Consider the following 576,716-nt stretch of genomic DNA (forward strand, 5'->3'; position numbering starts at 1 on the left):
TCTTCTGAAGAGCAAAACTTTAATTGTGATGAAATCCAATTTACCATTTTTCTTTTATACTTCATGCTTTTTATATCCTACTGACTAAATCTTTGTCTAACCCAAGACACAAGACTTCCAGATACATTTACTTCTTTACATGTGGGTCTGTGATCCATTTTAAGTCGATTTTTGTGTATGTTATAAGGTAAAAGTCAAGGTACATTTTACTTCATGAAGAAATCCAATTGTTACTATTTGTTGAAGAGACTATGTTCTCACTATAGGATTACCTTAGTACCTTTGCTGAAAAGAAACTGACCACATATGTATCTTATTTCTGGATATTTTGTTCCACTGATCTATATGTTCATCCATATGTAAATACTACACTGTTTTTATTACTATAGCTTTATGGTAAGTTTTGAAAAGAGGCAGTGTAAGTTTTCCAACTTTCTTCTTTCTTTTTTCAACTTTCTTTTTTTAAAGTTACTCTGACAGATATTCTAGATCTTCTCCATTTCTGATAGATTTTAGAATTTGTTTGCTAACTTCTATAAATACATTTCTACAAAAAGTCTGTCTGAGACTTTGGCGATGACTTTGTTGAACCTCCAGATCAATTTGGAGAAGACTGCCACATCACCAACACTAAATCCTCCAACCTATAAACATAGTATATATTCCGGCTTACTGAGGGATACTTCTATTTCTCTCAACGAAAGTGTGTAGTTTTCAATATGCAGGACTTACAGTTCTCTTGTTAAATTTATTCCAAAGCATTTCGGTCTTTGGAATGCTACTATGAAATGATGGACTTGTTGTTTTCTTGGAATATCATATAAACAGAATCATACAATACGTGACCTTTTGTGACTGTCTTCTTTCACTTATCATGTTTTCAAGGTTCACACATGTTGTAGCATGTATCAGCTCTTTGTTCATTCTTACTGCCCAACAGTATTATGGATGTACTTCATTTTATTCATCTAGTCATCAGCTGACAGTCTCAGATTTCTAAGGGTTGATGGTTCTTTTAGTAAGCCGCTTGAACTTAAGCTGTAGAATCTATCTCCCCCCATGAAGTGTAGCTCCTGATGTCTTCGCTTCCTTTTTAGAATCTGTAATTCTTACTTGTTTTCTGGCCTGCTTCCCTAGGATCACCTGTGAGCCTGCACAGACCGTACTGCCGCTCACATGATGTGCCCATTCATCTCCCTCTCTCTGCGTCACTCACTTCACTCCAAGCATCTCGCCTCCGACCATTTAAACAAGCCAGACACACTCCTGCCTCAAGGTCTTCGCATCCCTTATTCCCTCTACCCGGAACACTCTTCCCCCAAATATCCACAGGGCTCTTTCTCTCGTCTTCTTTGGGTCTTTGTTCAAATAGCGCCTATCTAGTGAGGCCTTCCCTGAACACTCTGTTTACAACTGAACCCTTCCCTTGCATTTCTTCCAAAGCATCTATTATCTTCAAACAGATTATATATTTGAGTTATTTATGTTTTCATTCTGGTTTCACTAATGGAATGCTAACACCATGAAGGCAGGAAGTTTTGTTTATTTTTTCATACTGTAACACCAGTACCTAGAAGACTGTCTGGCACAGAGCAAGTACTCAGCAAATACTTGACTGAATCAAAGAATCAAATTCTTAAAACAACGCAGATTTGTATTAATTGATCCATACACAGCCCAGAAGGTTCAAAGCTAAAAGAATGCTGATTAATGGATGACTAAGCATGTTGACTATATACAGGCCAGTTCTGTCTATCGGAAATATAATGTAAGCCACAAGTAAGTTATAATTGTCTAGCAGCTTCATTAAAAATAAGTAAAAGGAAACAAGTGAAATTAATTTTAATGTTTTGCTCCACCCAATATATCCAAAATATTATCATTTAAATATGTGATTCATACAAAAATTACTAATAAAATATTTTCAGTCTTTTTTTTTCACACTAAGTTTTTGAACTTTGGTGTCTATTTTATGCACAGCACATCTTATTTGGGACCAGCCACATTTCAAATGTCAACAGCTCCATGTGGCCACTGGCTACCATATCAAACAGCTCAGATATAGACCAAAATTAAATAACCCTGTTATAGTAGGGAAGTATCTTGTACATTTATTCATTGTATTCACCTGAGCATTCCAAAGTAAGGTCCTGGTACAACCTCATAATTTCCTAGCTTTGTCAAACAGATTCAATGGATATAACAAGACAACTAGTAGCTTTCATTCTGAAAAAATGGTTTATATCAAACTGGATCAACTCTAAATTTCACAGAGAAATTCTGATTGGAAAGGAGTGCTCTTCTTTTCTAGTCTCTTTAATTAAGAAACAAAGTCAAATCCAGAGAGATTTTGTAATCTTATCTACATTATCAGGGGGAAAAAAAACATTATTTTCAAATAGAAAGAACTTTTAAAATTCTATTTTCAAGAAACAAACAAGCATTTATTTCAAGTTAGCCAAAATACATTTCCTGCTAAAATACAATTTGTGTACAGATATAGTTGTATTAAAAAATTCATAACAGTTGTCTTACCAGTATTTTTGCATTCATAATAAAAAGCTGAAATAAAACCCTAAGGAAAAATTTAATAAGCTCTTAAAATTTTAATATATACAGTTAGGTCCTTAATATGATTCTTAAAAGCTAAACCATTATATATAGAAAATGTTTTCATTAACTTTCTTATTATCAGGGGGATTAATTTCTTCCAGAATCCCAGTATTTAAAAATATTCACTTATCGGAACTGTAATAATTGCCATCATTATTCAACAACAAAATTTAAAGGATCCAATTAAAATTCCTGATAATTTGAAACCTAAATGTTAAAAATTTTTCTTTTTTTAGGCAATAAGTTAAAGCAGACTACAGCATCTACTTACTCAGATGTTACAGGAGGTTTTCTTCTCTTTTCCCATAAACTGGCAGGTTTGAACTCAGATCATCAGCAAGGCACAGAAAAACTCCAGATGGCAAGATGTCCCAAACTCTCTTTACCCTGAAAAGCATAAATAAAATGCCAGTGTGAGAAAGAAAACTCAAGTTACAACCAAGATAGAACTCTGAGGAGTGGCTTGTCTAGATAGGGAGTAACTTCTGTTTCTTTTCTTATTTTTTTTTAAAAGTGAGGGCTCACAACAAGTAAATTCACGGCCCTGGAGTTGTGGGTGCCCTGATACAGCAATACTTGGTATTATAACTGCTCTTCTGTTTTAACAAATCTCTTTTGGAGGAAGCCTAAATTAGCACAATAAAATATGCATCCTGTACTATAATGTGATGGTTTTTTCACCAGTCTGACTCTTCAACTGGAGAGATTAGAGGTCTATCTCTAATCACATAATTTATCCTAAAACTAAGATACTTCTGAAAATGAAAAGGGAAACTTTTGAAATTTTTTAAATCAATGAACTCTTTATGATATTATTTTTTCATAAAAAATAATGTACATCCATTAAAGCAAAAAATTTAAGGTTCTTTATATTATATGAACACTTAAAATATCATAAGTAGATTAATTATTCTTGGTATATATTCATGTACTTCAATCTATTTTCTTAAAGAGTCTGTCTCTGGTATTGTGTCATTGATTTTTTTTTCTGGAAAACGTGCATGGAAAAAAGCTTATTATTTGAAATTTTTCACCAAGTTACCACAATCTTTTTTAAAGTTTCATTTTATGTTAAGTAAGCTGAAATCACTGACATCTTCATCTGACTCTTCTCCATTAACATTATTTTTAACAAGAAAATGTTCTTTTCAGGTGCTGAGAAACCTGATAAGCTTTAAAACAAATTCTGCCAAGTAGAGGATATTCTCAGTTCTATTTTTTAGTAACAAAATTGTAAAATCTCAGTCTATTTTACAGGTACTATCAAATTGGAGCTCTTTTTTCCTACTCTTGCCCCCTCCAACCCATTCACCATGAAACAGTGCAGCTCAGGTAGATTACCCCCCACCCCTCAGTGCAAACTTAACATGTAACTTACCGTCTAAAAGCTTTTCAATGGCTTCCCACTGCTACTAGGATATAATCTCAAATCTTAAAAGGCCCCCGAAGCCCAGCACAACCTGCCTCCTTCCTGTCTCTCAGGCAGCTCCGACGACCTCTCGGGTCCCTGGAAGCACCAGGCTCTGCCCTGTCCCAGGCCTTTACATGCTCTGTTCCCTCTGCTTGGAATGCTTTTCTGCTGGGTCCATCTTTCCTATCTGAGAGGCCTTCTAATGTTACCCAATCCAAAGTACACCAAGACATCCTCTCTTTTTCTCTCAGAAGGAGTCCATACTTTTCCTATGAGGCATTCGCTGAAATCTATATTTGTGTTTTTAGGAGGCCTACCTCCACCAGGTGGTAAAAGCTTCACCGGAGGCTGTAGATTGTTCATTTGACTCACCTCCTAATCACTGTCCTTTACCCAGCCCCGGTTTGATCCTTGGCACTTGGTTAACCTTCAGAAAATGTTTGATGGATGAATGAATGAAAGACTGAAAAGGAAAGGGATAAAGGGACAAAGGACAATCTAGTTATTTCAGCCAACCTGTTATCTATGACCAAAACAATTCATTATCCTAAATCCAACTACACCATCAATTTCCTCCTCTATATAGGATTATTTTCATCAGTGCATAAACACAGTCTATACTTTCCTCCAACCTAAAAGAGACAGAGACAGAAACAGACAGACAGATATACACACCCCTTTCTTCTGATCCCAGGTTTCCATGAATTAATTCTCCATTATTCTAATGCAATTTCATAGGAATACTCAGAAGGGCTGACTATTTCTGCTGTCCCCAATTCTTTCCTCCTCTTCTTATTTGAGCCCACTCCAACCAGGCTTTTGTCCTGATTACTCCCCTGAAACTGTTCTTGTTAAGTCATCAGTGACTTCCACCTTGAACTACCCAGCAGCCAGGTACTGAGGCAGGCACTTTAATGAGTTCTCTAATCCATTTAAACAAGTTCATCACAGCCACCTTTGAGCAGGTACCATTGCTATCCCCAGAGAGAAGATCCTCTCTTTCTTTAGACACTTTCTTGCTTGGTTTCCAGGACACCATACTACTGGCCCTCCTCCTGCTTCACTGGCCATTTCTTCTTAGACATCTCGTTGTCTCAGTCTCTTAATGTTAGAATGATCCAAGGCTCTCGGTTCGCAGATTTCTTTTCTATCCGTACTCCCTCCCCTTGATCACCTCAGTGGGTCTCTCATCACTTTAAATACCACCTACAAGAGCCTAAACTTCTTCCCTGAACTCAAGGCTTGTATTTTCAGCTGCCTCTTTGACATCTCCCCCAGATGTCTACTAGACATTTCACACTTAACATCACCCCATGACAAAGCTGCTCATGTTCTCCCCAAGGCTGATGCTCCTATGGGTTTCCCCATGTTAGTAAATGACAATTCAACCCTCCAAGTCATCTTTGCCTTTTCTCTTTCCTTAACGCCCCATTTCCAATCCATCAGTAAATCCTGTTGGCTCCTTAAAAACACACCTAAATTCTGCCTATTTCTCCCTATTTCCACTGCCACTACTGCCATCCAAGCCTTTATCATCCCCATCTGGATTATTACACAAGGCTCCCAGCTGATTCTTTCCTTGCCTCACCACATACTATTCTCAAAACAGAAGGCCAAAGTCATACAGATGAAACAAAATCAGATCATGCCACTCCTTAAAACCCACCAATTTTTTCCCTTCTCATCAGAGGAAGTCATTTTTCTTTTTTCTCTTCCCCCTGGAGAATTTCAACTTCTTAGGGGAAATATTTTTTGTTTTGATCGATACTATATCCCTCTGGTGGCATGAAAATGCCAGGGACATAACAGGTCTCCAATAAACATTTATTGAACTTAAAAAAATTTGAAAACAAGACCACTGGTAGGCAATTCAACTAAATCTCCAGACTCTACTGTTCTTAACAGCAGGCTCTTAGAGAGCATGGACCATGCAGTTATAATTAAATTTTGCACAGTAACTTGCACACAAACTCTAAATATAATTTCATCATTGATGACATATTTCCCACTGAAAATTTTAGCTTCCTATATTATATGAATATTACTAACTTTAAAAGTTAAGCGGAACATTTAAAAATATGACATCTGGGTCTCAATCTCAACTCTCAATACCAATTCCCTCAACTTCTACTGCAACTACCCAGCCGCCTCCCCCTTCGTGGAGGTATTTCTCACTTATTAATGCTTTGCTGTGAGCGCTGTCTTGACAGTGGCTCTGGAGCTCCCACTGTTACATTATTTGCTGCACTGTTGTCAGGTGACCCGGAGACATGCAGAGGCTTAGACTATCCTGAATAGCAGGAAGAATAGTGACTCAGAGTCCAGCTATAGCTGCTTTCTTTTTCAAGGTTCTTCTTTCAACTTCTTGAGTATATCTATTAACGCTTTAACTCTCCCAAAGGCATTTCTCAGCCTACAGCCAACTGTTTCCAAGGTCTTTTTCATGACTAAGCCTGTCTTCCAACAGTTTCATGACTCCTACAGGCTGTACCAGCCCACACACACTTCCATTTCCAACCCAGGACTCCAAGCTTCCTTTTCGTTCTTAGTAGACTCTACATAAGAATATTTTATCAGTGCAGTATCTTTATGTGATAATTAAAATTCAGGGAGAAATCTGGAGCAAGCTGAATACTGATACAATCATTCTATTCGTGATCACTGTTAGACCTTGTCTCATTTCACCAAATAGTTCAAAACCATTGGCATTGTTTTTTGATCAACAACCTATAATTTAATGAGAAGCTATACACTTTCAACATGTCATTCTTGTTTTTCCTAAGTATCACTATAAAACAACACTGCTAAAATCAAGATAGATCCCAACATGCTTAAAAACACACATTAATATGACCCAGTACATGTATGGCCATCATCAGTAACATGAGGGGATGATGAATTAACATATACTAAGCACTTACTATGTACAGGCATTTTATCCTCCTCATCATATGCAATCCTTATCATAGTCTTGTATGATAGGTACATATCACCAGACTTTAACCCCCTCCCCACCCCAGTGAGTGAAACTGAAAGTTGCTCAGTCGTGTCTGACTCTTTGTGACCTCATGGACTATACAGTCCATGGAATTCTCCAGGCCAGAATACTGGAAGTGGGTAGCCTTTCCCTTCTCCAGGGGATCTTCCCAACCCTGGGATTGAACCCAGGTCTCCCGCATTGCAGGCAGATTCTTTACCAACTGAGCCACAAGGGAAGCCTAAGAATACTGCAGTGGGTAGCCTATCCCTTCTCCAGCGTATCTTCCTGAACCAGGAATCGAACTAGGGTCTCCTGCGTTGCAGGTGGATTCTTTACCTACTGAGCTATCAGGGAAGGCCAGAGGGCTTCCTAAAGCCCAGTGTCACATCTCCTTAGGTGCCAGCTACTCGTGATTCAACCTTAAGGAGTGCTTGGTCAATCTTTACCAAAATGAGCAGCTAATAATTAAAACTGTTATATCTGGTAAACATGTAAAAGTCAACTTACACCTGTAGGACAGGCTTAAGTGTTTAAAAGCTTTTTCAGTTGATTTACCCTAGCAGGTCCAAGGGATACAAATATTCTTTAAAGAAATTGCACTATGATGACTAAAGTTTTTCATGGAAAAGATGAATAGCTTGTTATATTTGGCCTTTACTTATTTCTCTACATGGAAACTGTCTCTTAAATTATTCTGTTATGAAAACTTATACCAATGAGCATAAGCTCCTTGGCGGAAAAAAAAAAGATTTCAAGGTTGTCCTTGACTCTTTAGTGAACTAGACTTCTGAGCTGGACAAGTCCAGCTCTTGAAATTCCTTGAAAAATGCTACTTCCATCGTTTAAAGCTTAAAAGCTTCACATTAATCTACAAAATAAACTATCTCCTCTGAAAGCACTGTCACAGAACTTGAGGCTGAACAGAATAAAATCAGCACCAACACAAAAGCCCCACTGACAACACTGAATATTTAGAGAAACAAACCACCGCATGGTGCTCTTGACCACCACGGTTTCCGAAGCCCCTTCCCCAGGGGCATTTTCACAGCAGAGGAGCTGGATGCCTGGCTCCCAGAGCCCCCGCCCCACCCCTGCAGTGCACGCACCTCCCAGGCCAGGTTCCCGCGGCCTCCTCGGACTCTGGGGAGCCCAGTCCACGTGAGCTGCACTCCTGGGTCTTTTACATAACTGTGGTTGAAGATATTTTTCACAAGGTTCTTTAAACAAAGATTCACGTGATAAATTTCTGCTCAAGTTTAGTTCCAGGAAATGTTTGGTTTCTGCAGCTGTTTATATGCTTCCGGTTGTCAGGACATGAAAACGATATAATTCTGTTTCTTTTTCTTACTTGAACAACTAGAAAATGTGAAATCAAAGATATTGCCCAAATCTCTCAGCACTGACAGATGGGAATACTTAATCCTTCAACTTCTTTTAGTTGAGATTGGTTTTACTTTTTTATAAAGTTACTTTACCTTTTTGGCCTGAAATGTATAAGTTGCTTTAAGTGTCTGCAGAAGCAAGGAAAGTTGCTAAATGTAAAACATAAAAGACATATATAATGTTTGACATGCTTATACATCCCAGAATAAAATTTAAAAACAGAGAAAATACACTGAGAAGGCACAAACGCTCAGAATTAAACTCTGTTATATAAAAGATACAGAAGACCCCACAGAGAAACAAAACAGCACTCTACCCTCTGTTTAAACCTGGTTAACCTGTTTGAATACTCAAATAGGTTCTTGGTTGAACCTCCCTAGCAATACCAAAAAGTCTGAAATTTTGACAAAGCATTTTAGTAAGAGAGCTCTCAAACATTATTTTGAAAAATAAAACCATTTTAGAAAAGTGAATTAAACTAGGTTTACGACAGGTGTATGTCTGAAGTCATTTCATTTGTACAATAGTCCAGATTACAGGTGTGTTTTCTGTAACCATAATCGGCCAAGAACTGTTTCTAGTTCCTTCACTTCTTTTCAGTACTGAGGTTCAGTAATAAGTCAATAAAGTAACAAGTGATAAAAGTATCCATCTAAATCTTGAAGGTATTTATTTATTATAATTTTTATATTCTTTTCTCAAAGCATTTACAACCTATAAAAAGGCAGACATTACAGCAAAATTATATCTTACAAATATGAAAATTCAAACAAGAGAAAAAAGGATGAAATTCTGTAGGCCACAAGTTTGGACTTACACTGTCTGATTGATACAGCAAAAAGAGAGCACCAGTCAATTGTAAGATGTACACTAGCCATGATGCAATGATATGTATCAGGAGAAACAGAATTTGCCCTGGTATGCAAATCTGATAAATATTTCTCTAGCAGATCAGTATACAATAATACACTGCGGTCTTTAATACTATCCCTGACAGGCTCATCCAGCAGTTTCTTAAAGCATACAACATACAGTAAAAACATAAAGCTCTTAAATAATCTGGATGAATAAAAAAGACAGAAAACCTAGAGAGTCTAATATAACTTTCTGTGATGATATTCTAGATATTCTAAATCTATACTGTCCAGGTACAGTAGCTACTAGCCACATGTGAACACTTGAAATGAGGCTAGTACAACCAAGAAACTGAATTTTTAATTACTTTTAATTTTAAATTTAAAAAAATTATTTTTTATTTTAATTACTGTATTATAAGGCAAATACCTACCCACTGGACCATACAGGTCTAAAACATTAGTTATCAAACTTGTTTTAGTAGCAAAATCATTTTTGAGTTGGCAAACATACACCAAATCTAATATATTAAAAATGTAAATGGTATATTAAATATAAGTTCAAATTTATAATATTAATAGAGTCAATGTGAATATGAGTTTTCCAGTGGGTAAAAACTAGAAATTGAAGGTTATAAGTGAGAGTTATAAAATCAGTCTCAGTAAACATTTATTTCTGTATTTTGCTTGGATGCACTGTGCACTATGAGGGACTTACAGCTACACATTCTGAGGCACCCAATTACCAAAAGCCACATATAGCAGCCAGCTACTCAGAAAGCATAAGAAGAAAACACAGCATGCCGGCAGGGCAGCTTCAGGTGTTTCTCTTCATGGGAAGAGTCCTCCAGAAGTTCACATGGCCAAACAAGAAGCTATTCTCTTGGGTATTCAGATGACAGCTCAGATGCAAGGAAATGAGAATCACAGGGTCACAATGACTTAGAAGCCTTCTGTCTCAAACAGAAGCCAATACCTCAAAAATGATCCTAGCCACAGCCTCCAGGTCCCCACGAATTTCATACCCATCGCTGAAAAGTGCCCCTCCCATGGAAGCTCAAAGTTATTGCTTCTAACCAAGAATTCAGAGTTCACATACAGTTCCTCCCAGACCAAATACATTCACCAAATAAAGGCCATTTTCAGCATTGGCAATGTTTTCTAGTAACATGGTTAAGTTTTCATTTTTATCATAATTCAGAGGAACTGAATAAAAGTTCATCCAGGGTTACTTTTGTCCTGAGAGAACGAGAATGGTTTTGTTAATTCTTTACCCACCTTCATGATTAAAAAAATAATAATCCTAGCATATCAAGAATAAAAAGGAACTTCCTTAGCTTCTTTCAGAAACCTGTAACAAAATCACATTAATGATAAAATAATGTAAGTATTTCCTTTAAAAGCCAGGAAATTAGACCAAGAGGACTATAACCATAACTTTTGTTCAAGGCACAGTGGTCCTAATCAATGTAACAGAAGAAATCAAAATGAGATATAAAATTTTAAATGAAATGATAAAATTTCTCTAAGTGATAACTATTTATACAGGAACTTACGAAGACAAGATATTAAAAGTTATACAACAACAAAACCATTAATGTTGCTAGATATAAGGTTAATATACAAAAACTAATATAATTCCTACAAGTCAGAGAACATAACTTGGTAATTTAACTGGGAAAAGCTACCATTTAAAATGTCAACTTAAAAAAAAACCTGAGTTCATATAGTGAACAGACTTGTAGCAGCTGTCTGAGGTATTGGGTGGGGGGAGTAAAATGAGGACGGGGGTTTCAGGGTACAAATTTCCAGGTATCAAATAAGTAAGTCATGGGGACATAACATACAGCATGGTGACTAGAGATACTAATACTGTACTGCATATTTGAAAGTAACGAAGAGAATGGATCTTGAAAGTTCTCATCATAAACAAAACAATTGTGTCATTAGATATGGCAACAGATGTCACCTGAACTTACTGTGGTGGTCAATTTGTAATACATACAACAATAAGAATGATTACATTGTACAAGTGAAACAAATATAATATTATGCAACTATACTTCAATATGAAAGGAACAAGGAAAGGGAAGGAGGGGAAAGAAGAGAAAGAAAGAGAAAAAGAAAGAAGGCAACTAAAAGATACAAGCTTTCTAATAATAAATTTCCAGTAATGAAACTAACAAGAAGGTTATCAGGCACAAAGGAGGAAATCAGAGTTGAGTAAATAAAAAAATATACCATGTTTATAGACAAAGACCTAATTAATATTATTAAATTGAGTGGAACTTCACTATGATTCTAATAAAACTCTCTACAAGATCTTTCATGGATAAGTTGGTCCTAAAATTCTTAAGAAAAATAGAGCTAAGAATAAATAACCTTGCCAAACTTGAAGGAGAACACAGGCAGCATGCCCTCCAGAATGTTAGGTTTTATATTGAACCATGGTAAGTTACACAGGACAGATAAATGAAAATCACAGAACACCTACAGAAAAACATGTGTGTTTGGAAATTTGACGTTTAATAGTGATGGTGCTGCAAATCAGGGGGGGAAGGGATGAACTATCAAACAGTGGTGCTAAGACATAAGCCATCTACAAGGAAGTAAAATTAAACCCATGTTTCACACCACACAAAAACATCGCCAGGCAAACGAAAGAGATAAATGTGAAAAAAATTTAAAACCTTTTAGAAAAAAATCCTTGCTGTAATGAGGGCTTTTAAAAATGAGATACAAAAAGCAGAAATAGAAGTAAAAGACCACATATTACTATGTCAAATTTTTTTAAACATTCTAAGCAATAAAAGATTCAAACTTTAAAATGAATGAAAAAAAATCAAGCCATGGACTAAGAAAAGATAGCTTAATAACCAACAAAGTGCTAATTTACAGAATACATGAAAAACTCCTAAAAAATCAAAAAGTAAACATAAACAACTGAATTGATAAAATAGAGAACAATTGTGGGTAGCCAATTAGAAGGAAATCTGAGTGAAAAATAAACACAAAATGTCCACACTTAGTACAAAGAAAATTAACACTACATTGAGATATAATTTTATATCAAGCTGGCAAAATATCACATAGTAATAAAAAATTTTAACAGATTCAGCCACTTTGGAGAGCAATTTGGCAATATTTAATAAAGGTGGTGAAGCTTGTATCTGTGACCAAGCAATTCCACTCCTGAGTATGTATACTAGAGAAACTGGCACATGTCCTTAAGGAGGTGGTGTATCTAAGAGTATTTGTTAGCACTCTTTGTAACAGCGAAAAATTGGAAACAACCCAAACACGAATTAACAGGAGAATGGATAAACATACAGTGATACAGTCTTATAATGAAATACTACATATATTTAAAAGGATTAAGGACAGCTATAAATACCAAAGCTAAATAAATCTTACCAAAAAAATGAAAAACAATGTTCGCTTCTGCACAACCAGAGATATAATCAATAGACTGAAAAGGCAATCCACAGAAAAAGAGAAAACATTTGCATATATACATCTGACAAGTGGTTAATATCCCAACTCTATAAATATCTTCTACAACTCAAGAGCAAAAAACTCAAGAAACCTTCTATTTAAACAGATTTTTCCTTAAAGAAGACATATAAACAACCAATGGGTACATGAAAAGATGTTCAACACTACTATCATGACGGAAATGTAAATCAAAATCACAATGAGTTTATCACCTCACGCCTGTTAGGATGGCCATTATTTAAAAAAAAAAAAAAAAACAAACAGAAATAACAAGTGCTGGTAAGTATGTGTATAAACTGGAATCCTTGTGCGCAGTCACCGGGAATGTAAAATGGTATGGTTGCTATGAAAAACAGTAATGGCTGCTCCTTAAAAAATTAAAAACAGAACTACCGAATGATTCCACAATTCCACCTGTGGATCTTTATCCAAAAGAATTCAGAGTGGGATCTCACAGGGATATCGATACTCCCATGTTCACTGCCACATTAGTCACAACAGCCAAGAGGCAGAAACAACCTACATGTCCATCAGTGGGTGAATGAATGAAGAAAACGGGCTGTAAACACACGATGGAATATTCTTCAGCCATAAAAAGAGGGAAGTCCTGTCACATGTGTCATGGATGAACCTCGAGGACATTACGCTAAGGGAAATAAGCCAAATACAGAAAAACAAACAGTGCATGATTCCACTTATATAATAAGGTAGCTGCTGCTGCTGCTGCTAAGTCACTTCAGTTGTGTCTGACTCTGTGCGACCCCAAAGACGGCAGCCCACCAGGCTCCCCTGTCCCTGGGATTCTCCAGGCAAGAACACTGGAGTGGGTTGCCATTTCCTCCTCCAAGGCATGAAAGTGAAAAGTGAAAGTGAAGTCACTCAGTCATGTCCGACTGGTAGTGACCCCATGGACTGCAGCCCACCAGGCTCCTCCATCCATGGGATTTTCCAGGCAAGAGTACTGGAGTGGCTTGCCATCGCCTTCTCTGAATAAGGTAGCTAAAGTAGTCAAATTCATAGAAGTAGGAAGTAGAACAGTGGCTGCCACAGACTGGCGGGGAGCGGGAAATGGACGTGCTGTTCAGTGGGTGCAGAGGTTCAGTCATGCGAGATAAAGAAGTTCTAGAGCTCTGCTGCCCAGCACTGTGTGTAGTTAATAATAATGGACCACAAACTTAAAATTTTAAGATGGAAGATCTCATGTGTTGTTCAGCACAACTAAAAAAAAAATGTTTGAAATCATACAAATAATACTATGTGTGTATGTGTGTGTGTGTGTGTGTGTATGCATGCTCAGTCACATCAGTCGTGTCTGACTCTTTGTGACCATATGGACTGTCCTCTGCCCGTGGGATTCTCCAAGCAAGAATACTGGAGTAGGTTGCTATGCCTTCCTCTAGGGCATCATCCCAACCCAAGGATTGAACCCGCATCTCCTGAGTCTCCTGCATTACAGGCAGAACCACCTGGGAAACTCCATACATATGTATGTATGAATATATATGTATACGGCTGTATACAAAGGCAGTAAGAGCATAAAATATGTGTTAAACACTAAATTCAAGACAGAGGTTTCAAACTAGTAAGGAGGAAGAAAGGAGAACGGGGCGAAAAATGCTAAACAGGAAGTTTCTATTTTCTCTGTGATATTTTATTACTTTAAAAAAAATTTTTTTAACTGATAATATTTAAATAAATATTTTAAAACTTATAGTATTTGATCATTTATTTTTACTTTCAATTTGGTTTTTTGGTATGTTTGAAATATATTATTACAGAAACAAATATTTTGGAACCTAGTAAATACTAAGAACATTTTCTTCCTTTTTAAGAAATGGGTATACCTCATCTTCTCTAATAACAAAAGATTCCATGGGGGGAGGATGGGCCTGAAATTATATCAAAATTGAGGTTGTATGTGTGTTCACTCTTCTCAGAAGAAAAGCCACAGATTTCATCAAAGGGGTCTGTGACTCAAAATATTGAGAACCATGAACATAACTGCTGATACTTGCCATTTTTCAGCAGGCAACAATAAAACAGAACCCCTGGGTACTTACCTGAAAAAAATGAAAATGCGAACTTAGAACATGAACATTCCTGTGTTCACTGCAGCATTATTTACAACAGCCAAGACATGAAAACAACCTTATACAATGACAAATAAATAGAGAAAATGTAGTATATATACACACAATGTAATATTATATTATTCAGTCATAAAAAAGAATGACATTTTGCCATTTCTGACAACATGGATGGACCTCAAGGGCACTGTGACCAGTGAAATAAGTGAAGTGAGACAGCGTAAAACAAATACTGTATGACTGCACTTACATGCAGAATCTAAAAAAGAAAACAACAACAAAACACCAAGCTCATAGTACAGAGAAAAGATTGGTGGCTGCCAGAGGTTGGGGGTAGACGGGTGGGCAACATGAATAAAGGAAGTCAAAAGGTACAAACCTTCCAGTTATGAAAGCCCTGGGGATGGAATGGATAGCAGACAACCATAGTTAACAACACCGTATTGCACGTCTGAAAATTGCTAACAGAGTTGATCTTAAAAGTTCTCATCACAAGAAAAAAAATCTGTAAATACATATGTTGACAGACATTATCTAATCATGTGATCACTTCCCAATATATACAAATATTGAATCATTATGTTGTACACCTGAAATTAGTATCTGTCGACTATACCTCAAAAAAAAAAGAACCAAATCTGAATTTGAATCCAGCAATATGTTTCTAACCTTTTTCTTCGTTCTGATTTTCTGTTTATATGCTCTTTTACTTTATGTATGTTTGCTGCAGAGTTGCTTCAAACTCTCTCTGAAAAAGAGGGCTAGCTTTCAATTGGAAAAAAAAAAAAACCCTTTAAGAAGTCCCACCAAATGCATGTAAAAAAATACAAAATAGAAGAATCATTTGGAACAAACATAAACACTGACACAGCAGCCTTGGATCAGGTGTCAAGACAAACGGTTCCATTTACTGACTTTAGCAGGAAGGCTTCACAGAGGGCAGGCTGTGTCCGGGATCTCACCTTCTTTTTGACCACAAAAAATCAAATATGATTAAGGAATATGACAGTCACAGGAACAGGTCAGAAACTGGGGGTGGGAAGTATATTGTTGAAAAAAACTTCCCCCAGATGATTCCTACCTTTTCCTACATCCTACCACTAAAGCTCCCACAGCCCACTACAGTTGAGATCACTGAGTTGAATTTATTCTTTTAAATTATTCAATGTTTGACAAGTAAGTTTATTGAGCACTTACTCTACCACTGTCAGGGAGTCTTTTTGTACTTCTGTATAGTTAGAGCTTTCTGAGAAAATTTACTGAGACCTTGGTTAAAGGACAAGCCTTAAAACTTAAAAAAAAAAAAAAAGACTGAAGAGATAGTAAAAGATTGGTCTCCCCTGACGTATGTGTTTACATTTCAGAAGGATGATGAAACTGGGGTCATGGAGAAATTCCAGAGTTACAGACTCAGAGTCTCTTGTCTTAGGTTACTGACGTCAGTAATAATCTGTCTTGGCCTCAGAAACCCATGTCTACTTTCAAGATAACATGAACAAATATAGATACTAAAAACTTATCAGTCACCAGGCTAGTTCCTAAGGACATAACCATGAATAAGAGTAAGTTCGGAGCACGTGGTCAACCATGGTACCAACAATGCTCCATCACCACATGAAACAGCAAGTTCATGACAGGAGATGTACGAGGAGCTCTGAGAGATCGGAGAATCTAAACCGAGACTGGAAGGGGGAGAGTCAGCCTCTGTCTACAAGTAAGGGAAAATCCCCAGAGAGCCAAGCTTCATTATCCTCAAACAAGAAATCTCCAAAATGGGTGGCTCAGTCTTGCCAACCAGGGTGAAAGTCCCACAAGCTTTTCTACTCTACCATCCTTGGTGTGGCAACTGGTGCTTGGACTAGCTTCTTTTGCGCTCTACCCACAGGAGGCAGAACTGCCTTGCAACCCTTTCTCCTCAGGGAAGAAACCTTTCTCTAGACAATGCCCCATTCTGTCTCAGGGGCCAGAACTGGGTCACATGCTCCTGGCTCAAACCAATCAACTGGCAAGGATGGAAGTTTCACGAGGCTGGAGGCTGAGGCCTCAGCCCACCTGCCCCCAAAGCACATGCAGACAAGAATGCTCTGTTAGAAAAGAAAATTGGGATTCTGTTGGAAAAGGTGTGGTGAAAGGTCACGGGGAAAGCCGCCAGTAGGATGAGCTACAGTCATTAAGGTTAATGTTTCCCTTTTGAGAATATTGTATTTAGCATTAACGGAAATGCAAAGAAATAAAAGACCACCTTATCCCTAGCCAACAGCACACATGTTATTTAAATTTTTTTATTTTAATAAAGAAAAGCTAAAAATAAGTGAAATTAATATAGTGTGAATAAAGTGCCACAAAGGCTGGGAGACTACAGGAGTAACAGAGATTAGAATTTGAAATACCAGAGGGAGTTCTGAAAGAAGAGAATTATGAAATGATGGAGAGGGTGATACTGTTTAAAGGCACAAGGGTAAAACTTTAGGGGTGACTAGGTATGTCCAGCTATAAGAGAGCCGCTATGGAGAATACTGAAAAAATGCACACCAAATGCAAAGCCCACGAGAGCAGAGCCCCCGAGTGTCTGTCCGACTGTATAAAGGCAGTCAGGACATATCTGTTGAATGAGTGAATGAACAAACAGACTTGGATTTGAAACACTATTTGAAACTACCAAAGGTTCCTAGTCAGAGGACACATGTGATTGAAACTGTTTCTGATAAAAACTCTAGTTTTCAATAAATAGAATGGACTGGGGAAAAAAGGTATGGTCAATTAGGAAGCTACTGAAATCCTCCAAGACAAAGGTGGGCAAGGCCTGGATCCAGACTAAAAACCAGAATGACAATTTTAAAAAGTACATTCGTAAGAATACACACTTTGCTTATTTTATTTACAATGTCACAAGCATATAAAAAAGTAGCGTTGCATATTTTCAACTCATTTATTCCTGCATGATGAAAACTAGGATGACTATCTTGTTTATCTAAGCCTCAACTGGGCTTTTTACCCTACGTTTCTTTTTCAGCTCCAACAGGAATGAAGCATAACCTGAGTCCTTCAGAATCATGGTCTCTGTGGCCTCCTAGTGCTGGCCATCGAGAATGACAGTTTCTGCACCAAATTTTCTGTGAAAACAAGATAGGTCCACTCTGCACTCTAGGTTTTCTTCTATACATATATAAGGTATTAGTAATTATGGCATTCCACCAAAGAACATCTTAGACACTATTCACAAGCATACCAGGTCTATGACGGAGGTAAACAAAATATCTACAAAGCTAAGTCACTGAATCATTTATGCTTATGTCTCTAACATTACTCTCTATAACTGTCTCTGAGAAGCTACTGCCAAGAATTTTTTCTGTTTCATTTTTGTTTCAAACAAAATTTTAACTAATCTCTGTCCATATCTTTTATGCCATTTATTTTTTATTTCACCCTAGCAACTTTATTTATCCACTCTGCTTCTATTGACTATTCACTATAAAAGATAACTCAGTGCTTCCATCTGTCAAAAGACTCACGTAAATTAACCTAATCAAATATTCTCTGATCTTCTGACTGGACTGAGAGTACTACAAGCTTATTAGGCACCCACGACACGGCTTTTGCTGACAAGCAGTCTTGGTCACACACAAACGTGGTTCCGCTTCCAGCCAGACCCTGAGTCCCATGGCCACTCTGGGTGGCAGCAGAGACCCTCCAGCTACCTAAGAAAAGACCACTAGGTCTGAGAGGAGGGCTGTGTGCTCATCGACAGTGCTGTCCACTGAGGATGCGATCAGCATCAAATATCCAGATGTCTGTTTCATGAAACTAAAAGGTTTTAGAGATACAAGTTGCATAAGTCTTCATGTCATCTGGACCTCTCATACCATAAATGACAAAATATTTTAGGAGAAGAATTAAACAACTAGGTCAAGGCCATGTATCCTAACTATATTTAGACATCTTGGGAAGAGTTCAGGGAGGAACAAGTGACAAATACATAAAACCTAAGCAAACAAACAAAAAAAAGTTACTAACACTGGGGAAAACAAAAAGCTGTGCTGGGAAAAAAAAAAAAGTAACCATGGATTATATGCCTCAGATGTGAATAATGTTTTCATGATCATAATAATGTAAACACTGATTATTATTCAAAATTCAATTATAGTTACAATGAAAAGGGAGGAGAGTTCCACACACAGAGTGACAATGCACAAGCAAGATAAATCCTCTTCCTCTATCATGAGAAGTCAAAGGTAATGCCTAAGAATGACAAATTAAAAACTGGAAAAAGAGCAACATGCTATTTAGAGATGTGGAGGCAAATAACAAAACCATTACTTCTTGAATTAGAGTTGAACTCCAGACAGCAGGGACTGGGGTGGGGGTAAGAGGCAGGAAATGGCTGAGTTTTATAACAAGCCTTGTACAGCTCCTGGACTCTGAATTCTGTGCATGTATAGCTGAGATTAAAATTAAACTAAAAAGTGACCATGAAGATACTAGAACCTAGTCCAGTTTCTCACTATATAATACTTTCTTAAAATTATATATTTTTTCGCTTGAAGAAAACATGGATATTTTAACCAAACAATTTAATTTTCCATTGTCCTGCTGTGGCTACTGTGTCTCATTTCATGGAAGCAAAAGAATAAATCAATAAATCAAATATTCACCAACTGAACTGGAGACATATGAACCTATACTAGACGTTTGGAAAACATACAAGTAAGGCCTCCCCTGCAAACACTCACTCTGTTTTAGAGAAACAAACCCCTAAATAACCTAAAAGCAGTGAGATAAGCACCCTAACACTCAACCGTTCTGTGAGTCTTGGTTTCTTCATTTGCAAAATGCCTCATCGGGTTTTCGTGAATATTTAATTATTCAGTACATATAAAGTTCTTGAAACACTGCCTGGCAGATTATAAGAAAAATAAGGCCCCAAATACAAACCTTTGTCTGCCTGATTTTAAAGGCCATGATCATTCTGCTACACCACATTTCTGAAATAATCCTGTTCAAAAACAAAAAATTTTCCTAAAAATGGTATCCAGTAAAAAGACTAACTGTGACTCATTACCTAAGTATATGTAGGGGCAGAATAAAATCTGAGGGTTAAAGAAAAACTTTTCCTAGCTCTATTTTTTTTCCTAGTTATTTACAAGTATTTGATTTATTTAGAAACAGTCCCCTATAATATGTCTTAGGAGTTCAGTTTAGTTCAGTCACTCAGTCGTGTCTGACTCTTTGCGACCCCATGGAAAGCAACATGCCAGACTTCCCTGTCCATCACCAACTCCCAGAGCTTGCTCCAATTCATGTCCATTAGGAGTTAGGCATGATTAAAGGTGAAGTTCTTGATTTATCAAGAAGTAAAATATAGCAGTTATCTTCAACCAGAAAGTAAATTATTTATCACTAGATGGCACTGTACTGGATAATTTTTTTTAATTTTTTAGCTCAAGGTTCAACTTACTTATCAAATTAAAAGAATTCTTTCTTTCAACAGAAGAAGGTAAGATTGCATTACTCCTATTTTAAGTTATCTCATGGCTTTGAAAATAAAGATATGGTTTAATGGAAAAGAAAAACAATGACATAATCAAGTTAAACTCTATTTTTAAACTATTCTGATATCTTAAATAACTCTTCTGACATTTTCTAAGCAGAAACAACTATGATTGTCTCTGGTTTACAATACAACAAACAAGTACAGGAACTGAACGTGTGCAGATTTGTACTGTAGCAATTTGACTCAGGTGGAACTACACTTTCCAGAATCCCTGGTCACAAAGGGCTCCAGGCAGAGCTGGCCAAAAGAGGATTTCACTTCAGATGCCAGAGGAGGAACTGAGGCAGCCAAAGGATTTCTCTTCTTGGTTAGATGTGGTAACGGACACTGACACTGCCAGCTCATCCTAACACCCAGTTCCAGCTCATCCTAACACCCCTCTGGTCCATGTCTAGCTCTTTTTTCCTCAAACACTGAACTGACTGACCAATAAGACCCCAGGTTCATGCCAGACAGCTGGCAGAAGACACAGAAGTGGTGTTCTGGAAGTATTTAATTATGGACGAACAACGTTTAGTAAGCTATAATAATGAAGTAAATGAGTTAAGCTCCTCCTCACACAGTAGCTTAAATGTGTTGATAATATTCTATTAATTTATATATTTATATGTCCTTTTCCATGTATCAAACATTACGTAATTTTTTTTTAAAGGCAATCAGTGATATTAAACATCTGGAGATATTCAAATAAGTTGAGACCACAATGTCTGAACAACAGTGAGCTAAGAAATCCATCTCCACCATTTCTTTAATATTTACCAAATTGTCATTCAGCAGTTTCATTCACTGTGCATGAAAACCCTACATTCATAGTCAGCTATCTTTAATAGTCAGCCAAACTCCTGAATTTGATAGCTAACCCCCAAGATGACTTCTTAGTCTGTTTTATTCTCAGAACTCAAAAAGTAGGTCTAGTGCTAGAACCCATGACAAGGATACACAACAGGCTCAATATTCTGTGTTAAAAAGAGTTGATCAGTTAAATTATCTTCATACTGGTATCAGCCTGATTCAACTTCCTTAACATATGAGTTATCACAAGGTAATGAAACAAAACATCAAAGAAAATAAGAAATATAACTGCTAGTTCACTTCTGTGGATTAAAAAAAAAAAAATCAAGATTCTGTGTTCTGTCCTGTTTTTCTTGAGTTTGTCTCTGGCAATCTCATTCAGAATCCAATAGTCTGGGTGATTGCTTCCATACAGATAATTCCCCAAGTCTTATCTCTACCACTGAACTTCCAGCAAAGTCACAATACTCTAGACCCATAGGGCAGTATTCTCTTCTCTGTGTGCTGTCAAGATTTACAGAGGACTTCCCAAGTTCCTAAGTTTATAAACCATTATCTCCAGCACTCCAGTGAAACAGGTACTATTACACAGATCCTGGTCTTGACATGCCCTAGATGTATAAACTTGGAAGCTTTAGAGAGACCTGAGCAGCTTTATCCACGGTTATATATCCAGTATATGTCAAAATGAGGATCTGAACTCAGGTTGGGTCTGACCACAGAACCCATGTTCCCCATCCTCAGTCCATCCTCCTCTCCCATTAGATCACTTGAGAATAACATTTGCCTCTGATTTTGTCATAGTTTTCACTCAAAACACGCAATACACTTGTATTTAGTATGTGTTAAGACTTAGCTGTTGACTTACTACATCCTAAATACATTATGTTAACTAATACATAAATAATCATTTTTAAAAAGCTGGGTTAAAACTCAACGTTCAAAAAATTAAGATCATGGCATCCAATCCCATCATTTCATGGCAAATAGATGGGGAAACAATGAAAACAGTGAGAGACTTTATTTTCTTGGACTCCAAAATCACTGTAGATGGTGACTTCAGGCATGAAATTAAAAGACACTTGCTCCTTGGAAGCAAAGCTATGACCAACCTAGACAGCATATTAAAAAGCAGACAATACTTTGCTGACAAAGGTCCATCTTGTCAAGGCTATGGTTTTTCCAGCAGTCATGTATGGATATAAGATTTGAACTATAAAGAAAAATGAAGTGAAGTGCAAGTCATTCAGTCATGTCTGACTCTTTGCAACCCCATGGACTATACAGTCCATGGAATTCTCCAGGCCAGAATACTGGAGTGGGTATCTGTTCCTTTCTCCAGGAGATCTTCCCAACCTTAGGGATTAAACCCAGGTCTCCCGCATTGCGGATTCTTTACCAGCTGAGCCACAAGCGAAGCCCAAGAATACTGGAGTCAGTAGCCTAGCCCTTCTCCAGCAGATCTTCCTGACCCAGGAATCGAACCGGGGTCTCCTGCATTGCAGGCGGATTCTTTACCAGCTGAGCTATCAGGGAAGCCCAAAGGGAAATGAGCTCCAAAGAACTGAGGCTTTTGAGCTGTGGTGTTGGAGAAGACTTTTAAGAGTCCCTGGACAGCAAAGAGTTCACACCAATCAATCCTAAAGGAAATCAGTCCTGAATATTCATTGGAAGGACTGCTGCTGAAGCTGAAGCTCCAATACTTTGGCCACCTGATGCGAAGAACTGACTCATTGGAAAAGACCCTGATGATGAGAAAGATTGAAGGCAGCAGAAGGGGACGACAGAGGATGAGATGGTTGGATGGCATCACCAACTCAATGGACAAGAGTTTGAGCAACTCCAGGAGTTGGTGTTGGACAGGGAAGCCTGGTGTGCTGCAGTCCATGGGGTCACAAAGAGTTGGACATGACTAAGCAACTGAACTAAACTGAACTGAAATACATCCTGAATGAGAACATGAGCTAAGGTGTTATCTGGTATCAAAGAGTAACTCCTGCTCCAATTTAAAGTAGAGAATACTCAGTTTCATATAACATAATAACAGTTAGACAATGAAGACAAAAACCAGAGGATAATTAAACTAGAGTCATGTACACCTCTACACCTCAAACCTATTCCAGTCTCAGGATTCCACCTACAGTAAGGACAATCATATTATATTATTATACCTCCAGGTTCTATATTCTGTTGATGCTACTGGGGTTCCTTTCTATGTGAATGAATAAATTGCAGGTTTCTACCCTTCCTGGACCTATAGCAGTTTAAGTGGGCCAAATCCAGCCATGTTGTGAATGATGGCAATTAAAGAAAAATTTTTAAGGATCACTTGCTATGTAAAAAAAAAAAGAGTACTTTTCTGCCCCTTGACATTTAACACTTGGGTTTTGTCACCCTACCTGAATTAAATGCATCAGAGTTTTGCCCTGTGAAGATATCATCCTGCTCTCTCTTGTCTGAGAATAAGAATCCCCTACTTGATACTCACTCCTTATTGAGTAACAGACTGACAGTGCATCTATTTACTACGAGTGCATCTTGGGAATACAAATGCTATCCATTTGGATTAAGTTTTAAGCACAGTATGGGCAATTTCATGGTAGGCCTAGAAAAAGGACTCTCCTAGGCTTTCCACGATTTCCTTCTCCCTCTGGTCAGCAACTCCTTGAAGTCAGTACTCTCTGTTAGGATGCTCTACCTCCATTCCCAGACGCAGGGTGAGCTCTCTGAGTCCTGAGGCAAAGACAGAGAGAGTCCTTTTCCCCACAGGCCCCAGATCTAGTCCTCTAAGGACAAAAGCCTTCCCCTAGGCCACTAGACCCACCACCACACCACTCACGGTCCCCCTTTAAGAGACTCCTTTTCCTTGAGCATATATTCAACCTCATCCCCCTGTTCTCTTTAGCCTGGGTCCTTGCTAGAAGTCATTTTTTCTATAACTCTCTCTGTCCAATATCACCCACTCACCTGACTCAACAAGGGTCACACAAATTGCAAGCTTTAAAGGTATCTTTGCTATATCTTGAGCATTGTTCTTTCATTTACATCTGAATAAAACAATAAGTTATAAACATTTTATTGTGGTTTAAATCCCTGACTCCAGGTAGGCAAGTGCCTGCCTTATCCATGATTTTTACGATGAGAAATTTTTCACTATGGATATTAATTAGTTGCTTTTAAATGTATGCAGTCAGAACAACAGGAGAGCCTTGAAATAAAGCATAAGAGATTCCATACTTCCTAATTACCTGGATACTAAAATACTTAAACATGTACCACTGACACGGGTTATAAACTTTCTAATTCTGTCAATATTAAAAAAAAAAATAAAATGGAGAGAAAACAATTATCTATCCTTGATGACTTGGTATCATTTGCCTGAAGGAAGAATCTAGGGTGTTTTATAGTCCCTCTGACTTAAGTCTTTGTTTTCATCATTACTTTAGAAGGTAATCTGATCCACTCTAATGGTCCCAGAGAACCACTTATCCTTTTCCAAGCATCCACTATAAGACTGAACCTGGCTTTGGTACTCCTCTTTCTTTAAACTCACTCCAAAAATGGGCTTCAGAGAAAGACTTTCTAAAGTCAACACAAACTTCAGACTTCAGATCTCTCTTAACAGCTGATCACAGAACGCAGATGAAACTCCAAAACTCAGTGGTGCTCTCCAAGCTTTCAAAGCAAAACACTGAACAAAAATGCAGAGATAAGCGCAGACTTCAAAGAACACTGAAGCCCACTGGCTTACTTCCGTGAAGGTCCCGAGTTCTAGAAATAACTGCTCTGTAAATGACTTTTTTTACTTTGTCAGGATCATCCACTTAAACAGCCTTGGTATGTCCCTGTCATTGCTTAGGTCTTTTTTTTAAAAAAATGTCTTTCATTGACACAAGACAGAAAATTCAAGAATTCAGAGAAACACTCATAGGTTAAAAAAAAAACTATATATACTATTTATACATATACAGAAGTATACTACCTTATGCCAAAATAAAGACCTTCCCAGTACCCTTTTCCTGAATCTACCTCCTATTTCAAATTGTTTTTAAGGTGGTCTGTACATACTCATTGTCTATACTCATTAACACCCACAGCACTTGGCCACTAGAATGAAGTTCCTAACACCAGCATTGTAATTTTTCTCACTGAAAGCCTCTGACTTGATCCAATTCAATGGCCTCATCCTACTTCTCATCCCAGCTTGACCTCTTGATGGTATCTGATCCCGACCACTTCCCTTTTTTATAAACTTATTTTTTATTGGAGTATAGCTGATCAACAATGTTGTGAGAGTCTCAGGTGAACAGCAAAGGAACTCAGCCGTACCTGTAAGATGTATCCGTTCTCCGCCAAACTCCCCATCCAGGCTGCCAACAACATTGAGCAGAGTTCCAATAAAACACTACAGTAGGTCCTGGTTGGCTATACATTTTAAATATAGCACGACCACTTCCCTTTTTGAAGCTGTTCTTCAATGGGCTTTTCCTGCCCTTTAAAGGCTGGAATGTCCAGGGGTCCTTTGCACGGGCTGCCCTCATTATGCCCAGCTATTTCCTCTTTAGTAATCTCACCCATCCACACAATGTGACTCCACCACCCACATCTTTCCTAAACTCCAGAGTCACATTGCCAATGGTCTGCTAGTCGTTGCCATTTTGATGCCCCCCTTTCAGATGTCCAAAAAGAAGTCCAAGCTTCCTCTCATCCAATGGCTAGAGGATTCAAAAATCTGCAGCCATTTGCTACTCTTCCATCTCTCTCACAACTGCTACATGGAGCTCTGGTCCATAAATCTCACGAATTCTACCTCCCAAAGCGTACTCCACATGGCCTCCTCTTCCAGCCCCCACTGTCAGAGCTCTCATCCAGGCCCTTCGTCTTGCACCACTGCGTTCACTCATCTCCTAACTAGTCCACTCTCTTTAGTTTATCCCCATCCAGGCCAATTTTCACACTACTGCCAGAGCATTTTTCTAAAATGGTGAGACTGTGCCATTCCTACGATTTTAAAATCTCCAGTGGTTCCCCACAATCAACAGGGCAAAGACTAGCTATCAGGATTACAAACTCGCTCCTTCTAATCTCATTTCCTACCATGTGTCTACTTACCAACTTCCAGGAGCCTCAAGCTCCTTCTCAACTTCTCAAACAGTGGTCCTCGGACCTCCACGGCTGGTACACCCTGCTCCTTCTTCTCCATGAGGTGAGCAGCTGCCTACCCATTTCCCAACCTCCCCAGGCAGAACTGGTCACAGGCTTTCAAGGCTGTCTGTGTGTGAGGCTCTGCTGCGACATGTACCACACAGTCTCATTCATCTACACTTGGCTCTCACTCCCGAGCCATGGGTGAAACCTAATCAGAAGAGCATCTCAAGGTCAGGAAGTCCACTCTATTCATTTTTTCAGTCTACTCAAGAGCTGGTGATGGACAGGGAGGCCTGGCGTGCTGCGATTCATGGGGTCGCAAAGAGTCGGACACGAATGAGCGACTGAACTGAACTGATTCTCTACGGCTCACATGATCTGCCACCAGATCTCCTGACCACTGAAGTGCAGTGTCACCACTGCCATGCTGGTGGTGTGTCTACTACAAGGCGTGGGAAATCAGTCGTGTGTTCATTCCACTAACACTCATTAAACGTGGGGATCCACAGGTGAGTAAGGCTTGACTCCTTCCACTAAGGAATTCATAGTCTAGTAGGGAAAACAAACACCTCAACAGACATTTATATAACATGTTGGAGGAGACCAGTGATAGAGTGATTCTCAGGACATTCTGGAGTGAAGGGATCCAGAGGAGGACAAGGAACCCAGCATGGTATGGAGCACTGGGTATGGGAGAAGGCCACTAGAGGAAGGGTCTGGGACGGATGGCGCTCAAAGTGAGTCTCAGACAACATTAGGGAGAGAGGAGGGGATAGGATGGACGGAGGCAGGAAAAGAGAAATACATCAATTAATCACACCAATTGCTTTTTCACTGCCAAAGTACAAGTAGTAGAAGTCATGAGACGGTCCTTGTAAATATATCCACACATTTAACCATGAAAATAAACAACAAAAGTGGCATTTTCCTAGGACACACCTCACTTTTTGTCTGTCCCTCTCTCATATCCACTGACACACAAAAAACTTAATACACAAAATGAAAAAGAGACGTAAGAACTGTCATGGCAGTACTGACATGTTCAGAGCCCATGTTTCTCATTTCATGCTTCCTCTAACAGTTTCTTCTTTTCTGAGCTCTCCACGCCAAAATTTCTCTCACTTCCTTCACTCCTGATGGCTTTCTCCCCCTCCCCTGCCCCTCTCAGCTCTTCCTATGCCCACCTTCCATGAACAATGCAGAACTAGCATACATCTTCTAATGTTGCCCTATTTATTCAGAGACGATGTTACCATGAGTGGCCAGATCTTTTTGAGCTGGAAAGTATTTATCAGCAACAGTTCTTTTCTTCTTTTTCCACAGTATAAAGTCTATCCTTTAATTTAGACCCATAGTTACTACTTATACACTAACTTAGTTTCTCTAAGTCTTTAGAAGACTCAAAAGTTATTCTTAAAAAATAGCCCTATTAGAAAAAAAATCAAAATAATAATCATCACACCATGTAGTAGAGAAAACTCAAGATTTCATTTCTGGCTATGTCAGTATTCTACTACATAATTCCTTGGTCCATCTGATCTCAAGTCCTTATAGAAATCTTAAACTATTTCACATAAAGTGATTTTTAAAATATTTTCATGTTTTTTGTTCCACCTTATTAACAATTATTTTACTAACTTGAAAACTGATTAAATACATATACAGATACATAAAAGAATACAAAATGACCTGTCAATTTAGTATTTCTCTTTGTCAGCAGCTATGTTAATCAGATTTACTAATCATCTCCAAAAGTTCAATGAACAAAACCAATGAATAACAGAATTGTGCTTCAAGCTGAGAGATAAGGAAGAGGGAAAACAGGTGACCCCTTGCTTGGATCTGATCTTGAAGTCACACTAACTAGAGGGGAGGTAAAGGAAGGGAGGAGGGGGGAAAAGCACAGATAAGAACAGTCAAAACAGTATGAGAAGTAAAAAAAAAATTAGAAAGTAAGTTGATTTCACTCACAGTTAAAGAGTTCCTGAAAACAAGTGAAGGAAAGTCATACTGCATCCCTCCATCCAAGAACTGAGCAGAAGTTCCACTCCAGGAAGGCTTGGAGGTGCTAAAAGGAGGCAAGAAGGATGTAAGATCTCAGAATCTAAGTGATGAAAGGCATGCCAGCCACTCATCCTCCCACTTTAGGCACATTTTTTTAAAAAGTTAATCATCGAATTAAATGTTATAATCCAATTTCCAAAATTGTTCTACTCCACTTAAAGTGCTGTCACCTCTAATAATCTTACAGGCAGATGCATTAATTTCAAACATCACTCTTTTCAGATTCCTTGATATCTGACGTTCTTGATCACTTCACCTTTTTTGTTCTTATCAGGAACACAGCCAGATCTTTCTCTAATGCTACAGATCCAGCTCCACTTCTCAGTTCAGTTCAGTCGCTCAGTCGGGTCTGACTCTTTTCGACCCCATGGACTGCAGCATGCCAGGCTTCCCTATCCATTACCAACTCCCGGAGCCTACTCAAACTCATGTCCATTGCGTTGGTGATGCCATCCAACCATCTCATCCTCTGTCGTCCCCTTCTCCTCCCACCTTCATCTTTCCCAACATCAGGGTCTTTTCCAAGGAGTTGGTTCTTCGCATCAGGTGGCCAAAGTAGTGGAGTTTCAGCTTCAGCATCAGTCCTTCCAAAGAGTATTCAGGACTTTTTTCCTTTAGGGTGGACTGGTTGGATCTCCTTGCAGTCCAAGGGACTCTCAAGAGTCTTCTCCGACACCACAGTTCAAAAGCATCAATTCTTTTGGCACTCAGCTTTCTTTATAGTCCAATTCTCACATCCATACATGACTACTAAAAAATCCTAGCTTTGACTAGATAGACTTTTGTTGGTAAAGTAATGTCTCTCCTTTTTAATATGCTGTCTAGGTTGGTCATAGCTTTTCTTCCAAGGAGCAAGTGCCTTTTAATTTCATGGCTGCAGTCACCATCTGCAGTGATTTTGGAGCCCCCCCCCCCCCCCCCGCCAAAAACAAAGTCTGTCACTGTTTCCATTGTTTCCCCATCTATTTGCCATGAACTGATGGGATCAGATGCCATGATCTTAGTTTTCCAAATGTTGAGGTTTAAGCCAACTTTTTCACTCCCTTCTAACCAGACTCCAGACCATGGTTTCCCCCAGAGACTTGGTCTTCAGCTCTCTGGTCTGCCTCTCTGTACACTCATCCTTTGAAGAGTGTAACCCTCACTTCACATGAGGGTTAAACTTCACATTAAGTTTCCTTCTTTGGCTAGACATTTCAACATGAGACCTGGTTCATGTTTCAAGGGCTTAGGAATTTCCCCTTCAATGTTTAAAACCAGACAAGCACCTTTATCCCCTCAAAATTGTTTTCTCTTTCCAGTTACTACATGCCTGATCATTCTGCAGGTCAGAAAACCTTGAAACCACTTTTTACTCACATCGTCCTCTCTTTCTGCAGCACCCCTGTTCTCTCTCATCTCCCTCAACTAACTCCACCATTAACCCTACTGCTGCTGGATTACTGCACTAAGGTCAATCTATTTGTCCCTTTCTTCAATTATTCTTTGCCACTGCTACCAGATTAATCTGCTAGATACCGTGGTATTCTTCATTTCAAAATCATACACCCCTCCTTTTCTTCAGAACACAGATAGTGGTTTTAAACGTCCCCAGATACTTTGAAACCCCTCTCCTTAAAAGGTGGAACCTAATGCCCGCCTTCTCCCTGCCTTGAGGGTGGGCTGAATCCACTGGCTTGCTTCTAAGGAATAGAACTCTCGCAAGAGTTTCCAAATCCCTGACCCACGAACCACAGAAATTGTTAAGAGACCATAAAATGCTTGTTTAGTTCTAAGCCACTAAATTCAAGGGTAATTTGTTACATGGCAATAGATTACTAATTCAGAAGGTCTTTCTACTGCCCAGTGGATCAAATCCAAACTCTGCGGGACACAAGGTCTTCCCCAAACTGTTCCTACTTTATCTTCAAGAACAAACACCTGCTTCAGTCTAAAGGCCAGTTATTTCACTGACCTCATGTAACATGGTAAAATTCCGCTTCTTTAACTTATGCTATTCTCACATGAAATGTCCTTTGAGTCTCCCTACTAACCTAAATTCAACACTTTTTTTGGGCTCAGTTCTAAGTCTACCTACCAAAGAAATGCTTCTATTTTGCAATGTATATAAATAAACACATATTTGATTTCCAAAACTATCTTTAAGTTATAGGGAGAAATCATGACTTTGCTACCCTTACATTCCCCATGTTAATGGAAACATACTTTTTTGTTTAGAACTAACTTTTATGACCCTTCCTTCAAAAAGAAAGCTTTGAATATCTTTTAAGAGAGGACATATACAATAAAGTTTACTTTGTTTAAAAAGCGTCAAATAGTTTGAGAGGATAATTTGGTATTAAACACCACCAAAAAAACTACATGATCTACAAATAAGCAATTCCACTTTCAAGAATCTGTTTTATAAATACAAGTAAGCAAAAATATAGGTACAAAGATATCCTCCACAGCATTGTTTATAGTAGGGAAAACTCAGAAGCAACATAAAATATACCAATACAGGAAAAGTTAAACTAGACTACCAAAGGTCCATTTTAGAAAATGAAACAGGTCTACATGTACTGACCTGTTCTGACTGCAATGATATAATACGTAAAAAAAAGTTTCACAAAGAGAATAAAATATTTAAGAATAAATTTAATAACACGTATAAAATCCTTCTGAGGAAAACTTTATATAACATTCCTAAAAAGCTACAAATGAGGAACTTAACAAACAGAAAGACATTTCTTATTTTGGAACAGAACAAGCCAACATCATAAAAATGTCAATTTGTTATAAGTCAATTTATCAATGTAATACAATTCCCATAAATATACCAATAATTCTTTTCAATGAAGCTGAAAAATTGATACAGAGCTTCATATTAAAAATACATGTGCAAGAACAGCCAGGAAAACATCAAATGGCAGAGGGGAGGACTAGGCCTCCCAAACATTAAATTATGCTATAAAGCCTCTGAAGTGAAAAGTGTGCTACCGGCCCACAAGCAGACAGACAAATCAGCGGGGTAGTACAGCAAGCTCAAAACCAGAATGTTAGTACTGCTTATGATAAAAGAGGGAGTCTAAAAATCACTAGGGCAAAAACTGATTTTTTAATAAATGGTTAAAGCAATTGATTAGTCATTTAGAAAAAGATAAAATTCATACCATAAAGAACAGACTCCAAACAAATCAGAGATCTAAATGTAAAACAATGAAGCCAATATAAGTACGAGAGGGAAAAATGGCAAATTCATCTCTAAACTTGATACAAGGAAGGACACACTAACTATGAGTCAAAATCAGGAAGAATAAAAGACTGATAATTTGATTACATAAAAATGTTTAACAATTTTTTCTGCATGGCAAAAAAAATCATTTTGGTTAATAAAAGATAAAAGATAAAACGGGAGAAAATATTTGCATTCATATTACAGATAAAGGGCTAACATCCATAATACATAAAGAAGACTTAAAATTGAGGAAATAAAGACAACTAACTTGACAGAAAAACGGGAAAGGACATGATATACAAATGTATGCATGCGTGCTCAGTCACGTCTGGCTCTTTGCAACCCCATGGACTGTAGCCCGCCAGGCTCCTCTGTCCATGCGATTATCCTGGCATCAATACTGGAGTGAGATGCTCCAGGGGATCTTCCTGATCCAGGGATCGAATCTGTGCCTCCTGCATCTCCTGCACTGGTAGGTGAATTCTTTACCACTGAGCCACCTGGAAAGTCCCATGAATACACACATACACACACACACACATATGCAGACACACACACAAAGTATACACATATGAAAAGATGTTCAGTTTTGTTTATAAAAGAAATACAAATTGAAATTACACTGAGATGTTATTTCTGATCTATCTGATTGGCAAAAATGAAACAGTATGAAAAGTCACAGTTTGGCCAGGATATAGAGAACTAGGCACCCTCATATGCTGCCCGGAGGAATGGCCAGTTCCAGGGCTGAGGCAGAGACAGTACAGGAGGAGGACCACTGTGTTCCAGAAAGTGCGGATGCGTCAGCGAACCGTGCAGATGTGCCAAAATTACACAGCAGTCAGCTTCAGGAGGCACCTATTGGCCAAATCTAAGGCAATTAGAGCTTCAAAATAAGTAAAGATAAGAATAGAGTAAGAATTCATGAGTCTAATCTCATATTTTTTTTCAGTGAGAGATAAGGGAACACTTTGTGGAAGAAAGCCAGTGAATAAATGAAGAGGGAATGATGAAATTTTAAATCACCATTGGGCAACCATCATAAGACTAACTGATTCAGTCAAGAATCATCCATGGATTCCAAAGCCTATAAATCTGAGGAGCAATAGTTTATTAATGAAAAACATCACTCCACAAGATAGTTACTGTTTGAAAAGAGGGAGAGAGTAACACTGGTCAAACCTGGCAGATAGGGCCTTAACCAAAGGCTCAAGGTCAACATGGCCAGAAGTGAGACAAACGGACATTGTGTGCTTCTGAAAATGATGTACTGAGAAGAACACAGTGTCCCCTGCGCAGCATTGCTGCCAAAAGCACAAAACCTGAACCTCAACAGGAGGCGACTTCAAACAAACCAAAACTGAAGGATATGCGAATAATAACCGACTTACTCCTCAAAACTGTCAATGCCATGAAACACAAAGACGGAAAAACTGTTTCAGGTGAAAGGCGACCAGATGCAACGTATGGCCCAGCATTTTCCTACTATAAAGACATTTTGGGAATAACTGATGGAATCCAAGATCTGTACCTAGATAATATTATTGGATCACTGGTAATTTTCTAATTTTGAAAAAGAATAAACAAGGAGAATGAAGATCTGACTGAGAATGCATAACCTGCACCTAATGATAAGGAAACTTCAGACAAATACAGAAGAAGGAATTTAAAAACTGTCAATCTGATGAAAGACAAACTGCAGGAACACTCCAGGAGAAAGGACGGTAAACATGCAACAAGTAAATGTGACATATAACCTTAGACTGGATCTCACACCACAGGGGAAAATGTTATAAAGGACAACATTAGGTCAACTGACAGACTGTGACATAGACAGTAGATTAGATAAGAATATTTTAACAATGTAAATTTATGAAATAGTTTCTGTTGTATAAGTGAACATCCCTGTTCTCAGGAAATACACACTAAGATATCCAGGGGTAAAGGGCCATGATATATGTAACATTCTCAAATGATCCAGAAAAAATACATTGATACACACACACACACATACAAATACAGAACAAGAAAATACACACAAATGATAAAGTAAATGGGGAAAGTGTTAACAGTAAGAGAATCTAAGAAAAAATAGTTTTTCTTTGCATTATCCTTGGGCTTTTTTCCCAACCTTCACTTTTAATGGTCCATCCTCTAAATGAAACTATTACTCAGAATTACCATAAAACAGATTAAGATCAGCAGTCTTCAAAAAGAAACTACACTAAAAGTTACAGCTTAAATATTTTAACAATAACCATTATTTCCTAAGTGTTCATTTGAGAGAGAAGGTGTCTCAAAACAGCCATGCTAGATCCTAAGGAAAACACAACTGGAAAGAAGGTGAAATGTGCAAAAGAAATTCCATGACATGTGGCTAAGATAGTAAGTTTCTCTAGAGTCAGGTTACCTGCCTCTGAACTTGGGCTCCAAGTCATGAGCTTTCCTAAACTTCGATAGTCTATAAAGTGGGAATGATAATACTATCTATTTCCTAGGGCTTTTGTGGGATTGATGGAACAATAGGTGGGGGAGGGGAACTCCACATTTTTGCAAAATGCCCAACACATGGTAAGCTCTCATTATTACTATTGCTGTTATATCATTACCTTTGTATTGTAACATATCTGACACAGAGTAATGGGGCTTTTGGTAACTAACTGCAAAGAATACCAGAGAAGAATTCATGTTTATCCAGAACCAAAATATAAAGATGCTCTGATTTTAAGGGCCAGTTTTTAAGGCAGAATAGCCCTGGGGATGGGGGGGGGAAGGTCCTCTACCAAATTCTCAAGACTTGATGAAAGTATCAGTTGAAAATATCTCATTCTTCCCCATCTCATTTCTATGTTCACCAAGTTAAAGTCCAAACTTTATCCTTTTGACCAGATTACAACTGACCAGAGTAACCTTGGCAGATTACCTGGCTGGGATGCTCAATATCCTGTAAGCTTGTAATTCTGCTTAGCTTACTTAACATCGTCCAGTCTCACAGTCCTCATCAACTCTGAAAGAACTGATAATATCAAAACTCTTTCCCTGCAAGGTCACACACTGGAGAGGCCCAATCAGACCGCAGTTTCCCTCCTCCTGAAGGCCTGCCTGAGCGGTCAGTGGCTTCCCTCCCTGACGGGAATGTAACTACCACTGTGGACGTGCTAACTTTCCAGAAACATCTATCAAGGGTGGACCATCTGTCTCCATTAGCCGCAGGACACCTAATGGACACTGCGAGCAATTCAATACTCACTGATTAAGAAACACCAGCCTTCCAGAGAACCCGCACTGGGTACCAATCGATAACTTTGTGTTAATCACTCAAAAATGAGGGGGAACGTGGCTGAGTTAACCCTGAAATTAATTTTAACCTTTCAGGCAACATATTTCAGAACACTTCAAAAAAACTAATTTTAAGCATAAATATCACACAAGTTCACCATATAAATACATAAAAACGCTCACACTGTATAACACCCACAGAGTCAGTATCGGAAACAATTTACTAATAATGCTGATTTCTAGTATGACTCAGTAAGATTTTCTTTGAACCTTCAGATAATCTTCAGTAAAACCCAAGAATCTCTTTTAAAAATAAAGAGAATATCCAGCTATTGTTCCTAAATGTTCACTTTCTCTTAGCAGCTTTTAACATATTTATCTTCTCTCACCATCAAAGGTAGCAGAAATATACACACAATATAAATAAATTCTATGTCCTGTTTGCCATCTTCTGTATTTTTCTACTGAAAGAAATGACAAAATTCTCTTCTTGTTTCTCATTCTTATAGGAGAAAAAATAAATATCCAAGAGGAATGAACAAACTCCTAAGAGACCTCCTTCATGCTTCCTCTATGTAAGTACAGACTTTCTGGACACTGTCCCCACCCCCCCGCCCCAAGTCCCTCTTCTCCACACCAGCACTTTCTGAAAACAATACCTCCTAACACCGTGAACAGCCTTTTCCTTAAGTGACACAAACATCAAATGTCCCTTCAAAATTTAAGAGATAAAAAAATTTCCTCCATCTTTGCTTCAGGTCTCATTCTCCAAATTTCTTTAGCACATAGAGAGAAGTATGGTCCTATACCCTACAAGGTTAATGGCAGTATTAACCTAAGCCTATGCTTACTTACCGTTTTTAGTAAATAATGTTCAAAGTTCAAAAGGTTAAAAAAAAAAAGTATTCCCTGCCCTCCAGCTATCTACTTCCTTCACCTAAAGACATGAAAATGTTATAGTTCATTTTTTATCCTTCCGAGATGTTCTTTTCTTTTCTATCCGTCCACCATTGTTTATCCATCCACCATTGTTCTTTCTTTTCTTTTCTATCTATCCATCCGTCCATCTCCTTTTTTAGACTCTTCTATGCTTTATCCTTATCTAAGATAGTATCTTCAAGAATATAGCATATCAGAATATAACGGGCTTCCTTTTTCTATCTTACTGGCTATATAGGACTTTTAAAATATGTTGAAACCAGTTTCTGTGGTCCTACTCTTCTTGTTCCACCAATTCATTAAACATACACTGTGCTGGACAGGTCCACCTGATATAAAATGGATACATACACATTCCACTCCCAAATGTAAATATCTTCTACATACTAGATCATGTTCTATCAACCCAAAAATTGGTGGGTGGCATCATTGTACTGGGGTTACACAGAATAAAGTTCTCTTTAGCAGATATTTAAAGGTGAAATGTCATTGCATCTGCAACTTATATTCAAGTGGTTAAAGAAAATCATACAAATATATATACCACATTTGATTCAAAACATGTACATACACAGAGCATGACGCAAGCGTGGCAAAAATGCTAATAACCAATTCGTCTAGAAGGGTTAACAGGTGTTCACATTACTGTTTTCCTAAGGGTTTGACATTTTCAAAATAAAAAGATGGGGTAATAAAGGAACTTCCACAAAGGTCCCCTCATTTACTACCCTAAAACATACAACTGTCCCTTCTGGACTCCCAGGCCTATGTCCTAACCAAACCCAATCCCACCCCTTCTACTCTCCCCCAAAAGAAAATTAAAAGAAATTCTTTAGCTATTCTTCTCAAACTGCTCAAATGTTGTGGCTCCTTTGGGTCTTCTCCTACTGCTCAAGTCCTTCTCCCTTCTCTCTCCTTGTCTAGTTCTTTGGGGACACTCAGACATTTACTGCATCTTTTCATGGCCTAAGCACTGAGAACCCAGCAAGAGAGTAAGTACCCAGAGGAAGAAGCTCTGGATGAAGAATTCTTTTGTAATCCCTACAGCACCCAGTTCAAAAAGCGTTTATTGAAATAATAGGTTTTTTCAAACAAAGAAGGGCATGGGAACTACTGGTAAGCAATGAGAGAAAGGTCTCGAATCTCAGTCTTTTTAGAAAATCTTCTCCAGTCTCCTCATCTTTTTCTCCAACACGTTAAACTCATCTTTCCTAACCTTCCAGACTGCCATGACTGTCCACTCCCTGATACAATGACAGATTATCCTAGTGAGAATGGAAAAACCTGTTTCACAATCCCAAATAAAGCAACCCTAGAAGTGAGAATAGCCAATTCTCTTACATTTTATTTATATGACGTTACTCAACACAGTAATACACTGTCAACAATTTGCAGGAAAAAAAAAAAAGTACCTCTCAGTCATCTGTCTATGGAATATTCCTGCATGGCACTCTTCCACCAGTTTGAAACTAAGGGAGACCAGCCTCTGGATGTGTGTCTACTTTGGTTAATCACGAGGCAGCTATCATGTCAACTAAGACAACAAGCTGTGTCTAACAACAATACATTTTGGAAAAGTTAATTCACTAATAAGATACAATACAAAGGATACCTACTAAAAAACTGGAACGCTTCTTGAAATAAGACTCAAGTTGAAATTTTACAAATGTAAAACAGGAAAATTCTAAATCTATTTCATTTTTCTCACTTGAGTATAAGTCACAAGCCTGGAAGAGAGCCTGTAGTTCAAGCCTCCAAAAAGTGAGGTCCAGAGAGGTTAAAACCCCCAATTCAAACACCCCACCACTAGCAAATTCAAGTCAAGCTAGGTTTAGAACTCATATACTCTTTTCAGGCTTCTCTGCCCATGGTGACCTCTCAATTTCAGAAATTAACTTTCTGGAAAAAAAAAAAAAAAACGTTCTGTCTGAAAAAAGTAGCGGGAACGAGGAAAGGGAAGACTTAACTGTAGTCAGCTATGCCACTAACCAGGTGTTAAAATTAAGTAAACTATCTCATCTACAGAATAAGGAGACAGAATTCAATTAGCTCTGAAGCCCTGGAGAGTTAGATGGAGTACACTCTGATTCGTGAGAGTGGCGGAAGTAATAGCTGTGTATTTAACACAAATTTGACTCAATCACATTTTTTATACCAAACTTAGTTAGAGCTTAGGCAATTTAAAAACATTATTGTTAACTCAAACCACACCTTTTTTTTTTACCAAAATTTTCATAAATACAAAGAATCTCAAAATTCATTATCTACTATTATCTACATTTTGGCAGGACGTCCTTTAGCACAAAATTTAAACTTCAATCTGAAACCTATTCGAATGCCTATTTAAATATCCCAAAGAGTTTGGAAAGTTATACATTTCACAGTTATTTTCCATTCAGCATGGCATCCGCTATAGAAACATACTCACATCTTTAGAAATAGAAATATTCAGAAATAGTCTGCACCGGCATCTTGTCAGAGAAAAGCCTGCCTTTGGCTCTGGGCTGCCATTTAGTCAGACTAACAAGAATGCCTGTGGGAACTGTCAGTTGTTACTGGGCTACCCATACCAGGAACGGGAAAGGCAAAAGGAGAAGGAAAAAAACAGAAGAAACAGAAAAGAACCCAAGAGTAGGCGGGGGGAAAGGAAGGAAATCAAGAGAGTTAAAGAACACAGAAAAACAGAAAGACAGGAGAATAAGCAAGAGGAATGGCCTGTCAGTACCCCAGCATCCACAAGCCTTCGGACAGGCTGCAGACACCTTGAAGTGTTCCTGTTTGTTTTTCTTTTGTTCAGTTCTGGACAGAAAGTTTGTGCAGAGAGGACATGTTTACTTGTGCCTGCTCCTAGACTCCGTGTCAAGGATTAGGTTTCCAACATATGAACAGTAACACAGAAGGAGCTCCGATCCAAAATACACTAGACTGTTTACCGGGAATGTCCAGGACCTGACATGTTCCTAATGACTCATCTTTCCAGAGTGTGGATCTCTTAACTCCACAAGAGCACTGTGATCCAAAAAGATGTTTTAGCAAGTACTATGTATATTTATACAAATGCAATTCAGTGGTTTCAAACAACTGGTGCTGTCCAAAGAAAACAAGGAAATACAGTCCTCTAAAGGAGGGCATTTCCAGTCAGATCCTCAGGATGCCACTGCGGTCGACCCTCAACCACATGGGCCCCTTCCTCAGCAAAGCGGCTGAAACCTCAGACACAGAAGGAGCCCAGGATCTCATGCCATCATCACGTCCCCCACACATGAGCAAACGCTCTACAGCTATTATTAGCCATGGTTTCTTCCACAGATGATCACTTTAAAAATCATTTTAAAGCCAATCTGTTGCTGGAAATATTTCTGTTTTTTAGAATTGTAAATGATCTTCTATTACTGAAAAATATGTGTCTTGAAAATATCCTGCAGCTGATATGAAATGACTAAATAGGGTACTGATACACTAAGCCTATGAAGTCCTTGTTCTAAACTGCTAGTTAGGTGTGAACAAAGACATACGTGAGGCACGGAACAAACGCCTCTGTTCAGAAAAATTAATAGCAGGAGGAATCTTCATTTTGAACCCTCTAAAAGTGGGAGCAAGCAAGGATTTTGGTACCTTTTTCATGAAAATAGGAGAAGTCTGCAAGCACAGTAACTTCATCAGTTAACTAAAAAGTATAAAACAGGTAACAGATTTCAAAGATAAAATCTAAAGAAAGGAAAACAACAACAACAAAAAATCTAAAGAAAGGCTATGAATGGCATTTTATTTAAAAATACTTTTCACTTGTTATCAGGTACCTGGATTTTTAGGCAATGAGCATGAAGACTGACAAGTCATCACAAATTCTATTGGGGCAGAGCCTATAAAAAAAGATATTACACAATTTTTAAAAGATAAAAATTAGAAAAAGCTGAAGGGGTATTACTGACACAAAGACAAAGCCGATGAGGTAAGTGTTGCAAGTATAACTAGCAAAGATTAATCTATGGAAACAAAAAAGCAAAAAATGGTAATTCTAGACTTTTACAAAATGGACAATAGGTGCCATGAATGGATGCTACATCAATATAAAAACAGAAAGCACAGAGTTGTCAATGACAATGAACAGATAAGAAGCCTGATGTAGTTGTGAATATTATGAAAAGATTCAGTACTAACAAAAAGTGAAAGTCACTCAGCCATGTCCGACTCTGAGACTGTATAGTCCATGGGATTCTCCAGGCCAGAATACTGGAGTGGGTAGCCTTTCCCTTCTCCAGGAGATCTTCCCAACTCAGGAATTGAACCAGGGTCTCCTGCATTGCCGGGATTCTTTACCAGCTGAGCCACCAGGGAAGTCCAAGAATACTGGAGTGGGTAGCCTATCCCTTCGCCAGAGGATCTTCCCAACCCAGGAATCGAACCGGGGTCTCCTGCATTGCAGGCAGATTCTTTACCAACTTTTAATAAGTTGTACAATAACTAATAGAAATATTAAGCAAGTTCCCTAGTAGCCCAAATATCGCCCAGTGCTTCTTTCGTGGAGATGAAAGCCGCAGAAGATTTCAGCGAGGGCCAAAAACTTTTCCACAGTGGAGTGTTTGGGTTCAGGGAATTTTCACGTCCTCTGACTTAGATGCTTGTATGTCTGGAAAGTATGGAAAAGCGTGCCCTTGAGACCCCTCCCTAACTCCTGAAGGAAAGAGGGCCAAACACGCTGCACACAGACTAATTCAAGGAGTCCTGGACTGCCTGATAGTTGAAACTCAGAAGCAACACCCTACAAGGAGGCCAGTCTTGATTAACAGGGCTTCCCTTGTGGTTCAGCTAGTAAAGAATCTGCCTACCATGCGGGAGACCTGGGTTCAATCCCTGGGTTGGGAAGATTCCCCTGGAGAAGGGAAAGGCTACTCACTCTAGTATTCTGGCCTAGAGAATTCCATGGACTGTACAGTCCATGGGGTCGCAAAGAATCAGACACAACTGAGCGACTTTCACTAAGCTAAAGTACTCCTATGAGGGTTCACAGTCCTAATACAATGTGAAAAAACTCAATCACAGCACTTTAAGGCCAGAAACACCTTACTCCACCAAGCCCTCATTTTACAGGTGAGCAACCTGTGGCACAGACTTGGGACACTCAGAAGGTTCTGTATGAGTGGGAACTAGAAGCCAGTGGAAAGAATACAGAGCCCCAGGCACAGCATCCAAAGAGGCAGGTACCCACTGATCATTATTCCAACCTCAATACTGGAGAAGGAAATGGCAACCCCCTCCACTATTCTTGCCTAGAGAATCCCGTGGACAGAGGAGCCTGGTGGGCTGCTGTCTAAGGGTCGCACAGAGTAGGACGCGACCGAAGCGACTTAGCATGCATGCATGCGTTGGAGAAGGAAATGGCAACCCACTCCAGTGTTCTTGCCTGGAGAATCCCAGGGATAGAGGAGCCTGGTGGGCTGCCATCTACGGGGTCGCACAGAATCAGACGTAACTGAAGCGATTTAACAGTAACAGCAGCAACCTCGATACTCGTTCCACCAAACTTAAATAAGATCAGTCACAGGACAGAAAAGAGAACTAGAAGGAAAACGCAGAAAGATGTGGAAGTAGTATCATAAAGGACATCCACAGGGGGCTTTGGCCGACCAGAAGCCAGCCGCCTGGCTGTCAGAGAAACAGAATTGTCAGGAGCTGGAAGACAGGACCCTCAAGAGGTATGGGAGGACAACGACGGATACTGCCAAGAGCTAGTGTGTGAAGTGCATTCACTCTCTAAAGCACAGGAAGCTTTTCAAAGGTACTGAGGGTGGGGGTGGGGAAAGGGGGACAAACTCTAAGAAAGATGAAGGGTGGGATCTCACAGCAGCACCTTCCTCTCCTCTGGTTGCTCAATGAAAACTGGCCCATGGGCACTCTTGTCACGAAGACTGCCAAGCCCAGCCTCAAACTGTCCAGTCTAAAGGATCCAAAACTATCTCACAGATTTTGTTACAAAGATTCTAGCAGATATTTCAGTCTAGAAATGTCTGCAGATCTGAGTAGCAAATCACATGGAGTTCTTTTCAAAGTTAAGGTAGTATCCATGAAATACAGTCTGAAACCAATTATATGGATGCTAAATCAACTCTTTAAGATTTAATGTTCAACCGTTGTATAAAGGAAATTAGAAAATAAAAGAATTTCGAGATAAAATTTAAAACTGGTAGATGTGAAAAGCAAGGCAGACTTCGTGGCCTCAGCCCAGCTCTGCTGACTCTGCTACACAAATGATTTGTTTCCTAATCCATAAAACACACCCGTAATAAGCACTGTATGTGCCTTCCAGGAATTTGATTTAAACTAGTTAACGATCATAAAGCAATCTAAAAGTGTAAGCACTGCATGAATTCTCGGCATAACTTTGGAAAGGCATTTGATGTTAAGTCAAGTAATAGCATCTGGTGATTAATTCGAAGGATTCACCGGAAATGAAAACTCATTAATTTATTTTTCTAACAAAAGAAGCCTGTGCTATTAACTAGTCTTGACATACCTACAAACAGGTTTAGAACATTTAAAATGTTTAGAAACCTTTCATTTTTATCCTCCCATTCCTTACTCTTCACCTGTTTCTTTTCTATTTCCTTGCTTTCAGATAAGACTGTGTGTGCGCTAAGTCGCTTCAGTTGTATGGACTGTAGCCTGCCAGGCTCCTCTGTCCATGGGGATTCTCCAGGTTAAGAATACTGGAGTGAGTTGCCATTCCCTCCTCCAAATCTTCCCAACCCAGGGATCGAACCCAGGTCTCCTACATTACAGGGAGATTCCTCTGTCCAGGAGCCTGGGATTTCCCAGGCAAGAATACTGAAGTAGGTTGCCATTTCCTCCTCCAGGGGATCTTCCTGATCCAGGGAGCGAACCCTTAGGTCTCTTAGGTCTCCTGCATTGGCAGGCAAGTTCTTTACCACTAGCGCCACCTGGGAATTCCCCCCAAATCTTACTATGCTTTCTTTTCCAATAAATTCATTCATATTAAAAAGCATTGTCTCCATTTCTAAAATACATCTACAATTATTTGCATTTTCCTCTTCTCACAAAGATCACTGTTACCTCACCTAAACTACTAAAACAGCCTCCGAGCTGGTCTCCCTGCCCACTGTCAATCCATTTCTCAGGGACAGCAGCTTGAATGATCTTTTTCAAATAAATCATGTCATATCTCTGAAAATAAAAATAAATAAAATAAAATGCATTGTCAAATCTTACTTCTGGTCACCTCAACCTTGAGTCCATCTGACTCTTGGCACTCAGGAGTCTAATCTGGAATGTTTCCACAGCACCACCTGTTAGACTGCCCTGGCATCTCCATGAACCAACCCCTCCTCCTAAGTCCACCCCCTCTTTCACCTCCTCCCCCTCACCCCAGCCTGGCAAAATAAACATATACTCTGGGTAAGTACAGTGTGGTTGCTCTGCAAGAACTGCTTTAAGAAGTCTCCTGGTATCTCCAGTGAGCTCCTAGAGACTCCCACCTCAAAGCCCCTTCACTGGGAAACTACAGAGCCTCCACTGTTCCCCAAAGTCCACAAAATAGGGAATGGCCATGCCCTGGCTTCTTTATCTCCCAATGGGTACCTCATTCCTATAACCAGGAGTCTCCTACAAGGCAGCTACCTTCAGAGGACGATCCCCATTTAACATTATCAGAACCCATTATGGACCCATAGACTGGCTTTAATTAAGAAAAGACCTACATCTCAAAAAAATAAAACAAAACACACTTATTTAATGAGTTCTGACAATTACCTAATGTGCTACATCTTGCCCTATAGATGTGTATTAAGAGGCACTTGGTTAGACTTGATACCCAAACATCCAGGTTAAGGGAGCAGCAGGCAGTCATTTTGTCATTTGATAGCATCAGTAACATTTCAATATATTTTACCTTGAGACTTCTACGATTGGGTAAGAACTCCAATCTGAGTTTTAACAGACTCTGAATTTTTGCAAACTATATGGGATTCTGAAGAAACTCTCATTAAAAATTAATTTAATGCATTTAAAATGTTGAAACCTCAGTTTTCCATATAGCAATCTTTAAATGAAATAATGCTGCAGAAATCAAAGGGTAGGTGTTACAACTTGAAGAGGGGAACAGGCATAGAATCAGAACTTTAGAAGAGATGACCAAATCCAGTGGTTCTCAAAACGTAATCCTTCAACCAGCAACATCAACATCACCTGGGAACGTGTAAGAAATGCAGACTATTAGGCCTACCCTAGACCTAATGAGTCAGAAACTCTGAAGTGGGGTCCATCAATCTGAGTTTTAACAATCCCTCAATGACGTCTACATACACTAAAGTTCAAAAACCACTGACCCAATCCCACCACTCCACTGAAGAGAAAAGAAATGAGGCTAGCAACTTCCTTCAATTCTTATACCAAGTGAGTGACCAAGGTCACTGAAGAAAATTCCCAATAAATCTTCAAAACGATTCTTAAGCTATGACATCTACATCCAAGTAGTCACATGAGATCTAAGCTGACCAGGTCTTTATCCACTGCAAGTGTAATTCTTGTATCATTGCTATAAACCTGTGGTGGTGGTGGTTTAGTTGCGAAGTTGTGTCAGAATCTCTGCGACCCCATGGACTGTAGCCCGCCAGGCTCCTCTGTCTATGGAGTTCTTCTCCAGGGAAGAACACTGGAATAGGTTGCCATTTCCTTCTCCAGGGGAGCTTCCCCAACCAGGGATTGAACCTGGGTCTCCTGCATTGCAGGCAGATTCTTTACTAACTGAGCCAATACTTAGGCAGACATGAATTTTTTTTGTCATGAACAATTCACATTTAATACCTAAAAAAAAAAAAAAAAGATTTCACATTATTGACAGGTCCATAAAATCAACAACTCAAATCTCATAGGCTTTCTTGTTTGTTTGGTCGGGTGGGTTAACTTTTATTACTGATAGCAGTGGGTTTTGTCTTGCAGTCATTGTGTTTTGGTTCAGGTTTGAGGGGAACAGCAGGAATTTATGGGGACTCATGGCTGATGGTTTGTTTTTGATTTGGGGGCTCCCCACCATTACCACCAAAGATGTTCACGCACCACCAAAGGCATTTGAAAAACAGTCATAAAGAACTAAGAGACCAGAAACTGCTAAAAGATCCTCCTCAAAAAACTTCATATTTTATCTTGGAACGTAGCATATGATTTTCCTTAGACAACAGACTTCTGTTTTCAATTATACTTTACTTACCCTGGTTTAAAATTAGTTTTCAGGCTTTCCTGGTGGCTCAGTGGTAAAGAATCCGCCTGCCAATGTGGGAGACCTGGGTTTGAGCCCTGCTCTGGGAAGATCCCACATGCCAGGGAGTAACTCAGCCCACCTCCCAGCCCCCCACACCACAACTGCTGAGCCTGTGCTCTGGAGCCCACGAGCCACAACTACAGAAGCCCTGAGCCCTAGAGCCCTGAGCCAGAGAAGCCGCAGGGATGAGAAGCTACAGCGATGAGAAGCCTGTGCACCGCAACTAGAGACTATCCCCTACTTGCTGCAACCAGAGAAAAAGCCTGCGCAGCAACAAAGACCGAGCACACCCAAAAATAAGTAAATACATTTTAAAAAATAAAAATAGTTTTCATGTGTGCAACACATAGCAGCAGAATGACAGGAAGCTAGTCTGTGTCTCCTAGGAACGAGGACAGGGCTGTAATCCAGCCACACGGAGGACCACAAGCTAGGTAAGTCTGACACACAGCGCCAAGAGCAGACTGCATCGTCTTCTACAAGTACCAGACCACATGTGGGGCTGCATCACCAACTCACCAACACAGCATCAACCATGTGAAAGGAGTGCTACGATTTCAGCCTTAGGGCTCTCGCTCTAAACAGATGTTTGATGTATCTCATACCTTTTTATATAAATATTTTAAAATCTGGTAGTGGTTATCTGCACAACTAAACATCTGTTTCTATTTACATTTGAAAATATTTTCTTCTGAGAAGTTTATAACTTGGGTGTTAGGATTATCACAGACTGAAATTTAGAGGTTTAAGAGAGAAACGTTTCCATTCCTGTTTCTCACATAGAAGCTGTTTTCTCAATGTCATGCCATACGAGAGATATTTTCAGTCCTCTTTTCAGACTCTATTAACATCTATAATTACCTTCGATTTCACAAACCATATTTCCTAACTAACATGGCTCAGTGCATGACTAATTCTTTGAGGAAGAATCACAGAACAAGTGTGCAGAGCAATAGAAACAACTACCTCAATTTGACTTACACTTCCAACCCTCTCCCTGTGACCTGAGCACCAAAGCTTTTTGTGACTTTATTTCTCAATCTGTCCTCAAATAGGGGTAACAATTCTTGCTATGTATCCTGCTACAGGAAAAGGAATCAAAGTCACTAGGCTAAGGATAATGTCCCTGGAGAGACCACATTCATTCCTTGCAAGAACTGTAAATTACAGTGCAGTCACTGAGTCTCGGCCTCCTCTTTAGCTCCACAACATACCCTCTGAGGCTAAATTCAGGGGGTTAAACTATTTGAATGTTCTTCCATTCTCCAAATGTTTCTGAGCACTTGCCCTGTGTCAGGTACCATACAAGGACACTGGGGATATGATGGCCAGCAAGACAAACATAGCGCCTGCTCTTCACAATACATCTAAGGAAAGCTCATGGGACTTCCAATCAGTTTATACACCACGGATTCAAATCCATTTGATGTTCTAAACAATTACTCGAAGCCATAATGACCCATAATCACTCCACTCTGCTCCTGAAAATGGGAGACCACGTGAACTCCATGAAAAGTCCACAAAACACAGACAGATGCTCGACAATATGAAGGCCTCACGTAGGTTAAAAATATCCTGGAAACACCTTATGATCTATGAATGGGAAGCACAGTGTTATGCGCTGTAAAATGAACCAAGATTTTTCTTTTAAAGGCAGAACACTGTAAGTTAATGTTTACCTATCAAACACTAGACTCAAACGTAAGCAAATCCTCTGTAACTGTCCAATGCAGCAGCCACCATCCACTTGTGGCTATTTTTAAATCAATGAGAACTTTAGTTCTGTGTCACATTAGCCACACTGAAAATGGCTCACCAGCCTCAAGTGCTTAGTGGCTATCACTTCTAAGTCATTATAAATGTATCATTATAAATCATTCCTATCATTCTGGAAAGCTCTATAGGACGTGCTACTCTACAAACTCTGTAACACTAAATCTGAACGTTACAGTGTAATGAAATGTGATGATGCATCTGTACTCTGCCACGATACATAGAAGTTTGTTCATCAATAATATGGTGCCATTTCTTCCTTCCTAAGGAAGTTGAAAAATGGTAATATTGAACATCTCTCCTAGAACTCACAAGTAAACACTTGGCAAATTGAGAATGAAATTGGTAAACAAGTGAAAAGCTGATTACATTTAGTCCCATCCTTACTACTCCTTTTACTGGAATATATTGGTGGTACCCTGTATTCTCTGTTCAAAGATGCATGGTTTCAGCCTAGTAGCAGAAGTGAGAACGGTAAAGAATGAAGATGAGTGATCAACCCAAATAACGCAACTCAAATTCAATTTAGACTGACGTAATAAATTGGGTGCCTGCAGTGTGCCAGGGGTACACAAATAAACACCATTTCAACCTTTTATAAGGTCAATTTAGTACAGGTGTCCAACGTATAAACAAAAACAATGTATGTTGTGAAAAAATGCACTGAGACACATCTGTGCAAGGAATGGAGGTGACACAGCAGGATGTTTCCAAATACCTTTCAGGAAGAAATTGGGGCTTCCCTGGTGACTCAGACAATAATCTGTCTGCCATGTGGGAGACCTGCGTTCAAACCCTGGGTCAGAAAAGTCCCCTGGAGAAGGGAATGGCCACCCACTCCCCTATTCTTGCCTGGAAAATTCCATGAACAGAAGAGCCTGGCAGGCCCGAGTTCAGAGGGTCGCAAAGAGTCAGAGATGACCGAGTGACTAATATTTTCACTTTCATGAGAAATTAAGAGTAAAGTCCTAAAGGAGGTACCCTAGAAGCAGAAGACAGAGCTGTCCACAGGAACCACAAGTGGTTTGACAACTCTGGATTAAAGTATCTTTGGTGGTCAACAGGGATGAGGACGACAAGGGAGGGAGGGAGATGGGGTTAGAGAGCTATTTCCATGCCAAAAATAGCTTACACTCAGTTATATCAGGCTTGCCCTAGTGGTATGTCTGTCTATAAGCTTCCCTAACCAAAACTGCAAGCCACATGAAAACCAGTCTCCGAAACTCGCTAAGTAATTTGCCTACATCCACCATACAGCTAACAGTGTTTGAAAGCAATCATTAGCAGGAATATGAAGACATTTCTTTGTGACGCAGTACCACTTGATCATGTGTATTGGTCACAAAAACATTGTAATTAGAACCCTCTGTTTTTAAGGATAAAATCTCTATTGTCTGTGAGTTTTATTTCTAACGTCCTTAGAGAATATATCAAGGAACACATTTTCAAAACAAATAGATTACTCCCACATCTAAATATTCCCACTAAGAATTTATCTGACAGAGGAAAATGAAATAAATAAGAGAGAGAAGGGGATGCAGAAACAACACTTCTGTACTCCAGACCAGAGTGGTTGTTTTTTTTTTCCCCTCCTAAATTTTCAAGGCAAAGCTTCTGCTACTCCGTATACTACCTTGCATGTTCTGCTACAACCAGCCAAGGACCAACAAAATTATATCGTGTCCACCAACCTAAAGGACTTCTGTGAATGCTTGTGTAAATCCTGGGAAATTATCTGCATCTTCTAGACTCTTCACTTCACTTTACATGTATGTTCAAGTCTCAAAACAACTTGCATGGAATCAGTTCTCTCCAAATTACTGGGATCCCCTCTTCAAAGAAACTTGGGGAAAATGTTAGTAGCCTATATAGGTCTCAACGAATTCACCAGGTGATTCTTCTCCCTTTCATACAAACAAAAATTTGCAAATAAAAATACATATATATTTCGATAAATTGGCTGGTCTTTAGGCAAACACAAAACTATTTATATTCGCACAAACACATGCCATTTAGGTAAAGGTAGATTTCCAAAGTAACATACGTAATGACTGAAAGACTGGGTTTTGGAATCAGCTTGCCTGGGTTCTAGTTATGGATCGTCACTGACCAACTCTTACTTAACCTCCTGAGCTTCCACTCCGTCACCTGTAAAATGGGGGTAACAATGTTTCATCAAGAACGTCAGGGAATGCCAGCACATAGCTACTCGCATCTACTGACATATCAACACCTGTTGGCTATTTCGTCCCTAAAGATGGATGGTTTCACAGCTATCTATTCCAGCCAGCGAGTTCTGTAAGCTCTCAACCTTCCTCGTTCATCAAAAACACTTACGGAGGTTTAAACACACACACACACACACACACACACACACACACACACACACACACACACGTTCAGCCCTATTTGGATTTGGTTTACTGATCTAGGATTGGGCCGGGCATCAGAATTCTTTCTAAACCGTTCCAGTTACTTACAACGTGCAGTCTGGATTAAGAGCCACAGAGAGGTCTCTAAATGCCCACAGAGACTCACGCCTGCAGTCTGTTGATTTCCAACTGAAACAGCGCAGGCGGGCCCCCAGCCCGGATGGAACAGGCTTGCCTGGATGCTGCGACGACGAACTCCAAAGTGCGGTGGGATTTACACCCACGCCCGCACACTGCTCACGAGGACCAACTCCCACAAACTCCACCAGGTGGGGCCTGGACACCCGGCGCGGTCGGGATGTGTCCGGGGCACACGCCCCCTCGCCCCTTCGGCGACAGCACCCCGCGGGCGCCCGGCCCTCCGGACGCCTGCGTCACCGCGCCCCAGCCCCCTCCCGCCCCCGGCACGTGACTCGACACGCGCCAGCTGCACGCGGGCTCCATCAAAACAAAAACAGAGAGGGCCGGCCGGCCGGCCCGGCGGCGGGGAGCGCGCGGGGGCGGCGGGCGCGCCCCCGCTGCCGCTGCCCGGCGCCGCGGCCGCGCCTCCGCTACCCCGAGCGCCGCCAAGGCCGCGCGCCCCGACCGGCCGGGGGCGGGAGGGCAGAGGGCACCACCCTGTTTACAGCCCTCGCTCCCGGCCGGGGACCCCGCCCGGAAACGGTCTCCCGGGAAAGGGCCCTGGCGTGCGCACCCACCCGCGGCCCGGACGTCGGCGCTGGCGTGGGAGGCTCGGGCCGCCGCTCGGAATAAAGCCGCGTCGCCACGGAGCTGGGGCCCCGGGCCCGCGCGAGTCTCCGCTCCTCCTCGGCGCGCCGCCCACGGCTGCTTCGTGTCAGCCCCCGTCACGACTGTGCTACGCACTTCACCCCCCAGCTCTCGGCTCCGGCGCTTCCGCAGACCCTCCTCACGTGGCCGCCTCCTCCCGGCCCCCTATACTCCCCGGCGACCGGGCTGCGGACCCTCCCGCACTTCGGGACCCCGCGCTGCTCCTACCCCGGGGAGGGGGTACATCGCCCGTCTCGGACCCACCACCTCCCCATCTTCCGCCGCGGGAGGGAGGGAAGGGTGGCCATGAGCTGTCAGAAGCCCAGTTTTCCACATGACGAACCTCATCTTCACCCTTACACATCCCTACTCCCCCTTGAGCCTAGCTTCGAGATGAATCAGATATTTAAAGCGGGGTGGGGAGGGGTTGTCATCATTTTTCTCCCTAGTCGGAAAAAAAAAAAAAAGACGCAGCTCTCCGATCCGCTCGCTTTTTAAGACTCCCCACGTCGTCCCATCAAATGCAACTTAGAAAATAGAAATGCCCACCACACACCTGCTACGCCACCCACCCTCTCGGAACCTGGAGACCCACCCAGCCCGCCTTCTGGAACCTGCGCCTGGGGTGGGGTGGGAGCGGTGCCGTCCGGTTCCCAAAAGTAAGAGGGAGTGAGAGGGGGATCAGGCACCCCCCCCAGCCCCGCCCAAGAGCGCGATCCTCCGGTCCCCCAACTCGAGAGCGCAGCAGGGCATCCTCCGTCCCTCCCAGTGGAACGAGGAAGGTAGCCAACGGCCTGGGTGCCCGGGGGTGCTGTTTTTCCCCTTTAGAACGCAGACGCCGCGTCCTCTGTGAGCACCCCCACCCCCGTCGCCTGATTTCTGGTGGTCAGCAAAGGTGGGGTAGGGGGGAAGACGGGACCAAGTACTCTGGAGGTTCCGGGATGTGAGTCTCCGCGGAGTGAAGAGGTGGAATCTCGAAATGGAAACAGTCTTCCCCCCCTCCCTCCCCTCCTCCTCCTCCTCCTCTGTTTACCTCAAGTTTGAATTTTATCTGCGCAACATTAGCTGGAATGCGGACATTGAAAAAAAAAAAACACACACACACACACACACACACACTCTCAACCCGGCAGCAGCTCCGGAGGAGCCATGTGGCATCAAGCCACCTCAAAGGGGAAAAAAGTGCTCTTAGCAACACAAACATGGCGAAATCGCCTCGGCATTCCCGGCTAACGCCACCACCCCTACCTTTCCTCGCCCGGCTCGCCAACATCCCGGCCGGGACCTGCGGGCCCTTCCGGGGGGAGGCGAGGGGCCCCCGGGGAGTCCCAGGGTGGGACCGCGGGGCGTGCGAAAGAGGAAATAACCAGAGTCCACAGTGCAAATGTTTCTGCTGGACCATCGAGCCCGCCGCCTCGCAGCAGTGAGGGGATGCCTCTTTTCATCTCGAGAGGTCCAAACGGAGAACAAAATTCCCATCCCGAAGTCCTGCTGGGCCGGCTTTCCCCAACCTCAAGAACTTACCTTGGGGCTGAACACACGCTGCCGCTTTAATCCCTTTCTTCTTTCCTTCCTCCGGACGAGACGCAAGGGGGAAAACGATGCGCATGTATATTTGTAGAGCACAGTCTTCTAGAATTCCTCTTTGATCATCAGGAGGAGCGATGGAGGCTCCGGAGACAGGTGCAGTCCTGGCCGAGGCTGCCGGCTAAAAGTTGTTCTCTCGGCTGTGGGCGGCGGGGGTCCCCTCGGCCGGGGCTGCGGACCGGGTCTCCCTTCCCCCCCGCCGGCGTCGCCCACTTCCCGCGGGGAGCTGCTGCGTGCGGCTCGGCTGCAGGGGAGGTGGCGTAGTTTCTCTTCCTCCCACCTCTTCTCACTCACTTGTTTTTGTAGCCGTGGGCTCCCCTAATGCTTTCCTCTCCACAATGTTGTTTCATTATATCATGTCCATCATGTGACACCGGAGAGGCCTCTCTATGGAAACTTAAAGGGCCTCCCACGTGACTGCAGCAGCAACAACAGCGGCGGCAGAACTGGCGGCGGCGGCCGCAGCCTTCCGTACCCCCACCACCACCCACCGAGAGCCCCTCGCGGCATCCCGGAGGGGCTCCGGGCGCTGCAGAAGCCCAGAGGAGCGAGCCACAGCATCCGGGAGCTGTGGCGTCTGTGCGTGCGTGTAGCCTTTGCTCATTACATAGGAAACCGAACAGAAGGAGCGTCCTTAAATCCTTTCCTACAGTCACAAAACCCACGCTCTGTTAAGATGACATTTCGTGGTTCCTACTTTATTTTCCCCTAGAGCAATGAGTTTTCTATCAGGTCTGATTAAATTTTACCGAGGCAGAAAGAAGAACCAGTCTTGTCCCTCTGCGAGTTCAGCCAGTTCTTGGGTGGCTCAGAAATGACAAAACAATAATAACAGAAATAGAATCAGGCATTTGATACATAATTACCATCGTACCAGCTTTAAAGCTTTTCTGGAATCAACATTCCTCCGGTAACTGTTGATGATGCTTGCAGGAGGCAAATGCAATGCAGTTTTTCTCTTCCGCAGCTATATTAGGACTTTGTTGCTGACAACAGTAAAAACTTGTTTGTGTCAGGAAGTGAGGTACGACGATATGACCTGGAAGGTACAGACAAAACCAAAGTGGCAGCTTTTGCATTACTTCTGACCACATTCTCTCAAATAGAAGCAGCTGATCTGCTGTAAAATGCGTATCGTGTTTGGTGGGAAATCAAATAATCAGAAAAACACATTTTCCCCTTAATCATAGTGGATGTGCTAGATGCTAGAAATTACCTATAGATTTATAGTTTGTATACAGAGAAAAAGTCTGTGCCTTTATATATTTTGAACCAATAACTTTGTCATCATTTCTAGCATTTAACTGAAGCATTTAACAGACACTTTGAATGACTTAAGTCCAGTTATGTGTGAATCCATAACATTAGTTTTTAGAGCCTTCCGTGTTACTGGATCACAACCCCCAATCCTAAACCTCTGCCTTAAAGATTGTGTGGATCATAGGATTTTATCCTGTAAATCCAAGCTAAACGGCTCTTGTGATGTTTTAGTTCATGCTTTTCAATTTATAAGGAAAACTCCCTGTTGGACTGGCAGCATTATGAAAAACTTCATAGGAAACTGAAGAGTGGGGCGGAAGATCATGTTTTCTTTGCCTTGACTGTATCTCTTTCCATCTCATCAGTTTCCCTCTGATTATCAGCCATGATGCATGATCTCCACTACATCCCTTCTGATTCCTTAATATGTCCCTCAATATTTACCTTACTATCTAACGCCTAATTCTTCCATCCCTTTCCCCTTCCCTGCTTTTGCCTCCCAATTCACCCTGTGCCGCCTAGATATTTAGCTCAGGCCCCCCCAAATTCTCCCTCCCAGTCCTCCTTCCAAAGCAGGTCCCCTCCCCTTCCCAGCTCGGTCTCCCTTCTCTGCAACTCTACCTCCTTACCTTTCTTTGACCTCCTTTATTCTCCTTCACAGTCTGGCCCTCGACTTCTCGGCCTCTTCTTCCCCTTCTTCCCCTGCAATGACCTGCCTCAATTGGGATCTCCTTCACACCCTTCTTTTGGTCCCATCCCTTCTGACGCCGAACCCCCAGCTTTCCTCATGGGCTTGGCCTGGTCGGCTTGAGCCTGATTTTGTTCCCATGCCCCTGGGCTGGGACAAGAGTGTGTGGTGCAAAGCGGGGGCAAGCATCCCCCTCGGCGGTGGCCCCTGCCTGGTTCCCCCTCCGCCCCTCCCGAGTCCCGGTTGCGGCGCTTCCTGGGCGGATGGTTGGGACTTGCTGCGGCAGCTGCGGTTCTGCTGTGTCATGCAAGAAGGAGGCGGCGGCGGCGGCCGGAGCTGGAGGGGGAGGAGGGGAGGAACCTGATCTCTCCGGTAGCGAAGGGCTGGAGGCAAACACCGAGTTCCCCCAGAGCCGCCCGGGAGCAGGGAGGGCTCCGCCACCCCGGGGGGCCCTCCCCGCGGGGCAGATGGTAAGTGGGGCGGCGCAGGTGGTCGCCTTGGGAAGGGAGCGCGCAGGGGGTTAGGTGGGGAGGCGGGGAGATCTAGGAATCACCCTGGCCAAACTGAAGGAGCCCAGTGTCCAGCTGAAAGGGACCCAGGCCACAATAAGGATGACCAGTGGCAATAGGTACCGTTCGAATAACGCCCCGCAGGTGACCCAGGCTACACAGAGGAGTAGTGCATCCTGAACCAAGGACCGAGCTAGAGGCAATGATTCAGAGTCAGAAAACCATCATCCCATCAGCCCTGGCGCTTTAGGGTACAGCTGAGTAGCAGAAGTCGACATACACTCTATTCCTATAGCCTGGCTGAGCTTTATGGGTTGTCTTGTTGAAAACTAGGAAAGGGTATGGAAACCTGCCCAACCTCACTTTAGTCACAGACATAATGCTCTTGGCCAGTCGCCTTGGACAAACAGCCTCTGGTGCAATTAAACAATCAATAGGAAAAATAGCTTCTTTCCCTTCACCAGCCTCCTTTCCCAAGCAGCTTCAACCAGAGTAATTTATTCTGTTTAAAGGAGAAAGAAAACTATGCCTTACGGTTTCCCTCCCACCTTACCCTCTGTCAGCCTCAGTCCTACTACACAAACTGCCCACCCCAGTTTCAGACTATGATTTACATTCGATGAGGGGACTGTCTTAAAGTCTGAAGAATTTTCACCTCTGCTGCCCTTTACTGGGAGGGGATTCAGAAATGTAGAACTAAAAGCAGTGAACATGGGGACATGGGGACAGGCTGGGCATGTAGGAAAATTGCTTCTTTTACCTGAGTGCAGTTCTCAGGACAACTTAACATACACACACACATATATATTATATATATGTATGTATATTATTCTTGTGCATTTTGCTCCTGGAAATCAAAGCACTTTCTGCAACATCATTTTTTTTTTAAATGTCAGTCATACATTAGCAGTAAGGGGTTGGCGGGATTAACTGAAAGGCTAATGACTGTCTCAGAAGCACGTGCTGTTGCTAGGGAACTCAAGCTCGTCCTGCTTTCTGATCACTCGTATGTTATGTGGAAATCAAACTTCTCAGGGTGGTATTAAAATGAATGGCATTTGGTTAAAGGAGTTCTCGCTTGTGTTGTAGCATCCTGAATTATTATCGACTCCCTCACACCCACATATCTTGTTTTCCTAATTTGATTTCTGTATGTGCGTCACTACCAGGGACACGCAGACTAGACCAGTCAGGTTCACTTCCTGTTTCTCAGAACTGGTTTATATTTGGTCTCATAGCTTTAGCTGGTAAAATATTATCAAACTGATACTCTTGGAAAGAAATCTGTGCTTGCCGTGAAAACCAATTATCCCAATTAAATTCTAATTCCCAGAGAAAATGTCATAATTTGAGGAATAAGGTATACTGCCAGTTGCCATTTGAGAAAACCATTCTTGAAATGTAAAGCCTAGAAAAACCCATCATCTTTATTTCTTTTACCCAGAATCTTCATTCCTCAGCATTAGAACTAAAACAAACTCAATTTGAGGGGAGGTTTAAGTATGATATTTCTAAAATAAAGCTCAAAAAATACACACTGGTGCTGGAGAAATCATTTAGACTAAATAAGGCATAGAACTGAATAGAATCCAGGCCCCAGAAGTACAAATAAGCTTGGGTTAGCGTTGGGGCACTCAGAGAACAGAGTGTGATTACAAGGCTACAGTACAAATAGAAGCCCATCTCTTTGTGCTAATTGTCTCTTTTACCAATTCTCCTATGTCCCTGGATAAGACAGCCTTGCTTAGTTTTCAGTTCCTTTCTCTTTATAACAAGGATATCAAAAAAGGCAATATCATAAAGATAAGCACTATGTAAATAGTTAGATAGGTTCTGATGTAGATAATTTGTTTGGATGGAAGATAATAGGGTATCTATGTCATTGAGAAGAGACCAGCCAACTGAAAGGTAGGAAATTTTAATAGGCTGGATGACTTTGGGTGAGCTCTACAAGTCTTCTCCTGTCTATTTCCTCATGAAAGCTAAACAGAAGTGCTGGGCTGCAGAATCTTTAAGATTCTTTCTATTTATAGAACTCTGTGTTATACTGAACTCACTACATAAAAATTTCAATTTTAGCTGAATTTTGCAATGTTAAATTTTGGCACTGAAATTTTAATACCTATCCATAGAAACCTTGGAAGAAATCATAATGGGAAAGAGTATGCTGTTGACACATCACTTTATAGTGTCAGTTGCCAGACGGAATAAAATCTACCTGACTCCCAATGTACTTAACTCTGCTTACTTTCAGGTGTCGTAGAAGGAACAGGATGAAAGGTAGAAAGGATGTAAAAGTGTATCAAAAGATCATTCAATTTAGATGTATTTAACCCAAAGTACTTTGATGAGCAGAATGGTGGAATGATGAATAAAGGCTATTAAAGAAATACATGATTAACTGAACTCTCATGGAGTTAGTTATCTACTTGCCTGTATTTTAATTAGTTACAGGCAAAAATATACCTAGATTTTTAAGATTTTCAGGCTCAAGATGTTAAGAAGTAGCATGAAGAAATGTGAGATTTGTGCCAGACAGAGAAGATCTGACTTTGAAACCCAACTCTTCCACTTTCTTTATTCATTATTGAGTGCCTGCTATGTGTCAGGTACCGTGCTAGGCACTGGGAATACAAAGATGAATAACACAGTCTCCTCTGAAGGATCTTGTAGTTTAATGAGGAGACAGATAAGTATAATTGATCACACAATACTAGGATGTTAGCAACATGGGAGCTCATTGGAAAGGTACATACTTAACCTTCACTGGGCATAGTCACAGTCCCTAACCATAGAGAATGAATTTAGAGAGTAGATCTGAAGCATAAGTAGAATAATCCAGACAAGTAGGCAACTCAAAGAGAAATGTAGACCAGGCAAAGAAAGCATTATGTGTAAAGTCCTGAGGGTAAGAAGGTGTGCCCATAGAGTTGAAGGTGAAGGACAGAGCCCAGCAAGTAATAGATTCTGTCTTGTATGAATGCATAGCAGAACCCAGAAAGATCAGCAAGGTCTTGTATTATGAAAAGTCTTGTATATCCTCCTAATAAGTTTCAACTTACCCTAAAGCCAGTGGAGAACTACTGATGAGTTTTAAGGAGCATAGTGAGGTGATCAAATGTCCATTTTATAAAGTTCACTCCAGTTTGGAGAATTTATTAGTGTGAGCAACACAATAAGCAGGGAGACTATCTCGGAGGCTGTTTCAGCATTATGGGGATAGACGTGATGGACATCTAAACTAAGGAACAAGAATAGAAATGGAGAGATGAGAAGGATTCAAGAGAAATTGAGAGTATAGAACAAATTGAACTTTATTATTATGTCTGCAGGATTAAGGAACAGGAGAAGATGTACAGCTCAGATAAATGGAAAGATGGTGGTACCATTCACCAAGATGTAGAGATATAGGTTGAGGAGGGAATTTAGTTTAATTTGAAACATGGTGTTTGAAGTATCCATAGGATATCAAAATGAAGCTTTCTACTACATAAATACACAGGGGAGCCGAGAGCTCAGGAGAGAAAGATGTGCTGGAATCGTCAGAATGAGTGACAGTCCATGGAAGTAGATGACATCCTCAAGATAAAAGGTATAGAGTAAGAAGAGAGAAGGGCCTGTTCTGAAACTTTATGGGAATGCAAACATTGAAGAAATGAGGAAATAAAGACACAAAAAAGAACATCCAGAGAGGCAGAAGGACCAGGAACAAGTAGTTTCGGACAAGTCAAGGAGAAATTGGCAATAGTCTGAAATGCTAGAGAGAGGTCAAGAAAAATAAAAATTCCTTGGTTTTAACAAGGTCAGTGTTATGTCCAGAAAGAAGGAGTTTATTAGGAAAAGGAGATAGTAACCAGACTGCAGTGGACTGAGGAGTGGATATGAGTAGAGGCAGTAGATGGAGGAAGTTCTTTTGGATAAGAAGGACTAAAGACTAGGTAGGGAAGGAAAATGAAAATATTGGGAAGAGAAAATCATGATCTGTGAGGTTAAGGATGCATAGGAAAGCAAGGAAATAATATAGTAATATGAAATTCTGGGTACTTTTGGGCTTCTTCCAATTGAATGACATCACCATCCACCATTTGCTCAAGCCAAAAAGCATGTAGATATTCATAGTTCTCCTTTTCCTCCATTCTAATGTCTCCTCCATAAAGAATTTAGGTCCACTCTAACCCTCAAAAACATTTCCAAAATCTGTCTCTTTCTCTCTCCACTGCCACCACCCTAATACAGACAGCATCTTCTGGGCTCCTGTAATAGCTTCTAATTGGTTTTCCTATTTCCACTTTTGCCTCCTCTCTCCACAACACAGCTAGAGTGACATAAATCATAAAACATAGATCATATCACTTCTCTCTTAGAATCCTTCCTTGTCTTCTGATTGCACTTGAAATAAAGTCCAGACTCTTTTGCGTGGCAGAAAGCCTTCTGTGGCATCCCAGACCACCTCTCTTTGATCTTGTCTCCCACTACTCTCCTCTGACTCCAACTGCAGTGGTCTTTTTTTCTATTCCTTGAATACATTAGATTTGCTCTTGTTTTTAAAGGACTTCACCTAGATATGTCCTTTTCCTGGATTTGATTATTCTAATCTTTGTTTAAATGTCACCTCCTCAAGCAGGTCCACCCTGACCACCTGGCTGAAAGTACCCTTCCTTGTCCCTTCCCACCCATCTTAGTAAAGCTCTATTATTGTGTGTTTTTATTCTTATAAATGAGAACCCTTCTAAAATGTAAACCCCATGAGGATTCCTGGCAGATGGTAGGTACTTAAAAATGTTCACTGCATGTTTATAAAAGACAAAAGAGAAGAGCAATTGATTATCAGAAACTAGAGGCATCAAGGACCAGGGCCTGATGTGGTTCAGGAATGGCCAGTGATGGTGGATTACTAGACTTTTAAGGTTCCAGGTGTGGAAGAGTTCTTAGCTGTGTCACCCAGGATATTCATATTCTCTGAGCTTTATTTTGGAGTTAATAATAATACATGCCTCATAGGGCTGTTAGGAAAATTAAATGACATAGCACAGATATAGGTATAGGCAGTCTTAAGCTATTTTCAGGTAGTCAGGACTTCTGCAAATCAATTCATAATTTCTACATTGAGCTTTTCATATGGGCTCCCCTACAGGAGTTAACATTTGAAGTAGCATTGACGTACATACACTACCACGTGTAAAGGAAAGAGTGGGAAGCTTCTGTGCGGGCAGGGAGCTCAGCTTGGTGCTCTGTGATGACCGAGGGGGGTGTGATGTGGGGGAGGGACGCTCACGAGGGAGAGGATCTATGCATATAGCTGGTTCACACGGTTGGACAGCAGAAACTAACGCAACACGGTAAAGCCATTGTACTCCAATTGAAAAATAAATTTTTAAAAATTGAGGGTTACTTGTTATTGGGGAAAATTTGATTAAATTCTGAGTTTTAAAAATTACTAGGATTCTGAAAGAATATGGAAATTGGATAATTTAAGAAAAAAATCAGAGCACTCCTACAAATCAATAAGAAAAGCATCAAAAACTCCTGCAAGAGTAGGCAAAAGATATGACAGTTAGCAGTTAAGGAAACACAAATAGGTCTTTAAAATATGCAAAAATGCTCAGCCTTTCTCATAACAAGTAATATGCAAATTACAACTGCAATAAGAGAGATTTTTTTACATACTGTTGTTGTTCAGTTGCTAAGTTGTGTCCAACTCTGCAACCCCATGGACTTCAGCATGCCAGGCTTCCCTATCCATCACCATTTCCCGGAGTTTGCTCAGACTCATGTCCATTGAGTTGGTGATGCCGTCTAACCATCTCATCGTCTGCCACCGTATTCTCCTTTATTTTACTTATTGAGTTGACACAAATCAAAAAGTTTAATTAGCATACTTAGTTTGCCAGGCTGGGGAGTGGGTATTACTTTACTTTGTCAATAGTATGAAAATTGACATAACCCCTGTGGAGGGTAACTTGGCAGTATTTATCAAATTTCTAAATGTACAAAGCCTTTGGCCTAGCAGCTCCATTTTTCTATATTTATCCAATAGATCTACTGACAGATATTGAAGAATGACTCTTCTAGTATCTTTACTGAAGCATTATTTATGGTAGATAAAGAATGAAAACAACCTACATGTCCATTGATAGAGAAATGGTTAAATAAATTATGGTACAGTTATGCAAGTGAATGGTGGGCAACTGTTAAAAATTTTGAGGCATGGTTTCCTCATCTACAGTGATAGTGTGCTCAGGAAGAGAAATGATCAGAGTCAAGAGTTATTTTAAAGGACTTGACAATTGGATGGAATTGGTGAGTTATGGAGAGGGAGGTAGTATCACGACTGACTTGAGATTTCTTCAAAGATGGGATGAATGAGCAGAGACGTCAGTGATTGAGATGGAACATCTTGGGACGGTTGCAGAATTGCAGTATGTGTCTAAGTGGAGATGTTTACTGCAGTTTCATTATATGGATTGGAAGTTCAAGAGAGTTGCTAGAACTGGATGTATAAATTTGAGAGAAGATTACCTAGGGAGGGTAGATATAATCAAAAGACAAGCAGGCCCATGATTAAACTCTGATCATTTAGAGATTGAATAGAGAGGGAAAAAAAAAAAAGACCTGATAATGGAGACCAAGAATCAGAAACCAGAGAACTAAAACCAGGAGACGATGGGGCTAAAGCCACCAAGAGAGGAATATATTAAGGAGGATATATTAAGAATATATTAAGCATTTAACATCAACTCATGTTAAATGCTGCCCCAAAGTCCAGGAAGATCGCTATAATTTGTTTTGCTCATAAACCTAAGCTCCTTGAAAGTTGCAATTATCTGATTTATTTTTATATCCTTAGGGCATTCCCTGTACCTCGCAGGTATAATCAATGATCAGTGTATTTTTGTTAAATTGGAAAGACAAAGATACAGAAAGATAAAGAGAAATAGAGATACAAAAAACAGCAACAATAGTTATGTGTCTTTGTGTCTCAATAAATAAATAAAGCACATTCTCTTGAACTGTACTGTAAACCAAACTTGATCTTAGAAAGATCCCTTGGTTTTACTCCCGAGCTACATGTTAATTGAGCTCTCACAATGCCACGTTGTTGGGATGTTAAATGCCTCCTGAAAATATTTTGATAAATAATGTTCACCTGTGTCTCGTCATTCTGAGTCATTTTTGTCTTTATTTAGGTCCTGGGTGATGACAAAAAGAGCAATTTGCTTTTCCTCACCAGTGTGACTCCATCATACCACCTTGAATCGGTTGATGGAGTCTGGAGAATCCATTTCTGTGCCACTACGTTTCTGTAATACACTGTAACCACTCATAAGGATGCCCAGCCCCAGTTTCCCATCAGAGAGAAAAATGGCTTTGGGTAGGAAGAAACATACTACCTCTCAGAGAAACCACCAGCTTCTCAGTTTGTTATCGTTTCTGCCAAAAGCTGCTACTGCTGTCAGGAGAGAATGGAGAGGATGCCAAAGGAGGAAAGAGTTTGACTTTGTCCAGAGAATGTGGAAACCTTCTACACCGCAGAAGAGATGTCATGACTTTTGGGTCCAGGGTCCTCTAGTTAGATACCAAAGTAATAGATGTCACTTAAACAATATTTAAAATGTTATAACATTCTGTATTACTTGGTGAGACCAGAGACTAGTAAATTTTTCTGTAAAGGGTAATAGTTTAGGCTTTGTGGGCCACACAGTCTCTGCCCCACCTACGCAGCTCTGCCTTTGCAGTGCTAAAGCAGCCATAGACAATAAGGAAATGAATGACCTTGGCTGTGTTTCCAATTAAGCCTTATTTATGGAAAATGAGATTTGAATTTCATATAATTTTTGCTTGTCATGAAGTATCATTCTTCTTTTGATCTTTTTCAGCTGCTTAACAATGTGAAAACCATTTTTAGCCCACAGGCCATGCGAAAACAGGGGTGGGCTGGATTTGGCCCATGGATGTTAGTTTGGCAAGCTCTGATTTCAGACAAACAAGAAGACCATGTCTTGAGAAAGATTTTCAGATTCAGAGCTCTGAAGAAAATAATCTGTTTCATATATACCCTTTATTTTAACTTCTCAAATTTATTTGAACATGTAGACACATTTGCCTACATCTGACTTAGTATGTCTCCTCAGTTCAGTGTTGGCCCCTTCTCAGCCATGTAATGAATGAATGCATGTCAATGTAGTGTTTCTATAGAGCAAACTGAAGAATTCTTATCACTTGTCTATATCAACACCCAAACCAAGAGAGGACATAGTAATTCTAATCACATTTTTAAGCTACATTAATTCATTCAGTAAATACTTATTAATGATCACTTTTATATACTGCAGTACTGTTAGGGAGTTAGAGATAAAGGAGGATAGAAGATAGATTAAAAAGTCTAGTGGCTGACAGGTGTCAGTGAGAATTGTTTGAATGTATTACAGTATAAATATAGTCATTTAAGCCTCAGATAGGCAGGCAAAAACTAAGTTTAAACCTGAGCACTTTTGTGTCCCAGATGTGTGACCTCAGGCTGATTACATAAACCATATAAGCTTCATTTTCCTCTTTTTAAAATGGGCATCATAATACCCACCTCCCAAGGAGGTGCTGTGGGAATTAAATAAGACATAGTGTATGTAAATCAGCTAGCATGGTACCTGTACACGGTAAGTAATAAGTAAGTGAAAGTTGCTCAGTCGTGTCCGACTTTTTGTGACCCCATGGACTATATAGTCCATGGAATTCTCCAAGCCAGAATACTGGAGTGGGTAGCTGTTCCTTTCTCCAGGGGATCTTCCCAATCCAGGGATCGAACCCAGGTCTCCCTCATTGCAGGTGGATTCTTTACCAGCTGAGCCACCAGGGCATTAGTTGTTGTATTGCACCAATATGAAGGTACATAATTTGTTCAAAAGAAACACACAATTAAAGGCAAAATAGAATACCGGTGTGAGTTAAGAACTTAGGAATACAAATGAAAACTCACAAACCTGAACATGGATGGCTGGCAGAGCCATCAAAATAAAAGCAGAAGTGACGTTGTCATAGGAGCTTACAATAAGGCAGCTGGCTAGTTGTCTTGCCTTTGCCTTCCAGATGGAACATGATGCTGGATTATCTAAGGGGCTCTGCCTATAGTTCTAGCTCTCCAAGCTCCCCAAGATTAGTTCTGATTAGAGAGAAAGTATGTCATCAGTATCAGCCCCAGCATCTTGCTTCCTTCTAGTCGGGTCAGCTGTGAGCCTTTGACATCTGCAGGTCCCTCCTATTACACCTCCCACTCCATGTTTATTCAATTCTGTGCCTCCACCTTGACCTCCACACCTTCCATCTCTGGTCATTTTGCCTCGCATCCAGATTCGCTTTAGATTTGGGACATTCTCCTAAACCCTGGTCTTCTTGACCTTGATTCTGATGTCTTGTTTAGCTTATCACTGACCAGTCCGAATCCAGAGGGTTGTATTCTGCTGTCCACACTCCTGCCATGGTTTCCTTTAACTGTGGTACACATGTGCCTTCATGCTGGACTTCTTAGTATTAGTAGCTTCTTGAACTTCACCTTGGTGAGAGACATCAGGTCTTGCATAGCTCAGCTGCCCTAATCCAAACCAGCTTCTGTATTCACAGCCCATACCCTAGAAAGAGCTCTTCACTCCCTACTGGGCTCACACTCTCTCCACTGGCCATGTTTTGTCAGCTAGTTCTAACATGCCTTGTGATCCTGTTATGGCAACATCAATAATGCTTTCCCAATACAAATGACAGAATTAATAGCACAGGGCCACAATATAGGGGTAATGGAGAACTTCAACATCTACTGACAAGCTCATTCTGCTGAAAAGTGGGCATCAAATAAAGTTGGCATGACTTAAATTTAAACTAATCGCTTATTGAAGAGGTACTATTCTATGCTTAATTCTAACCAGCTAAGAAGAATGTGTTGGTGAAGTGGAAGTGACAGACAGCTTAAAGTAAGTGACCACGGTATCCTTGAATATGTAGTAGCCAGAGAAGGCAATCCTTTGCTTGCTAACCGGATATAAAGAAGACTTGAGCAGGTTAAGAGAAAATATGGACATAAGGCTCTATCTGGCCAGGAACTAGGAAAGAAAGCTCAAGAGTAGTAAAATGACTTGAAATTTGAACTCTTATGAAGCCAGTGATTTCAATACAGAAAAGAGAGCACCTAAATAAAAAAGATCAATGTTGCTGCTCAAGAAGCGTGTGATTAGCTCTTATTTTTAAAGGACACTCACAGAAAATAGATAGGAGTAAGGGGAAACCTCACTCTAAAGAAGGACTCAGACCTGTGAAAATAACGCTAGAGGGCTTAACATCCAGAGACAAGTAGGCTCTGGGAAAAGTACTGGAGACAATGGTTTTCTGTTTGTTTTTTGTTTATAGATATAGTAAGATAATGGCAACCCACTCCAGTATTCTTGCCTGGAAAATCCCATCGACGGAGGAGCCTGATAGGCTACAGTCCATGGGGTCACAAAGAGTCGGACACGACTGAGTGACTTCACTTTCTTTCTTTGCTATAGTAAGATAATAAGGAGTAGTGCTACTGAATGAAGCAGACTGATGTTAATAGGTGGCTTAAAGCCAGAATCATCCAGCTATAGTCTAGTTCACTAGACGCTAATATATAAGGCTTTCCCTACACATTTTTAATACCTCTAAAATTAGAAAATGTCTTCAATAGATGTATTTATTGTGGTTGACTTTGGGCGGAAAGAAGTGAAAGTGAAAGTCTCTCAGTCATTTAAAACCCATGGACTGTAATCCTGCCAGCCTCCTCTGTCCATGGAATTTTCCAGGCCAGAATACTGGAGAGGGTAGCTGTTGCCTTCTCCAGGGGATCTTCCCAGCCCAGGGATTGAACCCAGGTCTCCCGCATTGCAATGTTTGGGGGAGGGCTGTAAAAACAGTAATTAAGTGATGGTATATCATACAATAAATTGAAGAACAGAGGAACAGCAAGCACTAGAGAAAGGACTAAGACAAGAAGAAAAACTGTGATCAAAACCTCTACAAAGGGGTAGAGAGAGACTGTTGTTGGCCCATAGAAGCCAAGTCACTGTACAGTCGCTGTCCAGGCTCACAGAGGCAGGGAGGATGATGTCTTTGTCAGTTGGAGCTGCTATAACCAGTACCATTGACTGGATGATTTATCCAAAAAAACATGTTTATTTCTCTGTTCTAAAGGCTAGTAAGTCCAAGACCAGGCTCTGAGCAGATTTGGTATCTGACGCAGATGAACACCTTCTTGCTGTATCCACAGGTAGAGAGAGATCACCTCTTCTTATAAGGGCACTAATCCATTCGTGGGGTCAGATAATGGCTTGCCCTGGGCAGGACATTTTGAGCTGTGCCTGGCTCACAGCACGTGGCTTCTATTGTGTCCTGCCTTTTCTGAACCACTATGTGGTCGACTTAAAGCCCCAGCACTCCAAAGGCCAACTTAGTTAGCTCTAGCTGACTCCTTGGAGGCCTCCTCTAAGAAGATATTTAGGTCAAGGTATATAGGTCTCAGGTCACAAGCCAGGAGAAGACATTGCAAAGTGTATAGGTAAGACTTATGGTTTAAAAAAAAAAAAAGACAAGGGATCGCCAAAATAACTAACCAGAAAACCAAGCAGCCAGGAGACAGAGACTTTACCAGAATGGATTCAGGGGCGAATTAGAGCTATGGTCTTATTTCTACTGGGTCTATGGAGCCTGTCTTAAAGAAGGAATTCAGAGAACCTATAGATTAGTTGGCCATGGAGGAAACTTCCAACCGCATATGATTAGACTTTTTGAAACTGCTATATGCCCAGGTGATCCCTATACAACTTGAATGTAAAAGGTTTCTTACCTAAGGAAGGGATCATGTTTTTTCATGATCTTAACTCTAATTTCTACTGCATTAATAGCGGTAGAACAAATGTTTTCAAATGGCAGAGGATTTGCCATTTTTCATCAAAAGAAATGATCTTGATATTTAAAGATACAGTCCCTTACCTTAGTTGCCTTCTTGAATGCATCCCTCTTTCTCAGTCACTCTTTTCTGTAGGACATCCATGTAGTTTTAAGAAAACTAACTCCACCTTTATTTCCAGGGTGAGGGGCATGTGGTCCAGACTTAAGTCTATCAGTGAGTTTTATCCCCTTGGCTCCAGCAACTGTGTCATGTATGAGCATGTGACCTAAATCAGTCCAATCAAGGAAAGAAAATATCAGGGTTTTTGTGGTAATGCTAAGACAAAGACACATTCCTCTGGAAGTGAATGCAGTAGCATGTAACCTGGGAGTTCTTGGCCACCATCTAGGGACCAGGAGGGGAGAGTCTGTTGAGAATGGAGCTCTCACCAGGAACTAAAGCGAAGAGGTAATGAAGGAAACATCAAATCCTCTCCACATTGTGTGAGCCATCTAGGTAAACATGCCCCTGAAGTCTTTGAACTTTTCTACTTATGGGAGCCAATAGATTCAATGTTTTGTTTAAGACTGTTTGAGTTAGATTTCTCTTTCCTGAAACCAAACCATCCTCAAAGGATAGAACAAACATGATTAATAAGGAATGAAATAAATTTTCAATAAATAGAGAGTTAAATATTAAAAATGACCCATACAAGAGAAATGATATGTGTTGAAAAATGAAAGTGGTGTAAGCATTTCTTGACCTTAGGGTGGTAAAAACCTGAGTGAAAGAATAAACGTTTATGATTTGTAAAAGAAAAACATTTATAGATTTGACTACTTGAAACTTTTCAGTTTATGTAGATGAAACAGTACCACAAACAAAATTAAAAGATAAATGAGAGATTCTAGAATTTTTGCAACCAAATATATATATGACAAAGGGTAGTGTCCTTTATATATAAAGTACTCTTACAAATTTATGAGAAAAATACATTTAAAAAGAAGTGTAAAGAACATGAGAAAGGTAAAAAACATGAACAAGCCATGTGGGTAAAGAATATGAAAAAGCAAAAGAGAAGAAAGGGAATTCAACTGGTCAATTAAAATGAAAAAGATCCAGAGTTAATAGTAAAGGAAAAGTGAAAGAAAAATGAAAGTGTTAGTCACTTAATCATGTCCAACTCTTTGTGACCCCGTGGACTGTAACCTACCAGGCTACTCTGTTCATGGGTTTCTCCAGGCAAGAATGCTGGAGTGGGTAGCCATTCCCTTCTCCAGGGGATCTTCCTGACCCAGGAATCAAACCCAGGTCTCCTGCATTGCAGGCAGGTTCTTTTTACTGTCTGAGCCACCAAATAAAACCAGATATCTTTGTACCTAAGAAATTGTCAAGAACTTTAAAATAATAACTTCCATGGATAAAACTTCAGGGAAATAAACACCCTCATACAATAAGGGGCGTGTAAATTGGTTCATCAGCTTCCCTGGTGGCTCAGACAGTAAAGAATCTGCCTGAAATGCAGAGACCTGGGTTTGATCTCTGGGTCGGGAAGATCCCCCAGAGCAGGGAGCGGCTACCCACTTCAGTATTCTGACCTGGAAAATTCCATGGACAGAGTAGCCTGCAGGCTACAGTCCATGGGATTGCAAAGAGTTGGACATGACTGAGCCACTTTCACTTTCAAATTGATTCAAGCATTCTAGAGGGCAATTTGGCATTATGTACTTAAAATCTTAATATGTGCAAACCATTTAAAAGAGTAATTTCATTTTTAAGACTTTATCCTAAGAAAATAACCAGAAACACTCACAACATTTAATATAAGAGTACTTAGTAAAGCATACCTTCTTTATAATATTGAACACTTAGAGATAACCTAAAAGTTCGAAAAGACATATTCTATAAATCATAGTATGTTCCTTTGATGAAAACTGTGCATCCAGTAGGAAGCAGATTGTGGAAGATGCCATGATATCAGACAATGTAGGTAATTTATTTTTCAATATATATGCTCAAAAAAAATATGACTGGACGGACACAGGAAAATGTTGATGGTGATAATATCTCAATAGTGGACTTACAATGGATTTTCTTCTTTGTGAGTTTTGAATATCCTAAATCCACCTCGTGTTTTGCATATATTTTTAGGCACTGGAATGCCAAGCCCAATGCTTTGGACATAGCAGGTACTTAACGAATACATGCTGAACTGAACTGAGTGATCAATTGCTGGTTAAAAAAATGCAACGAGGTTGTCTTGTGGGGTAGTGCACTCACAAGAGTTGTTTAAGCAGAATCTAGCTAGCCATCTGTTGTACCAAAGACTTCATCTCATTAAAATAAAAAAATGTCTACACCTTGCCCAACTCCACTTTCTTCCCAGCCATTTCCTGCTTCCCTCACAGTCAAACTTCCAAGAAGAGTCTTCACTTGATCCATTCCAGGTTGACGTCCAAAGCTCTAGGAACTGTGCTCATCAGATCTGATCCCCAGACTTTAGCATTCATCCTACCTCAGAGAGAATTGTTTATCCTTTCTTCTTTGAAGGTCTCTTCTCCCTTTACTCGCAGACTTCACTCTGTCCCATTCTCATGCTATCTTTCTGGACCTTTCCAGTCTCCTCTTCCTCTGACTGCTGCCTGCATGCTTTTTTCCCCTCAGGGTCTTGGCACTCTTCTCACTCTATGGCCTCCTCAGGATATCCCATCCATTCTGAGAATTTAGCTACCCGTGGGCCCTGACTTCTGAACCTATATAGTCAGTCCAAACTTTGCTCCTGATCCGCACACATGTCTTTCATTTGCCATTGGATATCCTATAGTCACTGCAAACTTAATATCATCCTCCCTTCCCCCCGACTTTTGCTCTCCTCGTATTTAGCTTAGTTAATGTCATTACACTTCAACTTTGGCCTCTCTCCCCTACTCCCAAGTGGCTATCTAATCAATAACTATGTCCTCAATGCTACTTCTAAATCTCCCTTGGATTTGTCACTACTCTTCATCCCCCTGCTGCTATGGTGACTCAGACCGTAATCCCTTCCTTAGACTATTACGGTGACCTTCTAATTGGCTTTCCTGGCTCCAGCCTCCCTTTACTCTAGTTCAGCCATCATCCTGCTACTACAGTTTTCTTTATTTATTTTTTTAATATGAATGACCACATCTCTTCCCTATTTAGGAACCTCTCATACCTTTCATGCTTATTGTCTTCAGTGTGAAGTCCAGCATAAAGTCCCTTAACTGTAAATCAAGGTTCTTCTCGATATTACTACAACCTCCCTAACCAGTTATTTTCAACCCACATCAGACTTCCCTCTCTTCTGTGAATGCAGTTTGCCTTTCCACACTTTTGTGCTTTTCCCCCCTCTTTTCCCTTAGAATCTACTCTCAGCCAACTTATTGCCTCCTTCAGTGCCCAACCCAAACTTAAGTGTCTCTAGGGGGAAAAAACCCTCTGCAGCTTCCAAGACAGACATTAGGACAAGAGATATGGTATTTAAAGCAATGATCTAGATGGGCAATCGTAGAGGACCAAGCCCAGTGGAGCTCCCAGCATTCATAAATCAGGAAGGACCCAGCAAAAAAGACTGAAAAGGAAAAGACAATGAGATAGAAGGAAAGCTCATGTGGTGTGATGGAAGCAAAGCAAAGAAAATGTTGCAGTGAAAAGAGATGGATCACTAGGGCCAAGTATTATGGCTGCTGAGAGGGCAGTAAGGTTAGAATGGAAAACTGACCAGTGGATTTGACAACCAGAGGTCATTGCAACCTTCACAGGTATGTTTGTAGTAGAAGTTCAGTTCAGTTCAGTCTCTCAGTCGTGTCCGACTCTTTACGACCCCATGAACCACAGCACACCAGGCCTCCCTATCCATCACCAACTGCCAGAGTCTACCCAAACCCATGTCCATTGAGCCAGTGATTCCATCCAACCATCTCATCCTTTGTCGTCCCCTTCTCCTCCTGCCCTCAATCTTTCCCAGCATCAGGGTCTTTTCAAACGAGTCATCTCTTCGCATCAGGTGGCCAAAGTATTGGAGTTCCAGCTTCAACATCAGTCATTCCAATGAACACCCAGGACTGATCTCCTTTAGGACGGACTGGTTGGATCTCCTAGCTGTCCAAGGGACTCTCAAGAGTCTTCTCCAACACCACAGTTCAAAAGCATTAATTCTTCGGTGCTCAGCTTTCTTATAGTTCAACTCTCACATCCATACACGACTACTGGAAAAACCATAGCCTTGACTAGATGGACCTTTGTTGATAAAGTAATGTTTCTGCTTTTTAATATGCTGTCTAGGTTGGTCATAACTTTCCTTCCAAGGAGTAAGCGTCTTTTAATTTCATGGCTGCAATCACCATCTGCAGTGATTTTGGAGCCCCCAAAAATAAAATCAGCCACTGTTTCCACTGTTTCCCCATTATTTGCTATGAAGTGATGGGAGTGTGGGGGACAAATACTGACTGGATTTGTCAGTATTAAACAGGATTGGCTTGAAGAGAATGAGAAATGAGGAAGTTGATGCTCTTTGAGTGGGTCAAGGAGTAGATGAATGAAGAAGTGATGTCTTAGAGGGACTTTGCTGGTGATCCAGTGGTTAAGACTCAGTTGCAAAAAAAATAAAAAAAAAAAAAAAAAAAAAAAAAAAAGACTCAGTTGCTTTCCATGCAGGGGGTGGGAGTTCAATCCCTGGTCAGGAAACTATTATAAGATCCCAGATGCTGCAGGGTGTAGCCAAATTGAAAATGTTGTCTTAAAGAGGATTCTATAATTGGTCAGGAACCAACATAGATTAGTTATTTTGAACTTTTAGAGTCTCTGAAAAGTTTCCAAATAGAAACAAGGATGCAGTTTGGTGGTGCAAAGCTTTTAGTAATTAACAGGGAATTTAGAGTAGGACTACCCAGGCAGTAGATTAGTCTATGGAAGTTTCAGTGTGAGTTCTCTGTAGTGGTTGCATTTTATCGATTACTGACCTGGTTCATAAAGGTGCATAAAGACCTTCATGCAGTACTTCTCAGAAGCTTCAGGAAAGAGCTGTCCCTGCAGGGACTTGGGTGCAAAATTTTCAGACTGTTTCCAAACCCCTCTTGCTAGTGTGTAGGGGTATTGATGAGAACCTATAAGGCTGGTTTTTGATGGCTGGGCAGTACCAAGGCTGAATGATTGAGAAGAGGTAAACAGGAAAAATCTGACCCACCCAATGTTGTGCATTTGAAAATGCTGTATTTGGAAGTATTTCTATATAAATTTTTTATACTGACATCATAATGGAGGTGGACTAAGTATTCACCTACCTATATTTGATGAATAGGTAGGCCGTTCTTACCTGCCTCCCCCTGGAGATGAAATATGGAGAATACAAACTTTGGGTAGACCAGACCCAAGCTTTGATTTTGACCTGATACCTGTGTGACATTTTTCAAATAGTATTTCCAAAAGTACCTTGGTACAGATCCCATGTAAAATATATTTTTACTTACATGACTAAAGACAACCCAGGGACCATATATTTCCCTTCATAAAATTATTTATGTTGACATCCTGGGGCTTCCCTGGTGGCTCAGATAGTAAAGAATCCACCTGCAATTCAGGAGACCTGGGTTCGATCCCTGGATCAGGAAGATCCCTGGAGAAGGGAAGGCTACCCACTCCGGTATTCTTGCCTGGAGAATTCCACAGAGAGAGGAGTCTGGCAGGCTACAGTCCATGTGGTCACAAAATGTAGGACACGACTGAGTGACTAAGAGTTTCACTTTTCTCTTCACACATGTTAATGTCCAGGGCCTGGATAATGAAACAGAACCAGTCATAGAATATTGAAGAACCTGGTGTTATACCATGCTTCCTGTGATTCCCCAAATGCACAAGATGCTCTTATATATGCCTTTACTCATGCTATATCCTCTACCCGGAATACCCAAATCTCCTTCTTCCTGGCATACACAGACCTAAGAGGCCTTCCTCGCTAGAGATCAATCCCCTCTCTATGGTCCCCTGACTATTTTTATGTGTCACTCCATCTCCACACCTACCACACTGAACTACAGTTGTTTGGTCTTCTGACTCCCTCACTGGGCTCTGAGTTTCCTGAAGTAAATGATTTTTGTCTTCTTCCTCTTTCTTTTACATCTAGGGTAATGTTTTTACATTTGGGGCACACAATCAATGCTTGTTGAATGGATGTGTGAGTGTTTGAGAGTATGAATAAATGAGTGAATGAGTGAATGAATACCTGAAAAGATCAGAAAAATGTTACCCCACCCAAAGGGAAGCTCATACAAACATGAACGTGTCAATGACTTTACATACATGCATAATTAGTACATAGAATGGCAGTTTCCAAGTCCAACTGAGACGATAAGATTACTGCAGCCTAATGTATGTAAAGAGGAGAGTAATACTCACAAACGACTCATAATATGTGTGGCACAAGATGGTGAGAACTGTGCTGATTAAAATCAGAGTTGGGTGATAGGAATTGATTGGTTTTCATCTACATTTGGAAGAGAGTTTTGATCTGTGGAACAAAATGAACATTTTGGCCCTGTGATTTCTTTTAAGCAAGGTATTTTTCATCTTAAAATTTAAGGGCAAGGTAACAGCTTAATAAGCATGTTTTTCTAAAGCATGGCTTCCTTGTAAAACCAAAAAGAAGAACAAGCTCGCTATTACATCTCTAAAATGGAAGTTGCATTGTTGAACTCCTCATTTCATTCCTGCATGCCTTGGTTTCTTCCATGCATCCTTTGTAAAATGATAATAGCCCTTACTAGTATTTACATTATAAAAGGGTTGTTAATGTAAATTAGATCGTATAAAATGGGTTATGATGTCTTCTTTGAAAGACAAGCACGATACACAAATGAGGTATTATTATTTATTTTTTCCTTTTCAGTCTCCTTAAATGAGAATTAGATGAAGACTCTGCCCCTTAAGCAGTATCCAGTGGGTAAATGATTATTGAGTTGAGTAAAATGAAAAAAAAAAAATCTTCAGCCAGAAACTCGGTTTGTGCAGCTTAGCTAGTCTCCACACAGGACAAAAGTACCGTCTTTATTTGTGATGTTTACCACGATACTTCATCTCCTGTCTGTGCTGTAATCACAATCTGAAGACAGTTAAGCCTTCCAGTTCAGTCACAGTGTGCATTTTAGAGAACCTAGATATCCTGGAATGATTGCAATTGAGAATGTTTCATTTAATCAAGCCATGCAGCCAGTTTTGCTACTGATTTAGGGCCTAATTCAGCTCCTGGTTTTTAGGCTCAGGTCACTATCACTGCAACCTTTTCAGGTTGGTTACTGCCATTGCCTCTGCGCTCCCTGTTAGCACCACCCAGGCCAGAACTTTCCTATCTTCTCTTTGGAGTACAAGTAACTAAGAGGGGTTGAGATTAGATCTGAGGAGTTGTTGTGAATGTCAGAAACTTTACTTCATGTCATGAAAGGGTGAGAATGGAAACACCAGCTGTGAAGGATTGAGGATAACAGAGCTGGTGGTGGTAGGCTGCCTGTCCAGCATGACTATTCCTGGCCTCTGTGTGCGTAGTAACTCCAGCTGACTTCTAGCTCCTGGTGCCTGTTCTCTGACTGCGCCCTGCTCCTCCTCTCTCATCCAGACCCCTTACAGTGTTCATCCATTGTGTCTTGGTTCACCTTCAACACACAGGCCATCCCTACCAAGAGCATGGCAATGAGGTAATTAAGCTAATGCAAAGGTGGTAGGTGAGTCTTCATGGTGGCCTCATGTCCCTACTTTTGCAAAAAAAATCTAGGGATTATATCTTCTACTTTGAAGGCAAATTTTTTGAAACAGTTGTCTACATTCACTGGTTCCACCGATTCCTCAATTCACTGTGAGCTGCCTTCTGCCTCCACTGACCTGGCTCTCACCCAACTGGACAGATACCTTCTTGGAAATCCCTCCATAGATGCTTATCAAGCTTTTCTCACTTGATCTCTTGACAGCATTTACTGTTGTTGACCACAACCTGCTTGTTGAAATCTGCTTTTCCTTTGTCCTCTGTGATATCTCACTCCACTAGTTTCCCTCCTGAAATCTCTCTCTAGTTGCCCTCTCTCTGGCTTTATCTTCTCTTGCTCTCCTTTTTGGGGGGGGGGGGTGAGGGGGTGGAGGAAATCCTTTCTCTGCCCACGTTTTAAGTTTTGATATTACTCTGGTTCCTCTCCTGGGCCCTTTTCTCTTCCATGACACTCTCCCCACAAAGCTCTTTCATCCCCTTGGATTCTATTGTTGCCTATCGTGTACTGATGCTTCCTAAACCTGTACTCTCAGATTTCCAGATCAAACTGCCTCCTCATAACCTGTGAGTGTTCCCCAGGCATCCCAAACCAAACATGACCACAACTGGACTCATCTCTTAAGAAAATGTCTTAGTGAGTGATATCACTGTCCACCCAATGCGCTCAGTCGCTGAGTTGTGTCCAACTCTTTGTGACCCCCCTGAATTATAGCCTGCCAGACTCCTCTGTCCATGGGATTATCCAGGGAAGAATACTGGAGTCGGGGCTGCCATTTCCTTCTCCAGGGACTCAGCTGTCCAAGTCAAAAAACTGAACACCAGTTTAAACTTCTCCCCTTCAAAACGCCAGCATTCAAGCCATCACAAACTTCAGTAGATTATACTTCCTATATGACATGGCTTGTAAGGCTCTGTATAAATTGTTTCTGTTAACCTCTCCAGTTTCATTTCTGACCACTGTGTCTCAGCTATCCTGAACTATTTTCAGTATTCAGATTCTTGGTCATTTCTGTCACCTTCAAAATATGCATCCGTGTGCCCTCCATTGGAACAGATCTGCCTCACCTCTTTATTGGACTAACTTCTTCATACCTTGTAAGTCTCCATGTGGAAGCACTAACTTCCAATTCTCCCAAAGTCTGGGTTAGGTGTCCCTCCTAGAGTTCTTGATAGTCTTCTCTTTATAACACACTGTTTTGTGGGAACTGCCTTTCCTGCTTCTGTCTTGCCCTCTACTGGAAGCTCTACTGAAAGGTTTCTATAAGCAGGAAGCATATTTACTTCATTTACCTTTGGACTCATAGAACCAACAAAGTACTTGGTACAAAGTAGATGCTCAATGAATGAAAACAGAGTTTAAAATGTCGCTGTGAGAATAGACAATAAATTTCCAATCAGAGGATACAATTAGGATTTTACAAAACAAAGATTTATCAAGTCTCTTTGACATCAAAGAGATTTGAAGATTATCTAAAACTATTAAGAAGAATTTATCAACAATAGAATCATGAGCAGAGAGTAATTAATAGATTTAGATTTCAAATCTGTCCCTTATGGGCTTCTCTTCCAGAGTTCAGAATGCAGACTCTCTGAGCTGTATTTTGGGGTCCCCCAAGCATTCCATCCTCTCGACTCTCCATAAACTTTTGGATTCATAACCCACTCCATACTTGAGAAAAGGGATTGGAATAAGGTAAGTGCTAGCTTTTCTATTTTTTCCTCCATTACTTCATTTTCAACCTTATACTATATTTGTAGAGCAATAATTTTTAAACTCTGTTGCAGTAATTTTTAAACTGTCTCTCTGGAGTCTTGATCAGGAGTTATGACTGGCTTCCCTGCTTGTCTAGCTGGTCTCATAGTGTTTGAATGTCCTATGCATATGATGAAATGTTGCAAAGTGCCTTGAAATATTATATCCTTTCAGATTTTCTTATTTCATGACTATTTAAATTCTTTATCATTATTCTATTGAGTTTTTCCTAATATGACTCCATGTAGAAAAAAAAGTGAATTTTGAGAAACCAGAAAGACTTTCTGTCCACTTTTGGACAACATTTGGATCAGATGCACACTCAGAATGCAGGGCATGAGCAGTGTAAGCAAACTTCAGAAGCAACTCTGGTTCAGCCACACTGCATGTGGACAACTCTTCACTGCACACCCTCTGTAAACCTTCTCGAGCCCCTTGGTAATGTTCAGTCTCTAAGTCATATCTGACTTTTTGCAACCCCATGGACTGCAGCATGCCAGGCTTCCCTGTCCTTCACTGTCTCCCAGAGTTTGCTCAAACTCATGTTCATTGAGTTGGTGATGCCATCAACCCACCTCATCCTCTGTTTTCCCCTTCTCCTCCTACCCTCAATCTTTTCCAGCATCAGGGTCTTTTCCAGCGAGTCAGCTCTTCCCTTCAGGTGGCCAAAGTGTTGGAACTTCAGCATCAGTCAGTCAGTCAGTCAATTCAGTCGCTCAGTCGTGTCCAACTCTTTGCAACCCCATGGACTGCAGCACGCCAGGCTTCCCTGTCTATCACCAACTCCTGGAGCTTAGTCAAACTCATGTCCATTGAATCAGTGATGCCAGCCAGTCTTTTCATTGTCTGTCATCCCCTTCTCCTGCCTTCAATCTTTCCCAGGATTAGGGTCTTCTCCAATGAATCAGTTCTTTGCATCAGGTGGTCAAAGTATTGGAGTTTCAGCTTCAGCATCAGTCCTTCCAAAGAATATTCAGAGTTGATTTTCTTTAGAATTGGCTGGTTTGATCTCTTTGCTCAAACCCCTTACTTGCTTTCATTTTTAAAAAAATTTATTATTTATCTTCATATTTGTTTATTGCTTATCCTCAAATTAGAATATAAGCTTTATAAGGGCAGGAATTTTGTTTTGTTCACCAGTATATGCTCAGAACTTGGAACAATAACTGTTTACATAATAGAAACTCAATATATATTGATTGAATGAACAGTGTCTTTTAAAACATTTTTAAGAGACTGATGCATACCCAGGCCTCTACAGATCTAATGTAAATCTAGCACAAAGCTTTGTTGCCCTTAACTTTTTGATGGATGGCTAAGATGATACCATTGACCACACACTGAATGAATTTACAGATGTAAATTGTTGTGCATCTGTAAATTATGCACAACTGCAAAGGATAACCAATAAGTTGGATGATACAATCAGGATTCCCCTCCCCCTTATCAAATCCTGACAAAATGTAATGGTGAATCACACCTAACAATATAAAGGGACAGATTTAAAGCACTCAGAGTTCCCAAAATTCAATTGTACCAGTACAGGTTGGGGGCGAGATGACTTACAATTGCTCACGTAGGAAGATTTAGAGTCTCCTGTTGATTGTGAGTAGATGATGAGTCAACGCAGTGTGATGTAACTTCCAAAAAAGATCAATCTTTTGTTGTATTAATAGAAATATAGTGTTCAGGTCAGGAAGTAGTTCTCTAGTACTCACTGGTGATCGGGTCAGATTTGTTTTGCTTTATGAATTCTGATCTTCAGTCTTTAAGAAAACCATTAATAAACAAAAGGTTCTTCAAGAAGAGTTTAAAAGGGTAAAATGGGATCTTATAATCAGTGTCATATCAGAAATGATTAAAGAGTCTAAGAGTTTGTGTTGGTGTGTGAGGTGGAGGGAGAGAGCTAGCGCCTTCCGAAGTGAGAAGTGCTGTCCTGCAAGGCAAGTTATATTTCTTCTGGGTAATCCCAGAAGATTGAACACCCTTGAGTATAAGATATAAGTATGTATGTTACAACCCATTAGAATTTGTCAACAATTACTATGTTTGCCCAGTAATCAGATCGACAACTGGTGGAGGTTGTAAGTTCCTTGACCCTGGTGGTGTTCAAGCAGAAACTGGGCACACATGCCTCATGTCCTGAATACATTTGTGATGGAAGTTCAAACACTGGGGTAATGGATTGGATTAATCACAATAGCAAACACACATTGGGTGCTTACTATATGACCAGTACTGTAATAAATATTAATGTGGGTTATTATTTTTGTACATCAATCTTACTCCATCATGAAAGTGAAAGTGAAAGTCACTCAGTTGTGTTCAACTCTTTGCAACCCCATGGACTATACAGTCCATGCAATTCTCCAGGCCAGAATACTGGAGTGGGTAGCTGTTCCCTTCTTCAGGGGATCTTCCCAACCCAGAGATCGAACCCAGGTCTCCCGCATTGCAGGTGGATTCTTTACCAGCTGAGCCACCAGGAAAGTCCAAGAATGCTGGAGTTGGTAGCCAATCCCTTCTCTAGCGGATCTTCCCGACCCAGGAATCAAACCAGGGTCTCCTGCATTGCAGGCAGATTCTTTACCAGCTGAGCTACCAGCAAAGCGGAAACTGAGGCTTCAAGGGGTTAAGTAACTTGCCCAAGGTCTTAACACCTTGTATAAAGCAGAGCAAGGATTTTAGCTTATGCAGTCAAATCCCTGGTTTTAATTTATTATTCTAAGGAGTCCTACTAAAAAAAAATAACTTTTAACTTTTTATTTTTTATTGGAGTATAGTCGATTAACAGTGTTGTGATAGTATCAGGTGAACAGCGAATGGACTCAGCCACACATACACATGTATCCATTCTCCCCCGAACGCCCCTCTCTGCTATATTTTAAACGGATAACCAACAAAGACCTACTGTATAGCACAGGGAACTCTGCTCAGTGTTATCTGGCTGCCTGGATGGGAGGGAAAACCATTCTTTCCTACCGAGATTCCACCATTGTAATGAAGTAATCAAACCAAAGAGCTTATTATCTTCTGTTGTAAATGACTCTGTAACGAATAGGTTATTTCAACAGAGTATGCAGGCACTAAATTAGCCTGGGCAGTTGCTACTTGTGGTACAATATATGCAGCACAGCATGGGGCCTGGCGCACAATAGGTGCTCAATAATTATTTGTTAAGGGACAAGAATGAGTAGACTGAAACCATATAAGCTGCATTTGAAATGGCAGAATCTCAATGCATTGTGTCTGAAGGAAAACAAGCACATTTCTGGGTGGTCGAGGTGAGGACAGTTGGCAAAAAGTGATAACCCATCATTCCTAGCAGAGGCCTTGGGAATTCCTGCCCAGTTGCTTGGACAATATTCATTTAAACAAATATTTATTGAGTACCTATCCTGTGCCAGGTATGTCCAACATGCTGAGGGTGCAGAGGTGAATCAGCGGATGCACTGTTAGTGGGGGAGATGGACAGGTAAGCAGATTCTTATGATACAGTGTGTTGAGAGCTTAGCAGGTGTGTGTGTGTGTGTTTGTTAAGTATTACAGCAACACAGAGCAGAAAGGAGCTGATTCTACTTGGTTGAAGGATTTGTCCAATACTTGATTATGTTTTCAAAATGACTGTCATGTGTGTTGCATGAGCTTATTTGGTCTTCATACAGACTGCATGAAATTGTGATCCCATTTTGAACAAAGATCAAATAGAGTATTATGGAGGTTAGGTGAGCTCCCCAAGATCATGTCGCCAGTAATAATAATTGTTGGTGTTTATGGAGTGCTTAGGTTACCTGAGGTTCTGTTCTGAGCCATATTAAGATGGTTCATCTTCAAAACTCTACAAGGTCATTATTAATATTATTGCTGTTTTACAAATGAGAAAACTGAGGCACAAGATCTAAATAATTTGCCTGGAGTCGCATAGCTAGAAAGTGGAAAAGCCAGGATTTGCACCAACCTTTTCTGGCGTTAGCAGGCACACACTTACCCAGTGCACTAAATTACCTTTAACTGGTCCCTTGAAGAGCTGGGGATTCTTAGATTCTGATTGTAAGTTCAACTTTCTTTCAAGTGACTTTGTTCTTTAGCAATGTTATTGATACATCCAAATGAGAGAAATAGTGTGCGCCTGACTACAAGGAGAGGTTGTGTAGGTTAGGCATCCCTGAAAGTGTTTTGGAAGAGGTATGGCAAAATCTAAGCTCTCCAAAATCACTGCAGATGGTGACTGCAGCCATGAAATTAAAAGACGCTTGCTCCTTGGAAGGAAAGCTATGACCAACCTAGACAGCATATTAAAAAGCAGAAACGTTACTTTGCCGACAAAGATCCACCTAGTCAAAGCTGTGGTTTTTCCAATAGTCATGTATGGATGTGAGAGTTGGACCATAAAGAAAGCTGAGCACCGAAGAATTGGTGCTTTTGAACTGTGGTATTGGAGAAGACTCTTGAGAGTCCCTTGAACTTCAAGGAATTCAAACCAGTTCATCCTAAAGGAAATCAGTCCTAAATATTCATTGGAAGGACTGATGTTGAAGCTGAAACTCCAATACTTTGGCCACCTGATGTGAAGAATTGACTCACTGGAAAAGACCCTGATGCTGGAAAAGATTGAAGGCAAGAGGAGAAGAGGACAACAGAGGATGAGATGGTTGGATGGCATCACCGACTCGATGGACATGAGTTTGAGTAAGCTGCGGGAGTTGGTGATGGACTGGGAAGCCTAGCGTGCTACAGTCTATGGGGTCACAAAGAGTCAGATACGACTGAGCAACTGAACTGAACTGATGATAAAATCTAATACTGGCATTAGTTGTGATTTCAGGGTTTTTCAGGGCAGCCAGAATTTGGCCTTTTGTTTTCCAGGCCAGCAGGTCTGGGCTCTAGGCACTATGATATGTTACACATAGGAACTAGCCACCAATACTTACTTGCAGCCTTTTAAAATTTGGCTTAAATTTTTCTAAAAGAAGACAACAAGATGTGAAACATTAAGAATGAAACAAGTTAAATTCAATACCTTATATGTAAGCAAGAGTGGAGATACAGAAAAGGAGAAATGAAGCACATAATTGCTTAAATCGTCCAAGCTTTCTCTCAGTAATAAAAATTCTTGGATTGAAAAATAGTTCAATCCAATGGTATTGTACCTTAATAATTAGGTTGGGTTTCCTCTGTGGTAAATCTCAGAGAGAATTGGTTATTAAAATGAATGAAGTAGATTACCCTTCCCTGAGTAATTACTACTTCAGCTAATGTGAATATTACCTGTATGATTGAGTCTACTCCATTTTTAAGACACCCATCTCCAGTAATTTTTGAAGATTCAGTAATTTAAAAGTTGACAGTGGGTGGGAATTTCTGTGGTAGGCAGAGGGACAGAAAAGGTCAATGTTCTTTGACATTCTTTCCTTCAAATCAAGTTTTTTGGTTTTGGTTGGTTTTCAGTGTTCTGTTACGAATGGAGACCTAGTAGATATAACTGATTTATCTTAGCCTTTGTGTTTATAGATTTCTGTTTTCTTGGCTTCAGGTCCTTGGAAACGTTTGTTTTGATGGTGGCAGGAGAGTTAGTCATGTTTTATTTTTGTTGTTCCCATTTATTTTTAAGATCTTTTAGTTCAAGTCCACTTATAAGGTGTTATATAACCTGTATTTATGTTTCCACAAAAAAAAAAAAAACATTCCTAGTAGTAATTCTAGTACACTCATAAAAACAGTTAATAATTTGATGCACATCAGAATGATTCTGTGATATTAGTAAGCTGGAACTAGGATATGCTTTGGAAAAATGTGTTTGAAATTTGTAATTGGATTTAGCATTTACATATGAAATTTCAAGTTTCTTAGATCAATTATTTTTGAATTACCAAGCAGCCAAATTCTTCTTTTCTTTTCATTACTGAGTCAACAAAAGTTGGAAAATTCTTTTCTCACATATTCCATTCTTTAACTGAGCCTGAAGGTAAATGACTTTTTAAAAAGCCACATCTCAAACAAACAATTTTACATGAGGTTATGAGTAAATGAATAGAATGGGCTCTCCTGGCATTGGGGATGTGCGTCTAATTAGAACTCTCAATCTTCCAAACATGTCATTTACTAACACTGAGGTTTTTAATTCTCAACTTTGAGTCCATTGGGATGGAAACAAGTGACCCTTGTTGGAAATATGTCAAGAATCAACTTTCTCAGGTTGACCTTTAGTTTGTTGGTCACCAAATCAAAACACTATTTATTCCCAGGCTTAAAGATGTCTGTACCTTCTTAAGTTTGTTGTAAGATCAAGGAAGAAAGCACTGCTTTGCTGCTGTGAACAGGTTGCCTTCTCTCTTTTCCTTGATGCCTCTTAGTTTCTTCATGAGAGATAATGCATCTTAGCCAGCTCCATGCATGAAGCAATATGAAGCACACTGCACCTCTTGCCATCCTCCGTTGTGGGTGGGAGGTAGACAACTCTGTTTTTACAACGAGAAGACGAATATCAGCCTTCAAACTGACTTGACATACTTCCTGGTCCAGAGCTCCACACTAGGCACCAAAGACTGTTACAAATGCTCTCAAGAGCCAATGTTCATAACTTACAAGTAGTAACATAAAATTTGCATCTATTAGAGTACTTTGTGACCTTGAGCAAGCAATTTAACCTCCCTCCAAAATAACTATTTCATAGTGTTATTATAGCAAATCATTGATATTATATATATGAAAATACACAAAGCCTAGCACATAGTTGCAAATGAAGGTTGAATTTATGTGAAGCATATAATTAACCATCCATGGAACCTCAAATGGACAAATGAATCCAAATTGACATCTGTCTCTAATCAGTTTTAAATCAGAAAATTTCACTTCTAAATGAATCACTCCACCTACCAATGACTTTGCTTCATAGTCTACATTCAGAGCAAAATGTTACTTAAGTGATAGTCTGTTAATGTATTTCATAACAGGAGCTGACTATGGTTTCTTTAGGAGAAAATCACAAGTAAACAAAAAGAAGGAAAATTATATAAATGAGAGGTCTTTATTTAGAAATAAATGAAGAAGGGACAGTTATCTGATAATAGAACATTCAAATCATGGTATAATTATATGTCTACATGTAATTACAAAATATAATTGTATTTATGTTGGTTTAAAAATTTTTTTTCTGATCTTAAAGGACTAATTTTCTCGTAATTGAATGACAAACTCTGTAGTACCTCGTATTAACTATTAATAAGCTAAAAATACCCATTAACTATCTTTTTCTTAATTCCCTCTACTGTCATGGACTTACATTTATCTCAGCAATACAAAAAGAATGATTTAAATTGCTTGCTCTTTCTGCTTATTAGAAAGGAGGAGAAAGAACCATTCCCCTGAACCACTTAACTATGAAAAAAGGACTTTCCCAAGTTGCCAGGAACTAACACAGTAGTAAAATTACAAGAAAATTTTGTTAAGAAATCTTTTCTCATCTGCAAGTTATTTGACTGAAACCTGAGGTGCTGAATTTCAGCACAAAGGTGACTTTGGAAGAGAAAGTTTGTGCCAAACTGGATCAGTTGTTTTTGTGTTATGTAAGGAGGAGAAAAGAATTAACTATTTACTCCTAAGCTATAAATTTAAGATTACCCTAGTACACCAAATGAGAGAATGTCCAAACCACAAACCTTACCTTAGCCCTATATTTTCATGAACTATTTTCTGTACCCACTCAAAACTAAATATAATTAAATATTAAGTAATTTGCATTGCCCGAATATATTTTAAAAGTACAAAGTTATTTTACTAATTACTTCAGAAGTGAACTCTAGTTGAATTGTAAAAAATGGTATTATTAAACAACTTAAAACATTTTTTAAAAAATAATTTTTCCTGATTATATACAATATAAGTGCAATATAAAAATATAGAATATGCAGTACAGTAAAAACAAAAAAGTAAAAATCACCAAAATCACCCACAATTCTATCATCCAGAGATAATCACCATCCATACTATGCTATATCCCTTGCAATGGGTATTCACACATACACAAACCCATTATATGTAAATATCTATTACTGTTTTATTATAGAAAATTTAAAACATGAACAAAAGTAGACAGAAAGCATCATGAACCTTTTGTACCTATCAACTTATGATGACCAAACCAAACCATCAACTCCCTCTTCTTCCCCACTTGTTTTACTTTAAAGCAAATTCCAGGAATTGTATCATCTCATTCACAAATATTTCAATATGGATCTTTAAAAGATAAGGCTTTAAAACATAATACTTATCACATCCAAACCAATTAGCAATGATTTCTTACTAATATTAAATAATTAAGTCATTGTTTAAAATTTCAATTGTCTCATGAATGTCATCATAGTTTATTTTCATAGATTGTTTCAAGCAGAATCCAAATAAGGTTCACACGATGAGATTGGCTGATTTATCTGTTAAATCTCTTTAAATATAAGTGGGTTTCCAAATAGTTTTTTTTCTTCCAAATTATTTGTTGAAGAAACCAAGTTGTTTGTCCTGTAGAACGTCCCACAACCTAGACTTTTTCTCATTGTATCCCCATAGTATAGTCTAACATGTTCTTCCTCTGTCCTCTACAGTACCTGCAACTGGGTTTAACAGATTCAGTTGGGATTTTTGTTGTTGTCATTGTTTGTTTGTTTGTTTTGGCAAGACTGTTTCATACATAGTAAAGTGTTTTGCATAATGTATAATAATCTCTTCTTTTATGTTACCTGGAGTCATTAGTTTGTTTATTGTTGTTGTTGTTCAGTCATAAGTTGTGTCTGACTCTTTGTGACCCCATGGACTGCAGCATACCAGGTTCCTCTGTCCTCCAGTATCTTCCGGCGTTTGTTCAAATTCATGTCTGTTGAGTCAATAATGCTATTTAGTCATCTTATCCATTAATTTATTCAAGACTGCAGAATGGCTAGATTTTATATCCTGTTGTTCCTTGAATTGATTTTCTAGCATGTACCAATGGTGGCTAAGTAGATGTTTTGTGATTTTGCTTTTTAAGTTTGTTTGTCTTTAAATTAGCATTCAAACTCATAACTAGAAACTTCATTAATTTGTTTCATACATCATGTTTGTTATTCTTATTAAAGCTGAAATTAACACTTCTTTGGTCTGTGGCAGCATCTTCAAATTACCTCCTGACTTTTGACATGACCCTAGTAGTCTTTGATATTGCCTCTGCTAGTTGGTATAATAAGATGATCTAGGCTTATCTTGTATAATTTACATGGTACAAATCTATTTAATATTTAAGACTTGAGTATATATAAATATAATACAAAACCATAGGATGGAAACTATTTATAATAGCAAAAGACTGGAAACAACCCAAATGCTCATAAATAGAGGACTGATTGAACAGAGTATGGTACAATCTTACAGTAGAGTTATTTGCAGTTATAAAATGACATTAGGAATCTTTAGTTCTTTAGGTATACTTATGTGGGTTGAGCTCTAAGATATATTTTATGTAAAGCAGAAAGAGGGAAAAAAGTAAGTCTAGGATGCTGCCATGTGTGTAAGAATGGGTATAAATGTATATACACGCACACATTTATATATATACATGAGTGTGTGAAAGTTGCTCAGTTGTGTCCGACTCTTTGCGACCCCATGGACTATACCTCTTCAGGCCAGGATACTGGAGTGGGTACCCGTTCCTTTCTCCAGAGGATCTTCCCAACCCAGGAATCAAACCCAGGTCTCCAGGCAGATTCTTTACCAGCTGAGCTACCAGGGAAGGAAGCCCAATATATATATGCATACAATATATGCATACATATATATGTAGATTTGATTTGGATTTGAATCATGTAAATATTTTTCATAATTACAAAATACTAATTTTTTTAATGCATTTCCTAATTTTAAAAAGCATAATTATATTATATCCAGCTGGTAACATACGGAGAACTATTTCAAATAACTTTAAGACACAGTAATTTGACTACATATCCCTAATGAGATATAAGGACAAAAAGGAAGTGCAAAAATATTTGTTAACAGCCTTTGGTAATCATTTTGTTGCTAGTAGTATCACCACTTGGTTCACGTACTGTTGAAACCTTGCTTGGAGAATTTTGAGCATTACTTTGCTAGCGTGTCAGCTGAATGCAATTGTGTGGTAGTTTAAGGGAAAGGCTACCCACTCCAGTATTCTGGCCTGGAGAATTCCATGGACTATATAGTCCATGGGGTCACAAAGAGTCGCACACGACTGAGTGACTTTCACTTTCACTTTGAACATTCTTTGGCGTTGCCTAGAACTTCCAGATGTTCAAGCTGGATTTCAAAAAGGTGGAGGAACCAGAAATCAAATTGCCAACATCCGTTGGATCATCAAAAAAGCAAGAGAGTTCCAGAAAAACATCTGCTTCTTTGACTACACCAAAGCCTTTGACTGTGTGAATCACAACCAACTGTGGAAAATTCTTAAAGAGATGGGAATACCAGACCACCTTACCTGCCTCCTGAGGAATCTGTATGCAGGTCAAGAAGCAACAGTTAAAATTGGACATGGAACAACAGACTGGTTCCAAATTGGGAAAGCCTATATATTGTCACCCTGCTTATTTAACTTATATGCAGAGTACATCATGCAAAATGCTGGGCTGGTTGAAGCACAAGCTGGAATCAAGACTGCTGGGAGAAATAACAATAACCTCAGATATGCAGATGACACCACCCTTATGGCAGAAAGCAAAGAGGAACTAAAGAATCTCTTGATGAAGCTGAAAGAAGAGAGTGAAAAAGCTGACTTTAAACTCCAACATTCAAAAAACTAAGATCATGACATCTGGTCCCATTACTTAATGGCAACTAGATGGGTAAACAATGGAAACAGTAACCAGACTTTATTTTTGGGGACTGCAAAATCACTGCAGATAGTGACTGCAGCCATGAAATTAAAAGATTCTTGCTCCTTGGAAGAAAAGCTATGACCAACATAGACAGCATAATAAAAAGCAGAGATAGTAGTTTGCGAACTAAGGTCCATATAGTCAAAGCTATGGTTTCTCCAATAGTCGTGTATGGATGTGAGGGTTGGACCATAAAGAAAGCTGAGTGCCGAAGAATTGATGCTTTTGAACTGTGGTGTTGGAGGAGACTCTTCAGAGTCCCTTGGACAGCCAGGAGATCAAACCAGTCATTCTTAAAGGAAATCAACCCTGAATATTCATTGGAAGGACTGATGCTCAAACTGAAAGTCCAAAATTTTGGCCACTGGATGCGAAGAGCCGACTCATTGGAAAAGACCCTGATGCTGGGACAGATTGAAGGCGGGAGAAGGGGATGACAGAGGATGAGATGGTTGGATGGTATTACTGACTCAATGGACATGGCTCTGGGAGATGATGAAGGATGGAAGCCTGGTGTGCTGCAGTCCATGAGGTCGCCAAGAGTCGGACACAACTGAGCGACTGAACAGTAACTATATATATATATATACATACATACATACATACTTGTAATGAATATATGTATAACATCAGTTTAGCCATTCTTCTATTTTTGGACATTTAGATTGATTCCAATTTGTTGTAGTTATGTATAATACTGCAGCAAAGCATCTGTGCACATCTTTTTATCTCTTTAGTACAAATTTCTATAAGTCAAATTACCTGGCCAGAGGGTAAGAACGTATTTAAATTCTTGATTAATATTAACATTGTCCAATAGCCTCTAGAAAGTTTATAGCAGGATACACACCAAGCAACAGTGTTTCATCACATGAATAGTTATAAATATTCACATTGACATGTTTCTGTCAATATGACTTAAGTCAGGTAATCACTCCCATTTTTTCTTTGCTATTCCCTCTTTGATTTCCTTGTAGAGAACATTAAAAATTAAAAATGCCACATGGAAAAACTACACTGATGTAATATTTACATTATGAATTAATAACTTTCTTAAACAAAGATTAGAATGGCTTTATCAAACTAAACGTATTACTTATAAATTAATGTGTGGAATTGCTAATGCTTTAGTTGCAAACAGATATATAATGAATGTATTAAGTTATTAATTTTTATAGCTCTTTGGTAAATTAGTAGCTACTTTGGAACTCTTGAGATTTTCAGTTATAATCTTACCTTCGCAGAGTTTGTTACATGTAAAACTTTATTTTTCTGATATAGTTTAGAAAGTTAAGTAACTTTGCAAACATTACTTACATGTACCTTATATATACAATTCCACATGAATAATGAAAGCAAAAAAAAAAAAGGATAACAGATTAAAAAAAAATAGGCTGTAAGAGCTGTAGAAGGATCTTAAAGATCATCTGATCTAACCGCTTCGCTTAATACACTGGGAATCTAAGGCAAAAGGCAGTTATGTAACTTCCCTGAGGTCATACAACTGATTTGTAACAGGGTAAGATAAAAATCCAAATCTCATTCAACATAGTGTCCTATCCATGTAGCTTCTCAGAATTAGCAAAACCTGAACACAAAATGCAAAATTAAAATAATTGTTGCATTGGAGAAATGGGATTTAAGGTGTCTTCCTTTGAAATTCTACTGTTATGCTATCTTCTCATTGAAAAAAAAAACTCAAAATAGACCAACAACTACATTATAAAATCAGGTAAAAGACCACTTCTGTTATATGAAAGCTAGAAATAGATTATTCTAACAGTTGGGATTTATAGCAATCAAAATATACAGCATTTGAAAGATGTATATATGTATATATATATACACACACATACATGTTGTTTAGTTGCTAAGTCTTGCGATTCCATGGATTGTAGCTCACCAGGCTTCTCTGTCCATACACACATTATTGCAGTCACTTCACTGTTACCATCTCATTGAATTCTAACACTCATCTCAAGCACAGAGTTTGTGAGACTTGGCCCCAGGTGTTCCCATGAGTGTCAGGGTCAGGATTTGAACCTAGGTATTCACAGACACAGTGTATTGTTTGCAGTTTCAAGCCTCAGCCGTCAATTTCATTGCTGCTGAGGGGTCCTGTGATTGTTTGACCCTCCTCAGCTCTCTCCCCACAATGTCAAAGTTTCCACCTTAGAAATCCATTGGCTTGAATAACATGATGGAATTCCTTAGGGCAAAAATTTTTAGAAACACGTCTTTGAAACCCTTTACTTGCCACTTGCTAAGTATGTGACTTTTCTTTCACTATCAGTAATGTAGGTATGACAGTACCTACCTCATTGGATTATTGGCGGAGTAAAGAAAATAAATTATATCTACTTTTTAGTAGGATACTTAACTCAGAGTAAATATTCAGTAAGCAATATCTGTCATCAGCTATCTTTGCCATCACCATCAATATTATTAATATCTTTATTAACACTATCATATTTCTTTCCTATTGACCACTTTTTAAATGTAAAATCCTGTGGAAGCAATAATGCATTATTCCAGGGACTGGTGACTCATGGGTTGTTTTTCTCCTGACAGGAGCGAGCAGACGTAATAAAGCTCAGGAGAGGAGAGGGAGAGATGGAAAAGAGGAGTGGAGGCCTGGAGGACAAAGCTTTTGGGCTAAGTTTACAAAACAGGTCACTATAAGTCCCATGCTGTGTTAGGGGATCCTGTCACCTTTATCAGCTTTTAGAATGCTTACTTGAGAATGGGGAAGACCACTGTTCCCAGGCCATGGAGACAGACTGTCGCTGCTCAAGGAGTCCTACACACCGTGGCCACTGCGTGTCCAGGCTGCAGGGGTGGAAGAGGGCGAATAACCCTCAGCAAATGCTTCTGCTTACTGTGCCTGGAAACAGGCCTTTTGCCATGGAAAATTTTCTCATTGTACCCATAGGTACAGGACCTGTATTGCACAATACAGAAGATCTTATTAAGATTTCTTGCTGACCTGTGTACATGCTGTGCTTGAAGCCCAAAGGCCGTTTGCCATTTCGGGGTGTTGTTCCACTTTTTGCTCAGGGGTAAGGTTTTAAGGTGGCTTAAAGGAGCATCCCTACACTCTTCTCTAAAATCTTCCTCTGGTCAGGGATCCCTGAAGTCTTCCTGTTTTATGCTACCAGCTTCTCTTAAGATCTGCGTACTCTTATTTCCAGTGTTTTATTTCACGTTTTTCATTGTTATGACAAGAACATAAGCACATGGTAAAAATAAAATAGTGCTAAAGGGCGTTCAGTGAAAAGTACATCTCATTCCTATTCCCATCCCCAGTGCCACTGCCCAGAAGTAACCGTTGTCCATTCATTCATTCAGAAAACATGGCCTCGTGCCTTCTTTGTTCACAATACTTACGGCTGAGTAGCAAACAGACAGGTAATAGTATTATTAATAATAGGAGTTGATGGGCCATGAAGAAGATCCAAAAGTAATTATCATATGGAATATCAAAAAGTGATAAATGTTACAGACAGAAACAAAAAAGGGAGGAGGATAGAGTGATGTTTGAACAAGCAAAGAGGGAAGGAGGTATTGTGAGGAGCATTCCAAACAAAGGGACAGCACGCTCTAGCAAGGCTGGCAGGCTATTGGGACAGCACTTTAAATATTTATGTTTATTTGTAAAACACTCATATCTACCACAGATCAGACATTCTCCTGAGCACTTTATGGATGTTAATTCTGTTAATCCTTACAAGAAGCCCAGGCACTCTTATCCTCCCCATTGTAAAGGGGAATTGAGCCACAGAAGAATTAGGAACATTGTTTAAAGTCATGAAGCTAGTGAGCAGTGAGAGCTAGGCTTCCACACAGGCTGTCTGGTTTTGTCTGACTCATTTCTTAGCTGCTACACTCTGTTGCCACAGAGTAGGCAGGCAGTATTGGAGACCTATGGGGCCATGCTGAGGGCAAGATGACGGTAATGGGAGAGCCTTGAACAGAAGAGTGACAGGTACATTCTTTCAGAAAATTCTGACATATCTATATGCATTTATATACATGTATATGGGCTTCCCTGGTCACTCAGCAGTAAAGAATCCACCTGCAATGCAGGAGCCGCAGAAGACCTGGGTTCGATCCCTGGGGTGGGAAGATCCCCTGGAGCAGGGCATGGCAACCTACTCCAGTATGCTTGCCTGGAGAATGTCATGTACAGAGGACCCTGGCAAGCTATGTAGTCCGTAAGGTCACAAAGAGTGGGACGTGACTAAGGTGGCATAGCATGTACACACGTATATGTGTGCATATATGTGTGTGCCTTTGAGGTTTGTGTCCTCTTAGTAGTTAATATGATTAATGTTAAAATGTAAAACAATTTTAATTTATGAGAAGGAGAGAAAGACTTGATATTGTGTATGTTGAAGTTAAAGATGATATCTTAGCAAATAATATTTGGGGCACAGGTGATTTCTTCTATTTTTAAAGTCTTACAAATACTATTCTATTCTGGGGCTTTGGCAGTACTTATGTATCTGACTGTGCATCCGTAGGAAAACAAATCAACTTTCTTTTTTTAACAGTTCAGTGGTTTTTAATATATTCAGTGTTGTACAACCATTGCCATTGCCATTATCCAATTCCAAAATATTTCCAACTCAAAAGAAACTCTTCAAGAGATGGGAATACCAGACCACCTTTCCTATCTCCTGAGAAACCTATATGCAAGCCAAGATGCAACAGTTAGAACCAGACATAGAACAATGGACTGGTTCCAAATTGGGAAAGGAGTACTTCAAGGTTATATATTGTCACCCTGCTTAGTTAACTTATATGCAGGGTACATCCTGTGAAATGCCGGGCTGGATGACTCACTAGCTGGAATCAAGATTACTGGAAGAAATATCAACAACCACAGATACCCAGATGATACCACTCTAATGGCAGAAAGTGAAGAAGAACAAAAGAGCCTCTTGATGAGGGTGAAAGAGGAGAGTGAAAAAGCTGGCTTAAAAGTCAGTATTCAAAAAACTAAGATCATGGTATATGGTCCTATCACTTAATGGCAAATAAATAGGGAAAAGGTGGAAACAATGACACATTTTATTTTCTTGGACTCCAAAATCACTGTGAATGGTGACTACAGCCACAGGATTAAAAGACACTTGCTCATTGAAAGAAAAGCTATGACAAACTTAGACAGCATATTAAAAAGCAGAGACATCGCTTGCTGACAAAGGTCCATATAGTCAAAGCTATTGTTTTTTCAGTAATCATGTACAGATATGAGAATTTGACCATAATGAAGACTAGATGCTGGATAACTGATGCTTTTGAATTGTGATGCTGGAGAAGACTCTTGAAAGTCCTTTGGACGACAAGGAGATTAAACTGGTCAATCCTAAAGGAAGTCAACCCTGAATAATTATTGGAAGGACTGATGCTGAAGCTGAAGCTCCAATACTTTGGCCATCTGATGCGAAAAGCAGACTCATTGGAGAAGACCCTGATGCTGGGAAAGATTGAGAGCAGGAGGAGATGGGGGTAACAGAGGATGAGATAGTTGGATGGCATCTCCAACTCAAAGGACATGAGTTTGGGCAAACCCCAGGAGATAGTGAAGGACAGGGAAGCCTGGAGTTCATGGGGTTGCAAAGAGTTGGACATGACTTAGTGACTAAACAAAAGAAACTTTATAATTGTTAGCAGTCACTCTCAATTCTGCTCTTCCCCCCAGCTCTGGAAGGCACTCATCTATTCTCTGTCTCTATGAATTTACCCATTATGGATATTTCATGTAAATGGAATCATGAAATGTGTGGCCTTTTGTGTCCGGCTTTCACTGAGCAAGGGTGAAAGGGTCATCCATACTATAAGGGTCGTCCATACTATAGCTTGAATTGGTACCTCATTCCTTTTTATTGCTGAATAATATTCCAGTGTATGGATTTATCACATTTTGTTTATCCGTTCTTCAACTGATGGACATCAGGGTCGTTTCTACTTTGTAGCTATTACTAACAATGCTGCTGTTTACATTTGTTTGCAAATTTTGAGTGAGCATGTTTGTAATTTTTGGGTATCAGTTCAGTTCAGTCTCTCAGTCGTGTCTGACTCTTTGTGACCCCACGGACTGCTGCACACCAGGCTTCCCTGTCCATCACCGACTCCCAGAATTTGCTCAAACTCATGTCCATTGAGTCAATGATGCCATTTCATCCTCTGCTGTCCTCTTCTCATTCTGCCTTCAATCTTTCTCAACATCAGGGTATTTTCCAATGAGTCAGTTCTTCACATCAGGTAGCCAAAGTATTGGAGTTAAGCTTCAGCATCAATCCTTCCAATGAATATTCAAAACTGATTTCCTTTAGGATTGACTGGTTTGATCTCCTTGCTGTCCAAGGGACTCTCAAGCGTCTTCTCCAACACCACAGTTCAAAAACATCAGTTCTTCGATGCTCAGCTTTCTTTATTGTCCAACTCTCTTGGGTATACCAGTGGAATTGCTGGGTCATATTCTAACTGTATATTTACTATTAAATCAACTTCTGAGCACAATATATTGCATAGCACTTCAACCCTTGTAAGGGGAAAATTACGGGAGCAAGTGGTTGCTTTAGCAAATGCCCTATCCTGTTCTTTTTATATGAGAAGGTGGCAGATTGGTGGTGGTGCCCATTTCTTAGGGTCTAACATGTCAGTATCTGAAGGCCATTGGCACCTACTGGGTGTATTCTCCATGCAGATCCCGCCTTTTTTGTGGTCCTCTCCATAGATGGGGAGTGGCCATGAGGAAGTGGCCTTTGAAGGAACCAAAGAGCTCAACTGAATAACCTAATCCATCCAGGTACTCCTAGGAGCATCATGGCCAGGGTCAGTCTCGAGAAGTGAAGGCTTTGAGATTACAAAGTTCCCTAAGAATATTAAGGATAATAATAAAAGTCCCAACATTTTATCATTCACTCTATGCCTAACATAATGCTAAACGCTTTACAACTTTTTTCCTAGAGCCTGAACTTTCTAATATGGTAGCCACTGGCCACAGGTGGCTATTAAGTTCTTAAAACATGGTTAGTTTGAGTCTAACCATATGTGTAAAATACAAATTGTGTTTTGATGACTTAGTACAAAAAAAGGAAATGTAAAATATCTCACTGATATTTTTTTACATGTTGAAATGATATTCTGGATATGTTGAGTAAAATACATCACCAAAATTAATCTCACCTGTTTATTTTTACTTGTATTAATGGAACTACTAGAAAATTTTAAATTATATATGTGACTCAGGTTTATGGATTGTGTTATATTTCTATTGGACAGCATTCGTTCTAGACTATTCTTCACAAGTAATTTGATCAGCTGGACTGTATTATCACCCCCAAATTATGGGTGAGGAAATTGAGGCTTAGAGAACTTCCGTAAATTGCCTGTGATCACACAGCTGTGGCTTAAGCCCGAATCTGCTATCTCTAAGCCTGAATTCTTACCCATCATTCTATGCTGTCTTCCCAGAGTCCAGAAGTACAACCCATTTGGTGTAGAAATGGCTATGATCATTAGCTAAGGCAAAATGCTGTTTTCACGTCTCCATTGTGGAGCACAAGAAAAATCATCCATGCCATTCTGTAAGGTAGAATTTAGGTTGTAGTTGGGAAAAATTGCCTATGGGGAAGTTTCTGAAATACTAATTCTTTGTTTGTAACAGCTTGGGGCTTACTCACCAAGGATAGAAGGTAGATGAAACTACTTCAGAAGTTACTTTCATTTCTATGATCCTATATTGCAATTCCTGTCAGATTCACAGGTCAGTTGCTGCTGTAATGCTCAGAGTGAGACAGAATAAAGAGAGATGAATTAGTGCTTCAGTTTCAACCTTTTCTCCTGTAAAATGTAAGGCTTTAATATCATACCATTTCATTTGAATTTGTGAAAACCTCAATGGGACATCCTTCATAGCAATGGTGCCCTCTTCTAAGCTGCAATGAAGAGAAGGTGGCAAAAGAGTTTAGGAGAGAGTCACTTCATTTTCTTCCTCGTACCCCCTACCTTAAACCATTTTCTAAAATATGTATTTTAACTCAGTCAGTCTTCCTTTTCCTAAGGCATCAGTGTTCGCCACTCAAAAATAATTTTCATATGTCCATATTAATACTAGCTATTGCTATATCATAAGTACTATAACTTAATTTTACTCTCATTTTATTTAACTTGTATATAACATGTATCATGAGTATGATTCACTTATTTAATTCCAAATACCAAAGGGAAAGCCCAGTTTAGAACACTAGTTTCTTAAGCTACTTTTTCAAGACGGGAAGTCAAGGGAAGGATTAGGATCATTGGGACTTATGCTTTGTCTCAGGGTCTCTTCCCAAATGTTTAAACCATCTCATATTTTTAGAGGCTAGAAATGTTGCTGTCAGTCATTGAGCAAATGGCTTCCCACCCCCCACCAACTACAAATTTATAGCATACCAAGAAACATAGCAACTTGACACCTATTAGATTAAGTACAGCTCAAAAATCAAACCCTGAAAAGCTAAAATGTTTCTAAACCTGCATGCACCATTTTTTTTAAATTAATTCAAAGTCAACATTTTAGTGCCCCTAAATTAGATTCACTTTGGCTTAAATAGCTACATGGAAAATAATTTCAGAGTTTGTTTTTTGTTTAGTCATCCTTCCTTAAAATTCCTTAGCAGTTTCAAATGTACTTCAGATGGGGTGACAATGAACCATAGAAAGAAGTCAAAAAGAGAGAATGGTATTGGGAAAGGAATATGGGATTGAAAATCAGATGACTTGAATTCTAGTTCTGTTTCAGCAACAAAGCTTTTAGATATTTAAGTTCCACAAACTTTTAATGGACACCTACTAAAGTCACAGCATGGTAATTAGTGCCGTAGGAGTCACGAGGATAAACAAGACAATCATCCTCAAGGAACTTGTCACCTAGTAGAAAAGAGCATATTTACTAAACCGTGGTATATGGTGCAGAACACGTGGGTAATGGAGTAGAACTTATGGGAGCACAGAGGAAATAAGCACAATTCCAGCCAAGGAGATGGAGGATGAAGAAAGTGTTGATTGGAGTGGTTCTGGAAGTATGGTTAGAATTTCTGGGCGGGGCTGGAAGGGAAGGGTGCTTTAACAGAAGATGCAGGGAAGGGGAAACATGGAAAGCAAAGGTATAGGTAAGAAAGTACGGAGCAGGTTCTGGAAACTTATTAGACAGGAAGGCCAAGTTAATTCTGAATAATAATGGGAGATAATCTTTGACCGCTAGATTAGAATCAGATTGTGGGAGAGCTTGAATTTCATCCTGAAGAATCTGGACCTTGTTTGGGAGGGGGAAGGAAGGGGCAACAAAGATAAAGAGCACACCCGTGAGTGATCAGCTCTGCCAGGATGATTGCTCTGACAGCACAAGTATATAGCATGAGTGGTGAGCAGAAAGATAGAAGGCTGAGGAAAGAGTTAGAAACTGTCACAGTGGGTTCAGGTAATGGGAATGCATGCAGAAGGCAGATGCAAGAGATATTTTGGAGACAGAACTGACAGGAGTTGGTCATGATTGGCTTCGAGATGAGAAAGATGACTGGTTTTGAATACTGATGGGTGAGAGCACTGATGGAGATGCTGAGGATGTAAGAGGTTCATTGGGAAAGATGCTGTTCTGAGCATGTTTAATCCATTCTGAACAAATCAGCTAATCGTATGAAACACAGATCAATTCCTGACTCACCTGTTTCCAAAACCCTGCAATGCCTTCCTATCTTACTCAAAATAAAAGAAACATCCTCACAATGCTCAAGAAAGTCATATATGTCCTGGCTGCCCACTTTCCCTTTGATCTCATCTCCTTCCCTGCCCCTCTCTTCTCAATACCCTGGGGCCACACTAGCTCTCTTGCTGTTCCTCCAAGACTGCCCAGTGTGAGTTCTCCTAAGTTCTTGGTGTTTTCTCTGCCTGAAACCATCTTTCCTCCAACTATTCTCCTACCTTACTCCGTCACTTTCTTCAACTTTTACTCAAATCCCTGTGTAGAAGAACAACGTAGGAACCCTAAAGGCCTTCCCTTATCATCCTACATAAAACAGCAACCCCATTCACCATTTTTGGGACTGTACATTGATATAATCCCTTTGAAAAGCAACTTGGCAATAGATGGGAAGAGCCATAAAATGGTGAGATCCTGGAACATTTTATTAATATGTTTTGGAAATTCTGGAAATGAAATCTAAGAAGATAATATACGGAAAGACAATGGGCAAGAAAATGTATATGGATACAATATTTATAATATCAAGAAACTGGAAAGGTTCTAAACATCTAACAATATAAGGAGATAGTTAAATTAAGTAAATTACTGTTCATTTACTTAATGATATATTAGTCACTGTTAAAAGGATAGTTATAAAAAGCTGGCTAGCAACAAGGAAAATGCTTATGAAACAAAATTATATTTAAAAGAACAGGATCCACAACTGTATACAGTGTGTTATCTTTAAATATGCATACAGAATAAGACTAGGAGGAAATGAACCCAAGTGCTGATATTAAGTGTATTAGGCTAAAGGGATTATAGGGTTTTTTTTTTTCCTAAATCTCAGTTTTTCTGTATTTAGGTTATATCCTTTCTATAATATGGTTATGTTATTTTTTAAATACGTGTGTGTATTAGTTGCTCAGTCCTGTCTGACTCTTTGCTATCCCATGGACTGTAGCCTGCCAGGCTCCTCTGTCCGTGGAATTCTCCAGGCAAGAATACTGGAGTGGGTAGCCATTCCCTTCTCCAGGGGATCTTGCCAACCCAGGGGTTGAACCTGGGTCTCCAGCATTGCAGGCAGATTCTTCACCATCTGAACCACCAGGGAAGCTATTTTTTAAATAATTTTTTTTAAATGATCAAAAGAAACTGAGCTGGTACACATCAGTTCATCCTCTGGACTGCATCGCTGAGTATCAATGGGAAGTCTGAGTTTCTCAGTATCCCATCTGCTCATTCTTGACTTCCTCTTCTTTACTTGCCTACGTAATTTTAGCCTGCAACCTCCACGTTTTGATAGTCATAATCATGAAACAATAAATTAGAAAGAACATAACTTGCCCTGTGCTTCTTTGATGTTTATTTACGTGGACTGAGGCTAAGTTTCCTGGTTCCATGTCTCCCTCGATTTTTTCTTTATTTAGCTACACTTCCCCCATTGGTAGACCTTAGGGTTCTGACTCGTTCCTCCATACAATGCTTATCACCATCTGATATATTATGTATTTCCCTGTGTATGTTCAGTCACTCAGTCATATTTGACTCGATTTGCAACCCCATGGACTGTAGCCCACCAGGCTCCTCTGTTCATGGATCTTTCCAGGCAAGAATACTGGAGTGGGTTGCCATTTTCTACTCCAGGGGATATTCCCAACCCAGGAATAGCCCACGTCTCTTGAGTCTCCTGCACTAGCAGGCAGATTTTTTACCATGTACCACCTGGGAAGCCAGTATTATGTATTTACTTGTTTATTATTACAGTTTAGAAACTGAAATGGCTAAAAAAGGAAAAAAGGAATAATACCATGTCAACCTATTAAGTATCACTCTTTATATATGTTTCTCCATTTTCCTTATAAATCAGCAAAATAAATGCTACTCACATTTTAGAGATGAAAAAACTGAGGCTTTGGTTTAACAATTGGTTCACTGATCTAGGAGATTACCAATTTGAAATTTAAACCCTAATTTTTGACCTCAAATCTTATGCCCTTAACCTGTACATTGAGGAACACACATTAATTATTAAGATGGTGGTGGTTTAGTCACTAAGTCGTGTCCAGTTCTTGTGACTCCATGGACTATAGCCCTCCAGGCTACTCTGTCCATGGGATTTCCCAGGCAAGAATACTGGAGTGGGTTGCCAAGTCCTTCTCCAGGGGATCTTCCTGACCCAGGGATCAAATCTGCATCTCGAACCCATATCTCCTGCATTTCAGGTGTATTCTTTACTGTTGAGCCATTAGGGAAGCTCTCAATTATTAAGATATCCTAAGTTAATTTACTACATAGACATTGGCCAGGTGAAGTAAGCAATTGAATAATTGAGTTATTGAAACTCTCAATAAATTGATGTTGAGAATCTTTGTGTCTAAATTAGCCAACTCATTGCTTTAGATTTTTTCTGTTTATGTCCACAGTGTCTCAATAACTATTAAAGACCTTAAAATTATCAACTTGAAGTGTTTCAACTATTTTCAATATCTGAAGTATTCAAATATTTACTTATTAGCCAAGATAATTTTACCTGATTTGATTAATGGTTTCCATTGAAGGATTTAGACACACTCTTTGGGGACCAATAGCAACTTTTTTGATAAAACAAAATCCTTAGTTATTAAATAGACATTTTCAGTTGGTTATTTGGACTAAAGAATTGAGACTTAATAGAAGACATGTAAGATGTCAAAAGGACTATAAAATCCAGTTATGACTAATACTATTTCAGAGGAAATTTTAACAAAAAGAGATTTCCCATTTAATAACCCATTTATTTCCAGCAGCAGTCAGTTTAATAAAGATTTTGAGCAAATTTGCTGTAATGAGATTGGAGGAATTAAACAAAATTTTCCAAGAAATGTCACCAGTAATGTTCACCATTATAATATGTCAGCAGTGTTCTTTCTTATCTATCTTCTTTGGCCAAAATCCCTCAGAGAAAACTCTTTCAGTTCCTGACACAGAACATGAGAAACCATAACATGATATTCCTCATCACTGTTAATACTTTTGAGGACTTACTATAAGCCAGACTTTGCTACATATTACATTCTATCATCTCATTTTAATGCTCAGTATCCAATAAAGTAGGCACTATTATTACATTCATCTTATAGATAGATAAAGAAACTGAGGCATTTAAAGTATTAAGTAACTTGTTGAAGAGACAGTATTTGAAAATAAAACAGATTTATTTTACTGGTTATTTCACCTTCTCTGTCATCTGAGAGACTAACATTTTTCAAAAGGCATGTCAAGTATGACTTTACAGCTTTTATGGTAAAAGGAAGAGTGAAAGGCTTCCTGAATTGCTGCGGCTGTTATGCCAGTGATTAATTCCATCGGAGAAGAGGTTTGGTGAGAGTTGAGATTTTAGATCTAAAAGTCTGAGAGTACATTATCCTTGGATAATCTGTGCTTCCTTTACAACTCTTTCCCACATCAGTCTGCACTGAAAATGCCCCTTCACTATAAGAGTGTTTTCAACTCAGAGAGTTTATAACTGGTGGAGCTGTCCTTGGTCTGAAAGATCAGAGAAGAAATATTTTGCCTGGGGTCTCTGACTTCTCACAAAGTTGCTGGGCTTCTCAGTTGATTTATAGAAGTCTGCTAACCCATTTTGTAGAACAGATTGGGAGAAATCTTAGGAGAGAACCATGAAAACTCTGAAGTATTTCATTATAGTACATTTTAATTTTTTTCTCTCAACTTAGATCAGGAAATGAGGACCCTAAAGTTCACTTACTGCAATAAAACAGTTTTGAAACCATTCTTGTTGTTGCTGTTATTCAGTCACCGATTCATTTCTGACTCTTTGTGACTCCATGGACTGCAGCATGCCAGGCTTCCCTGTCCTCCACTATCTCCCTGAGTTTGCTTAAATTCATGTCCATTGAGTCGGTGATGCTATCTAACCATCTCATCCTCTGCTGCCCCCTTCTCCTTTTGTCCTCAGGCTTTCCCAGTATCAGGGTCTTTTCCAATGATTCAGTTATTCACATCAGGTATTGGAGCTTCAGCTGCAACATCAGTCCTTTGCATGATTATTCAGGATTGATTTCCTTTAGGACTGACTGCTTTGATCTCCTTGAAGTCCAAGGGACTTTCAGGAGTCTTCTCTAGCGCCACAATTTGAAAGCATCAGTTTTTGGGCACTTAGGTTTCTTTATGGCCCAACTCTCACATCTCTACATGACTACTGAAAAAACCATAGTTTTGACTATAGATCTTTGTCAGGAAGATGATGTCACTACTTTTTTAATATGCTGTCTAGATTTGTCACAGCTTTCCTTCCAAGGAACAAGCATCTTCTGATTTCATGACTGCAGTCACTGTCCACAGTGTTTTTGGAGCCCAAGAAAATAAAATCTGTTACTGTTTCCATTTTCCCCCTTCTATTTGCCATGAAATGATGAGATCAGATGCCATGATCTTAGTTTTTGAATGCTGAGTTTTAAGCCAGCTTTTTCACTCTCCTCTTTCATCCTCATCGAGAAGCTCTTTAGTTCCTCTTCACCTTCTGCCATTAAAGTAATATCATCTGCATATGTGAGGTTATTTATATTTCTCCTTGCAATCTTGATTCCAGCTTGTGATTCATTCAGTCCTGCATTCTGCATCACGTACTGCTCTGCATAGAAGTTAAAAAAACAGAGTGACCATATATAGCCTTGTCATACTCCTTTCCCAATTTGGAACCAATCCATTGTTCCATCTCCAGTTCTAATTGTTGCATCTTGGCTTGCATACAAGTTTCTCGGAAGACAGATAAGGTGGTATGGTATTCCCATCTCTTTAAGAATTTTCCACAGTTTGTTGTGATCCACATAGGGAAAGCCTTTAGCATAGTCAATGAAGCAGAAGTAGATGTTTTTCTGGAATTCCCTTGCTCTCTCCATGATCCAAGGAATGCTGACAATTTGATCCATGCTTCCTCTGCCTTTTCTAAATCCAGCTTGTTTATCTGGAAGTTCTCAGTTCATATACTGTTGAAGCGTAGCTTGAAGGATTTTGAGCATTATCCTGCTAGCATATGAAATGAGCACAACTATACGGTAGTTTGAATATTCTTTGACATTGACTTTCTTTGGGATTTGAAATGAAAACTGACATTTTCCAGTCCTGTGGCCACTGCTAACTTTTTAAAATTTGCTGACATATTGAATGCAGCATTTTAACAGCATCATCTTGTTGGGTTTTAAATAGCTCAGGTGGAATTCGATCACCTCCACTAGATTTGTTCATAATAATGCTTCCTAAGATCCACTTGACTTCATACCCCGGGATGTCTTATTCTAAGTGAGAGACCACACCATCATGGTTATCTGGGTATTTAAGATCTTTTCTGTATAGTTCTATGTATTCTTGCTACCTCCTCTTAATCTCTTCTGCTTCCATTAGGTCCCTACAGAACCTGTCCTTTTTCATGCCCATCCTTGCTTGAAATGTTCCCTTGATATTTCCAATTTTCTTGAAGAGATATCTAATCTTTCCCATTCTATTGTTTCTCTCTATTTCTTTGCATTGTTCATTGAAGAAGGCCTTCTTATCTCTCCTTCCTATTCTTTGGAACTCTGCATTCACTTGGGTATATCTTTCCCTTTCTCCTTTGCCTTTTGCGTCTCTTCTTTCCTCAGCTATTTGTAAAGCTTCCTCAGACAACCACTTTGCCTTCTTGCATTTCTTTATCTTTGGGATGGTTTTGGTCACTGCCACCTGTAAAGTGTTACAAACCTCCATCCATAGTTCTTCAGGCACTCTGTCTGCCAGATCTAATCCCTTGAATCTATTCATCACCTCCACTGTATAATCATAAGGGATTTGATTTGGGTCATACTTGAATGGCCTAGTGGTTTTCTCTGCCTTCTTCAGTTTAAGCCTGAATTTTGCAATAAGGAGCTCATGATCTGAGCCAAGTCAGCTCCAGGTCTTATTTTTGCTGATTGTATACATCTTTCTCCATCTTTGACTTCAAGGAACATAATCAGTCTGATTTTGGTATTGATGGTGATGTCCATGTGTAGAATCATCTCTTTGAGTTGTTGGAAAAGGGTGTTTGCTATGACTGGCGTGTTCTTTTGAGAAAGCTCTGTTAGCCTTTGCCTTGCTTCATTTTGTACTTCAAGGTCAAACTTGCATGTAATTCCAGATGTCTCTTGACTTCCTACTTTTGCATTCCAATCCCCTATGATGAAAAGGACATCTTTTTTTGGTTTTAGTTCTAGAAGGTGTAGCTTTTTATAGAACTCGTTAACTTCAACTTCTTCAGCATCAATTGTTGGGGCATAGACTTGGATTACTGTGGTATTAAATGGTTTGCCCTGGAAATGAATCGAGATCATTCTGTTGTTTTTGAAGTTACACCCAAGTACTGCTATTTGGACTCTCTTGTTGAGTATGAGGGCTACTCCATTTCTTCTAAGGGATTGTTGCCCACAGTAGTACATATCATGGTCCTCTTATTTAAATTCCCCCATTCCCATCCATTTTAGTTCACTGATTCCTGTGATGTAGATGTTCATGCTTGGCATCTCCTGCTTGACCACATCCAGTTTACCTTGATTCATGGACCTAATATTCCAGGTTCCTATGTAATATTGTTCTTTACAGCATCAGACTTTACTTTCACCACCAGACACATTCACAACTGAGTGTTGTTTCCACTTTGGCCCAGCCACTTCATTCTTTCTGGAGCTATTAATAATTGCCATCTGCTTCTCTAGTAGCATGTTGGACATCTTTTGACCTGGGCAGGGCGGCGGGGTGGGGGGGGAGCGCATCTTCTGGTGTCATATCTTCTTGCGTTTTCATAATGTCTATGGGGTTCTTCAGGCAAGAAAACTGAAGTACTTTGCCATTGCCTCCTCCAGTGGGCCATATTTTGTCAGAACTTTTCACGATGACCTGTCCATTTTGCGTGGCCCGGTACAGCATGACTCATAGCTCATTGAGTTATGCAAGTGCCCCGCTTCACCACCACAAGGCTATGATCCATGAAGGCATTTGAATACCTCCTTTGTGTATAATACAGTTCTAAACTGAAAGTTCTAAATCCACATCATGAAAGATGAGGATAAGGTCCTGCTCTCAAAGACTTTATGTTCCAGTGATAAAACTTATACATAATATAATTTAAAAACCCAGTGTCATATAAACAGACGGATCAGAAGAGTGGTATGGATACCAAGAGTTAAAAGTTCAAGGCAGGGTAATGAGGGATGGGGGAGGATGCTAAAGTAGCAAGGGGGGCTTCCAGGGAGATAGGAAATTTAATATAGGTCTTGAAGAGGAGGAAGCTAACCACCAGAGTATGTTTTTAGTTTAACCCCACTTGCCTAAAAATGAAATTAACAAAACTAGAAGTGTATTAAATGCAGATAGAAATTGTTGGAAGTATACGAGCAAATTGGGAGGAGGGAGTGCCGTAGGGGAGGGGAAGGAAGGTCTAGAGTTCATAGAAACTTGCAGTTTCTGCTGTACATACACTTCTATATTGTTCAAATATTTTCCCAAAGAGAAGGTAGTCATGCATTACGTTGTTTAAATAAAATACACAACATTAAAAAAAAAAAAAAAGAAAGAAATACACAACATTTACACAAAGAATTGTAGAGCAAAAGGAAGAAGATATTCCAGGTGAGAAGAACCGCTTGAGTCAATGCCTGAGGGTTGAGAAATACAGGGTACTTTTGGGGAACAGTGCACAGACTAGTGGGACCAGCTCAGCAGGGAGGTAGTAGGATCATAGATTGGGGCCAGTGGAGAAAGGCTATGAATGCAAGACCTAGGAGTGTGAACCTTTCACCTTTGACCAGAAGCAGCAAAGAACCTTTGAAGCATTTGGTTTGGGCTCACTAATATAGCGGTGGGGCTCCCCAGGTGTCTCAGTAGTAAAGAATTCACGTGCCAGTGCAGAAGACACAGGAGATGGGGGCTCGATCCCTGGGTCTGGAAGATTCCCTGGAGGAGGAAATGGCAACCCACTCTAGAAAAATCCCATAGACAGAGGAGCCTGGTGGGCTACAGTCCATGGGGTCACAGAGAGTCAGAATGAGTACACACAATACAGCTATTCAAGGATTAATTTAATAGTGACCATACTTGATGACCCAGAAAGTTGTGCATGCGTGCTGAGTCGCTTAAGTCATGTCCAACTCTTTCAAACGCCATGGACCGTAGCCCACCAGGCTCCTCTATCCATGGGATTCTCCAGGCAAGAATACTGGAATGGATTGCCATTTCTTCCTCCAGGGGATCTTCCCAACCCAGGGGTCGAACCCGAGTCTCTTACGTCTCCTGCATTGGCAAGTAGATTCTTTACCACTAGTGCCACAGACCCAGAAAGTTAGATAGTATGAATTCAGTTCTACCTATCTTGCTCACCGTGAATGTCCTTTAAAATTTCTTTTATAGTAACTGCAGCTAGAAAGGCTCTGACTTTCACAAACCTAATGTTAGACTTTTCAAGAACCACTGAAAGATAGAAATGCTGTCAAATGCAATTGGGGAGCAGCCACTTATACTTGATCCACAGTATTAATTTCGCCATAAATCTTTGTGTAATGTTTGACATCTATGATGAATAATTAAAATGTATGAGGGAGATTTCAATCCCTAGCATATAAGAAATGACTGAATCAAATTTGTAAAATTCCAGTGAAAATTACTTGATTTTAAAAATGAAAGTCAGATGTATTCCATAACATGGTATTTGTTTTAGTTAGTTTGTCCTTTCTTTGGGTGAATTGGCAAAATCAATATTTTCTTTAAACATGTGATTGTAATTATAATACTATTCAAACACTATATGTGTATACACTATATTTTATTCATACACACACACACAAACGTATTCATACAACAGACACAGTATTACAAAAATCTGTAACTACCTAGGAGTGGGAAATAAACTAACCTACAAGCCAATCTTGAAGAAAACATTAAATCTAATATGAGGAAAAATACTGTTGCTAGTTGAATCTTGAGTCATGCATTGTGGCTCATTTTAGAGGATTGGATTCTGGGTGAGATGAATTTCTTTATTGACCAATAAATGGAAGAGAGATACATCAGAGACTAGAATGATGATGTGAGTTAGGTTTGTAAAAACATGGTCTTCATCTAGTGTAAATTATCTTGTAACCAGAAGTGATGTTTGAGGAAGAAACTGACAATTGCATTTAGTTTTTTCAGTTTTCACTTTCTTTCCTTTACAAACTTTAAAGACTTTTAATCCCCCATCTTTCCCCTCACCATCACCACCCCACTCAGTCCGTCCTTTTTTTAGAGAGGCAGATGGCATTCTTAATAGACAAAATTGAGTTTCCCTGCCTGATGAAGGGAAAAACAAGTATGAGGGGACAAGAAGGGTCCAAAAAGCTTTATTAATTATGTGGAAAGAAAAATTCCTGATTTCACATGTGGTTGCATTTTCCTCAGAACCCATTCTCTGGTTTTCTTAATCCTTCTTTATCTTTTAAAATTACTTTGTGGCCTTTCTTCCCATCACAAGGATAAGGGCAGCACAAGATATCTGACCTCCATGTGTTGGGTACAGGCAGGAATGCAAGATGAGCCTGTGCCTTATAAGATTAGATAGCCTCATACGAATTTTAGGAAGATAATTTTTAGAATTAAAAAAAAAAATCCTTACAAAAAATCTTCTAGAACAAAAAGAGAATCTTCTCATCATGTTAATGTAGTTCTTAACACTGATTTTATCAACTTAATCCAGTAAATATGTACTACTATCTGCCAAGTTGAATTTTTGAAATTGCATGTAGCCTTGATAGAATTGTGTTAATCAACACGGTTACAGAGAGTACAGAATCTCAGCTTCTAGTACAATTCAAACAGAGGAAGTCTGTTCTCTGCCTTTCTCTCCTCTTGTTTCCATTTCTGTCTGTCTTTCCTCCCCAGTCTGCCTTCTTCCCTGAGAGACAGGCACCCTATATGTATCTTCATCTGGGAACAAATGCATTGTTTGAATTGTATCTAAGTCTGAAACTCCATAGTTGAAAAAAATTTCTTCCTAAGTCTGATGTTCTCTTACACATGGAAAGAAGATGGAGCTTCTGTGAATAACAACAGCTTAAGCAAAGGCTGAGAAAGGATGTTTATGAGTGCAGAGTTGGCGAGAAGGTCATTCTAAGTAGGAAAAATGAGAGCTGATTTCGTAATCACACAAAACCTTTTTTAAAGAGAGGAAGGAGTGGGGATTGGTGAAGAATTGATATGCTAAAATGATGCTGAGAGTTAGGAAATATTCTGGACTGAAAAATTAACTACCCTCAGTTTATGTATTTGTACATCAACATATTTGAGATGAAATGTAGAAAAATATGCAAAAACATAAATACCACTCTGCTGATGCTATTACAGGTCCTGCAAAGTAAAGGAACAAATACCCCATTCATTTCCAGTTGACATCAGATAGTTTATCAATGGTTTGTGACCTAAAGTAAACTTATTATCTTCAATTCAGTTTTGCTTCCCATCTCAGTTCAGGAATAAAACTTTGATGTTTCTTATTTATATAATATTTTTCATTAAATTTAATTTTATTTAAAAATATATAAACATTCAACACAGTTTATAACAAAAACTGTATTTACTTCCATGAAATAATTATTACAATATATAAGTTTTTTTTGTTGTATTTATAATAGTTTTCCTATGTTCATATATTACTGTACTTGCTCCTAAAAATTATCTTTTCTTGACCTATTTTAAACTATTATACATACTCCAATATTTTACTTTTATGATTAAAAAATATAATATTTTGTGGGCATAAAAAAGGGGGGTCTTCCCTGGTGGCTTAGTTGAGAATCTGTCTGCAGGAGACTCATGTTCAATCCCTGGGTTGGGAAGATCCCTGGAGAAGGACATGGCAACCCACTTCAGTATTGTTGCCTGGAGAATCCATGAACTGAGGAGCCTAGCAGTACAGCCCCTGGGGTCACAAACAGTCAGACATGACTGAGCGACTAACACTTTCACTTTCCCTTTTTCACTTAAAAAAAAAAAAAGATTGATATGTGTTTCTTCTTTTTTTGTATCCAGCAGCTAAATTTAGAGGTTCTGCCTTATATCACAAACAATCCTTATTGGTACAAAAGTTGATGTGTTAGGGGCCATAGATACTTCTTGTCCTTTAAGCCTTATTTATGAACTTTTTGTCAATTGTTTCCTAATGTCCCTCATATTAGCTTGCCAGCAATAAGCAAAAATAAAGCTGGGACTGTGTCAAAAAAATTCACTGGCCCACATTCATCCTTCTACAGCAGAGTTTACTCAATTGTGTTCCCCATTCAGCTACCGTGCCCGCCAACGGAAACAGCTAGTTGTTGTCTGAAATGAAGAATAATTGGAAACATGGTGCCTGTTTCTTTTCCTGCAAGTAACAATTCATCCATTTAATATTCTTTTGGTGCTCTTGAATTCTGTGCTAGACAGTGTTGTGTTCGCTGTTCAGTTGAAGCCAAATGGAGAAATGTTAACCTTCTATCCTGCCCTGACCCTTCAATGGAAACTGACCAGTGACCCCTGGCACCTCTACCTAGAGTTAGTTATAAGCAGCACTAGCAGCTTTATGTAAGTAAATTGACATCAAGCTGGAAAATGCTAGGCCAGAAGGGATAATAACAATTCTCAGTTCAGTTCAATCTCTCAGTCGTGTCCGACTCTTTGTGACCCCATGAATTGCAGGACGCCAGGCCTCCCTGTCCGTCACCAACTCCCGGAGTCTACCCAAACCCATGTCCATCTAGTTGGTGACACCATCCAGCCATCTCATCCTCTATTGTCCCCTTCTCCTCCTGCCCCCAATCCCTCCCAGCACCAGGGTCTTTTCCAATGAGTCAATTCTTCACATGAAGTAGCCAAAGTACTGGAGTTTCAGCTTCAACATCAGTCCTTCCAATGAACACCCAGGACTGATCTCCTTCAGGATGGACTGGTTGGATCTCCTTGCAGTCCAAGGGACTCTCAAGAGTCTTCTCCAACACCACAGTTCAAAAGCATCAATTCTTCGGCGCTCAGCTTTCTTCACAGTCCAAAATAACAATTCTAGGAGATAACATTTCTAACTATTATGAGCCTGTGTATGTTAGTCACTCAGTCGTGTCTGACTCTTTGTGACCCCATGGACTGTAGCCCACCACCAGGCTCCTTACTCTATAGATAAAGATAGAAAGCCCAGAAAGGTTAAGTAACTTGCCCAAGGTCACTCTGCCAGCAAACCATAGAACAGACTGTCTGGTTTCATCATCTTTCTTCTGCACCCTAACCACAGTATGTTCTCACCTTTTATGGCCAAATACATGATTGATTTTGTAAGTGTTCCATCCACACATAAAAAGATTGCATATTCTCTTTTTGTAAGGTAAAAATTTATACTATATACCAACCACACATATATAGTCATATATACCTGCTTGTATACCAAACATAGATTATATCATTATAGTCTTCCATATTCTCATTTGTTTTGACTTCATATTATATAAAATTTTGAAAGAGGTAACTATTACTGTGACAACCATAGTAGTAGTTACCATCAAATTCTGCTTGTCTTTCTGGTAATTTTGATTTTTACAAAACTTTTGTGCTATTTTTTAGTTCTCCATATCTGACAACATATATGTGTGTGTGTGTGTGTGTGTGTGTGTATTTATGTTTATATCTGCACCACAGGAAATTGAGCTGACTGCATATAAAATCATTCCCAAATAATAGTGGCTTAAATAAATAGAAATGTATTTTTCTCAAACATGAAAAACACCTGATAGTGAAAGAAGCCCAGGACTGGTAACGGGGCTCCTTGGTCGTTTAGAATGCAAGCTCTCTGTGTCTTTCTGCTCTACCGCCTTTAGCAAGTGGTGTTTATCGCCAAGTCCCCATTGCAAGACAGTTCCTGTAGCTTCAGCAATAATATACATATTCCAGTCAGGAAGAGGGAAAAAAAAAAGAAAAGAATAACTTCCAGGCTTAACCCACTAACCTTTGCTTACAATGTGTTGTCCACCCTTAATTGTAAAAGAGGATGGAAAATATTCTATTTGTATTGGAACACACTGCTGTGACAAATTAAAATGATATTTGCTAGCAAGGGTGACAAGGAATGGGCCTAGGCATCTTGCACTCTCTGCCATAGTGCCTTTAATCATTCCATCCTCTTCTTCCTTTCTAATGTTTCTGGCCTTAAATTTGATATTAATATTGCCATTCATGCTTTTGGGTTCCCCTGGTAGCTCAGATGGTAAAGAATCTGCCTGCAATGCAGGAGACCCACATTTGATCCTTGGGTCAGGAAGATCCCCTGAAAATGGGAATGGCTAACCCACTCCAGTGTTCTTGCCTGGAGAACTCCATGGACAAAGGAGCCTGGCAGGCTACAGTCTATGGGGTCACAAAGAGTCCGACATGACTGAACAATGAACACTTTCACTTTCATGCTTTTGTAATTGCCTGTTTATTTTCAAACTTCCTCACTTTATTTGAAGTTAATTTCTTATACATAGTTTAATTCTGTTTTCTGAGCCCAATCTGAAAGTTTTTTAAAAGGGAAATGCAACTCAAATTTTTAGTAGTCACTGATATATTTATTTTTATTCATTCTTTTTTATTTTTATTGCTTATTATACTTCATTGTTGTTTCCTCCCCAACCCACCTTGTTTTCCTTAGGTTTACTGGCTTGATCCTTTTTAAAAAGCTTTTTCAGGGACATCTCTAGTGGTCCAGTGGTTAAGACTCTGTGCTTCCACTGCAGGGAGCGCAGATTCGACTCCAGTTCAGGGAACTAAGATCCTGCATGCTGCTTGGTGAAAAAGCTTCTCCCCCTTTGTTAAGTTCAAAATTTTCCTATGACTTGCTTACTTCTCTTAAATAAATAAATGCATATTTCTGACTGAGTAACTGGTATCCCTGTATCTCAGAGATTCATCGTGAATATGATGAGGAAGAAATGTAATTTATTTCTTCCATAGTGAGGTAAGGTCATTGGCACCAAACACTAATTAAGAAAGTTTGTTTTCCTCATTCCCTTCAATATCACCTGTAGACAGCAATGAACTCTCTTAAGTGGAGCTGGAGATGAGCCCAGTTTCGACTGAGCACCATTCCTATGCACAGCACTTTCCAGATTCCTATCAGAGTGTAACTATTGAAGCAAAAAAGAAAGCTGTTATCCTGGATTCTAAAAGTCCACATGGAATGAATTATGACGAGTATCCATCCTTACATCTCTCTGAGTCTCTCCTGGATGCAAAACAAGATACCATGGGGGATAAAGCCAACAGTGAGTGACATTGCAGTCCACTTTGTGGCTTGCTATCCTCTGTGTATGTGTTTTAAAAAGTTTTAAAACTTTTTTCAGTGTAAGGCTTGAGTTCTACAAAGTTTGTGGTAGTTCTATAAGAAACTTGCCTATGAAATTTAGATTACTTGGCGAAATTATTAAACCATTTTTGGATAACTTTTATGTTTACATGAATATATTACTTCTGAAAGGAACCTTTTTTTCCCCTCATCTGGCTCCAAATTATATCTTTCACTTCATACCACAGCAGTATACTTGTTCCCAAGAGCAATCAAGGATCCTAAAATCAAACAAATGGTACATGTTACCATCTAGGCAGAAATTTTGCTGTTTTTACCATGCTAAATCAAAGTTTTGTTAAAGCCATATAACTTCTACACAACTTCAACATTCTAGTTTATGTCTTTTAAAAAAATTATTATTTTAGGATTCCTGTGGGTATGATGTAGCTACAAATGGGCATATGGTTTGATAAATCCTAGAATAACAATTTTATACAGCAAACTATTTGTACTGTACAAAATTTTATGTATATATATAATCAAATAAATATACCTGTTAGGTATAAGAAGGCTCGGTCCCCAGTAGCTCAGCTGGTAAAGAATCTGCCTGCAATGCAGGAGACCCTAGTTCTGTTCCTGGGTTGGGAAGATCTGCTGGAGAATGGAATGGCTACCCACTTCAGTATTCTTGGGCTTCCCTGGTGGCTCAGCTGGTAAAGAATCCGCCTGCAATGCAGGAAGCCTAGGTTCAATTCCTGGGTTAGGATGATCCCCTGGAGAAGGGATAGGCTACGCACTCCAGTGTTCTTGCCTGGAGAATTCCATGAGGACAACAGCACATCGGGTCACAGGGGTCGCAAAGAGTCAGATATAGACTGAGCAACTTTCACTTTCAGGTATAAGAAACTCTCCACCTTGAAACATTTGGGTTGCAATATTTGTCCCTGAGTCTCTCTGTCCCTTTATTATAGAATGGAGTGACCCCTTATTTTGCCACTCATTATATAATAATGGAGCAAAGAGACAAAGTTTCAGTTCTGTTGTTGGAAGTGCTTCCTTCCTATCATCACTGTTTCCTACATTTTAGGCAAAGGGAGCAAGGCATGGTGTCATAGGAAGTGAATAATTAATAGATTAATATACTTAAAATCTACCACTTCTTCCTCTTCTTAAGTATTTGTCCTCTGGTATTGATTATGGATGAGGCTGGCCTCACTTCATCCCTGGGAAGTGAGAGAGACTTGAGAGAGAAAAATGCCTGAGGAAAATTAAAATTGTTTTAGGAAAATATACATAAATAAGTGTAATAAATATATATATGTAAAATAAATACACATGAATAAGCATTTATTATATTTGAACATTAAAATTTATTGGCATATAATGTGAGTTTAATGGTTACTAATGTTGAGTGTGGCGTGCTGTGACTCATGGGGTTGCAAAGAGTCGGACACGACTGAGTGACTGAACTTAACTGAACTGAACTGAATGTTGAGTGAACACCAGAGTTACAGGATTGACCACATGTTGAAGCGGAATGTTGGGTTCATAAGAATGGAAGTTGGGTGCATTCTTACTCTTCTTTCTACCTTTGGGTGTGTTTGAAACTTTCCATAATAAAAGGTTTTCAAAAGACAATAAATGAGGTCTTAGGAAACTGTTCTAGATTGGTTTATTCTGCAAAAGAGTCCTCTTTTTGTGCCCCATTATAAGAGCATCTTAAATATTTTCATCAATGAAGTTCAAAGTTAGTTTGGATTCAGTACGTCAATAAAATGCTTCAACCCTGTATATGAGTCCTGCAGTTGACACTCTATAATTGAACCTGGAAAAAAATAGGCTCACATGAATTTCATGAATTAATTGAAGATAATAAAATTTTTAAATTTCAGTAAGAGATGACACTTATTACCAGGAACAAGGCATCAGTTCTGTAGTTATTTTTACTTTCATTTCATTTTACTTTCATTTATTTTTACTTTATTTCATTTACTCCCCACATATTAGATGGGGAGTCAGAAATCTATATAAGCTAATTCCTAGAACACACAACTTGCTTTATGTCTTAGTATCCCCATTTCATTCTCCAGTTAAATGAGAAGACACCCTGTAACTAAACTTTTTATCTTCCAGAATTATTTGAGAAATAACCATGTTTAGAAGATTTTTCTAATGTATCATATAGAATTCTGTAGAATTCTGTTACTACAGAGAGATTGTCTCCTCCGCTAAGAACAAATAGAAAATAAAGACTAGGAGAAGGAAATGGCAACCTACTCCAGTATTCTTGCCTGGAAAAGTCCATGGACAGAGGAGCCTGGTGGGCTGCAGTCCATGGGGTTACATGACTGAGCATGTGTGCATGAGGGTGGAGGGAGATGAGTTGGTAGCAATAAAGTGGTAGAACTAAAAAAAAAAGAAAATAAAGACTAAATGAATGAATAATCCTAAAAATCTGTTTCATAGTGTCATCTCTTTGTGAAATTTCTCATACAAGGTGTCACATTTTTCATTTTCTTCTCATCTGGTTTGGACTTTGAGCAATGATCTGCTGCTCCTATGTATCAAGTATATTCTGGAATATAGAAATATACATAATCCTTGCCTTGGGTACAATGTGAGTGAGCTGATAAAGCATAAGCAAGGCTCTGAAACCCTAGTGAGTTACAAATGCATCGATCTCTAGGAACCCTGTGTGATAGGTGGGACCATGACATGCTTTGTGACTTTTTTTGGTTGGTTTGCTTAAATTTCGATCAAACTTTAAGGTAACTATGCAGTGAAATGCTCTAAGGGACATTTCACACAGTTCCAGGAAGATGTGGAGTGGCTTTGCCAGTCATGAAATTAAATCCTGAGAAATAACCCCTCCTAAAGGAACAGAATAGAAAGGGGAAGGGAAGACAATACCTTATCATTAAAAATCAATCAGATACTTACTGAGTGCCTCTTCTGAAGATTTCTTACATTTCAGTAGCTAGCAAATCTTGGTTTACAAAATTCATATATGTTATCTTATTTGATCCTCCCAACAAACTGGTAAGGTGAGTGGGGCAATTTTAGGACAAGGAAATTGCATCTCAGAGGGTTCTGTGCTTTCTGCAGCCCTTATTCCCAGTGGAAGGGTACAGGAACAGAGAAGCTACCCAGGTCTGCAGACACAGTCCTGGGGTCATTTTCCTTTGACCTTTGTCATTGCGTTTTCCTTTGTCTTGCACTCCTCCATTCTATGCTGGTCCTGCAGAGGATTCAAAAGAAGTGAAGACATTATCCCTGCCTTCAGTGAGTTTATGATCTAGATTGGGAAATGGCAAGTTTTACATAATGAAATAAGCAGAAAACTAAGTGTTAACTTGTATGAAATGAGGTATAAATACAGTAATGTCCAGATTCTTTTAATTGGAAAAATAAGGTGCTATAAATTGTACCCAAACCCAGAAAAACATGTTTGTGGGTACCCAAGAACACTGGGGGCACAGTGGCAAAGAACCCTCCTGCCATTGCAGGAGATACAAAAGACAAGGGTTTGATCCCTGGGTTGGGAAGATCCCTTGGAGGAGGAAATGGCAACCCACTCCAGTATTCTTGCTTGGAAAATTCCATTGACAGATGAGCCTGGCAGGCTCCAGTCCGTGGGTTTACAAAGAGTCAGACATGACTGAGCACACACACACACACATGTGTGTGCGCAGACACACACACAAACACACACACACACACACACACACACACTGGTCAACTGGATGTTTCTCAGGTCTTCCAGTTCTTCCTGGAAAAGTCCCATAGTTAATTCCTGACTGGGAAGAAAGCCTGTAGAGGAGAAATGGGTAGAGGATATCTTCTCACACCTTATCAAGTACTTGTGGGTACAATCTTGCAGAGGTCTGCAGTGCCACATGGTTGCTTGTAAGAGCCAGTTCTTGAACTGTCGGATTCTTTCAGGCCTCTGTTGTGCCTTAGACTGGCGCATTGTGAGAGCTAGTCCTGGTGTATCATTGTAGGCCCTCTGCTCCATCAGTGGAGGCCACCAGCACGTTGCTTCCTCGCCTCTTCGTATTACTTAACTGCAACGGGAGTAAGGGGCAGAGTCCAGTATTTTGAAGAAACTTCTTGGAGACAAGAGAAAGGGCACATTTGTTCCACACTCAGATGGACCAGGGACTTTAAGAATCTTCAAGGGCTCTGTGATCGCTTTTATTTTCTTTTTTTAAAAAATTATTTGTTTCTTTGTTTTTGGCTGTGCTGGGCTTTTGTTGCTGCGTGAGGGCTTTCCTCTGGTTTGTGACGAGCAGGGGCTACTCCTTGTTGCAGCACACAGGCTTAGTTGTCCTGAGGCGTGTGGGATCTTCCCGGAGCAGGGATTGAACCCATATTCCCTGCATTAGCAAGCAGATTCTTAAACACTGGGCCACCAAGGAAGTCTCCCACTTTTATTTTCTAGTGGCCTAATGTTCAAATCTAAAACTTTCCAAACCTATGTCTGCTTCAAAAGCAAAATTCTATTGGAAATACCTGTTCTTTCTCTTTCAGCAGAGCAAGCCTGTTCTCAGAGGCGTCTGCAGGCCAGTTTGTGTCTGTGTCTTCCCCCACTGAGGGGTGTACTGCCTAGGAGGCCCCATGGGGACTTCCAGAGTCATCAGTGAGTGACTGGCAACAATCCTGTTAAAAAATGCACATGGCCAGCCAGGTTCACCAGCATGCTGGACATGTGTCTGTAGGCTTCTTCAAAATGCTAATTGACTCAAGTGTCAATTTGAGTGGGCCAGTGTAGATGGATCTGCTTTATAATCCTACTTGCCACCAGGAAAGTCAAAACAGTAGTCACATGCTGGCAGAGATGTACTGAGGTCATCCCTCAGGCATCAAGGCATGTCCACTCAAGAGGAGGGGAAGGCAGTGGGAGAAATCAGCTTAGAGTTCAGTATCAACTAGAATGTTATGTAAGTATTAAGTAAATATTAAAATGTTAAGTAAATATTAAGTAAATGTGAGGGTGCGCTTAAGAGACACCCATCCACAACTTCAATAACACTGGTCACTTACACTGAGCACCGGAAGGCAAACGTGAACACAATTCTGACTCCTAGGCTAAAGCTTATAACTGCTACCACAGCGCCACCTGTATCATCAAAGATGTGTCCTTTGAATTACTTTTCCAGGAGTGGCAATGGATTTATGTTGAGTCACTCAAGCTTTCATTTCATCCAGTGACTGTGAACATGTACCCTGAAACCAGCTCTGTCATGTACTAGCTGTGTGACGTTAGGCAAGTTACTTAAAAATTCTCCATGACTCCAATTCCCCATATATGAAATGGTGGTAATTACACTAGCCAACCTATAAGTCAATAAAAATTAAAGGAGTTTAGACATGTAAAGAGCTTAGAACATTGCCTGGCCCATATTAGGTACTGCATAAGTATTAGCTATTTTCATTCATTCATTCACCTAATATTAATTTAAAATCTCTGCTCTGGACACTGCTGGGTGTTGAGAAAAAAAGAAATAAGACACAGTGTGCCTTCAGAGGGCTTCTACTCTATAGCATTTGGGGGGTTTTTTTGTTTAGTCACTAAATTGTGTCTGATTCTTTTGTGACCCCATGGACTATAACCTGCCAGGCTCTTCTGTCCGTGGGATTTCCCAGGCAAGAATACTGGAGTAGGTTGCCATTTCCTTCTCCAACTCTATAGTATAAGCTTGTGTTTTATTTATCTTTTTTTGCCTAGCACAAGCATTGTGAGGTACTCAATATAGGTTTTTGAACGCATGATTGGATTTGAGAAATAGGCAGGTTTACCACTAACTTCAATTAAATGACTATATTTAACAGTGTCTAGCATATAGTGAGTCCTTGGTACTGTATAAGCATTGCTAACTATTTTAATGATTACTTTAGTAGACTCAATGCTGAGACTGACTGTGCAGACTAGCGGCTGAGGGTGAGGCGGTGGAGGTGCACTCAGGGAAGTCTTCCAAGAGGCAGTATCATTGAGCTGAGTTTTGATCAGAGAGTGGGCGTCAGCCAGTAAGAGAAGAGGGCTAAGTGTGTTCCAGGCAGAAGGAACATTGTGTGCAGAGCTAGAGAGGCGTGAAATAGCACAATACATTCAGGGAGCTCCAAGTAGGCAAGTACAACTGGAGCCCCATCCTCACTGTGACATACAGCCGTGCATTTGTTAAATGAGTATATGAGATTAAAGGCTGGGAAACGAAACAAAACAAGTGAGACATTGCTTGTGTCACCCTGGCCTTTAGCATTAAGTAAATAACCAGTTATGGACTAAGTGGCTACGGAATTTTAAGTTGTTCAGTATTGTCCTTGCCCTGGTACAAACGCTTTTAGCGTGTACAACTTTGCTTTATAGTCAACCCCTTCTTGTCTTCTGAGAGAGGAAATAAAGTCACTTAATTTATTGTTTTTTCAAAGTAATTGAGGTAAACTACAATAAAGTTGATGGGATCATGGTATAGGTGAAGATGTTTTTGCATAGTAACATAGGTTGCTCTAGATCAGGAGTTAGCAAACTGTGGCCTGAGGGCCAAACCCTATCCATTGCCTGTTTTTATAATTAAGCCTTTTTGGAAAAGGGCCATGCCCATTTGTTTACATGTAGTCTAGAGCTGCCTTAGTGCTACAATGGCAGAGTTGAGTCGTTGTGACCGAGACTGTATGGCCTGCAAAGCCATTTATTTATTTACTTGCTGGCTCTTTACAGAAAATGTTTGTCAATCCTGCTCTAGAGTCCTCTTTTCTAATCTGATAAATAAAAACCACCAAAATATTTAAAACACAGGATTGATTTGGTTTTAGAACCAACATGGCAGATAATAGATTGTTGATTTTTAAAATTTGCTACCAAGGAGAGAGAAGATTGCAAATACATTAGCCATAAGGAGTACAATAAACATGAACCCTTTATGGCTAATAAATGAATGAACATAGATTCTGTGACTGGCCTTCCAATTTGACTCTAAGCTTCCTGGCAGTGAGGAAGAAAAAAAAAAGTGGAATTGGTTATCTGTATTGGTTACTTATTGCTTCATAACTTATTGCTTAAAAATGAGTGGCTTAAAATAGCCAGCATTTATTATTTCTCATGAGACTGTGAGTTAGCTGAATGGGTTCTGTTAATCTAGTGTGGGCCTGGCTGATCTTGGTGGGCTTGTTCATGCATTTGTGATCAGCTGGTGTTAGCTCTGGACTGGCTGGTCTGGGATGGCCTCAGCTAGGAAGGGTACTCTCTACCCCTCAGGAGCTCTCACCTTCCAGCAGACTAACTGAGGCTTGTTCATGTAGCAGTGGCAGTTTCCAAGAAAGAAAGAAATTAGTACTGTACATTTGAGCTTAGGCTAGGAACTGGCACATTATAACTGGCATTGTATGCCAGTAGTCACAACAAGTCAGCCAACCCAGATTCAGGGAGTGGGGAAATAGTCTTAACTCTTGAAGGAAGGGGATGCAAAGTCACATTGCAAGGGCAGGTAAACAGTGGGGAGAGAATTGGGGCCATGATTAAAATCAAACAGCATCTAAACCTGCATGTATCCAAACCATAAATTAAAAAACAAAGTCATCTCTGAGGTCTAAAGTGAAAAGGAGTATTCATCATATGTCTGTTCAGCCCCACCCACAGATATGAATCATCATATCATTGTCTTTTACTAAGAGGACCAATATCTTCTTGCTAATGACAAATGCAGAGGAGTGGAAAGAAGCCTGTCAGGAATGTGGCTATATGAATGTGGCTATACTATATGAGACCTACCCATACCCATATACCCATATATCGCTCAGTCGTGTCCGACTCTTTGCGACCCCATGGACTGTAGCCCACCAGGCTCCTCCATCCATGGGATTCTCCAGGCAAGAATACTTGAGTGGGTTGCCATTTCCTCCTCCAGGGGATCTTCCCAACCCAGGGATCGAACTCAGGTCTCCTGCATTGCAGGCAGACACTTTAACCTCTGAGCCACCAGGGAAGCCCATAGGCCTATATTAAAATACCATCTTGAGAAATTTCACCAAGGAATCAGATGGGTTTAATAAGGGGATGCTTCCCTGGTGGCTCAGATGGTAAAGAATCCGCCTGCAATGAGGGAGACCTGGGTTCCATCCTTGGGTTGGGAAGATCCCCTGGAGGAGGGCATGGCAACCCACTCCAGTATCTTTGCCTGGAAAATCCCCACGGACAGGAGATCTAGCGGGCTACAGTCCATGAGGTCACAAAAAGTCCGATACGACTGAGCGACTTTTACTCACTCACTTAATAAGGTGATAGGGAAAATTGTTATCACAGAAGTAACCAATGGCTAAATCAAATGTTAGTCTTTGAGACTACAGACCTGCAATACTCTTGCCAATCATTCTTACTTCCCTCCACTTCCATTATCAGGTAGTTTTAAAATTGGTCACTGTCAAAGGCAACATTGCTATCTAGGGACATGGATGTGACTGAAAAAGTGGAATAAATAGTCTTTTAAAAAGTCACGATCCATGTGTTGATTTTTTTAAAAAGTATTGCTAGAATATCTTCATTATTACCAAACTTGCCTTAATAAATAATGTTAAATATAAATAGCAACAATAATGTCAGGAATCCTCTTTAACTGTTCTTTTCCTGGTACCATGTGTTGTTCCTTAGTCTATTGCTCCTTAGTCTATTCAGAATCTACTCATAATACCCCAAAACTCTGGGGAGGGTGGAGGAAAAGCATTAAAAACAAAAACAAAACTGCCAAACCCTTTCAGACAAAGCCACACAACCTGGGTTTGGGAATATTCTCTCTGGCCTAGAGCCAGTCAGGGTGTTTGGCCTTGTTCACAAGAAGCTGACATCTTTACGTGGTGGCCTGCCACCATCAGACTTCTGTTGTAGTGGCAGTAGTGCATGGGGAGGAACATGACAGAATTTAGGGAACTATTAGATGCCTGTTGGCTCAGGTATCAGGAGCAACTGTGAAGGGAAATCTATTTCAACTTAGACCCAGTGAAAAAGAACTGAGCCGTTGACGTTATCGAAGTGGTGGGGATGAAGCTTTGAGCATACTTGAAGATGATCAATCTCTGGGAGGGTCTGAGAGAGGTAAGTCTGTCTCAAGAAGGACAAATGAAGCTTTCAAAATTTGGTGTGCAGAAAATCAGAAGTTAACCTTAGGCAGGTCACAGAAAGGTTAAGTGATATATAAAATATCTGGCCAGGTACTTAAAAAGAGTAGACCTCAACAAATGTTGGTTCCTCTCACTCTCTGTGTCTCCCATCCACCTTAGAGATTTCTTAAAAAACAAAAGACCTGCCAGCCAGCTGCCATTGGAAAGATGTCAAACAGGATAAGCTGCTTATAGGTGATTAACAATCAACAAAATTCACACTCAGGTGGATGGAGCAGGGCATGTCACCTTTCCTACCCCTCTCCTCACCGCAGCCGGGAGGCAGCACAAAAACATCCCTTCCTTCCTGCAGAGGAAGTGTGTGTGTTCTCTCAGACCTACCTTGGCATTCCTTGATGTCTTAGAGAAGCAGATGACCCCGGCTGAGCAAGACAGTCAGCAGAACAGCAGCCCTTGATGCTGCTTGGAAATTTCCATTCTTTGCTTGCAGCTCTGAAAAAAAAAAAAAAATCTAAAGAGCCCAGTAGCTGGGAAATTTCCACAATGGAAAATTTTAACATATTCTTTAGCTCTAAACTATGCAGGTTTATAGAGACAATTTTTTTTTCTTTTGGTAATTTCCTTCTTTAACAATAATTTATGAACATGGTAACACTACAGCTGTGGGAACAGGGAGGGCAAGATGACTTGGAGAGGAATGGGTATGGTTTTGCTAGTGGGAGGCTGTGCTTTGTCACGTTTGACTACCTGACCATAGAAATGCAGATTACTATCAGTGCAATAGCCAGTGGGACCCACTGGTTGGGAATCCATCCAAATAGAGATAGTTTGCTCAGGAGCACTGCAGGGAAATCTGTTTCGAGACCAAAAGTGGAAAGTGAATGGATATAACTGGAAGATGAGTGGAGATGGTGGGTCCTGTTGCTGAAAAGAGCAATCTCAGGCAGATCTCTTTGACCACTGCTTCTTGAACCTAAATGTGCACATGAACCACCTAGAAATCTCGTTAAGTTGTAGATTCTGATGCAGTAGATCTGGGATGGGGCCTGGGACTCTGGTTTAAATGGTTCCAAGGTGATGCTGTGGCTATCCTTCAGTGGTGCCCTTCTAAGGACTATTCTGTGAATGGCCAGACCAGAGAAAACATGTCCTCATCATTGTGAGGCCAGCTGGCCTCCCATAGCAAAACACAGTCAAAGGACAGCTGGAAGTGAGCTCCCTTGGGGTTATTTTCTCAGATTACAGAGCTATGGTCTAAGAGAAGAACTGAATGTCTTCTGGAAAAGATGCTTCATGCAACTCTGGATACAGTGGATCTTTTGAAATGTGGGGATGCAAGCAGTTATCAGAAACCCAGCTAATCTAGCAGGTTCAAGTTGATGGCTTCTAGAGCTCAATGCCTGTTCAGAGAAATCCCTCTAAGAAACTGGCAAAGATTCCTAAACTGGTTCAGTCTTCTGATTCTATAGTGTTATGTCGTATGGAGTGAAGCATAGATGAACTAACTCCAATTGTTGAGGAAATACTGTTGGCCAGAAGGGTATAACAGGCAAAAGGAATTTATAAAATAAACTACATTCATCCCAGCCAGAGTAATTGTCTCACTTTTGATTGAAATAAATTGTGAATCAGAGAATTTTCCATTTTCTTAATAGCCATCTTACCTTTATTCTACCTATTTTCCAAAAAGAGCCAGTAAGAGACTGAGAGAGAGAGAGATCAATCTGGCATCTTTATTCCAGGGTGTTACCTCTAGTTGAGCTGTAATATGTCTGCTGTGTGTGTCTTTAAAGTGACGTTTGTCCTATTTTTCACTTTCCTTTCAAATGAGTTTTGGATGGGTTATTACTACTTAAATTTTCAAATTAAAGTACACGGGAGCATATGGGAAAAAAGGAGGAGGGAGACTACCATCATGAAAATGTAGTGTTGAAATCAGAGTGTAACAGGCATGAAATGAATTTGATAATTAAAAGTATTAAAATATATATTAAAAGTCAATACCTATGCTAGTATCCCATCATTACACAATATTTATGTATTCTAAATGGCTTATCGGATTATTTAGGGATTTGGACTTCTAGAATTTCTAGAAGATTTTTAAAAATCTTCACTGTGGGGTTAAGGTATGATGATTCAGCATTGAAATAGGCTTCCTAACTACTTAGGTAAGAGATCAGTTTGGGTTTTTCTTACTATAGGTCTCAGTGAGCAATTATTCACTTAAGAGCCATCTGACAACTTACAGCCAATCAAATTAAATTTGTTTGATCCACTTAAAGTCATATCTGCTTAACAATAAACAATAATTATAAAAAAAATTAACATTATGGAGTCCTTACACCAAGTGAGGCATCTGATTCTTACAAAGTTATAAGTTGGGTACCATTATTATATAGATGAGAAACTGGGATTTAGAGAGCTTAAATGCATTGTTTGGGATCCGTGTATTATGGCCAAACAGGAATAACCATTGCTGGCCAACCCCATTACTCTAGTGCTTTTTCCAAATGCCACAGCCACATCTCAGATTCATTTCCCTTATCACAGACAGATGGATAGATACTCCTTCTCAAGTTTAACAACTTCACAGAGCTTGATTCAAATACTGAATGTGTTGTTAGTTGCTTACAGCTGCTATTTCTCTAGCAGTGCAGTAAGTCCAGGCAAACTCTTTTGAAGAGCTCATTAAAACTGCTAAAATAAAGTCTTAGAAGCAGGTGCATTCATTAGCTGAAATGCAGACGATTATGTTAATATCGCATTCAGGTGACAAATTTAAAGCCATCAAAATCATGGAGGATAAAAGGACTTCTAAAGCTAAAGTTTACTTCTTTCTTTGTAGGGCTCTTTGCTCTATTAAACATGTGACTGCCTTTGCAGCTGTCAACATGGGGACTTCCAATGTTACCTCACAAAAATAAAGCCAATTTTTGCAGTATCATATTTCCTTTACAATTTCTTGGGTCTCTATTCAGGAAAAGAAAGGTAAGGCGTTGCCTACAACCCTACTGCTAGTTTCTAAATAGGAAATCTGGCACTTGATTTACAATCTATTGTCAGATTGAGCCCAAGGGTAGAGGAGACGTGATCAAGTAGATGTTTAAAATATGTGGACAATAAGTTCAGTTTAGGATCAGATGGACCAAGAGCTCTTTCACTTTACCTTTTCTTTTTTCTCTTAAAGAAATATTGAGCATAAAATATGTATATAACCATACATCTGTATTTAGTAGTCTATACATCAGAATGTGAATAGTTACACCAGGATGATCTTGATTTTTTTTTTGTTTGTTTTGTATTTCTCGTATCGTCTACAGTGAATACATATTACTCTGTAAATTAAAAAATTATTAGAAATTATTACAGAGCAATTAGCTTCTCCACATTCAGCTGCTTTACCTATAAACCTGGGTTCGGTTCAGTTCAGTCACTCAGTTGTGTCCGACTCTTTGCAACCCCATGAATCACAGCATGCCAGGCCTCCCTGTCCATCACCAACTCCCGGAGTTTCGTCCTTGAGTTCATGTTCATGTCCTTGAGTCGGTGATGCCATCCAGCCATCTCATCTTCTGTCGTCCTCTTATCCTCCTGCCCCCAATACCTCCCAGCATCAGGATCTTTTCCAATGAGTCAACTCTTTGCATGAGGTGGCCAAAGTACTGGAGTTTCAGCTTCAGCATCAATCCTTCCAACACCCAGGACTGATCTCCTTTAGGATGGACTGGTTGGATCTCCTTGCAGTCCAAGAGACTCTCAAGGGTCTTCTCCAACACCACAGTTCAAAAGCATCAATTTTTCAGTACTCAGCTTTCTTCACCGTCCAACTCTCACATCCATACATGACCACTGGAAAAACCATAGCCTTGACTAGACGGACCGCTGTTGGCAAAGTAATGTCTCTGCTTTTTAATATGCTGTCTAGGTTGGTCATAACTTTCCTTCCAAGGGGCAAGCATCTTTTAATTTCATGCCTGCAATCACCATCTGCAGTGATTTTGGAGCCCAAAAAAATAAAGTCTGACACTGTTTCCACTGTTTCCCCATCTATTTGCCATGAAGTGGTGGGACCAGATGCCATGATCTTAGTTTTCTGAATGTTGAGTTTTAAGCCAACTTTTTCACTCTTCTCTTTCACTTTCATCAAAAGGCTTTTTAGTTCCTCTTCACTTAAACCTGGGTTACTTACCTATAAAACTGCCTAGTACATGGGAACCAGATGAGATGTTATCCCAATCCCCTTTTTTTTCAAATCTAGGATGTTGGTAGAAACATTGATTCCTCTTTTCAGAAGAAAATATAAGAAAAAGAGAAATAGTATCCAGTCGCTTATAAGACAATTATAAACATTGCCTTCCTTTGTCTTCGACTTTTCTTCTTCTACTTCACCCTTTATATTATTGCTTTCTTTTTTCCTACACAATTTAAAAGACCGCTGACCTCATTTTAAATGAAAAGCAGTATAGAAAGCAGGAAATATCTCCTTGGGATGGGGCTGGATAAGCAAATACTTCTACATACATGTAAACATTCTGAACACCTGTACAGATAGCTGAATCTCTGCTCCAAACTGTCCTAAGTCTCATTAGTTGGGACTTTGACTGCTGGACAGCTCCAAGTTTCCTATGAATATTTTCCCACCCATTCCATCTCCTGTTTAATTTTCAGAGCTGCCACCTTCACAGAAGCTGCTGGTTCAAGACAAATTGAGGAGGGTGACCAGAAAAGACTCCTATCCTTTCAATATGGCACATCACCACCCTATGTTTAGAGGGTGAACTTGAGAGCACAGAATTCAAAGATGAAAGGAACGTAAGAGGATACATGAGTCAAGTTTTCTATATGTGTCTCCCTTGTAGATCATACCTGATAGTCATCCAGACTGACCTGAGAATTTTCCAATGACAAAAATATCCTACCTCTTTCATTTTTATGCTGATAGATGAGTATTTAGAGCACAAAAAGTGTTCAATCACAAGGCCAAAAAGGAAAAAAAAAATTCCTAATCCTGCCACCCTTTAAAATATCAACTATTTTTAACTTTTATTACTATGTTACTGATCCAGGACCCCCAGTCTCAAGTAAATACAGCCATTTAGGGTCCATGAGGAATGTAAAGGAGCAGAACCATTGGGCTTAAAGACATTTTGGAGATTTTATTTGTCCATGGTACCAATCATACCATGAGAGTCAGATCTTGCAAAGAAAAGTTGTGTATAGAATTTAGAACCCTCAGTAGCACAGTGTTTTCTGAATCTCTTCCTAATCATGCCCTTTTGTCACTCTGACACCCATACAATAAAAGAAAATTTCTGAGATTATCTTATTGAGGGATCTTTCCAACATTTACACATACTATCTAACAATGTGTTCCCAAGTTGCCTGAATTGTACCAGGTGATGGGATTCTTTTCAAAGGAAACTGGAGAGTTCAGCAGTATTCTGAAACAACTAGGTGTGGCAACACAAAGAACAAAAATAATGAAAGAAAACCCTTCAAAGATAGTGTGCCCCTGGAAACAGACAGTCTGCCTTTTCACATTGGGCATGTGGGAGATTCTTTTAAGCTGAGTTGTAAGGGTGAAAGGGCTGTTGAGTTTTGGCGAAGCAAATTTAGAAAATCAGTTAGCTAATAGAGAGGGTAGAAGACTGTGAACTATAATTTTGGCTAAGTGAATAGAATGGAGAGATTTCTTTAATGATTATTATTTTTAATGAATTTTTGTAAAGAGAAACTATCGAAAAAATTCAAACAACAGACACACACACACACAAATACAAGAAAGAAAGCAAAAACCATCCCACATCCCACCACCTAAAAATAACTATCATAGATGTTACAGGAATGTTATTTCAGAGATGGGATAAGAGATATCTTAGAATTTTAAAAAGCAGTTTGCACTCAGGCAGCTAAACAGGGTCTTTGGATGATGGTCTAAAGAGACTCTAGACCTGACTTTTGAAAATGTCTAGTTCTTCTGAAAAGTGATGAGAGGAAGTGAAGAGCAGAAGAATGATCAGTCCATAAGCAATTGTAAGAGTATGAGTTCAATAGAAATAAGCAGATATGTTTATTTATTCTAAATATCCGAGATTGACCCTCAATCTGGCTGCATCTGAAACATATTACAACAAGATATGTTTCCAACATGCTTTCAGTTTATGAGTCAACATTATGCTGACTCTCATAACCATGTAAAATAATCAGTTGATACTAAGCTGGTACATATTAATTTGGTCATTCCAGTTGTTTATGGCAAAGTATCCTTTTTGCTTAATTAGACAGCTATTTTGATTGTCCAGTGCTAATAGTTTACCAGCAATTAAATGACCATCACCTTTGGAGTAGGAAATGATGTTGTTGTTATTCAGTTGCTCAGTCATGTCTGCTTCTTTGTGACCCCATGGACTGCAGCACATCAGGCTCCTCTGTCCTTCACTATCTCCTGGAGTTTGCTGAAACTCATGTTCATTGAGTCAGAGATATTATCTAACCATGTCATCCTCTGCCGCATCCTTCTCCTTTTGCCTTCAATCTTTCCCGGCATTAGAGTCTTTTCCAATGAGTTAGCTCTTCACATCAGGAGGCAAAGTATTAGAACTTCAGCTTCAGCATCAGTCCTTCCAATGAGTATTCAGGTTGATTTCCTTTAGGATTCACTGGTTTAATCTCCTTGCAGTCGAAGGGACTCTCAAGAGTCTTCCCTAGCACCACAGTTTAAAAGCATCAATTCTTCAGCGTTCAGTCTTCTTTATGGTCCAACTCTCATATCTGTTCATGACTACTGGAAAAACCAGAGCTTTGACTATATGGACCTTTGTCAGCAAAGTGATGTCTCTGCTTTTTACTATGCTGTCTAGGTTTGTCATAGCTTTCCTTTCAAGGAGCAAGTGTGTTTTAATTTCATGGCTGTAGTCACCATCTGCAGTGATTTTGGAGCCCCAGAAAATAAAATCTGTTACTGTTTCCACTTTTTACCCTTCTAATCACCATGAAGTGATGGGACTGGATGTCATGATCATAGTTTTTTGAATGCTGGATTTGAAGCCAGCTTTTTCACTCTCCTCTTTCACCCTCATCAAGAGGTTCTTTAGTTCCTCTTCACTTTCTGCCATTGGAGTGATATCATCTGCATATCTGAGGTCGTTGATATTTCTCCAGGCAATCTTAATAGGAAATGATAGGCAAACCTAAACTCTTGCCTAGCACTTCTATTTATTTATCATCTGATGCCTACATTCTCACTTTACTTTCCCTTGTAGCAAAAACTCTAGCAAAACCATCTTCCTGTGGTTCTTTGAATACACAATTTGGTGCCACTTCATATTTCCATTATCTTGGCAATATATTTAATTCCCAGGAGAACAGCTTCCCAGGGGTAGGGAGTGGCAGGGAAGGAAAGGCAGATGCACCGCACCTTGGTCTTCAGGTGAACGACCAGTCATTTTGCCCTTGCTTTAGGCCAGAAAGGCTGTAGCAGGAGCTTAATACGGCAGATGCCAGTATATATAGAAATTACATTATTCCCGGTACAAAAGATTCTGCCCACTCTTCTGGTTAAGTTCATGCTTATCAGTAAAGGCATATATACATTGTTGTTGTTCAGTTGCTAAGTCCTGTCTGCAACCCAATGGACTGCAGCATGCCAGGCTTCCCTGTCCTTCACCATCTCCTGGAGTTTGCTCAAACTCAGGTCCATTGAGTTAGTGATGCCATCCAACCATCTCATCCTCTGTCACTCTCTTTGCCTCCTGCCTTTAATCTTTCCCAACATCAGGGTCTTTTCCAGTGAGTTGGCTCTTTGCCTCAGGTATCCTAAAGATTGGAGCTTAAGCTTCAGCATCAGTCCTTCCAATGAATATTCAGGGTTGGTTTCCTTCAGGATGAACTAGTTTGATCTCCTTGCTGTCCAACGGACTCTCATGAGTCTTCTCCAGCACCACGATTTGAAAGCACCAGTTCTTCAGTGCTCAGCTATCTTTATAATCCAACTCTCATATCCATACACGACTACTGGAAAAACCATAGCTTTGACTATATGGACCTTTGTCAGCAAAGTGATGTCTGCTTTTTCATACATTGTCATATGCCCTGTTCAATCCAAATCTGCCACTTCAGTATTCACCTGAGAATAGTATTCTTTGTTTTAAATTGAAATGTAGTTGATCAACAGTAATACATTAGTTTCAGATGTACAACATAGGGTTCAATATTTATAAACATTACGAACTGATCACCACAATGTCTAGTTAACCATCTGTCACCATTCAAAGTTATTACAATATTATTGACTATATTCCCTATTCTGTATCCACATGATTCATTTGTTTTTTTAACCAGAAGTTTTTACCTCTTAATCCCCTTCACCTTCTTCATCCAAATCCCAACCTGCCTGCCTTCTGACAACTACCAGTTTGTTCTCTGTATCTACGAGTCTGTTTCTATTTTGTTTTGTTTGTTCATTTATTTTGTTTTTTAGATTCCACATATAAATGAAATCAAATAGTATTTGTCTTTTTCATTTCACTTAGTGAAATATTCTCTAGGTCTATTCAAGTTGTTGCAAATGGCAAGATTTCATTCTTATTTTTATAGTTGGATAATAATAGTCATGTATTATCGAGTTGATGCTCTTATCAATTGATATTCTTGAGAGTATATTATCAACTGATACTCTTGAGAGCCCTTTGGACTGCAAGGAGTTCAGACCTGTCAATCCTAAAGCAAATAAATCCTGAGTATTCTTTTGAAAGACTGATGCTGATGCTGAAGCTCCAATACTTTGGCCACCTGATTCGAACAGCCGACTCATTAGAAAAGACCCTGATGCTGGGAAAGATTGAAGGCTGGAGGAGAAGGAGACGACAGAAGACGAGATGTTTGTAGGCATCACTGACTCAATGGACATGAGTTTGAGCAAGCTCCGGGAAATGGTGAAGGACAGGGAAGCCTGGCGTGCTGCAGTCCATGGGGTCACAAAGAAGCGGACATGACTGACTGAAAAACAACAAAAATCAAGTCACAGCGCTCTGGCTTTCCCAGATATAAGCCTGCTGGTTTCTAAAGCTGGATGTTAGTGGTGCTCATCTTTCTGGTGCAGGTCCCCCTGGCTGGGGCGTCTACCTGAGCTCTGGCTCTCTCCCTCCACAGGGAGAAAGCTCTGTGACTATGATATCCCTACTGATAGTGGGTAACTCATGGGGGGAGTGGGTTCTGATTAGACTGTGTCTCTGTCCCTCCTACCCATCTCAATGGGCCTTTCCCTTATGTCTTTAGTTGTAGAAAATCTGTTCTGCTAATTTTTGAGTCATTTTCAGAGACAGTTGGTCTTTGTGTAGTTGCAGTTTTGGTGTGTCTGGGGGAGGAGGTGAGCCGAATATCCTCCTACTCTGCCATCTTGATCTAGAACCCTTCTAAGAATACTATTCTTGCTTAGCCAAGCCTGCTTCCCCTATGGGAAGAATAAAGAAGACATCTTTTTCTTTGTAAGTAAAACTATTCAATAATGGGGGAGGAGGCCTTTGTCACATCAAGGTCCATTTTTACTGGTTATGTTTTTTTTTCTGAGCATACTAAATATTTCCCTGAGTCAAGGTTTATTCTTTTGATTTTCTAATCTTTGACTTTTAAAAATGTGTTACTCTTAACTTCATTTATTTATTTATTGGTGAATGTATCCCATAAGATTCTTTCTCTTGCTGAGATGAAGTAATTATTATTTAATTATTTCTTTATGAAAAGGAAAGAGTGAAATTCTCCTTCCCCTACTCTTAAACATACCTCATTAAACTCACGTTTGGGCAAAGACTTGGCTGGAAATTGTTAAATTTGAAGGAAATTTTCTTTTTTTTATGTTGCAAAAAACAGGGACATTGTGATCTCCATTATGTGTGTTGAATTCAGAGAACATTGATACTGATTATCCACAAGGTAGATTATCCCAGTTATTTTTATTTAAAATTTTTATGCTAGCATTCCCCTCCTACTTATATTTGACTAATGCTAATACAAAATTAGATGCCATTTTCTGACTTACTCACCAACTGACACTGAGAAAATGCAGGTCAAATAGATGAAAGAGGAAAACCAATATATTTCCTTGGTAACCTGCATATCACAATTAAAGGTAATTGCTTAATCAGAAATATGGATATTTTCACCTAATAATAGCTCTGTTTATCTCATAAACTAGAATATAAGACCACCTGATTCATTTTCCAGAAAAAAATTGTCAATGGTTTTAGCAAATTAGTTTTTCACTGACATGTTCTAATTTAAAGGTACCATTTCATTTTAATTGAGCGTGGAACTTTACCATTTTTTTTTACTATTGATACTTGTGAAAATCAAGCAGCAGGCTCCAAGTCCATTCCTATGTCACTTGTTTTTACTTTTATTGTATATAAAGAGTAGGAGCCACATTCTACGTAAAGGCGGCTGCTGCTGCTAAGTCGCTTCAGTCGTGTCCAACTCTGCGCGACCCCATAGACAGCAGCCCACCGGGCTCCTCTGTCCCTGGGATTCTCCAGGCAAGAATACTGGAGTGGGTTGCCATTTCCTTCTCCGAACTATGTAAAGGAATTAAGGCCATATTTCAAAACACTTCTTCCTCCTTCCCTAGATTAATTAAGTAGCCACCTCAATGTTTGAAACTTCATTAATATTAGCTGATTAGGCATGTTAGAAACAGAATCAATTTGAATTAGTGAAAACTTTGAATGCATATAAAAATACATACTTTTATCCCTTTATGGTATGATATGCCACTCATACAAAGTATTTCCAAGAAGAAAAGCTACTGTTAGGACTGTTTTAAGGAGAAGATTTTTCAGAATTGTGCACTTTAAGCTTTTTAAGCAAATGAATGTTGCTAGGTTATCTGAATGTTGAGTTCACATTCCCTGAGCAGTTACTATATGTTCAGCATCATGCCAGAAAAAATGTGTCTTCTTTAGTCAACAGTTCACTCTAAATTATTATTCATTTTGCCTAGTGACACTTTATCTCATGCTTTAATCACCACCTGTCTGAATTTACTCATTTATTCAAAAGACATTGAACAGTTATAATGGGTTAGGCACAGGCACAAATTCAAAATGACTGGGGTCATAGGGTGAAAGTTATTTACCATGTGGACCAACACTAACAATCATCAATCAATCAATCAATCAGCCCTTTGTTCTAAGTAATTCAGCTGGTTGAGAGTTTCTCAAGCTTGGCACTGTTAGCATTTTGGATCAGATGGTTCTTGTTATGCGGGTTGTCCTGTCCACTGTAGGATGTTTAACATTATGCTTTGCCTCTTTCCATTAGATGCCGGTAGCACCCCCACTTTTAGTTCTGGTCATCAAAAACCTCTCCAGACATTGCCAGATGTCCCAGGGGTGAGGTGAGGGTGGCGGGGCAGCAACATCATGCCTGGCTGAGAACCATGGAGCTAGTATGTACTTTATACCTTCTTTACTGGATTATTAAGACCTTGAGGGCAGAGTCTCAGTCTGATTCATCACTCTACTGCCCTCTCCCCACCAACTAAATTTAGCTTCTGGCACAGAAATGTGCTTCTTGATGAATGTTCTGAAAAGAACAAAATATCTCTGGAGTACCTATGCTGTCGTCAGCTCTGCACAAAGCACTTCAGTAAACCCAGAAGATGAATAGGTAACCAGGGTAAGTCGTCTAATGAATTTTTATTATTTGAATAATCACTCCCTATTCACATCGTGTATACCCACTTTGGTGCCAAAAGCCTACATTTGTGTAGGGCTTTAATGTGTATGAAGCATATTTTACATAATGGCGTTTGATCCAGATACAAAGATAATCACCTCTGTTTATAATTTAAGCTCCCAAGTCGCAGAGCCATAGTCTCAGGCAGGAGTGGGAGGTATTTTGATTTCAGTGGCATTGCTTTGGTTATTAAAACAAAACAAAACCAAACCCCCAAAATACTCAATTTAAGATTGGTTTAATAATGTTAAATCTAAAGTTCAGGATTTTTTTTTTTTTTTTTTGCTATGTTAGAAGTAGAACATCTCAAAGGCTCTCCTGTGATCTAAGTGATTCTGGTTTATTTAGATTCCTGGAAATTGCCAGAGGACTTTAAGGGAGGAGAGAAAAAAAAGTGAGGAAATTTTCCCTGTGGGCAATTGGGGAAAACAAAAATATTTTTGTGCTGTGGAGACTTCTCAGGAAAGAAGGATTGGCCAGCAGCGGCATCTGCACAAGGGGAATTTCCACATTTGGGAAAACATGGTCATAATTAATAATTTAGGAAAGCCAAGAAAATGGACCATGTTGGAAAAATATGATCTTCAATGGCCAAGTCATTGTCAACTGATTGGGCCAGAAAACTAGATTGTTTTAGAAAAAGACTTTTATTTGTGGATATTTGCCTGCAGGTCTTTCCGTCTGTGGCTCTAATTAGTACCCTGCCTTTGCCTGGGGAATCCGCTTCCCCCAGCCAGACCCACTCTCTCTGTCCCTCCCTGACTTTAAGGGAGTGTTTGCATTAGACTTCAGGCCTGGGCACTGTCCTGTAGTCTTTTGCTTTGAACTTGATGCTTTGGACTAGCCAGCAGGGCTTTTAGCATCCATTAGAATAGAGATGATTATCCAGGATTCTTGGACAAGTGTGGAAAGATAAGATTGTATGATCCTAATGCAGCCATCATTTATTGAGAACTCCATGTTCTAGGCCAGGTGCTAAGAACACTGAAAAACTATCCTGACCTGCTGCTGCTGCTAAGCCACTTCAGTTGTGTCTGACTCTGTGCGACCCCATAGACAGCAGCCCACCAGGCTCCCCCATCCCTGGGACTCTCCAGGCAAGAACACTGGAGTGGGTTGCCATTTCCTTTTCTGATGCGTGAAAGTGAAAAGTGAAAGTGAAGTCGGTAGCGACCCCATGGACAGCAGCCTACCTAGACAGGAGGAAACTGAGGCTCGGGTAATTTAAGTAATTGGCCTAGGGTCCTGCAGCTTTTAACTACCTAGCTCTACTTCTCATTTTGTATATAAAGTCTACTCCCCAAACTGGAATGTTCTTACCCTGAATACAACCTCTGATTTACTTAACTATGACCCCCTTCCTCTTCCTCTTCTCCAGTCCACTTTGTCTGATTGCGAGGTTGTGCTCTTCAGAGAACTCCATGGTTACGTCTGACTCAAGAGGAGAAATCTGGGTTAGCAGGCTTAGCACCATTCATATCTATTTACTGAGTGCATGATTATATAGTCAGAATGTTCCTGCCCCACTTTTTGGTTTTCATCTATCTCAGTGATCACTTTTATTAAAACAAGTATGATCATCTTTTGCCTCTCCTATTATTTTCTCAAGATCAGAATACAGCTTGCTAAATTTCAATGCATTTGCCAAGGTGAAGGTCAAGATTTTTAGAAAGGGAACTATAGCTTAAAAAACAAACAAAAAAACCCTATATTTGACATGTAGATGTGGTATTTAGTAGAGTATCTATAAAATGCAGCATCTTGTTTGTGAAATGAAAACATGCAGTTTAAACCATGTCCCCCTGAAGCAACAACTCTTCACTCTAAACCCTCATGATGTGGCTTCTAAAGTTAGCCCTGTCCCGCAACTGCGATGAATAGGAGAAAACAAACCTATGATTAAAGAGTTCAGCTGCCCTGAAGAGAACCTCGATGGCTATTATAAATAGTTAAAAAATCATAGCCTCTTGGAAATAATTCAATATATTTCTTTTCAACTTAAAACACATTAATTAAATAATCTTATTAATATTTGTTTTGTAAGTGCTTCTCGGACTAGTCCAACATTATTACTTTTAGAGATGTGAAAACCAAAGGGATGTGTTAGTTTTCTACTGCTGCGTAGCAAATTACCACAAACTTGGGGGCCGGAACAACAGCTCATTTACTAGCTCACCATTCTATAGTTCAGAAGACAGGGTAGGTTTGGCTGAATTCTCTGCCTGGGGTCCCACAGGGTGGAAATCATGGTATTCATCAGGCTGGACTCTTAACTGAAGGCTCTAGGAAAGTCTCTGATTGCAGACTCATTCAGATGTCTGGCAGAACTTGGTTCCTTATGTCTGGGTCACTGAGGTCCCTGTTTCCTTCTGCCTTCTAGAGGCCCCACCCGTTCCTTCTCACTGGTTTTCTGTTTTCAAAGCCAGCAATAACTCTGGAATCTTTCTCATGTTTCAGATTTCTTTGACTTCCTCTTCTAGCTACCAAATGAGGAAAACAGATTTCTTAAAGGGCTCACCTCAGTGGGCCAGGCCCACCTACATATTCATATCTTAAAAGTATTATTTATTTTGCTTGGCACTGCAGGTATACGGGATCTTCGTTCTCTGACCAGGGATTAAACCTGTGTCCCCTGCGTTGGAAGGGGCTTTCCAGGTGGTGCTAATGGTAAAGAACCTGCCTGCCAATGCAGGAGACATAAGAGACACAGGTTCGATCCCTGGATTGGGAAGATCCCCTGGAGGAGGGCATGGCAACCCACTCCAGTATTGTTGCCTAGAGAATCCCATGGACAGAGGCGCCTGGCAGGCTATGTTCCATAGGGTCACAAAGAGTCGGACACAACTGAAGAGACTTAGCATGCATGCCCTGAAATGGAAGGGCTGAGTCTTAACCACTGGACAACCAGGGAAAGTCCCTGGATAATCATATCTTTAGGTAAATTGACAGAGGAGAAGGGGATGACAGAGGATGACATGGTTGGATGGCGTCACTGATTCAATGGACATGAGTTTGAGCAAACTCCAGGAGATCGTAAAGGACAGAGAAACCTGGTGTGCTGCAGAGCATGGGGTCACAAAGAGTCAGACACAACTGAATGACTGAGCAACAACAACAAAACTGATCTGAGACTTTATTACATTTGCAAAATCTCTTCACAGCAGTACCTAGATTAACCAGGGTATTCAGGTATTGACTGGATAACCAGGGCTGGTAATTTTGAGAAACTATCTTTAGAATTCAGATAGCCATGAGGAAACAGAGTTTCCCAGTTAACCTGAGATATAATCTGGAAATAGGTTCCCAACAGTATAGAATCAAAGAATTTATTTTTTGTTTATTATTTATTTATTATTTTATTCTTCTACTTGCATTTTTGATATATATTTATATATCAGTTCAGTTCAGTTCAGTCGCTTAGTCATGTCTGACTCTTTGTGACCCCATGGACTGTAGCATGCCAGGCTTCCCTGTCCATCACCAACTCCCGGAGCTTACTCACACTCATGTCCATCAAGTTGGTGATGCCATCCAACTATCTCATCCTCTGTCTTCCCCTTCTCCTCCTATCTTCAATCTTTCCTAGCATCAGAGTCTTTTCCAATGAGTCAGTTCTTTGCATCAGGTGGCCAAAATATTGGAGTTTCAGCTTCAGCATCAGTCCTTCCAGTGAATATTCAGGACTTATTTCCTTTAGGATGGACTGCTTGGATCTCCTTGCAGTCCAAGGGACTCTCAAGAGTCTTCTCCAGCACCACAGTTCAAAAGCATCAATTCTTTGGTGCTTAGGTTTCTTTATAGTCCAACTCTCACATCCATATGTGACTACTAGAAAAACCATAGCTTTGACTAGATGGACCTTTGTTGGCAAAGTAATGTCTCTGCTTTTTAATATGCTATCTAGGTTGGTCATAGCTTTTCTTCCAAGGAGCAAGGGTCTTTTAATTTCATGGCTGCAGTCACTATCCACAGTGATTTTTGAGCCCCTCCCAAAAAGTCTCTGACTGTTTCCATTGTTTCACCATCTATTTGCCATGAAGTGATAGGACCGTATGCCATGATCTTAGTTTTCTGAATGTTGAGTTTTAAGCCAAGTTTTTCATTCTCCTCTTTCACTTTCATCAAGAGGCTCTTGAGTTCTTCTTCGCTTTCTGCTCTAAGGATGGTATATATGTATATATTTTGTATGTATATATATAATGTATATATATTTGCAGCTACATATCCCCACATTTTTTACTAATGCATGATCAAGAATGTTGCAAGGCTGTTTGGGGACATGAGTTTCAGGGGCCTGTCCATGAATGTGTAGACATGAAGATGGATATGGGTGTGGGATGGGAGATGGTGATGGCAGGTGAGGAAGGGCTGAGGTTGCCTTGAGTACAGAGCAACAGTTTTTTTTTTTTTTTTTCTGTGTTTAATATATTCACTAAAGACCTTTGAAGATGAGAATCCTTTTGTTATTTTCTGTTGGCAAGTCTGGAAGTTCAGAAGCCCAGGATTCTTTGTGTGTAATTTATGAGCAGCATTTGAAGATGTTTCTAAATGCAAGGGTATTTTGGAATATACTGGATTAGCATCACTAGGATGCTCTACCCCTAATGTAAATGTGAATGTTCCAAAGTTTTTGTTGCACAATTTCAATGTGCCATGGCCTACCAGGTGCATGGGAGACCTAGAATGCAGGCTGAGCCTTGGGCCCAGTCAGCTGCTGATCCAAAAGCCTGTGCCTGCAGAGGGTCACCTTAGGATGAGATGGTATGGAAAGAGCTGTGTGGATCACAGAAAGGGAGATGAAGGATGATTACATATTCATTTCTCTGGTTTTAGCATTTTACCTGGAACACAGCCTGATAAAAAATCTGGCTTTCAGGTAAAGGGAGTAGAAATGGTTTTAGCCTTTAGAAAGAACACATATAGGAATGTAAAAACATCAGAAGAAGGCAGAAATTTTCAGATGCTAAGTATTTCTCTTTTTCCAAGAACATTTGGGTTTTTCCCTTCTTAAAGTTCTGACCAAAATTAAAGGAGAGAAGGATGTTCTCCAAGTGTTCCTTTTAAATTGTCCCAGACATTCAGAAAATGGTGAGAAAATGTAATCATATGATTAGGCAAAGGAGAGACGTCAGGGGAGAATGTACTCAATAATTGCATTGATAGAGTGCTATGATTAAGAGTATATGTGGTGTGTTTAACTTTGGAAAGGAAGACACAGGAGGAAAGAGACTGGATGGAAGAAATTAGTGTTTCTTATTAATTATGCTGTCTTTAAATCATAGCACATTTTATATTCCTTAACTAACAAAGTGATTTTGCTCTATAAAGGATAACTCTAAGGATGCTAATAATATGTTACAGATTTTATTTTTATTGCTGAAGTTTCCACATATAAATCTTCCCCCTCATTTATTCATTCATTCAGAAATAGTCAGTGAGAGTCTACCATGTACCTTGAACTACATGCTAGGACTGTAGCAGTGAACACAACAGCAAGGTTTCTGCTCTCATGAAGCTGATATTCTAGTTGTGGAGGAGTTGGAAAATGAATAAATAGTTGTATTTCATGACATGATACATAAAGAGACAAACAAAATAATGTTAGATAGTGACAGGTGCATTACAGAGAAACAAGATAGGATGAAGTGAGAGATATGTATGCCCAGTGAAGACCTCTCTGAAAATATGACATTTGAGCAGTGATCTAAAATGACAAGGAGGAGGACTTCCCTGGTGGCCCAGTGATTAAGACTCTGATGCAGGGGACATGGGTTTGATCAAAAAAATTATTAATAAATTTTTAAAAAATTATAAGGAGAAGCTGATGGTGAAAAGATCAGAATGAAGAGCATCCTAGATGGAGAGAACAGATTGTTCAAAAGTCCCCAAGATGGTAAAGAATTTGAGTTTGAGGAAGAGATGTGGCTGATTCATGTTGGAGGTTTGACAGAAAACAACAAAATTCTGTAAAGCAATTACCATTCAATTAAAAAATAAATAAATTTTAAAAAAGAAAGCTTAAATGACTGGAACTCAGTGGCAAACAGAAAAGTGGTTACAAGATGCAGGTGGATAGGTAGATGGAGCCTGGATCTTATAGGCACGGGAGATCAAAGGAAGGAATTTGGATTTTAGGTGAAATGGGAAGCCAATAGGAAGTTTCATGCAAGGCAGAGATTTTCTGTGTGGGCAATGAATTGTAGAGGGCAAAAATGAAAGCTCAGAGATCTTTAGGAGGCAGCTGAAGTAATTCAGGTGAACAGTGGTGCTAGGAACAGGATGGAAGCAATGAAGAAGGGGAGAATACAGAGGATTAAAGGTATATATGGAGCATCACCCTCAATGGTGAAAAATTGAAAGCATTTCCCCTGAAATCAGGAACAAGACAAGGGTGCCCACTCTCACCACTACTGTTCAACATAGTGTTGGAAGTTTTGGCCACAGCAATCAGAGCAGAAAAAGAAGTAAAAGGAATCCAGATAGGAAAAGAAGAAGTGAAACTCTCACTGTTTGCAGATGACATGATCCTCTACATAGAAAACCCTAAAGACTCTACCAGAAAATTACTAGAACTAATCAATGAATATAGTAAAGTTGCAGGATATAAAATTAACACACAGAAATCCCTTGCATTCCTATATACTAACAATGAAAAAACAGAAAGAGAAATTAAGGAAACAATACCATTCACCATTGCAACAAAAAGAATAAAATACTTAGGAGTATATCTACCTAAAGAAACAAAAGACCTATACATAGAAAACTATAAAACACTGATGAAAGAAATCAAAGAGGACACAAACAGATGGAGAAACATACCGTGTTCATGGATTGGAAGAATCAATATTGTCAAAATGGCTATTCTACCCAAAGCAATCTATAGATTCAATGCAATCCCTATCAAGCTACCAACGGTATTTTTCACAGAACTAGACCAAAGAATTTCACAATTTGTATGGAAATACAAAAAACCTCGAATAGCCAAAGTAATCTTGAGAAAGAAGAATGGAACTGGAGGAATCAACCTGCCTGACTTCAGACTCTACTACAAAGCCACAGTCATCAAGACAGTGTGGTACTGGCACAAAGACAGAAATATAGACCAATGGAACAGAATAGAAAGCCCAGAGATAAATCCACGAACCTATGGACACCTTATCTTTGACAAAGGAGGCAAGGATATACAATGGAAAAAAGACAACCTCTTTAACAAGTGGTGCTGGGAAAACTGGTCAACCACTTGCAAAAGAATGAAACTAGAACACTTTCTAACACCATACACAAAAATAAACTCAAAATGGATTAAAGATCTAAATGTAAGACCAGAAACTATAAAACTCCTAGAGGAGAACATAGGCAAAACACTCTCCGACATAAATCACAGCAAGATCCTCTATGACCCACCTCCCAGAATATTGGAAATAAAAGCAAAACTAAACAAATGGGATCTAATGAAACTTAAAAGCTTTTGCACTACAAAAGAAACTATAAGTAAGGTGAAAAGACAGCCGTCAGATTGGGAGAAAATAATAGCAAATGAAGAAACAGACAAAGGATTAATCTCAAAAATATACAAGCAACTCCTGCAGCTCAATTCCAGAAAAATAAATGACCCAATCAAAAAATGGGCCAGAGAACTAAACAGACATTTCTCCAAAGAAGACATACAGATGGCTAACAAACACATGAAAAGATGCTCAACATCACTCATTATTAGAGAAATGCAAATCAAAACCACAATGAGGTACCATTACACGCCAGTCAGGATGGCTGCTATCCAAAAGTCTACAAGCAATAAATGCTGGAGAGGGTGTGGAGAAAAGGGAACCCTCTTACACTGTTGGTGGGAATGCAAACTAGTACAGCCACTATGGAAAACAGTGTGGAGATTCCTTAAAAAACTGGAAATAGAACTGCCATATGACCCAGCAATCCCACTTCTGGGCATACACACTGAGGAAACCAGATCTGAAAGAGACACGTGCACCCCAATGTTCATCACAGCACTGTTTATAATAGCCAGGACATGGAAGCAACCTAGATGCCCATCAGCAGATGAATGGATAAGGAAGCTGTGGTACATATACACCATGGAATATTACTCAGCCATCAAAAAGAATTCATTTGAACCATGAGATGGATGAAACTGGAGCCCCTTATACAGAGTGAAGTAAGCCAGAAAGATAAAGAACATTACAGCATACTAACACATATATATGGAATTTAGAAAGATGGTAACGATAACCCTATATGCAAAACAGAAAAAGAGACACAGAAATACAGAACAGACTTTTGAACTCTGTGGGAGAAGGTGAGGGTGGGATGTTTCAAAAGAACAGCATGTATACTATCTATGGTGAAACAGATCACCAGCCCAGGTGGGATGCATGAGACAAGTGCTCGGGCCTGGTGCACTGGGAAGACCCAGAGGAATCGGGTGGAGAGGGAGGTGGGAGGGGGGATCGGGATGGGGAATAAGTGTAAATCTATGGCTGATTCATATCAATGTATGACAAAACCCACTGAAATGTGAAGTAATTAGCCTCCAACTAATAAAAAAATTAAAAAAAAAAAAGGTATATATGGGAAGCAGAGTCAACAGAGCTTTCTGATTGTTTGCATAGTGGATATGAAAGAAAGAAAGGAATCGGTTCTCTCCTATTATTGGCTTGGGCACTAGATGGATGGTGATGCTGTTTAGTGAGATAGGTCAGCTAGGAATGAGACGTGTGGCAGACTGTGTTGATTTCCTCCCCAATAGCCATTCCTCTCTTCCTCCTTGCTAACAGAGCCCTGACTTTGTTGAGAATGACAAGATGTCCAGCTTCAAGTGATGAATCATGAGTGGTGTAATTCAATCGTAATAATCCCATTTTCTTTTGCTAGATATTCAATTCCCACATCTTCTTTGCAGCTAGGGGTGATTCACTTCTGGCTAATGAGACCAAAGTGAAAGTCTTCTGGGAATAGATGTGGCTATCTTGAACACCATCACAATGCCTGGAGTCACAGCAGACTTCTAGTGAGTACAAGACAAAAGACTTGATGTTAAGGATGGTGAAGCAGGAAAAAATACTGGGTCCTTGGTGGTAGAATTGAGCAGTTGAGTTTGAGATGTCTGTTAGATATCTATATGAATATAACTGCAATTTCTTGCCTTACACAAGGAGTAAAGTTTTCTAGACATTTTTATCTTTTCATATTACTATAACACTAGAATACAGGAGAGGATAAATATGAAAGTGAATGAAGTTGCAGTGACCATGTGGGAGGTCAAATCAAAAGCTGACCATCAGTAAATTTGGAGATTGGGATTGATATGTATACACTACTATGTATAAAATAGGTAACTAATGAGAACCTACTGTATAGCATGGGGGCGGGGTAGAAAGAAGGTACGATCTGTTAGTAGGACATATATTAAGTTAACCTCAAAAATACATCCCAGATACTTCTCTGGTGGTCCAGTGGTTAAGACTCCATGCTTGCAGTGCAGGGGGCATGGGTTTGATCTCTGGCCACAGAAATAAGATCCCACATGCCCTGCAGTGCGGCCAAAAAAAAATTTTTTTTTAAGTGCATTCCAGTATACGGTTGGTGAAGACAAATACTGATTCCACTTATCCGAGGTACCGAGACTAGTGAAATTCATAAAGTCAGAAAGTACATTGGTAGATGCCAGGGGCCGGGGTAGGGTGTGGTGGGGAGGGGGAATGGGGATTTAGTGTTTAAGGGGGACAGAGTTTCAGCTTAGGAAAGTGAAAAATTTGGGAGATGGATGATGGTGAGAGTTGCACAACAATGTGAATGTTCTTAGTGCCACTGAACTGTACAGTTAAATATGATTAAAATAGTATGTTTTATTTGTGACTTTTACCACAATAAAACAAATTTTTAGAAACACTGACCATCAATATAGAAAATAGCCTCTTTTAGCACTGATGGTTAGCAAGGTAGAAGCTGCTAAATCAGGAAAGCTGGGATGATGGAGAAAACTGTTTGAGGAGCAATGAGGTTCCTGCATTTCCCGGTACTTTCTGTCACACTGGTGGAGAAACGTTGCCCTAGATTAGATCACATGTTACTATTAAGATACTTTCTTACTTCTCCATCACAGTTTTCATGTATATCTTTATTCTCTCTTCTGAATATAACAAATAGCCTCACAAAAATGTCCCGAGTCACTTAGCCAAGTAAAGAAAAGTAGGCCAAATGGAGCTTTTAGCACAATTTCTGGTTGCTGATACAAACCAGCATCTACACACCCAATTGCATGTATTTCCATTACAGCTATCATCCAGACTAGATGTCTAGTCTTTTAGATTAAAAGTTTACCAACACACATATTTTTTCCCTAAACATTTTACCGCATGCTGGATGGTTTGGACTCTATCTAGAGAAAAGAAAAGTAAATTTTTTATTTGTTTGCCAGTGGCCCATCAAAAAATAGCTATCGATTTTGTGTGTGTGTGGACAAGCAACTAAATCTGCAAAATTGACTTCACAGGGTATCATATATTCTGCCCATATTGTGAGTCTGTGTTCTCTTGAGGCTAATTGGCTCATGATATTCTGCTTTTGTGTTCCCTCCTTTATCACCGGGCTTGGGATTTTTACCTCTACACCTTTCATTTTGTTTTTCCATAATTTATTACAACCAACCCTTGTATTTTTTTCAAGTTTTGGATCTGCATTAATTTTTGAGTCCCTGGAGGAACATTATGTTCCCAAACATTATGTTCTGCACTCTCACACCCATATCACTTTGTGTAGTGCCAGACACCTCCTGGGATCTCAAGAAATGCTGTTTCTTTTTAAAAGATAGGTGATTATTCTGAGATGCCCATAAAATATCTTTCTCAGTTGAGTTGCTCTCACTGTTTATTTATCCCTGGCGGCTTAGGTAAAAATATTGGTTAATAGAAAGAACCCAAGTCTTTGGAGAAGGTTTTCTAATCTCTCCTCATCTCTGTAAAAGCAAGAGGCGGATATCAACCGGTCTTTACAGGATTGTTGGAAAGAGATTACAAAAAGCGTTAGGAATAAGAAATCTTCGTTAAAAATATGAAATGTTAGGGAGATGACAGTATCATTCATACTAAGCAGACCTCAGCGCAAGTGGAGCTCATTCCTTTGATAGATGCTTTTCATCGTTGTTACAAAGAATGGCTGTCCAGCAAGATTCCCTCTGCTGGTAGCCTCTCCTGCAGACTGTCAGAACCTCCTTCCAAATACTCAACACCTGCTTGTACCCATGGTATTTCCTCTTCTCTCAGCTTCTTAGTTTTATCTCAAACACTTCAATGTCTTCCTAACAAGGCATATTTGAACTTACCTCTGAGTGCTTCTACAGTTGTTTGAGGGAGAGAAATAGGACCATGGACAGAGGTTAGCCTTCCAATTACTGGCGCAGCAGGAAAGCCAGCTCTCTTCCTGCCAAGTGTCCCTGGGAAAGGGTCTTTAAATGAATAGATTCTTCTTTATTCAGGGTTCACTTTCCCCTTCTATCATTTTCCTTTGGAGTAACATAGTTTGTTCTGGAAACACTGGCTCTCTCCACCATCTCCATGCTTCTGAGACATATAGAATACTCACTCATTCTTGCAAACACATCTCATAACATATTTCAAAATGTTATCATTATAAAATATTTCAAACCAACAGAAAAACAGTGAACATGGTTGAACAAACAGCTATGTGTAAAACACTCAACAGGGAATTCCCTGGTGGTCTAGTGGCTAAGACTCTGCACTCCTGATACAGGGGGGCTGGGTTCAATCCCTGGTCAGGGAACTAGATCCCACATGCCACAACTGAGATTCTATGCAGCCAAATAAATAAAAATAAATGTTAAAAAAAACCACTCAACAAATCAAAATTTGGCTTATTTGCTTTAGGGTTTTTTGTTTTTTATAAAAAGTTTTATAAGTACAACTTTAAGCCAGATCCCATTCATTTCTCTATTTTTCTCCTTTCCTCTTTTCTCCAAAGTATCACTATCGTGAAGTTTACTGAGTCACTCCTATGCATGTTTTATAATTTTCTGTTATATGTATGTATTCATAAACAAATACAGTATTGCTTTGTATTTGTAAAATGTCAAGGAATACTAATATCACTCTGTACATAACCTTCTGCAATGCTTTTTTAGTTATCATTATTTTTTAGATTTATTCATGTTGCCACCTGAGGAACTAACTCATTAATTATAACTGTTATACATTATTCCTTTGTTTGAATATACACAAGTTACTTATCCATCCTTCTGCATTACTGACATGTAGGTTATTTTGTTTGTTATTATTGTTGTTTGCTATAACAAACAATGCTGCAATTGATGTTCAAATGCCAGCCTCCTGGTGTACAGACACCAAGTGAAAGTTTTTCTAGGCCAGGATTTTTCAACCTTGACGTTATTGACATTTTGGACTGAATAATTCTATGTTGTGGAGTAGGACATTAAGCAGCTTCCCTTTTCTGCATGCATGCTCAGTCACTTTAGTCATGTCCGACTCTTTGTGACCCTATGAACTATAGCCCATCAGGCTCCTCTGTCCATGGGACTCTCTGGGCAACAATACTAGAGTGGGTTGCCGTGCCCTCCTTCAGGGGATCTTCCTGACCCAGGGATCGAACCTGTGTCTCCTGCATTGGCAGATGGGTTTTTTACCACTAGCGCCACTTGGTAAGCCCCAACCTCCCTCTAACCACTAGTTATTAGTAGCACACTCAGGTGTGACAACCAGAAATATCCTCAAACACTGGAAAATCAATCCTAGTTGAGAACATTAATCTAGGCAACGTACCTAAGAGGAATTGTTGGGTCTTAGGATTTCTACTAACCATCATTTTGGTTTCTAAGAGTCTTGTTTCCCCATCATGCTAACTTTTGGTATTTTCAGAATTAAAATTTTTGCCTACTTACAGGTACTAAATAGTCACTTTTTATTATTTTATTTCATTTTCCCTTAGTTTCTAGTGAGACTTCACATCTTCTTATATGTCTATTGTCCATTAGTTTTTCTTCTGTTAATTAGCCTATTTAACTCCTTTGCCAAATTTTCTCTCTAGGTGCTTCTTTTTCTTTTTGCTTTGTAGGAGTTCTTTATAACTTTTGAATACTAATACCCTGATTGTTTTATGTCTGGGAAAATATCTTTTCCCAGTCTAAGACTCTTTTCCCTTTGCTAATGAATTCTTATTATTTTAATTCAGTAAAATGTACCAACCTTTTCCTTTATATTTTATGCTTTAATAAATTTTCTAACCCAAGGGTGTAAAGATAATCTCTTTTATTTTTCTGTAGAAGTTTAAAAATTGACAATTCACATTTAGGTCTTTAAACCAACTTAAACTTCTTATGATATGAAATAGAAAATATGCATATAATTATTCCAACACATATTTCTTAAATAGTTCATCTTTTCACTGTTGGTTTATTATACCACCTCTGATTTTAAATTCTGGTATTTAGTAAGACAATCCCCCTGACATTCTTTTTCAAAATTGCCTTGGGTGTTTTGGTTGGTTATCTGACCAAAGAATATTGTTTCTTTCTCCTTTCTAACTTGAACCTAAATTGTTTTCAGGTGTCCCTGAACCTTATCTTTATCTTATAGTACTCAGTTTATGTCCAATAAAGTAATTTCATTCCATTGGAATTGGTTTGACCATAAGCATATGCATCTCTAGCCAATGAGACCTATGTGAAATTGTCCTACAGTGGAGATGGGATGGGGTAGGTAAGTTTTTTTCTTGCTTAAAAAGGTACATAAGAAAAAGATTTGCCCTTCCTATCTGTATATAGATTTGGAGGAAAATGTAATGTCCATTACTATGGCAGCTGTCTTGCCACTCTGAAGGGATGAGTATAATCCTGCACATTGAGAATGGCTAAGTAGACAGATGAAAAGTTTCCAGCTTCCCACGATGTCACTGTGCTGCTGAATTATCCAATACTGAAAACACTTACCAGTAGACGTCCTGTGATGTGAAATAATAAACCTCTTAGTTTGTAAGCCACTTTGTTTTATAATCTTTTCCTTGCAGCCAAAGGAATCCCCAACTACTATAATAACTTTGACCCCTAACTCTAACACATGAATTTTGTGATCATTGTTCTGTGTTATGTAAGCAGGTTGGGATTTTTTAAATTGGGTTTGCACTGAAATTAAAAGTTAACTTTAGGAGAACTGACATCTTCATTATAATGAATATTTGAATTCATGAATATTGTATGTCTCCACTTATTTAAATCTTAACTTTTCCCACAAGTCTTCCATACATAAATCCATATTTTGTTATAGTTATCCCTAAGCACTTTATTAGTTTTAAGAATGGAGTCTTTCATTCAATATTTAATATTGAATATTGTATTGGATAAATATTGAGATGCTGCTGCTGCTGCTGCTGCTAAGTCACTTCAGTCGTTTCCGACTCTGTGCGACCCTGTAGACGGCAGCCCACCAGGCTCCCCCATCCCTGGGATTTTCCAGGCAAGAACACTGGAGTGGGTTGCCATTTCCTTCTCTAATGCATGAAAGTGAAAAGTGAAAGAGAAGTCGCTCAGTCGTGTCTGACTCTTAGCGACCCCATGGACTGCAGCCTACCAGGCTCCTCAGTCCATGGGATTTTCCAGGCAAGAGTACTGGAGTGGGGTGCCATTGCCTTCTCTGAAATATTGAGATATAAGACTGCAATTGAATTTTGTATGTTGATCTTATACTCAGCAACCTTGTTGAACTGTCTTTTTAGCTCTAATATTTTTTCAGTATAGATAGTCTCTTTGATTTTCTTTGTAGAAAATCATATTATCTAAATAAAGAGAGTTTATTCTTTTCCCTTACTGTGTTGATAGAGATGTCATAGGTTAGTCTTGGAGATCTGTGGTTGCTTGATCCAACTTCCTATCATGTGTCCTGTATTCCTGCCCCATTATTCTTTCGTGAAAGGCCTGCAACTAGGCAGTGGTCAGCGTTTTTCTAAGCCTCTTTCATAAACTAATTTGTGAGTATGGGGGTGGGGTTCTCAGTGTAGAGCATAGCTTCAAGCAGTGATTCTGGTCTGGTTCTCACCCTCTTCCGTCACCCCACGCATGTCACCTTCAGTCTCCCTTTCCCAGTAGAAGATGCCCCTTTAGAGCATCTTCGAGCATCTGCATCCTTTAATACCTGGAGCCCAACAGGCACATCTTTAGTCTCATTCATTACTTTGCATGTCTGGTCCATAGAAAAAGTTTACACTTGGGGCCAACTGCGTCTTTAATTTTTCTCTTTTACATTTTAAAAACTACTGCTTTATTTTTGGAACTGAGCAAGTACCTCAAAGATTTGTGTACAACAATGCTACTTTGACCAGAAATCATAATTCTAAATGTCTATTTTGAAAAAGATTACAGAACTAGCTTCTAAATCTGCTGATACTGCATATAGTAATTATCAGCAAATACAATGCTACTCAGAATGTTCACAGTATCTTTTAGCTCCTCATGTTTTGTAAATGTTAGAGTTGTGTCTGTGTTTGTCATGTGGGTTATGGGGAATTGAGGTAAATACTATTTTCTACACCTGAGAAAACTGGGCCTTTTGCTTAATCATGGCCAAGGATAACCACACATAACCACAAGGGAGAGTTCCCCCAGAGGCAGGACTGTGCTTTCTTCATCTGTGTCTTGTACACAATGACCCTCGATGCAAGGTTTTGAACTGAGAATACCAAACTCTAGGCCTATGCCCAGCTCTATTCAGCAGGACGTCCCCTGAATTGGGCTTCCCTGTAGCTCAGTTGGTAAAGAATCCACCTCCAATGCAGGAGACCCCTGTTTGATTCCTGGGTCAGGAAGATCCCCTGGAGAAGGGATAGGTTACCCACTCCAGTATTCTTGGGCTTCCCTTGTGGCTCAGCTGGTAAAGACTCCACCTGCAATACGGGAGACCTGGGTTCGATCCCTGTGTTGGAAAGATCCCCTGGAGAAGGGAAAGGCTACCCACTCCAGTATTCTGGCCTGGAGAATTCCATGGACTGTATAGTCCATGGGGTTGCAAAGAATCAGACACGACTGTGTGACTGTCTGTCACTTTCACTTTCCCCTGAATTAAGGATATCCATAGTGAGCTCCTCAAGATCCATGCAGTGCCAGGACTTGAGGAAAAGAAAGAAAAGGAAGGTGAAAAATTAGAGCAGCAAGAGCTGATTTCAAACAAAGTGACTGAGAAGGAATTGTCAGTAGCATTTCATCTAGAAAGTGAATTTTGATTGAGCTTTATATTTTTTAATACTAACCCCCTCCTATAAGCTAGCTTAGTATGTAAATATAATCAAAATAGCAGTCATTAAAATTGCAAAACTTATTTATTAAGATATGTAAAACAGCCAGCTGCAGCAGTAGTGACAAGAAGTGTAAAAATACATTATTTTGTTCAACAAATATTCACTGAGTTCCTACTATGTGCCAGCACTATATAGGAAGTTGGAGTACAAAGATAAGCAACACAGGTCCTTGTGCAGCTATCCATCTAGTTGGGCGAACTAATGGGCAAATAAATAATCCAAATATGATGGAATAAGCTCCTTAAAAGAGTGTTAATTCAAAGAGATATTTTACAGTCATATTCATAGCAGCATTATTCATAATAGCCAAGAGGTGGAAGCAACACAAATATTCATCAACAGAAGAATGAATAAACAAAATGTGGTCTACACATACAATGGAATATTATTTAAAATTTCAACACATGTTAAACGTGGATAAACACTGGTGATATTACGCTAAGTGAAATAAGCCAGTCACAAACAGGAAAATGCTATATGATTCCACTTATATGAGGAATCTAGAGTAATCAAATTCATAAAAACAGAAAGTATAATAGAATGTTGGTTGCCCCAGCCTAGGGGGAAAGAGAAATGGGAATTTTTTGATGGGCATAGAGTTTTAGTTTTTGCAAGATAGAAAAATTTCAGAGGGTATTTGCACCACAGTGTCACTATTGAACTATACACTTTAAAAGAGCTAAGATGGTCAATTTCATGTTATGTGTAATTTACTATGACTTTTTAAAAAGTTAAAAAAAAAAGTGTTAACTTCAAGAGGACAGGGGCATGTTTTGTTCACTCTCGAATTTCTAGCATCTAGCAGGATGCCTGATACATAGTAGGCACTTGACAGATATTTGACCTTCCTCTAGTTTCTCCTCCCCATTCAACATCCTACACAACCCACAAAAACCAAGTCATCTGTGAGCCAACTCAGCAAACAAAGGCACCTCTCTACTTTGGGCACGGAAGGGAAAGAATTTCAACTATTTGTGATTTGGTATTTGTTGTAGTCATACCAACTATTCTTTACTTCTCAATTATGCTTATCTGAACTTTTCTGGCAGTTAAATTTCCTAAAGATAGATACTGTTTCGGCTTCACAAAACAGAGTTGTGGTAGACTTTGTTAAGAAAAAAAAGTGGAAGGAAGTCTGTGAGCTCAAACCACTATTAGGCCATGGTACACTGTGGGGGCGTGCCTGCCAGTCACAGAGGAAGGGTGAGGTAATTAGCATGTATTTGCAGTTCTGCTGCCTCTTCCCTCCCTTCACTGGCTCCCTCTGACTCTAGTTTGCTCAGTGTATTCTCTGGGGTTTGTTGTTTTTCACTTGGTCAAAAATAGACAAAAAAGTTTCCTTGCACTTAACTACTGCTTTTCTACTTTTTCCCGTGTGTGGTGGGTTTCCCCTCTCCATGATCCTTCCTCCTGCTTGTCGTTTCTCTGCTTTTCTTACTTTTCTCAACTAGGGCTTTTCCTTGAGTTCTGTCACCTTGGCTTGGGGCAGCATTTAGTGACAGCACAAGCGTGAAGCCTGCCAAGGGCTTGAGGGGTTTGCGCTGAGGAATTCCTATTTCTGGCCCAGGCAGCAGACAGAGCTCCCCATTGGTGGCTCTGGCTTGGTCTCGGCCCTGGGCATGCACAAGATGAGAAGTGCCTCTGCCTAGTGCTGGAGGGGAAGCTGGAGGTGAAAGTTCCAGGGTATCTTTCTTCTGTCTCCTCCGACTGATATGGTGGGAAGGAAAGTGCAGACCAGAGCCAGCCAAAGGCCTTCTTGAAGACAGTGTCAATCATAGAACCAGAAGAGGTTTGCAGTCCTGGAGGATCTGATGAGGTTACTTTTTACATGTAACACTTAAACAGTTCTTGCTGCAACAAACACTGTTCTAAGTGCTTTTAAGTATTTACTCATTTAACCCTTTAAATATCAACTCATTTAGTCCTTACAACAACCCTGTAAACTGAGAACTACTATTAGCTGAAGTTTTATGGATGAGGAAACTAAGGCCCAGAGAGGTTAAGTGAGTTGTCCAAGGTCGCACAGCTAATAGGTGATCGCATTAGAGTCTGAACCCAGAAAGCTCGGCTCCTGAATCTGCACTTTTAGCCACTATCCTATGTTTCCTGTCTGGTTTATTTATAGTCCCACAGGATTTCCTTTAGAAATCTCATGTGAGGTTTTACAAAATACCTTCTCCAAACTATAACACCCTCTGGTAGGTGCTGTGCAATATATGTATCCCTTTGAAATTTCTGTGGAGCTCTTGGGATATCTGCTTGCAGCCGTGGATTCAGAGATTACCTCCTGCAGAAGACATCAGAATCAGACCTTCTCTCTCTCTAGGGATAAGGGTGCAAGAAAGCAATTTCTGCTCATACAGATTTTAAGAAATAAAAATTCAGCGTATGTTTAACAAAAATAAAATGTCACACTATGTTATAGGCTTCTTGTGAAGTGCCCCCACCACCTTACCCACACAAACATAAGCGAGACTCTCACCCCAGGATCTGTCTGTCCTCAGTCAGGTAGAGTTTGCAGGGAGCCATCCACACCTTCTCCACCAAGGCCCTTACAAACAGGATCATGAATTTTTTAGATGATTGGCTGGACTTGGGAGTGCAGCTCAGAGCTGTAGGACATAGCTTCCGGAGAGAGTAGCAAACTGGTCTGGAGAGAAGCCCACAACCTTGGCCTCTTTGCCCTGGGAGACTATGGCCATGGCCTGAATATCTGCAAATCCTCTGACCTTCCCTATTGTCCTCTGGCTGTTCCCCAAATGTCTTTCCCTGCTAAGACCTGGGTTAGCAGAGAAGAAAATTTCACAAAAGATTAGGATGAGCTTGGCTTTCAGCTGCTGACTTACATTGAGATGCGATTCTCAGTTGTCTTCTGGCCTCTTCCATGACTCCTGCCAGCTTCCCTGCTCATAATTTCCGAGGCCCATTCTCTGTCTCCACAATCTTTGTCCTGGATCTTCATCCCACAGGGCCATAGTTCTAATCTGAATGGAACTGATAGAGAATTCCTGCTAAAAATATTAGCTGATTACATCTTAGGCAAGGGCTCTCTTCTATGTACTGGGTTTGCATCTTAATAAAGATATTCAAAACCAGAGAGTTACAGAACTCAAAGAAGTGAATATCTGGGGATTGATTGTCAGGCTCCTTTACGCAGATTGGTGGGGGTGGGAGTGCTTGTGTCTTGTAGGTCTGCCCACTTTTTTTGTATATATATCTAAAACTGGCCCTAATGTCAATGCCAGGTCCACTGACGTCTTCAAATCCAGAATAAAAACATTCACTTTGGAGCAGCAATATTTTTCTCTGATTTTGTTCTGAGGCCTCACCAAGTCCTCAGGCCCCGATCAGGGTACGCTCGTGAGTCCAGTTTACTGGCAGCTGGAGCAGGGTCCTTTGTCAAGTGGGGTATTTCCTCTGACGTCACTGGACTGCTCATCAGCTCCAAGGAGGGACTTTGCCAGGAAAACCTGAATTGAAGAGGAGGCTTGGCCTTCGGGGAAGGGAGCCTGTGTCCTGGCAGTGGGGTGTGTCTGCTCCAGGCAGGCCTCTCAGAGCTGCTAACTCCCTGGGTTAAACCACTTTTGACTCAAAAGGGAAAAAAAGGTAAAAAGAGTAGGAGCTACCGCAGTCAGCTCTTAGAGGGTGGCACTTGTGAGCTAGTGGGATGATGGTAGCCCTAACCCTACCTGCCTACCCCAGGGAGGCCGCTGTCTTCTCTGCTCTCCCTTCTGTCAACTTCACTCCCCTCCCCCATCGCTTCTCTTCCTATTCTTCTGAAGAGCAGCTGCCTAGGTGACACCTTTTGTTTCCAAAACCTTCTTTGCAGTTCTTCCTTGACTCTTTTCTCAAAATATTCTCTTTCAATGCCAGACCGTTGGCATCCGTCTCCCCATCTTGTGCAGACTGCCATCTCTGGCTCACCAAGGTTTTATAATTGCCTCTGGTTAAAGTTTAAATAGATGGGTTTCAGCCCAAGAGGAAAATGTAAACAAGAGCTTTCTGCAGTCTTTCAGAACTGCTGACTTCCAGTGCTTTTGAATTCTCTGCTAGGAAATTCATTCAGCTCCTCCCTCACTGAGGAACTGAGAACCGCCACTGGGCTTTCAGAGACATGAGAGGCACTCTGAAACCATTGAGAGGCTTTTAGATGATCTGACCTTTTCCTTTTAACTCAATTAAGCCATCAGGATCCAGTTCCCATTCTAGGATGTTTGTCTGGTATACTGAGGTGACAGGACAGTTAAGCAATCTTCATGGGCTGGCTTCTGATGAAAGAAAGGAAGTGAAGGGAATTTTTCCTTTGAGGGGGAGGAAGGGATTATATTTGTTGCCCTGGGCCTTCTTGTTGACAAGTCTTAGGAATCAAGGGAATGGGACCACCTTTGGCCAATGCAGAAGAAAGAGGGCAGATGGGGTTTGAGCTGGTAATTCAGGTACATATGCTTTTATTTGCTGTTTTCTGAGAAGTAAGCAAGCCATTTTGTTGAATCTTGACTAAGAATATTGATTTTCTATATCTTTCTGCTTTGTGTACTTGTGATCTGGTGTCAGAATGGATTCAGCAATACTTTTGGATATTTTAGCAAGGATTTGGTTGGATCTTTGGCTTCCCTAATCAAAAACCTTCAATAATTCCTCATTTCAAGTTCAGATTCCTATTCAAAGCCTTCTGTGGTCTGGCTGCAACCCACTTTCACCCTCCACCATCCAAACCGTACCACCCTATACACCAACCTCAGTGAACTTGCCACCCAGCTCCTTTATATGTTCCCTTCCTTATTCTGTAGTATCCCAATGCTGGCTGCGTCCTCTCTGGCCTCTTCAAAATGCTATCTTCCCGTGTTCTATGGGACGTTCCTCACCCTTCATGCATGAACAGAACCAACCACTCCTCTCTGCTGTTCTCAAGTGACACATGACACTTCCCTTCATTGGTGTTGTTCAGTCACTCAGTTGTGTCCAACTCTTTGTGAGCGCAAGGACAGCAGAACGCCAGGCTTGTCTGTCCTTCAGTATCTCGAGGAGTTTGCTTAAACTCATGTCCATTGTGTCGATGATGCCATCCAACCATCTCATCCTCTTTTGCCCCCTTCTCCTGCCCTCAATCTTTCCCAGCATCAGGGTCTTTTCCAATGAGTTGGCTTTTCACATCAGGTGGCCAAAGTATTGAAGCTGCAACTTCAGCATTGGTCCTTTCAATGAATATTCAGGGTTGATTTCCTTTAGGATTAACTGGTTTGATCTTGCTGTCCAAGGGACTCTCAAGAGTCTTCTCCAGCACCACAGTTCAAAAGCATCAATTCTTCGGCACTCAGCCTTCTTTAGGGTCCAGCTCTCACATCCATACATGACTAGTGGAAGAATCATTTGATTAGATAGACTTTTGTCGGCAAAGCAATATCTCTGCGTTTTTAGTACACTGTCTAGGCTTGTCATAGCTTTTCTCCAAGGAGCAAGCATCTTTTAATTTCGTGGCTACAGTCACCGTCTGCAGTGATTTTGGAGCCCAAGAAAATAAAGTCTGTTACTGTTTCCATTTTTTCCCCACCCCTTTGCCATGAAGTGATTTCATGTTCTACTGTTCAGCCCATGTGTGTGTGTGTCAGCTTCCTCCACTAGGTCCTCAGCTCCTTGAGTGGAGGATGGTTTATTGCAGCCCCCACACTGTCCTGCCTCAAGTGTGGCCCACCATCAGTGCTTAATACATATTCAATCTTTATGTTTCAATCTCTCTGAAAAGGTAAAGTCAGTATTTTAAAAATAGCTCTTGAGAGAAACCAACAGTAGGAAGGATTTTGGAGTCAGACAAATTTGAGTTCTAATCTAAGCTGTGATGAGTATTAATACCAAGATGACTTCCCAATTTTTATCTGTTCCAAGCCTGACTTTCTTCACTTCTAAAATGAAGACAGTAAGATCTCTCTGTGAGGATTAAAATGAGATCAGGCAAATAGAGTACCCAACACAGTTCTGTCTTATCCTTACCCTCTTTTGATGTTAAAATATTTAAGATGTTGAAACATTTTACTCTGGAATATGAATCATATTCATCAGTCTAATACATGTGAGCCATTTTCTCATTGCTGGCATAACCTTCCTTGATACAACACCTTCTTCTTACTTGCACTTGCAAGTTTTTCAAAGGCTTATCTTGTAAGTAGGATTGGACTTATCTGTTGTCACCTGAAAAATAGCGGTGATGGGGACAATGATGAGGCAACTCATTGCTGAGTTATTTCCACATGTGCAGGGTCAACGTCACAGCATGACACTGGCCTCTTTCCTTCCAAAGTTAACTTTAAGGAGGAGAATAGACACCATTACGACACTATTCTCTTCCCCCCACCCCCCACCAAAAATCAGTTGCTACTTTCACCCATGGAAGAGGAGCAGTGAATTCCATTCATCCATCCAACATTTATGCAATGCCTGCTCTGTGCTAGGTACTGTGATATGAGATGAATCAGTCAGGGTCCGTGCCTTTAAGAGTTTCAATCCATTGGTGTTTTTTGGAGGAAGATGTAACAATCAGCTTGTCAGGAAAAGCTTCAGAAAGAAGTGATGCCTCAGCTGAGTCTTGAAAAATCAGTACGTGGCTGTCAACAGACAGGGCAGAGCACTTCAGGTGGAGGACCCCAACGCTTGTTCCTCTTCCTCTGATCACTCTGTGCAGCCGGATGTACAGCTGTCTTCTCCTCGGTCTAGGGGACTTAAATTCTTCCTTGGCAGCCACAACATTATTAGTGCTGGTTCCAATCAGAGGACTGACAGTAGACACTCTGCTGCTGCTTTTGTTGCCAAGACCACAAACAGCTGGAGTGGTTTGAGCTCCCTGAGGGAGGGTGAGGGAGTTGAGCATGCGTGTGTGTACCTGTGTCTGTGTACATGTGGGTCCAAGAGCGTAGGGTCTGTGTCCATCTGGCTGGCTGGCTCGATGTTTATCTGCAGGTGCTGCTACAGAAAACAGAAGTGGATATTCAGGAAACAAAATGATAGCTTGGGATCTCACAGACAGCTGAAGGACTACTCAGAGAAGGGAGAGGTTGAAATAACCTCTACCAAAACAGAATGGAACAGAGAAGGAAGTTACATCAGAAGAGGAAGAATGCCAGTGTCATGCTGAAGAGCCACAAATGTCACAAAATAAAAATAAAATGGGGGATTCTTATTTTACTTAGTCAAATGCTATTATAATATTATATATTTTCTTCTTTATAGCATTATTAAGATTAGTGAAATAATATTTAGTGCAGTGAACACAGAGAACAGAGGAAAACCAGGAAATCGCTATAATTTTTTAAAGTTGTATTTATTTGGATCAGTGATTGATTATAACTTTGCTTTCTACCTGCATATATGAGTTGGGGTTTTTCCTTCAGCACTTAAAAAATATAGAAAACAAGTTCTGAGGCTGACTTACTGAACATTTAAAAAGTCTCATTATTAGTACAAATTACAAAATTTTGATAAAGATAATCTAATAATAGTGAAGTGATTAAGGGGGTCAGAGCAAGAAATATAGATCCCAGGGATGTTATTAATTTTTTCTTTTCCATACATGTAGAAATGTTCATCTCTACCAAAAAGAAGTGTAAGAGTAGGTTTTATTTTGATTAGATTCTTGTAACCATACAAGTGAAAAATTTATAGAATTGACTTCAGGTGAGGAAGGATTATAAAAAGTTAATATAATAGTGAAATAAGCTTGGCGTCAGATCTCGTATGAGTCTTTTGAATTTATTACTTTAGAGAATAGGAATTGACTTTCCATTGCCTTCTTAGAATTATAATGACTTCAAATGATTAATTGATTTGCCAATCTCACAAATAGTTAAAAGCATATGGAGAGGAACAAACTACTATATATGAAATAAATAAGCTATGTGGATATATCATACAACACAGGGAATATAGCTAATATTTTATAATAACTATAAATGGACTATAATCTTTAAAAATTGGGAATCACTATGTTATACACCTGAAACTTAGATAATATCAAACATCAACTATACCTCAAAAAAAAAAAGCATATGGAATTTTGGGCAGTGAACTAGGGAAATTTTGTGTGCTTTGGTCACAGCGCAAAACAGTGCTTCCCAACTGGATGAACAGTTGGTCCATACGCTAATTTACCAGGTAACTAGTGAATAGACTTGGGGTGAACAGAATTGTGACAAATTGACTAGGGAGAGAAAAGTACCTGGTAAAGAGCAAGCAAAGCAAGTAAGTCTAATGTTCACTCTGTTTGCACATGGTAGGTACTCAGTAAATAATTGTTGAAGGAAGAAAGGGATGAAATGAGTGAATGAGTGGTGAGTATGAAGAAAGTGGCAATAAACACCTAATTCAAAATGAAATTTAAACTTTGTTTTGTGATAGGGTTATAGCATATTTTCTTTATGATAGTTGATTTGGTGATATTTAAAGATGTATAATTTTCAGAAGTTATGAGACCCCTGAAAGAAAAAACATCTAAAAATTAGATTTGGGGGAAATAGAAATCAATGAAAATTTAAATTTTTAGATTTTCCAAATTATTTTACAAATTTAAATTCAATGTTACTTTAAAAACATGATAATGTATTATGTATGGTTTATTCATAAAACCATTACATGTTTTTTGATAAATATAATTCATTCACATAACATTTACTAATTAAAATTTTTAAAAATGAATTTACTGATGGTTGCAAGTTGATATCAAATATCATTTGACTTTTTCAATGAGAAGAAACAGGAAAAAATTTAAACAGTGGAAAAACAATAAATATCACAGAAACTTGTATTTTTTTCTAGACCCAATGCATTCCTTAAGGAGTTTATTTTCAGGAAATAATCTAAGGATTGTGGGGGAAGGGAAAATAAAATTCATTGACTGCAACTTTTTAAACTGAAGTACAGTTGATTTATACTACATTGGTTTCGGATGTACAGATTATGCTCCTTTAAAAGTTATTGTAAGATCGTGGCTATTGACTGCAACTTTTTCCCAAGCATCTACATTTTTGTTTAGTGAGTGATTGCCCCCAAATTTGCCAGTTTCCCTGCTTTCTGAGCTTCCACATCTCTAGGGACTCTCCATCTGGATGCATTTTCTGACTCAGAACTTGCTGAGACTCTCAAATCCCAGTCCGAAGGAGTCCCACAAACTCCCTGCCCCAGCTTATGTTCTAGGAAGCAAGTCCTTCCCGATAGGGTGCCCAGGGAATGGGAGAGAGAGAGAGGATGCCAAGTTCTGTTTTACATTTTAAATCCACAGATCTTTCCTTTTAATGAGTGGCAGGCCATTCTCAATTTCTGCTCCTCTGTATGGAAGAATTTAACATCACTTCTCATGCTGATCCAAGGAACTTTGCTCTTTGTCCAAAATACAGCTCTCCTCCAAAGCAATTTCCCCTCCTCTGAGAAATGCTTTCATGTCAGGCTGCACTGCCCTTGAACCAGACAACTTTCTCTGCTTGTCTTTATCTGTCTAAATAAAGCTAACCTACATTTGCTGTCTAATTCATTCGGATGCTTGCTGATGCTATTTAAAGGATCCCTCAAGGCTCCGTGGAAAACATGATGCATTATCTTCAGTTGGGAACCTTCAGGTTTGTTGGTCATTTAAGGAATTCAAGAATTGAAAGAATCCATTCAGTCTTTAGTAGTTCAGATGTGGAGGACAAAGGAGCTCTTCGTGTTTTTTAATCCCAAGCAATCTTCTCTGACCTGTCCGTTGCTGGGATCAGTTGATGGTGAAAGAGGGAACTAGAAAGTTAATCTCTGTGTGTGTATGTGCATGTGTGTCTCTGTGTGTGTATGCACACACATGCATGTCTCTCCTTGTCTCTAGGCTTCATGAAATTTGCCCAACAGAATGTATTTTTTATTCTGGACTCTGATAATTTGCTAGTCCATTGTGAGTTTACTTTCCCCTCTCAGGGAACAAAAGTGAAAGATTAAAAGGAAATGTCATCTTAGTAAATAGGCTTCTGGTGAGTTTTTGGCTTGTCTCCATCTCCTTCTCTTCAGCCTCCATCAGACGTTAGAAAATTCTGTTGCTTACATGTTCCAGGAAGAAAAAAAGAGGAAATTCTAAACAGGGAAAGGAAAATAATGGGATTGTAAATAGGACTCTACTGTGCACTTCTATAGGACTGGGAGTTCAGAGAGGTTTCAGATCTGTTGTTTGTTTTTTCACATCTGGGATTTATGTCAGTCTGTCTGCTTGCTTAGTGGGAGGGAGAGCTGGTACAAATGGGATGGTTTTATCCACCAGTGCACTGCTTAAGCACATGCTTTTATCAGCATCCACTTGTTCAGCCACGATTCTCTGACGTCCATTGCAGTGAGTGAGTCAGAAGCCACAAGCTAACAGGTCTATTCCTTCCCGCCGTCACCTAGGAAACCAATGCATCATCCACAGGAAATGCAGGCCCCAATGGGGAGAGTGCCCAGATCGGGTTATAAAGCTGGCAATGAGTTTTTCAAAAGAGGTCAAATAATAATGTGTAGAATTTTAGTCTAGGGTAGAAAGTGGATCCAGCCTCTCAGGCATGGATCAAGGACAGTCAGGCAGAAATACTAGGAGGAATTAGTCAGCTAAAATCATGAAGGATGTCTGCTTTATAAGAAATTGGCCAAGGGCAAGGGGTACGGAGATATGGTTTGATTCCCCCAGACAGCAAATGCATTTAGTTGCTCATTGGCTGAGACTAATTTTTTGTTGTTGTTGTTACAACAGTGTGTGAAGTAAGATGAGAAAATTGACATGATGTCAAACCAGGCTTTCTATTGAGTGAAATATATATCCCCCATTGTCATTGTCTCTCTCTTAAAATAGTGATGGAGAGTTCCATCAGAGAAAAACCACACCCTGATTCCCCTCATGCTGTCACTGTTTTTTTCTGCTTGTGCCTCGATTTCTCCCTCCTTGACTATTAGAGTTCAGCACTGCCTATTGCCTTAGTGCACATAAACAATCTACCACACACTGTCCACATATCTGCAAAGATAAGCTTAATATAGCTGAGAAAAATTACCTGTGGAGTTTCAAGTTGTTTGACAAGCTTAATGTCTCCAGGTACATTTTATACTCTCATACTGCTATGGATGAAAGAGCCCACGGAAAAGTACAACGTGAGTTCTACCAGAACTTCCTGTTTTAGGCTCAAAGAATATTAAAATGGGAAAGAAAAATAACTCAGAAATCATTGGGCCCAACACCCTCATTTTTCACATGAGAAATGAGTCCCAGACACATAATTTGTTTAAGGTCATCTAGGGAATTAGTGTGTCCACTGGGGGTCAGGAAGAGGAGAGAAGACAGGTTGGAAGCTCAACTACAAGCTCAGAATGAGTCAATAGGTGATATGGCCACCAAAGAGACTGTTATAATATTGAACTGCATTAATTGAAGTATGGAATCCTTACTAAGAGGGGCAATTGGTACCCTTACAGGCTGGTCAGCATTGCCAAGAAAACAACATTCTGTCCCGAGTACCCATTGAATAGGAAACAGTCACAAAACCAAATGTTCCCAGAGGAGGGTAAAGATGGTGATAGGTTTTTAGCTCCATACAAGTAATTTTCTAGTCATTCGAGCTGATTGAGATGTACTAAACTGGCTGAGGGGACAGTGAATTAGTTCTCCATTTCCAGAGGTGTTCAAATATTCGTTCATCCATCCAAACACATTTATTGAGTGCCTGCCATATGCCACAAATTTATATATCTTATAAACAGGTGAATTCTGTAAAACTGTTAATAAGACAAAACTAGCTACTAGTGATTTAGGAAGACATATCTTTACCAAAAAGGGGTTTGATGGTCCTTTCAAAGCTTTAAAACTAGATAGCATTCTAATCTCCTTGCTGATATCCATTCTACTGGGCTCCTTTATCCAAAATAGACCAGTCCGTGTAAACTGAAAGGTGGTCAAGACAGTGAAAGATTGAAGGCAAAAGGAAAAGGGGGCAGCAGAGAATGAGATGGTTAGATAGCATCGCCAATTCAGTGGACTTAAATTTGAGCAAAACTCTCAGAGTTAGTGAAGGATGAAGAGCCTGGCATGCTGCAGTCTATGGGGTCACAAAGAGTTGGAACTACTTAGCGACTAAAGAAGAGCAAGACCGCCTTTGCCAAGTGTCATAATCAACTCTTTTTCATCTTCCATATAGAACTTATTGTCAAATAGATCTAACAGATCTTGAAACTATGAAACCATCACCGTCTTTCAGTAAAGGTTTCAGAATGAGAATTTTTACCACACCTGGCTTTTAAATGTTTGAACATATTTTTTTAGCCCTTATGTGTGCATGTTCAGTGGTGTCTGACTCTGTGACCCCACGAACGGTAGGCTGCCAGGCTCCTCTGTCCATGGGATTTCCAGGCAAGAGTACTGGAGTGGGTTGCCATTTTCTGCTCCAGAGGATCTTCTTGACCCAGGGATAGAACCTGCATCTCTTGCATCTCCTGCATTGGCAGGCAGATTCTTTACCACTGTGCCACCTGGGAAGTCCTTTTTTAGCCCTTATCCAAATTAATATTTGGACTATAGGCATTCACACACTCCAAATTGTTTCCATTTCTTGGATTACTTTTCCTCATTTCTTGATGACTGATGTTCCTTGCATAGATCCAGCCAACATTTTTCACCTGTTTTGGATCTCTCTTTGTCTTTCAGAATCACCCCTATTGAATAATGATCCAGCTTTTAGCCACATGCAACACTGGTGATTTTTCTTACCATTCCTAACATTCATTTTTGTTAATCTCTTTCATTTTCATTTTTATTTTCATCATAATCATAAGCCTCTTCTTAATAGCACAGTCAACATTCTCATTGCTTTTGCAATTGTCAGACATACTGGGCTTAATAATGTTGCAAAACACCCCAAATTAAATACAGTAAACCTGCTGGTAATAAAAAACTAGTTGGCCAAGACTAAAACAACTGCATCCAACTGCCATTGCCGTCTGTTGGGGGTAGACAAAGCAGAAAAAATTTTGCTTTTGGAGCAAATTGTTTTTCATCTTAGTGAAAATTCACAGGGGGCCAAGCTGGCAAAGAATCCCTTGTCTCTTCCACCGTCGTGCCATTCTGGTAAAGTGCATTTGTGACAATAGTCATCAAATCATATATAAATATGTAATCAACCAAAATTATTTTTAGATAGCTCAGTTCATTTGCATTGCCTTAATGAGACTGAGGTCATGGGTTTGATCTCTGTATGGGATATTTAGTACACAGAGAAAAACCGTGTCACCCAAGTAGTCTGTACCTACATCTAGCCATCACACAAAAGCATGATCTTTAGGGGACCTGACATAGCGTATGGTGGGACGTATCATTTCAGTACAGTCCATATAGGAAAATGCAATTATAAACCTTCATAACAGTATTTGACTTTGGAATTTGCAAACTTGAAACCTCAATTAACCATTAATAAGAGAGAAGACCCTTCAGTGGTATGTTGATTTTACAGAAAACAGTAAAGTTCTGTAAAACAATTATCCTTCAACTAAAAAATAAATTAACTTAAAAAAATCTGTCTATAAGCATAGGTCAGGTCACAGAGTTCTCCAAATGTAAAATACTAAAGAAAAAGGCTTATTTTTCTCATTGAGATCATTAGAAATATAGAGGGTGGTACCTGGTTTACTTCTACTCCCCAGGAAACTGATGACAATTAATTCCTATTGACTTAGTATTCTGAGATTTGCCAAGGAGCAGCTCAATGTCACCAGAGAATGTTACACATTTGTCAAAACTACAGATTCACAACTCAGTTTAGGCCTCAAATGTAATCTTCTCCCTCTGTTTTCAGATCCGCTCCTCCCTCGTCGCCAGAGCTGCAGGCTGCTCTCTAAATAACACTGTGTCTCTGGCCTCCTAGCTCCCATTTGAATGTTTCGGTAGGGCTCCTTTGAGATCTGCCCCCCACTGCGTCCCCTCTCCCAGGCTTGCCTTCATTTGTCTGAGTCAGCCATGAGTCACCTCACTCATTAGTGGAACTCAGAATGCTTCTCCATCCTCCAGATCCCTTTCGTCTCCCTTCTTGTAACTGGTTTTCTGGCAGCGTCAGATCTGTGGACAACCTTGAAGCTAGGGGCTGGGTCACTATTAAGATGATCTGCTCTATGAAGAGGTTGGCAGACCGCAAGGAGAACTAAAACTGATGATGATAATGATGACAATGATGATAACAATAATGATAATGGTGCACACAGTTGCTTCAGATGCATTTTAATGGCCAGATTTGGTACCTTTGCCTGTGTCAGCTCATAGGACAGCACAGGGGTCCTTAATTCTTGGTCTCTTCCTTGTGTCTTCTTTCCCTCTTCACCATCACTTCCTCCACACACATGCCCATATGGCACAAAGTGAAAGGTTAGAGACTCCACTCTCTGGAAAGGCAGGTAAAAGAGCAATGTCCTTATGTTGGTGGGCACTCTTTTCTCCAGGATTTTCATATTTACTCTCCTTTTACTCATTCAGTTTTACATTCCCAATTCTTTCCTTTTTGTGAAAGTAGAACAGAGAGGACAAATCAGAAGGATTTATGCCTGTTGCTGCCTCCTGAGCATATAAAGAAACCTAGTGAAATGACACTGATAATAAACTCTGAATTCACTGTAGAAAATTTCAACAGCAAACACCATTGTTAAATTAATAATGAATTATCAGTTCATTATTAATGAATTATTAATCTTACTTAAAGCCCTTTGTAAAATAGCTGATACTTTACCCAACTGGATAGTGACTAATTTTTAGTAAGTCAGATGATTTACTCTTGAAAGGGAATGCAGATATCCCCCTGTCCTGTCATTCATTCAATCGGCATGCACTTATTGAGCACCTGTGATGAACAGACCCTGAGCCAGGCCCCCTAGGGCAGTGCTTTTCAAGCTTCACTGTGTGTGATGTTACCTTACTAAAATGCAGATTCTGATTCAAAAGACCTGGAGGCAGGTTCTGCATTTCCATAAGTGCCCTGGAGATGTCCTTGCTGCTGCCCAGGAACCACACTTTGAGGACCAAGACCACAGGGGTTCCACACAGAGCCAGACAAGGCTTGACTCTGTCCCTGAGAAACACTGGGGACCCACAGCCTCTGGGATGCTACCCTGTGCGTTCCTTCTCCTCAGCTGCTGATAATTATCTGTGAGGCCCAGACAATGCTGATTTGTTCTTCTCAGTGCTTTTGGCTTTCTCATGTCTTTATTCCCAGTGGAGGGTATTAAAATTGCAAGGCTCAAATTGGGATTAGGGCAAGGAAAAGGCCCATTTATCTTTAACCTTTGTTCTGAGAGCTAGTTTAGGCCATTTAACCAGCAATCTCTGAACTCACATTTTAAGCAGAGCCTGATTAACAAAAAAGTATTTCTCTGATTGCTAGAGATCTCCTTTTATGATTCGTTAGTTTGTATCCCTTGCCAGTTTTTCTATTAGGGTCTTTGTCTTTTAATTAATGAGTTGTAGTAGTTTTCTATTAAAATATTAAGGAGGATCTCTTTGCCCCTAATAAAGGATGTTTCAATGTTTCATCTATTCATATTGGAGCTAGGAATCTTAGATTCTAGGGTAACTAATTTTCTTGCTAATCTGAGCAAGCCAATTTACCTATTATGACATGATTCCTTTACTTGTAAATGGAGGCAGTAAAGACTATATTGAGTATATGTTGAGTATAAAACTGTTGGGTATAAAAAGAAAGTACATGTGGGATGATGCTATATAATCATAGAAAATGGGTACTTGGTTTCAGAGCTTACATTAATCTGATAGTATAATTGAACCTGCCTTCCCTAATAGCTCAGTTGGTAAAGAATCCACCTGCAATGCAGGAGATCCCCGTTCAATTCCTGGGTCAGGAAGATCCCCTGGAGAAGGGATAGACTACCCCCTCCAGTGTCCTTGGGCTTCCCTTGTGGCTCAGCTGGTAAAGAATCCACCTGCAATGCAGGAGACCTGGGTTCGATCCCTGAGTTGGGAAGACGTCCTGGAGAAGGGAAAAGCTACCCACTCTAGTATTCTGGCCTGGAGAATTCCATGGACTATACAGTCCATGGCCTCGCAAAGAGTTAGACATGACTGAGTGACTTTCACTTTCATTTTTCATTATTGAACCTAAAGTGGGACAGACTGATGTTAACAAGTACCAATTTTGTTTGTTTCATTTTGTTTTGCTTTTAGTTAGTTTTTTTTTTTTTTTTAACAAACAGTTATTGATCACTACTGTCAAGTACTCTGAGTGTGCTTATCTGGTTTTGGTAGTACATACGTTGAACTTCATATGTGTGAAAGTGCTTATGCTTTCTGTTTTCCCTTTGCTTCCACAACTGCAACTTTCTAAGTTGTCAACAGACAAGATCTTGTCTCCTGACATATCCAGTTAAGAAACTATCTCAGTACTAATGACCCAGTTGTTCCTTAGTCTCTTTCTTAGCTGTCTCATCTCTACTAGAACCTTATACTTGTTAAAAATTTATTTATATAGTAGATGTTATGAGTGGTAGTATTCCAGTTTAGACTGATAGGTTTTTGTCTAGCTTAGAATAATAGAAAATGTGTACTTCCTCCCTCATCTGTGATGTTTAATGCCTATAAGTTCATACCATTACTGCCTGAAAGAAAAAGAATATAATGAACCATTAATACTAAAATAGAAATAGAAATGTCTGAAAACAATGTGCTTTGCCTCTAGTTGGTGTTTGTTTTTTGATACAAAGGAAAGAAACTCTAACAACAAAATTTTAACTATCATCCAGATAGAGAATGCTCCCTCACTCCCACTGTTTCCCCCTATATTCTTTCTACACAAAATCTGCCTTATGAGTCCCTACACAGAGCATAGAGAAAAACAAAAAGAGTCAATATTATTGAATCTCATCCATTTGCCAAGCACTGTGCTAAGTGCTTTCAGGTACACTTTCTCATCTAATGGATCTTTTACTTTCTTACTGTAGGGAAGACGGTGAGCTTGTGCCTTTACTTTGCTATTTCCTCTTCCTAGAGTCCTTACACCTCCCTGTCTGTGTCAGCCTTATACTGCAAGCAAAGGAACCTAATTTTTGCAAAATCCCTTTTCTTTTCCATGTAATTCAGGTCCACAGCAAAAAAACTGGTTGGTTTCTCATTCTGGAAAATGAGAGATGTGTTCATTCAGGGAAAAGTGAACAGAACAGGGCTGAGGGCTAAATGCTCTTTTACACACATGGGTGGCCAACTACCTCTGGTGAGAAGTCTCTCTTTTTCTGGCTTCTTTCCCAAATAATACATTGAACTTTCCAGCAAAAAGCATCCATATACATGCAAATTCTCCTTTGATTTATTTCTTTATATATGAACACAGGTTCCTTACCACTTCTTTCACCCACCCACAACCCACCAAAAAACAAAGAGAGAAAAAAAGGAAACCTCTCCTGGAGAAACATGATGGATCTTATCTATTCCTGAGACTAACTGCCATTTTCTCCTCTTACCATGATTCCAAATTTTGGACTCCACTAAGGAAAACATAGTCTGTGTGACCTTGCATAACCAGGGAGGAAGGAATCTTGCCTGGGCAGTGAGAGAGAAGGGCTGAGTCACTATCTCAGCCCTCAGGAATGGCTCTCCAGCTGCTGACTGAGGCCACACGGGTTCAGCCATGAGGCCAGCAGGGACCTCCCCAGTGACTAGCAAAAAAGAGGCAACCAGGACTAGCCAGAGTGAACTGGGACAATTGACCCATTTTTTGGATGGCCCCTCAAGGACAGTGGTCAGCAGTCCAAGTGTCAGTGTTCTGGTGATATAGCAATGCCTGGTCCAATCTGGTGGATGAATGATGCCTGACAACAGAAGACTCTGGAAAAGGTGTAATTAGCATGTGGTGGCATCTTTATTCCAGAATTTTATTCTTTCACATATACAACAGACATTGAACAAACATACTAGGCACTGAACTAGAGGTTGGCATCTTCCTTGCTCTCAGGGAGTTGATAGTTAAGCAGAAAGGGAGTAAACATAGGATCTCTAAGAGAACATAGAAGAGGGACTTAAGATTTGACAGTTGGAGAAGCTTCCCCAAGAATGTGAAAGGCTTATGGAGCAGGGGGTAGGCGGGGTGGGGTGTTGGAGAGGAACATGGAGTTGGGACCCTCCACGTGGAGGATGCAGCAGTTCAAAGTCATAGAGGCGAGAGAGAACAGGTGGTTCACTGGAGAAGTAAAGTGGTTTAGTGTGGCCTAGATCAGAATAAGCAGGGGAATGGGCAAGAATTGACCCTGGAGAGGTGAGCAGGGGTCAGATTGTAAAGGTGTAATCCTGTGTGTGTATGTAAGAGGGTCCGAATTCTATCCTGAGGCCAATGGGAATGACTAACTGACCTTCTGTGGGGGAATGATGTATCAAATATGTTTTTAAAGGAAGTTTTCTCACTGGTTGTAATCTGGAGATTGGATGCAAGGATGCAAGCAGTGTTACCAAAATGCAAGTCTGTGTGCCTGACTCACAATGATGCCAAACAATACCAAAACACTGGAGTCTGGAACAGAGAGAGATTTATTATTATTGCAGGACCCTGCAAGGAGATGGGTAGCTCATGCCTGCAAAACCCCCAAACTCCCCAAAAGCTCTCAGCAAAGCCCTTTTCTAGGAAAGGGGAGGGAGGGGTGTGGTGAGTTGTTGCAGACTTCTTGGTGTAGGAGCCTCTGTTCTTGAGGTCACATCATAGTCAGGTAATGATGTTTCTGTAAACCTCTACCAAATGAATGTTATTCTCTGTTCTGACAAGAAAGCGCCAGATCATGGCATTGGGTCCCATCAATTCATGGCAAGTTGATGGGGGAAAAAATGGAAACAGTGGCAGATTTTATTTTCTTGGGCTCCAAAATCACTGCAGATGGTAACTGCAGCCATGATATTAAAAGATGCTTACTCCTTGAAAGAAAAGCTATGACAAACCTAGACACCGTATTAAAAAACAGAGACATCACTTTACTGACAAAGGTGACATAGTCAAAGCTATGGTTTTTCCATTAGTCGTGTATGGCTGTGAGAGTTGGACCATAAGGAAGGCTGAGTGCCAAATAATTGATGCATTCGAATTGTGGTGTTGGAGAAGAGTCCCTTGGACTGCAAGGAGATAAAACCATCAAACCAGTCAGTCCTTAAGGAAATCAACCCTGAATATTCATTGGAAGGAATGATGCTGAAGCCGAAGCTCCAATACTTTGGCCACCCAATGTGAAGAGCCAACTAATTAGAAAAGACCCTGATGCTGGGAAAGATTGAGGGCAGGAGGAGAAGGGGATGACAGAGGATGAGATGGTTGGATGGCATCACCAACTCAATAGACATGAGTTTGAGCAAGCTCTGGGAGATGGTGAAGGACAGGGAAGCCTGGTGCTGCAGTCCATGAGGTCACAGAGTTGGACACGACTTAGTGACTGAACAACATCAGGTTGCTGCTTGACACTTGGTTGATTGTGGGCAGGGCCCACTGTGGTGCCAACCAGTGGCTGAGCAGGACCCATTGCTTGGTAACAGGGTACTGGAGTAATGGCAAACAGCAGCAGCCACCTGCTAAGGACTGCATTTGGCTGTGCTTTGTTACAGGCGGACCAGGTTGGAGGAACTTGCAGTAACTGAAGAAGGAAATAATGTGGGCCTGAACCATAGCAGAGGCAATAGGAATGCACAAAAGATGAGACTGAAAGATAGAAAAGCAGTTCCCAAGTGACCTTGGTGATTAGCCACAGGTGGGGCCTGCAGAGTTCGGAAAGACTCTCACCTTTGGTGGGTGGGGAGAGACGATGGGAACTGAAGGCTTGCTGGAAGGAGATGATTAGTTCAGGTTGAAGCAGGAGCTCAAGATAGAAACCCTGCCATTGACCTGAATATCAGTGGTGGAGGGTCAGGGCAACTTAGCCAGCACTGGGGATTCCTCAGGTGTACCCCGAAGGAGTCTTAAAGACAATTCCAGACCCCACCAGCAAGAGAGGGCGGGCCTCCTAATAAAAGTTCCTACTTAGAAGCCTGGCTTGTTAAGACTGAATCTGTGCAGGACTGAGGCTGCAGATGAGAGGTCTTCAGAACCTGCAGCCAAACAAGGCCTGACAAGCTGTTTCCATGGAGATGCCGTGTGCGCAGGAGGGAGTGAGTAGGAGGGCTGATCCACTCCAGAGCCTTGGGTCACAAGGCTGCAGTGGGCTAACAGATAAACAGGAAAAAGGCATAGTCAATCAGAAAGGGATGTTCAAAACTATTGGCAGTTAATTGGAGATACAGTGTCATAATTCTTGATTAAGTCTAACAATTTGAAGGATTAGGGTAAGTAAGCCACTTTATGATCCTGCTAGTTATTTCAGGTACCACTTAATGAGGGCATGAGGAAGTGGTCGCCAGCTGAGGCTAACTCCAAATGTACATACACCCATCTTAAGCCTTTCTGCACCCCTGGACTCTAAGTAGCTACATATTATTTCCAAATTTCTGGGGAAACAGGCAGGGATATGGGAAGTTAATTTTTTTTTTTTTCCATTTGCCATGTTGTTGGCAGTAATAACTCAGGAAATCTTTGGAGGTCTTCGGGAAACTCGGGTGCTGGCAAAGCCTCAGATTAAATGTTATTATTAAACAATTTGAGGAACATTCTGGACAGAGAGCCAGCAGCAGTGGGGACCCACATGTTTTGTGTTGGGGGGAGGATAGAATATACATAACATGAAGTCAACTATTTTGACCATTTTAAAATATGCTGTTCGGTGGCATTAAGTATATTAATAATCTTGTGTAACCATTACCACTATCTCTTTCAAAAGTCTACCATCATCCAAAACAAAACTCTGTAACTGTTAAGCAATGATGCCCTTCTGGGCTCCAAATGTTTTTAACAACTTTATTACGCTGTGAAAACTCTGCCTCCAAGTCAGGAGAACAGTGTGGCTGCTGCTAATAAGAAAACTAGCTCGATCTTGGTTTGGTCAGTAGCTTTCAATTTATATCTGGGGTTTTTTGGTTCAAAACTCCTTTAATCCTGTGGGTGAGCCTGTTAAACCTAATCTCTGGGGAGGGAGCCTGATTTTTTAACCACCTTAATGACTGATGGGACTTGTTAATCTTGATCTCCAAGGTATTCAAATGGCTTGTGGCAGTGCTTATTAAGAAGTCAGTAAAAACTGTCAGGACCACAGGATCTTATAAAGGTTCTATAAAGGCAAACTTTGTTCTAAAAATAGCTGGGAGATGAATTGTCTAGGAACAACTTCATTTTAAGTGACCAAAAATGATAGTGCCCAAGGAGGATAAGACACGATTCTGACTTGGAACAGTAGATTATGACTGAAAGATCAGAGCTGGAAATTCCAAGTTTCCTACTGCCTTTTCTTTCACAAATTAAAACATTTAGTGTGGGTAGGGATAAGCCTTTGTGATTTCCTTTCTTCATCCAACAAGTTTGAGGTGTTTAGAACATGATGCTCATCAGACAGGACTCAATCTGGAGTTCACAAACCCAAAGTAGCAATAGCTCTCAAAGCCCAGGCAGATATTTCCCAGATGCATAATGTCAGTCACAAGAAACAGCAGGAGGGAAAAAGAATAGGGAAGATTTAGTGAAAATCACTCCATCATAAATAAAATCTAAACCACATGTCCTATTTGAGGGCCAGTGGTAAGACAAATAGTTTAAAACACTATGCTATTCCTGGGAACTAGAACTCAGAGGAGGATAACTGGCTTACTCAGGGTCACCTAGAAAACCAGGAAGAGAGCTAAGATTTAGTACCTTTGTTTCCTGAAACTTGTTTTAGTGGTTTATTTTGATCAGGATCTGCTGGTACTCTATGCTTGGAAGGCACGAGGGAGATAGTTCCTAGAGCTCCTCTATGAAGTTTTCATTTGGTCAGGGGTGATCTATTGGTAGCTTCACCTCCAAATTCACCTCCAGTTTAGTTTTCATATCATAATTGGTTCAGAACCCAAATTCTGCATAGTTCAGAAAAATGTTATTAGCAGTCTAGAAGAGATTTAATACTCTTAAGATTGCATTAGGGGATGATTTCCAAAATGGTGGTACGGAGAGCTTCACACTCACTCCTCAACAAAACAACCATACCTAGTGAAAATTATTTACCATTTAACATTGTTGTTCCATAAAGGGAGATGGAAGCCGAGAAGATCAAAGGCTACCACCCCAACCCCGTGCCTCACTTGTAAAAAAAAGGGTATCACTCCATGAGAAGTGGGTCACTGCTCCCTCAGAAGCTCTCAACAAGGGAACAGACTTTATTTGGAAAAGAATGTGGGGAAATTCAAGCTGAGGAGAGTCTTGGAAAACAATGGAGATTTTGGTGATAAGCAATTAAGGGGGAGTTGGTATCTCTTTGAGAACAACAAGCCTGATTATAGGCCAGCTAATTTTACTAGAAAGGACCAGAGAAAAAGACAGCTAAGAAGAGCCCTCCCAGGGTCAGAACAAATCTCAAAGACTGGCCTCAAAAACTACCTCTGCAGAGGGTCTTAAAATTAACTGGATCAGACTGTGTAGCAATGTATGCAACAAGCATTGTTGAAAACAATAGAGTGATTTGCTAGCAACTAATAGAGCCTAGTATTTAGGGATCATAACAACAGAGACAGACAATTTAGGGAGACTGGGGATAGAGACAGTCAAAGAGAACTATGCTAAAATCAACATCATCCCAGGATGACTGTGCACAAGACCAAATATGCATCTTCTGAGGAGCAACATCAGAGGTTTCAAACTGCAGGGAAATAGAATTTACTAAGATAGTTTAGCTCAGTCATGGAAGAAATAAAAAAGCAAATTACAACAATAAGCTCATAAGTTCAAAAATAAACAATCAGGTTGAGAGGATCAGTATCTAGCCTTGCTACAATATATTATCTAAAATGTTCAGTTTTCAACAAAAAACTTATGAGACATGCAAAGAAACAGGAAAGTGTAATGTGACCCAAACAGGAGGAAAGAAGCAGTCAATAGAAATACCCTGTGAGAGGGCTCAGATCCAGCTTAGCAGACAAAGACTTCAAAGCAGCTATTATAAATATATTCAAAGAACTGAAGAAAACCATACTTAAAGAAGCAAAAGAAGGTAGGATAAAAATCTCCCATAAGATAATCAGTAAAGAGATGGAAATTATTATTATTTTTGAAAGAACCTAATGGATGTCCTGAGCTTGAAAATTGTGATAATTAGAAAAAAAATTCACTAGAGGAGCTCAATAATATAATTGAACTGGTAGAAGAAAGAATCAGCAAACAAGATAGATAGCTATTATTTGATCTCAAGAACACAGAGAAAGGAGGATGAAGAAATAATGAACAGAACTTCAGAGAAATGTGAGAAGCATTAAGTACATCAACATATGTATAATGGGAGTACAGAAGAAAGAAAGGAGCAGAAAAAATACTTTAAAACGAATGGCTGAAAACTTCTCAACTAATCCCAAGTAGAATAAACCTAGATCCACATTCAGACACATCATAGTAAAAATGATGAAGGAGAATATTTGGAAAACAGCAAGGAAAAATTCATCACAAACAAGGGAATCCAAATAAGACTAATAGCTGACTTTTCACCAGAGACAATGGGGGCTAGAAAGCAGTTAGAAAGCAGTGAAGTAGCATATTTAAAGTGCTGAGGGAAAAAAATAAATAAATAAATAAAGTGCTGAGGGGAGGATTTCCCTGGTGTTTCAGTGGTTGGGAATACATCTGCAAATGCAGGGGACATGGGTTTGATCCCTAGTCTGAGAAGATTCCACATGCCCCAGAGCAACTAAGCCCATGCTCCTTGAAGCCAGAGCTCTACAAAAAGAGAAACCACCCCAATGAGAAGCCCAGACACTGCAACTAAAGAAAGGCTGCAACAAAGACCCAGCACAGCCAAATATATATATATATATTGCTGAGGGAAAAATCTTCTCAAATCAGAATCTTTTATCCAGGAAACTATTTCTCAAAAATGAAAGTGAAATAGAGACATTCCCAATAAGCAAAATCTGAGAGAATTAATTTGTAGCTAGAGTTATATGAAACAAGGAAGTTCTTCAAGCTGAACACAAGTAATCCCAGTCAGTAATTCAAATCCACACAAAAAACCAAAGAGCACTAGTAAATACAATTATGTAAGAATAAAAGACAGTATATCAATGCATATTTTTTCTCCTTTTTTCTCTTTAATGATCTAGAAAGCAATTGTATAAAAGAACACATTTCACAATGGAGGTGGGTGGGAAAAAAAAGCTATGTAGAGTAAGAAATGCAACAAGATGGTAACTCGAATCCACAGGAACAAAAGAAGAGAACCAGAACTGTTAAATAAGATGGTGATAAAACAAACCCTACATGTAACCTGCTTTCCTTTCTGTTCTTTAAAAAAATGACATAAAATTATATTAATTAATAATTATAATATGTATTATTGGGTTTGTAACAAAACTATAAACCAATTAGATCTAACAGACATCTATAAAATGCTCCAACAACCAACAGCAAAGTACATTCTTCACATATGAATATGGACTATTCTCCAGGATAGACTATACTCTAGGTTATAAAACAACCCTGATATATTTAAAAGGTTTGAAGTTATATAAAGTGTGATTTCTGACCACAATGGAAATAAAGTAGAATCAATAAGACAAGGAAATTTGATAAATACACAAATGTCTGGATGGTAAACAATTTACTCCTAAATAACAAATAGGTCCCCCCCCCAAAAAAAAAACCTGCTAAATAAATTTGAAAATACTTTGAGATGAATGAAAATAAAAACAAAACATAACAAAACTTATGGAATGTACCGAAGCAATTCCTAGAAGGAAATGTACAGCTGTGGATGCTTATGTTGAAGAGAAAAAAAGAAAAGGATCTCAGATCAATAACCTATTCTTCCATTTTTAAAAACTAGAAAAAGAAGAGCAAACTAAATCCAAATTAAGCAGATGGAAGGAAGTAGTAGCTTAGAGCAGAAATTAATAAAAACAAAAGATAGGAAAAACAATAGAGAAAATGAACAAAACCCAAAGCTGGTTCTTTGGAAAGATCAACAAAATGACAAACCTTTAGCTAGACTGACCAAGAAACAAAGAGATAAGATTCCAATTACTAAAATCAGAAATAAAAGAGGATATTACTATCAACTCCACAAAATAAAAAGGATTTTTATATAAACTAACTAGTTTTATATATATATATATATATATATATATGATTCACTTTGATGTACACCTGAAAATAACACAACACTGTAAATCAACTATACTCCAAAAAATCTTTTTTAAAATAAATAAAACCATGTGAACCAATCTTAAGACCACATCAGGCATGCCCTACAAAAGCAACCTGGTTTTCTCCCAAAATGGATATACCCAGAAGACCCTAAATTGCTTATGAAAACAATAAAAATAATCACATTTGATACCCTAAAAAAATAAGATCAACAAAGAATTTGAATAAACATTCCTTGAAGGAAGATATACAAAAAAGGCCAATCAACAAGCACATGAAAAAGATGCTCAACATCACTAGCCATCAGGGAAACACAAATCAAAACTAAAATGAGGGCTTCCCTGGTGGTCCAGTGGTTAAGAATCTGCCTTGCAACTCAGAGGACACTGGTTTGATCCCTGGTCCGAGAAGATCCCACATGCCGCGGAGCAACTAAGCCTGTGCGCCACAACTGCTGAAGCCCATGGGCTTTAGAGCCAGTGCTCCAGAAGAAGAACCACTGCAATGAGAAACCCACACACTGCAACTAGAAAGTAGCTCTTGCTCTCCACAACTAGAGAAAGCCTGCATGCAGCAACGAAGACCCAGAGCACCCAAAAATAAAATAAAAACTAAATGAATAAAATAAATTTAAAAAAATTTTTAAAAATCTAAACTGAGATACCTCTTCGCACACTCTAGGATGGCTATAATCAAAAAGACAGATAATCTTAAGGGTTGGTGAAGATGTGGAGAAATTGCAATCTCTATACATTCTGGTGGAAATGTAAAATGGTACGCCACTTTGGAAATCTGTCTGGCAGCTCCTCAAAAGACTACAACAGAGAGATACTATATAACCCAGCAACTTCTCTCCTACATATACAACCAAAAGAAATGAAAATATATGTCAACACAGAAACTGTACATGCATGATCATAGCAGCAGTACTCATAATGGTCTAAAATTAGAAACAATCCAGAGAAGTTGATTCCTGAACTAGGGTCCTGCTTCTCCATTCTTTGGCTATTGAAAATGGTTATGCTATTCCAGTCTACAAAAAAAGAAAGAAAGAAAAGGAGGGAGGGAGGAAGGAAGAAAGGAAAAAAGGAAGGAAGAAAACAATCCAAATGTCTTATCAGCTGATGAATGGTTAAATAAAATATGGTATATTCATACAGTGGATGTTATTTGGCAATGACAAGGAATGAATTACTGCAACATGGATAAACTTTGAACACACCATGCTATGTGAAAAAAGCTTGATTCCATTTATATGAAATATCCAGAAAAGCTACTTTATAGAGACAAAAAAATAGAGTAGCAATTGCTTAATTGCTGAGGTTTGATGGAGGAGGTTAGGAGGAAATGCGGAGTGACTGCTAATGGGTACAAAGTTTCTTTTGGGGGGTGATAAAATATTCTAAAATCGATTGTGGTTATGTTTACACAACTCTGTAAATATAATAAAAATATTGAGCTGTATACTTTAAATGGGTGAATTGTATATTATGTGATATATATCTCAAAAAAGCTGTTAGATATATATAGAAAGATGGATGAAAGGTAGATAAGTGAACAAACGGGTGGTTGGATGAATAGATGGATAGATAAAGTATTATTAGGATGAAGGATAAAAGAAAACCTAAATTCAGATTTTGCCCAGATAGTAGAGTCAATAGTAATATAATATTTTGTTAATCAGGCTGCACCTAAAATATTAATACAGAACTCTCTGTTAAGCTGGTCTAGATCTTACAACCAAGTTAGAAGATTTAGGGGACATTTTTTCCTTTGCCCTAAGTCCAAACTTGAATCTTGCAGAGTTATCACTCTCCACTGGGTGTGTTGATAAGACAGCGATCAAGAACATTGGAGAGAATGGAGGAGAACAAAATAGTTGAACTTTGTAGTCTGAGGGAGAGTTGCCCTCCTAAATTGATGATGCTGCCTGGAAGGAGGAAAGAGAGGGAAGGAAGAGGGTGGAGAGAGAAGAAGGAGGATGAGGAAGGACTAGTGACCCTACTCACTGTAAATGTAAATCTCAGCCCACAATCAAGGTACTGTCCCCTCTCGCAGAGTAGGAAGGAGAGGATGGACAGAAGACTGATGTTCCTCTCCTTGATGCTTGTAGTCAGAGGAAGGTTCCTGACAGAGATGTAGAGATACAGGTAGCAGAGAAGACAGGTCAAACCACACCTGAGCAGAATACCTTGGTGAGTAAGAATGCTTCACAGTGCCATTAAAATCAAAGATCCATGAGAAGAAGCTGCTCATTTTAAGATTTCCAAGTAAGGTTTTAACCCATAGGGAAATTGAAGAATTATTAAAGCAATTTTTGTTTTATAGCAAGGTTACAATTGTTGGTATAAATGAAGCACTTTGTAGATGTTATCAGTGTATTTTGGGCAGGGGAAGCCATGAATTGACTATATTAGGGTTCTGGGTGGTTTTTTTTTTTTAAGTTTTCTTCCTTTCTTTTCTGGGTGCACTTCTAGTCAGGGTTTACTAAAGTTGTCTTCTTCGAAGTATGAGGATGGAGATGAACTTCAAAACTGTACAGGAGAAACACAGTCCAGTGACTTGCATTATGGTGCTGCTGTTGCTAAGTCACTTCAGTCGTGTCCGACTCTGTGCGACACCATAGACGGCAGCCCACCAGGCTCCCCTGTCCCTGGGATTCTCCAGGCAAGAACACTGGAGTGGGTTGCCATTTCCTTCTCCAATGCATGAAAGTGAAAACTGAAAGTGAAGTCGCTCAGTCGTGTCCGACACTTAGTGACCCCATGGACTGCAGCCTACCAGCTTCCTCCATCCATGGGATTCTCCAGGCAAGAAGAGTACTGGAGTGGGGTGCCGTTGCCTTCTCCTGCATTATGGTGCATTGTTTTGTAAAAAGGAAGTGACCTACAGTGCCTTGGGTGAAAATAGTCCTTTTCCTCTCTGTTTAGCTCCCAGAGCTGCAACAATTCTTGACCTTTCAGTGCAATTAAGCAGCCCAAACCCCAAGGGAGGATGTAGGGGTAGCAGAGGAGCCAGTTATAGCTGAGAGCAATGATTCTCTGTGCAGATTTCCGGCACTCTGGTTTTGGGTTGAAACTTTTGCTTCTCCCTGTTGAACTTTCTTTTCAGCTGCTTTTTTATATGTAACACCTCTGTTAGGGTTACATGACTCTAACCACCAGCACTCATCCTGTGCCACCGCCCTTCTTACCCTGGAAACTCTGGCCTTCCAGAGAGTATCACCTCAAAGTAACTTATATCTCCAGTTCAGAATTCCAATCATTGTTTGTGCTGTTTTACAGAAGGGTGATTTGTCTGTGATTCCTTTGCAAAATTCTGATAGAGAGAAGGAATCAGAATAGTATAATGAACATCCAATATTCATCACCTAGATCAAACAATTGCTAAAATTTTGCCATATGTTCTCAAGTTTTCCTTTTTCTTCTTTTTTGCTGAAGTTATTTAAAGCAAATTATAGAAGCGTATGGGGCTTTCCTGGTGGCTCAGATGGTAAAGAACCTGTCTGCAATGCAAGAGATCTGAGTTTGATCCCTGGGTTGGGAAGATCCCCTGAAGAAGGGAATGGCAACCCACTCCAGTTTCTTGCCTAGAGAATTCCATGGACAGAGGAGCCTGGAAGGCTATAGTCCATGAGGCTGCAAAGAGTCAGATATGACTGAGCAACTGATACTTTCACTTTTCACTCATAGAAGCATATATATATAAATATATATATATATATTCCCCCCTAAATATTTCAACATTCATCTCTAAATAATATACACATCTTTGTTAAGTACACAGTTCCATTATCACATTTCACACAATTCATATAACTTCTCAGTAGCATTTAAATACCCACCCACATTCAAATATTCACTATTTGTTCCCAAAATATCTTTTTAAAAATACGTGGTAAAGTATACATAATGTAAAATTTACCATTTTTAAGTATTCAATTCAGTGGCATTAAGTAAATTCACAATGTGTAATCACCACCACTATTTCCAAAACTTTTTCATTATGCCAAACAAACTGTATACCCTTTAAGAATGTCTCCCCTTTTTCCCCTCCCCCCGCAAATATCTTTTAAAGATGGCTAACTCCAACAAGGTCCACATATCTCATTTAGTTCTGATGCTTCCTAAGGCTTTCAATCTAGACCTGTCTCATAGCACCACACCCACATGCATTTTCTTTTCATGACATTGATTTCTCAACCATTCTGGGCAAATTGTTCCACAGAATGTCCCACTTGCTGGATTTGTCTGATTGTTTTCTCTTGGTGTTGTTAAACTTGTTCTTCTGTCCTCTGTATTTCTTGTAAACTCAAAGCTAGATCTAAAAACTTGAGAAGAATCAGGTTAAACATTTTGGTAAGAAATCTCCATTGGGTAATGCTGTATACTTCGTACTGCCTCATATTAGGCCTACATTATATCTGAATGTCCCACTACTAATGAAGCTAATACTGATCACTGGTGAAGGTGATGATAGCCAGTTTAAAAAACGGGTTTTTAAAAAGAGAACTTGTCTACTTGCATTGTTTTAAAATGATCATCCCTACTTTGAATGTTCAGATAAAAGGGCTCTGAGTTGTTGCCTGACACCTAGGAGACAGCCTTTATCCTGTGTAAAGGATAAGAAGATTAAGACTGAGGTTTTATCCTCTTTATGGAGTTGATGCAGGAGCTCAAGTTTATCTCTGAGGTTGGTCAGTCAGGGCAGAACTTTCTGGAATATGAAGTCTAGCAGAGACTACTTTTTCTCTGAGTTCAGAAAAAGGTACTCTGAAATCAGTCATTAGCCAGAATTTAGCTATGAATAAACAAATCTTTTTGCTAACACGTATTTAAGACAGAACACTTTGGGGAGTTCAGATACAGAAGACTCTTTTATGGCATTTTAAAATAACTCTCCCTTTGCCTTCCATTCCTCCCCCCAACCAAAACCACTTTAGACTCTAGAATAAACAATTAAGGAAGAGCATTTTCTTTGGATGCAGAATAGCCAGATCTTTAGATGTTTCTTGAGTACTGTTTAAATTCAAGAGTGAGGAAAAACTATGCATCTGTTCTCTTTGGTTGATGTTTACTTCTTATCTTTGAGTTGCTATAAATAAGTAATCCATTGAAAATATAAGCAACTAGGTTAAAGGAGTTCATTATTAAAAGTAAGAATTTGGGTTTTGAAGGAAGATGAGTTATTTTAAAATCTCCAAATGAACAATTTCATTTTACAATAGTTAAATACCCAGCCAGTTAAACTTTGCTCAGGGTTGTCCTGTGTTTCTGGATGACCAGAAGGGCTTTTAGGTTACTATTGCTTGTTTTCTTTTTATGTTTGTTTTTGTTATTCTGCTTTTCAGCTAGCACAAAAACAAGGGAGTTGTTGGAAATTTTCTGCATAGCAGGAGAGAACTTAATCTTAGGATACTGGCCTAACAATTTTCATTTTACTACTGGAAATAGTAATATCCTTTTTCTCCATTTATTCTGTAATTTTTTAAAGATTTTGGCTTGCAAGTTACCAGTTAGGTAGGGGAGGTGGTAAAGGTACTTTTTCTGGGATCTCAGAGTCAGATAGTGTTGGACTTACTTGAACCATGTCCAATACTTTAAAAAAGCCTAGAAGACATTGTATATTTACTCACAATAAAGCCTGAACATATTGACTAAGTAATGCAAAGCTTTTCTCTTTTGTGGGGAGGCAGAGGTCTGGAATATGGGGGATTATGCCACACTGACTCATTATAAAGATTGTGTCTTCACAATATGAATTTCTGGTTAGTTGTGTGTGTTATCTGTAGGGAAGAGAGAGTCTATTGGAAAGAATGTAGGTGTGGAGGTAAGGCCAATCAGAATTTAGCCCAGTAAGACTTGGGCTATTTATTTAACACCTCTGAACTTCAGTTTACTCATCTGTAAGATGGGGTAATCATTTTTATTTTTCAGACTATTTGAGGATTTTAGATAATGTGTGTAAAGCACTCACTAATGCAATACCTGGTACCTAATAAATTCTTAGTATATTTTCTTTAGTAGATGAAACTCTTTCAAAGCATATAGCTTTGGGGGGAAAATGAATCTGATCATTGAGACAAGAGGTTGGGAAGCACTCATGTAACAGCTTACATGGTCACACAGATTCCCCCTGAAGAACTCCTGCCAAGTCTGCACAAGGAGTCCACACATCCTTTGTGTTAATCAAAGATCCTATCTTGAGGGAGATAGCCTTAGGTCAGTTCCCTAACCATACCTTCTCAACATTTCCTTAAGTCCGCCTGTTTGTCTGTGGTCGTGTGCTCAGTCGTGTCTGACTCTTTATGGCCCCATGGACTGTAGCCCAGTTCCTTTTTCAATGGAATTTTCCAGGCAAGAATAATGGAGCAGGTTACCATTTCTTTCTCCAGAGAATCTTTCCAACCCAGGGATAGAATCTGCATCTTTTGAGTCTCCTGCATTAGCAGGTGGGTTTTACCACTAACACCACCTGGGAAGCCTTATTTTTCCGCTGGATTCCTATGTGATTTTAGGCATAGCTGTGGTGATGAGCTTCAGGAAGTACCAGGTCTGTACTGTCTATCTAACTGTGTGTGAAAGTTGCTCAGTTGTGTCTAACTCTGCAACCCCACAGTCTATACAGTCCATAGAATTCTCCAGGCCAGAATACTGGAGTGGGTAGCCATTTCCTTCTCCAGGATCTAACTGTAGCCGGAGATTTTAGGTGGGAAGACAAAGGAATGGAGTGCCTTGGAAAAAGGGATAGAAGAGATGAAGTTTTAGAAAATTTAGAGGATCATTATAGCTTAGTTTGTACCTCTTGAAAATAGGGCAAGAGAATTTATTTCTTGAAAAGTAGTATTTCAAGACTGATTCTTTCATCTAAGCCCTCAGGGACTCTTCCAAAAAAAATGAGACTTTCTCCTAAATCTCTTACCTTTTCTTCCCCCTGAATCATGACCAACTTCCAGTTTATCCCTTTATCTATGCACTTTCAAGATAGGGAGATCAATTGCCCCTTCCGTTAATGGGATCAGGTTTACAGGTAGAAGCTACCTAGCATTTCCTAGGGCTGTTGTCTCAAACCCCTGCAAAATTTCATTTGGTAGAGCATCAGTACAATGATGACCTGTAGAATCCAGCTTTAAAGCTTGGTGTTTCTATCGAGCAGGCCACGTGAATTTGGTATATCCTGTTTCAAGCTGAATTTATCCCTTGTTATTTTAAAAGCTATAACAAGTTGTTTTTTAAAATGTTTTCAATCAGCACATCTTATTTATTGTCCTTAACACCCGAGGCTACTTGAAGAAGGATTTAATTTTCAAAGTCTGGCAAGTAAACAAAAGTTTCCCAATAACATCTTCAGGCAAGCACTAAAAGGCCTCATTTTTTTTTTTTTTTTTTTTTTTTTTTGCCACAGTGGTTGGTTGGCTCTCCCGTAATTTCATTAGTATTTTATTCAACCAAACCTTGCGTAATCACTTTAAAAATATACCTTCAAACACAAAGTTACTTACTAGTTGATTTTTTTCTTCTTCATAATTACCATGTTTAGTAAAAAGCAAAACAGGTTTTAAATGTTGTATTATCTTACTAGGGGCGTCACAGGTGGCACAGTGGTAAAGAATCCACTTGCCAATGCAAGAGACTCGGATTTGATCTCTGGGTTGGGAAGATCCCTTGGAGGAGGAAATGGCAACCCACTCCAATATTCTTTTGGCTGGGAAATTCTATGAACAGAGGAGCCTAGCGGGCTACAGTCCATGGGATCACAAAGAGTTGAACATGACTAAGTAAATAAGCACACACATATTATCTGACTAGACCCTAAGCACATAAAATTAAATGGACTATACTGAGGGTTCATATGATAACTATGTTTGGGAGATGGTTATTCACTTTATTCACTGTACTCTCAAGAGTATGAAAACCCCTAGAGGGGACTAGTTAGATAAGCAGAGACTCACATGCATGGCTTTAGCTCTATGGGAATGTCTAAGCTTTAAAAGTAACTCTAGAATTCCACTAAATATGATATTCCCTGATGTTGAGCTTTGTCTGTGATATCTTCTTTTGTCTTGATCCTCTGAAGCTGTCTCCCGCATGGCAGGCAGATGCTTTACCCTCTGCGCCCCTAGGGAAGCCCTAGTCAAGATAAGCCAACGGTTATAACAAAGGACTTCAAAATAATGGTTGGCCCAATGAAAAGCTACTGTTCTTGACTATATAGTATAATAAAAATTAGTAGGGGTGGGGATGTGTGGGATGCAGTGGTAAATCCTATGCAGTAATTCACAGACTTCTTCCAACACCTGGCTCTAGCTTCCTCTAGGTTCTCAGAATCCTCTTCATTCAGCCAGTGGGTAGGGAGAGAGCCTGCTGCTGTGTATTACACAGAATGATCTCCATGGGCCAGACCTGGAACTGGCATCCAGTCCTTCCACCCACTTTTTGTTTGCCAGAACTCTGGCACATGGCTCTGCCCAATTTCAAAAGAGGCTAGGGAGCTTAGTCCAGCTGTGTGCTGAGCTCATAGCAGTTCCTGCCGCAGGGGGGGACAGATAGCTCCTTAGGGCAGGCCAGTGGTTTCAAGCTCATGTATCATCAAAAGTTTGCAAAAATGTACATGTTTCGATGCTGTTCTCTCTAAACATCCCAACCTTGCCTTCTCCCACAGAGTCCAAATGTCTGTTCTGTACATCTGTGTCTCTTTTTCTGTTTTGCATATAGGGTTATCGTTACCATCTTTCTAAATTCACTGGGAAGACCCAGAGGGATTGAGTGGATAGGGAGGTGGGAGGGGGGATCGGGATGGGGAATACATGTAAATCCATGGCTGATTCATGTCAATGTATGGCAAAAACCACTACAATATCGTAAAGTAATTAGCCTCCAACTGATAAAAATAAATGGAAAAAAAAAAAGTTTGCGAAAGTGTACTGTCCTATTTTTCAGGTTACTTGATGCCTAGACCTACCATTAACACCTTGGTCAGTTCATAGAAAAAATCCGTCAGTATCAGCACCAACTTTGTTACCATCACAAATCAGTTCATACTGCAAACTTACTTGTTTATGGTTAGGACTTCCCAGAGTTTCAGGATACCTGGCCAAGCCCGTGCAGAGGTTCTGATTGGAAGTTGCTTATGCATTTGCACTTTGTCCTTCTCGTCAAATGCTTCTCATGACAAAGCCTAGCAAGTAATACACTTGAAGTCATCTGCAATATCTAATCCAAACTTTTTCATGTGGGACCTATGAGAATAAATGTATTATAAACATTGTAGAATTGTCTCCCATTTCAGTTCAGTTCAGTTGCTCAGTCATGTCCAACTCTTTGCGACCTCATGGACTACAGCACACCAGGCTTCTCTGTCTATCACCAACTCCCAGAGCTTGCTCAAACTCATGTCCATTGAGTCAGTGATGCCATCCAACCATTTCATCCTCTGTTATCCCCTTCACCTCTTCAGAAACTATGAAAAACATGTTTTCGTCTTTTCTCAATATATTTTTCACAGTTGTCACGACTCCGTAATTGTCTGCACTCTTGCTTCCTGCTTCTCTCATTAACCAATTTATAAAGGCTATTTCATAGTACAGCCATTTTAGAGCCATCCATTTGTCCTAATTTTACTCACAGGCAACTATTGCCACTGAGATTCTAGTTTCCTCCAATTATGTTTGTTCATCTTCTTATATAAAGAGGATGATGACATAGATTGTACAAGGTAATGACAGAATCCCAATGTGCACTCTGTTCTGTTTTTCTAGTTGTGGTGTAAGTTTTCACCTCCCCATCAACACTTTTCTCTTGTAATGTAAGCCATGTGTTTATTGTATGGCTCATGGGATTAAGGGTGCGGTCTTCATTCATTTCGATATCCATTCATTCTTCCTGAAATATTTACTGCGTTCCTACTATGTGCCAGATAGTGTGCTAGATGGTGGAGTCAGAGCAAAGAACAAAATGTATATGGTCCCTACCCTCAGGGAGACACTAAAGGAATATTGATAATAATATAAAGTATTGATTATAATTGTAACATTTGTATGGAAAGCTTATTTTCCTTTTAGCATTATGGATAAGATTGAATCATCAATATATTTTTTAAACTGAGGTTCTGTTCCTCTGTAGAAACCAACTTCTTTTCCTTAGAGCATTCATTCATACACTCACTGATAATACTCATTAACATTAATTCATTAAATCTCATTGTAAAACTACTATTACCAAGCACTCTGCAGTGGCGCAGTGGTAAAGAACCCACCTGCCAATGCATAAGACACAAGAGATGTGGGTTTGATCCTTGAGTTAGGAAAATCTCCTGGAGAAGGAAATGGCAACCCACTCCAGTATTCTTCCCTGGAAAGTTCCATGGACAGAGGAGCCTCGTGGGCTACAGTCCAGGAGTTCGCAAAGAGCTGGACATGACTGAAGCAACTTAGCACACACACATGCATGCTAAGATTTTCAAGTACAAAAATAAAAAGACAGTATTTTTGCCCTTAAGGCTCATAGTCCAGTTGAGTAGACTGGCAAGCAAACCACACCGTACATTATGATAATTGTCATAATGGGGAAATGTGAAAAGTGCATGAGGCATAGAAAAAGGAAGACCTAGAACTGCAATGGAAATGAACTTGGGCAAACTCTGGGAGATGGTGAGGGACAGGGATGCCTGGCATGCTGCAGTCCATGGAGTTGCGAAGAGTCGGACACAACTTGGTGAATGAACAACAGAACTGCCTATATAGGTCAGAGAAGACTTCACAACTAAGGTAGCACTTGGACTGAGGTTTGAAGGGTGAACAAGACATTACTAAGCAGATGGATCAAAGAAGGGCATGAAATGCCTAGCTGACCATCAAAGACTCATGCTCTTCTTCCATAGCATCAAGTGTTCTGGGAGTTGGCCCGACCAGTTTCTAATGCCTTATATTTCTGGGGGAATCAAACGATTGGTTCTCATTAACTGGATGTGAGCAGATGTGATGTACATCATTTCTCGACCAGATTAAGAGTAGGTGTGCCTTTTCTCCCTTCTGTTTCCTAGCTATTAGCTTTGAAAGTAAAGGACTCTGAAACTTAGAGGATGAAGGAGCTGCAAAATGAAGGACCCTGGGTGGAAGGTGGCATGTCACGCTGAACTGTTCCATGACTAAGAAATAACCTTCTATTGCATTAATCTATTGACCCTACCTAGACTTCCCTGGTGGCTCAGATGGTAAAGCATCTGCGGGAGACCCACGTTCGATCCCTGGGTGGGGAAGATCCTCTGGAGAAGGAAATGGCAACCCACTCCAGTACTCTTGCCTGGAAAATCCCATGGGAGAAGCCTGGTAGGCTACAGTCCATGGGGTTGCAAAGAGTCGGACATGACTGAGCGACCTTACTTACTTACTTATTGACCCTACATAGCTTGTTTGTATAGCAGTGAGCTCTATTTTAATTAATATAAAGTAATACAATATGTGAAAAGACTTACTGATGTGTCTAGCACAGAGTACATGCTCAGTAAGTATTTGAAATTGCAGGGGGCATGCAAATAGACCAGTATAGCCAGAACAGAATACATGATTGGTGAGAGCAAGAGGAAGGCAGCTGAATAGCTAGGCATGGACTGATCTCAAAGAACCTTGAATGTCATGCTGAAGAATTTAGGTTTAATTTTGTGGAAGGAAAGCCAGCAAAGAATATTGAAAATGTGAGAGGCAAGATCTCCAAGAAACACAACACCCAAGGCCCTGCTGTGATTTTCTTTAAATGTAAGGTGGGAATCCTAAGATGAAAGATAGGATTTCAGAACCAGAAGACACCATGATTTAATCAAACCTCATTTAACAAACGAGGAAAATGAGACCCAGAGAATTTAAGTACCTTTGTCAAGGTCACCCAGCTAAAACTTGGCAGAGCTGGGGACTAAAGGGCTAGTCTCTTATTTCCAGCCCTACAGCACTGCTCTTTCCACTGTGCCACAGTGCTTCAAAGCAGTGGAGACCAGCTGGTGTGCCTGTGTTTTCAGTCCCTTAATGAAGACATTGGGGATTTGGAGGCTGGGTATTTACCATGGAAGGCTGTCTTCTCTGTAATTCCTCATCTGGTTTGAACCACTATTTTGGAAAAGGTCCATTTTTCAGCATCAGATTTCCCTAGAGGACAATTGGGAATGTGCTCAGTGGCCTGTGGGGTGCCCTTGCACTTTCTGAGCTTTTGCTGGGAGGTTGAGAAGAAAGTAGCAGTGGTTTGAGCTCCTGGAAATGCTCCTGGTCCCTAGGCATCTGGGGAGTAGTTGGCCCTCTCAGTTGGCTATGGTTTAGCCTGCCAGCTGACTGTCCTCCAGGGGTCACATCAAAACATCTTCTTCAGCTTGTCTTTTTAAAGGGTCAGCCCCCCCACCCAAAAAAACAAACAAACAAAAAATAAAGGGTCAACCCCTATGACTGGCATTTTAATATCATTTTCTGTTCATCAGTTCAGTACTTCTGGTTTTCATATACTGCTAAGCTGATTCATTATTCATTATAATTATTCTTACTCCATGTGCTACCCAGAGCAATATGACATACATTTGTTTGTTTTTTTAATAGCAAATGGGGGCAAAAGGACAACCGTGATGAGGCCAGTCTCAGGGAAACATGACATGTGGTCTGACCTAAGGAGGACTAGGTATTATTTAATTATTTTACAACTGGGGGAATCCAGAGCACAAGTTGGGGGGCAGGGAAGGCCATTTGTCCAAAAGTCCCCAAGAAAACTGGGGGGAAAATACATGCCTTAAAGTTTTTTGGCCTAGCATTTTTTGGTAATTTCCTCGCTCCTTGTCCTTTGTTTGTATCCTGGTTTCCTCCCTTGCATTGATAGATCCAGGTTAGGATGAAGTATTAAGAAAGATAAGATTGCTGCTTCAGTTCCTGAGGCGTGCCTTGGTGGCACCTGAAGACAATGTCTTATGCAGTGGAAAGTGCTTGGGCTTTGAAGTCAAAGAGACATCAGCCACTCTTTAGCTGTGAGACTTTGGGCAAGTTCTTAAGCTCTCTGAGACTCAGTTTCTTTTTCTGTGAGATGGGGAAATAATGTAAAATATGAGGGTGGTTGTAGGGATTAAATAAGTGAACATACATAAAACATGTCTTAGTGCTGGGCACTAAGTTAGGCTGGCTCTTAACAAGTATTATTTCCTTTTTCAGGTTTCTGAGACGTTCCTATTCTTTCCCCCAATCCCTATCCTGGGTTCTGGTCAACTGGTAAAATGAAACAAAAGAGTGAGCAGATGGAGACCAAAATGCCACTTTGATTGTTGATAAAGGCTGTTTATTGTAAGAGATTGATTGATAAATACTAGATGAGTTAGGTCAACTTGTTTACCCAGTCACAAGTAAAATTTGACCAGGGTAGGACCTCTCACGCTGGGAGTAGCAGTGGGAGCAGGAAGGGGACCCTGCCCCCAGAGGAGTAAACTAAGGTGATATCCTCACTGTGGGCAGGTAGATACATAACCTTCTGAAAGAAAGGAGGAGCTAAGCTGAACCTGCCATGTGTACTTTGCAATTCACAAAGCAGGTTAAGCCCTTCCCCTAAGGAGGAGGAATAAGAGAGGAGTAGCAGAGGCCAGGAGTGTCAAAGGCCCACAAGGACGGAAGCCTCAGAAGCGTCTCCCTCAGTATCTCCCTTCTCTTGACCCCCTCCTCTCATTTTGCGCTACTTCTTAGGCACACTGCTCATGAAGCACACAGCTCTCAGTGCATCACTGTGGGTAGCCTCAGAGCACAAATGCTGGGAGAAAGGTGGGGGAGAGAAGGGGGGTATTGGGTTGAGTCATTGGGAGAGAAAGAGAAGTGGCCACATAAACCCAGAAAGAGTAGCCTAAATTTAGAATTGGGAGTTAGAGGTCTGAAGGGAGGATCTCTGACAGATCTGACCTCTGCGTCCCGGAACCACATCTCCTGCAGATGATTCTCAGTCCCAGCATTGGGTTATGTACCCTCTGCCTCAGTTTTTAGTTTTTAAAATGTAAGCATATTTTGTGATTATAAACTAATATATTCTTACTTTGGAAAACTCAGAAATACAGAGAGGTATAAAGAATAAATCAAAAATAATCCATAGTTTCACCACAAAGAAGAACTAATATTAACTCAGACTATATTTCTATTAAGTCTTTCTTCTATGCATATCATTATATAGATAAGGTGATTCTATCTATACATGTTAAATTTTGCATGCTGAATTTTTACTTACTATTATAATTTAATCATTTCCCCACGTTATTAAAAGTTCTCAGTAATTAACATCATTTTAAATGACATTTTCCCTGGTTATAAGCACATCTGGATCAATCTCTACCAATTTATGAAAATCCCATGGGTGTAGAGAGATCTTCTAAGTGTTTACCTTCTTGAATAGGTGAATAGGGCATTTTCAAAGGCCAGGGCTTTATGGGCCTGCTCATGGTAACTATTGCACTAAACTTGAGCTTCTAGAGCGTTCTCACATTTCTAGCAATTGATTATATAAGTGATCAAAAGATGCCACTCTGCAAAATACAATAATTCAAAGCATAGGCCTTTCTTATACACCACAGCGTTGTTACACACTCAAAAAGACCACTGTATGAGTTTGCTATAGCTGCCACGACAAAACACCTTAGAAAGGGTGGTTTAAACAGCAGCAGTTTATTTTCTCACAGTGCTAAAGGCTAAAAGTCCAAGAGGTCAGCAGGTCTCATTGCTCCTGAAACCTCACTCCTTGGCTCGCACATGTCTGCCTTCTTGCTGTGTCCTCAGATGTTGTTTTCTCTGGGCATGGGCAGTCCTGGTGTCTTGCTGTGCACATTGAATTTGGTTCAGTTCAGTTCAGTCACTCAGTCATGTCCGACTCTTTGCAACCCCATGAATCACAGCATGCCAGGCTTCCCTGTCCATCACAAACTCCCGGAATTTACTCAAATACATGTCCATCGAGTTGGCGATGCCATCCAGCCATCTCATCCTCTGTCGTCCCCTTCTCCTCCTGCCCCCAATCCCTCCCAGCATCAGGGTCTTTTCCAATGAGTCAACTCTTTGCATGAGGTGGACAAAGTATTGGAGTTTCAGCTTCAGCATCAGTCCTTCCAGTGAGCACCCAGGACTGATCTGCTTTAGGATGGACTGGTTGGATCTCCTTGCAGTCCAAGAGTCTTCTCCAACACCACAGTTCAAAAGCATCAATTCTTCGACGCTCAGCTTTCTTCACAGTCCAACTCTCACATCCACACATAACCACTGGAAAAACCATAGCCTTGACTAGACGGACTTCTGTTGGCAAAGTAATGTCTCTGCTTTTTAATATGCTGTCTAGGTTGGTCATAACTTTCCTTCCAAAGAGTAAGCATCTTTTAATTTCATGGCTGTAATTGCCATCTGCAGTGATTTTGGAGCCCAAAAAAATAAAGTCTGACACTGTTTCCATTGTTTCCCCATCTATTTCCCATGAAGTGATGGGACCAGATGCCATGATCTTAGTTTTCTGAATGTTGAGCTTTAAGAAAACTTTTTCACTCTCCTCTTTCACTTTCCTCAAGAGGCTTTTTAGTTCCTCTTCACTTTCTGCCATAAGGGTGGTGTCATCTGCATATCTGAGGTTATTGATATTTCTCCCAGCAATCTTGATTCCAGTTTGTGCTTCTTCCAGCCCAGCGTTTCTCATGATGTACTCTGCATATAAGTTAAATAAGCAGGGTGACAATATACAGCCTTGACGTACTCCTTTTCCTATTTGGAACCAGTCCATTGTTCCATGTCCAGTTCTAACTGTTGCTTCCTGACCTGCACACAGGTTTCTCAAGAGGCAGGTCAGATGGTCTGGTATGCCCATCTCTTTCAGAATTTTCCACAGTTTATTGTGAGCCACACAGTCAAAGGCTTTGGCATAGTCAATAAAGCAGAAGTATACGGTTTTCTGGAACTCTCTTGCTTTTTCGACGATCCAGCGAATGTTGACAATTTGATCTCTGGTTCCTCTGCCTTTTCTAAAACCAGCTTGAACATCTGTAAGTTCACGGTTCATGTATTGCTGAAGCCTGGCTTGGAGAATTTTGAGCATTACTTGACTAGTGTGTGAGATGAGTGCAATTGTGCGGTAGTTTCAGCATTCTTTGGCATTACCTTTCTTTGGGATTGGAATGAAAACTGACCTTTTCCAGTCCTGTGCAAACCATTCAGTATCATGGTAATCCAAGCCTATGCCCCAACCAGTAATGCTGAAGAAGCTGAAGTTGAACAGTTCTATCAAGACCTACAAGACTTTTTAGAACTAATACCCAAAAAAGATGTCCTTTTCATTATAGGGGACTGGAATGCAAAAGTAGGAAGTCAAGAAACACCTGGAGTAACAGGCAAATTTGGCCTTGAAGTACGGAATGAAGCAGGGCAAAGGCTAATAGAGTTTTGCCAAGAGAACACACTGGTCATAGCAAACACCCTCTTTCAGCAACACAAGAGAAGACTCTACACATGGACATCACCAGATGGTCAACACCGAAATCAGATTGATTTATATTCTTTGCAGCCAAAGATGGAGAAGCTCTATACGGTCAGCAAAAACAAGACCGGGAGCTGACTGTGGCTCAGATCATGAACTCCTTATTGCCAAATTCAGACTTAAACTGAAGAAAGTAGGGAAAACCACTAGACCATTCAGGTATGACCTAAATCAAATCCCTTATATACAGTGGAAGTGAGAAATAGATTTAAGGGACTAGATCTGATAGACAGAGTGCCTGATGAACTATGGACGGAGGTTTGTGACATTGTACAGGAGACAGGGATCAAGACCATCCCCATGGAAAAGAAATGCAAAAAAGGAAAATGGTTGTCTGAAGAGGCCTTACAAATAGCTGTGAAAAGAAGAGAAGTGAAAAGCAAAGGAGAAAAGGAAAGATATTCCCATTTGAATGCACAGTTCCAAAGAATAGCAAGGAGAGATAAGAAAGCCTTTCTCAGCGATCAATGCAAAGAAGTAGAGGAAAGCAACAGAATGGGAAAGGCTAGAGATCTCTTCAAGAAAATTAGAGATACCAAGGGGACATTTCATGCAAAGATGGGTTCAATAAAGGACAGAAATGGTATGGACCTAACAGAAGCAGAAGATATTAAGAAGAGGTGGCAAGAATACACAGAAGAACTGTACAAAAAAGATCTTCATGATCCAGATAATCACGATGGTGTGAGCACTCACCTAGAGCCAGACATCCTGGAATGTGAAGTCAAGTGGGCCTTAGAAAGCAACAGTACAAACAAAGCTAGTGGAGGTGATGGAATTCCAGTTGAGCATATTGAATTAAGGCCCACCTTAAAGACTTCATTTTAACTTGACCTCATTAAAGACCTTATCTATCAATACAATCTATAGTCTTTGGTGAATAGCTTCTTTTGCTTAGCATAATGTTTTCAAAGTTTATCCATGTTGTCATATACATCAGTACTTCATGCAGAAAATGTTCCATTGTATGCATGTAAAGCATTTTGTTTACCCATTCATCAGTTTATGGACATAGGTTGTCTCCACTTTTTAACCACTGTAAATAACCCTGCTATGAACATTCATGTATAAGCTTTTGTGTGGAGCTACGTTTTCATTTCTCTTGGGTATGTGCCTGGGAGGGGAATTGATGAGTATTATAGTAACTCCATGCTTAGCATTTTGAGAAACTACCAAACTGTTTTCCAAAGTGGCTGCATCATTTTACATGCCCACCCACAGTGTATGAGGGTTCCAATTTCTCTATATCCTTACAAACACTTGTTATTGTCTGTTCTTATTATAGCCATCCTTGTGGGTGTGAAGAGCTATCCCTTGTGAGGTTTTGACTTGCATTTCCCTAATGACTAGTGATGTTTAGTGTTTCTTCTTGTGCGTATTGGCAATTTGTATAGATTCTTTGGAGGAATTTCATTCAAATTCCTTGCCCATGATTTAACTGGGTTGTCTTCTTATTACTGAGTCATAATACATTTGTATATATTCTAGATATAAGTTCCTTGTCAATATACAATTTGCAAAGATTTTCTCTCACTCTGTTGTTGTCCTGTTACCTTCTTGATGGTGTTCTGTGAAGCACAAAAGTTTTAAATTTTGAAGTCTGATTTATTTATTTATTTTTTGTCATGTCTGCTTTTGGCAGCATATCTAAGAAACCTTGCCGTATCCAAGGTCATAAACATTTACTGTTTTCTTCTAGGAGTTTTGTAGTTTTAGCTCTTACATTTAGGTCTATGATCCATTTTTAGTTAATTTATTTGTATGGTGTAAGGTATAGCCCAACTTCATTCTTTTACACGTGGATACCCAGTTGTTCCAGCAGCATTTATTGAGAAAACTACTTTTTGCCTATTGAATTGTCTTGGGTCCCCTGTCAAAAAAAATAAATTGACCATGTTCATGAGGGTTTATTTCTGGACATTCAGTTCTATTCTTTTCATCTAAACGTGAGTTCTTATGCCTTATACCTTGATTTCTGTAGGTTTTTTGTAAGTTCTGAAATCAGGAAATATGTATCTTCCAAATTTGTTCTTCCTTTTCCAAAGTGTTTTGGTTATTCTGGGTTACATTTCCATATGAAATGCAGCATCAGTTTGATGATTTCTGAAAAAAAAAAATATTAAAAAGAAGAGAATAAAGGAAAAAAGAAAAAGCAGTAAGATATGGAGAGGATTGCATTGAATTTCATTTTCTGACTATTCATTGCTATTGTATAGAAATACAATTGATTTTTGTATATTGTTCTTATATCCTGCCACATTCCTGAACTTTTAATCTTATATTCTTAATCATATGCTTTACTCCTTAATCTGTGTTAAATATTATAAAAAATAGAAAAATGAACAAGATATGATCTCTATTCTGAAGAAGCTGATAGCTTAATTCAAGAAATAAGACATAAACCTATTGAGTGAATAATTGCCCATTTCAGCAACGTGCAGGAAAGTACAGAATTGCCAAATGAACACTGCAGATAATTAGAGCTCTAGAAAAGTTCAGGGGATGGAGAGACAATTAAAAGTTGGAGAGTCTGGAAAAAACAGAATAGAAAGGATCTGAAGGCTTACTGATAGGAGCCATCCCTATAAACAAACTTTGAATTTCAATATTTGAGAACCCTAAAAATTTCAAGAGATCCTTCTGCTATGGATGACCCTCACAATTACCTGTGCAACATACATGTATTATCCAGATTTAATAAATTATATCAATTTGCCATATTTGCTTAAGATTTTTAAACTATAAATAAAATATTTTAGTTACAAAAAAAGGCCCTTTCATTCCATCTCTCCTCAGAGATAGTCAGTCTCTTAAAGATAGTGAGAATCCTTCCCACATATGTTTTTACATTTTTGCTACAAATATATATATTGTGGGTGTTTAAACATGTACATAAAAGGTGTACATATTTTTCTAGAGCTTTTTTCAACATCATGCTTTTAAGATTTATCCATGTGATACTTTATAACATAGTAATAACACACTATATAGTACTGCAATATAGTCTCATTGTATAAATATTCTAGAAAGGATGATCTATAGGTAGATATTTGTTATGTCTAGTTTTTTGCTATTTCAAATTGTTATATAATTAATGTTCTGGCATATACCTCCTTAGGCTCCTGTATAAGAGTTCTTCTAGGGAATATATCTAGAAGTTATTAAGGAATAGACTATGCATTCTCAACTTCACTAGATTGCTCTCTAGATTATTCTCCACAGAGGCTGAACTACTTCTTACTCTCATCCATGAGATATGAGAATTTCTCTCATTTTACATTCTAACCAACAGTGTCAAGTTTTTTTTTTTTTTTTAAACTACACATATCTGGGTCCTATTTCCATAGATTCTGTTAGGGTAACTCTGGAGTGTGGTTTGAAACAGGCCACAGGTGATACTGAAACCCAGTGATTATGAATGAATTCGTATCATTGAGAGCACCAGCTCTATGCATGTATGCACAGTCTAATATATCAGTACGTGAGTTGGTGTGGTGAAAGGGCCCTAGTACATTGTTGGTAACATCTATATTGGATAGATAGATTTATCTGCACTTATATCCTTGAAGATGGGTAGAGAAATACCACTGTCCAACATACGTTGTAGATGTTGGGTGTATGATTGACCAGCCCACTGACTGGGGACTTAAAGTCCCACCTTTGACAGCTGGGTTGATTGGGGACTATGTTAGCTTTCTGGGAGCTGTCTTGCCTCTTACTAGGTGTGTGGCTGGGTGCCAGTTTTCAGGACTTGCATACATGCCATCTCTTAGGGCAGGGTGCGTGTCAGCGATGTCTGCCAGCCTGCTGGGTGGTGTCACTGTGTGGAGCATTTGTGGCTTTTTCAAAGCCCCAAGGAATCTGAGAAGCAAGTGAGGGAATGCTGCATGAAAACAAAAGGCAGTGGAAAGAGTGACCAGCCAGCAGGCTCCAGCAGGCTAGAACGCTCTGTCCTTGTTATTACTGCTTCATGAAAATGCCGCCGGCTTCCTGGCAAGGTCTGGAAGGTAGAGGCTTCTTGAGAAAACAAGGACAAGCGATGTGTACTTTCAGGCTGGAATCTGATTGCCCGGCTTCCCTGTTTTCCAGTGGAAGCTGCAGGGTGAGGATGGGGAACCCTCTGCCCCTTGGTGGGTTTAGGCTGCTCTTTCCCTGTCTGCTGGCTGCTTTCCCGAGTTTTCTCCTCCCACTCATACGCAGCACAGTTCTGGTCCCAGAGGCCCAGCAGGGCTGGGCTGGGAGAAACACTGGGCGGTGCCCGGGACAGAGCTATTCCTCAAGGAGCCATCTGAAGGTCAGTCTAGGGGAGGACAGAGGGCTTCAGCCATAATCCTTGTTCAAGGGGGCTTTGCCACGAAGAAGGGCCTCCTGATTTGGGGCGGTGAGACCAGGGAGAGGTTTCATTCCTTGCCTGCTTTCCTCAGAGCTATTTATGCCCTAGTATCACACACTCTCACAGCATAGCCTGCCTCAGTTTTCAGAAATGAGGGAGAAGCTCAGGAAAGGCAAGAGTTTTCATTAACTCATGATAGGATGGCTACTTGGACTCATCATTATTTGACTTGTCAGAAGTCAACGTCTGCTTTCCCTCCTGATAATCTGTCAGTGACGTAGAAAATAACCTAGGTGCAAAACAGGGAAGTACCCAGCATCCTCTTCCTCTCTTGAAAAGAAACTATCACGATAATGAATAAAAATAGGTCTTTGTGGATACAACAGGGCTGAACGGAGGGTGTGGTTTGCTTGGCAACAGCTCAAGCAAAGTTATTTCTCTTGGTCCCCAAATGTTCTTGACTTTGCTCTGCCTGATAAAGTCCTAAAAACTTGAATGTGACCTTTCTATTTTGGTGAAACCTTCCATCGATAGAGTTCCTTCTGGTCCTGTAGCATCTTGTTTTTATAAAAAGCATTCATCAGGTTGTATGGCAACTACTTACTTGGAATTACAGCTTATTCTATGTGTGTGTACATGTATGTGTATTCCCCCAGTATTTATGGACTGTACTTTAACATAATAGTCTTTTGATAAATATTTATTTGATGAATCAGAATTCCTGAAAAAAAAAAACAACAATATTCAGCTCTAATATTTTCTTAATTATCTTGCCTTTTCCTCCTTGGGGTGAAACTGCAAGCAGGTTTAGCTCCACATGGGATAGATGACACGCTAAAACCAAATGGTGTTTTTTTTTTAAAGGAACTGCTCCAGCAGGAATGGGTGTTTCAGTTCTATCATTCTATTACAGGTACAGAAATTGTTTCCAGGAAACACTGCCATTATTATCTCTGAAAGGCAAGTCAGTGGAAATTGTTTTTTTCCATTTATGGATGGACAAAATGGAAGCTTGCTTTCTCATTTACCAATTACAGAATGTGCACTCTGTGCAAAGTACTATGCTAGGATTTTCATGGGATACAAAGATGGGCAAGACAAGATTCTTGTTCTAAAGGAGAATTTATAATCTAGTTAGGAGGAAAAAATATTTGTATGCAAAAGTAACTATAACTAGGGAGCATTTTATCTGAATCACATGAGTGGTCCAAAAAGAAGTACCAAAAGGAATACCAAAGGTAGGCAAAAGAATTTCCAGTCAAGGTGACTGGGGATGTCATGTTAGTCAACACAGCATTTGAGATGAATAGATTTTGCGCTCCTTATTCTCCGTTTGGCCCCTGTATTAGTTTCCTGTGACTGCTGTAACAAATTACCAAACTGGGTGGCTAACAAAAACATAATTTTATTTTCTCAAAGTTCTAGAGGCCAGAGGCCTGAGATCAAGGCTTTGGCAGGGCCAGGCTCCCTCCGAAGGTTCTAAGGATGAATCTGTTCCTTGTCTCTTTCAGCTTCTGATAGCTCCAGGATTCCCTGGCTTGTGGCCACTTCACTCTAGTTCTGATTCTGTGGACATGCTGCTTCCTCCTCTTTCAGAACTCTGCCTGCTTCTCTTTTATTAGGATACATGTGATTGTACTTAAGGCCCACCCATGTAAACTAGGATACGCTCTTCCACTCAGGATCCTGAACTCAATCACATCTTTTGCATGTACTATAATTTTCTCAGGTCCCAGGCAGTAGCATGTGGATATATTATTTTGAGGTGCACTAGGTAGCCCATGACAGCCTCCTATCCTCCTATTCCCTGCTCTGTGCCCCGTGAGGCTGTTATCTACAGATGACTCGCCTGGGCTCCATTGCCCTCTTGCTTCCTGTTGGGTTTAGCCAGTGGGAGGCATCAGCATGCATCAAAGGGTAGGAGGAAAAAAGAGGGTGAGGTATTTCTTCTTCCTTCTTCTGCTTTAGCACCAGGTTCTGGCAGCAGCTATGCCCGTTCGAAGCTCAAGCTCCTTCAGGACTCTCATAACACCTTTTCCATCCCTTGTCTCTTCAGCCCTGGGCTTCTACCCTCACTAGTCCTTGGGTGCCTCAATACTTCCTACGCTCCAGAAACCCTGCCTACATCTTCGTAAATAGTGTCTTCATCAAATTATTTTGGCAAAAACCCAGTGGAGTGTGAGTTTCCTGCCATGATCTTGACTGATACAGACACCAGGAGGCAAAAATTTAATTTTCAGAACAAAGATAGACTCAAGTTGCCTCCATCTAAGTTTAAGTAATGACCAGTGGGGACTGGAAGGTGATTCAGCACACAAGACAGCCACAGCAGCTGGGTTATCTTGCGGGCTCTTTGGCAGTAAATATCTGTTGCCTTGTACTCTAATTATCTGCTATTATTGTGACTATTCTGTTGCCCTTGCTACCAAGTACTTTCTATTCTTTTCTCTGTCTCACAGTTTCTATTGCTCATGGTTTCTGCTGCTACGTGATGTCAGCTTTCTTCCCTCTGTGAATCTTTTTGTTTCTCCCCACTGCTGACTCCTTCTGTGTATTTCATATTCAGCCCTCCAAAGGGCTTGACTGGTTTGGCTGCTCACCATTAAGTATAGGCAGTTAGGAAGATCTTCCTCTGACAAGTTGTTATATGAGCATAAGCGTACTGCTCTAGGGTAGGTGCCTGCTCTTGGACTAAATGGTTTTGCTTGAAATGGCAGAATCAACTGATAAGTAATTCAGTGTTCTGTCAATTAGATATCCCTGAGAAGTGGTTATGGGTGTGGTAAGCATTCTGACACTTCCCAGGTTGGTTATCAAAACTCACAAGTCCTTCTGTTGCCTTGTTCAATAGCAGAGGCATGGTGGTCTCTGAAAAGCACAACACATGTTTGGAAAAAGCAAACAGCCCAGAATAGCTAATGGTGTAATTAAAATAGAGAAACATTATCATAGGCATTAAAGCTGGAAATGTAGGTCACAACAGTTTGTGGAGGGCCTTGAGTGAAGATTTGTTTTAGAAGGAACTTTAAACATTATTTTATGTGCAGTGAAAAGTTACCGAAGGTTTTTTGAAAGTGGGAGGGCAAGATAAAATCAGTTTTTAGGGCTATTTATCTGATGGCAGTGGTATTCAGATTGGATCAGAAGTAGGAAAATGTGGAAACAGAAAGACAAATTAGGAAGGTGTTATAATAGCGTAAGTTAGAATAATGGGGAACCAAGCCAGAACAAGACTGGAAAGAAAGAGAAAGTTCTTGTAAGAACTTCAGAGCAAGAGTAGTTTTAAGATTGAGGCTAGTTTTGAGTCACTGGTTCAGAATATCTTTACTATCTAGGGTGGCGGTATGTATTTGGAGGAATACATGAATTCTATCAGACATACTAATAAGACTAACAATATTTTTACCAGGTATTATCTTTTATAATACATTTTTGGAAGCTTGGCGCTGAGCCAAGGGAGGGTAGGACCTGGTGGTTCCACTGAGAGAAATTGAGTCTGAATGTCTTAGCCTATATTTTCTAGAAAAACAGACCTCAAAGCAAGAATTAACGCTAATATTTTATTTAGGAGATGTAATCCTAGGGCAGTAAGTGAGAGAGATAAAGGGAAGAGAGACTGAGAAAGAGAGGAAGAGATGCAAGGTGATGTTTGAATAATCTACAGAGGCAGTGGGTACACCTGCCTGTGCATACAGAATATCTCTAGACATCCTGCATGGCAAAAACACGCTCAGGTAAGTTCTTGGGATGGAGAAAGTAAAAGTAACCCATCTTCATGGTTCTCTTCCATCTCCTACTTCCCAGTGATCAAAATGGACCACATCAAGAGTTTCTCTCCTCATTCTTCTAAGTTATGTCATATATTCCTATTAATAGTCTCTTAGCAAGCCACAGCCAATGCTCTATGGCATGGCCTTTAGTCCTAGTTGGGGAGTAGAGAGAGAAGCCAGAAATTCACGGTGTGTAGCTGATGAGCCTAGTTGCTCATTGGCAACCAAGGGGGAGGGCCAGGCTGGGAGAGTGGCAGATAAGCTCCAGCCCCAGGTAGCAGGATTCCGTGTACCCAAACAAAGCAAGCTAGCTGCAGTCGTGGCTGAGACAGAACTGGAACCACCTCCAGGAAGATAGCGTTCTGAGGGTTACAGAAGGAATAATCAGAGACAAGTACATTCCTAGACAGCATAGAATAAATGAGTCTCAATATGGGCTCTGGAGACAGGCAGAGCTGTGCTTAAGTCACAGCTGTATATGATCTTAGGCAATTTACTTAATCTCTTTAAGCCAGTTTCTTTACTCACAATATGGGGATGATGATACTATATAGCTCATGCTTGTAAAGTATTTGGCATGATTCTAGGCATACGGTAAATGCTAAGTAAATTATGGCAATTACAGTCATTAATATCATTCTTGGATGACTGCGTAATCTTCCCAATGCTTTCTTTTCTCCTGCTGACTCTGCCATGTGCTGCTCCTAAATCTGTCTTGAGCAGGTTGGGTGGCTTGAGCTTGAGTCCTTTGTTACTCTCGGGGGCAGCTGGTTCTACATCATTCCACACTTAGGGTCATGAAGCCCCATTGAAGTGGCTCCCTAAGGTGCTGACACATTAAGCCCTAAGAAAGTGGCACCAATAACCCATCACCTTTGGTGTGTAGATAGGACATATTTTACATAACCATTTGCTTTTAAACATTTTTTTCCCTTCAAAATAGAAAAATAATGTTGCCTTGGTGCCCCAAGACAGCACAGTCAAATACATAATAATTGCTAGATCTACACAATAAAGAGGTTTCTATTAGACTTTGAAAACGGAAGAGATCACTCTTACACAAGTGGCATTTGATGGGACATCATCTCTAAATTATATATATCAAAATTTCTTTGTTCCCATCAATTGAAATCCTTTTGACTTTTCATAAGCATATTAAATGCCAAGAGGAACACATATCTAAAGTTTGCAGGACAACAACAAAAACAGACGTATCACTCTTTTGTTCAAAACCCCGTATCACTAAGAATAAAAATTTGAATATTTACCAATGGCCTTTAATGACCTATGAGCTCTAGTCTTCAGTTATTGGACCTCATCTTTTAATAACTGGGAGGCAGGAGAGCATACTCGGGTACTTAAGAGCACCAAATGTCTCTAGAGACTAACTACCTGAGTACCAGTTCCATCTCTATCATTTGAGAGTTATGTGATTTGGAGACAGTTATTTAACCTTCCTGTGCCTCAGTTTCCTCATCTGGAAAAGAGAAAAAAACAGCACCCATGTCACAAGTTGTTGGGAAGATTAGTTAATATTTTTAAGTGCTTAAAATAGTGCTACTAGTAAGTGTGTTAGTCACTCAGTCGTGTCCGACTCTTGATGACCCCTCTGGCTGTAGCCCGCCGGGCTCCTCCCTTGATGGGATTTTTCAGGCAAGAATACTGGAGTGGGTTGCCTATCTAAGTGTTAGATAAATAACATACTTCCTCTTATTCATTATACTCCAGCCACAATGGCCTCCCTTCCACGCCTCCACTAGGCCAAGCACACTCCTGCCCAAAGACCTTTGTATTTGTTGTTCTCCAAGATGGCCACATGCCCAACTTCCTCTCCTCCTTCAAGTCTTTGCTCAACTATCACCTTTTAAAGGATGACAACCCTATTTAAAATAGCAATCTCCTCCTGTACACCCCTGCTTTGTTTGTTTTTCTCATTAGCACTTATCTACTTTAATACTCTATACAGTTTTCATATTTACTTGTTTTTCATCTGTCTCCTCCAACTGAAAGGTAAACAAGGGCAGAAATATTTATTTTATCCTTTGATGTATCTCAAGCGCCTAGACCATTTCATGTGCTAGATGCTCGATACTATTTTTGGAATGAATGAATGCACTGTTTTCAGGTCAAGAGTCCACATATTTTGAAGATTGATTTGTAAATGAGATTCCTATGCAAATGCAAAAGATCTCCTCCAAAGTTGTTCTCTTAGGTTGAGTAGCTAAGATCTCCTTCCCATAATATTTTTTAAGAAGTTAATTAGCAAACCTTTTTTTTCCCCTTAAATACAGTAAAGGTAAATTTTAGCTGAAACTTAGGCAAAGCTACCTTAATTAGTAATGAGCATATTCTGAATTAATAAAATCGATCAACTCCTGATTAATTGCTGGTGGACTCTGTGGCGCAGTCATTTATCCAACATGACCTAGAAGTCATGGCCTGTCATCAGGATACGGAAAGAAGAAAACTAGTAAACACTTGCTGTAGGTTAGATAAGCTGCTGGGTCAAATCTATGAGGAAAATATTATCATCCCCATAGTATAGATAAACAAAGCAAGGCCACAGAGGCCCCAAATCACATACCTAATAGGAGATAGAGCCCATATACAAAGTATTGGCTTACAAAATCCATGCTCCTTCTAGTGTCTCACTTTGAGCCTCAGATTTCACATTTCACATGTAGTAATATTACTGGACTTCCCTGGTAGCTCAGCTGGTAAAGAATCCACCTGCAATGCAGGAGACCTGGTTGATTCCTGGAAGATCCCCTGGAGAAGGGATAGGCTACCCACTCCAGTATTCTTGGAATTCCCACTCCAGATTCTTTACGCAGATGGTAAAGAATCTGCCTGCAACACGGGAGACATAAAGAGACCTGGGTTCAATCCCTGGATTGGGAAGAGCCCCTGGAGGAGGGCATGGCAACCCACTCCAGCATTCTTGCCTGGAGAATCCCATGGACAGAGGAGCCTGGCGGGCTGCAGTCCATGGGGTCGCAAAGAGTCGGACATGGCTGAGCGACTAAGCACAGCACAGCACAGTGACGTTACTAAGGCACAGTTATGACAATGAAAATAATATGTGTAAAGTGAAGCACTCAATAAATGATGGGGTTTTTAATGGTTATACTTTGGGAATGATGAGGAGACTTATCAGAGCCTCTGCAGGGAGAAATATGTGAGCCCCAATTTACCTGGACAAGCAAAGTAGGTCTTATGGGATAGATTGGTGGAGAAGTAACATTTTAAGAAGAATTTTCAATTTAATGCAAATTTAAATACTTATTGTACTTTTACTTGCTAAGTTGACTTTGCTCAGTCACTCAGTCATGTCTGACTCTGCTTCCCCATGGACTGTAGCCCACTAGGCTCCTCTGTCCATGGGATTCTCCAAGCAGGAATACTGGAGTGGGTTGCCATTTCCTCCTCCAGAGGATCTTCCTGACCCAGGGATCAAACCTGTTTTTCCTGCACTCCTGCATCGGCAGGTAGCTTCTCTACCACTGAGCCACCAGTTTCCCTATAGTTGACTTTATGGACTCTAATTAACCAAATTTGAGACAATTCAATCACCAAAATATTGTTTGTATGGTTGTATCAGAAGAAAAAGTCACATATTCAAAGTGATTTGAAAAGTTGGGAGGGAAAGGAAAGAAGAGATAGGGGAGAAATGGGAAAAACCAAACCTTCTTTACAGAAGAATGCCAGCTCATAAATGTTGAATAATTGATGAGGGTTAAGAAGTACACTGTTGTACAATTCTCAGTATAATAATTTATTCAATCAAGGACTATCAGTGGATGATAAAACCTTTGGGTAAAAGGTAGATGGGTGTCATGGGCTGAATTACGTTTCCCAAAAAAGGTATGTTGAAATCCTACCCCCAGCCCTCCGAATGTGATCTTATTTGGAAATAGTTTTGTTGAGATGTAATTAGTTAAGATGAGGTCATACTGTAGAAGGGTGGGATCCTAATCCAATGACTGGTATCCTTGTAAGAAGAGAGTCATGTGACGATATGGAGACACATGGAGAATGCCACAGGATGATGGAGGCTGAATTGAAGTGCTGCAGCTACAAGCCAAGGAATATCTGGAGCTAAAAGAAGTTGGAAGAGTCAAGAAAGGATTCTCCTCTAGGGTTTCAGAGGGAGCCTACCAACACATTGTTTGCATACTTCTTGTCTGCAGACTGTGAGACAATAAATTCCTGTTGTTTTAAGCCAGCCAATCTGTGGGTACTTTGTTAGAGCAGCCCTAGGAAATTAATACAATGGCAAGCAGGATAGACAAAGTACACCAAACTATCACCTTGTTTAATTGAGAGAGAAAGCTTTCCAAAGGAGAACCCTGTCAGTTACCACTTAATCAGGTAACAAACTTAACATCACTAACAGTGGGACAATCTGACATGTATACCTCCTGATATTAGGCAATAAGAGGTAAACAATACCAGTTTGATAGACTGAGTGCAATAGGCACATGTCTTGTAATGTGACTTTGCAGCAACTCCAATCAAGAGATAGTTGATTTCTCAACCACTTGAGTCTAGGCTGGCTTTGTTACCTTGTTACCCAATGGATATTTTGGGCCAAATACTTCTTTGTTGTGGGGGGTTTTCCTGTGTATTTTAGGATGTTCAGCAGCATCCCTGGCCTCCATCCACTTGATGCCAGTAGCACTCCCAGTCTTGACAATCAAAAGTATCTCCAGGCATTGCTAAATGTCTACCTCAGAGCACTGGACTCGAGAGACAGAATCAATGCAATGTATGGACTTTATTAAGATCTTGGATAAAAAAAAAAAAGATGGTTATAAAATATATTTTTATGATTAGAAGAATTTGAATGTGGAATTAAAGATATTGAATCATTAATTTTCCTAGGTCTAAAAATAGTATTGCAGTTATGTAGGAGAATGCCTTTATTCTTAGGAGATGTATGCTGAATTATTTTGAGTGAAACCTTATAAAGTATTCAACTTACTTTCAAATGCTTCAGTGGATAAAAGTGTATGTTTATAAAAAGAGATAAAGGAAAGGTGACAAAGCATTAACAATTGGTGAATCTGGGTGAAGAGTATAGGGTCATTCATTGTATCATTCTTTTGAGCTACACGGGTTTGAAAATATTAAAAATGAAATGTTGGGGGTAAAAAGTGTTAGTCTCACCTCCACTGACTGACTCTTTACTGACTTAATATGATACAAAGAGCAGCTTGTTCTAAATAAATCTTGTGTTGTGTTCTAAATCATTCTGTGTTGCCTGGATAAAGAGCTAGCTCATCCCAGGTATGAGGGGCTGGAGCTGAGGAAGGGGGCTTCTCCCAGCCTAAGGAACTATATACAAGCCCAGCTTCTCATGTGACTACTAGCTTCCTTTCCCTTGTATAACACCCTACAGGACCAAAAGTCAATGGCTGGGCAGCTTGTGTGTGTTTCCCAGACAACTCTGGTAAACAGCTCGCACCAAAATCCAGGTTGCCTGGTGCCAAAACAGTCTGGATATTCCTTTCACTGATAAGGCTACTCTCAAACTTGCTGTATACCAGAAGGAGACAAAAAGAGGGGCAGAATTCCCTTCTCTGGAAAACCATTCTGAGGTCAGCAGGTCAGCCAGGCACACTAAGAGAATGGGGTCTCTTGGCCCTCCCTTTTGTTAAAGATACTGTGAATTTTCTCTTTTCAAAGTAAAATCTAATTATTTTTCATTTTATTTATTTATTATTATTTAAAAAAAATTTTGGCTCAGATAGTAAGGAATCTGCCTGCAGTGTGGGAAATCCGGGTTTGATCCCTGGGTTGGGAAGATCCCCTGGAGAAATATTCTTGCCTGGAGAATTCCATGGACAGAAGAGCCTGGAGCTCCAGTCTATGGGGTCCCAAAGAGTCAGACACAACAGAGAGACTAACATGTTCACTTTCACAGTATGTGAGACCTTAGTTCCCCCACAGGAATTGAACCCATGTCCCCTGCATTGGAAGTTGAAGTTTTAACCACTGGACCACTAGAAAAGTCCTCCAAATCCAGTTTTTTTTTAACCTATACCTATGATGTAGTAAAATTCATATCATGCCTTGGTACACTAAAGCTTAGGCAACTGAAAAGAGACCCATCTTGTAAGAAAGCTAATATTGAAAACATAGACAAAACTCAGAAACCAAAAAGGAAAGTGCTAATAAATGCTTTAGTGAAAAATACTTGAAATTTTTTAATGGTAAAAACAAATATGACAAAAACAAGAAAATACCATAAATTGAGCCAAAAGACAAATGGCACAGAAGAAAATAATTAGTTGTAACACAACACAAAGTGTTTATTTCATTATTTTATAAAGAGATCTTACAGTTTAACAAGGAAAAAATGAGCAGAAAAAAGGGCAAAGAATATGAACAGGTATTTCATAAGGAAAATAAGAATGGCAAAACTACTTGGAAAAAAATACAATTTCATTAGTGCTTAGAAAAATGGAAATCATAACAATGTGATACCATTTTTATCTACCAGGTTGACAAAAACTTGAAAATTTGATAAAACTTCATTTTGACAAGGGTATATGTGAACTTTTACTGTTGGTGGAAATGGAACAACTGTTTGGAGGTTACAATTTGGCAACATCTAACCCAATTTTTAAATATATATATTCTTTAACCTAGCAATTTCAGTTAGAGGAATTTATGCTAAGATAGAGCAATACAAATTTCCAATGACACATGTATAAAAATGTTCATAGAAACAGAAATGAACATAGAAAATGTTCATAGAAACAGAATTATTTAAATGTTCATCAATGGGGCAGTGGTTAAATAAATTATGGCACATCCAATGATTAAAAGATCTTAAGAAGATCTGTATGTGCTGACATGGAAATATTTCTGATATATTATTAAATGAATAAAACAAGGTATAGGTGATTAGGAAAAGCTCACTTTCTCCTCTGTCTCCTTCACTATCTATCACATTTACAACACTTCTGACACCAGATAAGTGGGAAATTTCCCCACATCAAGCAATTCTCTATGACATGGGCTGGGTGTCCTACAATTTAATACAGTCTTGACACCAGGGCTTCCCTTGTGGCTCAGCTGGTAAAGAATCTGCCTGCAATGTGGGAGACCTAGGTTTGACCCCCAGGTTGGGAAGATCCCCTAGAGAAGGGAAAGGCTACCCACTCCAGTATTCTGGCCTGGAGAATTCCATGGGCTATATAGTCCATGCAGTCACAAAGAGTCAGACACGACTGAGTGACTTTCACTTTCACTGACACTATTTACCTGGACACTATCCCACAAGTTAAAGGCTCAGTCCTATGAGATTGCCCCCTACTTCAGATTAACCAGATTCCCAGGTTATCCATGATTTCTGTCTGATTTGGCTATAAACTGGAGGTTCCCATGATCTCCTACCCCTTGGATTGCATTATTTGCTAGAACAGCTCAAAGAATTAAGAGAAACAGTTATGTTTATCAGTTTATTACATAACAAAGTATAATGTAAAGGATCCAGATGAACAGCTAGATGACAAGACACATGGGGCAAGGTTTGGGGGGTCTGAGGGCAGGAGTGATTCATCCTCCCACTAGGTGGATGTGTTCACCTGTCTGGAAGCTCTCCAAACCCCATACTATTGGGATTTTTATAGAGGCTTCATCACACAGGCATGATCAATTAATTCCATTTCTATTCCTTTTCCCCTCCTCTCTGGAGAATGGGTGGTGGGGCTGAAAATTCCAAGCTTCTAATCCTGGCTTGGTCTTTCTGGGGACCAGGCCTCACCCAAGAGCCATCCAATAGCTCACCTCAGTAAAATAAAAGAGGCTACAAACCCTCAGGAAATTCAAAGCTATTTAGGAACTCTGTGTCAGGAAGCAGGGTCAAAGATCAAATATCAGAACAAAAGATGCTCCTAGTGTTCTTATCACTTAGGGTTTAGTAGCTTTGTGCTGGAACTGGAGCACAGTTCAATGTATATATTTTCTATTATCTCGCAATAGGATACTATATATTTGCATATTTCATGATCTGCTTTGTGGGAAAATGGTGTGTGTGTATATATATACACACACACATATATAATATGTTTATGTGGAAAAAATACACAAGAACTAGTTAACAGCGCTTACATTGGGATAAGCGACTCTTGAGAGTCCCTTGGACAACAAGGAGATCAAACCAATCAATACTAAAGGAAGTCAACTCTGAATATTCGTTGAAAGGACTGATGCTGAAGCTTCAATACTTTGGCCACTTGCTGTGAAGACCCAGCTCATTGGAAAAGACCCTAATGCTGGTAAAGATTAAAGGCAAAAGGAGAAGGGGGCAGCAGACGATGAGATGGTTAGATAGCAATGGACATGAATTTGAGCAAACTCTGGGAGACAGTGAAGGACAGGGAAGCTTGGCATGCTGCAGTCCACGGGGTCACAAAGAGCTGGACACGACTGAGTGACTGAACAACAGCAACAACAGCTCTAGATAAAAGTGGAAAGATTTTTCTTTCCATTTTAAGGCTTTTTGAAGTTGACTTTATTTTCATTAGTGGTGTTTTACAATTAAAAAATATACACAGATTGTGCCTTGAATCAGCTTTTAAAATGTCAATCAGTGCCCCTTCTGATACTTCTGCAGAAAATATTTAAATTACTGAAGCAAGATGAGGCTGTGGATAGATAAATATGCATGGGGATGCAAACATGCCAGTATTATCGAGCCACCACAACTAGGCGTATGATTTTTAGAATCTAGCTAAGCTGGATCAGTGCAGTTAGCAACTTTCTTAAGCAGCCTTGGGTCATTCACCTTTCTAAAACTGCACAGGCAATGCCTTTTAGCAAGATTCCTGTTGGAAAGTCACAGTAGCCAGCAAGGAAAAAAAAAACAACACAATGCAACAGGATATTTTCTTTCTCCTTCTCTCCTGAGTTTTTTCAGGAACGTGGAAACTAAGATATAAACATGACTCAAAAGTACTGAGATATGGGGAGAATTTGCAAAGGTGTTCGGATGATTCTTGGTTTTTATAAAAGCACCACATTCGTGTCTGGCTGAGTCTCTTTAAGACACCCCAGGTAATAATCTGAGAGGACAGCCTCTATCAGGGGAACATTTTCTGTTCCCAGTGAAGTGGCACATTCAGTTCCTGGTACAGGCTCACTTAATTCCTATTAGTCATTTCACAGCAGTATCTTGGGAAGAAAAAAATCTCAAATACTTTTGGGTGATTTCACAAGTAAACTAAAAACAAGACAGTCCCTCTTTTCTCACAGTTCCCATTTGTTTACAAATTTTGAGTCAGTAAAACATGTCTGCCTTTGTGGATATTTCTCTGCTGATGTACCTACCTTGTTGCCACTCTACTTGGGTACCTAGATTTATTGCCATAACATAGGAGGTGGATCCTGGACCACACACCCTGGTTTCCCATTGAATTGATGGTGAAATTTTTATTTCGTGGCTTGTGATTTGAAGGTTGTTCTAGGATACTGCTTAGAAACACAGGTCACTGTAAGTAAGACACTGGATCTGATCAAGGTTTGTTTGTTATTTTCTATGTTGTTTAAGGACATTAGATGAATGCTTAAATTTGTTATTGAAGAGTTACCATGAATCCTGAAGATGCCCATACGGGATTATTATTGTAGGTTGGTTTGTGACAGCTGGCCTTGATTTAGTTATTTCCTCAAGAAGACACTTTGAACAATTATTTAAATGCCTCCCCTCTGCAATTACAATAATAATGATGATGATGATGATTTTGCAACTGAATATGTAATTCAGGGTGCAAACACTCAACTACTGTTTTTAGCTTGCTTCTCTTTCTACATTGATGTCAGCTGCTGTTGTCAGGATGACTGAAGAACAGAGAACCATTTTTCTATTGAGGGTCACCAAACTACATAAAAAAAAGTAAGCGAAGGTCAACACAGGAAGTTCTAAGAAAAATAATAATTATAGTTAGTATTTAAAGAGTGCTAAACTACAAGCAAGTATTTTTTTCTCCTTGGAGAGAAAAATATAGTATTTTCAGAATGTATCTGCTTTTAAAATGAACAAATTTCTTATTTAATAATTATAAATATCTGACAATGGTTTTGTTCTATAGCACAGTCAATGAAGGAGCCACAAGTGGGGAAGATGGTGAAATAGAGGAGGGAGGTGTGTGTCGCTGATAACCAGGAGACAATATAGAGTAAAAGAAATGGAGTCAGATGCAGAAGGACAGGAAGATGCAGAGGGTCATATAGATAAACAAGGGGTAAGAGGAATAAGAAAGACAGTAATAGGGTGGGAGAACAGGTGAAGGAGATAGGTAGATAGGAAGAGAGAAGAAGTGGAAGAGAAGCATGAATAAAGAAAGAGGAGACAACAGACTGAGTAATGTGGGGGATTAAAAAAAAAGCATCTAAGTTTGTTTTTAAGATGAATTTGGGATCTCTAGAACGTGGCATTTATGCCACCATCATCTGCTACCAATTCTCTGAAATACTGATCAGCGACTGCTCACAATTCTAAGCACTAAAATCACTTTAATTGTAGACCTGGTGGCTAAGGTGGGAAAGTTGACATGGAAACCTTATAAAATGTGTGTCCAAGCTAGGTGCCATTGCAGTGTCTGGTTGCTGGAGGCTGCCTTCTCAGGAGAAACCCCAAAGGGAGAAGGAGAGCTCAGCTGTCAGTTACAGGCAGCTTCTGGCCTGCCACTCTCCTGAGGCTTAATGGGAAAAAGTTTTTGACCTTGACTGCACAAAGAAAGGGAGAAGGTGATGGCAACCCACTCCAGTAATCTTGCCTGGCAAATCCCATGGACGGAGGAGCCCATTAGGCTGCAGTCCATGGGGTCGCTAAGAGTTGGACACAACTGAGCGACTTCACTTTCACTTTTCACTTTCATGCATTGGAGAAGGAAAGGGCAACCCACTCCAGTGTTCTTGCTTGGAGAATCCCAGGGATGGAGGAGCCTGGTGGGCTGCCGTCTGTGGGGTCGCACAGAGTCGGGCACGACTGAAGCGACTTAGTAGCAGCACAGAGAAATGTGCTCATCAGAGAATCCCACAGTAAGGCCGGTTATTGTGGGGGGCTATGAGAGCAGAGATTCCAACATTAAACTGGATAAAATTAGGCCAAAGGCCAGAGGTTCTCTAACTTGGTACTATATGTTTAGTAAGTGGCATTGCTAAAAACTGATCCTGGAAGTGGGGGGAGAAGATAATTTTGAATTTATTTGGAAATATACAGGAGGAAAACAAATCAAAACTATCAACATGGTAAGAAAGTCTGTATAAAAATCTACATTTGAGAAATAATTTGACCTGATTCCAACATCTGGTGTCCCTTGGAAGACAAGCTTCTGTTGATGTGCTTAGATGGATCTAAGATGGGGAACCAGGAGAAATAGTTGGCTTCTTTTCTGCTTGTTTGTTGTATTCTATAGCTCAGTTCAGTCCCCTGTCCCACTGGGCAATTCTGTGTTCCCTTACTTTTGGACCTATTCAAATTCTATTCTCTTTGTGGAGCCTCCCAGAATTGCTATCACCATGTGCTCCTATTTCTGTCATTCCCCAGTTCCCTCTATCCAGTTCCCATTGTTTCAGTAACACTGGAACTATAATAATCTTCCCATCACCTATGCTTCCTTGGCGGCTCACATGGTGAAGAATTTGCCTGTAATGCAGGAGACCTGGGTTCAATCCCTGGGATGGCAAGATACTCTGGAGAAGGGGTAGGCTACCCACTCCAGTATTCTTGGGTTTCCCTGGTGACTCAGATGGTGAAGAATCCACCTGCAATGTGAGAGACCTGGGTTCGATCCCTGGGTCCGGAAGATGTCCTGGAGAAGAGAATGGCTACCAACTGCAATATTATTGCCTAGAGAATTCCAAGGACAGAGAAGTCTGGCGGGCTACAGTCCATGGGGTTGCAGAGTCAGACACGACTGAGGGACTAACACTTTCACAATTTCAACTATGCTAATATTCTTAATGAGAAAAGATAGAGGAGGAAGTTGGAACCCCCAATCAGTCCCATCCTTTCATGCTAGGTAACATAGACATATGTCCATGTATAGTGGCCTGGAGTCAAACTTTCCTAGTGTAGGAAGGGATTCTGATAGGCTGGCTTTCATGTGAAATAGGAAGAATAGGTTGCTTTGAAGACCCAAAGGAGGGAATGTCAGTAGACCTATGGGATTGTTTCTATTATGTTCTGGAGGTATCTTTAATAAGGAAATATGATATCTGGCCTGTGGCCTTGCAGAGATAATGCTACTGCTGACCACTATGACTACCATTATGCTTTTATATTATATATGGTAATTCTTTCTGACTGTGTATTAACCTGTTTAATATCTGACTACTTGATTGTGAGTTCTTTAATAGCTAGGTGTTTGCCAGCACCTGGGACATAGTAGGTGTTTACTGAATGGATGGATCAAAGTTTAAGCAGTCCAGGCAATAAAAGTGAGAGCAAGCAGGATGAAACAAGGGAGAAAAGACAGGAGCTAGTTCCATCTCCTCTTTCACAAAGGCCAGGTTTAATCCTGACAGTGATCATGGACAACTGCACTGTAAGATCCTGACTTGATGAATCCCCTTAACTTTAAACATTTCTACCCAGAGGGCTGGGATACTTTATTTTTTTGAGTCACTTCACTTTTCCCAAAAGACCATTTGGTTCCAAATACAGTAGGAATCAGTGTTAATTGCTTTTTGGAATATTATTTTGTCGGCTTCTTTTAGATGTGGTAATTTGCAAAGCAACCCCCAGCAGTTGACAGTTCATCCATAGCTGTATGGTGTTCAGACATTTCCTGGGATTCCTGCCCACTGCCTCGGCAGTGTTTGCCAGGATTTGTGCGTACCTGGGATTAACTTGGAATCAGTAGTGCTTTGTTGTGTCTAGAATTTTTAAAATTCTGAAAGGGTAAAGGCCCAATCCTACTTAATCCAGAAAATAAAAGTGTACTAACTCATAATTTAAGATTTAACAGGTGTGTAAAGATCATCTCGTCCACACTTGGTGGAAGAGGAAATTGCAGCTCTGACAGATTCAATGACAAGGTCAGTTGGCTGGTAGCTGGGAGGCTGGGATTAGAATCTATGTTCTTTGTGGCACCAAACTGTGAGCTGGGGTCCTTTGGATTTACCCCTGTGTGGATATGAGTGTTCAAGTTACTATTTGTTTCTTTTTGAAGCTCTTTTCCCTGACTAGAGACTTTCTGGTCCTCCTTCACACATGCTTCAAGGTCACAGCTCAGACCAAAGTGTTTACAGAAAAACTAGGCACTTATGAAAGGATTCGTTGCCAGTCCCTGCACTCACTGTGCCCTGGCTTCAACCAAGCTCAGCAAACCAAGGGAGGGATAAAGTGGTCCCTGGAAGGAGGAATTTCTCAGTTTAGATGCCAACAGGCGAAGGGATGAATTCTGTCTGACTTCTCTAGCAAGTGGAGGCTGCTGCCACTGCTGCCACCTCCTGGGGAAAGAAAGACCCGAGCTTCATACCTGAAGCTAGTCTCAGGGTTCACCTGTCACTTGGGCAAAGGCCACACTGGGGCTAGGCTGAAGTTCCTTGGTTCTAGAAAATAAAAGGGATATCCCTTTACTTAGAAAATATTAGTATTTGCTTTTAATCTACTCCTTTTGGCAGCGTTGTGCTCAAAGAAATGATTTTAAACAGAGATGACAAAGTTGCAATGAATTAATATGGAAACCATGAGAAAACAGAAGTAAGGCTGAGGCAGAGCCTTAGGAAGACACCAGATTTGTTCTCTTGGCTTTGTGAATCCTAAATCCTGGGGGGGATGTTAGGAATGCATACACCTGGGAATTGTATAATAGCGAGGACACACTGGAGTTTTAACACCAAAAATCTGAGTTCACTTGCAGGGCTGTTCTGAGGATTAATTGAGATAATATATAGGTCCCATCACTTCATAACAAACAGAAGGGGGAAAAGTGGAGGCAGTGACAACCTTTATTTTCTTGGGCTCCAAAATCACTGCAGACAGTGACTGCAGCCATGAAATTAAAAGATGCTTGCTCCCCAGAAGGAAAGCTGTGACAAATCTAGACAGCATATTAAAAAGCAGAGACATCACTTTGCTGACAAAGGTCCATATAGTCAAAGCTATGGTTTTTCCAGTAGTCATGTACGAAATGTGAGAGTTGGACTATAACAAAGGCTGAGTGCTAAAGAATTGATGCTTTTGAATTGTGGTGCTGGAGAACACTCTCTTGAGAGTCCCTTGGGCTGAAAGGAGATCAAACCAGTCAATCCTAAAGGAAATCAACCCTGAATATTCACTGGAGAGACTGATGCTGAATCTGAAGCTCCAATACTTTGGCCACCTGATGGAAAGGGTCAACTCACTGCAAAAGACCCTGAAGCCGGGAGAGATTGAAGTCAAAAGGAGAAGAGGGTGGCAGAGGATAAGATGGTTAGATAGCATCACTGACTCAATGGACATGAATTTGAGCAAACTCTGGGAGATGGTGAAGGACAGGGAAGCCTGGCATGGTGCAGTCATGAGGTCGTAGAGAATTGGATATGACTTAGTGACTGAATAACATGTAAGTTCCTGGTATGCAAGAAATGTTCAATGGGAATTATACTGAGGCAAATTTATGATGTCCATGGTGATTTTCTTCATTTACTGACCAGAAATTGATTGATAGTTGCCATGCCTTTAATTCTTTTCAGTCTTCTGATCTATAGATGGTCCCTAGGCTAACTCATTTTATTTTTAAAAAATATAGTCATAAATTATTGCTATGGACTGCATGTTTGTGGGCACCCCCCATCCACAATTCATATGTTGAAGCCCTAATCCCAATGTGCTGTTAGGTGAAGACAAGACCTTTGAAGTAACTAACTTTAGACACCATCATGATGGTAGAGCCCCTCATGGGATTAGTGCCCTTACAAGAGGATAAAGACATGAGAGCTCTTCTCCTTTGGGCATGTGAGGATACAGCAAGGAGGCAACCATCTGCAAGCTAGGAACTGGGCTCTCACCAGACACCGAATCTATTAGCACATTGATCCTAGACTTTCCAGCCTCCAAGTGTGAGAAATAAACATCTGTAGTTTAAGATGCCCAGTAAATGTTATTTTGTTATAGCAGCCTTTGTTATGTTGACTAAGAGAAAAAGTGGTAAATAGAAGTGGGGGTGCCACTGTAACAAATACCTAAAAATATGGAAGCATCTCTGGAATTGGATAATGGGCGTAGGCTGGAAGATTTTTGAGCTATCCGCCTAGAGGCAATTCTGGTGACAGCTCAGAAAGAGAAGAGAAGAGCTGGAGAGAATGCCTCCATCTTCTTAGGGAATATAAATAACCATGAACAGCATGTTGGTAGAAATATGAATAGTAAAGACCATTTTGGTCTCAGATAGTAAAGGGGGAACATGTTATTGGAAACCAGAGGCAAGGGGATTCCTGTTACAAAGTGCCCAATACTTGGCTGAATTATGTTCAGGTTCTAGTGTTTTGTGGAAGGTAAGAATTGGCAGGTTATGAAATTTGGTATCTAGCTGAGAAAATTCCTAAGCAAAGTGTTGAAGGAGCTGCGTGGTTCCTCCTGATTACTTGCACAGCAAAATATAAGAAGAGAGAAATGAATTGATGATGGAACTTTTAAGCAAAATGGAACCAAAACTTAAAGACTTGGAAAATTCTCAGCCTGTCCATGTTACAAAAAATGAGAAGCATGTTCTTTCTCATTTTCATATCATAAAAAAACAAGAAAGCAGGACTGATGGACTTCTTGGATTTTACAGGAGTGGGACCATAGTACTATTTAGTTGGAACATAAGCTGTTCTTTAAGACAAGGGAAGACTCAGGATTTTCCTGGTGATCCAGTGGTTAGGACATGGCACTTTCACAGCTAAGGGCCAGGGTTCAGTCCCTGATAGAGGAACTAAGATCTTGTAACAAGCTACACAGTGTCTCCTCCCCCACCACCCCCCATCCCGCCCAACAAAAGACAAGAATGACTCTGAAGGCAATTCAGAAATCACAGTTTTTAAAAGGTATGTGGGTCGGGAAGGGGGCAGGATCACCTTGGTTTCAACAGGCCATACAGTCTCCAACAAAAGTCTTGGGAACAAGGCCACCACTTGATAGAGTCCTGGGTGGGTGTGTTTCTGGCTTGGCAGAGCTCCTGGGGCAGGGCTACTCCAGGTGGGTCCAGAACGTACAGTGTTAAGCCCAAGGGATTGGTCTCTAAATTTAAGAGATCACGGAGTTTGCTTTGCTAGGTTTTGGACTTCCTTGGGACTCATTACCCTTCCCTTCTTGCTTCTCTCTCCCTTTTGGAATGGGAATGTCTGTTCTGGTCCTTTTGGTTGCACAAGTTCATAGCTGGAGAGAAATTTTGCCTCAGAATGTCTCACTCACATTTGATTTAGATGAGTTCCTGGACTTTAGAGTTGATGCTGGAATAAGTTAAGATTTGGGGGGCTGTTGGGATGGAATGCATGTATTTTGTCTGTGAGGACAAACATCTTGGGGGCCAGGAGTGAAAACAAGAAGTTGGCTGTCTACAAACCAGGAAGAAGGCCCTCTCCAGAGACCAATCTACTGGTGTCTTGATCTTGGACTTCCCAGTGTCTAGTACCATGAAAAATAAATGTTTGTTGTTGAAGCCACCCAGTCTATGGTATTTTTGTTATAGCAGCCTAGGCTAAGACAATGAGTGAGTAGAAATTCAGGAGGAACTAAGATATTTAATTCAGGAATATTTTTGGGTTATCTACTGTGTGCTAGTTACAGAGGATTTAAAGAATAATGTAGGTGTAGACCTAAAAAGTTTCCATTCATTAGTGAGTAAGTGAAAGTCACTCAGTCATGTCTGACTCTTTGTGACCCCATGGACTATACAGTTCATGGAATTCTCCAGGTCAGAATACTGGAATGTGTAGCCTTTCCCTTCTCCAGGGGATCTTCCCAACCCAGGGATTGAACCCAGGTCTCCAGGTGGATTCTTTACCAGTTGAGCCACCAGGGAAGCCCAAGAATACTGGAGTGGGTAGCATATCCCTTCTTGAGTGGATCTTCCCAACCCAGGAATCAGACTGGGGTCTCCTATATTGCAGGCAGATTCTTTATTGACTGAGCTACCAGGGAAGCCCTTCCATTAATTATATTAGGGAAAAAGAGACTGAGAATTAGGTGCTTGGATTCTAATAGATTCGGATCTGCAAACAGCCCACTTGTAAAATGACTTTAGATGTCACACTGAACATACTTGGGTATTAGTTTCTTCATCTGTTGCATAATATTGTGAAGAGAAATAATTCTTTTTACAGCAGGGCTTGCCTACCACATAGCAAGCACACTGAGTATTGTGTTGTGCTTCAACTCTCCTAACCAGCTGGAGATTGTTAAAGAAACCATGAACTTTGAATGATCCTGGTAAGCTAAAGCAAGACCCTTAAAGGGCCTATCTGAAGACTTTTTTTCCTGACCAATGAAGTATGGGGCTTGTTTTAACCAATTATATATACAAAGCTGTGGATTTAGTCCAGCCTATTTAGAGTATTTGTTTGAATCTTTAATTAGTACAACACATTATGACAGCCCTTCCTAAAAATTAAAAAACACCTTTCCCCCCTCAGTCAATTGGTTATGTTCCTTTGCCTAGAAATAAAGTCAGCTGGATTTGTTTTGCTTTTAAACTCTTTATTATTTGACCATATCTTTTCTTTGACTGGGCTTCCCTGGTGGCTCAGACGGTAAAGAATTTGCCTGCAATGCTGGAGACCTGGGTTTGATCCCTGGGTTGGGAAGATCCTCTGGAGAAGGGAATGGCTACCCACTCCAGTATTCTGGCCTGGGGAATTCCATGGACAGAGGACTCTGGCAGGCAACAGGCCATGGGGTTACAAAGAGTCAGATACGACTGAGCAACTGACACTTTCAACACTAGCAACACTATCTTTGAATAGCACTTTACAGTTTGCTAAGTCTCTTCCCACCTGAAAGGAATGGGGATGTTATCAAACAAGATGGGCTTTTTGAAACAGAGATTCTGGCTCTGTTACTGACTAGCTATATTTCCTTGGATAAGTTACTGTAACAGTTAGGGTCCCAGCTGGAAACAGATGGCATTCTCAAATTGGGCAATTGGAAAGGTTTAATAAAAGGGACTATTTATAAAGATCTGAGAACGCACTGGGAAACCACAGGGAGCACAGGGAGGGGTTGGTTACTGGAACCCAGTACCAGAGAGCTGTGTAGAGAGGCCACTTGGGAGGACTTGTGACCTTTGGTTGAAAGGACCAATCGGCCCACTGTGCTTACAGTTAGAGAGGTCAGGGGAAGGCACACCCCAAGCTTACTATCCTCCCTCCTACACATCTGGAAGGGCAAACTAAAGATAACAAACAATTATTTAACCTTTCTGAGTCTTATTTTTCTTATTTGTGAAAAAGAGAATAACATTATTTCTCTCTCAGAGTTTTTGTGAAAATTAAAATGAGAACTTATAGCAAACAAGCTAGGCCCTCTTCCTTTGCTTGATTTTCAAAGCCTCCCTGTGAAGTAGACAGATTTTATTACAGCCACTTTGCAGTAGTGGAAAATGAGATGCAGAGAAGTTGACTTTCCCAAGGTCTCATAGCTAGAAAAGCAGCTGAACTGGGACTGCAAACAAGATTTTTGATGTATACTCTGGGTTTCTTTCCCTCACTACTCTGTAGCCCTTGATCCCCTTCTGCAGAAGGCTGTCACAGATGGTTTCTTCTTTCCAGAGATGCTATACCCAGAGCTATACTGACTCTGCTATTTAGAGAAAAATTGATTGACCCAGGAATCAGTGCCTAAGCTTGCACTGATTGGTGAGATATGAAGGTCAAGTGCTTATTTGAGGTGGTCTGATATAAGACTGACCAATATAGATCCCCACATTGGATGCTTGGCAATTCTACTTGGATATCCATTAGGCATCCATTATATAGTGCATTGAAATCAGAATTCTTGATTGCTTCTACCTCAAAACTGTTCTAACCTTAAAGCTTCCTCTTTCAGTCAAAGCATCACTAGTTATTCAGTGCTACAAACATAAGACCCAGGAATTATCCTCAGTTCTTTTCATTTCTTCCTGCCTTCCCTCCCTCATCAGCAAGTCTAGCTGGCTTTACTCCCAAAATACAGGCCAATTCAACCACTTCTCTCTACTTCCTCTGTTAGTGCAAGCCACCATCACTTCTTGCCTTGGCTTAGCCTCTTGTCAAGTCTCCTTCCTCCAACTCTTGCCTCTTTCCATCCCATTTTCTGTTTTGCAGAGTGATCAGTACAAAATGTGGAGTGGATCACGCTCCTCCTTGGCTTATATCCTCACACAGGTCTCCCCTTCACATTTCCATGTCATGACTCCTTACCACGACTTATTAGGGCCCCATGTGTTCTGATTCTAGTCTCCCTCTCCATCACTATGCTCCCACCACACTTTCTTCTTCAACAATACCTTTCCCTCTCAGGCCCAAAGAACTTGCTTATTCTCTCTTCCCAGAATGTTTTTTATCAGCCTTTGCATGGGTGGCATTTTTGCACTGCACAGGTATTAGCACAAACATGACCTTCTTAGAGACAGTTTCCCATCTGATCTAAATATTACTCCATTGTAGTCTTTTATTAGCACTGAAAAGGTGCAGAATAAAATTAGTCTAGTTGACTTGTTTACTACATTTATTATATGTTGGCCTGTCAGGATGTAAGCGTCATGAAAGCAGGGTCCTTATCTGGTTTGTCTGTTTATCCCTGCCTCCCTAGCCTCTAGGACAGGGCCTCTCAATAAATCTTTTTCTTTTTTGCAGGAAAAGACAGTGAATGGTGATAAGCCAAATATAATCAGTTACTCTCTTTGAGCAGTATTTGCTATGAGAAACATGTTGAGACATTATCAGGGAGTAAAGGATGATTTCTGTTAGGAGATGACAAGATAACTGGATTACTAGAGCTGTGTTGATCCCTGAAAAATGATTATCCATTGTCCAGTTTTCCATGAGGTCATCAATATATACTAATCTTTGAGTGTGGGGAACTAGAATGGCTGCCTACAGTTTCCAGGCCTTCCCCAGTATCCTTAAAATAAAACCCATCAACTAAGGCAGTTCTCCAAAGGCAGAGGAGATAAATATGTACCCTTAGGAGATCTGAACTATGGCTGACTTCTGTAGATTTTGAAATTTCTTTAGTCTTCTATTTCATCTTAACATTTATATGAATATGGGGTTCAGAATATAACATCTCTATCTGTATTTTTGTTAACATGTGAATGCTTTAAGTTATTCTACCATTTGTAAAATCTGTGGTGCAGGAAAGCCGTGTTATCCTGGATCTTTACATTCTCTGAGGCTATCATACCTCAGGGATACATTTTTGTAGTTTGAGAAGTCCCTGGCATTCTTATTCCTTTGCAATCTAAGTACTCCTTTAGCATAATTAATTCATTCTTCAATAAATATTTATTGAACACCCACTATACATAAGACTAACAGGATTAAGGATACATCTATGAACAAAATATGCATGAATCCTACCTTCAAGGGAGTTATAGTTTAGGAGGAGACAATGAGAAATAAAGAGGAAATACAATAAGGAAGGAAGCTCAAGGTGACAAGGGAAATGTAAAAAAAAAAAAAAAAAGGCACCTAACCCCAAAACAGGTGATGACGACTGATTTTCCAGAATGAAATAATCTGGAAAACAAGCAGAAGTTAGCAAGATGAAGAAAAGGGGGAGAGTATTCTGGGCTTGGCTTAGACTAAGCCCTGGAGACCAGAGAGAGCACAGAATTATAGGAGCCAATTCAGTCAGTGTGTTAGTTTAGTGTGGCTGGATTAAGGAGTGCAAAGGAGAAAGAAGAGAGGGAAGACTAGACAGGTAATCAAAGCAGGATATGAAAGGCCTATGCTAAGGACTTTCAGTGTTACCCAAAGAGAATAGAAAGTCACTGAAAAGAGTCTTCTTAAGAATTGACTTATATGTGTTTTTAAAAAAGATCACTCAAGGACCATAACTCTATGTCTAGAAAAGGACAAGGACTCGATTTACCTTAGGGTAAGAGGTGTAATTAGCAAATTCCGAGTCCCAAACTAATTGAACTGAGTTACTATCTTAACCTTTATCTTAACCTTCTCCTTTTAAAAGTATCTCCCCACTCTGCCCCTGCCCAAATAACTACTAATCATCTCTGGAACTAATTTACCTTCTCTGGCCTCTACCACTGTCTCTGTAGTCCCAATTTCATTTCTGGGATTATACCATTACGTCAAGAACCAAATACTTTTCTAACATGCTGCAACACACAGAACACATATGACTTTTTAAAGGTTAACATACTTCTATTTGGCATTCTCCATCTGAGATACTAGTGGAGGCCACTACCAAGTTCTCCCCTGTGGAAGCTGGAAGTCAGGAAAGGATTTGAGGAAGTTTGGGCAGATTGGAAAAGGAAATGGCAACCCACTCGAGTACTTAATCACTTTGGGTGATTAAGGATTATAATGGGAAAAGAATACAATGAGAGTACCAAGGTGTTTCAACTCGGTCATTCACTAAAAAAAAAAAAATGCTTTGCTTGAGTTTTTCCATCAGTCAGGTCAGGTGGAGAGGAAGATGCTGTGCAGCAGGAGTAGAACGTCTTAGACAAGGAATAGATATGCCCAACGCTAACCAACAAGTATTTGATGGGAACATGACCTAAAGCTGCTAGATAGTTCGATTCAAATGTTCCGTTTTTGATAAGAAGCCAGTGTGATGCCCATGGGCTTGCCTGGTGGCTCAGACGCTAAAGAATCTGCCTGCAATGTGGGAAACCTAGGTTCGATCCCTGGGTTGGGAAGATTCCGCTGGAGGAGGGCATGGCATCCCACCCCAGTATTCCTGCCTGAAGAATCCCATGGACAGAGGAGCCTGGCGGGCTACAGTCCATGGGGTCGCAAAGAGTCGGACACGACTGAGCGACTAAGCACACACACGATGACCATATGGAATTTCAAGCACATAGGCTGTTGTTCCCTCTGTGGTCATCTTCTTGAAACTCTCTGTCTCTTGCTCTTTCAGAATTTTGGGGCTAAATAAGTATCTGTCAGCTTAAAGTAGGCAGACTTACCAGCTGGAAGAATGACGACACCCAGCTTCCCGACTCCTTCAGGGTTTTTCTGGTCTCTGGGTGGTTGTCATTACTGAGCAAGTGGATTGCGCAAGACGGGTCTGAGCGGGCTCCCAACAGATGCTTACCACCAAGGTCTTCACACACTGCAAACAGCAGGGTGACAGGACACCCGAGCCTTTCCTCTTCCTGTCTCCATGTGACTGCGTGGAACAGGCGACAAGACATTTAAAACCAGGACAACTCCAGAAGGAAGGGCCGTTAGCTATGCCACTCTTTTCCTTCAATGCGTTTCCTTAAAGAATTTAGAAACTGCAGTGAGCCGTGGTTTCCAGTCTCACGGGCGGTCCCTTCTCCAAGTTCTTCTCCTTTTCCCATCTTGGCCGATAAATACAATTTATTTCTTTTCATAATATTTTTGGCCTTTCCCTTACCTCAGCTTTCAAGAAAAGTCATTTAAGCCATTCCTTTACAAGCCCCACTGGTGCTCACCCTCCAGTGCCAGTTTCCGCCAGTCAGTCATTCAGGAGGGTTCAGCGGCGGAGACCCCCAGAGTGAATAGCCGACCCTCGTGCGTCTCACTGCTTCACGCAGCGCTCACGACTTGAGACCCAGAGAGCTGACCACCCAGGCGGGCCGCGGCCCCTTTAAGTGCAGGCCACGCCCCTTCCCTCCTCTCGGCTAGGCGGGCGGTCGGTGGCGGCCGCTTCGGTGCTGACAAGATGGCGGCTGGCGGGTCTGTTGCTGCGGCGCCCGAGTGCCGGCTTCTGCCCTACGCGCTACACAAGTGGAGCTCCTTCTCCTCCACCTACCTTCCGGAGTAAGTGCCGAGTCCTGGGCTCGTGCTGCCCTACTCTTCGGCGTAAGCACGGCTCGGGCAGAGGGGCCGTGGAGGGCAACCGTGCCGAGAGGCCCAGGCGGGGCCTGGTGAGGGGGACGCGCGGCCTCCGGAGTCCCAGTGCAGCCGCCGAGAGCCCTTGCCCGCCCCCGCCTCGGGGAGGGGTTAGGATTCGGAAAGCAAGGTCGGGGTGAACGGGGCGAGGTGTGTGGCGGCGCCGGGACGCGTAGAACAGCGGGAGCCAGGTGATGCTGCGACCGTGTTTGGGAGTTGAGAAGGGCTTGGGGGCGGGCGGCTCAGGGACGTGAGGCAGGAGTCGGGGCTCTCAGGCTCCGGACCGCGGACAAACTGGTGAAGATGTCTAAGGGCGTCCGAGGGCGCCGGAGACCCGGGGGAAGGTTCAGTCGGTTGCTGAGGGGACGAAGTGTAACGCGGAGAAAAGTGATTCTTCCTGGGGGAGGGGGGCGGTGGTCATTAAAAGCGATTAGCTCCAGAGGAGTGGTAAAAGTCACAGGCGGCCGAAAAGTTGTGAAGTCTTTGGAAGTGGGCATACGTTGTAGGATTTGCAGAGGGTACCTTTTCGGGCTGGTAGTTCTGAAAAAGAGAGTGGGCAGGAGAGACATTACAGAAGAGTTCCATTATATGATGGCTCAGAGCTTAGATTTATGTAGACACAGACCAATTTCCCAGCCCAGAAGCTCAAATAGAGACAAAAAAGTCTGACTTTAATGAATCTGACTTCCAACACTCGCTCGGTCTGAATCTCCAACTTAGGTGTTAAAAAGAATTGCAGAAAAACCGTGTGTTTTTCTGTAGCAGATTGCTTCTGAAATGCTGACAGTACTTTGGTTCAGTATTTACTTAGCTTTAGCTCATCTTGGAGAGAAGGAACAAATCGAACTCCAGTTTTATCAATACATACTGATAGAGAAACGAGCTTAGTGAAGTTTTAAGATCTGTGCAGACCCTGAAGAAAAGTGCTGGTTGTCCCCCTGGTCCATCATTTTACAAGTCCAGAAATGACTTTATGAGTGAAACAAGTTACAAATCATATGTTTTTATGTTACTGAACAAATAAAGTGACTAGATATGTGAAGCATAACTTAAAAAGTTTGCCACCTGTATTTCAAAAGTTCTTCACGCTTTCTCAAATGTGATTTCTCTAGTCAAATAAGTCAAAAATCTAAAAATGGATCTATAACTGCAAGAATCTAACTCTCTCGATTGCCAGCCCGTTGTCGTGTTCTCCAGGTCAAGGGTTGGCAGTCAGGCCTTTAGTAGGATGTGGTTCAGTGAAGGAGGCCAGGTGACCTGTGGCCTGATGTGGCCTGTGTCCTGTTGATGGTTGCTGTGTGACTGTGTCCCTGATTGATAATGACATCCAACTTTTAATGTGAGCGTGAACCAGGTAAACATTCCAGCCCTCAGCTGGAGTTGAAATGTGCCCCTCGGTACTTGACTTCTGTTTTTCAGGGCTTACCAAATTGTTGAGTCTGAAGGTAATCGTCATTTTTCTGTACCCAAGTTAGAATCACATAGAGTTGGGAACTGGTTTGGCATTGTTTGATCTAATAACTCCGGGAACATTTTCCTGGTCTCAAGTTAGACTGCTTCTAGGATTTCACTCCTTAAATTTCTGTTCATAGGGTGAGACTTGGGTATCATAAGTCTTATCTGAGTTAGGAATAAAAAGGGAAGCGTATGTTTCAAGCAGGCAATGATTTAGTGGGATGGCAGCTTTACATTGACTTTGTCTCATTATCCTGGCCCCAGATGTGAAGTGGACAGCATACTAAGTTTGGAGTTAAGAGACAGCCATTTGTAATAGGAGAAATCTATTGCAATTTTCTCAGATATATTCGTAAACTAGTATTTGGTACATATTTAATCGTCAAACAATTTCATTTATTGTGTTTTTAGTCTTTATGATATTCTGCTGACTTATGCAGTATAGTTTTTATTTTAAAGCACTAAACTATTATAAGAGGGGAGTAATCTGAACTTTTTCTTCAAAGGAGTTGAGTATTATGGATCTTGGGTTTGAGAGTTTCATGTCTGCTGGATTGGTGTATGCCATACCTGAATTTCTAATTGCAAATAAGGATGACTCTGGACTTCTATTAGCAACTGAGGCTAAGTTGTAGCTTTGTATGATAGGAAGCTTAAGAAAGGGATTGACTTTACTTACTTTGTCCCTAAAGTCTTAACAGCAATTGCTGTACCTTTACTGGCAGTGACAGACATGTTAAAGTCTAATTTTAAGTAAAGCCTTTTGTTGAAATTGCCTGAAAAAAAGTGAAAATGTTCACTCAGTCCTGCCTGAGTCTTTTCAACTCCATGGACTATAGCCCGCTGGGCTCCTCTGTCCATGGACTTCTCCAGGCAAGAATACTGGAGTTGGTAGCCATTCCCTTCTGCAGGGGATCGTTCCGACCCAGGGGTCCAACCCAGATCTCTTGCATTGCAAGTAGATTCTTTACCATCTGAGCCAACAGGGAATAATCCCCTGGAAAAGGGCATGGCTACCCGCTGTAGTATTCTTGCCAGGAGAGTTCCATGGACAGAGGAGCCTGGTGGATTACAGTCCATGGGGTTGCAAAGAGTTGGACATGATTGAGCGACTAGCAATGAAATTGTCTACAGAGTAGCCAATATTTATTGATTATAAGTCACTGATCAAAGCATCTTGAGGGGGCAATAATGTAGTAACAACAATAAGGTAGTAACAATAATGGGCCTTCCATTTGCTAGGCTGTCTTATGAACAAATAAGTGTATTAACTCATTTAATCCTCACAGCAGTTATGTGAGAAATCTTCATTTTCAACTGAAGCAACAGATATGGAGACGTTAAAATTTGCCTCAGGTCAAGTTTTAACTCCTGTACAGAATCAGGATTTGAACTCGGGCAGTCAGGCTTGGTCTTAACTTTGGAGCTGTTCTGCTTCTGCACCAAGGTGGAGAAGATTTGAAAGAGTTCTTATATTAAAGGCACTTACATTTTAGTTGTTCTGAAAGATAATGTGAAGTCATAAAAAAAAGGAAAATTCAGATCTTAGATTTTTTTTTCTAAAGACTTAAACTGTTTCTTTCAAAGGGAGTAAAGAACATTTTTCTTCTAGCCCTTTTAGTTTTATTTGGACTTGAAAAATGTTAAAGCAGATTGCATTATAGATAACACAATTTTATTTTGAAACTAATGAAGTAGCCTTTGATTTTTCAGTGTGCTTAAAAAGTTTGCTTGTGTTTTACCTTTTTCTGAAGTTTACAGCTACTCTGGGAATTAAGAGAAATGCATCTGTTTAAATGATGGTTAATTCTTAGAATTAGATGCACTCTTATATGTAAAAATACTTTATAAACTGCTGATCTCTATACTCAGATGTGTATTGTTCTTGTTATAGTATACTACAATTTATGGAGCACCTACTGTGTGCAAGATGATTTTTGTATATAATTTTACCAGATCCTTAACTGCAAACCTGGTGGATAGGTATTGTATCTATTTTGCCTACGAAGAAACCGAGGTCCATATAGATCAAGTAACTTGCCCAAGGTCGGAGTTTTCAGGAGGCTTGGCAAGTTCTCAGATTTAAAAACTCTTGCATGTGCCTCTAGTAACCACCCCCCTGAGTACCTCCTAATGGTCAGACACTGTTTAGGACTTAGCATGTTTCCTTGATTTCGTCTTCAGAAAAACTCTATGATAAATATTATCATTCTCTTTTACAGCTAGGGAAACTGGGGTTCAGAGAGGTAATATAAATTGTCCACTTCTAAGAGTTGAAAGGGTAGGAGATATGACTCTGATCTTGGACTTCCTGACTTCTGTTATCAAAGCTGCTTCAGTGTTATACATGGCTGTAGTATGTTCCTAATTGGGAATACAGATTAAAAAGTGCTATAAGGTTAGAATGGAGAGAAGGAAAGATATTTAGATATACTATGTTATCTTGACATTTAAGTTATAATGTATTAATATAAAAATTGGGAGGACCTTTGAAAGTATATGTACATATTAAGTAATTTTATTGATATGGGATGATCTTTCTCTTGTTTACATATAGTGAAAGACTTCATTAGTTTAGGTAGTAAAATTGGATACATTTTGAAATGTTAACCTTTTTTTGTCTGTTAGTCTTTTGTATTAAAATCAAACATTATTTAAAACTGTATGTAGGATAAGAGATGAACCTATCTTAGGGCTTCCCGGGTGGTTCTGTGGTAATGAGTCGGACACGGGTTTGATTTCTAATCCAGGAAAACCCCACGTACTGGGGAGCAACTAAGCCTGTGTGCCACAAGTAGTGAGTTGTGCTCTAGATCCTGGGAGCCACAACTGTCGAGGCCTCATGCTGCCGCTACCGAACCCGTGTGCCGCCACTGCTGAAGCCCGCACACGCTAGAGCCTGTGGTCCACAGCAAGAGAAGCCACCGCAGTAAGAAGCCACACCGAGAGCCTTGTCCCTGCTCACCTCAACTAGGGAAAAGCTCACGCAGCAACAGAGACTCAGCGCAGCCAAGAATAAGTAAATAAAGTAATAAGTAATAAAAAACACTGATTTGCATTTTTTTTTGATTTGCATTTTAAAAGAGAGATGAACCTATTTCAACTATTTAAAAATTTTACATTTAAAAATGAATATATTTTTCTAATTGCCAAAAAACACCCACCCTGAGTTATGGGAGGAATATTTGCAAAATAGACTCATAGAAACAAAATTTAAATTATTCTCAATCCCACCACCCAGAGATAGCTAATCACCCTGCGATATATACATATCATTTCAGATAGTCCGTTATGTCTGTATGTATTTTCCAGTTTGATATTGTCCCTCTGTTGCTGTTCTGTATTCTTTTTCCTTCTTAATATGTGATAAATATTTCCTCATGTTATTAAATATTCTTCTATATTATCATTTGTTATGGATATATTATAATGCCTATAATGATTTTATGGCATTTTATTTCATTGACCCCCTATTTTGGAATATTTAGGCTCCCTGAGTTTGTTTTGTTTTTATTGTTCTTTGGCCATTAGGAGTAATAAGGCATTTTGCCTTACAGAAACAAATCTTGAATTCATTTATGAAGAGTTCTGAGATGTTGAATTGTTGGATTAAAGATATCAGATTATTTTTCTGCTGTTTGAGTAGGAAACTCTGTTTCTATGTACCCTGGGTTTACTTTGGTATTATCCTTAGTAATCTGGGGTTAAGAATGTGGTTTTGGTCAGATAGGTCCTTAGAGATGTCTAGAGAGTGGTTACATAATTCAAAGGTGACATTGCTCCTTGTCATTTCTTTTCTCTTCTCTCTCATCTTCCTTTATTTTAGCTTTTAAATGGATTTTTAGTTTATTAATCATATACATTTGAAAAATAGAACACATTTGTGAGATTTATTATTTGTTTGGAATATAGACAGTGATTACTGTGCATATAAATTTGAGAATTTGTTACAATCCTATAGGCTTCTGAAACCCAGGAGTTGTGAATCCCTAGTTTGGAGTTATTGGGAGTCCCCTGGAGACTGGGGACTGTCATTCTCTTTCTTTCTTTCCTTCCCTTTTTTCCCTTTCCCTAAACTAAAATTGGTACTGGCCTGACTTGGGAACCTTACTATTCACTGAATGTTCTAAGACTGATATTTTCAGTCTGGTGATCTTAGAACTTTAGGAAAATAAAGATACCAGGATATAGGAAAAGTTTGAGATGCATCATGGACTGGAGATTGAATCTGTGGAGCTGACTCCTAGGATTGGATCTTTGTGATTTTTATTAAGATGTTCTCTGAGCATTGTCAGTTTCCTTCTATGTAGAAATACTTTTTATCTTGATAAAATACTAGGAGGTTTAGTATTGTTTACCTTTTCTTTCTTTTTTTGGCAGATAGGCAAATAGCTCTGTTATTTGCATTAACTTTTTTTTAAGGCTGATCCAGGGATGTTCTATATGTTGATAAGATACATTTCAGCTGTTGCTGGTGATCTAACTTTGCTGTATTTCAGTTATTCAGAAGTCATCTTTGGAATTATGAGAGATTTTCCAGTAGATTAAAAAAATAATTTTATTTATTTGTTTTTGGCTGCGCTGGGTTTTTGTTGCTATTTGGGCTTTGCTTTAGTTGCGGCAAGTGGGATCTACTCTGTAGCTGTGGTGCACGGGCTTCTCACTTCAGTGGCTTCTCTCGTGGAGCACCAGCTGCGGGGCAGGCAGGCTCCAATAGCTCTGGCTCCTCCGCTCTACAGCACACGCTCAGTAGTGGTGGCTCATGGGCTCAGCTGCTCCATGGCGTGTGGGATCTTCCCGGACCAGGGATTGAATCCGTGTCCCCCGCATTGGCAGGCGGATTCTTCACCACTGAGCACCAGAGAATTCCCTCCAATAGATTTTAATTTTAGAAATGTAGCTATTAGCACCTAAGAATGGTTTTGTTTGTATTCATTCTGTTTGGGGTTTCTGATGCCTCTTGAATTTATAGTATGACTCCCATTAGTTCAGAACAAAATTTCCAGACTACTTTTTAAAGATATTCTTTCTACCCCCTTTTTTTCCTTCTTCCTTCTCTGACTTTGGTTAAATCCATACTATACCTTTTGTCTTGTTCCATATATCCTTTATACTTTTTTCTGTTTTTTTTAATCTTTTTTTTTCTTTCTCCTTGTTTCTCGTTCTGGATAGGCTTTACTTACCTGTGTTCCAGTTCACGAGTCCTCTGTTCTGGCGTGTCTTGTCAGCTTTTGATCCCATTTATGTTATTCTTGATTTCAGCTATTTTTTTTTAGTGCTAGACTTTTCGTTTGATTTTCCCTCTTTTAAAAAATAGATTCTAATTCTCTGGTGAAAATCTCCATATTGTGGTCTGTTTTCTTGACATCAGCCAAATTGCTTAAGAGTCTGTCTGAAAACTCCACTATCTGGATCACTTTTAGCTCTCTTTCTATTGTCTTTTTTCACACATTTTTATCTTGGTGGTTGGAGAAGGAAATGGTGACCCACTCCAGTATTTTTGCCTGGAGAATCCTGTGGACAGGGGAGCCTGGTGAGCTGCTGCCCATGGGGTTGCAGAGTCGGACACGACTTAAGTGACTTGGCATGGCATGGCATAGCATCTTGGTGGTTGTTATTATTATTACCATTATTTTGGGGAGTAACTTTTGATTGAATACCAGACACTATATTTAGAATTTTAGATGCAATTAGAAATTATAGTTAGTTGCCTATACTGTTCTAGCATTTCTCTAGAGAGGGTTTAGTCATCTTCTGGCTGGCAGATAAAATAGAGGCAGATCACTTCAACAGTTTGGAATTGAGCTCACTTGAGGCTGGGTTCAGATTTTGTAAACATCTAGCTTGTACAACTTTGGTAGCCCTCCAGGGAACAGCTGAGACATTGGGTGTTTCTCGGGCTTCTTCTGCTTTTGCATTCCCAACAGCATGAGACTCCTAAAAGTAGGAGCTCCTTGCTTTCGATTGTTTTCTGCTGGCTTTTTAGCTTTTTGCTTTTTTTGTTTTAGGAATCGACAAATGCTTTAAGAGGAAAATCAGTACACATTGTCAGGTTTGTTCTTTTGTACCTTCCTTTTCTATAGGATCTTAATCCCTCAAGTCTGGCAAATCCAGGTACCAAGTTTTGTCCCCTTACCTCCTTGAAAATGCCAAAACCTCTGCTGACTTTTCTGCCCTTTAGTAGCTGTCCTTTCTTGGCTTCTCAGCTCCTTATCTTTAAAAAATTTTTTTAAATTTATTGTTTATTTGGCTGTACTGGGTCTTAGTTGTGGCACATGGAATTTTTAGTTGTGGCCTGTGCGATTTAGTTCCTTGGCCAGGGATTGAACTCGGGTCCCCTGCATTCGGAGCTTGGAGTCTTAGCAACTGAACCACCCAGGAAGTCCCTCAGTCCCTGTTCTGTGCCATTAAAGAAATAGCTGGAATGCCCTGAGAGGGAAAGCTGCACAGAATCTGGGGCTCCTTTTAACAAGTTCTTTGTTATATCAAATCCTAACTACCTCAGAAAGTCTCTGATACCTTAAGAACTTTGTTTCTATTTTATACAGCTTTTCTGGTTATAAAAGGTAATGTTGGTCTGCTGTGGGCTATTCTGTCATAACCAAAAGCAGAAATCTTTTTGTGTTTGGTTCTTATGGAATAGACTTACATTTTTGTAGGCTTCTGAAATCTTCATGGTTATGTTAACATACTGTCCTAACACTTGGGCCCCAGATATTTTTGCTCAATGTTTTCCATCATTTTGCCTTTAGATACTGTAACTGTTTATTCCTAATATCTGGTGGGAAATAGGGACTATAAATAACATTATTTGTTAGCAGCTGTTTTAAATACTTATTGAATCTTTTGACACTTATTTGTTTATGAGGTCCAGAAATTGAGAGTTTAATCTTTGTCATTGTTGTTGTTGTTCAGTCGCTAAGTTGTGTCCGACTGATTGCATCCCCATGGACTACAGCACACTTTCTCCCAGAGTTTGCTCAAACCGATGTCCATTGAGTTGGTGATGCCATCCAACCATCTCATCCTCTGCCACACTCTTCTCCTCCCACCTTCCATCTTTGCCAGCATCAGGGTCTTTCCCAGTGAGTTGGCATTTTGCATCAGATGGCCAGAGTATTGGAGCTTCAGCTTCAGAATCAGTCCTTCCAATGAAGAAAATTCAGGGTTGGTTTCCTTTAGGACTGACTGGTTTGTCTCCTTGCTGTCCAAGGGACGCTCAGGAGTCTTCTTCAGCACGACGATTTGAATGCATCAATTCTTCGGCTCTTAGTCTTCTTTATGGTCCAGCTCTCACATCCATACATGACTACTGTAAAAACCATAGCTTTGACTATGGACCGTTGTTGGCAAAATAATGTCTCTGCTTTTTAATATGCTGCCTAGGTTTGTCATAGCTTTTCTTCCAAGGAGGAAACATCTTTTAATTTCATGGCTGCAGTCACTGTCTGTGGTGATTTTGGAGCACAAGAAAATAAAATCTGTCTCTGCTTCCACTTTTTCCCCTTCTGTTTGTCATGAAATCATTGGATTGGATGCTGTGATCTTCCTTTTTTGAATGTTTAGTTTTAAGCCAACCTTTTCATTCTACTGTTTCACCCTCATCAAGAGGCTTTTTACTTCCTCTTCACTCTCTGCCATCAGAGTTGTATCATCTGCATATCTGAGGTTATTGATATTTCTCCTGGCAGTCTTGATTCCAGCTTATGATTCATCCAGCCTGGCATTTCACATGATGTACTCTGAATATAAGTTAAGTAAGCAAGGTGACAATATACAGCCTTGACATACTCCTTTCCCAATTCGAAACCAGTCCATTGTTCCATGTCCAGTTCTAACTGTTGCTTCTTGACCTGCATACAGGTTTTTCAGGAGACAGGTAAGGTGGTCTACTCCCATCTCTTTAAGAATTTTCCACAGTTTGTTGTGATCCACACAATCAAAGACTTTAGCATAGTCAGTGAAGCAGAAGTAGATGTTTTACTAGAATTACTTAGCTCTCTGCATGATCCAGCCAATGTTGACAGCTTGATCTCTGGTTCCTCTGCCTTTTCTGAATCTAGCTTGTACATCTGGAGTTCTCAGTTTAGGTACTGTTGAAGCCTAGCTTGAAGGGTTTTGAGCATTATTACCTTGCTAGCATGTGAAATGAATGCAATTGTATGGTAGTTTGAACATTCTATGGCATTGCCTTTCTTTGGGATTGGAATGAAAACTGACCTTTTCCAGTCCTGTGGCCCCTGCTGACTTTTCTAAATTTGCTGATATATTGAATGCAGCACTTTAACAGCATCACCTTTTAGGATTTGAAATAGCTCAGCTGGAATTCCATCACCTCCACTAGTTTTTTCATAGTAACGTCTCCTAAGACCCACTTGACTTCACACTCCTGGATGTCTGGCTCTAGATGGGTGACCACAGCATTGTGGTTATCCAGTTCATAAAGACCTTTTTTTGTATAGTTCTGTGTATTCTTGCCACCTCTTCTTAATATCTTCTGCTTCTGTTAGGTCCATACCATTTCTGTCCTTTATTGTGCCCATCTTTGCATGAAATGTTCCCTTGGTATCTCTAATTTTCTTGAAGAGATCTCTAGTCTTTCCCATTCTGTTGTTTTCCTCTATTTCTTTGTACTGTTCACTTAAGGAGGCTGTCTTATCTCTTCTTGCTGTTCTCTGAAACTCTGTGTTCAGTTGGGTATATCTTTCTTTTTCTCCTTTGCCTTTTGCTTCTCTTCTTTTTTCAGTTATTTGTAAGGCCGCCTCAGACAACCATTTTACCTTCTTGCGTTTCTTTTTTTGGAGGTTTTTTTGGGGGGTTTTGGTCACCACCTCCTGTACAGTGTTATGAACCTTTGTCCATAGTTCTTCAGGCACTCTTGTCTACCAGCTTCAATCCCTTGAATCTATTCGTCACTTCCACTGTGTAATCATAAGAGATTTGATTTAGGTCATACCCAAATGGTCTTTCTTCAATGTAAGCCTGAATTTTGCAGTAATGAGCATGATCTGAGCCACCGTTAGCTCTAGGTCTTGTCTTTGCTGAATGTGTAAAACTTTTCCATTTTCGGTTGTGAAGAATGTGCTCAATGATTTTGGTATTGACCATCTGGTGATGTCCATGTGTAGAGTCGTCTCTTGTGTTGTTGGAAGAGGAAGTTTGTTATGATTTTATGTTCTCTTGGCAAAACTCTGATAGCCTTTGCCCTGCTTCATAGTATATAGTTATTTTCCTTCCTAAAATATGATTTTTATATTTATCTTTTTTTTTTTTTAGAACTTTCATGGCATTGTTGTGAAGGCATGGTTTAAAAGGAAGATCTTCCAATGTAAATTCTTTGAGTTGTAAATATTGTTAGTATTTATTACTTTAAAAATATCCTTACACTTCTTCAAGATGACTGATATTTATTTTAGTTATCACCTCAGTGGTAAAGAATCCACCTGCCAGGCACCCAAAGCCAGTGCTCTGTGACAACCTGGAGGGGTAGGGTGGTGAGGGAGATGGGAGGGGGATTCAGGATGGAGGGGACACGTGTATACCTGTGGCTGATTCATATTGATGTATGGCAAAATCAATGACAATATTGTAATTATCTATCAATAAAAGTAAGAAATAATTTAAGAAAAATAAAAAGAACTCACCTGCCAATGCAGGAGACACAGGTTCCTTCTCTGGGTCAGGAAGATCCCCTGGAGAAGGAAATGGCAACCCATTTCGGTATTCTTGCCTGGGAAATCCCCATGAACTGAGAAGCCTGGTGGGCTGCAGTCCATGGGGTGGCAAAAGAGTTGGACTCCACTGAGTGACTAAACAATAATAGCAACAATGTATTTGTTGTTAAGGTATGTTGTTTTGGATAAATAGAAATGTTAAATTATTTTAAGCATCCTTGAATATGTCTCCTTTCCCCTTCCTTTCATTGTCCCTTTTCTTCCCTTTTGATTTAAGTAGTGTGATCAAAAGAGTCCCGAAACCTAACTCTTACTTATTATTCAGCTATCAGCTGGAATGTCACTCTCACAGGAATATATAACTGATCCCATCCCACCAAAGAACTCTGCACCCTTCTCTGCCCCTGGAGTTAAATGCGTTCATACAGATATATACCCTTCTCATATATCACTTCATACAGTTTATAATTATGGATTTATTTGTATAATTATTTGATTTATAGCTGTCCCCCAGTTAGACCACAAGCTCCATAAGGACTGTGAAATTTCGCCCCCCGCCATCATTGTAGTCCAGCATGAGTGACTGCGTGAAAGTCACTGAGTCGTGTCTGACTCTTTGGGACCCCATGGACTATACAGTCCATGGAATTCTCCAGGCCAGAATACTGAAGTGGGTAGCCTTTCCCTTCTCCAGGGGATCTTCCCAAGCCAGGAATCGAACCCAGGTCTCCCACACTGCAGGCAGATTCTTTACCAGCTGAGCCAGTAGTCCAGCATAGTGTTTATTAAATGCATGGATGAGTTAATTAACTAAGCACCTTGACTACTTTTCTTCTTTTAATAGAGTTTTATTCTGGGGCTACATGGAGTTATATACTGGCTATGTTAAAAATAATAAATAATTAGTTTTAATGATAAGCTTTAAATCTGTGCTATAAATTTTCATGGTTTTCATAATTTTTAGTGATTTCAGAGAATGTTTTAAATGAAATTGATTATCTTGGGCTGGGGATGTTGTGTTTTGAAGGACTTGGAAAAGAAAGCTTCTTATCTATCCTGGTATTTTAAGAATTTTTTATTATAAGGTTATTTAAAATTCTTTTTTTTTTTTTTCTTCATTTATTTCTATTAGTTGGAGGCTAATTACTTTACAGTATTGTAGTGGTTTTTGCCATACATTGACATGAATCAGCCATGGATTTACTTGTGTTCCCGATCCCGATCCTCCCTCCCCATCCCATCCCTCTGGGTCATCCCAGTGCACCAGCCCCGAGCACTTGACTCATGCATCCAACCTGGACTGGCGATCTGTTTCACACTTGATAATATACATGTTTCGATGCTGTTCTCTCAGATCACCCCACCCTCGCCTTCTCCCATACAGTCCAAAAGTCTGTTCTATGCATCTGTGTCTCTTTTGCTATCTTGCATATAGGGTTGTCGTTACCATCTTTCTAAATTCCATATACATGCGTTAGTATACTGTATTGGTGTTTATCTTTCTGGCTTACTTCACTCTGTATATTGGGCTCCAGTTTCATCGAACTCATTAGAACTGATTCAAATGAATTCTTTTTAATGGCTGAGTAATATTCCATTGTGTATATGTACCACAGCTTTCTTATCCATTCGTCTGCTGATGGGCATCTAGGTTGCTTCTATGTCCTGGCTATTATAAACAGTGCTGCGGTGAACATTGGGGTACACGTGTCTCTTTCAGATCTGGTTTCCTCAGTGTGTATGCCCAGGAGTGGGATTGCTGGGTCATATGGCAGTTCTATTTCCAGTTTTTTGAGGAATCTCCACACTGTTCTCCATAGTGGCTGTACTAGTTTGCATTCCCACCAACAGTGTAAGAGGGTTTCCTTTTCTCCACACCCTCTCCAGCATTTATTGCTTGTAGACTTTTGGATAGCAGCCATCCTGACTGGCATGTAATGGTACCTCATTGTGGTTTTGATTTGCATTTCTCTAATAATGAGTGATGTTGAGCACCTTTTCATGTGTTTGTTAGCCATCTGTATGTCTTCTTTGGAGAAATGTCTGTTTAGTTCTCTGGCCCATTTTTTGATTGGGTCATTTATTTTTCTGGAATTGAGCTGCAGAAGTTGCTTATATTATTTTTGAGATTAATCCTTTGTCTGTTTCTTCATTTGCTATTATTTTCTCCTGAAGGCTGTCTTTTCACCTCGCTTATAGTTTCCTTTGTTGTGCAAAAGCGTTTAAGTTTCATTAGGTCCCATTTGTTTATTTTTGCTTTTATTTCCAATATTCTGGGAGGTGGGTCATAGAGGATCTTGCTGTGATTTATGTCGGAGAGTGTTTTGCCTATGTTCTCCTCTAGGAGTTTTATAGTTTCTGGTCTTAACATTTAGATCTTTAATCCATTTTGAGTTTATTTTTGTGTATGGTGTTAGAAAGTGTTCTAGTTTCATTCTTTTACAAGTGGTTGACCAGTTTTCCCAGCACCACTTGTTAAAGAGGTTGTCTTTTTCCATTGTATATCCTTGCCTCCTTTGTCGAAGATAAGGTGTCCATAGGTACGTGGATTTATCTCTGGGCTTTCTATTTTGTTCCATTGATCTATATTTCTGTCTTTGTGCCAGTACCATACTGTATTGATGACTGTGGCTTTGTAGTAGAGTCTGAAGTCAGGCAGGTTGATTCCTCCAGTTCCATTCTTCTTTCTCAAGATTGCTTTGGCTATTCGAGGTTTTTTGTATTTCCATACAAATTGTGAAATTATTTGTTCTAGTTCTGTGAAGAATACTGTTGGTAGCTTGATAGGGGTTGCATTGAATCTATGGATTGCTTTGAGTAGTATACTCATTTTCACAATTATTGATTCTTCCAATCCATGAACACAGTATATTACTCCATCTGTTTGTGTCCTCTTTGATTTCTTTCATCAGTGTTTTATAGTTTTCTATGTATAGGTCTTTTGTTTCTTTAGGTAGATATACTCCTAAGTATTTTATTCTTTTTGTTGCAATGGTGAATGGTATTGTTTCCTTAATTTCTCTTTCTGTTTTCTCAATGTTAGTGTATAGGAATGCAAGGGATTTCTGTGTGTTAATTTTATATCCTGCAACTTTACTATATTCATTGATTAGCTCTAGTAATTTTCTGGTAGAGTCTTTAGGGTTTTCTATGTAGAGGATCATGTCATCTGCAAACAGTGAGAGTTTTACTTCTGCTTTTCCTATCTGGATTCCTTTTATTTCTTTTTCCACTCTGATTGCTGTGGCCAAAACTTCCAACACTATGTTGAATAGTAGTGGTGAGAGTGGGCACCCTTGACTTGTTCCTGATTTTAGGGGAAATGCTTTCAATTTTTCACCATTGAGGATAATGTTTGCTGTGGGTTTGTCATATATAGCTTTTATTATGTTTAGGTATGTTCCTTCTATTCCTGCTTTCTGGAGAGTTTTTATCATAAATGGATGTTGAATTTTGTCAAAGGCTTTTTCTGCATCTATTGAGATAATCATACAGTTTTTATCTTTCAATTTGTTAATGTGGTGTATTACATTGATTGATTTGCGGATGTTAAAGAATCCTTTCATTCCTGGGATAAAGCCCACTTGGTCATGATGTATGATCTTTTTAATATGTTGTTGGATCCTGTTTCCTACAATTTTGTTAAGGATTTTTGCATCTATGTTCATCAGTGATATTGGCCTGTAGTTTTCTTTTTTGTGTGGCATCTTTGTCTGGTTTTGGAATTAGGGTGATGGTGGCCTCGCAGAATGAGTTTGGAAGTTTACCTTCTGCAATTTTCTGGAAGAGTTTGAGTAAGATAGGTGCTAGCTCTTCTCTCAATTTTTGGTAGAATTCAGCTGTGAAGCCATCTGGTCCTGGGCTTTTGTTTGCTGGAAGATTTCTGACTACAGTTTTCGATTTCCCTGCTTGTGATGGGTCTGTTAAGATCTTCTATTTCTTCCTGGTTCAGTTTTGGAAAGTTATACTTTTCTAAGAATTTGTCCATTTCATCCAAGTTGTCCATTTTATTGGCATAGAGCTGCTGGTAGTAGTCTCTTATGATCCTTTGTATTTCAGTGTTGTCTGTTGTGATCTCTCCATTTTCATTTCTAATTTTGTTGATTTGGTTCTTCTCCCTTTGTTTCTTAATGAGTCTGGCTAACGGTTTGTCAATTTTGTTTATCTTTTCAAAAAACCCGCTTTTAGCTTTGTTGATTTTTGCTATGGTCTGTTTTGTTTCTTTTGCTTTATTTCTGCCCTCATTTTTAAGATTTCTTTCTACTAACCCTGGGGTTCTTCATTTCTTCCTTCTCTAGTTGTTTTAGATGTAGAGTTAGGTTATTTATTTGACTTTTTTCTTGTTTCTTGAGGTAAGCCTGTAATGCTATGAACCTTCCCCTTAGCACTGCTTTTACAGTGTCCCATAGGTTTTGGGTTGTTGTGTTTTCATTTTCATTCATTTCTATGCATATTTTTATTTCTTTTTTGATTTCTTCTATGATTTGTTGGTTATTCAGAAGCGTGTTATTTAGCCTCCATATGTTTAAATTCTTGATAGTTTTTTTCCTGTAATTGAGATCTAATCTTACTGCATTGTGGTCAGAAAAGATGAGTGGAATAATTTCAATTTTTTTGAATTTACCAAGACTAGATTTATGGCCAAGGATGTGATCTGTTCTGGAGACGGTTCCGTGTGCACTTGAGAAAAAAGGTGAAATTGATTGTTGTGGGGTGAAATGTCCTATAGATATCAGTTAGGTCTAGCTGGTCCATTGTGTCATTTAAAGTTTGTGTTTCCTTGTTAATTTTCTGTTTAGTTGATCTATCTATAGCTGTGAGTGGGGTATTAAAGTCTCCAACTAGTATTGTGTTATTCTTAATTTCCCCTTTCATACTTGTTAGCATTTGCCTTACATATTGTGCTCCTATGTTGGGTGCATATATATTTATAATTGTTATACCTTCTTGGATTGATCCTTTGATCATTATGTAGTGTCCTTCTTTGTCTCTTTTCACAGCCTTTATTTTAAAGTCTATTTTATCTGATATGAGTATTGCGACTCCTGCTTTCTTTTGGTCTCCGTTTGCGTGGAATATTTTTTTCCAGCCCTTCACTTTCAGTCTGTCTGTGTCCCTTGTTTTGAGGTGGGTGTCTTGTAGACAGCATATATAGGGGTCTTGTTTTTGTATCCATTCAGCCAGTCTTTGTCTTTTGTTTGGAGCATTCAACCCATTTACATTTTTTTTTTTTTATTGCATGTCTACAGTTTATTGATCTGTGACTTCGTTTAGATACTCAACAGCCATTTTGTGAACATGCAGGAGAGTCAGGCTCTGAGCGAGAGTCTGGTTTGCCAGGTGCGTCCCAGGGATGCTCCCAGGAGCCTGAACCAGCGGATGGAATGGAAGTACTTCCAGGAGGGAAGGAAGGGTGTCAGGCCATCCGAGGCCCCTGGCACTGTGCTTGTGCCCAGGACAGGGGCTGCGTCTGCCTGGAGCATGAGGGCTAGTGGGGGGCAAGGCATTAGTGATTTACGGCCTTAGAAAGTTTAACAGTATTTTTAAGTAGATATTACTGCCTTGAATCATGTTCTCATGTAGTTAAAGCAGACTTGAAAACGCAGTCATTCTGGAAAACTAGCAAGTGGCTCCCTTGCGAGCTGTGGGGTGAGGACCAGATGTGTTCTGTCCCGACACTGAGGTTCATTGCTCTGTGTGCCTGCAGCCCCACTGGGGTTACCTTGGGGCGCAGGGACCAAATGCTCCTCCAGCACCCTGCTGAGAACCCATACCACTTGTCAACACGTTTCTATTTTCCATATTATTCAGTGAAGTGTTGTTTTATTTTTTTTGGTTCTTTAATTATTTGAAAGTTTATAACTTAATTTAGAAATAGTTGGGATTTTTCATTTATCTTTGTGTTACTGACTTCCACCTTCAGGTTGCAGTGGTCAAAGCATGTACAATCAATATGACTTCATTTGTTCCACATTTGTTGACTTAATGCCCCCGCATGGTTAGCCTGGCTTCTCCATGTAACAGTTCTATATGGGGAGGGGATGCAACCCTGTATGTCCTTGGTTTTTGTAAGCCTGTTCTATTGGTTATTAAGAAGTATGTGTTTATATTTCCCGTTATGGTTGTGGATTTGTCTATTTCTCCTTAATTCTGTCAGTTTAGGCATGATTTGTTTTGAGACTGTGTTTAATTTACTACTGAGAACATGTAAGATCTTTATTTTCTTATGTTTATATTTAAAAGTAATTATTTATAGGTATGGTCCCGTTGCCATTTACTTTGTTGTTTTGGGTTCGCGTTTATACAACCTTTCTGTGTTTCCTAAAGGATCTTCCTAAAGAGAAGATCCTTTAGCATTTGTTGAAGAGCTGGTTTGGTGGTGCTGAATTCTCTCAGCTTTTGCTTGTCTGTAAAGCTTTTGAACTCTCCTTCATATCTGAATGAGATCCTTGCTGGGTACAGTAATCTGGGTTGTAGGTTATTCTCTTTCATTACTTTAAGTATGTCCTGCCATTCCCTTCTGGCCTGAAGAGTTTCTATTGATAGATCAGCTGTTATCCTTATGGAAATCCCTTTGTGTATTATTTGTTGTTTCTCCCTTGCTGCTTTTAATACTTGTTGTTTGTGTTTGGTCTTTGTTAATTTGATTAATATGTGTCTTTGGGTGTTTTGCCTTGGGTTTTTCCTGTCTGGGACTCTCTGGGTTTCTTGAACCTGTGTGACTATTTTCTACCCCATTTTAGGGAAGTTTTCAGCTATTATCTCCTCAAGTATTTTCTCATGGCCTTTCTTTTTGTCTTCTGGGACTCCTATGATTTGAATGTTGGGGCGTTTCACATTGTCCCAGAGGTCCCTAAGGTTGTCCTCATTTCTTTTGATTCTTTTTTCTTTTTTCCTCTCTGCTTCATTTATTTCCATCATTTTATCTTCTACCTCACTTATCCTGTCTTCTGCCTCTGTTATTCTACTGTTGGTTCCCTCCAGAGTGTTTTTGATCTCATTTACTGCATTATTCATTTTTAATTGACTCTTTTTATTTCTTCAAGGTCCTTGTTAAACATTTCTTTCATCTTCTCAATCCTTGTCTCCAGGCTATTTATCTGTAACTCCATTTGTTTTCAAGATTTTGGATCATTTTTATTATCATTATTCTAAATTCTTTTTCAGGTAGATTCCCTGTCTCCTCCTCTTTTGTTTGACTTGGTGGGCATTTTTCATGTTCCCTTACCTGTTGGGTATTTCTCTGCCTTTTCATCTTGTTTAGATTGCTGTGTTTGGGGTGGCCTTTCTGTATTCTGGTGGTCTGTGGTTCCTTTTTACTGTGGAGGTTTCTCCCAGTGGGTGGGGTTGGACGATTGGCTTGTCAAGGTTTCCTGGTTAGGGAAGCTTGTGTTGGTGTTCTGGTGTGTGGAGCTGGATTTCTTCTCTCTGGAGCGCAGTGGAGTGTCCAGTAGTGAGTTTTGAGATGGGTCTATGTGTTAGGTGTGACTTTGGGCAGCCTGTATGTTGACGCTAAGGGCTATGTTCCTGCATTGCTGGAGAATTTGTGTGGTATGTCTTGCTCTGGAACTTATTGACTCTTGGGTGGTGGTTGGTTTCAGTGTAGGTATGGAGGCTTTTGGATGATCTCTTATTACTTAATGTTGTTCCCTGTAGTCAGGAATTCTCTGGTGTTCTCAGGTTTTGGGCTTAAGTCTCCTGCCTCTGGATTTCAGTCTTATTCTTCCAGTAGCCTCAAGGCTTCTCCAACTATACAGCACTGATAATAAAACTTCTAGGTTAATGGTGAAAAGATTCTCCACCGTGAGGGACACCCAGAGAGGTTCACAGAGTTACATGAAGAAGAGGAGAGGGAGGAAGGAGATAGAGATGAGCAGAAGGAGAAAAAGGGGGACTCAGGAGAGAGACAGATCTACACAGTACTCTGTTCCCTAAGTGTCCTCTGTAACCTGGAACACCCACAGAATTGGATTGAGAAGAGAAGGGGGAGGGGGAAAATAGAGGTGATCTGGGGGAGAAAAAGGAGAGTCAGAAGTGGGAGAGAGTAATCACCACACTCCTGAGTAAAAATGGGTACTGAATATTGGATTCTTAAATGTCCAAATTGATATCAGATACTGAAAAACAAGGATTAAAAATCTAGAGGAGAAGTTAGACTCTTAAAAATACAATATTAAAAACAAAAACAAAACATTTAAGAAATATATATGAAGTTTGCTTTAAAAATAGGGTCTTTTTTTTTGCAAGGTTATAGTGGGTTATGAAAATGAAAATTAAGAAGTAATAGAGGATTAATAGAGGACTTTAAAAAAAGTAAAAGAAAAAAATTTTTAAAAATTTATTTTTCCTTTTTTTAATTAAAATAGTAAAAATATATCTAGGTATTTCTCTGGAGCTGTTGCGGGCAGTGTGGGTTCCGTTCGGTTTCGGATAGCTCCTTGTTCCTGCTTACACTTATCAATATCTATAGGCCCCTTCCAGTGTAGTCGGTGTTAACTACAGGGATTTTAATCTGTTGCACCTTTAATCTGTTGCATCTGCTGTCACTTCTGAAGCGGTTCCCTTTGTTTATTTGGCTTCTGTTTGCTGGTCTCTTCAGTGTCTAATTTCCGCTCTGACACAAGCGGGCGGAGGTGGTCTCTTGTTTAGGTTCCCTTGTTCAGCCGTGCTGTGGGGAGGGGGGGCACTGCAGACAAGTGTCACTGGCCTGTGTGGGGAGCACTCACAGTGTTGCGGCCACACTGGGTTTGCCCCCGCTCCTGGCGTGTGTGCTTTCCCGGTCTGCACTGCTCAGGCTCCAGGCTGCTCTATAGGGAGCGGGCCCTGAGTTGTGTGCACTTCCCAGGCCTAAGCCGCTCAGGTTCAGGTTTTCGGGTACTCCACAAAGAGGCAGACTCTTTGGGCCTGCGTTTTGTGTCTTCCCCTACCGAGCAGCTCAGGCAGCCAGGAGTTTGACGGGCGCACTCTCCCTGGGTGCGGTGCGCCTTATCCCCTCTGCGGTCCCAGCCTCAGTTTCCCTACACCGGTTTGGTGCGCCTTGTGTCTCTTCTGGGGAGCTGGTCTCTAGCTGCGACCCTCCCGGCCGATGTCAACCACCCAGAATCTCAGGAAGTCTTTGGTTAGAAACTGGAAGCCTGTTTGCAGTTTGATAGGGGATGCCCTCTCTGGGGCCGAGTTTGCCCCTTTCCCCTCCCCACTGCCCTGCCTCCAGCGGGGGATGGGCCGGTCTGCAGCCGGCTAGCTCTTCTCTGGAATTGCTCAGTCCTTCCTTTGTTCTGCGAACGGCCGGCAGTGTCTTCGGTTAGCGCTTTTCGCAGGTTAATTTTCTCTCTCTCTCTTGCTATCCTACAATTTAAGTTGCTGTCTCACGTTACCTCCCTCCGATTGCCCTCAGGGCATTCAGGCCCGGTCCTTACCCTAAGCAATGCCGCCCGCTCCTCTCCTTTCCGCCCCCACTTGCTGGTGGCAGATGCCAGCGTCTGGAGCACTTTTCTGCTGGGAGTTGCTTTTAGGCGTGTGATCTGTGGGTTTTATTTATTTTTCCTCCCAGTTAGTTTGCCCTCTGAGATTCGAAAACTTCCCCCAGACCCGTCAGTGAGAGGGTTTCCTGGTGTTTGGAAACTTCCTCTATTAGGACTCCCTTCCCTGGATGGGTCTCCATCCCTAACTCTTTTGTCTCTCTTTTTTTTATATTTTGTCCTACCTCCTTTCAAAGACATTGGGCTGCTTTTCTGGGTGCCTGATGTCCTCTGCTAGCGATCAGAAATTGTTTTGTGGAGTTTGCTCAGCTTCAAATGTTCTTTGGATGAATTTGTAGGGGAGAAAGTGGTTTCCCTGTCCTATTCCTCCGCCATCTTAGCTCCTCCCCCCTATTTAAAATTCTTATAGGCAGTTTTTCCAATGAGACCTTAAGAACTTTAAAGCATAGTTTATTACAGAACCTGATTTGGCTAATAGCTTTTAATAGTTTTAGAATATATTATGAATATTTTGATTAATTTTAGGATAAGGATCATTTCCTCCAATTCCTTGAATATAAGTATTCAATATGAAATATAAAAAGTAATATAAAAAGTTAGTTGACTTAACAATGTTTTGGGATTGGTAATTTGCATCCCATGCATTCAGCTACTTAAAAAGTACAATTCAGTGGTCTTTAGTATGTTCAGAGATATGTATAACATCACTGCAGTCAATTTTAGAATGTTTTCATAATCTCAAAAAGAAAACTGTACCCTTTGTTATTATCTGCTTACTTTCTTATCCCTAAGCAACCACTAATTTACTTTCTCTATAGATTTGCCTGTCTCTGTAGATTGTGGACATTTTATATAAAGTTATATAATATGTATTTTTCGTAATTGGCTTCTTTCACTTAGCATATTGTTTTCAAGGTTCATTAATGTTTTAGCATGTAGGATGTATCAGTACTACATTCTTTTTATGACAGGTAATATTGTTGGATATACTGCATTTTTATCCATTCATTAGTAGATGGACATTTAGGTTGTACCCACTGTTTTGGCTTTTATGAATAATGATGCTGTAAAAATTTATATGCAAGTGTTTTGTGTGGTTTTATGTTTTCCTTTGGGTAAATGCCTATGAGTAGAATTTCTTGGTCATATGGTAATTCTGTGCTTAACTGTTTAAGGAACTGCCAGGCTATTGTTGGTTGATTTTTTTGTTGTTGTTATTGAAATTGTGTCAGACTGATTAGTGCATATGAGTTGAAGCCCTGTAAGGAGAATGACCATCTGGAATTAGACAGCAAACTGCTTGACTTGTTAATCTAAGAACTTTCTGTTACAGTTGATCTAGTCCTTTATCTTCTTTTATTTTTGTTGAGAATGCATGTGTATGGATTGGCTCCGTGTCTTCATCTTTTAAGTTACTTACCTACCTATCAGTATACATTCTTACTTGGAGACATAACATATATTGACACATACTTTGGTGAATAGTTCATGGTGGGGCTGTTAGTTGAAAATCGGTATTTTTTCCTCTAAAATTTATATAGTTTGTTAATGTGTAAAATACTGAATGGGAGATATTTATGAAACTTTTTTATGAATTCTTAAACTGAGGCATAGATTTTAAAAGAGCTGAAAATGATGTCAAGTTTGACAGAATAATGTCTTTTAAAATTTCAGGTGATTGTAAAATTCACATATCAAAGTCTAAAAGTTTAAGTCTTTGACATCTATCACCATCTCCATTTTCTCCAACCTCAAATGCTACTTTAGGTGACAGGTTAAAGAAGACTTTATGTTTTTTATTGTTATTGCTACATTGTGATATTTGAATCACAGTCATGGCTTTTCATATTTTTGGCTGTCTGTGCCATAAACAAATTATTCAGTTCAGTCACTCAGTTGTGTCTGACTCTTTGTGACCCCATGGACTGCAGCACGCCAGGCTTCCCTATCTATTACCAACTCCTGGAGTTTACTCAGACTCATGTCCATCAAGTCAGTGATGCCATCCAGCGATCTCATCCTCTGTCATCCCTTTCTCCTTCTGCCTTCAATCTTTCTCAGCATCAGGGTCTTTTCAAATGAGTCAGTTTTTTGAATCAGGTGGCCAAAGTATTGGAGTTTCAGCTTCAGCATCAGTCCTTCCAGTGAATATTATTGGAACAAACAAATAATTAGGTGCCTCTAACTCCTGAGTAACAACTAGCCCTCTTTGAAGTTATGAGAGAGTATTTCTGGTGATGAACTATCTATACATTTAATAGTGCAGTAGAAGGTAGCAAAAAAGTTCATCTGAGTTCAGATGAATGACAAAAGCAGTAAATGTTACAGAAATCAGAAATGAGATTCAGAGGATGAAGCATCTATTGTTTACATGGCCTTGAGGGGAGACTTCTGAAAGAGGTAAATGAGCTGTGACTTCCTTTGTGTACAGATACAATTTATTTAACCATGCTTTAAATTCTTTGAATGCAGGAGTTTATATTTACCCTTGTGTGTATTTAGCAGTTGCTCTTTGGGAAATTAGGTTAACATTTGGAACTTGTGGAGTTAGCGTAGCATATTAGAGCCATGAAGATGCTTGGAGGTAGACTTAGACCAGACAGTGTACAGGGCGCTTGATACAGGCTGGGTCATTGGTCAGGTACTTCTTCCATATATTACATACATGGACTGGTGTCCTTGCCCACATTTCCCTCCAGATTCACCATTTTAAAATGTGTTATGTCAATCTTTGTTTTTATTCATGTTTGTTTCATATATCAGTTACAAAAGATACTGTATACTGAAGGAAGTTTTCTGATAGTGTTCCAAAGTCACTGGCTTATATTCCATACCAGATACCTAACATTTATCCTATCCATTCTTTTTCAGTGAACTCCTCTATTTATTTATACTTTCTTTATGATTTTGCATATTGGAAGACATAAGCATTCACTTATCACATATGCATTTAAGAAGCTTGCCTCTCTCTATGCAGAAATTTAGGTATAATGAAAACAAAACTCTGAATTGTATTTTATTCTGTCAGGGGAGTGTGTAATTTCCTCAGTTCTGTCTCATCACAACAAAAATCTGAAGTGATGGGCCAGCGTTACAGCTCTCGGAGGGATCAGTGTTACAGCTCTGTGTTACAGCTCAGTTTTATTTAGAAAATAAAGGAAAGTACATCCTCGAGGCACGAGGGCATGACGAAGAGAAGAGAGAGAGAGACCCCCGGCCTTTTGGCTCCTCTTTTTATATGTTCTTTTCTCCTCCCCCTGGGCCTGCCCTGTGTAAATTGGGCTAGCCAGGAGTGCTGTTTGTTCTACCTGAGGTCCTCACTCCGGTCCTCGGACCTTCCTTTGTTCCATTTTCGCAGGCTTTTCCCTTCCTTGTCTTTTAGCCACCGCCATTTTGGATTTCCTTTTTCCTATTCTAACTACCTAACAATTCTTTAAGGAAACTTAGTAAGATATTTTGAATTTTTTATGGTATTCGAACCTGCTTTTCCATGGCATTTTGGGCAGTGATTATGTTTATATTTGCCTAAAATATAATGTATGGATTGCAAATTAATCCTCTATCAAATATCTAGTATTATTGATGGAGGTATGTTGTCCTGAGATTTACTGGATTTAATAGAATAATTTTTTTTGAGATTATGGTAGACTATTTGGCTGCCATTAAAAAGTAAGTTTTAGAATATTTTTTAATGATATAGAGAAAATCTATCAGATATAATGGCATATAAAAAACAGATTAAAAAAAGCCTTTTCGATTACTCTCAAAAATATACAAGCAACTCCTGCAGCTCAATTCCAGAAAAATAAATGACCCAATCAAAAAATGGGCCAGAGAACTAAACAGACATTTCTCCAAAGAAGACATACAGATGGCTAACAAACACATGAAAAGGTGCTCACCATCACTCATTATTAGAGAAATGCAAATCAAAACCACAATGAGGTACCATTACACGCCAGTCAGGATGGCTGCTATCCAAAAGTCTACAAGCAATAAATGCTGGAGAGGGTGTGGAGAAAAGGAAACCCTCTTACACTGTTGGTGGGAATGCAAACTAGTACAGCCACTATGGAGAACAGTGTGGAGATTCCTTAAAACACTGGAAATAGAACTGCCATATGACCCAGCAATCCCACTTCTGGGCATACACACTGAGGAAACCAGATCTGAAAGAGACACGTGCACCCCAATGTTCATCGCAGCACTGTTTATAATAGCCAGGACATAGAAGCAACCTAGATGCCCATCAGCAGATGAATGGATAAGGAAGCTGTGGTACATATACACCATGGAATGTTACTCAGCCGTCAAAAAGAATTCATTTGAACCAGTCCTAATGAGATGGATGAAACTGGAGCCCCTTATACAGAGTGAAGTAAGCCAGAAAGATAAAGAACATTATAGCATACTAACACATATATATGGAATTTAGAAAGATGGTAACGATAACCCTATATGCAAAACAGAAAAAGAGACACAGAAATACAGAACAGACTTTTGAACTCTGTGGGAGAAGGTGAGGGTGGGATGTTTCAAAAGAACAGCATGTATACTATCTATGGTGAAACAGATCACCAGCCCAGGTGGGATGCATGAGACAAGTGCTCGGGCCTGGTACACTGGGAAGACCCAGAGGAATCGGGTGGAGAGGGAGGTGGGAGGGGGGATCGGGATGGGGAATAAGTGTAAATCTATGGCTGATTCATATCAATGTATGACAAAACCCACTGAAATGTTGTGAAGTAATTAGCCTCCAACTAATAAAAAAATTAAAAAAAAAAAAAAATTAAAAAAAAAAAAAAAAAGCCTTTTCAAATGGTTTGCTCCAATTTATCTTTAAACATTCACACATAATTGTATGCTTAGTCAAATAGAAAAGGCTGCAAACAAATTAACTGAAGTCTTAACAGTGATTGTCTTGGGATGTAGTAATTGTGTTGATTTTTATTTTTAATGTCTGTTCTTTGGACATTGCCCAGAATTTTAAATTTTATTTAAATAAGTAATACATAAAAAAAAAAAAAGTAGAGGTTGTGTGGGACTGTATTGCATCTCCTGCATTGGTGGGTGAATTCTTTAGTATGAGCACCACCTGGGAAGCCCATTTCCTTGTTGGTGAGTTTGCATTTTATTTTTTTGAAAATGTGGCATCATCAAATAATATAGGCAGAAAAGTGATATGACTGAAGTCAGTGGTTTAAAATTTAAACACCTGATTATACAAGATCCTACTGTATAGCACAGGGAACTCTATTTAATATCCTGTGAAAAATGATAATGGAAAAGAATATGAAAAATACATGTATAATTGAGTCACTATGCTGTACAGCAGAAATTAAACACATCCTTGTAAATCAACTATATTTCAGTAAAACTAAAAAAATTTTTTAAAGCACTCTTCAAAGCCAGTAATTTTCATTGATTTTGAGTAGCTGATTTCATTGATTTTGAGTAGCAGTCTTCAGATTGGGGCATGCTTATTCCTGGGAGTACATGTAGACCTTCCAGGGGGGTATGTTGGCAAAAATAATTTGAAGGATTCAGTTTCCTGAGTTTTATTATTATTGTCTGTTCTCTCTTAAAAACTGACAAGCCTGAGAACCTGCCTGTGGTTTAGGCCCTTGCTACTGAAAAGTGTGGCCCACTTAGCAGCCGCATTGCTTTTACTAGGTCTTTGTTAGAAACGCAGAATCTCAGACCCACCCCAGACCTACTGAGTCATAATCTGCATTTTTAACAAGAACCCCAGGTGATTTGCCTGCACTTTGAAGACTTCTAGCTGTCCCATATCCTATTTCTCAATTGCAAAAGAGGCATACTTCTTATCTATTCCATAGAATGTTAAGAATCTTCCTAGTGCCAAACAAAGGACTGTTGTAAAAGTTGGTATTGAAGTTGAGAAGGTGAATGACAAAAAAAAGTCTATCTGTAAAATAGGTGGCTCTCAATTCTTTCTTTTTAAACAAAGTTAAAAGGAAGACCTAAATCAACTTGTTTGTTGGTATATCATAAACAGTAATTTTTAATGATAGCTCATCATGTGATTTTTGACATATAATTCCAAAGGTAGTCAAAAAATTAACAGTACTAGCAGAAATTCCTTCTGTTTCCATGTATTTGTGTAAGTGAAATTTTCAGTGCATACATCTACAAAATAGACTTGATGCTGAATTTCACTTTATTCCGATAGTGATACTCACTGGTATATACATGAATTAATTGTTAAAAAAATGAAACAATACTGTTCACAATATGTTTGAAAATCATTTTTAATACCATTTTACCCCACATTTAATCTTGTCTGTCAATGTGCATGTTATATTTATATTATTTTGGTGCATACTGTATTTGTAATAGCATCTGGAAGAAATTTAAAAAATCTGACCAAAGCTAAAAAAGTTTAATTTATACTCTTTTTTTTACCCCCAGAGAAGTCATACAGAGTGAATATAAATGACCCTGCAGTACAATAGAATATTATAATACATTAGTTAAAATTCGGTAGGGAAAGCTTCAAGAAAAACGTGAATAAGATAAATTTTTGACTATGGGAAGACCCTGTATGTTTTTAAACATAGATGATATTTTTATTCTATTGATACTGTTGAAAGAACAAACATAACAACTTTATTTAAAATGACAGTACTTAGAGTACAATGGAAAGTACAAGTTTTACAGTTACAAGCTATGAAAAAATTTTGCTTGCCAATTTAAAAATGGTAAGGATATGCATAGATTTTCAAAATTATTTTAGGGAATATTTGAGCCAGAAAGCTCCAGTACCATTAACTGACAGTAAGATCCCGATATTGTTTGCACAGTCAGTTTACTTAGGGAGCTTTAAAAATTTCTGAGCCCCCAAATCACAAAACAATCTTTTCTTTTGGTCCTAGGCCCAAGATACTAGATTTATAATGAAGCTCCTACAAAAATGACAAGTTTTCTATAGTTCTGTACATACACATCTTTTTTGTTTTGTTTTGTTTCATAGTTACAGGCATACACACAACAAGGGATTTTAAGCCTAGAACTTAAAGAAAATGATAAGGAAAAGAGTTAAAATTTGAGACATGCAGGTTAGCCTTGATCCAGAAAATCCACTTTCTCATTTTCACAACACATGGCTTAGTGAGAAAGTGATGCTTTTTGATCAGGATGCAGGACTGTTAAGTGGGACTCAGACTAGATTTCAGCTTTTATTCCTTGTGGGATCTTCTTATGCAAAGTCAAAGTGTTAGTTGCTCAATCGTGTCCGACTCTTTGCGATCCCAAGGACTATAGCTCCTCTGTCCATGGAGTTCTCCAGGCAAGAATACTGGAGTGGGTAGACAGTCCTTTTCCAGGGAATCTTCCTGACCCAGGGATCGAACCCAGGTCTTCTGCATTGTCGGCCGATTCATTACCATCTGAGCCACCAGGAAAGCCTACAACCTAATATAAAAGGCCAGCACCTTCTGTCTGGTAAGTCCAGAATGATACCAGAAAAAATAGAGAAGTTTTTTAAAAAAGAGGAACAATTTTCTGAGCTCAGGAAAGGTTCAGGTTATTCATTAGTTTGAAAAGGCCTGCTGAATGTGACAAGGCTAAAAAAAAAAGTACCCACAAATATTATATATTCTGGTGTAGAAACTTACTTGGTGCTAGAGAAGCCGGTCGCATGCATATGTCAGCTGGGCTTTGGGGGGCACTGCATATGCTCTAGGAGCAGGATGTCAGAGAAGCCATCTCTGCTATCGGAACTGAGAGCTGGAGAAGCACACCTGAACTAGGAAGCAAAACAACCCTCAGTTCTTTAGGGAAGAAGCAAAGACAGCCACTGTACACGGAGACGTCTCTCCTGCCCCTCTCTACTGACGAAATCACATTGTGCCAGCTGTCAAAGAAAAAATGCTGAAGGAGCCCAAATCAGTTTCCAAGAAAAGACAGAAAGGGTGAGTTTAGAAGTGAGAGTGAATACATCCATAATCGGCCCACCTATACCTTAGCTTTTGATGTTATCTATTAACCATTTTTCTCAGTGCTTTGTTTATACTCAAGCTAGTTAAGTCTGCTTAGTGTCTGAAGTTTTCTTCATTTGGATCACCTTATGATGCCCATTATTGTTTCAGTTGAAGTAATGTTACTAGCAGGCTTTTGTGTTTTCATTTTCTGTTCTTATAATAGTAGAAATGCAATAAAATATGTAAAAAGTTGTAAAAATGGACTCTGAACTACAAAGAAAGCAGTGCTTTGGAAGCAAACACTGGCTGGCATGTGGGGCGTGTTGGCATGCTGGTCCAGTCACTTGGACTGTTGGTTGGTTCAACTGATAAAGATTCTGAATTTGGTAAAGGAAAATCTGAGAGCTCTAAGCATGTAAGATACAAAAGTGTGGGTTGTCTGAAAGTTAAGTGAGGAATGTTGCTTATCACTTGTAATAAACTTGTTTTCAAGGTTAGTATCATCAAACTATGCAAATTCCATATAATAATTTAAAGTCAGAAAAAGCGCTCATTCAAATTCTGTGCTACAGTGAACTGTAATGTGACATCTCCTTAGTTGTTGAGGAGAGCATTAGAACCAAACAGTTTTGAACCTTGTTCAGTTATTAATTACATTATGGTTGTGAATTTATTTGTGAATTTTACATGAACAGACATATGTAGAACTGAATTTAAGACTGGCATAGGATTGCAGCTATATTTCAGAGTGACATACTTTGAAAAGTTCAAAGAGATACAGAGGTGTCCAAAGAAATTTACTCAGAACTTTGCACAAAAACAAGATAAGTTGCTATGGAGTGTGGTATCCATTGTAGTGATATTTGGTCTAGAATATTTTTGAATTTCTAATAGTATTAAGATTAGTTTAAAATATTTTAAAAATATTTTTTAAAACTTAGATCCTCTGGAATCTCTCTGAGCAACAGAGAAAAAACTGCTGTGCCGTAGGATTTAGGTCTTGGTCAAAGATAACCTGTTAGGAGGATAAGAGGAGAATTCTCACAAAACAGATTTGGATTAGTTAGTATCCGTTTGACCTCTCGCCATTAGTACAGTTTAAATTACTGCATTAAGCTGGGGGAAGAAAGTTATATCCAATACAAAGGAAAACATGAAGAAAAGGGAAGTATGTCATACAGAGAGAATAGTGAACAAGGAGGAGATTTGGGTTCTCATCCCAGTTCTGTCATTAATTGGTAGTTTTGGGTCTTTAGTTTCTCCAGTCTTTTATTTGTTTTCATAAAAACCAAGAGGATTAGATGCTTAAGGTCTTTTTTGTACAGGATAGCGTGGAGTATTACAGAATAGTTTTTTAAAATAAATACGGCCCCTCCCAACCCGTGACACATATGGTAACTCAAATTAAGCTAAATTGTTGCCCAGAAAAGATATTTTGAGGACTTCGTTTATCAAAAGATGATAGTGATTATTTCCATAAAATTATTTACATATAAATGAAACCTTTGAGGGTGCTTGAGAACACTTTATTTTAAATATTTGTAATTCCTTTGGATATATTGTTTTTTGTCTGAGATTTGAAGACTGTATATATTAAGTAGCATTAAACCTTTCCCAGGGCTTCCCTGATAGCTCAGTTGGTAAAGAGAGCTGGGTTCAATCCCTGGGTTGGGAAGATTCCCCTGGAGAAGGGAAAGACTACCCACTCCAGTATTCTGGCCTGGAGAATTCCATGGACTCTATAGTCCATGGGATCGCAAAGAGTAGGACACGCCTGAGTGCCTTTCACTTTCAGACCTTTCCCAGATCATGTCCAGCTTTAATAGTCTTTGCTTTTGGTAGAAAGAGGCCCTTCTTAGCTTTGAAATATATTCTGAAGGGGCTAAATGTTTAATTTCAGAAAAGATTGATGACTCAGCCTTCTGAGATACTCAGCAAATGAGAACTATTTTTTATATGAATGTCTCAGCAGATTTGTTTGTTTTTTTGTTTTAGGGGGGACATCACGTAAACTATCTTTTCAAGTTGATTTTTTGGCTAGTCAGTTTCCTGTCTTATTGTTCTTCTATATAGGAATGTTTCTTTATTTTGTTACCGTTCTCTGTTCCCCATGGTTGCTGCATATCTTTGTGTAGACTCTGTAGGTAGGTATATGTTCCCAGTGTACTTTGAGATGACTACTTTATATCAGACATCTTCAAGTGCTTGGTAATAATAAACAGAGTTGAGTTTTGCTCTGGGTAATGGTGAGCAGATGCCCTACCATTTACTAGACCATTGACTTCCTGTAATTCTCAACAATGACTCTTTGAAGTGTAGTGTAGGTGTTGATTTGCATATACACACTGAGGCCAATAAGAGTATAACAGCTTAATCAAGGTCATTTATGAAGTAAACATTGGAGCTGAGTTTAGAATCCACATCTTTGTAAATTCAGTCATATTGTCTGCATGACTTGATTAGAGCATATTAACAATGTGAGACAATTTAGGTTTTATTTAGATTTAACATAAATTTTTTGTCAATGAAAGTGAAATTGTTATATGTTCAAGTTACAATTAAGTGCTATGAAATTGATCTGTCATTTTCTCCATCTTTTTATCTTTTAAAATGGGAGAGATCATTTTAGTTTTTTTCTTATTCCTTAGGTCCGATTTTGATTTTATTCATCAGTTGACTCTTTCCTATGTTATCAACCACTCGGTTCCTACTCTTACCCCTCATTCAGTGCCCATCAGACTAGTTTTCACTAATCTTTAAAAAAAATTTTGCATTAACCCCATTTCTCTTATTTATCTGCTTCACAGCCAGAAGACATTGTGTTAGTTATTGATTGCTTCCTAACAAATTGGCATGAATTTAGCAGCTTCAAACAGTATTTATTATTTCATAGTTTATAGGATCAAGATTTCAGGAATAGCTTATATAAACCCTCTGTTTCATGTTTCTTATATGGCTACTAAGTCAAGGTGTTGACAAGAGCTAGGGTTTCATCGATTTTCTTGAGTGGGGAAGAATCTGCTCTCAAGCTCCTGTGTGAATTTTTTGGCAGATTTCATTTTCTTGAAAACTGTTGGCCAGAGGCTGTCCTCTTTTTATTGCCATGTGGACCTCCACAACATGATGTTTTGTTTCATCAAAGCCAGCAAAGGAGAGAGTGGGAAGAGTATGCTAACAGGTGAAAGTCACACTTTTCTGTAGCCTAGTTCCAGAAATGATACCTCATTACTTTCGCTGTGTATTCTGTTGGTTAGAAGCAAGTTACTGTGGATTTCACAAGGCTCATACCAGGAGGTAGGGCTCTTTTGGAGCCATCTTTGTATTTCCCTGCTAGAGGCAATTTTTATTAAAACCACAATGCCATTATTTTGTACTCAGTCCTGTCCGAATCTTTGAGACCCCATGGACTGTAGCCTCCAGACTCCTCTGTCCATGGGATTTTCCAGGCGAGAATCCTGGGGTGGGTTGCCATTTCCTCTTCCAGGAGGGTTCCCAACCCAGAGATCAAACCCTTTTCTCCTGCATTGGCAGGCAGATTCTTTACGCCTTGAGCCACCTGGGAAGCCACTTACTTTACTTAATGGATTTAGCAGTAGTTCTTTAGTAATATCTGATACATGGCCCATATTCAGTTTTCTGTTTGTTAAAAAAGTGTCTTATAGTTTGTCTGAATTAGGATCGAAACACTTTGTATTTGTTGTTATAGCCTTTTAAAATTATTTTCAAGAGTAATCTTAAGTGTTCTTACTAGTCTCCTGCCATTTTTCTTTCATCCATTGATTTGTTGAAGAAATCTGTCATTTATCCTGAAGAGGCTCCTAGTTTCTGAATTTGTCCAGTTGTTTCTTTGTAGTAACTTTTGACTAATTCCTCTGTCATACTTTGTGTAAACAGGGAGTTATAGGGAAAGACTTGTTTAAGATTTTGGATTTTTTTTTTTTTTTAAGACTCCTCCCTAGGTGGGTTCCTCCCTAGGTGGGTTCCGTGTACCTTGTATCACTTTCAGAAACAAAGTCTGGGGGTGACAGCTTGGTCCCTTTATTGTAGAGTTTTCCATCCACCTTTCATTAATGGTTTTAATCTCCAGGGATAACTTTAGTGAAGTAACTTATTCTAACAGTGGTTATCAATGTTGGATTTTTCTGATTCTAACATTCCTTTCACATTTATTACCTGAATTTTTGTATAAAGTTCTCCCTAATGCTCTGAAATAGTTTTATTGGAAAAGCAAGATAAATGCTTAATTCCTTTTAATGACCAATTTTCAGAGTAATGAGTTGATATAATACCTCTGGGTGTCTGATTTTTTTTTTTTTAAGCATTTATGAGCCTTAGATTTTTATGTATTCATTTCATTGTGTTTTTAAAAATTTCTGTAGTTATTCTTTTTGGTGCCACATTGGTCCATCCTTGGCAAATGGGAGCCCCTTCAGGCTGGCCACTCCTGTGTTCCTGTGACACAATATCATTAATCTTTATTTTCTTGCTTTTCAGTATGGCACAGTGTCCTTTGTTTATCATGCCCTGATGAGGGAATGATGCTTAGACTTCACAGTTGGAAACTAGGAACATTTGTTACTGGATTGTCATTTCTTTTAGACTGTTTTAAAGGACATAGCTAGGATTTTTTTTTAAGGAAAAAAGTATCTTGAGTTCATACTGCTGTTTCCAATTCAGATTTGATTTATGGGGTTGTAACTTATATAATTTTACAATTCTGCTATTTTTTCTTATGTTATCTTTACTATGTTGAGTCTTCCAGTCCATAAATACCATGTATCTTTCCATTTATTTAGGTTGCTTTTAATTTCTTTCATTAGCATTTTGTAATTTTTAGGGCAGAGAGCTTCCTTACATGTTTTGCTATATTTATATTTATTTCCTTTGAAGCCATTGTAAATAGTTTTGTGGTTTTAATTTTGGGTTCCACTTGTTTATTGTTAGACTGTAGAAATGCAGTTGACTGCTGTGTGTTTATCTTGTATCCTGTGACATTGCTGAACTCACTTAAGTTCTAGGAAGTTTTTTTTGTTGGTCGTTTGTTTTCGGTAAATTCCTTGGGATTTTCCATGTGACAGATCATGCCGTCTACAAATAAGGAAAGTTTCATTTTTTCCTTTCTGAAAGTTGTGTTTCTTCTTAGTTGAATTGTCAGGTTTTATTTTATTTTTTCTGGCTTTTGAATTATATAGGGGGTGTTCTCAGCGTCAGGTTGTGATGGATTTACATGTGTTTTTTCCCTAGTATTTACATGTTTTTGTATTTTGTTTCTTATCCATTTGAAATTTAACCTGGTATGCTGAGTGAGGTATAAATCTAATCATACTGTTTCTAAATGACTGTCCAGTTATTTTGTCACTTAGGAATTTCATATTTTCCCTACTGACTTGTGGTGCTACCTTAATCATTTATTGACTTTTCTGAATTTTAATTTTGATAATATCTTTTGTTCCAAAATGTCTATTTACGTATAAAATCCTCCACTGTTTTAATCACAGAGACTTCGTGACCGGCGTCACCCCCACCCTTCACCCCCTGCCATATCTGCTTTAACATCTGGTAAGGTCTTCCCTTGTTGGTCTTTTTTTTTTCAGGGTTTTGAGACTGGCTTAATTTTTATATAAACTTTGTTAACTGTGTGAATTGTATCACCTTAGTTATGTTAAAAAACTTTTATTGGAGTGTAGTTATTTATAGTGTTGTGTTCATTTCAGGTGTACAGCAAAGTGATTCAGTCATACGTATGCGTATATCCCTCTTTTTTGTTTTTTTTAGATTCTTTTCCCATTATAGACCACTACAGAGTATTGAGTAGAGTTCCCTGTGCTATAGCAGCTTCTTATTAGTTATCTATTTTGTATATTTGTTATTGTTCAATCACTAAGTCATGTCAGACTCTTTGCGACCCCAAGCACGCCAGGCTTCCCTAACCTTCATTATCTCCTGGAGTTTGTTCAAATTAGTGAATTGGTGTTGAATTGGTTCGCTATCTAACCATCTCTTCCTCTGTCGTCCCCTTCTCCTTTTGCCTTCAGTCTTTTCCAGCATCAGGGTCTCTTCCAGTGAGTCAGCTCTTTACATCAGGTGGCCAAAGTACTGGAGCTTCAGCATCAGTCCTTCCAGTGAATATTCAGAGTTGATTTCCTTTAGGATTGACTGGTTTAATCTCTTTACAGTCCAAGAGTCTTGCAGTTCAAGAGTCTTCTTCAGCACCACAGTTGGAAAGCATCAATTCTGTGCACTCAGCCTTCTTTATGGTCCAACTCTTAAGTCTGTACATGACTCCTGGAAGTACCATTGCTTTGACTGTACAGTCCTTTGTCAGCAAGGTTATGCCTTTGCTTTTTAATACTTTGTGACTTTGTGTAGGTTTGACATAGCTTTCCTTTCAAGGAGCAAGCATCTTTTAATTTCATGGCTACAATGGCCGTCTGCAGTGATTTTGGAGCCCAAGGAAAAACAAATCTGTCACTGCTTCCACTTTTTCCTCTTCTATTAAATATTTGCCATGAAGTGATAACACCAGATTCCATGATTTTAGTTTTTTGAGTGTTGAGTTTTAAGCTAACATTTTCCACACTCTTCTTTCACCCTCATCAAGAGATTCTTTTATTCCTCTTCACCTTCTGCGTGTAGAGTGGTATCATCTGCGTATCTGAGGTTGTTGATAATTCTCTGACAGTCTTAATTCCAGCTTCTGATTCATACATATAGTAGGGTGATTTCATATGTAGTGGGGTGTATATGTCAATTCCAGTCTCCCCCTCACCCCCTGATAACTGTTAAGTTTGTTTTCTACATCCATGACTTACTTCTCATTTAAGGTTTATTTGTATTCTTTTTTTTTTTAGATTCCATGTGTAACCAATATCTTATGATATGTGTGTCTGACTTTCTTCACTCAGTGTGACAGTCTCTGGATCCATCCATGTCACTGTAAATGGCATTGTTTTGTTCTTTGTTATGACTAGTATTCTGCCGTGTATATGCATTGCATCTTCTTTATCCATTCCTGTCTCTGGACATTTAGGTTGCTTCCATGTCTTGGCGTCCCTGGTGGCTCAGCTGATAAAAGAACATGCCTGCCAATTCTGAGACACAAGAGATGTCTTGTGTTCGAGACATCAGGTTCCACCCCTGCATTGGGAAGATCCCCTGGAGGAGGAAATGGCAACCCACTTCAGTATTCTTGCCTGGAAAATCCCATGGACGAAAGAACCTGGCAGGCTACAGTCCGTGGGGTCACAGAGTTGGACACTGCTGAGTCCATGAGCACAGACATGTGTTGGATGTTGTAAATTGTGCTGCAGTGAACATTGGGGTGCATGTATCTTTTCAAATTACGGTTTTCTCTGGGTATGTGCCCAGGAGTGGGATTGCTGGATCATATGGTAGTTCTGTATTTTCAGTTTTTTAAGGAACCTCCTTACTTTTCTCTCTAATGGTTGTACCAATTTACATTTTTACCATCAGTGTTGGAGGGTTCCCTTTTCTCCACATCATCTCCAGCGTTTATTATTTGTAGACTTTATGATGGTGGCCATTCTGATCTGTGTGAGGTCCCACCTCCTTATAATTATGATTTGCATTTCTCTAATAATTAGTGATGTTGAGCATCTTTTCATGTACTTTTTGGCCATCTGTATGTTGTCTTTGGAGAAATGTCTGTTTAGATCTTCTGCCCATTTTTTATTTTATTTTTTTTATATTGAACTGTATGTATCACCTTTATTTATTATCTAGTTTCTGGAAAAAACTTGTTCTTATTTTTGAGTGTAATTAAACTATAAATTAATGTAGAGAGAATTGACGTCTTTATGATGATGAGTCCTTCTCTATGAGGACACCGTATTTTAGTTTATTTTAGGCTTACTTTATGTGCCTTTTGCATGCTCAGGTGCTTGATTGAGTCCAACTCTTTGCAACCCTATGGACTGTAGCTCACCAGGCTTCTCTGTCCATGGAATTTTCCAGGCAAGAATACTGAAGTGGGTTGCCATTTTCTCCTCCAAGGGATCATCTGGAGCCAGGGATTGAACCCACGTCTCCTACATTGGCAGGTGGATTTTTTACCACTCTGTCACCTGGGAAGCCCCCATATGTGCCTTTTAGGATTTAAAAAGTCTTTCATACATTTTTAAGTTTATGCCTAGTATTTTATTTTATTGCTGTTGTAAGTGGATTTTTTTCCCATTATATGTTCTAACTGCTTTTTGCTTTTATGTTTGAAGGCTTTTGAAACTTTTTGTATTTTAATTTGATATATATATTTAAAAACTAAATTAATAGTATTATTTTCCATTGATTCTTTGGTATTTTCTAGTATGTTATCTGCAAACAAGTACTTTTTAATTTTCCTTTCTAATATGTATGCTGTAATTGCTTTGCCCTTTTTTTTTTTTAGTAGATAAATTATAGACTTTATTTTTTGGAGCAGTTTTAGATTTACAGAAATATGAAGCAGATAGATAGTACAAGGTACAAATATATTCCCCAGCATTTTTTGCCATTATTAATTATATAACTAACATTAAATTACGTATTGTACTTAGTCACTCAGTTGTGTCTCACTCTTTGTGACCCAGTGGACTGCAATCCCGCCAGGCTCCCCTGTCCATAGAATTCTCCAGGCAAGAATACTGGAGTGGGTTGCCATGCCCTCCTCCAGTGGATCTTCCCAACCCAGGGATCGAACCCAGGTCTGCCACGTTGTAGGCGGATTCTTTACTCTCTGAGCCACCAGGGAAGCCCAAATTACATATTATATTGACTTATTACAATTAATGATCCAGCATTGATACATAATTATTATTGTACTCTTCAGATTTCCTTAGTTTTTACCTAATATTCTTTTTCTATTACAAGATCTCATACAGGATTGTGTTTAATTGTCATGTCTCCTAGGCGTGACTGGACAATTTCTTAGACTTTCTTTGTTTTTGATGACTTTTATAGTTTGAGGAGGACTGGTCAGATATATTGCAATGTGCCCCTCTCTTGGAGTTTGTGTGATTTTTTTTTTTTTTTTCCTTCACAAGATGAGTTATGGTGTTTTGGAAGAAAAAGCAAAGAGGTAAAGTTCCATTTTTATCACTTTATGCACATACTATTATCATGATTTTTCACTATTGATTTTGACTTTGATTAACCTGGTTGAGATACTATTTGTCAGGTTTCTCTATTGTAAAGTTATTTCTTTTTCTTCTTTCCACACAATGGTCTTTGGGAGGAAATTACAACATGCAGCCCACTGTACTGCCCACACATACAGTGGGGAATTATGCTTTCCTCCTTTAAGGTAGATTTTCTACATAATTTATTCAGAATTCTGCATGGGAGATTACCCTCTGCCCATTTATTAATTTATTCAATAATTTATTTCACTTTGTACTTAACATGTACTTTATTCTTTGAGTTATAATCTAATATTAGTTTGTTGCTCAAATTGTTCCAGATTTGGCTATTTGAAGCTTTTTTATTTGGCTCCTGTGCCCTTTGGACATAACCCCCATCAACAGATTTTCTTTTCTTTTTTTTTTTTTTAACACTTCTTTACTTTCTGGCACCACAGGATGCTCCAGACTCATGTATTTCCTGCCCCATTTCTTCATGTAGCCCTAGTTCCTTTTTTTGGAAAATGGTATCAGAAACTAAGATTTGGGTGTTAGGTATGTTCCTTGCTTCTGGGGTGTTGTTTATTTTAGTAACTCTCAGCTGACAAAGTGAAGAAATAAATTGAAGTATAGTAACCTGTGTATAGGCACATACCTGTAAATATTTCTATATGTAACCATTAGTAATTATATTAAACATTGGTTTCTACCCATATCACCTACTCTAATCCATTACCACATGGATAATTCCAGATTCCTCCCCTTGCTGATCTGTAGATTTCCACTCCAGTAGTTAGAAACCTGGCTCTAACCATTTGCCAAGCATCTTAATTATTCAGTTCCAGTATACATGTATAGCAGTATCAGAATTGTTTATCTGTACCTTGCAGAACTCAACTCTGTTAACTAGAGTACAGTACTCAAGTACAGTCCCTTCTGCCTTTAGTCTTATATAGTCCTTTCATTTATTTACATAGTTACTTGAGTCAGTACCTTTTCCCCGTTGCCTTCAATTGGGTTGTTTCATACATTTGTGATACAGTTAGATTCTCTTGTCACAGTTTGCATTTTTTTATGAAAGCCTCTAACTTCCTAATTTTTAAAATTTGGATGCGTTAGGGGCTTCCCAGGTGGCGATAGTGGTAAAGAACCCGCCTGCCAATGGAGGAGACTTAAGAGATGTTGCTTCCATCCCTGGGTTGGGAAGATCCCCTGGAGGACGAAATGGCAACTGACTCCCAGTACTCTTGCTGGGAAAATCCCATGAACAGAGGATCTTGGCGGACTACAGTCCATAGGGTCACAAAGAGTCGGACAAGACTGAAGTGACTGAGCATGCATGCATGGCTTATGGTTTACTCTTAATGTTATAGAGTGCCATAGGTTTTGACAAATGTATAATGTTGTATATCCACCCATATAGAACCATACAGAAAAGTTTCACCCCCTCTTTGTGCTTCACTTGTTGATCCCTTCCCTTCTCCCACCAAACCTATGGCAAACTGATATTTTTACTGTATAAAGTTTTTTGTCTTTTCCAAGTTTTCATATAATTTTTAAAGTTAGCAGCATTCATTTAAGATTCCTTCATTTCTCTTCATAGCTTGATGGCTCATTTCTTTTTACTTATGAATAATACTCCATTGTATGGATATACCATGGGTTGTTTATCTTTTCAACTATTGAAGGACATATTGATTCCTTTTAAGTTTTGGCAGTTACAAGCAAAAGCTGCTATAATCATTCATGTGAGGGTTTGGCTTAGATATTAGTTTTTAAACTTATTTGGGTAAATACCTAGCAGTGTGATTGCTGGATTGTATGGGAAAATATGATCACTCTACCAATGGTATTTCCACCAGCTGTGGGAATTCAATCCTCAGTTCTCTTTGGTACTGTCAGCTTTTTTTCATTTGAGCCATCCTAATAGGTGTGTACTGATAACTCATTACCATTTTAATTTGTAATTCTCTAGTATGTGAAATATCAATAACCTCAGATACGCAAATGACACAACCCTTTGGCTGAAAGTGAAGAGGAACTAAAGAGCCTCTTGAAAGTGAAAGAGGAGAGTGGAAAAAGCTGGCTTAAAATTCACCATTCAGAAAACTAAGATCATAACATCTGGTTCCATCACTTCATCGCAAATAGATGGGGAAACAATGGAAACAGTGAGGGACTTTATTTTCTTGGGCTCCAAAATAACTGCAGATGATGACTGCAGCCATGAAATTAAAAGATGCTTGCTCCTTGGAAGAAAAACTATGACCAACTTAGCATATTCAACAGCAGAGACATTACTTTGCTGTCAATGGTCCATCTAGTCAAAGCTATGGTTTTTTAGTAGTCATGTATGGATGTGAGAGTTGGACCATAAAGAAGACTTGAGTGCCAAAAAATTGATGCTTTCGAATTGTGGTGCCAGAGAAGATTCTTGAGAGTCCTTTGGACAGCAGGGAGATCAAACCAGTCAATCCTAAAAGAAATCAACCCTGAACATTCATTGGAAGGTACTGACACTGAAGCTCCAATACTTTGGCCACCTGATGTGAAGAGCTGACTCACTGGAAAAGATCCTGATCCTGAGAAAGATTGAAGGCAGGAGGAGAAGGGGACAACAGAGGATGAGATGGTTAGATGGCATCACCAACTCAATGGACATGAGTTTGAGCGCTCTTTGGGTGTTGGTGAAGGACAGGGAAGCCTCGTGTGCTGCAGTCCATGGGGTTGCAAAGAGCTGGACACGACTGAGCTAAACTGAATGATATGTGATGTTGACATCTTTTCATATGTTTAGTTTTCATCCTTAAACAGATATGTGTTAACATCTTTTGTCTTGTTTTTAAACTGAGTTGTTTGTTTTCTTATTTTTGAATTTTAGGAGTTCTTTTGTAGATTTTGGATACAGACCTTTATCATATACATGTTTTGCAAATATTTTCTTCCCATCAGTGGCCTGTTTATTTCTCTTAACAGTGTCTTGCAGAGCAGAAGTTTTAAATTTTAATAACGTCCAACTTAATCAGTTTTTTTCTTTAATGGATGTGCTTTTGGTGTTTAAAGTCATTGTCAAACCCAGGCCACATGTTTTTCGCCTATAATATCTCATAGGGGTTTTATAGTTTTGTGTTTCACATTTAGGTCTGAGATTAATTTTGAGTTAAGTTTTGTGAAAAGTGTGTGGTCTTCTTTTTCTTTTATTTTATTTTATTTATTTTTTTTTTCTTTTATTTTTTAACTGTGTGAATGCCCAATTGTTACAGCACCTTTTGTTGAAAGGATTATCTTTTCTCCATTGAATTGCTTTTGCACTTTTGTCAAAATTGATTATTTGATTGGTTTTATTTCTGAACTCTATTCTTCTCCATTGACCTGTATCTCTTCTTTCACCATTACCATCCTGTCTTTCTTACTATAAGTAAGTGAGTCTTGAAGGCAGGTAACGTTATTCCTCATCTTTGTTTTTCTTTAGTCTTGTGTTGGCTACCTTGGGTCTTTGGTCTTTCCATATGAATTTCAGAATCAGTTTGTTAATATCCACAAAGTAGTTTGCTGGGCTTAGTTTGGGATTGGGTTCAGTGTACAGATCAAGTTGGGAAAAAACTAGTATCTTAACAATATTGAGGCCTATATCCATGAACATAGAATGTCTCCATTAATTATTTAGATTTTCTTTGATTTCTTTCATTAGAGGTTATAGTTTTTTTACAGATCTTACATATATATGACTTAGTTTTTAAGTATTTTGTTTTTTAAGTGCTAATATAAATGGTATTATGCTTTTACTTTTATCTCATTTTTAAAAATTTATTTATTTTTGGCTGTGCTGGGTCTTCATTGCTCTATGGAGGCTTTCTTTAGTTATGGCAAGCAGGGGCTCCTTTCTGTTGGAGTACACAGACTCCTCACTGTGGAGGCTTTTCCTGTTGCAGAGCAAAGGCTCTAGGTGCAGAGGCTTCAGCAGTTGCAGCACGTGGGCTCAGCAGTTGTGGCTTGCACATGAGTTTTTACTTTTAAATTCCAGTTTATTGCTAGGATGTAGGAAAGCAGTGACTTTTGTGTATTAACTTTCTGTCCTGCAACCTTGCTGTAATTGTCTGTTAGTTCTAGGAGGTTTTTTTGTTGTTGTTGTTGTTGATTCTTTGGGATTTTCTTTACTTTTTGTCAATCTGTATAACTTGTGTTTCCTTTTTTAGTTTTATTGCATTAGCTAGAAATTCCAGTATGATGTTGAGTAGGAATGCTTTGTTCCTGATGTTATGGAGAAACATACAACTTCTTTATGTTAGCTATGGGTGTTTTGAGGTGTTCTTTATCAATTTGATGGAGGTCCTTTCTACTTGTTTGCTGAGATTTTTCATTGTTAATGCATGTTGATTTCGTGAAGTGCTTTCTCTGCATCTATTGATAGATGACTCTTACTTCCTTTGCTTGTTGGTATGATGAATTTCTGTCCTTTATTGAGCCCATCTTTGCGTGAAATGTTCCCTTGGTATCTCTCATTTTCTTGAAGAGCTCTCTAGTCTTTCCCATTCTGTTGTTTTTCTCTATTTCTTTGCATTGATCGCTGAGGAAGGCTTTCTTATCTCTCCTTGCTATTCTTTGGAACTCTGCATTCAAATGGGAATATCTTTCCTTTTCTCTTTTGCTTTTTGCTTCTCTTCTTTTCACAGCTATTTGTAAGGCCTCCTCAGACAACCATTTTCCCTTTTTGCATTTCTTTTCCGTGGGGATGGTCTTGATCCCTGTCTCCTGTACAGTGTCACAAACCTCCATCCATAGTTCATCAGGCACTCTGTCTGTCAGAACTAGTCCCTTAAATCTATTTCTCACTTCCACTGTATAGTCATAAGGGATTTGATTTAGGTCATATCTGAATGGTCTAGTGGTTATCCGTACTCTCTTCAGTTTAAGTCTGAATTTGACAATAAGGAGTTCATGATCTGAGCCACAGTCAGCTCCCGGTCTTGTTTTTGCTAACTGTATAGAGCTTCTCCATCTTTGGCTGCAAAGAATATAAATCAATCTGATTTCAGTGTTGACCATCTGGTGATGTCCATGTGTAGAGTCTTCTCTTGTGTTGTTGGAAGAGGGTGTTTGCTGTGAGCAGTGCGTTCTCTTGGCAAAACTCAATTAGCCCTTGCCCTGCTTCATTCCGTACTCCAAGGCCAAATTTGCCTGTTACTCCAGGTGTTTCTTGACTTCCTGCTTTTACATTCCAGTCCCCTATAATGAAAAGGACATCTTTTTTGGGTGTTAGTTCTAAAAGGTCTTGTAGGTCTTGATAGAACCATTCAACTTCAGCTTCTTCAGCGTTACTAGTTGGGGCATAGGCTTGGATTACTGTGATATTGAATGGTTTGCCTTGGAAATGAACAGAGATCATTCTGTCATTTTTGAGATTGCATTTAAGTACTGCGTTTCAGACTCTTGTTGACTATGATGGCTACACCATTTCTTCTAAGGGATGCTTGCCCACAGTAGGAGATAGAATGGTCATCTGAGTTAAATTCACCCTTTCCAGTCCATTTTAGTTCACTGATTCCTAGAATGTCGACGTTCACTCTTGCCATCTCCTGTTTGACCACTTCCAATTTGCCTTGATTCATGGACCTAAGATTCCAGGTTCCTATGCAATATTGGTCTTTACAGCATCGGTCCTGGCTTCTATCACCAGTCCCATCCATAACTGAGTATTGTTTTTGCTTTGGCTCCATCCCTTCATTCTTTCTGGAGTTATTTCTCCACTGATCGCTAGTAGCATATTGGGCACCTCCCAACCTGGGGAGTTCCTCTTTCAATGTCTCGTCATTTTGCCTTTTTATACTGTTCATGGGGTTCTCAAGGCAAGAATACTGAAGTGGTTTGCCATTCCCTTCTCCAGTGGACCACATTCTGTCAGACCTCTCCACCATGACCCGTCCGGCTTGGGTGGCCCCACACGGCATGGCTTTGTTTCATTGAGTTAGACAAGGCTGTGGTCCATGTGATCAGATTGGCTAGTTTTCTGGGATTATGATTTCAGTGTGTCTGCCCTCTGATGCCCTCTCACAACACCTACCATCTTACTTGGGGGAAATATATGGGGAAACAGTGGAAACAGTGTCAGACTTTATTTTTGGGGGCTCCAAAATCACTGCTGATGGTGATTGTAGCCATGAAATTAAAAGATGCTTACTCCTTGGAAGGAAAGTTATGATCAACCTAGATAGCATATTAAAAAGCAGAGACATTACTTTACTAATAAAGGTTCGTCTAGTCAAGGCTATGGTTTTTCCAGTGGTCATGTATGGATGTCAGAGTTGGACTGTGGAGAAAGCTGAGTGCTGAAGAATTGATGCTTCTGAGCTGTGTTGTTGGAGGAGACTCTTGAGAGTCCCTTGGACTGCAAGGAGATCCAACCAGTCCATCCTAAAGGAGATCAGTCCTGGGTATTCATTGGAAGGACTGATGCTGAAGCTGAAACTCCAATACTTTGTCCACCTCATACAAAGAGTTGACTCATTGGAAAAGACCCTGATCCTGGGAGGGATTGGGGGCAGGAGGAGAAGGGGAGAACAAGAGGATCAGATGGCTGGATGGCATCACCAACTTGATGGACTTGGGTTTGAGTAAACTCCGGGAGTTGGTGATGGACAGGGAGGCCTGGCCTTCTGCGATTCATGGGGTCGCAAAGAGTCGGACACAACTGAGCGACTGAACTGAACTGATGATGAATTTCATTAATTGATTTTTTGAGTGTTGAACTCCTCTTGCGTATGTGGAATAAATACCATTTGATTGTAGTATGTAATTAGTTTTATACATTGTTAGATTTGATTTGCTGATATTTTGTTGAGAATTTTTGTATCTGTATTCATGAGATGGGCTGGAGTTTTTCTTTCTTGTAATGTCATTATTTGGTTTTGATATTTGAATAATGCTGGCCTCATACAAAGAGTTAGGAAGTTTTCACTTTGCTTTTAGTTTCTGGAAGAAATTTCAGAGAAGTGATATCATTGCTTTCTTTAAATATCTGTTAGAATTCACCAGTGAAACCATCTATGCCTGTTGCTCATTTTTGGAGGATTATTAGTTATTGATTTAATTTCATTAATAAGAAAGAAAAGTGACATCGCTCAGTTGTGTCCGACTCTTTGTGAACCCATGGACTGTAGCCTACCACCCTCCTCTGTCCATGGGATTTTCCAGGCAGGAGTACTAGAATGGGTTGCCATTTGCTTCTCCAGAGGATCTTCCTGACCCAGGGATCGAACCTGGGTCTTCCGCATTGTAAGCAGATGCTTTATCATCTGAGCTACCAGGGATGTCCATCTAATTTCATTAATAGCTGTCAGCTTATTCAGAACATCTGCTTCTTCTTGGGGAGCTTCTCTGTTGGCTCAGAGGGTAAAGAATCTGCCTGCGATGCAGGAGACCTGGGTTTGATCCCTGGGTCAGGAAAATCCCCTGGAGAAGGGAATGGCTACCCACACCAGTATTCTTGCCTGGAGAATTCCATGGACAGAGGAGCTTGGCAGTCTACAGTCCATGGTCACAAAGAGTCAGATAGGACTGAGCGACTAACGCTTACATTTCTCCTTGAGTATTGGTAGGTCGTGCCTTTTAAGGAATTGGTCCATTTCATCTCTTACAATGTTGTAGAAATAGAGTAGTGTATAATATTTATTTTGTTAAACTTTTAGTATCCAAGTGATCAGTAATGATGACCCTTCTTTCATATCTGATATTAGAAATTTGTGTTTCTCTGTTTTTTTTTTCTTGATTGCATTAGCTAGAAATTTGTCAATGTTACTGTTTTTTCAAATAGCCAGCTTTTGGTTTGATTGATTTTTTTCTCTTTTTCATTTCCTGTTTTCAGTTTCATGGATTTTTGCTTTTTATTGTTTATATTCTCTGTTTGCTTTATACTTAAATTGTTCTTTTTCTAGTTTCCTAAAGTGGAAGCTTTGACAATTGATTTTAGATCCATTTTCTGATGTATTCAGTGCTTCACTTTGGCTGTCACCCAAAGTTTGATATTTTGTTTTCATTTAATTCAATATAATTTTAAATTTATATTGTGACTTGACCTTTGTATTATTTAGAAAAGTATTGTTTACCCCAAATATTTTGGGATTGTCCACCTCTCTTTCTGTTACTGATTAAATTTAATTCTACTGATTAAGTGTAATTAAGTTTAATTCCATTGTGGCCTGAGAGCATACTTTGAATAATTTTCTGTTCTTCTACACTTATTAATATGTATTTTATGGTGTATCTTGGTCAGTGTCCCAATGTGAGCTTGAGGAGAATATGTATTCTGCTGTGTTGGATAAAATATCTATAAATGTTCATTAGACCCAGTTGATTGATGGTGCTGTTCAGTTCAACTGTATTCTTGCTGAGTTTCTGCCTTCTGGATCTGTCAGTTACTGATAGAGAGATGTTGATGTCTTCAATTATAATACTGGATTTGTCTTTTTTTCCCCTGCAATTCTGTCAGTTTTTCCCTCAAGTATTTTGACACTTTTTTGGGGGGAGAGGGGTACAGATATCTTAAAGATTGCTGTGTCTTTTTGGAGAATTGACACTTTTCATTATGTAATGCCCTTCTTTGTCTATCCCTGATGATTTTCATTGGTCTTAAATCTTTTGCCTGATAGAAATATAGCGTCAGCTTTCTTTTGAAAGCATGGTTTATCTTTCTCTATTTCTGTACTTTTCATCTACCTGTGTTTTATGGTGTGTTTCTTGTGGGTGTGTATTCAGTCGTGTTTGACTCTTTCCGACCCCATGGACTGTAGCCTGCCAGGTTCCTTTGTCCATGGAATTTTCCAGGCAAGAATACTGGAGTGGGTTGCCATTTCCTACTGCAGGGAATCTTCCCAACCCAGGGATCAAACCTGCATCTCTTGTGTCTCCTGCATTGGTAGGCAGATTCTTTACCATTGTGCCACCAGGTAAGCCCGTAGAGTTTCTTACAGGCAATGTATTCAGGTCTTGTTCTTTAGTCCACTCTGACAGTCTCTATCTTCTAATTGCTTGATTAAGATCATTCACATTTAAATTGACTATTGTCATCAACCATGTTTGTGTTTTCTATTCTTTGCACTTGTTCTTTAGTCTTTTTACTTTTTCTTTTTTCTCTGCCTTTTCTGATTTGAAATGAACATTGAATATGCTTGTATTTTCTCGCCGCTTACCATGTCAGTTATACTTCTTTTAAATATGTTTTTAGTGGTTGTCCCACAGTTTGCATTGTTATATTTACAACTAATTTAATCCAGCTTTAAATGACATGGGCTTTCCTGGCGGCTCAGTGTTAAATTATGTGCCTGCCAATGCAGAAGATGCGGGTTTGATCTCTGGTCTGGGAAGACCCGCTGGAGAAGGAAATGGCAAGCCTCTTCAGTATTCTTGCCTGGAAAACCCCTGGCAGGAGCCTGTGCAGAGTCAGACATGACTGAGTCACTGAACAGCAATAATGATGCTTCATGGGTAGTTCAGGTACCTTATATTAATACCAAAATATTTGTTTCCTCCCTCCCTTATAACATTGCTCTCATTCACTTCGTTTTTCTGTATGCTCTGATCACCCCATACATTACTGCTTTTATTTCTTTGAACCAGGTATCTATTAGCTCAGTTAGGAATAAGAAAATACAAGTTTTTTATGTTAGCTTCTTGTAGTCCTTTTCTGTCCTTCTTTGTGTTGATCCAGGTATCTGACCTATGTTATTTTCCTTCAGAAGAATTACTGTACATTAATGCACGGCAGATTGTCGTGGCGATAGCTTTTCTCAGTTTTTGCTTTGTGTCAGGCCAGCTCTTCGCTATCCTGTGGGCCGTTGCCTGCCAGGCTCCTCTGTCCGTGGGATCCTCCGGGCAGTACTGGAGTGAGTGCCATTCCTTCCTCCAGGGCGTCTACCCCACCCAGGGATCCAATTCACATTGCTTATGTCTCCTTCATTGGCAGGCAGGTTCTTTACCACTAGCGCCATCTGGAAAGTTTTAGCAGGTTATTTATTTTTCTGTCACATTTAAGAGATTTCTTTTGTTTCTGTTTCATTGGATACAGAATTTTAGGTTGCTGGTTTTTTTCTTCTTTCAAGGCTTCTAAGTATTTCATTCTACACTTTCTTGATTGTATGATTTCTGGTAAGAAACCTGGCACAATTCTTAACACTTGTTCTTATGTAGGTAAGGTGTTTTCCCATTGATTATGCTCAGATTTTCTTTTTATTTGATTTTCTACAGTTTGAATATGATAGTGCCTCTGTGTGGATTTTTTTGCATATATCCTGCTTGTTTTTGTCTGAATCTCCTGGATTTGTGGTTTCTTGTCATTAATTTTGGAAAATTTCCAGTCATTATTACTTCATATATTTCTTCCACTCCTTACTCTCTTTCTTCTCTTTCTCTTATTGCAATTATGCATTTATTATAGCTTTGGTAGTTTTCTCACAGTTCCTTGAAATTCTTTTCCTTAATTTTGTTTTTTTCTCTTTCATTGTGGGAACTGTCTGCTGACTTAACTTCAAGCTTCCTGACTCTTTCCTTGATACATTACCCATCTATCTTGCATTAGTGCTCTTAAGATGTTAATTGTAATTATTTCAAATTCCCTATTTAATAATTCCAAAATCCACATCATATTGGAGTCTGATTTTGATGCTTGCTTTGTCTTTTCAGGCTGTGCTTTTTCTTGTCTTTTAGCGTGCTGAAGTTTTTTGTTGGAAGGATCTAGGATGTATTGGATAGTAGGAACTGAAGTAATTAGGCTTTTTGTTTGAAGTTTTATGTTCATCATGTTAGAAGTTGGGCTGTTTAGCCACTATGGAGAACAGTGTGGAGATTTCTTAACAAACTGGAAATAGAACTGCCATATGACCCAGCAATACCACTTCTGGGCATACACACTGAGGAAACCAGATCTGAAAGAGACATGTGCACCCCAATGTTCATCGCAGCACTGTTTATAATAGCCAGGACATGGAAGCAACCTAGATGCCCATCAGCAGACGAATGGATAAGGAAGCTGTGGTACATATACACCGTGGAATATTACTCAGCCGTTAAAAAGAATTCATTTGAATCAGTTCTAATGAGATGGATAAAACTGGAGCCCAATATACAGAGTGAAGTAAGCCAGAAAGATAAAGACCAATACAGTATACTAACACATATATATGGAATTTAGAAAGATGGTAATGATAACCCTATATGCAAAACAGAAAAAGAGACACAGATGTACAGAACAGACTTTTGAACTCTGTGGGAGAAGGCGAGGGTGGGATGTTTCGAGAGAACAGCATGTATATTATCTATAGTGAAACAGGTCACCAGCCCAGGTGGGATGCATGAGACAAGTGCTCGGGCCTGGTGCACTGGGAAGACCCAGAGGAATCGGATGGAGAGGGAGGTGGGAGGGGGGATCGGGATGGGGAATACATGTAACTCCATGGCTGATTCACGTCAATGTATGACAAAACCCACTGCAATGTTGTGAAGTAATTAGCCTCCAACTAATAAAAATAAAGGAAAAAAAAAAAAAGAAGTTGAGCTGTTTAGTGTTAGATATAGCCCTAGGTGCCAGAGGGTTCATTTTCCTCTAGTGTTCATATTTTCTCTCTCTCTCTTTTGTTTTTTTTCTTTTGGGAGAAGTGGGTAGGTGGTGGAGTTGTTCCTTAAGTTCTTAAATAGTTTGTGTCTTGAAGCTCTCAGTGATAGTCTCCTGTAATTATACATTACCCCTGTTGTGGTGGCTAGATGTGAAGAAAGGGAAGTATTCTTTTATCTTATGATTAAATCCCAGTTTTTACTGGGTCTGAGTCTCTGTACTCTTACTTTGCAAAGTGTTTTTTAGCCTTTGTTTTTCTGCTCTAATGTGAGAAAGGAAACCTGGAGGGGGCTGGAGTTGGCTGGTTGCCTTTCGTTACGAAGAACACTCGGTCGATATTTTTAAATGGTTGCTTTTCCTCTTCTCTGTTTCAGGCAGGGTTTTTTCCTCTCAATTTCTTTTACTGGAAGTAAAACCCACAAAAGTATGCGGGATCCCTAAAACTATGCTCCCAGAGTTTCTGTCAAGCTAGTCCACTTTCAGTCTCCAGAAATTTATCAAAATTACCTTGTAATTTTTCCTATCAATTATTGGCTCCAGTGGCTTTGGCTTCAGATAAGGTGATCTCAGCTGTGATTATCTGTCTTTTGCTCTTCTCTCCAGGTTACAGGGTGTTTGTTCCCCCAGTGACCTCAGCTCTTTGAGGAATCTAAAGAAAGTTGCTGATTTTCACCTAGTTCAGCTTTTATCTTGTCTCAATAAGACTGAGAGAAAACTGCTAAAGCTCTTAACATTTTGGAGCTGATCTGAAAGTCTCTTTGCTTTCCTTTTTAGTCATATTAGCTAATCCCTTCATTAGTAAATGTTTCAATAGATTTCCTTTCTGGAAACAATTGTACCTAACTAGTATTTTTTGATAGTTGGGTTCTGATAACTTTTTTTTTCTTCTTCTTCTAGGGAAATTTCTCTGTTTCAACTTTCTATATCTACTAGGGTCATACTAGGGTCAGTTGGTACATTTTTTTCCACAGAGAGTTGTACATTTCTTCCAAGTTTTCAAATTTATCTCTGTATTCTTGCAAAATAGCTGTGTGATTCTTAAAATAGTCTCTGCCTAGCAGGTTTTTTTTTTTTTTTAATTTTGCTGGCTGTTTTTCTCTCTTTAATTTTTCCAGATATTAAATTTTTAGTTAATATTGACACAGTTATTAAATTTTGAGTTTCTGGTGTACTATGGAGAGCTGCACTGTTCAGTAGGATAATTACTAGATTGTTTTGTTGTTTAGTTGCCTAGTCATGTCTGACTCTTTTGTGACCTCATGGACTGTAGCGCACCAGGCTCCTCTGTTCATGGATTTCCCAGGCAGGAATACTGGAGTGGGTTACCATTTCCTTCTCCAGGGGATCTTCCCCACCCAGGGATGGAACCCGTGTGACCTGCATTAGCAGGGAAATTGTTGTACCACTGAGCCACCAGATTTTGTTGCTGTTCAGTTGCTAAGTCATGTCCAACTCTTTGCAGTCCCATGGACTGCAGCATGCCAGGCTTTCCTGTCGTTCATTATGTCCCTCAATTTGCTCAAACTCATGTCCATTCAATCAGTGATGCCATACAATCATCTCATCCTCTGTCGTCCCCCTTTCCTGCCCTCAGTCTTTCCCAGAATCAGGGTCTTTTCCAGTGAGTCAGTTCTTCGCATCAGGTGGCCAAAGTATTGGAGCTTCAGCTTCAGCATCAGTCCTTCCAGTGCGTATTCAGTGTTGATTTCCTTTAGGATGGACTGGTTTGATTTCCTTGGAGTCCAAGGGACTCTCAAGAGTCTTCTCCAACACCACAGTTCAAAGGCATCAATTCTTTGGTGCTCAGCCTTCTTTATGGTCCAGTTTTCACATCCATACATGACTCCTGGAAAAACCATAGCTTTGAATATGGGTACCTTTGTCGGCAAAGTGATGTCTCTGCTTTTTAATACACTGTCTATGTTTGTCATAGATTGTCTATGTTTGGGCTTCCCTGGTGGCTCAGAGGTTAAAAGCTTCTGCTTCCAATGTGGGAGACCTGGGTTCGATCCCTGGGTTGGGAAGATCCCCTGGAGAAGGAAATGGCAACCCACTCCAGTATTCTTGCCTGGAGAATCCCATGGACAGAGTAGCCTGGTAGACCCCAGTCCATGGGGTTGCAAAGAGTTGGACATGACTGAGCGACTTCACTATCTATTCACTGTGTTTGTCATGGCTTTTCTTCCAAGGAACAAGTGTCTTTTAATTTCATGGCTGCAGTCACTGTCTGAAGTGATTTTGGAGCCCAAGAAAAGAAGTCTGTCACTGTTTCCATTTTGTTCCTCATCTATTACCATGAAATGATGGAACTGGATGCCATGATCTTAGTTTTTTGAATCTTGAGTTTTAAACCTCTTTTCACTCCTCTTTCACTTTCATCAAGAGACTCTCTAGTTTCTCTTCACTTTGTGCTATTACATGGTATCATCGGCATATCTGAGGTTAATGACTCCATCAGAGTTGATGAGGTTATCTGAGGTTAGTTACTCCACATGTAGCAATACAAAGCAAATTTTAAATTGAATTTTAAAATTCAGTTCCTTAGTCTCACATTGGGCACATTTTAAGTATTCAGTAGCCACATGTGTCTAGCAGAGATTGTATTGGTCAGTACAGATACAGAATATTTTTATCATCACAGAAAGTTCTCTTGGACACTACTGCTGTATTATCTGTCACTACTTATTAGCATTATTTTGTAGAAATTTTGCAGTTTGCTTTGTATTTCTCCTTTGACCTAATGGAATTTTTTTATTCACTTGGAGAGATGTTTTAGATTTTGGTGTTTTTTTAAAGGATTTGTTAGTAATGTCTAACATTATTGGGTATTAATAAACTATAGTATTTTATTATAAAGTACTCTTTTATTTTTGCTTAAGGCTTAGGATTTCCTCTGGTCTGAAATTAAATTTGAACCTTGCTTTATTATTTCATTTGCTTGGTCTGTCTTTGCTATTCCTTTACAATGTAATTTTTGTTTTATTTATGTCTTTTGTATATGTGATAGGATTGGATTTTTGCCTTGTTACCTCATCTTAAAAATTAAGAAAAAATGTTTTGTTAAGGTCATTTATGTTTACTGATATGTTTGATGTCAATTCTGCTCTAATATTTTGTGGGATATTTTACATAAACTTGTAGAATCTTTGAGTATGTTGTCTTTTTTCTTTGATCTTTCTCTTATTAAAACAAGTTTCTTTTGGCATTTAGGATGGGTTGTGATTTTTAGTTTCCTTCAATCTAGTCATCTAATGTAACACTGTTAAGTCTCCCTGAGGAGATTTGCTGGGAACCTTTTCTTCCTCCTGTCTCTCCCAGTATCTGATTGTAAATGATGATCTTTCCTTCTAAGAGTTAGTATCTGTGAGGCAGTTAATAAGTCTATTCTGACTTCTACTTATTGCCTCCGTTCTTCTCCCATTTTTGATGGATCTATCCTTTCTACCTTGTTGTAGACCATATTTATGTACTGTTATGTTGTCGTTGTCTTCATGGTTAGTTTTGGTTCTTTAGTTCGGTGCCTTTAATTCATGTGATCAGATTTTACTTTGAAACTTTTCAGTCATTTCTTGAATATGCATAGTTTGTTTTTTAGTTGCAGGAAAAGCTCAGAAAACTTTATATGTTGTTGACCATCTATGCCTGTAAACATGAAGGATAGTTTAACTACATATGAAATCCCAGGTTCACATTTTTTTTATGTGTGCTTGGGTATTTTACAACTTTTTCTTTCATTTTATTTGTGTATAAAACATAGCTGTTGTGAAGTTTCTTGAAACCATAATTTTCTGTTTCTTATGAGAGACTTGTCTTTTCTAGCTGGATGTTTAAAGTCTTTAAGGTCTAATAGTTTATACTAGGAATAGTCTCAGTTGAATTTCTCTAATATATCATGTATCCTTTTATAATGTGGATTCAAGTTTATTTTAGGAAAATTTTCTTCCAGCACTGTTTGAAATACCTGTCTGGTTCCATTTACATATTTATTGGACCGTCTACTTACTGTTGCTTTCTCTTTTTTATGTGTCATTATTTTTCAGTTCAGTTCGGTTGCTCAGTCATGTCTGACTCTTTGCGACCCCACAGACTGAAGCATGCCAGTTTTCCCTGTCCATCACCAACTCCCGGAGCTTACTCAAACTCATGTCCATCGAGTCAGTAATGCCATCCAACCATCTCATCCTCTGTCGTCCCCTTCTCCTCCCACCTTCAGTCTTTCCCAGCTTCAGGGTCTTTTCCAATGAGTCAGTTCTTTGCATCAGGTGGCCAAAGAATTGGAGTTTCAGATTCAGCATCAGTCTTTCCAATGAATATTCAGGACTGATTTCCTTTAGGATGGTCTGGTTGGATCTCCCTGCTGTCCAAGGGACTCTCAAGAGTCTTCTCCAACACCACAGTTCAAGAGCATCAGTTCTTCTGCACTCAGCTTTCTTTATAGTCCAGCTCTCACATCCGTACATGACTACTAGAAAAGCCATAGCCTTGACTAGACGGACCTTTCTCAGCAAAGTAATGTCTCTCCTTATTAATATGCTGTCTAGGTTGGATATAACTTTTCTTCCAAGGAGCAAGCATCTTTTAATTTCACGGCTGCAGTCAAGTCCATCTGCAGTGATTTTTGGAGCCCCCAAAAATAAAGTCTCTCACTGTTTCCATTGTTTCCCCATCTGTTTGCCATGAAATGGTGGGACCAGATGCCGTGATCTTAGTTTTCTGTATGTTGAGTTTTAAGCCAACTTTTGCACTCTCCTCTTGCACTTTCATCAAGAGGCTCTTTAGTTCCTCTTTGATTTCTGCCATAAAGGTGGTGTCATCTGCATATCGGAAGTTATTGATGTTTCTCCCAGCAATCTTGATTCCAGCTTCTGCTTCATCCAGTCAAACATTTCTCACGATGTACATTGCATATAAGTTAAATAAGCAGGGTGACAATATACAGCCTTGATGTACTCATTTTCCTAATTGGAACCAGTCTGTTCTTCCATGTCCAGTTCTAACTGTTGCTTCTTAACCTGCATACAGATTTCCCAGGAGGCAAGTCAGGTGGTCTGGTATTCCCATCTCTTTCAGAATTTTCCATAGTTTGTTGTGATCCATACAGTCAAAGGCTTTGGCATAGTTAGTAAAACAGAAGTAGATGTTTTTCTGGAATGCTCTTGCTTTTTCAGTGATCCAGCGCACATTGGCAATTTGATCTCTGGTTCCTCTGCCTTTTCTAAATCCAGCTTGAACATCTGGACATTGATGGTTCATGTACTGTTGAGGTCTGACTTGGGGAATTTTCAGCTTTACTTTGCTAGCATGTGAGATGAGTTCAATTGTGTGATAGTTTGAGCATTCTTTGGCATTGCCTTTTTTTGGGATTGGAATGAAAACTGATCTTTTCCAGTCCTGTGGCCACTGCTGAGTTTTCCAACATTGCTGTCATATTGAATGCAGCACTTTCACAGCATCATCTTTTAGGATTTGAAATAGCTCAACTGGGATTCTGTCACCTCCACTAGCTCTGTTCGTAGTTATGCTTCCTAAGGCCCACCTGACTTCACATTCCAGGATGTCTGGCTCTATGTGAGTGATCACACCATCGTGATTGTCTGGGTCATGGAGAACTTTTTTGTATAGTTCTTCTACACAGAAGAACTTCTTGCCACCTCTTCTTAATATCTTCTGCTTCTGTTAGGTCCATACTATTTCTGTTTTTTATTGTGCCCATCTTTGCATGAAATGTTCCCTTGGTATCTCTAATTTTCTTGAAGAGATCTCTTGTCTTTCCCATTCTGTTGTTTTCCTCTGTTTCTTTGCATTGATCACTGAGGAAGGCTTTCTTCTCTCTCCTTGCTGTTCCTTGGAACTCTGCTTTCAGATGGATATATCTTTCCTTTCCTCTTTGCCTTTTGCTTTTCTTTTCTCAGCTATTTGTAAGGCCTCCTCAGACAGCCATTTTCCCTTTTTGCATTTCTTTTTCTTGGGGATGGTCTTGATCCCTGCCTCCTGTCAGTGTCATGGACCTCCATCTATAGTTCTTCAGGCACTCTGTCTATCAGACCTAATGCTTTGAATCTTATTTGTCACTTCCACTGTATAATTGTAAGGGATTTGATTTAGGTCAGACCTGAATTATCTAGTGATTTTCCCTACTTTCTTCAATTTAAGTCTGAATTTGGCAATAAGGAGTTCATGATCTGAGCCATAGTCAGGTCCTGGTCTTGTTTTTGCTGACTGTATAGAGCTTCTCCATCTTTGGCTGCAAAAAATATAATCAGTCTGATTTCGGTGTTGACCATCTGGTGATGTCCATGTGTAGAGTCTTCTCTTGTGTTGTTGGAAGAGGGTGTTTGCTATGAGCAGTGCGTTCTCTTGGCAAAACTCTTATTAGCCTTTGCCCTGTTTCATTCCATACTCCAAGGCCAAATTTGCCTGTTACTCCGGGTGTTTCTTGACTTCCTACTTTTGTATTCCAGTCCCCTATAATGAAAAGGACATCTTTTTGGGGTTTTAGTTCTAAAAGGTCTTGTAGGTCTTGATAGAACCATTCAACTTCAGCTTCTTCAGCGTTACTGGTTTGGGCATAGGCTTGGATTACCGTGATATTGAATGGTTTGCCTTGGAAACGAACAGAGATCATTCTGTCATTTTTGAGATTGCTTTGGACTGCGTTTCAGACTCTTGTTGACTCTGGTGGCTACACCATTTCTTCTAAGGGATTCCTGCCCACAGTAGGAGATAGAATGGTCATCTGAGTTAAATTCACCCATTCCAGTCCATTTTAGTTCACTGATTCCTAAAATGTTGACGTTCACTCTTGTCATCCCTTGTTTGACCACTTCCAATTTGCCTTGGTTCATGGACCTAAGATTCCAGGTTCCTATGCAATATTGGTCTTAACGGCATCGGACTTTACTTCCATCACTAGTCACATCCACAGCTGGGTGTTGTTTTTGCTTTAGCTCTATCTCTTCATTCTTTCTGGAGTTATTTCTCCACTGATCTCCAGTAGCATATTGGGCACCTACTGACCTGGGGAGTTCATCTTTCAGTGACCTATCTTTGTGCCATTTCATACTGTTCATGGGGTTCCCCAGGCACGAATACTGAAGTGGTTTGCCATTCCCTTCTCCAGTGGACCACGTTTTGTCAGAAGTCTCCACCATGACTCGTCTGTCTTGGATGGCTCTACAAGGCATGGCTCAGTTTCATGAGTTTCATTGAGTTAGACAAGGCTGTGGTCGATGTGATCAGATTGGTTAGTTTTCTGTGACTGTGGCTTTCAGTCTGTCTGCCCTCTGATGAAGAAGGATAAGAGGTTTATAGAAGCTTCCTGATGGGAAAGACTGACAATGGGGGAAAGTGGGTCTTGTTCTGATGGGCGGGGCCATGCTCAGTAAATCTTTAATTTTCTAATCTGTTTTTTCTTTAGGTGTTTTTGGGCAGGGTTGGTGGAGGAGGGAGTATATTCTTTGTGTGTGTGTGTGTGTGTTTTAGTTGAGGTACAGTTGGCATACATTATATTAGTTTCAGGTGTGCAGCCTAATGTTTGATATTCTGCATAATGGTTACTACGGTAAGTCCAGTTAACAACTTAGTATAATTGGTTCTAATTTAGTCTGTTTTCTGAAAGAAATCTATTTCCCCTCATTTGTGAGTCTTTTTTCCCCTCCAACCAGGTTTATTAAACATAACTATGTATACAAGGTGACCTAAACCTGCTGCTTCAGAACATGATACTTTCCTTAACTAGTATTTTGATAAGTTAGCCCACAGAGTGTCAAAAAGCAGCTCACTCTAAACTTAATAGAAAAGTGCCCAGTGCATCTTACATGAATGATCTAATTACTGGAATTCTAATCATTCTATACGATAATTAACATCAGGTAGGACTGAGTTTCTCTGACGGGCTGCTGGAGAACTGATGCAAGATGTCAAGAGGCCATTTTGTGCACTGTTACTGTGATGTCATCATGTTTCTGGATCATAATGTTCCCATTATCTGATTCTAGATACACCAAAGGATTATCAGTCGGGTTGGGGTTACCTTAGCTTGCTGGGCTAGAACTGATACCACCCCTGCATGCTCATCTGCTCGGATTCTGTGGCAACCTGTATTGAGTCCTTGGGAATCTGTGCACAGGACTCCAGCAGTGGATGTCTTCTTCATTATGTCCTCCAAGTGCTGCTCTGGGGTAGCCCATCCCTGCACGGGTTGCCTACTTCTTCGCTGCCAGTGTCCCATTTGTGAGTCTTAATAGCTCTTCCTATTGTCTAATATTTCTGAAATGTTATAATTTCGATTACTGCTTAATAAAGCTTCAGCTGTTTTCTTAGTTTCCTTTAGTCATGTTGAAACACTAGTTAAGAATGTTCATCATTTTTTGTGGCCACATTTTTCTCATGTGTTTTTATTGTCTGTTAGAATGTGATTTATTTTACATGTATTATTTTTCCTACAATTTCTTAGTGTGGGTTTTCATTTTAACTTTCTAATGTTTAAACAAGTTTGGTTTTCCAGTAGTTTCATTTTATTTATTTTTTTTGGCCATCCCGTGTGGCTTGTGAGATTTAGTTCCCTGGCTGGGGATTGAATCAGCACCCTCAGCAGGGAAAGCATGGATTCTTTACTACTGGACCACCGAAGAATTCACTTCTAATAGTTTTAGATGGAAGAACTTCTGTAGGCTGAAGGGGTGGACAAGTGTAGTTTTTGAGCTTTGTGGCTCAAGCCCTGTCTCCTTTGTGAAATATTTTTAAAATTTGGACTTTTGAGATATAATAAAGCTGTTTGCCTTTATGTCTGTACCTGTGCTTTGTGAATATTTTGCTTTTTGGAGAGGCATCTTTGAATGTATTTTGCCCTGTGATATGTCTTGAGGTCTACATCGCTTGGACCTTTGCCAACTTAGCATATGAATCTTACCTCTCCTAGGAGTTGTCATTCTTTACACTTTGCTTAATTTATTTTCTGTTCCCAGCAGTTCCTCTTCAGAATGGTTTTCTGTCTTCCTAAAAATAAGGCGATATTTGCAGGATAGTTGTGAAATCCTCTTATGGTCTAGATTCAACATTTTATGAATGTTCTCAGGCCCCCTTGGAGATTTACCTTCTTTGCATTTATCTTATCTTGGAGTCTGTGAGGCCATTATTTGACTTAATCTAGTTCTCAGATTTCCATGGTTTCCATGGATTATTTCCTGTTGCTCTAATTTTGAGCTTGTTGATTTCTTTGTGAAGAGTTGACTTTTCTTTCGTTTTTCCATGAGTGGATCCTTTTAATTAGCATTTTGGGGACCACCTCAAATAAAAGAACTCCCTTGTCCTAGTGTATCTCCCTGTTTATTTCTGTTATATCATTTATTACAATCTGTAATTACTTTGTTTACAGCTGTTCCTGTTTACTTTCTGCTGCTTCTCATTTGAACGTTAGCATCACAAGTGGGGATTCTTTCTGTCTTATTTATCAATGTATTCCTAGAGCCTAGCACAATGTCTGGCATATAGAGATCAGTAAATATTTGTTGAAGAAGTTCAGCTTATGGTAAGGCCTCTTCACCATGCTCCTGTGTGAAAATTGGGAAGTATTTGAAAGTGAGTGTACAAGCGAATTTTTTTTTGGGGGTGGGGGGGAAGCTAAAATTGTTATAGTATACTCTTTAACACTGTACAACTGTGTTGTACTCAAACAATTCAAAATTGTGTGAGTTGATTTCTGTTTTGCATTTTGAATTGTCTTTTTATTGCACACGGTTTTTGTGTCTCAAACATTTTGTGCTGCATACATTTATTATTTATTAAACCGTAATAGCCTTGGCCGCAGGTGCCCCTCTGCACTTCGCGGTGTCCCCGAGGGCGGTGTCCACACGCGGTGGAGGCTGCCTACAGGCAGTGGACTGTGTGCTGTCACTGACTGCTGTGTGAGGGGAACTGTACGTGACACCTTGAATGAAATATGTGGAATCTTTTCATAGGATTGTGGAATATTGACATGGCCTCATGAATGGTGTTTTCTAATGTGCAATGCACTGCTCCTGTTAGAGCTGGAAGAAACTTGAGATCAAGGAATTGAACCCTTCCCTTTACACTACAGTTAAAGGAGTTAAAGTCCTGAGAGATTATGTGATGTGTTTACCCAGCAGATTAGTGGCCAAGCCCCAGGGTCTTATCATTCCTAGTCAGAGCTGATTTCTTCTAGATGCATTTTGTCACATTATTCAACCAAAGGGCACAGGTTTTAGTAGGGTATTTTAAAACTACCAGAAGAAAAATATTCTCAGACTTAGCTTGACTGACTTCTTCACATTGAAATTAGAGGTAGCTTTTGAGTATCCAAAACTCTCAGTTTAAAATTGACTGGATTTGCTGTTATGTATACTGAGCATCCATTAGCAGAAAAAAATGTTAAGTGCTCCATTTTTTATGCCCAAGTGCTGCTTTTTGCGTTTAAGTATTCTTAAGAGCAGCAGTTTAAAAGATGTTGCCAGGCAGGCTTAAGATTTGAACATGTTTAATCAAAAAAAGATTTTTAATTTGCTGACTTGAACTCAAAATGTCCAGTAAATTATCTTCTTATAATGCATTTGAATAGTTTGTTCCTGACATGCAGTTGGTAGTATAAGTAAATATACTACCTTAAAAAATTTGCAAAATAGAGACATAAAACTTGGAAAAAAATTAATGTTGTATCCCATATTTCAGTTGTCCATGTGTTTCACTATAGATTTTTATAGTCTTAATAGAAAAAATTAATTATTCACAGCCTTGCCTTTTTTAGTCTATATCTAAGAGACTTAATATGGCTTATTTTTATTTCCTTCAGTTTTCATTTTGCATTGGTAGGAATGAAAATGTACCTTTTAAAATTGAATTAACCCTGATGAAAAAAGGAAACCATTTTAGTCTTTAGCCCGTCTGTTTTATTGATTCTTCTTAACAAGTTCTCTGTTAGCTGTTATTTGTATTTTGCTTTTTAAAATGTATTTTAGAATGGCATATATTGAGCTTAATCTTTGTAGATTACTTTTCTTTATTATTTGGATCATATAGTTTCTGTATTGAATTGTGTCTTCTGTAATTTTTTTTTTTGGCTGATCATTTATTTGTTTTCTCAGACAATAGTTAAAATGTTAAACATTAGTCATGGAATACCTGGAAGTATGTTTTGATCACATATTTTGGTGGCCAGAAACAGCCTCCTGGGAGCTAGAACCAAAAAGCCATTAATTTCTATTCTGTTATTCCTTGGAGTCTCTTCTACTTTATGTCTGCTGCAGTCGTATCTTACTACTGACTGTCTCATTCTCTCTCTTTTATCTCTTATTCTGTATACTTTTCCCTCTGTTTCATTGGTTCTATTTTTTATACATTATTTTCATATGACCATCCTATCTCTTAGCTAGCCTAGATTTGCTGTCACTGAGGTAGTTGAGTCACAAGTAGAAACATCACTGTCTGTCTGTGATTGCTTCTTCAGCAGAGGCTGTGGATGGGATGTTTCCCCTTTCAGAGATTAGGGCTAGTGAACTAGTATCAAGATTGACAGTTTGTAGTGAAAGAGGTTAATGTCTCTCTTGAGTGTTAGAAGAAGGAAAAACTATACCAGTAATGATGGTGGGTTTTATAGATCTTTGGAAGTTATGAGTAAGGATACTTAAGAACATGTTTTATAGAATGCTGCCATAGTGGCTGTGTCCCTGGTGATGAAGAGTAATGTTAATAATAGTCACTACCCTCAACTAGTTTCTCACTTGCTTTCTAGGAGAGTGCAAATGGATTTTAGGAAGGAGCATCTGGGAGGAAGAACTAGACCTAATCTGTAGTTGACTTTAAGCTTTGAAGGATAATCTGTTACTTAAAAATTTTAAGAAACAGTTATATCTTTATTAATTGCTTCTTTATCACCTATGTCTTTAAAAAGAATAGTTGAGCCCGATTTGACCATCTGATGATGATGTAATCAGTTTTCCATAAGTATGAAAAGTTTGTTGTCATAATATTTTTGCAATACTTTAATACTTATATAAGTAATGTTTATTTTCAAAATCTGAATATGATAAATAGAAGAAGATAAATAAAACTCAGTTGTACTTATGCTTCATTTTGGGGCTTCCCTGATAGCTCAGTTGGTAAAGAATCTGCCTGTAATGCAGGAGACCCCAGTTCAATTCCTGGGTTGGGAAGATCCCCTGGAGAAGGGATAGGCTACCCACTCCAGTATTCTTGGGCTTCCCTTGTGGCTCAACTGGTAATGAATCTGCCTGCAATGCAGTAGACCTGGGTTCAATCCCTAGGTTGGGACGATCCCCTGGAGAAGGGAAAGGCTACCCACTCCAGTATTCTGGCCTGGAGAATTCCGTGGGGTCGCAAAGAGTTGGACATGACTGAGTGACTTTCATTTTTACTTTCATGCTTCATTTTTGGCTTGTATCTGTGCTTTATATATTTGATATAAATTAGGTAATACCACACATGCTTATTAGTCTAACTGGATACAAGTGAAAGTCTCTGTCGTGTCCAACTCTTTGCAACCCCATGGACTGTAGCCTGCCAGGCTCCTCTGTCCATGTAATTCTCCAGACAAGAATACTGGAGTGGGTAGCCGTTCCCTTCTCCAGGGGATCTTCCCAATCCAGGGATCAAACCCAGGTCTCCCACAATGCAGACAGATTCTTTATCGTCTGAGTCACCAGGGAAGCCCTAGAATACTGGAGTGGCTAGCCTATCCCTTCTCCAACGGATCTTCTCAACCTAGGAATTGAACCCAGGTCTCCTGCATTGCAGGTGCATTCTTTGCCAGCTGAGCTACCAGGGAAGCCACAATTGGATACAAATATATATAAATAATAGTTTTTTAACAATAAAATCACATTTCCTTCTTTGTTTTTTATATTGCAGAAATCCCTACAATCCCTATCCCTGGCATAGATCTGGCAGTATAGTGTTTTATGATTTATTTCCCTGCTATTGCAACTGGACTCATAAATGAGTCTCTATACATAGATCTTTATATACTGATGATTTTATTTTTATAGAATAGATTCTGAGAGTGCTAGGTGAAAGAATATGTACAGTTAGAATTTTGATAGATATTGCAAATTGACTTTCCATCAAGGTTGGATTGATGGACATGTCCACAGTTTCTCCCTGAGATTTCCTGTTAAGTAGAGATTTAACTTAATCAATTTGAGGGGTGAAAAAAGATATCTTAATATGTTAATTTGTTTTCCCTGAAACAGGGATTTAGAAAAAAATTTTTGTTGTTAGTTACTAGTCATTAAATTTTAATGACTCTTCAGTGACATGCATTCCACTCATTTTTCATTTTCATTTTATTCTCTAGTGAAACACTGTTTTACTTACTTTAGATATGATTACTAGCTTGTTAGTCAAATGAGTTGCAAGTACTTTTTCCTAAACTATTGCTTGTTTCCTATCTTTTTAAACAACTTTTATTTATTTTAGTTGGAGGATGATTACTTTATAATATTGTAATGGTTTTTGCCATACAGCAGTATGAATCAGCCGTAGGCATACATGTGTCTCCTCTCTTCTGAGCCCCTCTTTCTTCTCCCTCCCCACCCCATCCCTCTAGGTTGTCACAGAGCAACGGCTTTGGGTGCCCTACGTCATACATCAAATTCACACTGGCTATGTATTTTACATATGGTAATGTGTATGTCTCAGTGAGATTCTTTCAAATCATCTCACCTTCTCCTTGTCTCACTAAGACCAAAAGTCTGTTCTTTGTGTCTTTGTCTCCTTTGCTGCCCTGCACATAGGATCATTGGTGCCATCTTTCTAGATTTCCTATATATTCGTTAATATATATCTGTCTTTCTCTTTCTGACTAACTTCACTCTGTATAGTAGGTTCTAGGTTCATCTACCGCCTTAGAACTGACTCAGAGGCATTCTTTTTTAAGCTAAGTAATATTCCATTGTGTATATGTACCACAACTTCCTTATCCATTCATCTGCCAATGGACATCTAGGTTGCTTCCATGTCCTAGCTTTTGTAAATAGTGCTTCAGTGAACATTGGGGTACATGTGTCTTTTTCAGTTCTGGTTTCCTTAGGGTATATGTCCAGTATATATCCCCAGTAGTGGGATTTCTGGGTCGTATGGCAGTTTTATTCCTAGGTTTTAAGGAATCTCCATACTGTTCACCATGGTGCTTGGATCAGTTTGCATTCCCACCAACAGTGTAAAAGGGTTCCCTTTTCTCCACACCCTCTCCAGCATTTATTGTTAGTAGACTTTTTGATGATGGCCATTCTGACCCATGTGATGCCTTTCCTTTTTTATGGAGTTTTTTTACGATACAAAATTTTAAAATTTTTTAAATAAAATTTTTGTTTTAAAGCTTCTGTGTTTCTTGAAAGAAGGATCTCTAACACTTTTTTGGTTGTATATATTGACCCTCAATTTTTTTCTAAGATGTTTATGTATGTGTGTATGGTTATATCTTTAATTGAATTAATTTTGTATATGATATTAGATAGGGGTTAACTTATTTTCTTCCTGTGGATATTCACTTGTATAAGCATCATTTAAATATGAAGTATCATTTACCATTGAAATAAAATATCACCTTCATAAAATATTAAGTTCTCATCTACACCAGGCTCAATTTCTGGGTTTTTGTTTCTTAGTTCTTGGTTTGTTCCTATACCAATCCCTACTGTTTTAATTATAAATAATTTGAAGTGTTTTAAAAGCTGATAAAATGATCTCTTCTCACTTTTCTTTTTTAATAAATTTTCTTGACTCTTTTTGTGCATTTTTCTATACGACCTTTTTTGTATTGTGTACTCTTTAGGTAAGGCTTCTGATACCTCAGATTATGGGCAGCCTGGCAGTCTTTGTGTTGTGGCCTGGCAGTCTTTGTCTTGTGGCTTTTTGTGTAACATTTCATATATTGTTAGTTCTCTGTGGTTTGCCATGGGTCACTGGGAACCACCTCTCAGCAACTAGATGCCTTCAGCTAAGAGGGCAAGTACGTTCTTATATTCAGCAGTAAAGCTCTCCTGAAACTCATTGTGGGCCAGGGAGACTAGCCTGTTGTCCCAGGAATGCTTGTTTAGTTACTGCGTTTCTCTTGGGGAAAGGTGCATCCATGGATCTCATGGTCCTCCTAGTACTAATAAGCTTTTGTGATAATTCTAAAAGTTCTGGTTCTGGCCTCTGTCACTTTCTGGGCTTAAGAGAGGTACTTGGTAGTTGACTTAGTGTTGGAACTAGAGAGAAATCGTTAGGAATATTTTCAAGCTTCCATCTTTCCAAGCCACCTTAGACCTCACCTCATTTCTGATCTACGTCATATTTCTCTTTTATCTATTTTTTAAATTAATATACTTGATTTACAATATTGTATTAGTTTCAAGTGTACATATTTCTCTTTAATTTTATAAGCTTTAAATTACAGATAACAAATATATTAATATATTTGTTTAATATAATTAATATACTCTATGCTTTAATAGAATCACTTGAATTTTTTTCCTTTTAGTGCTGTTTGTTCATATCTATCAAATATTTATTAAGCACTTTCTGTGTGACAACTTTTAAGTTTGGAGTTAGGCAAATGAAGTGAAAACCACCCAAATCCTGTCTTCTCAGCAGCACTGAACATAGTTTTTCACTTCTTTGTTCTCAGAATACTTCTTCATTTGACATCACAGTTTCTAAGTTTTCAGTCTCTTCATCTTCGGTCCTTTTCAGCCTCCTTTGCTTGATCTTTCCCTTCTGGCCCCCAGATAATGGACCCTCCAGAGCTTAGTGAGTCCTTCCACTTCTCTCTGCATGCCAAGGTGCTTCAGTCGTATCCAACTCCTTGCGACCCCACAGACGTAGCCTGCTAGGCTCCTCTGTCTGTGGGTTTCCCCAGGCAAAGATACTGGAGTGGGTTGCTATTTCCTCCTCCAAAGGATTTTCCAGGCCCAGGGATCGAACCCATGTCTCTTATGTCTCCTGCATTGGAAGCAGGTTCTTTACCATTAGTGCCATGAGGGGAGTGGGGGGGTGCAACTTCTCTTCTACCTCCTTTTTATCTGCTGAGTTATTTCATTTAGTGTCATAGCTTTATATATTTTAGCATTTGATATACTGATGGCTCTATTTTTTCAACTCTGGCATTTTCCCTGAATTTCAGCCTCAGTTAATCCAGCTGCTGAAGCTCCAATGGGTTGTTTAATAGGCATTTCAGAATTCACAAGACCATAACATACCGAAAGTATTTGCCCCTTCAGTTTTGCATTTAGTGATCTATCTGCTCATTTTTCAGATTTTGACAAACTAACTCCTTCACATTATTCAGGTCTGTTTCTCTTCTACTTTGCTTTGTTTTTCTTCATAGTACTATTAATCCTCACTGCTACTTTCACATTGTATAGATGTTTGTTTATTAATTTTCTAGATGCTGAGAGACTTTAATCTCCTGCTACTGTTTTATTAGTTTCTTCTGGCACTGTGTTTTTTACTTTATTTTTGTTTTCATTTAATTCAATGGCTCAATCCTAGCTTGAACTCTTATTATCTTATTGTTTTCCTCCAGTCCAAACTTTTTTTAAATTTTATTTTTTGCTCTCTCCCTTTGAGCCCTTTAATCCCAGTTAATACTTTTTCTTTAAATTCCTCCTAGTTTTGAAAAGATTGTATCTGCCGTACATATCTTTTATCTGTTACTAGTCACTCTATTAATGTGTGTGTACTTTCATATAATAGTAATGTTACTACTATACACTCAGTTCAGAGGATATCTCACTGTGTTATTTTAGGCTATTTGTATGTCCGACTGTTTTAGGTTCTTTGTATTAATACTGTCATTCTATTTTACATTTTGTGTTTTCAGAGTGTCCTGCGTTAATTTAATCTTCTGTTAGCTCCTTTTTGCTATTTTGTTGTTGGTATTCTGTCTCAAATAATTTATAAGATAGGTAGTATGTTTTTATTCTAAATTTCAGTATTCTTGAGTCTCTTTCTTTTTATCAGTTTCAGAAACATTATTCTTTTTTTTCCCCAATTATTTTTATTAGTTGGAGGCTAATTACTTTACAGTATTGTAGTGGTTTTTGCCATACATTGACATGAATCAGCCATGGATTTATATGTGTTCCCCATCCCGATCCCCCCTCCCACCTCCCTCCCCATCCCAGTGCACCAGCCCTGAGCACCCTGTCTCATGCATTGAACTTGGACTGGTGATCTGTTTCACACTTGATAATATACATGTTTCGATGCTGTTACTCTCAGATGATCTGTTTCTCTCAGATCATTCCACCCTCGCCTTCTCCCATAGAGTCCAAAAGTCTGTTCTATACATCTGTGTCTGTTTTGCTGTATTGCATATAGGGTGGTTGTTACCATCTTTCTAAATTCCATATATATGTGTTAGTATACTGTAATGTTCTTTATCTTTCTGGCTTACTTCACTCTGTATAATGGGCTCCAGTTTCATCCATCTCATTAGAACTTATTCAAATGTATTCTTTTTTTTTTTTTATTAGTTGGAGGCTAATTACTTCAGAACATTTCAGTGGGTTTTGTCATACATTGATATGAATCAGCCATAGATTTACACTTATTCCCCATCCCGATCCCCCCTCCCACCTCTCTCTCCACCCGATTCCTCTGGGTCTTCCCAGTGCACCAGGCCTGAGCACTTGTCTCATGCATCCCACCTGGGCTGGTGATCTGTTTCACCATAGATAGTATACATGCTGTTCTTTTGAAATATCCCACCCTCACCTTCTCCCACAGAGTTCAAAAGTCTGTTCTGTATTTCTGTGTCTCTTTTTCTGTTTTGCATATAGGGTTATCATTACCATCTTTCTAAATTCCATATATATATGTGTTAGTATGCTGTAATGTTCTTTATCTTTCTGGCTTACTTCACTCTGTATAATGGGCTCCAGTTTCATCCATCTCATTAGAACTGATTCAAATGTATTCTTTTTAATGGCTGAGTAATATTCCATGGTGTATATGTACCATAGCTTTCTTATCCATTCGTCTGCTGATGGGCATCTAGGTTGCTTCCATGTTCTGGCTATTATAAACAGTGCTGTGATGAACATTGGGGTGCACGTGTCTCTTTCAGATCTGGTTTCCTCAGTGTGTATGCCCAGGAGTGGGATTGCTGGGTCATATGGCAGTTCTATTTCCAGTTTTTTAAGGAATCTCCACACGGTTTTCCATAGCGGCTGTACTAGTTTGCATTCCCAGTAACAGTGTAAGAGGGTTCCCTTTTCTCCATACCCTCTCCAGCATTTATTGCTTGTAGACTTTTGGATAGCAGCCATCCTGACTGGTGTGTAATGGTACCTCATTGTGGTTTTGATTTGCATTTCTCTGATAATGAGTGATGTTGAGCATCTTTTCATCTGTTTGTTAGCCATCTGTATGTCTTCTTTGGAGAAATGTCTGTTTAGATCTTTGGCCCCAGAAACATTATTCTTAGGAGCTTTGAAAATGATGAAATTAACTCACATGTCATTTGATCTCCCCTCCCCCAATATATTACACTTTGTGATTTTTGTGGTCCCAATTTATCATAGTTATATTAGATTTTCTTCCATACTTTATAACATTCATGTCAGAATGATTTTTTCTCCCTAGTTTTATAGCTTTAGTTTTTAACAGTACTGCAGTCTTTTCATAGAGTTCTTATCTTTTTTTTTGTAATGCTTAATAAAAACATATCTTTGTTTTTCTGATTATATGTTGATGTGTTAGTTTTAGAATATTTGAAAAGTACAAAAAAGTGCAAAGAAGGAAGAAAGTCATTGTAATCTCACCACTGATAGCTATATTAGCAATTTAGCATATTTTCTTGGTCTTTTCTTTTCATGCACGAACATTATTATTACTTACAATACTTGATTCATTGTACACACTCTGTAAACTACCTTTTCCCTTCACTCACTGTGTAATAAACATTTGCCAACAGCATTAAAGTGAGGCCATAGCATACATTATGATTACATGGTATTCTGTAACATAGACATTTCATAAGTTTTTTTTAACACATCCTCTATTGTTAGACAGTTAGGTTGTTTAGAATTTACTGTTATAAATTGAATTGTGATGAATGTGGATGTTTTAAATCCCCTGGATTATTGTTTAGGTTAAGTTCCAGGAAGTGAAATATGCTAAAGCTGTGTACTGTGGTGATTAAAATCATTGACTTTGGAGTCAGATCACCTTGGGTTGAGATTCTTATTTTTTTGGTGTGTAGAGGGGCTTCTCTTGTAGATCACTTGGTAAAGAATCTGCCTATATTGCAGGAGACGTGGGTTCGATTCCTGGGTTGGGAAGATCCCCTGGGGGAGGAAATGGCAACCCACTCCAGTATTCTTGCCTGGAGAATCCCATGGACAGAGGAGCCTGGCAGGCTGTAATCCATGGGGTTGCAAAGAGTCTGATTCGACTAAGCGCTACCACCACTTTGGTATATTAATTTATCTCTCTCGGTTTCTTAATCTGTACGTTGAAGGTAATAGTTTATATATGGAAAGCACTTAGACCAGGATGTCTTAGTCTGTGATGTCATAAAAGCTCAGAAATGTTAGACACAGTCATCATCATCATCATCATCATGATCATGGCTGTTATCATTTAGAAGGAGAAAGTAGGGAAAACCACCAGACCATTCAGGTATGACCTAAATCAAATCCCTTATGACTATACAGTGGAAGTGAGAAATAGATTTAAGGAACTAGATCTGACAGACAGAGTGCCTGATGAACTATGAACGGAGGTTCGTGACATTGTAAAGGAGACAGGGATTAAGACCTACCCATGGAAAAGAAATGAAAAAAGGCAAAATGGTTGTCTGAGGAGGCCTTACAAATAGCTGTGAAAAGAAGAGAAATGAAAAGCAAATAAGAAAAGGAAAGATATTCCCATTTGAATGCAGAGTTCCAAAGAATAGCAAGGAGAGATAAGAAAGCCTTCCTCAGCGATCAATGCAAAGAAATAGAGGAAAACAACAGAATGGGAAAGACTAGAGAGCTCTTCAAGAAAATTAGAGGTACCAGGGGATCATTTCATGCAAAGATGGGCTTGATAAAGGACAGAAATGGTATGGACCTAACAGAAGCAGAAGATATTAAGAAGAGGTGGCAAGAATATACAAAAGAACTGTACAAAAAAGATCTTCACGACCCAGATAATCATGATGGTGTGATCACTCACCTAGAGCCAGACATCCTGGAATGTGAAGTCAAGTGGGCCTTAGAAAGCATCACTACGAACAAAGCTAGTGGAGGCAATGGAATTCCAGTTGAGCTATTTCAAATCCTGAAAGATGATGCTGTGAAAGTGCTGTACTCAATATGATAGCAAATTTGGAAAACTCAGCAGTGGCCACAGGACTGGAAAAGGTCAGTTTTCATTCCAATCCCGAAGAAAGGCAATGCCGAAGAATGTTCAAACTACCACATGATTACACTCATCTCACACGCTAGTAAAGTAATGCTCAAAATTCTCCAAGCCAGGCTTCAGCAATACGTGAACCGTGAACTTCCAGATGTTCAAGCTGGTTTTAGAAAAGGCAGAGGAACCAGAGGTCAAATTGCCAACATCCACTGGATCATCGAAAAAGCAAGAGGGTTCCAGAGAAACATCTATTTCGGCTTTATTGACTTTGACTGTGTGGATCACAATAAACTGTGGAAAATTCTGAATAGGAATACCAGACCACCTAACCCACCTCTTGAGAAACCTGTATGCAGGTCAGGAAGCAACAGTTAGAACTGACATGGACCAACAGACTGGTTCCAGTTAGGAAAAGGAGTACATCAAGGCTGTATATGGTCACCCTGCTTATTTAACTTATATGCAGAGTACATCATGAGAAACACTGGGCTGGAGGAAGCACAAGCTGGAATCAAGATTGCCAGGAGAAATATCAATAACCTCAGATAAGCAGATGACACCACCCTTATGGCAGAAAGTGAAGAGGAACTAAAAAGCCTCTTGATGAAAGTGAGAAAGTTTTCTTAAAGCTCAACATTCAGAAAACTAAGATCATGGCATCTGGTCCCATCACTTCATGGGAGATGGATGGGGAAACAATGGAAGCAGTGTCAGACTTTATTTTTTGGGCTCCAAAATCACTGTAGATGGTGATTACAGCCATGAAATTAAAAGATGCTTGCTCCTTGGAAGGAAAGTTGTGACGAACCTAGATAGCATATTAAAAAGCAGAGACATTACTTTGCCAACAGAAGTCCATCTAGTCAAGGCTATGGTTTTTCCAGTGGTCATGCATGGATGTGAGAGTTGGACTGTGAAGAAAGCTGAGCGTCTAAGAATTGATGCTTTTGGACTGTGGTGTTGGCGAAGACTCTTGAGAGTCCCTTTGACAGCAGGGAGATCCAACCAGTCCATCCTAAAGGAGATCAGTCCTGGGTATTCATTGGAAGGACTGATGCTGAAGCTGAAACTCCAATACTTTGTCCACCTCATGCGAAGAGTTGACTCATTGGAAAAGACCCTGATCCTGGGAGGGATTGGGGGCTGATGGAGAAGGGGACGACAGAGGATGAGATGGCTGAATGGCATCACCGACTCGATAGACATGAGTTTGCGTAAACTCCGGGAGTTGGTGATGGACAGGGAGGGCTGGCGTGCTGCGACTCATGGGGTCGCAAAGAGTCAGACACGACTGAGTGACTCAATTGAACTAACATGTTTGAAATGTTTTGATATATATAGTATATTAAAATTCTCTCTTGAAAAGTTGTGTCAATTTGCATTTCTGCCAGCAAAATATGAGAGTACCATTTTACCAGCTCTGGCCAACAACTGCAGTTATGATTCAAATATGTTGTTTTGAGTATAGGCTCAATTTTATAGGGATAATGTGTATCTTTGTTTTAATCTGTAATTTTTGGTTATTATTGATTTTGAATAGTTAGGTTTGCCAGTTTTTGTATGGGCTCTTTATACTTAGTCATTCAGTCGTGTCCAACTCTTTGTGACCCCATGGACTGTAGCCCACCAGACTCCTCTGTCCATGTAATTCTCCAGGCAAGAATACTGGAGTGGGTTACCATGCCCTCTTTCAGGGGATCTTCCCAACCCAGGGATCAAACCTGGGTCTCCCACATTGCAGGCAGTGTCTTTACCATCTGAGCCACATGGGAAGGCTGCATTTATATTAAGTGCTGTTTAAATATTCAAATTTTAATTAGCATTTTGTGTTTTACATTGCCTATATTTTTCTAGCTGGCTTTTACCTTTTAGAATGCTTGCGGTCATTTCTTGTATTAATGTTTTATCTTTGTAAAATGGGTATGTAAAGAAAATTCTTTTTCTTATAGTTTTGTCTTTTAAAAAATTCATTCATCTTTTTGACATTTATTAAGTACCTTTTCTGTGATAGGTATAGATCCAACTTTTAAAAAATACCCTTTTTATTTTAAAATGATTTTAGATTTATAGAAAAGTTACAGTGATGATATAGAGTTCCCATATGCCCCTCATCTAGTTTCTCCTGTTGATAACATCTTATATTACCATGGTACATTTGTCATGACCAAGATACCAACATTGATACATTACGGTTAGCTAAATTTCACATTTTATTTGAATTTTGTTAGATTTCCTATTAATGTCTTCTGATCCAGGATCCCATTCAAGATACCATTACTTTTAGTTATCTTGTGCCTTTATTCTCTTCTGGTCTGTGATGGTTTTTCAATCTTTCCTTATTTTTCATTGTATTGATAGTTTGAGGAGTACTGGTCATGTATTTTGTTGAGTATTCCTAAGTCTGAATCTGTTTGATGTTTTTCTGATTGTTAGACTAGAGTTATTTATATCAGTAGAGACTCAGGGATATTTGGGTTGTAATTCAGAACTCCATTATTTTTTTGCTGTTTAATTATTTTAGCTTTGGCCATTCATTCTTTCATGTTGGCTCCTCTATGTCCCTTTGACATGCCCCACCGCCCCACCCTTTTCATACTGTTCATGGGGTTCTCAAGGCAAGAATACTGAAGTGGTCTGCCATTCCTTTCTTCAGGGGACCACATTCTGTCAGACCTCTCCACCATGACCCATCCGTCTTGGGTGGCCGCACATGGCATGGCTTAGTTTCACTGAGTTAGACAAGACTGTGGTCTGTGTGATCAGATTGGCTAGTTTTCTGTGATTATGGTTTCAGGGTGTCTGCCCTCTGATGCCCTCTAGCAACACCTGCCATCTTACTTGGGTTTCTCTTACCTTGGACGTGGGGTGTCTCTTTACGGCTGCTCCAGCAATGCGCAGCCGCTGCTCCTTACCTTGAACGAGGGGTACCTTCTCACGGCGCCCTCCTGACCTTGAACGTGGAGTAGCTCCTCTTGGCCCTCCTGCGCCCGCAAAATGATAGGATATTGAAAGAGGAACTCCCCAGGTCAGTAGGTGCCCAATATGCTACTAGCGATCAGTGGAGAAATAACTCCAGAAAGAATGAAGGGATGGAGCCAAAGCAAAAACAATACCCAGTTGTGGATGGGACTGGTGATAAAAGCAAGGTCCAATGCTATAAAGAGCACTATTGCATAGGAACCTAGAATCTTAGGTCCATGAATCAAGACAAATTGGAAGTGGTCAAACAGGAGATGGCAAGAGTGAACGTCGACATTCTAGGAATCAGTGAACTAAAATGGACTGGAATGGGTGAATTTAACTCAGATGACCATTATATCTCCTGCTGTGGGCAGGAATCCCTTAGAAGAAATGGAGTAGCCATCATGGTCAACAAGAGTCTGAAATGCAGTACTTGGATGCAATCTCAAAAATGACAGAATGATCTCTGTTCATTTCCAAGGCAAACCATTCAGTATCACAGTAATCCAAGCCTATGCCCCAACCAGTCACGCTGAAGAACCTGAAGTTGAACCTTTCTATGAAGACCTACAAGACCTTTTTGAACTAAGATCCAAAAAAGATGTCCTTTTCATTATAGGGGACTGGAATGCAAAAATAGGAAGTCAAGAAACACCTGGAGTAACAGGCAAATTTGGCCTTGGAGTACGGAATGAAGCAGGGCAAAGGCTAATAAGAGTTTTGCCAAGAGAACGCACTGCTCATAGCAAACACCCTCTTCCAACAACACAAGAGAAGACTCTACACATGGACTCGATGGACATGAGTTTGAGTAGACTCCGGGAGTTGGTGATCGACAGGGAGGCCTGGCGTGCTGCAATTCACAGGGTCACAAAGAGTCGGACACGACTGAGCGACTGAACTGAACTGAACCCTCCCACCCCACCCCCCCCACCTTTGTGGTTGTTTTGAGCACTACAAGATGTTCTAGACTAATGTTCTGAATTCCCTGCTCTATGCCTAGCATCACCTCCTTTCCCAAGAATCCCTGTTTCCTTTTATTGGACTGTGGTATGTAGAAACCAAGAATAGGTATTGAGTGTACTCACTGCTACTGGAGTGTCACTGATTCTAGTCCCTATTAGTGAACAGAGCTAGAAGTACTGTTTGTGTCTGTGTATATGCACACTCACATATAATTATTGAATCTATCTGTATCCATATAATATTAATGTTAAATAATATCAAACTGAATATTAATATGAGTTCACACTGATGTCTCTGACTCTATTTCAGTACCCTTGGGTTCATTTCAACCTTCATCCCTTTGCTTTTCTGTTACTTTCCACTCCAAAGTGAGAAGCTTGACTCTCATCATCTCCTGTCCATTTACTGTTTGTTTGACATCAGTATAAAGTGTTTCAGAATTAACCCATATCCCTCTGAGAAATAACTTTATCAAATAAAGTCATTTTTTAATGTGTGATTCTGTTTGTTTTTAGCCTTACAGTTTCCAGTGAAAGCACCACCTTCTAAAGTTACATATATCAGTTCCTTTTTTCATAGGTCTGTTTTAGATGCTGGGCTTAAAAGACCTCCTTGATCCAAAGATTGAAAAAAAGATAGATGTAGATATTTATATAAACATATACACATATGTGTGTATATATATGATATCATATTATATTCATTATTAAGTCTTTTATTTACCTTAAATTCCTAAATATATGTATTTATATACACACATATGTATGTGTGTATAAATAGATAGTATTAATTATTAGTGTTTTATTACTTTGTTTACCTTAAATTCCTAAGTACGCCTGTAGTTCATTTTGTCACTTGATATGAAGTAGAGCTCTCTCTCTCTCTGTGTGCACATATATATAAATAAAATACTTTTTTTCAGTTGTTTAAAATACTGCCTTTATCATATTTAAAAACCTTAAAACTGCTAAACATTTTCTATGTTTCTTGTTCTGTTTCATTTTTTTCTTCTTATTCAAGTTCCCAGTATTATATAACTTAGTGATAATTTTAACATCTGGTAGATTATTCCTCTTTTTACATATTTTTCTTCAATTATTCTTTTAATTAAATGTATAATTTCCTTTTCTTTATTTCAGGAACATTTTAGTTGATAAACCAAATGACCAGTCTTCAAGGTGGTCTTCAGAGAGCAACTACCCTCCGCAGGTAAGATTATGTTTAATTCCTGATTCCATTTAGAAGTCAGATTTTAAATAGGCAAGTACTGAATGGATAACAGTTATCTGGATTACATCAGTAGTTTATTCAGTCTTTGAAACTGGTAAATTTTTATTTCCCCTTTTTTTGTTTGTTTACATTTTGGAAGAATTTTTATTTCATAGGCAAATATAGTGTGGGGTTTGATGAAGCATAGACTTTGTATTTCTCTCTACTGGAACATTTAAAACCAAATTTTTTTTTTTTGGATTACTAATGATACAAAACTAAGTCTCTTGTTATATTTCGAGGAAAATGTTAACTAAAAAAAACTGGTTATGGTGCTGTTACTATTTGAGTAGTAACTGATCAGAGTACAGATCTGAACAGTTTGTGTCTTCTACTGCACTTAAACTCAAGTCATTCTGTAGATATTTAAGGTGATGTTAGTAAACTAAACTTTCACTTAGTGATTCAGTAACTGCCTTTTAGAAAAAATAAACTTAACATAGTTTGTTATTGTACTAAAGAACTGTACTTAGATGATATTAGGACTGTGAGCTAAATTGTTTCCTTGACAAATAGTGTCTGAGGTCATCTGAAGTAAAAAACAATCATATTTCATTTATACACTTTCAGCATTAACACTTATTATGTCCATATCCTTGAGGAAATTAATGCTCTGATAGGTAAAGAAGTTGGATAACTAAAACTTAATTTTTAATTTTACTGTAATTCTTGAAAACCAAGTCTCTGTACTTATTTTTCCTTTTAATTGTTTTTTTACTGTTTACAGACCTTTTTGGATCACCTAATGTTTTAAGTGTTTCATTGCAAAATGTAATATACTTAAAGGAAAAAAATATACATACTTATATATAAAATTTAAATAATAATAAAACAAATACTTGTTTACTCTTCAGCCGTCTTTAGAAATGGAAAACTACTGCAGCCTTTGAAGCTTCCTGTGAGCCCCATCTTGTATCTGTACTCTAATCCCACTTCTGTAATTATTATTTCATATTTGTTAACCATATTCTCACAGTATTATGTATGTATATGTTTATAAATTCCTGTGATTTACGTTTTGTCTGGCTTTGACTTTATGCAAATATAGTAGAAATTGAATCACTCATTTATACAGTTTCTGTGGCTTTTTGTTTGTTTGTTAAACATTATGATGATAATGTTGCCGAGTATAATTCTAGTTAGTTAGTTTTGACTGACCTTCCCCAGTGGTGCTACTGGTAAAGAACCCGCCTGCCAGTGCAGGAGACATAAGAGACATGGGTTCGATCTCTGGGTTGGGAAGATCCTCTGGAGGAGGGCATGGCAACCCACTCCAGTGTTCTTGCCTGGAGAATCCCATGGACAGGGGGTCCTGGTGGGCTATAGTCCGTAGGTTGCAAGGAGTCAGACACAATTGAAGTGACATAGCACACACAGTTTTAACTGTTTGGTATTCTAGTATATCAGTATGCGAAAATGTATTTATCTGTTTTTCAATTTGATAGGCTTTTGAGTTTTTATAGTTTTTTGCTCTTAGGAACAGAGCACTATAAACATTCTTGTATGTTTTTTCCTGGTACACACATACAAGAGTTTCTTTAGGGTATGTACCTTGGCATACAGTTGCTGGATCATAGAAGATATGTGTATTTGAGTTCTATCTGTAATGCAAAAGTTTTTAGAAAATGGCTCTGTAATTTGTACTCTGATTGGCAATGTATGAAAGTTAAGTCTTGTACTCTCCCCATCACTTCTATGACTGATTTTTAGATTTTGCCAGACTGGTGGATTGTTCATTGTAACTCAGAGTTAGGTTTCTATGAGCCTCTTGTTACTCTTGGTTACTGGATTTTTATCAACCAGTCCATACATAATGTTGCTTTATATGCATTTCTGTTTAAAGTCATCTTACTTTGAGTATGTGGTTTATTCATTTCATTGAACTCACAGCCAATAGCACTATTAACTCTTGCCCAAATAAAGCTTATCTGACAAACATATTTTCTCTGTGAGGCACATTGCCGCCTTCTTGTATTTAAAAACACCAGACAGCACTTCAGCACTACACTTGGGGACCATTTTAGCAGTGAAACACCAACAACAAACACAAAAATATTTTAAAACGTGGCACTAAACAGACTGTGAAAAAGACACTCATATGAGAGCACATGTGCAGGGTCCCTTGTTTGACCTTAGCTCAGAGAGTGCGTGCATGCCTGGTCAGTCTGTAAGTCGTATCCAGCTCTTTGCAACCCCATGGACTAGCCCACCCGGCTCATCTGTCCATGGGACTGCATATGGCAACTTAAGTTTTTTGCTGCTCTGTGCATGTCCAGGAATGACTGAGAATATTGATTTGATGTTACAAATAAATTTTAATGAGTAGATGAATTTGCAAGTACCAGATCCATGAAAAGATAGGAGCAGCTGTACTGTAACCAACAATTCATTTACCATATTTTAAACAGGTCTGAGATTAGAAAGAAAGGAAAAGAGGACTCTGAAAAATCAAAAACAATGTGATGAGATTTTTAGGTTCTAAGAGCCTTTTCTTAGGAATCCACTTTGCATTTAATGTTATTTTCTTTGCTTCATTGTTTCTTCAGGTTTCAGCAGCTGGAAGCAGCTTTGTGCATGGGGAGCATAGCTATGAAAGATAGGCACATCAACAGCAACTTGATAACTGACCAAGTGTCATAAAAGGGAAGATAGAATAAGTAACAAATAGAAAACCAACAGTGTGACATTTAGGGGGTCTTTAGTGCAAGAATACTCTGTATTTCATTAACCTATAGGATAGTGTTTACAGTAAACTTTCTACAATGATGAATATATTCTTATAATCTGCACTGTATTGTCTGGCAGTTGCTAACAGCAGATAGCTGTTGAGTGTTTGAAATGAGTCTAGTACAATTAAGGAATGCAGTTTTAAATTTTACTTAATTTTAATTAGTTTAGAATACATAGCCCCAGGTGGCTAGTGGCTATATTAGACTACATAGATCTAAGGCATTGCTGTTATTAGGATATACTGTTTGATATATAGTGCTTGACTCTGTCAGTAAGATATTGTATTATGTTTAGTATGTGCAGCTCAAGCAGATATAGAAGTTAATAGTGCAGTTATTTAGAAAAGAATGGGAAACAAACTCAAAGCCTTTCAACTACTCCTTTTTTAACCATAAAGAATAAGGACTATATGCATACATGGATGCTAGGATGTATGGCATGTTTTGAGAATGGGACCCCAGAGTGAATGAACTCTAAACACTTTTCTAAAGCTTGTGTTGGGCTATTAATGGGGTAGATAAAAATAGAAATATTTTTCTTGTAATATATGTTAAGAATTTTTTTCACGTGGCTACTCAGTTGTCAGGACATAAATACGTGTTGTTTGGACATAACTACTTAGTAGAATTGTTGATATTTCTTTTGACCTTGGATTCTCTATTAGTCGTTCAGTTGCTGTCTAACAAATTACCACAGAAGTTAGCAGTTAAAAACACACATTATTTCACCCTGTTTCTGAGGGTCAGATTTTGGCTCAGGAGAAAAAAACAGTACTTATCTACAAGGTAATGATTGAATACATTTTTCATGGAGTATTGTCAGCCATTTAAACAGTGAACTGGCTTCATACCAGTTGACTTGGAGGAATTTCCTCCATAAATTGAGAAAAGCGTGATGCAGAGAAACATCTGTACTAGGATCCTCCTGTTGGTACCTGAATAACAACTCTCCCTCCTTTAACAGTGTGTGTGTGTGTATATGTGTGTATTTTTATTTGATACAGTGAGATGAGGTAAAGATATGAAAGGATATATATCTGGTTGATGATGTTATTTAAGAGAGGAGAAGATGAGAGGGGAAGGGGAGATAAAAGAATCATTTGAAAGAGTTGTTCCCATGAAAAACAACATCTATGATATTTGAATCGTGTAAAGTATGTGTCTGTGTGAGTGTGTACAGCAGGGTTCAACCGAATCATCAAAATGGTGGTTATTGTGTCAGAATAATGGAATTTAGGAATTTTAATTTCTTTTAAATTTTGTTCTTACGCTTTTGTCTTGATTCTCATTTTCAACTTATAATTTATATAATTAGAAAAAAGAGTGAAAGCCATTTCCATTGTGGAAGGAAGCAAATATTTGGTGACCTAGTGAGAAAGCATTTCTATGAATTTTGGATCATCTGTCTGTACTGGTTAGGGAGTAAATGTAGCATAAACGAAAACCCCATACATACTTTAAGATAGTAATTTCCTCCTTCTCCCACATCAGATATGTTTTATCAGTTCAGTTCAGTCGCTCAGTTGTGTCCGACTCTTTGCAACCCCCTGAACTGCAGCATGCCAGGCCTCCCTGTCCATCGCCAACTCCTGGAGTCCCGGAGTCCCCCCAAACCCATGTCTATTGTGTCAGTGATGCCATCCAACCATTTCATCCTCTGTCGTCCCCTTCTCCTACTGCCCTCAATCTTTCCCAGCATCAGGGTCTTTTCAAATGAGTCAGCTCTTTGCATGAGGTGGCCAAAGTATTGGAGTTTCAGCTTCAGCATCAGTCTTTCCAGTGAACGCCCAGAACTGATCTCCTTTAGGATGGACTGGTTGGATCTCCCTGCAGTCCAAGGGACTCTCAAGAGTCTTCTCCAACACCACAGTTCAAAAGCATCAATTCTTCGACACTCAGCTTTCTTCACAGTCCAACTCTCACATCCATACATGACCACTGGAAAAACCATAGCCTTGACTAGACGGACCTTCTTTGGCAAAGTAATGTCTCTGCTTTTTAATATGCTAGCTGGGTTAGTCACAACTTTCCTTCCAAGGAGCAAGTGTCTTTTAATTTCATGGCTGCAGTCATCTTCTGCAGTGATTTTGGAGCCCAAAAAATAAAGTCAGCCACTGTTTCCACTGTTTCCTCATCCATCTCCCATGAAGTGATGGGACCAGATGCCATGATCTTAGTTTTCTGAATGTTGAGCTTTAAGAAAACTTTCTCACTTTCATCAAGAGGCTTTTTAGTTCCTCTTCACTTTCTGCCATAAGGGTGATGTCATCTGCTTATCTGAGGTTATTGATATTTCTCCTGGCAATCTTGATTCCAGCTTGTGCTTCCTCCAGCCCAGTGTTTCTCATGATGTACTCTGCATATAAGTTAAATAAGCAGGGTGACCATATACAGCCTTGATGTACTCCTTTTCCTAATTGGAACCTGTTGGTCCATGTCAGTTCTAACTGTTGCTTCCTGACCTGCATACAGGTTTCTCAAGCGGTGGGTCAGGTGGTCTGGTATTCCCATCTCTTTCAGAATGTTCCACAGTTTATTGTGGTCCACACAGTCAAAGGCTTTGGCATAGTCAATAAAGCAGAAATAGGTGTTTTTCTGGAACTCTCTTGCTTTTTCGATGATCCAGTGGATACTGGCAATTTGACCTCTGGTTCCTCTGCCTTTTCTAAAACCAGCTTGAACATCTGGAAGTTCACGGTTCACGTATTGCTGAAGCCTGGCTTGGAGAATTTTGAGCATTACTTTACTAGCGTGTGAGATGAGTGCAATCATGTGGTAGTTTGAACATTCTTCGGCATTGCCTTTCTTCGGGATTGGAATGAAAACTGACCTTTTCCAGTCCTGTGGCCACTGCTGAGTTTTCCAAATTTGCTATCATATTGAGTGCAGCACTTTCACAGCATCATCTTTTAGGATTTGAAATAGCTCAACTGGAATTCCATTGCCTCCATTAGCTTTGTTCGTAGTGATGCTTCCTAAGGCCCACCTGACTTCACATTCCAGGATGTCTGGCTCTAGGTGAGTGTCACACCATCGTGATTATCTGGGTCATGAAGATCTTTTTTGTACAGTTCTTTTGTGTATTCTTGCCACCTCTTCTTAATATCTTCTGCTTCTGTTAGGTCCATACCATTTCTGTCCTTTATCGAACCCATCTTTGCATGAAATGTTCTCTTGGTGTCTCTGATTTTCTTGAAGAGATCTCCAGTCTTTCCCATTCTATTGTTTTCCTCTATTTCTTTGCATTGATCACTGAGGGAGGCTTTCTTATCTCTCCTTGCTATTCTTTGGAACTCTGCATTCAAATGGGAATATCTTTCCTTTTCTCCTTTGCTTTTCATTTCTCTTCTTTTCTCAGCTATTTGAAAGCTCTCCTCAGACAGCTATTTTGCTTTTTTGCTTTTATTTTTCTTGGGGATGGTCTTGCTCCAAAGTTACTAATACTTGCACAGAAAACGCGTCTTTCAGGGTGATTGGGGAATGCCCTAGGGTTGATTAAAATGTACAGGTGGTTATATATGTCTTGATAATTCTTTTAAGAAAGATTAAATCATAATTTTTCTACTACAACTATAAGTTCTTTCTGAGGTAGTTTAAATAAAAGTACGGTATTAGGTAATATTCTTTGCTTTCTGGGTCTGGAGGGGGAAGAGTTGAAAGTTTAACGAATTGTGGGTGTCCTGCTTTTGAAGGTCAAGAAACTTCAGTGATTATTTAATACAGCTTTTATAGCTGTATAAATTAAATTAATGTATAAATTTATGTATAAATTAAATTTATAGCTTTTGCAATACACTCCTGTTATTCTTTCTGTTTGGTGAACCATAACAATATTATGGGAATGAGTTTTGTAAAGTGAGGAATAAACAGAAATTATATGTATTTTAATGTAATTTCTATCTGTGGAACCAGGATACAAGCAAATTCATGAAGTTTCTTTATGGTATTTTTCCCTAGTTTGTGAAAAAACATTGTATGTGTTCAATAATACATTTTTACTTAATATAATTTACATATAGTGAAATGCATGAACCTTAAGTGCATAGTATTCATTTTGAAAAATACACACATTAATTTATATGCTTATCAAGACATCAAGCATTTTCATTACATCAGAAAGATTCTGTCCCTTACCAGTGAATCCTCCAGTCTCCCACCCTTTACCCAGAGGCAAGAGGATTTCTTTTGCCACATATTAGTTTTGCTTGTACTAAAATTAATAGAAATGGAGTCAGAGCATATACACACTCTTTTGTATATGACTTTTTATACTCTGAATTTTGAGGTGGGCGGTTGCTGTTCACTTCTTACGTGCATCAGTATTTCATTTCTTTTCATTAACAATACCATTTTGTTCTATGAATATACCACAGTTTGTTCATCTGTTTTCCTATTTATGGGTATTTGTTACATTTAAGTTTTTGGTGATTATGAAGAAAGCTTATATAAATATTCTTTTATAAGATTTAAAAAATGATACATATTTTCAATTATTTGAGAGAAATGTTTGGAGGTAAAGTTGCTACATCATAAGGTAGAGATGTAGTTGATCCTTGAACAATGCCAGGAGGTGGCAACTCCTGTTCAGTTGAAAATCTGCATGTTAACTTTTGACTCCCCCAAAACATTACTCATAGCCTACTGTTGGTCCAAAGCCTTATTGATAACATAGTCAATTAGCAGGTATTTTGTGTGTTATATGTATTATTTATTAATACTGTATCTTATAATAAAGTAAGCTAGAGAAAAGAAAATGTTATTAAGAAAATCATAAGGAATAGAAAGTACTTTTACTCTACTATGTTTATTGATATCATAAGTTTATGCTGTCTGTGTCCAAGATGAATGGTCTGTCCATACCTACATCAGTATTTTCTCACATGATACAGAACTCTGTAGATATATTACCAACACTAGAGACCAAAGATGAAAAATAAAATGTGGAAAAGAAATTTGTGTATATTTACAGGTATAATCATTCATTGATAAATGAAGAAGCAGGAATATGATTGCTTTATGGTAGCATTGTAATTGTTACAGTTGCTTCACAGTACCCTACCCTATATCACTGATAAATGAAGAAGCAGGAATATGATTGCTTTATGGTAGCATTGTAATTGATACAGTTGCTTCACAGTACCCTACCCTATATACTAATGAATGAGTATACCATAAAGTATTTATGGTATACTTCATTGCAGTCGTATTCATAATACAGTATTTAAAACATTATTAACATTGTCTCAAAAGCCTCTTACCTGTGTTGATAGGTTGATGTGTAATTTTTCCAATTACTAAAGAGGGGGGGGCATACTGTATGATACTGTTGATATCAAATTATCAAATAATGATAATTATTTGAAAATAAAGTTGCAAAACAGTCAGAAAACCAACATTATTAATTTTATATAAAATGCTAGTCACCTTATGCCTATGTAGGGATTGGCTATCCATTTCAGTACATTCTTGTACAGAAGTCAGAAGTGTTCTATACAATGAATACTTAGGCGATGGTGATCACACAAAAATGGTTTCATATAGTTCTTGCTGTACAGTTACTAAATGTTCCCACAATGATATGCACATACACAGTAGAGAGGTTTATCAGTTGTACGGCATGATGATTACTTACTGCTCATTAAGTGGACATGGGTCTTCATAAAGTTCTTGGTCCTTGTCATCTTGTGGAGTCGGCTGAGGAGGAGGAGGAGGATGAGGGGTGGTGTTACTGTCTCAGGAGTGGCCTCAGTGGAAGAGGGAGAGGAGTTGCCAGGAGAGGCAGGCACACTTAGTGTAACTGTGCATGAACACCTGGTAACTTCTGACTTTCTTGCTTTTTCATTTCTGTAGAAATGTTTTTATACAGTAGCAATCCTTCTTCCACTGTTTGCTTTAGTTTTAGTGCCCCGTCACGAAAGAGTCCATGTCATAAAAGAAGTCAAAAGCAGTCTTGAATAATTGGAACCCTTCTTTCTGTCAGATCGTCTGTTGTCAAGTTTGTTTTCTGGCACAGCTGCTTCTGGTGTTTTCTTCCTCATCGTCTGGGACTAGTTCGGAAGCACTTATCTCCATCAAGTTATCTTCTTTTAATTCCTCTGGTGTGATGTCTGTTAGCTCTTAAATTTCTCTAAGGTCTGTGTTTTGAAACCCTTCATCCCTCACCTTTCTTTGATATCAACTCTGTCTTTCAAGATTTCCTTGATTGGCTCTGTCATAAATCCTGTGACATCATACGTGAAATCTGGACACAATTTTCACCAGCAGGAATTTATTGTTTTGGGCTTGAAGGTTTTCACAGCTTTTTCTACAATAACCATGGCATCTTCAGTGGTGAAATTCTTCCAAACATCCATGATGTTGTATCAGAGTTTTCTTCCATAGCATTGATAATATTTCCCATGGAGTATGAGGCTTAAAGATCCTTATGACTACTGATCTAAAGGCTGAATTGGAGACACTGTATTTGGGGGCAGGTAGACCACTTTGACACTTTTGATGTTGCACTCACAGAGTTCTGGGTAGCCAGAGATATTGTCTAGTATGAAAGGAGCTTTAAAAGGCAGTTTCTTACTGGCAGAACAATTCCTGTATCAAGGACAAAGCATCAGTAGAGCCAGTCCAGAAAAAGGGTTTTCACCCAAGCCTTTTTATTGTACAATCGAAAGACTGGCAACTAGTGTTTATCTTTCCCCTTCAAGACTCTGGGTTAGCAGCATTATAGATAAAGACAGTCCTGATCATAATCCCGACTGCATTTACACAAAACAGTAGAGTTAGCTTACCCTTCCTGCTTGCAGGGCCACCAAAGATGGACAGGTCATAGTGAAGAGTTGTGACAAAACATGGTCCACTGGAGGAGGAAATCACAACCCACTCCAGTATCCTTGTTGTGAGAACCCCATGAACAGTATGAAAAGGCAAAAAATATGACACTCGAAGATAAGGCCTGCAGGTTGGGGGTGTTCCATATGCTACTGGGGAAGAGTAGAGGGCAATTACTAATAGCTCCAGAAAGAATGAAGTGGCTGGACCAAAGCAGAAATGACGCTCAGTTGTGGATTAGCCCTCAAGTCAACAAAAGAGTCCGAAATGCTGTACCTGGGTGCAATCTCAAAAATGATAGAATGGTTTGTTTCTAAGACAAATCATTCAGCATCACAGTAATCCAAGTCTGAGCCCCAGCCACTAATGCCAAAGAAGCTGAAGTTGACTGGATCTTTGAAGACCTAGAAGACCTTCTAGAACTAACACACACACAAAAAGATGTCTTTTTCATCATAGAGGATTGGAATGCAAAGTAGGAAGTCAGGAGATACCCAGAATAACAGGGAAGTTTGATCTTAGAGTACAAAGTGAAGCAGGGCAAAGGCTAACCAGCTTTTATCAAGAGAACATTCTGATCATAGTAAACATGCTTTTCCAACAACCCCAGAAACCTCTCTACATGTGGACATAACCAGATGGTCAATACCGACGTCAGATTGATTATGTTCTTTGCAGCCACAGGTGGAGAAGCTCTATACAGTCCGCAAAAACGAGACCTGGAACTGACTGTTGCTCAGATCATGAGCTCCTTATTGCAAAATTCAGGCTTTAAACTGAAGAAAATAGGGACAACCACTAGACCATTCAGTTATGACCTAAATCAAATTCCTTATGACTGTGTGGTAGAGGTGACAAATAGGTTCAAGGGGTTAGGTCTGGTAGACAGAACTATGGATGAAAGTTCATAATATTGTACAAGAAGCAGTGACCAAAACTATCCCAAAGAAAAAGAAGTGGTTGTGTGAAGATACTTTCCAAATAGCTAAGGAAAGGAGAGAGCTGAAAGGCAGGATATCCCCAAGGAAAAGATACACCTAACTGAGTGCAGAGTTCCAGAGAACAGCAGGGAGAGATAAGAATGCCTTCTTAAGTGAACAGCACCAGGAAATAGAGGAAAACAATAGAATGGGAAAGACTAGAGATCTCTTCAAGAAAACTGAAGATATCAAAGGAATGCAGGGATGGGCATGATAAAGGTCAGAAATGGTGCAAACCTGAAAGAGGAGATTGAGAAGAGGTGGCAGGAATACACAGAAGAGCTATAGAAGAAACATGTTAATGAGCTGGATAACCATGATGGTGTGGTCCCTTACCTAGAGCCAGACATCCAGGTATGTGAAGTCAAATGGGCCTTAGGAAGCATTACTATGAACAAAGCTAGTGGAGGTGATGGGATTTCATCTGAGCTATTTAAAATTCTAAAAGATGATGCTGTTAAAGTGCTGCATTCAATACATTAGCAAATTTTGAAAAATCATTAGTGGCCACAGGACTGGAAAAGATCAGTTTTTGTTCCATTCCCAAAGAAAGGCAGTGCCAAAGGATGTCCAAACTACTGTGCATTTGCACTCATTTCACACACTAGTAAGGTTATGCTCAAAATCCTTTAAGCTAGGCTTCAACAGTACGTGAACTGAGGACTTTCAGATGCACAAGCTGATTTAGAAAAGGCAGAGGAACCAGAGATCAAGTTGTCAGCATTCGTTGGATCATGGAGAGAGCAAAGGAATTCTAGAAAAACATCTACTACTTCTTCATTGACTGTGCTAAAGTCTTTGATTGTGTGGATCACAAGAAACTGTGGAAAGTTCTTAAAGAGGTGGTAATACCAGACCACCTTACCTGCCTCCTGAGAAATCTGTATGTCGGTCAAGAAGCAGTAGTTAGAACTGGACATGGAACAGTGGACTGGTTCCAAATCAGGAAAGGATACATCAAGGCTGTATATTGTCACCCTGCTTATTTAACTTCTCAGCAAATTATATCATGTGAAGTGCCAGGCTGGATGACTCACAAGCTAGAATCAAGATTGCCTGGAGCAATATCAACAACCTCAAATATGCAGATGATACCACCCTAATGGCAGAAAGTGAAGAGGAACTAAAGAGCCTCTTAATGAGAGTGAAAGAGGAGAGTGAAAAAGCTGAGTTGAAACCCAATGTTCAAAAAGCTAAGATCATGGCTTCCAGTCCCATCACTTCATAGCACATAGAAGTGGAAAAAGTAGAAGCAGTGAGAGGTTTGTTTTCTTGGCCTCCAAAATTATTGCAGAGAATGACTACAGTCATGAATTTTAAAGACACTTCCTCCTTGGAAGGAAAGCTATGACAAACCTAGACAGCGTATTAAAAACCAGAGACATCCCTTTGCCGACAAAGGTCCTTATAGTCAAAGCTATGGTTTTTCACTAGTCATGTACAAATGTCAGAGTTGGATCAAAAAAGAAGGCTGAGTGCCAAAGAATTAATGCTTTTCAACTGTGGTGCTGGAGAAGACTCTCGAGAATCACTTGGACAGCAAGGAGATCAAACCCGTCAGTCGTAAAGGAAATCAACCCTGAATATTCATTGGAAGGACTGATGCTGAAGCTCCAATACTTTGACCACCTCATAAAGAGCTGACTTGTTGGAAAAGACCCTGATCCTGGGAAGGTGTGAAGGCAAAAGGAGAAGGAGGTGGCAGAGGATGAGATAGTCAGATAGCATCACTGACTCAATGGACATGAATTTGAGCAAACTCTGGGAGATAGTGGAGTGCAGAGGGGCCTGGCATGCTGCAGTCCATGGCGTCTCAAAGAGTCAGACACAGTTTAGCCACCGAACAACAACATCAACATCCCTTCCTGCCTCAAATCCTTTTGCTCACATTCTCCTTCAGTGTCCTTTGTGGCATCTTCCCCCCAGAGTAGGGCACATTGGTCTGCATTAAGAACCTGTTCAGACAGCTATCTTTCTCCACTGTGATTTTCTTAGTGATATCTGGCAACTTGTATGTTGCCTTTTGGTTGGCTGGTGTGTTGCTTCCCCTACTACCTTGACATTTTTTAAGCCAAACCTTTTTTCTAAAATTATCAAACTGTCCTTTGCTGGCCTTAAATTCTCCAGCTTTAGATCCTTCACCTTCCTTTTGCTTTAAGTTGTCATATAATGACTTTGCTTTTTCTTGAATCTTTAGAGTCTGTAGGTATGCCTTTCTTAATAGCTATCCTATACCCACATAAAAACTGCATTTTGAAAATGAGATTAAAAGGTATTTCATAAGAAAGGCAAGGTTTTTTATGCCTGCTGGTATCACTGAAGCAATGGCTTCATGGGTTTCTTTTTCTTTTACTACAGTAGTCCTTACTCAAGATTAATTTATCTTGAAATGATGGGCCACTGCAACTGCAGACCCCAATTCTGATAGATATTAAATAATTCAACTTTTTCTTGTAGTATCATGATTTTTTCCCCCATCTTCTTTCTTCCATTACTTATAGTACTTTGTATGAGTCTCATGGTTTTATTCATGGTTTACAGAATTGCACTGAACACAGTGAAAAATATCACTATATAAGAACTGCGTGAGATCACTTCATATTGTGATAGGTAATTTACTGAATAGACAGTTGGTTACATGGAGACAGTGACTGGTCACACGTGACAGAAGTCACATGGAGATGATTAGCATCATATGGCATTTAAGGTGAATGCTCTCAACACTTGAGCTTACCACAATAACAACAGGAGGTAACTATGAATTTTTATAGTCCTGTGGTGTTGGAGAAGACTCTTGAGAGTCCCTTGGACGGCAAGGAGATCCAACCAGTCCATCCTAAAGGAAATCAGTCCTGGGTGTTCATTGGAGGGACTGATGCTGAAGCTGAAACTCCAATACTTTGGCCACCTCATGTGAAGAGTTGACTCATTGGAAAAGACCCTGATGCTGGGAGGGATTGGGGGCAGGAGGAAAAGGGGACAACAGAGGATGAGATGGCTGGATGGCATCACTGACTCGATGGACATGAGTTTGAATAGACTCTGGGAGTTTGTGATGAACAGGGAGGCCTGGCGTACTGCGATTCATGGGGTCGCAGAGAGTTGGACACGACTGAGCGACTGAACTGAACTGAATAGTATATATTGCAGTTAATTTTATGCAATTACATTGTAATACTGCAACCTTACATTTGTTTACATTTCTGTTGAGTGCGGGTACTACCGTATACAGACTATAGGGTTTGTAAGTTTTGATAAATTTTAACTTTTTATGATAATATGTCTTAGGTAGTAAATTATAAAAATAGGCTAGTAACTACATGTATTTTATATGATCATGACATACCTTTTTCTTAATTTTTAAAATATTTCTAGGCTTTTTAAAAATTGTTTATTTATTAAAAACATTTCTCATGTAAGTGGACGTGTGCAGTTCAAACCTTGTGTATAGTACTTTTTAATGAAGCTATCAGACTGTTGCTTCACAGTCTCACCAACATTCGGCATTGATCACATTTTAACTTTACTGTTTATTGTTGGTATAAAGTAGATTTATACAATATTGTAAAGTAATTAGCCTCCAACTAATAACAATAAATGAAAAAAAAAAAGTAGATTTAATTTATAATTCCCCAATGACTTGATATTAAGCACTTCTTTCCTTTTGTTCATTGGCAGTTTATTTTTTGTGTGAATTCTTTTCCGGAAGTTGGTGATGGACAGGAAGGTCTGGCATGCTGCAGCCCATGGGGTTGCAAAGAGTCGGACACAACTGAGCAACTGAACTGAACTGAACTAAATTTATTTTTTGTGTGAATTCTTTTACTAATTTTAAGAAGTGTTCTTTTTAATTACTGAGTTGTAGAACTTGTTTATATATAAACTTCATATTTTTAGAGTATAGGTTAACATGTTTTAACATGTGTACACTCGAAAATACCACCACTCCTGAAATACTAAACATGTCTATTACCACCAAAGTTTTCCATTTTAATCCCTTCTGCTCATCACTAGGCAACCACTGTTGTTTCCCTATACATTTATTTGCATTTTGTAGGGTTTTATATAAATGAAGAAGTACAGTATGCATTTTTTATCTGACTTACTTCACCCAAAATGATTATTTTGAGATTCATCCATGTTGTAGTTGGCATGAATAATTCATTCATTTTTGTTGCTCAGCTGATTTCTCTTATATGGACGTATCACACTTTGTTTATATCCTTGTCTGTTGATGGATGCTGGATTGTTTTCCAGGTTTTGGCAATTACAAATAAAGATGTGTTAAAAATTAATGCACAGGTCTTTGTGGTTTTATTTGCATTTAAAAAATGGTAATTGATATTGACCATCTTTTTATCTTGTTGTCTGCCTCTCTAAATGTTCTTTGGTAACATGTCTATTCAAAAGATTTGTCCATTTTAGCATTTGATTGTTTGGTTTCTTATTATTGAATTTTGAGAGTCTTTGTGTGTTTGTATGTAAGTCCTTTATCAGATACGTGATTTGCTAACATTTTCTCCCCTTCTCTGATTCCCCCAGCCCCAGCTTTTCTTATGTCCCAATACTAGGGTGAAATTTTCATTAAGTATGATCCTGGCTGTGGATATTTTATACATATTTTATATCAGTTTGAGAAAAATTTCTTCTATTTGTCGTTTTCTGAGAGTTTCTGATCCTGAATGGGTATTGAATTGTATTGTTTTCTACATCTTAAAACACATTTATGTTTCTCTACATATCCTGGAATAGAGTCAAAATTTCTCAATATGGTTACACATTACAGATTCTTCCAGTTAGAGGTGCAGTCTCTTTCCCTACCTTATAAATCTTGGCTGGCCTTGTCACTTTCTTTAACCAACAGAAAATTCTATTAAAGTGTTATTGAAACTACTAAGCAAGGGCACAAGAGGCCTTGTAGCTTCTGTTTTTCTTTGTCTTGAGCTCTGAGACCACTTGCTGTGAAGAAAGCCCATCTAGCCTCCTTGAGGATAGAAGCCTATATGGAGAGCCCAATCATCCCAGTTTCCCCACCCCTGACCCCAACTAAGACAGGTCCCCTAGCCAACCCACCAGCTGATACAGCTACATGAATAAGTCCAGGAGATGTCAGTGGAAGAACTGTCCATTGAACCCACAGAATCATGGAAAATCATAAATGACTGTTGTTTCCAGTTCAGTTCAGTCGCTCAGTCGTGTTTGTCTCTGCAACTGCATGGACTGCAGCACGCCTGTTTTCCCTGTCCAACGCCAACTCCCAGAGCTTGCTCAAACTCATGTCCACGGAGCCAGTGATGCCATCCAACCATCTCATTCTCTGTTGTCCCCTTCTCCTCCTGGAAGTGACATGGAAATGACACTAGAAAAGTCCAGACTGTATATCTGTGTAAATCTCACACAGTGTAATAAATTAGTGTCTAAAACAGCAGTCGCCTTCTGTCGACAAAGGATGAAAGGGGACGACAGAAGGGAACTGTTTTCAGTTCAGTCCAGTCACTCGGTCATGTCCAACTCTTTGCAACCCCATGGATTGCAGCATGCCACGCCTCCCTGTCCATCACCAACTCCTGGAGCTTACTCATACTCATGTCCATTGAGTCAGTGATGTCATCCAACCATCTCATCCTCTGTCGTCCCCTTCTCTTCCCGCCTTCAATCTTTCCCAGCATCAGGGTCTTTTCCAATGAATCAGTTCTTTGCATCAGGTGGCCCAAGTATTGGAGTTTCAGTTTTATCATCAGTCCTTCCAATGAATATTCAGGACTGATTTCCTTTAGGATGAACTGGTTGGATCTCCCTGCTGTCCAAGGGACTCTCAAGAGTCTTCTCCAACACCACAATTTTTCGGCGCTCAGCTTTCTTTATAGTCCAACTCTCACATCCATACATGTCTACTGGAAAAACCATAACTTTGGCTAGATGGACCTTTGTTGGCAAAGTAATGTCTTTGCTTTTTAATGTGCTGTCTATGTTGGTCATAACTTTTCTCCCAAGGAGTAAGCGTCTTTTAAATGGCTGCAGTCACCATCTGCAGTGATTTTTGGACCCCCCAAAAAATAAAGTCTGTCATTTTTTCCACTGTTTCCCCATCTGTTTGCCATGAAGTGATGGGACTTCATGAAGTGACTTTTGTTTTAGACCCTGATTTATTAAACTGAGATTTACACAGATATATAGTCTTGGACTTTTCTAGTGTCATTTCCATGCTGCCTATTTCTTTGTCAATCCTTCCCATCAGAGTAAATGATATTTCAGTTACCCTGTTGTTCAGGTCAGAAACTAAATCACCACCATTGCCATCTTCTCCCCTCCCTGTGCCTTGGCCACCTGATTCCAAGAACCAGCTCATTTTAAAAGTCCCTGATGCTGGGAAGATTGAGGGCAGGAGGAGAAGGGGGCGACAGAGAGTGAAATGGTGGGCTGACATCACTGACTCAATGGACATGAATTTGAGCAAACTCCAGGAGATAGTGAAGGACAGGGAAGCCTGGCGTGCTGCGGTCCATATGGTGGCATAGAGTAGGACAGGACTGAGCAACTGAGCAGTCCGTCCCTATATCCAGCTATCACTTAATCCCTTTCATTCTTGCTCCAAAATATATGTCAAAACTGTCTAATCCTCTCTCTCTCCACACTGCCCGAGTTTAAATCTCCTTCATCTCTTCTTTTGTTGAAATTATTGTAACTGTATCCAATTCATCGGCCATTTTCTCTGATCCATTTTCTACCAGGTAGACTGTGTGTGATGTTAATCATATCTTGACTTTCCATTGTACTTAATAGATTCTGTGGCATTTATGATGTATGATATGGTAACTTCCAACCTCTTCAGTCTCAACATATACCATTCTCGACCTTCCTTACTAGGCTCCAATCATGCTGGCCTTTTAACAGTTTTTAGAACTCATTTTTCATAAGCCTTTTTGCCTGACTGGCTCTGTGTAGTAGGTGATTAGTGCTCCCTGCTACCCTCTGGGGGATTAAAAAAAAAAAAAGATATGTGCAACCTCAGAATGTAACCTTACTTCAAATAAAGGTTTTAGCAGATGTAATTAAGATAAGGGTCTCAAAGTGAGATCATCCTGGATTAGGTTGAGTCCTAAATCAAATGATAAGTTTTTTTATTAGACACAGAAAAGGAGAAAACACAGAGGGACCCAAGGAAGAAGGTCATGTGATGATGGAGACAGAGGTTACACTGCCACAAGCAAAGAACACCAGGAGCCACTAGATACTGGTAGAGGCAAAGGAGGATCCGCTCTTGGAGCCTTCAGTGGGAACATTGTCCTGCTAACATCTTGAGTTCAGACTGCTGGCCTTCAGAACTGTGAGAGAATAAGTTTCTGTTGTTTTAAACCACCAAGTTTGCGGTAATATGTTATGGCAGCCTGAGGACACTATGCTGTCTCATCCTTTAAGTCTCAGTTCCTGGGAGATACTTTTGATGATAGACCCATCTAAAGCTAAAGTATTCTCCTTTTATGTCATCTTTCTTTCTTTTTTTTTTTTTTTTGTTATCTTTATTTCTTATAAATTGTTAATATTCATATGATTTAAAATGATTTTTTATATATTATTTTTTATATTGAAAAATCACTGTGGGCTGAAATTGTTAGCAGTTTTGAACATTAGATTTTTTTTTTATTGTTTGCTTAATTCTATGCCTAATTTAAAAATCAAGTAATAGATAGTTCTTTGATCCTTTATGAGCCTAAGTTGCTTTGATAAAGAGATCGTGAGTCATTATGTTTTGTTTTAAAATTAATTTATTAATACATAATTTAAAGGTTGGTAATAGAGATTGTAAAATAGTTTTTCTCAAATGTTCATTTTTTTTTTTTTTTTACAGTTTCTGTTATTAAATCTACAGCAGTTATTTCTTTAAAAGTAACAGAAATCGATTTAACTATGGGATAACTCTGTTTAAGAGTAACACATTCAGCCTTGAGGCCAAAGAGTTTGAAAAATGAAGTTATAAAATTTATTAATATGTGGTTAAACACTAAAATTTTTACCTGTAATGTATTTGTCAGATCATTGTGCTTTACTTCAGTTAGAGAATTTACATTTTACTTACATAATTTTTAATAACAAAATCCTATTTGGTATAAACAAAATTACATATAGACAAACGCTTTCTATTGTATTTAGAGCTGTTGTATATGGGGTGATGGATAGTACACAATAGATTGTATTAATGTAAAGATCTGTTTTTACTACCTGACTAACCAATTGTCAGGGAGAACTGACTTCTAAACTTGAGAATTTAAAGAATGACCAAAGAAAGAAGGGGAAAGGGATGGGAGGAAGTGGAATTTCATGAGAAAGATAGAGATGTGAATACTTTCTTACCTGACTGTGTAGTCTGTTCTCCAATATACAGCTGTATTCTTAAGAAACTCAATGAACCAAAAATTATGTTACCACACCTATTAATTTGATGTGGATGAGAAGGATAATGATTTAAGACTAGCAAGCTCAATTTTCCTATGGCAGTTTCTATAATAAAGAAATCTTAATAGCACCTTAGAATGTAAACATTATATAAACCTGAATAGTTGTTATTGTAGAGTGGTTAAATAAAGGTTCGACTGTGGGGTTAGTCAATCAGTAGGAATGCTTTTAGCACCAAATAATAGAAGGTCCTATAACAGTGGGTTAATAAACAAACGAGTTTCTTCCCTATCACCATCCCTGTCTTTTTCCCTGCCAGCGCAGGAAAACTAGAGTTGGGCAGCTGCTGGTGAAAGTTGAGTGTCTCACAGATGACTGTTAGTATATTTTTTCTTACTTGTTGTGGGGAGTTGGGGGGGGAGTGCGGGGGTGGCGGGGTTCATTTCAGATGGTAAAGAAGTAACATTTGTTTCGAAAAGCAAAACTTATACCACAGCTTCTGCTTATATCTCACGGACCAGAATTTTGCCGTATATCTATTTTTGGCTGGAAGGTGGCTAGGAAGAACTGGATTGAGAATGGAAATTGGGCCAGCCAACCAGCAGTATCAGACAGATTGACTGATTAAAAAATTTTTTTTTAATGGCTTCCCTGTTGGTTCAGATGGTAAAGCATCTGCCTGCAATGTGGGAGACTCGGGTTCGATCCCAGGGTTGGGAAGATCCCCTGGAGAAGGAAGTAGCAACCCACTCCAGTACTCTTGCCTGAAAAATTCCATGGACAGAGGAGCCTGGTAGGCTACAATCCATGGGGTCACAAAGAGTCGGACACGATTGAGCGACTTCACTTTTTTCACTACAGTTGATTTACAGTGTTGTTAGTTTCATGTGTATAGCACAGTGATTCAGTTTACATATTTATATATGATTCTTTTTCAGGTTCTTTTCCCTTATAGGTTATTATAAAGTGTAAAATATAGTTCCCTGTGCTATACAGTAGATCCTTGTTGTTTGTATATTTTATATGTAGTAGTGTGTGTCTGGAAATCCCAAACTCCTAATTTATCTCTCCCCATTATGTCGTCTTTGGTAACCATGTTTGTTTTCTGTGTATGTGGATCTATTTCTGTTTTGTAAATAAGTTCTTTTGTATCATTTTTTAAAGATTCCCCATATAAGGGATATCATATGATATTTGTCTTTCTCTGGCTTACTTCACTTATTATGATAATTTCTAGGTCTATCCATGTTGATGGAAATGGCATTATTTCATTATTTACTATGGATGTGTAATAGTTCATTATCCATTCTTTATCCATCCAACTGTCAGTGGACATTTAGGTTGCTTCCATGTCTTGGCTATTGTAAATTGTGCTGCTATGGACATTGAGGTTCATGTGTTTTTTCAAATTATAGTTTTCTACAGATATATGCCCAGGAGAGAAATTTCTATATCATATGGTAATTCTATTTTTAGTTTTTGTAAGGAACCTTCATACTGTTCTCCATAGTGGTTGTACCAATTTACATCCCCACCAACATTATAGGAGGAGGAGGGTTCCTTTTTCTCCACACCCTCCCCAGCGTTTATTGACAATAGACTTTTTGATGTTGATCATTCTGACTAGTGTGAGTGATACCTCATTACAGTTTTGATGTGCATTTCTCTAATAATTAGCAATGTTGAGCACTTTTTCATGTGTTTGTTGGCCAACTGTATGTCTTCTTTGGACAAATGTCTGTTTAAATCTTCTGCCCATTTTTTGTTTGGGTTTTTTGGTTTTTTGATATTGAGCTATGTGAACTGTTCATATATTTTGAAAGTTAATCCCTTGTTGGTTGCATTGCTGTAAATGTTTTCTCCTGTTCTGTGGGTTGTCTTTTTGTTTTTGTTGGTAGTTTCCTTTGCTGTGCAGAGCTTTTAAGTTTAATTAGGTCCCATTTGTTTATTTTTGCTTTTATTTCCAGTACTTCAGGAGACAGATCCAAAAAGATACTGCTGTGATTTATGTCAAAGAGTATTCTATGTTTTACTTTAGGAGTTTTATACTATATGGACTCACATTGTGGTCTTTAATCCATTTTGAGTTTATTTTTGTATATGATGTTAGAGAATGTTCTGATTTTGTCCTTTTGCATGTAGCTAACTGTCCTGTTTTCCCAGCACCACTAACTGAAAAGCTGTCTTTTTTCCATTGTATATTCTTGCCTCCTTTGCAGATAGACTGATTTTTAATCTAAACTCTGCTATTTTTTAACTGTGTAACAATGGCAAGTTACTTAGCCTTTCTAAACCAGAATTTTTTTATCCATAAAATGAGGATGAAGAAGATGATTATTGTTCTTAAAATACTACTCCTTTTCCTCCTACTCCTATTAAAATGAGATAAGTGAAAGTGTTAGTTGCTCAGTCCTGTCCAACTCTTTGTGACCCCATGGACTGTAGCCCACCAGACTCCTCTGTCCATGAAATTCTCCAGGCAACAATACCTGAGTGAGCAACCATTCTCTTCTCCAGGGCGTCTTTCCGACCCAGGGGTTGAACCCAGGTTGCTTCCCTTGTGGCTTAGCTGGTAAAGAATTCGCCTGCAATGTGGGAGACCTGGGTTCAATCCTTGGGTTGGGAAGATGCCCTGGAGAAGGGAAGGGCTACCCACTCCAGTATTCTGGCCTGGAGAATACCATGAACTGTATAATCCATGAGGTCTCAAAGAGGCAGACAACGACTGAGCAACTTTCTCTTTCACTTCTGAATTGCAGGCAGATACTTTACTGTCTGAGCCACCAGGCTTTACTGTCTTATTTCACCAAAATGAGATAAAATACATAAAAATATGAGTAATCTGTAAGTCAAGAGAATTAATACTCACGAGATATTATTTCTGATTATATCATCATCTTTCATGTTACCACCAACTTCATTCTTTTATTTTATTGAGGTAAAAGTCATATAACATAAAATTAACCATTTTTAAGTGTTAAATACACAGTGTTGTACAACTGTCATTTCTACTTAGTTTTTTTCATTACCCTATAAGAAAACCTGGTACCAATTAAGCATTCTCTCCTTTCCCTGTAACCCAGCTCCTGGTAACTAATGATGTTGAACATCTTTTCATGTACCTGTTGGCCATTTGTTTATCTTCTTTGGACAAAGAGCTATTGAGGTCCTTTGCCCATTTTTAAATTAGGTTGTCTTTCTTTTTTTCATCGAGTTGTACAAATTCCTTATATATTCTCAATACTAAGCCCTCATCAGATAAGTATCTGCAAGTATTTTCTCCCATTCTGTAGATTGTCTTTTTACTTTTTTGATAGTGCCTTTTGATGCACAGAACTTTAATTTTGATACAGTCCAGTTTATTTTATATTCTGTTGCTAGTACTTTTGGAGTCATATCTCAGAATTCCATTGCCAAACCAGAGTCATAAAGATATACCCCTATTTTTGTCTAAGAGTTTTATAGTTTTATATCTTACCTTTATGTCTTATATTTGATTGTAAAGGATCGATTTTGAATGATTTTGGTTACATTTTGAGTCAGTTTTTGTGTTTGGTACAAAGTAAGGTCATCCACTTCATTCTATTCTCCTTTATCATAAGTATTACCCATTATTACGTAGCATGAAGCCACTGCAACATAACAATTGAGTTGTTGTCTAAATAGCTTTCCGCCCATGTATTTGACTATTAGTAATTTCCTTCTTAATTTTTATAATTGAAAACAGTCTGCATAATGTAAAATATGTTCCCTAAGTAACTAATCCCATTTTATTCTGTGTATAGTTAGAAAACTTGAGCTGCATTAGACATGTCTGTGGTAGGTCTGAGTTTTTTAATTTATAAAATTGGCAGGGGTGACTGGTAAATCTTTTTTCTAGGTTAAAATTTTATCACCGATTTTGAACATTGAATTTATTAGTGAAGTATAGTCATTGAGAATATGTAACTGTTACTTTTGTATTCTAATTTTGTATTCTCATTTATTTGATTATTCATAGCCTATTATCTTTTATTAAATGCTATTCCTTGATTAGAAGTTATCTCATTAGTCCATTTTTCCCCTCCTTCATCTACATTGTTCAGAATAATGTAGTTTCCTGGGTGAAAGCAGTGATGTTATGGTAGCCTGGCTGTTACATGCTATCCCTTCACATTAACAAAAAAAAAAATCTGTTGGTGTAGGATGGACAGGATGAACGTTATTCAGTCCATTGTCCAAGATTTTAATTATTCAAGTAGTCTAACCATTTGTTTTAAGTGGAGGAGGATATAATTTGGTTGTTCCTTTTTATAGTACTTGATTCTGAAGCTTGAAAGGCCTGCTATAGTCCAGAATATCACGTTTGGAAAATATGAGAAAACTCATGTCTGCAATTTGAAGAAATTTAAAGTCTTTGGTGGAATGAATGAGGAAAACATGACAGAGCTGTTGTCCAGGTGGGTTATGATTCTGGGGAGGAAAGCACTGTCTTCTGAATGTGGTCTTAGTTTAGTCTCTGTGTGGCTAAATCTTCATGGCCTGATATTTCTTACAAGGGAGAAAAGAATACTTCTATTATTTTATTTCTAGTGCCTTATTTTAAAATTGTGGCTTGAGTTAACTTTTTTCCACCGGGATACTAGTTTAATGTTGTTACCAAAGCAGAAAGAATAAAATTTGCATTATTTTTCTACTTCTTATTCTTAAGTCTTATTTTTAAAATGTTAATGACTTCAGATACACTTTTGAGCTATAATTGAAATCTTTGCTGTAATCCTTGCTATAAAAATATGTAATCTGTTGAAAACATTAAGATTGATTGCCCTGAGCGTTTAGTATAAATTGGAGACTAAACAGAGTAAAATTATGTGATTGCACCTAGTGCAGAGCATACCTCTTGAAAAAGAAAAGAAAAAATGAAAGTGTTAATCACTCAGTCATGTCCAGCTCTTCACAACCCCATAGACTATAGCCCACCAGGCTCTTCTCTGTCCATGAAATTCTTCAGGCAAGAATACTGAAGTGAGTAGCTATTCCTTTCTCCGGGGATCTTTCCTACCCAGAAATTGAACCCAGGTCTCCCACATATGTTTTACCAGCTGAGCCACCAGAAAGCCCCACCTCTTGGAAGGAACTCAGTAAATTTGAGTTTTGACAGCCTAGACCACCAGGAATGAATGTTAATTTGCCCTCTAGATGATGAAAAATGGGTTAGAAAATGGAGTGGACAAATGAAATCATGCAGTTTTAGAATACATTTGTGACATAGTGTGTCCCATTAACACGGTATTTGTAAGTATTATTACATCTAGAGTGCTTTGATTTAAGCCATGAAAGTATATCAGTTGAATATAAGGCAGCCTGAAGGTAAGTGACTTTTCCATAAATACTTGAGTCAGTCCTAAGTTGTTTAAGTATAGAAATTATATTAATTTCTTTTTATATAGGATAAACTGGATGCTATTAAACCAACAGAGTAAGGTTGTCTTTGAAAATTTATTGAGCTATAAAAAGGAACATTGGCATCTCAGTCAGAATTTAATGACTTAATTCTTTGGCAAATTCAAATGTCTGACTCTATTTGGGTTGTAAGATATGAGTATGAATTGTTTTGCAATTTTCTTACTGCTTGAATATTTTATATTGTATTCAGTACTTCGCTGGTGGCTCAGACAGTAAAGTGTTTGCCTACAATGTGGGAGACCTGGGTTCAGTCCCTCGGTCAGGAAGATCTACTGGAGAAGGAAATGGCAACCCACTTCAGTATTCTTGCCTGGAAAATCCCATGGACGGAGGAGCCTGGTAGGCTACAGTCCATGGGATCGCAAAGAGTCGAACATGACTGAGCGACTTCACCTTCTTTCTTTCTACACAAAGGACACTGGGTCTTGTCACACATTTTCATGCACTGTAGTCACATTCTTTAACACTGAACATTTTCATTAGCCCTTATTTAATTAAGAGACCACCATATAGTGCAGTTGATATGAATGTACAAGCTTTGTCCTATATTCTCATGTTCAACTACTTCGTTATATTATCCCTGTTGTATTTGTCAAACCTTAAAATCTGGGTATGTTATTAATCTTTGTTTTAGTATGTTTACTAAATTATGAAATCAGATTTAATAACCTTATTTTTTTTCCACAGTGGCTTAAAGAATGATTATAACAAAGAAACATTTACCTTAAAGCATAAAATTGATGAACAGATGTTTCCGTGTCGATTCATTAAAATAGGTAAGGCTTTTAGCATTCTGGAATAGAAATAAATTCTTTATACCATTAATTAGCAAACTACAGCCTGTGTGGGCCCAAACCTGTAGGTTCACTGTTTTTTTTTTAAATAAAATTTTATGGCAACACCGCCATGGCAGTTTTTCACATAGTATCTCTCTGCTTTTGCACTACAATGGCAAAGTTGAGTAGTTGCAAAAGACATTATAGCCCACAAAGCCCAAAATGTTTCCTGTTTGGCTGGCCCCCAGTTTATAAATCTGTAACTGAGTGACAGTTATTTCAAATAGAATCTTTTCTAAATACTTTATTGTTTAATGAGATACAGTGATTTGAGAGCCTTGATTGTTTTATGGAAGGTTTATCAGTTCTAAAGTTGCATCATTCTAAAACCAAATACTGATGGATTCCTTAAGGCAGTATATTATGGTTATTTTCTGTTTTTTTTTTTTTTTTTGTATTTCATTTTTGTATGTGTGGTAGTGTTGGTCAAACACATAAAACTAATTTTATAACCTACTAATTAGTTTCAAAGTAATTCTTGAAAAATGCTGTCTAAGGCATTTATCTTTTTAGCAAGTGTTCTAACTTTAAAAGTATTTGTAATACCTCCTCAAAACTAGTGTTTTTAGGATTATTTTGTTTATAAGTTGTGTTAGAGGGTATGAAAGTTGAGGACTTCACTATTAATTTCCATCTTTATTTCATGCCTTTGAAAATAGTATGTTAAAATTGTAATTATGGTGAATCATATTCCCTAGAGAATGATAGTAAAAGCCAGAATCCTGTGTTTTGATTTGAGAGAAAAATCCTCTTTTGAAAGGAACAGCTCCATTATCATCATTTGCCAGTCTGCTGCAAGTTGGCCTGTTCATTTCATTGAGTCAAATAGTTTCATTGAGTGTGTGTCTGACTCTGTGATCCCATGGAGTGTAGCACACCAGGCTCCTCTGTACATGTAATTAGATAAAAAGAAATCTGAAAAGACTATTTATAGAGGGAGAACTATTTTTAGAATCATTGGACTTTTTGGTTTTTTACTTTCTTTTATAAATAGGTGTGCATGCTAAGTCACTTTAGTCATGTCCAACACTGTGCAACCCTATGGACTGTATGTAGCCTTCCAGGCTCCTCTGTCCATGGGATTCTCCAGGCAAGAATACTGGAGTGGGTTGCCATTTCTTCCCCCAGAGGATCTTCCCAACCCAGGGATCAAACGCAAGTCTCATATGTCTCCTGCATTGGCAGGCAGGTTCTTTACCACTAGCACCACCTGGGAAGCCTGAAAGAAACAGGAAGCAGGGAAATGAGCAAACCCCAATCCTGCTTCCTGAACCTCTACCAGCTGAGGGAGAGAAGGAATCCTGGAGCAGAGCCCTGCCCCTGTAACCTGCCTGAGCAAGGTGGCCTCTTGCCCTTCCGACCCTGCCCCGACCCTCACTGGGGGCACGGCTGTCCAGTCTCTCTCCCACCTTTCCTGCTGCCTAACGCAGTCCATCTACCTGAGCCAGGGCAGGAGAGGGTGTGGAAGAGTGTCAGAGGGGCCTCAGGCTGTCTTGGTGCCGGGGTCCGCCACCGTGTGGGCCCAGAGCTCCGTGCGCTCCTTTGGCCAAAGCCTTAGTTGTAGTTGCCTTTGCTCTTAAATAGCTACTGACAGTGGGGTTTGTAGTAGAACTCCCCTGTGCAGCACCATGTAGCTGCCCAGGCTGAGCTTGGTGTGAGTGCTTGCAGCAGAAGCTATAGTTTGTCATAATCAGTAATTGGAAATAAAAACCTGTATCCTGTTTATCTGTGAAAATTGATGAACAAGCAAATTTTTTGAAACAGTTCTTTAGTTGTTTCTTCTTTCATGCTAATAAATAATTCTTTCCTCAGTATGCATGCCACCCATTTCTTATAGATTCTTGTATAGCTTGAACAATTCTTACATTCCAAATGCAGCAGCAGTGAAAATATTTTATATTTTCATGTAATAAATTTAGATTAAAAAATTTGAAAGTACTTACTCAACCTCTGATTGCTTAGTCATGCAAAATGAAATGTTCTCTTTTTTTATTTTATTTGAATTTTCAGAGTACATTTTCTGTACCCATCAGTTTTCTTTGAAGGAAAATACTACTGCTGCTTCTAAAGTTCTTAATCCTCTAATATTATTCATTAGAAGAACTATGAATAGAAGCCTGTTTAGGGTTGTTGAATAGTTTTTTCCCTTAAAAAATTTATAAGAGAACAGAAGTCCTCTTATGCATCAGTTAGACATGGAAAAAGTACATGCACATGATTTGAACCATCATGTCATTTCAGCAATCATTACTTAGAACTTCATATGTTTTTAATGGGCTTCCCAGGTGGCTCAGTGGTTAAAAAAAAAAAAAAAATCCTCCTGCCAGTACAGGAGAAAAAAGAGTTGCAGGTTCAATCCCTGGGTCAGGAAGATTCCCTGGAGAAGGAAATGGCAACCCACTCTAGTATTCTTGCCTGGAGAATTCCATGAACAGAGAAGCCTGGTGGGGTACAGTTCATGGGGTTGCAAAGAGTTGAATGTGTTTTTACTGCTTTTGTGTTTATAAGTGTTTTCACAAATGGTATATCATTTGAGCATGACACTGGAAGATAAAAATCTTGCCTTTTTTGGTTGAGGAAACCGAGACTAGAAGTCAAATGATGTGTCCCAGGGTATATAGCTAGTAAGTGATGAGTCAAAGACATAGCATTTGGTATACACTTTTGGATATGTGCTTATATTACTTTAAAGTAATAAATAGATGTTGTTTATGAAATAAACTGAAATACTCTGAAATAGGTATATTATGCTCACTTTCCAGATGAGAAAACTGAAGTTTAGACGTAGATTAAATGATTAGACCAAGACTGTTCAGTAGGACATAGAGATAGGATACAAACTTAAGTCTGTCTTTTTATGAATGTTGAATTCTTTTACTCTGTGATAGGTGAAAGTTTTGTTTCCTCAAGTAGATTCTGAAATCCCTGGTGATAGCAACTGTCTTCTGTTTCCTCATATTTCAGAAGCGTCAAGCAAACTGCTTGCCTCATTAGAGACATCCTATTTATACTTTTTGAGTTTATTATACAGAGATTTATAGGGATTAATCAGTGGCTGTGTGAACTTAATGAAGGAAAAGTTACATCTTTGTGTTCTCTAACCTCTTAGCATTTTCTTCAATTATGAATATAGGTATTTGGCATTACCTGTGACTTGTTTTGGCATTGCCTGTGACTTGTTTTGGATAGAAGTTATAAATATTTCTCATTACATTACACTGTGGCAAATATTATGTCTTTGAAATTATGGTAATTATTAGACCTGCCACTGAATCTTGTTAGCTAATGTGCTAATAAAAAGCATATATATTTCTATATCATAATTTTGTATCTTAGTTATTTTTATAGCTGTAGTTCAATACAGTTTGCTTACTCTGAATTCTATGTATTTTTCATTTTACATTTAAATCTGAGAGGGATTGGGTCACAGCGTTCATTGAATATCCAAGGGGAATCACCAAACAAAAAAACAAAGAGCCCATGCTGGAGTGAAGTCTTCAGTACGACTTAGTGTGAAAGTTGAGAGTTGGCCTTAGGAAGAAGCTTAGTTTCAGGTAAGGTTTATAAGTAAAAAGAAAGTTTAGTAAGGAAGGAGAGTAGTTATTTGGGTGGTTAGATTCAAGAGAGCAAATTTAAAGTTTGGAAGGGAAAACCTCAGTGGGCGATTAGATCAGATGGCTGAAAGCATAAAGTTGAATGGGGATAAGGTTATTAGTTATATGGTGACTAGAAAGGTTTGTATCTTGATTCATAGCCAGGATAGTAGTTGTGTTAGGAAATAAGGTGATGTGAAGGCAGAAAGAAGTACTGATTTTTTGGAAGGATTCTGAAAGAGTTCTGGTTTTTGGTAGATGAGATGACTTAGATTTCTATGAATTTTATGGATTTTTGTAGCCTGAGTGGGTGTCGGAAGTTCAGAGAGAAGCTTTAGCTTTCGCTGAACCCAGCATGCCTTCTGGATCCTCAGGAGTCTGGAAATCTAGGATGAGTATTGTGTCTTGTCAGAGGGAGGTGGGGAAAGAACATACCCCAACGGTGGCTTTCATGAGAGCATGTGGAGAGGTAACATTTTAAAAGTATACTATTAAGAAGAAAATTATTATAGTAATAGGAGTTAATAGTAATAATATCTAGCATTTACTGAGCACTTACCATGTGCACTTACCAGTTACTATGCTAGGTGTTTTGTGTACTTATTGCATTCATTTGTAAGTAGAGTAGATGCATTCTTTCAGTGAGGTTAATCTTGAATTTTTACAGTCTTCCAAAGCCTTTGACTGTGTGGATCACAGCACTGGAAAATTCTTCAAGAGTTGGGAATACCAGACTACCTGTCCTCTTGAGAAATCTGTATGCAGGTCAGGAAGCAACAGTTAGAACTGGACATGGAACAACAGACTGGTTCCAAGTAGGAAAAGGAGTACGTCAAGGCTGTATAGTGTCATCCTGCTTATTTAACTTATATGCAGAGTACATCATGAGAAACGCTGGGCTGGAGGAAGCACAAGCTGGAATCAAGATTGCTGGGAGAAATATCAATAACCTCATATATGCAGATGACACCACCCTTATGGCAGAAAGTGAAGAAGAACTAAAAAAGCCTCTTGATGAAAGTGAAAGAGGAGAGTGAAAAAGTTTTCTTAAAGCTCAACATTCAGAAAACTAAAATCATGGCATCCGGTCCCATCACTTCATGGGAAATAGATGGGGAAACAGTGGAAACAGTGGCTGACTTTATTTTTGGGGGCTCCAAAATCACTGCAGATGGTGACTGCAGCCATGAAATTAAAAGATGCTTACTCTTTGGGAGAAAAGTTATGACCAACCTAGACAGCATATTAAAAAGCAGAGACATTACTTTGCCAACAAAGGTCCGTCTAGTCAAAGCTGTGGTTTTTCTGGTAGTCATGTATGGATGTGAGTTGGACTATAAAGAAAGCTGAGTGCAGAAGAATTGATGCTTTTGAACTGTGGTGTTGGAGAAGACTCTTGAGAGTCCCTTGGACAGCAGGGAGATCCAACCGGTCCATCCAAAAGGAAATCAGTCCTGAATATTCATTGGAAAGACTGATGCTGAATCTGAAACTCTAATACTTTGGCCACCTGATGTGAAGAACTGACTCATTTGAAAAGACCCTGATGCTGGGAAAGACTGAAGGTGGGAGGAGAAGGGGACGACAGAGGATGAGATGGTTGGATGGCATCACTGACTCAATGGACATGAGTTTGAGGAAGCTCCAGGAGTTAGTGATAGACAGGGAAGCCTGGCATGCTTCAGTCCATGAGGTGGCAAAGAGTCAGACACGACTGAGCGACTAAACTGAAGTGAACTGAGTAAGAGTAGATGCACTCTTTCAGCGAGGTTAATCTTGAATTTTTATAGTCTTCCAGGACCTGAGCTTAAAATTACTAACGTCTTCTAAGAGCTGTATAGTCATCTAGACAAGAGCTTTCCAAATGGTACTTCCAAAGCATATTAAATGTATTTGTACATGTGTACATTGACTCCCCGCCAATCCTAGAATCACTGAATCCTGAAGCCTGTGTACTTGAGTACTAAGTATCTTGTAATTTTCTATGCATGCCATTTTATGAAAAAGTGTGAGAGGCATTGATCCAGATCTTATCTTTGTTTGATTATCCCTTTGGAAGAGCTCATAATGAATCTTAGGATACAGACTCTTAGCCTTGGGATGTGAGGAGTTTCTAAAAAAATTTTTTTATTTGAGGTGAGAGTAAAGGCATCTTTTATTAGAGAGTGAGGAAAGTGTGCTTGGGGCTCCAGTTCACATTTAGATTTCTGATACACAACACAGAGCGTGTCCAATATGCAGAATTAGTGTTGTTAACACCACCAGAAATCATTGGTGTATGTTTGAAATGGGTGTATATCATTCTGCTCATCCTGTATATATGCCTTCAGTTTGTTAAAAATTCACTGTACTCTTTATTCGTCTAATATAAGATCTTGTGAGATGATTTCCTAATTAAGCTCCCTCCCACAGTTGCTTATAAGGATTTAATAAATAAACATTTTGCTGACTTGAATAGATATAGTAGGAAGCTTTTTTTCCTCCTGATTTTATTGAAATTGGACTGGGAACTTAAGAATGGATTTCAGATCACTAAATAATAAGTCACACTTACAGACTGTGTGCTTGGGGTCTTGGGTTTAGACTGTTGTTTTATTCTGATATTTATACTGCCTAATGGTTATTGCTATGATGTAGTAGATATGCTTTTTAAATGGTACTTCTGAAGAAATGCACACCAAAAGTGATGATAATTCAGTATTTGTTGGTATAAGACTTTTTGAAGTTTGTGTTATTTGCACATATAAACTGAAGATCATATTAAACATTCTGGGAATCCTGCATATATCCTGATGACTAGTTTTTGTTGCTTTTCTCTATCTTTACTCACTCAGCATCCTTTAGATGACAAGAATAGGAAAGCATCTGACCTAGTACATCTTAGCTCTTCATTGAGTCTCATATGCTAGGAAATAGCAGTGGACTTGGAAATTAGTAGACCTGATAATAAATATTATAGATATTCTGTTTTGATACTTAAATCAAAAATTGACAAGTATTAGTTTCTTAGTTACATTACTCAGTCTGAACCATGTTGGTGTGATATTAAAATCCATTGTTCTGTTTTGTACCTTGAACCAGTCTTTCGTCCGTGTATGGTTTTGTAAAATCATTTATTGATAATTTAGAAAATGTGATTCACTGAGTTATGCAAATCTTTCAAACATTGAAGCATTTCATTATATAATATTTTTTAAAAATCACACTTGTTATTATTACCACCAATCTTATCAGAAAAGTATTGGAAAGTAGCTAAGCTCACAATGCTGAATACTGATTCTCCAAAATTCTAATTTTTACTCAAAAGCTTGAATTTTGTCCATGGCAACAAATACTGATATTTGTTGTCTTTGAAATGACAAGTAAATGTCTGACAGATACTGCAATCTAAATACTCATAGATGTCAGCTTTTCTTTTAAGAAAAAATAATATCCTACAGAGCTATTTCAGTGGTTGTTTCAGCTCACAACTTACACAGGTTCTTTTCCTTGAGAATGCCATCATACTTTCATGTGCAGCAAAAGTACTTTACATGTACTTTCCATTGTGCCACACAGAATATTAAAATGATGTGTACTTAATGATAGGAATTTACTAAAATTAATTTTTACACGTCATTGGAGACATTTTTTCATGTTTAAATCATTATTTTAATTAGAAGGATGAATGCACAGTTAAGCATTGCAGTTAAAATTAACATTAAATTGATAATGCAGTCACGATTTTAGGAGTTTATGTTGCATTAAGTGTATATTACAGGCAAAACTTGACATTTTATTTAAAAAATGTATGCATTTCTAGGAGCTATGAAAATGAGCATCATTTAAGAAAATTAAGAAAACTTTTCACAAACCAAGAAGTAAATTTATTTATATATTTACTTTTTATACTGTTTATTGAAGTATACTTGATTTATAAAATTGTATGTATTTCAAGTATACAGTGTAATGATATAATATTTTATATCGTATGGTCCATTTAAAGTTCTAAAATGTTGGCTATGTTAGCTGTGCTATAAACTATATTGTTGTAGCTTACTTTATGCTATTTTCTTTTTTATGGACAAGCATTTTATTTTTTTATAAATTTATTTTTAATTGGAGGATAGCTGCCATACAGTATTATGCTTATTTCTGCCACGCATCAGCATGAATCAGCCATGGGTATACATATGTCCCCTGCCTCTTGAATATCCCTCACACCTCCACCCCATCTCACCCATCTAGGTTGTCAGAGAACACTGAATTTGAGCTCGTTGCATCATATATCAAATTCCCACTGGCTATCTATTTGCAGAAGACATTCTTAAATGAATTGTCTTTTTGTATTTTAACTGCAGGTGTGTGATGGCGAGGAATACAGTTCAGTTCATACTGTATTAAGGAATGAACACTGGAACACTCTCATACTACTACTTTTTTGGCACTACCAAGATGCCAACAGTTTTATTCAGCATTGCCTTTGTACCATGAGTGCAAATGTCAGTACAGTTTAGACAAAAAAGAAAAGGCTATAAAGCCTTAGTCTTATTACGAAAAGTAGTTTTGACCACATGGGACCTCCTGAAAGGGTTGTGGGGAGCCTATGGATCACAGGTTAAAAACTTTTGTCTGCTGTGTCCTGTCATTACTGATGTGAAATGTCATCGTGATTCTATGAAATTCCTCTGGATCCTTCAGAGATTTTTGGACACACTCTTATGCTCCAGTAATGTTACTTTGTTTTCTTTCACTAATACCAAACTTAAAATTCCTGTATCTTTTAGTATGTTTATTTTCTTATTATTAGTATTTTTTTAGATATTTTGTCTTGTTGCTATTTTTCAGATCAGCTTGTCTGATGTCAAAAAAATAAGATCTATACCATAAGGATTATAAGATTACATTAAATTTATAATTAATTTGAGGGGAATCAACATGTTTACAACCTTTGAGTTTTCCCATCTGGAAACATACTAAGTAAAATATTTATGTTTTAAAATTTTATTACCTTGCATATTTTAAAGTTTATTCTGAGATATTTTAAGCTTTTTCTTTTTTTCTTGCATATAAACTTTAGATAAAAGTTTTTCAGTTAAATGTCTTGAATTTTTTAGGTAGATAAGCTAAATCATCTTCAAGTGATATTTTTTTCTTGATATGCAGGGGTTTTTCCTGATTGCACTGGCTAGGATCTCCCATATAGTGTTGAATGGTAGAGATATTAGGCCTCCTTGTCATGTTCCTGATTTGAGTGGGAATACTCAATGTTTCTCCATTAGTTTTTTGTTTTGGTTTGGTTTGTTTGAGGGGGGTGGTGGGTTGAGGTTTTGATACTTAAGACAAAAAATCTAGGTAGCAAAGTTTTCTTCTGTCTCTGTTGCTTATATATTAAGAGTTTGGATTTTCTTTTTTTTAAGTAAATTTTATTAGTTTGCTCTTAGCATCTGTTGAAGTAATCAAATGTGTTTCTCTTTTACTTACTTAACATGATGAATTACATTAATATCACTCCTGTTGAACCAACCTTTCATTCCTTGAACTGCTTCTATTTAGTGCAGTGAAAACCTGGTAGAATTAATTTGCTTTTTTAAAAAATCAGTATTTTTTAAAATTTTGAATATATACTCAGAGCTGAGATTATCCTTAAATCTTTTCTCTTCTGGTTTTGTTTTCTGGGATATGCCTCTTTGCTAAGCAATTGAAGTTTCTCTCTTTCTGTGCTCTGATACAGTTTAAATTATAAATAACTTTTATAGTAATTATTTGTTTCTTGTGGCATTGATAAAAACTAACCTGCTAAAATAAATCATCTAGCCCTAGTCCTGTTTTTGGGGGGATAGATATATGACACTTTGAATATATCCTCATGTTTTTGTAATTAAAGCAACCTGATAATGGCAATGGTCATATGTTTCATTTTGCTACTGTGGCCCCAGCACCAATAGTACAGTGCTGGGCATATAGAAAGTATTCAGAAGATTTGCTGACTATTAAGTTTGAGTTGTGGTTTTACTTTGCTAAAGTTTTATTTGAACTATGTTAATTTTTTTCTTTTTCTTTCTTTTTTTCCTCCTCCAAGTTCCACTCTTATCGTGGGGACCCAGCTTTAACTTTAGCATCTGGTATGTTGAACTTAGTGGCATTGATGATCCCGATGTAGTACAGCCCTGTCTCAACTGGTATAGTAAGGTAGGACTGTATTTTAAAATCCGGATTTTATGTTTCAGATGCCTGTAATAGAGAATTGTGTCATGCTCTTGTCTTGAGATTAATTTAAAATATTGAGAACAGTAATGATAATTAAAAAGATGAATCAGTGTTTATTAAACATTTGCATTTTGCCAGGTTGTAACCTTCTTTGTCACTTACTCACTCATTGCCATTCTGTGAGATAGGTACAGTTATTATCCATGTTTTGCAGATGATGGAGTAGAACACAGACAGGACAAGTATTTTGCCTCAGGCCACACAGCTGTCGAGTGCTCAAGGCAGTACATCAACTCAGGCAGTGTGGCGCCAGAATCTGCTATTATATTAATATACCCATCTGTCTCTGAATTTTCTTTTTAATCTATATTGATAGAAATATTTTTATGTAGTTTTCAGTGGGGTAGTTGTGGTTCTGGGTTGCTCTTATTATGTATTCCTCCTTTGTGTTCATATTGAGTAAAATAGCAATATTTACTTTTCCTTGTAAAGAACTAAAATTTGAGATAGATAGTTTCTATAAATATTGTGATCTTATTCTTATAGGGAGTATAAAGGTCATATTTAATAACTTTATTCATAGGTCATTTTATATAATAAATGCAGCCTGAAAAGTGTGAATTTAAATTATTAAGAAATGGGTCTTTGGTTTTTTTGAACACCTTTAACGTTTCATCTTTGTTTCTGATGTATATCCATTTAACTATTTCGGCTATGTTTTTGTTGAGGGGAGGGCTGTGTCTCATTAGGGGAGTGATAAGCTTTAATCTAATCACTGCTTCCTGACTTGGGCTGAACTGTCAACTAATCCCTTAGGAGGTTGGGAAGCAATATAGATTCTTTCTAAGTTTTTTTTCTTTAAATAGAATTTCAGTTCTTTTCTGGTCAGTGTAACTGAGGAACTTCTTGTTTGACTAATTTATTGTGGGGATTTGATTATATCCAATTTAAAATAGATGCTGGATTTTTGTTTTTCTATATTTTTAATGTATTTTCTGGGATTGCCTGTAATATTCTAAATTATTTCAAGGTAGAGATGATATTCTTAAACATTAAAAATGACAGTTACAGTATTATACACATAACAGTGCTTAGCACATACTTATAGTCTTCTAAATTCTATTGGTTCTTTTTTTTTAAAAATTAATGAGTAAGGTTTTCTGATACCAGAAAAAATTTTCTCTTTAGTCTCTGATACGTACATGTGTTTTCTTTAATATGTTCACAAATCTCTTGATACTGTGAGAAATTGCAAATTGCACCTTTTCCCCTGCAACGTTATGGACAGATTATATTTGAGAACTTAAAACTGTTTGGTCATTCTTTTGTCAAGTTCTCTGTGTTATTGTAAACCTCTAGAAATTAAAGTCAGCATGATAACAAGGTATTACTGTTTAATATGGTTCCAGATAGTTAGATAAATCTTTATTTAGAGGCCAAGCATATGAAACTATTAATATGAAGTTAGTTGGGTTATAGAATTATTCTTTTGTTAATTGATGAGGGAAAACCTTGTTATAGTGTTTAAGAAAAAGTGTTTTGGTAACCTGTCAATAAAATATCAAAAACTATAAACTGATTAGTGCTTTGAGTCTTGTAAATTTTCCTGCCTTATTAAACAGCAATGCTTACAAGTAAATTATATTTTTATTTGGTTATTATGCATTGATTCCATGTCAGTTTGTTGTATTCTTATTTAGGAAATTTGTGGAAGTCTTAGAACTTATTCTTTTTTTAAATATTTATTTTTGATTGATGATTGGCTTACAGTATTGGTTTGATTTCTGTCATACATCAACATGAATTATCATAGGTATACATATGCCCCCCCCGCCCCCCTCCTTGAATCTCCCTTTTCCCTCCCGCCCATTCCCACCCCTCTAGGTGATTACAGAGCCCCAGTCTGAGTCCCCTGAGTCATACGGCAAGTTCCCATTGGCTGTCTATTTGCACACATCAGTGAAGGTGCATCTGTGCTGCTCTCTCCATTTATTTCGTCCTCTCCCTCTGCTCCCCTACCCTTGTCCATAAGGCTGTTCTCTGTGTCATAACTTATACTTGAAGTTAAATTTTCTTTTAAATTCTATATGTGATCTTGTTTTTTGGCTTTCATCCTTTTAGGGAATAGACTTATTAAATTGAATATTTCTTTTTGGATTGTAATTAATTGAGATTTTTTTACTTTATAGCTATTTAATCGATGAGTTAGCTCAGGGTTAGAAAAAAATTATGAAACTTAAATAGTTTCTTCTTGATGATTTTGAATCATAAAACCTGTTTCTGAATTTGAAATACATGAATGTTGGATAATATTTGTCATTCAACTAGTAACTTATTACTTAGAACTGAGAACAAAGAGCATGTTATTTAATGGCTTCTGTGCTTTCAGTACCAACATTGTTGCCCGATTAGTAAACCCTTTGAAAGCTATTATTTTTACCATCTTAAGTAGGCTTTGATAAATATTTTTTCTGGTTCTTTTCTTGAAAGTTCAGAATTAGACCTGGTTTCATCTTTTGGTATCTTTTATCGTCATGAAATAATATGCCAGTATATATATCTGTATATCTTCATCTCTTTAATATCTTTCTGCTATATACTTTGTGACCTCTGGCAAGTTATTACAATTGACCAGGCTTCAGCTTTGCCATTTAATAGTAGAATTAGTAATAATAATACTAATGAATAGGGTTAGTACAATGCTAAGTTATGCTTAATATGTTTAGTTAATGTTTAAAATGCTCACTTCAGGTTAGTAATTGTCACTTATTATTTCCTAAAGAAATAACTAACCAGATCCCTTTTTTTCATACCTTCTCTTGTGTTCCAGTAGTACCGTGAACAGGAAGCTATTCGTCTTTGCCTAAAACACTTTAGACAACATAACTATACAGAAGCCTTTGAATCACTGCAAAAGAAAACCAAGATTGCCCTGGAACATCCAATGTTAACAGATCTGCATGATAAATTGGTATTGAAGGGTGATTTTGATGCTTGTGAAGAATTGATTGAAAAAGCTGTAAATGGTATGTCATAAACATATAACTTAGATTGGTTATTAGGGTGATTTTTAAGTATATACAAGAAACAGGTTTTTGTTTTTGTGTTTTAAAGAATATAAGTTTATGTCAGTTCTTAGTTTCCTTTTCTTCTTTCCCTTCTCCTCCCCTATCTTTTTACTCAGAAGATTTAGCTCCTTGAGTTAGGGACTTCTTTTCTGTAAGACAGGTCCATAACGTGATACTGAAACTTGAAAAATAAGCAAGTAACATACTTGAACTCACATATCTAAATTTAAATTGTCATCTTGGAAAACCATGTACTTACAGATGCTAACATTGACCAGCACTGAGCGACTTAGAAAACTTCTTTTAATGTTACCTTCAGTACCAGTGACCTATTCCTTTACATATTTTTGTTGATAACAAGTTGTCATTTTTTTAATAGTGTAATTTGGGGCTTTCCTGGTGGCTCAGATGGTTAAGAATCTGCCTCCCAACACAGGAGACCCAGGTTTAATCTCTGGGTCAGGAAGATATCCTGGAGAAGGAAATGGCAACCCCACTCCAGTATTCTTGCCTGGAGAATTCCATGTACAGAGGAGCCTGGCAGACTACAGTCCATGGGGTTGCAAAGAGTCGGACACCACTGAGCAAATGATACACACACACACACACACACACAGTTTGGGGCTGGGGAGTGCTTGGATAAGCCAGAAAATTTTATTAGTATACAGTTAATAATGATATAGTTGATGATGAAGAGATTTGTGTTGGAAACATTGTCTGTGTGATGTGAATGCTACATAATTGCTAATTTTCTTGGGTAGCCTGTGATCTGCCTCTGAAGGAAATAGGAATGTTAGAACATAATATTGTTGCAGAAAGGAGAACCCCTTCCAGGGCCTGAGAGTGGGCTCTTGTGTAACATGGAAAATGAACTGTCCCAGGAGACACATGTGCCAGCAGAGCAAGAGACTTTATTGGGAAGGGGCGCCCAGGCAGAGAGCAGTAGGATAAGGGAACCCAGGAGAACTGCTCTGCCACTTGGCTCACAGTCTCAGGTTTTATTGTGATGAGATTAGTTTCTGGGTTGTCTCTGGCTGATCATTTCGACTCAAGAGTCCTTCCTGAGGGCACTCGCATTGCTCAGCCAAGATAGATGCCAGTGAGGACTCTGGGAGATGGTGGGACACATGGTGTCTCCTTTTGACCTTTCCCGAACTCTTCCGAGAAAGAGCTTATTAATTCCATGTTCTTTACTAGGATCTCCTGTTGTAAAATAACTCATGCAGATGGTTACTATGGTGCCTGACCAGGGTGTGTGTTTCCCCTAAAGGATATAATCTCCCAAGGTAATTGTTTTGGAGGAGGATACCAATTAAATATTTAAAATCTTGTGTTTTGTTATTTAAGGAACTCTGTTCTTATTGTATAGAGTAGCATGCTTTTAAAAAATTTAGCTGTCATAGTAACAGAGTACAGAGTAGGTGCTTGTATTATAATAAAAAATAAGTATTTGGTCTTTTCTGTTTCCTGGCACACAACTCCTAAAACCCTTAGGATCTGCAGAGTGATAAGTGTCTTTTGTATGCTGAGATGACTGGTGCTGAATTCCCTAGGTAACTTCAGATCTCCATAAAGATCAGCCCCATCCCTGATCTCTGGGGAGAGAAGCCGAGTCAAAGATGGTGTTCAGTCACCTAAAATCATGTTTTAATCAGTCATGCCCGCCTAATGGTATCTCCCCAGAAGCCCAGAACAGTGGGGCTCAGATAACTTCAGTTTGATGAACACATTGAGGTGCTAGGGGGTGTGACTTGAAGGGTACGGAAGGTACACAAAAACACACTTCCAGTCACACACACGCATGGAAGCTACACACACTTCCAGTCATACACACACAGACACACACACACAGACACACACACCCCCCCCCCATACCTTGCCTTACATTTTTCTTCCATTTGGCTGTTTCAGATTTGAATCCTTTATAATAAACCAGTGATAGTAACTAAAGTGCTTTCCTAAATTATGTGATTACTCTAGACTCATTGACTCTGAAGGGTGCTGTGGGAAACCCCAATTTACAGCTGATAGGTCACAAGTACCAGTGGCATGGAATTTATGATTGGAATTTGAAGTGAGGATAATCTTGTCAGACTGAGTCGTTTAACTTATGAGTTCTGACACTAACTCCAGGCAGATACTCTCAGAATTGAGTTGAATCTCTGTTGGATACCAAGTTGGAGTCAGAGAATTGGAGAAATGGTTGGTGTAAGGAGAAAACCCACACATTTGGAGTCAGGAGCACTGAGTGAAAAAGCTTAATGCTCAGTATAAAACTTGTGAAATGATGCAGAATTATATAGAAAATAGAAATCCTATTCCTTAATAGAAACAAAGAATAATAAACTTTTTTGGTGCTCTTTTCATCTATTTTAATCTTATCACTATCTTTCATTATGATTAGGCACTCACTTGTCAGATTTGTTGTTCTTGTTCAGTCACTCAGTCGTGTCCGACTCTTTGCAGCCCCATGGACTGCAGCACGCCAGGCCTCCCTGTCCATCACCAGCTCCTGGAGCTTGCTCAAACTCATGTCCATTGAGTTGGTGATGCCATCCAACCACCTCATCCTCTCGTCCCCTTCTTCTCCTGCCTTCAATCTTTCCCAGCATCAGGGTCTTTTCCAAGGAGTCAGCTCTTCACATCAGGTAGCCAAAGTATTGGAGCTTCAGCTTCAGCATCAGTCCTTCCAATGAATATTCAGACTGATATCCTTTAGGATTTGGTTGAATATTTTACAGTTAGAGAAACAGAACCAGTGCCTTCTTTGAGTTTATAAATTTAAAGTTAAGTTAAAATGAATTGCTCCCAACTCCACCTTATAATAATAACAAACCTGCCTCTCATCCTTATGCATTGTTACTGTTTATCTAAGTGATGATGATACTTTCAAATAAATGATTACTGTGTTTAAATAGAATATACTTTGGAGTATATACAAATGGAACATATGTAATAATCTTTTACAATCAAAATGTCAGTAATGAAAGTATATACGTATATGTGTGTGTGTATATATATATGTATGTATACCATTTCTGAGAATGAATGTATGTTTTTTTAACTTTATAGATGAAGGCACAAGTAACTTTATGTTCTAAGTCTTTTTATGGCATTTAATATTTTGGTAAGGTAAACAACAGACCCACCAGCAATTTTATATAATTAGCTAAAAACAGGTTTTAGAACTGCCTGTTTAGCAATAGACTCACTTAAAAGAAGTTGTTAAAACCACGTGTAACTCTGCTACAGCAGACAGTTAACTTATCCTCTGACTCTAGGAAGGAACCAAGTGTAGGGAAATTGGTGGTAACTATGCTTGAGACTAATAGCTAAGTCACGCTTTTACTCTTCACTGGCCTGGAGCAGTGTTTAGTTAATAAACATTCCTTCCAGGGTTATTCAGTTTGCTGCTGACTTCACTGATGATGATTTGTTGGACAAATAAGGAAGTAAACACTGCAGTTTTTTGGCTTGTGCTCCATTAAAAACATAGTAGAGAAGGGTAAGAAGTTCCTGCCTGATCATAAGAAAGTCTAGGGAATCCATAGCATTTTTCAGACTTCTTATGGTGGAGGAAACAAAAACTACTTTTAGTGTATTTGATGTATTAGTATGCTCTTCTTCAGGTATAGTCTGTATTTTAAGAAAATGTTGGGCTGTATTTATTTCCTTAATAGACTTCCTATTTGCCTAGAAACTTCCCTTTTTGTTGTTCAGTCACTCAGTCACGTCCGACTCTTTGCGACCCCATGGACTGCAGCATGCCAGGCTTCCCTGTCCTTCACAACTCCCAGAGCTTGCTCAAACTCAGGTCCTTTGAGTTGGTGATGCCATCCAATCATCTCGTCCTCTGTTGTCCCCTTCTCTTCGTGCCTTCAATCTTTCCCAGCATCAGGATCTTTTCCTGTGAGTTCGCTCTTTGCATTAGGTGGCCAAAATATTGGAGCTTCAGCTTCAGCATCAGTCCTTCTAATGAATATTCAGGACTGATTTCCTTTAGGATTGACTGGTTTGATCTCCCGTATTTTATAGAGTCTTATGCCTATATAAATATGGATAGGGTAGTATCTCCATATTTCATGCTTTCATGACATACCTAAGTCGTCTTACTTTTTTTGATATTTCTAGGCTGTGTGGTTCATCTGTGAGTTTTTTCAAATTGTTGCAAATCTCCAAAAAATATTCTAATATATTTATTGGAAAAAATCCACATATAGGTGGACATGTGTAGTTCAAACTTGTCTTGTTCAAGTGTCATCTGTACTTAGGTATAATGACACATTTTTCTTTGCAGCCCTGATGCCCTTTTCCCCCTTGTGTTTAATCTCCACCAAGATCTTTAGTAAAAGATTACTGTGGCATAATTATAGCGGAGATGGCTTCCCTCATAGCTCAGTCGGTAAAGAATCTGCCTGCAATGCAGCAGACCCGGCATTGATCCCTGGGTCAGGACAATCACCTGGAGAAGGAAATGGCAATCCACTCAAGTATTCTTGCCTGGAGAATCCCATGGACAGAGAAGCCTGGCAGGTTATAGTACATAGGGTCTCAAAGAGCCAGACAGGACTTAACGACTAAACCGCCATTATAGTGGATACCCCTGTGTAGTTCATGATCCCAGAAGAAATGCTTTTTACATTTCATTGTTAAATGTACTTTTGATCTGGTGTTTTTGAAGATTCTGTATCAGATACCATGATTGCCAAGAGTTTGTATCATAAATGGTTATTGAATTTTGCCATTTTTTCTCTACCTTTTGTGATATGATTTTCCTACTCTATTAATGTGTGGAATCATACTAATTGATTTCTAATGTTAAACCTCACATATACTTAACTTTATCATGTGTTTTTTTGGTATATTTTGGGTTTAGATTGACTAATGCTTTGTTAGAATTCTTTCAACTATTTGTATTAATAAGGTTGGACTTTTAGCTTTTCTTTCTCTTAACTTCCTCTTCAGGTTTAATATCATTATTAGACTAATTCACATAAAATGTTTAGGATTTAACCTTCCTGTTTTCTGAATAAATGTAAGATGTGAATTATTTTTTTCTCAGATGTTTGGTTGAATTTACCATTGAAGTATCTGTGCTTGAGATTTACTTGCAGGAATAGTTTTAGGTTACCAATTCAGTTTCTTTAAACTTTATAGGACTGTTCAGAGTCATTTGGTTGGTTGATTGATGTTTAAAAAGATCACCTAAAATTTCAAACTTACTAGCATGAAACTGTACCTAATACCCCCCTATTATCTGTTTAATGTTTGTAGGATTTTTTAAATGTGTTAATATTTATTATTTATGAATTATTTCTCCCTCCCCAATTCATTATTTTTACCATAAGTTTATCTTTTGAGAGAACCAACTTCTGGTTTGTTGATTCTTTATGTTAACTTTTATGTCCTTCACTTATACTCTGTGTTTAATATTTTCTTCTTTTTCTCTTTGAGATTAATATGCTTTTTATAATTTACTGAGATGGATACTTAGCTTTTTAATTTCAGAGTTTGTTATTTTCCTGTATTTGCATTTAAGGACATGCATTTCCCTCTTCTTATTTTTCAATTGTGCTATGAAGTGTTTTCATTTTTATCCAGTTCAGTAATTTCATTAGGAAATGATACTACCCTTTTGTGAGTCATAGTTATGTAAGAAATATAGTTTTTAATTTCCAAATACATAAAGGTTTTCTGGCTCTTTTCCTTGTTACTGCTATCTGACTAAATGCATAGTGGTCAAAGTCGTATTTTGTGCATTCCAATTCTTCAGAATTTGAGAAGACTTACCATATTGCCTGTTTTGTTCAATTTTTATAAACATATTATGTGTACTTGGACAAAATCCAGTTCTTTAGTTGTTGGTGCAGTGTTTTATCTAAGTCCAGTTAGTCCAGTTTGCTTATCATGTTGTATGAGTCTGCTTTCCTAGTAAGGTTTTCTGTCTGAATCTCTCAATTACTAAGAAAAATGTGTTAACACTTCCAACTATGATTATGGAATTCTCTCTTCATATAATTCTGTCAGCTTTTGCTTGGTATATTTTGAAGCTACATTCTAGATGCACAGAAATTTTGAATTTTGGATGAAAGCTTTTCTATTAAAGTATATTTTTATCTTTAGTAATGTTTTTACCTTAAGGCATAGATTGTCTTACATTAATATAACTGCATTTATTTGGTAAGTGTTTATACAACATGGGCTTCCCTGGTGGCTCAGAGGTTAAAACGTCTGCCTGCAATGCGGGAGACCTGGGTTTGATCCCTGGGTCAGGAAGATCCCCTGGAGAAGGAAATGGCAACCCACTCCAGTATTCTTGCCTGGAAAATCCCATGGATGGAGGAGCCTGGTGGGCTACAGTCCACGGGTTCGCAAGGAGTTGGCATATCTATCTCCATGTTTTAATTTCAAGCTTTCTGTATCCTTTTTTCAAAGATGTATCTCCTGTAAATGTAGTTGTTGTTGTTGTTGTTGTTTTTAATCTGTCTTCTTATGATTTGAACATTAATTTACTTACTTGATTGAATTACTGGTAAATATATGAGTTTAATCCTACCATTTTACTGAAAAATTTCGTCATGTCCTTTATTTATTCTTTTTGGTTCTTGTCTCTTATTTTTTTAAACAAAGTAATGCAGCCTGTTTATATTTTTTTACAGTGAGTCTGTAAATGACTACAAATATAAATACTTAACAAAATTTATCAGTACAAGAACGTAATAGATTTTCAACTCCCATCTACTTATATTCCAGCTCATATATTATTGTTCCTTATTTTCATACCATGTTCAAAGATCCTAGAAGACATTACTAATCTTGATTTTATAGTATCCATTAATTTTATCAAATTTTACTGATTTTTTTGCTGTTCCTTGCTATTTGAATTGCATCCTTTAGAATTTCTTCTAATGAAGATTAACTCTCAGTTTTTGTTTGCTTGAAAATTCGCCTCTTTTCTCAAAAGATATTTTACTGGGTATAGAATTCTAGAGAAAACGGCAACCCACTCCAGTATTCTTGCCTGGAAAATTCCATGGACAGAGAAGCCTGGTGGGTTGTGGTCCATGGGGTCCCAAAGAGTCAGACATGACTGAGTGACTAACATTTAACTTACATAGAATTCTAGATTGACAGTTATTTTCTTCAAGTACATTTTGGGTATCATTTCACTATTATCAATTTTCATTATTGGCAGTTTCAACTATTGCTTTTTTAGATGCAATCTGTCTTTTTTCCTGTGGCTGTTTAAATTTACAAATATGTTAGCTATACCTTTGCTTTAGGTTATTTTATAATTGTATAAATAGGGCAACTCCAGTGTGGTGACCCTGTTAATTATTATGTATTTTGGTTTTCTTTCAGTTAAAGGTACATTGCCTGTCTGTCTTTCATTTCTTTCATTTTCTCATTTTAATTGCACATTTATGTTTAATTTTTTAAGCTTCTCTAATATCTTTATCTCATTTCCATTACTATATTGTTAATGTTTTCTTTCTTTCTTTGATCTTCATTTCAGTTATGTATTCTTTTCCTTCCTTTTTTCTGTCAACTCTGACATTCATGTTTTATTTACCTTTGTTCTCATATCTTAACTCTTCCATATCTCTGTTTTCTGTTTGTATCTCTAATTGTGCTAATAATGTATAAGAGAGTTTCTTACTTTTGTATATTCATATAAAAGTATTTGGCCATTTTTGTCTATTACATGACTACATTTTGATGTTGAATCAGATTTTTTTGCCACTTCAAAATTTTTTCTTCCTTTTCCTTTTTATATCTTCATAAAAATCCTGAATTGCTTGTTTTTGATTTTGTTAATCTTTGAATGAAATAAATTTTTCCTATTTTAAATAGGCTCTTAGGACTGTGTTCTGGAACAGCAAGATTTTTTCTTGCGGTATTGCTTTTCTCTTGGGATACTGTTTCTTCTCAACAGTACTCCTAATGCAAAAATCTCTTTTTTTTCCCACCAGACTGCTTCCTGAAACATGACTTGTTTCCCTAACTCCTGTTCATTCATGTCTTTTTTTTTTAATTAGTTTTTGTTAGTGTATAGTTGCTTTACAATGTTGTGTTCGTTTCTGCTGTACAGAGAATTGAATCAGCTATTTGTGTGTGTGATTTGTTCAGTCATGTTCAACTCTTTGCCATCCCACGGACTGTAGCCCACCAGGCTTCTCTGTCCATGAACTTCTCCAGGTAAGAATACTGGAGTGAGGTATCTGTTCCCTTCTTCAGAGGATCTTCCTGACCCAGGGATTGAACCTGAGTCTCCTGCATCACTGGCACATTCTTTACCATCTGAACCATCAGGGCCTTTGTACTTTTGTTTGTGCTGTATTTGCCCTCCCTGATTACTTTACCTTTTTTTCACTGTTTGCTTCCAACTCATTCTTCAAGGCTAGCTCTTTCAAGCTAGTTTTTCAGAATTATTCCTATACTTCAGTTGCTCTTCCATCTCTTAATTTCTGTTTGCCTTTATGCCATGTTTCTTATTTTGTGTATAAAAAATTATTAGTTTTCTGCTACATATAGTTCCAAATATTATATCATTTTTATAACTGTCATGTTTTCAAAGGCAAATATGCCATCTACTGTAATAAATACTATGTTGTTGTTTAGTCGCTCAGTTGTGTCCAACTCTTTGCAACCCCATGGACTTCAGCATCCCAGGCTTCCCTGTCCTTCACCATCTCCTCGAGCTTGCTCAAACTCATGTGCATTGAGTTGGTGATGACATCCAACCATCTCGTCCTCTGTCATCCCCTTCTCCTCCTGCCTTCTGTCTTTACCAGCATCAGGATGTTTTCTAATGAGTGGGCTCTTCACATCAGGTGGCCAAAGTATGGGAGCTTCAGCTTCAACCTCAGTCTTTCCAATGAGTATTCAGGGTTGATTTCCTTTATGATTGACTGGTTTGATCTCCTTGCAGTCTAAGGGACTTTCCAGAGTCTTCTCCAAACCATAGTTCAAAAGCATCAATTCTTCGGCACTCAGCCTTCTTTATGGTCCAATTCTCACATCCATACATGACTACTGGAAAAATCATAGCTTTGACTATACAGACCTTTGTCAACAAATTGATGTCTCTTCTTTTTAATACATAATAAATACTATATATGAATTAATTTATTTAATTTTCATACCTACTTTCTAGGCACGTATTGTTATTTCAATTTAATAGATGACATTGATTAAGTAATTTGCCTAAGACAGTGTACTTAGTGAGTGGCAGAGCTAAATTTTAAGTCTGTTCACTTTACCACTGTGCTTTGCCTTCCAAGTAAATATTTACTGGTTTAGTTGCCCCAATATTTATTGTTGTAAAGTAAACTTTTATAAGTCATGTATTTCTCTTGTCAGAATTTGATCAAACTGCTGAAATGCATAATTTTTTTAAAAATCTGTTTTACCCATCCATTATTATTATTGAACTATCAAAAACTTTTTTTATGCTGTACTGTAAGTGAATTTTTAATCTTTAAAAAAATTTCTGTGTTGGTAAAAAATTAGTTTGATTAAAGTTTGAATGTAGGCCCCAATACAGTATTCAGTACTTTTTTTTTAATCTTGGATGAGGTTTGACCATAGTGTTTTCCTTTTGATTGAAATTTCCTTCCTAAGTTTTTTTTTTTTTTCAATCATGTCCTTTTTAAAAGAGTATTAATTCTTAGAGACAGAAACAGCTTGTGCCTGGTTAAGACTTTATGAAATGTGTTTATTATAGTCAAAATCATAGGGAAAAAGTGAGATGGTATTGGGCTGGGAGACTTTCAATAATTTGAGAATTGTTAGCAACTATATCTTAGTGTGATTTCTCCGAAGTCCTATTTTCAGTTCTTTTGGATAGTTTATTCTTGGCAGACCCTTCTGATTTCCTGCTTTAGATTTTTGTCAAAAATAGACATATAGGAATATTAGCAACTGCCTGATTTCTTAAAATATGAAAATAATCTTTTAAGCTTAAGTAGTTCTTGGACATTTAAATGCTGTCCTTTTTTTGTTTTGGGGACTTTTAAAATAGTATAACAGCTGTTTTCATACTTTTGTAGATGAGAATGTCATTGTTTCAGTAGAAAGCTCAGTTGTTTGCGTTCAATCATTTAGAATATATACAAGTAAATATACCAGACAAAAGGCTTATTAACTAAGCAAGACCTTTCTAGAATTAGAAATATGGGAAACATAGGGAAATTATTTGGGCAGCAGAGGTGTAAACTTCATTTGTTATTAGATCTTGAAAGGAGTTCTTTAACATTAAAACAAGGAACTGAAAGCAATATATTTTGAAAAAATCTTTACCCTGCCTTTTTGTTTTTTTCTTTTTTTTTAATGTGGGATCTTAGTTCCCTGAACAGGGATCGAATGTATGCCTCCCATAGTGGAAGAGTGATATCTTAATCACTGGACGGCCAGGGAAGTCCCATCTTTACCGTGCTTTAATAATGTTTGTAGCATTTTTATTCATCTCAAGTATTTCAAGCTTATGACTGTTTTTAATTTTAACTTATTCTATTAAAAAATAAAGTCTCTTTAGCATGTCTCCTATGGGTTTGAAATGACTGTTCACCAAGAAACAGTATATTAATAAACTTTATATTACTATTCTTCTTTTTGAGGACATGAAAGAAGATTCTTAAGCATGTTATTTCACTGAAAATAGCTACCAAATATAATTTGCTTCAGATCTGATCTGGACTATTTAATGATAACCCAGTTTCTCTGGCAGTAGGCAATAATATGTATTCTAATAGATTAAATGAGGGTAATCTTTAATTTATCATGTTTCTCTGCAAAATGCAATATTTTAAGTAATTTTAAAATTTTGAGTCATGAGATAGTGTATATTACAAAATGAAAGTACCAAGAATTTAGAGTTGAGTGTGGAGAGCTATGAGAGAGCTGGAATTATGTTTCTAGTTTTTATGTCTTATGGTAAGCCATGATTTCTCCAAAAGAGGTGTTGTGGGTTGGTTTGGTTTGGTTTGGTTTTAGTTTTAGTTTTTGGTAGAACAGTTATCAAACTAGCCATTTGTTTTCTGGAACAACTTCCAACTGACATGAATACTTCAGATAAGAAAGTGATCTGGAGTAGTGGCAAACCAGTGTTGCAGAGAGAAAATGAAACATAAGTAAACTTGAGCCTCAGTGTCCAATAGGTCTTTTATTTAAGAGTGAGATTACATTTTTTCCTTTAAATTGTAATTAATGTGACATATTTCAACTGTTCTCTCCCTCTTTTATTAGAATATTTAATAATGCAGTAGAATGATCTGGTGTGGTGAGTTATGTTTCCCAGACTTTTGCTTTTTTACAAGTGTTATTGAATAGGTACATTTTGTTGTGTCTTTTACTATAGTGTTTAATCTTAGAGTATAATTTAAAAACTATTATTTGTGTTAGTTATATGTATGTGTTTATTTTTATCTACATGCTCTCTATAAAGAGCTGAAAATACTTTAGACTTTGGAATTGGGCTTTTTACCTTTTTGTTTAGAGTCTTTGGGCTTGTTAATTTCTCTGAACCTTAATTTTCTAAACTTTGCAATAATTAGTAATAACCATTGCATAGATTTATTTTACGGAGTAAATGAGTTAACCTTTCTGGTGTCTTGCACACAGTAAGTATGCAATAAAAGTCAACTCTTCTTTGGTAAGATCTTTTTAAAGAGTTGCTTCCAGGTTTGATATTGAAGTAACTTTCTTCAGGTTTTCTGATAGTCTCCAAGAAGGAGTAAGAGTTACCAAAGAGAACTGTGTGACCTTTAGACTAGTGAAGAGGAAAGGGATTTATTTGAGACAGAGGGAGGCAAATTAAAAAGTTCCCCAAACAATGTTTTTTAAATATTTGCTTGACTGCTTTGCAAGATGGTGTGACTTGTCAGGGAGCCATTATGTACTAGAAATTGACTTCATTAGAAGTAGGAGTTTTATGAACAGTTTGTTGGAATGTGAGGAACTTAGTAACAATAAGATGACTCAAAGGAAATGTCAACCATGTGGCTCGGAAAGTCCCTCCACCTCTTGCTGTTTTTCCATTCTAAGCATTTATTATATACTGAGCATCTCTGATGTTACACTGTTAACTGTCATTATTCAAAAGAAGGTTAACTGTATCTATCTAGAGGAAAATCATCATAATTTCTAATTTTAAGTTTGGAGTACTTAATATTTAAATTTTGGAAGTAAGTTCCTCTGCATGCCTGAGTATAAATCCTTTGTGTATACTTAGGTCTCTTTGTCCTTGTTAAAACAAGCTAATGTCAATGTACAAAGCACTGCTTGTAGAAACTGAATGTGTCTAGTGAGCCTTGAAGAAGAGATGTTTCAGGGGTAACAAAGTATATGTGAAAATGGTTTATATTGGTAATAACAGTATGTTGCAAAATTCTCCCTAAGTTATGAGGGAAAACCCTGTATCTAGTTGTTTTGTGGCTTTTCTTCTGATAGTAATAGCACTCAATGCAAAAAAAAAAAAAAATTGGGAAAACAAATAAATACAAAGGCAAAAACTAAAATCAAAATTATCCTACTCCTGCTAACCAAAGAAAGTCACTTTTAAGTTTTAGATGTATGTCAATTTGTGTTTTTCTGTGTATGATATTTACAAATTAATTTTACAAAAATTGCATAATGTTTTGAGAATTGCTTTTTTTACATTGAAAAATTCCTGACAATATTTTCATAAGACAGTTGTGTTTGTTAGAAGAGAAATTGTGAAGCTCTTGATGGATGAAGTATTTGTAAGCTTTTCAGGTTAATTAAGAGTCAGAATAGAAGGATTGGTTGAAGAAACAGAGAATTTTACCTCCAATGTTCAGAATGACTTTAAAGATCAGGAAGTCCTTCATCTGATTGTGACTGTTCCTGTGATCACTACCTTAGGAGCTCTTAGAAGAATTTCCCCCAGTGGATTGTGATTTCTTTTTCAGAATAGTCATAGAAGACTTTAAGGAGAAAGAGGAGATGGAGACTTTCCTAAGGTGAACAAACATAAGGTGGAATCAGCCAGACACACCCAGTTGGAGTAAATAAATATATTGGTTTTAACAGTGATGGAATCCTAGAATGGCAGAATTTGGAAGGAACCTCAGGCTCTGTCCAACTCTTAAACACCAGTTTTACAGATGAGGAACTTACTTATCAAAAGTCCTGTAACAAATTACTGTCGGAGACTTAGGTAATATGACAATCGCGTGCTCTGTCGCTTCAGTCTTGTCTGACAGTTTGCAGCCCTGTGGACTGTAGCCTGCCAGTCTCCTCTGTCCATGGGATTCTCTATGCAAGAATACTAGAGTGGGTTGCTATGCCCTCCTTCAGGGGTCTTCCCGACCCAGGGATCGAACCTGCATCTCATATGTCTCCTGCATTGGCTTGGGCTTCACTGGTGGTTCAGATGGTAAAGAATCTGCCTGCAGTGCAGGAGACCCAGGTTCAATCCCTTGGTGGGGAAGATCCCCGGATAAGGGAACGGCAACCCATTCCAGTATTCATGCCTGGAGAATTCCATGGACAGAGGAGCCTGGTGGGCTACAGCCCCTGGGGTCACAAAGAGTCAGACCAGACTGAGTGACTAAGACACAAAAAGATACAAAATTTATTACTTTTCTAATTGTCTCTATTGTTGCTTTGTATTTTTCTGCTGTTTTCTTATCTCCCTCAGTTTTCTGTTTATCTCTGTATAGTTCCATCTTTTACTTTTTCCTCTCTCTCCTCTTCAGTTAGCCATTATGTAGAATATTTTAAAGTCATTATTTATCTTAAATAATTTTATCTTATCCTGTTTACGGCTTGTAAGAAGGATCATTTAACTTTTATGTGCCTTTAACAAAAAGAACTAAAATATACTGTTTTATTTCTAAATTTGTAATTATTATATTTATTATCATCTTATCACTATTGTTAGTAGGAGCGCCACAACATTTTGTTTGGAAAAAAAAGATTTCCTACTCTTGTAATGGGAAAATACTATTGGCCAGAATAGACTGGATGGGGCAAGAACTGTCATGAAAACCTATGGGAGTAGATAATATTAATAGAAACACTCAATAAAACATGCTGTAAATCCATTTGTTCCCCTTACTTTAACATTTAAAATATAAATGTTAATTTATGAGTGCTAATTTAAGAAGGAGAGAGCTTACTTTAAGTCCACAGGCAAAGAAAAAGAAACTAATTGAGTTTATGAGATAGAGCTTTTCTTCTCAAAGCCATGTGAAAGGACTTGAAAGCTGAAGGGTGTGGTGGCAATTGAGCTTCATAATTGCCCAGAAAAGAAAGAGATTAGGGAGGTTCTGTAAATCACACAGTCTTTGGCAAGTATACAAGTCAGGGAGAACAGACAGTTTTACTTTAAGTTCTTTGCAAAAGTATTTACTTTCAGTGGCTAAATGAAGCAAAAGGAAATCCTTTATTCAGATTGAAATCAGAGTCAAATGACAGAATTTACAGTAAAGGTAACTCTGTAAATTATAATCTGTTTGAGCTCATGTAAAAGAAAACCCTAGTTTGAAAAGTAAGGGAATGTTGTTTTATCATATAACAATAAGTCCAGAGAGGTAAGGTAGATTTCATGGTTAGTGGATTCAGTGATCCGGTTTCTTTCTCTATCTCTCTCTGTCCTGTCATCATTACAGAGTTGATTTCATTCTTGAATGTAGCAGTTATGTACATTTGCATGTTGATATAAACATTTCCAGGGGAACAAAAGTAGATTTTTTCTTCCTTCTCTGTATATTCATTCAGAAGTAAGAAGATATTTCCCTAAAGCAACCCACCCCATCCCACCCCACCCCACCCGCCAGGAGATCCTCATGATTCAGTAGCCAGAAATTGGTTTCATGCCATTCTTAAACTAATCTTTGTTGAAGAGCACAGGATTAGGAATTGATAATAATTTGGAGTAGAATGGATGTATGTGGGGAGTTCAATCTCCATCATAGTACCTAGTATAGACCACCATAGTACCTAGTATAACTAGTTACTATACTGTAACAATTCCTGTTAAGAACGAGATTTAGAATTTATTAAATGAAGAAAGTAAAGCATAGTGAAACATGAGTCCCCGCCTGACCACTTAAAGCTCTGTGGTTTGGGTTAAATTCATTGATTAGTCTTAGGTATGCAGTTCCACATCTATAAAATGAAGATAATAATGTGTAATTCATAAGGTTGATTTTAGAATTAAATCAGATAAGATAGCACAGATTCTAACATTTAGTATTCAATAAATATACTATTAACAGTTACTGGTACTTTTATCTCTATACAATTTTATACTTAAACTGTAAAAATGGTTATTTTCACTTTAAAGGACTAGTTTTGTTTTTTCCCGAAGATAAAGAGCCTAGTCCAAAGTTGTTGGAGCTCCCGTTTCCTTTTCTAGTTTTTTGGGATAATAGTACAAAAATGGGGAGAACTTAGTAAGTTTAGTATGAGCTGCTGCTGAAAAAATTTGTGTACATGGTCGTGTGAACTTATATTTTGCTATTTATATTTGAAGTAGCATAAAAACTAAAGTGACATATTTTATGAAAATGTGCTGTTGTTTTAGTGTCATATTAGGTAGGCTTCTACATTTTGGTCTTTTTTTTTGCTGTAATAAAAAGTGTAAGCTATTAAGATGTAATTCTTTTTCCTTTAATATTTGCAGATGGCTTGTTCAATCAGTATATCAGTCAGCAGGAATATAAGCCACGATGGAGTCAGATCATTCCCAAAAGTACCAAAGGTAAGTCTGACCTTCTAGGTTGTGGGTGCTTTTGCTTTAATGTTCCATTTTCATTTGTGCTCAAGTTTCACTGTACCCTACTAATGAAAAGCAGGTGCTTAAAAAAAAGACATAGGTTCCTCAGCAAGATGGCAGAGGTTGTTTATTACATTAAATTTTTCTTTCAAATTTTTTTGTTTTATGGCTATAACAGAAGGTTGGGCATTATTTACACAGAATAGCAGCACAAACTGCTTTTATATAGAGACTCTGTAAAATTATAGGTTATGGTATTATAATGCCAAACACGTGTCCCTAGAAAACCTTAAATTCTGCAAAATTGCTCACAAAGCTCATAGGACTTATGAGAGAGGTAGAAATGGGACATACCATTCTAAATCTGTGGAACTTAATAGCCAGATACTAATAAAAACTAGTGCAGTAATTCTAATAAGAATAAGTGCTAGTATGTAGAGTTGGACATGACTGAACAACGACAGTTAAATATAGGCGTTTATATTAAGCATCACAGTGATTTTGGAACCTTAAATCTTGGGCACACACTTCTTTTTTTGAGCTATAGACACTAGAGGACACTTGATGCTAATGAAGACTATTTTTGTCAGAACTTAAAATCTGACCTTGGGTGTGATATTCTTCAGTAATCTGTCTTTTCATATGGGAGAAGTTTCTGTCACTCCTTCATTGGCACTCACTGCTTTGTCAGATGGTTAACATAATGCAAAGTATAGCAGTTCTTAAATGCAACTGCTTGTGGTAAAGGAAGGCAGTTCTGTGGATGTTCAGCTTTCTTCCTCTGCTCTTCATACATTGTCAAAGCCTTCATTTTATTTGTGAGAAGGCTTTCCCAGATATAGTGTTAAACATCAATATACTGGAGAAAATTGCTAATGAACCTGCATAAGTTCTGAGTTACATTGGCATCATTTTCCTATTTTATCAGTCACATCCAAGGTAATTTTCTTCAAAGAAGTACGTGTGGTAGCAAACAGATTGTAGATGTACATATCTGAAAGCTAATGGATTAAATATATAAAATGCAAGCATACTGACAATAAATTTATTTTAGTGTTCTCTTAATCTATTCTTGAAAGTGGTAATACTGACTTTACTGATCGGAGAGAAGAAGGAAGAAAAGGGCAAAACTTCTACAATAATGAGCTGCAGAATCTAAACCTATCTATTAAAAAGGGGAAAGAATTTGCAGGAAACTTCTGAATGATTAGTGCTTGAATATATTTTCAGTTTTGCATCTTATGTATAATATATAAGAACTAACATTTCAGTCTTTTTAATAATATCCCGGTGAAATCAGTAAAAACTTGGGTGGTCCCTGTTTTACATAGGAGAAGGCTGATTCAGGGAAAGTTATTAGCTAACATAATACATTTCAATTAATGGGAGAATTGCAAAGAAAAATTCGGTTTTCAAGTTTACATCAAGTAAGGCATTAGAATCTTGTAGCTGTTGAACCACGGAAATGAAATTTTATCTTCATTTATGTAGGATCTGATATAAAGTAAGATCAAAGTTGAATAATAGTTTTCTCCTACTGAAGTTTAAGATTTTCACTCATTGTATTTATTTATCTGGCTGCACCAGGTCCTGGTTGTGTTACGCAGATCTTTGTTGTGGAATGAGGGCCCTTCCGTTGCAGTGCTCGGTTTCTCTGTAGTTAGTGCGCCGTCTTACTTGCCCTGCAGCATGTGGGATCTTTTCCCAACCAGGGTTCGAACCCACTTCCCCTGCATTGGAAGGCGAATTCTTAACCACTGGACCAGCAGGGAAGTCCCTTCACTGATTATATTTAAACCTGCCTATTAAGCTCTGTGGTATGTAAATAAGAATCAAAAGAAAGCAAATTTTACATTTTGTCACACAGTATTACTCAAAGTGGTGGATTATGTGGAAACTGATTTCTGAAATATTGGAAAACAAAATTAGTAAAGTGAGGAAATTATCATTAATGTAAAACTTGATAGCAACATAGTTATCAGTAGCTAGTTTAATGAACTTTAAAACTGCTCATTAGGGACTTCCCTGGTGGTCCAGTGGCTAGGACTACATGTTCCCAGTGTAGGGGTCCTGAGTTTGAGCCCTGGGCAGGGAACTAGAACCCCAAATGCTGCAACTAAGACCCAGTGCAGCCAAATAAATAAGAATAAAATTTTTTTTAATAATAAAAATAAAACTGCTCATTTTACTAATAACCCATGCCTAGAGTTATAAGACCTGCAGTCTAATTCTGTAATTGTTTTCCACCTTCACTTTGTCACTCCACCAGTTTAGAGATTTTACGTTTTTGTGGAATATCCTATGTCTTTGCTGCTTAATGGCATTGATTCTAAATAAGTTGAAAATAGCTTGCAGTGCATTAAGAGCCTGAAAGCAATTAGAAAAAAAGAGCAAGATAATTATTATAAATTTAGTTATAAGTAATATTTCTTCTATGAGTCCTCTTATTCTTAATATTGAAGGAATAGGTGTGTTATTTTCACTACTACTCATTACAGACTTATGAATGAAGTTACTCTGGATATGCAGTTGTTACTTCTTTTAAAAAAATACATTGTTTCTACTTCAGGTGATGGAGAAGATAACCGGCCAGGAATGAGGGGAGGTCATCAGATGGTTATTGACGTCCAGACAGGTAAGGACCACTTGGAATGGAAAGCAGATTTTTTAAAAAAATCATACATTATTAAATATCAGATACTCATGAATATATATACTTCTTTCCATTCCTTGCAGGGGTTACATGCAATTGGCCATAACCAAGTAGCAAAGAAAATAGGCATTTGTTTCAGATATAACCAAAACCAGGCAATGGCACATCAGCCTGGGGAGGCTGCTGCACAGATGAAATTAGAAAACCTAGAAGAAATGTATTATGCAGACCTTTATATGTGTGTGTGTATAGTTTTATATGTGCTTCATTTCACAGTAAGCTGTAATATTTCTTGATTTTTAGTGCATTTATATTTTAATGCCATAATATGGGAATTGTTGTAGTAAAAGAAAAGGTATATTTTTAGAGGGAGAGGATATAAAATTAGGTAGCCTAATGTTGGTAGATCCATTAATTGCTAAACACTGTACACAGGTGTATAAATAATTTGCTTTAGTTAATCTTTCTTGCCTTTTTAATTTTCTGTAACTTGATAATACAGTTTTCCCCTAGGTTTCTACATCCTAGAACAGCTTAAATACTGTTATATTTAGAAGTTAATGCTAAAATTGTAATCAGCTTCAAATTACCATCTTGAGAAGCAAATAATACCGAGAATTCTGTATAATTTTATTTTATTTGGTTTTAAAAAAACTTTACCACATAAAATGCCAATATTCACCCAAATAATATTTTACTTGTAATAGAAACTCTTTTATTAGTATTGTGTTATGCTGACAGTAGTTCTTCAGGAATAGTCTTTGATTCATAATTTAAAAAAATTATTGCAGTGCAGATAGTAATGATCTAGGCATTAACATTATCACACATGTTTTATAAGTAAAAGGAAAATTATAATATTTTATTTAAAATCCACTGCTAAATTTGTAGAGTAGCCTGTGAGTTTGTTTAGTATTATTAGGGTCTCTTTGGAAAAGGTTCATTTTGAGACATAGGAATTTGCTTTCCTAGTCTTAGCTTCTCTTCCCAAACCCCTTCCTTCCCACAGAAATAGGTTTGACTCAGCTGTAGTCTTAAGCATCTTTTTTTTCTACCTGAGAGTTCAATAAATAATGCATATGCTTATTTCTCAAAGAATCAGATCTATATATAAGTTGATTTTTTTAATCCAGAAAAGTTAAATCTGTATGATAAAAGAGGTAAAATTTTGTGTTTAGATTGTCTACAGTAGCTTTTCTCCTCTTTTGAACATAGAGTGGAATTTATAATGCCATTCCTTTTTTCTCAGTCACGATGAAAATATTATTAGGTCCTCCTTTAAAAATTGCTAAGAAAATATTAAAAAAGATTGTTTGTTTGGAAAGCTACTTTTATTTCCTAGATAAAATGCTATTTTTCTTAAATATGAAAATAATGTGGCTTACTTTAACATTTAAAGTTTTCCTTATCAAGGAGCGGAAGGAATTTTCATAGTGCTTACTGTGTTGCTTATTATGGAATGTGGCCTATATAAAATAGGTTAAAGTACATGTGTAACAAAAGAGAAAGATTTTCTTTTTTTGTAACCCATGATATTTGAGAATGGAAAATGAGAAGATTCAAATGATAGGCAGATGTCCTAACAGAACTTGGTATTAAGCAGAGACATTTACAAGTAAAATCTGACTTTTTGGGTCAGAGATCCTTGAAGTAAAATACTTACAGCATGTAGTGATAAAGACCCACATTTTTTTTGGTAATATCTTGGTTTTATGAATTAAGGGGAGGATGTCAGCAGACTCTTGTTAGTCAAGATCCTTATCCCTACACTCCCTTTAAAAAAATACTTGAAAGGAAAAGAGTTGTTTCAGTATTTACTGCATTTGCTTTAGAAACTATAAGAAAACAATGACTTAAAGTAAGTCATTGTAAATAAGTAAGAATGACTTATAGGCATGGGATATATTCCAGATGGAATCTTTAAAGGATTAATCTCTCATAGCTTCTGAAGATTTATTACAGATTAACAAAGATCTACAATGAAAAATTGACCAGTATCCATACTTCTGTTTGAGGACTGGTTTATAGAAGTGTAATAAAAGTACTTTGTAAATATATTTTTGAGCAAATATTTCTACCATAGGAAATTTAGAGATTTATCTATCAATACGTCTGTATATGGGTATGTATGTTCGCTCAGTCGTGTCCAACTCTTGCTTCCCCATGGATTTGTAGTCCACCAGGCTTCTCTATCCACTATGCCAAATAGAGGGATTTTAATTTAGAGCCATTTTGTATCTGTTTCAGTGATTTTTTTCCCCCTAGACTTTCTAAATGCTGGGTCAGGCTTTATTTAGCCCCAGGGGCCTTCCCAGGTGGCTCAGTGGTAAAGAATCTGCCTGCCAATGCAGGGGACACAAGAGAGATGCAGGTTTGATCCCCGGGTCAGGAAGATCCCTTAGAGGAGGACATGGCAGCCTACTCACAGTATTCTCATCTGGGGAATTCCATGGACAGAAGAACCTGGTGGGCTACAGTCAATGGGATTGTGAAGAGTTGGACACGACTGATCATGCCCACATGCGTGTGATAATAAAATGAGATTTTGAGCCTTTAAAACAGGAGCCAAAAACTTAAAGTCTGGTAAACTAATCATGATAGTCAATTAACATAAAGTTGTCCATAACTCAAGTGAGCTTGATGGTCAGTGTTACCATTGCTGCTTATAGTGTGGAAATAGTACGAACTACTTGAATGGTGAAATTCAAGGAGTTTAACCACATTTCGATGATCCTTTGTATGAGTAATAAGGTTGGTATGTAAAACTTATTGGTGTGGAATTCTTCCTTTTGAGATACACACATACACACACATATATATACACACACACATACATATACATACATACATATATATATACACACACATACTTACAGATGCTAACATTGACTAGCACTGAGCGACTTAGAATGCTTTTAATGTTACCTTCAGTACCAGTGACCTATTCCTTTACATATTTTTGTTGATAACAGGTTGTCATTTTCTTAATAGTGTAATTTGGGGCTTCCCTGGTAGCTCAGATGGTTAAGACTCTGCCTGCCAACACAGGAGACCCAGGTTCGATCCCTGGGTCAGGAAGATATACTGGAGAAGGAAATGGCAACCCACTCCAGCATTCTTGCCTGGAGAATTCTGTGTACAGAGGAGCCTGGCAGACTGCAGTCCATGGGGTTGCAAAGAGTCAGACACCACTGAGCGACTGATACACACACACACACACACACAGGGTCGCAGAGTCGGACACCACTGAGCAACTGATACACACGCACACACATATAAACTAGTGATGCAGTTAGGATTGGAATCCAGATTGAGGTAGAGGAGGAATGCAGCTTCTGAGGATTCAGGTGTCTGGAAGCAGAGATAAAAGTAAGGCAAGATGCCCTAGGATTCAACCAAGTCAGAAAAAGCTTTGTACTTTCATAACATTCTAGGATTGTGGTTTAGGTTAAGTTTAAGCAGGTGTTTACTTATGAGGTAGGTAATCCAGGAATCTGCTATATCAAGAGAAAACAAAAGGAATTTTAAAAATGCCATTCAAAAATCTAGTAACTTCTATACCCTGGCATTCTTAATCTTTTGTTTCAGCTAACCCTTGCTGGCTATAGTCCTTTCTATTGCCATGCTCTATTCTTTTGGTATTTCTTTGTTTTCTTAGATGAGGCTTCATAAGTGGGCTCTAAGAGGCCCATGATACTCTTGAAATGGTATGTAATATTTTTGTCTGCTTTTGTGGAGCTTTCTGGGAAGATTCATTACCTGTATATTTTTTAAAGAATTAAAATACCTCATAAGTTTTGACATTCCACAGTGAGTAAATACTGCTGGTATTCATATAAAATTTCAAATGAAATTTCTCGCTCTGTGTATTCATGTTGAAATAATAGTATTTACAAAGTAAACTCTTGCCAACCTTTCCTCTACTCTTTTTTTTTCTGGATTATTTGCTGCTTGGTATAAGGTGGTGGTTGAGGAAGAGAGCATAGGGAATAAAGTCAGAGAGGTAGTGATGGGCGATTGTGTTGTTTTTTGTAAGAACTGTAACCTTTATTCATAGTGAGAGATTAATGGGAAATATTGTTGGGTTTTGAGAAATGTTACTGTTAATAATCGACTTTGCATTTTAACAAAACAAATTAGGTGATGGACAGAAGTAGAGGGACCTTTTAAAAGGAAGCAGTTCTTACCAGAGAAGTAATGATAGCATTGGAATTTACTAGAGTGGTGATCACAGTGATGAGAATTAATCAAATTTTGGGTGTGTTTTGAAGATGTCACATACAGCTGACAGGATTTACTGACAGTCTGGATATGAGTAAGTGAAAGGAGTAAAGGATAACTCAAGGTTATGATCTGATTAATTGGGAAAATAGTATAGCCATTCCCTAAGATGGGTAGAAAAAGACGATTAAATATGGTTGGTTGTTCAGCAGGTTGATTTCAGACAGGTTAAGTTTGAGATTCCAGTTACAAATCCTAGTAGATATTTCTAGTAAGTGGTTAGTTATATTACTTTGGGTTTCAGAAGACAGCTCCAGGCTGAATAATCATTTCCCTCTTTGTGTTTGCATAGAACTTTGTTCATCCTATTATTTTTACTATAGTGATTTCCATATTGTTTTAGAGTTGCTTGTGTAGGTGTTATGTGTCCCATTCTTCTCTCCTTTCTATCTCCCATCCCCAGTGGTCTTATTGTGGCCCAGGAGTGGGGAGAGAGGAATTTGCATTATTTATTTTTGTGGTCCCAGAGCCTGGTATGGAGTATGTACTAAATATTTGTTCAATTGAATCAGAATTTTAAAATCCATTTTGCTTTGAGTGGAAAGAAAGATATTTATTTAGAAACTACACTCTTACATTGCTTTAAACCTTGGTGAGTAGATCATGTCATAATGTCATTTGTTTAATATGCTAATATTTTTCTGAGGTGAATTTATGTTATTGATTATATTCTAGTATATTTAAATTTTCTGATGATCTGTATATAGACTATATTATCGTACAGCTGTAGTTACTACTTTGGGATCTAGGTAGAAAAATAAAATGTTTTATAGACTTTGTGTTTTTTTAGGGTAACATTTGGTGCCTTCTGGATTTAATTTGAGTGTAAGAGAATCTGGGCTATCTTTGAGATTTTTTTTTCTCTACAAATTCTTCTATTTCTATTATAAAATTAATGGCACAATTTATCAAGGTGGTCTCATATACTTTATTTTATTATGTATTCTTATAACTGCTACCATTAGGTTGATTTTAATCATCTTCTAAGATGCATTTCTTGTTAAGTCTTAGAAAGAACCTTTTCTAGTCCAGTCTTATTGATATAACAATCAGATATAGTGGTTGGAGGTTGAGTTTGTGGGAAGGAAGTGTGTATGTGTATTTGTTAAACATATCTGGATTTCAGTCCTGATTTTTTTTTCCCACTGACTTTTTGTTTGATCTGGAAGGAGTTATAATGATGATAAAAGCAGGAATAATTGATTTGTGGGAGTTAAATGAAATAATTTATAATATCTATAAATACATATTATTTATATGCAACATTAACATACAAATACATACTTATTAGTTCTGAGAGAATTTGATGTAGATTTAGAGGTCTTTTGTTTTTTGATATAATCTCACAGTGGAAATATTTTTAAGCAGGTTAAAAATTTTTGAAAAGCAATTTAAAGCAAGCAGTGTTGAAGGGAAAAAAAAATCTCACCTGTAATTCCACATTCTAGCCAGTATTATTTCAGTATAATTGTTTCATCTTTTGTATATATTGCCCTTACTGGTGTTTTAGAAAGTAAGGGAAACCATAGTATACTTTCATATTTTTAGAAAAAATCACTGAAACTCATTTTGAGAACTTTCTCATAAGAATTAGGTAGGTTTAGTGGTTGAGTGACTTTCCTCAAGTAGAATTTGAAGTAACCAGAAGTTCTATCTTTATAAAGTTGGTGCTTACATAGTGAAGTATAGAGAAGTCTAGTCCTTATTTTAAATATGCATTTCGAAGGTTTCCTGAGCAGGGCTCTTAATCGGTTGAAATTATATGTAATACTTGGTTTGCATATTCATTTTTCTGAAAGAGAATCCATGAATTCAGATCATCAAAGAGTTAAGAACATTTTCACTAGACTAAAATGTTTTTTTCAAACCTGAGGAGTAATATTTATTGAATACCTACAATATGTAGAGGTTGGGATTAGCACTTTAATATGTTCATTTATTTTATTTACTACTGGAAAGGTAGATAATCCTCATTATAGAGAATACGTGATGTTGTGTCCAGGGCTGTGGAGCTGGGATTTGAACCTAGATCTATAGGACTGTCTGGCTCCAAAGCCCGTGTTCATGCTGCTGTTACCTTGGTGATTCTTAGATTCTTATGCTGAAGATACAATGAAAAACAGAAAAGAGAAAACATAGTAGATTGTGAGAGCTAAATCCTGAGACCTTAGCAAATTTTAAATATGTAAATACTAACAAAGCATATAACTTCACCTAGAAAATACCATAAAGTAAAATTGAAAAGCATAGTTAATTGCTTTACATTCTTATTAAAAGCTATTGCAGATATAAAGAGTGAGGAACAACAACTTTCCTAATAATTGCTAACATTTATTGAGTGCTTGCAATGTGCCAGGTATTTAACTAGACTAAAACTTCATAGAGCTCATTTCAGCTTCTTTGAAGTGACTTGTATTTTGAAGCAATTATTGATTCCCAGTGTTTCATGTATCTTGTTTTCTTAAATATTAAAAATGTAATAGTCCTTAAATTTTCTTTTCCTTTTTCAGTCTGTAGATTTTCTTATTTTTATTTTTTCATTTTGCTACAGCTCTAAGAATACAGGGCCATTTTAAAAAGTACATGGAGGCACACATTTTACTCTTTATTTTCAAAGTTTTCTTCTAAGTGAATTCTGTTGTTATTACTAGAGAAGCAATGTTGTATTTTGTCTTACTTGGAACAGCATGTCAATTTTATTGATCATAATTCCTACACCTGGCAGTTTTCCACTTATATTCTTCAACTCTGTTGTGTTTCAAGTCTGAGTAAAATAAGGCGAATAGAAAGAAGAGAAAAGACATATCTGTTTTGCTTCAGAGTGTAAGTCTGTCCAGATGAAAACTTCATTGCACCAGGCAATTCATTGTTCAACTCTCATTGAATTTTAAGAACCTACATTACCGGCCTTTTTCTGACTTAAGCAGAATAGGTAATAAGATTTAGGCAAAACCCCAGTATCTGATATCTTTTAAAGAGTTAAAGAAGTTGCTGGAAAGAGCCCTTCTATGGAAATCTGAACCTGACTGTTCTGTATACTTTATATGTAAAGTTCTTCCTTTTTTTTTTTTTTTTTTTAAATTCTACATAATGGTTTTCCTTGATATTCTTTAAAGAAACCATTGAAGAAAGTAGGTAAACATGGGCTCTAGTTTTTAAATACAAATATATTCATATGGCTGTGTTTCTGGAACTACATGTGACGCTATATTTCTGTAACTACATGTGACACAAATCTTTTTCTTTCATATGGTTATCAGAAAAGAATTCTAAAATATAGACCTAGTATAAAGTATATTGTCATAGGCAGAAAATACAACCTTTCAGCATGGAAATTGCAATATGTTGCAATAACCTGAAAGATCAGTCTCTAGTTTTGTAATCGTAGCTTTATGTAAGAAATATAGCTCTTTTTAAAGAGAGACAGATGAATCCAGTTGATAATCTGCTGGGTCTTGAGAGTTAAAGGGAATGGCTAAAGAAAGTAAGGTTAAAGAGCACATAAAATATCTTTTCCCCTTCTAATTCATTCCTCCCTTCAAAAATTCTCATGTCAATCTAAGGTCTTAGCTACATTTTCAGAGGGATTAAACTCATAAACTAAATGTCCTGACAGAGTTCATTTAACCTTGGATATAAATTTGTGTTTCTTAAAAACTTTTTAAAAAATTTCATTTGTTTATCTATTGTATTACACTAGAAATTGTGTATTACACTAGAAATTAAGCTAACCTCTTTTACAAGGCTACTAACCCTCCTCCTCCCTCTTCTTTTGGACACCTGAATTTAAAAAAAAAAATTTTTTTTATTTTGTGTTGGGTTATAGCCAATTAGCAAACAGTGTTATGATAGTTTCAGGTGAACAGCAAAGGAACTCAGCCATACATATACATGTATCCATTCTCCCCCAAACTCCCCTCCCATCAGCCTGTCACATAACATTGAGCAAAGTTCCTGTGCTATACAGTAGGTTCTTGTTGGTTATCCATTTTAAATACAGCAGCATGACATTAGAATTTTTTCTGAGGTTGGACCCTTGGTATGTCAGTGCACAGTATATGCATTCTGTACTATTTCAAAGTGGAAAAATGAGTTTAATTACAAATAGTAGTGTGCCATCTTGTGGAGGATTATGTCATCAGCATAGTCTGATTTACCCCTAAGAATCAGAGGAAGATAGATACTGCAGTTGGGCTTGTAAAATAAAAAGCTTGCTTCTTTCTGCAAAATGGTGTGAAGACACTGATGTGATAACATTTCTACCTTATTTTTAGTGTATGTGAGATGTATAGATGAGTACTTTTAGTAGTAAGTAGTTGAAGGGTTTATCTAGTACTGATATCGAAAAAGACCTGTGCCAAAGAATATGGCTGCATTTTAGCTTTTGTGGCTGAAGCAATGACTAATTGGTGATTGATCCATTTAGTCTCTGAGAATGAAATTGGCTTGATACCTTGAACATTGGCTATTATTGATCACTTTATTCCCAATGTTTCTGTTTTTTAGTTCATCCTTTTTAGTAAGTCCATATCCTGCAGGTTCAGATCTGACCATGTCACATCTTTGCATAAAATCTTCTGTTGATCTGTACTGTCTGCAGTTGTTTAGTCACTCAGTTTTGTCCTACTCTTTTGTGACCCCATGGACTGTAGTCCACCAGGCTCCTCTGTCCATGGGATTTCTCAGGGAACAGTACTGGAGTGGGTTGCCATTTCTTTCTCCAGGGAGTTTTCTTGACTCAGAAATTGAACCCGCAAACCCACATCTTCTGCATTGACCAGAGGATTCTTTACGTCTGACCTACACAGGAAGTTCATACTGTCTGTGGAGTCAAGTTCAAAACATTTATGTTGCCATTTATCCCATTTCATGATCTGGCTGCTGCCTGTCTTTATAACTTACTATATTCCGCTACCTTTTGTGTTCTTTTAAAATGAACAGTGTGTTTATTCATCACACAGTTTTCACCATGGTACATGCTTTATTGAATTCTCATGGTAGCTTTATGAGATAGGTATTCTATCTCATAGAATTTTAGAGCTGAGGAAACCAGTGGTTAAGGAATGTGGTGTTGGTTCCACAGTCATGGTGATAGAGCTGCGATATCATTCAAGGTCTGCCTGGCTTTAGATTCTGTGCCTTAAAACACTTTTTGTGTGTTTTTCTGTGTTTGTACCTTTATTTTACTTTGTACCCTACTTGAAAAAGTCCTCTTCTCTTTCTTTCATTCTGTCAACAAAGCCCCCCTTCTGATGCATAGGTCAGATACCACTTGTCACCATGAAATCTTCCTGGGTCCCTTCAGTTTGTTATTCTCTTTCCTTTTTTGAACTCCCATGGTGATCTTTTACCTTTCTTATGACACTTAGTCTGTGTTACATTGTGGTGATTTTATGTACTTGTTTTATGTTGGTGTTGTTCAGTTGCTAAGTTGCGTACGACTCTTTATGACCCCATGGACGACAGCACACCAGCCTTCTCTGTCATCCACTATCTCCTGGAGTTTGCTCAAATTCATGTTGTTTGAGTTGGTGATGCAGTCTAACCATCTCATCCTCTACCACCCTCTTTTCCTTTTGCTTTTAATCTTTCCCAGCATCAGGGTCTTTTCCACTGAGTCCGCTCTTCCTAATGGGTGGCCAAAGTATGGGAGCTTCAACATTTATATTCTTCACTAAATTGTAAGCCCCTTGAGGGTAGGGACGATGTCATCTTTGTTGTTTTTTTTTTTCTCTAAAGTGTCTTGCCAATTCGTAGTAGTACTGAGAAAATATTGACTGAACATTCCTATGCATGAGGGAGAAATAGTCTCTGTAGCCTATGGTCCTTTAAGAAAAGAAAATAGAGAAAGGGCTGCTAGTTGAGGAGGATTTACTACTCTACACATGTATATGAATTATTTAAAAAACATTTTTTTAATTGGAGGGTACTTGCTTTGCAACGCTGTATTAGTTTCTGCTGTACAGCATTGTGAATCAGGTGTATGCATACATCTCTCCCTTCCCTGACGTGAGTTTGAGCAAACTCCTGGAGATAGTGAAGGACAGGGAAGCCTGCTGTTTTGCAGTCCATGGGTTCGCAAAGAGTTGGACACGACTTAGCGACTGAATAACAACAACATCCCCTCCGTTTTGAGCCTTCTGAAAGGGATGGCAATACCAGACCACCTGACCTGCCTCTTGAGAAACCTGTGTGCAGGTCAGGAAGCAACGGTTAGAACTGGACATGGAACAACAGACTGGTTCCAAGTAGGAAAAGGAGTACGTCAAGGCTGTATATTGTCACCCTGCTTATTCAACTTATATGCAGAGTACATCATGAGAAACGCTGGGCTGGAGGAAGCACAAGCTGGAATCAAGACTGCCAGGAGAAATATCAATAACCTCAGATATACAGATGACACCACCCTTATGGCAGAAAGTGAAGAAGAACTTAAGAGCCTCTTGATGAAAGTGAAAGAGGAGAAAGAAAAAGTTGGCTTAAAGCTCAACATTCAGAAAACTAAGATCATGGCATCTGGTCCCATCACCTTATGGGAAATAGATGGGGAAACAGTGGCTGACTTTTATTTTCCTGGGCTCCAAAATCACTGCAGATGGTGATTGCAGCCGTGAAATTAAAAGATGCTTGCTCCTTGGAAGGAAAATTATGACCAACCTAGACAGCATATTAAAAAGCAGAGACATTACTTTGCCAACAGCGGTCCGTCTAGTCAAGGCTATGGTTTTTCCAATGGTCATGTATGGATGTGAGAGTTGGACTGTGAAGAAAGCTGAGTGTCGAAGAATTGATGCTTTTGGACTGTGGTGTTGGAGAAGACTCTTGAGAGTTCCTTGGACTGCAAGGAGATCCAACCAGTCCATCCTAAAGGAGATCAGTCCTGGGTGTTCATTGGAAGGACTGATGCTGAAGCTGAAACTCCAATACTTTGGACCACCTCATGCGAAGAGTTGACTCATTGGAAAAGACCCTGATGCTGGGAGGGATTGGGGGCAGGAGGAGAAGGGGACGACAGAGGATGAGATGGCTGGATGGCATCACCAACTCAATGGACATGAGTTTGAGTAATCTCCGGGAGTTGGTGATGGACAGAGAGGCCTGGAGTGCTGCGATCATGGGGTCACAAAGAGTCAGACACGACTGAGCGACTGAACTGAACTAAACTGAACCATCCCTCCATCTTACCCCTTTAAGTCATCACAGAGCCCTGAGCTGAGCTCCCTGTGCTATATACAGCAGCTTCCCACTGGCTGTTTTATACTTGGTAGTGTATATATATCAGTGCTACTCTTTGAGTTGGTCCCACCTTTTCCTTCTCTTACTGTGTCCACAAGTCCATTCTCTACATCTGCGTCTGTATCCTGCCCTGCAGATAGGTTCATCAGTTTCATTTTTCTAGATTCCATATATGTGCATTAATACATGATGTTTGTTTTTCTCTTTCTGACTTAGAACAGTCTCTTGATTCATCCACATCACTGCAAATGACCCTGTTTCTTACCTTTGTATGGCTGAATGATATTCCATTGTATATATGTACCGCAACTTCTTTATCCATTCATCTGTCGATGGACATGTAGGTTGCTTCCATGTCCTGACAGTTGTAAATAGTGCTGCAGTGAACATTGGGGCACATGTGTCTTTGAATTACAGTTTTCTCAGGGTGTGTATCCACTAGTGGGGTTGCTGAGTCATAGAGGAGTTTTATCCGTAGTTTCTCAAGGAGTGTCCACACTGTTCTCCATAGTAGCTGTATCAGTGTATATTCCCACCGTCAGTTCAAGAGGATTCCCTTTTCTCCACATTCTCTCCATCACTTATTGTATGTAGATATTTTTAATAATGGCCATTCTGACTGGTATAAAGTGATACCTCATTGTAGTTTTGATTTGCATTTCCCTAATAATGAGCAATGTTGAGCATCTTTTCATGTGTTTGTTGGCCATCTGTATGTCTTCATTTGAGACAAAGGTCTGCTTAGGTCTTCCACCCATTTTTTTAATTGGGTGGTTTGTTTCCCTGATATTGAGCTGCACATGAATTGTTACATAACCTATAAACATGAGAGTAAACATCAGTAAACGAAGCTACGGCCATGTTGCAAATAACAGCATTTCCTTTTTTCTGCTTTCTTACTTCTCACTACAGTTCTATCTGATTATTTCTATAATCTTTAAAAGTTTTTTATATTCTTTATGCATTAAATAATATTTTTGCTTGTGTTCATTTCTAGATATTTTTTATCTCTGAATGATTTAACTTAATGATTAGATGATTTGATTAAAAGTGTGTTATGCATTTCATTCAGGTATGTCAAAAGGTCCTGTGTCTATCTTGATTCATTCAATTTTACTATTAAACTTTTAGCTGGGACCACAAAGTATTCACAAACAAGAATGACATCTTGGATTAATTCCACTGGGATGCTTGCTCTGTGCCAGATTTTATTTTGCTCAGCTATCAATGAGGCTGTTGTGGAAATGTGGGTTTTCTCTGCTGTGAGAATTTATGCGTACAAAGAAACCTGCTTTTCAGAAAGAACATTGAGAACCCAGAGCCCAAGAGGAAAGGTTATTAAAGTTAATGAACCAGGGTAACCTTATCCAGAGGTTGCCCAGAAACACTATTAAAACAAAAGGTCAATTGCTATTGCTATTTTAGTTATATACCCTCTGCCTCTCCAGGATTTAGAATCTAATGGGGTTTGGCAAATAATTTTTATATCAGATGAAAATTCTTTAATTTTTTCCTGTAAAATTCTCAGTATCTGGGCATTACTGTATGTCATTTGGGAAATAGAATGTTACTTAACTAATGATAATGGATTGTTTTGTATTTCTGAGAGATGGCAGTTTATTAGTTTCCACTATTTCACATTTGTACAGAGCCGAAAGTGTTCTATGTACTGAGTTAGACATGGAAACAGATACAGTAATACTATTTTTGTTGCATTTGTGGTGCTTAGTAACTACAAAGTATTTTGTGTGTGTATGCATGTTTTAAAGGTAGAAATGCTATTCGTGCTTGATAATAGTCTTCAGAATGTTTTCGTGTAACTTACATCTGAAAATCTTTACCACCATACTAAGAGTTCTATAAATGAAAAAACCAGGACCCAGGCAAGTGAAGTGACCTATACATGATTACTGAGTTAGCATTAGAATGGTTCCAGTGGTCTGTTCTTATCCAAAAGCTTTGTTTTGATTTCCCCTAGGTTCTTTCACTTAGAAGATTCACTTAGAGTTTGAAATTACTTGAAAACATGACAAAAATCTCTTATATGATTTTTGACATGACATATCTCTATGAATGGCAGGAATTTTCTTAAGTAGTGTTACAGTATTTCCATATGCACTCTGCATTTTAACCCTTCATGGTGGGATGTAATGTAGATGACAGTCTCCATATATATAGGCTTCGGTCATGTCAGTTAGAGAGTAGATGGCTTTATAGTTTTCCTGTAACATGTTATTTAACTTAAAAAAGTGGTAGGTATGTATAACCTGTAGACATAAGATATTTACAAAGGAGATAAATATTTGAAGAAAAGAAAGGCACTATTATTTTATAAAGAAAGTGGATGATTCACAGTGTTGTATATAAAAATTCTCACTAGTCTCTGAGCAAGAAATGTTTTGTCACATGATAAAGTCCATAGATATAATAGACATTTCAGAGTTAGAAGAAATCAAATTTTTAGGATACCTGGAATGACTTAAAAGTTGAATTCTGAGGAGTTAAATCAATATATTTGCAGTTATTTCCCCCAATTTCCATGGGAATATCAAGGCTATGCATCACTTTATTCTTAAGATATCTAACTTCAACTCAGCTAGTTTTAACTATTGTTTTTGATATTGTAGTAGAAAACAGTTTTACTGCGAAGTTTTTTTCCCCACTATATATTCCTCTGGAATTTTTTTTTTTTTAAAGACTCTGAAGATGCATTGTTGAGAAGCTGGTAAATGTAAACTTTTCATGGCCTAACACAGAAGATCCTAAACTGGCTGCTCATCAGGATTCCCCTTGGATACTGTCAAAGTACTGCCTCTTTTTACTCACAAAAGACCTTTGGAATCAGAATCTTAGGGGATGCCTCTTAGTTACCTTCATATTTATAAATCTCTCAAAATACTGGTTCTGCAGCAGCCTTTCCATATGCTTATGTTTAGGAAATGCTAGTTTATATTTTGGAATGTTACCAGTTTAAAAATCTCATTTTTAAGGTTACTTAGAGGTACCTTCTTATATGATCTTAGAAGCACTGGCTAAATATGGGTGCCTTTGCTTAAATTCTGTTCTTAAGTTTATTTTTTTAAATATATTTTTCTAATTTTCACAGAGACTGTTTATTTGTTTGGTGGCTGGGATGGAACGCAAGATCTTGCTGACTTCTGGGCGTACAGTGTGAAAGAGAACCAGTGGACTTGTATCTCTAGAGACACTGAGAAAGAGGCAAGTTTTCAGACGAGTTCTCACCCATCTTTATTACGATAGGGGTGTGGGCATACACTTCTCTTTCTGAGCGATTTATGTTCTTTTCTAATGTATGTCAGCAGTGGTAGCAGAAGAATTTGTGGTGACAAGTTTGACTTAAGTATTCTTGCATTCCAGCTTCTATAACAGGTTCTTGAACTACAGTTACATGAATAAATCTATTTTATAGAGAAAAATAGAAATTGGTATCTAATGTAACTTAGATTTTAACCACTTTAGTTAAAATGTAACTGTATAAATGATCTTTTTTCTCATGTTCTTGTCACCTCTACTCTTATTTTGTACATTTATTTTTGTTTCCTCTGGAAATACGTGCTTTTGATTCCTCACTGTCTTACTACTTTGGCCCCTCACTATTTGACTGTATTATCAGTTTCCACAAATGATATATATTTTATTTTTAACTAAAATTGTTTATATGTATTCATGTGTGAGTCTGTCTATTGATGCATATGCACATAAAACTTCCATAGCGAGTAGAATGTCTTGAATTTATGATTTTGAATTACATAAGTATATAATTAATTATACACTGCTATAAGGTACATATTCATGTATTTTTTTTAATATCTTTGTAGAATTTTTTATTGTACTTTTCCATCCAAGCAGTTTCAGATTACAAGGTGAAAAAGAAGTTGTTTTTAGTTAAACAATTGTAACAGCAAATGAAAAGAAGAAGAAAAGACTTTAATTCAAAGCCACCAATTTTAATCTAGGAAGGCCATTTTTAAAAACTCTGGTGCTATGTCTTTCATCTTAGGAAACTGGATTCTTGCTTACTTGGTATGTTCCTTTGTTAATCATTTGAGTATTTTTTAATCTTTCTGAAGAGATCTTAAAATTATTATTATCCCTGTAAAAACGGCCTTTGCCTTTTCAGTATTAAGTACTATTTTCTGAAATGATCATTTCTCTCCTAAAAAATACAAAGGCAGATCTTAAAAGGATACCTTTCTTATTTCTCTTAAACTATTTTAAATCTAGATTGATTGTGTCTGAATTGTTTTTGCAAGAAGTTTACAATTCATCCTGAAATCCTTTCTCTTCACTGAATGTGTTGAATTAAGGCCTAAGTTCCACTGGTTCTAGCACCCAGTATTGAGTTTCAGATATTTTTTCCTCTCTGTTCCTTTCAGCTTTGTGGTTTCTTTCTTAAACTTTTTTTGCCTCCCTTGTTGATTCCAAACCTAGTCTTCATTCACTAACATAGTCTTTTTAAAAAATCTTTTTCTTTGGGCCACGTAGCATCTCTGCTTAAACTCCATAATTAGTCTCAGTCTGTTTCAGTTATCTACTGCATTCCATATATCACAATATCTTCCATATATTACAAGTACCCACAAAACTTTAGTGGCATATAATAATAAGTATTTCATAAGTCTGTAGGTTGACTGGGCTCACTCATGTGTTGGGAGTCAGCTGACTGTCTCTAGTCTAGAATAGCTTCTGGGACTATTTGCATAGTCCCTGCATAGCCACTCACCTTCTTGTTGGCTAGCATGAGTCTTACTCTCATGTAGGGGCAAGGCTGCAGGGGGGATGATGTAGACATATGCGTGTCATTAAATTTGTTATTGTCCCATTTTCCCAAAAGAAGTCATGTGATCAAGTCCACAGTTACTGGGTGATGCGTGGCACTACCCAGGGACATAGATCAGGGAAGTATGAGTAATAACAGCTACAACAATAATAAAGAAATGTAGCTACCTTAGTTCTATTTGCTTAGAGTGAAAACTTCAAATTTCTCGTCATGATTTGGTCCCCATCTACTTTTCTAGCCTCATTTATTTGACTGTGCTAGCCGTACTTTTAGTTGCTAGTAGTCAACATTCTCACCTGTGTTTTTTGGTATGCAATTTGTTCTTTCCCTGTTTGGAATTAACAGAGTCTGGTCCTCCCCTGCTCTCAGCTTTTACCTAGTGTATGTCTACTTACCCTTTAAAACACAGTTCACACTTCAGTTCCTCTGTGAAGCCTTTCTTGACTTCCCCAACCAGAATTGGAAGCTTCCTTTGGTATGACAACTTAACCCCTTACATTCCTTTAGCGGGGTACTACAATGACTGGTTTACATTTCTGTTTCCCAGTGGAAACTCTTAATTCCTTAAGGCATGGATGCTTACTCTGTAGTGAGTAAATAGTTCAGATAAGTTAAATAAAAAGTTAATGCTGGAGAAAAGCAAAGAAATGATAAATACAGAATTAGGAGAGTGGCTGCTTTGGCAGGAGAGGGGAATTATAGGGGACCTCAAAAGTAATATTAATGTAATATTCTGAGTAATATTTAGAATGCAATTAATAGTAGATTATTTTGATAAGAACAATTTTCTGTTATTTTCAAGTCAGTAGAGATAAGTTGATTATCCAGTATTGGAATTAAGATTTATTATAGTTTATTATTACTTACTTCATTTAAACACCTAAAAACCTTTGTTTCATCAGTGAAGTGAATGAGGATATATGGCTCTAGCAAAATGCTCATTCCTTCCAAAATTGAAGAGGTTCATATATCTAATTTTGTTTTCTACAAAATTAGTACAGTAAGTACAACTTTTATTATTTAATGATACTTCGGTGCATATTTTTTAAAAGTATAATATACAATTAAAAAGCAGAATTACTGTTGTGTAAAATAATTAAGCAACAAGGATATATTGTGCAGCATAGGGAAATACAACCATTAATTTGTAATAACTTTAAATGGAGTAGAAGCTATAAAAATATTGAATCACACACACACACACAAGTAATTTAATTCATTTAGATTAAGTAATGTACCTAATAACACGTAGTAGATTGAAAGATAGTAGAATGGCTCAGCTTTTAGAATAATTATTTTAAATGTTCATGTATATATGCAAATAAGTTTTTATCGGTTCAAAACAAATTATATTTTTAATTTTGCATTTTCATAAATATCTTTAATACCTAGCTTAGTGGAAGGCAGCTAGATTCTCGTATGTTCTTTTGCATGTCATCTTTTACAACATATGGTTTTACGTAAAATATGTGAAGAAAATTGGACCTCGCATTTATATATTCTTGGAAAGAATATTAATATTCTTAGTGGTAGTATTTGAGTAGTATTTTAATTGTAGCCTTTTTATGTACTAGCACATATTCTTTTCTGATCTTCTACCCCAAACTGACAGATTATCGTTTGCTTCTTTTTTTTTTTTTAACAACTGATTATCGATTTATTAAAAAGATTGATTTAGGCATCGGCAATGGTGACTTCCACCTCGACTCCTGGCTCAATACTGATGGAAGTGATCTGCTTGACAATTTCAGAAGGGCTGTGCAGGTCAATGAGTCGCTTGTGGATCCTCATTTGGAATCGATCCCAAGTCTTAGAACCTTCACCACAAGGAGTTTTCCTTGTAGTTATTCTCAGAGTCTTGGTAGGCATCCGAACTGGTCCTTTCACTTTGAGATTCTTTTCCTTCGCGCCTCTGATCAAGTCAGCACACACCTTCTCCAGAGACTTCATGTTGCGTCTGGTGAGGGTGATCCTAATCCGGTGAAAGGCCACCTCTGGCTCCACGGGAGTCTTGCCGGTGTCTTTAAAGGCCATGGCTGCGGCGTGGCCTCCTGACCGACTTGTTCCTCGACGAGAGCGAACAGCGGTGAGTCAGGAACAAGAGCAGCCGGCTACTCAGCTCCGCTGCAGCGGCGACCGCGTCTTCCTCAAAGAGCTGTCGTTTGCTTCTTAAAGGTGATCGCACTGTTGACTGTGAGACCCCGTCAGCTAGTGTTTTGCGTTCTGTTCAGTAAGAGCCACTGGTCTGCATTGCTCTTTGAATATGTCTTTTTCCTGTGCTTGTTTTCTTACTTGTGTGATGGTCACTTGAAAAATACTGGTTCTGTGAGTTAGTCAGGTCTTCAGATGTTGACATATTTTATTATACCAAACCACATTTGTTAATATCACTATCAGTCTCATTAGGAAAGTCTTTTATGTGTTGGGAAGGTATCACAATCACAGTGGCAGGTAGAAGTTTTCTAAAATTCTAAATTTGCTTTAAAACGTACATTTTATTATTGGCAACAGATTTTATCAGTTGTTCTCCTTCAAAGTAAAATACTTCATTTATTTTTCAGAAAATGTCTGAATAACTGTACCTGGATTGTTAGTTTTCTTTTGAGTAAATACATGTTTTGTGGAAAAAGCAGCTAGATCACCATGCAACTAAAACAACTGCATAGATGCTTTTCCTTAAGACAGGCATCATATGTCAAGTAGCACTGTTTTATAGTTTTCTAAGTCTCTTTAATTGTGGCTGCATAGAATGCAGCTGGAATAGAAGGGCTGGAAGAAGCACAAGCTGGAATCAAGACTGCCGGGAGAAATAGCAATAACCTCAGATATGCAGATGACACCACCCTTATGGCAGAAAGTGAAGAGGAACTAAAAGCCTCTTGATGAAAGTAAAAGAGGAGAGTGAAAAAGTTGGCTTAAAGCCCAACATTCAGAAAACTAAGATCATGGCATCTGGTCCCATCACTTCATGGGAAATAGATGGGGAGACAGTGGAAACAGTGTCAGACTTTATTTTTTGGGGGCTCCAAAATCACTGCAGATGGTGATTGCAGCCGTGAAATTAAAAGACGCTTGCTCCTTGGAAGGAAAGTTATGACCAACCTAGATAGCATATTAAAAAGCAGAGACATTACTTTGCCAACAGCGGTCCGTCTAGTCAAGGCTATGGTTTTTCCAGTGGTCATGTATGGATGTGAGAGTTGGACTGTGAAGAAAGCTGAGCGCCAACCAGTCCATCCTAAAGATCAGTCCTGGGTGTTCATTGGAAGGACTGATGCTGAAGCTGAAACTCCAATACTTTGGACCACCTCATGCGAAGAGTTGACTCATTGGAAAAGACCCTGATGCTGGGAGGGATTGGGGGCAGGAGGAGAAGGGGACGACAGAGGATGAGATGGCTGGATGGCATCACCGACTCGATGGACATGAGTTTGAGTAATCTCTGGGAGTTGGTGATGGACAGGGAGGCCTGGCGTGGTGCGATTCTTGGGGTCACAAAGAGTCAGACACGACTGAGCGACTGAACTGAACTGAGAAGGCAGCTAGATTTATATCTGCTTCTAAATTCAGTCTGCTGCTATATCACAAGTCATGTAGCTTCTGGAAGATATCACATACACTTATAAGTGAGTAAGAGTGAAAATAGTATTGTTAGGAACAGTGACAGATTTTATTTTACTGGGCTCCAAAATCATTGTGCATGGTGACTGCAACCACGAAATTAAAAGACACTTGCCCCTTAGAAGAAAAGTTATGACAGACCTAGCCAGTGTATTAAAAAGCAGAGACATCACTTGGCCGATAAACGTCTGTATAGTCAAAGCTATGTTTTTTTCCAGTAGACATGTATGGGTGTGAGAGTTGAACCATACAGAAGACGGAGTGCCGAAGAATTGATGCTTTCAAATTGTGTTGCTGGAGAAGACTCTTGAGAGTCCCTTGGACTGCAAGGAGATCAAACCAGTCATTCCTAAAGAAAGTCAACCCTGAATATTCATTGGAAGGTACTGAATGCTGAAGCTGAAGCTCCAGTATTTTGGTCACCTGATATGAAGAGCTGACTCATTGGAAAAGACCCTGATGCCAGGAAAGATTGAGGGCAAGAGGAAAAGGGGGCAACAGAGGATGAGATGGTTAGATAGCATCACTGACTCAATGGACATGAGTTTGAGCAAACTCCAGGAGATAGTGAAGGACAGGGAAGCCTGGCATGTTGCAGTTCGTGGGGTCACAGAGTCAGACATGACTTAGTGACTGAACAACAACAGCAGTTGTTATAAAAATGACTTTGACTTTATAGAGTCCCTGAAGATCCCTGAAGTGCTGTTTTAACCCCCATTCCCTTTTCACATATAGGTAGTGATCCCAGTAGTGCCTTAGTTAATGTCCTTTATAGGCTTCCCTGAAAGCTCAGTTGGTAAAGAATCCACCTGCAATGCAGGAGATCCCAATTCAATTCCTGGGATGGGGCCATCCGCTGGAGAAGGGATAGGCTACCCATTCCTGTATTCTTGGGCTTCCCTTGCGGCTCAGCTGGTAAAAAAAATCCACCTGCAATGCAAGAAACCTGGGTTCGATCCCTGGGTTGGCAAGATCCCCTGGAGAAGGGAAAGGCTGCCCACTCCAGTTACTTAATGTCCTTTATAGGTGTCTTACTGTTACCCCAACTCTGTCCCTGACCCAGGACTCAGTTCATGATAATGCAGTGCATGTCAGTGTCATGTTTCTTTAGTATCCTTTAGTTCCTTGACTTGTCTGTCTTTCTTGACCATGGCATTTTTGAAGAATATATGGCAGTTTTGTAGACTGTCCTTCTGTTGGGTCTGTTTAATGTTTCCCTAGGATTGGATATAGGTTAAGCATTTCTAGTTGGGATGCCACGTGGGAACATCAGGTCCTCCTCAATATGTCCTGTCAGGAGACAGTCACCTTACATCAGTTTATCTGAGGTGCTCACCAGATTTCCTACTCCATGATTAAGTAATTTGAGGGGAGACATTTTGAGACTGTGAAAATACTGTGTTACTCATCAAACTTTCCGGAGAAGGAAATGGCATCCCACTCCGGTATTCTTGCCTAGAGAATCCCATGGCCAGAGGAGCCTGCCGGCCTGCTGTCCCATCGGGTTGCACAGAGTCAGACACAACTGAAGCGACTTAGCATGCATGCATGCACTGGAGAAGGAAATGGCAGCTCACTCCTGTATTCTTGCCTGGAGTATCCCAGGGACAGAGGAGCCTGGTGGGCTGCCGTCTATGGGGTTGCACGGAGTCGGGCACAACTGAAGCAACTTAGCAGCAGCAGCAGCACCATCAAACTTTTGCTATTTTAGCATCCGTTGATGGAACTGTTAAAACTTTCCCCAAAGTCGTTGTACTGTTTTACATTCCTTCCAGAAATGTTTGAGAGTTCTGGTCGCTTCCTATCTTCTTTCCCTGTTTGGCATCTTTTTCAAGAATCAATGGAGTATATAAGTATATTTGTCTTTTAGGATATTCTGATCTGCCCCATTATCCTTTAATCTATTTATATTCCAGTGTGACTTTAGATCAAGTAATGTAAGACCTTTTTGTTGTTCTTTTTAAAAATTATTTTGACTCACCTGAGTCCTTTGCATTTTCGCATAGATTTTAGAATCATCGTTGGTTTCTAACACTCTTGAAATTATGATTGGATATGTGTTCAATCTATAAATCAACCTGGAGATAATTGATGTCTTAATGATACTGAGCCTTCTAATCCATGAACAGGGCTAAATTTCCATCTATTTAAGTCTTACTCATTATCCCTCAGCATTTGGAGTTTGCAGATTCGAGGTCTTTTTTACTAAATGGACCCCAGTGTATTTTGCTTTTCCTTGCTGTTGTAAATGAAAGTTAAACATTTTAAAATTTCAGCTTGTTTACTGATAATATACTAAAGTAAATTGATATTTTAATATTTTTGTATCATCACTTTTCTGAATCCACTTAATTATTTCTAATAGTTTGTCTTTTGTTCTATGTTGATTTCTTAGGAAGTTTTAAACAGTCCTGTCATCTGTGGGTAGAGGTGATTTTAACTTCTTTGTTTCCACTCTTAGAATTTTTTTAAATGTCTTACTGCACTGGATGGACATCCTTATTTTGTTTCAGATCTTAGCAGGAAAGCATTCTGTATTTCACCATTAAGTGGAAAATTAGAGTTAGGATGGTCATACCTTGTTTATCAGATGTAGGCAGTTCATTTCTTTTCCTAGTTTGCTGTGAGTTCTTCCTCATGAGTATGTGTTAAATTTATCATGTGCTTGGTTCTATAATATTTATTGCTAAGATTGTATATTTTCTGTCTTTATTCTTTCACTTTTCTTTTTTTCTTGACCTTGCCAGCTAGTGGGATCCTAGTTCCCTGTCCAGGGGTTAAACACGGGCCCTGGCAGTGAAAGCACCAAGTCCTAACCACTGGACCACCAGGGAAATCACCTTTATTCTTGGCAGAGTACCTTGATTGATTTTCAGATGTAAAATTGACTTTGCATCTTTCAGATAAACCCCCTTTAGTTATGAAATATTCTTTTTATATATTGCTGTATTCTATTTAATATTTTGTTAAAGATGTTTTGTGTCTGTGGTCATGAGGTGTACTAGCTTCTGTATGTTACTTCTCCTCTTCCTTGTAGTGTAGTTTCAGTGTTATGTCATCCTCATAAAATATGTGTTAGGAGTGAATAGAATACAGGTTTTAAAAATGGAGGTCTTTTTCTTCCTCTGTTTTCTGAAAATGTTTTTGTATAATTGATACTGGTTGTTCCTTAAGTATTTGATAAAATTTACCAGTATAGATAGGTGTGGCTGTATTCTCTGTGTAGAAAGATTTAAAATTATGGATCCAAATTTTCAGGAGATAAAATGACTTCAGATTTTTTCTTTTATCTTGTGTCAGTTTTAATGTTATTTTTTCAAGGAATATGTCCATTTTATCTTCTTAGTCAGATTTTACTGTATTTTTCATGATAGTTCTTCGTTTTTTTTTTTTTTTAGTTTCTCGTGAGCCTGTATTGATGGTACTGCTTTCATTTCTGATACTGGCAATTTGTGTTTTCTCTCTCTTTAAAAAAAATTGGCCTTACTGCTGGTTTACAATTCTGTTAATCATTCTGTTATTTTTTGAAAGAAAAAAAAACTTTATTAGTTTTCTCTGTTTTTTCTTCTGTTCCCCAGTTTTTTGTTTTCTATTCTTTATTCCCTTTTTTCTTCTTAGTTAGGAAATAATTTGCTCATCATTTTAATAGCACTTTTGCTAATTAAACCAAAGCAAGAAGTTCTATTATTCTCCTATTAAAACTTCAGATTTTACACTGTAGGAAATATGGCATAGATTCATTATATGTTGCCTCATATGTCTTTTTGAAATTGTTTAATTACAGAGGAAATTGTTTCTTTTTTTTTTTTTTAACCAGGTAAAGAACTTTATTAACTTTCGTTTCAGACTTTATCCCCAGGCTTCTTCCGCTTAATTAGCTGCAAAGAATGAATTGTATACAAGCAAAAAATGCGAAGAGCTGCATTGTCTTGGGGCTTGGGATTAAAAATACTAGGTCTAGATTTTATTAGATCCATAAAATTTTAAAGAGCAGTCATAATATAAGATAGCAGCTCCCAATAACTTCTTCAAGATTTATCTTCTTCAGAAGTTGACTCGGCTTACTTTGCTTCATTCTTGGAAGGTTCATCAAAATTCTCCACAACATCTGGAACTTCATCATCATCATCCTCTCCTGTGGCAAGTGGTGCTTTTCCATCCACAGATTGTTCGGGCAGAGCCTCAGCCCGTCTCCTTAAACTGGTCGGACTCTCTGTGCCAAGCAGGTTTAAGATGCTGGATAGCATTTCTGTCAGCTGCTTTGTCTCAGCATGGCCTGTAACAGTGAAAGTCTTTGCTACCAGAGAGGCCTTACCTCTAGGATTGTTCAAGTGAATCACTGTTCCTTGGTTTGTGAACATCTTCACCTCTTCAATACCAGAGATACTGTTTATACCTCCAACTTCTTTAAAGAGAACTGAAATTTCTTTATTGTCTGCTGTGACTGTTCTAAGAACCACCTTCTTTCTGCTAGCAGTTTTTTTCCCACTAATATGCACTTGTGCCTGCCATTTTGCGAGTTTATTCTGATTCACGATAGTTTCTTTCATCTTGCTGGAACGGAAGTGGGCCTTCCCTGGGGGATTAGATTTGGTGCTCAGGGGGTCTCCCGCAGACCAGCTGAAATTAGGGGCACACATGTGGGGGGCACAACATGGCAGCCAGAGCGGAAATTCTTTCTTAAATAAAATTTCTGCCTTTCTGCTGCAGATTTTCCTTGACAAAAATATTTAATAATAATCTTAAAATAGTAATTAACATCAATACTCAACACGAATGTCAAACTGTTTTTCCTGTCTGATATTTTTGTTCCTATATCTAATCTAAATAATGCTGAATTACTCATCCTATAATACTGCTTTTTTATGTTGTATCCTTCTCTAGAAATCTGTAATAGTTCTTTAATGCTTGCAAGATTATATTCAGTTCTCTGTCAGTCATTCACAGGCTTTGTATTTCTACCTTATACTTCAACTCTGCTGTTTCTGTGTCAGGAATTCTTCCATCTCAGTCATAACCACATATACTGTAGTATATTTTTGCTTTTGTTTCTTTTTATCTTCTGGAGAAAACAGTATGGAAGAGTAGATTCTGGCTTGGTTACCCTGGGTCTTAGATTCTCCATCTTAGACTGTAGACAGACTATTTGGACTCTGTGAAATGGTGATATTATTTCCTTATGGAGTTGTTACAAGGATAAATAAAATATATACATGCATACATACTAATAATATAGGTAGAATTTAGGAGATATTTAACAAATACAAGTTATTTTTCCTTTTCCCTCTTTCAACTAATCCAGTCCTACACAGTTGACGTTACATTTTTTTTTCATGAATTTGTTTTTTAGCCTTATACTACAATTTTTTTTTAACCTTTTGTTTTGTCATGTGATACAAGTGATCTCAACTAATTAATTTCTGTTGATAATATACTGTTCTTCATTTTGTTCCCTATTTGTTTAATGTAGCTGAATTATTTATCTTGTCAGGAGAGTCAATTTTATATAATATAAAGTGTGGAAGAAGAAGTGAAAGACTTGGATTCTCATTCTGCTTCTGTCACTAGCTTCCTACTTTCCAGAGGATATCTTTCTTCTTTGAGCTTCTGTGTCTTTATTTTTTAAAGGAGAACATCAAACTACAAGTTTTATTAAGGTTCCGAACTACCAGTTATGAAATTCTAAATATTCTTGGAGTATCTGTTTTATGCTAGATTCTGATGAAGTGTACAAAAATATTTTGAAAAACCAAATGTGTCTTTGAGTAGATTGACATGTACAAAAGAATTAAGCCCTGTACACAAATGACTAAAATGTAATGGAATGTACATTAGAAGCCATGTAAGTGTTATAAACAGAGTGCCATAGAATAGAAAATAGTTGCTCTCATCTTTCCTGATAGTTTAAACATTTCTAAGCTAAGATTTGTGTCTCCTATTGCTTCTTTTATTTTTCTATAGAGACTTAAGTCTAATATTGGACATATATTAGTTGGACTTGATCAAGTTTCTGAGCAAACTTGTTCATGAAAGTCAGCAAAAAGAGGCATTTAATTTTGTTTTCTGTTATTTATTCTTTGAATTTTTTTTCTTTCTTTTTTTTTGTTTTTGTTTTTGTTTGCTCTCCACAGAATGGTCCTAGTGCTAGATCATGTCATAAAATGTGCATTGACATTCAACGAAGGCAAATCTACACTTTGGGGCGTTATTTGGATTCCTCTGTGAGGAACAGCAAATCTCTGAAAAGTGATTTCTATCGTTACGACATTGACACAAACACATGGATGTTACTCAGTGAGGATACTGCTGCTGATGGAGGACCGAAACTAGTGTTTGATCATCAGGTTTGGTGCATAGATAACTATATGGTGGAATTAATTAGTGCTTAGCTCTCTTACTCTTTGAGTTTCAGATGTTATGCTGAGTTTTCTGTTAGTGATTTCTACCACAAATACCTATGACAGATAATAAAAGATACTATTGTTTCAGTGGTTTAAAGTTATTCCTTAAATTTTTTTTCCTCTTATTTGGTACAAAATAAAGTAATAAGATCTCAGAACACAGTTGTTAATCTTTGCAAACTTTATAGAGAGTACATGGAGCAATACATGTGAAGAAAAGCAAATTTAGTTCTATGGTATTCATAAATCATAACAATAAATTTAAAATTTTTTATTCTACATTCCTGAAAAATTTTAAATTACTTTATAATGAGTTCAAGGATTTGAAATATAGAGTGTTTCTTCCAATGTGAGTACAATATATTTACTTTTGTGTATAATCACAAACTCAGTATAAGATAGATAAGAATTTGGCATGTACTAGATGAAGTTTAAATTCAGGACCAGTAGAAGTCATATAATGATGTTGTAAACAAGAAGACTACATATAGCAGTCTCATAAACCATTTAGATATCAGTATGTGTATAGCTCTCATCATCCCTGTTATCATTGTTATCTGTCTTTGAATTCTTTCTTTTATTTTAAATTCTTATTTCGTATCAGTTCAGTTTAGGTCAGTACTACTTCAGACTAAATAGTAACCACTTTGAATTCAGTAGGCAGTTTTGCTTGGCTCAGCCCATGTCCAAAGTTTTTAGAGTATGGGGAAGAAAAATATTTTTTAAAAAATCTATAATACTATTAATGAACAAAGCATTATATCAGTACTTGAGAAATTGGAGGGTGGTATTAGAATTTATGACATAATCTATGTCTAATATCTAGGCATTAAAACCAAAGTCTTTATCTACTGCTTCTTTACCAATTTTTGTTAATTCTTTAAAACTTTCCTCCTGCCATATTTATATTAACAAGTAGATTTTATAGGAGAACGGTGAGGGGAGTGGCTTATATGCCTACCGAGTATGTGGTGGGTGGAAAATAAAAAACATTAGTCTTGAGAGTGCTCCCCAGATTGAATTTGTAACTTGAGCTGGCTATACATAACCCATCTCTGTGAAACTTTGCACTTTCTTGCTGACATACTCAGTGTTGTTCATGTAGAAAATAAGAGCTCCAAAAAAGTTAGATTTGCTCTGATCTTTTAAAAATAGAACATCAACAGATAACATTATTAGGGAAACAATTTACTTTCTTCCAACTTGTTCCAAATATATTTTCTAAAAGAGGCTTATGTTTTTACAGGTTGAAAAAAAGAATAACTTAGGGGTAGTCTGAGTATATCGCATATGTTGTGCTCGTGTGGGCCTTTGTTTCTCTTGACTTTGGTAAAATAGAATGTCACCTGAAGCCTAGGTTCTGTTAAATAATGCTTCATTTTTAACTCATTAGATATTATTAACAGGACACTAGGGGTGAAGAGACCAGGATTGCAGTGCTGATTCAGCCAATAGCTACTTCTGTGACCTTGAACAATTAACACAATGTACTGGCATGCATTTTCTGTTCTGTTTCATGCAAATTCAGAGTTATAAGTTGGAACCGACTCCACAAATTACTTGGAGTTGTTTGTAACACTTTAAGATGTGACACTTAACATTCAATTTGAGAGGATCGTGAGAAAGCTGGAGGCCTGAAGATATGTTTAAAAATTACTTTGCCATTTTAAATTTTAACATATTAAAAAAATTAAAATTCAAAGACTTTTAGATTTCCTAAGGACATAGTGGCAGCTTAGTTCTGAAGCTTTCCATATTGTTGCTTTGTGTGATTCTTCAGGAACAATGAGAACCAAACAGAAAGATTTTTTAAAAAGCAAGAAAACAAAACAAGTCACATATTCAGCAAAACCAGAAGCCAAAGAAAACCCACAACTCCCAATTCCTTGTAAATTTAGCCAGAAACAACTGGAATACCCAGAAGCTGTATTGAAGCTCACAACTATTTAATGGGGAGAACTGGGGATGCAGAGGAAGCCTAGCAGAGGTACATCTTAGTGGAAGTGTCATGAGCAGAGCAGAAATTGAACCCATTGCAGCTACTGGGGAAATCAGTTAAGTAACATGGGGGCTTCCCTGATATCTCAGTTTGAAAAGAATCCATCTGCAATGCAGGAGACCCTGGTTCAATTCCTGGGTCAGGAAGATCTGGAGAAGGGACAGGCCACCCACTCCAGTATTGTTGGGCTTCCCTTGTGGCTCAGCTGGTAAAGAACCTGCCTGCAATGTCAGAGACCTGGGTTCAACCCCTGGGTTGGGTAGATCCCCTGGAAAAGGGAAAGGCTACCCACTCCAGTATTCTGGCCTGGAGAGTGCTATACACTCTCCATGGACTATACAGTCCATGGGGTCACAAAGAGTCAGACACGACTGAGCGACTTTCACTTTGACTTTTCACCATGTGGAAAATGCCCAGCAAGGCCCATAAGTGGTATGGAAACACCGTGACAAGTAGGGACAGTGACTTGTTCTGCATGTCCGTTGAAGGAACTGGGGGAGCTCAAGGCTCAAGATAGAGCTCCCTAAGCCAGATGAGGTTCAGTTAGAGAAGACATGGCTTCACAGAAGCTCCATATTTTGAAGAAGCCATGCAATTCATTAGAAATAGAGGAGGAAGTCCTTGAGAAAGAATATCATACCTCCATAGGAATCTTGTATTATCTGGTGCAGGGAAATTCAGCTCAGTTAAATATGGGAAATCATATTGAAATGTTATTTAAATATGAAAAACTAGTAAGTAGTAAACAGTGTAATCAGTAGTAAACAGATCTTTAGTGAAGTACTCTAAAGGAAAACAGTGAAAGTAAAACAGTAGCAAAAGCTTTCTTTCATGCTAACAGCAGATGAAAATTATATTCCAATATTCTGACGTAAATTAAATGACTTAATGAAACTTGAAATTCTGAAGAAAACTACAAGGTGTACATTCAAGAATGTGGATGAGATGGCCAAATAATTGGAGCAGGTGAAACTGGGCCTGGTAAATCTCAGGGAAGAAATTGAAGAAAAATATAGTAAACTTCACTAGTTTACAAGGAGCATAAAGAAGACTGGGTGAGGGTCATAAGAGATACAAAAAGCAGATAAAGAAAGCAAGTACGAATATAACAGCTAGCTAGGAAAGTACAGACGGAAAAGACATGCAAAAGAGAGCCAACATATACATTATTGGACACATTAAAGAAGAAAACCAAAATAATGGAACAGAAAAAATATTTATACATAAAATTCAAGAAGAATTTCCTCAAGGAGGAAGCCTGTTCCACATAGTGTGAAAGGATGTGTTATAGTCAGAAAATTGCCCTAGGCATTCAACTCTAAAAAATGCAACTGTGATAATGTATTAGTGACATTGAATTTCAAAGATAAAGAAGCCATTTGGGGGCAACTAGACAAAATGATCCAGAGGTAAAACAAAACTGGTAGCAGATTTCTCTGTAGTTACATTCAGTGCTAAGAGACAGTATCTAGAAGGTTTTCAAAGAAAAGATAGTATGAGCCAAGGGCTTGATATAAAGTACTGGAAAATGTAAAATGAGCTAATCAAGAAATGACAGGAGGAACTTCAGTCACAAGATTGGAGATCTCAGCCTACTGACATTCTCCCTGGATCAGTGTGGATCATTGAACACTTTTACCGTCCTCCTGCCCAGCATCCTGTGAAATGACAAGAGAATACATTAGTAATCGTGTAGAAAAACAAGAAAGATTGCCCTTAGGGAAGTTAAAATATTTGAGGGAATTCCTGTGAGTTAAAAGGCAGGTAGGATTAGATCCCACCAAAATAAACCACAACCTATAAGATAACAGCAACTTGAGTCTCAAAATGTATTTTGGGGCAAACAGTACATGATCAATTGGGGATGAAGCAGCTGGGCAGTTTGCAGTCTGAGTAGCACTGGACTGTGATCATTATTAGCAGGTCAAGTGTTCAATGTGAACACTGGAGCTGGACAGATAAAGCACTGGAGAGCTGCTGCAGCGCCCTTCACAGCATTATGTCTCATCTTGCCCTGCCCAGTCCCTTGAGGTAGACTGTATATGCAACAGGCAGATGAATAAGGGTTCTCAGATGCGAAGAAGACTAAAACAGTAATGCCCAAATCCAAATATTTGAAGATAATTTAATACTGTGAGACATGAGATACTGAACTCAACAAATTAAGACTTAAAAACAGCTTGTAGTGTGAACTGAAGACATCTTTAAGATTAAGTGATTAGAGCAATTCAGGAGGCTATTGCATCCATGAAAAGGAAATGTATAGAAAAATTATAAATTAGAGATTTGATAGTGAAATTTTAAAAATCTCAGTAAATAGATTAAAAAGCAATGTGGACATCCTCACCTCTAAATGGTTACTAAATTACTAAGTTTCTCTGTGAAATTATGAGAGAAAAATTAAACAAAGGAAAGTACCTGAAGTTTGAATATGCACCTGATAGTTCTAGAAAGAGAATGGAAGCCAAAAATAAACAAACAAAAAACCCACTCAAGGTAAAAATAAAGAAAATTATCAGAACTGAAGAGAGATACTTTTCAGAATGAAAGAAACTCCTACTACAGCTCAGGGATAAATGAAAAAAAGAATATCCCTGCCTAAATACTTCCTTAATGATATTTCAGAATCAAGAAAGAAAATCCTGTAAGTTACAGAGAGAAAACTGGTCACCTTCGACGGTAAGCAAGGATCAGACTCCCAGGTGGCACTACTGATAAAGAAGCTGCCCGCCCATTCAGGAGACACAAGAGACGTGGGTTTGTTCCCTTGGTCAGGAAGACCCACTGAAGGACCAAGTGGCAATGCACTCCAGTATTCTTGCCTGGAAAATTCCATGGACAGAGGAAAGTGGCGGGCTATAGTCCATGGGTCACAAAGAGTCAGACATGACTGAGCACAAATGCACAACATACACAAGAATCAGTTTAACATGAGGAATTTTGGATGTTGCTGGGAGGTAGGGTAATGGGTTGGACAACACTACTTAGAAAGCTTTATAATAATGTCTTCAGCTTTTGTGAGGAGGAGATTAATTTTGAACCCACCCTAACCCTAACCAACCTTGTGTTCATTTGATGAAGTAAAATAAGATACTTCCAAATTAAGAAATAATTGGGGATAGGTGTGAGGAATAAGTGGCTATCCATTATTTATTTGATTTTAAAATTTAAATACCTATCCTGACAGAGTAGACTCAAGATTTCTTGAGGGAAGAGATACTGTGGATTATATATAATAAGCCATTGGAGTTTCAAAACATTTTACAGAGATAAAAAATTAAAAGGGAACCATAAACTGATGAACAGCAAAGTTTCCTGGAGTGATTAAAACTTGTTATCTGATGATCGACCCTCATTGAAACTAGGTATCTTACAGGGAACAACCAAGCTGAAGGAATAAAATTATTTCTATTTTGTGTCCTGTTTGTTCAAGATATGAGAAAGAATCATCAAGCTACTGCAGTATCTTCCTCTGTCTTTGAGTTTGGCCTGCTGTGCAAGAAAGAGCTACCAAATAAAGATGTCTGTGCTTCTCTGATAACAGATGAGAATAGCCATATCAAAAAGAAAGTTAAATATCCCCCAAAGGAAAGAGAAATGCCCTTGTAGTCTTATGAGGTAGAACCATAAGGGCTAGATAACAGAGACTGAACAAAATGAGTATGAATCTGTGAACTTAAGAAAATGAAAGTACACTCACATTATGTGTGTCCCTCAGCAATGTATGGATTGCTTTTCATGATATAGTTGGATTGCTTGGATATAATGCTTTTCATGATATAATCATTTAAGATTAAAGCATAGGATCACTTTTCTTCTGAGTGCCAGGGGCATGAAAACTTTGACACCGTAGTTTTTGAACCGTGCTTCTCAAGATTTCACCCCTGAGAATTACAGATTTTCACCTTAATTTATAGAAGTCTGCCAGAAACCTGGGAAATGGCAAGTGAGTGAATCTTTAGTGGTAGGTAAAGATTTGGAGGTGCTAGACTAGAATTCTTTCTTTTTAAGATGAAATACTAATTTTAAAATAAGCTTTATAATTATTTAGTTTTTTAATTAAACACAATACCAAAAATAGATAAACAGCAGAAGTAGTTTGATAGGAGAGAACTGAACGTATAGTGCCTAGTATTTGTGCTCGAAAGTGAAGTCACTCAGTCATGTCTGACTCTTTGTGACCCCATGGACTGTAGCCTACCAGGCTCCTCTGTCCATGTCCATGGGATTTTCCAAGCAGGAGTACTGGAGTGGGCTCTAGCAACAACAAAAAATAGATGTTTTATGTATACAATTTATTATTTAAGCATAAATGCCACTTGTATTCAGTCTCTGGTTACCAACTTGTACTTATGTATTCTTTGAAATAGAATTTGTTTCTTATTTATTGTCCTGTGACCAATGGCTGTTTTCCCAGAGATATTTTTGTAAAAACAATCTTGAGTTGAAAGAATGGAAGAGTCAGGGTTGGCTTTTGAAGATGAATTGCTTGATGTACCTCAAAGAAAATTAAATTTACAATATTGTGTTAAAAGGAGGCAAGATTCATCATACCATAGAAGTCAGCCCAAAGATGGATTGCTGCAAATGTCTTTTCATATGTTGTTTTGGTAAAAACATAACTGGGAGAATTTTGTAAAATAAATGCAAAATGATGAATAAGCTACATCATTCTTATTCACATATCTTCTCTTTTATTAAATGGTAGCAAAAGGAATAGAATGCTTGCCTAGAATGGACAGGGCTTCTCAGGTGGCACTAGTGGTGAAAAGAAACCCACCCTGCCAATGCAGGAGACATAAGAGATGTGAGTTCAATCCTGGGTAGGGAAGATCCTCTGGAGGAGGGCATGGCAATCCTATCCAGTATTCTTACCTGGAGAATCCCATGGACAAAGGAGCCTGGCGAGCTACAGTCCATAAGGTCTCAAAGAGTTGGACACAACTGAAGCAACTTAGCATGCATGCACTAGGATGGAAAAAAGAGAGTTTTTATAAGGAGGATATGATCACTGTTTACCCACAGAGTATGTTCAGTATTAAATCAGTAACTAAATTATTATTAGTTGATTTGGTAAAAATTATGGAGCTTGAGAAAGCATAAAACTCCTTAACTCAACATATTTTATTCTCACCGGGGGGAAAAAAAAAGGAAACCTGGAAAGATATTTTGAAATCCATCCAGAATCTCTGCCACGTGATGAGCAGAGCAGGATTTTAATAAATTAATAAGTGCATATAATAATCAGATGGTATTTGGTGTTTTAAGACAATGTTCAGTTTTTTTTAGATTCTAAAACTGCACACATTGGTTTAATTTTAACTCATGACAGGAACAGTCTAAAGCTATTCAACCTGTTGCCTTGTTCTATAGATGTGTATGGACTCGGAAAAACACATGATCTACACCTTTGGTGGTAGAATTTTGACATGTAATGGCAGTGTAGATGACAGCAGAGCCAGTGAACCACAATTCAGTGGATTGTTTGCTTTCAACTGTCAATGTCAAACCTGGAAACTTCTTCGAGAGGACTCCTGTAATGCTGGTCCTGAGGACATCCAGTCTCGGATAGGACACTGCATGCTATTCCACTCAGTAAGAATATTCTGTACATTGTCTTATGTTATTTTGTCATGTATCTCTCAATAGGAAAAGAAGTGGTGCGATCTAATTCTTCAGTAAGAGAGCAAAACTTTTCATTAGAAATAAATAAGTGTTGACAATGATAAGGAAAAACAAAACTACCTTTATCAGTGAACTGTTGGCTAATTATATTTCCTATCAGCCTAATAATTCCTAAGTAGTTATCTCAGCACTTTTATGACTGACTTCACTGCTTATATGTTGTAACTATTTCTCTTTCTTACATACCTTTCAACTTACTGTTTTCTTTTAGCATCTAGAAGGGTGATTTTATTATCTGTTCTTATTTTCCCCTCTGCTACTCTCCATTAAGTGCAAAGAATTAAGAATTGACTTTATAGAATTGGAATTAAAGTTTATCAGCAAAAACCATCATACAGACATTTAATTTTTTCAAGTGTTAAAATGAAAACATGGGCTCCTGCTATGAACAAAACTTTAAAAGTGTACTATGAAAGATTTTTAACATACCAAAGTGGACAGAACAGTGTAATAAATTCCTCGTACTTATTTACCAGTTTCAGCAATTACTTGTCTGTTCTTAAATTTCATTGTGTTGGGTATCTTAAAGCAAATTCCAGACAGTATATCATTACAACTATAAATACCATAGTGTGTCACTAACAGATGAAGACTTTTTAAAAACATAATTGTAGTATGGTTATGAAACCCAACCTAAGTAAAAACAATATCTTTATATCGTGTAGTACTACACTCATTTTTCCCCTGCCATGCTGAAAAATACTTTTCATAGTTGGTTTATCTAGGTCAGGATCCAGAAAAGGTCTGTGTATTGCATTTGGTTGTTAATAACTCTGAAATTTCTTTTAATCTCCATGAGAATACTCCCCCTTCCTTTTTTTTCCCCCTCTGTATACTGCTTATTTGTGTAAGTAAGTCTCATGTGTGCTTTGGAATTTCCCATGTTCTCAGTTTGACTGATTTTTATCATAGTGTCATTTAACATGATCCTCTGGTTTCCATATTTCCTGTGAGCTGGTATTTAGATCTGGAGGCTTAATTTTAGATTCCTCTCCTTTTTTGAATGGGCCAAAAAGGGAGTTGGAAGTATACTTCACAGTTGGTCCGATTATAAAATATAAAGGGCATTTAATGTGTAGTTGTCACAACTTTGGTGATGTTAAAATTGTTCGGGTGGGTTTAGGTGTTATCAACCTGATTGATCAGTTACTAAGTTTCCTGTCAACTTTTTTTTTTTTTTTTTTCCTGTCAACTTTTTATCTAGTGGCTTTAGCAGTCACTATGGTCTATAGTCATAGACTAGATTTTAATAGAATTTGATAAGTGGTCATTTTTCTAATTACCTTTTTCTTTATTTATTAACTGATTCTGCTATAAAAACTTATCCTCATTAACTAATTGATTAATATGTAAACCACACAGGATAGGTAATATAAACATTTTGATTGTTTTCCTCTATTGTCTTATCATTTTAATGAGCTGAGGCTCCAAAATTTACCAATGAGTTTTTCATAGGTATTATTATAAACTCATGGATTTTTATGTGTTTGATGTTTTTAACTTCCTATCATTATTCTTTTTGATTCCCAAATTTTTCTCCCATCTTTGACCAGTGGGAGTACCCATCTCCCAGTATACCTTTGCATATATACACACACATATATACATATGTCTTTTTTAGTAAGAGAAAAAAAAAATCATGAGTTCATATTGATATGTCCTAGTTAAACTTAAGATTATAGAATTTAAAATTTTGTATCTTTGTTTTTGTGAAGCTTTATGGTTAAAATCCTACTTCCTGATGATGATATGTTACTTGCTCTTTCTATAATAGTTTAATGAATAGCAAAACTAATAGAATCACTGAATGCTGTTTAAGACTGCTTTCTGATTATTTTTCTGTTTAGAACATAGCCCACTAGGGATGGGTAGTCAAAAAACGAGAATTAAAAATTACTAGAAATACTACGACTTGTCTGCATGATCATGTGTCTCTGTCTTATTGTATCTTTGTATATAGGCTTACTTGTTTCTTTTTTTTTTTTTTCAAATTTCAGACATTATTTTTTCTTTTACTTTGATTTTCTAATTAAGTAAAAACATTTACATAGTTCTTAAGGCAAAACTGTTAGTATGCTGTTGGAGAGATATGGTTATTTTCCCTGTCTTTCTGTTCTGTTCCTTTCCCTGTAGCTAATTACGTATTACTAGTTTCCTTTGTTTCTTTCTTTCTTTCTTTATTTATTTATTTTATTAGTTGGAGGCTAATTACTTCACAACATTTCAGTGGGTTTTGTCATACATTGATATGAATCAGCCATAGAGTTACACGTATTCCCCATCCCGATCCCCCCTCCCACCTCCCTCTCCACCCGATTCCTCTGGGTCTTCCCAGTGCACCAGGCCCGAGCACTTGTCTCATGCATCCCACCTGGGCTGGTGATCTGTTTCACCATAGATAATACTTTGAAGAAAGAAACAAACACAACACACATTCCTTTTTCTCCTTTTATACACAGAGGTAGCACCCTATATGCATTACTCTGCACCTTGTTTGTTTTTTTTTTTTACTTCAATAGGATATCCTAGCGATTATCCCTTAGCAGTATATGCAGAGCTTCCTTTTCCACTTTATACTAGTACAGTAAGTACTTCATTGCATGGAATCTCATAAATTACTCCTCTAGAGGTTTAAATTTTAAAAGAATTATTCTGAATTCTTTGTGAAAATGACTTTTTTTTCTTCTTTCCCATTTTTTATTTTACAGAAAAATCGTTGCTTATATGTATTTGGTGGCCAGCGATCGAAGACCTATTTGAATGATTTCTTCAGTTATGATGTGGATTCTGATCATGTAGACATAATATCAGATGGTACCAAGAAAGACTCTGGAATGGGTAAAGGCACTTAGTGATTCTTCTCTCATGTCTTAATTACTTCAGGTAGAAGACTATAACCCATAAGCTTTTCTTTCTAACCATTCTTAATGCTTTTCTCATTTGTTTAATCGAAGTAATTCTGACTAAGAGGAAAAAAGTCTCTACCAGCTAAATTATTTAATTCAACCTGTTTAAAAATGCTATATGAATTATTATTATGATGATTCCCTTTAACAGAAAGACAATATGCAAAATTGTAAAGGGATTATTTATATGTGTGCTTGTTAAGGGTGATTATAAGAATTAATAACTTTTAAAAACTATATGATCCTGTATTTGCTAGTTCTTTCCACCTTCCATTTTCACTAAGGTGACTTATATGTTAGATACATATTGTAGAGTATGTCTTTGTTCTTGAGGGAAGATTTCACATTGTTCATTGGTAATGCCTTGTAACTCTACACTCTCAGCATCCAGAAAGTTATTCTCCTAATGATAAGGTGATTAGTTTGCCTGAGATAATCCCAGTTTATACATAATTATTAATAAGTGCCTAATTAGAGCAATAGGGTAAGAAATTAGATTAGCTTGCTTTTCCTTTTATCTATTTGTTTTTGCTTTTCCTTTTACTATTTATTATATAGATATAATAGTTGCTTATATTTAGGAAGAATTAAAAAAAATAAAAGCTAACACCATAATAAAAAAGTACATGCGAGGCAGTTTGACCCTTAGGATCTTTCTCCCATACTGCCTATTGGGCAGAGGCTAGAATTTCATATCCTGGAGAAATAGAGGCTCTGTGGAGGCAGGGAGAACAGGGTATAAAATAGAATTAAGTCCATGTACTGAATAGTGGAACTTCTAACCCTTTCCCTGCTCTTAGGATGCTAGGCATGTGTCTCCTACAGAAGTTTAGTATCACCTTCTCTAGAGGAAATATGTGGACTCATAGAAAAGATTTCCAGATACTGTTGTTTGGGGATACCTGCCCCCACTAAAATGTCTGATCTTTCTGGCTAGCCCCCAGTACAGTGGTTACTTTCATGGCCCAGTTCCCCTACAGTGTTCCCCATTGTACACATGCTATTTTCAGTTAAATTGTATTTCTTCACTGTAAATGAACTGTCAGTTAATGATCAAGATCAGTTTTCTTGGAGAAAAGGATATTGCAACCATAAAACAATAATAGGATGCAATGAAAGGTCAGAGACTAAGAAAGACCTTTTGGAAATAAATTTTGTTAAAAAGTAGAAGAGTTGTAAGACATCTCCTGAGAAATAGACAGGGAGAGACAGAGATGGTGGAAATTGGAGAAAATTAAGGACCTTAGAAAATCAGTATAAGAGATCCAGTGTTGAACTAATAAGTTTCTCTAACTATGGAGAGCAAGGAGAATGTTGGAGACTAGATTATAAAACGAAGGACTAACAGAAAATTTCCCTAAACTGAAAAGTATTGGTCTGCAGATTATAAATGGCCCCTTTTGGATGTCAGTACCTTGAATTAAAAAAAAATAAAAACAAAAACCTTCTCAGTCAGATGACACATCATTGCTCATTGTATAATTTTACATATCAATCATAAAAAGAATATCTAAAAAGCTACCAGTGTAAAATGAGGTCACATTCAAAGAAATAGGTCCTAGAATGCTAGAAATTTTCAGCAACATTGGAACCTATAAGGGGAAACAAGGTCTTAAAAATTATGAGGGAAAATTATCATCAACCTGGAATTCTATTTCTAGCCAAACACCCGGGAAACAAGAGGGAAGAAGTGGTATTTTCAGATATACCAGGTTTATTAGTGGGGTATGTGTGTGTTTGCAGGTAATAGAAAACCAAGAGAATGGCTTAAACAAATTGGGAATCTTTTCTCTCACAGGACGAGAAATCCAGATGTTGATAATCTGGGACTGATGTAGTGATTTAAGAAATGTCATAAATGCTCTCAGGTTATCTGTTTTTCTATTTTTAACTGGTGGTAACCTCATGATGGCAAGTTGACTGACACATCTCTAACATCATGCCTTCCTTCCAGATAGGAAAAAAGGAAGCAGAGCAAAATGTGCCCAGAAAGCTCCCTATTGACATTTCATTGACTAGAACTGTGAAACCTGACTTCAGGAGAGTCTGGGAAAGCAAGCATTTAGCTTTTCCTGCCTTTGTATAGTATAGAGTAAGGGATTTGGAAATGGCTATTGGATCATGCAATTAATAGTGTCTGCCGCACAAGATTTAAAAAATGGTAGATATTTTATGCACTCTTTTTCAGAAGTTAGTACGTCATATATACTAACAAAAAGGAGTAAAAGTAGTTAAAAAGAAAACATTCTGAGAACTGAGGGAAAGAGAATCTATCACAGGAAAGCAGGGAAGGGCCATCCCAACGTGATACCTGCACAGCAAATGTATAAGTACCCAGTTCATACTGGAGCAGGAGGACATAGGAAAATGGACCTCTCCTCCTCACCAAAAAGTGGCGTTGACTAAAAGTAGATAAAAGTAGACTAAATAGATGTTTGAGCAATTGGAATAAAAAAAGGTATTAATCGGTAAATAATATCTGAGGTAAGAGGATAGGAACACAGTAGGAAAAGAAAATATTTTTAAAAGCAGACATCATCATAGTACAGTTTTTGGCTCTACAATGAGCAGTATTCCCCTCTTCATAATAATGCAAAAACTAAAATCAATTTAACCAAAAATTGGGATAAAATTTAGTGGGAAGATAGCATCAGTGTAGTAAAATTCTTTGCTATAACAAGAAGTCGGTAGGTGCTGATATTATGTAAAACTATGGAAAGAAATGGGCTTCCCTTGTGGCTCAGCTGGTAGAGAATCCACCTGCCGTGTGGGAGACCTGGGTTGGGAAGATGCCCTGGAGAAGGGAACGGCTACCCACTCCAGTATTCTGGCCTGGAGAATTCCATGGACTGAAATTCCATAGAAAGAAATATTCTAAGAAATGACTAATAACATTATTTATCATGTCTAAAATTGTCTATCTTGTTTACTCATTTATTTTCTACTACCATAGGATAATGTGGAGGTATATGATTTAATCTTTGATTTCCTCTCACTTTTAAAACTTAGTCTGATTTTCCATTAAAATTACTAGGAAGATGGAAGTAATAACCCCCTACAATTCTGACACAGCTCTGCCTGAAAAAAAGGTAGTGAAAATAGTAATTGATTCAATAGGTATGTGTTAAAAACTTCTACATGTTGGCTCATGCTAGACTAGGGATACATTGGAACTATATGATCATGGTCTCTCAGAGTGCTTATAATCCATCTAGTAAGTAATGTTCTGGTGGATTATAGTTGTTCAGTTGCTAAGTCATGTCCAACTCATCGTGACACCATGAACTGCAGCTTGCCATCCCTGTCCTTCACTCTCTCTCAGAGTTTGCTGAAACTCATGTCCATTGAGTCGACGATGCTATCTAGCCATCTCATTCTCTGTCACCTGCTTCCAGTGCCCTCGATCTTTTGACCATCAGGGTCTTTTCCAGTGAGTCGGCTCTTCACATTAGGTGGCTAAGGTACTGGAGCTTCAGCTTTAGCATCAGTCCTTCTGATGAATATTCAGAGTTGATTTCCTAATGGCTATTCTTTATTTAGACCCTAAATGCCAGTTACTAAACATGGAACTTCATAAATAGTTCTAATTGGTAGTATTATTCTCATTTACCAGATGAGAAAAATTGAACTTAGTGAAGTACTATCTCATTAATATACAACTAGATAATGATACAGCCAGGGTTTAGAAGTTGAGGTGCAAAGAAGGTTTTTCGTTTGGTTTTTTTTTGAGGTGCAAAGGTTTTTTGTTTTTTGCTTTCTTGACCATACTAAAGTGCTCCCCAAGATTAAAAGGAAAAAGTGGCGAAGTGATAGTGGTAAAGATTCAGCAAAAAAAATGCACTATGACAATAAATAGGCTTTAATGACTATCATTTGAATATTTTTTAAATGAATTATTATTATTTAGTAATTTGCAGAATTGGTCAGTATATTTCATTCATTGCTATGGCTAGCTTTAGGGCCAGCAATGAATGGCCTCAATTGTTCTTTTTGTTCAATTTTGTTTTGATTATAAGAGTAATAATATGCTCGTTGTATTTGAAAAATACAGAAAGATGTAAAAAAGAAACTATATCAAACCATTCAGACATAATATGTTAACATTTTAATGTATTTCCTTCTAGTCTTTTTAAGCTTATTTATTTTATAAAATTTAGCACAATTTTATATTCTGCTCCTGGAGAAGGGAATGGCAACCCACTCCAGTATTCTTGCCTGGGAAATCCCATAAACAGAGGAGCCTGGTGTGCTATAGTCCATGGGGTTGCAAAGAGTCAGATGTGACTGAGTGACTGACAGTGCTGTTTTTAAACTTACATTAAATTGTGGTATTTTTTTTTTTTGTCATTATGGTTTTATTACCAAAAGATAAGTGGATTTATTGCTTAACTACTCTTTAATCAACTTTTATAAAATGAAAATCACCAATATTGGTATGGGTTCTTTAATTTTTTTATTGCTTTGTGGTGAATTATCCCATAATGCAAGCAAGTTTTTTTGTTAATTTAATAGTAATTGTTGATCATCTACTAACATCTAAGTTTGGCCTTCTCCCTTCCTTTCTCCCAAAATATTTCAGTGCCTTATATATGCCAAGTATGTTTAGGTTCATAGCTGTGGACTAGAGGATAAGATCCCTTCTCTCAAAGGACTCATTTTAGTGAAGAGAGACCTACACTTGCTTTCTAAGCACTGTGAAGAAAAAAAATTGAATGCTATAATAGTGAGTAACATGAGAGGATCCAGTCAGATAGAGTAGGTTGGGAAACGGTTTCTGAGGAGGCAGTCTTTAAGATTTCAGTCAAGAAATAGAGAATTAGGAAGAACTGTGTTATGAACTGAGAGAAGTGCATGTACAAAGATTTCAAAGCAGGAAAGAATTTAATGTGTTCCCAAAGCAGAGGGATCCAGTGCATATCAAAGGTGAGGCAAGTTATGTGAAGTGAGGTTGGAGAAATAGTTAAGTCTGATTATTCAGTGCCTTGTACAATACAAATACAAGAAATTTGGGGGTTTTTTCACCTAAATAATATAGAAGGTTTTGAAAGGTTTAATGCTAAGGGCTTTTTTTTGTTGTTTTAATTGAAGTGTAGTTGATTTACAGTGTTCTGTTAGTTTCTGGCATACAGTTGATTTAATTTTCTATAGTATGTGCATATTCTTGCCACCTGTTGCCAAGAATACACACATACTATAGAAACTAGCGTGCTGCAGTCCCTGGGGCCACAAAGAGTCACAACTGAGCAAGTGAACTGAGTGTGTGTATACATATTTATGTGTATATATTTATGCTCTTGTTCAGATTCTTTTCCATTGTAGTTTTTTATAAGATACTGAATGTAAAGTTTTCTGTACTACACAGTAGGACCTTGTTACTTGTCTATTTTACATATAGTAGTTTGTATCTACTAATCCCAAATACTTACTTTATCCCTCCACCCCCATCCTTTCCCCTTTGGTAACCATTAGTTTGTTTTGCCTGTGAACCTGTTTCCATTTTGTAAATAAGTTTGTTTGTGTTGTATTTCAGGTTCCATCCACATGTAATTTGATATCTTATGGTTTTTGTCTCTCTCCGTCTGATTTACTTCAGTTCAAATGATAATCTCTAGGTCCATCCATGTTGCTGAAAATGAATGCTAGGGTTTTGATCTGATTAAAGTTTTGAAAATATCATTCTTTTGTCTAAATGTACATTTTCCAAGTGTTTAATATTGACAGCATGCCTGTAAATTGCATTGTCCAAAGGTTATGTGTACAACAGGCTATGTGCACATCCTTTAACTGAAGATTTTTATGGCAGAGTTTAGCATCTGGTTAGAACCTGCCTAAAACTGTTGCCATTATTACTTAGAGTTGTGAAACCTCAGCGGCTCTGCTGGCATATTAGAGTGAAACTGAAGTTACTTTCTTCTCATTTTTCTTTCTTATTTTTTCCATCTCTCCCTTTCTCCTTTCCTTAGGTCACTTCCTTCCATCCTCCTTCCTTTATTTCTCTCTTTCTTATTTTTTCCATCTCTCCCTTTCTCCTTTCCTTAGGTCACTTCCTTCCATCCTCCTTCCTTTATTTCTCTCTCTTCCTTCCCATTTTCCCCTTCTTCTCTGCTCCCTTCTTTAAGTCCCCTTGTTTCTCTCTCTTTGTCTGTCTTCCTGGTGCATCCTCCACTCCTCCCCTAAGAGGGGCTTCTCAAAGGTGGCCAGGATTGAGAATCACTCTTCTAGCTCTCCAAAGCCTATCTCAGTCCTTAATCAAGTAAACCTGGACAGGTTACTTAATGTTACACCTTATTTTGCACGTCTATAAGTGACCTAAATTATATTTTAAGTAAAATGGTATCTCATAGCCACTCTAGGAGTAGAATTGGATTGACACTGGTTTGGGCTGGTGTTATTGTTGGGTACCTCAGTTTTCACAAGTGTATGTCAGTACTGCCTACAGGTTCATTGATCTATCCAATAATCAAGTCATACTAGTTTTACCTCCATCTTCTCTGTGTTCTCATTGCTAGTTCACTAGTTTGGCCTGCCAACACCTGTTTGACCTCTGTCTCTAGTATTCTTCCTGTGTATCCCATCCCTCCCCCAACCCTTTCTTCACACTTTGAGCAGAACGCAACTGTTTCTGTGTTACCAATTAAGTACAGAACCGTATACTGACATTTATTCAACAAATATCTTTTGGTCACCTTCTAGGTGCCAGATAATCTAAGCACTAGGGATAAAACTATAAATAAGAGCTCTGACTTCATGGATATTATAGTTGTGCATAGGGAAGAAAAAGAAGTAGATTAACACCTTACCTTTTGATTAGTACTAATAAGATAAGAAAATACCCTTATTTTTGGCCATGCGACACAGCTTGTGGGATCTTAGTTCCTGAACCAGAGATCGAACCCAGACCCCCAGCAGTGAAAGCTCCAAGTCCTTATCACTAGACCACCCCAGGATTCCCAGAAAATCTTTTAAAAATATAAACCTGGTCATTTTTCTCTCCCTTGCTTAAGATGGTTTTTTTTAAATTGTTCTTCTTTGCCCTCAGATTAAGTCTAAACTCAGCCTAACTCACAGATTCCTTTATGATATGCCTCAGCTTAGTTAGTTCCCCATTCTTGATATCCACCCTCACCTTGCCACTAATTCTTTTTTTCATGACCACTGAATATTAATTATCGATGGCATATTTTTTCATGCCTTTGAGTTTTTTCCCATACTGTTCTCCCTGCCTAAGTCACTCTTTCCTCCTACCTCCAAAGTGTAGCTGATTTTTGCTCATCTTTCGGATCTTAGCCTATAGAGCATTGTCTCCTGAAATTCTTTAACTCCTCAAACCCAGGTTAGGGATTAGAGCATATCGTTTTAACCTTAGTTTTTAACATGATTCTGAATATTCATCTGGCAGTATAATCTTGACTCTGCTTTTCAAAACCTGAAAAAAAAAAAACTGCTGAAATACACAGACTTTATTCAGGATTTCTTAAAGAGTATGCAATTTTTTCAGTACCCTTAATCTAAAATTTTTTTCATTGGCTTAAGTTAGATCCATTAGAAGACCTCATGTCAGAACTATGGTATGTGTATTGTCCTCCCATAGAGTTACTTTTAGCTGATTTTTAAAAGTCTGTTTAAATTTTAATTTTATCTTGCTAAATAATTATTTATTTTGTAAGCCATTCAGAGTCCTTTTAAGGACAAGACAGAGTACTATTTAAACTTCTATATTATTAAATATTCTTAGAAAATAGCAATTTTATTATATGGATGCTCTGTAGTTTATTTAAACATTCTATTTATTAACTTCTTCTAAACCTGTTTTATTATAGTTAATTAGTATAATTTGAGATGGACTTAATACGTAATTGCTATGTTTCTGTGATTCAGTAACGTGAGTTATTTGATTAAAACTGCTTTTATGTGAGCTTCAAATTGGATTGTTTACAGTCATAGAAGAAATTAGTATGAACTGTTGAGACTACCAATTAGAGATAGTATATCTAGTTGTAAAATTACTGCTTCTTGTTATAATTTCTTATTGTGTCAGATACTGTAAAATCTTAAATGATTGCTATTTATAATTACTTAAATGAATTAAATCAGATTTAGCCTTTTAAGATCTAAAGAAACATCAACTCTTTTTTTTTTTTTTCAACTCTAATTTTTTTTTGTTTTTTTTTTGTTTTTTTTTTAAAAAAGAAAAAAAAAACTCTCGGCCTTGGCAGAGCCTGCCGGCCGCTTCGCCGACCGCCCGAACCGCCAGAAGCTGTGGGCCCGGGGGCCGCTGGGGGCCTTCCTCTTGTGGTGTGAGTTGCCCATGGTGGGCGCGGGAGCCGGCGCGGGAACCCTAGCGCAGCCCTACCAGCCCGGCCGCCGGGCCCGCAGCCACAGGAGGGACTCTAATTTTTTTAACTAGAGTATAACAGTTTTATGTTTTCCTTAGAAGGAAATTACAATTTAAATCAGTGGATTGACAGCTGTTTAGAAAAAAAGGATTTACTGGTATTGTGTCTAACACATACATAATTACATCAAAATTCAGCACATCAAAAATTTGAGTTTATTTCTGAATAACTTTTGGCAATAGGTCTGTGAACACAGGGGGTTTAGCAGACTTCCCATATGTAAGCTCTGTTTAACACTAATTGAAAATTATGTTTAGAAGATCTGTCACACAACTAGAACTTTATGGTTTGCTCTAGAAACTAAGCTGACAGTAATGGAACTACTTTCTTATATTTGTTTTTTTTATTCAAGGAACAAACATATATTGTGTCTTCAACATTTGCCAGATACTAAATAGGGCACTGATGATACAGAACTCTTACAAACATCTAGTTCCTATTCTATAGTAATTAGTATGTTTACTTGTTGTGTTCCTTAAATTCTGTTGACTCTATTTTCCCACATCTGCCAGTGTTTATACTATTCTGTCCTAACCATAGTGGCAGATTGTTATAATTGAAAGAATAGTGAATTCAGAATCAGAAGTTTTGATCTTTCTTCATCTGGGTCTGCCACTCATCCTTCTGTAGCTTTGGCAAAATTGTGTAATTTCTCTGGACCTGATTGTTCATCTGAAAACAAGGGGATTGGACCAGTTGATCTTAAAGGCTCATCATCTAGCTCCAAAATTTTGACAGTTAAATTTTGTTCCTTTTTGCTGTTATCAGGCTGTAAAAATTTAAAATGAGGGCTGTGTTAGTCATGCCTGCAAGATTTGATTTATCTATAAACATTTTGATGAAAACTTTAAATGCAAAATCTTACTGATTTTCAGCCTGGGAATGTGCTTATTGACATTGGTGTTTTGTTTTTCTTTAATCTTTGTGTGTGTGTGTGTATAAGTACCTATATTTTTGACCCTTCTACTCTTACCAGTTAACTAAATAAGGTCAGTTCAGCAGTATAGAGAAGACTCTGAAACTAATGTTTTGCTGTCATTTACACAGATTAGTTACTGAGTTAGGAGATGGGAGTGCCTATTTTTAATGTAACTAGATTTCATTGCTTTCTGTTTAGCATCTTTTGTATTAAGTGTGCCATTATTCTGATAAATTGGATTATGTCCTTTTTTTTTTTTTATCAACATTACTGGTGGTAATAACTTTCCATAACTTCCCCCTTTCACTCTTGCAGGGGTGTTTTTGCCCATTATAAGCTTGTAAAGTTATTCATATTTTCAATATAAAATTTAGGTCATTTGGGACTTCCCTGATGAAGTGGATAAGAATCAGCCTGCCAGTGTAGGGGACATGGGCTCAGCCTTGGTCTGGGAAGATTCCACATGCTGGAGAGCAACTAAGCCAATGTGCCACAACTTTGGAGCCCGTGCTGTAGGGCCTGCAAGCCACAACTCCTGAGCCTGTGTGCTGCAACTGCTGAGGCCCATGCTCCTAGAGCCTGTGCTCCACAGCAAGAGGAGCGCCTGCCGTGAGAAACCTCTGCACCGCAACGAAGAGTAGCCACCAGTTGCCATAACTAGAGAAAGGCTGCATAAAACAACGAAGGACCAGTGCAGCCAAAAGTGAAAAAAAAAAAAAGAAAATTTAGGTCATTTGATAGTAAATGTGAATTAAAGTTCACCTGTAAAAACAAACATTCAAGAACACTAAAGACAGTTTTGATAATGAAAGATAATATAATACTACCAAGTATTTAGAAAGGTACAATTTTGTGCAGATTAATGGAAGGGAATGCAACAGATACTATAAAATATACCTAATTACATATGAGAATTTAGTATATGGTAAAGTGGCATTTCCAGTCAGAGAAGGAAAATAGATTATGCAATAAATGACACTGAGATGTCACTTAAGACCTGACAAGCAAAAAGCAAAATCCTGACTCTAATTGATGTCTATACACAACAAAAAAAATTCTGGGTATACTCAAGTTTTATACTTAACAAATAAAAATATAAGTCTAATTGCTTTTAATAATCTAGGATGGAGAAGCCTTTCCAACCTTGACAGAAAACCCAGAAGCTGTTAAAAAAAAAAAAGAGAGAGAGACTTAGTTTGATTTTTTGCAAATTAAACCCAGAAGCTGTTAAAAAAAAAAAAGAGAGAGAGACTTAGTTTGATTTTTTGCAAATTAAAAATCATATATGGAAAAATATTTAAGTGTCTAATGATAAATGACAGACTAGGAACTGAGACAAAGGTTAATGTCCTACTTTTTAAACAAAAAACTCTTACAAATCAATAAAAAAGGAACAATTTTCTAGTAGAACAGTGACAAATGATAGAACTAGATAGTTCAAAGAAAAAAACAATTCAAGTAGCTTGACAGATTTACTTTTGTATAATGATCAGCTCCATTCATAATTTTTAAAATGTAAATTAAAGGATCATTCATTGTTGTTATCTAATAAAATATAAACATATACTCTTTGACCAAGCATTTTTTTCCAGAATTTACCCTGCTCACACATGTACAGATGCATAAAAGTAAGTTACACAGAGATACTTAATGTGACATTGTTTACAAGAGTTAAGAAATCCAAAAACAACTTTACCCACCAGCAGCTAACCAGTTATGTTTGAGCTATTCAGTGAGATGAATTCTTTGTAACTTCATGCAACTGAGATAGATGAATAAATAACTACATTGTTGGGTGTCAAAAGCTAGTTGGAATTTTACAAAAAGCAAATAATGAGTGGTAGAAACCCAGGTTCAGGTAAAATAATAGTTCTAATAAAATCCAAAAATTTATGTGGAACTGCAGAAGACCCAGAATTGCCAAAGTAATCCTGAGAAAGAAGGACAAAGCTGGAACTATAACCCTTCCAGACTTAAGACTATACTACAAAATGCAGTAACCAAAACAGCATGGTATTCACACAGAACAAATCAACAAAACAGAAAAGGAAGCCCAGAAATAAATCCACATACTTATGGTCAGTTAGTCTGCAACAAAGGAGGCAAGAATATACAGTGGAGAAAAGACAGTCTTTTCAACAAGTGGTATTGGGAAAACTGGACAGCTATGTGTAAAACAATGAAATTAGAACATTCCCTTGTCCAAAAATAAACTCAAGTTCATCCATATACAAAAATAAACTCAAAATGGTTTAAAGATCTAAATGTATGATGACACCATAAAACTCCTAGAAGAAGACATAGGTGAAACACCGACATAAATCTTAGCAGTATTTTCTTAGATTAGTCTCAAAGCAAAAGAAATAAAAGCAAAAGTAAATGCAGCCTAATGAAATTTTAAAAGGTTTTGCACAACAAAGGAAACGGTCAACAAAATGAAAAGATGACCTATGGAATGAGAGAACACATTTGCAAGTGATGCAGCTAACAAGAAATTTATATCCAGAATATGCAAACGGCTCATACAACTCGATGTCGAAAAACAACCCAGTCAAAAAGTGGGCAGAAGACCTGAATAGAAATTTTTCCAAAGAAGACATTCTGGTGGCTAACTGGCTGTTAGTCAGTCGTGTCTAACTCTGCGACCCCATGGCTGTAGCCTGCCAGGCTCCTCTGTCCGTGGAATTCTCCAAGCAAGAATACTGAAATGAGTAGCCATTTCCGTCTTCTGGGGATCTTCCCAACCCAGGGATAAAACCCAAGTCTCCTGATTCTTTACCCTCTGAGCCACCATGGAAGCCCAAAAAGATTCACAGCATCACTAATTATTAGAGAAATGCAAATCAAAATCACAGTGTGGTATTGCCTCACACCTGTCAGAATGGCTATCATCAATATGTCTACAAACAGCAAATGTTGGAGGGGGTGTGGAGGAAAGGGAACCCTTGTACTCTATTGGTGGAAATGTAAATCAGTGCAGCCACTATGTAAAACAATGTGGAGGTTACTTTAAAAGCTAAAGATAGGACTATCATATGATACAGGTATTCCGTTCCTGGGTGTATATTTGGAAAAAGTAATTTGCAAAGATACATGAGCCCCAATGTCAATAGCAACACTATTTATAATAGCCAAGACGTGAAAGTAACCCAAGTGCCTGTCAACAGACAGTTGACCTAAGAAGATGGCTAACTGTCTGTGTGTGTATAAATATTTTTGTGGGTTAGTTGCTCAGTTGTGTCTGACTCTTTGCTACCCCATGGGCTATATGTAGCTTACCAGGCTCCTCTCAGCTATAAAATAAGAATGAAATACTGCCATTTGCAGCAGCATGGACGGACTTAGAGAATATAATGATTAATGACATGTCAGAGGAAGACAAATGCTATATAATACCACTTGTATGTGGAATCTAAAAAAATAATACAGATGAATATATATAGAAAATGAACTTCTGGTTACCTAAAGAGAGGAGGAAGGAGGGACAAATTAAGAATAAGGGATAAACAGATACAAACTACTGTTTTTAAACCCATAAGCAACAGGGATTTCCTGTATAACACAAGGAATTGTACCCAGTATGTTATGATAACCCATAATGGACTGCCTGGAGAAGGAAATGGCAGGCCACTCCAGTATTCATGCCTGAAAAATCCCAGGGACAGAGTAGCCTGGTGGGCTATTGTCCATGGGCTCACAAAGAGTTGAACATGACTGAACACACAGCATATAATGGAATATAATCTGCAGAGAAAAGAATCACTGGGCTGTACACCTAAAACTAACAAATCAATTTCAATGAAAGTAAATAGCAGTTTTAAACTGGAGCTACTGCTGAAACTGAGTAGGGTCTCATTCAACACTTTAAATGTCCCAGATTTAGAAGAAAGGAATGTGGCATACACTGTCAGTTGCTACCGTATAATCATTAGCTCTTGTTAACCAAACCATGATTTTGTTTACTGACAAGTTGCCCAACCCCAGGAGTTGAATAGTGAATATTCTAAAATAGTCATTTTTATCCTTTACCAAATTATTTCATTTTCCCTGCCTTCCACGTGATACAGTTCTGACCAATGAGCACAAGGAAAGGCTCTAGGAGGACATTTGCAAAAACTATTTTCCAGAAGAAAGCAAATGCTGAAAGAGTCTTTTCCCTCTCTGGTTTGAATACTCTGTAAAACAATGTGATGCTTAGAGCTGGTACTGGCAACTTGAAAAGAATGGAAAGCCAAGAGAATTCTAAGAATGTTAACCTAGCATTATTATTTGGTTGAATTGCTGAAACCATTCTGGAACTATCTACTTGCAAAATTTTATTTTATGAACTAATTTATAATTATTCAGATTTTCTGTTACTTGAAGCTGAAAATATTCTAACAAATAGAGAATTTGTGAAAATCTGTTTTTGTTAAACTTCATATTTCTGTGAAAGTTGCTCAGTTGTGTCCGCCACTTTGCAACCCTGCCAGGCTCCTCTGTCCATAGAATTCTCCAGGCACGATTACTGGAGTGGGTAGCCATTCCCTTCTCCAGGGGATCTTCCCAACCCAGGTCTCCCTCATTGCAGCCAGATTCTTTACTGTCTGAGCCACGAGGGAAGCTCATATTTCTGTGGCAGTTCTGAAAATTATTTTTTCCTGTCTTAAAGTAATAGTAATGAAAATGTAGGTACATTGGATCATGAAGCAAAAATAGAGTTCAGATTAGTTCATGAATGCAAAAAAGTATCTTCCTCAGAAATTGAAATAACTTTTTATGTTTTTATCCTCCCTATAAGGTTTCCTTGTATTACAAATTCTGGTAATCTCGTAAATCAAAGAGGAAAAAAATATGTGAGTCAGCCTGTCAGATAAAATATTTTACTTGATTTCCCTTTTATCTGTTCTATTTCAAGTTTTAAAGATGCTAATGAAAAAATAGTAGAGTTGAACAATTATCATTGTCATTTCTTGGAAAAACTATAGGAATAACAGGTTGGCAATAATAGTTGTATGTTGTACAATTCTTATTCTCTATTTTCGCAGACAAGAGCCCTTTCAAAATGTGTTCCTGACTAGCATATGATCTGTTTGATTAATTTTTGAGTCCGTTTTTCAAGAATGGTTAAAGTTCCTGGCATTCAGTCACTTTTTAGCAGTTGAATCTGAAATGCTTTAATATATTGTATGTTGCAGATCCTCTGTCCTTTGCCCCTCCTGTGGATACTACCCATTAGAAACTATTGAATCTTTTCAAGACAGGCTTGTTTTCTTCTTGGGAAGAGAATTAATACAGAATTAATCATTATGACATGTTGGACAGAAAACTTCTTTCTTGGTTTTGACCTTTAGGTCTTTTTAGTTTTTGATAGTGCCATTTTTGTTAGACTAGTTTTTATTTTTATAAAATTATTACAGAAATGATGTGATATGCATAAATAAGCTACTGATTCCCTTCCCCAAAATCAGTCTTGAAAAAATAAAATGAGAAGCAGCTGGCCTCCATGAACTTTGAGACACAGGCAGTCTCTCCACTAAAATACCTTGAGTTAATTCTTGTTCCTTCACTATGGAAACTAGCAGTAGTAGCCCATACCACTAGTGCCAGAATCCAGAGAACAACATTATGGCAATGCAGAAACCCTAGTGCAGTGAAGGACTGATAAACGCAGATGTGGACTGACCATCTCCTCTCAGTAGTTCATTTCTTCCTCTCTCTACCTTCAGGTCCAGGGTTTCAACCTGGGAAATACTTGCATAGAGGTGTGGTAGTAAAAGGAAGTGAGGTATCAGTTCTCAGTTTCTGTGCTTCAGTATCTACCCAATGACTCTTTGCCTCCAGTTTGTTTAAACTCGTTGGTGCTGAGAGTAGTTAAGGCCTGGCCTCTGGTGACCCCGAGTACATATCTTGATAGAATTGCTGATACCCAAGAAACATTATCTCACAGACTAATAAAGCTAAACATTTGAGAATTGCAGCTGTCCCTAAAGAAATTGGTAAGGTAACAACATACATGATTTAAAGCAAGATTATTATAATAGATGAACCACGAATTTAAAACAACTGTGATCAGTATAAAGATATGAGGGAACACATATTAGTAAAATGAAATAAGATCATAAAATTAGAACCAAATGGAAATATTAGGTATGAAAAATCTATTTGAAATGAAGAATGCAACAAATATTATAAATAGAATGGATATGAATGAATTAATTAGTTAAAAGATTAGAATGACTACTCTTCCAGGAAGAAATAGGAAAGAAATAAAGATCAAGAGATGAAAAATAGAAGGAGCAGCACTCAGTGTTCATTGCAGCATTGTTTACAATAGCCAAGACAAGGAAGCAACCTAAAGGTCCATCAGCAGATGAATGGATAAAGAAGACTGGTACATATATGCAATGGAATATTACTCTGCCATTAAAAAGAATGAAATAATGCCATTTACAGCAATGTGGATGGACCCAGAGATTATCATACTGATTGCAGTAAGCCAGAGAAAGATATGTCACACATACGCAAAATCTTAAAAAATGATACAAATTGCACTTATTTATGAAACAGAAACAGACTCTCAGAGAACCAATTCTTGGTTATCAGAGGGCTGGTGTCATGGGGAGGGATAGATTAGAAGTTTGGAATTGACAAGTGCACACTACTTTATATTTAAAATAGATAACCAACAGACCTACTAATTAGCACAGAGAATTCTCAGTAAATAGTAATAACCTAAATGGGAAAAGAATTTGAAAGCAGACACTTGTATATATGGGAAAAGGAAAAGATATGGAGAAGAACTGTGCAAGTACCAACATCTTAACAGCAGTTCCAGGAGAAGACAAAAATGAAATTTTAAGAAGTTGAAATAATTGAAGAATTAAAGATAATTGAAGAGATAAATTTCCTAGAATTCAGAAAAGATAAAAGGTTTTAGATTGGTGAAAGGGCTTATAGTATGCTAAATGGGAAAAATAAGGGAGAACACATACTTAAGACATATTTATTAAAGTGAAATTAGGAATGTTAAAGATGTAAAGGAAATTCTGAAAGATTTCAGAGAAAGAGTTGGTAATCTGTAGGGAACAAGATAGATAGCTAGATGTCAGTCAACAGCAAAGTGAATGGAAGAAAATAGTAAACTTTAAAAATGCTCAAGGAAAACATCTATGAACCAAGCAATTTATATCCCCCTAACTTTCATATGATGGTAAAGTAAAATATTATCAGATATTTTTGCCTTGAAGTTTACCATATGAAGACCTATATTGGAAACCCATTTGAAAACAAGACACATGAGAAATCTAGAGGTGAGAGGTGGTAATCAAATTATCTTGAGGAAATTTATTGTTGACTGAAGGAAAACATTAGAATCAAAATTCTAAGCATGAAAATATGATGAGGGAGGGGGAAGAGGCACTATATAAATTCAGTGTTGTGATTGGACTTACAGAGAAGAAAATGTTCTGTATTGTTAAAACTTTTTCATTCCAAAATGTCTTATACACAGTGCTTAAGACGTAATGGGCCTTTATTTCCTTTCAAGCGTTCTTTTCTTTTCCTGTGTCATATATCACTGCCACTGTTTCTTCTATCCCATGTCATTCTTTATGTTGGATTCATTTTTGTTTAGTTGGAATAGCTCCTCAAAGAATTTTTTCAGATGCAGTCATCAGTATAAACTTTAATATATCTGCTGATCCAAAAATTCCTTTATTTTGCCCTCACTATTGGGGTTGCTAGTTTAATAGGAAATAGAATTTTTAGTTCCATATCTTTTTAAGTTCCAAGAAATTTTTAAGTTAATTGCTTGATTGTATTCTAGCATTCTTTATTACTGATAAAAGGTCTAATGTTAGTTTGATACTTATTCCTCTGTATACAATAACCTGCTTTTTTCTCTCTGGAAGCTTTTAGAATTTTCTTTTAATCCCTGAAGTTTTGAAATTTCACTAGGAGATGTGTGTGTGTATGCGCGCGTGCGTGAGTGCTTAGCACCCCAAGCTCTTTCAAACAGAATACCACTTATTTCTTCTCTTCAGGAAAGTTTTCTTTATTTCTTCTTTCTACATTATTTCATTTTTCCTTCTGGTGCACTTTTCAGAGAAATTTTTTACTTCCATGGCTTTATCCTCTGTGTCCCTTAACATTTTTCTGTATCTTAATCAATTTCTGTATCTTTATGCTATGTATTCTGATAATTTATCAGTTATATCTTGAAATGACTGACTTTGTTTTTACTATACACATTTTGTTTTCATTCTATTATTTGATTTTTTGGTATAGTTCTACTTTTTAATGTCTTTTCATACTCTCTGCCTTTTTTTTATGGAAGTTTATTTTTGTGTTACACATGTAATATTTTCTTTACTTTCTACAAAGATAATGAGTTTGTGTTTTTTCTTCAGAGTTCTGTTCCTTTCTGTGATTTATCTTTTCTTGTTGTTCTGTTTGTTCATCTAGGTCCCTCTCTTTACATTGCTGATTTTTTTCTCATATTATCATGTGATTCTTGTCTAAACATTAAAATTTGTGAATAAAGGACTACATCAGTTTAAAAAGGTAGTTGACAGTGGTTTCCGGTGCATTGTATGTCTCTCTTTTTTTCAATAGACTTCTCACTTTGACCAGACTCTGACTGACAGTTATGCAGTCTTGCTTATATGCATGCAGGCTTTCTTATAGGACGCACAAGCTGAGAATGGGAAGACAGGTTGGGACACGTACATGGTTGTCAGAGCACAGCTGCCCTCTTTCCTGTCTTCACCTGACGTCTGTGGTGCAGATTTGGAGTCACTTTAAGCTCTGCTCTCATTCTCACTCAGGCTCCTGTGTCCTTATTATAAGCTCCCCACAGGAGTCCTTCTCATGGTCCACTCCTGCTTTTTCTATCTGATGATTTACTCAGAAATTCTCCATCTTATATTGTTAGTGAGTTGGGCTCTCTTTTCCTTGGCTGTGATTTCTTTGTCAGTATAATCCCAACTGCTGTTTCTCAAGATTCCTCAGAATTTCTTATCTCTTGGTACTTTCTTGACGTTTCCAGTCCTGTTTTTTTGTTTTTCTTTTGGCTAGAATTCTGCCATTTCAAGTGGGATGCTGGGAAGGAAGGATAATGTGGTTAAGGTTTAGCTTGCTATCTAAAACCAAAAGCCCCAACCTTTCGATTTAATAAGCAACAGCTGTTGGTAGTAAAAATTGAACTCTAAAATGCCTACTAGGGCTAGACCATAATTCTTTGGTTTCTGTATATATGTAACATTTTACATGTAATTTTCTTTAGTAAGAATTCATAAAATCTTTGCTTAAAATGAAAAGTAAGTTTTTTTTCTGTCTGTTTACAATGGAGATAACAAATCCAGACTGCTTTTGAAGGTAGATATGGAAAACTTTATTTTTTTCTAATTGAAGTACTCTTGATTTACAATGTTGTATTAGTTTCTGGTACAGCAAAATGATTCCATCATATTCTTTTCCATTATAGATTATTCAGGATACTGAATATAGTTCCCTGTGGCATACAGTAGGACCATGTTGTTTATTTTGTATGTAGTAGTTTGTATCTACAAATCCCAAACTCCTAATTTATCCCTTCCTACCCTTTCTGCTTTGGTAACCATAAGTTTGTTTTCTATCTGTGAGTCTGGTTCTCTTCTCTAAATAAGTTCATTTGTGTCATACTTTAGATTCCACATGTAAGTGGTGGTATTTATCTTTCTCTAAAGACTTCACTTATTAGGACTGGTTCTAATGAGATGGATGAAGCTGGAGCCCATTATACAGAGTGAAGTAAGCCAGAAAGATAAAGAACATTACAGCATACTAACACATATATATGGAATTTAGAAAGGTGATAACGATAACCCTATATGCAAAACAGAAAAAGAGACACAGAAATACAGAACAGACTTTTGAACTTTGTGGGAGAATGTGAGGGTGGGATATTTCAAAAGAACAGCATGTATACTATCTATGGTGAAACAGATCACCAGCCCAGGTGGGATGCATGAGACAAGTGTTCGGGCCTGGTGCACTGGGAAGACCCAGAGGAATCGGGTGGAGAGGGAGGTGGGAGGGGGGATCGGGATTGGGAATACATGTAAATCCATGGCTGATTCATATCAATGTATGACAAAACCCACTGGAAAAAATAAAAAAAAAAAAAAAAAAAAAAATCAAAAAAAAAAAAAAAAGACTTCACTTAGTATAACAAGGGCTAGGTCCACCCGTGTTGTTGTTGTCATTGTTCGGTCGCTAAGTCTTTTCCAGTTCTTTGTGACCCTATGAACTGCAGCATGCCAGGCTTCCCTGTCCTTCACTACCTCCCAGAGTTTGCTCAAACTCATGTCCATTGAGTCGGTGATGCCATCAACCATCTCAACCTCTGTCTCCCCCTTCTCCTGCCCTCAGTGTTTCCTAGCATGAGGGTCTTTTCCAGTGAGTCAGCTCTTCGCATCAGGGGGCCCAGAGTATTGGCACTTCAACTTCAGCATCAATCCTTCCAATGATTATTCAGGGTTAATTTCCTTGAGGATTGACTAGTTTGATCTCCTTGCAGTCCAAGGAACTTCAGTCTTCTCCAGCATCAAAGTTCGAAAGCATCAATACTTCGGTGCTCAGCTGCCTTTATGGTCCAACTCTCATATCTGTACATGACTACTAGAAAAACCATAATTTTGACTATATGGACTTTTGTCGGTAAAGTGATCTCTGCTTTTTAATATACTGTCTAGGTTTGTCATAGCTTTTCTTCCAAGAACCAAGCATCTTTGAGTTTTGTGGCTGCAGTCACTGTCCACAGTGACTTTGGAGCCCAAGAAAAAGAAATCTGTCACTGTTAATTAACACTTTTCCTCCATCTATTTGCCCCAAAGTGTTGGGACTAGATGGCCATGATCTTAGTTTTTTGAATGTTGAGTTTTGAGTCAGCTTTTTCACTCTCCTCTTTCACCTTCATCAAGAGGTTCTTTAGTTCCTCTTTGCTTTCTGCCATTAGGGTAGTATCATCTGCATATCTGAGGTTGTTGATACTTCTTCTGGCAGTCTTAATTCCAGCTCATGATTCATCCAGCCCAGTCTTTTGCATGATGTGTTCTGCATATAAGTTAAACAAGCAGGGTGACAGTATACAGCTAGGACATACTGCCTTTCCCAGTTTTGAATCCATCTGTTGTTCTATGTCCAATTCTAACTGTTGCTCCTTGTCCTGCATACAGTATTCTCAGGAGACAAATAAGGTGGTCTAGTATTCTAACAGTGGAAACAGTGACAGACTTTATTTTTGGGGGGCTCCAAAATCACTGCAGATGGTAACTGCAAAATCAAAATTAAAAGACACTTACCCCTTGAAAGAAAAGTTATGACCAACCTAGACAGCGTATTTAAAAGCAGACATTAATTTGCCAACAAAGGTCCATCTAGTCAAGGCTGTTCTTTTTCCAGTAGTCATGTATGGATGTGAGAGTTGGACGATAAAGAAAGCTGAGCGCTGAAGAATTGATGCTTTTGAACTGTGGTGTTAGAGAAGACTCTTGAGAGTCCCTTGGACTGCAAGGAGGTCCAACCAGTCCATCCTAAAGGAAATCAGTCCTGAATATTTATTGGAAGGACTGATGTTGAAGCTGAAACTCCAATACTTTGGCCACCTGAGGCAAAGAGCTGACTCATTTGAAAAGACCCTGATGCTGGGAAAGATTGAAGGCAGGAGGAGAAGGGGACGACAGAGGATGAGATGGTTGGATGGTATCATCGACTCAATGGACAGGAGTTTGAGTAAATTCTGGGTGTTGTTGATGGAAGGGAGGCCTGGTGTGCTGCAGTCTGTGGGGTCGCAAAGAGTTGGACAGAACTGAGAGGCTGAACTGAACTGAGTATTCCTATCTCTTTACGAATTTTCCACACCTTGTTGTGATCCACACAGTCAAGGGCTTTAGTGTAGTCAGTGAAGCAGCAGTAGATGTTTTTCTGGAGCTCTCTTGCTTTCTGTATGATCCAACCGATGTTGACAACTTGATCTCTGGTTCCTCTGCTTTTTCTAAATCCAGCCTGTATATCTGGAAGTTCTTGGTTCACATTCTGCTGAAGCCTAGCTTGAAGGATTTTGAGCATAATCTTACTAGCATGTGAAATGAGTGCAGTTGTCTGATAGTTTGAACATTCTTTGGCATTGCCTGTCTTTGGGATTGGAATGAAGACTGACCTTTTCTAGTCCTGTGGCCACTGCTGTGTTTTCTAAATTCGCTGGCATATTGAGTATGGCACTTTAGCAGCATCATCTTTTAGGATTAGAAATAGCTCAGCTGGAATTCCGTCACCTCCACTAGCTTTGTTCATAGTGATGCTTCCTAAGGCCCGCTTGACTTCACATTCCAGGATGTCTGGCTGTAGGTGAGTGATCACACCATCGTGGTTATCTGGGTCATTAAGATCATTTTTAGTATAGTTCTTCTGTGTACTCTTGCCACCTTTTCTTAAACTCTTCTGCTTCTGTTAGGTCCTTGCCGTTTCTGTCCTTTTTTGTGCCCATCTGTCCGTGAAGAGTGTGAAAAGGCAAAATCCATGTTGCTACAAATGGCATTATTTCATTCTTTTTTGTGGCTGAGGCGTGTTTATATATATAAATATATATATCTACACACACACACACACACACGTACATCTTCTTTATCCTTTTACCTGTTAGTGGACATTTAGGTCTCTTCCATGTCTTGGCTATTGTAAATATTGTTTCTATGAATATTGGGGTGGGTGTATCTTTTCAAATTAGAGGAAAAGCTTTATTTTTATTGGTTTCTTATTGAAATGTTCTTTGAATGGTTTGTGTAGAGTGGAATGGAAATAGGAATTAAACTTAAGTACAATTTGTAAAATTTAAGCAAATGACCATTAACATAGATACATTCAGTGTAAGTTTGAATTAACCCTTAATTTTAGGAATTCTTTAGATACAAGTTTTCATTTTTATTTTTTAGAGAAAAAAATTTGAAATACTTTTATCTCTAGTTTTAGTTTTGTAACTAAATGATTTTAAAACATTGGGTTTTTTAGTGCCATTAAAATTGTCTTTTGAAACCTAAATTCTCTTCCCATGTAAATAGCAGCATTTCAGATATTAACGTAAAATTTTGTCCTTGAGAAATTTGAGAGGATGTGTGAGAATTTTTCACTTATTACTAAAAGTTCCCAGTATGTATACCCAGATTTTTTTTTCCCCTGTATTTTGGTTTAGATTGTTCTTCTTTTCTTATAACTATAAAAGCAATATATATTGGAAGTTTTCCTATTATATGATTAGAAAGTTAAAATGTCCTAACTTGCCCCTCTCCAATAGCTATTATTTTAATGTACTTAGAAATTTTTTTATATTCACATGCATGTAAATATTTTATATGTGAACATTTTTCTTGTCATTAGTATGCAATAAAAATTATATTTGTAAAGGTCTGTAAACTTAAGGATTAATAGAAATTCTGTCCTTGAGAGATTTTGCATTTGAATATTTTAGAGTGAAATATTTGAAAACCTCCAAAAAATTGCAGTGAAACATTTTTACTCATATTTTTCACAAGTTTCCATTCCAAGTCTCTCTTAGGCCAGTTCAGAGATTTTTATATTTTTGTGCTGATGGAAATAATGCTTGTTTATTGATACTTCCTTCCTGCTTTTGTTCATTCCACTCCATTGCATTCTTAACAGGCTCCTGATTGCTCTCTGTGTCTCAGGATCCCCTCACTGTGCCTGTCTCTGCTGCACACTCATTGTTGGTAGACATATCAAATGATGCTGTGATCCAGTGGGCAGAAAGGGGGTGGGAATTGACTCCTGTTGGGTACAGGGTTTGTTTTTGGAGTGATGAAAACATTGTAAAATTAGATTGTGATGATAGTTTTACAGTGGATATTAAAAAGACAACCAACCAAGCTATGTAAATAGGTGAATTACATGGTATGTGGTTACTATTCTGTAAAGTTGTTTAAAAAGCCAATAAAAGATTTAAATATATAACTGATGCAAAAATCAGTGTTATGTAGAGTAAAAGGCATATTGTATGTGAAAGAGCAAATAAATGGTAAGTCTATATTTTCTAATATGCTTTGTATAATCAAAGTAATTTTTTATAATTCTTATAATACACATTTGGTAAACGTGGAAGTCTTGCCTCCCTAAGTATTGTAAACTGGCCCACTGCTTTTGTTTTTAACGAACACTTGTCATTTTTTTCTTATGCTACAGAGCTGCTTCTAGGTAAAAATGTGACAGTATGGAAGAGGAAGCTTGTAAAACTTGGTCTTACATCCCTCTGCATTCTTCCTTGCCTTGTGTAGCCCAAGACTGTTTTACTCTCCTTTTAGTGTCTCTAGCCCTGTTTTAATAGAATTCAAAATCTCTTCCCCGCTCTGCTGATTTCCATTCCACCCATAAATTTCCATTTCCTCAGTGGGTCCTTATTTAAGGTAAACAGTTTGCTGCATTCATTTATAAAGCCATACATCTCTGATATTTGCGTTTTAAAAGATTATAGAATAGGGATTAGCAGATGTTTTCTATGAAGAACCAGCTATAATTATTGCCATTGCAGCTACTCAACCTTGCTGTTGTGGGGTGAAATCAGCCACAGACACAGTGTGAATGATTGACTGAGGCCTGATTTGAACCTAAGCAAATCAGATTGAAACTCCAATACTTTGGCCACCTGATGCGAAGAGCTGACTTAGAAAAGACCCTGATGCTGGGAAAGATTGAGGGCAGAAGGAGAAGGGGACGACAGAGGATGAGATGATTGGATGGCATCATCAACTCGATGGACATGGGTTTGGGTGGACTCTGGGAGTTGGTGATGGACAGGGAGGCCTGGCGTGCTGCGGTTCATGGGGTTGCAGAGAGTCGGACACGACTGAGCGACTGAACTGAACTGAAATCAGATTGAGCCATAGTTTGTCAACCCATGTTATTGAATTCTAAATGGAATGAAGAAATTCAAGGGCAAAAAATTTAGGCAGATATGTCCTGTGCTTCTACCATTAGTGAAAATGATTTCATTTCTTTACGTTTTATCTTTCTTCCAAGGTTATCTGAGGAACAGGTCAGAACCTAGGTACTTTTGAAAGTTTTCCAAGGTTTAATTAGAAAATACCAGGCTTTACATGACCACTGAAAACGGTGTAGAATGAGAGTTGAGGTTATTACTAAGGTTAGGTTAGTGTATGTGCATATCAAGATAAATGTATTTGTCTACAGATGCATATGTTACATATGTGTGTGTGCAGGCGGTTTTTTACTGTATTTACTGTGGGATACATTTGGATAGTCTCTAAAATATTCCTAACAAATTTATTGAATATGAATGTGAAAGACACATGAATTAAACTAGGAAAAAGTCAATATTGCATTATTTGACCCTACTAAAGTAGATAAAGACAAATGAGTATCAGTGTGGTTAGCATCTGCTTCTGTAGTATTATGGATTGATTGAGATGTTTTACTTAAAACTGATGTTTGTGTAGCTTTGTCAGCATGTGATACTTGTTCATGTATAAAAGAAATTTAATACTGAAACAACGGCATTGTTTTTAGTTCTGTGGCAAGTATGTTGTCAATCATAAAATTGTATTTCAACTAATATTTCCAAGCAACAGTAGTGAGAAGATTTGCATTTGCCATATCAGTGTTTTGCAAATTACTGGATAATCCAAAATGACCATCAGTCATTTAATGGCTTTCTCAGGAAAATAAAATATTTTCTCAGAAAATTAACTAGGGAGTCCAGACCACTCGAGAAAACAAAATGGCATATTTTACCCCCAAATGTTTTCTTTTTCTTGGAAACTTTGTCATTTCATTATATGTCTTGAACAGGTATTTTGGATGACTTTGACTTTATTAAACAAACCTGTGTGTCAAATTTTTGTTTTTCTTGGTCAAGATTTAAATATTTTGTCTCTGCTATTAAATTAGAGCCAGTCCAGAGGATAAATCAGTTAAATAAAGCATTGCCCCTTCCCTCAATAAAAATAATTACATTGCACACTCATTCTACCTCTTTCCTCCTTCTCACTCCATCCTGATAGTTATCATTCATTTATTCCAGCAAATAGTTGAGTAACTGTTACATGCCAGGCAGTTGCTTTAGGCACTGGGAACAAAACAGTGATCCAAACAACCTTTGCCCTTATAGAGTTATGTTTTAGAGTGAGGAGAGGGCAATAAACAATTGATTATTGCTTAATATAAAAGTTATGTCATATGTTAGAAGATAGTTGTTGAAATAATGCTAACCTGTTATCTAATGTTAATACTGTCCTGTTATTTTCTCTTTCAATTTATAGTTCCAATGACAGGATTCACACAGAGAGCAACCATTGACCCAGAGCTGAATGAAATACATGTCTTATCTGGACTTAGCAAAGACAAGGAAAAGAGGGAAGAGAATGTCAGAAATTCATTCTGGATTTATGATATTGTAAGAAATAGTTGGTAAGTAGCTCTTGTCTGTGTTGTAATCCCTATGTAACATTTCTTTGAAGTTGAGGTTGTTGGTTTATTCCGAAGAGGGAAGTAGAAGGCTTACTTTAATTTGTGATGTCATACATTTTAATATAAATATTAGGGTTTGGAAGAGTCATTATTGGTGCCCATGTTTACAATGATGTTCAGCAATGGATTTTACCTCTGAATTTTTCAGTTAGTAGATACCTCCTGGTCTGAGCATCAAGAGAATTATATTTTAGACTAGCTTTTGCTACCATGTAGATGGGTAAGCTTGAGAACAATGTATTTTTAATGTTCCCAGTCCTTTCGTAGTTTTTATGAAATGAAGCAGTTTGACTAGAGCAAGATTGTGGAAAGGGGGGTATTATTATTTAGCATATTCAAACATAGGACCCTTTTGTCACAGTGCACCTCACAGAACTGCTATACATTTTTCTTTGAAAAACACTGACCTAGAGGACCCATTTCTAATATTCTGTAGTACTACCTAAGTGAATATTCTCCAGTACAGAGGAACTTCCATTCAGTGATGGAGGGTGATGCTCAGCAGCTAAGGGATTTGTTATCGTCTAAATAGGACATTTGTTTATAGTAAGAATGAAAGCAATCTGTTGTGAGTTTTTATTGTGAATAGATAAATATGATATCATCTCTTTCAGCCTTTGGTTTAAACTTTCATATATGCTGATCCTGTTTCATAACATGAAGTAGGTTGTTCTTAAATGAGATTTTTGATGGACATTAAAGAACTTCAGAACTCAGTTCTAACCAATTCAGATTCTTTTATATGAGAGTGACCAGAACTTTAAGATTTGATGTGAACAAATTTGTAATTTTTTGTTGGTAATTAGACATTGCACTAGTCTGTTTGCTACAATTATATTAACCTTATGTGTACTGCTAATTTTCTAGGATAGAATGCCTTAAAAGCAATGTCTTGCAGGTCTTGTGTCTATAAGAATGATCAAGCTGCAAAGGATAATCCAAGTAAAAGTCTTCAGGAGGAAGAACCATGTCCAAGATTTGCCCATCAGCTTGTATATGATGAATTACACAAGGTATCCTAATTATATTGACCGGTAAACTTTCTATGATGTACAATCAGAAAGAATCTCACAATAACTGTTTCTGATTATTTTCAGTAGATCTGAATAAAAATAACCAACATTTACTAGAATATGTAGCAGAGATGTCATTTCTCCCTGAAATTCCTTAAAAGAATAAACATTTTTGCATAATCCATAATTCCTGGCACATTTCTTATGAAAATGGCCAGTAGCCATTGCTTCTTAGCTGCATAGATCTGATATATAGCATGGCCTATTGTTTCTATAATATGAATATTCAAGTAGAAGATACAGTTTTCAGCACTTGTATACCTTTTTACATGATATGAAAAGGTATATATAACTTCCTGATTTTAGATTTTCCTGTTGTGTAAGAAATCTTTATTTTTCCTATGATTGACATATCTGTTCCATCAGCCTTGTGAAAATAGTCCTGAATTCTGAAGTTTTAGTGTCACTAAGTGTTCAGTGTGGTTTCTTTAGGTATTTCTCCCTTAAACTTTACATATAGTTTAATGATTGGACTCAGATATGTAGTAAGTTACTGACAGAACCATATTCTTTCTGTTAAATTCTCAATCATTTGAGATCTTTAAGTAAATGATACCATTCGAAAACTAAAACCCCTTTCTCTGAGAGTCTCCCAAAGTGAAGGATAAATTAATTCCCATCTATAGGATAGAAATATCTCTGTTGTATAACACTGCTGATTATAAATGTTTCAAAATATCAAAAAATGCTTTACCACTTGAGTACAGAATATTACTAAACCTTTAATAGTGTCATTATGTCATTATTGCATTCCTTTCACATTTCTTATTTGGTATTGTCCGGGGAGTGTGTAATTTCCTCAGTTCTGTCTTGCAACAGCAAAAATTTGAAGTGGCAGACCAGTGTTACAGCTTGGTTACAGCTCAGTTTTATTTGGCAAGCAAGGGAAAATATATCCTCTGGCAGTGAGGGCAGACCAACCCAAAAGAAGCGTGAGGCTCAATTTTGACTCCTCTTTTTATGTTTTTCTCCTCCCCCTGAGCCTGCCCTATGTAAATTGGGCTAGCCAAGAGGGCTGTTTGCTTCACCTGAGGTTCTCACTCCAGTCCTTGGAACTTCCTTTGTTCTGTTTTTGTGGGCTTTTTCCTTTCTTTGTCTTTTAGCCACTGCTATATTGGACTCCTGTTTCCTATTCTAACTACCTAACAGTATTAATTGAATGATAGAATAATATTTTAAAAGTTATTTCACAAATCATACATCCCATTTAATATTCAACATTAAGGCTCATATTCAATTATATTCATATTGAAACATATTCAACAAAAGTAAGATGCTAAAATTTTTAAAACTTTCTAGTTACTGTTGACCTTCAGTGATTCAACTTGTGGGTCAGTTTTTTAAAAGATATTTTTTATTACAATCGACACTTGATTAACTTGATAATCCCCATTATTTGTTGCCTAAGCAAACTCTGTGTCTTAGAATAGTTTCTTACTACCATTGCTTTATTTTTATGTCTTCCGTTTTCAGTGTAACTGTGGTAATGCAACTTATTTTAACATGAAATGTAATTTAAGAAAGTAATCACAGTACTTTAAAGTAAAATGGAAGCTTAAGAAAAATCAGAGGAAGCCTTTGGTAGACATGCAGGAATGTTTTAGTTTTTTTGTATGAGTAAAGCTAAACAAGTTACTTGTTATACACTACTACCAAAATGAAGAAATTTTACTACAACTTTCTTGAGTATGCATGCATTTAAAAAAATCTGGTTTGCTTTATTTATTATAGGTTCATTATTTATTTGGTGGGAATCCAGGAAAATCATGCTCCCCAAAGATGAGATTAGATGACTTCTGGTCACTGAAATTGTGTAGGCCTTCAAAAGATTACTTACTGCGGCATTGCAAGTACCTCATAAGAAAACACAGGTATAAAAATAATTCACTAAAAACTTTTATTTAGCATTATCGGCTATTGTTGATATTACCTAAGCTTTGGAGATGTGACTTTATCTTTGGAAATTTAGGGACACGACAATGTAAATACTGTGAAGATCATGACTTTTGTAAATGCCCTGTTACTCTCCTTATTTTTTCTTTCTTTTTCAAAGAAAGGTACAAGGTGAAAATAGATCTTGATGCTAAAAGTTATTAAAGATAAGCAAGGATATATTGCAGCTGTCAAAATAATGGAAAAAGTTTCTATGAACGTGATGAACCTACCTTCAAGTAACTCAAGGCCTAACCCACTACAAATTATATCATTTCTAGAATTATTGGCATTTGACTGACCTATTGTTGATTGTCTTAACAGTGAATATGATGATATAGTTGACTAAATAATCTCTTTATACTTTGATGTTTCAGAATACAATTTAAAATATTACAGTTTTGCATCATTACTTTTGCAATCTAATTGCAAAATCATGTAATCAAACATTTTCATATATATCTCCTCAGTCTTGTTTGCTTTTTAGCCTTAGCAAATGATAAGCTACTGAAAAATGTAGAAAAATACATCTATTCCTTTGGTTGCTAATAGTGTTAGATTATAATTAAAATTTACAGTTTGGGGGGGCGAGACAGCTTTTAATGATGATAATAGATACCATTTATGAACAATTTTTGTATGCTAAATCCTGCATGTTATTTGCACAATAAGTCAGGGGAGAAGTTACTGTTACAGTGACTCTTTCTGTAAAAGAAGAAATGGAGCCAGTTTCATCTAAGGCCATTCCACCGTGAGTGACACGGGTTTGATCCTGAGCATTCTGACTCCAGAGTTTGCACCACTTCACCACCACCACCACTTCCACCTCATACACATATGTATATACACAGACATGCTAATGTATGTGTGTTTGTATGTTAATTATATAATTATGTATTGTATTTTATTAATATATAGAATACAATTAAAACCTCTGTGTAGGTATAAAAGTAGGTTTTTATTCCTTTATCATATCATGTTTACCTGTTATTTCTTACTCTGCTTTCACAAGTCGTGCTTAAGAAATAAATTGATAAGAGAAACTAGTTGCTTCTGTTGCTTTGTCATTACTATGAATAAGTAAGAGTATCTCCTATAGAATCTATAGGAGAAAGGGGCTGAATTGTCATGTTGGCTGGGTAGCAAGAGAGAAAGTCTGTCTTATTAGCAACATTTAAGCTTAAAGTAACCTCAGCTAATGTTATTTTGCATTGCTAAAATTTTGTTCCTTGGTATCTTAATGTTAAACTTTGTTTTTAAAGGGATAAGACAGGTTTGGGGAAATCATAGTGGGTTTTCTTTTTTTTTTTTTCTTCTTCCCTACTTCAGATACAACTATAGTTAGAATGTTGAGTTTGGTTTTTGGAAAAAATTTCCTGACCAAAAGCCCACTAGAGATTTAAAAGAATTGTTTAGTGCTATATATAAAGAATTGGAATTTACTTATAAATACTTCCCTCTGGCTTTTAATTAGAAAAATAATACGTGGTTAATAAAGGATAAAAAAGTCCTCTCTCTCTGCCATAGAGAATTGAATCATCCCTCGTCCCACCATTCAGAAATAATATTTTGGTTATGTATCCCTTGAACTATAGGTTCAAGGTTTATGAGAATCTGAAATACTTTGAAATATTATGGCATGTTTTAAGTTTTAGATACAAAGCATCATTGTTAGTGACTTGTGCTAGTAAATGCACAAAGTGAGGCATGAAAGTGAATAAGGAAACAAGTCAGTAACAAATTATTTAAATTTTTTAATTATATGATGAAAGACTAGCAAATCTTATGAGTGTGATTCATGAAATAAAGTGACTGAAATTGAAAGACTGTAAGTTTTGTGTGATTGAGCAAATAATAAGCCTTTGAAATTTGCTACTATTTAGTTAAAATATAAATATAAATAAAAAAATAAATATAAAATATAAATACAAATTTGGAGGGAGAGAAGTATGTTGATTGCCAAGAATGTGTCTTTGTTCTTAATGGTGCCACATGATACAGAAAATAAAGTGCCACTCTTCTGTAACATTCAAGTTTCCAAACATATGATTGGGGGATAGAAAGGGGCAAAAGAAAACCATTTTTGATAAGATTAGTCCCTTGTTCCTTTAGGTAGAGGGCACGGTTGTTGACTGAAATATAATTCTAGATGGCAGACATAAGTCCAGTAATAAAATTTTAGCAGACTAACCAAAAAAGCTTAGAAAAAGCACAACTTCCAGGAAGATGGATCCTTTTTGCTGGATTTATTTAATAGAACCATAGATATGTGTTGGTTAAGTTATCAGGTTATAAAGGATAAAGACGTATTTAGAATTTCTCACTGGAAAAGAATGAGTGTATCCAGAGAATTAAAGTACTTTCTTAGCACTTGAACAGTGAGGCCTGATGAAGAATTGTTTAAGATACTGAGACAATTCTGATTAGCTAGAAGCTACTGAAGTGTCTTTCCCTGTAATTGAGCCTTTCTCTTTCTGCTTCTTTCTGTCTGGTTTTCTTGTTCTACTTCCTGACTCTCTCTTCCCTTACGGCTTTGATAGGTAGCTAGGTAGGAAGGGAGAGAAGGACAGAAGGGAAGGAATCTACCATTTCATGTCTTCTACTTATTGCCTTCTGTGGTTTGTGTGTCTTTGTGTTCTTGTGTATCATTCAGTTTCTCTAAGAGATTATCTTCTTAGAAAAAGTTGCCTAGAGAGTGTATCCTGGAAAGAATTTTGCCAGGCCGCTTTATAAACGTCTCAACAAGCTCAAGATGACTGCTTTTGGTTCAGGTGCCAAAACTGATTCATTGTGGACAAGATGGTAGAGTAACATGACTAAAACTCTCATCTGAGGGTTGTAAGGCTGGCTGACAATCAGGGTACTATCTGGTATAGGAAAACTGTAATATTTTGCCAGTCTTTGCCCCTCCTTGCAGGTACCCTTTCACTGAGGTTAGTTCTAAACAGGAAATTGTTGATGCCATCAGCTGAACATTGTCATGAAAGACTCATTACTATTTTCCTTTTCCAAATGAAAGTTAATGTCTTTTCTTTCCTTTTGTATAATACTTTGAAAAGCATACCAATTTTTTGGAAATAAATCCATATATAATTCTATTACAAAAAGAATTATCATTATTTAAATATATATATAGTCGAAGCAGACTTTTAATTTAGGAGAACTCATTGTTTCCTTTCTGCTTTGGGATCAGAGAAACTTGAGTTTAATTCTATTTCTGCTGCTTACTAGGTTTTAGCGTGGCCAAATTCATTTACTAGGCAACAGTTCTTCATCTCTTTTGCTTTTTAAATGATCATCAACTTGTCATCGTAGGGGTTATGTGAGGATAAATGAAATGATATATATAATATGCTTGATACAGTGTCTAGCACAAACAATTGATAAATGGTTGATACAGTTGTTTTTGTTATTGTTATTACGGACTGCGATGTGGAAGTAGTCTCATTAAAAATATCTAATCATTAAAAGAAACTATAATCATTTTGGTTTCTGAAGTATCTGTTAAACACCTCCATTGGAAAGTATGTGACACAAATCTAGGAAAGTATTTTTATTTTATCCCTACTTATTTTTTTATGAAACACATTTAACTGTTTTGTAGTTCTGTTATAAAAAATATTTGATATATCCACTGTGTTAGTAGTTGACTTAATCTTAGCTTATAGTTTTAAGAAGAGGGTAGTGAGTGAGTGAAGTTGCTCAGTCGTGTCTGACTCTTTGCAACCCCATGGACTGTAGCCTACCAGGCTCCTCCGTCCATGGGATTTTCCAGGCAAGAATACTGGAGTGGGTTACCATTTCCTTCTCCAGGAGATCTTCCCGACCCAGGGATTGAACCCAGGTCTCCCACATTATAGGCAGATGCTTTACCATCTGAGCCACCAGGGAAGTCCCTAAGAAGAGGGTAAGAAATGCTCTTTTCTAGTCTCTAGCACCACAGCCTGGCATTACCATTGTTTCCAGAGGCTCCACATGTACACTATTGATATAAGTGGCAATATTCTTACTTCTGGATTCTTAAACACAGATTTTTTGGATATCCACAATGTCTTCTCAGATACAGAGTATTTCGCTCCAGATTTGAAAGACATTTCTGATGCTTTTTCATAACTCTGAAGCAATTACTATTCTTGTTTGCATTTTCTAGGTTTGAAGAAAAGGCCCAAATGGATCCCCTTAGTGCTCTGAAATATTTACAAAATGATCTTTATATAACTGTGGATCACTCAGACCCAGAAGAAACTAAAGAGGTAAAGGTGATAATAAACTTCAGAAATTGAACATTTTTTAAAAAGTCTTTTTAAATTACATTTGTTGACTTTGTTCTTGAGTGTTTAAAGGGAAGTGAGGAATATATGATAACACTAAATATCTTAAAAATGATATGGAGCAGATGAAATAGAAATTGAATAGACATATTTCTATTTAATAATGTAAGATTCAATTCAGACAGAAACCTGTGATACATTCAGAAAAGGATTCTCAGGTATGAAGTTGTAACTTAGACATTAGTGTTTGTATTGAGAAAGAAATAGAAAATTTTACTTCTACCATTGTTCCATGCTTCTTTTACTTAAGGGTTATGTAATGTTCAGTATAAACTTTTTCTATTGGTACTCCCTTAAAAGAATCCCTTAAAAGAAGAAGGAAAACTCTCCTTTAATATAAGAAGAGAGTGAAGAGGGGTTGGTGGGAATAACATCTTTGCTGGCTTGATACTTAGTTATATGAATGTTTTAGCACTACAGTTTTACCATAGGCCTCAAGCTTTGTTCATCAGTATCCCCTAAGCTTGAGAAATTAGTAACAAATCATTACTTTTCAGTTTTCTCTTTTGATATATAACATGGGATGGAAGCAACTGTTGGTAAGAATATTCTTAGGGTGTATCTGCTTATTCCCATTGTGTGAATATACCTGCCATGAGTTTCATGATCTTACTAAACGTTTCTTCCTGCTAACTTCTAAGACTCCTTTTGTCACTTCTTCCTTTCACCAGCTATTCTTGTTCATGCTTCATCTAACAACATCTGAACTTCAATCCATTTACCTTCTTTCTCAGAATTGGTGATTATATGTAGTTCCATTCCTTCATCTATTTCCCTGTTAGCTGTTGCAACGCTTTGGCTTTGTAATAGCAACATCACACAGTGTTTTTCTCTGTTCAGCATTGACAGAGATTTCAGATTTAATGTTGAATGACTTTCAGGCACCAGGTTCATTGTACTTTCAAGCAGAAGAGCCTGCATATTCTTGGCACCAAAACAAATAAATATTCTTTCATAGTTGCCTACGATGAAAATAAGCCCCAGTTCTCTTACTCAGTGTTGGTTACAGCCCTTCAGTAGGTGGAGGATCAGCAAAACACAATTTAAAACCCCCTGAAGAAAGATCATGACATCTATTCCCAACACTTCATAGCAAGTAGAAGGGGAAAAAGTGGAAGCAGTGACAGATTTTATTTTCTTGGGCTCCAAAGTCACTGCAGACAGTGACTGCTGCCATGAAATTAAAAGACGCTTACTCCTTGGAAGGAAAGCTATGGCCAACCTAGACAGGGTATTAAAAAGTAGAGACATCACTTTGCCAACAAAGGTCCATGTAGTCAAAGCTATGGTTTTTCCCTAGTCATGTCTGGTTATGAGAGTTGGACCATAAAGAAGGCTGAGTGCTGAAGAAATGATACTTTCAAATTGTGGTATTGGAGAAGACTCTTGAGAGTCCCTTAGATTGCACGGAGATCAAACCAGTCAATCCTAAGGGAAGTCAACCCAGAATATTCATTGGAAGGACTGATACTGAATCTGAAGCTCCAATAATTTGACCACTTGATGTGAAGCGGCAACTTATTGAAAAATCCCCTAGTGCTTGGAAAGATTGAAGGCAAAAGGAGAAGAGGGTGGCAGAGGATGAGATGGTTATATAGCATCACTGACTCAGTGGACTTGAATTGGAGCAAACTCTGGGAGATAGTGGAGGACAGGGAAGCCTGGTGTGCTGCAGTCTGTGAGGTTGCAAAGAGTCGGGCACAATTTAGCTACAACAACAATCATGATTTTGCCAAGTAGCAGAATATATTTAGATTAATCTGTTATGGATTATATTAAGCTGAAGATAGTTGCGAACAGTGTATTATTGTTCATTTTGTTAGACTTGTGCATTTGAGAGATAAGTGGATTTTCTTGTGTTTTCACCATAGTCTGTCTAAAATGGCTATAATCCGGGAACATTCATTTTTCTCTTATTTTTAAAAACCAAAACAAAATACTGTGAAGTAAATAATTTCAGCTGTGTGAGCTGCCAGCAGGCCAAAGAAAACAGACAGTTTGTTCTTAAAGCTAAGCTAATGGGAAAAACCAGGACAGAGAGGTATCTCAAGTTCAAATAGTCATATTAAGAATTTTGACGGTGAGTTTGTCTTTTCCTGAAGACTATCAAATTATGATTTTGTATGCCACAGACTTCTATTTCTTAAAAGCTTTGAGTTGTTGAGTAGAAGTTAGGAAAAAATGATGTTATTCTTGTTATTCATGTGTGTGTCAGCATCAGACTCACTTCAGAAATTTTTTCAAAACAATACCCACACTTGAAGATTTTTCTGTCTGCTCTTTTATAATGGAAAACTGAAAACACATCTAAAACATTGAGAATTGTTGGTCTGTAAGTTTATTATTTTGTTTAAAAATGTGTGGCCAGATTTTGTTTGGGGAAAGAAATTCCTTGGTGACAGCTCCAGTGTGTATATGTACTTAAAGTATTTGTTAGTGGGGCATATAGATCTTCGCTTTTCCTTGTAAGAAATCATTCCCCTTATTGAAAAAGGTCTATACTGCTGTTCATTTTCTGTAGTAGCTTGGTTTTGTTTCTGTGTATGTTTTACAAGATGTTAAATGATTTTATCAGCAATTGGCTTCCCTGATAGCTCAGTTAGTAAAGAATACTCCTGCAACGCAGGAGACCCCGGTTCAATTCCTGGGTTGGGAAGATCCACTGGAGAAGGGATAGGCTACCCACTCCAGTATTCTTGGGCTTCCCTGGTGGCTCAGCTGGTAAAGAATCCACCTGCAATGCAGGAGACCTGGGTTCAATCCCTGGGTTGGGAAGATCCCCTGGAGAAGGAAAAGGCTACCCACTCCAGTATTCTGGGCTAGAGAATTCCATGGACTGTATACTCCATGGGGTCACAAAGAGTTGGACATGACTGAGTGACTTTCACTTTGAAAAGTGGTTTTTAGATTTTTCTCCCCCTTTTTTGGGTCATCATTGTGCCTGTTAGTGGGGAAATGCTGGTAGACTGTCAACTATGTACCAAATAATGGTTCTTTGCTTTCTGCAGTCTCCAGAACGTGGGTTCTAAATTGGTGATGAGATTATAATAAAGTTTATGAAAATTATTTTTTTTCCTAGAAAAGGGCCAAGAAAAGGTTGCCTAAAACTGATTCTACCATTTTTAGAGAGAGTTCTATAATAAAGAAGGAACGAGAAAAACAAGTTTTCAGCCAGTTTTGCACATTTTGTATTAATTATCTTTCTACTGAGCTTCTGAAGTACTGGTGTCATTTATTTAACAGATGTGTAGAGTCTCTACAATATGCCAGGCATGAGAGATACACCAGTGAACCAAACGAGATACTTGGCCAGGAGATACTTACAAGCTAGTGGGGAGGAGCAATAAACATATTAAATAAACAAATATGGTGCATTAGAATTTGATACAGATTATAGCAAAGTTAAATAATTAAAAATATAAGGGGTAAGAATTGGACAGTTGTGGCTATTAAATAGAGTAATCATAGTAGACCTCATTTAGAAATCAGATGTGCACAAAAAGTTGAAGAATCATGAGGGAGTGATCTAAGATAATTTGGGGAAGGTAATTCCTAGCAAAAACAGGGTTAGAACAAAAGACCTTAGGATGAGAGTATTTGGCTTTGTTTAGAACATCAAGGAGACACCCCGTGTGGCTGGAATAGAGGGGAAAGGAGAGAGAGCGATTAGAGGTGAGGTCAGAGAGGTAAGATCAGTGATTGGCAGAACAGATTGTAAATAACTCTGTAAGTCATTGTTAGAACTTTGGTTTGTACTCTGAATAGGGAGCCAGATCGGGGTATTGTGCATGCAGAGGAGTGATATAATCTGCTTTATGTGTTAATTAGGTCACACTGATTACTGTATTGAAAATAGACTAAAAAGGAACACAGATGGAGGCAAAGAGAGCTCTGAGGGAGGTGTATAAATCTAAGCAAGGGGGATTGTTGATCAGACCAAAATAGTAGCAATAGAAATGATGAGTAAAATAGCTTTGACTCTCAATATATTTTAAAGGTGGAACCAACAGAATTTTATGATTGGGTATAGGGTTGAAAGAAATGACTCTAGAGTATTGAACCTGAAAAACTGAAGGATGGAGTTACTGTCAAATAAAATGAGAAGGCGGAGACTTCTGACTGGAATTGGGAGTTTAAATTTTCATATGTTCTGCCCGAGATGCCTATGAAATAGCCTACTTGAGATGTTGAAGTAATATTTGGATAGTCAAGTCTGGAGTTGCAGGAAGAGGTCTGACTTTATTCAGATTGTGTGCTACTACTTGGTACCTGTTGAAACTCTAGGCCAGTACATATCAGTGCAACTTATTTAATTGACTAGTGAAAAATAACAGTTTTCTCCCCACCCATCTTCATAGAGCCTATGAAGTTTATCTTTCATCTTTGAAATTAGAAAAGAGGAACAAATTAATCCCAAATAAGTATTTAGAATATAGGAAATTAGTAAAATGGGAAATAATAAAAATATTTTAAAAGTGAAAGGTTGGTTCTTTGAAAAAGTAACTAAAATTAGTCAATCTCTAGCAAGACTTATCAAGAAAAGAAATAATGAAAACATGGATTATCAACATCACAAATGAAAAGGGGAAATCATTACAAGCCTCCATACATTAAAAGTATATTACAGAAGTATTATGAACAACTTGTCAACAAATTCAACAACTTGATGAAATGAACAAATTTCTTGAAAGATACAACTTACAAAAACAAGAAGCACAAGAAGAATTAGAAAATCTTAAGGAACTCCATATCAATTAGAGGTTGAATTTGTAATTGCAAACTTTACAAAAGAGGAAGTGCTAGGGCTAAATGGTTATGTCAGTAAATTCTATCAACACTTTAAGGAAGAAAAAAAATGCCAATTTGGTATAGATTCTTAGATATCAGAAGAAGACAAAACAGTTTCTAAATCCTTTTATAAAGCAGCTTAACTCTTGTATGAAAACTCTAAAGAGACATTAGAAGCAAAGAAATATTACAGACCAATACCTCTTGTAAATGTAGATACAAAATTCTTAAGAATGTTTTAGCCACCTGCATCCAGCAATATGAAAAGGCTAATGCACAATGGCCAAGAGGGGGTTTATGCTAGAGTGAGTACAAGGTTGTTTTAACTTTTAAAAATCTATCACTGTATCTCACCACACTGGCAGAATGAAAGAGAAAACCCATAGATCATCTCAATAAGTGAAGAAAGCATCTGACAGAATGCAAAACCCATTTATTATAAAAATTCTTAAAATGGGAATTAAAAAAATATCGTAAGTCTCATAAAGGGCATCTATGAAAAGTATACAGCTAGTGCCATACTTCATTATAAAATGTTAAACCTTTTCCTTTAAGATTATGACAAGGAAAAGATGTCTGCTGTCAACACCTCTATTCAACATTGTGCCAGAAGTACTAGCTAGTGCAATAAGAAAAAGAAATAAACAGCATATAGATTTAAAAGGAGCAAGTAAAACCATTTGCAGCTTTAGATGACGTTATTGTGCACATAGAAAACATCATGCAATATACAAAAGATATACTAAGATAGCTGAATTCAACAAGGTTACAGAATACAAGGCCAATAGAATTAGAAAGCAGTTCCAGTTTTATACTAGCAATGAGCACTTAGAAAATGAAATTTTACTCTCTCTCTATTCTGCCTTTTGACTTTAGTTCCTCATTGCTTGTTTTCTCTCTGATCTATAAAAAAGAACCTGGCATCCAGACCCTGATAAAATGAGTATTTTGAGGTGCTAACCTGCTATCTTCTTGGTCAAATGGCTTTTCAAATAAAGTCATTTTCCTTGCTTCAAAAAAAAAAAGAAAGTGAAAATTTTAAACTTTTTATGTTAATATCAAAAATAAATATACAGAAGTTTGTTATTAAAAGAAAACAACACCTGAATAAATGGAGAAATAAGTCACATTTATGGTTTGAAAGACTGTAAAAGTGTTGCAATGCCCATACTCCCCAAATTGGTTTATAATTTAAGCCAATTTAAACTGCAGTTTCTGTCAGTATCCCAACTTATTCTAAAATTCAGTGGAAATGTGAAGACTGGACTAGCTAAAAGGATCTTGAAAAAAAAGTGGAGGTCTCATACTTATTAGCTGATTTCAGGACTCTGTATAGAGCCACAGTAATCACAGGGGTATGATATTGCCTTAAGGATAGACAAATAGATCAAAAGAACAGAATAGAATTCAGAAATAGATTCATACATATGCAGTCAGTTGACTTTTTTTTTTTAAACCAAAGCACCAAGTTCAATAGAGAAGAGAAAGTCTTTTTAACAAATGATGCTAAGTAGATGGATATCTCAACCCCTGTTTCACTCTTAACACAAAAATTAAAGATGGATTATGGATCTAAATATAAAATCCAAAATAGTCCCTCCACAGATTATCTTCACCACCTTGGGATAAGCAAAGCTTTCTTGGATATGACATGAAAGGCACTAATCATAAAGAGAAAACTTGATAAATTGGACTTCAACACAATTAAAATTTCTACTCATTAAAAGACGTTACCAAAAAAAATTTTTTTAAGAGAGAGAAGGGAATTCCCTGATGGTCCAGTGGTTGGGACTTCCCACTTTCACAGCAGAGGGCCTGAGTTCGATCCCTGGCTGAGGGAACTAAGATCCCAGAAGCTAAACAGTGCAGCAAAAAAAATAGACAAGGCACAAACCAGATAATATTTGTCGTAGATATGTCTGACAGAATACTGATACCCAAAGTATATGAAGAAGTTTCATGTATTTTTAACTCTTCCTTTTACACCCCTTTCCCCCCGCCCCCTGCCCAAGTCTTGCTTAGTTGCTTCTGGATTATTTTTTCAGTTTCTTAACATTCAAAGGATCATTAATTAGGTGAATGATACCTGAAATTTTAAAGTCCACAAGTGTGAGTGTGAAATTCATCGTGAAGAATCAGTGGCATCAGTGGCTCAAGCTTTGCAAAGTGTCAAGTAACTCTGTTGAGATTCTGTTTATTTGACCTTTAACTGATCTGCTTTCCAGGATCCTCAGTCAAGATAAATATAAATAGTTCTCCTAAATTTTTCTCTCATGTGCTTAGTTGTGTCCATCTTTGCAACCCCACGGACTGTAGCCTGCCAAGCTCCTCTGCCCATGGGGATTCTCCAGGCAAGAATACTGGAGTGAGTTGCCATGCCCTCCTCCAAGGGATTTTCCCAACCCAGGGATCAAACCCAAGTCTCCTACACTGCAGGCAGATTCTTTACCGTCTGAGACACTAGGGAAGCCTAAATTTTTCTTTACCAATTTGTTAAAGTACCAGTGATGCAATAGTTATGTCTTATTTTATTTTGTCATTGTTCAGCTACATTGTCTGATTTAAACTGACTGACTGACTAATCTGTGAATCTAATCAACACTTAACAACATCTTTTCACTTTGAGCCTTTAAAATTATATAATACTACAATTATACACACCATGGAATACCAGTCTAAATTGTAATTTAGGGATGGCTCATACATAATAACTGCTTTTTTCTCAGAGTTTGATTTACGCAGTAGAGGCATCAGGTGTTTTACTGTAGCGTGCATTTATTTTTGAAGTGAGAAATCATTCATATATACTAAAAGTTCAGTAACTGTATTTAGGGCATCAATCTCTCTATGATAGATTCCCAAATAAGTAATTTTCTTTTTCTTTTAATCAAAGTATAGTTGATTTATAATATTATATTAGTTTCAGATGTATAGCATAGTGATTCAGTATTTTTACAGATTATACTCCATTTAAATTTATTGTAAGATACTGGCTATATTCCCTGTACTGTATAATATATCTTTGTGTCTAGTTTGTTTATACATAGTAGTTTGTACTTCATTGTCTTACTGTTGTTTTGCTCCTACCCCTTTCCATGTTCCTATTGGTAACCACTATTTTGTTCTGTTTGTGGGCCTGTTTCTCTTTTGTTTTATTCATTCATTTATTTTTTAGTTTCTGTATGTAAATGGTGACATCCAATATTTATCGTTCTCTGTCTGACTCATTTCACTTAGCATAACACCCTCCAGATCCATCATGTTGTTGCAAATGGCAGAATTTCATTCTTTTTTATTGCTGAGTAGTATTCCAGTAGGTAGGGGGGTGTAGGTGTGGATGTGTGCATACATACCACATTTTTATCCATTCATCTATTGATGGACAGTTAGGTTACTTCCATATCAGGCTATTGTAAATAATAGTACTGTAAACATCAGAGTGTATATGTCTTTTCAAATTAATGTTTTCATTTTCTTTGGATATATGTACTCAGGAGTGAACTTGTTGGATCACATGGTAGTAGTAATTTTTTATTTCAGTTGACCTCTTGTTCCTTAGGAGCCTGGTGGGCTACAATCCAGGGGATTCCAACAGAATCAGACACGACTGAACACAGTACTAGGGACGAAATTGTTCCTTAACAAATACATACTTTAATATATTTTTAAAATAAAATAATTCCAGGACTTAGTCTAATATTTTGAAAAACGATAAGAGAGTTCAGTAAAAAAAATTAGCATGTTATTTAATCTAAATACGATGTTCTTCTTTCCACTATTTGATGAATCAGTTCAGTTCAGTCGCTCAGTCATGTCCAGCTCTTTGTGACCGCATAGACTGCAGCATGCCAGGCTTCCCTGTCCATCACCAATTCTCAGAGCTTACTCAAACTCATGTCCATTGAGTCGGTGGTTCTATCCAACAATCTAATCCTCTGTTGTCCCCTTCTCCTCCCGCATTCAATCTTTCTGTTTGGTGAGTAAACCTATGCAGTACATATGCAGAGACATCCAGTAATTAATAAATGGTTGAAATTATAGGAATTTTTTTCTCCAGTGTGCTTACCTAGCTTGGAGAAGGAAATGGCAACCCACTCCAGTATCCTTGCCTAGGAAGACCCATGGATGGAGGAGCCTGGCAGGCTACAGTCCATGGGTCGCAAAGAGTCAGACACGACTGAGTGACTGACACTACACTACCTAGCTAAGCTAATTTACTTTCTTTTTTCCCCACAGTTTCAGCTCCTAGCTTCAGCTCTATTTAAATCTGGTTCAGATTTCACAGCTCTAGGTAAGTATTGCAGTGTACTTTATCTGGCCATCTGCCCTAGCATTGGGGAGGTTTGATTTTGATTTCTTCAAAATGAAACATTAGATGAGATGTCATCCAAACAAATGAAACAGGTTTCAAGGTAACATGCAAAAATTCTTGATAACTGGCATCAGTTCCCAGTTCATGGGTCAGTTTGCAATTCCTATTACACCAGTCGCTGCATTATTATGCAAATAGATGGCACAGAAGTCTCCTCAAAATCATTTGTATAGCATTGTTTTGGAATGCAGACTGTATTACTGATATACTTACCATGAGTTAACATTTGTTGGTTGATGGGTTTTCCTGTCAGTTTGTTCTTTGTGAAATTGTGTGTGTGAAAGGTGTTGGGGTGAGCAATAAATGTTTGGGTGGGCAATAAATGTTTGGAAGTAGGGGGGTGAATTAACTCTTTCCTGAAAATGGGAATTTTTGTAAGTTGATATCTTTACAGTTCATGTGTTTCTCAAGCATCCCAGATACGGACATCAGTGTTCACTTATTAGTACTCTCATTTAGTATTAATGAATTATTAAATTAGTTAAACCAGATTGTAGTAATTGGGGAGTCTGTAGAAGTTCTAGAACTCAGAGCTTTAGTCAGGTGAACTTTCAAGGATCTTTGTGTTAGGATAAGTCATTATAGCTTCAGTTTTTCAACAAGATAGTAGCCTTTTGAAGTATGGGAATTTCCAGCTCTCCTCTTGTTATTATAAAATGCAGTCACACAGTGATTGCATACTAATTCCGTTGATGCTGGTGCTGTTTTATTTAGCCTTTAGAGTCAGGTAATAGTATCGAAATTTTCCCATATGTAATATAAATGCTTCTGGTTATCTTTGCAATTAAATACACTTTGGCTTAACTTCTTCACTGTTTGTCTCTTAAAGGTGAAACATACCTCAAAGGCAAAAACAAAAGCCAGAAACATATAATTCCCTGTTTTTCAGGGGGTTGGGAAATAATAGCAGTGTCTCTTGGGGTCTTGCCTCTTCTTTTTCCATAGCAAGTGATTGAGGCTTCTCTACTGGTCAAGGCAACTCTAGTCCTGAGTTCTAATTCCAGAATATGTAGGATTCCACCACAGGGCAAGAGGACTGCTATAAAACATAACTTCAGTAGGTTCTTCTAAAAATTAACATAATTGTTTACCACCATTCCACACACTGAAAGGCTTTTTAAAAAGGACTTCCCTGGAGGTCCAGTGGTTAAGAATCTGCTTTGCAGTGCAAGGGACATGGATTTGATCCCTGGTCCAGGAAGATTCCACATGCTGCGGGGCAGCTAAGCCCACGCATCACAAACACTGGGCCTGCACTCTCGAACCCTTGGTCTACAACAAGGGAAGCTGCCACAAGGAGAAGCCCGTGCACTGCAATGAAGAGTAGTCCTGGCTCGCCCCAACTAGAGAAAGCCCCCCCACACACAGCAACAAAGACCCAGAACAGCCATAAAGAAATGAACCAGTTTAAATTTTTTTTTTAAAAAAAAAGGTGTATTCAGGTTGTTAGGAATCTCAGCCTTGAGATGGAGTATAGTTATTGGCATTATTTTAGAAAGTTCATGCCCTTTTGAATTTTATCTTTTGAAATGGATTTAGTGATAGACAAACTGGGAGCCTGGCACATAGATACTCAGTTTGAGTGGATGTGTGCCTTGTTATGTGTGGATACTGCAGCCCAGAGCCATTGTTTTTATTTTAATGGTGGATAGCACTGAAATGTCTCTGGCTGACTTATATTTAGCCTTTAGAACAAGAATTTCTTGACAGTCATTTAAATATATTATACTGTTGTCAGCAAATATTTTATCTTTAGCTTAACTCTTTTCTTTGCTCTATTCACTGTCAGCTAACATATTTTGTCAGGAACAGTTTGTTTTACTTGGATTCTAAACAGACCTTAGGTACACTGAGATCAATACAGACACAACAGAAATAAATACAAAAAGGGAAATTTTCTGTGGTTTTGTTTCCTACCTTGTCTGAAGGGAAGCAGTGTAGTAGTTAAGAGGGAAGAGTGTAGTATAGTGGCTAAGGGTCAGAATCTAGGTTTAGATATCAGCTTTGCCACTTACTAATTTTAAAAGTGACTTTGAACAAGTCACTTTTCTAATCATTAATTTCTTCATCTCTAAGATGGAGGTAAGCAGAGTAGTGACCTCAGGTTGTTGAGAGAATTAAGTATTCTTGAAAACAGCAAAATGAAATGTTTAGTGAGTGTTCTGTTTAGAGTACCACTTCTGTTACCTGCCTTATAAATGTAAGCTTTGTAACATTGGTGAATTTGAATAAATTCAGGCTATATGCCAATTTTCATAAGGAGAAATTTGACATATTATTTGTTTTCAAAAGTCTTTTTCATAAGGTTTCATGCCTATTTAGAGTTCTTGGTTCTTCTTGTTCATTTTCTGTCTGATTGTTTTACCTTCTAGTGGGTTTTTTTTTAATGTATGGCTGTGTACACTTTTCATGTATAAATAACTATTTCATTTTCTAAATTATGTTCCCCCCAAAATTGGCTCAACTAAAATTTCTGACTTCCTTCAGAATTCATCCAGTTTATCTTAACCTCTCAGAATTAAACAGCATTTGCTAATGTTATTTGTAATTTTAAAACTTAGAAAGGTGGGAAAATGGTTTACAAACTGCTGGCATTGTCTTAGTTTTGAAAAATGACTGACTTTGGAGAAAAATAACCTTTGAGGATCTGTAGCTTAGGCTGTTGTGGCTATGGCTGTGGACACTGAAGCTTGACTTCTGACTTTTAGCTAATTTTAAAAGCATACTTTCAGCAAGGTATGTTTTAAGAACATGAAAGCCTTTTTGTCCTGTCACTACCATTTATGTAGTCATGTTGCTGTTGCTGAGTTTCCTGGTGACCCCCACATTTTAAAGGGTTTTTGTTTTTTTTTAATATTCAGGTTGTCTTTGAACAACTTCCCTCAGTCTCTGTCTCCTTCCTTCAAGTGTGACCGCTTGCATTTGGCAGATCTTTACACAGAGACATACAGATAGAGTTGATTCCCACAATTCACAGTAATATTCTATACAGTTACCTGTAACCCTGAATTTGGTTAATACTGACCCATTGCTCCTATGGAAAATACAGTTAGGGTGCTGCAAGCCTCTTGTCACAGAATTTTTTCAACTAATTAATCCATGATGTTGTTTTGTTACAGCAGGAACATACCTTACTTACATGTTTATATTGTCTGTTCATTAACATTGAACTCATGCCAGTAGCCCTGTAGCTCACCCTGAGCAAAGCTTATCTAATGTGTGTTTTCTTCATAAAGCACATCACAGCCTTCTTGCACTTAGGAACACTAGCCATCACTTCAGCACCACACTTGGGGGCCATTTTAAGCAGTGAAGTCACCAACAGAAAACACAAAATGTGAGGAACATGACACCAAGTAGATTGTGAAAAGAGCACTTGTTTATAGTCTGAGAGCTGAAACAAGTGGGCAGAGAACTAACTAGTTTGACCTCAGTTGAGAACGTATGTTTACATGTGGCAGCTGAGATTTTTTGCCTCTTGGTGCCTGTCTCTGATTGACCACAAAAGTGGCACAATACTGATTTAGGGATTACAAATTTAGCAGGTAGACAAATGCACAAATATGAAATCTGTGAATAATGAGGATCAACTGTATACGTGTATACACATACACAGATGTTTGGTTTTATGTGTTTTGGTTCTATTATTATGCAATATTAAAATGTGTATTCTCCACATAACTTTAAAATTTAACAATGTGGCTTGGAGATGCTTAGGTGAAACTATACTAGATTTATTGTATTTGTAAGTGATATACGATGTCCCATAATAGGGATCTATTAACTGTTTATTAACTAGATTTATTGTATTTGTAAGTGATACACGATGTCCCATAATAGGGATCTATTAACTGTTAATCTAATGATAGTGTAAATTTCACGTTCCTTATTGGTAAATGGTGAATAAAAATAAAAGATAGGTTTTCTATTTAATAAGTACTCAGTTACTTGATAAAAATAAATAAATGAGCTTTAGAGTTGGACAGACATGGGTTCACACTCCATTCTCTTTCCTCTCCAACTGTGATACGTTGTTGAATGACTGAATCTCTCTTAAGTGTCTCATCTGAAATTGGAGTTTATGGTAACTGCTTCATATGATTTTTGTGACAGTTAAATGTGGTCATACATGAAGAACCTAGCAGGTAGTAGGAAACTCAGTGTTTATTTCCTTCCCTCCTAAATCATTTGATCTCATGAAAACGATATTATAAGTACTACCACAGAATCAATGTCCTCTCAAAAATACAATGCACCACAACATTTTTTTATACCACAACATTTTTACAAGTAAAACAAAGGTGGTAAACGCCCTGAAGTTGAATGTGAACAGAAACAAACATGTTTATCAAATTTGTGACATAATCAGACAATGGGGGGAAAAGAGAATTAAATCTTTTTAAGTACAGCTTAAACTGTATACTCTCAGTGAAGTATATTCTAAAGATAGAAAAAGCAAGGAAATCTTGAATTTTGCTGGTACTGATTTGGGTATAGTAATTCTGGAACTTCTTTTGTGTGTGTTTTAGGTTGAGCAAATGAATAAATATGATGATATTGCTGAGAGAGATGGTTTCCCTAGTAGGAGAAAGGAGATATAAATATGGAATGAAATAAGGAGAGGAAGAATCCTGTGGGTTCCTTAAAAAATGAATTAGCAGTAAAAGCATGGACTAATAATTTTATTCTTTTTAAAAGAGATATGTGTATTATATGTGTGCATATATATATAGTCCTAGAAACAGCACCACTGATCTTGGTTTGTAAATATCATTTGCCACTAAAAGGAATTAGAGCTGTTAGGGAAAATGATAGATTCCAAAGCTGTGTAAAGATAAGCTTGGAGATCCTACTGTGCCAGAAAATGAGGAGGTACTCAAAAAGTAAGGGGGTAAGTCAGAAAGAGAAAAACAATTATCGTATGTTAATGCACATGTATGGAATCTTGAGAAGTAGTACTGATAAACCTATTTGCAGGGCAAGAATAGAGACGTAGATTTAGAGACCAGACCTGTGGACATGACACGAGAGGCTGGGATAAGTTGAGAGCATAGCATTGACGTATATGCAGCACAATGTGTGCAACAGCCAGCTAGTGGGAAGCTGCTGTCTGGCACGGGGAGCTCAGCTCGGTGCTCTGTGAGGACCCAGAGGGTGGGGTGGGCGTGGCGGTTCCCGCGGACGCATGCTCTTGTACGGCAGGAACCAACACAACATTGTAACGCAGTAACCCTCCAATTAAAAGTAAATTAAAAAAATTTAAAAATGTTGCTTCCATCCTCTGGAAGGACATTCTTCTGGACTATCTGAATTTTCACTCAGTTCTTTGAGACTTCTTCCAGCTCTCAGTGGCATGATTTTCTACTGCTTTCTAAAGACCCCTTTGATTTTGATTAGATTTTTATTATCAGAACAATTTTAGTGGTCAAAAGCATTAAGCATTAAAAAGAAAAGAGAAATGAAAATTCCTCAGTGGACCAGAAGAGGAAAATGCTTACAAGGAAAGGAAGAGAAATCAATATTAGTTACTAAAATACTAATCATCCTGCTGGGTGGTGTTCAGATAATTGCATTTAAGCTGCACTGTAAAGGTTATGACATAAACAGGATTATCACAGATTTGTAGCTGAGGAAACAGTTGTAGAAAGGCTGCTTACCGTACGTAAGATCATACCATTGCTGTGTCGCAGAACTGGAATAGAGCCCATCGCTCTCTAGTTTCAAAGCCTGATTTGGTTTTGATTTTTCCATTATACATTGCTGCTTTTGTCAGCTAGCTTTACTGTTACGTGTAGAGCATTAAACACAGTGGATGAGTTTCTTTGTTCTCTCTCTTTCACCAGGCTTTTCGGACGTGGATCACACCTATGCTCAAAGAACTCAGCTCTTTGACACCTTAGTGAATTTCTTTCCTGACAGCATGACTCCTCCCAAAGGCAACCTGGTGGACCTCATCACACTGTGACTGAAGAGTCCCTGGACAGAACTGGAGCACAGGAGTCTGCTTTTGGTATTCTGGATTTCAGCTCTGTTGGCTGACAGTTAGGCTACAGTGACTGAGGACTGTACCAGAGCTTTGAAGGGATCTTTGCTGTCACAAGTTTTAACCCTCTTCCTTCACACCTGACCTTGACCCCGTCGTCCTCATCCCATTCCTAAATTAGGCTAATAAAGTGAAATTGGTATATACTTTCCATTAAATATATATTTTTTCTTACTTTAACTTTTAAGAATTCATGAGTATAAAAAAAAATAATCAGGCAGTATACCCTTTTCTGATTTTTATTTCATTTTTATAAAATTGGGACAAGTAAGCCCTGTTCACGGACTCAGTGCTACAAGGATTGGGATTTTGTTGTTGGCTTGTTTTGGCCTTTCTTTCTTTTTCTTTTCTTCCCATTTCACTTTACCTTACATCACCCCAGCTGCTTGTAAGTGATTTATATCATCTGTTACCTCTTCACTTCATTCTTAACAGTATATAGTTCTGTAGGGCAGTTGCTGTATGTTTAAGTGATATATGTGTCTTTGTTGACTAGAGTCTTGTATTACATTAAACAGTAGGAGGGACAGAGGGCTCCTTGTCATAGAACTAAAAGGTAAAACCTGAGATTGATCCACACACTTATCTGAGATTGGTATATAGTATTCTTATAATGATATATTTTGTAGTGGTTATTATAAAACTTTGAGTCACAGAAACCTTAAACCAAGGAGAGAATATACTTCAGAACCTTTAAGAGCCATTCTCAAAATTACCAGCAGGAGGATTCTGGTTGCAACTGATAGGTTCATTGATACTGTTGTAGTAATTCTGGAAGACAACAACTCCTTCCCCTGGCAGAGCTGTTCAGGGCCAGGGCTTCAGTTTCTTCCTGTATGCTGTCAATTTTTTCCTATAAATGCTGTCTCTTTGTAGCGTTTCCATTTGGGAGAATGGGTTCCACGGCTGCTTTATTTCCATACACATTAGCTCCCTACGTCTGCTTCTGTATACTGATATTTTAAAGAATAATGGTTTGTAGTTCAGTGGAATACAGCTGACAGGCATTTCATATAACACATAGACCAGGCTTCTTTTAATGGAGAAAAAGAAAAATATTGGTGCAAATATTTTTTAATTTAACTAGAAGAAAGGCAGTTCTACTGTTCCTTTTGTTGTGAAGATTGGAGGCATGTATTCCATGAAATGCTGTGGAATGCAGCATAGGAAAGTTATACCTGGCCAAGAAGTATGCTGTATGCTACTGATACCCATCACACTTAAAGCAGACCAAGTATAATAAATGTCTACCAGTCCAGTGGCTCTTCCAAGTGAATGCCTTCCGAGAATTTAGTGCATCCCAAGTAGCAAGGTTAGGGCTCACCAAAGAAAGAAGAAATTGATTTGCACTTTCGAAAAGTCTCATGTATAGGAATGAGACTTTGAGATCCCTCTTCAGTTAGTCATTATTGCGTGGTTTCTCATCTTTTGGAGATGGATAGAAATATATCTCTCCTACTACTAGCCTTGAATCTTGGGGTCCTTGGCTTTCCAAGCATTCCAAAGCAATCAGTAGTGATTTATAAAACAATTAGATTTATGAAAGATACAGTACATAATTCAGGAAGTACCTAACTGTATAGCTGCAGAATAACCCATTGATTTTACAGGTGAGCAAGTAGAATCAATCTACTTACTACTTATACAGTTCATTAAAAGATTTCCCTGAGTGATAGTCAAGAACATATAACATTATCGCTAATATTATAATCTATAGAAGTCCTTTTGTGGAATCAAGTACAAATCAGTGAGTTGATAGGAAAGAACTTGGAAAGAGTTTCTAAATTGAGAAGCTCTAGTTTTACTCACTGTGAATTCTGGCACTTTAAAGACAATAACCAAATGAAATTCTGCTGCCCTCCACCATTTATTTTTTTTAATTAATTAATTTATTTTAATTGGAGTATAATTACTTTATTATGGTGGTTTCTGTCCCTTTTTTGGGCCATTTTTTTCCTGTAGTTCTTTAGATTCCGTATTTGGAGGAAACTCAGTTCTTGGACTCAGTGATTTTGTTTGCTTTTAGTTTTCCCTAACTGACGTTCTACCGATTGTTTTCTAAATATTCTTGTTCTAATTTCATCTTTCCTCACTTTAAGTGAAACCTCTTCTGTTTTTCACATATATATATTTTTCACTAACATGTTGAAATAGGATTGAGTCATAGCAAACCATTTAGTGTTGCTTAAGTGACATAGACTGTATTTAGGAAGTTATTGACTAGGTAAGTCAGAATTTGTACCCTGGGGCAGTGCTGGTAATGATTACAGGAAAATGTAGGCAGGGCTTCATTATACCCACCAAGATTGACATTCTGCTCACTTTTGACATCAGAACCCTGATGTGTAACTTGTTTATATATTTAGTGAAGAGCTACATGTATTTGCAAGTATTCTAGCAGTATATTATACAATTTAATCTAATTTGGTATTTATATTACATTATTCAAGTAGCCAAATATCTATGCTTTACTACTTAAAAATTCTTTTATCCTAGCTTAGTGAGCCCTGGTTTTAGATGCATTAGTTAGTGGAGTACAGTTTGCTCAATTTCATTACCTTTAACTTCAGCCTTATCCCCATTTCTCCTTTTTCCACTGGAATATATTATTCCAGAATAATAAACTAGGAATAATTTAAACTAGAAATAGACTAGCCTCTAACAGTATTTTCAGTGCTTATACCTCGTGAAATTAATTATCTGATTTGCAGGATACTTCCAAAATGCACTTGGATCTTGTGGAGTGACAGAGACCTCATGTGGCCAACCTGATAATTCACATATGTTGTCCTCCTGTGAAGCAAAGGAATTGAGACTTGGGTGCCTAGCTCTGTGCTAAAGCTGACAATGTTAACCTTTAGCAAGATTGTCATTTAGACCTGGTTTTCTTTAAAACTGATAGAAAACATTAGAAAATTAATACACTGATTTATCACAGAAAATCATGTTGGGTTTAGAGCTCAGTGTTTTAAGATTGTAAAACTGCATTCATCGGTGAAATATGTCTTGAATATAAATGATTTGCCAGCTTATCTTTCTAGTGGATCTCTTCACATCTGCCTTAAAGTGCTATTTAGAGATACATCAACAGAATTTCAGGTAATAAGACAGTTTTAAAATTTATAAACAGAAACTAGTTTGAGACACAGTGCGAGATTGTGAATGATACTTAATGGCTCAAAAGCACTTATAAAGCAGTATGGTTCTGATTTTGTTTTCTAAATTAAACTCAATGTCATGTAAGGAGTTACCCTATAATTCTTAACACAAGATGAAACTCATTAGGTAACTGTGGGTCATTTGACTATTTCTTAGGTGAATGTCATGCTACCTCTTTAGCTAGTTGGCTGTTACGAAGCAGTTGAGAATTCTGGTTTGAAATGATTTCTGTGGGAGAGGATCATACAATGTGTATGTACTTTAAGCAACATCATCCAATTATTAAAAAATATGCCCTTTGTAATCTTTTTTTTCTCTCTCTCTCTTAAAAAATACACGTTCATACCCCAGTCGCTCAGTGGTAAAGAATTTGCCAGCAATTCAGGAGACAAAAGAGATGCAGGTTCAATCCCTGGGTTGGGAAGATCACCTGAAGGAAATGGCAACCCACTCCAGTATTCTTGCCTGGAGAATCCCATGGATAGAAGAGCCTGGAGGGCTACAATCCATAGGATTGCAAAGAGTCGGACATGATTGAAGCGACTTAGCACATGCAATTTCAAGCTTTTGCAGAAATTCTTGCCTGAACTTTAACTTTAAATTCTTAAGACAGTCCTTAATCTAAGATACACAGGCTCCTCAGAAAAAGTTCATAGTTATTAGAGGAGTAATCATAGAGAGTCTGTATATAACAGTAGTTGTAGATTAGGTCTTCAGGTTCTTTCACTCAAATTTTTGTATTCCTTATTAGTCAAATAGCATTATTCTTTTGTGATTTTTGATTATGGCCTACATCTCCCTGTGGTTTGTATTAATGCTGAAATGATATGGGTACCCCAAACTTCTAATCGGGAGGTAATTCAGTGGAAATTTTTATGTTTGTTGAAATAATTAGGAGCCAGCTAGATCAGCTGAATGATGTCAGTCAGCACTGTTTGTTTTGACAGGGAGGACTCATAACTACAGTTAATGATTTCTTCACCAAATGCTCTTTTTATTTAAAAAAAAATGCTGTCTTAAAAGATTTTATTTATACATAATTTTTAAACCTTGATTTCTTCCTGTCCCCCAAATACTATGAATTGTGCTTCCATTATTTTTCTTAGCTATTATAACTTTATTCTGGGCTTTTTTAGCCATAGACTTCCTGGATTTTCAAAATCATTCTGAAGCAAACATGCTCTTTTATCCTTGTTTATAACAATAGATTTAAAATTTAAAATCGTATGTTATTAAAGAAATTATCGTGAAATTTAAAATCATATGTTATTAAAGAATTTATGACATTTAGACACTGCTATAAAAATGCTTGAATCATTTTCATTTGGGGGATGGTAATATGGCTTATAGCTTATAGCATTCTTTTAATGGAAGAGCCAGTGTTGGCTGCTTTGCCTGGCCCTGAGAAGTATAGTTATACTATAGATGAGGTGCAAGTTTCATAGCAGAGCTCATGGAATTGAGCACATCACCAGAGTTTTCATTTGCCTGTTGTCTTTGTATTTCTTTGCCTCTTTCCCCCTATTCTTAGAGCCTCCCTGGTAGCTCAGCTGGTAAAGAATCTGCCTGCAATGCAGGAGACCCTGGTTTGATTCCTGGATCGGGAAGATCCCCTGGAGAAGGGATCGGCTACCCACTCCAGAATTCTTGTGCTCCCCTTGTGGCTCAGCTGGTAAAGAATCCGCCTGCAATGCTGGAGACCTGGGTTCAATCCCTGGGTTGGGAAGATCCCCTGGAGAAGGGAAAGGCTACCCACTCCTGTATTCTGGCCTGGAGAATTCCATGGTATAGTCCATGGGGTCGCAGAGTCAGACACTTGAGTGACTTTCACTTCCCTATTCTTACCTCCCCTGAGTTAGCATTGATTTTCTGCTAAAGTTGAATTTTGTGTTAAGAATTGACTTTCAATTTCTGAGATAATTGAATATCAGGAATAGCTTTAATTGCCATGAAATGATTGGTATTCATTCATTTTTTTTTTCTTTCTTAAAATAGTACAGAGACTTCCCTGGTGGTCTAGTAGTTAGGATTCCGTGCTTCCAGTGCAGAAAGTGCAGGTTCGATCCTTGATCAGGGAACTAAGATCCCACATGCCTCTTAGTGTGACCAAAAAAATAAATAAATTTTTAAAAGTGTAGTACAGTCTTATAAATGTCTCTTCCCCTTAAGTATGTAAATTTAGTGAATTCCCTGGTGGTCCAGTGGTTAGGACACCACCTTTTCACTGCCAAGGCCCTGGGTTTGATCCCTAGTCAAGGAGCTAAGATTACATAAGCCATACCACATGGCCAAAAAGAATAACAACAACAACAAAGAATGTGAATTTAGCTCAAATTTTAAATAATTAAGTCCTATTCCCAGTCATTGCCAGTGATAAATTCTATAAATTCTCTGACAGTAGATTTACAGCCCTTAACTTAAGGAGTTATTAGAAATGATAGTAAACCAGATTTTCTTGTAGAACACAGAGATGCCCTTGTGGGAATCCGTATTTTTTTTCTCTTAGAATTCTGAAGTTACAGATCTTGAACTCCAGTTCAATTCATAATGTAAAAACCTGAAAATCAAAGGGTAGTTCTAGTTTATCTTCCACAATAGCCATTCTTTGGAAATAAGACTTACAAGTACATACTATCATGTCCTCAAACACTGCCTAGCTTTATTGTAAACAGAGTGTTATATGGATGTTACTTGAGAGCCATAGGGTTAGCAACAATAAAGGGGGAAATGTTTAGTAGGGAAATAGACCAGTTGTATCACTTGGAATTATGAACTAATTTGTCTTCTTTTTCTTTTTATCTGCTGTTGAAACAGTTTCGATGAACTATTAAACAGTTATATGTAATGTCCTATTTTGTCTGTTTGGCATTTTCACTTGCAAGTATTGAACTTTAGGAACAGATCTATATAGGAGATTTGAGGGTTTGTTAGTTGAAGGAAAAATAGGAGCTTTTTGCCCATGGATTTGAAGGTCCACAGATCTAAATGAAAAAGAAAGTTCTTCATTTCTAACCATAAATTAATCTATTGCAGTGCTGAGAAGCAGCCTGTCAAAAGCAATCAAAGCTCAGTTATTCTGAACAGTCTTTAGAAAGCAGCATTTCTTGGTTAGTTGCTTTTCTCACTCTCCCAAATAGCTGATACAGATCTTGAAACAGAAAACCCAGTTATAATGGGCTCTAGATCTTAAAGTAGGTGAGCAGTTTCTTATGTACAGCCAGTTCCTTGATAAGGATCCAGAGAAAAAACCAGCAATAAACCATTTTAAACACACAAGTTTTTTGGGCTCCCAGGGAACTTGTTTTTTTTTTTTATCAAGTTTAAGCTCTTGCTGCACACAGCTCTGTACCATCTGGGATGCTAGCATTCACAGCAGTTAGTTTGGATATCTGAGCTGTCTGCCACGCAAATACCAACCCAAAAAGATCGTCATTCTTCAGTTTCATCCAGTGCTTAATGAATGCAAAATTAATTGGCAGAAAGGAAAAACACTGTGTGATGTACTGAACAGGCCTTTGTGCATGATTAAGGAGTTACTCAAGTAGCCAATTCTGAGCTTAATTTCTCTCCTTTTGTTAACAAATCTCAAGAAAACCTTTGTTACAGTTTAGCTAGTGTCATATGGTTGGCATTCATTTTCTAGCCCTTTAGGGAGAAAATTATTTCACATTTAACTTCTAACCCATACAGAATTGAACTGACATCAGTTTAGTTTCTGTGTTTTAAAATAAATAAATTATACATACTCTAGAAAGTCTCTGTTTATTTGACTTTTCCAGGAAGTAAATGAGTTCTGGGCTTGGCATTAGGAGTACTTAATAATTTTGGTTTGTTCTGTAGATTTCCTTCCCATCTGTGAAGTGACTACATTAGAGAAGGTATCTAGAATGAGTTTAATTCTACGGTAACTGGCAGAGCTCTGTAAATTCATTTTGCAGCAAAGGAGAGGATCCTATGCCATCAGATTTTGGCAAGTGACTGTTTTAGCATGTTGCCTTGTAGTTGCTGTGTTTACCTTCTTAAGGTAAAAGGGGGGAAACTAAGGACAGAAATGTGTAGCTTTACATTTTTTAAATTGTGTACTTTATAAGTCTTAGGGTACTTGCACATTTATAAAGGCTTAGCTTAAATTAACTTGGCTTTTCTGGAGACCCTGGTTCAATTCCTGGATTGGGAAGATCCCTGGAGAAGGGGTAGGCTACCCACTCCAGAATTCTTGGGCTTCCCTTGTGGCTCAGCTGATAAAGAATCCGCCTGCAATGTGGGAGACCTGGGTTCAGTCCCCGGGTTGGGAGGATCCCCTGGAGAAGGGAACCGCTACCCACTCCGCAATGTTCTGGCCTGGAGAATTCCATGGGCTGTATAGTCCATGGGCTCGCAAAGAGTCGGATATGATTTACACATACACATTAGCTATAAACCCCAAATTTGATAGTAGGATATCAAAAGTCCAAAAGTTTAAATGTGAGCAGTCTTTTGTGGGGAAGATATGTTTTTAAAAGTCATGTACTTGGTCTCCTTTTTTTTTTTTTTTTTTTTGTTTTTTTTTTTTTTTGGTCTCCTTTTTGAGATATTTTTTTCCTTTCCCTTTCCCAGAAAAATGATTTTGGTAACCAGTTACAAAGCAATTTTTCCCTCAATTGTAAACCACGCATTTAGAGAAATAAAAGTGGACTCACTTTCTTAAGCATTATATTTAGCCTAACCAAGATACACTGTGATTGTGTTTTTCTTTAAAAAGCCAACTCGCTTTTCTGACTTGTCATAAAATATCTTTTGAAGTGAACAAATTAAATAATATAGTATCAATTTTCCTCTATATATAGGCTCAGTTTAGAAACTGTAAAGAGACATTTTTCTGTGAGCAGATTCTTTTATGGAAATAGGTTTTTGTTTTTAATGAGATTTCTTCCCTGTCACCACTTGAGAATCTGTGTACAGCTGAGTCTGCAGCCTCAGAAGAAGAGCATAGGAAAATGTAGGACCTCATTTTCTTGTGTTGGTCTTGGCAACAAACAATATTCCACCTTTTCAATGGAAGAGATGGGGGATTGGGGGATTGTGAATGCAGCTTAGGAAAGATGTTAGAATTTTTTTTGTCAGCTCTTACAAATTAGAAGTATCTCTTGGCCAGAAAGTAAGATCCATTTAGATAAAGATAGAGATAGATCCTCAGAACCAAAGTCGGACTGCAGGTTAGGTTGAGCAGAAAAGTGCAGCTCATCCACAGCCAGTAGAATCTGTCGTTCTGGGTCTGCTTATTGATGCTGTGGATAGCTCCTTCTCTCTGTTAGACCATCTCCCAGGCTGGAAACATGGTGTTAGAGCACCCAGCTCATCTGAAAGTTGAAGTGTTAAACTTTATCTCTAATGGGACTTTTAAATAATAACATTTATTGGTTTTGTAATTATAAAAGTATGTTTATCATAGAAATTTAGGAAATGACAGAGTGTGAAGAAGGAAAGCCACTCTTATTTAACTGGTGAGACTTACTCATTTTACTTTCCTGACTTCCTTCTGTTACCCTGCATGGTAAAGACCAGGAAAAAAATAAAACATCTTGACACAGTCATTCCATTGTCCACAAGCATTTTTCTCTACTCTTACTATATTTCTTTAAAACATTATCCTTTTTAGATAAACCATCTGAAAATAGTTCTGTTGAAATGTAATTTTTAAGCCTAAACTATAGATTTAAGATACTACCCAAAAGCTATATAGGGAGCTGCCTTGTTCAGGTCATTTGAAATTTTATCTCTAAGATTAATTTGAATTTTTAAGCCCTTTATGTACCATTATAGACATTTGGAGCATATTCGTAACGAAGAGCTTTCTGTTTAGATGGACTTTATTTTAATATAATCATAATTAAACTCACACCTAAGAAGGGTAAGGTACTTTTCAAAGGCCAAAGGAAAAGCAGAGAAGAGCAAAGCAAAAGAAGAGATACGAATGTAAGTGTATCAATAAGGAGTCCTTGGCACAAGATTCCCCTTACCATGGTTAGCAACTGTCTCTCCAAAAATGTATTTCTCTGGTTACCAGCTAAGATTTAGGAGCTTTGTATTTCATGAGAGTCCTTTAATGTTTGAAGGAAGAAACCACAACCTTTCAGGGTTCTACCCCTTCCTTTACTCTCCTCTTCTATAGCAACACGGATCCTGTACCCTTGGGTACCTAAATCAGAAGTGGAGATCATGAGATAGGTCTGGAACCACTGGCATGGGCTAGCTGGAATGTTTAAACAGAAACGTGTTGGGGGCATCAGGTATCCTCTGACATCATTAATGTTCTAGATTGTTGGGCTCCGTCGTGTGTGCTCTGTAATCTTCCGCACCCCGCTCATGATCCTGTTTTATCTCACTTTTGCCCTGTCAGTATGGACTTTTTAGGGTTTTGTTTTCTTTCTTAGTAACGTTCTGATCCCAGGTTTGGTGAATGTGTTAACACTGCTTTGTGAATAAATAGGTGATCTGCTGAACAGTCGCAGTTGTAGAATTACGTTGTATGTAATGTACATATGGAGAAAGAATGTATTTTGTTCATTTTCTTAATAAAAAGTTATATACGGACACTACAAGATATCTCTTGTGTTTGGTAAAACTTCTTTTGACGTCAACTTCTGAAATATTTACATACTTTGTAAATATTTTTACAAAGTTAATATTCCCCCCAAACAGGTGAGTTTTATTTAGGCAAATTATATACACTGTAGAAAGGCCTTGTTTTTGAGGCAGTGTTGAAATGACACTCTGGTGGGTCTTACTGAGTTTCTAGGGGAAGTTTCCATTTTTAAAGAGCACTGGTAAGTGACTTCATAAAATGGTATTTTCTTCGTCTACTGTTAATGACCAATTCTACTTTATCCGTCTTGTAAATCTGGACTTGGGTTTCCCAGGTTTTCTTTTAAGTGGGGGCATGCTTGTACAGGTTAGGAACTAGAAGAAAAAGCTGAACTGAAAATTAATTGTAGAAAAGATAATAAAGAGAATCTGGAGGCTGGTAAAATTCTGGTTCCCTGTCTCCAAAGAAGGGGAAGAAATTTTAAGGGCTGATCCTTGAAAAAAATAAATTCAGAAATATGCTCAACAAAGATAACACATTGTTTGGGCTGAGTTGTATGAGCTTTCCAGACAGACTCTTGCCAAGGAGCTTTCCTCTTGGCCCTTTCTATCTCCTGGTCTGGTTTACATTTTTCTTGGCTTTGTGTGTGATCCTGTATTCTGGTGTTAGTTGTCCACTGATTTTATTCAAAATAGGGATTATGTTCTCTCACTTTACAAATAAAAAATAATCCATTTTACTAGAGTGTGCTTTGAGCATGGCCGGTGAGTAACATTTCTCTGTTTTCAAAACAGGAAAATGGTGTGTGATGATAAGGTAAGGAATTGGCCTTTCCTGGGTTAATCCTCTAGAGAATTAAAAGGATGGAAATGTGGGTCACCACCTCCTTTCCCTTGATGTATTTGTCATCTGGTGGGAAGGGAGCAATAAGCAGAGAAGGCTTTGTGTTTAACACAGTTGAGACGGTAACTGCTCCCATATCAAGTGGTGTGGATGAAGGCCGTAAAGTTATATTCTGTCCAGAAACATTCGTGTTACAAGGAAAAGAGAGCAAAAAGCTATAGTAGAAGTAGCTTTCCTACTGTTGGTCTGTCCACTGCCGTGCTAGTAAGTCTGATGTTTGGCAGAACTTCACAGGAGAGGTTAGGACATTTGGTATAATGTCTGTAGCACGTGTTGTCTGCCTGCCCTCTGAACTCGGGCTGTAAGGATGGGTGGTCCAGGGCAGGAAGGAGTCAGGAGTCCTAGGCTCATATCTAGGTCCGCCAGTGACTTTTGTGTAGCTCTGGGCACAGTCTTAACTTCCCTGCCTCACCTTCCCTTTTAAGTAAATGCTGGTAGAAGACCCTGTTTGCTAGGATCCCAGTGACTTTTTAATATATAAGATGCCAAGGCCGTTGAAAAACACTAGCTATCTCAGTATCACCTATGTTAATTATAGTGGCTAGTCCTATTCTTTAATTTTTTCACCCTTAGGATTCAAAGTAAATATGTGGTTTGAGAGGGAGCTTGTAAAATGGGGACTTATGAGTGACTAAGAGGCATAACAAAAATGACAACTGAGAGTGCCTCTTGGTTGGCAGGGCAGGGAGCAGGGTGAATGACCTCTTCAGGAAGAGAATGGAGTCACAGGTCTTTGTGAGACTGATAAATGAGTCATTCTCTTAGAACAGTGTGCCTCGAGCATGGCCAGAGGCCTTCCTGAGTTCTTGGTACTCCTTTCAGTATTCTTGGCACACTGTTGAAGTTAACCTCAAAATACCCCTGGCCCAACTCTGGCACCCTTAAGGATGTTAACTGCCTTTCGGAACTCCCATATAAAAGGAAAATCCTATTACAATTGCATTCTGGAAACACACTTTGTTGTTGTTGGAACACAAGCATCATATGGTGTTGAGAGAATGTAGGACTCAGCAGGGAAAAGATGTAGATTCGGGGCCTAGTGGTACATTTAACTAGCTGTGTGATCTTGAGAGAATCCTCAATTTCTGTCCCCAGTTTCCCTATTGGTAGAGTGGTGACAACTCCTAAATAAGATGTGTAAAAATGTTTTGTAAACTCTTAAGATGCCAGGCAAACAGAAGAGACTGCTGTATAGCAAGTAGGAGCATGGACCAGATTCACCTGTTTCCCTGCAGCAGATTAGGAATGATAAAGTTTTCTTCTTGCAGTGAAGAAACATGTCAGTAGATAATTACCACCCCACGAGATGAAGAGAATCAGAATCATCTTTGAGCAATTCCTTTCCTGAACCTCCTTCATCTTCACTACATTTCTGGGTAAAGAATCCACCTGCTGACACAGGAAATGTAGGAGGAGGTGGGTTTGATCCCTGGGTCAGGAAGATCCCCTGGAGGAGGAAATGGCAGCCCACTTCCAGTATCCTTGCCTGGAGAATCCCAGGGACAGAGGAGCCTGGAGGGCTCCATAAGTTCTCAGAGTCTGACATTACTGGGCATGCTCGCGTATCTCTGGGTAAGGGACAGGCACGGGCTTCTTCTGACAAGTAAACTGATCCTTTTATTGGCAGAACAGGGCCAGAACAGAATCCTTTGTTTTTTTGTATTTTTATTAATGTTTGCCTTGTCCTTACAACAGTGTTTCATACCTGATCAGGGTTCAGCAGCCCCCTTGGAATCTCTGGTGGTGGGTGAGTCACAATTTTTTCTGAGGCAAACGAAGAGAAGGAAGAGGGTAAAACATTGATAAAAGTGTTGTGAGGGAAATGGGGCACTTTCAGTTCTCCTCACTAAAGCAGCCTGAGATTATCTGGAGAAACTGGCATCACCTCCAGAATCCCCTCTGTCCTTTCTTCCGCTTCTGTCCTTTTACTCTGGACCCGCGTAGCTAAGCAGGCACAGCCAAGCAGAGGCTGCCCCGCTGTGTCTTCAAGGTCTTCAGTGATGAGCCATGTGCACAAGTTAAGAATGGAAGCCACTCAGAGCGAAATACTAGTGCTTGAGCCAGCTTAGACAAAAGCCGTTTAATTGACAGTATACAACTTTCCAAAATATATTTTTGTAAGAAAATGGCAATAAGTAATAATTTTTACAAACAGGTTTCTTGGTAAATTCCAGTGTACTTTAGACTCCTGTCCACTAAGACACAGCTCCTCCAGTCTCCTGAGCAAACTCTTTTAACATTCACTAATTTTTTTAAAAAGACGTGGAGTACATAGTAATCCCCTTCTGTGACTCAGGGTAGGGTTTTCGCCAAACTTGAGTTAATCAGCTAATGACAATGATGAAAACCATTGCTTTACTTTCGCCCCCCTCTGCCTTCCCATCTTGTTCCCTTTGATCCTTAGTCCTATATGTAGAAACTATTCAAAACTATTCTTGGCAGAACACAATTGTTCATTTAAGTCTTAGACCTAAATAAGCCACAGACCAGTAAGGTTCCTGATTTTGTCTTCATGCTCTCCCTACCCTTGCTGCCGATCTCCTTGGTATCACTCTGCTGCCTGCCCTTAATTAGCAGGCCTTAATTTGTTGGTTTCTTCCTGAGGCACACAGCACTGGACAGTTTTCCAGTCCAGGTTTTAAGCCTGTTTTCTGTCACTAAATATGTGAGTTTCGCCAGGTCACTTTATCTTTCTGGGCTTCAGACTCTTCTTCTGTTAAAAAAATAAAGATTGGACTGAGTTCTAAAACCCCTCTTCCCCACCAGGTTGCATACTGACTACAACCCTTATTGTAACATGCTGGGACTTTACAGGGAGGGGATGAGGACCATATTTAAAAATAAAAATGCCCAGTCTGCAAGACAAATACTTCATCATCAGCCTATCTCGTATTTCATTTTTCATTGAAGAAAAACAAAAGCTTGTTATTTCTAGTAAAATAGACATTTACATTCCTGTTTAGAGGGAAAAAAGCCTTCTCTCGTAACAAAGGTTTTTTCGAAGTATAGTCACTCAAAGCAGTGCAGGGTGGATTAACATGTGGCTGTTGTATTTACATTATCAAAAAATACGTATATGTGTATCAGCTGGAACTGGTTTTTCAAAGTTTCTCCAGTATATTGTCAAAAAGATAAATGCTCAAGAAGTGATTTAAATAAACTTTCTGCTAGCTTTCCTTATCAAGAAGGGAAAGAACAGTCTTGCATCTAGACTAAACCCGTATCTTGTCCTATGACGCAAAAGAATATTCTGTGCCCCCTTCATAAGCATTGCTGCGTCTGTCCCCCCTGACATGAGAGTGTGCTTCCCCCTGGATCTCGTCCAGTCATCAGATTCATGGTTTCTGAACGAGTGTGCCACCGAAATAAAACAGTTTATTATAATCTCTGGCACAACTTGTTTCAAGTCAATGCTGAATTCCCAGCTTTCTTCTCTCTTCTCAGCCCCAGAATCTGAATTAACCAGATAGCATCAGAGACCAGCAAAGATGTGGGAAGAAGATGACCACTACAGATGCATGGCGATATGGTCTTTGACATAGGTGGCAAGAGCAAGCCAGGGCAAGTTGCCCAGAAGGCTAGAACAATACAGTTCAGATGCACCCAAAGAAGGAGCCTCTGAGCCAGCCCAGAGCTTGTCAAGGCTGACTCTGGACAGAGCCACAGTCATTCCTCTTGACCAAGCCTCATTTTCACTCTCTGGTCCTTGCCAGTCACCTTCTCGCTCCCCAAGAGGCCTGTGGGTTATGGCCTTTGATTGGTTTCCAGAATGTATTTGCTGTCTCTGTCTAAACCTGGCTGGTGAAATGAGACCCAGAATCAGCAAAGGAGTAATCCAGGCTGGCCTGTCCCACGGTGGCCATGATAGAAATCCACTGGGTAGAAAGAACCAAATGTTGGGTAGGAAAGAAGCAAACAGATCTTTTCCCAGTGAGACAGCATTTTCCTCTGCTGCTGCTGCTGCTAAGTCACTTCAGTCATGTCCTACTCTGTGTGATCCCATAGACGGCAGCCCACCAGGCTCCCCCTTCCCTGGGATTCTCCAGGCAAGAACACTGGAGTGGGTTGCCATTTCCTTCTCCAATGAATGAAAGTGAAAAGTGAAAGTGAAGTCGCTCAGTCGTGTCCGACTCTTAGCGACCCCATGGACCGCAGCCTACCAGGCTCCTCTGTCCGTGGGATTTTCCAGGCAAGAGTACTGGAGTGGGGTGCCATTGCCTTCTCTGGCATTTTCCTCTATTTTCCCCCAAACCGGTATTCTCCATCCTGCCAGCCTCCAAACAGGGAAGAATCAGGGCAAATACTTCAGGATCTTTGTTACCTTAGCATCTTTCTAGCTTGGGGGAAGCTCACTGGGGGCCCTACTTGAACCTCTGGCCTTCCTCTTCCCCTTGGTATCAAACGGCTAAAGACTATGAAGAGGGAATTAGATGGCAAAGGAAAGACACAGATTGTCCCCCTAAAATCCTCTCCTTTAAAAAAAATAACCTATCCCAAAGCAGACAGCCTATTCTATCAGATCTATTGCAGCCTAGGCCAAGTGACTGTTTTCATCCTCCAAAGCATCTTCCTAGTAGGATCTAGGGGCGTTATGCCCAGTAACAGAGAGACGTGGGCAGTTTAAAATTCCACGCAGTAATCAGGTAAAATCAGAAAATCAGGTGAAACCTCGCTGTGCTCAGTCCTCCGGTGCCGTCTATGCAGCTACTACCTGCTAAGCTCCCTCCAAACCCCTCCACTGGGCAACGGTCGGCATTGTGCTTCCCTGAGATGCCACCAGAACCTGCAGGAGCGCCGGGCAGCCAGCCCCACTAGGAATACCGAGAGCGCACAGCACGGCCTAGCTCCATGCCCGACAGTGAAAGGTCGCTGGGATTCCACTCCGGCTGGCAGCTCCTTACTCAGCTTGAAGCGCACCTCACCTCCAGGCTCTTCTTGCCCTGTGCACAGAAGACTGGAATCTTCAAACATCTCAATGATTTGAGCTTTGGCCTTTGGCAGTAAAGGGCTGGATTAAAAGAGAAAACTCTCAGCAACTTGCAAAGCCCCTGAGTGTCCTATGAAACGGAAAGTAAAGCCTGTCCTTCCTGTTGTTTCAGTCGATTGTCTGTTCAGACACCTCTCTGCTTACCGGGCCTGAGGAAGCTCTGTCCTAAAGCTGCTCATTCATGCTGAACCTCAGGGGGATGACCGAGCTGGGGTCTCCTCTCTATTGCGTCGGCTGAGCAACGACAAGGAAACAGGAAACATCTTGCCTTCAGTAGCTGCTGCAGATTTTAGTCCCCGTGGGAGTGGGAGGCCAGGCAGCACTTGGGGAGCCTTGGGGTGGGTGGGGACCCATCCTGGAAAGAGGGGCTTCCCTTTCTCTCTTCATCTGTAGATGGCCGGTGGGCAGACGTGTTCACAGGGGGAGTCTTGTGTGCTCTGTCAGTCCCGATCTCATAAGCAGACACCAGGAAACTAGACTCCAGAACAAGGGACTGAAGGTCATGAATGACCTCTGTTAGTCCCAGAGGCCCTGGAACAGAGTGGATGAAAAACCTGAATGAAGGGAGGGAGGAGAACAAAGGACAGGAACACAGGCAGGAAGACAAGACCGGCAGACGAGACAGGAACAGGACCTGTCTTTTCAAGGAGCCAGACCCCACGGAGGCAGGATCCGGCCCCGCTCTGCCCTCCAGCCCATCCACTGATGGGCCGCTTCCACCCCTGCCCAGGGTCACTCTGGAGGGAGGGCACGGGTGATGCAGCAGCGTGGTATGGTGGGAACGGGCACTGGACTGAATGAAGGATCTCTGTTTTCATTCCGACATGTCACCCAGTGGCTGTGTGACTTTGATTTTACCCTCTTTGGGCCTCAGTCATCTTGTCTGTGAATGGAGGCTAGTAGATGGTCTTGAAAAGTCCCTTCTATGGATGGCTCTTTCCTGTTCTCCCAGCAGCACTGCTCTCAGGCACTAGTGGGTTATTCTACAAGAGGATTCTACACAGAATGTGATTTGTTCAGCTTGAAAAGGGAAAAATTAAGGCCTGTGGGGACTGGGGGGAGGGGACCCTCCGAGTCTGCTCTCCTACCCCAGTCTTTCCCTCTAAGGGGAAGGATCTTCCTCCTCCCCTCACAAGTGGCACTTGAGGTGGTTGGGCTGGAGCTCTGCACCGTTGGAGACCGCCGGCAGCCCCGATTAGAGGTGTGTGTCTTCCTCTTCAGGGTCATCTTTGGTCAGGTTGTCCAGAGGCACGATCCAGCTGTCCCCCAGCTCCCCATTGAGGTTCGCCACCTTCTTCTCCTGCATCTCTGATGAGGTCTCCATCACTTCCAGTGTCGGATTGTCATGGTAACCATTCTCCACCGTCTGTAGCTCCTCTGTTAGTCGTTGCTAGAGTGAGAGAGGTGACCCAAGAAAAAAGGGTAATTTTTGAGAGTGGTCAGCCTTGCTCTAGCCTTAATATTGGCACTTGTACCCCTATAATTCGGGAACCCCAATTTAGCTAATGTGAACAACGGGTGGTCCTGACTGCTGGCCTGCCTCAGGGCAATTCTGAGAGGAGAACCTACCCAGCATCCTAGAATTCCCAGCTCGCATCACCTTTGCCCTGGTGGCAAATCTGTGACGTCAGCAGAGGCGGACTTTATTCTCCCATCTCCTCTCCTCCACTCCTTCCCCATCAAACCTTCCTCTCAAGGCCCCTCCTCACCACTTTTCTGAACAGGCAAGAACTCTAAGAAAATGACTTTCATCAGGCTGAGTGACTAGGACTTCCCTAAGGCTGAACACGATGCGTACAGAAACTTTTTCCCTCCCGCTGCAGGTGGAAACCATCTGGAGAGATCTTTCTCTCCCTCTTTACCCAGGATACAACCTGGGTGGCAGAGGACTGTCCCTGGGAATCTTTAAACGAACATAGTGACCCAGAAATGCTGTTTCAGTTGGGGTGTGATGAAACTAAGCAGGGGGATTTCTTTTAAAGCCCTCCACAGTGTGCAGCCAGGGTTGAGAACCCTGAATCTGGGTGGAACTGTTACAAGGGAATCCTAGTAAGGTAAATGAAAAAATTTCTGGTTAGACGGGTATGCCTCAGCCCATTTATAGCAATGGATCCTCAGAGCAACTCTGCAAGGTGGATATTCCCACTACACAGATGAGAAACCTGAAGCTCAGAGATTATGACTTGCTCACGGTCACCCAGTTAATCGGAGGCAGAGCTAGGGTTTAACCCAAGTCATCTTTGACTCCAAAATCCATGCTGCCTCTTTAATTCTCCAGGCAAATTTCCATTTCCTATAAGGGATGATGACCTCTGCCTATCAGAAAGGGCCCACGGCTTTTCTCTAATATGGGAATAACAGGGTGAAAGTCATCCAGTGAACTGGACTGCTTGGTCCTCACCTGGTCCTTCCTATGGGAGAGGCGCTGGTGGCAGCAGCCATAGAGGGCCGCCACCAGGAGCAAGAAGGATGCCATGCAGACAATAGTGATGATCAGGGGCATGCTGAACCGGTCCTCCATCTCTTCTGGTGGTCCTTGACCCTCAAACTGCATGTCTCTGATGCCCACCTGGCCAGGAAAGAGAAAGTGACATAGCAGAAAATGGGTTCCAGGTCTCTCTCTCTCAGAACTCCCATTCACTTACGAGCTCTTCCACTTGGGGTTTTGGGGGCCTGTTCCACCGCCCTGCTGTCCCCTTTTACCCTCCCATCTCCATGCTTGCAAACCAGAGGTTCCTCAGCAATGAGAAACAGTGGAACCGGGGAACCACGGGCTTCCGAGGGACAGGCTCCTGACCCAGTCTGTCCCAGCACGAGGGGCCATCCACTTACGTCTTCTAGCTTGTCCCAGTCGTCTTTCAGCAATTTATAAATGTCCGTGGGATGGAGCTTTGCTGAGGGGCAGAGGGAGAGATGCCGCTTCAGTGGTCTAGCTCAGAGACATGGCAGGGACAGAGGACTTGCTGTTCCTCCATCTCCTGAGCAGGTGACAGAGTCCTGACCCATCCCTGTGGCTCCCGTCACCCGCCCTGCCCCATTCCCACCCCAGAGAGGCCTCCCTGCCCTGGCCCTCAACTCACTGATGATAGTAATGTGTTTGATGTCCACCTCCTGGGCACGTGAACCAAGAGCTATCTCTATATGGCACTCATCTTGAGTTTTGTTGAAGGAGGGTTTTACTGCTTGGCACAACACCTCGACCAGTTTGTGATTCGAAGCCACTGTGTTCTGTTGTGAGGAGACCACAAGTAATCAGGGATCACGACAGCAGCCTAGGCTTGCGGGGCCACCCTTGCAAGCTAAGGTCAGGACAATGCTGTTGCCAGCTGTGACCCGACTGCCCCGACTGGTGGGTCACATGTCCTCCTCCTGGGCCAGCCCCTGCCTTCTCTGGCTCGGATAGACATCTCCTCCCTCATCCCCCCATCCCATTTATCTCGTCTTGGTTGAACAATGCCATTCCCCCAAGTGTGCCCCTCTCTCTCAGAGCTCTTTAAGCATCACGACCTGCTGCCCATCATCATTTCTCTCCCATGGAAGGACCTGCGGAGGCACTGCCAGGGCAAAGATGCCAATGAACCTGCATTCACCAGCCCTTGATGCTGAGTTCAGAGACCTCAGGAGGGGTAAACGCTGGGCTCTCAGCTCAAGGTCATCCATCCCAAAGTTGAAACACATGCCTCTTCCCTCGGCTAAGACTGAAACCATAAACAGGCTGACAAGAGAAGGGCAAGGCCATACTGCACAGGGGGACTTGGGAGTGTCTGGAAGATGCACAAGGACATCTTCAAGGGGCTTCCTCTGTATTTCTTAGCAGAAAGAGCATGGCTGATGTGGCTTTAGGGCTGAGGGTGAGGAAGCAAAGTATGGGTAGCTTTTACCCAGTCATCCAGAGGCACCCCAAACTGGTGTTTCTCTGACCAGACTTTGAAATAAGGATACCAAGATGAAGAAAAGGACTGTTGCTATTGTCCCACAAACCATCCCGTGGGTTTTCTACCTGGAATTTCCTTAGGCCTACTAACTCCCCAGCCTTGCTACCAGGTTAAGATGCAGGGCTTTCCTCTTCCCATTTATGGCAAAGGAGAAGAAGGCTTACCACCAAACCTGCCAAGTTTCAGCCAAAAAGAGAGCCGGAGGAAAGGCTGGGCAAGCGTCAGTGTGGTTCTCGCCTTGTCCAACAAGCCCAATCCCAGGAAAACCCTACTCTGATTGAAAACTCCAGCTTTTCTATAGTTCACTTGGAAAATTCCACCAAAATGGACACCCAAAAGAAAACAACTGCAGAAAATAGGTAGCATTAAATTATCGTAAACCCAAGTTTTCCATGCTGCTTGCTTTCACTTTCTGGTTCCTAGGGGTGTTTGCAAAATAGCCACTGACCAGGAGAGGGCGGCAGTGAGCCATCGATCACCAGCACCCACTCAGGCCTCAGCTACTGAGTAAGCACTGCGGCAGAAACCCCAGACTAAAGCCCTTAATCCTAGGGAGACTGGCAGTCTGAAGGCAGTGGACAACACGGCTACACTCTCTCTTTCATGCAAACGCACTCACACACGTGCTGACACCATCTTCCTCAAACAATACACACACACACCACCCTGAGTGGAAGAACAGCTGTTGGTGACAGCTCCCCTAGGTTAGAGGCAGGCCGTCAGATAATACATGGAGCAGGAAATATAAAACCACAGACTCTTAGAACAACGAAAGTTAGGCAGATTAAGCCTCTTCTTTTCAACTGAGGCCTCTGAAGCCCAAAGAGATGGGCTTAACAAAGTCACATCCTGAACTAGAAACAAGCAAGAACCAGGTCTTGCGTCAGACCCTCAGAAGTGAAAGCTCAGAAGACCTGGTATTTCTGGCCCCGTAGCAGCCCTGTGGGCGGGGCTTCCTTTAGAGAAGCTGGTTCTGACCCTCCGTGAGATTGGAAGGACCAAAAACAAGGGCAGGAAATGAACACATCTCTCGGCTCCTTTCTACAAGGAACACTCCATTCCCTTCCACTTTCAGTGATCCTGGTGCTAAACCGCCTTTGGAGGATGCAGGTCAGGGTGGGGCTCAGACGAGCATGGTACTCACACAGCTGTTGACTCCCGAAATGTTCAGGGAGAGTTTGCTCCCATTCAGCTTTTCATGAGGATGGCACTGGATCTGAAAGAAGCCACTGGGATTAACGGCCAGGCTGAACTTGATAAGATCTCATCTTTGAATCCTCCCTCCCTCCCTTAGGTGCTTCCCTGGTGGCTCAGAATCTGCCTGCAATGCAGGAGACCAGGGTTTGATCCCTGGGTCGGGAAGACTCTCCTGGAGGAGGGAGTGAAAACCCACTCCAGTATTCTTGCCTGGAGAATCCCCATGGACAGAGGAGCCTGGCAGGCTACAGTCCGTGGGGTTGCAAAGAGTTGGACAGAAGTGAAGCAACTGACACCCCACACACACCGTTAGGTGGGCGACATCAGGCAAGGAGCTTGGGGCCAAGCTGGGAGCTGGCCGGCTGGGGTCTGAGCGCCAGGTACGTTACTGGTTATCCCGCTGTCTGAGGCCGAGTCCAGCAAAGCCAGAGACAGCGGGTGAATGATACTGGCTCCTCACACCCCCACCGGGGCTCTGGGAAGGGAAGGGTACAGATGCTCTTCCTGGATTCCCCTTCTCTCCGAGTCTGGGCTCTCTTACCTGCCCTATATTTGTTGGAATGACTGAGGTGGGAGAATGGGTGCTGGAGCTTTGGGGGGCATTTGACGTCAACTGAATGCTGGAGGTGGTGGCTCTCCTGACGAGAGTTGTGGTCCCAGGTCCCAGTGAAGAGCCTGTAGGTTGCTGAGCTCCAGCGCTGACAGTGACAGCTGGCGTCTCCCTGGAGGTGTGTTGAGTTCCTTTGACGGTGACCTGTGGTTCTGTAAATGGGGAAACAAAGCTTATGAGGAAAGGTGAGTGGTTTAAACAGAAAAAAGGTAGTCTTTCCTGTTCCTAGTTTTCTGAGGTTCTTTAGTCTTCCCCTCACCCCACTTCGGCTTTACAGACCACCAGCAAAAGGAGGCAAGCTATGAGAAAGAGGAGGCAGATGGATGAAGCCAGCTGCCGTAACCCATTACAGGATGAGCGGATTGGATGAGCCAGTGTAGGAACCCGAGAGAAGTATCAACAGCAGTGACAATGCCAGCAGCAAATGTCAGCTGAGTAACCGTTTCATGTCAGGGTCCTACGCGCTTCACAGGTACTTTCTTCTTCCGTCCTCACAATGACTCTGAGGGAAGTACCATCATTACCCCTTTCATAAACAAGGAAATGGAGGCTCAGAGGAGCATGATGAATTCCGCAGGAACAAGTGGCAGAGCAGGGACAGGAATCCAGGTTTATCCAACTCAGGGCCCTTGCTGTTACGCAGGACATCACTTTGCTCTTGGGGTGTGGTTCTCTAGTAACTTCACCACGCACCCACATGATATGGCAGCGGGAGAGGGAGTGGGAGGTGGGACGGGGCGGGGCGGGGTCCCTCGAAATGCGAATGCTCAGATTCACACCAAGAAATTCTGATTCAATAGATCTCAAATGGGCATGGAGGCTCATGATCCATCAGTGAGGTTTGAAATGAATTTACTGGACTAAGACTAGCACTTAAAAAAAAAAAAAGGAAAACGGTCCACTGGGCAGTTCAAAACCTTGAGCACTCATCACAACACACAGCTCTGCAGGCCGCTGCTCACCACAGGATGGGAAACAGGCTGAACGAAGGTGCTACACATTTACAATCTTTAACTCACGGCATGAAATCTCCACCTTCTAGTTGAACAACGGTACAGAACATAGACATCTGAAAGTTTCTTTCTGCTTCAAAAAGGCAAGGCAACACTTACTCAGTGGGGTCACCTGAGCTGTGAAGGTGGGACTTGTCATCCTGCCTGAACTTGTAGTTACAGTCATTTTGTTTGATTCCTCCGTGGAGCTCCTTGTGGGCTCTGAGGTCCCAGGGGCCAAAGTCACACAGCCCCTGCTAGGCTGCTGAGTGCTTTCGAGGGTGGTCGAGGAAGACAGAGTAGGAGAGATGCCTCGGGTGATATTCGGATATGGAGATGTGGAGATTATCTGATCGCCTTCCTTAGTGGTCACGCTGCCTGTGGTCACACTGGGGGTAGTTGGGATTCTGGATGGGGGTGAATCATTAATTGGATTCTGGCTGCTCATGTTTTTAGGATTTGTTGAGACGGTGGCTGATGCGGTTGTAGGATCTTTAGTAGTTACAAGAGGGGTGTTATTGGCTGCGTCAATTGTGTTTTTCTGGGCTGAAGTTGGTACCGCACTTGTGACAGATGTTTTAGACGTGGGTACGCCAGTCAGCGCTATAGTGACAGTGGGTGTCACATTGGATTTCTCAGCGGATTTCACATTAGATGTCGGGGTTTTACTTTGTGTGACTGTGGTTAAATCCGGCTTCTGAGAAGTGGTTTCTTTGGGTAGTTTCTGAGAGGTTGAGCTGACACTTGGCATTGTCGTGGTTCTTGGTTGTGTGTCATCTCCTACGAACAAAGACAACACAGAATCAATTAGGGTATTAGCTGGAAGTCTTTCTCTCTCCATTGCTCCAGCTCTTCCCCAGGATCCAGAGGCCTTGCTCTCATCCCTGCCATCTTTGCTGAAGGGTCTGGGCCCTTGATGTGCCCAGATTTCTCTGGGGTTCAAGAAGCCTCTAAGAGGGAGGCTGAGGAGAAAGCAGAGGAAGTCAAGAGAAATTCCGCTCCAGAGAAGGACTCAGCTCCTAGTCCCACTGCCTGTGGGAGCCTGCAGTGAATTCTCTGCCCTCCCCATCCAGCCCCAGGCACGCACCGTTCAAGGTTTCCACACCCCAGCACAGAACCCTCATCATCCCTGCCTCCTTCTCCCAGACGTAGGACCTTACAGAAAACACAAGAGACTCGCACATATCCAAGTGCCCTGTTCTAAACATGGCACAAGGGACCTCTGTTCCTCTGGAAATCTATGTAGAAGGAGAAACTGGAAAAGTGAAATTACACAAATTGCTACTTAAGGACAACTCTGAGACACATTGAGGGGTTCTCTGAGTCTAGCCTGGGAGCTCAGCCTTGTCAGGGGGTCAGGGACTGAGCATATTAAAAAGCAGACATTACTTTGCCAACAAAGGTCCATATAGTCAAAGCTATGGTTTTCCCAGCAGTCATGTATGGAGGTGACAGTTGGACCATAAAGAAGGCTGAGCACCAAAGAATTGATGCTTTTGAAGTGTGGTGTTGGAGAAGACTCTTGAGAGTCCCTTGGACTGCAAGCGGATCAAAGCAGTCCATCCTAAAGGAGATCAGTCCTGAATATTCACTGTAAGGACTGATGCTGAAGCTAAAACGCCAACACTTTGGCCACCTGATGCAAAGAGCCAACTCATTAGAAAAGACCCTGATGCTGGGAAAGATTGAAGGCAGGAGGAGAAGGGGACAACAGAGAATAAGATGGTTGGCTGGCATCACTGACTCAATGGACATGAGTTTGAACAAGGTCCGGGAGATGGTGAAGGACAGGGAGGTCTGGCATGCTGCAGTCCATGAGGCTGCAAAGAGTCAGACACGACTGAGTGACTGAACAATAACAGGGATTGAGTGAGGGAACAGTTAAATGACAGGTTCACGCCCTGGGATTACAATGGAAAGTAAGACACAGATGCTTACTTGTGCAGCCCTAATGTTCTAGGACTCACAACAGATTTCCCAACCTGGTGATCCGACACAGGGACTGAGAACTCCCAGGGAATTTGACTTTGAAGGCCAGCGGGATTTGATTACAGAACTTCCACAGGACTGGGGAAACAAACTCTTGGAGGGCGCAACAAAATCTTGTACGCACCAGGACCCAGGAGAAAGGAGCAGTGATCCCACAAGAGACTGAGCCAGACTTGCCTGTGAGTGTCCAGGAGTCTCTGGCAGAGGTGTGGGTTGACAGTGGCCTGCTGTGGGTCGGGGGCACTGAGTACAACAGTCCTGGCTTAAGTTCTTATTAAGGAGGTCGCCATTACCACTATTATCCCTACCATAGTTTGGTGTCAGGCCAAACAGGGAGGGAACACAGTCCTGCCCATCAACAGAAAATTGGATTAAAGATTTACTAAGCATGGCCCCACCCCGCCCATCAGAGCAAGACCCAGATTCCCCCACAAGCAGTCCCTCCCATCAGGAAGCTTCCACAAGCCTCTTATCCTTATCCATCAGAGGGCAGACAGAATGGAAATCACGATTATAGAAAACTAACCAAACTGATCACATGGACCACAGCCTTGTCTTAACTCAATGAAACTATGAGCCATGCCATGTAGAACCACCCATGACAGACGGGTCACGGTGGAGAGTTCTGACAAAACATGGTCCACTGGAGAAGGGAATGGCAAACCACCTCAATATTCTTGCCTTGAGAACCCCATGCATAGTATGAAAAGGCAAAAAGATATGACACTGAAAGATGAACTCTCCAGGTTGGTAGGTGCCCAATATGCTATAGAAGAAGAGTAGAGAAATAACTCCAGAAAGAATGAAGAGATGGAGCCAAAGCAAAAACAGTGCCCAGTTGTGGATGTGACTGGTGACGCAAAGTAAAGCCTGATGCTGTAAAGAACAATACTGCACAGAAACCTGGAATGTCAGGTCCATGAATCAAGGTAAACTGGAAGTGGTCAAACAGGAGATGGCAAGAGTGAACATTGACATTTTAGGAATCAGCGAACTAAAATGGACCAGAATGTGTGAATTTAATTCAGATGACCATTATATCTACTACTGTGGGCAAGAATCCCTTACAAGAAATGGAGTAGCCCTCATAATCAACAAGAGTCCAAAATGCAGTACTTGGGTGCAATCTCAAAAATGACAGAATGATCTGTTTGTTTCCAAGGCAAACCATTCAATATTACAGTAATCCAAATCTATGCCCCAACCACTAATGCCAAAGAAGCTGAAGTTGAACAGTTCTATGAAGACCTACAAGACCTTCTAGAACTAACACCAAAAAAAAGATGTCCTTTTCATCATAAGGGACTGGAATGCAAAAGAAGGAAATCAAGAAATCCCTGGAGTAATAAGCAAGCTTGGCCTTAGAGTACAGAATGAAACAGGGCAAAGTTTTGCCAAGAGAATGTACTGGTCATAGCAACCACTCTCTTCCAAAAACAGAAGAGAAGACTCTACACATTGACATCACCAGATGGTCAATACAGAAATCGGACTGATTATATTCTTTGCAGCCAAAGATGGAGAAGCTCTATACAGTCAGCAAAAACAAGACCAGGAGCTGACTGTGGCTCAGATCATGAACTCCTTATTGCAAAATTCAGACTTAAGTTGAAGAAAGTGGGGAAAACCACTAGACCATTCAGGTATGACCTAAATCAAATCCCTTATGATTATACAGTAGAAGTGACAAATATATTCAACAGATTAGATTTGATAGACAGAGTGCCTGAAGAACTATGGACGGAGGTCCACAACACTGTATTGGAGGCGGTGATCAAAATCATCCCCAAGAAAAAGAAATGCAAAAAGGCAAAATGGTTGTCTGACAAAGTGACGTTGCTCAGTTGCGTCTGACTCTTTGCGACCCCATGAACTGTAGCCTACCATGCTCCTCCATGGGATTTCCCAGGTAAAAGTAGTGGAGTGGGTTGCCATTTCCTTCTCCAAAAAACTGCCTGGTGAGGAGGCCTTACAAATAGCTGAGAAAAGAAGAGAAGCTAAAGGCAAAGAAGAAAAGGAAAGGTATATCCATCTGAATGCAGAGTTCCAAAGAAGAGCAAGGAAAGAAAGTTAAGAAAGCCTTCCTAAGTGATCAATGCAATGAAATAGAGGAAAATAATAGAATGGGAAAGACTAGAGATCTCTTCAAGAAAATTAGAGATACCAAGGGAACATTTCATGCAAAGATGGGCACAATAAAGGACAGAAATGGTATGGACCTAACAGAAGCAGAAGATATTAAGAAAAGGTGGCAAGAATACATAGAAGAGCTATACAAAAAAGATCTTAATGACCCAGATAACCATGATGGTGTGATCACACACCGAGAGTCAGACATCCTAGAGTGCAAAGTCAAGTGGGCCTTAGGAAGCATCACTATGAAAAAAGTTAGTGGGGGTGATAGAATACCAGTTGAGCTATTTCAAACCCTAAAAGATGATGCTGTGAAAGTGCTGCACTCAATATGCCAGCAAATTTGGAAAACTCAGCAGTGGCCACAGGACTGGAAAAAGTAAGTTTTCATTCCAAGCCCAAAGAAAGGCAATGCCAAAGAATGTTCAGACTACCACACAATTGCACTCATCTCACACACTAGCAAAGTAATGCTCAAAATACTCCAAGCCAGGCTTCAACAGTAAGTGAACCATGAACTTCCAGATGTTCAAGCTGGATTGAGAAAAAGCAGAGAGGAACCAGAGATCAAATTACCAACATCCACTGGATCATAGAAAAAGCAAGAGAATTCCAGAAAAACATCTACTTCTGCTTCATTGACTATGCTAAAGCCTTTGACTGTGTGAATCACAACAAACTGGGGGAAATTCTGAAAGAGATGGGAATACCAGACCACCTGACCTGCCTCCTGAGAAATCTGTATGCAGGTCAAGAAGCAACAGTTAGATATGGAACAACAGACGGTTCCAGATTGGGAAAGGAGTACATCAAGGGTGTTTATTGTCATCTTGCTTATTTAACTTACATGCAGAGTACATCATGCGAAATGTCAGACTGGGTGAAGCACAAGCTGGAATCAAGATTGCCAGGAGAAATATCAATAACTTCAGATATGCAGATGACACCACCCTTATGGCAGAAAGCAAAGAACTAAAGAGCCTCTTGATGAAAGTGAAAAGGGACAGTGAAAAAGCTGACTTAAAACTCAACGTTCAAAAAATGAAGATCATGGCATCCGGTCCCATCACTTCATGGCAAATAGATGGGGAAACAGTGGTAGACTTTATTTTTTTGGGTCCAAAATCACTGCAGATGGTGACTGCAGCCATGAAATTAAAAGATGCCTAGTCCTTGGAAGGAAAGTTATGACCAACCTAGACAGCATATTAAAAAGCAGAGACATTACTTTGCCAATGAAGGTCCATCTAGTCAAGGCTATGGTTTTTCTAGTAGTCATGTCTGGATGTGAGAGTTGGACGATAAAGAAAGCTGAGCACTGAAGAATTGATGCTTTTGAACTGTGGTGTTGGAGAAGACTCTTGAGAGTCCCTTGGACTGCAAGGAGATCCAACCAGTCCATCCTAAAGGAGATCAGTCCTGGGTGTTCATTGGAAGGACTGATCTTGAAGCTGAAACTCCATTACTTTGGCCACTTGATGCGAACAGCTGACTCGTTTGAAAAGACCCTGATGATGGGAAAGATTGAGGGCAGGAGGAGAAGGGGACGAGAGAGAATGAGATGGTTGCATGGCATCACTGACTTGATGGACATGAGTTTGAGCAAGCTCCAGGAGTTGGTGATGGACAGGGAAGCCTGGCATGCTGCGGTTCATGGGGTCGCAAAGAGTTGGACATGACTGAGTGACTGAACAACAGCCAATTAAACGTCACATTCTGGTGACTCCACGGAGGAAATGAACAAGGACATGATGCAAAGAACAAGGAAGTGATGCTGTTAGACAGAGAGTTAAGGAAAAGCGCCTCAGGGACACTCATGAAGCTAAGGCTTGAAGGACAATAAGGCGAAAGCTAAGTGAAGAAGGTGAGGAAAAGTGTACCAGGGAGAAGGAAAGAATCTGCAAGTCCCCAAAGGAGGGGTAAGAGCTCAGAGAACACAAATCTGGGTGCAGTTTTCTGAGTGAGGGGGAATGGGCAGGGCTCAGAAAACTTAGGGCGTCACAGTAAATGGATACTAACATGCTGTCCAAACCATAGCGTTTTGAGAATAAAATGGAAGCTCTCTTAAAAACTGTATCCTATGTAAAATGAGACATAAGATCACCCTCCTTAGACCAAAATAAGGATTTGGGATTTTAAGTGCTCAAAAAAGTCAATGAAGGTTTTAAAAAAGCAAACAAGTTTGAGAACATGATTTACAGAGACACATCCCCTTGCTGCTCTATGGAACACGGCCGTGGAGATGGGAAGAGAAAGAGGCTGTTACAGTAATTCAGATGAAGTGGGTAATAGTCAGTTGCAGCAAGTCCTTGACACAAGAGCTGAAACAAGGATGGATTCAAGACTGTATTTTGGAGCAAGAATCAACTTTTTGCTGATGTACTAAGGGAGGGGAAGAGGAAAAGTCAGGGTGACTCCTGGTTTTCTGTTTTGAGCAGAAGGGAGAGAAAGAGCTGGGACTCAGCGAAGTGGACTCTGGCCATTCTTCATAGCCAATCAGAATCTGTAACCTAGTTCTATGCTTGGGGAACTGATGGAAGCAGGATTTGCCTCTTGTTACATTATAAATGCTGAAAATGCCAGCCTCTTTTGTGACTAGAGCCTACATATGCACTAAGCTGCCATGAATGAGTCCCCTCCACCTGGGCCAGTGAGTGAAGGGGTCATCGACTCTGAGAAACCCTGAGGCAGGAGCAGTGGAACCTTGATCAGGTGTGAGCGGCCGCGGAGGTGAGGCGAGAGTCCATAGCCAAAGCTGCAGCATCTGGGTCCTTGCCATCGGTGAGCAGAACTGCCTCTTCACACAAGTTCTATAAGCCTGTCTCGGATGACGTTAAGGGTGACCCTAAATGCGGTCTTCAGGGCTTCCCTGGTGGCTCAGTGGTAGAGAATCCGCCTGCCAATACAGGAGACCTGATGAGATCCCTGGGTGGGGAAGATCCCCTGGAGGAGGGCATGACTACCCACTCCAGTATTCTTGCCTGGGAAATCCCATGGAGAGAGGAGCCTGGTGGGCTACAGTCCACAGGGTCGCAAAAGAGTTGGACACGACTTAGCGACTAAACAACAACAAAATGTGGTCATCAGCAATCCCAGCTCCTTCATAAGCTGGAGAATGACCCAACAACTTTCACATGTGTGTGCATGAACACACATACATTTTGCTAATGAGAATCAGAAATTTGCATTAGGAGTGACTCAGGCAATAGAAATGTGAGAACTAGTTTCTCGGCCTTACTGGGATTAAAGGTAAGTGGAATTCTGCAGATATGAAGTGACGTGACTTTACTATCCTACAGCATCTCACAGAGAGGCAGTCACAACCTTGCCCACCATCTAGAATGAAGTGCCTATAAAGTGGCTTTGGCAGGACTGAGTGGCTATTGTCATAGAACAATATAAAGGGCATACATAAAAGGACATGTGTTAAAAATCAATGTAGTATTATGATTTGACAGTGGTACTTCTTATAACTGATCATGTCAGAGTATCTTTCTGGCAAAAAATGAGATTGCTGGAGAGGAACATCAGCGTATTTAATAAACTAAGGGATGTAGGGTGGGATGGTTACTTCTTACAAAGATGAATAGCTGAAAGTACAGTTTTCAAACCCCGAACTGTTGACATTTTGGACTGAATGTATGCATGCTAAGTCACTTCAGTCATGTCTGACTCTTTACAACTCTATGGACTTGTAGCCCACCAGGCTTCTCTGTCTGTGGGATTCTCCAGGCAAGAATACCAGAGTGGGTTGCCATGCCCTCCTCCAAGGGATCTTCCCAACCCTGGCATCAAACCTGTGTCTCTTACATTTCCTGCATTGGCAGGTGGGTTCTTTTTTCACTAGTGCCACCTGGGAAGCCCTTTGGGCTGGATACTTTTGTTATGGGAGAGTGTCCTATGCAGTGTGGGATGTTTAACAACATCCCTGGTCTCTAGCTACTAGATGCTAGTAAGACATATACTACCCTTCCTGGTTTGGATAACTGGCAGAAGACATGGGTTCGATCACTGGTTGGGGAACTAAGACCCCACAGGCCGCAGAGCAACTAAGCCCACACACCACAACCTGAGAGTCTGTGGGCTGTGGCGGAGGATCCCACATGACCCAACAAAGATCCTGCAAGGAAGAGCCCATGTGCCACAACTGAGACCCAACACAGCCAAAAGAAAAAAAAAAAAGGCTCAATCTGCGATGGAACTTGCTTAAAAGATTCAACCACTTTTCTCCTGTCTGATCACGCACTTTCTATCTTGCTTGAAAACTCAATAACCTCACTTGAGCTCGGTGACAAAGAAAGCCATATCCTGTCATCATCTCTACCACTCTTCATATTTTTCAAACCTGTGATAACAGTCAGATGCCTGATAAAGACAGAGTCTAACCCAGGAGAAGGCTTCTACTTTAAAAAAAATCTGCAAAAAGTCTAGCAAATAAGCCTGGTTGATAGATGATAAGGATGCTAGATCAGAGAAGGATAATCACAATTTTTATCTGGATGAATTTATCAATATGGGTATGCATACTGGGGATCTGGGACCATTATGCTGACTCAACCAGCTGAAAGTAGTACTACTTGTTTTCTTAGTTGGCTGACTGAAACCTGAACTCGATGGTAGTCTACATATTAAAGTTGCCAGAAATTCTCTGGAATAATGAATAGGAAGAAATGCAAAATCTTAGAGAAGTGTTCCAGTGGTTTATCATGTATGATCTGCTTGTTCACACTCTTTGTTCCTTAAGAGAGCTCAAATGATACTCCCTTCATCAAAGTTTTGAGAAATACTGTATTTCATGAGCACTAAAAAGGACATCTTCTCATGTCTCTGAGATGAGGGTGAATTATAAATTATTTTAAGGCACACTCTGGCAGTGTTTTTATCCCCCACGTGGTTCGTAAAATATACTGCATTTTATCTTTGATGGTGTTTTGGATTTTGATTAAATTTGGTGTATTGTTGGGGGGGAAGAGGAGCATGTTCTAAGAGATTGTTTTGACTGTTCATCGGCCTGGCATGCTGGTAGGTTGTTGATATTTCTGTCGGCAATCTTGATTTCAGCTTGTGATTCATCCAGCCCAGCATTTTGCATGACATACTCTGCACGTAAGTTAAATAAGCAGGGTGACAATATACAGCCTTGACGTACTCTTTTCCGAATTTGGAATCAGTTTATTGTTCCATGTCCAGTTCTGTTGCTTCTTGACCTGCATATAGGTTTCTCAGGAGGCAGGTGAAGTGGTCTGGTATTCCTATCTCTAAAAATTTTCCACAGTTTGTTGTGATCCACACAGTCAATGGCTTTGGACTGCAAGGAGATCAAATCCATCAGTCCTAAAGGAAATCAGCCCTGAATATTCACTGAAAAGACTGATGCTGAAGCTGAAGCTCCAGTATATTGGCCACCTGATGCGAAGAGTCAACTCACTGGAAAAGACCATGATGCTGGGAAAGATGGAGGGCAGGAGGAGAAGGGGGTGACAGAGGATGAGCTGGTTGGATGGCATCACCGACTCAATTGGCATGAGTTTGAGCAAACTCCAGGAGATGGTGAAGGACAGGGAGGCCTGGTGTGCTGCTGTTCATGGCGTCGCAAAGAGTCTAACACGACTTAGCAACTGAATAACAATGACAATGACATGCTGGTAGGAGATGCTGCTGATTGCAGTGGGAATGGACAGCACATTCCTTGGGTAGCGGGGCATGAGCAGAATTTCATTTCCAGGAAAAACGTGGGTACCATACCCTTTGGACTTGTACCCTTGGGCTTCCCTTGTGGCTCAGCTGGTAAAGAATCCGCCTGCAAGGCGGAAGACCTGGGTTCGATCCCTGGTTTGGGAAGATCCCCTGGAGAAGGGAAAGGCTACCCACTCCAGTATTCTGGCCTGGAAAATTCCATGGACCGTATAGTCCATGGGGTTGCAAAGAGTCGGACACGGCTGAGAGAGTCCTTCTCTTCTCCCATGCCCTAGCAGGACTTAGAATCTGAGCAACAACCAGATCAGGCAGCAGGACCACGTGGTAATCAGGGCAGTCTAATGAGGGGGACTGGACAATGGCTAATAATCATGTGGTTTTTAGGATCAAAATGGATTAAAGTGCTACCTCTGAGCCCAGCAAACTGAGACCTAGGTTGAATCACCACAGTAGAGAACACAGCCAGCTGCTCATCCAGTTATCAGGACTGAATCTTTTCACATACTCAAATGATGTGACAATAGCAAATGAATGAAGTAACAATAGCAAATACCAACAAAGTTAAAAATTGATTTTTTAAAAAAGGCTAATAAAATGGTAAAACCTTTAATGAGGATGACCAAAGGGGAAAAACAACCCAGAAGGGCATAAATACAAAATATGAGGTATAAAGCCAGAAATATATTTATAATATAGGCCATTATGAGCAAATGCTGACAAGTTTGAGGCATGTTTCTCCACCGTTACAACAGTAAAAAGCTGGAGAAACGGAAAATTAATGACTTCTCTTGAACCCACTGGCAAACTCAGGTCATGGGCCAATAACAACTAGCCTGAAAACTGGAGACAGTCAACCATAGGGAGAAACCAGACTCAAGTGTTTGCTTACATGACAGAATTTGGCAAGAAGATTAAAGTTAAAATGTTTAATGAATTGCTAAAGGCTGAGCATGGGCTCGTGTAAAAGTGAAAACCTGAGAACTGCTGAAATCGAAAGCTTCACACACTTGTAGATGCTCCCCCAGCACCAGGAACCCCACCAAGGGCTGGTAAAGATGCCCAGAGAGACAGACTTGAGAAAGTTTCCCCTGTAGGGCTGGCTGCAGGGAAGAAAGAGCAGTGAGGACTGACACTCCACATAGACCCCTATCCCCTGGGAGAAGAAAAGCCTGACTTTTCAGTGGACAGCAACCAAATCTATGACCTGAGGCCACTGGTGGAAACCCCACCACAGCGGGGGAAGAAAACGACAGGCACCAATGAAACACCAAGAAGATGCTGCCCAGATCCATCACCCCTCTCTCTGCTGGGAGACAAAAGCATTCAGCTGCAGGAGAAAGGTAAAAAAGCATAGCCTAAAGGAAGTGGTGGAAACCCACTGAAGCTGGGGAAGGGAACAAGTAAAATGAAAAAGTTCTTTGCCCCTGGGAGAGGGCAGGAATCTGTGCTAAGTCCAGCAGGATTTCTAGGAAAGAGACAGGAACGCTAGCAAAGACCACACCCTCCAGCCCCAGTGCCTTTGCAAACATCTGGGAATATGCTTCTACCCTGCCATGAACTCAAAATGCTAGCAAGTGTGAAGTAAAGATAAGTGGAGTATAGCTGGAGGGGGGCTGCCAAAGTCAGGCTCCCTGGGAGCAGCAGAAAGAAGACTGACAGGCAAGCAGGGACTCGGACCAAGGTCTCACCTGTGCAACATCAAGTTAGGGGTTTGCTTTTTGTTTTGTTTTTTGTTTCCATTTTGTTTTTGATGGGCACCATTTTTTAAGTCTTTATTGAATTCGTTAAAATATGGCTTTATGTTTTGGTTTAAAACAGGTGGGATCTTAGCTGCTCGACCAGGGATCAAACCTGCACCCCCTGCATCAGAAGGCAAAGTCTTAACAGCTGGACTGCCAGGCAAGTCCCCAACATTAACTTAAATTTAAGAACTCAGCCCCACTGATGAGATTAACACAAACCCTCAGGCTGAAGACAGCAGAAGAGAAGCCACGCTTCAGCGGCAGTCGCCGCTGACCCACAAAGGGAACTGCACGACGTGTGGCTCCTTGCACTTATTTACCCGTTTCTGAGGTTCATCATATGTGGCACATGTCAGTTTTTTATTTTTATTGCTGAATGATATTCCGTGGTAGGGATAGTCCATATTTTGTTTTGCTGCTCATTAGCTGATGAACATTTAAGCTGTTTCCACTTTTTAGCTATTATAAACAGTGCTGCTCTGAACACCTGTGTACAAGTTTTTGTGTGTACGTTTCATTTCTCTTGGGGATATACCTAGGAGTGGAATTTCTGGGTCACATGGTAACTCTATATTTAGTGTTCTGAGGAACGGCCAAACTGTCTTGCAAAGTGGCTGCACCGTAGTACACGCCCACCAGCAGTGTATAAAATGCAAGATGAGCCTGGAACATCTTGTAACAACAGAAAGTAAAGAAGTGCTTTTAAAAAAGAAAGCAAAAACAAAATGGTGGGCAAGTCCAAAACACATGGGAACCAACCCGAGAGCTCCCAATAGGCAAACCTGGAAAACTTTGATCAACAAAATTAAAAAATAAGGGACTGATGGCTTCTCTGGTGTCTCAGTGGTAAAAAACCCACTCCTGCCAATGCAGGAGACACCAACTTGATCCCTGACTCGGGCAGATCCCCCATGCCGCAGAGCAACTAAGTCCATGAGCCACAACTACAGAGGCCCACATACCCTTGAGCCCATGCTCCCCAACAAGAAAAGCCACCGCAATGAGAAGCCCGCGCCCTTGCTTGCCGCAACTAGAGAATAGCCCAGCATAGTCAAAAGTATTTTTAAAAAATCTTTATAAAAAAATACTGATTGAAACCCAGAGAATAAAATAAATATTCATGTACCCATGCTGATAAATGATTAAATATATAAATAAATGGAGAAGATGGGGAAGAGGAGCAAATCATCCTTGGAAGAATTCCAAAAAATGATAGATACTCTTCCCTCCTCTAGAAGGAAGGTATTCTCTCCCATCCCCATCTGAGTATGGGCTGGTCTTAGTGACTCTCCTAGGATGGAAAGGGAAAACCAGTAACATTACAGTGAGAAACCCAGTAAACACATCGTCTTAACTAAATAATCAAAGTTAGCATCATAACCAGTGATAAGGCGTCATGTCCTGGGATAAGATGTGGTGAGAAGGGCCCTTCACCTCTGTGCTCTTCCTTCTAAAAATACATAGCCCCAATCTAACCAAGAAAAAAAAAATCTGACATACCCAAATTGAAGCGGATGCTATGAAATATTCGGCTAGTACTCTTAAAAACCATCCAGGTTGTGAACAATATAAAGAAAGACTGAGAAACTGCCACAGTTTGGAAGAGATGAGAGAGACATGATGATAAAATGTACTGCTCTATTCTGGAACAAAAAAGATTATTAGTAGACATACTGGTTAAATAGGAATGAAGTCTGTAGGTTAGGTGATAGCACTGTACAGTGTTAATTTCGTAGTTTTGATAAGAGGACCATGGTTTATAAGATGTTAATATTAGGGGAAGATGACGGAAAGGTATCTGCCACTCTGCATCATCTCTGCAGCTTTTCTATAAATCTAAATTATTTTAAAACTAAAGATTTGTAAAAATGTTTTTAAGTATTTATTTTGTCTTAGTTGTGGCATGAGGCATCTTTCGTGGCATGCGCACTTAGTGTCCCATGGAATGTGGCTCCATATAGGTAACAAGCAAATGCTTGTTAACATTGGTGATACAGAAGTTATGTTATAATCATAGACTAGAATGTCACACAGCACTGAAAATCAGGGACAAGTATTATATTGTTACATATGTTTATCTGTGTAATATACATATTATGTATTATTATACATCTATTGACTTCCCTGGAGGCTCAGATGGTTAAGTGTCTGCCTACAATGTGGGAGACCCAGGTTTGATCTCTGGGTGGGGAAGATCCTCTGGAGAAGGAAATGGCAACCCACTCCAGTACTCTTGCCTGGAAAATCCCATGGGAGGAGCCTGGTAGGCTACAGTCCATGGGGTCGCAAAGAGTTGGATACGACTGAGCGACTTTCACATATGTGTATTAACATGAATCAATCTAAAAACTATACTGAACAACAAAAACCAAAACAAAAATTTATATGGTTTTATTTACAGGGTTTAAAATCTACAAAATTAAACAATGTAGTTTTAGAAATAGAGACATAGAAAATATTTACATTATAAAGAGAATTTAATACTAAATTTAGTATAACAGCCACTTCTGGGGGAAATAGGAAGATGCAACAGGGACGTCTGATTTTTTTTTTTTCCCTCCAAGGAGGGAGTGGCTGATGGTGCTGGATGATGAAACTGCCGACATGGAAGTTCCCGGCAACCTCAACTTGCAGTTTCCGTGGGAACAGTGCAGGTGGAACCCTAACTGGGGCTGATAGAAGATGAGTGAATGGTAGGGAAGTGAGCTTCTGTGTGTAAATAACTTTATCATGCTGACAAAGGTGCTAAGTTGCTTCAGTCTGTCTGACTCTTTGTGACCCCATGGACTGTAGCCCGCCAGGCTCCTCTGTCTATGGAATTGTCCAGGCAAGAATACTGGAGTGGGTTGCCATGCCCTCCTCCAGGGAATCTTCTCGACCCAGGGATGGAACCCAAGTCTCTTACATCTCCTACACTGGCAGGCACCTGGGAAGCACAAGAACTTTATCAAATGTTAGCTATTAAAAGGAATGGGGAAATATAGCAGTTGCTAGAAAGGAACTGCAGTAGTCAAGAGAGTTTTGCTTTTCTCCTTGAAGGTGAGAGATGCTAGAGCTGATACAGATGCTCCTTTTTGTTTTATTCCCTCTTTAAGATGCAGAGGGAGGCACCCATGTATTAGATGGTAGGATACTTCTGCCTTTGAAACCAGAGGGAAGAAGATGGATACAGCCATCAGGACATTGGTAACATTGGTAATAGGAAGACACGTTTCCATTTGACATCCTCAGTTCTCTCAGCCAAGTCTAGAGGAAATCAGTATACCGACAAAGATGAAATAAGAGAGGAGGAGGAGTAATGTGAAAGGGAAAAGTATGAAATACCCATTTGGGGTAGGAAAGGGGGCAGAGCACCAAAGAACTGATGCTTTTGAACTGTGCTGTTGGAGAAGACTCTTGAGAGTCCCTTGGACTGCAAGCAGATCCAACCAGTCTATATAAAAGAAATCAGTCCTGAATATTCACGAAGGACTGATGCTGAAGCTGAAACTCCAATACTTTGGCCACCTGATGTGAAGAACTGACTCATTTGAAAAGACCCTGAGGCTGGGAAAGATTGAAGGCGAGAGGAGAAGAGGACGATAGAGGATGAGATGGTTGGATGGCATCACCGACTCAATGGACATGAGTTTGAGTCAATTCCGGGAGTCAGTGATGGACAGAGAGGCCTGGTGTGCTGTGGTCCATGAGGTCGCAAAGAGTCTGACACGATTGAACGACTGAACTGAACTGAACTGAAGGGAACCTACTAGAAAAATGGTGCTCAAACTCTAAGGAGCATCAGAATCACCTGGGGAGCTTGTGAACACACCTGTTTAGGAACTCAGGCCAAATTTCTGATTCAACAGATCTGGGGTGGGGCATCAGACTTTGCATTTTAACAAGTTCCCAAATGACTCTGCTGCTGTTGGTCTGAGGACCACACTTTCAGAACCACTCAACCAGAAAAATACAGGATGACTGTCAAGTGGTATCTGGTGCCAAATTCGGCCAGAAATCCTGAATTTAAAAATAATAGCCCAATCAGCCACTGTGTGATTTTTTTTTTCCTTCCACTGTTTGCAGGTAGGCGTAGGAACAGGAGACACAGCTCACCTGGGAATGGAGGTTTTGCTAGGTGAGTTATGGTGGCAGAAGATGCAGGAGACCTCAGCATATTCGTAAGGTTGGGATCATAATGGTAGATGGTGACGGATAGGGTGGATAAAACAGATGGGCTGACAGGCAGTGACAAAGTCACAGGTCATCAGAGGGGCTGCCTTATGTTCAAGCAGTGTGGTCCAGGTATACCTGAGCAAATGAACTGGAAGGGAAAGAAACAGTGATCAAAGAACGAAATGCAGAGGTGGTGCACAGCGTGGGGATGATCAAGTTCAGGGTGTGAAATGGGACTACCAGTGGTGTAGAGATGGAAAAAGGTCAAGAAAATGGGAGGCCAGGGTATTTAAGCGTTTATCCAAATGTGTACTGAGCTCACCAAGAATGAGGATGGGAATTGAGATAGCAAGGAAGGAATGGGGAGTGAAGAGGTAAGCAAAGAGCAGCAGTGAGGAGCTAAGAATGAAGATGGTGTGAAGGGTTGAACCAGCAAGGAGACAGTTCCTCCACACGCTGACCTCCAGCGGGGAGACCAAACAGGAGCAGAAGAAGGCTGACTCCACCCCTCTCCCCTGGGATGAGAGGAGTGCTGTTCTCAGTCTGAGGCCCTGCTTTCTCCCGCTCCTGGCCATTTTCTTATCTGGGATGGACTCTGGACTATTAATAGCAGGAAAGGAAGCTCAAAAGAATGCCCCAGGAAGAGGGTGTGTGCAGGGAAGGCCGTGAGATGGGAGGACCCAGGCCTGGACACCAGCATCCACCCCTTCGTCTTTTGTTTCCTCCAGCTCACCTTCCTGAGTGTGGTTAAAACCAAGAAGCTTCTTGGGGGGCCGGGGGGAGGCAGTGAAAGGGGCAGAAGCCAGGCAGGATGAACCAACGTCTACATGGAAGGATGTGATCAAGGAAGGCATGAAGCCAGATGGAAGCCTCTAGTCCTGGTTCTCCTCTGAGCCCCAAGGGCAGGGGGCAAGTCCTTGACCCTCTTGAAACATCTGTGAAATGGACTGGGTGGCTTCTAAGGTCCCCCGGGGAGGTATATGCACTTTCCCAAGCACGACGCTGCTTTTGACATGATAATGGAGCCAGCGGAACCAGCCACTTCAGAGGCCAGCTCCTTTCCAAGAGCTGTCTGGCCTTGAAACGCATTCTCCCAGCCTGTGACATACATCTGCTTCGGGAGCCGCCCCCTTCCCTGCCAGGAGCAGGCTCTGCATGCCGGGGGGAGGGCGCGCTGTGATGCTGCCTTAGGTTCAGCCTGGTGGGAATCTGGGCCCTGCCCGGCTCTCTAGGGCCCCCATCCTCAGCACCCCAGTCCTGCTGCCCATCTCGAACTGGCCCATTTATTGCCAGGCTTCTGTGTGTCAGTTGGGAATTCATTTCAGTGTGGGTGGGGCAGGATGAGGGGAGCTTTGGAAGGACACAGACCCCCCAAACTCCTGGGTGGGGCAGGGATCTGGGCTGCCCTAGGAGCTGAGAGGGGCTGCAGACCCACTGTTTGCCCAGCTGGGACGTTTCCCCACGGCCAGTAGATCAGATGTCCTCTCTTCACCCTGCATTCGGCCCCCTCACTCTCCCTCTTACCCTCATTTTGAAAGATTTGAAAAAAAAATAAAAAATAAAAGTAAGATGTGATGCCCTCTCCCTTGCCACCATGTATTGTCGTCCCTGCCTCCGTGCTTCTTGACTTTTATTGAATCAGCCGCCTGACCTTGAAACTCATTTTCCCAGCCCGTGACATCTGCTTCTTGCACTTCTTCCCTCCAGGAGCTGAGCCACACTCCTCACTCCAGGTGGGTCTTCTCAAGTCCCACACCTCGGGGGTCTGGCCATCCTCCCCAGCCACCTCCCTCCCGCACAGCCGAGTGCTCCAGGCCTTCCCCCAGGAGACCTTTCTGGATCCGCTACTGCCTCAGCTGAGTCCTGTCCTTGGAGGCTGCCTGCTCTGGTGTTCTGCCCTGGGTATCTCATGAGTCTTCTGCGTGGTGAGAAGTGAAAGTGTTAGTCACTCAATCCAACTCTGTGTGACCCCATGGACTGTAGCCCACCAAGCTCCTCTGGTCCATGATATTCTCTAGGCAAGAATAGAATGGAGTCGATAGCCATTCCCTTCTCCAAGGGATCTTCCCCGAACCACGGATCAAACCCAGGTCTCCTGCATTGCAGGCAAATCACCGTCTGAGCTGTAATGCTTGTCCTCTGTGGCTGTAACAAAGTCAGCTATCCCCCCAAAAAGTTCGTAAGCAGATGCTTGTGGGGGGCATGGAGGGAGGGGGAGCCTGATCTGGGTGAACAGCATCGGCTCGGGGTTCTGACAGCTGGGAAGGGGGTCAGGGCTCTGGGCTGGGAGCCCAGGAGGAGGGACAGGCAGGCGGACTGGCCTCGCCTCGACCAGCTGGCTGTGGCACTCTCCCGGGGCCACGCTGGGCCTGGGCGAGAGCCTGGACCCTCTCTGGGCCTTGGGTCCTGTGCGCTCGGGCTGCCGCAACAAAAACGGGGGGAATTACAAGGAACCGATTCCCTCACTGCTCTGGCGGCCAGAAGCATAAGATCCGAACGTGGGCAGGACTCCGCTCCACCTGGAGGCTCCACGGGGAACCCTTCCTTGCCTCTTCCGGCGTCTGGGGGCTGTTGGCACTACTTCTCGGGCGGCAGCATCGCTCCCATCTCCACCACCGGGGCAGGGCCACGCTGCTGCCTCCTCCCCCGCTGTCTCTGGTCACTGAATCTAGGGCCCACCAGATGATCCAGGGTGACCTCATCCTTAGCTTAGGATCAGTCACATTAGCAAAGACCCCCTGTCCAAAGAAGGTGATCATCAGTTTCAGGGATCTGATGTACTTATCTTTTGGGAGGGGTGGACTTTTTTTTTAGACTGCCATGGTCCCCATCTGAAAAATGGGACAATGATTTTTGAGTCTTCTCTGTACCCCTCCAGATGGCCCCCTGCTTGGACTGAGGGCCCCAAAGATGCACCTGGTCAACTTTCCTGGCATAAGGGGTGTTCTGGGACTGAAGATCTCTCTCCCCCTCAACTTGGATGTTGAAGCCCTACCCTCAGTGTGATGGTGTTAGGGGTTGGGGCCCCACGACAGAAGAGAAGTCACCGGAGCTTCCTCCGTCTCTGCCGCGTGAGGACACACCGGAAGGTGGCCGTCTGCCAGGCAGGAAGAGGGTCCTCACCAGGAGCCCGCCCTGGCGCCACCCTGATCTCAGACCTTCCAGCCCCCTGAACTGTGAGACTGGCAGGTCTGCTGTTTAGGCCACCCTCACTGTCCCCGTCAGGCCAAGCGGTCAGGCAGACAAGTGCACCCACAGGTTCTGGCCAGGCTCCATCCGCCCTGTCCCTCCCCCAGGGCCTGACAGCTCTGACCCCCTGATGCCTCGGCACAACAGAAAGCAGCCCAGGGGGTTATCAGGCCCAGCTCCTCTGCACTGCCTCTCCCGGAGGGACTCAGAGCTAACCCCTCAGGGAGATACTTCCAGGCATTCTTCAAATCTGGAATTGTTCTGCCCTTATCAGCTTGTTTCAGCTGGCCTGCTTGACACTTGCTCCCAGGGTGGGGCCCTGTCTGGTGGTGTCCCAGAGCCGGAGAGGACTGCCACTGTCCAGCAAGGGTATCTCCCGGCTCCCCTTGGGCACCTTGTTCGTCATGGGGGAGGGCACTGTGGCTAGAGGACCTGCTCCTCCTCTTTTCCAGGCCAGCAGTTCTTCCTTCTTTCCTGTCCCTACACCTGGCATGTGGCCTGAGCCCGAGGCAGGCGGCTCCGATGTGGACACACCCCTTCCCCCCACCCTCACCCTGAAAGTGGGACCGGTGGGGGGGGGGGGGGGGTGGGGCGGGGTTAAGAGCCTGCAGCTGGGAGCCCACCCCCCTGGGTTCAAGCCCTGCTCCACCGCGCCCTGGTCATGTGCCAGGCACGTGCCTTCACTCTAGTCCTCAGTTTCCCCTTCTGTCAAAAGTGGAGGAGGGTGATTCCCACACCTCCAGGCATTGAGAGCAGTGAGCACCCATGGGAAGTGCTCAGGAATTCCAAGGGAGCGGGGGAGTCTCAGATCCCTGCCAAGTCAGGTCCCCACCGTCTCCCCTGAGATGCTCGTGTCAGTGCGGGCCAGGACGTGGAAGGGGGGATGTGAGGCTCTCCCCAGCTTTCCCAGTGAGGCCTGGCATGTAGGGTGGGGGAGACGACAGCACCAGGGTGACTGTGGTCCAGCGAATTCTCAGGCCAGGGGGTCAGCCAGAATCTTCTTGGAGAAGGAAGAGGAACCGGAGGCCGGGGTGTGGCCTGGCTCCAGGGAAGTGTTTCCTCACCAGCACGGAGAAGCCTGAGGGAGAGGCAGAGCAGAGAAAGCAGAGAGGCAGGGGCTTTCCTGCAGGCTGCCCCGCCACCCCAGAGGCAACTGGGAAAGCCTGGCAGCCTGAGCCTCCCTCATGGGAGAGCCGTGTAAGGCCACTGGGCTCCGGCCCCAGGGTTTGGTGTTAGGCACCACATGCTTGCGGGGTGGGGGGGCGGTGGGCTAGGGAAGGGATGCTGGGCAGGCCCCCCCCCACCCCCGCAGCCGGGCTTCCTCCATCTCTGTGAAACAAAGCTTCAAGTTTCAAAACAAAGTTTCCGTGAAACTTCTGCTTCCTTCCCCAGCCCAATCCTGAGGGATGTGGGTGATGATGAAAGAGTCTGAGTAAGCGTCTGACTCTGGGTGAAGAAGGTGGGCAACTCATGTATTAAGATGTATTGACTAGAAGACCTACATAGACATTTTTCCAAAGATGACATACAGATGGCGAAGAGGCACATGAAAAGATGCTCAACACTGAATCAGTAGAGACATGCACATCATAATGACAATGGGGTATCACTTCACACTGGTCAGAATGGCCATCATTAAAAAGTCTAAAATAACAAATACTGGAGAGGGCGTGGAGAAAAAGGAACCCTCAGATATTGTTGGTGGGAATGTAAGTTGGTGCAGCCACTATGGGAAACGGTATGGAGGCTCCCCACAAAACTAAAAATAGACACCATATGATCCAGCAATCTCACTCCCGAGCATGTATCCAGACAAAACTGTAATTTGAAAAGATACATGTACCCCTATGTTCATAGCATCACTATTCACAATAGGCAAGAAATAGAAACAACCTATATGTCCATCAGTAGATGAATGGATAAAGATGTGGTACACATGTACAATGGAACGTTGTTGTTTAGTTGCTAAGCTGCGTCCAACTCTTTGTGACCCCGTGGACTGAAGCTCACTAGGCTCCTCTGTCCATGGGATTTCCCAGGCAAAAATAATAGAGTGGGTTGCTATTTCCTACTCTTGGGGATCTTCCCAACCTAGGGATAGAACTCATGTCTCCTGCACAGACAGGCAGATTCTTTACTGCAGAACCACCAGGGAAGCCCTGATGGAATATTTGTTGGCAGACTGATTCAGTTGTACATACATATACATTCTTTTTCAATAGAGTCCACATATAAGTGATATTTATGGTATTTGTCTTTCTCTTTCTGACTTACTTCACTTAGTATGATAATTTCTAGTTACGTCCATGTTGCTGCAAATGGAATTATTTCAGTCTTTTTAATGAACGGAATATTACTCAGTCATAAAAAAGAACGAAATAATGCAATTTGCAGCACATGAATGGACCTAGAGATCATCATACTAAGTGAAATAAGTCAGAAAGAGAATGACAAATACAATATCACTCATATATGGAATCTAGAAAAAAGAATGTATATATATGTATGTATAACTGAATCACTTTGCTATACAACAGAAATAAATACAATATTGTAAGTTGATTATACTTCAATAAAAATAAAATATACTATCAACTGAGGGCCAGGGCTTTGACAGAAAAAACTCAAAAGAAGTTTCTGTTATTAAGAAAACAAGGTGGAAAATGGTATCTACCTTGTACTAAGTGCGCAGGTGGCTTAGGCCTCCTAACACAGGGTGTGGGGCTGAGGAAGAACAGCTGGCTAGGAGTCAGGGGCTGGCTCTAGACGGGGGTGGGGGCATGCTACTATCTGGGCGAGACATTTGCACTTCTTGGGCCCTGACTCCCATTTGTAGGATAATGATATTGTGACAGGGAACTGTAAAACACGGGTTGGCAAACATTTTCTGTAAAGAGATTTTTTTTAACATTTCTTTCTTTATTTGGCTGTGCTGTGTCTCATTGCAGCGGTTGGGATCTGGTTCCCTGACCAGGAACGGAACCCAGGCCCCCTGCATTGAGAGTGTGGAGTCTTAGCTACGGGACCCCCAGGAAAGTACAGAGTTAAGTATTTCAGACTTTGCTAGCCACACAGTCTCGGTCACAATTACCCAACCCCACTGTAGCCCGAGAGCAAGCACAAGCAGTGTGTGAATAAACAGACGTGGCTGCTTTCCAATAAAACTATATTTATACAGATACAGGCAGCGAGGCTGCAGTTTGCTGGCCCCTGATGCACACGACCCCTCCTGGGTCTGGGGGCTAGCAGGCTAGGTTTTTATAGAGCTGTGGACCCCATTAGGTATACTGTTCTGTGTATGAGCGATGCTGTGGAGGCAGCCACGGTCATACCCTTCGTGCCTTGTAATCTGCACATCACCAGTGTTCCCAGGGATGGGGGCCCTGGTTCAAACTTCCTCTGACCCTGAGGGCAATGGCCAGTGACAGCTGGGGGCAGGGGTGGGGCTCGGGTAGACACTGGCCAGCCCGACGCCCAGGTCAGCAGCACCCAACTTGGCTCCCTTTCTCTTCTCAGGGGCTGGTTGCTCACGTCCACAGAGCTTTTCTCCCGGGCTGGCCCACCAGAATTGTCTGCCTGGGGTCCCGGGGTTTTGGCTACCGATCATCTGCTTCTGTGGGTTCAGGTAGCTCCTGCCGTGTGCCGGAGAGCCTCGGGGGACAGCCCCCTGCCCCTCTGTTTTAACAAGGTCTCACTGAAGAGTTACGTATCACACATCACAGGGGAGGACGGGGCGCTGACAACCAGCGCCCAGATGGCGGAAGAGGACACCTCATCTAAAAGCCTTCCCTTTGTTCCCTTCCAGTCACTCCCCAGCCCCAAAGCAACCTCTCTTCTGACTTTAAATATCAGAGATCATTTTTGCCTGGCCTGGAATTTTGGATCAATGACATCATACAGTGTGACTCTGGGGTCTGGCTTCACTCCATCGGCATTTCATTAGTGTGATTCATCGTGGCGTGTAGGTGTGGACTGTCCCCTCCCCGCAGTGTGGTACTCTGCTCTCTGTGTCTGCCTGTCCTGCTGCCCGTGGGCACCGGGGTGGCCTCGGCGCAGGCCCTGGGGCATGGGCCGTGCTTCGGGCAGGTCCGTGTGGAGGCTGAGCTGCATGGATGGGCCCCACCAAGCGCAGGGAGAGGCCAGGAGGGCTGGCCCCGGGCCCACCTCCTGAGTACCTCCTTGCCACCCGGGTCCCAGAGTCAGGCAGAATCTCAGGCCCTCCCCGAGTGGACCACTCTACTTGGCTGTTGCCCCAGACCCACTCCCTGACTGGCGGGCGCTCACTCAGGAGTGCGCCTCCAGTGCCGTGGGCCTTGAAGGTTTGGAGGGGCAGGAGCAGGGTGGGGAGCCAGGAGACCTGCTATAGGGCAGCCCTGCTCTCATCTCCCCACCCCATCCCCCAGGCTAGTGCAGGGGGCCTTCAGCAAGCTCTGCTGATCCCTCCTAGTGACAACCCCAGGCCAGAGCTGGCTGCACACCCCCACCCCACCCCCAGCAGACACTCTCCAGGTGGGGTCAGAGGGCAGAACCCCACCCCAACCCTGTAACAAGACGCTTCAAAACGCGCTCTCTGGATTACTCATGATCCTGTTGCTGATGGCAGAGAGGTAAGAGGAGAGCTTGGAATTCGTCAGCTCTGGTCACCCAGGACGTCAGCCCATCTCTACCTGAGCGCCTGCTGTCCCTCCTGATTCCTCCTCCGCGCCCCCCATGGAGGTGCCCGGCCTGGGCCAGCCTCCTGCCTCTGACCACCCTCACTGCTGCGCCTCAGGGAGGCTGGAAACAGGTGTGTCCGGCTTCGTGGTGGGGCCGCAGCTCCTCCTGTACTAGAAAGACGGACTAACCCCCTTAAAACAACACCCTACCCGGGCCTCCTAATCCCGCGGCCTGCTGCCGACCATGTGAAGCCTGATCTGTGTGAGCGGGCAGCCGGCCCAGCGGCCGCCAACCCACTGACCTGCGGTGGGTGGGGTAATGCCCGGCTGACGGGCATCGCCGGGGAGCTGGGCTCCCGTACAAAGGTCAGGACGATGGGACAGCACCCTGGGAAAGGGGCAGAGAGCCTTCAGCTCCTCCTTAAGATCTGTTTCAAGGATCCTGAGTGTGATGTACAAGCCTCCACCAGGAGAAGGAGCTTGGAGGGTGGGAGACCCGGGTCCTGAGTGAGCCTGGGGCTTCCTGGGGGGGCCTGGTCTACTGGTCAGGGGAAAGAGAAAGGCCTCCCTTAGAACAAAGTGAACGTTTTTAAAATGTCTAAGCATTGAGGGGGGATGTCAAAATACTCCAATTCTTCAGAGGTCTGCTGGAATGGGAAGGCGGGCTGACCACTGTGCCAAGAGCCTGCTGGAGCCACAGACACTGTGCCCAGAGCTCAAGAAAGGGGGGACGGGGGGTGGGGGGGGGGGGTCTTCACGTCCTGCTGCACCTGTGCCACGTCTGAGGCCAAGGGCACGGTAAGTATGTGTTTCCTCTCTCTTCTCACCGTGCAGTTTTCTACCAACCACTATCAGAAACCGTGTATCCTCATTACTCTGAAGCTTATAAGCAGCACTGCTGCGCCTGTCCTACTGACCAGACACTGAGCCGCCAGATTGAGCAGGGTCCCATCTGGGTCTCCCCTATCCGGTGTGGGGGAGGTGCCCTCATGATGCTCCTTGTAACGGAGCCCCGGGCTGGGGAGATACAGGCACAGCCTGCGGAGCAGGACTTTAGTTGGGGGCGGGGGTCTGTCCCTGGCAGTGGCTCTTCCCCGCTCTCCCTGCAGGCCCACATTCTCCTTGCCCTTGCTCCCCACCCCCACCCCCGCACCGCACCTGCTGCTCGCCGGTCCTGGGATGCAGCCAAAGCAGGAGCGCATTTGGCATCCAACTCCTTCCTCAGCAGCCAGTTCAAAAACAACCCTGGTAAATATTTTTCCGCGGGAGCACGTTGTCATTCCCACGGCCACCCTCCCCCCTCCCGAAGCCGTGAAAATCGCAGATGTGTACGGGTTTCTCAGCTGCCCCTGGAAACCTCCGCCAGGGACCAGTCGCCACTCCTGGCCCCAAAACAAAATGAGGACCAGGAGCCAGAGGGAAGTCCCGCACCAACGGTGAGCCGGTGGCCGCTGGGAGCCAGGGAGCAAGCTCTGTGAAAGGCAGCCTGTGATTTTCCCAGGGAATGATAGGTTTCCGCCTGCTGGAAGCTGAAGGTGAAGGCTGCAGGCTCAGCTTTCCAAATTTCCAAACTTTTTTTTTTCCTGTCCTGGAGAGACGCCTCCCCTTCCAGGAATAACACCTGCATCTTTCTTGCTGTAGGAAAATCCACGTTAGAACGCGGTCCCCAGACTAAATGTGCAGCGCTTTGGGAGAGCGGGGGTGGGTAGGAGTTGAGGTCCGTCTGCTCCCAGCTTGAAACCCCACTTAACTCTACAAAGTGGGTTGAATAAAGCCCCAACCCCATCACCCATGACTCTGCTCTGCACTTGGCCCAGAGACGCAGGGGAAAGGCAGACTACTCCTCCCCTCGTAGAGCAGGAAATCTGGGTTTCTTTGGTGTTGGAGGACTGGCTGGGGGGGAGTGGGGGTCTGGTCGGGTGCTGCTTAAAAGAACAAACAATTCTCCCAAATGAATATGGCTGAACAATTGAGGGCGAGCCCCGCCCCCTGTCCCCCACCAAGGCCTGCAGGAAAAGTTAAAAGCCACGTTCCTTTTAAACAAAGCCAAGTTGTCCTCATGTTTGGACCTTAGAGCCCAGTCAAGGAAGCTCAGTTTCCTATTCACCCCGCCTAGGAAGTGAATCAGGAATCAGGGTCAGGCCCGACCACAGCCAGGTATCCAAATGACTGAAAAGTCACCCCCAAAAAGTAGTAGTCAAGCGGTCAATTCCAGTTGAGCTATATCAAATCCTACAAGATGATGCTGTGGACGTGCTGCACTCAATATGCCAGCAAAGTTGAAAAACTCAGCAGTGGCCACAGGACTGGAAAAGGTCAGTTTTCATTCCAATCCCAAAGAAAGGCAATGCCAAAGAATGTTCAAGCTACCACACAATTGTACTCATCTCACATGATAGCAAAGTAATGCTCAAAATTCTCCAAACCAGGCTTCAGCAGTACATGAACCGAGAACTTCCAGGTGTTCAAGAGGATTTAGAAAAGGCAGAGGAACCAGAGATGAAATTGCCAACATTCATTGGATCATTGAAAAAGCAAGAGCATTCCAGAAAAACATCTACTTCTGGTTTATTGACTATGCCAAAGTCTTTGACTGTGTGGATCACAATAAACTGTGGAAAATTCTTAAAGAGATGGGACCACCTTACCTGCCTCCTGGGAAATCTGTATTTGGGTCAAGAAGCAACAGTTAGAACTAGACATGGAACAACAGACTTGTTCCAAACTGGGAAAGGAGTACGTCAAGGCTGTATACTGTCACCCTACTTATTTAACTTATATGCAGAGTACATCATGTGAAATGCCGAGCTGGATGAAGCACAAGTTGGAATCAAGACTGCTGGGAGAAATATCAATAACCTCATGACACCACCCTTATGACAGAAAGCGAAGAAAAACTAAAGAGCCTCTTGATGAAAGTGAAAGAGGAGAGTGAAAAAGCTGGCTTAAAACTCAACATTCAAAAAATGAAGATCATGGCATCTGGTCCCATCACTACATGGCAAATAGATGTGGAAACAATGGAAACAGTGACAGACTTAATTTTCTTGGGCTCCAAAATCACTGCAGATGGTGACTGCAGCCATGAAATCAAAAGACGCTTCCTCCTTGGAAGAAAAGCTATGACAAACCTAGATAGGGTATTAAAAAGCAGAGGCATTACTTTGCCAACAAAGGCAAAGCTATGGTTTTTCCAGTAGTCATGTATGGACGTGAGAGCTGGACTGTAAAGAAAGCTGAGTGCCGAAGAATTGATGCTTTTGAACTGTGGTGTTGGAGAAGACTCTTGCGAGTCCCTTGGACTGCAAGGAGATCAAACCAGTCAATCCTGAAGGAAATCAGTCTTGAATATTCATTGGAAGAACTGATGCTGAAGCTGCAACTCCAATACTTTGGCCACCTGATGCAAAAAGCTGACTCATTGGAAAAGACCCTGATGCTGGGAAAGATTGAAGGCAGGAGGAGAAGGGTACAACAGAGGATGAGACGGTTGGTTGGATGGCATCACCAACTTGATGGACATGAGTTTGGGCAAGCTCCGGGAGTTGGTGATGGACAGGGAGGCCTGTCGTGCTACAGTCCATGGGGTCACAAAGAGTCAGCCATGACTGAGCAATTGAACTGAACTAAAACTGAAAAGTAGCCAAGGAGGCTCTGTGTCACCAGAACAGAAGATGTGAACACCCACACCCCATGTAGTGATTTCACAGCTCTTCTTTTCAGAAGAAACTAGGAGCAAAATGAAATGTTTCCCTTCAAGGTTCCAAAGGTCGGGACAGGGTTCAGGATTGCCTGGGTCACACAGGTGATTCTGAAGTCAGACCCGGGGCTCCTTCTCCTAGGTGGAGAAGAGAAGGCACCACCTCTCGTCCTCGGCCTCACAGGCTCCCAACCCTGCCGTTCCCTACTCTCTTCCCTGCATCTCACCACCCTCCAAGTGGGTGCAGAAGCCTGGATGTCTAGGCCAAGTGTCTCTGGTACCCCTACGTCTCAAGCACTAAGACAGAAGTGCTCAAGTGGAAGACCATCTCTGGTAAACCACCATGATCCTCCTGCCTTGAATTTCCCATCTGGAAAGTGGGTGCAGTGCTCTGGAGGTGGCACATCCAGGGCCATAGGATTTCAGAGAGGCCGGTCCCTTATAGACTTGTCTTTGCTTTTAGAGTGGTAGCATCATGCCTAAAGATGCAGCCAGAGGAGTAGCTGATGCTCACTCCTCAGGCTGAGGAAGCAGGGGCCAGAGAGAGGCAGAGAGCTACAGAGCAGACAGGGCCGGATGTGGCTCAGTATACAGTCCTCCGTGACTATTCTGAGTATGTCCTCTGCTCTAGAAGCCGTGCAGACATCACTTTCCTCTGCATCCCTGGGTCATACTGTCAGAATCAGAAAGTGAAAGTGAAAGTCACTCAGTTGTGTTCGACTCTGCAACCCCATGGACTATACAGTCCATGGAATTCTGAAGTGGGTAGCCTTTCGCTTTCTCCAGGGGATCTTCTCAACCCAGGGACCAAACTCAGGTCTCCCACATTGCAGGCAGATTCTTAACTGAGTTACCAGGGAAGCCCAGGAATACTGGAGTGGATAGCCTATCCCTTCTCCAAGGGAACTTCTCCACCCAGGGGTTGAACCAGGGTCTCCTGCATTACAGGCAGATACTTTATCAGCTGAGCTACCCAGGAAGCCGTCAGGACCAGGGGACCCTAGAAATCATGGATTCCCCCTCCAACAAGGGAGAGATGGGCAAACAGATAGTCATCGTCCTGGGCACCAGGTCACACCTCCTTTGGTAACCAGAATTCTGTAGTCCAATTCCCAGTGTGGCTGTCTCTCCTGGGGGACATATGCCCCTACGCTCCTGGTTCTAGCTCCTGCTTCCCCTCCTTGCCTTCAGACAGGGAGGAGGAACCATCTGACTTGGGTTGAGATGAAGAGGAGAGAGCAGTTCACATTTTCCAGGAATTCAAGGTGTCACTGGCTGTCCACCAACTGTGATGAGAACAGCCCCCCACCCCGTCACCTCCATCACCATCCCAAAAAGCATCATGCTACCATGTCTAGTCTTCCCCAGTTTCCCCCCTCCCCAAGCCCTCCTGGATAGATCCACAAGCTTGAATCCATTCCCATTATGCCAGTAGTTCTGGGGCTGAGACCATCAGGCAAGTCAGTCCTTTTCAGACCACCAAGTAACAGCCCCTCACTCACAAATGAGAAAACACATGTACACACCCACACACACACACACACACACACCTACCTTAATTGTCAGGAGACCCCAGGGGCACTTATAGGTAGTGTCTTGAAACAGCTGCCCATGGAATTCAGAGAAGTGAATTTGTGTGGTCAGGATCAGATTCCAGATTGCCCTCAGGCTTCATAGCAGAGCCAAAGCGTTTCTCCAGCTACTTGCAACCTCCCAGGATGCGGGGGTCGGGGGTGGGGGGTGGGGTGGGGTGGAGTGGGGGAAGGGGGAAGTAGGGGAAGGGGGTTGGCAGAGAGAGGGGAGGCAAAGACAAGAGCCTGACTCTCAAAAAGCTAGCTGTCCATAGCACAAGCTCTCTAGGGCCCTGACCCACTGTATCTGCAGAGAAGTTGACACCAGGATAACCTCGAGGTGGGGGGGGCGGGAGGCGGGTGGTAAGCAATCTTGCATGATGCTCTGAGGGTCTTCTGGTAAAGGGGTGCCCTGGGGAGTGGGCTGACAGCACAGCGCAGTGGGAAGGCAGGGACCCAGCCCACACTACTCAGCAGTGCCCCCTAGAACTGGGGTGCAGGACTAAGCCTGCCTGAGCATGGGGCCCCAGCTCATGGACCTGCCTGGGAGAAGGCAGGGGCCTCACCTACCAGTGGCAGCTTGGGAAGCACAGGCAAGCAGGTGACTCAGCAGACAAAAACACACTCCTTTCAGCCATTTGGTTCCCTGAATCCCAGGAAAATGACAGCCTGAGGGTGGATGAGATCTCAGCACTGAGTGGAAAGTCCCAGCATCACTGCCTCTGATGAGCCATTTTAGGGTGCTGGCTCTGGAAGCCCCCTTCTCCAAGACTTGAGACAGGATGACAGACTCAGATCGAATTGGAAATGGAGAAGTCACGATGTCAGGGTCAGGGGCTCAAAACAGCAGGGGCAGAGGCACAACAGGAAAGAAGCTGGAAGCAACCGGCAAACAATGTTTGCTTGCATTGGAGTAGAAAGGTCAACATCAGAAACACATGCAGCCACAGTCCTCATGATGCCTCCAACTTCCATCTGAGAAACGCTTTGACCATTAAGCACCCAGGAGAGGCCACTAGCCTTGAATGCCACTCATCCTGACCAGACTCAGGTACAAGCAGCTTTCCTCGTGGCCACAGCCTTCCAGGCAGTTTCCAATGAAGCCCCTAAGGAAGCAGGGCCTGCTCCCGCTCCATCACCACATCAAGATCTTGCTTAGGGGACTTCCCTGGGGGCCCACTGGTTAAGAATCTGCCTTCCAGTGCAGGGGATGCGGGTTTGATGCCCGGCTGGGGAACCAAGATCCCACATTCCATGGGGGCGACTACTGAGCCCTTGCACTCTGGAAGCCAAGTGCCGCAATGATAATGTGTGCTGCAACTAAGACTCAGGGCAGCCAAATAAATACACAAATAAGTAGTAAATAAATAGAAGATCTTGCTTTGCAACACCCCAGACACAGCCAGTTGTGTTTTTACATTTGACCTGGTCCAGGTCTTTACACGGGCTTCTCAGGTGGCACAGTGGTAAAGAATCTGCCTGCCGTGCAGGAGACTCAAGAGACACAGGTTTGACCCCTGGGTCGGGAAGATTTCCCGGAGAAGGGAATGGCAACCCACTCCAGTATTCTTGCCTGGAGAATCCCATGGACAGAGGAGCCTGGGGGCTACAGCCCACGGGGTCACAGTCAGTTGGACATGACTGAGCACACACACACAGATCTTTACATAGGATTGTCTGGATTTTGGCTCTGAAAGTCACCCACCCATCCCAGACCATCTCTCAATCCTGGGTAAACTGGGACAGTTGGTCACTACCTTCACATTGGCATCCCCCCAATAGATGCTCTATTAAAAAGAGAAAGGAGAAGAGGAAAAGGTTCCACAGTTAACGTGTGCCTGAGGAACTCGGGGTTAAATAAAAGTAATGAGGGCCCCCTCAGACCACTTCAGATCCTAGTATGTGTTGACTTTCCACCAACGGGAGCAGAGTAGGCAGAATTTCCCAAACTTTTTGGATCATGGTTCCCTTTTATTCATAAAACAATATTTTATTCATTTATCAGACATTTACTGAGAGCATAATTATTAATATTTTGAGGAGTATTAGTGTTCTTTTTGGACAGTTTGTGACACAGCTCATTTCACTGAATTGTGAAAGGAAAAAAAAAAAAAGCCCATATGGTGCTAGCCCAGATTTACCATCTCAGTAAACAGAGGCACGGGGTCATGGCCCATTGCATTTATTGTGGAGAAACCAAAGGCAGCTCCGGGAGGAGTTCCTACCTTCCTCCTACCTCTTGCTTTGTGAGGAACTACTTGGTTGCCTGGTTTTCATCAGAGGCTGGATTGTAAACCCCTGGGCCTCCCCTCCATCCCTCCCTGGAGAAAGAAAATATAGAGGTGGCCGTGGAAAAACCAACGGCATGCTTCACTGGTTGGCTTGGCTGGAGTCGCTGGGAGTTTGGCGCAGAGTCAGGGTGAGGATGGATGAAGAAAGGAAGCTACTGAGACGGAGAGACTCAGACCCACATGCTGGACAGGGTAGTGGACCATGGGCGGCGGGAGGAGCACTTATGCAAGGTAAAAAAAAGAGAGAGAGAAATGCACTATTCACAATAGCCAAGACAGGAAGCAACCTAAATGTCCATTGACAGGTAAGTGCATAAAGAAGATGTAGTGTGTATGTGTGTGTGTGTGTGTCTGTGTGTGTATTATACATATATACATGTAGTGGATAACTACTCAACCATAAAAGAATGAAATAATGCCATTTGCACCAAGAGATTCTCATACTAAGTCTGACAAAGACAAAGATTATTTATCATTTCTATGTGTAATCTAGAAAATAGTACAAATCAACTTATTTACAAAGCAGAAACAGACTCACAGACAGAGGAAACAAATTTACAATTACCAAAGGGGAAGAGGGGGAGGGAGGCATAAATTAGGAGTATGGGATTAATAGATATGCATCACTATAGATCCCCTGGAGAAGGGAATGGCTATCCATTGCAGTACTCTAGCCTGGAGAATTTCAGGGACACAGGCTAGTCTATAGGGTCGCAAAGAGTTGGACACCACTGAATGACTAAAGGCTTCCTGGGTGGCTCAGTGGATAAAGACTGCCTGCAAAGCAGGAGATGTGGATTTAATCCCTGGGTCGGGAAGATCCCCTGGAGGAAGGCATGGCAACCCACTCCAGGATTCTTGCCTGGAGAATCCCATGGACAGAGGAGCCTGGCGGGCTATAGTCCATGGGGTCGCAAAGAGTCAGACACAACTAAGCAACTAAGCATAAGCACCACTATATGAAAAATAAAGAACAAGGACCTCCTATAAAAACACAGGGAACTACGTTTAACTGATAACCTATAATGGAAAGAATCTGAAGTGTCCACTTGAAAATAACACAATATCGTAAATCAGCTATAGTTAATAAAATTTGAAGGAAAAACAGCCATGTGATGGGAGACTCCATTTCACAGGGTGATGGGCAGAAGAACCTCGGAAGCTGCCAGGGTCAGGATCTAAGGGGCTTCAGGAAAGCCTGTTTTGACTTGAAGCCCCAAAGTGAAGGGCAGTGCCCCCTAAGGGTGGGGTGAGGAGCACCCGGGTGGGAACTAGGAAGGAAGGGACCTGACCATCAGAGATCCTTCTTAGCTAAGCACACCCTAACCACCCTCATCCAGGACCATGGTGTAAAACTAATCCCACAGAACTGGGGCCCTCATCCTGAGTGGCCTGGCTGCAGTGGCTCAGTGGGAAAAGGTCACGGAGGAGAAAGCTCAGCCCAGCAAGGCCATGGCAGATGCACCAGTTTGGGAGGGGGCAGTGGCAGGGTCTGTTTCATCACACCTCACCTTGGGCTAGAGCTGAAGCCAATCAAAGAAATAAAACTAAAGTATGTCAGGCCCATCACTGACATGACATCTGAAATATTCAACCCTCACTGAGGAAGGCAGGAGGAAACAGAGGCCAGCAAACAAGTCTGAAATCACAAGGCTAGTAAGCGACAATGTGCCCAGCTGCTCAGTCATGTCCAACTCTGTGACCCCATGAACTGCAGCCTGCCAGGCTCCTCTGTCCATGGAACCCTCTAGACAAGAACACTGGAGTGGGTTGCCATTTTCTCCTCCAGGGAATCTTCCCGACCCAGAGAACCCCTGCATTGACAGGTGGATTCTTTACTACTGAGCCACTTGGGTTTCAAGCTTCTGCCTTTGAAGCCTGGGGCATTATGCCAGGAGATTTCTGTTTTTCTTCTCTTTGACTACAGACAGAACTTCTCTCAAAGGACTTCTTTTGTGGAGACCAACCCTATAGAACAGATAAATGCAGAGCCTCACCAAGTGAATGGGATAGGAATTGGATCCCTCCAAACTGACCTAGTCTTAGATTTCCCCTCCAGGAGTGCACCCCAACCTCTTGGAGGCCCCTAAAACAGTTCACAGAACCTCTCCACTGGGTTTAAGTGTCACTGGCCTCCAGCTGCTGTTCTCACAAGTGTCCACGGACCAAAGTCCTAAGAACGGTACCTCCCCCTGCCCTGCACTAGCTTTGCTGAGGTGGGAAGAGGAGCATGGGGCACAGAAACTCTTCTTTCCCATCCAGAGAAATGTGGGGGACAGGAGCCCCCCCATGCTTGCCCTGGCTGAGGCCCTGCTCATGGGAAGACTCCAAGGCACTTGGCTCACTGGTGCAGCTCGTGGCTGAGGGACTGGAAAGGGAGGGAGCTGGGTTTCCCTGAGCATCACAAGGAGCTGCTCCATCAATACAAAAAGGCTGGAGCCACAAAAAACAAGGACCACGCCAGACCTGGCTGAGCCAGAAGGTGGCAAAGCCTCAGGTCTTGGGGGCCAACTGCTTGTTTCACTTGTGCAGGTAGATGCAAAGTTGACCTTTCTGCAAGATGAGGACTGAGGGCAGAGAAAACCAGTGAGCAGGACTATGATACCATGTGCCAGGGCCCTATTCCAATACCCATCATCCTTCACTTCTTCACAACAGAAGCACCGTTTGTTGTTTAGGCACATGTCTGCCTGAAATAAAGCTTGCTCCTCCCGCTTCCCTTGCAGCTACATGTGACCATAGGACCAGGTTTCATTCAACAAACTGCAACTGGATGGGGTGTGTGTGGTTTCTAGCAGAAGAGCTGCAGCCTTCTTGTTCTTTCCTCCTGACAACTGGAGCCTGAGTAGCCACCTTGGACCACAAGGCAGCTCGCCCTCCTGTCTCTGCATCCATTCCTCCACGGATGAGGCCAGCCTCCCTACTACCTGCCTCTCTTCTGGAGTCAGGTCAGGAGCCTCATAGCTGGAGAGCCAGAACTGGCAGACAAGATTTCAGGTTCTAACGCAGCTCACTCTGCCTCTTGCTCACTCACTCACTCAGCAAATAGTTATTGAATACCTACTATGTGCCAGGTACTATTGTGGGTGCTAAGGCCATAGCACTAACCAGCAGAAGTCCCTGCCCTGTGGAACTCAGGAGAAAGACAAAGAAATGCATGCCCATCAGGAGATATGGAGAAAAGTCTCAGGGGAGAAGGGATGGGGGTGTGGAGGCCCGAAAGCTTCTCTGAGGAGGTGGCATTGCAGTGGAGAGCTGAAGGAAATGGCAGATGAGGCAGGTGGACATTGGGAATAAGAGCTGCTTATGTGATCTACTGTGGCCCTTGGTGCCTGGGGCCTCCATTTCCCATCTCTGGAATAATCTGTGCGATAGAGGCTGTCCATAAGCAAGTTCTGTGGCCCTGACTGGAAACTCTCACTCCAGTCAGCAGGATCCAAGCAGATTAGCACAGGAATCAGACCAGATGGAGATGGAGGGATCCCTCAGACAGAGCTCCATGAATTTCTGCTGCAAAGGGGGCATGGCTTCAACCCCACCTTGCCTACGTTCAGTTGAAGAATTACAAAGTGTCCTGGCCCTCCCACTGTCCCTTCCATGCTGACCTGAGCTGGAAGGTTAGAGGTCAGACAACTGTGGGCTCCCAGGTCAGCCCATGCATCTCCAGGGGTCCAGCTCTGAGAGGGTCCTCTGCACCCCAAGCCAGAGCTGCATGGCCAGCCCCACATGGACATTCCTCCACACTCTCTCCCCCCTGGGCTGAGGCCCACAGCCTTCCGGCCATGACAATTGGCGGACAGGGTGCCACCCTGCGCCCTGGCCCTAGGGAAGTTGGAGGTGGCTGACCCGAGGGGGGTAAGGCTACAAAGGAAGAGAGGGTGGTGGTGGTGCGTGCCAGGGCAAGGGGTGGGGATGGTGGGAGGATGGGTGGCTGGGAGGCCAAGAGGCTGGGGATCTGTGCCGGCTGTGGGAGTGGGCCACGGCAGCGTCTGTATGAGAGCACAGGGTGGGGACGTGTGGGGAGGGGGCACGTGGGGAGGGGGAGCGTGGGGAGGGGGTGTGTGGGGAGGGAGCATGTGGGGAGGGGGAGCGTGGGGAGGGGGCGTGTGGGGAGGGGGCGCGTGGGGGGGGCACGTGGTGTGGGTGCACGTGGGGTGGGGGCACGTGGGGAGGGGACATGTGGGGAGGGGCCACTCCTGAATCTCTAGATGATGCTGCATTTGTGCACTAGTCCTCGAACAATCACTTCTCACCTGCTCTTTGTTCTGGATTCTGACTCCATGCTGCGGACACCAGAGGCGCCCAGGCAATGGGAGGCAAGACACGCAGTCACAACGCGTGGGGCCAGCGCTGTGACAGGGGAGCCTAACTCCTGAGTGACAAAGTGGCTCGAAGCCTCAGTTTACCTGGCCAGAGGAGGGGTGGGGAGAGATTCTGGGCACCCAGCAGAGACGTCACCACCAACCACGCAGCTCTGCCTTCACAGGGTCGGAGGGAGTTTCTCTGATGCCCAGGGAAGAATAAGCCCTGAGGTTGAGCCCATTTACTAGTGGCTGTGGCTGCAGACACACACGTGCACACATGTCCCCAAGAAGCTACCAGCGGGAGTCCCAGGGAACTTAAGCAAGTTCATCCCCTCATCTGAAAACACAAGGCGGTGTAGAAGATGATTTCCAGAAGGCTCCCTGCTCTAGAATTATGTGTTCTCTGATTTTCTGGGTTATTCAGAAGTACTGTGGAAACCACCCTTTGTCCACTGAATTCTATTTTGAACAGCCCTCAGGCTGCTTACTTGAAGGTATGTTATGGACTACACTGTTGCAAATAGGAGGCTCCTTACCATGCATCTTTTGTGTAGATTTTCTTGAAGGTTTTCCCTCAGGAGAATACCTACAGCTGTGAATACCTACCGGTGTGGCCCGAAGAGTGGAGATCCTCTGCCACCTGATGTTCTAACAGCCCCACAAAGCGGACAGGACACAGGACAAGCAGAGACCCACACCACTACATGGGGACGGGATGAACAGGACACGGACACCCGGCCGAGCCCCCTGCCCTGCATCCCACACGGCAGGCAGGGCTAGGAAGTAAGCCTAGAGCTGAGGGCAGAGCTCCAGCCTCCTCTCAATCTGATGAAGTCTCTAGGCAGGCTTGGGCTCGGACGGCTGGGCAGGGAGTGGGCAGAGGGTGGTCACTCTCCTCCAGCGACGTGGGAGGCTGTCCGCTCCGGCTTGAGCTTGTACTCAGCAGACCTGCAGAGGGCCCCCGGGGGTGTGAAGAAGCCGGCCCTTCCTGGGGTAAGGGTCATCTACATTCCGACGCCCCTCCCAAGAAGTGCCCAGCGCTGTCCGGAGGGTTCCTTTCACTTCCCTTAGGAGCTGAGTGGTCCTCACAGCAGCTGCCTGGCTGGTCTGTATTCCCAAGCCTGGAAGTCCCGAACCTCTGCGGTTGCTTCCACCGGCTCTGGCTGCGGCAGAAAGAGCCTGGCGGCCAGCATCACCACCAGGGTCCGAGCTGGCCTCATGCCTCCCCCTTCCGGACAGCCTGAAAAGCCAGGGGCTGGGGCCAGTTCCCCAGTCCAAATAACAATTCCTAAGCTCAGTGCCCGGTGCTGCACTGGGCCCCGGAAGAGGGATGAACATGGTACCGGCTCTGCCCTGAGGGGCTCCCCAAGTGGGGGAGGAGACGCCCTCACAGACCCTGGAACAGGACTGGGTTCCCTCTAGGAAAGCTTGGCAGAGGTGATACCCGAGGACGGAGGGGGTTAATGCTCCAGCCCTCCCCACCCAGGGGATTCGCCCCAGGTGGAAGTCCCTTCCTTTCTGGGCTTCCAAAGCTGGGGCAGAGATATCAAAACCCTACTCAGCAGGACCCTTTCTTCTCCCTCCAAATCGTGAGAAAAAAAAGCAAAGGTGGGGCTGCCTCTCTCCCCACCTCTGTGCCCTGCCTTCTCTAGGTCCGGGGCGACCCCCAGAGGGCCCTCCTGGGCTCGCCAAGCTCCCCACTCTGTCCCTCCCCGATAGCCACACCCTGCAGCTCTGGCCAAGCGGCCACCTGGTGTCCCTGGGAGTCTCCCCTCAACCTCCCCAGCCCTCCGCTCCTCCCTCTCAGCCTGCTGGAACCAGTCTCCTCCCAGTACCGCCCCCACCTGGTCTAGCTCACTCCTGCCTCAAAGCCCAAACAGCACCTCACTGGAACACCCGCTGTCCCCAACCCCACCCCATGGAATGTTCTTTCTGGGCTCTGAAAGTTCACCTCCTCCCCAAAGCCTCCCTGCAGCTCACTGACCCCCTCACCTCAAGAAGCCCCCATCATATCCCCAGCTTCTGATCTGTGTCTTCGCTACACCCTGCAATTCATTCTGCCTCGGGCCACCCTAGGAAGGATCTCCCACCCTCTGCTGACCCTTTTATTTTAAAATCCCTGTATAGGACTTTCCTGGTGGTCCAGTGGTTAAGACTGTGCTCCCAATGCAGACAGCACTGGTTTGATCCCAGGTTAGGGAACTAAAGTCCCGCATGTCGCATGGGGTGGCCAAAAAATTAATTAATTAATTAAAAAATAAAATAAAATTCCTTTATAACCCCTGCCTCACTTTGCCCAAATTACCCCTTCCCAAATCCTGCCACTTCTCCACACATGCTGCCCTTTCAAAACCACACCACGTGGCACTTTAAGCTTCAGTTTTTTTATTACTGCTTAGCAATGGACACCCACAAACATTAGCAGAATCCTGATGCTGGGGGCAGAGGATGTACGGTTTATTAATCATAATAGCCAGGAGTTTTCGAGTTCTGACGGTGAGTTGGGCACAATGGCAAACTCATTAATATGTTATCTCTCCTTTTCAGAACAACCTGCAAGATGGAGATTTGTTGTTAATTTTTACAGACTCAAAGAGGTTCACTATCTGGTCTTCGGTCATATAAGCCTGTCTGATCCAAAGTTCCAGTGTTTTCAACCACCTCTAGCTGCCTTTCCCTTGCCTAAGATTCATCCATCGAATGACATAATCAGACAGACCCTTAAGACAGTGCTCAGTCAACCTGTCCTTTCGGCAAAAGCCCAGAAATGTCACAGTGACACTGGATGTTCCCTAGCTCTTTCATTCTATCTTACAGATGTGGAAACAGGTTGAGAGGAACAATTTGCCATATGGTTCAACCAAGTGAATATCAAACCAGAAAAGGGTCTAATGGGTTGTCGGCATTGGGTCGGATGCTGCTGATGCTGTGTGACTCACCTACAATAGAAGGTAAGCTCCCAGGGCCCTGCTGGATATAATTCGTTTGTTCTACTTGAAACCTTGCTTAGAACTAAAATCACAGGATTTCAGCAGTTTGGGGGTTCACCCTCCCAGATGACTGCAACTCAGCCAGCCATACCTTCAGAAGAGCAGAGAGCGAGCAGTCCTTACTGGGTCCCTATGGCATGCTCAGCCATGTCCAACTCTTTGCGACCCCATGGACTATAGCCCGCCAGGCTCCTCTGTCCATGGGATTCTCCAGGCAAGAATACTGGAGTGGGTTGCCATTCCCTTCTCCAGGGGATCTTCCTAACTCTGCCACAGCCACTAAACACCAAGCCTGCACCCTTCAGCCTTCTCTGGTCTCAACATAGCAAATAATACTATTAATAGTGACAGTCCCTTGCCAGCTAACACTCTTCAAAGCACTTCCCATTATCACTGCATACCATAGTAGCATTTTAGGAACTGGAGACCTGGGCTCAGAAAGTCCAGGTGATTTGCTGGTGGGAGAGGAACCAAGGTTATGGTTCCTCTTTTCTTTACCACAGATGGAGTTCCTACCATACTCCATGCCCCATGCTAGGCTTGTGGAGGGCTTCTTGGAAGAGACAGGGTTTCTGGGTAGTGCACAGGTACCAAGGAAGACAGTCCCAGCCTCGAAGCCAGTAAGGAGTTGGGCTTGGAGCTCTTCCCATTTTATGGGTGGCTCCAGACAGAGTGGCCTCTTAGGACAGAGGAACAGAGGTCTCATCCCACAGCCTCCACCTTCTCCTTCAAGCTCAGCCTCCTGAAGCTCAGAGGCACTGGGAACTACCCTCGCCTTCCTGACACAGCCCATCTCCCTTCTGGATGGTGCTAAGAGGCTTCTAGCAGAAAGGGTGAGCGTCGGGTCCACACTGAGGTCCATCCACCTGAGAGCAGGGCTGAGGAGAGACGCCCCACTCCTGCATCTTCTCAACCCTGCAGGTTGTGCAAATCTGCGGTGACTGCCATCCTCAGAGCTGTCCTGACTGTTCCTCACACTGGAACCCCTCCTCCAGGCGTCACCCCTTCACTTCACCCACTCACTCTTTTCAGGCCAGCCTGTGGAGTCTCAGGGCCGCTCCCTGGAGGATGCCCAAACCTACTTGCTCCTTGAGCGCCAGCCCCTTCCCACAAGCAAAGTTCCCTGTGACGAAGAAAATAGACTGCACTGCCATGCCACCCCACCCTTCCCCTGAGACTTTAGTCCCAAAGGCAGCACCTACCAAGAAGAAGGTCCCCTCTCTGTCTCAACTCACCACAGTCCTGCCGACTGTAGAGTGGAAACAGGGCTCTTTCTCCCTGCAGACACCTGCCAAGGTGGGCAAGAAAGAAATGCTTCTCTATCCTGGGGCTGAGACTCCTAGCTGTTCCTAGGGACTCTGGGACAGTACCTGTCCCACCAGATTTTCACCTTTAGAAGAAATAGGGGAGGTGTTTCTATGGCACAGTCCAAGCCCGTTTCATGAGAGAGAAATTCTTTGCTCTACAAAGTGCTGGGAGGAACTCGCACCTTCCTGGCCATGCACAGAGAAGGGGGTTGTTCCCTTGGTGCCCTGGAGGCAGGGGCCCCACTGAGTCTGGGATTGTGGAAAATCCACTTATTCCCTTTCCACCTGCCCCAGCACAGGTTCAAGTGAGCTGAGTGAGCACACGAAGCTCGGAAAAACCACTCGACAGAACGCGAAACACACGGCCTCAAAGGCCGTTACTGGAGGTTTGTCACCTGCTTCGGGGACTTCCTCATAAGCTCCCAGCCTGCCGCTCTGCCTGGAATTAACGGCGACACAATACCGTCCCTTACCGGCTCCAACGCGGAGAAAAAAGTGACCAGACGCTGGGGGTCCAGCGGAAGCGTGGAGGCTCGCGGTGTCCCAAGTCCCGACTCTAGGACCGCGAGCCCACTCAGCGCCGGCGCGCCCGTTTGCCCGAACAGAACCCATCACAACTCCACCCGCGTGGAGACCCGGACGACCCACGCTCGGATCCCGGCACCTGCGGCGTTCTCCGGGAGTGGGAAGGGGCCTGGTGCAAGGTCAGGGCTCCGCGTGTGGCCCCGGCTAGTAGTGCGCGCAGGGGCTGCTCCCGGGTCCCGCCACGAGGCAGGGCGCGTTTCCCAGCAGCGGGCCTGGCCGGGGGCGCACCGGCACAAGGGGACTCCCGGCGGACCCCGAGCCACCATCACTCACCATTACCGAAGAGCGGCAGCGGCAGCAGCAGCAAAAGCGCCGAGAGCACCAGCGCGGAGCGCATCATGTCCTAGGCGCGGGCGCGGAGCAGGTGGCTGCGGGCTTGGCCAAGGGTCCGGACGGCGGGAGCGTGTGGGCGCCTCTCCGCGAGGCCTGGCGGTGGCTCCGACGGCCGGGCGGTGGCCCGAGCGTCCCGAGTCGCGCCCCGGTGGCCCCTCCTCGCGGCCGCTGCGGCAGAGCCGGCCGAGGCGCCGAGCCAGGCGGCAGAGGAGCGGCAGGCGGCTGCGTCGCGGGCGGTGTCTGCGCGGCTGCGGCCCGGCCGGCGGCTGCGGCGACTCCGGTCCCGTCCGCGCCGGCCCCCGCCCCCTCCCCTCCCCTTCCCCAGGAGCGCGCGGGCGGGGCGGCGCTGGGCGGAGAACAATGAGCCGAGGAGGAAACTCCGCCCTAGCGCGCGGCGGGCGGGGGAGCGCGGCCGGCTCCCGGCTCCCAGCTCCCCGCTCTCGGCTCCCGGCTCCGGGCTCCTGGCGGGCTGCTCGGGGCGGAGGGGAGGGGGGATATGAGCGTGAGCGCCGGAAGGCGCGGTAGCTGGGGTGATTCCCGGCACCAGACCGCCCCCGGCCCTCTGGCCGCCCGCCCGCCCGCCCGGGAGCGCAGGTGTCTCCCGCGATACTTTTGAGGCGGGTCTGGCGGGATCCCCCCAACACTGCCGAGTTCCTCTTTGCTCAGATCCAGAGCTAGAAGGCCCCCAAGGCTGTGTGTTCTCCAAGAGCGCTCCAGGCCTCCCGGCTGCAGAGCGTTTTGTTGCAAAGCCTGAGGAGCGCGTCTCCTACCTGCCAGGTGCAACTCACTTGCGGGCGGGTCAGCATCGCGCATGGTTTATGAGCAGGTCTGCGCTATAGGGTTTGCACCATAGGGTCTGCACCCAGCAATCTGGACTAATTAGTTGCTCAGCTTTTCTAAACCGACCTCACTTGTGAATGGAGGTGATGGGAAAAGAAATGCAAAACAAGACAAAATATTGAAGGATTAATCATATGTGCCACTTGGTGTTCTAAGGGCTTTACATATATTAAGTCATTTATTCTTCGCAATAGCGATGTTTTCAGCTTCGTTTTGTAGGTATGGAATTGACTGAAAAAGGCTTAAGAAACTTGATGGAGATCACAGAACTGGTAATTGTCAGGTCTGCTTCTGAAAGTAGTTTGGAGAAAATACTTTGCTCAGTATTATTATTGTTCTTACTCTTGCTCCTTTAAGAACAACAATGAAAATTTAGGGCTTCAATTTAAAACCGACTTGAGCTCAAAACCTCTCTATGCCCATCTATTAGCTGTAAAACCCTGGGCACGTTATTCCATGTACCTCAGCTCTTTCCATCTGTAAAACAGGATTAACACCACCTAGCCCAGAGGGTTCCTATGAGACTTATCTAAGATAAAATGCAGCGAGAGTGCTTAGCACAGGGCCAGGAACATAAGTCTGCAGGAATGAAGAGGCCCCGCACCCAGTACTGGAAGGAGAAATTTGCAGACCTGGGGTACGGGTGGGAATTGAATTCCATAAACCGAGTAAACCCGGTGAAAGAACAAAGACCTCCCCCTCGGTTAGGTGGTTTTTGTTTTCAAAAGCTGCTTGAATGATGCAGATCCTGGAATCCCCTGCGGAGGAGGCTCACGGGTGGCTCCGGGGCTGGGTTTGGGGGAAGGGGAAGCAGACGCCGAAGGGGAAAGATGATTAACTGGGGGATAGTGGGTAGGCGGTTGCGCTAGGATTTGGCTCAAGCGACTTCTGGGTTGATAAATGGAGTCTTTCTGCCAGATGGGTCCGGGGTGGGAAAGAAGGGGTGTCCCCAGAGCCCAGCCCCGGGCCAGGACCCAGCCCAGTGGACTCCTCGAGCCCCTCGAGGGGGCTACACGCTTACGCTGCCCTAAAGGCACAGGATCTTTGGAGCAGAGAAGGAAGCGCAGGCACCCTGGCTAGGGTTTTCTGCGGCAGCAGGCTAGGGCTTGGGAATGGCTGACCTGCCTGTTTTCTTCAGGAAGTTTCTGCAGGATCATTCTGGCCCCATTTTCCATGCCGCATATGGGAAAGACAGAGTGTGTTCCCCATGAATACTGTGGGGGTGTGTGTGTGTGTGACTATCTTTGATATTTTTTAGTACTGTTCCCTTAATATCTGTGCCAACAAAAGGCTTGTTTCTCTTTCTGAAACCAAGCAGTGTGTTTAAAAAGTTGGGATTTAAAAATTTGTGTATTGTGTGCTCTCTGATTCAAAACAGTAATTTTGCACTCAATCGGTGGCTCCAAAAATCTAGAAAAGAGCATGTTAACTCTAATACTCACAAGGGGAGAGTGTACACTTCAAATTCACATGATGTGGGATTGGTCCTATTACCATGCAAAATTAAAATGAAAGCAGACATCTCCGGCATAGGAAAGGGACAGCTCTTTGTAGCCAGAGACTTGGCAAAATCAGAAGCGCCCTGGACCATCCCCAGTAGCCAGCAGCAGCGGGTCCTCCTCTCACCTTATGCAGATGGGGTTTCCAGGAATGAGGCTGGCCAGGCAGGGACATCACCGGTGGTCAGTGAACAAAACTGCTCCAGGCTTGTAGCCTGTGCCCTAGGCCCCCTTTAAGATAGCACTTCCACTAACCTAGTTCACTGGCTCTGAAAGTCAAAACTCAAAGGACTTAAAAAACTTTTTTTTAATTTATTTTTATATATTTTTTGGCCATGCTAGGTCTTCGTTGCTGTGAAGGCTTTTCTCTGGTTGTGATGAGTGGGGCAGGGGGCACTACTCTCAAGCTGTTGAAGGACAGAGTGTGTTCCCTATAAATACGATGGGATGTGTGTGCAGGCTTCTCATTGCGGTGGCTTCTCTAATTGCAGAGCATGGGCTCTAGGAACACGGTCTTCAGTAGCTGCCGCAGGTGGGCTCCGTAGTTGCAGCTTCCAGAGCACAGGCTCAAAGGTTTGTGGTGCACAGGCTTAGTTGTTCCACGGCATGTGGGATCGTCCTGAACCAAAGATCAAACCTGTGTCTCTTGCATTGGCAGGCAGATTCTTTACCACTGAACCACCAGGAAAGTGCTTTTAGATGCTAGTCCATCATCCTTCTGAGATTTATTACATTTTCGTTATATGTAGCATGCATTAGCTCCCCTAGGAGACTTTCAACTGTTTTTCTTTTTTGCTTTAGACAATTATATTTATTAACATATTATTTTGAAATAATTTTAGGCTAAGAGAGTTACAAGGAAAGTACAAGAGTTCCTGAATATTCTTTACATTGCTTCCTTTAAGATTAGTGTCTAAAGAAAACATGGCACAATGACAAAAAAAAAAAAATTAACATCAGTTCAATACTATTTACTAATTAAGACCTCAATCAAATTTTGTAACCTTTTTTTTTTTTTAATGTACTTTCTCTGGCACAGGAAGTTATCCGGGATCCCACATTTCATCTAGGTTTCCTGTCCAATTTCTTCTCCAGTTTATGAGGGTTCCTCAGTCTTTTTCATTTATGACATTGACAGATGCTTTCAGCTTCTTAATGTGGGTTATCTCTTATTCACCCACTTCCTCAGATCACCCGGAATAGCACATCACATCATAAATATAGATACAGACACAGATATAGATACTGAAAGCAAACTTGAATGCCAACTGGTAGGTATTACATAGAAATCTATGGCACAGGTTGAAAATGGCTTTTCCCATGGTCCCTGTCAGTCAAAGTTAGTTGTTATAATACTTGGCCCCACATTTAATTTAATGATGCTGCTGACCTCATCCTTAAATGCAGATTTGATAAAGTTTTCCTGACCCTCATCCTAAAAACTTTCATCTCCAACCACAACGTCTGCATCTAGAGTTAGGACAAAGCCTCCAGCTTTCACACCCACCAATAAAAAATAAAAGCACACACATCCATCCTGGGGCCACATCACTGTTCATAAGGTGCCAAGGATGCTCTTATTTTGGCTTTCTAATCCCTGACCTCTCAGTTCCCTGGGGGCCCAGGCTGGAATTTCATTCATCTTGGAATCTCAGTGCCCAGTCCAGTGGTCCCCACCCCCAAGAAGGTGCTTGATACCCAAATGCTGAATAGATAGGGACGTGCTTGGATTTCATCTCTGAAGCTGGAATTTATCTCTGACTGCTAAGTTTTGTGATTCTATGAATATCAGCTGGGGCTCAAACTGGGCACCTCTTCCCCAAATCATACATTTACCTATTAGTAGTCAACAGCATCTACACTGGCAGCGTAGAATGCCAGGCTCTGTGCTCAGTGCTAAGAATGACAGTGTGGATAGAATAGCCTTGGCCCTCCTGGGGGAGAAGCAACACCTGTACACAAACATAGCTGAGGTGTTGTAGAGGCTATAACAAGTGTCATGAGCAGGCATGTGGGAAGCAGAGAGCAGGACAAACTCAGCGTCGCCTGGGGAGGTCAGGAATGGCTTGTGAGGAGGAAACAGGGTCTTGGAGAAGGCGTAGGACTTCACCGGGAGAAGAATGAAAAGCAAAGCACTTTGGACAGGTGGAGCAATGGGTGAAAGTGAAGAGGGGCCGGTAGGCCAGTGTTTTACCTTAAGTAGAGTTCAGGGTGTGCGGGCAGGGATGGAAGATGAGACTGGAGAGGTGGGTGGGATGAGATTCTTAGACAATGGAGAATCCCCAAAGGGTCAGAAGTTGGAGGAGACAGGACCAACTTGCCAGTGAGCGAGATCACTCTAGCTGCAGTGGACAGAAGGCTCAGGGGGTAGATTCGAGACTGGAGGTGAGCACAGGGCTTTGGGAGGCTAAGGCACTTAGTCCTGCAGGGCCTGAGCTCAGACAGTGGTGGTGGGAAAGACAAGGAGGCGCTGTAGGCAGCTCCTTGGCCTTTTTGCTGTTTGTTTGTCCCTATTTTCCTTAGACCTTAATCGTATAGATGAGCTCCTTAGGCAACATTTACTTTAGCTCCTGATTTTCTAAATATCCACAACGCCTTACCTAAACTGTTGATTCCTTTTCTGGATTAGAAGGAATAAGAAAGAAGAATTAAATAGTTAAAGAATGACTGACTCTCTACCCCCAGCATCTGCTTAGTAAATCTGCAGGTGGACCATGAGGGTAAGAGAATATTCAGTTGCAGGCAGATCCCCAGAGCAAGATAGAGTCCCAAGGAAGATGGGGAGAGGTCAACAGGCCTGCACACAATGGAAAGATGATGGCGAATCTGACCTCCTGCCTTAATAATTAACTGAGATTGTTTCCCCCTTTTTCCCTTTAAAAATTATCATGGCTGAGTAGAATCTTTGGAGCCAGGCCCTGCATACAAGTCCACTTTCTCTCCAGATTGCTGGCTTTTCTGAATAAAGCATCTTTCTTCTCTTTGAAGCTTGCTTCTCCATTTATTGACTGTTGAAGGGCAAGCAGTCAAACCTATGTTCAGTTATAGGGCCTGATGCATGAGGTATTTGGAGAGCAGAATTGATAGGACTTGGTGACTGGATGAATGTGGACGTGTTATGTGTAGTATCTTGAGGGCATGGAGCCATGGAAGGAGTCTAGGCTCACTTGGGTTACTGCGTGAATTATCCAAGTACCAAGGTTTAATGTCACTAACTGAGGTGGAGAACATAGCAGCAAGTTTGGGAATAGAAAAAGAAGAGTCCTATTTTGAATGTGCTGACTCTGAAGACCCCTGAGGCACTCAGGGGCCATGTCTAGAAGTTGTATCTGTGACACTGAAGCTCCATCTGTGACACTGAGGTCGGGACAGGAAAGAGATTGGAGAGCCACCGGTGTGCAGGCAGGGGTGGAGACATGGCCGTGGATATTACCCTGGGAGGCTCTGCTGTGAGAAGGAGCTGGAGGCAGAGCCTTTCAGCTTTCATGGAATAGGCTGAGGAAGTGGAGACGGGGAACTGGGGTCGCACAGAGTCGGACACGACTGAAGCGACTTAGCAGCAGCAGCAGCAGCAGCAGGGGTAACCAAGAGAGAAGGGTGCCATGGAAACAGAGAGAAGTGGATATTGTAGTAATAAGATGGTCTAGTGTCACCTGCTGCAAAAACTGAAACTTACGGATTGGATCTGGCAATGAGAGAGTCACTGGGAATCTCATCTAGAGTGATCTGAACTGACTTGCAGTAACTTAGGGAAGTGTATGGACATGAGGAAACAGAGGTGTTGAGTGCGGGAGGAGGGAAAATGTGGAGTTGAAGGAAAGGTTTGTTTGTATTTGAGTGTTTGATGTATTAAAATTGAAGAGGCGCCCGTGATTGTGAGCCAAGAGGAAGAAGCCCATTCAAGGGAAGAAGTTCCAGGAGATGGGAGGTGAAGCAGAGATGGAAGGAGTGATCTCAGGCAAAGAAGCTTCATTGCTGAAGCTGTGGGATTGGCAGATGAGAAATGGCCTTCGAGTGAGTCAGTGGCAATTTGAATCTTTGTTCTGTGATTTAATAGCTCTGTGACCTTGGGCTTTTACTTAACCTCTCTGAGCCCGAGCCTCTTTTTTCTATAACATAAATAATAACATGAATCTTGCAGAATCACCGTGAGACTGTGAGGGAGTATTCCCACTCAATAAACGGAGGGTCATATTCTTGGGTCAACAAAGAACTGCTCCACTTCTCACCTCTCTTGGGAGGAGCAGGGGCAACAGGGCGATTGCTCAACAGTCAACAGCAGCTCATGCTGCTCCTCAGCAGACAGTTCCCCCCTCAGAAGCCCTCATTCTGGGTCAGAAAAGCGGGTCCTGCCCCAGAATGACAGGTTTTCCCACCGTGGTTGCCTCTAGGCAGGCCAGGCTGCAGGCTGCAAAATCAGGCTTTGTTGTTGTCCTCCAGTTGCTAAGTCGTGTCCCACTCTTTGCAACCCCATGAACTGCAGCACACCAGGCTCCTCGCTTCTAGGCCCTTGGCTAAGATCAAGTGTTGTACCCCATTTGATGGATAAGGAAACTGAGGTGTTCATGGAAATGAAGTAGCTGACCTAAGATCACACAGGTGTTGAGTAGTGGAGGCAGGATTCAGATCCAGCAGCCTGACTCCTACAATCATTACACTTTTCAGAAAATGAAAACATACATGAATGAAAAGTGATATTTATTGTACTAAAATCTTGCCTGACATGTCTCATAAATATGATGAAGATGAAATATCTGCTCCTAGGAGCAATCTAAAACATACAATGCGGGTGTAGCAGGCAACTGGTGTTTTTCTCAATTCAGGAAATGACTGGTTCACCACAAGACCCTTCCTACACTTGTTAAAACCCACACTCCCTGTATCCCCAAAGAAGCCCATTCAAACCCAAATAAAAATTGGCATAGATTTAGCCTGACTTAGTTTTCTGTTACTGATACCTCAGGATACAGTATACAAGAGCTGTAGACCATGCCTGCGTTTAAATTAAACACGTGCAAGAACTTTTCATTTAATCAGCAGACTCTTCACATCTCAGGGTTTCTTGCTCCATCTGCAAAAGTCAGAATTGCTGTAGCACCCTCAGTGTATTTTTTTTACCCCCGGTGTTTTTGTATCACTGTTCCCCTTTCTCACACCCAAGGATCTTCCAAACTGCCTTAACTGGTTGGTATTTGTTAAAGTTTTTTATTCACTCTTCCTTGATTCATAAAATCTAGGATTATCCAACCCCATTATCACTTCTGCTCTTGGGGGATACACTCCATCTGGGGGGGACTTAGGTCTTGGGGAAAGGTATCTCACCCAGGTATCCTTCTTCCTTGCTACAGAGGTGAGTGAAACTATGGAGACAGAGCTGCAGACCCACAAAGATAAACAAGCTGGATGAACAACAGCTACGGGACAGGGCTGGGATGTAGCTCTGAAGGTTCCCATGACCTCATCAACCTCTGAAGCATTGTTTTTCCCCTGTCACCAGGGCATTCTGGTAACACTTACACACTCAGAGTGCACAGCTGAGGTGGTAGGGTCTGCCTCTGCACAGCAGGGAGACCATGCAGAGCTCTGCTCAAACTGGAAAGAATCCTGACGTTTTATCCCAGGTTCAAAGAATCCCAGTGCTTAAGGAGTTCTGTCCCAACTCCTCTTCCTTCATAGCAGGGATGGCTCATGCATTTCTTGTTTATTTCTCTGTGTGCAGTTTTGGGCTTCCTGACTACACACAAGGCCGTGACCCTCTCTCTCCGTGACCCCTCTTATATCCCAGGGCCTAGCATGGTGTCTGGCCATGGTAGGGCTCAATGAAGACTCGTTGGATAAACAAATAAAATTCCAGAGATAAGTTGAAAAAAACACAACAACAGAAAGTTGTATTTCTGTTCTTTGTTTTATCATCAACTAGCTCATGACATCAGGGAATTCTCTGATCAGAAAGTGTTAGTTTCTTTATCTACAAAATGGGGAGAATGTATCAGCCCTAACTCTTTTTCAGAGAGGTTTCAAAGCAGCTGGGGAGGCAAAAATTGTTGAGGTTTGAAAAATATAGCACTCTTTGTAGCTATTACTCATTATTATTTATTTAATCAATCTCTTTCAGACTTTGCACAGGTTGATGTGGCAAATCATTTGAACTCTAGGAATGAACACTCCATGTCATATGATGGAGCACCTCAAGATTGTTTTAAACCCTGGAACCCTTGGGGGGACAGTTTACAGATGCGCTTTCTGTGCTGTTTTTACTGGAGCCCTGGGTCCACCCCCTAGACCCAGAAATAGTGACAGGTGTAGAAGGGTGTGAGAGTCAAAACCCAGAGGTTTGTCGCTCTGTCCCAAGGTAAGACTGCACCTAGTTAAGTGTTAGTCTCTCACTCATGTCTGACTCTTTACGACTCTATGGACTGTAGCCCACCAGGCTCCTCTGTCCATGGGATTCTCCAGACAAGAATACTGGAGTGGGTAGCCATTCCCTTCTCCAGGGGATCTTCCCATCCCAGGGACTGAACCTGGGTCTCCTGGATTGCAGGCAGATTCTTAGTCATCTGAACCACTGGTTCCTAGTTCTTCCTGAAGTTTGTGTTCCTGAGTTTCTCTCCCCTGTGGTGCTTTATTCATGTCGACATTGGGCTTTTGCTTAACTATGATAAACGGTGGCACCTGAGTCGGTCCCACCCTCTCCCCTACCTCTGCCCTGGCTTTTGAGGGAGGATGTCGCTTTATACCCACTGTCGGCTCCCCAGCCCTAGAAGAGCCTCCACCAAAGTTTGCTGATTGAAAAAATGATGAACACTAAGATGGTGGCTTCTGTCTCAAGTAATTCTGGGGACCAGGGTGAACATCACACTTAGCTGGGATCCTGGAAGATAAAGAATGAATGAAAGTGATAATCCTAGACTTTTAGCAGTTTCTAATGGAAATCCTGTGTGCCTCCCTGAAAAACATAGTTTATGGCTTTAGGAAGAGACGCGTCAGCAAGGACAAAAATGATTATCTAGCTATCGATTCTGGGCATAGAGGCACTTAAAACATTTTTTGGAATAGGTAACAATCCACATGTTTCAGAAAGTCCAAATGGAATATAGTGATTACTCCCTTCACCCTCTCCCCCAGCCACTCATACTCCTCCCCACAGAACAACCAATGCTATTCCTTTCTTTTGTATTCTTCCAGAGATTATTTTATGCATGTGCAAGAAAAAGCAATCTGTTTGGGCTATATGTTACATATATATGTGTATATGCAGTAAGTATATATTAGCTATAAAATTATGTCAGCTATCTATCTATCTATATCACAACTAAAATATGTAACAGATACAAAATATATATTATATATGCTTTTTTATGTGTTGACCTTGCCTGTGGATCTGTGCTGAGTCACTTTAGTCATGTTGACTCTTTGTGACCCTATGGACTATCGCCCGCCAGGCTCCTCTGTCCATGGGGTTCTCCAGGCAAGAATACTGAAGTGGTTGCCATTTCCTCCTCCAGGGGATCTTCCCGACTCAGGGATCAAATCCGTGTCTCTTATGTGTCCTTCATTGACAGACGGGTTCTTTACCACTAGTGCCACCGAGACTTTACTTGGGATATTCAATAATATAGCAGGCCATCAATTAAAATCCAGCATTTACTAAGCCCACCATGAGCACAGGCTGTGAAAGAAACTGGACCTCAAGATGAATATAACAGAAATCTTGAATCCTGCTCAAAAAGAGCTACTACTTGGGATGGGTTTGAGATGCATCTTGTTTCAGTTAATTCAGCCTGTACCCAGAGACAGCCTGGGTTGGAGAGTGGGGGATAGGGAAGTAAGTTGGGGGGGGGGCGTGAACTTAAGTTTTAAAAGAGAATTATCACTTTTATCATTTTTCTCTATTCTCTGTCCCTGGAAACTAACAGTTCAATGAGTCATTGTAAAGCAGATCCCATTTTCTCCATAAAAATAATGCTGCAGTTGGAGGTTACACTCTGAAATAAAGACTTGGCCTCAAAAAACACGAATATGACTGGAGAGGTCATAAGAGCAAAGAACCATAAACCTTTATAATCACTTAAGATAATAAAATTGTGCTCCAAAGCTTTTTACAAATGTACATAATTATACCAATCATATTAATAACACAGAGGGCCACAGTGAACCATAAAAAGTACAGGCAGCACATAAAAAAGACAGCATTGCTGCCTCCTAAATTTTCTCTAGGACTGATATATTGCTTATGGTAAGTATTAATTAAAAGATTAATTAACAATATTTCTCCCTGTCTGTCAAAGAATTTTTTAAAAAGGCTTTTTGAGACTAATTTGGAGCTACTTTGAGATAATAATTTGGAGGCATTTTTTGATTTAATAATTTAATAAATTTTAAGAGACCTTTTAGGCATCCAGAGCTCATTAAAAACTTATCCAAGAAAGTTTGAACCATTGCCTAATTCTCCCAATACATTTTCTTTGATGGGGACAGAGATGTTCAAAATCACTCCTTTGATCTTAACATTGCCTTTAAAATGGCAGCAGCTCATTCAGACAGCAAAAATTTCTGAGCACAAACTTTGCACTAGACACTGAGGATTAAAAAGAAAAAGGAATAAGGCATGATGTCCACCTGGAAGAACTCGTAATGGACAGACCAGCTATTATTAACATCAGCAGCTACATTTTTGAAGGTTTGGTATGCACCATGGCAAGTTTAGCCACCCATTAGCTCATTTAATCTCTGTGTTAGAAGGAAGATACTTTTTAAATTTGTTTGAGAGAGGAGGAAGCAGTTTAAGCTTACCCAGGTGTTATGGGTTGAATTGTGTTTCCCCCCACCAAAAAAATGTTGAAGTCCTAACCCCCAGTATCTGAAAAGCAACCTTCTTTGGAAATAGGGTGGTTGTAGATGTAATTAAGCTAAAATAAGTTCACACTGGAATGGGATGGGCCCTTGATCCCACATAGTTGGTGAACTTTTAAGACGAGGAGAGAGACAAAGAGGAGAGAACCAGGTGAAGATAGATACGTGGGAGAAGACATGTGAAGACAGAGGCAGAGATTGGAGCCATGTGTCTACCAGCCAAGGAAGGCCAAGGTTACCAGCCATGACCAGAAGCTAGTTGAGAGGCAGGGACAGGTTTTCCCCAGAATCTGCAGAAAGAATCCACGTTACCAACACCCTGATTTCAGACTTCTGGCCTCCAGAACTGTGAGACAGTACCTACATTTCTGGGATTTAAGCCACCCAGTTTGCGTCCTTTACTAGAGCAGCCCTGGGAAATCCCTGGTGGCTCAGTGGTAAAGAATTCGCCTGCCAATGCAGGAGACATGGGTTCGATCCCTGGGTCGGGAAGATCCCCTGGAGAAGGAAATGGCTATCTACTCCAGTATTCTTGCCTGCAAAATCCCATGGACAGAGAAGCCTGGTGAGTTACAGTCCACGGGGTCGCGTAGGACATGACTGAGCGACTAAACAACAACAGAGGAAATGAATATCCCATGCCACACAGCTGTTGGGGTGGGACCAGGCTGGGTCTGCCTCCAAGCTCACTCTCTTCGTGTCACCTTGAGGAGTGGGAGAAGTGTCCAGCAGAGGGGACAAAGCTCCTCAGAGGACAGGGAGGAGCAGTCACCTCTGCCTGCAGAGGTGGGAAATTTTGAATGGGATCTCACAGTTAAGGAGGAATTCCCCAGGGCCACAAGGCTGGGGTGGAAGGGTGTACTGGGTAGAAGGATCAGCTGGTGAGAGGTAAGAAGTATGTTGCTGGTGGAGATGGTGACAGTTTTTGCCCTAAAAAGGAAGGATTCCTTGTAAAGTGAGGACTCTGAAGCTGAAGCTCCAAGACTTTGATATGAAGAGCCGACGCACTGGAAAAGACCCTGATGCTGGGAAAGATTGAAGGCAGGAGGAGAAGGGGACGACAGAGGATGAGATGGTTGGATGGCATCACCAACTTTATGTATATGAGTTTAAGCAAACTCTGGGAGATGGTGAAGGACAGGGAAGCCTGGTGTGCTGCAATCCATGGGGTTGCAAAGAGTCAGACATGATTGAGTGACCGAACAACAACAGTCCCCATTTCTTTCCACCCCACTGCCTCACGTCCTTTGCAAAGTGAAGCCAAGGTCCCTTCCCAGCGCCTGCTCCAGCCCCATGGGCCTTCCTTCCCAGATTCAATCTTCTGCTCTTGGAGCCTCTGTCCTTACCATCCCCATGGTTGATCCGTCTGGTCCCCAGTGGCCCAGGTCTCCACCCTGAACACCACCTCCTCAGAGAAGCCTCAGAGGCATCACCATCTGCCTCCTGGAGCTTCCTTGTCGTCAAGCTGTTTTTTTTTAAACATCTCATTATCATTTGTATTCTGTGTGTTCTCTACCTCTGCATCCCCAATTTAGATTTAAATTCTGTGTGAGCAGAGACCCCACTCGGTCTGTCCCCAGAATAGAGGGCTGGGTCTGGGACTAAGGAATGGCTTCTACAAAGAATTGTCAAGTGAACGTAGGGAGAACTTTCTAGCAGTGAAGGCAATTTAAAAGGTCAAATGGATGGTCCCAGGAGGGCCTATCTGTCTGAAAGGGATTCAACAGAGGTACTACAGATGGGTTTGCAGGCATGGAAGGCAACTGTAAAATAGAGACTCTGACTGGGCTCTGCCAATAGCCAGACTGTGTCTGCACCAGGACCTAGGTCTAGAAGAGAGAGGCCTTGACACCCATGAGAGTCCAGGAGCTTCCTGGCAGGAAACATCCTAGGGAAGAATAGAATCATGCACATCACTCAGGTTCTAGAACAACAGGCCAGGCCAGAGAGGTTTCAGTTCTTTTTTTTTTTTCAATTAAAAAAATTTTTTTTGTGTGTGATGTAGACCATTTTTAAAGTCTTTCTTGAATTTGTTACATTTTTGTTTCTGTTTTCTGTTTTTGTTTTTGGGCCATGAAGCAGGTGGGAATTTAGCTCCCTGAGCAGGGATCAAATCCACATCCCCCACATTGGAAGGCAAGGTCTTAACCACCCATTCGGAGAAGTTTCAACTCCGAGGTCAGCAAATACCTGTTTCCAAGCTCCCATACAGAGGGGGCTGAATCACAAAGAAAATAAAACCAAAAAGAGACACTAGGCACCGAGAGAGCAGGAAGCGTGAGTGGCCCAGGCTGCGATGGCCAGAGGTTCCATCAGGGCAGAGAGCAGGTCTGTAGGCAGCAGCATCAGCAGCATGGAGAAGCAGCCATCATGGCAGGAACCAGGAGGGCTGCCACACAGCGGGGGAGCTTGAGCTGGAGTGGGCGTGGCCTGCCCAGAACACGAGGGCCCCTCTCCTAATTATTAGCACAAAGGTGCCATCTGGGCCTGCACCAGGGCAGGTGGGCACGACGTCGGTGGCCAGACTGGAGAGCTGTGTTCTTCCATGGCACGCTCACTAGTGATAGGCTGGGACTGAGGCGGGGCAGGGCCCAGGGAGCAGGGATCCAGGAAAATACTGGCCAGTTTATAGTCTCTGTGGACCATTTTTGCCCCTGAACTGGTTGTGTCTGAGAAAACAGAGTAGCCAATGTTCCTTAGATTATTAAATTATCCCGCTTTTGCCTTCAGTGTCGCAAACACTTCCTGACGCTTCCTTGCTGCGCTGTCAGAATACTTCACACTTCAGTGATGAGCCAGAAAGAAACTCAATAGAACTAGAGCTGCGAGGGATTTCTCCCTGACTTGATGAGATGGACAGCTTGCCTGTCCCTTCCTGTCCCAGGGGAGAAGGGGCTGGTTGACTAAGTCCCTACCTGCCAGGAACCATGTTCTATTTGGAGAGGTTAAGGCAATAAATGAGGCACACACATATACATACATATCCCTCAAGACTGCATGAACACTTCAGAGTTCAGAGGCCTATCTTTATCTCCATTGATGGGGTTGCAGGGGGCGGTGTGTGGTGTGGGTGAAGTCCCTTTAGCCAGGGACTGAGGTCAGGGCACAAAAACCCTAATCTTGTTTAGAGAGAGCTGTGACATTAAAGGGCCCTTTCAGAGAAAATGATTATGGAGTGTTCGTTCCTTCTATGACAGGTGCAGTCTTAGATGTACATGCTTTATATAAATGAAGTCGCTTAATTCCTATGACAATGGTTAAATGGATAAGGGGACCTTGATGCCTAAAGAGGTGGCCCCATAGCCTAACAGGACCAAAGCAGGGGCAGTGAGGCCCAGGAGGACACATGTCACAGGTTCCATGTTTTTTTTTCATCACTGAGTCCTCAGGGTCTATCTCAGTGCCCAGAGCATGGTAAATGTTCAGTAACTATCTGTGGAGTGAGTGAAAACAAGACAACCCACCAGAATGTTAACATTTACTTTGTAAGAGCATCTCCACATGCTCAGCTCACATCTATCCTCACGTTTACCTTGTGAGGGTGGACGGGGGCAGGAATTCTCCTCCATGCTGTTATTCTTGTCATCGTCATCATTCTCCTTTTGCAGAGAACAGAATTGACCAGGAGATCAGAGAGTTTTATTTTCCCTGAGATGAGAAGAGTTCAAAGTCCTGCCCAAGTCTTCTGATCTCCAGCTCCCAAATCCTGGGTTCTTCCTCGGGCTGAATCCACCAGAAACAACCTTATTCCAGTGGGAACGCTCTTGTCTTCCTTAGCATCTTGTACTCCCTCCCTCCCATCTCCTCCTCTCCTCCCTCTCTATGCAAATAAAACTGTCTTCCTGCCCTAAGAAGTAGGTGACCCCCAGCTCCAGCTCTCAACATCCCTACCACCCCTCCAGCTAAGAAGGTTGGATGCACTGGGAAAAGCCCCGGGCTTCCAGATTAATCTTGCAAAACTACTCGGCTGTGGCTGGTCTCAGTTAAGCCGCCACGTGCAGGGGATACCACCTCAGGATTGGAGGATTGACTAAGTGAACTATAGCATGGAAAAGTGCTCTGTGCATTTTGAAATCTATGTAGATGTTCATTATTATCCCTTTTAGAGCTCTGCCTCCCTAGAGCTTCTCCATGTAACCTCTAGAAATATCCAGAGTTTCCAAATCTCAATCTGAGGAGGGGAAACATAATCAGTGCCTTGTCCCCTTCCTTCTGGGGGAATAATGGACGGGGCTCCACATAAAAGGAAGAAGGAGGCCATGAAGAATCGAAGGGATGCCCTGTTTTGTGGGAAGTAGTAGGAGGAGCAGGATTTTGTCAAACAAACAGGTCTGCCGGGTGAGTTCATACCCCACACCTTAGCTCAAAAATAAACTTGGATGAGGCCGACTCTAGGTGAATTCTGAGTAGAAGGGGAGGTTATCTGGTTCAATAAAAATTTATTAAACTTCTACTATGTTCCCTGAGGCCACCATAGGAATATATGGAAAAGCGCTGTTCCAGGTTTCACCTTTCTGATAACTTCATCCCTCTGCAACAGAGTCAAGAAAGGAAAAAAAAAAAATCATTTATTAGTCAGAAATATATCATAAAGGATACATATAAATCCATGACTTTGTATATTTACTCTGAGCCTGTTAACTCTTCATGTGCACATAATTCTTGCAGTGTAAGAAGTCAGAAACCTAAAAAAAAAAAAATCACAAACTTGAAAGAGTGGTGTGTCTGTAAACAGCAATCTAAAATTAACCTTTAGGCTATCTTTTTAAAAAAAGTAAACCAGGTATACCAGAAAGCAATCTACCAGAAACTGTTATGACAAGTCAGCTGTGATATCTTGTGTGGGTCAAAGGGCCTTAGGTACCTCAATAGCTTTTGCATTGACATCACTGTATGACCACGTGGTCCAAAACAAATGGAACCACAGAAGATGAGAATTAAGATCAACACTTGGTGTCATCAGGCTAACTCTGAGAGCCAGAGAGGTGAAGAAACTTGCTGAAGTTTGCACAGCTAGCCAGGCGAGGTGAGAAATGGCATGAAGGTGAGTCCTTTCTCCTTGGCCCAGGGTCCTTTCTACTGCTTCCACAGGGTGCCGAACCAAGGCCCTGAGTTCCCAAGAAAAACTCAAATTCTTTTTTTTTAGATTTTTTTGTCATAATTTTATTGAGATATCATTTACACATTTAATGTGAATAAATACCCAGAAGAGTTCCAGTTTCTCCACAACCTTGCCAACTCTTGTCTTTTTAAAAATCATAGCCATTCTGACAGATGTGAGATGAGGTCTCTTGTGGCTTTTTTTTTTTTCTTTTAACTTTTTACTTTGTATTGGAGTATAACTGGTAATGTTTTGATAGTTTCAGGGGAATAGCTAAAGGACTCAGTCATACATGTACATGTATCCATTCTCCCCTAAATCCCCCTCCCATCCAGGCTGAGACTGAGCAGAGTTCTCTGTGCTATAACAGTAGGTCTTTGTTGGTTATCCATTTTAAATACAGCAGTGTGTACCTGTCCGTCCCAAATTCCCTAACTATCCCTTCGCCCCTGGCAACCATAAGTTCGTTCTCTAAGTCTGTGAGTCTCTGTTTTGTAAGTAGATTATTTTGTATCATTTCTGAAAAACTCAAATTCTGTTCTATGTCTTCTGAGGCATCAGGAGGGTATGATTCTTCTAGAAAGGATTCCATCGCAAATGAGGACAACAAAGAAAAGTCTGTGGGATTTCCCTGGCAGTCCAGTGGTTAAGATTCCAATATTCCAATGCAAGGGGTATGGGTTCAACCCCTGGTCAGGGAACTAAGTCCCATTTACCGAGTGGCTTAATTAAAAAAAAAAAAAATTTTCTTTTTTATTTTAAAGAAGACTGGGAGCTTAAAAAGGTCTACCGGAGAACTGATGCCCACAGACACACTGCAAGCTATCTAGAAACAGAGTCTAACCCTGAGGAAGCTGACAACAAAGATTTTCCTACGGCAAGAAGGAAGGTCCCTTCCTTCTGGGAGCCCACGCTGACTTGGAGGGTTTGGGCCCGGCAGACCTGATCCATGATCAAACGAAAGCAGCCCAGGCAGGAGAAGCAAAGGGTGGTGCTGACAGGAGAGCTGATGCACAGACAGACTCCTGACCCCCTGAAACGTGCCAGTGGAGCCTGTGCAATGTCTTGTCGGGCATATAAATACCCGACAGGCTATTATCAGGAGTCCATGGCCCCGTTATTTGAACTCGACGATCCTGCCCCTGCCGGTGGGCATCCTGCCAGTCTGCATTCCCACATCCTGCTGCTGACTCGGGGCCCACCCATTTCTATATTGAGACACTCCTCTCTATAAAGAACGGGAGCCGGGCACAAAAGAAAGGCCCTTTCGAGAAGGCTGTCACATGGGCCAACAAAGGGCAGGAAGTGGCGGGCGGTGGCCCCGTGTCCGTCCCCAAGCCCAGCTCACCTGGCCGGGCTGTAGGGCCTTTGTGCAAAAAATGTCAGGCCCAAGTCCCAAACTTCCTGCCATTTGTCAGGCTGTGCCGTGACCTGGAGTTCACCGAAACGCTTGCGGCTCCCAACAATACACACATGCATCCTTTGGAAAAATCCTCTCTCCCTGCTCCTCCAGGCAGCAGTGGTTTTTTTATGGAAGTGCCTGGGGTGGGGGTGGGATGGTCCAGGGCTGAGAAATGGAGGTTTCGGTCGTATTTCTTTCTTGAAGAAGCCCAGCTTAGACAGGGCCTGGAGAGGGTAGAATCCCAGGTGTGGGACAGGGGCTCTGGGGTCTGACCCCAGCTCTGCTCCTGATCAGCTTGGAGCACAAGGCCATTGTGGTGGGGCAGGGGCAGGGGGTCGGGGGTGGGGGTGGTATCTGTTTCTGTGACCTATTGGATTTTCTTGTGTCCCACCAGCCAGGTGCTCCCATCCCACCTGCCTCCCCTGAGGCTCTAGGATTTTACTGCTCAAGAATGGGATGCAATCAGTGTCAAGAATAGCTGTCTGCCTACAGAGAAGCAAAAATTTGGGTCATATGTCTGAGAACCTGAGACAGAGTCGAAGGCATGGGGTCACCACTGCCTGGCCAGCCATGCCTCTGGCTTCCAGGCTGGATCTCGTGAGAGGAGACTCATGAGGCTTCTCCAGGCAACAACTGAACAAAGACATCCACCCCTCATTCCGCTCACTTGAACTATTTTCACCTGGTGAGGAGCTGCAGACAGAGGCTTCAGAACACTGGGACAGGCATTGATAAAATAGTCACCTGTCCTCTGAGAACTGAAGAAAAAGAAACAATGAATTTTCCGGTTTACTAGATTTATCCATTTGAAAGCACTGTCCTTTTATTCTGAGATTATTTCTGAAATGAAGAAGAAAAACGCAGTGAATTTTTCCATCCTGCTAAGTTCCTTCAATTTCAAGGAGTGTCCTTTTCTGCGTTGATGTTCTTCCTATTTTCCTGGTGCTACTTTGTGAGTGTTAAAATGTGCTTTTGTTTGTGAAATCACGGTAATTAAAAAAAATGTTTTTATATCATGAAACAAAAAACTGATAGCCCCGTGCTGGCCCTCTGATCAGAAACAAAACAACCACCACCTGCAGCATGTAATATTCCCAAGTCTAGGAGCCATGGTCTAGGTAGGGCACAGAAGGAGTGGGATACTGAGCTGTCCAGACTACAGACCTGTAATGGTGATGCCCTGCAAGACCTCAGGGATTCTGCGCGGAGGTGTGGGGTGGGCATTACTTGTGTTGTTGGAGCTCAGAGGGGAGGCCAGTCAGTGAAAGCCTTATTCATGGTAAAAGGGCTCAACTAACATTGGCTGAATAAATGAATGACTGGAAAGCCTTGAAGAGGACTTAGCAAAGTTGGGACTGGAAGGCATTGGGGTTCCTGGTGAGGGGAGGAGAAACAGAAGGGTATTGCTGGTCAGTGGGTCAGCCTGAGGCAGGGAGGCCCCAAAGAGCCTGTGTGTATCCCTGGTGTAAGGGGTCTGGGTGGCCTGGAGCAGATACTCCTAACTGGACAAGTGGGATGTGAATGTCAGGTAAGCGCGGGTGTACCTTGTGAGTCAGACAAATGTGTTTGGCCTTGCATGCTCAGTCACTTCAGTCAAGTCTGACTCTTTGCAACCCTATGGACTGCAGCCTGCCAGGCTCCTCTGTCCATGGGATTCTCCAGGCAAGAATACTGGAGTGGGTTGCCATTTCCTTCTCCAGGGGATCTTCCCAATCCAGGGATCAAACCTGCATTTCCTGTGTCTCCTGCATTGCAGGCAGATTCTTTAACCACTGAGCAACCTGGGAAGCCCTCAGCCATTAACAGGGAGCCATGGAAGGTTCATGAGCAGCACGGTGCCAGGGTGAAATGCTAATTGAAGACTGGCAGCCATGTGGAAGGGGCTTGGAATCCAGAACCCTGGGATTCTGTCAGAGGGCTCCAGCCTGCAAGGACAGGGACGGGGACTTGGTCGGTGGTGCTGTTGGGGGGGCAACACCAGGATGGGATGGGAAGGGTGCTGGACTGTGCCTGAGATTTTAATCCAGGAGCCTAGGAGAGTTTTGACGTGACTGAATGGGAGGAAATGTGGGTGAGGTGGGAGGTTTGGAAGAAGCCAGAGGATGAGCTTGATCTTGAGCTTGCCAGTTCTAAGGGGATGGCTGGGTCCGCAAGGATGAGTGTCCAGCTTCCTGGTGCTGGAGTGAGCGCGCTGGGAGCAGCATGACCACCTTGGCCGGGAGGAGAGAGAGGCCGCCTGGCTTGTGAGCAGGGCCTACAGTTTGGGGATCTGGTGGGCGTGGAGGTGCCGGTCCTTCCTGGACGGTCTCCAGTTTGGCCTAATAATGTGTGGAATTCGGGCCTGGATGAAAGGCATTTAAAACTGCCAGTGATGAACGGCCCCTCTCCCTGAGAGGGGGGCTGCCCGGAGGCCTGCGTGCTTGGGCAGCTGAGATAACCCCGGGTTATTTTAGGAAGAGAGCCCTAAGAAGATAAACAGGTCAGTGGCCAGCAGATGGACAGATAACCTGCCTTATCCGAGCCCAGGCAAGAGAGAGTCCTCCCGGGACAGGGTTGTCTGAGACAGGAAGGTGTCAAAGCGCCTCAGAGGGAGAACAAGATGGGAGCAGGACCGGGGCTGTGGCTCAGCTGGGGAGGGGCCACCTCACTGCCCAGACGAGTCTCTCCCTGGGCAGCAGACAGAAATCGCTTTGATTCTGATGGGAAGTGGAGGCTGGAGTTCCCTGTTATCATTCTGTTACTCAGTCATGTCCGACTCTCTGCGACCACATAGATTGTAGCACGCCAGGCTTCCCTGTCCTTCCCCATCTCCCGGAGTTTGCTCAAACTCATGTCCTCTGAGTTAATGATGCCATCCAACTATCTAACCTCTGTCACCCCCTTCTCCTGTCACCTCCTTCTTTCCCAGCATCAGGGTGTTTTCCAATGAGTCAGCTATTCGCATCAGGTCGCCAAAGTACTGAAGCTTCAGCTTTAGCATCAGTCCTCTCAATGAATATTCAGGGTTCCCTAAGGTCACCTGAAAATCAGGAGCTCCAGACCTTATTCAGGTCTGAATGCCCAACAGCCCCGGAGACTGCAGGTTTTTTATATTTTACTCTTTCAGCTTGTTCAGGAGGCGGTTTTCCACCTGTGTTTATTGGAGGCACAACCCCTTGTAGTGCTATGCGTGTGTGTGTGGGAGGGTGTGGTGTAGTGGGTATGTGTATGTGTGAGTGCCGTGTGTGGGGTTGGTGGTTGTAGATGTGGAGGGTGTGAGACAGGTGAGTGTAATGTACGTGTGTGGGTTAGTGTGTGTGGATGTGGTATGTGTTCTGGGGTATGGGTGAGAGTGTGTAGTGTGTGCGGTGTGTGTGGGCAGGATGTGTGCATGTGTGGTGCATGTATGTGTGAGTGTCCAGTGTGGGTCTGGGGATGGTGGTGTGTGTGTGTGTGTGCAGTGCTTGTGTGAGAGGGGTGTGTATGCTCAAGGTGCGTGGAGCAGTCTCCTGGCCCAGCCCACCCACCCCTCCCCAACTTCTTTGAAAACGTAGCTAAGCCTGTATCGCCCAGTGGGAGCGGAGGCTCTCAACTCCATGGGACGTGGTCCAGATGCCTCAAGGTGTCCCGGGAAGCCTCCAGGATTCAGCTCAAGCCCTTGGAGCCCCGCTGGCGAGACTGCCCTCCTTCCAGGGGCCTCCCGTCTCTTCTGATAGGCGTGGGTTTTCCTGTCTCTGGGTCCCCGTTCAGGCAGTTTCCTCTCTGTGGAAGAGCCGGCCCATCCTCTCCATCTCAGAAACCACCTTCGTCCTTGAGGCCTCGGCCCCCAGACACTGAGCGGGATGCGCGGCTGGCGCTGTCCTCGTCCACGCCCTCTGCCCTGGATGGGCATCCTTAACATCTTATGGAAAAAACCCAGTGAACTTTTTGGCCAACCCAATGTTCAAGTCAGTAGACTCAGTAAAGAAGGTGCCCTCACCCATGTGGGTGGGGCTGCCCCAACCCCTCTGAGGCCCTGGACAGAACAAACAGGCAATGGATTGGCTGTTTCTGCTTGAGTTGAGATGTCCACCCTCTCCTGTCCTCGGGCATAGGACATGGTGCTCCTGATTCTCAGGCTTCAAGACCAAGACCGGGATCTAGGCCCCCTGCACCCCTCACCCCCATCCTCAGACCTTCGACCTCGGGCTGAGTTACCTGCCAGCTTCCCTGGTTCTACAGTCTGCAGACAGGATCACAGGGCTTCTCAGCCTCTGTCATGGCATAAGCCAGTTCCTATAATGAATCCCCTCTTCCGCATACATTACACATCCTACTGGTTCTGTTTCTCTGGACATCCTGACTAATGCACTGAGAGGAGGTGAGCAGGGGGCCACTCCTGCCCCAGCTCGCAGCCCCGGCCTGTGCCTTGATCACTGCCCTGCTGTCTTAATCTCAGTGCCCCTGGGAAAGCCTGAGACCTGGATTCGGGACCTGGATCCAGGGGGCACATTTAGGGAAGTGATCCCAGAGCACAGGAGTGGAGGAGTGAAGAGAGTGAACAGGGAAGGAGGGCAGGCCAATCCAAGGACGCCTTTTCAGGCGGGTCGCTGCTGTGCGGGGAAGCTCTGAGGAGCACAGAGAATGGGTCTCGGAATTGTGCCCTCGGGAAGAATGGGACAGCGTTTATCAAGCAGCTCCCGCCTCCCATCACGGCAAAGTTATCTCATCATCTGTGCGAGTGTCCAGAGGGGCTCTCCTGGTCACGAAGGAGCCCTGGGGCAGAATGGTCACAGGTGCCTCGACAGGTGCTGTCAGATGCCACCTGGGCAAGGCTGGGTGCTGCAGTCACGGGTTGAGAGCACGTGAGGCCAAGCTGCCGCCTGGAATTGTTACTGTTGGCACGTCCCTCCTGGTTTCTCTCCCTGCAGGTCCGTCACTTCTCCAAGCAGAAGGCTGGACTCTGCCAGGTGGGTTGCAACCTTGGCTCATGAGTCTTTATTTCCTCCTCGACGTCCAGTGTGCTGACATAACAATCCCCCCTTCTACTGAGCATCTTTTATACCCAAAAGCACCAGGGGTGGTCTCTCTATGTGCACTGATGCCTGTAATCCTAGTGAGAGGTCCTGCTGTAATGCTTTATGCACAAGAACACGGAGGCTGAGAGGTTTAGGCACCCAGTACAACAGAGCTAAGGTCAGAGTCCAGGCCGGCCCTACACAGGGACCAGAGCCTCCTCGGGGCTGGCTGAAGGGGGAGCCCCCAGCTGCTTCTGTCTGGACCAAGGAGACTAGCGGAAAGCAGGAGGGAGGTGCCCTTTTACTCAGAGGAAATGGCTAGAAGCTGAACAAAGGCCCAAAGCAGGAGAGCCTGGGCTTGTGTAAGGAAGAGCAGTTTGGCTAAGTGTCGAAAATTTGTAGAAGGCGCTCCTAAAACAATTGCCATTTTGGGGGGTGGGCGTGGGTGAGGGGAGGTGGTAGCAGGCAGGGGTGGTTTTTTTCTTCCTAAAACTTAGTTGGCAGTGGGTGGGGGAGAGCTCGTGTTGGACTTTTTCTTATTTATTTTTTTATTGATGTATACTTGATTTCCAATGTTGTTAATTCCTATTGCACAGCAAAGTGATGCGGTTATATGTATACATGAATTCTTTAATATTCTTTTCCATAATGGTTTATCATAGGAAATATCTTTTTAAAAATAATTTTATTTATTTATTTATTTTTGGCTGTGCTGATCTTCATTACTGCATGGGCTTTTCTCTAGTTGTGGCAAGTGGGGGCTACTCCCTAGGTGTGGCGTATGGGCTTCCCGTTGCAGTGCTTCTTTTGTTGCAGAGCATGGGCTCCAGGGCATGTGGGTCTCAGTATTTGTGGCTCCCAGGCTCTAGAGCACAGGCTCAATAATTGTGGCCCACGGGCTCAGCCGCTCTTCAGCATGTGGGATCTTCTGGATCAGGGATCGAACCAGTGTCTCTGGCCCTGGCAGGCAGACTCTTCACCACTGAGCCACCAGGGAAGCCCAGGAAATATCTTTTGAATTGGGGAATATTTGCTTTGTCGTGTTTTGTTCGTTTCAACAACACGGTACAACATATATCAGCTACAAGTATACATATATTCCCCCCTCTCTTGAGCTTCCCCGCCAACCTCTGTGCTGGACTTCTTAAAGCCTCTGTCACACTACAGTCTCCCTGAGGACAGGAACCCCCCTGCTTCTCCTTTGTGTGACAGAGAAGCAGAGAGACACCTCCCCACCCCACCCTGTCCCCCCGGTCACGTGCATGGGTGTGTGTGAACCCTTTGTCATGGATGTGGTGGGTGGAAAGATAAGCCGCTCCTGGCTGGCCTTCTGGGCATATCCCCTGGTTGCACTCTACTATGCTAACCCACCCACTGGACCTACCCTCACCCGGACCTGAGGGAGCAGCTCCACCCACTTGTCATCACTTCCGTTGTTGGTTTTCAGCCTAGAATAGTCCTCGCAGTCCTTTGGGACTCCTGTATTGTGTCACATAGGAACAGAAGCTCTCTGCAGATTCCTACCAGCTGCCACCCTCCTAGAATCGCACAATTCAATGTCACCAGGAGTAGAAGAGAGGAGAGAGCCCCTGACCTGTGGCCTGGTTGGCCCTTGGCCCTTGTTGATGGAGGTATGACTTGTCCTTGGTCTCCCTCCTTGCTTATCCCTCCTGTGATGTGATTTTGGCAAGTTCTCTGTCCTCACAAGCCTCTGCCTTACATCCCATCTTCTTTAGCTGGCCCTGGTCCCTGGCTCCGGACTCTCACCCCTCCCCAATATATATTTGGGATATATATTCAAAACCAGAAGCATATGATGTGTGTCGATGTGCAAAGTGCTCCCTCACCTCAGTAATATCACAGCCAGGATTTCCCTGTGGTCTGGTGGATGAGACTCTGCCTGCCAATACAGGGGTCCCCAGGCTCAATTCCCCAGTCGGAGAAGTAGATCCCTCGTGCCGCAACTAAAGATCCGGCACGCCACAGCTAGAACCTGGCACAGCCGAATAAATAAAGGAAGGGACATTTAAAAAAATAATCACGGCCATCTTTCCGTGGACTGGGTATGGACTTGACTCATTCTTTCCGGTGTCAGTACCTGCACGTGAGGGCTTCCATGGTGGCTCCACGGTAAAGAATCCGCCTGCCAATTCAAGAGACGCAGGTTCGATCCCTGGGTCGAGAAGATACCCTGGAGAAGGAAATGACCACCCACTCCAGTATTCCTGCCTGGAGAATCCCGCGGAGAGAGGAGCCTGGTGGGCTACAGTCCATAGGGTTGCAAAAGAACTGGACATGACTTAGTGACTAAATAACAAGAAAGGGCTTCCCCGGTGGTTCAGGTGGTAAGGAATCTGCCTGCTGATAGTGTCTCCGGGCATGAGACAGCCCTCGGTTGGGTCTAGCTACAGTACTGCCTGTGATCTCTTGAAGTAAAAGAAGGGACTTTCTTATTTGAAAGACTGAATTAAGTGCCTATTATAAAACGCCTCTGCTTTCAGAAGATACTACTGTATGTGCAAGTGCTTTAAGAAAGGAAAGTTTCAGGGAAAAAAAAAAGGAGAGAAAAGTTTTTCTATGAGTGTCCTAGGGCTGCTTTAACAAAGTATCTCAAGCTAGGTGGCTTAAAACAATAGACATTGACCATCTCACACTCTGGTATCAAGGTGTTGGGAGGTTGGTTCCTCCTTAGGAGCTCAGAGGAAGAATCTGTTTCGGGTTTCTCTGCTAGTTTCTGGCAGCTGTCTGCAATCCTTGGCATTCCTTGGCTCCTGGCAAGGTGACTCCAATCTCTGCCTCTGTCATCACATGGCATTCTCCCCTGGCATCTGCTTCCCAAATTTCCCTTTTTTTTTTCAAACATATTTATTTATTTGGCTGCACCAGGTCTTAGTTGTGACATGCAGGATCTTTATCTGCAGCATGTGGGATCTAGCTCCCTAACCAGGGGTCGAACCTGGATCCCCTGCATTGGGAGCATGGAGTCTCAGCCACTAGACCACCAGCGAAAACCCTCCCTCTTCTTATAAGGACACTAGCCATTGAATTAGGGCAATCTTAATCACCTCATCTTAACTTGATCTCATCTGCAAAGACCCTGTTTCCAAATAAGGTCATACTCCCAGGTCCTGGGGGTTAGGATTCGAACATATCCTTTTGGTGGAGGGACACAATTCAACCCCTAACAGTATCTAATGTCATTTTCATCATCAGCATCATCATTGCCATTATCATCACAAAAAATCCGTGTTGGAACTTCCCTGGGGGTCCAGCAGTTAAGACTTCACTCTTCTATCGCTTCTCGGTCTTTTGGCTAAGATCAAGTGAAGACTTCACTCTTCTACTGCAGGGGTCACAGATTCCAAACCCGGTCAGGGAACTAAGATCCCATAAGCTACATAGCTTGGCACCCACCCCTCCCACCAAAAAAAATCAGTGTTAAAAAATAAACACCAAAATGCACTATCAGCAAACTGGATATGCCTGTTTTTGACATGACAAAGGCAGATTTTACATGAACCTGGGAGAGACAAAGATTGAGGGCCCACTTGGAGCTTCTCAAACATCAGCGCACACAGGGATTACCTGGGGTCTTGTCAAAATGCAGACCCTCGTCAGGAGGCCTGGGGCAGCCCTACGTTCTGTATTTCTGTCAAGCTCCCAGGTGATGCCTCTGCCACCGCCCCATGGACCACACTGTGAGTGGCAAGGGTCTGATGGATGGCCAGTATACAGGCCTCTGTCCTACCTAAGGCCCAGGCACTGGTCACCTTTGAAGAACCTCGCCCTCTTTCTCCCTTGACCTTCATGATTTTGAGAGCCAGGCAGGCAGGCTTCACACACATCACTTCTTGCTTAGATGGTCCCAGCTGTGATGTCTTTCCCTTCCTAACCCGGCCCTAACATGGCACGCTGTTTTTCCTTGGCCTCCCATTAGTATTCTAGTGGACGGCCTCACTGACGGTGGAACGCACTGGGGGAGCCGAGAGGAAACTTAACTGAAAGGAGGCCTGAAAACACCACAGACCGTAAAACACACACATTCAGCCAAAAGACCCCCATTCCTGGACCCCATCCAGACTCGTCCCTTTATTATTTTTGTTCTCCTTCATCTTTTACTAGCCCTTGCCTGAAAACAGCCTGGGCGTTGCTAAGGTAACACTGTAGAGCCTCCCCCCAGTTCATCATTGTTCAATTCCAGCAGCAGCGGCCCAAGGAATTTGCTATTTGTTTAAGAGATGAAAGCCACAGACTTCCACACATTCTTCTCCAGTTTCACTCCCCTCGAAATGTACGGCCCAGTCAGAGTGGAGCGCATGGGGTGGAGTGGACTCATGGGACCCGACACAATAGGAGGTGCTTGAGAATGGTCCTCATCACTCAGAGTTGTCTCTGGAAGGGGCGCTGGGGGTGAGGAGGGTGGGGAACTGTCCTCACTGAGGGCCTGAGATGGGCACGGTGGGAAAGGAAACCCTCTCTGGCGGTATGTGTCCTCCCAGCCTCAGATCAGGAAACCGCACTTCCCTCAGGGTCTCCATTTCACAGACTGTGACTCGGGGAAGGGTACCAGAGATCCCACGAGCAGCACATCTAACCCGTAGGGAAACTCGTGGACTGTGGTTCAGCGCACGGAGGTGGTTCCGGAGTGCATATAGCCCCACTTCACAAGCTTTATCACCACCACTGTGGCCTGCAGGCCTTCGAGGCAGGTCCTGGGAACGCAGGGTCGATAGCTTGGACCTATAGCTTCTCATCAGCAGGAGCGCAGCGATCCAACTTTGCTCTGCCACCAGGGACGGAAGGATTTCTCTCTGTCCGAGCTTTTCTTTCTGTGTCATTCCGCCTTTTTCACACACAATCTCCTGGCTGCCCACTCTGTGTTGCATCCAAATTCCCTAAGCAGGAAAATTTGACTGGTTCAAGTATCACTAGTTCTAGGCTGGGCTCAAGATTGCCAGGAGAAATATCGATAACCTCAGATAAAATAGAGGAAAACAATAGAATGGGAAAGACTAGAGATCTCTTCAAGAAAATTAGAGATACCAAGGGAACATTTCATGCAAAGATGGGCTCAATCAAGGACAGAAATGGTATGGACCTAACAGAAGCAGAAGATATTAAGAAGAGGTGGCAAGAATACACGGAAGAACTATACAAAAAAGATCTTCATGACCCAGATAACCATGATGGTGTGATCACTCACCTAGAGCCAGACATCCTGGAATGTGAAGTCAAGTGGGCATCAAGTGGGAAGCATCACTATGAACAAAGCTAGTGGAGGTAATGGGATTCCAGTTGAGCTATTTCAAATCCTAAAAGATAATGCTGTGAAAGTGCTGCACTCAATATGTCAGCAAATTTGGAAAACTCAGCACTGGCCACAGGACTGGAAAAGATCAGTTTTCATTCTAATCCCAAAGAAAGGCAATGCCAAAGAATATGCAAACTACCGCACAATTGCACTCATCTCACACACTAGCAAGGTAATTCTCAAAATTTTCCAAGCCAGGCTTCGGCAGTACATGAACCAAGAACTTCCAGATGTTCAAGATGGATTTAGAAAAGGCAGAGGAACCAGAGATCAAATTGCCAACATCCACTGGATCATTGAAAAAGCAAGAAAGTACCAGAAAAACATCTATTTCTGCTTTATTGACTATGCCAAAGCCTTTGACTGCATGGATCACCACAAACTGTGGTGATTCTTAAATCTTAAAGAGATGGGAATACCAGACCACCTGACCTGCCTCCTGAGAAATCTGTATGCAGGTCAGGAAGCAACAGTTAGAACTGGACATGGCACAACAGACTGGTTCCAAATTGGGAAAGAAGTATGTCAAGGCTGTATACTGTCACCCTGCTTATTTAACTTATATGCAGAGTACATCATGAGAAATGCTGGGCTGGAAGAAGCACAAGCTGCAATCAAGATTGCCGGGAGAAATATCAATAACCTCAGATATGCAGATGACACCACACTTATGGCAGAAAGCGAAGAAGAACTAAAGAGCCTCTTGATGAAAGTGAAAGAGGAGAGTGAAAAAGTTGGCTTAAAACTCAACATTCAGAAAACTAAGATCACGGCTTCTGGTCCCACCACTTCATGGCAAATAGATGGGGAAAGAGTGGAAACAGTGAGAGACTTTATTTTTGTGTACTCCAAAATCATTGCAGATGGTGACTGCAGCCTTGAAATTAAAAGACACTTGCTCCTTGGAAGAAAAGCTATGACAAACCTAGACAGGGTGTTGAAAAGCAGTGACATTGCTTTGCCAACAAAGGTCCATTTAGTCCAAACCATGGTTTTTCCAGTAGTCATGTATGGATGTGAGAGTTGGACCATAAAAAACACTGAGCATCGAAGAATGGATGCTTTTGAACTGTGATGTTGGAGAAGACTCTTGAGAGTCCCTTGGATGGCAAGGAGATCAAACCACTCAATACTAAAGGAAATCAGTCCTGAATATTCGTTGGAAGGACTGATGCTGAAGCTGAAACTCCAATACTTTGGCCACCTGACTGAAGGCAGGAGAAAAAGGGGATGACAGAGGACAAGATGATTGAATGGTATCACTGACTCAATGGACATGAGTTTCAGCAAGCTCCGGGAGATGGTGAAGGACAGGGAAGCCTGGCGTGCTACAGTCCATGGTGTTGCAAAGAGTAGGACAGGACTGAGCGACTGAACAGCAACAATAAAGGCCTAGGCTATTTCATAGGACAGCTGGCTGACCAATACAGAGGCAGCCCCCTGGTCAGGTGCTCACGCTTTGTCCAATCAACTTTGGCCCATCTGCCATGGCTCATGTGGTGCAACAGGGCATCTTCAAAGGGAGCTGCTGTTGTGGCAAGTCTTCTGCAGCCTGTTCATCCTCCAGTGTAAACTGCATGATAAAGTGATGCTTTCAGAAGAGTTCTGAGGAGAGAGCAAGGTGTCTAATGAGGGGGCTTGATTGAATTTGGTGGCGTCCGATAGAATCTCTCTGTTATCCCACTAAAACTTTGATGAAATGTACACCACTCACAGACGCTTCTGGTGTTAGATTTGTGCTGTTGTTTTCATAGTATCTGCTTTTATTTTTGAAATATTTATTTTACTTGGCTGTGTTGGGTCTTAGCTGTGGCATGCAGGATCTTCGATCTTTGCTGTGGCATGTGGGATCTAGTTCCCTGACCAGGGATCAAATCTAGGACCCCCTGCATGGGGAGCTCAGAGTCTTAGCCACTGCACCACCAGGGGAAGTCCCTAGACTTGTGTTTTTTGAAGTTTGGCTTGCTGACTGTGACCTCCAGGAAGACACAGATTTAGAGTAGGAGCTGCCTCTGAGGGCCCAGCCTCCACCTGCTACCTACAGGAAAAAACTTGAGAAGTTCCATTTGCTGATGGAAGGAGAAAATAGGATCAGTCTACTGAAGTAGCAGGATCATCCATACAATGACCAGAGAGACTTATGCTTAGATATCCGGGACACAGATAACACACAGGCATGCACACACACCGACAGATCGTGAGACAGAGATAGAGACCTCCAAAAGACACATACCCAGAGAGATACGTACAGAGAGGCACAACACACTTAGGGGCACACTCACTCACACCCAGTGAAACACAGGGAGCTCTGAAGAGAGCGTGTGACTCACGTGTAAAGAAGTGAACACTGCATCCAGGAGGGCAGGGGTGTCTAGCACAACCGACTTTCTGGATGTTCAGGATGTCATGGTAAAATATTAATAGTTGTGGAGCACATCTTCAGAGACCAGAAGGGGAGTGTTATGACTAGGCAATTCAATACAATCCCTTTCCCTGGGAAAATATATTCTTCAAAGTTGAAAAACAAAAAACAAACCCCCCAAAGCAGGTAGGTGTGGACAAGTTTTTGGAGATGTTGCCAGAATTCAGATGATTTCTCAGTGTTTATGGCCCCAGCATTGAGAATTGGACCCCCTTGGGGAACACTGTGATACCTTCAGTGTCTGGAGAAGCGGACAGTTTGGTTAGGAAGCCCACGTTGCACAGAAGGGTGGCCGTCCTCTGTCTGTGGTTCTCACTGTGCAGCCATCCACATGAGGATTGAGACCAGGAAGGAATTAGAGCCTGGATTCCAGCCACAGCCAGGCCCAGAGGGAGGGCCAGCACCTGAATCAGAGGGGTGAAGAGGAGGAGTCCCTGTGGTAAGACGTGGAGCTCACACTTAGGCTGTCATGTCTGGAAGGGATCTCGGAAGTCTTCTTGTCCAATCCTTTATTTTTCAGAGGAGAAAACTCAAGCTCAGAGGTTCAGTGACTTGCCTGGTGCCGCGCAGTGAGTTGGGTGGCATCATTTACTCACTGAGCATGAGTTTGAGCAAACTCCGGGAGATAGTGGAGGACAGTGAAGCCTGGTGTGCTGCAGTTTTGGGGTTGCAGAGAGTTGGCCATGACTGGGCAACAACAACAAGGTGCAATGAGTTGGTGGTGACCTGACAAACTCATTTACCAACAGCTGCCGCCCTTACCTTAGATCGTTTTTGAAAACTTCTTAGAAGATCAGGTCTGTGGGGACAAAACCTGACAAGAGGTCCAAGGGTCTCTGAGAGGGGTTGGTTGAAGAAGTACCGGAGAACTGTCCACAGACTCCACAACTATGGAACTGTCTGCTTCATTTTATCTGCAGGATCCCTCCTCCTGTGGGGCCTGTGGTTCCTTGATGAAGACTTCATCTTGGCCACAAAAGGGGTGTGGTAACTCAAGTGCTTCAGAGCATGGGTGATTTGGAGTCCTGGAAAGAAGTGAGCTGAGAAAGGCAACTGACGGTATTCAGGGGCAGGCTGGGCCTTTAGTCACAGCAGGGACCCCCGCTCCTCCCCCCACCCCACTTCCTCTCCTCCCCAGCTTTGTGAATTGGTTGATTAGCATGCAAAATAGCCTCTGGTGGGAGAGGGGCATGGGTTCAGATCTCAAATTGATATCGGAGGGATGTGGTTCACAACTGCCAAAGCCCTGCTGGCTCTGGGTACTCGGCGTCTGAAATCACCAGCCAAAGGGGGCTTCCTGCTGATCTCTTATTGGAGCCTAGCCATGGTGTTCCTGCTCCTTATGCATGCTGTTCACTCGACAAGGCCTGACTATCCCCTTTGGTCTCCTCACCTTCTCTGTGTTTGGAGAGGGGAGGAATGTGACATTGGGTCCACAGGGGTTGACTTGAGGTCTGGCAGAGCCATCAGAACCCAGGCGGCCTGGCTCCCAGTTGTGTCTGCCGGCTCATGGGTGCCTCTGATGCCCCCTGAGAATTCAGAGTCCTGGAGGACAGCTCTTCTCAGAAAGCAGCCTCACAAGCATTACGATGACCTGGGCCAGGGGCGGGGCCAGAGATGAGAGGGGGAAATGGAGTGAAGAAGGAGCAAGAGAAAAACTGATCTCCCCACAGTTCCCCCACCCCCCAAATAACTCAGTTTGGTCTTTGAGATGAGAAAACAGCCACCGAATTCTTCGGGCTCTCTGCTAGGATCTTCCTTTTGAATGCAAAGGAGTGACTGAGAGCTCGCTTCTGAGTCAAACGTGGATCTCCATCTCAATGCCCAGAGACAAAGGGCCAAAAAATGTGAGGAATTTCCAGAGCGCCTCCTTCAAACAGCATCTCCCCCAGCCCCTGGCTCAGCTCCATGGGCGCTGAGGATGGGGTGGCAGCTTTCTTCTCCTGGCCTGCTGCCCACTCGCTAAAAGCTTGTGTCTGAGGAGAAATGAAATTAGGAACCTCCCTGCTCAACCTCCTGCTCATGCTCATGTAAGAAGATACTTCTGTGAATCCAGATGGTAGGGTGGGCCGGGGGAGTGGCTTCCACCGGGAAGCCCAGTCTCTGCCTGGCTCGCCGACCCCTCCCCCACCCTCTGCCCCCCCCCACCCCATTTCCATCCCCCCTATCCCCGCCCCACCCGCCTTGATAGCGGGTCAGGGAGATGGATGCTCCTCACCCACTCTGGGGCAATGCGAACATTTTCACTTTATGCCCGAGGCCTGTAAAAGGACCCCTCACTTGGCTCAGGGTTCTTTTCTCTTTCCCCTCTGGAGGCTGAATGACGATGACCCTATATGCGAGACAGCAAAAGAGACCCAGATGTAAAGAACAGTCTTTTGGACTCTGTGAGAGAAGGCGAGGGTGGGATGATTTGAGAGAATAGCATTGAAACATGTATATTATCATATGTGAAATAGATCATCAGTCCAGGTTCAATGCATGAGGTAGGGTGCTCAGGGCTGGCGCACTGGGATGCCCCTAAGGGATGGGATGGGGAGGGAGGTGGGAGGGGGGTTCAGGATGGGGAACACAGGTACACCCGTGGCGGATTCATGTCAATGTATGGCAAAAACCATTACAATGTTGTAAAGTAATTAGCCTTCAATTAAATAATTTTTTTTTAAAAAAAGAAAGGGAGTTAGCTTCCAGAACACCATAAGGAGTAAAAGAAGATTGGGAAAGAGCCTGAGGAGTTGTCATTTGAAACATCTTTGAGACAGGGAGTGACACTCAATGCTCTGGGACCCTTGGTAGTGTGCGCGACCATCTAGCAACCCTCATTACCTGTTTATTTAACACTAATCTCCTGTCCCTCCCGTGCAGGACAGCAGAATCTTTGGGAGTCCCTGTGATCCCTCAGAAGGTGAGAAAAACAGAAAATATCCCAACCCACAGATACCTGCTGGAGGAGGGGTTGGTAGTGATAACACTTTTAGAATTACAGAACCCACATAAGACCACACCAATAAACATGACAATATAAGGGAAATCACCTAGCTCATGGCTTGCCTTGACCTAACCAACTTATAGACTTGCCCAGGCTCCCCTTGCTCCCTGCTGGCTGCCAGAATAATTTGCTCTATCACTGACTTAGTCATGCCAGCACCAACTTTAAAACCCACAGCAGCATGCTCTGGCCACAGTATCTGGCCCAAGGTCTTGGTGTGGCACTCAAGGGTCCTCTCTTCCCAGCCTCTACAACTCACCCCTCACAATGTCCTTCAATATGGCTGCCCTTCCTTGCTTGGCCGTTATCCCACCCGTCCCTCTGAATGGTGTCCTCATGTCCTTGACTCTTTTCCCATCTAACACGGAGGACACCTCCCATCCTCTCCTCCCCCCAGCTCCCACTTCAACATGGTACTTCACAGACTCCCTGCTCCTTCATCTCTGCTATCGCGTTCTCCATCTAGCTCGAGTCACTTTTTCCTAATAGTTCTTTGAGAAGCCCTGTTGCAGGAAGGGAAACCCCCTTCCAGAACCCTCAAGGGGGTTCTTGTCTAACACTTGGAAATGAATTGTCTGAGGAAATACACCTGCTGACAGAGCAAGAGACGCTATTGGGCAGGGGCACCCAGGCAGAGAGGAGGAAGGTAAAAGGAACCCAGAACTGATCTGCCCCTTGGCTGGAAGTCTCGGACTTTATGGTGATGGGATTAGTTTTCCATGTTGTCTCTGGCCAACCACTCTGACTTAAGGTCCTTCCTGGTGACAGACACATTGCTCAGCCAAGATGGATGCCAGGGAGGATTCTGGGAAGTGGTAGGACATGTGGTATCTCCTTTCTCCCTTTCCTGAACTCTTCTGCTTGGTGGTGGCTTATTAGTTGCTTGTTCTTTAATAGGACCTCCTGTCATAAAATAACTCACACAAATGGTTACTATGGTGCTGGCCAGGGCGGGCAGTTTCAGTCAGTATTTCCCCTAACAGTCCCACCTCCTCCCTTGATGTCAGGCAGGCCTGACCTCAGAGCCCTGAACTGCATTCTTAGTAGCTTTGGCTTTGGAAGTGTCTTTGGGAACTCACATGTATATTGGCCTCAAATGATTGGTAACCTCCTTGAGTTCAGAGGAGATCCTCTCCTGATGGTTTCCAAAGTGAGGTTCCTGATCCCAGAATCAGCATCACCTGCGCACTTGCTGGAAATGCAGATGACCAGGCCCCACCTTCATCCTATTGCACCATCGACTGAAGGTGGGCCTGGCAACCCTGTGTGGCAACAAGTCCTCCAGGTAACTCTGATGCACTTTCCAGTTTGAGAACCACTGCATGAATGCTCTGCAGGGTAGTGTGGTGGAACCCAAGTTCGTGTGCTGGACACAAAATGAGTGAGGCCCACCAGAACATCAGAATTTGGAGCAGAGGCAGGTTCACTGTGAGAATCAAGCAAGGAGAACAGGCAGCTCATACTCAAAAGACTCAAACTCCCTCATGGGTTTCAGGGAAGAGTGTTTAAAGACAGATTTGGGGTGAGGGCTGTGGGTTGTATGACTTTCTTCAGATTGCTTGGTGCATAGGTAATGGGGTGATGTTCCAGGAATCTCAGTTATCAGCCTTCTGTTTCCTACCAGTCTGAGGTCCACGTGCTTGTGCTCAGCCTGAAGTAACCATTCTCCACCTGGTTGGGGGCCTTCATTCCCGCAGAACTCAGAGATACTTGCATCAGATCATTCTGTATATCTCTTGAGGAGGAACCAGGACTCTGCCCCAAACTGCATGCTTCTAAGAAAGAAAGCATGACTACCTTTCCTTTGTTTCTGCATTCCTTCCCTCCTCTAATTAGTAACTGTTTGAATCTGTCTTTCGGAACTCAGGGAAGTCCTAGGAAGCTGAAGCCCTTTTCCGACGAACAAGAAAGGGGGGACATAGAAAGCCATTTGTTTCCTGGAGAGCCCCAGAGGCTCTGCTTGGTTTCAGTAGCACGCCATGCTGAGTGAGCTTCGAAAACCAAAATCAGCTGGCAGATTTCCCTAGTGTCCAGTGGTTAAGACTTCGCCTTCCAATGCAGGGGATGTGGGTTTGATCCCTGGTCAGGGAGCTAACATCCCACATGTCTTGTGGCCAAAAACATAAAACAGAAGCAGGACTTTAAGAAATTCAATAATGGTTTAAAAAAGAAGTCAATTAACTGGCTCTCTAACTGCTACAGGCCCAGCCAGCAGCCCCTCCCTTTGATCTGACTGATCCTGTTAGTCGGTAGGGGTAGGTACCTTGCGGACAGCAGTTTTTCTTCCATTCGCTCATTGAAAGATGAACCAAGAAAGTTGCTTTCATTTGCTTTGTTGTGTCTGTCCTCTCCTTTCATGTCGTGGCCGCCAGGAGCTTGGATGGCTGTTGGCAGAGAGAGTGGGCTCCCCAGAGGTCCACCTGTGACCTGGAGACCCTGGCAGGATTCCTCAGGCGGCAGCTGACAGGCAGCCCTGGGCAGACAGAGAGAACCCGGGTATCGTTTACTTGGCCTTTGTAGAACCAGGAGGAACATGCCTCCCATACCCCGACCCCGGGCAACTTTCCTCCGGGAGCAGGGGCTGCCTGTGTGGCCGAGGAGGCCCGGCCTGACATGAATGGAGACCTTGTATCAGGACCTCACTGGAGCCGGGAGCCCCAACACAGGGCTTTTCACGAGCAACCTCGCAACAGAGGCGGCATTGAGCGTGACTGGTGGCCTGCGGGTCTGGCGGACGCGTGGCATCGGTGGAACAACATTGCTGCCCCTCCCGCCCCTGCCTTGGCAGGAGTGGGGTGGGGGTTGTTAGAGGCCTCCTTTCATAGGGGAGACCCAAAGAGTTGTATTGTCCAGAGTTTAAGCTGCCCCCAAACCCTCTTATCACCGACTCAATGGTCTTGAGTTTGAGTAAACTCCAGGAGATGGTGAAAGACAGGGGAGCATAGCATGCTGCAGTTCATGGGGTCACAAGGAGTTGGACATGACTGAGTGACTGAACAACAAAAATAAACCCCCTATCAGAGTTCCAGGCTGCAGCGGGGGGTGGGGGGCGCAGGATGTGAGCGATGGGGTTGCTGTGTGCAGGGAGTGCGCTGGCATGCAGGACAAGAACGGGTTAAACACAGCGTCTTGGAGACAGCCCCACTGGGGCCTGTGCTACAAGAAGCGGAGGAGATACCAGATGCACCGGGTCTTTCCAAAGGACACTGAATCCCAGCGTGCCCTCCACGGGGTCAGTGAGAGGTAAGGAGGAAGTGTGACCCTGCTGGGGGGGTTGTGTGGAGGCTACAAGTTGGAGACAGATGACAACTGCCCGGGAGGAACCAGGAAGGGAGTGACAGTGGGAGGTGGGGCATGATGGGTTAAATATTTCCGAAGGAAGAGTCTCCCTCCCTGTATATTGGAGAAGGAAATGGCAACCCATTCCAGTATTCTTGCCTGGAAAATTCTGTGGACAGAGGATCCTGGTGGGCTACAGTCCATGGGGTCGCAAAGAGTTGGACACGACTGAGCACCCCATTTTTACACATATCCTCTGTCCACCTACAGCTGACGTTCACCTCAACAAGGAGGTTACTAGATCAGTTCACCCTGGCTTCCTCTCCTCTCTTCTCCTGTCTCCATTTCTTTTCTTTCTTTCATTTACTTTTTGGCTGTGCTGTGTGGAATGTGGGATCTTAGTTCCTCAACCAGGGACTGAACCTGTGCCCCCTGTATTGGGAGGGAAGGGTCTCAACCACTGGACCACCATGGAAGTTCCCTGTCTCCTTTCCGAGGGTGACCAGCTGATATGGTTTACTCAGGGCCAAAGGATTTCCAGGGATATGGGACCTTCAGTAATAAAACTGGGAGAGTTGGTCACTCTACTTCGATCTTTGATACCTTCTACTACATTTGAAAGTTGTTATACATGCCTCCCACCCCTCCCCCACCAAAATTTGACAGGGAATGAGAACAAGGGGATAGGCCTCTGTTCTGCCACTTGCAGTCACGGTTAATGGTGTATTGAATGTGGATCCAGTAGATATGTTGAAGTCCTTGGTTAATATAAACTGGGGAAGCAAGTTATGGCCAATGGTTTATTTAGGACTCATCAGGTTAAGGAGGTGACTGTGTTTTCTCTATTTTCACTCTTATGGACCATCCCATGTCTCTTTGTTCCTTTGTAAGGACTCTTGTCTTCTGCCTGGAAGATCCCATCATCCCTCAAACACAGCCCAGGCTGCGTGATGTTGCCTCCCACGTGCTCCCAACATCATATGTGAGATGTATAGACATGCATATGTACGTGCATATAACACTCTTTCAGCTCTTTTCCTTATCTGCTCCAGTAGAATGTGATCCTCTTAAAGAAAGGATTGTTTTAATTTTCCATATCCCCTGCTACGGGCTTCCCTGGCGGCTCAGCGGTAAAGAATCTGCCTGCAATGCAGGAGATGCAGGAGACATGGGTTTGATCCTTGGGTTGGGAAAATCTCCTGGAATAGGAAATGGTAACCCACTCCAGTGTTCTTGCCAGGCAAATCCCATGGACAGGAGCCTGGCAGGCTATATATAGTCCGTGGGGTCGCAAAAGAGCTGAGAGAGACTAGCACAGCACACATCCACTGCTACATGGACGATTCAGTAAATGTTTGCTGATAAATGAACAAATGGGCAAAGTATTCCCATCCAGGTGAGAGAATCTGGGAAGACTTCATGGACAAAGGAGTCTAGAAGGCTGACTTGGGTGCTGTGGGGTAGAGATGGAGTGGCAGGTGGCCTTCTGGGATGGAGCTGTGTGACACCAGCTATGGCCTGTTTCTCCTGGCCTTCCCCCGAACCCCCGCCCCCAACACACGCACCCCTGCCCCTGTCTCCACAGCAGCCCTGAGTCAGTCCCCCACCACATCTGCCCTCCCAGAGCTGGGCCATGTCACCATCAAGCAGTGGTGACTCACCGATCCCTGGAGTTCAGTTTTTTCCGAGCTTGACAGGCAGGCCTCGGAGAGTTGGGGAGCAGCCCTGGAGACCTCTCAAAATGACAGGGTCAAACATTGTCCTTGATTTCCAAGGAAAACGCTGTTGTGTTTTCACTCTTTCATCAGAAATAAACGAATAATCCCAGCCAGGTCCTCTGGGGACATTAGTGGACTCATGTTCAGCTGTCACTCTTGGGGACCCATCTCTGTCTTTCAAAAGTCTCCCCTGGGGGCCCCACCCAGGCCTCAGGGGCAGCTGGCAGACTCTCAGGAGCTCCCAGGCTCAGGGCAGGAGGCCTCCTGGATAAAAGCCAGGAGGCAGAGAGGATGAACTTGAGCTGAGTCCCAGGAAAGCAGCAGCGCTTAGCCTCTGACAGGGCTCGGCTGGGGGAAGCAGGCCGAGTCTGCCCCCAGACCCATGCCAGGACCCCAGGGCCCCCCTCCCCCCCGCTCTGCGAACCACTTTCTCTTCCTTTCCTCCTTCCTTCTCTTTCTCCCCCCACCACTCATTGGCAGTCCCTCCCTGAATCTTAGCCTAGGAGATGATGATGGGTGGACGCGTCTCCCCTAACTACTCCAGCTGTCCTTTGCGGCACTTACCACCACCTGAAATAGATCAGCTGTTTTGCACTTATTTCCCAGACCTGAATGAGGGCACAGACTAGTATATGTGCCACTATGTCCCAGCATTTCAAACAGTACCCAGTGCATCATAGTTCATGAGTGACTGAATGAGGCCACATACTGGGTCCCAGGTCCCAGGCACTGTGTTTGGAAGGTTTCTGGACAGACAATTGGGAATCAGAGGCTGGGGAAAGCCCTCTGCAGTTCTGTAACTAGCTCATTTTTTTTCTTTTTTTTTTTTTAATGTGGACTATTTTTTTAAAAGTCTTTATTGAATTTGTTTCAATTCTGCTTCTGTTTTATGTTTTGGCTTCTTGGCCCCGAGGTATGTGGGATCTTAGCTCTCTGGCCAGGGATTGAACATGCATCCCCTGCTTTGGAAGATGAATTCTTTTTTTTTTTTTTTTCCTTTATTTTTATTGGTTGGAGGCTAATTACTTTACAATATTGTAGTGGTTTTTGCCATACATTGACATGAATCAGCCATGGATTTACATGTATTCCCCATCCCGATCCCCCCTCCCACCTCCCTCCCCATCCCATCCCTCTGGGTCTTCCCAGTGCACCAGCCCTGAGCACTTGTCTCGTGCATCCAACCTGGGCTGGTGGTCTGTTTCACCCTTGAATAGTATACTTGTTTCAATGCTATTCTCTCAGAACATCCCACCCTCGCCTTCTCCCACAGAGTCCCAAAGTCTGTTCGAAAGATGAATTCTTAACCAGTGGATCTCCAGAGAAGTCTCAACCACTTTTTTTCCCAACCACTTCTTTTAACCTTGGGGGAGTCACAGGAGCAGAAGGAGGTTCTAGGGTACAGGGCGTGAGGGTCAGGCCCTGTCGCTTGCCCTGCAAGACCTCCGTGCCTCACTCTTGGCATTGTCTCTCAAGTTGCCCATGGATGCCCATGCTCCTTTGGTCTGGAGTGCTGAGCTCTTTTGGAGAAGGCAACGGCACCCCACTATAGTCCTCTTGCCTGGAAAATCCCATGGACGGAGGAGCCTGGTAGGCTGCAGAGCATGGGGTCGCTAAGAGTCAGACATGACTGGGTGACTTCACTTTCACTTTTCATTTTCATGCATTGGAGAAGGAAATTGCAACCCACTCCAGTGTTCTTGCCTGGAGAATCCCAGGGACGGGGGAGCCTAGGGGGCTGCCGTCTGTGGGGTCGCACAGAGTCAGACACGACTGAAGCGACTTAGCAGCAGCAGCAGCAGCTGAGTTCTTCTCTTCTGTGTCTCCCAACACTGCCTGTCTGGTGGCCAGGGCTCCTCTCCTGACATGGAGTCTGGCCCTGGGAGGGACCGGATAATCCCGCGCTCATGCTCTCATTTACTGCGGGACAGGCAGAGAAGATGAAAATGAAGACAGAGCAAATGAAGTCATTTGTTTAAAATCACATTGTCTGTTTTTGACAGAGCTGAGAGTTTATTTATTCATTCATTGAACATGTATTTATGGAGACCCTACTATGTGTCAGCACTTTGCAAGGCATTTGAGGTACTGTCCTGTGTGTGCATGCTCAGTCGAACCCACGTCTCCTGCGTTGGCAGGCGGACTCTTTACCACTGAGCCACCTGGGAAGCATTTGACTTCTGCCCACATCCCACATCCTATTGGTCAGTTCTCCTTCAGCTGAAACCCATACCATGCTCCATCCTGTTAGATCATATTTAGGTGACAGCAGTACCAGTTGGAAGCAGCCTCGAGGTGCCAAGTAGAACCCTCTAACACTCGTTAGACTGTGCATGGTATTTATGGTTTGGCAGCCTACCTATTTGGACTGGGTTTCTCAGATGACACAGTGGTAAAGAATTCTCCCACCAGTGCTGGAGATGTAAGAGATGTGGGTTCAGTCCCTGGATTGGGAGGATCCCCTGGAGGAGGAAATAGCAACCCACTCCGGTATTCTTGTTTGGAAAATTCTGTGGACAGAGGAACCTGGTAGGCTATAGTTCATGGGATCCCAAAGAGATGCAACTGAGCACACACATACAGCTATCTGGACCACTAGCAAAACATAGCAACCAGCCCCCATCCTTAGGGCCTTTTCAACAGTCACCTTGTTACCATAACAAAAGACATGTTTTGTGCTCTCTTCACTTGGGAAATTCCAAGCCTTGTGCCAGGAATGGTAATGAAGAACAAATATATATTCATTATAAATTACAAGATCACAAAAGATATTTAAGAATGGAAAGGAATCCTAAAACTGAAAAGTTTGAGAAGCACTGCAAAAGAGGGAACATAACGCAGGTAGCCCAACACAAGATCACTGGAACTGTAGTAAGGCCAGAGAGTGGTGAGGAAGCCCGAGGGTAGCTTCACTGGAAGTTGAGACTGGAGGAACAAGGACGGGGGTGGTGTTCTGGCAGCCCTGAACCAGAGCTTCCTTTTGGGACCTCACATCATGAAGGAAGACAATCTGGCAATTATAGCGCAGACTCAGGGACATCTAGTGGGGTCTGGGATCCCGTCAGGGGTCCATAAGCAGTTATGGCAGGGGGACCCTGGAGACAGAGAACCCAGGCACGGTTTTCTTGACATAAGAGAAGCCATTGTGGACTGAAGCCATTTTTTGTGGTCTAAGCCTGGCCACAATGCTTGCTCTTGAATAGTCTCAGTAATCAGTGATCTTAAGGGAACAAAAGAATGCAGGGACAAACAACTGTTATCAGGTGAGAGAAGTAACAATAGCAAAGATAATGTATCAGTTGTAAAGACTTGGTTCTGTTTCAATGGTAAAGATTAGCCTGAAGAGCTTAAGCACCAGATCTACTGAAACCTAAGGGATGATGATGTTAATCTTTTCTCACTCTGGTAACTTCCACTGACTCTTTCAGCCTTTGTTCCAATTCTATGCTGAATTCTCCGCTCAAGCCCCTTCATGAATACGGTTGTACTCTTAGCTTAAAGCTTTCCCAATTTTGCTGTTTGGGGAGTCACTACTTTGGGAAAGATCCTTGGTGTTTTCCTTCCTTACTTGCCGCAGGTCATAAATCCATCCTTTTTCTGATCTTTGGCTTGGTTGTGTCTTTAGTCATCCACCATGAGGCAAATCCAGTTTATTGGGTCACAGGGCTGCCTGATGGGAGCTGAAAATAATAATGAGGCATAGCTCCTGCTGGAGACCCCACCCAGAACAGAGAGGAGCGGGGAGAAACGCCCTCGTCTCTTTCTTTCTCCTATCTTGTTCTCCAGTTTCATGGAACAACCAGGTCTGGAGGTTCTCAACTGATCTTGGGAAACATAGTTTGCAGGACTCAATCCCAAGTGCTACACAGAGCAGTGGAGAGCAGGGGACGTGGACCTGAGAGCAAAGGGCATGTGCCGGGTTCGGAAAAGGAAGGAGAGAACCTGGATGTTGGCTCAAGGGAGCCACGGGGGACGAGAAAGGTCAGCTCACGACAGGAGGCTCTTACACTGGTGTGAGGTTAGAGCAGAGGAAGAGAGAGGCAAACCCAGGCTGGGTGGAGATACAGGCAGCAGAGGGAAATGGTGGACTCCAGGCAGAGTGCTAGCCTTGGAGATGGGGCCACTGGATATAGAATTTCCTATGAAAAGAGTTTAGTGGGGCCAGCGGATGGCACTAGAAATGAGACAGGCTGGAGCTAGGGTCCCAGACCCTTGCTTCAGTGCTTGCACCTGGACAAACTTCTCAACCAATAGAATACAAAGAAACTATAAGGGACTGAAAATAACTGCATGTGAGCCTGTGCAGTTGGGGCAAATTATAAACAAGATACAAAAAGGCCAAAACCTGACGTCTCTTCTGAGGTGCCCAGAGCGAAAGCAAGGAACTGCCCCGTGATTTCTGCTCACAGCACCACTACGGGGGTGGGCAGACCACCTAAGCCACCCTGCACCCTCACCCCATTTAAGGGACCAGCTCGCTCCTACTCTGGGAGTAAGCAAGGGAACCTGTGACTTGTTTTCTCTCCTCATGCTGCCAGTCCCAGTAAAGCCTGGCCTGTACTTCTTGTCTAGCTTCTTACCAATTTCTATTGATTAAAGAGACCAAGAACCCGCGTCAGTAACAGAAACAGGGAGCTTATTTAAAAAACTGTTTGTATGCTACTCTTACTTAGGGTCTTTGGGGAGATGGTTAGATTTGGGCCATGGAAAGACTGATTATCATCTATAATATATAAAGGCTAATAATTTTTAAGTCTTTGTGTGCAGTCTAGACCCCCCTCCCATCCGACCGGTTTGCTAAAGATCTCCACCTGGGTGCTGAGGGGGTCTGTGCTCTTCCTCATGGCCTGGTAACTCATCTTCACCCTTCAAGGGTCTCCTGAAATGGACTTATTCCCAGAATCCTTCCTTTGGCTCCTAGACTAGACTCCCATTCCAGAGGCTTTATTGGCATTAGTAGTTTAACTTCTGTCTTTCCCATCGATCTAAGTAAAGAGGTAAGCTGAGGCAAGCTCAAATTACTAGAAATTGAGTTTGTCTGTTCTGGGAATAGCAGATAAATTGCAAATTTGCAAAACACAATCGGTAGCAAGCTATCGCATCAGCGGCAGTTTCGGGGGATTTATTACAGGCAAGGAGTACAAAGAGGGGGCGGTCTAGCTGGAGTCCCACAGTGAGTTCATTGGCTTTTTGGTCAGGAGATAAGTCTCTCTTTTCTGTAAATCAGGCATTTATGGGGAAACTAGTCCCCCAGTTCTCAAGTTTTTTTTTCTGAGAGTGCATGTGTGAGATTCTCCATTTTTTTTTTTTTTTAAATATCCTCCGGGTCTATTTTAGATGGAAATCTTTTCACACTTTCATCTCAAAAGGAGTGGCATGTCTGCCACCAGCTCCTGGCATAGTGCTTGGTACAGGATATGTGCTTAATAAATATTTGGTGAGTGAACGAATGGTTCTAAGGATATGTGGATGTCCAGGAGTATTCCCATCCTTGAGGTTCACACGGAGCAGCTATGCCCTCCCTCCTGTCCCTGGAGTCCCCCGAGGAGCCAGAGAAGAGAACTGTGTCGGGCAGCCTCGCTTCCCTAGCGCATGCAGGTCACAGACAAGAGCCAGGAGCTAGAGGGTCAGTTTGGCTGTCATGTAGCAGCAGTGAGATCTCGGGGAAGCCACAAAACTTTTCTCCATCTCTTATCTTCTTGTGGATGAAATGGAGACAGTTGTGCCTGCCCCCTCCACCTCTCCAGGTTGTCGTATAGGAGGTAGCACTGGGGCTCCTGACACAGAAGCACAAACCAGAATTCACAGAAGCCCTGAAAAATCTTTACTCTGAGCCCTGGGTAGCCACACTGATGTTACCATCCCTGTTCATCTCCAGAGATAAAATGTTAACTGGGCGCCCTTAAAGGGAGGCAGCCCTTTGATTGTGAAGCTGGGCCGTCTCCTCGATTTCTGAAAGCGGTGATGGAGGGAGCCTTCAGCAGGTATGGGGTGTGCTGGGCAGCCAAGGGGCCAGCCCATCTTCTGCCAACACCCCCACTGTGGGGTTGGCACATGGGGCAGCTGATAATAGAGGGTGGAACTGGGTGAGACCTGGGCCCAGGACACATTCTCCTCCTGCCAACCACAATCCAAAGAAATAGGTCCTGAACAGAGAGTAGCCTGGAAATGACACGTCCCTTCCCTACAGAGACCTTCCTTTGTCAACCCCCAGGATCTAGGGACTAAAGGTGCTTCCCAGGTGGTGCTAATGGTAAAGAACCTGCCTGTCAGTGCGGAGATGTAAGAGATGTGGGTTCGATCCCTAGGTCGGGAAGATCCCCTGGAGAAGGAAACGTCAACCCACTCCAGTATTCTTTCCTGTGGAGTTCCATGGACAGAGGAGCCTGGTGGGCTACAGTCCATGGGATCTCGAAGAGTTGGACACCATTGAAGTGACTTAGCACGCGTGCATGCTCACAGAGACTAAAGGCACAGCGTTTAGTTGAACTCAGGGTTGAACAGGGTATAGAATGCATGTCCTTATTCCTGGGCAATGATGGCCTTGCTAGGAAGCCGTGATAGCTGAGGTTTGCTGGGAACACGGGACTGGGGGGCGGGGGGCAGGCCTGTCCCGGGGCTGTTGCCTGGGTCATTTTCTCCTGGAGCTGCTGAGGCGGGTCTGCTAGGAGCTAAGGAGGGCGCTTCCTGGCTCCAGTCACTGGGACTGACTCACTGGGATTGGTCAGAGGCGGAAGCCACGGGAAAGGGCTTGTCTCCGAGGAAGGTCTGAGGTTCCAGGGGAGAAACAGTCTCACTTCCTCTCTTCTCCAGCGGAAATGCTATGTGACCTGCCTCGGGGTTGGGGCCCACAGAAACCTGAGCAGCCCCCACCCCCACCGGCAGGGGATTGGAGGGGAGGTGGTCCGCAGGAATGCAGGAGTCCCCCACGCCCTAATCCCCAGGGCCTGGGTGGAGGGCGTGGCTGGTACTGGCTAGGACCGAGGTTTCACCACCGAAGCCCCTCCAGAGCCTGGAGGCCAGAGTGTATGAGTTATAGGTGAGGGGGCTGAGCTGGGCCCTGGGCCTCCCGTCCCTCCAGGGTAGATAAGGACGGATCAAAGGCACTGTTTGTGGGCTCATCCCTCACTCAGACCAGTTTCCAAGATCCACCACCCAGTGAGTGAGCGGATGGAGTGACAAGACGATAATACATGTACTTAGAGGGGAATTTTTGGTTTCCTTTTGAAGTCCTTCACATAAACATCTCTGTGTGAACCAGCCTGAGCACCTCAGCTGCGCAGCCCCCATTGGATTTGACACCCCCCCGGACATCCTATAAGGCTGGTTCTGCCTCCTCTGCTGGTTTATCCCTTGGAGCCCAGACGGGCTTGAAATGAACATCAAGAGCAGCCTCTGTGAGCCTCCGTAGGAGCCCTGGGGGAGCTTTGGCCACCCGTGCCAGGCTTGGGGTCAGCCAGCACTTTGGCATAGCCTGAGCCCAGGGCGAAGTGTGGACTGTCTTGGAGGTTCTGTGCAGGTCACGCGCCAGTGAGCCAGCTACACAGCGTCAGGCTTCCCTTCCCTGCCCAGTAGACATCCTGGCCCTCCCTGCCTCCCTGTTCCCAGGCACTGGGCTGCCAGCCCCTTCGTCCTTTGCTGCTCCCCATTCAGACTCTAAAACCCCCCTCTGCTTGCCAAGATCGAGGGGGCCTTTCCCAGATCCTCCCTACAGCCCTTCTGGGGATTCCCCTTCAGTGTGCAGCCAGCAGCTTTTACCCAGCCAACAACGGGCACCTTTTTTTTAAACCTGCCTAGGTAGGTGCATCCTGCCTGCTTCATCCTGATGCCGAAGAAGAAAAGGGCTGGAGGAAGAGAGACCAGCTGTAGGTTGCCCAAGTTCTCGTGTGCCCTGGCTTGGCTTCTGGCATGTTGCCAAAGCTCAGGGCTGGGGGCTTCGTCCACTCCCAGGATCTGGGACTCCATCCCCGCCCCCCACACCCTCCACAATCTTTCTTCCCTCCAAACAAAGAGCCCTTTTGATCTTTATCTCTCTCTTGGAAAGTACATGCCAATCGTCTTGGATCATAAAAAGTAAGACTATCAGCAAACATTTAGAGAGCACTTACTAAGTTCTAGATACTGTTCTAAGCATTTCATAGTTATTAACGCATTTAATTTCCGTGGTTGGCAGAGGCGGGGAGCTGTCTGGTTGCTTTAATTATACAGTGACGTTCTCAAGGGCGGTGGAGGGGTGCGGGTGTCACGTCTTGTATCCCCCCAGATTCCTTGCCCTCCAGGAATATTTGCTGATTGACTCAGTCTGCCCTTGGGTGGTCCCATCCCACCCAGCTTACTCACTTTTCCTTTCTTTTCCGAGGGTGCTCTTATTTCCTGCCTTTTCCTGCATTCTCAGGAGGAATGAGTGATGGGAGTGACCTGGAGAGGCTCGGGGGCCAACGGATGCTCTTCCTCTGACTGTAGGTAGGACTCTTGGCCTGTCATTGGGAGGCACCAGCCAGAGCTGAGCGGAGCAAGGCATGGGTGGGCTTTCTGAGAGTGAGGGGAGAGAGGCACCCTGTGTACGCTCACAGTGATTGTCTCCAGATGGTAGACTGCGGATGATTTTTGGTTATGTTTTCTTGCATTTCCTACCACGAGCAAGCATTACTTTTATATTCTCAAAAATTTTGTTGTGTAGTGACTATTGAGGAAAGTTTGAAAGGATGAGTACACACAGCTCAGAGCTGGGCTGACTTTCAGCAGGCATCCATCCTGGTGGTCAGTGACCTGTTTTGACTGACCAGTTCTCATGCCACATACATTAGTAGATACTTTAATCTCTCCTGTGCCCAGAAGTCATAATCCCTTCCTTGCAAGGGAGGAAGATTCTATTCTGGGGCTAATGCCCTTCCCCAAGCCTGCAGCCCCAGTCTGATGACGTCCAATATCAATCTCTCTGCTTCTGCAAAGATGCTCCATGAGGAGGTTATTATGTCCCGCCTGGATTATCTGGTTCAACCTCCCAGCTCTTAGAGTGACCAGTCTCTCCCCCCAAGTTGTGTTCACACTTTAGAGCAGAGATCCTTAGCCTTGGCTGCACATTTAAAAAATGCCAGCGTCTGAGTTGTATCCTGTCCCAGTCGCATCAGAGCCTCTGGGAGGAGCCCGTAGTAATTTCCAAGGCCCCCCAGATGCCTCTGATGTGTAGCCAGGGTCGAGGACCTAAGGGGCAGCTGGGCAGAGGCAGAGAGGCCCCGGTGTTGACAAAGGGGCCAGTGTGGATTTTCGCTAGACGCTCTGGAAGAGGACACAGATAGGGGCCTGCCCTCTGGGGGCTGGTAGTTGATGAGAAAGTCAGAACCTGGGCAAAGAGGGCCAGGGACACTGGGAATGATGCCCACCGTGTCCAACCTGTGCCAGTTCAGATTCGGGTGTTGAAAGGCTGAGGAGGGATGTGATCCAGGCAGCATGAGGATAATCAGGCTGATCTTTCTGGTAGGAGGTCTGGAGGCAGTTTTGGAGGGGAGAGTCCCTTCTGCTAGTGAAGTGACTCCTGTGGTCATTTTCTAAGGGTTTGCTCTGAGACCCTTATCTGATGACCCAGCCTCTTTGTAACTCTGGCCCCAGCGGGTGTGGCTGGCCACTCTTCAGTCAGTGCCCTGGCCCTCCAGGACACCCCGGCAGGACTAGGCTGGGACAGATAAGAACCGTGCTTGTTAACACAGCTGTTCCCTGCAACACCCAGCGTTGTTTTCAAACCTACGGAAACTTGGGTGCGGAAGTGTGGCTACATCCACCCAACTTCAGAGTCGGGCTTGGTTCCAAATAAAAGGAAATTTAGTCAGTTTTCCCAGACGCGGGGACAAAAATAGAGTCGACAGGAACCTCCAAGGGTCTGCTGGGGTACCAGGGTCCCACCTACAAAAATCAACTGGATCTTTGGACTGGGTGCAGCAACAATTGAACTTTCAGCCTCAACAATGAGCTCTGGAATGTGTCCACATGGTTCTCGACAGAGTTCTCAAGATGATGTTGTCTTACAAGAAGGTGATTTTGTTCCTTCTGCTGGAAGCAGTCTTCAAGGTTTCTGTGTGTTTTCTGAGCCTCAGCAGCTGATCAGCTAGATTCTGCGGTCTGTGAGGTTCAAACAGTCTGCATGGTCATGGAGATTGTACCAGAGGAGGCAAGGGATTGAATGGCATAACTCATGTTTGGGTAGACTGGATCCCAGGATGATTTATTCTGCCCGGATTCAACCTGGGGCCTTTCGGGGCACTTATTCTACTTCAACGTCCCCAGCAGAACGACGCTCAGCCAGTGTTGACGTCACAAATGTCCTTCCTCACCCTCCGGATAGTGCTGCCTCTACTGTTCTTTCACCAGCTCAGCATTGGGCACCTTACCCACAGTGGCCCTGGGGTCTCTAGCTCACTGTGGGTCTTCTGAGGACCTCTAAGTGAGCAGTTTTCCCAACATCCAGCACAGAGAGATCACACTCTGGGGAGCAGCAGAACTGAGCCTGAAATTCAAACCTCCAGATCCCCATCCCATCCTCCCCCACAGAGCCAACTGTGGGTGGTGAGATGGCTGTTTCCAGAGACTTCAGAACCCTCAGAACTGGGAGACTGTGTGAAGCATGAATTGTATAACCAGGACTGGACAGGACAGCATCTCCATACGCTTGTGAGGGTGCTGAGCTGCAGGTGGCCTGGCCAGGGCCAGGGTGGGCTGTGTAGACAACACAATATTCTCATTCCCCCGGGGAAGGTGCCAGAGAGCCGGGAACCCCTCATTGCATGAGTGGGGAAGGGAAAGGATGTCAGATGGCAGAGCTGAACTCATTCTCCTCGACATGAGAAACACAGCACTGAAGTGACTTGGGGGGAGTTGTCTGACCCCCTGATCTTTAGTTTCCTCTTCTGTAAACTGCGAACAAGTACCTCCTGGGGACTTCCCTGGCGGTCCAGTGGTTAACGCTCTGTGCTTTCAGTGCTGGAGGTGTGAGTTCGATCCCCGGTTGGAGAACTAAGATCCCACAGGCTGCTTGGTATGGCCAAAAATAAAAAAATTAAAAAAAAAATTTAAAGTAATAAATCATTAAAAGTTGAGATCAACTACACTTAAAAAAACAAAAGCGCCTAGTTCACAGAGTATGATGAACGTTTCCCCGAGAGGATGTTTGCGAAGTGCCCCGAGAGGGAGAGAGAGCTGGGCAGAGGAAACTCACTAAGGCTGAGAAACCACCTTTCCCTAAGGGCTCCCAGCTGTGTCCCTTTGAGATAAGGGTACCCCCCCCAACCCCCCTGGGGAAGTGACTTGTCCCTGAGACTTGCAGGGAGTCTAATAGATGGCCAGGCTAGCGCACTGAATTCTGCCTTCCCCGGGCCGGCCTGGGGCCCTGCCTCCCCACATCTTGCTGCCGTCCTGGCCGGAAACCCGCCCCATTGTCCTAGGCGGCGGGGCCTGGGGAGTCCAGCTGCGATGGGCTGACAAAGTTGGGCTGACAGTTTCCTCCTCTGACTGAGATAAGTTCGAGAGATGGCTATCGGCTTCAGGGAAAGGGTGGAGGGTCTGAGAGAGGGCCCCTGCCCCGTGCTATCTGGCAGACAATTCTGAGACAAGAAATTGGTTAACCTCCACTTGGGAGTTTGGGTGTGAAGCGAGATAAGCCCCATTAACCCCTTCAGCACTCTGGGTGCTGTGGGTAGGGAAAGTGGAAAAGTGCCCTTCCCTGGGCCTGGGTCGTGGGCTGATACTCACTGATGCAGGGCTGGGGGTGGAGGGGAGGGGTTTTAGTGGGGATGGTTCAGTCACTCTAATGTTGTCCTACGAAAAAGCTTCTCTGTGGCTGAGCTTTGGAGTCCGACAGATCTGATTTTAAGCCCAGGCTTTTTCCTGGAGTACTCCAATGAGCTTCAGCAACTTAAAGTTGCTTTTCTGAGCCCTGGTTTTCTCACCTGTTCAGTGGAGCCAGAATTGCTGAAAGCATGAGGTTCTTGCATGGAATGAAAGTTCTAATACACATGGAGAAGCTAGCAGAGGGCCTGACACAAGGAGGCTAGCATAATGGCCATTCGTGTGCTGCCATCCCGTAGGGGCCTCGTCACAGCAGTGGGTAGGAGCTCTCTCAACTGGAAACAGCCCCGCAGATGCTGGTGGTAAGTCAGATGAGGCAGCTTGGCATGGAAGGAAAAGCACTTCATTCAGCAGACACCTATGGTTGAAAGCTCACTGTGGACCCAACACCTTCAAGCAGCTTGGGGGACCACAGTGAGCATGGCAGTCCCTGTCTGTGGGGTGTTCAGATGTGTGGGGCTGGGGGTGATGGTGGTGGGGGTGGCGAGGAGTCGGGGCTGGCTGAGTGTGAACCCATAACAAGCCAGCAAAATATGAGACTCTTAGCTTCATGGAGAGATGGGTGTTTTGAAGAAAATGAAACTAGAATAAAGGGTTAGAGGGCAGCCGGCCACACAGGTGTTATTTTAGATAAGGCCTGTAGGGAAGGCCTAGAGAAAGGGGTGATCTATGAGCAGCATTTGAACGGAGTGAAGGTGAGAGCTTATGATGGGAGGGCTTTCCAGCCATTGAGGACAGCAGGTGTGGAGACACCGAGGTAGAGACCCAGCCTGGGCAGGTTCTGGAAAGAGTGTGAATACCAGTGCTGACGGGGTGAAGGGGGAGAGGGCACCTAGGAGCAGCAGCCACACTTGGGGGTGAGAAATCTCCCCTGGTCCAGGGCTATGACCTTTGTGCAGGTCCCCTGATGCCTGTGAGCCTGTGTGTGTGTGTGTGTGTGTGTGTGTGTGTGTGTGTGTGTGTGTGTGTGTGTGAGGGTAGGGGGCATCAAGGAGCAGCAGAAAGCTGACCAGAGTCGGCTGTGTGTTTTTTTAATTTTTGTATTTTTTTTTAATTAGAGTGATGAGAGGGAGCTGTCCTTGGTTCCTTTATATTTATTTATTTAGTCCCTGGTTTCAGATTTTCTGATGAAACTTTCTGGTGCTATGTGCTGACGCCAGAGGCAATGTTGTGTTCTGAAAACACAGCGGGGCCCAGCTGCTCCCCTTCGGAAAACAGCCGGCAGCCAGGGCAGTGTCCTCCACCTGGGAGCCAGCTCAGAGCCCTCATTAGGACCAGAATTCAGGGAGAGGAAGGTCACCTGAGTCCCCAAGTCACACCCTTGACTTGACTAAACTGGGCTTTTCTTTCATTAACTTGATGCTCACTCACATCATTTCCTGGGACTGGGAGATGATTAGGTTACAAACCCAGCTGGAGGTCCTGGGCATGGTGCGCTGGCTGGCAGCTGCTCTGATGGGTTTCTTACATATGTCAAGTTATCACAGTTAGAAACAAGGCTTCCCAGGTGGCGCTAGTGGTAAAGAATCCATCTGCCAATGCAGCAGATGCAAGAGACCTGGGTTTGATCTCTGAGTCAGGAAGATCCCCTGGAGAAGGAAATGGCAACTCATTCCAGTATTCTTACTTGGAAAAATCCCATGGACAGAGGATCCTGGTGGGCTACAGTCCATGGGGTCGCCAAGAATTGGACACGACTGAGCACTTGTCAGCAGAAACAAGGGTGAACAAAAGATGGTCTCTGCCCATCAGGAAGCATGCCTGGGGGAGGTGGAGTTTTGATAACTGGATCAACCAAGTGCCAAGACATAAAGTGCATCAAAAAATCAACTTCTGCTTATAGGTATCTCCCTGAGCTAAGCCCACAGAGAGCCTCAGTCCTCTGCCCCATTTCCAAAGTCTGGACTGTATTTCTTTCACTTCTGGGTCTTCCCCAGGTTTTCACCTCCTAGTAACTGGCACTTGGGCTGGCTTGCCCATCTTTGCTCTCCAAGGAGCCCTTCCTGCAAGTCCCAGGGCCTTGCAGGGTTCTCATTCCTCAGACTCGCCATTCAGGTTGCCGCCCTCCACCTGCCTAGGAAGCTTTGTGTTTCAGTTTCGGCTTCCAGAATGTCTCCATGGAATCTCCTCTCTCCTATGAGTGTCCCTCCAACTCAAATTCTGCTCCAGGGTCTCTTTGTAAAGCCCCTTTATCTCTGAGGACCGTCATGGCTGCCCTTTTCCAGGCCCAACCCCAAACGCCCCAGGCCCTGGCCTTCTGTGTCTCCTGGTGACCTTGGGTGTCCCTGCTTTTCAGTGTCTCGGCTCCCTCTTCCCAGCTCTGATGAAGTCAGGTGACCTTGTTCTCTCTCAGCTGGCAGCAGATAAGGAAAGGATGAGGGCCGGGGGTGGGGTGGAGGCAGTGGAACATTCCCGGGGGTCCTGGAAGGTCTCGTTGCTCCATGGGGGGGTGGAATGCCACGAGGACCAGGCCAGGCAGGCCAGGACGCTGACCAGGGAGCAGACCCAGCCTTTCTGGGATGGGCCTGGGACGGGAAGGGGGTGGGCAGTGGCCAAAAATAGACCTGGATCCATCCCCGGGGTACCCACGGAAAGTGCTGGTGTGGAGCAGGGCGGGGTGCCGTTTCCCTGATCTCATCCCGCGTCTGTTTTCCTTTGCCTCCCCTGGTGCGGGGCCGCCCCAGCTGCCCTTCTTGCCGGCTCACGTTTATCAGGCCTCAGTTCCTGCTGTGGGCCATCTGCTTCCTTGACTGCCTTGTCAACCTGAGCCCCAGGGTGCAGGCTAGGCAGGCTGGACTGTCCCCTCAGAGTAGGAGTGCCTCAGAAAGGCGGAGGGTATGTCCGAGGGGATGGCCCGAAACGCGCCTTTTAAACTTTTCCCTTGAACTGGACAAGTGACTCACCCAGAACAATGACGTGATCACAGGGGCACGCTTGGGACTGGTGGCCAGGCCTCTGGGTCATGGGTGGGGGGCTCCCTGGGCGCTCAGGAAAGGCGCTCTGAGGACTGACTCTGATGACTGGCCGAGACCCACCCTGTCTGGGAGGCAGAGCTGAGGTATGGACTGCTGAGCCCGGAGGAGGGTGGTTGGTACAAAAGAAATAGAGGCCCAGTGACTGGGAGAGGATGGAAGGTCCCAAACCAAAGGCCACCTTTGGAAAGTGCTGGCAAAGCACCAGGAAGGTGACTTGGTGAGGTGTGGCTAGCGCTTCCCGTGTGATGGAGGGAGGCACAGGAGAGGGCAGGGAGACTCGGAGGCTCCGGGTCACTGAGGAGCCAGCGTCCACTCTGTCCACCTCTCACGGGCCAGACCAGGAGACCGAGTCTGCCCGGTGAGGTGAGGGGCTTGGCTCCGGATGTCCCGGCCACAGGGGGGCCGATGGCCCTGCGGCCTAGCTCCTGGTCATGGCTCTTTCCACCCACCCAGAGACACAGCCTGAGGAGCACTTGCCCTGGGAGCCTGGAGGTGGTGATTCCTGGTGTTGGGACACTGAGGTCACAGCAGGGGACAGCAATCAGGGACTCCTGGCAGATGCAACGGCCAACGCTTGGAATGTTCTCATTTCTCTCTCCTCGTCTTGTGTTCAGCCATCGTGTTTCGCATTGTCTTTTCCTTTCTGGTTGCGTCTCCTCTCTCTTCCCCCCTCATCCGGTTGAATGTGGATGCTGGCAAGAAGCCTGCATCTTTCCTCCTGATCCACTCTGGTCCTCAACCAGTTTTGTCTCGTAGTCACCAAGCGTGGTTTGAGGGAGCAGAGTGAAGGGCCAGTGAACCAGAGGACGAGGCTTCAAGGCTTTTCCCCTTGGAGGACGTGGTACCACAGAGACTCAAGGAAGAGCCGGCAGGTGCTGGGGGCTGGGCTGAGCCCTGAGTTACAAACGGGAGGAGACGTGGTCCCTGAGCTCAGCTTGCTGCTTAGCCGGGGGAGACTACGATACAATACAAATAACTGAAGTATTAAAGAGAATGGGGTGAGGGTTCCAATGGTAATGGTGACTTACACTGTGTGTGGTGGGCGAGACTTGGTTCAGCTCCCCTTTGTCCCTTCATTTCTTGGTCTGTCATTCATTCGTTCCTCCCTCTCTCCCTCTGTCCCTCCTTCCTGCCCTCTCTCCTTGGCCCGCTCTCTTCCTTTGCTCTTTCCACAGTCTTGGATGTGCCAGTTGGGCACCAAGCCTTAACTCCCGGCTTCTCGTCAGATGCTTCTACCTGGCTGTCCCACAGAGGTCCCCACTCCAAGTGTCCCCCGCATGTTAGTCTTTCCTTCCTTCCCCACACCTTCTTCTCTAATTTCTCATCACAGGTGTGGTCAGCACTCTGTGATCCCAGCCAGAAACCTCCGGGGATGTTTTAACCTCCTCCCTCTTTGTCATACACGCATCCTGAAAGGGATGTGCGAGGACCAGCTCCAAAATTCTTCCCAGTCCTCTCATCACTTTTCTCCATCCCCATGGTCATGATTAACGTGGGCTCTCATCAACTCTCTCCTAGACCACTGCAGGCACCTGCTCTGTGCCCCTGCTGTCCTCCTTTATAAAGTAGAGCCCTGCCAGGAACATTTCTAAAACACAGATCTGGTTATTTACTTGACAGTATGTATATGGAAATTATTATGGAGTAGGCACCCTTCTAAGTGCTTTATAAATATCAATTCATTTAATCCTTCTAACAATCTGATGAGGATATATGGTTATAATCCTATCTCATGGACTTGAAGATTCCATTAAGTGTAACATATATCTTATTTTTGTAGCCCACTAAGAAAGAAAAATTATGACACAGTGTATCCTTATCACTTAGAGATTTTTCTTTTATATTAAATGAAAGAGCTCTTTTAGACTTGTCTACACATAGATTTTCAAAATCATATATCTATTTTGTGATATTTAAGAAAATTTGAAAGTGCATGGGGTCGCAAAGAGTCAGACACGACTGAGCAACTGACCTGAACTGAACTTACATACATTTTCAAGATCATATGTCTGTCTCGTGAATATTTAAGAAAATTTATAGGTGCAATAAATGTCTAGATTTTCTTTTTTTTTTGGCCATGCCACATGGCTTGTGAGACTCCAGTTCCCTGAACAGGAGAACATCTTCAGAGTTCCACTCTTCTGAGCTGCTTTTAAGCTCAGAATCATCAGGATCTGTTTTTCTCTCACATAAGTTATCTGTGCTGTTAGGAGTGATGCTAAATTTCTTAAAAGTGTGGATTTTCTTCCAAATGATTCTGCAATATTTGATATGCACACATAGCTGCAGACAATTGTGTCATTCTGGCCACCTAACCAGTGATTCTAAGATGATGTGAGAGGTTTGAAAACATGGGGAAAAGTGTGTATCTTGTAATTGATGAAGCACATTATCCCATTTGGCAGATGAGAAAACTGAGGCACAGAGATGTTAAATATCTTTCCCAAGGCCACATACCTGGTAAGTGGCAGAGCTCAGATTTGAACCCAGGCAATCAGCGTCTGGAGGCTTCCCTGGTGGCTCAGATGGTAAAGAATCTGCCTGCAATGCAGGAGACCTGGGTTTGATCCCTGGGGTGGGAAGATCCCCTGGAGAAGGGCATGGCAACCCGCTCCAGTATTCTTGTCTGGAGAATTCCATGGACAGAGAAGCCTGGTAGGCTACAATCCATGGGATTGTAAAGAGTCGTACACGACTGAACGATGAACACACAGACACACAGACACACAGAGTCAGCCTCTAGGGTCTGTGCTTTATTAGAAAGTCTGCTGGAAACCCATTTCCTAGAGCAAATGAAATCCAGACTCTCATCCCAATATTCAAGTCTTCTGTGATCCGGCCCTGCTTTTTTGCCTAGCCTCACCAGCCCTCAGCTAGCTTGTGGTCCAGCTGCTCCCAGCCAGGCCTGTCCCCCTTGGGGCTCCACTCCGGGGTCTGCTGCCCTGGGAGAGAAGGTAGAGGCTCCTCAGAGGTTAAGGCTCCGCTCCAGTGCCTCCTCCCTCCGGTTACCTCCCCCGGCCCCCTTGTTGATGCTCCTGCAGAATTTGGTTTGCTAGGCCCCTGTTGGCAGGCTGCTGTGTACACCGTGGCCCCTCTGAAAGCCTGGGGTCCCTTGGGGTAGGGCCCCGGCTTCCTCCTCGGTGCCTCCCTGCCAGCACAGCGTCCCATCTGTGGGCTTGGCCGCACCAACCTCCCTTCCCCCACCTGGACTGACAGGAAACCTGATAGTTTTGTAACCGGGAAGTGTTAATTTAGAATTTGTGCTGGATCTGCTTCTGTGACTTTAACCCTCAGCTTGCCGCCTTTGTTATTGTAGGCATATTGAAGGGCCTGCATCTTCCCTGGACCACCCACCGGCCAGGGACTGTAAGGAAGGGACACTAACATGTTCTCCTGCCTGAGGCTTGCCATTCTAGGGGACATTTGCAAGAACTGAACAATCTTTTTACTTTGTTTCCTCATCCCCCGCCCCATCTCTGATCCAACCAGGACCCTACAAGATGGTTGTTTGGAGGCGCTAGCCTGCCAGCTTCTCGGTCAGCCAGCTTTGTAATCAAGTCCCTTCCTAGTCCCAACACTTCGTCTCCGATTCATTGGCCTATCTTGTGGCGAGCAGAGCGAGCTTGGACTCGAAGCATTCAGGAGAATGCTTTTATAGTTGCCACTTGAATGTTGACCAGCTGGGGACTCTCTGTTGGTGTAGGTAATAGCTTGTTCATGGGGGTGTGTTCCTAGAGTCATCCTGAGCTGTAGGAAAAGGCCTGATTTAGCATGTTCCACCCTAGAACGCCTTCCGCAGACCCCCCCCAACAACTTAGAGGACACAGTGACTCAGGCCATGTAAGCTGGAGAACTCATGGGTGTGTGTGTGTGTGTGTGTGTGTGTGTGTGTGTGTGTGTGTGTGTGTGTGTGTGCGCTGACATGCTCAGGGCAGGGCAGACGTGTTGATGGACAGATCTTTTCTGCTAACATCTCATTTCCTGTGGTTGATGGATTCAGCGGCGCCTCCAGGATCCTCTCTCCCCAAGCTCCCTCAAACTGGGGCCAGCTGCCCTGGCAGGAGGCCCTCAGGGCAGCATAAGACTCCACCATTCCTCCTCCACAGACAAAACCCATATGGGATGGCAAAACCCATCTGGGAGAAGGGGAGGAGGAATGTTCCAGGCCAGCTCAGTTATTAAAGACCTCTCAAGATAATGAGGCTCAAGGAAGAACAAAGAGACAGAAAGGCAACAAGATTAAAAAATACCACCCTCCGCACTTTGACCCTCAGGCCCAGGCAGAGGCATTTGGCGGATATTCAGCTGTTTGGAAGAGGGGATTTCTGGCTGCATCAGGCTGGAGGGTCTCTGGGTGTCCTTGAGGACGTAGGAAGGGCCGTCCTGGCTTGAGTCTGTGGTCCACCGAGGGAAGGGGCCACGTCTCTGTCCCTGGGTCTGTGGGTGGTCATTCTCCCTAATGACACTCTTGAGATCAGGGACCTCCTCCACGTGCCAGTTTGCTCTTAATATCCCACTCTGGGTAGACTCTAAAATGTGTAAACTTTTGGTACCTATTTATGTAACTACTTGGAACTCTCTTCAGAATATTGATGACTCAAGTGGTATTTTCTTTCCTGTTCTTTCCTCTTTCTAAGCTTCCCGCTGGTGCTCTGGAACTGGAGAACCAGCTAGCTGCATTGTTGATCGTAGCCTCCTTTGGACAGATAAACTGAGAAGGGAAGGAGAGACAGGAGGAAGGAACGAAGGAAGTAAAGAAAGAAAAAGATATAAACAAATTTGATTACGAGTCATCACATCTGTGTTTTAAACATGGATATTTTACACTTGGGTCAAGCCACTTTACTTCATCCTGGAGTGCGGGTTCTAGCTGAGGTGGCATTGGAAAAATAATCTTTTAAAGTGTTAAGTCCTTTCAGTTCAGTTCAGTTCTGTCGCTCCGTCGTGTCTGACTCTTTGAGACCCCATGGACCACAGCACGCCAGGCTTCCCTGTCCATACCTGCTCCCGGAGCTTACTCAACCTCATGTCCATTGAGTCAGTGATGCCATCCAGCCATCTCATCCTCTGTTGCCCCCTTCTCCTCCCGCCTTCAATCTTTCCCAGCATCAGGGTCTTTTCCAAAGAGTCAGTTCTTCGCATCAGGTGGCCAAAGTATTGCAGTTTCAGCTTCAGCATCAGTCCTTCCAATGAATATTCAGGACTGATTTCCTTTAGGACAGACTGGTTGGATCTCCTTGCAGTCCAAGGGACTCTCAAGAGTCTTCCCCAACACCACAATTCAAAAGCATCAATTCTTCGGCGCTCAGCTTTCTTTAAGTCCTTTAGAGGAGCTAAGTTATGCTGAATTATGATGCACTGGCAAACACAAAATCACAGCTGTTTTCGGGCACTGATACATTTATACATGGTGTGTGTAGGTGGTTTCTGAGGGCAGGGCACACCTGCAAACACAGCTCCCAGACATCAGCCTTGCTCAGGCCTCCCTCCCATGAATGACCATCACCTGTCCCACCACCCCGACATGTGGCAAAGGGATAGGATGCTAACCCAGGACACAGCAAGACCAAGAAAGTCATTAAGAAAAAAGAACCCACTATCCTCCCCTTTATCCAAGTGATTCTAGAAAAAGAGAGCCCCAGGGACTGGGCCACTTGTGCTCAAGAAAGGTTGGCTTTTAGGGTTTTCTTGGGATGTTCTGGAGTTTGGGGTTGATGGCTGCTGCCTCTGGAAGGGGGGTGATTCGAGGACCTTGATGTCCTGCCCAAGGATTGTCGTGGAGCCTTTTCACATGGAAAGCTTAGGGTGGCTTTTGTTCAGCATCTTTCTCTCCCGTGAGTCAGGAGCTTTTATGGGAATGAGATAGGGACCCAGTGTGGTAGAGCTGTTGACCAGAATGAGGAAAAAAGTTCATACTTTGAGGTTTTGACTAATGTGAACTTGAACTACTAGGAAAGGAGCGGGGGATGGTGATGGTCTAGGAACACGCGGGAAGTGGGTCTCCCCTGCCCAGAGGAGGTTATGGTCTTACAATCCCAGAGCGTGGGGTTCAGAGGTGCTGAAGGTAAAGCCCATGGGGCTGCAGGGAGGAGGGGCGGGGAGGCTTCCAGCTCTGGAGCCGCTGCTGGAGAGATGATGAGAGCACGGGCCGAGGGGTGGGGCTGAAGGGGTGAGCCGAGGGCGGGGCCCCTGCGGTCCTGGGAGCCCAGCTGTTCCCCTAATGTTCAGGGATCTGGCTCTCCAGGGGCACTGGAGGGGACCTTCTTGGGAAGGTCATGTCCAACCTCAAAGCAAAGGACAGACCCTGGGGGCCAAAGACCTTGCTCCTGTCTGAACTCAGAAGGCTAGAAGACCGTTTGGGATGAGGACCGCATCTGCATGGTCCAGGAGGAAGAATGGAACCCAAGGCTGGGGGCCAGTGGGAGGGGCCTGAGGACCAGAGGGAAGACTTGGGGAGAGGCCTGGGAGCAGCTGATGAGTACTTTGAGCTGCGCAAGGATGCCACCTTCAACGTGCACCGGACCTGCCAGGACCCTGCCTCTTGCTAGTCCTGGGGCATGAGACCCACGCACGCCATGTGTCTGTGAGCTGGGAGCACGCCTGGGGACCATTCATGTTCCTCTTCATTTCAGGGTCGAGAACACTGAGACTCAGAGAGAAGTGACCTTCTCAAGCTCACACAGCTGAGGATCCACAGCTGCGGATACTTGGGTGTTCCTCTTTCCACAGAATCTTTTAGTTTCGATGTGATATGTGCTTCGTCTTGATAAGACCAGCCTATAGCAGTGTTTCCTCACTAGCACGCTACAATCCCCTCTGTGCCTGGACTCAGGTATTCCAGGCAAGGACAAGACCATTGTCTCTGGAAGGCTGCCATTGGAATGAACATGTGGCCACCTGGCGGGAAGGGGTGGCAGGAGCACACCCCTCTCCCAGAACAGAGAACTCCTGAAAATTCACTGTTTAAGTTAAAGGAATGACTGTCTAATGGTGGAATTGCAGGCATCAGTCCGTATGTGAGACTGTTCTTTCTCCAGTGCCTTCAAGCGGCTTCCCAGTTGTTTGTGCTTCTGCACTGATGTTGGCACAGGGGCTGATGCTGGTGTAGTGTAGTCCATCCATTCAAACCTCATGCCTAGCAGGGCCACATCTGCACAGGACAGGAACCAGACTGGGCTTGGTCGTATCTTAGAAGACAGAAAACAGAACACAGAGCAGACAGGTGGTGACGTGCCGCAGAGGTCTGGGCATCCTCTTGGAGGTGGGGGTTTGGGGGGGCTCGACCTGTAAGGGGCAGCCTGGGGCTTTTGGGGAATGGCAGAGGGCTCCGGTGAACCTTCTGACTGTGATTTCCTTGCCGCTGCTCAGTAAAACCACTTACAGGAGACCAGACAGATCCTCACTCCCCCAGAGCCGCCCTTATCACCCAGAGCAACACCAGAGCTGCTGAGAGCAGGTACCTGGAACTGTGGTCCCAGGTCACATTCTTTTCATAAGTGGAATAACACAATGCCCCTTTAAACTTCCTTATTAATTGACTCTGCTGCCAAAAAAGCAGTCCATCACCCCCCCGCCTCCACCCCCACTCCTTGTTTATGGCTCTGATGAGGCTGGGCTCTCAGTGGGCTGACATGATGATAAAGGGCAAAGCCCCAGACCCCGTGCGAGATCGCACGTGGGGGCTGCGGCCAGAGCTGCCTTGTCTCCAGAGCTCTGCTGTTTAGAGAAGCTTCAAGCAGACTTACGGGCTTCCTCGTTCCTGGTACAACTTGGGGAGTGATGTCAAATGGTGTTGTAAGGAGCCTGGAATTCCCCTGGCTGCTTTCCCCCAGCCTCCCTCTCTGGACAGGTGATTTGTTTTCATGGATAGAAAACTATGGGTACCCCTAGAAAAGGGGAATATGGCCCCCATATTCCACACTCAGGCATTGGGGCAGTCTTAGGGGGAAAACCCAGAGTGCCTACGTGAGTTAGGAGATGAAGACGATAAATTCAAATACATCTGTGTGGCCGACACTGCGTCTTGGCATTGGGCGGCCGGGTCCCTCTTGATGAACATCAGGGTCTGGGTCAGCATCGGCATTTGCAAGAAGCAGCTCCAGCTCTAGGTCCCCTCTCTGGCTCTGAAGGTGCAGGACATTGGATGGGTAGATGCTGTGGGCATGGGAGACGAGGGGAGGATGGTGGTAACAGCCTGGGTGCTGGCTAGGAAAGCTGGCTCTGCCTGCTTGGGATCCTCTTTGACCCTCTCCTTCCGGGATCCAGTGATGGTCCCTCCCCTCGTCCCTTCAGTTAAAGGTGTGACAGATGTCTTGTCGGTGGCCTTGGGGTATAGCCATATTTCTTCTCGTTCCTCTCTAAACTGCCCATACCTTTGTAAATAGATTCTTAATTTAAAAAACTCTCCCACAATTATCCCAGTTAGAGTGTGCCCTTTGTTTCTTGCTGGGATGCTGACTGATACAAATAGCAGGACAAATAGATAGAAAATAATGGGTGGAGCTGAACTGTACCTGAAGCAGAAGAGTGGGTGCTCTAGGAGTGTGTGGGGTGGGGTGTGAGAGGGGCTGGCAGGGAGGACTTCTCAACAGTCATGGAATCTGGGACCTTGAAGGGTGGTGGGATCCGAAGACTCTGTGAGGCTCCTGGCACAGTCAGCAGCCGATTGGACAAAATAAAACTGGAAAATGATGCTGGTATTCAGCACTGGCTGCCAGCCATCCATGCTGGTGGGCTACTTGGATCGTGAGGATGAAGGCTGCACCTGTGCTGGGATGTTGCCCTCCAAGGAGCCCCTGTCATCTTTGCAACCTTCCCATGACCCTTCTGACTTGTCTGGAAGGAGAGGTAGGAGTGTATACACCTTAGCTGCCAAGCAGATTCTAGGTCAAGCTTCCTTGTACACCTAGTGCTTAAAACTATGCTTTGCATAGAGTTCAGTGTAAATAAATATTTATTGACTGGCTAAAAGACTGTATGAATGAAAGAATTGGGTTCTGCCAGTGTTTGAATATCTGATGTGCTCAATACTAAGAGGAGCTAGGGGGGGTGTAGAGGTGGGACCTGTCTCGTTAAGGAGCCCCAGGCTGGTGGAACAGGTCACCGGAAAGGGTCCAAGACTGAGTCTGCTGAAAGGCAAGGGCAAGGTGATAAGAGTCCAGAGGAAAGGGGAACCCCTCAGAATGGAGCTGGGAGGGGCAGAGAGAGCACCTCAGAGGAGAAGGCATTTGAATGGAGTCTAGATTATGCCTAGTGGAAGAGGGATGGAGGAGGATTCTAGGCAGAGGAACAGTGTGAAAAACATACCTGAAAAGTACATGACATGCTTATGGAAAGATGAGTACGTCCTTAGGGGGTCTTCCCAGGTGATGCTAGTGGTCAAGAACCTGCCTGCCAGTGCAGGAGACTTAGAGATGTGGGTTCGATCCCTGGGTCAGGAAGATCCCCTGGAGGAGGGCGAGGCCACCCACTCCAGTAGTCTTGCCTGGAGAATCCTATGGACAGAGGAGACTGGTGGCCTACAGTCCACTGGGTCACAAAGAGTTGGACATGACTGAATGACTTAGCACGCACACAGGGTGCTTAGGAGAATGGTGAGAATGGACCCTGAAGGGTGACTGAGGTCAGATTGGAAAGGGCTTGAAGACCATGGGGAAGGAGGAAGGATTTTGAAGCAAAGAAATAACACGATCAGACCTGTGTTTTGGAAAAACACCTCTGGTGGTAGGTGTTGGGTGGATTTGGGGGTTTCGGGGCCATGTGAGATAATACTTTAGTAATCCAAGTGACAGATGATGGAAACCCGAGAGAGGGTCTCAGTGGTGGGGATGGTGAGGAAAGGATAGAGGTGAGAGACACGCTGGAAGTAAAACTGATAGCATCTTGCTGGAGGTGACAAGGGGTAAAGTCCACGAGGATGGATGTCTGGCTGCCAAGTGATGTGGCTTTTTAGGGCTTTGGGAACCCAGGAGGAGGAGCCAGTTTTGGGAAGGAAATAATTATTTTCTTTTTATTTTGGCTTATGAGACCCTTGTTTCCTGACCCGGATAGAATCCATGCACCCTGCTGTGGAAGCACTGAGTCCTAACCACTGGACCATCAGGGAATCCATGGGAATTATTTTCATGTCAGTCAAGCTTGAAGCATCTGTAGGACATGCCCTGACCAGGAGGAGCTAGATGAGGACTCAGTTCAGTTTAGTCATGTCTGACTCTTTGCGACCCCATGGACCGCAGCACGCCAGGCTTCCCTGTCCACCACCATCACTCGGACCTTGCTCAAACTCATGTCCATCGAGTCGGTGATGCCATCCAACCATCTCATCCTCTGTCGTCCCCTTCTCTTCCTGCCTTCAACCGTTCCCAGCATCAGGGTCTTTTCCAATGAGTCAGGTCTTCGCATGGGTGAGGGCTAGAGGTGTGTCTGGATTCCCTCAGCAGAGGTGTGAGGCTTACACTCCAGGGAGTGTAGGGTGAGAGGACTGGTGGGCTGAAGAGGGAAACCTCCATACTGAAACACTTTTTTAAAAAAAATTTATTTGTTTGGCTACAACAGGTCTTACTTGAGGCAGGAGGGGCCTATTTTCAGTTGTGCCACGTGAACTCTTTGTTGTGGTATGGGTGTTCTAGATCCCTGGCCAGAGATCTAACCTGGGCCCCCTGCATTGGTAGCATGGAGTCTTAGCCACTAGACCACCAGGGAAGTCCCCATGCCCAAAGTCTTCAGGGTGGCCATTGTAGGAACCAGAGAACGGGGTTGGCAGGAGGACTGGGGGCCAGAGAGAGGAGAGCCCAGATGGAGTCCCTCAGGCTCAGAGAAGAGCAAAGGATTGGCCCTGTCTGAGCACATGAGGAGCTTGTCAACGTTGCCTGAGCAGAAGCATTGCTTCTCCCCATGGAATTCTGACCTTTTGAGCAGGTGGAGAAGAGTTGTTATGTCAGGCCTAGGGGCTGATAAGATGGCACTAGTGGTAAAGACTGGGGGTCTCAAAGAGTCGGACACGACTGAGCAACTGAACTGAACCAAGTGGTAAAGAACCTGCCTGCCAGTGCAGGAGACCTAAGAGACGCGGGTTCGATGCCTGAGTTGGGAAGATCCCCTGGAGAAGGGCACGGCAACCCACTCCAGTATCCTTGCCTGGAGAGTTCCATGGGCAGAGGAGCCTGGTGGGCTACAGTTCATGGGGTCACAAAGAGTCGGACCCAACAGAGCAAGTTAGCACTCATGCACACAGGAGCTGGTAAAGTGGTTTCAGAAGGCCCAAGGACTTTCCTGGTAGTCCAGTGGTTAAGACTCTGCACTTCCAGTGCTTCACTTTTGGGGATGCAGGTTCAATTCCTGGTTGGGGAACTAAGATCCCACATGCCTTGAGAAATGTCCAAAAAAATTCAGAAAGTCCTAGATGGGTCTTAGAAGGCAGCCGGTGTGATCATCATGAGTCTTCAAATCCTGGGAGTCCAGGCTCCCGCCAATGGCAGGGCGAGCACTGGGGACCCTGGGTTGATACCCTGGAGGGCAGGAGTGGAGCACCTGGGCACTCTCTGTGTGTCTGTCAGTGGTCAGGGACTTTTCAGTTCAGTCGCTCCGTCGTGTCTGACTCTTTGCGACCCCATGAACGGCAGCATGCCAGGCCTCCCTGTCCATCACCAACTCCTGGAGTTTACCCAAACTCATGTCCACTGAGTCAGTGATCAGGGACTTCAGAACCTTCATCTCTGCACATCAGCTGGCTCTTGTGAGGACAGCTCCCAGCTCTCCTGAGTGTCTTAGTACACTCAATCTGACAATGCTAAAACTCTTCACTTCAGTGAAAGAGTACCTTGTAACTCGGGAAAATCAGTGCCCATGTCCCTCCTTAAATCATAATTGGTTAGAGGCGAGCAATCTGGAGAAGTCATTCAGTACTCCGTATTATAGATGGAGGAAGCTGAGGCTGGGACCAGACAGGATGAGTGACCCCAGTGCTGGCTCAGAGCAGTTCTCAGCTGCTCTGGGTGAGTGGGGCTGTGTCCAAGCCCCTCTTTTCCCCAAACGTGGCCCAATGAAAATGACAGTTTGCTCCCAACGGGGAGATGTGCAGAAGAGCCAGGCAGTGTGAGCACATTACTCTGAGAAGTCCTGTTCTGAGCCCTGAGCTCTGCTGGTTGATGGAGCAGAGGCTAGATGCACCCCCCAAGGAAAAGTGAACTTCACAAAGAAAACACCCCTGAGTTATCTCTAAAGCAAAAATCAGGCCACCTCACCCCCTGCTTGCAACCCTCCAACTGCTTCCTCTGGCCCTTGGGAAACCCAGGCTATGCAGGACAGGACACCCAACAAGGGCCCCGGTGATCCAGCCCTGCCCTTTCCACCCCATCTGTGAATCCCCTGTTCTCTTTGCCTCTGGCCATCCATTTCTCGGTTTTGCAGCTTGTTCTGGCTCAAGGTCTTTGTATGGATTGTATCCTGTGGTTGGAATAGCCTCCCCAAGTCAATTGTTAGGACACATTAAAATGTGTGCTCCCCTGGGAGTCCTTCCCCTACAAATCTAGCTCAGGCCATCTGTTCTTTCCTCTTAGCCCCAGTTATTTGCCTTCATGGTTCGTGGTTATTTCCTTAAGAGTTCTTACCAGTGTCTGTCATCTTCTTGGACATTTCCTTGTTTACATGCCTACCATCTGGCTCCCCTCCCTAGATTGTAAATGCCAGGAGGACAGGGACTGTCGTATTCACCATCATGCCCTTGTGCCAGGACAGAGCCTGGAGTGTGGGCACGTGGTTGGTGCATATGCCCGACACTGTGCGGTGAGCAGGGGTGTCACCCAGGACAGGAGTGCTCATGGTCACCAAAGGCACAAGCAAGAGAGTGTGGCCGACTCTACAGAGGCCCTTGGCTTTGGGAGGTTGGGTGGTTAAAAGCATGAACTCTGGCCCCGGGGGGACCTGAGCTCAGATCTCAGTTCTGCCCCCGGGGAGAGACTCTAGATACTTCATTTTTCTCATTTTTAAACTTTGAATTGTGGTAGAATACACATGACATCAAATTTGCTATTTTAACCACTATACTGCTTCCCTGGTGGCTCAGATGGTAAAGAATCTGCCTGTAATGCAGGAGATGCAGGTTCGATTCCTGGGTTGGGAAGATCCCCTGGAGAAAGGAGTGGTACCCCACTCCAGGATTCTTGCCTGGAGAATCCCATGGACAGAGGAGCCTGGTGGGCTACAGATCATGGCATTGCAAAGAGCTGGACACGACTGAGCGACTAACGCTACTTGAAGTGTCCAGTTCAGTAGTGTAAAGCATGTTAACACTGTTGAGCAGCCTGTCTCCAGAACTTTTTCATCCTGTAAAACTGAATCTCTGGACCCACTGAACATTCTTTCCTTTCCCAGCCCTTGGCAGCTACCCTCTGCTTTCTGTTTCCGTGAATGTGACTACTTCAGATGTGTTATATAAATGGAATCATAACATATTTATCTTTTTAAAAATTAGAGTTGATTTGCAATGTTCCTTGAGTTTCAGATACATAGCATAGTGATTCAGTATTTTTACAGATTATACTCTATTAAAGGTATTACACGATAGTGGCTATTATTTTCTGCTATACAATATATCCTTATTGCTATCTATTTTGTACACGGTAGTTTGTATCTCTTAATTCCATGCCCTTAATTTGTCCCTCCCTTTTCCTTCTCCTCTTTTGTAATCAAAATTTTGTTTCTGTGAGTCTGTTTGTTTTGCATACATATTAATTTGTATTATTTTTTAGATTCCACATGTAAGTGATATCTCAGAGTATATTTGGGAGAAGGCAATGGCAACCCACTCCAGTACTCTTGCCTGGAAAATCCCATGGACGGAGGAATCTGGTAGGCTGCAGTCCATGGGGTCGCTAAGAGTTGGACATGACTGAGTGACTTCATTTTCACTTTTCACTTTCATGCACTGGAGAAGGAAATGGCAACTCACTCCTGTGTTCTTGCCTAGAGAATCCCAGGGACGGGGGAGCCTGGTGGGCTGCCATCTATGGGGTTGCACAGAGTTGGACATGAATGACTGAAGCAATTTAGCAGCAGCAGCAGAGTATATTTGTCTTTGTCTGACTTATTTCACTAAGCATAATGCTTTCAAGCATAAGTATAAGCTTTCAAGGTGATGCTAGTGGTAAAGGATCTGCCTGCCAATGCAGGAGATGCAAGAGACATGGGTTCGATCCCTGGGCTGAGAAGATCTCCTGGAAGAGGAAATGGCAACCCACTCCAGTATTCTTGCTGGGATAATCTTGTTGACAGAGGATGGACCACAGCCCATGGGGTGGCAAAGAGTCAAACACGACTGAGCATGAACATGCAGTATTCTCTAGGTCCATCTCTGTTGCTGCAAATGGCAATATTTTTGTTCTTTTTTATGACTGAGTAATATTCCTCTGTGTGTGTGTGTGTGTGTGTGTGTGTGTGTTGTTTTTTGACTGTGCCGTGTAGCTTCTGAGATCTTAGTTTCCTGACCAGGGATTGAATCGAGGCCTTTGACAGTGGAAGTGTGGAGTCCTAACCACTAGACCGTCAAGGAATTTCTGTATATATAAATATATATCTCACACCTTCTTTATCCATTCATCTGTTGATGGACATTTAGATTGCTTCCATGTCTTGTCTATTGTAAACGGTGCTATGAACATTGGGTTGCATGTTTCTTTTCAAATTAGCGTTTTTTCCTGGATTTATACCCCAGAGTGGAATTGCTGGATCCTATGGTAGTTCAGTTTTTAGTTGTCTGAGGAACTTCCCTACTGTTTTCATTAGTGGCTGTGTCAAACTTACATTCTCAACAGTACACAGGGGTTCCTTTTCTCCACATCCCCTCCAACATTTGTTGTTTGTAGGTTTTTTGATGACAGCCATTCTGACAGATGGGAGGTAAAATATTGTTGTTTTGATTTGCCTTTCTCTAATTAGTAGACATATTGGGCATCTTTCTGTGCGCCTGTTGACCATCCATACATCTTTGGAAACATTCTGTTCAGGTCTTCTGCCCATGTTTTGATTGGGTTATCTGTGTGTGTGTTTTTTGTTTTTTTTTTGTTTTTGATATTGAGTTGTATGAGCTGTTTATAGAGTTTTGGGTGTTAACCCCATGGTGGTCATATCACCTGCAAATATTTTCTCCCATTCTGTAGATTGTTTTTTTGTTTTGTCAGTGGTTTCCTTTGCCGTGCATACAGTTTTAAGTTTAATTAGGTCCTATTTGTTTATTTTTGTTTTTATTTCTTTTGCCTTAAGGGACAGATCAAAAAAATATTGCTGCAATTTATGTCAAAGAATGTTTTGCCTATGTTCTCTCCTAGGAGTTTTATGGCTTCAGGTCTTACATTTAGGTCTTTAATGCATTTTGAGTTTATTTTTGTATATAGTGTGAGGAAATGTTCTATTCTCATTGTTTTACATGTAGCTGTCCCGTTTCCTCAGCACCACTTGTTGAAGAGATTGTCTTTTCCACCTGTATATTCTTTCCTCCTTTGTCATAGATTAATTGCCCAACGGTGTTTATCTTTTTGTGACTATTGTAGCATTTGTCAGAATTTTCTTCTTTTTCATGGCTGAATAATATTCTATTGTATGTGTACACCATTATTTATCCATTCATCTGTTGATGGACATTTGGGTTGCTTCAACTTCTTCGCTCTTGTTAATGCCACTATAAACATGGCTATCCAAATATCTCTTCAAGACTCTGCTTTCCATTCTTTTGGGTATATGCCCAGTAGTGGGATTGCTGGATCAATGGTAATTCCATTTTCAGCTGTTTGAGAAACCACAGTACTGTTTTTTGAGGAATCACAGTATTGTTTTCTTTAGTGGCTGTACCATTTCACATTCCCACCAATGGTGCCTAAGTGTTCCAATTTCTCTGTATTCTTGCCAACACTTATTTTCTGTTGTGTTTTGATAGTAGCCATCCTAAGGGTGTGAAGTGGTATGTTGTTGTGGTTTTGATGAGCATTTCCCTAATGATTAGTGATGTTGAGACATTTTCCTCATTTTTAGATGTGTTTCACCTGCCATACTGGGTGGCTAGGAGTATTAAAGATGAAAATGTATGCAAAATCCTTGGTATAAGTGCTCAGAGTAAAGGCTATCAGTTATTGTTTTAATTTTTTAAAAAGAATTTTCTGATGGGGACCATTTTAAAAGCCTTTCTTGAATTTGTTACAATATTGTTTCAGTTTTACGTTTTGGTTTTTTGGCCACAAGGCATGTGGGATCTCTGCCCCCTGACCAGGGGTCAAACCCACACGCCCTGCACTGGAAGGTAAAGCCTTAAGCACCGGACAGCCAGGGAAGTCCCTATTCTTTCTAATTTATCCTAGAGAATGGACCCAAAGCACGGGTCCTGAGGAAGCATGTGTGAAGCACTGCATATGCTGGATTCTGGGTCCCCCTGGTCCCCTTTCTGTTGAGCGTGTTGCTGCAGGTGGTGAGGCAAGAGCCTGCAAAGGAAGCAAGCACCTTGGAGGTGGGGGGAGCAGAGAGACAGGTCCAGGGGTCCCAGGGGCCTCCTCATTGCGCCTGTACTGCCCGCCTAGCATAGGGACCAGCACTAGGTCCCACCTGTCTTCTGCCTCAGTTTCTCCTTTTGTCACAAAAGAGGCCACCCTGAGGAGAGGCCAGATTCCCAGCTATGACTGGAAATAGCTCTGAGTTCTGTCCCCAGACCCTGAGTCCTATGCCTGGGACCTGCAGGGGCTGGTGTGGCAGGGCCTCTGGCTCTGCTCCTTCTCACGGGTTTTCGGCGTGCCCAAGGGACGGGCCCTGATTGCCAGAACCCACAACTAGCACTAAAAGCCCCTTTGAAGTGAGGCAGCCAGTTTTAAGTGCAATCAGCTCAGAGATAACCCTTGACTCCCTGCCCCCAAACCAGGAATGTCTCCTCCCCCAAGCTGAGCCCACCCTTGGGAGGATTCCAGCCCAAGAATCCTCCGTTTCTGTTTGGAGTGCTGTTTTATCATGTGTTTCCCTTCTGTGAAAATGAGAGATGGAGGAAGATAGAGATGTTCCTGGTAGGAAAATGGAGCAGGATCCCAGGGTGGTAAGGAGAGGCTGGAGAAGGGAAGAAAAGAGGGAGGATTGAGAAAACTCAGAGCTAGAGCAGCAAAGACACAGACCAGGATGCAATGTGTGGGGTCATTTTCCTCCTAAGACAAGGGGTTGGGAGGTTGAGGGGGTTGGGGGGTGGGGGAGTCTGAGGCTAGAAAAGCAGGAAGAAGAGGTTTGGAAACCGGCAGGCCTTTGGGAAAGGTAGAGAGTTATGAAGCAGGTTTTAGAGAGCCTGGCAGCAACCCTCTCACCTTGACACTTTCTACTGCTCAGTGGCTGGAAGACGCTCTTCCTGAGCTGAACCTTACCTGGTCAGAGAAGCCAAGCTGGTGAAATCACCGTGTTGAAGCCCTGGATGGCCATGGAGACTGGTTGCCCAGGTTCAAGGTGGGGAATGGGACCGTGGTGCTGAGACCTCAGAGGCAGACTTGATTTCCAATCCCTTCTCCATGCCCTCTTGACTGTATGACTGTCAACCTCTCAGAGCCTTCGTCTCCATTTCTGTGAGATGGAGCATTGGCCCCCACCTGTTAGGGTGTTAGGAGGTCTAACTAAGACCAGCTGAGTCAAGTGTCTGTCATCTATCATGAGCTCACGAAGCATTTCCTTCTTAAGTGGTAGAGCCAAGGCTCTTGATGATGGTGCTTGGCTTCCAGCCCCTGGCTACCCTAATGGGCTCACTTCTGCAAGGTTATGCCCAGGCTCTGCCCAAGCCAGGTCTATGATGCCTACTTTTGAGGGCAGTAGCTTCTGGTAGACAGAAACAGTGCAGTCATTAGGGGGTGCCATTTAGCTGCCAACTGTCTGGGGCTCTCCAGGTAGCTGCTACAGGGGAAACTCTGGCCCTGGCAGTGTGTTGAGGAGCCCTGGTCATGCACCCCAGGCTTGCACAGGACAAGGAACCAGAAATCCAGACAATCATTATATGAGGGTCTACCAGCACCAAGCTGATGTCTGCAGTTTGGTGCCTGGGAAGGAGATACTTCAGCTGGCCTTCAACCCACATAACAGACTGTTAACTCATACATTCTCTCAAGCATCCCGTGAGCAAACTCCCATCCACCTCCTCCACAGTGCGCCTTGTGACTTCCCTTTCCCTTTGAGGCTGGCGTGGTGGTTGCTAGAAATTTGTCTTCTTTCTGCTGGGTGAGGCTGTGGGGAGGGGGAGGGGTGCTCCTGGCTGCACCTTCTCAGATTTCCAACCTAGCATTTGATCGGCCCCTGTTTGACTTAGGTTCTTTTATTTTTATTTACTTATTTTTACTTGTGGCTTAAAGACCATGTAAAACTGACCATGTTAACCATTTAAATGTACACATCAGTAGTACTCTACATTGCTGGGCCACAGGTCTCCAGAACTTCTTCCTCTTGTAGAACTGAAACTCCAATCCCCTTAAACATCAACTCCCTGCCTCCCCCTTCTCCCAGCCCCTGACAACCACCATTCTGCTTTCTAGTCTCTGTGAGGTTGACTACTCTAAGTACCTCTTACGAGTGGACTCACACAGTATCTGTCTTTGTGACTGGCTTACGTCACTTAGCATGATGTCCTCAAACTTCACCCACATTGCTATGTGTCCATGTCCACGTTGCTGGCTGTCCATTTTAAGAGGCTGAATAATATTCCATCATACAAATATACTACATTTGATTTATCCATCCATCAGTCAACGGAGTATTCAGCAAACATACTGCTTCTGACCTAACTGGCCATTGTTGAGTGCCCACCCTATGCTGAAGGCTATCTTAACATCTGGGATACCCACCACTGAGACATTTCCACCCGTGGCCAGGAATGTCCACTGCAAGTGGACACAAACAGGGTCTTTGTTCTTTGTCACTTTCCTGATCCCTAAGAACCCTGTTGTGTCACAGAGCAGCCTCTCAAAGGATTCAGCCATGAACCTGTAGTGCTTTGATAAACGTTCCAAGAGATAAAAATAATTAAAAAAACAAACAAACAATGGAATCTTGGAGCTAAAAAAGGCTTGGAAACTACAGCTTTATCTCATTTGGTCATCGTACCAATTGCGTGAGATCTACGCCTCCCGTTTTTCAGACGCAGAGGTAGAAATAGTGCAGATCCTGGGAACAGGATGGCTGGGAAAGTGAGAGAGTGGTCGTGGGGCTGGAAGGCGAGAGCTCGGCTGGTACTAGGGAGACATGAGAGAGGTGCCCAGGGGAGTGCCCCTACATTCATGCCCTGGTTACCTTGCTCGCCCCACTCTAGTCCCGGCCCTAGGATGAAGGCCGAGCCTTTGGGGCCTTTCCCAAGGCCAGGGAAAGCCATCCACACCTGAAGATCTGAAAGCCACCCTGAAGGGGCTCAGCCTGCGAGGGGCTCAGGTTGGAAGTGGGGAGGCTGGGCTTCCCTAGAGAGGCAGAGCTGTGGGACCTGCCCCGTCGCCTGTCGTCCCATCCCATCCTCTGCCTGTCCCAGTCTCAGGTGTTCAGCGTTACTCCTGCTTCTGAGCATCCCTGCGAGGACCCACCTGGAGGTCCGCAGAGGCAGACGAAGAGACCCGTGTCCAGGCAGTGCTTATGCAGGTGCCTGGTGCCTGCATAAGGAGGCATGAGCCCTTCTGTTGAACTTAAAACAGCTTGAAGGGAGGAATCGTGAGTGGAGGTCTTGGCCTCTGTGCTGTGTGGCCAGGGCGTGCCAGGACGCCTGGTCCCTGGGACCTCTGTGTTGAGACGTAAACACACGGAACACATTTCAACAGAACCACCTGTTTTTAAAGTTTCAGGGGTCTTTCTCAGTCTTCTCTACTTCCTTCCGTGTCGGGCCCCAGAGAAATTGAGCTCTGGCCTTGGGAGGGCAGAGACTTGGGAGAAGCAGGCCCAGTGGAGGACCCATCTCCAAATGAGTGGGGTCCTGGTGGGGGGCAGAGGCCCTTCATTCCCCCCCCCCCCGCAACACCACCTTCTGGCACGTCGGTACACAGAGGGCAGGCCTCTGGGTGTCCAGAGAGGGGAGTGTTGAGTGAGAATGTGGGGTGTCACCTGTGGGGGTTGCAGAGGCCAAGGGACACTCTGGGAGTCTGAAGGGTTGGCCTCTGGTCTCGTTCACTCTGAATGGGCAAGGAGTGCACCCCCTTGGGATTGTTTCCTGTTTCTAAAAGTGGTGATAATAATACTCGCCTCATAGGATTGTTGAGACAGTCAAAGGAGAAAGAGGGTGAGAAAACATTTGACAAAGCAGAACATGTTCTGCTGGCGGGAGGTTTTATTTTACCTCTGACGATGTGGAGGGGAGGGAAACGCTGATATCTGGGGAGTGGATGGGGGAGAGAGGCACGAGACAGGAGTATTTGGGAAAAGATAATGATGAGAGGTTTGGAATTTGTAGATACTGAGGAGCAAAGGGGAGGGAGAGAGGGTAGAAGAACTGGAAAAAGGAGACGTTAGCATCTACCAAAATGGTGAGTGATCATCTATATTGTGTGGTGTGTGTGTATGGTAAGTGGTGTATTCAGTTCAGTTCAGTCGCTCAGTTGTGTCCGACTCTTTGCGACCCTATGGACTGCAGCATGCCAGGTCTCCCTGTCCATTACCAACTCCCAGAGCTTACTCAAACTCGTGTCCCTTGAGTCGCTGATGCCATCCAGCCATCTCATCCTCTGTTGTCCCCTTCTCCTCCTGCCTTCAATCTTTCTCAGCATCAGGGTCTTTTCCAATGAGTCAGTTCTTTGCATCAGGTGGCCAAAGTATTGGAGTTTCAACTTCAGCACAGTCCTTCCAATGAATATTCAGGACTGATTTCCTTTGGGATGGACTTGTTGGATCGCCTTGCAGTCCAAGGGACTCTCAAGAGTCTTCTCCTACACCACAGTTCAAAAGCATCAATTCTTCGGCACTCAGCTTTCTTTATCGTCCAACTCTCATGTCCATACATGACTACTGGAAAAACCATAGCTTTGACTAGACAGACCTCTGTCGACAAAGTAATGTCTCTGCTTTCTAATATGTTGTCTAGGTTGGTCATAACTTTTCTTCCAAGGAACAAGCGTCTTTTAATTTCGTGGCTGCAGTCATCATCTGCAGTGATTTTAGAGCCCCCCCAAATAAAGTCTCTCACTGTTTCCATTGTTTCCCCATCTACTTGTCATGAAGTGATGGGACCGGATGCCATGATCTAGTTTTCTGAATGTTGAGTTTTAAGCCAAATTTAAGTGGTGTGTGGAGTATGTATGTATGGTGCATAGGTGTCGTGTGTGTGTGTAAGTGGTGTGTGGAGTATGTATGTATGGTGTATAGGTGTCGTGTGTGTGTGGTAAGTGGTGTGTGGAGTATGTATGTATGGTGTATAGGTGTCGTGTGTGTGTGGTAAGTGGTGTGTGGAGTATGTATGTATGGTGTATAGGTGTCGTGTGTGTGTGGTAAGTGGTGTGTGGAGTATGTATGTATGGTGCATAGGTGTAGTGTGTGTGTGGTAAGTGGTGTGTGGAGTATGTATGTGTGGTGTATAGGTGTCATGTGTGTGTGGTAAGTGGTGTGTGGAGTATGTATGTATGGTGTATAGGTGTAGTGTGTGTGGTAAGTGGTGTGTGGAGTATGTATGTATGGTGTATAGGTGTCGTGTGTGTGTAAGTGGTGTGTGGAGTATGTATGTATGGTGTATAGGTGTCGTGTGTGTGTAAGTGGTGTGTGGAGTATGTATGTATGGTGTATAGGTGTTGTGTGTTGTGTGTGTGTGGTAAGTGGTGTGTGGAGTATGTATGTGTGGTGTATAGGTGTCATGTGTGTGTGGTAAGTGGTGTGTGGAGTATGTATGTGTGGTGTATAGGTGTTGTGTGTTGTGTGTGTGTGGTAAGTGGTGTGTGGAGTATGTATGTGTGGTGTATAGGTGTCATGTGTGTGTGGTAAGTGGTGTGTGGAGTATGTATGTATGGTGCATAGGTGTCGTGTGTGTGTGCTAAGTGGTGTGTGGAGTATGTATGTATGGTGCATAGGTGCCGTGTGTGTGTGGTAAGTGGTGTGTGGAGTATGTATGTATGGTGTATAGGTGCCGTGTGTGTGTGGTAAGTGGTGTGTGGAGTATGTATGTGTGGTGTATAGGTGTCGTGTGTGTGTGGTAAGTGGTGTGTGGAGTATGTATGTATGGTGCATAGGTGTTGTGGAGTGTGTGTGTGGTAAGTGGTGTGTGGAGTATGTATGTGTGGTGTATAGGTGTAGTGTGTGTGTGTAAGTGGTGTGTGGAGTATGTATGTATGGTGTATAGGTGTCGTGTGTGTGTAAGTGGTGTGTGGAGTATGTATGTATGGTGTATAGGTGTCGTGTGTGTGTGGTAAGTGGTGTGTGGAGTATGTATGTATGGTGCATAGGTGTTGTGGAGTGTGTGTGTGGTAAGTGGTGTGTGGAGTATGTATGTATGGTGTATAGGTGTCGTGTGTGTGTGTAAGTGGTGTGTGGAGTATGTATGTATGGTGCATAGGTGTTGTGGAGTGTGTGTGTGGTAAGTGGTGTGTGGAGTATGTATGTATGGTGTATAGGTGTAGTGTGTGTGTGTAAGTGGTGTGTGGAGTATGTATGTATGGTGTATAGGTGTCGTGTGTGTGTGGTAAGTGGTGTGTGGAGTATGTATGTGTGGTGTATAGGTGCCGTGTGTGTGTGGTAAGTGGTGTGTGGAGTATGTATGTGTGGTGTATAGGTGTCGTGTGTGTGTGGTAAGTGGTGTGTGGAGTATGTATGTATGGTGCATAGGTGTTGTGGAGTGTGTGTGTGTGTGTGTGTGTGTGTGTGTGTGTGTGTGTGTGTGGTGTCCTTTGGCCTCTTCCCCACACTCTTTCCTCGGCCTCTGCCTCAGGCTGCCCTCTGGGTGGCCGCCCAGACACTGTGGTCAGCTCAGCCAGCCTGGGCCTGCCACCTGGTGGCCAAACGTGGTAGAGAGACTGACATCTCTTCAGGGCTGTGGTTTGGGCATGTCCTCTGTTCTCTCCTCTGCCCTCCTCCTCTACCCTTCCTCTTCCTCCACCTCTGCATCCGAGCTGGCTGAGTGTCTCCACAGGTTCCCCAAACTTCTCAAGCATAAATGGGGGTGATAAACAGTCCATCATAAAGGAAATCAACACTGAATATTCATTGGAAAGACTGATGTTAAAGCTGAAGCTCTAATACTTTGGCCACCTGATGCGAAGAACTGACTCCTTGGAAAAGACCCCGATGCTGGGAAAGATTGAGGGCAGGAGAAGGGGACGACAGAGGATGAGATGGTTGGATGGCATCACCAACTTAATGGACATGGGTTTGAGCAAGCTCTGGGTGTTAGTGAAGGACAGGGAAGCCTGGCGTGCTGCAGTCCATGGGGTTGCAGAGTTGGACATGAGCGACTGAGCAACAACATCCATTCCAAAGCTGCCTGCATCCTGGGGCTGTGTGAGGATGAGACAGAT

General features: G+C 40.9%; 4 protein-coding genes and 1 pseudogene across 9 annotated transcripts; 1 reads left to right on the forward strand and 4 right to left on the reverse strand.

Moving 5' to 3' along the window:
* Positions 1 to 53,920: 53,920 nt before the first annotated feature.
* MKLN1 (muskelin 1) lies at positions 53,921 to 437,217 on the forward strand. 5 transcript variants are annotated; one of them, XM_043872031.1, is made up of 20 exons: positions 53,921 to 54,065; positions 75,339 to 75,461; positions 78,929 to 78,996; positions 295,177 to 295,246; positions 318,528 to 318,670; positions 320,364 to 320,452; positions 330,167 to 330,276; positions 333,128 to 333,320; positions 349,015 to 349,092; positions 351,677 to 351,742; positions 366,384 to 366,496; positions 377,831 to 378,043; positions 385,473 to 385,694; positions 388,493 to 388,622; positions 414,313 to 414,460; positions 415,419 to 415,533; positions 417,325 to 417,464; positions 421,676 to 421,778; positions 430,881 to 430,935; positions 436,860 to 437,217. In XM_043872031.1, the coding sequence occupies exons 3-20, from the start codon at positions 78,989 to 78,991 to the stop codon at positions 436,979 to 436,981; spliced, it is 2,118 nt and encodes a 705-aa protein (XP_043727966.1). In that variant the 5' UTR covers positions 53,921 to 54,065; positions 75,339 to 75,461; positions 78,929 to 78,988; the 3' UTR covers positions 436,982 to 437,217. The 5 variants fall into 5 exon arrangements, with proteins under 5 accessions (XP_043727966.1, XP_043727968.1, XP_043727965.1 ...); XM_043872033.1 differs by lacking the exon at positions 78,929 to 78,996; XM_043872034.1 differs by lacking the exons at positions 53,921 to 54,065; positions 75,339 to 75,461; positions 78,929 to 78,996 and adding exons at positions 220,322 to 220,408; positions 254,530 to 254,590.
* Positions 277,579 to 277,976, reverse strand: LOC122674648 (annotated as a pseudogene).
* Positions 369,706 to 370,230, reverse strand: LOC122674030 (40S ribosomal protein S20-like). The gene has a single exon (XM_043872036.1). It carries the CDS (start codon positions 370,110 to 370,112, stop codon positions 369,753 to 369,755), a length of 360 nt encoding a protein of 119 aa, XP_043727971.1. The 5' UTR covers positions 370,113 to 370,230; the 3' UTR covers positions 369,706 to 369,752.
* Positions 375,761 to 376,249, reverse strand: LOC122674649 (transcription factor BTF3-like). Its single transcript, XM_043873155.1, has one exon. It carries the CDS (start codon positions 376,247 to 376,249, stop codon positions 375,761 to 375,763), a length of 489 nt encoding a protein of 162 aa, XP_043729090.1.
* A 16,340-nt stretch (positions 437,218 to 453,557) lies between the features above and the next one.
* PODXL (podocalyxin like) lies at positions 453,558 to 500,306 on the reverse strand. Of its 2 annotated transcripts, none has more exons than XM_043872559.1 (8): positions 499,989 to 500,306; positions 459,528 to 460,187; positions 458,347 to 458,546; positions 457,753 to 457,824; positions 455,754 to 455,901; positions 455,506 to 455,567; positions 455,075 to 455,242; positions 453,558 to 454,063 (listed from the first exon to the last, which is right to left on the reverse strand). In XM_043872559.1, the coding sequence occupies exons 1-8, from the start codon at positions 500,053 to 500,055 to the stop codon at positions 453,869 to 453,871; spliced, it is 1,572 nt and encodes a 523-aa protein (XP_043728494.1). In that variant the 5' UTR covers positions 500,056 to 500,306; the 3' UTR covers positions 453,558 to 453,868. The 2 variants fall into 2 exon arrangements, with proteins under 2 accessions (XP_043728494.1, XP_043728493.1); XM_043872558.1 differs by having other exon boundaries at positions 458,347 to 458,567.
* Positions 500,307 to 576,716: the final 76,410 nt, after the last annotated feature.

The sequence above is a fragment of the Cervus elaphus genome, chromosome 18 (genome assembly GCF_910594005.1).
Source record: "Cervus elaphus chromosome 18, mCerEla1.1, whole genome shotgun sequence".
Lineage (NCBI taxonomy): Eukaryota > Metazoa > Chordata > Mammalia > Artiodactyla > Cervidae > Cervus > Cervus elaphus.

What these genes read in the sequence shown, in the direction of transcription:
- PODXL (XM_043872558.1), bottom strand. Translation starts at nt 500,055, where the DNA reads ATGATGCGCTCCGCGCTGGTGCTCTCGGCGCTTTTGCTGCTGCTGCCG. An exon ending in TTCCAACAAATATAGGGCAG is followed by an intron (nt 457,825 to 458,346) that starts GTAAGAGAGCCC and finishes GGCTTCTTTCAG; the next exon opens with ATCCAGTGCCATCCTCATGA. An exon ending in ACTGGGACAAGCTAGAAGAC is followed by an intron (nt 455,243 to 455,505) that starts GTAAGTGGATGG and finishes TTTCCTGGCCAG; the next exon opens with GTGGGCATCAGAGACATGCA.
- LOC122674030 (XM_043872036.1), bottom strand. Translation starts at nt 370,112, where the DNA reads ATGGCCTTTAAAGACACCGGCAAGACTCCCGTGGAGCCAGAGGTGGCC.
- MKLN1 (XM_043872030.1), top strand. Translation starts at nt 220,311, where the DNA reads ATGGCGGCTGGCGGGTCTGTTGCTGCGGCGCCCGAGTGCCGGCTTCTG. An exon ending in GGTTATTGACGTCCAGACAG is followed by an intron (nt 351,743 to 366,383) that starts GTAAGGACCACT and finishes TAATTTTCACAG; the next exon opens with AGACTGTTTATTTGTTTGGT. An exon ending in TACCTCATAAGAAAACACAG is followed by an intron (nt 417,465 to 421,675) that starts GTATAAAAATAA and finishes TGCATTTTCTAG; the next exon opens with GTTTGAAGAAAAGGCCCAAA.
- LOC122674649 (XM_043873155.1), bottom strand. Translation starts at nt 376,249, where the DNA reads ATGAAAGAAACTATCGTGAATCAGAATAAACTCGCAAAATGGCAGGCA.